We start from the raw sequence: 565,393 nt of genomic DNA on the forward strand, positions 1-565,393 counted from the left end.
ACCCCGCCCGCGTGCGGAGCGAAGTGAACTCCGCCCACACAAGGCGGTGGTCCGAGCACGGCACCAGCCGCATGGAGGCCGCCGAAACACGGGAGACGTACGCCTGCGAAATGTAGAGGCGGTCGATTCGCGACCCCCCTCCTCCAGACCTCCACGTGAAGGCGCTGGAGTCGGGATGGAGATTCCGCCAGACGTCCACCAAGTTAAGGGAGCTGATCAGTCCCCTCAACTTCTCCACCGATGCTTGGCCGCGCTGGGGACCGGAGCGATCCCCCACCTCGAGGGTGCAGTTAAAATCCCCCCCGAGGATGATGCACTCGCCGCTATCGATGGAGCTCAAGAGAGCGGACACTTCTTCAAAGAAGCGCGCTTGCAAAGCGCCGGGCCTGGGCGCGTACACGTTCACAAAGTGGAGCGGCACGCTACCCAGGCGAACGGCGAGGTGGAGCAAGCGGCCCGGCACTAGCTCCTTGACCCCCAAGATCTCCGGCTGAAAAGTCGGGGCCAACAAGATAGCCACCCCACTAGAAATAGGGGTGAGGTGACTCATGTAGACCCCACCCTGCCACTCCAGGAGCCAGGTGGCTTCGTCTCCCGGAACGGTGTGGGTTTCCTGCAGAAAGCTCACCGCGTATCTCCCTTCCCTAAGGACTGAGAGATTGTGAAATCTGCGGTGAGCCCCTCTGCTGCCGTTGATTTTGAGGCTGGCTATGGTTATCTTCATGTCAAAGGTACTTAAAACCCGTCACCAACACCTCACTGTGAGGAGGGAGTGGAAGTGCACCTGGCCCTCCACTCCCCCAGCAACCCATTGAGGAACACATTAAAACGGCGCCTCTCAACCAGTTTCACGTCCGCGCGCTTGCCCGCTATCTTAAGGGCGGCACGGACGGACTGGATGATCAGCGCCAGATTCGACCAACGGTCGAGGGCCAGCTGAACTTTATTGCGGCAACCTCTGCAAGCCGCGAGGAAATCCCGGAGTTCCGCCGTGGGGATGAGAGGAGATTCGGTGGGAGGCACGAGGGACTCCACCACCTCACTGGCGATGGAATCAAGATCATCCTCCGTGCCCCGCACCGAATCCCCATCCTCCTCCGGGTCGTCACCGCCAGCGGCCGACACATCCACCACACACTGTGGGGCGGACGTCCCGACCGCGCCAGCTGGTCCCGCCTCCGTCACGATCCCACCCCCAGGATCGATGGCGGAGGAGTCCTCTCTGGGTTCTATTGTGAAACTGGAGCCTGTAGGCACCAGCGGTTCAGGACCCCCCTCCACCTCCATCCCCAGGCCAATGAGTGGTCCAGGGGAGACAGAAGTTCCGGACTCCGGGAAACCAGCCGGAGCCGAGACTGGAGGCGGCGAGAGGAGGCCATCTCCCGCTCCGCCAGCACCCACAGGCCCAGCAGATGGGGCAGCATTCTCAGTTATAACTGGGTCGGGTGTCTCCTGGTTGGTGGTGGACTCCGGCTGGGAGGCCCGACCCTCTGGGGCCTCGCCCTCCCCTTCATTCAGGGCACCCGACCCAGTAGCAGTGGCGGAATGGGCGGTTTCCCCAGGCTCCCCCACCACAAGCAGGGCCCCACTTACTCCTTCAGGAGGGGTCTCACGTACCGGGGCCATCCCCTCCCCTCCATCCTGAGGAATAGGGAGCACCTGCCCGGACTTTGCAGCCTTGGTGGTGGCGGTAGGGGGAACCTGAGGACCAGAAACAGGAGGCAGCTCCCCTCCAACAGATGGGCCCTGCACCTCAGGGCCCTGTGTTATTTCTGTGGAGGGGTGCCTTCTCCTCTTTTTCGCACTTGGGCGCGGAGACTCAGAGACCTCCATGTCATCAGAGGCCTCCGCCTCCACACTCTCCTTTTTTTTATTCACCCTGGGCCTGAGCCCAGCCCTGGGGCAAGTTGACTTCCCGAGATCGGGCCTTGGGCTGAGCTCAGGCTCGGGTAGTGTCACGATATCCAGGGGACGCGCCTCTCGATGTTTATTTCTCCTCCGCGCCTTCCTTCCACTTGGACGGTCACCCCCCTCCCTGCCGGAGGCCGTGAAAACCACAGCCTCCGGTACCGACTGAATGGTATCTGGTGGTGGTGTAGTGGGGGTGGGAGGAGGTGCAGCGTCGCTACCCTGGGCCGCTGAGTTGGAGTTGGCAGCCGGGAGGTTGGGGCAGTTCTTACGAACATGCCCCACCCCCTTACAGACATGGCACCGCACCCCGTCCAAGGTCCAGAAGACGCGGTAGGCCGTCCCCTGGAATTCTACATTGAAGTGGCCCTCTGTCACCTCCTCCCGCGCCAGCTGCATGAATAACTGGCGGCGGAAGGAGTACACGTGTCGGAGGCTGTTCTCCCGAAGACCGAGTGGGACTGGGGTGAGCCCCGTCTTTACCTCCCCCAGATGGTGCAGGTGGGGAAGGAGGAGCTCACCAGGGATGAAGGGTGGGACATTGGATAAAATGAGCCTTTGCGCAGTGGCCTCCAGGGGGTCCACTGGCAGAAAGGTCCCGCCCACAGTAAGCCCCTTGCTCAGAGCCAGGGACACCGCCCGCTCGGTCTTCAGGAAAAACACTGCCTTCCCGTACATTTTAGAGGCTGCAACAATGGCCGAAGGGCCGACAACCTCAGCCATTGCTTTCACTCATGCCTCTATAGTCATGTTCGGGTGGACGTAGCTCTTGACCCCATGCTTCGATGTTAATAAAGCAAACGGTGACGGGGCAACAGGTGCAGCTGCAGCAGCCGCAGCAGCATATGAACGGAAAGGCCCCGCCACCGGCGAAGAGGGGCTTGCCATGGGGTCTAAGAGCTACGTCCACCCCCAAGAAACAAAACAAATTTACACAATTTAAAAAAAAAGCAAACTTTAAACAAGGTGGAGTGGGAGTAGAGGAGGATGGCGTAGGATGGTAAAGGAAAAGGGGAGGATAGATGATTGAGGCGACTGAGTGGAGGAAGGGAGAGAAAGGCTGAAAAGGATGTTTGTTCCAACTGCCAGTTGGAGCACCTTTATCACAATTAGTCCAAACTTGTTTGTTGTCTTCCAGTTGGGGGAGGCTTCTTCGCCTGGGACAGCTGGAGCCGCCCGGTACTCTCCTCTTCTGATTTTAACAAGACAGTCTTCACCCGGGCAACTCCAGCTGTCCCGAGCAGGCAGTTGGAGTGGGGAGGGAGCTCCCTGTGTGCAAACACCAATACAAACACAGGGGCCCCTACTGGATTTCGCTGCCCCACCCCTGAGTCTTCAGGCCTCTTCTCCCTCCCCCAAACAGTTTAAACTTAATAGTCTTTCAGGTGCCCTGACACCCACCTCTCCAGAAAAATTGCAGCCTTCCTTGATGGTTTCCCTCCACTCTGTATTCACCTTTCTCCAGTTGCTGCACTCTCCACTCTCCACTCTGCACTCTGCAATTGCTGCAACACAGGTGCAGCTGCTCCCCCTGATTGCTGGCAGGAAGTGCTCCAAATTGACCAGCCAATCCCAGTGCTGTACCTGTCCTGGGAGTGTTTGATGGGACAGTGTAGAGGGAGCTTTACTCTGTATCTAACCCCCGTGCTGTACCTGCCCTGGGAGTGTTTGATGGGACAGTGTAGAGGGAGCTTCACTCTGTATCTAACCCCATGCTGTACCTACCCTGGGAATATTGATGTGGCAGTGATGGGAGCAAATTCAGTTGATAAATTATGAGTATCACACAAGAAACACATTTGCACATCATTAAAGCATTTTTTCTTTGAGTTGTGATTTTTCTCGATGGTGCATTGATAGCAATGCACTATAATAAAATGCAGGCTGACGACAAAACACTGAGCCAGAAGAGTCAGGGCAAGGACAATAAGCGTCTGAAAATCAGTGCGGCAGCAGTAACTGATAATGAAAGGAATCTTTGCAGCTCTACTGAAACATATTAGACTCGTGTGACACACGCAGCCTGTAAAACGAACAGCCACAGCTGCCATGTAACCAAGAGCATGGTGGAGGAGAAAGTTGTTATCTTATTACACATTTTAAAGGGAAGGCAAGTTGGAGGCAGAGTGACACATAATTCCTTACATTCTCAAGTATCCTCAAGGCTCCTGGTGGACAAGGCTCCTTTGGTTATCCTATAGCACAAACTTTCCTCTTTTTTCAAGGTTTATCAGTGATTGTTCCTGGATTTTCCCTTAAGTTCAAATAGGCAGATTGATGTTTGAAAAATTGAACTAACAGTCCTTTCAGGCGATGCGTTGATTTTCCTTAGATTCTAACATCAGTAAGACCCTGTCACCAGATTTACATCCAATAGCTGTTCCAGTTGATGAGTTAATATCTACACTCACTAGTAGGAAGATATGTAAATACAAATTGTTCTATGGGAGTAGCAGAGTTAACTTTTCCAAGAATACAGACAGAGGAAATGCCACTACATATAGGAAGCCCACCTCTTTTCATTAAATATCATTGGAGGAGGGATTTGTTTTACCAACTAGGGTCTCGAAGACTGGCTGATGCAGAAATGTCTTTTTATTTCTTCTGTATGGGTCGATCAGAGGGGTGCTGGTGCTGATGGAATTGTTCCCTTCCCTGCAGGGATGAGAAACAATGAGTTTTGCCTTACTTCTCATTGTTGTTAAAGAGTACTGGGAGCATATTCTCACCCTACAGTACCAATTTTGTTTTATTCTAACTGAAGAACAAAGACCACTGCTCAGCATCATTATGGCTCACTGCTGCCCCAGTTATGAGGTCTGGGATAGCACTTCAGAATGCTTGATCAATCATTTGAGGCTGCTTTCCCGAATGCCCAGACAGGCCTGCTGCTTTGTACTCACGTATAAAGTTTTAAAAAATTATATGTGTTTCAATAATCAGTTACAATCAGTGAATCTAAGTTGCAGATTTCTACAACATCAAACTGTATGTGTTTCACGCCACACAGATATCTTTTTATATAGAGTGGATATTTTCTTCAGCATGTAGACTTCTGTATAATTGAGAAACCCAGTCGAAGAGCCAAGCTCCACAGTGTGGGTTTGAGTAAGAGATGGCACATTGACCTTTGATTCCAGAGATGTTTGAAGAAGGAAGAATATGTCAGATGGGATATTTGCAGCTCTGAAGGAATGAGACAGGAAAATTCAGTGGAGAACGGGCAAATAAGATTTCAATGGAGAGAGTGAGGGAGGTTGCGGTAGAAAGGGGTTTGGAGGGAGGGGAAAGGTTCAGTGGAATAAGAATGCTTCTTGTTCTTGGATGCAAATTCAAAACAGCCTTTCATTAAGTAACTCATGAACAGTAGATTGTTTGTTTGCAGATAGTTTGACAGTTCAATTGGGCTGTCACTTTCCCAAAGTCAAGGAGGCTGGACAGGCAGAAACTTCCATGTCTGAAATGACATTAGCTGCAGACCAGAGGCATTGCTCACAATCTTTCAATCTCATTGGATACAGGACTAGTTTCAGACGACTGGAGGGTGCTAATGTTACACCACTATTCAAGAAAGGACAAAATGATAACCCAGAAAACTAGACCAGTCAGCCTAACATCAGTGGTAGGGAAGTTATGGAAATCATCATCAAGGACAAAATAAATTTTCATCTGGAAATGCATGGGTTAATTAAGCAGAACATGGATTTTTTTTTTTGTTTATGGGATGTGGGCCTCGCTGGCAAGGCCAGCATGTATTGCCCATCCCTAATTGCCTTTGAGAAGGTGGTGGTGAGCTGCCTTCTTGAACTGCTGCAGCCCTTGGGGTCTATGTACACCCACAGTGCTATTAGGAAGGGAGTTGCAGTATTTTGACCCAGTGACTGTGAAGGAATGGCGATATAGTTCCAAGTCAGGATGGTGTGGCTTGGAGGGGAAGTTGCAGGTGGTGTTCCCATGCATCTGCTACCCTTATCCTTCGAGCTGGTACAGGTCATGGGTGTGGAAGGTGCTGTCAAAGGAGCCTTGGTGAGTTGTTACAGTGATTTAGATTAGATTAGAGATACAGCACTGAAACAGGCCCTTCGGCCCACCGAGTCTGTGCCGAACATCAACCACCCATTTATACTAATCCTACACTAATCCCATATTCCTACCAAACATCCCCACCTGTCCCTATATTTCCCTACCACCTACCTATACTAGTGACAATTTATAATGGCCAATTTTCCTATCAACCTGCAAGTCTTTTGGCTTGTGGGAGGAAACCGGAGCACCCGGAGAAAACCCACGCAGACACAGGGAAAACTTGCAAACTCCACACAGGCAGTACCCGGAATCAAACCTGGGTCCCTGGAGCTGTGAGGCTGCGGTGCTAACCACTGCGCCTCTTGTATATAGTACACACTGCTGCCACTGTGCGTCGCTAGTGGAGGGACTGAATGGTGAAGGTGGCGGATGGGGTGCCAATCAAGTGGGCTGCTTTGTCCTGGATGGTGTCGAGTCTCTTGAATATTGTTGGAGCTGCACCCATTCAGGCAAGTGGAGAGTATTCCATCACACTCATGACTTGTGCCTTGTAGATGGTGGACAGGCTTTGGGAAGTCAGGAGGTGAGTTATTCGCCAGACAATTCCCAGCCTCTGACCTGCTCTTGTAGGCACAGCATTTATGTGGCTGGTCCAGTCAATTTCTGGTCAATGGTGACCCCCTGGATGTTCGATAGTGCGGGATTCAGCGATGGTAATGCCATTGAAAGTCAAGGGGAGATGGTTAGATTCTCTCTTGTTGGAGATGGTCAATGCCTGGCACTTGTGTGGCGCGAATGTTACTTGCCATTTATCGGCCTAAGCTGTTGTCCAGGTCTTGCTCCGTATGGACATGGGCTGCTTCAGTATCTGTGGAGTTATGAATGCTACTGAACATTGTGCAATCATCAGCGAACATCCCCACTTCTGACCTTATGACTGAAGGAAGGTCATTGATGAAGCAGCTGAAGATGGTTGGGCCTAGGACACTACCCTGAGGAACTCCTGCAGTGATGTCCTAGGATTGCGATGATTGACCTGTTGGGCAGCACAGTGGCTAGCATCACAGCCTCACAGCTCCAGCAACCCAGTTTGGTTCTGCATACTACCTGTGCAGAGTTTGCAAGTTCTCCCTGTGACTGCGTGGGTTTCCTCCGGGTGCTCCAGTTTCCTCCCACGTGGCAAAGACTTCCGGGTTGATAGGTAAATTGGCCATTGTAAAAAAAATTGCACCTAGTGTAGGTAGGTGGTAGGAGAATTGAGGGAAGGTGGGGATGTGAGAGGGAAAAAATGGGATTAATGTAGGATTAGTATAAAAGGGTAGTTGATGGTCGGCGCGGACTCATTGGGCCGAAGGGCCTGTTTCGGTGCTGTATCACTCTATGACCTCGAACAGCCACAACTATCTTCCTTTGCGCTAGGTATGACTCCAACCAGCAGAGAGATTCCTATTGACTCCAGTTTTGCTAGGGTTCCTTGATGCCATACTCGGTCAAATGCTGCCTTTATGTCAAGGGCAGTCACTCTTACCTCACCTCTGGAGTTCAGCTCTTTTGTCCATGTTTGAACCAAGGCTGTAATGAGGTCAGGAGCTGAGTGACCCTGGCAGAACCCAAACTGAGCGTCACTGAGCAGGTTATTGTTAAGCAAGTACCACTTGATAGCACTGTCGACGACACCTTCCATTACTTTACTGATGATAGAAAGTAGACTGATGGGGTGGCGATTGGCTGGGTTGGATTTGTCCTGCTTTTTGTGTACAGGACATACCTGGGCAATTTTCCACATTGCCAGGTAGATGCCAGTGTTGTAGCTGTACTGGAACAGCTTGGCTAGAGACATGGCTAGTTCTGGAGCACAAGTCTTAAGTACTATTGCCGGAATGTTGTCAGGGCCCATAGCCTTTGCAGTATCCAGTGCCTTCAGTCGTTTCGTGATATTACGTGGAGTGAATCAGATTGACTGAATACTGGCATCTGTGATGCTGGGGACTTCTGGAGGAGGCCAAGTTGGATCAGTCTTGTCTTTTGCACTGATGTGCTGGTCTCCCCCACCATTGAGGATGGGGATATTACTGGAGTCTCCTCCTCCTGTTGGTTATTTAATTGCTCACCACCATTCACAACTGGATGTGGAAGGACTGCAGAGCTTAGATCTGATCTGTTGGTTGTGGGATCACCTAGCCCTGTCTATTGCATGCTGCTTCTGCTGTTTCGCATGCAAGTAGTCCTAGTTTGTAGCTTCATCAGGTTGACACCTCATTTTGAGGTATGCCTGGTGCTACTCCTGGCATGCTCACCTGCATTCTTCATTGAACCAGGACTGATCTCCCGGCCTGATGGTAATGGTAGAGTGGGGGATATGCTGGGCCATGAGGTTACAGATTGTGGTTGAGTACAATTCTGCTGCTAATGGCCCACAGCGCCTCATGGATGCCCAGTTTTGAGTTGCTAGATCTGCTTGAAACCTATCCCATTTAGCACGGTGGTCGTGCCACACACATGATGGTAGGTATCCTCAGTGTGAAGATGGAACTTCGTCTCCACAAGGACTGTGCGGTGGTCACTCCTACCTATACTGTCATGGACAGATCCATCTGCAGGTTTTTCCCTCTTGTTGGTTCCCTCACTACCTGCCATAGACCCAGTCTAACAGCTAGGTCCTTTAGGACTCAGCCAGCTCGGTCAGTGGTGGTGCTACCAAGCCACTCTTGGTGATGGACATTGAAGTCCCCCACCCAGAGTACATTCTGTGGCCTAGCTACCCTCAGTGCTTCTTCCACTGATTCATCAGCTGAGGGGTGGGGGTGAAGGTGGTAATCAGCAGGAGGTTTCCTTGCCCATGTTTGACCTGATGCCATGAGACTTCATGGAGTCTGGAGTCAATGTTGAGGATTCCCAGGGCAACTCCCTCCTGACTGTATACCACTGTGCCACCACCTCTGCTGGGTCTGTCTTGCTGGTGGACCAGGACATACTCAGGGATGGTGAAGATGGTGTCTGGGACATAGATGTAAGGTATGATTCCATGAGTATGACAATGTCAGGCTGTTGCTTGACTAGTCTGTGGGACAGCTCTCCCAACTTTGGCACAAGCCCCCAGATGTTAGTAAGGAGCTCTTTGCGGGGTGAACTGGGCTGGGTTTGCCATTGTTGTTTCCAGTGCCTAGGTCGATGTTGGGTGGTCTGTCTGGTTTCATTCCTTTTCTTAGGCTTTGTAGCAGTTTGATACAACTGAGTGGCTTGCTGGGCCATTTCTGAGGGTATTCAAGAGTCAACCACATTGCTGTTGGTGTGGAGTAACATGTAGGCCAGACCAGGTAAGGACAGCAGATTTCCTTCCCTAAAGGAGGTTAGTAAACCAGATGTGTTTTATAACAATCGACAATGATTTCATGGTCACCATTAGACTAGATTTAAATTCCAGATTTATTAATTGAATTCAAATTTCACCATCTGCCGTGGTGGGATTCGAACCCTGGTCCCCAAAGCATTAGCCTGCGTCTCTGGGTTATTAGTTTAGTGATTTGTGAAAGGCAAATTATGTCTGATGAACCTAATTAAATTATTTGATGAGGTAGCAGAGAAGGTTGATCAAGGTAGTGCAGTAGATGTTGGATAGATGGACTTTCAGAAGGCATTCGACACACAGGAAGCTTATGAAGAAGATGGATGCCCATGGAATTAAGGGGAAAGTGGTAGTATGGATACAAAATTGGCTCAGTGACAGTGCAAAGGCTGGTGGTGGATGGATATTTTTCAGACTGGGAAGTGGTTTGCAATGGTGTTCCCAAGGGTCAGTTTTGGTTCTATTACTCTTTTCAATTTTTATAAACCAACCTAGACTTGGGTGGAGGGAACAACAGAACACAAAATTTATTAAAGCTGTAAATAGTGAAGAAGCTAGCTACAGGCTTCAGAATGACGTAGTTAGGATAATGAAATGGGCAGAAGCAAGGCAGGTAGAGTTCAACACAGGGAAGTGTGAAGTGATGCACTTTGGGAGGCTTATTATGGAAAGATGGTATACTGTATGTTTTATATTGTTATATTAGACGTAAAGAACTAGGAACTAATTAGCTAGGAACTAATTGTTATGTGTTTCGGGAGCTGCATTCACTGTTGCACTGCAGTCATGTGATGTGTAACACTACACTGGTCTCAGACAGTTTCTACCTAGCAGCATGTAAAGCTGTATTAAAACTCAAAGAGCTCCAGCCTTTCCTAGTCTAAAGTGTGATTATTTCTAACTGATGGGAACCAGAATACACAATATGGTGGCAGCAAGTGTCTGTGAGTAAGCCTAAAACATTTTAAACAAATTTAATGCTGAATTAAATTGAAAAAAATCTATCCAAATTAGTACCAGAGAGAAAGAGAAAAAACAAGTGAATCGTGCAGAAACAAAATGACCGCCGGCACAGCAATGAATGCACAGCTACAGCCATAATGAATTGGGAAGTTGATGATGTCATAGTGACATTTGAGAAGCTTAAAAAAGTGCAGATTGGCATTCAGTTGTTTTCTAAAGGGCACCAGCAAAGAGGAGAAAGTCAGCTATATTCTTCTATGGGCAGGAGATAAAGGATTAAATTTGTTTAATAGCTTGGTGCTGAATAAAGAGGATAGCAGAAACCCAGACAAAACTTTTGAAAAATTCAGTATTCAGCTCCCGCCAAAATCAAAATCAGATCTACCAATATGAATTTCAAGGCCTCAGACAGGAATTAGGTTAGCCTATTGACAATTTAGGAACAAGATTGAAAAACGCAGCCAGAAAATATAAACTTAAAGACACAGATGAAAGGCTGATAAATCAACTAATCTGGGGTTCTGCACACCCTGAAGACTGCCAGAGGACAGGAAGCCACAAGCAGACTGATGAAGACACTCACTACCCAAACAGCTAGCCTTCAGTTAAGCCAAGAGAAAGGCAGCAGGGTTGATGCAATGAAACAGCAACAAAAGAATAAACACCAAATAGAAAGAAAGACGTGCAGGAGCTGTGGACGATCACATGAATTCACAGACATAAGGAAATTTCTTGTATATGGATCAATCTGCAGAGTTTGCGGAAAGCCCAATCACTGGGAAAAGATGCGCAGAACAAAGGAAAAAAGTGGTAGACAAGTCAACAGAGACAGAGCAACAGGGCGAATGAGTAGGAAAAGAAACCAAAACATCCATACCTTGGAAGATGACAATGAGTTTGAGAACACGATAGACATAAGAACCATACAACTGTATGAAATGTCTGGATACGACAGTTCCCAGACAAAAGAAATTCACACAGCAGGCTGAATTTTATGATCCCACCACGGGGGGCAGTGGCAGGTGCGCAAAATTGCGACGGACCCGCTTGTGACATCAGCGGCCGTGCTGCTGTGATTATGTGGTGGGGGGGGGGGGGTGCGGGTGCAATGGAGACGCTGTTCATGGCATCACCTGATATTGGAGCAGGTCCTGGCGCCACCTTTAAAATCTTGCCAACCCTGCATTCAATCTCTCCGTGCACACAAGCCCCGTAGAGAGCTCCCCCTGTTCACACACAAGCCCTTCGGACACTCAGCATAGCGGCAATGGCCGCTGTAAACCCCACTTCCCCTGTGCTACTCTGTTTAGGTTACCTTCCCTTTCACGCCACTGAGGACTCTTGCCGCAGTGGTGCCAGCTTTTCAAAGACGCGAAACTGAAGACACATGAGTGCTGCACATCAACCAGAAGATTGAGAAACCTTCGTTGGATTGCAGTGAATTGGATTCAAATTTATTTAAAGCAGCATTTACAACATTTAAATGATGATGCCGTTGTGCCATGGCATCAGTACCGCCATGATACTTCCCCGCCTCTGACAAAATCAGCACACTGCGGCCCAATGCGGGTTCCGTGGCAGACGGCTCTGCGGAGATTCTCCAACCCCAACACGCCACTGTACCCATCTCTGACGAGAACAAAATTCTGCCCAACAATTTAGATCAGGAAGGTGGTGAGAAATAAACCCCCAGTAATAAATCTGAAAATTGATAGATACCAGAGCACGGAGTATCATTATCCCATTCAGACTTTGCAAGATCATTCCTGAAAATTTGGAAGAAAATGGTTATCCAAGGAAAGAAGCTCTGAAATTGAACATCATGCTATGACATTCAGGGGAACAGAGATTCAACAGCTAGTAACAAGCAAAATCAGAGCGACACACGAAGTAAAGGCTATTAATTGTATGCTCTACGTCACTGAAACAGATGGCCCTGCTACACTAGCGTTGAATAGTTGCGAACAGCTGCGGATTATCTTAGTAAAACAAGAGGTGAAGGAGGCAACATCTGGTACAAATGTACCTAGAGTGTTGTGATGAGACAATTGGATGCTTTGAAGATATTGAGTGTCACATCACCATTGACCCAGAGAAGAAACCAGTGATTCATCCCCCACATAAATTACTAATAGAACTAAAAGGAAAGCTTGAAAGAGAATTCAAACGTAGAAACATAGAAAATAGGAGCAGGAGTAGGCCATTCGGCCCTTCGAGCCGGCTCCGACATTCATTATGATCATGGCTGATCATCCAACTCAGTAACCTGTTCCTGCTATCTCCCCATACCCTTTGATTCCTTTAGACCCAAGAGCTATATCTAACTCCTTCTTGAAAACATACAATGTTTTGGCCTCAACTGCTTTCTGTGGTAGCGAATTCCACAGGCTCACCACTCTCTGGGTGAAGAAATTTCTCCTCATCTCAGTCCTGAAAGGTTTAACCCCGTATCCTTAGACTATGACCCCTGGTTCAGGACTCCCCCACCATCGGGAGCATACTTTCTGCATCTACCCTGTCAAGTCCTGTTAGAATTTTATAGGTTTCTATGAGATCCCCCCTCACTGTTCTGAACTCCAGCGAATATAATCCTAACCGACTCAATCTCTCCTCATAAGTCAGTCCTGCCATCCCAGGAATCAGTCTGGTACACCTTCGCTGCATACCCTCTGTAGTAAGAACATCCTTCCTCAGATAAGGAGACCAAAACTGCACACAATATTCCAGGTGTGACCTCACCAAGGCAAGACATCCCTGCTCCTGTACTCGAATCCTCTCGCTATGAAGGCCAACATACCATTTGCCTTTTTTACCGCCTGTTGCACCTGCATGCTTACCTTCAGCGAGAACACCCAGGTCTCGCTGCATATTCCCCTCTCTCAGTTTATAGCCATTCAGATAATAATCTGCCTTCCTGTTTTTGCTATCAAAGTGGATAACCTCATGTTTATCCATATTATACTGCATCTGCCATGCATTTGCCCACTCACTCAACTTGTCCAAATCACCCTGAAGCCTCTCTGCATCCTCCTCACAACTCACCCTCCCATCCAGTTTTGTGTCATCTGCAAATTTGGAGATATTACGTTTAGTTCCCTCTTCTAAATCATTAATATATGTGAATAGCTGGGGGTCCTAGCACCGATCCCTGCGGTACCCCACTAGTCACTGCCTGCCATTCAGAAAAAGACCTGTTTATTCCTACTCTTTGTTTCCTGTCTGCCAACCAATTTTCTATCCATTGCAATACACTACCCCCAATCCCATGTGCTTTAATTTTACACGCTAAACTCTTATGTAGGACTTTGTCGAAAGCCTTCTGAAAGTCCAAATAAACCACATGCACTGGCTCCCCCTCATCAACTCTACTAGTTACATCATTGAAGAATTCTAGTAGATTTGTCAAGCATGATTTCCCTTTTGTAAATCCATGCTGACTCTGTCCGATCCTACCACTGTTCTCCAAGTGCTCTGCCATAAATTCTTTGACAATGGACACTAGAATTTTCCCCACTACCGACGTCAGGCTGACTGGTCTATAATTCCCTGCTTTCTCTCTACCTCCCTTTTTAAATAGTGGGGTTACATTAGCTACCCTCCAATCTTAGGAACTGTTCGAGTCTATAGAATCTTGGAAGAAGACCACCAATGCATCCACTATTTCTAGGGCCACTTCCTTAAGTACTCTGGGATGTAGATTATCAGGCCTGGGGATTTATCGGCCTTCAATCCCATCAATTTCCCCAACACCGTTTCTCTACTAATACTGATTTCCTTCAGTTCCTCTCTTTCACTAAGCCTAGTGTTCCCCAACATTTCTGGTATGATATTTGTGTCCTCCCCTGTGAAGACGGAACCAAAGTTTGCATTTAGTTGGTCAGCCATTTCTTTGTTCCCATAATAAATTCCCCTGTTTCTGACTGTAAGGGACCTACATTTGTCTTCACCAATCTTTTTCTCTTCACATACCTATAGAAACTTTTACAGTCAGTTTTTATGTTCCCCGCAAGCTTGCTCTCATACTCTATTTTCCCCTTCTTAATCAATCCCTTGGTCCTCCTTTGCTGAATTCTAGACTGCTCCACTCCTCAGGTCTGTTGTTTTTTCTGGCGAATTTATATGCCTCTTCCTTGGATCTAATGCTTTCTCTAATTTCCTTTGTAAGCCATGGTTTGGCTACCTTTCCCGTTTTACTTTTGCGCCAGACAGGGTTAAACAATTGTTGCAGTTCATCCATGCGTTCTTTAAATGTTTGCCATTGCCTTTCCACTATCATCCCTTTAAGTAACATTTCCCAATCCGTCATAGTCAACTCGCGCCTCATACCTTCATAGTTTCCTTTACTAAGATTCAGGACCCTAGTCTCAGAATCAACTACGTCACTCTGCAAATAAATGGAAGAAAAGAAAGTGATTGCCAGAGTCACAGAGCCTAAGATTAGGTAAATTCCATCGTGGTGAGAGACAAGCCAAATGGGTGGCTAAGAATTTGCCTGGATCTCAAAGACATTAACCAAGCAATAAAGAGGAATCGCTACCTTATCCAACACTGGAAGAGATCATATCAGCACTGGCAGGAGCAAAAGCTTTCAGCAAGTTTTTTGCCAGAAGTGACTACTAGAACGTGAAGCTTAGTGAGGAATCTTCGCTGTTACCAACATTTAACACACCCTTCAGACAGTACAAATTCCTCCATCTACCTTTTGGCCTAAAGTGATCCAGGATGTGTTCCAGTAGAAAATAGACGAGAAATACAGGGGATGCAAAGGAGCAGTCGGCATAGCTGACGATATCCAGATATATGGTGGAGACAGAAAAGATCATGACTACCACCTACATGAACACACAGCAAACCTGTGGAGTCACACGACAGGAATTTCAACAAACTCAAAAAGGTAGCATGTAAGGAGACAAGTCTGTCATACTATGACAGAAAGAAACCTGCCGCTCTGCAAATAGATGCTTCTACAAAAGGAATGGGAGCAGCCCTGGTAGAAGAGCAAAAGCCAATAGCATTCGCATCCTAAACTCTATCAGCTGAGATGACATATGTCAACATAGAAAGAAAGCTTTTGGCAGTCATGTATGGATGGGAGAAGTTCCAAACATATCTCAATGGGAGCAAGTTTATAGTAGAGAGTGATCATCGTCCACTGGAGCAGATCTAAAAGTAACATCAATTTAAAGCACCAGCAAGACTACAAAGGTTACTCTTGAGGCTCCAGAGTTACAATTTCACTCTGAAATACAGTCCACCAAGAGAAATGGTGCTGACAGACACCTTATTTTGGTTATTGCCACAGGAGAAACATGTGTTACGTTCATGCAAGGAGAAATTATGAACTATAAAATGAACTAATGAATTGAACTCAAAATGGACAACTTTTGCTACAAAACAAGATGGAGTATGGGTTCAGGTGACCTCTCCTGCTCTGCAAATACACATGGTAACTGTTGGAACCCTGAACAAATTGTCATGTCTGGTCAAGTGTTGAAGAAAGCATTAGAAATGTAAATGGCCCAGTCAATGTTGATGGCTACCCTTCTTCAAAAAAGTTGGGCTAACAATGATTTAGTAGACATAGAGACACAAACAGGATAATGGGTTTGAAAAAGGGGGGGGGGGGTGTGGCATTGTTAATCAAGGAGAGTATTACAGCGACAGAAAGGACGTTTGAGGACTCGTCTACTGAGGTAGTATGGGCCGAGGTTAGAAACAGGAGAGGTGAGGTCACCCTGTTGGGAGTCTTTTATAGACCGCCGAATAGTTCCAGAGATGTAGAGGAAAGGATAGCGAAGATGATTCTCGACAGGGGCGAGAGTAACAGGGTAGTTGTTATGGGGGACTTTAACTTTCCAAATATTGACTGGAAATACTATAGTTCGAGTACTTTAGATGGGTCTGTTTTTGTCCAGTGTGTGCAGGAGGGTTTTCTGACACAGTATGTAGACAGGCCAACCAGGGGCGATGCCACATTGGATTTGGTACTGGGTAATGAACCCGGCCAGGTGTTAGATTTAGATGTAGGTGAGCACTTTGGTGATAGTGATCACAATTCGGTTAGGTTTACCTTAGCGATGGGCAGCGACAGGTACATACCGCAGGGCAAGAATTATAGCTGGGGGAAAGGAAATTATGATGCGATTAGGCAAGATTTAGGATGCGTAGGATGGGGAAGGAAACTGCAGGGGATGGGAACAATCGAAATGTGGAGCTTATTCAAGGAGCAGCTACTGCGTGTCCTTGATAAGTATGTACCTGTCAGGCAGGGAGGAAGTTGTCGAGCGAGGGAGCCGTGGTTTCCTAAAGAAGTTGAAGTGCTTGTCAAGTGGAAGAAGAAGGCTTATGTTAGGATGAGACGTGAAGGCTCAGTTAGGGTGCTTGAGAGTTACAAGCTAGCCAGGAAGGATCTAAAGGGAGAGCTAAGAAGAGCAAGGAGAGGACACGAGAAGTCATTGGCGGATAGGATCAGGGAAAACCCTAAGGCTTTCTATAGGTATATCAGGAATAAAAGAATGACTAGAGTTAGATTAGGGCCAATCAAGGATAGTAGTGGGAAGTTGTGTGTGGAATCAGAGGAGATACGGGAAGCGTTAAATGAATATTTTTCGTCAGTATTTACAGTAGAGAAAGAAAATGTTGTCGAGGAGAATACTGAGATTCAGGCTACTAGGCTAGATGGGATTGAGGTTCACAAGGAGGAGGTGTTAGCAATTTTGGAAAGTGTGAAAATAGATAAGTCCCCTGGGCCAGATGGGATTTATCCTAGGATTCTCTGGGAAGCTAGGGAGAGCCTATATTGCAGAGCCTTTGTCCTTGATCTTTATGTCGTCATTGTCGACAGGAATAGTGCCGGAAGACTGGAGGATAGCAAATGTTGTCCCCTTGTTCAAGAAGGGGAGTAGAGACAGCCCCGGTGAGCCTTACTTCGGTTGTGGGTAAAATGTTGGAAAAGGTTATAAGAGACAGGATTTATAATCATCTTGAAAAGAATAAGTTCATTAGCGATAGTCAGCACGGTTTTGTGAAGGGTAGGTCGTGCCTCACAAACCTTCCTGAGTTTTTCGAGAAGGTGACCAAACAGGTGGATGAGGGTAAAGCAGTGGATGTGGTGTATATGGATTTCAGTAAGGCATTTGATAAGGTTCCCCACGGTAGGCTATTGCAGAAAATACGGAAGTATGGGGTTGAAGGTGATTTCGAGCTTTGGATCAGAAATTGGCTAGCTGAAAGAAGACAGAGGGTGGTGGTTGATGGCAAATGTTCATCCTGGAGTTTAGTTACTAGTGGTGTACCGCAAGGATCTGTTTTGGGGCCACTGCTGTTTGTCATTTTTATAAATGACCTGGAAGAGGGTGTAGAAGGGTGGGTTAGTAAATTTGCGGATGACAATAAGGTCGGTGGAGTTGTGGATAGTGCCGAAGGATGTTGTAGGGTACAGAGGGACATAGATAGGCTGCAGAGCTGGGCTGAGAGATGGCAAATGGAGTTTAATGCAGAAAAGTGTGAGGTGATTCACTTTGGAAGGAGTAACAGGAATGCAGAGTACCGGGCTAATGGGAAGATTCTTGGTAGTGTAGATGAACAGAGAGATCTTGGTGTCCAGGTACATAAATCCCTGAAGGTTGCTACCCAGGTTAATAGGGCTGTTAAGAAGGCATATGGTGTGTTAGCTTTTATTAGTAGGGGGATCGAGTTTAGGAGCCACGAGGTCATGCTGCAGCTGTACAAAACTCTGGTGCGGCCGCACCTGGAGTATTGCGTGCAGTTCTGGTCACCGCATTATAGGAAGGATGTGGAAGCTTTGGAAAGGGTGCAGAGGAGATTTACTAGGATGTTGCCTGGTATGGAGGGAAGGTCTTACGAGGAAAGGCTGAGGGACTTGAGGTTGTTTTCGTTGGAGAGAAGGAGGAGGAGAGGTGACTTAATAGAGACATATAAGATAATCAGAGGGTTAGATAGGGTGGATAGTGAGAGTCTTTTTCCTCGGAAGGTGATGGCAAACACGAGGGGACATAGCTTTAAGTTGAGGGGTGATAGATATAGGACAGATGTTAGAGGTAGTTTCTTTACTCAGAGAGTAGTAGGGGCGTGGAACGCCCTGCCTGCAGCCGTAGTAGACTCGCCAACTTTAAGGGCATTTAAGTGGTCATTGGATAGACATATGGATGTAAATGGAATAGTGTAGGTTAGATGGTTTCACAGGTCGGCGCAACATCGAGGGCCGAAGGGCCTGTACTGCGCTGTAATGTTCTAATTCTAATTCTAAAAAGAAATATCACTTTATCTTGATGGCATAGAGATGAGCAACATCTAAATCCATTGTCTAACAATGGCAACACCTTCAAACACCATTTATGAAAACACAATGGGAGAGAAACTTTGATCACCTGCCAGAAGCCAAGTTTTTAATAAGAGACATTTTCTGTGAAAAGCCAGAAAGCCAGAAGGGAGGCCTATCCCAGCAAGCAGAAGAATCCTGCTGGAATACCATCTTTTAAACACCTGGAGGCAGAGATGAAAGACCTTGAAACTCCTTGCCTGAGAAATTGTATCAGGATTTTTGCCATTGAACTGTGACTGAGATTTAACCAAAGTGGTCTGCAGCAAAGAAATCGGCCACCTGAAACTTTCCAAAGTCTCATGACAGTGAACCAGGAAAAAGGAAAAACAGGTCTACACCGCTTTTAAATCTTCCTTCCGGGGAAACATGGTTTCACAACAAACTCTTTTTTTAAACCATCAGACCTAATTGAATGCTATCTTTTAGTCTCTGTCTTTTTTTGTGTGTGTGCATGAATGTGTGTGTGTGAATGGGAGACGTTGCGAATATTTTAGGGTATTGTTTACTAAACATTTATCATTCTTTAAATCTACGAGAAAACCTCTCATTTGTCTGTTTATTGACCTTTAAAATGCTCAAAGGTTAAAACACATTTTCCAATAAAAATGATGTCTGCTGTCAATTGAGAGGTGTAAAAGGAAAGACGACCCCTTTCATTTCCCACCTGTCCGTAACACACATGATAGAAGATCTAGGTCTAAAGATTCATCACTTAGTGAATGTAACACCACTGAAACTGAATCAAATTAGAAATGAGACAAGCAAAGACGAGGAGTTACAGATGCTGTCTCAGCTAGTGATCCAGGGATGGTCTGATAAGATACAGCAAACACAGCCAGCAATGAGGCAGTACTGATCTATCAGAGATGACATCTCACTAGAAGATGGTGTTCTGCTAGTGGGATCCAGAATAATCATACCCAAAACAATGGTGGAAGAACTTCTCCAGAAGAGACATGAAGGCCACATGGGAATGGAGAAGTGTAAGCTCAGAGCCAGATCGGCTGTGTACTGGATAGGCATATACAAAGGCATCAATAATATGGGGCTACAAAGATGGCGGCGTGCACACGCGGGATTTACTCTGCGGAGCTGCTGCGATATTAAACACGGTGGCTCATTTACATGGCCAGGGTGGGCCTCCTCCCCAACCCCCACTGATGAGGTGGAGGGGGCAGGTGATCTGTCCCTGGCAACAGCGTCCAGCACCATTGTACAGGCGTCGGCCCCATTTTTAAAGAGCTTAGAGCCCTAAAAATGACTATTTACATTTTTAAAGCCACAGTGAATTTAAAAGTATTAGAAATAATTAAATAAATCTTTGCAGCCCCTCTCCCACCCTCCCCCCCAATAGCCTAACATTTCATTCCTTGCCCTCTCCCCCCACAAAAATACTTACCTTCTGTACCTGACCTACCCCCACAAAGTTCAGAAACTTTTAATTTTACCCCTTCCCATCACCCCCTTGACCAATCGGGTAAGTTTGATTCCGCTCCCCTTTCCCACACTGCAATACTTACCTCCTTCCCCCTCCTCACCAGTGTCCTGCATCGGATCTCCAGACGGTGGGACGAGGTAAGTAATTATTTGCTCATTTAAATTTATTAACATATTGAAATTTCGGCCCCGTCGCCGAGTCGTGAGGGGGGCCGCCACAAGGCCTCGCCGCCACCGGTAATATGGGGCGGGACCTTCCCAGCATCAAGGCCTATGGCGGGCCTCTCCCAGAGGCATTTTCTGGGCCCGCCTGCCTTGACCCCCGATGTTGGGGGCCGGTAAAATTCAGCCCATGGGGTCTACATGCAATGTATGCCAGAAGTACAGAAACACACAGCAGACTGAGGAGATGATAGCTACTGAAGTGCCACCCAGACCATGGCATACTGTAGGAGCCGACTTATTCACACAGAATCAAGAATGGTATCTCATAGTCACAGACTGCTACTCAAAGTTCCCTTTTATCTGGAAGGTGAAAGACTTGAGAGCCACAACAATCATCTCAGCAGTACGAGTTCTGTTCACTGAGCAAGGGATTCCTGAAAGATTAATATGTGACAATGGCGCCCAATTCACCTCTAGAGAATTTAAGCAATTTGCTGCCCAATATGGGTTCAACATCATCACCTCATCACCAGACTACCCACGGGTCAGGCAGCCATCCAATTGAGGATAGCGGCCACAGTGGCAGCCTCTTAGTTGACCGCCACCAGCTGAATACAGCCCTGGGTCCCACCGCCTGATGCAACAGGGTTGACTCCCGCTGTTGGCCCTAGCGGCGCAATTTGACCATAATTGATAAAATTCAGCCCTAGGTTTAGCCAGGTCATTTTCAGGTTGACTGGCTGTTACAAATGGATCAGTGCTTGGGCCTCACCTATTTCCAATCTATATTAATGACTTATTGAATGGACCGGTTGTAATGTATCTAAGTTTGCTAATGATACAAAGCTAGGTGGAAAGGTAATTTGTGAGGAGGACACAAAGAGTCTACAAAGGGATATAGCTAGGTCAACTTCGTGAGCAAGAAGGTGGCAAATGGAGTATAATGTGGGAAATGTGAGGTTATTCACATTGTTAGGAAGAATAGAAGAACAGTTTATTTTTTAAATGGTGAGAAACTATTAAATATTGATGTTCAGAGGGATTTGAGTGTCCCTTGTACATGAAACACAAAGTTGACATGCAGGCACAGCATGCAATTAGGAGGCAAAATGATATGTTGGCCTTTACTGCAATCAGGTTGGAGTACTAGAATAAGGAAGTCTTGCTGCAATTGTACGGGTTTTAGTGGGAGTACTGTGTATAGCATTGTTTACTGTACCTAAGGAAGGGTACACTTGCCTTAGAGGGGGTGTAACGAAGGTTCATAGATTGATTCCTGGGATGAGAGGGTTGTCCTATGAGGAGAGATTGAGTAAAATGGGCCTATACTCTCTGGAGTTTAAAAGAATGAGAGGTAATCTCATTGAAACATTCTGGGTAGGCTTGTCACAGTGAATGCTGAGAAGCTGCTTCCCCTGGCTGGAGAGTCCAGAACTAGAGGGCAACATTGCCTCTAAGCTACACGGCTGCACAGGAATCAGGAATATGCTACACAGGGCACAAGCAAGTCTGGTACAGAGAGCAAAAATTAGAGGCAACATCACAGTCGCAGGATAAGGGGTCGGCCATTTTGGAGTCAGATAAGGAGAAATTTCTTCATCCAGAGGGTTGTGAATCTGTGGAATTCCCTACCCTAGAGGGCTATGGATTCACGGTCATTGAGTATATTCAAGATTGAGATTGATAGATTTTTGAACTCGAGGGGAATCAAGGGATATAGGGATCAGGCAGGAAAGTGGAGTTGAGGTAAAGATTAGCCATTATCTTATTATATAGCAGAGCAGGCTTGAGGGACCATATGACCTACTCTTTTTCCTATTTTTTATGTTCTTATATTCCTTTCTTGGTCCCGAGTCTGCTTTTCCCATACCTATCTGTCTCTGAGTTATTGCTGTTTACTTCGAGTTTACGATCTGTTTTATCTCCCAATATCCCCATCTCTCTAGTTTAACAGATACTTGCTAGCTGTCTCAATGACATGGAACTGTATGGCACAGAAGGATGCATTCAGCCCATTGTCCTTGTGCCAGCTTTCTGAAAGAATTGGCCAACTAGTCCTAGTTCTTAACCCATAGCCCAGAAATCTTTTTCCTTTTCAAGTATATATCTAATTCCATTTTTAAAGTGTCTGCTGAATCTGTTTCCTTTTCCTTCTCAGGCATTGCATTCCAGATCATCATAACTCGCTGAGTAAAATTTTTTTCCTCATCGTTTGGCTTTTTTGCCAATTATCTGAAATCTGCGTCCTCTGTTTATATCCCTCCTGCCAGTGGAAACAGTTCCACAGCATGGTAAAATGTGCAGCACATTCGGCCTAACGTGTCTGCACTGGCTCTTTCAAAATGAAATCCAGTTAATCCTAATCCCCTGGCACTTTCCTCATATGTCTACAATTTTTTTCTCCTTCAAGTATTTATCCAGTTCCCTTTGAAAGCTATTATTAAATCGGTCTCCACCTCCCTACCAGACAGTTTATCATTTGTTTTGTAAAGATGTTATTAAGCATGTTGTTCTGCTTCTTTTGCAAATCACCTTAAATCTGTGCCCTCTGGTTATCGACCTGCAGCCAAGGGAAATGGTTTCTCTTTATTTCATCTATCTAAACCCTCCATGTTTTTAAACACCTCTATCAAACCTTCTCTGAGCCTTCTCTGCTCTAAGGAGAACAACCCCAGCTTCTCAAGTCTATCCATGTAACTGTAATCCCTCATCCCTGGAACCATTCTAGTAAATCTCTTCTGTACCCTCTCCAAAGCCTTCACATCCTTCCTAAAGCATGGTGCCAAGAATTGGAAACAATACAATTCCCCTTGAGGAATATAAAGACAGTAGAAAGGAGCTTAAGCAAGGAGTCAGGAGGGCTAAAAGGGGTCATGAAAAGTCATTGGCAAACAGGATTAAGGATAATCCCAAGGCTTTTTATACATATATAAAGAGCAAGAGGGTAACTAGGGAAAGGGTTGGCCCGCTCAAGGACAGAGAAGAGAACCTATGTGTGGAGCCAGAGGAAATGGGCGAATCTTTGCATCCTCATTGGCTACCGGTGAAGTCCCAGAGGACTGGAGAATAGCCAATGTTGTTCCTATGTTTAAGAAGGGGAGTAAGGATAATCAGGAAATTATAGGCCGGTGACCCTCACATCAGTGGTAGGGAAATTATTAGAGAGGATTCTTCGGGACAGGATTTACTCCCATTTGGAAACAAACGAACTTATTAGTGAGAGGCAGCATGGTTTTGTGAAGGGGAGGTCGTATCTCACTAATTTGATTGAGTTTTTTGAGGAAGTGACAAATATGATTGATGAAGGAAGGGCAGTGGATGTTATCGATATGGACTTTAGTAAAGCCTTTGACAAGGTCCCTCATGGCAGACTGGTACAAAAGGTGAAGTCACACGGGATCAGAGGTGAGCTGGCAAGATGGATACGGAACTGGCTCTGTCATAGAACACAGAGGGTAGCAGTGGAAGGGTGCTTTTCTGAATGGAGGGATGTGACTAGTGGTTTTCCGCAGGGATCAGTGCTGGGACCTTTGCTCTTTGTAGTATATATAAATGATTTGGAGGAAAATGTAGCTGGTCTGATTAGTAAGTTTGCAGACGACACAAAGGTTGGTGGAGTTGCAGATAGTGATGAGGATTGTCAGAGGATACAGCAGGATATAGATCGGTTGGAGACTTGGGCGGAGAAATGGCAGATGGAGCTTAATCCGGACAAATGTGAGGTAATGCATTTTGGAAGATCTAATGCAGATGGGAAATATACAGTAAATGGCAGAACCCTTAGGAGTATTGACAGGCAGAGAGATCTGGGCGTACAGGTCCACAGATCACTGAAAGTGGCAACGCAGGTGGATAAGGTAGTCAAGAAGGCATACGGCATGCTTGCCTTCATTGGTTGGGGCATAGAGTATAAAAATTGGCAAGTCCTGCTGCAGCTGTACAGAACTTTAGTTAGGCCACACTTAGAATATTGCGTGCAATTCTGGTCGCCACACTTCCAGAAGGACTTGGAGGCTTTGGAGAGGGTACAGAAGAGGTTTACCAGGATGTTGCCTGGTCTGGAGGGCATTAGCTATGAGGAGAGGTTGGATAAACTCGGATTGTTTTCACTGGAACGACGGAGGTGGAGGGGTGACATGATAGAGGTTTACAAAGTTATGAGCGGCATGGACAGAGTGGATAGTCAGAAGCTTTTTCCCAGGGTGGAAGAGTCAGTTACTAGGGGACATAGGTTTAAGGTGCGAGGGGCAAAGTTTAGAGGGGATATGCGAGGCAAGTTCTTTACACAGAGGGTGGTGAGTGCCTGGAATTTGCTGCCGGGGGAGGTGGTGGAAGCAGGTACGATAGCGACATTTAAGAGGCATCTTGACAAATACATGAATAGGATGGGAATAGAGGGATACGGTCCCCGGAAGTACAGAAGGTTTTAGTTTCGGCAGGCAACAAGATCGGTGCAGGCTTGGAGGGCCGAATGGCCTGTTCCTGTGCTGTACTGTTCTTTGTTCTCGTGCTGGGGCTGAACTAGTGTTTTGCATAAGTTTAGCATAAATTTTGGCTTTTGGACCTAATGCCTCTATTTATAAGGTCCAGGATCCCATATACTTTATTAACCTATCCTGCCATCTTCAAAGATTTGTACATAAACGCTCCAAGGTTTCTCTCTTGTTGCCAGCGGAGGTGGTAGACGCGGGCACGATAGCGTCTTTTAAGATGTATCTAGACAGATACATGAATGGGCAGGAAGTAAAGAGATACAGACCCTTAGAAAATAGGCGACAGGTTTAGATAGAGGATCTGGATTGGCGTAGGCTTGGAGGGCCGAAGGGCCTGTTCCTGTGCTGTAATTTTCTTTGTTCTTTTCTTTGTTCTTTGTACCCCCTTTAAAATTTAGCTTTTCAAGTATTTATCCAATTAGATTTGAAAGTTACTACTGAATCTGCTTCCGCTACCCTTTCAGGCAACACATTCCAGATCTTAACAACTCGCTGCATAAAAAGAATTCTCATCTCCATCCTAGCTTTTTTTTTTACCAATTATCTTAAATCTGTGTCTTTCAATTACTGACCTTCCTGCCAGTAGAAAGTTTCTGCATATTTATAGAGTCATCGAGAGATACAGCACTGAAACCTGCCCTTCGGCCCACTGAGTCTGTGCCAACCAACAACCACCCACTTATACTAACCCTACATTAGTCCCATATTCCTTACCACATCCCCACCATTCTCCTACCACCTACCTACACTAGGGACAAGTTACAATGGCCAATTTACCTATCAACCTGCAAGTCTTTGGCTGTGGGAGGAAACCGGAGCACCCAGTGGAAACCCACGCAGTCACAGGGAGAACTTGCAAACTCCACACAGGCAGTACCCAGAACCGAACCTGGGTCGCTGGAGCTGTAAGGCTGCGGTGCTAACCACTGCGCCACCCCAAAAAAAGCAAAAACAAAAAAACATACTGTCAAAACCACTTAGAATTTTGACCATCTCTATTAAATCTACCCTTAACCTTTGCTGGTCTAAGGAGAACAATTGCAGCTTCCCTAGTCTCTCCACAGAACTGAATTCCCTCATTCCTACTATCATTCTTGCAAATCTCCTCTGCACCCTCTCTAAAGTATGCTCAGAACTGGACATAACACTCCAGCTGAGGTCTAACTGGTGATTTGTAAAGGTTTACTATAATATCCTTGATTTTATACTCCATGCCTCTGTTTATAATGCCAAGGATCCCATATGCTTTTTAGCAGCCTCATCAACTTGTCGTGTCACATTCAACATATATGTACCTACAACCCAAGTACCTCTGTTCATGTGCCCCCTTTAAAATTGTCCCATTTAGCTTATATGAGCTCTCCTCATTCCTTCAACAAAAATGCATCACTTCACACTTCTGTGTGTTAAATTTCATTTGTCACGTGTCTGCCCATTTCACAAGTCTACGTTCTCTTGAAGTGTGTTACCATGCTTTGCACTGTTTGCCACCTTTCTGAATTTTGTGTCATTTTGAACTTTGAAATTAAGCCCTGAATACCTGAGTTTGGGTCATTAATATATATTAAAAACAGCAGTGACGCCACTATATACCAATTCTGTATCCACACTACGCTGCCCCTTTAATCCCATGGGCTTCAGTTTTGCTAACAATTCTATTATGTGGTATTTTATCAAGTGCCTTTTGAAAGTCCATAATACACAAACATCAACCACACTATCCTCATCAACCCCTCTCTGTGACTTCATCAAAGTCTCAATCATGTTCATAAAATAGATATGGGTCTCATATACCCAATGTTTCAGCTACCTCAGGAACAAGAGCAGAGGATGAGACTGAGGAGGGGGTCTGCTCTTGCCGCTCATTAGCTGATGTCACAACACCAGCAGCACGCGAGGGGGTGACTGCTCAGAATGATGCCATCCAGGGAAGGTATACGAGATGATGCGCGCTGGCACGTCAGCACATCCTCAGGACAAGGCCAAACTACTTTCAGATGTCGGAGAGGCAATACTAGCAGTGTCTGAGGATGTCATGTGAAATGGTCACTGAAATTGGTGGGATCAATCAGCAGGACCTACAATCACGTGGTTTTGGTGGGAACCCCATGCCAGTTGCCCTCAAGATGACTGCGGCACTCAATTCTTTCCCTAGCGATGCTTTCCAGGGCTCAATGGGCGACATGTGTGGCATCTCACAGGCTGCAACTCCAAGGTGCATCAGGGAGGTGACCAATGCCCTATTACGTTGTGCCAATGATTTCATGTTATTGAAGCCAAATTATACACCATTTTGCATTTGTCTGTTACATTATTAATTACATAACTGAATGACTGAATGTAATGATGCTGATTTTCATTTTTATTGACAGTGATGTGGCTCTCAGATCTTTTTAATTGTGCGGTTCTCTTGGACTTTGGACCATAAAGACAGCTACAAGATTTCAGGACAGCTGCAAGATTTTGAGGCATATAATTGCTCACATTGTCATGCAACAATCTTATACAGTTCAGTGACATTTTGTGGGAATGTAGGCAGGTCGGCGAAATGCAGGGTCATCCTAAATTGTCTGTGGTGGATGGGTGGGTGGGATGTGGTATGGTTCCCAGAATTAATGCACTTGTGCTAACCAGTGTGCCACATTGACCATAACAGCACTGAGATCCTCCAGCCACAATCTCTTGCCTGATGATCTTATTTCCAGCATTCGAGGGCTTCCAGAAATACACAGATTGCTGGTAAGAAGATGGACCCCCAACTAACATTGCATTAAACATCTGTGGGCCACCCCGCCAGTAGTAACACACGATGTGCAAGACAATTACGACTGAATCTCCCTGTGCTGCTGCACGGAGGGAGGAACAGACATCTCTATTTAACATCTCGAGGTTGTTGTTGACGATATTAGCGCATAAATTTCTTTTTTGCTTGCATGGTATTCCTCTATCCAGTAGTTTAGCAGAGGCTTAATCCATTTAAAATAAGTGAATAACCTGAATTAAAGTAGGAAAGAAGGTCACACAGGCACGTTTGGCTGAATTTGCCTGGCCCCCTGGTGGAGCTGGTGAGGCTTGTGGGGAATTGGGAAAATAGGGGACAGCTATGTTGGGATGGCACCCTGATGCATTCCAGCCGCCGGGGAAGTTTCCCAGGGGTGGCCTGGGAAGCGGATCACCTGCTCGCAGCCCGAACTATCAAACTGGAGGAGTTTCCCCTTTGATCCAAGGGGCCTACCACCGTCCCCCCTCTGAAATATTTAATTATTTTGAGGTGTCCTCCCAGTCTCGTACCTGCTTCAGCAGTGCCCACCTCTCCCGGAGGGGCTGCTGAGGCTCCAGAGATGCCAGCCCTCTGATGGAGTCTGCAGCATCGGGAGCCCATCCGCCATCCTTATTAGGGTGGTAAACATGAAAGAGGGCACCTCCGGGAAAATAGCTCTGTCAGTCTGGCACTGGCAAGTGCAGGGCTGGGACCCTGTTTGGTCCCTTGGGGTCGCGAAGCCAACGGGAATATCCTGTCCCGTTAAGTGTCATTAATTTCACTAACAGTAATTTCTAAGCTTTGCATAAATGTATTAGCTGTCTTGAGGAAGGCAGGTTGAGTGATGTCCTTTTTACATAACCGCCACCTTGTGGATAGTGTGAATTCTGTTTAATCTAGATCTCCAAGATGCAGTGATTGAATGCCCCAGCTGTTATTCGCCTATGACTTGGCCAACTAGTAGCATTAATTAGCCTCAGTTCACTAAGATTACAGATTCTAACTTATATGGGTTACTGGGAATTAGAAATGTGATGCCAGTTTAATAATACTTTCCAGCGTGAATCTTTAATACAACACTAAATAATTCTCAGCAGGTCTGGCAGCATCCTGCTGAGTGGTTCCAGCATTTCTTGTTTTTATTTCAGATTTCCAGCATCCGCAGTAATTTGCTTTTATACTAAATAATTCTCTCCTTTTAATGATGTTGCCCAGCAGGATTTTACGAAGTAATAATTGTTATGTTAAAAAGAGTGGCATCAGGGTTGAAGTTTCACATAGAGTCATAGAGATATACAGCACAGAAACAGGCCCTTCAGCCCATCGTCTCTGTGCCAGCCAAGCACCTATCTATTCTAATTCCATTTTCTAGCACTTGGCCCGTAGCCTTGCATGCTATGGCATTTCAAGTGCTCATCTAAATACTTCTTAAATGTTGTGAGGGTTCCTGCCTCTACCACCCCTTCAGGCAGTGTGTTCCAGATTCCAAACACCCTCTGGGTGAAAATTTTTTTTCCTCAAATCCCCTCTAAACCTCCTGCCCCTTACCTTAAATCTATGCCCCCTGGTTATTGACACCTCCGCTAATAAAAAAGTTTCTTCCTATCTACCCTATCTATGCCCCTCATAATTTTGTATACCTCAATCAGGTCCCCCCTCAGCCTTCTCTGCTCTAAGAAAAACAACCCTAGTCTATCCAGTCTCTCTTCATAGCTGAAATGCTACAGCCCAAGCAACATAGAACATAGAACAGTACAGCACAGTACAGGCCCTTCGGCCCACGATGTTGTGCTGAACCTTTAACCTACTCTAAGATCAAACTAACTACCTACCCGTCATTCTACTATCATCCATGTACCTATCCAAGAGTCGCTTAAATGCCCTAACGTATCTACTTCTACTACCACCGCTGGCAGCGCATTCCATGCACCCACCACTCTCTGTGTAAAGAACCTACCTCTGACATCTCCCCGAAACCTTCCTCCAATCACCTTAAAATTATGCCCCCTGGTGATAGCCCTTTCCACCCTGGGAAAAAGTCTCTGACTATCCACTCTATCTATGCCTCTCATCATCTTGTACCCCTCTATCAAGTCACCTCTCATCCTTCTTCGCTCCAATGAGAAAAGCCCTAGCTCCCTCAATCTTTCTTCGTAGGACATGCCCTCCAGTCCAGGCAGCATCCTGGTAAATTTCCTCTGCACCCTCGCTAAAGCTCCCACATCCTTCCTATAATGAGGCGACCAGAACTGAACACAATATTCCAAGTGTGGTCGAACCAGGGCCTTATAGAGCTGCAGCATAACCTCGCGGCTCTTAAACTCAATCCCCCTGTTAATGAAAGCCAACACACCATACACCTTCTTAACAACCCTATCAACTTGGGTGGCAACTTTGAGCGATCTATGGACATGGACCCCAAGGTCCCTCCGTTCCTCCACACTACCAAGAATCCTGTCTTTAAGCCTGTATTCCGCATTCAAATTTGACCTTCCAAAATGAATCACTTCACAATTTTCCAGGTTGAACTCCATCTGCCACTTCTCAGCCCAGCTCTGCATCCTGTCAATGTCCCGTTGCAATCTACAACAGCCTTCCACACTATCCACGACTCCAGCAACCTTTGTGTCATCGGCAAACTTGCTAACCCAGCCTTCCACTTCCTCATCCAAGTCATTTATAAAAATCACAAAGATCGCAAACATCCTGGTGAATCTCCTCTGCACCCTCTCCAGTGCAATCACATCCTGCCTACAGTGTGGCGACCAGAACTATACACAGTACTCCAGCTGTGGCTTAACTACCATGTTATACAGCTCCATCATAACCTCCCTGATTTTATATTCCATTCCTCGGCTAATAAAGGCAAGTATCCCAAATACCTTCCTAACCACCTTATCTACCTGTGCTGCTGCCTTCAGTGATCTATGGACAAGTACACCAAGATCCCTCTGACCTGCTGTACTTCCTAGGGTCCTACCCTATATACAAGGGTATATTCCCTTGCCTTGTTAGTCCTCCCAAAATGCATCACCTCACACTTCTCAGGATTAAATTCCATTTGCCACTAATCCCCCCATCTTACCAGCCCATCTATATCGTCCTGTGAACGTGCTAAAGGACTGCTGCTGGTGCTAGTAAAGTCCCTACACAAACATTATAGCCTTTTGACAAACACAAGTCAGGCAAATCCCAATAAATGTGCAGTTTACCATGGATGACATGATTGAATCAAAATTGGTATAGTTGTCGGCTGTCCCTCTATTCGAGGTCGTGAGTTTCTGCCATGGATCCTCAGGTCACTTCTTGATCTTTGGGCACACGGGCAGGACGTCCCATGAGGTAATGGGGTCTGGAGTGCGGGATTTGCTTCCTTTTCTTTCCTTCTCTGCCGCCGCTCTGCTTCATCATTAAGGCATTTGGAGTCAAAGCATAATGCAGCTTGATGGACAAGTTGTCACCATTTTGAACGATTGGTAGCAAGTTCCTCCCAGTCATCAATGTCAATGCTACTGCAATTCAAAAAGAGCTTCAGGGTGTCTTTGAAGCTTTTTCTTAGTCCTCCCCTGGAACCCTGGCCATTTGAAAGTTGAGAAAACAGGTCCTGGCAGGGGAGATGGTTTTCGGCCATGTGGTCACAGTGTCTAGTCTATCGAAGTTGGTTTTGCAGGTGTTTGCCTGAGTGCTTGTGGAGCTGGCTGCAAGGACACGAGTGTTTGTTCAGCAGTCCTCCCATTGAATCCGGATGATGCGGCAGAGGCATTGCTGATGGAATTTCTCTCGCGCTCTTTGTGTTGCTGATACACAGTCCATGTCTCACTGCAGTACAAGAGTGTGGTGACAACAACTGCTCTGTACACGAGGATTTTTGTTGACTTGTGGAGGTCTTTGTTGTCAAAGACTTGCTGCCGTAGTTTGGAGAAGGTTGAGCTGGCTCAACTGATCCGGTACTGAACCTCATCAATGGTAGCCTTTTGAGAGAAGTGGCTGCCAAGGTATGGGGAGTGCTCAACACATTCCAAAGTCTCTCCTTCAACATATATGGGAGGTGGAATATTTAGCTGACTAAGTGTTTTTTAAAAAAATTCATTCATGGGATGCGGGCGACGCTGGCCAGGCCAGCATTTATTGCCCATCCCTAATTGCCCTTGAGAAGGTGGTGGTGAGTTGCCTTCTTGAACCGCTGCAGTCCATTTGGGGTAGGTATACCCACAGTGCTGTTCCTTTTTATTGGCTTCGTAGCGGTTAGGGACAACTAAGTGGCTTGCTAGGCCATTTCAGAGGGCATGTAAGAGTTAACCACATTGCTGTGGGTCTGGAGTCACATGTAGGCCAAACCAGGTAAGGACAGCAGATTTCCTTCCCTAAAGGACATTAGTAAACGAGATGGGTTTTTTCAACAATCGACAATGGTTTCATGGCCATCATTAGACTAGCTTTTAATTCCAGATTTATTAATTAAATTCAAATTCCACCTTCTGCTGTGGTGGGATTCGAACCCATGTCCTCAGAGAAATACCCTGGGTCTCTGGGTTACTAGTCCACTGACAATACCACTATGCCACTGCCTACCCCACTAGGTGTGGGTTGATATGAGTTTTGTTCTGGTAACACTCAAGGACAGACTGAGTCTCTTGTATACAGAATTGAAGAGATTGACAGCAGCTTGCAAATCTGATGCAGAGTGGGCAATGACACTGCAGTCATCTGCAAACTGCAGATCATGTATGTCTATGGTGGTCAGTTTAGTTTTGAGATGGAGGTGACTGATGTTGAAGAGTTTTCCATCTAAATGGTATTCACACCAGAGGGCAGCTGATCTTTCATGAGGTGAATAGCCAATGTCGGGTAGATAGTAAGTAGTATGGGGGCTATTCTGCAGCCTTGTCTGACCCCGGTCTGGATCTTGAAGGTGTCTATTGCAGAACTCTCACTCAAGACAGTTGTAGTCATATCATCATGAAGTAATTTCAGGATTGTGATGGAGTTTCTTGGACATCCAAATCTCTGGACCACAATCCACAGAGCCGTGCGATTTACTGAGTCAAATGCTTTGGTCAGGTCAAAGAATACAATGAAGAGTTCCTGGTGTTGTTCTCAACATTTTTCCAGGATTTGTCGGGCAACAAAGACCATGTTGGAGGTTCCTCTGGAAGGTCTAAAGCCAAACACTGTCTCTGGGAGGATTTCCTCAGCCACAGAAAGAAGGTGATTCAGGAGAATGCGTGTCAGGATTTTCCCTGCTATGGACAAAAGGGAAATACCTCGACAGTTTCCACAGCATTACTTATCTCCATTCTTGAAGATAGTTACAATTGTCACATTCCTGAAGTTGGGGGTGGGAGGTGGGGGGGGGTTGTTCTTTCCTTCCCAAATTCGTAGGATGAGTGCATGGAGTCTTGATAGAGCAAAAGTCCATCAGCTTTGAAGACATCAGCTGGAATACCATCAGGGCTGCAGGCTTTGTTGTTTTTCATCCATTTGACTGCTAGTTGCAGCTCTCCTGATAATGGTGGTTCATCCATTCTACCACAGGATACTGGGGGATAGCCTAGAGAGTATCAGCTGCCACTGTGGATTCAGAGTTGAGGGGTTGTTGAAAATGTTCTTTCCAGCGTTGACGTATGGCATTGTCATTCTGAGAAAGAGAGACACCATCCTGTGAGCGAAGGGGATTATGTCCATTTGACCTCGGTCTATAGATGGCCCTGATGGCTTCAAAAAAAGCTTTGCATGTCATGATGGTTAGCATATTGTTGGGTCTTTTGGGCTTTCTCTTCCCACCTCTTGTCCTTTATCTTCCGGATTTGTAGAGCATTAGCCTTGAGCTGTTGGAATGCTGCCTTCTTGACTTGTGACCTTGGGTTGTTCTGCCGGACAATGAAGGCTGCTAATTTTTGTTCCAGGAGGTCACATATTTCAGCATTGTTTTTGTCGAACCAGTCCCGATGATGACGATTCTCGAACCCAATGGTCTGGACACAGGAGTCTAGTACATAGAACATAGAACATTACAGTGCAGTACAGGCCCTTCAGCCCTCGATGTTGCGCCGACCTGTGAAACCATCTGACCTACACTATTCCATTTTCATCCATATGTCTATCCAATGACCACTTAAATGCCCTTAAATTTGGCGAGTCTACTACTGTTGCAGGCAGGGCGTTCCACACCCCTACTACTCTCTGTGTAAAGAAACTACCTCTGACATCTGTCCTATATCTATCACCCCTCAACTTAAAGCTATGTCCCCTCGTGTTTGCCATCACCATCCGAGGAAAAAGGCTCTCACTATCCACCCTGCCCAACCCTCTGATTATCTTATATGTCTCTATTAAGTCACCTCTTCTCCTCCTTCTCTCTAACGAAAACAACCTCAAGTCCCTCAGCCTTTCCTCGTAAGACCTTCCCTCCATACCAGGCAACATCCTAGTAAATCTCCTCTGCACCTTTTCCAAAGCTTCCACATCCTTCCTATAATGCGGTGACCAGAACTGACCGCAATACTCCAGGTGCGGCCGCACCAGAGTTCTGTACAGCTGCAGCATGACCTCGTGGCTCCTAAACTCCTTTCATAAGGAAAGACAGGAAGCTAGGAAAAGGTGGAGGGGTAGTTCTGTTAATTAATGATGGTATTAGTGCAATAGAGAGGGATGACCTGAGTTCAGGAGATCAGGATGTAGAAGCAGTTTGGGTAGAGCAGTTTCGGGGCGGCACAGTGGTGCAGTGGTTAGCACTGCAGCCTCACAGCTGCAGGGATCCGGGTTCGATTCTGGGTACTGCCTGTGTGGAGTTTGCAAGTTCTCCCTGTGTCTGCATGGGTTTTCTCCGGGTGCTCCGGTTTCCTCCCACAAGCCAAAAGACTTGCAGGTTGGTAGGTAAATTGGCCATTATAAATTGTCACTAGTATAGGTAGGTGGTAGGGAAATATAGGGACAGGTGGGGATGTTTGGTAGGAATATGGGATTAGTGTAGGATTAGTATAAATGGGTGGTTGATGGTCGGCACAGACTCGGTAGGCCGAAGGGCCTGTTTCAGTGCTGTATCTCTAATTTAATCAGATGAGAAATCATAAAGGCAAGAAGTCACGTGTGGGAGTGGTGGACAGGCCACCTAACATTAACCACACTGTGGGATAGGGTATAAAGGAAGAAATAATGGTAGCTTGTCAGAAAGGTACAGCGATAATTATGGGGGATTTTAACCTACATATAGACTGGAAAAATCAGATGGGCAGAGATAGCCTAGATGAGGAGTACATAGAATGTTTTCGGGATAATTTCTTGGAACAGTACGTTCTGGAGCCAACCAGAGAGCAGACTTTATTCGCCCTGGTCTTGTGCAACGAGATAGGAATAATTAATGAACTTATAGTTAAGGCACCCCTAGGTCGTAGCGATCATAATATGATTGAATTTTACATTCAGTTTGAGGGAGCGAAGAATGGGTCCAAGACTAGTATTTTAAACTTAAATAAGGGCAGTTATAAGGGCATGAAAGCAGAGCTGGCTAAAGTGAACTGGCAAATCAGGTTAAGGGATAGGTCAATAGAGATGCGGTGGCAGACATTTAAGGGGATATTTCAGAATACACAGAATAGATACATTTCAACGAGAAAGAAAAATTTCAAGGGTGGGACCCGCCATCCGTGGTTAACTAAAACAGTTAAAGATAGTATCAAACTTAAAGAAAAAGCCTACAATTGCGCAAAGATGGGAGGCAGGTCAGAAGTTTGGACAGAATATGTTTCTATAGATATGTAAGTGTTTCTATAGATATTTTAAAAAGAGTTAAAGTGAGTGTTGGTCCCATAAAAAGTGAGTCTGGGGAATTAATAATGGATAATAAGGATATGGCAGATGAATTGAACGATATTTTGCATCAGTCTTCACTATTGTGACATTGCAGTATTAGCTGTAAGTCAGGAAATGGAAGGGAGGGAGGAACTCAAGAAAATTACAACCAGAGAAGTGGTACTGAACAAATTGTTGGAGCTGCGGGCTAACAAGTCCCCGGGTCCTGATGGATTTCATCATAGGCTGTTAATTTTCCAAAGTTCCCTAGATTTGGGGAAGGTTCCAATAGATTGGAAAATAGTCAATGTAACTCCTTTATTCAAAAAGGGAGACAGAAAGCAGGAAACTACAGGCCAGTTAACTTAACATCTGTCTTAGGGAAAATGTTAGAAGCTATTATTAAAGATGTTATAGCAGGGCACTTAGAGAAATTACAGGTAATCAGGCAGAGTCAACATGGTTTTGTGAAAGGGAAATCATGTTTAACCAATTTATTGGAGTTCTTAGAGGGAGTTGCATGTGCTGTGGATAAAGGGGAACCGGTGGATGCATTGTACTTTCCAGAAGGCATTTGATAATGTGCTACATCAAAGGTTATTGCAGAAAATAAAAGCTCATGGTATAGGAGGTAACATATTGGCATGGATAGAAGATTGGTTAGCTATTATGTCGTCATTGTCGACAGGAATAGTGCCGGAAGACTGGAGGATGGCAAATGTTGTCCCCTTGTTCAAGAAGGGGAGTAGAGACAGCCCTGGTAATTATAGACCTGTGAGCCTTACTTCGGTTGTGGGTAAAATGTTGGAAAAGGTTATAAGAGACAGGATTTATAATCATCTTGAAAAGAATAAGTTCATTAGCGATAGTCAGCACGGTTTTGTGAAGGGTAGGTCGTGCCTCACAAACCTTATTGAGTTTTTCGAGAAGGTGACCAAACAGGTGGATGAGGGTAAAGCAGTGGATGTGGTGTATATGGATTTCAGTAAGGCGTTTGATAAGGTTCCCCACGGTAGGCTATTGCAGAAAATACGGAAGCATGGGGTTGAAGGTGATTTAGAGCTTTGGATCAGAAATTGGCTAGCTGAAAGAAGACAGAGGGTGGTGGTTGATGGCAAATGTTCATCCTGGAGTTTAGTTACTAGTGGTGTACCGCAAGGATCTGTTTTGGGGCCACTGCTGTTTGTCATTTTTATAAATGACCTGGAAGAGGGTGTAGAAGGGTGGGTTAGTAAATTTGCGGATGACGCTAAGGTCGGTGGAGTTGTGGATAGTGCCGAAGGATGTTGCAGGGTACAGAGGGACATAGATAGGCTACAGAGCTGGGCTGAGAGATGGCAAATGGAGTTTAATGCGGAAAAGTGCGAGGTGATTCACTTTGGAAGGAGTAACAGGAATGCAGAGTACTGGGCTAATGGGAAGATTCTTGGTAGTGTAGATGAACAGAGAGATCTTGGTGTCAGCACTTCTGGCTGAAGATTGTTGCAAATGCTTCTGCCTTATCTTTCGCACTGATGTGCTGGGCTCCCCCATCATTGAGGATGGGGATGTTTGTGGAGCCACCTCCTCCAGTTAGTTGTTTAATTGTCCACCATTCACGACAGGATGCGGCAGGACTGCAGAGCTTAGATCTGATCCGTTGGTTATGGGATCGCTTAGCTCTGTCTATTGCAGGCTGCTTATGCAGTTTGGCATGCAAGTAGTCCTGGGTTGTAGCTTCACCAGGTTGACACCTTATTTTAATGTTTGCCTGCTGCTGCTCCTGGCATGCCCTCCTGCACTCTTCATTGAACCAGGGTTGGTCTCCTGGCTTGATGGTAATGGTAGAGTGGAGGATATGCCAGGCCATGAGGTTACAGATTGTGGTTGAGTACAATTCTGCTGCTGCTGATGGGCCACAGCGCCTCATGGATGCCCAATTTTGCATTGCTAGATCTGTTCGAAATCTATCCCATTTAGCACGGTGATAGCACCACACAACACGATGGACGGTATCCTCAATGTGAAGGCGGGACTTCGTCTCCACAAGGACTGTGCGGTGATCACTCCTACCAATACAGTCATGGATAGTCACTCCTACTAAATGCAGTCATGGTCCAAGCCTTCATCCTTATCCAATGACGGGCATTCAGCTCACATAATAATTTACTTCTGTGGGAAGTGACACTGCCAAGCAGTACCTTGTTTCCGCTTTGGTGGGGACGTAATCCATGTCCACATATCCACTTCATTCTTCCACTGGTCACATGTTTCAGACTCTGAGACTATTAGAGGGTAATCATACCCCAACAGTTTACATTTATGTTCTGCCATTTCTCATAATGTCCACTCGGATTTTAGTTTTCTGTCTTTTTTTTAAGCTTAGATTCCAATCCTCACCTTTGGACAACCATTCCCTGCGACCATTTTCTAATCCAGAAAGCTAGTTGGTGAAGGATAGAACTGGAGCCAATCTTTACACTATTATATTTATCGACAGATTTACGCATTACAAGTATACACATCCAAACCTGCCAGTCACAGTTTTAGTAATAAAAGCAAAATACTGCGGATGCTGGAAATCTGAAATAAAAACAAGAAATGCTGGAATCACTCAGCAGGTCTGGCAGCATCTGTGGAAAGAGAAGCAGAGTTAACGTTTCGGGTCAGTGACCCTTCCGAAGAAGTCATCCGAAGGGTCACTGACCCGAAACGTTAACTCTGCTTCTCTTTCCACAGATGCTGCCAGACCTGTTGAGTGATTCCAGCATTTCTTGTTTTTATTTTAGTCACAGTTTTAGTCTGTGTCTGTTTTTATAAGGGCTCAAATCAATCCCCAATTAATGCCCACGACCTGAATACGATTAATAAACAATTAACAGTAAGGATCTCCCACACAGTGCTGGTGTGCTGCATCCTGTACAACCTGGCACTTCAAAGTGGAGTGGAACTAGGACCAGAGGCCTAGACAGAGGTTGACGATGCAGAATTGGCTATGATGCATCCTGCCATAGACCTGCATGCTAGAGAATCCTGCAATACCCTCATTAAAGGCTGGCTCGGGTCTGCAAATGAAATCCAACCCGAGCCCGACAGAACTAAATCTGACCGCGAGCCGGCCCCAGTCCTTTCATTTTTTCCTGCGCCTGATCCAAACCGACCTGACCATCAGTTAACCTACCTTCCGTTTTTCAATTTGTTGCTTATCTACACAAGCATAAAAAAACTGTAACAAAGCCACCTTTCAAGTCCAAAAAGTACATTAACATTGGAGCCACTGGTGGTGATAGAGTGTGTCTGACCCGGCCTGACCGTCGAACCCGGAAGTGTGACCTGACCCGAACCCGACATGTCATCGGGTCCAGGTCGAGTAGCTGTGCTCTTGCCCTCATCCAGGCATGCTTCAGCACTGGACGTGTGCCATCCAGATCCCTGTGGCAGACAGTATAGGTGCACCCAGTAAACCCTTCCCACAAACAAATGTAATTGCTTCAAAGAGCTGTCATATTTTCTACTTTGCATTGCCATCCTAGAGTCTTATGTCACTCCCCTATTTGCACCTACCCATGGTTGATGTGGTATGGGAAATAAACACCACTATGTCACTTACCAGGGGATGACTACATATGCCACTTTGAAATACAAGTTTTCTATGTCATTAACATTGGAAGATGCACCCAAGTGAATCCTTTTGTACCACTAAGAGTGTTTCCATGTCCTCTTTCTCTTACTTCTACATGGTACATGCCTCTGACACATTAGATGCCCATGGCAGACGGACTCTGAGTTATGGAGCTCATGAGGCCTGCACAAAGATTGCCCGACCTGCATCTGTGCTGGAGCAGCCTCGATCATTTGCTCAGGACTCAGTGTTTGTGGCTATGTCAGCAGGGGCGGGGGAGTGGGCAATACTATGGTCCATGACGTGGGGGTGCCTTGAGGAAAGCCCCCAGTGGCATCATCTCTGTTGTCATGCTAGGCTCCCACCTTCCAAGAATGAGGCACATTAGCTTTATCATGAACATTGATTTTAAACCTTCACTGGAGTGAAGAAAGGATTTGTTAAACAGATCAGCTGTGGCGAGAAAAGACATTTGTATTTTAACAGAGTGATTGGAAGGTCAAGGGACCATTCCCTGACACATTCAACCCTGAAAGGACCTTGATCACCAGGTATTGTGTGTAAGAGGAGCATTCCAGAGACTGCTAAGGTGATACAATCCAAGACGTGGTCAGACCAGTTAGTCACATGACTAACCTGCTTAGCAACCTGGGTTTTTCTGAATTGTACAAACAGCCTGAACCAAGAAATTCTGTTTGCTCCTGGATTGAGAAGATCTCTCCTATCTGCTCCCATCTCTTTCTACAAGCCTCTGAATCCACTGAAGACACATGAACCTCAAGTGAGAAAAGTCTCCTCCTGGGGATATAGGTTTAAAAATACCACCACAGCAGCTGGTGGAATATAAATTCAATTAATTATTAAAAGGCTGCGTTTGCTGACAACGCAACGACTAGGTGGCGCAGTACTTGCACATGTTCAAATGTAGACTCTTCAACTGCAATGTCAGTGTCTGCGATGTAGAGGCAGCTGCCAGGATTAAAGACGGCACTGCTCAATTTATCACAGGAAATATTTATGGCTAGATCGTTCTACCAAACTAACCTTACATTAAGTTGGATGGTAGCCCAGTAATATGCTATGTAGTTATATGACACGAACTGTAATCCTCAGATCCATTTAATATTCCAGCAATCTTATTAAATACAAAAGGAATCTTATGATTATCTTCCACTGGAAATTCAGTGATTTGGCACCCCAATCGATGGAAAAGAAAATCGGGTAGAGTATAAAATGTGCTGCCAATTCAAAGAACAAAGAACAGTACAGCACAGGAACAGACCATTCAGCCCTCCAAGCCTGCGCCGATCTTGATGCCTGCCTAAACTAAAACCTTCCGGTTTTACCTTCCGGGGACCGTATCCCTCTATTCCCATCCTATTCATGTATTTGTCAAGATGCCTCTTAAACGTCACTATCGTACCTGCTTCACCACCTCCCCTGGCAGCAAGTTCCAGGCACTCACCACCCTCTGTGTAAAGAACTTGCCTCACACATCCCCTCTAAACTTTGCTCCTCGCACCTTAAACCTATGTCCCCTCGTAACTGACTCTTCCACCCTGGGAAAAAGCTTCTGACTATCCACTCTGTCCATGCCACTCATCACTTTGTAAACCTCTAATCATGTCGCCCTGCCACCTCCGTCGTTCCAGTGAAAACAATCAGAGTTTATCCAACCTCTCCTCATAGCTAATGCCCTCCAGACCAGGCAACATCCTGGTAAACCTCTTCTGTATCCTCTCCAAAGCCTCCATGTCCTTCTGGTAGTGAGATGACCAGAATTGCAGGCAATATTCTAAGTGTGGCCTAACTAAAGTTCTGTACAGCTGCAGCATGACTTGCCAATCTTTATACTCTATGCCCCGACCGATGAAGGCAAGCATGCCGTATGCCTTCTTGACTACCTTCTCCACCTGCGTTGCCACTTTGTGACCTGTGGACCTCTACCCCCAGATCTCTCTGCCTGTCAGTGCTCCTAAGGGTTCTGCAATTTACTGCAGACTTCCCACCTGTATTAGATCTTCCAAAATGCATTACCTCACATTTGCCCGGATTAAACTTCCATTCCATCAATGTTCAACTAGTCTGCACCCTTCAGCTGTGTGTCTGGTTCCCAAGAAGCAGCCACGACGCCTACACACTTCAGCATTCCCAGGGCTGTCTGGCCTCTCGCGTGCCTTCAGGTATTGATTTCAGGTGACAGGGGCCACCCCTTGAAGACGTGGCTACTCAGACCTGTGAGGAACACACAAAATACTTGCCACAGGTCCACCCGAGCAACCATCGAGTAGGTCTCCTCCTGAAGTCCCCAGCATCACAGATGCCAGTCTTCAGCCAATTCGATTCACTCCACATGGTATCAAGGAACAGTTTAAGGCACTGGATACTGCAAAGGCTATGGGCCCTGACAACATTCCAGCAATGGTACTGAAGACCTGTGCTTCAGAACTGGCTGCGCCCCTAGCCAAGCTGTTTCAGTACAGCTACAACATTGGCATCTACCTGACAATGTGGAAAATTGCCCAGGTATGTGATGTACACAAAAAGCAGGACAAACCCAACCCAGCCAATTACCACCCCATCAGTCTGCTCCCGATCATCAACAAAGTGACGGAAGGCATCGTTGATGGTGTTATCAAGCAGCACTTACTCAGCAATAACCTGCTCACTGACGCTCTGTTTGGGTTTTAGTTTAGTTTAGAGATACAGCACTGAAACAGGCCCTTCGGCCCACCGAGTCGGTGCCGAGCATCAACCACCCATTTATACTAATCCTACACTAATTTTATATTCCTACCACATCCCCACCTGTCCCTATATTTTTCCCTACCAACTACCTATACTAGGGGCAATTGCTAATGGCCAATTTACCTATCAACCTGCAAGTCTTTGGCATGTGGGAGGAAACCGGAGCACCCGGAGGAAACCTACACAGACACAGGGAGAACTTGCAAACTCCACACAGGCAGTACCCGGAATTGAACCCGGGTCGCTGGAGCTGTGAGGCTGCAGTGCTAACCACTGCGCCGCCCTGCCAGGGCCACTCTGCTCCTGTCAGTGTCATTACAGTGTTACAAGAATTTCCATTTTTGTATTAAAATCTAGGATTCTATATTTTTAAAAACTGAAAAGGATTTCAGTGGACATTGAGACATCTGGAGATGGCTGAACATTATGGATGCTTTAGGAAGGAAGGCAGGGTCAATGAGAGGCTGCTGGATTTGATCAGTCAACAAATATTGGAAACCAGGTAGTTTCAAGGAAACCAGCAGAGGGTTTGACCTCACAGCAAACCCTTTGTGTGATAAGAGAATTTATGACTTGGCATGTGACTTGCTTCTGGAAGGTTTTGGTTTCATTTTTGAACTGTTTAAAAGCCAGTGGTTTGGACCAAAGCAGGCAATTGGAATTTGATTTGGATCTGCCAGAAGATAAGAATTAGACAAGCATTATCTCTCTGTAAAGAATCCTTGCTCTTGAAAAGCAAAAGCTTGCATGAAATGGTATTGCTGCCTCCTGCATTTTTAAAGAAACCATGAATTTGCAGAAACCTTACATCTTTAAAAAAGGACTTTTGCATCGAATGTGGAAAATTGACACTTGCTGCTACACCCATGATGGAAGAACTATGTGAATCCTTCTACAGTTGAAGTTCTTGGAACATCTACCAATAACAGACTATTCATCAACCTCGCCTGGAAAGACTTCGAGTGAAATCCAACTATTAGACTTTGGGACACCTTGCTGAACCAAAGTACTTCCTTCCAGATCATGGCAGTCTTAAGTTTTTTTTAATTCCTATGAAACAGCTGTAAACCAAAATCCCTTTTTGGATGTATGTGCTTGAGGGCTAGGAAAAAATAAGGTGCTTTAATTTCTCAATTCGCATATAGATTTACTTCATTATTGGCTGAGACTTGGTTTTATAATAAACGGTTAAGTTTGTTGCTGATTAAAGAAACCTGATTGGTGTGTTTTATTCTGGGGACAAATGGAGTATCTAATTGGCTGCTTTGGTAAGTGGGAAAACGTATTGATATGCTGTGACCTGTGGAGAAGCTGGACTGAATTATCAGTGCACTCCACCCACCTCGGTCATAACAGCCTTGGTACAAACATGGACAAAAGAGCTGAACTCCAGAGGTGAGGTGAGAGTGACTGCCCTTGACAGCAAGGCAGCATTTGACAGAGTGTGACATCAAGGAGCCCTAGCAAAATTGGAGTCAATGGGAATCGGGGGTAACCTCGACACTGGTTGGAGTCACACCTAGGAAGATGGTTGTGGTTGTTGGAGGCCAATCATCTCTGTCCCAAGACATCACTGCAGGAGTTCCTCAAGGTAGTGTCCGAGGCCCAACCATTTTCAGCTGTTTCAATGACATTCCCTCAATCATAAGGTTAGAAGTGGGGATGCTCGCTGATGATTGAACAATGTTCAGCACCATTCACCAATCCTCAGATACTGAAGCAGTCCATGTTCATATGCAGCAAGACCTGGACAATATTCAGGCTTGGGCTGAGTGCCAGGCAACGACCATCTCCAACAATAGAGAATCCAACCATCTCCCCTTGACATTCAATGGCATTACTATGGCTGAATCCCACACTATTAACATCCTGGGGGAGTTACCATTGATCGGAAAAACTGAAGGACCAGACTTACAAGTACTGTGGCTATAAGAGCGGGTCAGAGGCTGGGAATTCTGCAGTTAGTAACTCACCTCCTGACTGCCCAAAGCGTGTCCACCATCTACAAGGTACAAGTCAGGAGTGTGATGGAATACACTTCACTTGCCTGGATGGGCGCAGCTCCAACAACACTCAAGAAGTTAGACACCATCCAGGACAAAGCAGCCTAGTTTGTCTTCTGAACAAAAGAGTAAGTTTAAAATAATTTATGTTTGCTTCCAAGTCCCATTGTCCATTTTGGAGGTTGGGCAATACTGAAAAATCATCGACCTGAAGGCTAGCTTTCTAGCCAGTCAAAACCTATTAGGTTGAGGAAAAAGATTCAGACCTCAGATAACCGTGAGCAATTTTCAAAACAACATCTGTGAATGGAAGAATATCTGAAAAGTAGTTTTCGCAGAGTCTATTACTAAGTGTGAATCATCCCATCTTAAAATAAATTGGTCACCAGAGGTGTTGAAAGAACGTAAGTTATAGATTTCCCTCTCCTTCATCTTGACAAAGCATGAAAAAATATAATTTAAATAGCCACTCCACATTTTCCACCAGGATAATATCCAAATCATGAAAGAGGGAAATGACACATGAACAATGTGTGTTATGTAATATCGTGCTCAAAGTCAAAATATCAAACCATTGCACAAGAAAAAAACATTTTTATTTTATTTTGCTTCCATTAACAGATTATTTTGTGAATTCATTTTCTTTGCACAGTACTACTTTTCACTAAAAATACTTTTTTGCACAGAATGCAGATCAGGAAACAAATTCCTATATGAAGTAGTTAAGCACTCAGCTTTCAGTGCTGATGATTGAAAAATTACGATGGTCTTTTAATTGTTTTACAAAGCATGAAAATGTACTAACATTTAACTACCAACCACCAGGAATCAAAATTGAGTAATGTATTTATAGAATGGTAAGTTTCATATGATTATGAAAAGAACAACAGGTGGAACAAGATCAGTTACTAGATTACTACAAGCCAACAAAAATTTCCATTACCTGCCATATTTTCAATGCCGATTTTATGATTAATTGAAAACTTAACCTCAGAAATTGTGTGTGATAACTGAATGAATTACAAACAGTGAGGGTTTTTTATATTATACTTTTTCACATCGAGTACAACTAACATTTTGGAAAAAAGGCATTAATGTGTTTTAGTTCTAAACTACTTGTTCCACCACAAAGACCTGTCCTATCAGCCAATTGTTTACAGACCGGTTTTAAATGCTGCCCTTTAAGAAACAATATAAAACAAATTCTGATGAAGATACTTTAAAAAATCTAAACATAGCTGCTGCTATTTTAAGTTTTCTTTCAGATAAACCAGTCAATTAACACAATTGCTCTAGAAAAATTGTTTGATGTGGAGTATTGCCAAGATTGTTTAAATTGCAGCTACTCATTATCACATATTTACTGTGAAACAGACTTCTCATGGAATCTGTAGTTGCATAAGTTACTTGGTTTCAGAATAAAAGCCTTGCAGTGGGTTTACGATGCAATAATACAATCAAGACACTATGTGCTGCTTTGGGAAAGTAATTATTTCACTGACAATCCCCTAATAATATTGTAACGTTTGAGTCATGCAAAAACTTCAAATACTGGAATGTAGCACTTATTGGAGTAGGAGCACTACTGGTAAGTTAAATGAAGCTACTCACTACAAACCCTCTCCATCAGCATCATCTTCTGTATCCATAGTTCAAAACAGAAACATGCATTAGTTGTTTTACTGGCGAAAGCGATGCATCATATCTAACAATATGCACTGATACCATGTTTGAATTACACTTCAAATGCAGGGAACTTTGCTTTTGTGGGCTGCAGCAAGTCAGCAAGGAAGTAAATAGTTCCTGCCATCCCTTAAATAAAATCAACAAAGAGATGAGTTAAGTTTAGTAAATGATAATCAGATAAAAAAAACTACTCAAACAAAATACTGCAGATGCTGGAAATCTGAAATAAAAACAGAAAACACTAGAAATACTCAGCAGGTCTGGCAGCATCTGTGGAGAGAGAAACAGTTAATGTGCTGAATTTTGCTAGCCCTCCAGGGACAGGCTTGGAGGTGATGGGGGGCATAAAATGGCAAGGGAAGGCAGGGGGTAGAGTGCCCATTGCGATGAAATTTTACCAGGGGCAGAGAAAGTCCAGGACATCCTTCCCGCCTTGAGGTCAATTTGGTATTTTACCAACAGCAGTGGAGCCCTCCAACACATGGTGGGGGGCACCCAGTAAAAGATGGTGGCCTCCCTTTGGGCTCGGGGAGTGACCTCCTATGGTCGATGGAGGATCCCCCCCAACCCAGTAGCAAAGATGGCCCCCTTTCGAAAGACAACACCTATCCTCACAACTGACTTCCCTCACCATCTCTCCATCGCCGAAGCTTGCCTGACTGGCCCCGGCGAGCTCCACAATCTTACCTCGATTCCGGGCCTCCTCCAGACTGGCTGGTCCAGGCCTGCTGCAGCTCTCTGATTGGCGGCAGCTCTTGGAGGTAGGCTTCTGTCTTTTAAAGGGATGGGAGCGCTGACACCAGGCAGTTAATTGCCCAAGTGCCTAAAAATGCGGCAGGGAGTCCCCTACACAGCCGAACTTTCCGGCCCAGCATCAGGAATGCAGCTGCAGGCATTAATTCAGTTCAACGCTTCAGGTCAAAAGGTCACAGACCGGAAACATTTACTCTGTTTCTCTCTACACAGTTGCAATGCACATATTCACTGTCTTTTACTCTTGGTCTTGGACACTCAGACTTGAGTTTACCAAAATCACTTACAAATAAAAGTGAAAGAAAACATCAATTTCTCAATTCCTGTCACTACAGTTGAACCTGGTTTTCTCTCTCTTTCTCTCATCTGAATGGCTCACATTGCAAACTCTTTTGAAGGGTTTGAAAACAGGCTTGGTGTTTGGCAAAAGACATTGTAATAGCTGTTTACATCTGTCAGTGGTACTATGATTGCTAAAATACCAGTCACAGTGTGGCGCAGTGGTTAGCAGCGCAGCCTCACAGCTCCAGGGACCCGGGTTCAATTCTGGGTACTGCCTGTGCGGAGTTTGCAAGTGCTCCCTGTGACCGCGTGGGTTATCGCCGGGTGCTCCGGTTTCCTCCCACTGCCAAAGACTTGCAGGTGATAGGTAAATTGGCCATTGTAAATTGCCCCTAGTGTAGGTAGGTGGTAGGGAATATGGGATTACTGTAGGGTTAGTATAAATGGGTGGTTCTTGGTCGGCACAGACTTGGTGTGCCGAAGAGCCTGTTTCAGTGCTGTATCTTAAAATAAATAAACTATAATATTTCAACTTAGTCCTTAGAATCACCTGTGTTAGCATGCAATTCAAAAAAGAAAACACTGGGTGGCAGTGCCGAATAAATGTTTGCATTGAAACATCTCTTCATGCCATCAGGAACTTTAAATGCAATCTTGACAAACCCCGAGGTAGCACTCAGCTACTAAGGCCGCCCCTTCAGCTCACACTCCAACCCGGCATCTAAATCTCTCTCTCTGCTCCCTCCCAAAGAAATCGCAACTCATCTCCTCCCCCAATTTTAATGGAACTCCACAGACCAAACAGTAACTTCTCCTGAATGCTAATGAGCAATGAACATGCTTCAGGTATTTACTGTTATTTCAGAATCCAAATTTTGACATCCAATACCGGCAATGTTGCTGTTCATGTGAGAATCCTCACCACCTGCATCATCCGCCTTACAAACCCTGCTGTATTTGACCACAATGTCACATGGCCCAAGCCCCCCCTACTAACCAGAACAATGTACACGTCTGTGTAGTGTCGTGTGAAGCAAAAAGATGCTTTCCTCACTACTCACTGGGACTCCCCTAGGTAGCTATCAATATAGAAAGGAAAGTAAGTGGTCAAGAAAGTAAGAGTCTAGAAAAGGATATAGATAGGTTAAGTGAGTGAGCAAAAATTTTGCAGATGGAGTATAATGTGGGAAAATGTGAACTTATCCACTTTGGCAGGAAGAATTGAAAAGCTGTATACTATTTAAATGGAGGGAGATTGCAGAACTCTGCGGTACAGAGGGATCTGGATATCCTGGTACATGAATCACAAAAGGGTGGTATGCAGGTGTAGCATGTGATTAGGAGGTCAAATGGAATGTTGGCATTTATTGCAAGGGGAATCGAGTGTAAAAGTAGGGAAGTTTTACTTTAGCTGCACAGGACCTTGGTGAGACCACATCTGGAGTACTGTAAACAGCTTTGGTCTCCTTATTTGAAAAAGGATATAACTGTATTAGAAGCAGTTCAGAGAAGATTCAACTTGATTGATTCCAGGGATGAAGGGCTTATCTTATGAAGAAAGGTTGGAGTTTAGAAGAATGAGCAGTGATCTTACTGAAACATATAAGATCCTGAGGGAGCTTGATGGAGTGGATACTGGGAGGATGTTTCCTCTTGTGGGGGAGACAAGAACTAAGGGCCACAGTTTAAGAATAAGAGGTCTCCCTTTTAAGATGGAGATGAGGAGATTTTTTTTTCCTCAAAGGGTTGTTAGTTTGTGGAATTCTCTTCCCCAGAAAGCAGTGGAGGCTGGGTCATTGAATTTATTCAAGGCTGCGTTAGATTTTTGATAGACAAGGGAGTCAAGGGCTATGGGGGCAGACAGGAAATTAGAGTTGAGACCACACCAGATCAGCCATGATCTCATCGAATGGTGGAGCAGGCTAAAAGGGCCAAATTGCCTACTCCTACTCCTAAGTCCTATGAGGGGTTTTTAGAGAGGAAATAGGGAAAATTTATTCCGTCTGGCAAGTGGAGCAATAACCAGAGGTCATAGATTGAAAACCATTGGAAAAAGACCTAGAAGAAAAATGAGAAGTTTTTTTCAATCAGAGGATTGTTGGGAACTGAAATGATGTAGTTGAACAGGTGGCGCAAGCTGATTCCATAGTTTTAAAAAGGAGCTGGACAGATACTTGAGGATGAGGAACATGTAGGATTACTCATAAAAAGCACGGACATTGGAATAAGCACAAGTTCTCTTTTAAAGAGCCTGCAAAGACATGATTGTCTGAATGGCCGCCTTCTATTCTGTAAGTTTCTAGGCTATCTGATGAACGCTAAGTGAAATAGCCAGTTGAGCCTATAAGGAAGCCAAATCTACTTGCTATGACAACAACTGCTTGTATTTATAAAGCAGCTTTCACATAACAAAATTTCCCAAGGTGCTTCACAGGGATATTATAAAGCAAAATAGAACACCGAGCCGCATAAGAGATATTAGGGCAGATGATTAAAAGCTTGGTCAAAGTGTACGCAATAAGCAATATCTTAAAGGTGGAAAGAGAGGTAGAGGGGTTTAGGGAGGGAATTCCAGAGTTTACGGCCCAGGCAGCTAAAGTCGCAGCCACCAATGGGGGAGCGATTAAAATCTGGGATGCTCAGGACACCAGAATTAGAGAGGCACAGATATACTGAAGGGTTGAGGGGCTGGAGGGGGTTATAGAGGAAGGGACGGGCGAGACCAAGGAGGGATTTGAAAACAAGAATGAGGATTTTAAAATTGAGACGTTGCTTAATTGGGAGCCAATGCAAGTCAGTGAGCACAGTGGTGATAGGTGAACAGGACTTGGTGCGAATTAAGCCATGGGTGGCAGAGGTTTGGGTGATGTCAAGTTTACAGAGGATAGAACCTGGGAGGCCAGTCAGGAATGTGTTAGAATAGTCAAGTCTTAGAGGTAACAAAGGGATGAATGAGGGTTTCAACAGCAGAGGAGCTGAGGCAAGCGCATTGGCACGAAGGTAGAAGTAGGTATCTTAGCGATGGCGTGGATATGTGGTCAGAAGCTCACCTTGGGGTCAAATGTAATACCAAGGTTGCAAACAGTCTGGTTCAGTCTCAGACAGTTGCCAGGGAGAGGGATGGAGTTGGTGGCTAGGGAGCGAGTTTATAGCTGGGACCAAAGACAATGGCTTCAATTTTCCAGTATTTAATTGGAGCAAGTTTCTGCTCATTCAGTACTGGTTGTCAGACAAGCAGTCCGTCAATTTAGAAATAGAGGAGGTTGAGAGAGGTGGTAGTGAGGTAGGGCCGGGTGTCATCCGTGTACATGTGGATGATGTTGATGAGCGGCAGCAGGGAGATGAGAAATAGGGGGCCAAGGAGAGATCCTGGGGAACACCAGAGGTAAGAGGTAACACTGCGAGAATGAGAAGCCATTGCAATTGATTCTCTGGTTATGGATAGATAAAAATGGAACCAGGCGAGGGCAGTCCCAACAAGCTAGACAATGGTGAAGAGGTGTTGGAGGAGGATGGTATAATTAACCATGTCAAAGGCTGCAGACAGGTTGAGAAGGACTAGGAGGGGTAGTTAACCTTTATCAGTCACGGGATGCCGTTTGTCACTTTGATAAGAGAAGTTTCGGTACTGTGATGAGGACAGATACCTGACTGGAGCATGAGTTCTGGGAGCAACGGGCAATGATTTGGAAGGCAACAACACGTTCAAGGACTTTGGACAGGAAAGGAGGTTAGAGATGGAGTGGTAGTTTTCAATGACAGGGGTGTCAAGATTTTTTTTTGAGAGGGGCGTGATGACAGCAGATTTGAAGGAGAGGTGACAGCACCTGGGGAGAGAGATCTATATCAGCTAACATGGGAGCCAGGAAGGGAAGTTGGGTAGCCAGTAGTTTAGTGGGATAGGACGAGGGAGCAGGAGCTGGGTCTAGTCGACAAGATGAGCTTGGAGAGGGCATGAGGGAGATTGGAGAAAAATTAGAGAATGATACAAAGTTTAGGGCTAGAGCAGGGGAGCTTTGGAGGAAATTTAGTCTGGTGTGCTAGAGGAAGGGAGTGAAGTGGCAGAGGCAGCTGATTGATAAAGAAGTCCATGAGCTTCTCCATTATGTTGTTGCAGGTGAGGGTGGAGGAGATAGGGCAGAGGGGTTTACAACAGTTTGAGCAGGTTAATAACTGGTGCTTTAGTCATTCCTATCTGCACTTAACTTTCAATAGCAACAATTATCAATTTATATATCACAGAATACAAAATGGTGAGTATTGTGCAATATTCTAATGTCATTGAGCATCAATAATTACTTTCATAACGAGCATGAAGTTGTACAGGAACATTCATTTACAAAAATGAAAAATGTGGTTGCAACCCAGTGTTTACTTCTATCTTTAAAATGATAAGTGATTTTAAACGTTGATTACCTTCAAACAACGAGAAAGGAGTGTCTGGCGTTCTACAGCCATGCTTCCCATAGTCAAGACACCATTCTGCAAACTTAAAGCCAAATATCATCAGGAATAACAAATCCTACCTTAGAGTTCCATGGGGCATATTAGTCTTAAAAAGCCCACAGGTTTAAACAAGAACTAAGAGAATCAGAGGTATACTGGTACCACTCACAATACTTATCCCCTGGAGTTAGTTACAATCATTGTCAACATATAGGACAAGTGATTTTTCTGAAACTGATCTGTTATCACTCAGATAATAGCATTCTCACACCCCCAGAACTGGTTGAGAAAAATTCAGTATTAGGTAGCAATTCACACAACATGCAGCACATGTGGAGCTGCACAAGATGTGTGGAGGACGTTGAGCTGCGCCAAATCACTTGGATGATCAGTGTTACTCAGACTTCACCACTTTTATTAAAGTGGGCAGGCAAACATTCTAGGCTCAATTAAAACTGCTTTCAGAACAGACATGTAAAAGGGATCTTGCATTGGTTAACCTTTTTATGCCCTAGGAATTAAAGGCATAGTATCAATAATAAAATAATAAAGAGGGAGAAATTAGAATATGAACGTAAACTAGCAAGAAATATATAAAGAGACAGTAAAAGCATCTACAAATATATAAAAAGAGCGTAGCTTAGGTTGGTGTTGGTCCCACACAGGATGAGGCTGGGGGATGAATAAAGGGAAACACAGAAATAGCAGAGACTTTGAACAAGTATTTTGCATCTGTCTTAACAGTAGAAGACACAAAAGTAACCCAAGAATAGCAGAAAATCAAGAGGCAAAAGGAAGGGAGGAACTTAAAACAATCACTAGATAAAAAGTATGAGGAAAACTAAACTCGGGGGTGGCGCCAGAGGACTGGAGAATTGCAAACGTTACACCCTTGTTCAAAAAAGCATGTAAAGATAAGCTCAGCAACTACAGGCCAGTCAGTTTAACTTCGGTAATAAAAGCAAAATACTGCAGATGCTGGAAATCGGAAATAAAAACAAGAAATGCTGGAAATACTCAGCAGGTCTGGCATCATCTGTGGAGAGAGAAGCAGAGTTAACATTTCAGGTAAGTGACCCTTCATCAGAACTGGCAAAGGTTAGAAATGCAATAGGTTTTAAGTAAATAAGGTGGGGGTGGGGCAAGAGATAACAAAAAGTAAAGGTGTTGATAGGACAGGGTCACAGAGAATAACTGACCAGAAGGTCATGGAGCAAAGGTAAATGGTATGCTAATGGGTGTGTTGAAAGACAAAGCGTTAGTGCAGCGAGGGTGTATTCTAGAAAGAATAATTTGGGACAAAAGTAATAGTCAAGTGGACAAATGCGGGCTAATTCAGGAAAGCCAGCCTGGATTTCTTCAGGGAAAATCATGTTTAATTAACTGGGAATTTACTGAGGAGGTAACAGGGAGGGTTGATTATGGCAAAGCTGCTGATGTGGTGTACATGGACTTTCAAAAGCGTTTGATACAGTGTCACGCAACAGCCTTGTGAGAAAGGACCTCATGGAATAAAAGGGACGGTAGCAACATGGATACGCAATTGGCTGATTGACACGAAACAAAGAGTAATTGTTAATGGATGTTTTTCGGGCTGGAGAAAGGTCGTAGTGGAGTTTGCTAGGGGTCAGTGTTGGGACCCTTACTTTTAGTGATATATATTAATGATTGAGACCTTGGTGTACAGGGCACATTTCAAAGTTTACCCATGATACAAAACTTCGAAGCATTGTGAACTGTGAGGAGGATAATGTAGAACTTCCAAAGGACATAGACAAGTTGGTGGAATGGGCAGGCAGGGCGATGGACGTTGTCTACATGGACTTTAGCAAGGTCTTTGACAAGGTCCCGCATGGTAGGCTGGTCCAGAAGGTTTGAACACATGGGATCCAGGGTGAGCTAGCAAATTGGATACAAAATTGGCTTGGTGATGGGAGGCAGAGGGTGGTAATGGAAGGTTGTTTTTCAGATTGGAGGCCGGTGAGCAGTGGTATGCTGCAGGGATCAGTGCTGGGCCCTCTGTTGTTTGTCAAATATATTAATGACTTGGATGTGAATGTAAGGGGCATGATTAATAAGTTTGCAGATGACACAAAAATTGGTGGTATAGTGGACAGTGAAGAAGGTTGTCTAAGGTTACAACAGGATATAGATCAACTGGAAAAGTGGGCAAGGGAGTGGCAAATGGAATTTAATGCAGACAAGTGTGAAGTGATGCATTTTGGGAAGTTAAACTAGGGCAGGACATATACAGCGAATGACAGGGCCCTGGGGAGTGTTGTTGAGCAGAGAGACCTTGGGGTGCAAGCACATAGTTCCCTGAAAGTGGCAACACAGGTAGACAGGGTGGTGAGGAAGGCGTATGGCATGTTTGCCTTCAACAGCCAAGGCACTGAGTACAAGAGTTGGGACGTCATATTACAGTTGTACATAACGTTGGTTAGGCCGCATTTGGAGTACTGTGTGCAGTTCTGGTCGCCGCACTACAGGAAAGAAGTGATTAAGCTAGAGAGGGTGCAGAAAAGATTCAGAAGGATGTTACCTGGTTTGGAGGGCTTGAGTTATAAAGAGAGATTGGATAGGCTGGGTCTGTTTTCCCTGGAGCGAAGGAGGCTGAGGGGGGACATGATAGAGGTATATAAAATTATGAGAAGCATAGATAGGGTAGATAGCCAGAGTCTGTTTCCCATGGTAGGGTTGACTAAAACTAGAGGGCATAGATTTAATGTGAGAGGGAGGAGGTTTAAAGTGGATCAAAGGGGTAAATTTTTCACACAAAGAATAGTGGGTATCTGGAATGAGCTGCCTGAAGAGGTGGTGGAGGCAGGAACAGTAGCGACATTTAAGAGGCATCTGGACAGGTACTTGAATGAGCAAGGCATAAAGGGATATGGAATTAATGCAGGCAGATGGGATTAGTATAGATAGGCATTATGGTCGGCATAGACACGGTGGGCCGAAGGGCCTGTTTCTATGCTGTACGACTCTATGACAGGTGGCAGATGGAGTTCAATACAGAGATATGTGAAGTGATTCATTTTAGTAGGAAGAATGTGGATAGACAATATAAAATAAAGGGTACAATTCTAAAAGGGGTGCAGGAGCAAAGGGACCTGGGCGAATATGTGCATAAGTCATTGAAGGTGGCAGGACAGGTTAACAGAGTAGTTAACAAAGCATACAGTATCCTGGGCTTTATTAATGGGGCATACAGTGCAAGCTTATGTCCAACATTGAGAACTCAATACTACAGAAAGCCGAGAAGGGTAAAGGAAGTGGAGGGGTGAAATCAAAAAGGAAATTAGGAAAGCAAAGAGAGGGCATGAAAGACTATTGGCAAGCAAAATCAAGGTGAACCCAAAGATGCTTTATCAACACATTAAGAGTAAGAGGATAACTAAGGAAAGAGTAAGGCGCATAAAGGACCAGAAAGGTAACCTATGTAGGGGCGGAAGATTGTTCTTAATGAATACCTTGTGTCTGTCTTCACAAAAGAGGGGCACAATGCAGATATAGTAGATAAGGAAGAGGGGTGCAAAGTATTGGATGTAATAAACATAGGGAGAGAGAAAGTATTAATGGGATTAGCATCCTTGCAAGTGGATAAATCACCAGGGCCGGATGAAATGTAACCCAGGCTGTTAAAAGAAGCCAGAGAGGAAATAGCGGACGCTCTGATCATCATTTTCCAGTCCTCACTGGATACAGGTGTGGTGCCAGAGGATTGGAGACCTGCTAACGTTATACCTTTGTTTAAAAAGGGAGTGAAGAATAGACCGAATAATTACAGGCCAGTCAGTCTAACCTCAGTAGTCGGAAAATTATTGGAATCAATTCTGAGAGACAGGATAAACTGTCACTTAGAAAGACACAGGTTAATCAAGGATAGTCAGTATGGATTTGTTAAGGGCAGATCTTGTTTGACCAGCTTGATCGAATTTTTTGAAGAAGTAACAAGGAAGATAGATGAGGGTAGTGCAGCTGATGTGATCTACATGGATTTTAGCAAGGCTTTTCCCAAGGTCCCACATGGCAGACTGGTTAAAAAATAAAATCCCATGGGATCTAGGGAAATGCAGCAAGGTGAATACAAAATTGGCTCAGTGGCAGGAAACAAAAGATGTTTTAGCAACTGGAGGGCTGTTTCCAGTGGCGTTCCGCAGGGTTCAGTACCGGGTCCCCTGCTTTTTGTGGTATATATTAACGATTCGATTTGGACGTAAATGTAGGGGGCATTATCAAGAAGTTTGCAGACGACGCAAATATTGGTCGTGTGGTAGATAGCGAGGAGGACAGCTGTAGGCTACAGGAAGATACTGATAGCCTGGTCAGATGAGCAGAAAAGTGGCAAATGGAATTCAATCTGGAGAAGTGTGAGGTGATGCATTTGGGGAGGTCAAGCGAGGCAAAGGAATACACGATTAATGGGAAAATATTGAGAAGCGTAGAGGAAGTGAGCGACCTTAGAGTGAATGTCCACAGATCCCTGAAGGCAGCAGGACAGGTTGATAAGGTGGTTAAGAAGGCATATGAAATCCTTTCCTTTATTAGCTGAGGTATAGAATATAAGAGCAGGGGGGTTATGCTGGAATTGTATAAATCATTGGTTAGGCCACAACTTGAGTACTGTGTGCAGTTCTGGTCACCTCATTACACAAAGGATATAACTGCACTAGAGAAGGTACAGAGGAGATTTACAAGGATGTTGCCAGGACTGGAAAAATGCAGCTATGGAGAAAGACTGGTTAGACTGGGATTGTTCTCTTTGGAACAGAAAAGGCTCAGGGGAGATCTAATTGAAATGTACAAAATTTTGAGGGGCCTGGACAGAGTGGAGGTGTAGGATCTATTCACCTTAGCAGAGAGGTCAGTGATGAGGGGTCATAGATTTAAAGTGATTGGTAGAAAAATTAGAGGGGAGTTGAGGAAAAACATTTTCAGCCAGAGGGTGGTGGGGGTCTGGAACTCACTGCGCGAATGGGTAGTTGAGGCAGAAACCCCCAACTCATTCAAAAGGAGTCTGGATATGCACCTCAAGTGCCGTAATCTGCAGGGCTACGGGCCAAATGCTGGAAGGGGGGTGATTAGAATAGGTGGATCGTTTTTCAGCCAGTGGCTTCTTTCTGTGCCTTAAACTTTCTATGATTCCAAGAGCAAGGAAGTTGTGCTGAACTTGTATGAGATACTTGTTCGGCCTCAGCTGGAGTACTGCATCCAGTTCTGGACACTGCACTTTAGGAAAGATGTGAAGGCATTGGAGAGAGTACAGAAAAGATTCACGAGAATGGTTCTAGGGATGAGGAACTTCCGTTATGAAGAAAGATTGGAGAAGTTAGGATTGTTTTCCTTGAAGAGAAGGCCGAGAGCTGATTTGAGAGAGGTATTCAAAATCATGAGGGGTTTGGACAGAGTAGATAGAGAGAAACTGTTCCCACTCGTGGATCAAGAACGAAAGGGTACAGATTTAAAGTATTTGGTAAGAGAAGCAAAGGTGACATGAGGAAAAACTTTTTTCACGCAGCGAGTGTTTAAGGTCTGGAATGCACTGCCTGAGAGTGTGGCGGAGGCAGGTTCAATTGAAGCATTCGAAAGGGAATTAGACAGTTATATGAAAAGGAAGAATGTGCAGGGTTATGGGGAGAAGGCAGGGGAATGGAACTGAGTGAACTGCTCTTTTGGAGAGCCGGTGCAGACATGATGGGCCGAATGGCCTCCTTCTGCACTGTGACGATTCTGTGAACTAAAGGCTGACAAGTCCCGTAGACCTGATGGCCTGCAGCCTAGGGTCTTAAAAGAAGTGGCTGCGAAGATAGTGGATGCATTGGCTGTAATCTAACATACCCTAGATTCTGGAAAGGTCCCAGCAAATTGGAAAACTGCAAATGTAACATCTCTATTCAAGAAAATTGGGGGGAGGGGTGGGGGTGTGGGGTGACAGAAAGGAAGAAATTATAGGCCAGTTAGTCTAACATCTGTCATTGGGAACATATGAGAAGCCATCATTAAGGAAGTATAAGCAGGACATTTAGAAAATCATAATGCAATCGGGTAGAGTCAACATGGTTTTATGAAAGGGAAATCGTGTTGGACAAATTTATGAGAGTTCTTTGAGGATATAACAAGCAGAGTAGATAAAGGGAAAGCAGTGGATGTAATATATTTGGATTTCCAAAAGTAATTCGATAAGGTGCCACATATGAGATTATTGCACAAGACAAGAGCTCATGGTGTTGGGGGTGATATATTAGCATGGATAGAGGATTGGCTAACTAACAGGAAACAGAGAGTCAGGATAAATGAGGCATTTTCAGGTTGTAACTAGTGGAGTACCAGAGGGATCAGTGCTGGGGCCTCAACTATTTGCAATCTATATTAATGACTTGGATGAAGGCACCGAGTGTACTGTAGCCAAATCTGTGCACGATACGAAGATTGATAGGAAAGCAAGTTGTGAGGAGGACACAAAGTGTCTGCAAAGAGATATAGATAGATTAAGTGAGTGGGCAAAAATTTGGCAGATGCAGTATAATGTGCGAGAATGTGAGGTTATCCACTTTGGCAGGAAGAATAGAAAAGCAGATTATTTACATGGAGACACTGCAGAATGCTGTGGTACAGAGGGATCTGGCTGTCCTTGTACATGAATCACAAAACTTTAGCATACAGGTACAGCAAGTAATTAGGAAGGCTAATGGAATGTTAGTATTTATTTCAAGGGGGATGGAATATTAAAGCAGTAAACTTTAAAGGGGGTTGGTGAGACTGCACCTAGAGTACTGCATACAGTTTTGGTCTCCTTACTTGAACATACTTGCATTGGAAGCAGTTCAGAGAAGGTTCACTAGGCTGATTCCTGGAATTAAGGGTTTGCCTACCGAGGAAAGGTTGAGCAGATTGGGCCTATACTCATCTGAGCTTAGAAGAATGAGGTGATCTCGAGATGTAAAAGATTCTGAGGGGGCTTGATACGATAGATGCTGAGAGGATTTTTCCCCTTGTAGGGGAATCTAAAACTAGGGGGCACAGTTTCAAAATAAGGGTCTCTCTTTTAAGACAGAGATGAGGCAGAATTTCTTCTCTCGGAGGGTCGTTAATCTTTGGAATTCTCTCCCCCAGAGAAGAGTGGAGGCGAGGTCATTGAATATATTCAAGGCTGAGTTAGACAGATTTTTGATCTACAAGGGAGTCAGGGTAATTGGGGGTGGGGGTGGGGTGCAGGCAGGAAAGTGGAGTTAAGGTCACAATTAGATCAGCCATGATCTTATTGAATGATGAGCAGGCTCGAGGAGCCGAATGGCCTATTCCTGCTCCTATTTCTTATGTTCTTATATTATCTTCCCAATTAATACCTCCTCACACCACATAGTACTCTATGACTGATAGAAACATCAGGTAACCTGATTTCCATCCTCTCCCACCTGAAGGCTCAAGGGCTGGAGTGGCTTGTTTGCCCTCCTTCCCTCCTGTAGAAAAACATCTAGGCCTCGACTCCAAATAGACTCATTTTCACAGCTTCCCACTGTAACCTTTTACACTGTAGAAAGCAGACCAATGTGTGTCAGCTGTATAATATAGCCACCTGACAACATATTACTACATTTGAGAATAAAAGCAACGACACAGGATTTAACCCATGTCCAATTCTAACATGGTTCACACTGGGCTGTGTATTAACAAGTTTATATTGATATTACATTTTCTTTAATAAAATGCTGTTTGCTAAGAAGGTCACATACCTTGCAAGCTCTGTACAAATACTTCTTATCTAGAGTAAGATTGTACATGGCTAGAAATCCATAAGCATTCCCAGCAGGCCCATGGCACAGTCCGTATCCTTTCTTTAACAGCCCTCTGTGCCAAATCACGTCTGCACAATCAAAAGCATCTTTCAGATATTTTTCTTCCTTGAAAACCTATGACCAACATAAAGAATAGGTTGAGGAATAGCACATGGACTCATACAAAGGTGGTAATTATGGTATAGAAAATGAGGCATTTCAGTTCCTTCATTGCCTGAGGTTTTCCTTAGGATGTTTCGGCACCTCTGTCCCTTTTACTGCTGCCATTGTTCCCTCTGAATTCTCCTGAATAACTACTGTAAGCCATACCCTCTGGTCCATCCAACCTCTGCCACACAACTGCAAGGTCTTGTGCATCACAACATATACCTTTCCAACCTCATCTGAAAGCCCTGTAATCTCCAAACATGAATTAAAATGACTAAAATCACCAAAGCCCAAGGATTTACACACTTTGTTTTTAAACAGTTTATTTTGTCATTGGCCTAGCATAACTGCCTGCCACTTTGATGCTGCATTTTTATGAATAGGTCACGCTGGACAGGTCGCAGTACTCAGAATGATGGGTGACATCACTATCTTCTGTCTTCGTCTTGCTTCTACAACCATTTTTACAGGAGATGCCAGAAGATATTCTTGACTTTGATAATTTGTTTGGTTTCTTGTAGAGCGGTAATGTTGACACCAAGCCTGTGTAGCTCACGGTCAATCAGGGCTGTCTTGCATACACTAGCTGCGAAGTGTGGGTCGTTGTCCATTCCAGGACACTTAGTCCTCACATTCCAGCGTCCAAGCCGAAAGGTTACTTTTCTTTGTTTGCTTTGTAGCCTCAGTATGGTTTTAGGAGGCGCAGACTTGCCTAGCATATTTATTTAATAGTGAACCAGGTGTGCTTCATTGAAGTTTTTTCTCTCCATTCTCTCCCCATCTTTCCTGCAGCATGCACCATTCCCCAGCCACAAGGTTAAGCACTGAACAAGATACGAGGCTCTACTTAGGCCACTTTTAAGGCTGTTGCTAGGAGGTGCATGTAAAAGTGATGAAGGACCCTCATCTGTCATTTTCCAACCTTCACTGTGGGCATTTTGCGTCTGTCCCCAACATCACATGAAAAGTCAGGAGCTCAGCACAAGGACATAAATCCATGGTTCACCATCCTATGTCAGTAATTGTGGAACTGCAACACCATCGTGATACCACAATCAATTTAATGCAAATATTCCTGAAAGTGTATGAAAACATATAGCAACAATGTTCTCTAGACTTACACATAGCATTTACAGCACAGAAACAGGCCATTCGTTACAACAGGTCAATGCCTGTATATTCACAGAATGTGGGGGTCACCTGTAAGCCCAGCATTTACTGCCCATTCCTAATTACCCTTGAGAAAGTGGTGGTGGTCAGTCACATTCTTGAATGCAACAGAGTGGATTGCTAGGCCAATTCAGAGGGCAGTTAAGAGTCAGCCACATAGCTATAGGTCTGGAGTCTATATAAAGGCGAGATTAGGTAAGAGCAGCAGATTTCCTTCCCTAAAGGAATTGGTTTTTACAACAATCTGGCAGTTTCATGGTCACTATTATTGATACTAGCATTTTATTCTAGACTTTATTTAATTAATTGAATATAATTTCTCCAGCTGCCGAGGTGGGATTTGAGTTTGTCTCTCCGGTTCATTTGACCAGGCCTCTGGATTACTAGTCCAGTAACATAACCACTATGCTACCATACCCACACAAGCCTCCTTCCATCCTAACCACATCTGCATAATCTTTTATTCCTTTTTCCTTCATGTACTTTTCTAGCTTCCCCTTAAAGGCATCTATGTTTTCTAATGGAAACAATGATTCTGTTTACAGGATAAAAGGGGTCTTAAGATTGGTTCGGATAAAGGAGGCCCTTTGGCTCATTTGATCTCGTCCTTCCAGAATACCACTCCTACTGTTGTCTCATCAAAGCATCTTCAAATGGTTACAACAGAACAAAAACAAAACAAAAATTATCAAAATTTCTGAAACTATGGGCCCGATTTTAACTCTGTAAGCAGGTGGGTTTTGAGTGGGTTAAAAAGTCAGGCCCATTATAACTTCGAAAGGAAAATGTGAAATATCAGAATGGGTCTGACAAATTATTCCCCAGAGTCTTTCCTTTTTATTTGGTGCTTGATGTTATCAGGTTATGAAACACCGATGTTTAAATGTTTAATATGGAGGCTTCCCCTAACCCCACCCCAAATCACCAAGGTATTTTTGAGAGCTGATAAGAATGCTACAAATGTACTTTACTGAAAATAAAAATGGCAAAACAAGGTATCACTGTACAGACTGTTCAGCAGAAGCCATTTTTTCCTATTAATTTTCTATGATTAGCTTCTCTAACATTTGACTCAAAAGGAGGGAATACATTAATGTAAACATTAATATTTGCCAAACAACTTTTGAAATATATAAATTCTAACTCTATAAAGTTACTGTTTAAAACTGGGGACATGATGAGAGGATGAGCGTTAGGCATATTTGCATGCTAGTTTTCACTTCATGGCCTTGATTCCTTATGATGAAACAGGACGAAGACGAAATTAATTTTAATTCTGTGTTGCAAGAATTTTGTCCACAATGCTGCTTATTAGGGACAAATTTGACAAAACAATTATTTGAAGAAACTCAATTGGAACTGTAACTTTTGAACATGAAAAAGAGTTTGAACTTTGAAAGAAAAGGAATTCCTGCATTTATATAGCATCTTTCATGACAACCGGATGTCCCAAAGTGTTTTCAGCCAATAAAGTACTTTTGAGGTTTAGTTACTGTTGTAATGCAGGAAACATGGCAGCAAATTTGCACACAGCAAGCTCCCACAAACAGCAATGTGAAAATGACCAGATAATCTGTTTTTTCCTGAGGCCCAAAACTGATTGCAGTACTCTAGATAGGGTCAGGCCAAGGCTCTGTACAACTGATCCAAAACTTCCTGCCCACTGTATTCCATTAGCATTTCTGATTGGCTTTTGTACCTCTGCACTTGCTTTTAGCAATCTGTGTAAAAGTACATCTAAATCCCTTTGTTCCTTCACAGTTCCTAGTTTCTCACCATTAAGAAAATATCCCAATTTATATTTAACTCCATCAAGGTATCATAGCATGAGAACATCAAATATCACAGTGCAGTAGCACATCAGTAAGAAGCATCTAATGTCGTTTAGCTCTGCTACGAACAGTGCACGGTACATTCAGCCTAAATGCTCTATGTGCAGGCTGTATTTAGGGGGTACTGTAACATAGTGTTTACGTTACTGAATTGGTATTTCAGAGGCCTGGACTAATGATCTGGAGTCCTGAGTTCAAATCCTATCATGGCAGCTGCAGAATTTAAATGCAATTAATTAAAATCTATAATAAGCTTGTATCAATAATGGTGACCATGATTGCCGATTGCCGTAAAAACACATCTGGTTCACTAATGTTCTTTAGGGAAGGAAATCTGCCAGCCTTACCTGGTCTGGCCTATATGTAACTCCAGACCCAATGTGGCTGACTCCTAACTGCCCTGTGAAATGGCCAAGCAAGCCACTTGGTTGTATTCAAGAAGGTGGCTCACCACCAGCTGCTCAAGGATAATTAGGAACGGGCACTAAATGTTGGCCTTACCAGTGACACCCACATTCTGTAAATTAATTTTTAAAAACGTTCAGAAGGCTTATTTAGCAAATGTTGGTGCCAATACTAGGAAAATTGTCTACAAGTTAACATGCATCAATGTGTGGCAATATGCACCTCATTTTCTCCTTTTCCCTCACCCCTCAAACTGTTTCCACCACTATAGCGATATACAGGTTAAAAAAAAGTTCTCTCCAGATACAAACTTGGGAGGTTAAAAATATCATTGTACTGAAGGTGGTTTGTCTCTGTCCAAGGAATGAAGTATGAAAATTTCACAAACCTTTATTGCACTTTACTGAAATCTGAGTGACAATAATGCAATGATGGCTCCACTTGTTAAAGGGGTGAATAATGGATTTTAGCTCATTACCATCTGTGCTAGCCAAATTACAATATGCCAGTTTAAAAACAAAAAGGAAACTTATTACTTTAAAAGGTTAATTAATTGACCACCCCCCATAGTTCCAAACCAGAAACCTCCATCTAGAAGAACAACTGCAGCAGACGCATGGGAGCATCACCACCTGCAAGTTCCCCTCCAAGTCCCTCTCCGTCCGGACTTGGAACTATATCGCCGTTCCTTCACGATCACTGGGTCTAAATCCTGGAACTCCTGCCCTAACAGCTCTGTAGGTGTACCTACACCACAAGGCCTCCAGCAGTTCAAGAAGGTGGCTCACCACCACGTCTTAAGAGTAATTAGGGGAGTGGGCAATAAATGCTGGCCTTACCAGCAATGCTTACATCCCATGAACGAACAAAAATAAAATGAATTAAGCAACATCTTTTCATCATCGACAACTCCGCTGCCCGTATCCTTACTCTCGCGTAGTCCCGTTTATCCACCACCCCTGTGCTCGCTGGCCTACATTGGCTCCCAGTGAAGCAAGGCCTTGATTTCAAGATTCTCATCCTTGTTTTCAAGTCCCTACAACTCCCTTCAAGGCCCTTCGGCCCACCGAGTCTGTGCCGACCATCAACCACCCATTTATACTAATCCTACACTAATTCCATATTCCTACCACATCCCCACCTGTCCCCTACATTTTCCCTACCACCTACCTATACTAGGGGCAATTGCTAATGGCCAATTTACCTAACAACCTGCAAGTCTTTGGCATGTGGGAGGAAACCGGAGCACCCGGAGGAAACCCACGCAGACACAGGGAGAACTTGCAAACTCCACACAGGCAGTACCCGGAATTGAACCCGGGTCGCTGGAGCTGTGAGGCTGCGGTGCTAACCACTGCGCCGCCCCTATCATTCTTTTTTAAAAATAACATGCCATTGGTCTCTATTGGTCCCATTGGCCAACAAGGTAAAGTCAGCATTTTCTGCTGTCTCAGATGACGGCACTGATCCTGGATGCTGTTGGAGTTTACCTCCGTTTGCTGCCAGATGTCAACGTCAGCGAGTGTATAGCATGGGCCTCTGACGACAAATTATTAGCATATACAAAATTTGTAACAATGAAGGAGGCCATTTGGCTCAACCAATCTGTTTATCCTGCACAGGTCAAATATTTCTAAACTCACGTGCTTGCCTGTTACCATATTCTGTTATAACTCCTTTTCCTTTAAGCGACTGTCTAACCTATTCTTCAATGTGACAAGGTCGCTGTTTCGAACGCTAACTCCAGTAATTTATTAAACAGCCTTAAATCGCCTGTGTATAAAGATTTCTCCTGCTCCCTATCTTAAATTTCTTACATTTAGTCTATATCTGTGTCCTCTCAATAACTGGAAATGGTCTGTATCCATCTACTCTTTCTATAGCTTTACAATTTTAAACACCTGTCAAATCATCCTTTAATGTTCTGTTCTAATAAAAATAGCCCTAACTTTTCACAACTTTCTGCTTCTTTATATTTCCTCAGACCAGGCAGGACCGGATTCTAGTGAACCTGTGTTATGTTCTCTCTACTGCCTCAATGTATAATAGTGCCTCTGCTGTCTTCTCTATATTCTTTTATACTTGTTCACACATGCACTAACAAGTGTACCTTGTAAGCTTGTATGAGCATGTAAATCACGCCTGGCGACCCATGACACCAGTGAACTAGGTTATCTCTGGATTCACCAACACATGGAGGATAATTTCCTGATGAAAACTTCAGCTGACAAACGAAGTCCACGCTGGGTTTCACCAGCCTGGCAAGTGCATCTTCGTCGACCCCAAACTCTGGCTAAAGAAGAAAAAAGGCAAAAAAAATAAGAATTATGCTGCTATTGCGAAAAGCAAGAATAAACATACTCCAGCCTGATTTTCAATAATGTATACACAATGCTGGACTTTGCCAAAAAAAATTGGATTGTTAGGGCCAATAAGGGACCAAAAGGGAGATTTACACATGGAGACATGAGGTACTAAATGAATACTTTGCATCTTTCTTTACAAAGGAAGATGATGCAACCTATGCCACGATGAAAGAGGAGGTAATTAATACACTAGAAGCATTTAAAATTGATAAGAGAAGGTATCAGATAGGCTGTCTATACTTAAAGTTGATAAGGCGCCAGGACCGGATGAGATGCATCCAAGGATACTGAGGGAAGTGAGTGTGAAAATTGCAGAGGCACTGGCCATAATTTTCCAGTCTTACTTAGACTCAGGGGTAGTGCCAGAGGACTGGAGATTTGCAAAGGTTATACTCTTGTTCAAAAAGGATGTAACGATAGCCCAGCAACTACAGGCCAGTCAGTTTAAATTCGGGGTGGGAAACTTCTAGAAACAATACGCCAGGACAAAATTGTCATACGGACAAATGCGGGTTCACTAATGTACTTTAGGGAAGGAAATCTGCTGTCCTTACCTGGTCTGGCTAACATGTGACTCCAGATCCATAGCAATGTGATTGACTCTTAAAATGCCCTCTGAAATGGCCACTCAGTTCTAGGGCAATTAGGGATGGGCAATAAATGCTGGCCTACCCAGCGACACTCGCGTCCCATGAACAAATTAAAAAAAAATAGGGAAAAACCGTTCCCACTCGTGAAAGGATCAAGAATGAAAGGACACAGATTTAAGGCAATTGGCAAAAGAAGCAATGGTGACATTAGAAAAATAAAAGAGCATCTTAAAGGGGAAGCAAGAGGGTGAGGGGTTTAGGGAGGAAATTCCAGAGGCCACAGTTGAAGGCATGGCCGCTAATGGAGGTGCAATGAAAATCAGGGGCGCACAAGAGGCCAGAAATGGAGTAACGCAGAGTTCTCGAAGTATTGTACGACAGCAACAAATGACAAATTTAGGACAGCCCTCAGGAAGGTCTTCTGCAAAATAAGAGTGATCAACACATGAACTGGACTTCAGAGTGGCACAGTGGAATCAAAAATCTGGAAGAACTGAAATGCTGTTGGATGGAGTGGTAACAGGGAGCATTGCAGTGTCTTAGTGGATGGTTCAGTGAAGATGGGACTGAGTGGCCTTCTTCACCTCTGCCTATATTGTGATCCATGTGTGTGTTCACCCAACCAATCATCACAAACATTTTTGTTTTTGCATTTCTTTTTACTATTAGGGTACAACTGCCAATAATAATCTTGATTTAACTGCTTCAATAAACTTATGCTCCACTTTAATTTAGTGGGTCAATGTTCCATGCTCAGTTTAGCATTTTGAAAGGCAACAGTGAAGTCTGCACATAACTTTCCTAATTAAACAGTAAAGATACATTCCGAGTTAATGAGCAGCAGCTGAATAAGGCAAGTCACAGAGGAAACAAACACTTATAATCCATAAATATAACAAGGAAAAGTTGCAAATGCTGAAACAAAAATAAAGTCAAAAAGTGCTGAAAATACACAGGAGCTGAAAAGCAACTTAAAAAAGAAACCACCAATTAATGTTTCAGGCAGGGAGTCTTTCATCAGTTCAGATCCCGCCGAAAAGTTAGCTCATCCTTTTACAGATGCTGATGGACTTGCGGTGCAACTCTAGCATTTTCTCTGATCGATTTTTAACCCATACTCGTCTTCAGTTTGAAACATGTAACATAGCAGTCCACATACACTCTCATGTGCAGCTACTCAGTATCTAACTTTCAAATCTGCATCAAATGACCAATTTGTGTTTTACGGCACTACACCCATTGCTGTTTGAAAGCAAAAATGTGTATCTTAGTAGGAAGTAAATAAAACAAGGAGTTTCTCCCGGTACATCAAACAAGTACCCAAACAAAGCAATATTTTGAAGTTCTGAGTCCAAGATGCAGTGTTATGCCCTCCTTTCTCATGGAGGCAAGAACCTTTGAGGGAAATATTATAAACAGCAAAACCCATTTGATGAACTGAATGGCTTCTTTCTGTGCCATAATGGTTCTCTTCCAATAGCCTCAGCCAGCTACACTCCAGCTCTGTTACTTCCTGACAGGTGGCTATAAAGCAACCCAGTCCCTTCCTGTATCACTGAAGTGAACAACTTGGCAGGTGTATCATAGAAATTTATGGCACAGGAGGCCAAACAGCCCATAATGTCTGTGCCAGCTGAAAAAGAGCTATCCAGTCTAATCCAACTTTCCAACTCTTGATCTTGTAGGTTGCAGCCCTGTAGATTATGCCACTTCATATTCAAGTACTTTCAAAATGAGATGAGAGTTTCTGCCTCCATCATCCTTTCAGGCTGTAAGTTTCAGAGTCCAGCCACCCTCTGGTTGAAAAATTCTCCCTCAACTCCCCTCTAAGCCTTCAATCAATTACTTGAAGTCTATGCCTCATGGCTATTGACATCTCTGCTAAGGTAAATAGGTTTTCATATCCACTCAATCAAGGCCCTTCATAATTTTATATACCTCAATTAAAACTCCCTCAGCTTTCTCTGTTCCAAAAGAAATGTTCAGCCTATCCAATCTTTCCTCTTAGCTAAAATTCTCCAGTCCGTGCAACATCCTCATAAAACTCTTATGTACCATCTCTAATGCGCTAGCATCCTTCCTGTACTGCAGTGATCAGAACTGTACATGGTACTCTATCTCTGCCTAACTAGACTTTTATACAGTTCTGGTATAACCTCCCTGCTCTTACATTCTATGCCTTCTTGACCACCTTATCTACCTGCCCTGCTACCTTCAGGGATCTGTGGACATGCACTCCAAGGTCCCTCCGTTCCTCTACACCTCTCAGTATCCTACCATTTATTGTGTTTTCCCTTGCCTTGTTTGCCCTATCTAAATCATTATCTCACACTTCTCCAGATCAAATTCCATTTACTACTTTTCCACCCACCTGATGTCCACTGATAGCTGATGAAAGATTAACCTGAAAGATTAATTCTGTTTCTCTCTCCACAGATGTTGCCTGACCTGCCGGGTATTTCCAGCATTATTTTGTTTCAGTTCATTGATATCTGCTTGCAATATATAGCTTTCTTCCTCACTATCACTCACACAGCCAACTTTTATTTCATCTGCAAACTTCTTAACCATACTTCCTACATTCAAGTCAAAATCATTCATATATATACACCAGGAAAAGGAGAACTAGTACTGAGCCCAGTACAGCTCCACTGGAAACAGCCTTCCAGTCACAAAAACACCGGTTAAATGTCATCTTTTGCTTCCTGCCACTGAGCCAATTTTGGATCCAACTTGCCACTGTCCCTCAGATCCCATGGGCTTTTAGTTTTTTGACCAGTTTACCAAGTTGGACCTTGTCAAGAGCCTTGCTAAAATTTACCTAGATAACATCAAATGCACTACCCTCATCGAGCCTACTTGTTACATCCTCAAAAAATTCAATCAAGATAGTCAGATAGGACTTTCCCTTAACAAATCCATGTTGACTTTTCTTGATCAATCCAGGCCTTTCTAAATGGCGATTTATACTATCCCTCAGAATTTTTCCCTAAAAATTTGCCCACCACTGAGGTTGGACTGACAGGCTATCCCTCTTTCCCTTTTAAAACAGAAGTACAACATTGGCAATCCTCCAAACCTGACACCAAGCCTGTAGCCAGAGAGAACTGGAAAACAATGGTTCGTATAGTGATAAGGATGCATCAGTGACAAACGTTGACTACAGAGATGTCCGCAACTGGACCAATGGAAAAAACTGATTCCCAAGCTTATTCTTGAATTTAATACACATTCAGCTTTGTGGACTAACAGCAAGAGCTGATCACAAAGCACTATTAAGAGTAACTTTAAGCAAAATAGTTATTTCAAAATTGATTGTGGGTACAATAAGCCAAACAAACCAGAAGTTCAATTCTCAGGCTGTACTGCAATAGCTGATTTCAGCAAGGAGTGGCAGTATGAACAGTACAATTGACGTCACCATCTCTGGGGTCCTTTTCCCTTTCCTTTTGGGCCTCCTTATCTCGAGAGACAATGGATACGCGCCTGGAGGTGGTCAGTGGTTTGTGAAGCAGCGCCTGGAGTGGCTATAAAGGCCAATTCTGGAGTGACAGGCTCTTCCACAGGTGCTGCAGAGAAATTTGTTTGTCGGGGCTGTTGCACAATTGGCTCTCCCCTTGCGCCTCTGTCTTTTTTCCTGCCAACTACTAAGTCTCTTCAACTCGCCACAATTTAGCCCTGTCTTTATGGCTGCCCGCCAGCTCTGGCGAATGCTGGCAACTGACTCCCACGACTTGTGATCAATGTCACACGATTTCATGTCGCGTTTGCAGACGTCTTTATAGCGGAGACATGGACGGCCGGTGGGTCTGATACCAGTGGCGAGCTCGCTGTACAATGTGTCTTTGGGGATCCTGCCATCTTCCATGCGGCTCACATGGCCAAGCCATCTCAAGCGCCGCTGACTCAGTAGTGTGTATAAGCTGGGGGTGTTGGCCGCTTCAAGGACTTCTGTGTTGGAGATATAGTCCTGCCACCTGATGCCAAGTATTCTCCGGAGGCAGCGAAGATGGAATGAATTGAGACGTCGCTCTTGGCTGGCATACGTTGTCCAGGCCTCGCTGCCATAGAGCAAGGTACTGAGGACACAGGCCTGATACACTCGGACTTTTGTGTTCCGTGTCAGTGCGCCATTTTCCCACACTCTCTTGGCCAGTCTGGACATAGCAGTGGAAGCCTTACCCATGCGCTTGTTGATTTCTGCATCTAGAGACAGGTTACTGGTGATAGTTGAGCCTAGGTAGGTGAACTCTTGAACCACTTCCAGAGCGTGGTCGCCAATATTGATAGATGGAGCATTTCTGACGTCCTGCCCCACGATGTTCGTTTTCTTGAGGCTGATGGTTAGGCCAAATTCATTGCAGGCAGCCGCAAACCTGTCGATGAGACTCTGCAGGCACTCTTCAGTGTGAGATGTTAAAGCAGCATCGTCAGCAAAGAGGAGTTCTCTGATGAAGACTTTCCATACTTTGGACTTCGCTCTTAGACGGGCAAGGTTGAACAACCTGCCCCCTGATCTTGTGTGGAGGAAAATTCCTTCTTCAGAGGATTTGAACGCATGTGAAAGCAGCAGGGAGGGAAAACTCAGCCACAGTTGCTGCTCTGGATTGTTTGCACTGACTCTGACTATAAAGCGTACATGCATGGATGTCAAGTAAGAGCAGGTTTGGGCTTATCTATCATACTAAAGGGTTACCAGCTGCTGCGGAATCATATTCAGACAACAATCAGTGAAGGGAGAAGCACTGGCAAAAAAAAAGCACACAACTTAAAGAACCCCAAGATGAGCTTTCAAACACATATCTCTGCTCTGCCTAGTGGAATGTACAGCCTTTGGCACGTGGTAAGTCATGAATGCACCATGTGTCCGAGACAAACACATCTGCAGGAAGTGTCACCGGCTGCAGAAGCTTGAGCTCTGGGTTTCAGAACTTCAGCGGCAGCTGAAGACACTGATGTGCATCCACAAGGCGGTGGACTACGTGGATAGCATGTTTAGGGAGGTGGTCACACCACAGGTTAGGAGCATGCAGGCAGATAGGGAATGGGTGACCAACAGGTAGTCGAGGAGAACCAGGCAGGTAGTGCAGGAGTTCCCTGATATGATTTCACTCACTAATCAGTTTCCATTTTGAATACTGGTGAGGGTGATGGTTCCTCAGAGGAATTCAGTCAGAGCCATGTTTGTGGCACCACAACTGTACTGGAAGGGAGGAAGAGGAGTGGAAGAGCAGTAGTGATAGGCGTTTCGTTAGTTAGGGGAATAGACAGGATAGACAGGTGTTCCTGCGGCAGTAAACGTGACTCCAGGATGGTGTGTAGCTAAAACTAAATTGGCAGGGGGATGGGAACACGGGATATTGTGAGCCTAGTCAAAAAGAAAAAGGAAGCATTTGTAAGGACTGGAAGGCTAGGAACAGATGAAGCACTTAAGGAATATAAAGACAGTAGGAAGGAACTTAAGCAAGGAGTCAGGAGGGCTAAAAGGGGTCATGAAAAGTCATTGGCAAACAGGATTAAGGAAAATCCCAAGGCTTTTTATACATATATAAAGAGCAAGAGGGTAACCAGGGAAAGGGTTGGCCCACTCAAGGACAGAGATGGGAATCTATGTGTGGAGCCAGAGGAAATGGGCAAGGTGCTAAATGAGTACTTTGCATCAGTATTCACCAAAGAGAAGGACTTGGTGGATGATGAGCTGAGGGAAGGGAGCGCATAGTCCCAGTCATCTCATTATCAAAAAGGAGGTGGTGTTGGGTGTCTTGCAAAGCATTAAGGTAGATAGGTCCCCAGGGCCTGATGGGATCTACCCCAGAATACTGAGGGAGGCAAGGGAAGAAATTGCTGGGGCCTTGACAGAAATCTTTGCATCCTCATTGGCTACAGGTGAAGTCCCAGAGGACTGGAGAATAGCCAATGTTGTGCCTTTGTTTAAGAAGGGTGGCAAGGATAATCCAGGAAATTATAGGCCGGTGAGCCTTACGTCAGTGGTAGGGAAACTATTAGAGAGGATTATTTGGGACAGGATTTACTCCCATTTGGAAACAAACGAATTTATTAGCGAGAGACAGCATGGTCTTACTAATTTGATTGAGTTTTTTGAGGAAGTGACGAAGATGATTGATGAAGGAAGAGCAATGGATGTTATCTATATGGACTTTAGTAAAGCCTTTGACAAGGTCCCTCATGGCAGACTGGTACAAAAGGTGAAGTCACATGGGATCAGAGGTGAGCTGGCAAGATGGATATAGAACTGGCTCGGTCATAGAAAACAGAGGGTAGCAGCGGATGGGTGTTTTTCTGAATGGAGGAATGTGACTAGTGGTGTTCCGCAGGGATCAGTGCTGGGACCTTTGCTGTTTGTAGTATATATAAATGAATTGGAGGAAAATGTAGCTGGTCTGATTAGTAAGTTTGCGGACGACACAAAGGTTGGCGGAGTTGCGGATAATGATGAGGATTGTCAGAGGATACAGCAGGATATAGATCGGTTGGAGACTTGGGTGGAGAAATGGCAGATGGAGTTTAATCCGGACAAATGTGAGGTAATGTATTTTGGAAGGTCTAATGCAGGTGGGAAGTATACAGTAAATGGCAGAACCCTTAGGAGTATTGACAGGCAGAGAGATCTGGGCGTACAGGTCCACAGGTCACTGAAAGTGGCAACGCAGGTGGATAAGGTAGTCAAGAAGGCATACGGCATGCTTGCCTTCATCGGTCGGGGCATAGAGCATAAAAATTGGCAAGTCATGTTGCAGCTGTACAGAACCTTAGTTAGGCCACACTTAGAATATTGCGTGCAATTCTGGTCGCCACACTATCAGAAGGACGTGGAGGCTTTGGAGAGGGTACAGAAGAGGTTTACCAGGATGTTGCCTGGTCTGGGGGGCATTAGCTATGAGGAGAGGTTGGAAAAACTTGGATTGTTTTCACTGGAACGACGGAGGTGGAGGGGCGACATGATAGAGGTTTACAAAGTTATGAGGGGCATGGACAGAGTGGATAGTCAGAAGCTTTTTCCCAGGGTGGAAGTCAGTTACTAGGGGACATAGGTTTAAGGTGTGAGGGGCAAAGTTTAGAGGGGATGTGCGAGGCAAGTTTTTTTTTTTTACACAGAGGGTGGTGAGTGCCTGGAACTTGCTGCCAGGGGAGGTGGTGGAAGCAGATACAATAGCGACGTTTAAGAGACATCTTGACAAATACATGAATAGGAAGGGAATAGAGGGATATGGGTACCGGAAGTGTAGAAGGTGTTAGTTTAGGCAGGCATCAAGATCAGCGCAGGTTTGGAGGGCCGAATGGCCTGTTCCTGTGCTGTACTGTTCTTTGTTGTTCTGAGAGGGATCTCAGATTGGAGGGAAGTAAAACTGGTAACTTGACTGGGGTGTGGAAACCAGGAGCAAGTATTAGACAGGAATATGGCAGAGAAAGTCCAGGACATCCTTCCCGCCTTGAGGTCAATTTTGGTATTTTACCAACAGCAGTGGAGCCCTCCAACACATGGAGGGGGCACCCAGTAAAAGATGGTGGCCTCCCTTTGGGCTCGGGGAGTGACCTCCTATGGTTGATGGAGGATCCCCCCCAACCCAGTAGCAAACATGGCCCCCTTTCGAAAGACAACACCTATCCTCACAACTGACTTCCCTCACCATCTCTCCATCGCCGAAGCTTGCCTGACTGTCCCCGGCGAGCTCCACAATCTTACCTCAATTCCGGGCCTCCTCCAGACTGGCTGGTCCAGGCCTGCTGCAGCTCTCTGATTGGCGGCAGCTCTTGGAGGTAGGCTTCTGTCTTTTAAAGGGATGGGAGCGCTGACACCAGGCAGTTAATTGCCCAAGTGCCTAAAAATGCGGCAGGGAGTCCCTTAAACAGCCGAACTTTCCGGCCCAGCATCAGGAATGCAGCTGCAGGCATTAATTCAGTTCAACGCTTCAGGTCAAAAGGTCACAGACCGGAAACATTTACTCTGTTTCTCTCTACACAGTTGCAATGCACATATTCACTGTCTTTTACTCTTGGTCTTGGACACTCAGACTTGAGTTTACCAAAATCACTTACAAATACAAGTGAAAGAAAACATCAATTTCTCAATTCCTGTCACTACAGTTGAACCTGGTTTTCTCTCTCTTTCTCTCATCTGAATGGCTCACATTGCAAACTCTTTTGAAGGGTTTGAAAACAGGCTTGGTATTTGGCAAAAGACATTGTAATAGCTGTTTACATCTGTCAGTGGTGCTATGATTGTTAAAATACCAGTCACAGTGCGGCACAGTGGCGCAGTGGTTAGCAACGCAGCCTCACAGCTCCAGGGACCCGGGTTCAATTCTGGGTACTGCCTGTGCGGAGTTTGCAAGTGCTCCCTGTGACCGCGTGGGTTATCGATGGGTGCTCCGGTTTCCTCCCACTGCCAAAGACTTGCAGGTGATAGGTAAATTGGGCATTGTAAATTGCCCCTAGTGTAGGTAGGTGGTAGAGAATATGGGATTACTGTAGGGTTAGTATAAATGGGTGGTTCTTGGTCGGCAAAGACTCAGTGGGCCGAAGGGCCTGTTTCAGTGCTGTATCTCTAAATAAATAAAAAAAATAAAGTAAAATAAATACTAAGGTGCACAGAATACTGGGGGAGATAGATAGCACGAGAGTAGGGAATAGTACGTTATTAGGTGGGGGTCAGAGTAAGGGAAAAAGTAATAAAGTCTGAATCAGGGTGAATGTGCATGTGTGTGAATGCACAGCGTGTGGTTAATAAGACTGGTGAGGTACAGGCGCAAATTGCAATGTGGAAATATGACGTGGCTATAACAGAACTGGGCTCAGAGAAGGGTAGGACTGGGTGTAAAAATATTCCTGGATTCAGGAAAGACAGGAAAGGGAAAAAGGGCGATGGGTGGCAGTATTGATTCAGGAGAGTATTGCAGTGCTGGAAAAAAGGATATCCCAGAGGGGGCGAGGACAGAATCAATTTGGCTAGAGCTAAGGAATAAAAAAAGGTGCAGTCACATTGCTCGGTGTCATCTATAGGTTACCAGCTAGAGGGAAGGACATGGAGAAACAAATTTACAAGGAAATTACAGAGAGGTGCAAACATTGTAGGGTAGTTATAATGGGGGACTTTAATTATCCAAACATAGACTGGGATAATAGTAGCGTAAAAGGTGGTGAGGGGCAAGAGTTCCTGGAGTGTCTTCAGGAAAATTTTCTACAACAGTATGTTGCTAGTCCAATGAGAAAGCAGGCACTGCTAGACCTGGTTCTTGGGAATGAGGTAGATTAAGTGGATCAAGTATTAGTAGGAGAGCATTTAGGGAACAGTGATTATTGTATCATGAGGTTTAGGCAGACTATGGAAAAAGACAAAGAGCAATTCAGGGCAAGAATAATTAACATGGGGAAGGCCAACTTCAATGGGGTAAGACTGGAACTAGGGCAAATAAATTGGAGTCAAAAGCTGGTAGGAAAACCGGTAGATGAACAATAGGTTACCTTCCAAGAGCGGATAATTCGGGCACAGTCAAGGTATGTTCCCTGGAAGGGGAAAAGTAATGCAAACAAATCCAGAGCACCCTGGATGACAAAAGAGGTAGAGATTAAGATAAAGAAGAAAAAGTGGGCTACGAAAGATGCTAGGTAGAAAATACAATTGAGAACTAGAATGAATATAGAAGGTCCAGAGGGGAAGCGAAAAAGCAAATAAGAGAAGCAAAGAAAGAGCATGAAAAGAGACTGGCAACTAGCATTAAAAGAAATCCCAAAATTTTCTATAGGCATATAAATAGTAAAAAAGGTGGTGAAAGGAGGAGTGAGGCCGATTAGGGACCAGCAAGGGGATTTGCACATGGAGGCAGAGGGCATAGCTGAGGAATTAAATGAATACTTTGTCAAGGAAGAAGATGCAACCCAGAAAATGTTGAAAGAGGAGGCAAGTCAGACACTAGAGGGGTTTAAAACTGATGAAGGAAGTATTAGATAGGCTGTCTGTACTTAAAGTGGATAAAGCACCAGGGTCGGATGAGATGCATCCGAAGATACTGACAGAAATGAGGGTAGAAATCGCAGAAGCACTGGCCATAATTTTTCAGTCTTCCATAGACTCAGGGATGGTGTCAGAGGACTGGAGAATTGCAAACGTTACACCCTTGTTCAAATAAGCCCAGCAACTAGAGGTCACTCAGTTTAACTTCGGTGGTGGGAGAACTTCTGGAAAAAATAATTTGGGACAAAATCAATAGTCACATGGACAAATGCAGATTAATTAAGGAAAGTCAAGCATGGATTGCTTAAGAGAAAATCATGTTTAACTACCCTGCTGTAAAGCATGGCTACCTGACCCATATCCGACGACATGTCGGGTTCGGCTCGGGTTGGGTCCAGCTCGGGTCGGGTCGCTCTTCTGGGTCCGGCATTCAGGCTCGGCTCAGGTCAGACACACACTATCATCACCTCCGGTATGTGGCTCCAATGTTAATGTACTTTTTAAACAACCTTTCAAGTCCAGTTACAGTTTTTGCTGCTTATCTGCACAAGCTTAAAAAGTGAAAAACAGAAGCTAGGTTAACTGAATACTCCGGTGGTCAGGTTGTGCCAGGCACAGGAAAACACGAAAGGACTTGGGCTCGGATCGGATGTGGTTCTGTTGGGCTCGGGTCAGGTTTCATTTGCAGACCCGAGCCGACCTTTAACCTGCTGGAGTTTTTTGAGGGAGTAACACAGAGGGATGATGAGGGCAATGCTGTTGATGTCGTGTACATGGACTTTCAAAAGTCGTTTGATACAGTGCCACACAACAGACTTGTGAGCAAACTTGTAGCTCATGGAATAAAAGGGATGGTAGGAACATGGATACGAAATTGGCTGAGTGACAGGAAACAAAGAGCAGTGGTTAATGGATGTTTTTTCAGCTGGAGGAAGGTTTGTAGTGGAGTTCCCCTGGGATCAGTGTTGGGACCCTTGTTTATCCTGATATATATTAATGACCAAGACCTTGATGTACAGGGCACAATTTCAAAGTTTGCAGATGAACCGAAACTTGGGAACATTGTGAACTGTGAGGAGGATAGTGTAGAACTTCAAAAGGACATAAACAAATTGGTGGAATGGGCAAACAGGTGGCAGATGGAAGTTCAATGCGGAGAAATGTGAAGTGATTCATTTTGGTAGGAAGAACATGGAGACACAATATAAAATAAAGGGTACAATTCTAAAGAAGGTACAGGAGCAGAGGGACCTGGGTGCATATGTGCGTAAGTCACTGAATGTGGCAGGACAGGTTGAGAGCACGGTTAATAAAGCACACAGTATCCTGGGTTTTATTAATAGGGACATAAAGTACACGAGCAAGGAAGTAATGTTAAACTTGTGTAAGACATCAGTTTGGACTCAGCTGGAGTATTGCATCCAATTCTGGGTGCCGCACTTGAGGAAAGATGTGAGAGAGAACAGAAAAGATTCACGAAAATGGTTCCAGGGAAGAGGACTTTCAGTATTGAAGATAGATTGGGGAAGTTAGGACTGTTTCCCTTGGAGAAGAGAAGGCTGAGAGGTGATTTGATAGCGGTATTCAAAATCATAGAGGGGTCTGGACAGTTAGGACTGTTTCCCTTGGAGAAGAGAAGGCTGAGAGGTGATTTGATAGCGGTATTCAAAATCATAGAGGGGTCTGGACAGAACAGAGAGAAAAAAACTGTTCCCACTCATGAAAGGATCAAGAACAAAAGGGCACAGATTTAAAGCATTTTGTAAGGGGGATGGGAACCTAAATTGTAATTCCAGTGTGCAGGATGTTGAGAGTAGTGAGGTCAGGGATAAGGTTATAAGGACACAAGAGGGCACTGGCAAGCAACAGCTTGGTTTAAAATGTGTCTACTTCAACGCCAGGAGCATCCGGAATAAGGTGGGTGAGCTTGCAGCATGGGTTGGTACCTGGGATCTCTATGTTGTGGCCATTTCAGAGACATGGGTAGAGCAGGGACAGGAATGGATGTTGCGGGTTCCGGGATTTAGATGTTTCACTAAGAACAGAGAAGATGGTAAAAGAGGGGGGGGTGTGGCATTGTTAATCAAGGAAAGTATTACAGCGGCAGAAAGGACGTTTGAGGACTCGTCTACTGAGGTAGTCTGGGCCGAGGTTAGAAACAGGAGAGGAGAGGTCACCCTGTTGGGAGTTTTCTATAGACCTCCAAATAGTTCCAGAGATGTAGAGGAAAGGATAGCAAAGATGATTCTTGACAGGAGCGAGAGTAACAGGGTAGTGGTTATGGGGGACTTCAACTTTCCAAATATTGACTGGAAATACTATAGTTCGAGTACTTTAGATGGGTCTGTTTTTGTCCAGTGTGTGCAGGAGGGTTTTCTGACACAGTATGTAGACAGGCCAACCAGGGGCGATGCCACATTGGATTTGGTACTGGGTAATGAACCCGGCCAGGTGTTAGATTTAGAAGTTGGTGAGCACTTTGGTGATAGTGATCACAATTCGGTTAGGTTTACCTTAGCGATGGGCAGGGACAGGCATATACAGCAGGGCAAGAATTATAGCTGGGGGAAAGGAAGTTATGATGCGATTAGGCAAGATTTAGGATGCGTAGGATGGGGAAGGAAACTGCAGGGGATGGGCACAATCGAAATGTGGAGCTTATTCAAGGAGCAGCTACTGCGTGTCCTTGATAAGTATGTACCTGTGAGGCAGGGAGGAAGTTGTCGAGCGAGGGAGCCGTGGTTTACTAAAGAAGTTGAAGAGCTTGTCAAGAGGAAGAAGAAGGCGTATGTTAGGATGAGACGTGAAGGCTCAGTTAGGGCGCTTGAGAGTTACAAGCTAGCCAGGAAGGATCTAAAGGGAGAGATAAGAAGAGCAAGGAGAGGACACGAGAAGTCATTGGCAGATAGGATCAAAGAAAACCCTAAGGCTTTCTATAGGTATATCAGGAATAAAAGAATGACTAGAGATAGGTTAGGGCCAATCAAGGATAGTAATGGGAAGTTGTGTGTGGAATCGGAGGAGATAGGGGAAGTGTTAAATGAATACTTTTCGTCAGTATTTACAGTGGAGAAAGAAAATGTTGTCGAGGAGAATACTGAGATACAGACTACTAGGCAAGATGGGATTGAGGTTCACAAGGAGGAGGTGTTAGCAATTTTGGAAAGTGTGAAAATAGATAAGTCCCCTGGGCCAGATGGGATTTATCCTAGGATTGTCTGGGAAGCCAGGGAGGAGATTGCAGAGCCTTTGTCCTTGATTTTTATGTCGTCATTGTCGACAGGAATAGTGCCGGAAGACTAGAGGATAGCAAATGTTGTCCCCTTGTTCAAGAAGGGGAGTAGAGACAGCCCTGGTAATTATAGACCTGTGAGCCTTACTTCGGTTGTGGGTAAAATGTTGGAAAAGGTTATAAGAGATAGGATTTATAATCATCTTGAAAAGAATAAGTTCATTAGAGATAGTCAGCACGGTTTTGTGAAGGGTAGGTCGTGCCTCACAAACCTTATTGAGTTTTTTGACAAGGTGACCAAACAGGTGGATGAGGGTAAAGCCGTGGATGTGGTCTATATGGATTTCAGTAAGGCGTTTGATAAAGTTCCCCACGGTAGGCTATTGCAGAAAATACAGAAGTATGGGATTGACGGTGAATTAGTGCTTTGGATCAGAAATTGGCTAGCTGAAAGAAGACAGAGGGTGGTGGTTGATGGTAAATGTTCATCCTGGAGTATAGTTTCTAGTGGTGTACCGCAAGGATCTGTTTTGGGGCCACTGCTGTTTGTCATTTTTATAAATGACCTGGATGAGGGTGTAGAAGGGTGGGTTAGTAAATTTGCGGATGACACTAAGATCGGTGGAGTTGTGGATAGTGCCGAAGGATGTTGTAGGGTACAGAGGGACATAGATAGGCTGCAGAGCTGGGCTGAGAGATGGCAAATGGAGTTTAATGCGGAAAAGTGTGTGGTGATTCACTTCGGAAGGAGTAACAGGATTGCAGAATACTGGGCTAATGGGAAGATTCTTGGTAGTGTAGATGAACAGAGAGATCTTGGTGTCCAGGTACATAAATCCCTGAAAGTTGCCACCCAGGTTAATAGAGCTGTTAAGAAGGCATATGGTGTGTTAGCTTTTATTAGTAGGGGGATCGAATTTAGGAGCCACGAGGTCATGCTGCAGCTGTACAGAACTCTGGTGCGGCCGCACCTGGAGTATTGCGTGCAGTTCTGGTCACCGCATTATAGAAAGGATGTGGAAGCTTTGGAAAGGGTGCAGAGGAGATTTACTAGGATGTTGCCTGGTATGGAGGGAAGGTCTTACGAGGAAAGGCTGAGGGACTTGAGGTTGTTTTCGTTAGAGAGAAGGAGGAGAAGAGGTGACTTAATAGAGACATATAAGATAATCAGAGGGTTGGACAGGGTGGATAGTGAGAGCCTTTTTCCTCGGATGGTGATGGCAAACACGAGGGGAGATAGCTTTAAGTTGAGGGGTGATAGATATAGGACAGATGTCAGAGGTAGTTTCTTTACTCGGAGAGTAGTAGGGGCGTGGAACGCCCTGCCTGCAACAGTAGTAGACTCGCCAACTTTAAGGGCATTTAAGTGGTCATTGGATAGACATATGGATGAAAATGGAATAGTGTAGGTCAGATGGTTTCACAGGTCGGCGCAACATCGAGGGCTGAAGGGCCTGTACTGCGCTGTAATGTTCTATGTTCTATGTAAGTGAAGCAATAGTGACATGAAAAACTTTTTCATGCAGCAACTGGTTAAGGTCTGGAATGCGCTGCCTCTGAACATGGTAAGGCAGACAGGTTCAACTGAAGCATTCAAAAGCACACAAAGAATAGTGGGGAGGTGGTGGAAGCAGGAACAGTAGCGACATTTAAGAGGCATCTGGACAGGTACTTGAATGAGCAAGGCATAGATAGATATGGAATTAATGCAGGCAGGTGGGATTAGTATAGATAGGCATTATGGTTGGCATGGACATGGTGGGCCGAAGGGCCTGTTTCTATGCTGTACGACTCTATGACTCTAAAAGGGTATTAGACAGTTATATGAAAAGGAAGAATATGCAAGGTTACGGGGAGAAGGCAGGGGAATGGAACTGAGGGAGTTGCTCTTTCAGAGAGCTGGTGCAGACACGATGGACCAATTGGCCTCCTTCTGCACTGTAATGATTGTGATATCTGAATCGTCACTAAGACCACCTATTTCCTCCTCCATAACAATGCCTGACTCCGCCCCGCCTCAGCTCTTCTGCTGCTGAAACCTTCACCCATGCCTTGTTACCTACAGACTTGACTATTCTAATGCACTTCTGGCCCGCCTTCCATACTCTACCCTCCATAAACCTGAGGTCATCCAAACTCTACTGCCCGTGTCCTAACTCGTACCAAATCCCTTTCACCTATCACCCCTGTGCACGCTGAACTCTGGCTCGCAGTTAAGCAATGCCTCGATTTTAAAATTCTCATCCTTATTTTCAAACTCCTCTGTGGCCTTGCCCTGTCCTATATCTGTAATCTCTTTCAGCCCGACAACCCTCCAAGATATCTGCACTCCTCTAATTATAGCCTCGATTCCCAATTTTAATCACTCCACCACTTGCAGCCATGCTTTCAGCTGCCTAGGCCCTAAGCGCAGTAATTTCCTCACTAAACATCTCTACCTCTCTTTGCTCCCTTGAAACATTCATTAAAACCTACCTTTTTGGCCAAGCTTATGGTCATCTTCCCCAATATCGTCTTCTGTGACTCGGTGTCATATTCTGTTTTGTAATACCACTGTGAAACTCCTTGGGATGTTTTATTATGTTAAAGGTACTATATAAACACAAGGTGTTGTTATACTTTAAACCTTCTTGATTTCATAGAATCATAGAAAGTTCAAGGCACAGAAAGAGGCCACTTGGCCCATCATATCTGTGCCGGCTGAAAAACGGTCCACCTATTCTAATCCAAGGTTTAAAGGTTGGACTCAATAATCACCTTGAAAGATGAATTCAAAAAAAGAGAGAAACCCAATAAAACCTTGAATCAGCGTTGCGATGCTGCAGTTCTGTTTAGACATGGACAGCACTTATTTCATTTGTTGTACAAAGCATTTAATCTGTTCTCCACATTAACAGGCAGCATCTCTGTGGAGCGCACCTTCTGTTGCCTGCATCATGATTGAACAATGAATTTGTGAATTCAAATGTAGTTAATTGAATAAATCTGGAATAAAAAGCTAATATCAGTAATGGTCACCATGAAGCTACCGGATTGTCATAAAACTGGTTCACTAATTCCCTTTAAGGAAGGACACCTGCTCTCCTTACCTGGTCTAGCCTATACATGACTCCAGACCCACAGCAATGTGGTTGATTCTAAATTGCCCTCTGAAATTTCCTAGCATGCTATTTCGTTGTATTAAATTGCTACAAAGTTGTTTAATGAGAATAAAACTGGATGGACCACCTGATACTGACCTAGGCACACCCACAGTGCTGTTAGGAAGAGAGTTCTAGGATTTTGACCCAGCGAGAGTGGAGGAACAGCGATATAGTTCCAAGTCAGGATGGTGTGAGACTTGGGGAGAAAGTTGTAGGTGGTGGTGTTCCCATGCATTTGCTGCCCCTTCCCTTCTAGGTGGTCGAGATTGCGGGTTTGGAAGGTGCTGTCTAAGGAGCCTTGGTGTGTTGCTGCAGTGCATCTTGTAGATGGGACACACTACTGCCACTGTGCGTCGGTGGTGGAGGGAGTGAATGTTAGTGAATGGGGTGCCAATCAAGTGGGCTGCTTTGTCCTGGACGATGTCGAGCTTCTTGAGTGTTGTTGGAGCTGCACCCATCCAGGCAAGTGGAGAGCATCCCATCACACTCCTGACTTGTGCCTCGTAGATGGCAGATAGGCTTTGGGGAGTCAGAAGGGGAGTTACACTCCGCAGGATTCCTAGCCTCTGACCTGCTCTTGTAGCCACTGTATTTATATGGCTATTCCAGTTCAGTTTCTGGTCAACGGTAACCCTCAGCATGTTGATAGTGGGGGATTCAGCGATCACAATGCCATTGAATGTAAAGGGGAGATGGTTAGATTCTCTCTTGTTGGAGATGGTCATTGCCTGGCACTTGTGTGGTGTGAATGTTACTTGCCACTCATCAGCCCAAACCTGGATATTGTCCAGGTATTGCTGCATTTCTACACGGACTGCTTCAGTATCTGAGGAGTCGCAAATGGTGAACATTGTGCAATCATCAGCGAACATCCCCACTTCTGACCTCATGATTGAAGGAAGGTCATTGATGAAGCAGCTGAAGATGGTCGGGCCTAGGACACTACCCTGAGGAACTCTTGCAGTGTTGTCCTGGAGCTGAGATGATTAACCTCCAACAACCATAACCATCATCCTTTGCGCTAGGTATGACTCCAACCAGCGGAGAGTTTTCCCACGGATTCCCATTGACTTCAGTTTTGCTAGGGCTCCTTGATGCCATACTCGGTCAAATGCTGCCTTGATGTCAAAAGCGGTCACGCTCACCTCTGGAGTTCAGCTCTTTTGTCCATGTTTGAACCAAGGTTGTAATGAGGTCAGGAGCTGAGTGGCCCTGGTGGAACCCAAATTGAGCATCACTGAGCAGGCTATTGCTAAGCAAGTGCCGCTTGATGGCACTGTGGATGACACCTTCCATCACTTTACCGATAATTGAGAGTAGACTGATGGGGCGGTAATTGGCCGGGTTGGACATGTGCTGCTTTTTGTGTACAGGACATACCTGGGCAATTTTCCACTTTGCTAGGTAGATGACAGTGTTGTAGCTGTACTGGAACAGCTTAGCTAGGGCACGGCAAGTTCTGGAGCACAGGTCTTCAGTACTATTGCCAGAATATTGTCAGGGGCCATAGCTTTTGCAGTATCCAGTGCCTTTAGTTGTTCCTTGCTATCACGCGGAGTGAATCGAATTGGATACTTCAAAAGGAGGCCGAGATGGATCAACTTGACAATTCAGTCTGAAAATTGTTGCAAATGCTTCAGCCTTATCTTTTGCACTGATGTGATGGTCTCCCCCATCATTGAGGATGGGGATATTTGTGGAGTCACCTCCTGCAGTTAGTTGTTTAATTGGCCACCACCATTCACGGCTGGATGTGGCAGGACTGCAGAGCTCAGATCTGATCTCTTGGTTATGTGATCGCTTAGCTTTGTCTATCGCATGCTGCTTACGCAATCTTCAACCAATTCAATTTATTCCACATGACATCAGGAACTGACTGAGTGCGCTGGATACTGTAAAGGCTAATACTGCTACAACACTGGCATCTATGTGAACAGGAATCGGCAATTTTTCCCCTTAAGACTGTTCCACTGCTATTCTGAGATGATGGCTGGTCTGTGACCCAACTCCATAAAAACTTCAACAGAACAATGGGTGATCTTTGAGGATATGTTTCGCATATAGGCTAGGTACATTCCAACAATGGGGAATGGAACAGGAACCAAAGTCAGTGCTCCTTGGATAACAAGGGAGATACAGAATATGAAGAGAAAAAAAAAGAGGGCGTATGATGCATGTCAGTTGAATTCTTCAAACGAGAACCAGACCAACTTTGAGAGGGGAAGTGAAGGGATAAACAAGACTGGCAAAGAGAGAAAATGAGAATAAATGGCAGATAACATAAAAGGTAACCCAAAACCTGGTAGTAAGAGCTCGGGTGGGGCCTATTAGGGACAAAGAGGGTGATATATGCTTAGAGGCACAGGGCAAAGCTGGAATACTTAATACTTTGCATGAGATGAAGTGGAGATGGTGGAGGTAATGGATAGGAAAGAGAGAGGCAGGGTGCACTGGAAAGGCTGGCTATACGCAGAATGGATAAGGCACCTGGTTTGGATGGCTTGCATCCCAGGTTGAAGGAAGTGGGGTGGAAGTTGCAGAAGGGCTTGCCATAATCTTCCAACCTTCCCTAGATATGAAGGAGGTGCCACAAGATTGAAGAGTGGCAAATGTAAAACTCCTATTCAAGAAAGGCTGCAAGGATATTCCCAGTATCTACAGACCGATCAGATGAATATCAGCGGTGGGTAAGGTTTTAGAAACAATAATCGGGGGAAAATAAATCAGGTACTTGGACCTAAGGTGTGGTGCACAAAATTGGAGAGTTTTGAGTTAATTACGGAGAGCGAGCACAGATTTTGTAAAAGACAGATAGTGATTGACTAATTTAATTGAATCTTTTATGAAGTAACAGAGAAGGTTGATGAAAGGAATGCGGTGGACATTGTCTATATGAATTTTAAGAAATCATTTGACAAAGTACCACATAAATGGCTGGTTTACAAAATTGAGGTTCATGGAATAGGATGATCCATGTCACCTTAGATAAAAAATTGTCTTAAAAACAGAAACGGTAAATGGTTATTTTTTTCCAACTGGAGGATGATAGACAGTGGTGTTCCCCAAGAGTCAGTGCTAAAGCCACTGCTTTTTTGATATACATATAAAAAAAAAATGTATAAATGACTTGGATATTGGAATACAGAGCAACAAAATTTGCCGATGATACCAAAGTTAGAGACGTGGTAAACAGTGAGGGAGATAACCAATTGACTGCAACAGGACATAGATAGGCTAACAGAATGGGAAGAAAAGTGGCCAATGGAATTTAGTGATGCATCTTGGCAGAAGGGATAGGAGAGGCAATATAGGCTAAATGGCACAGTTCTGAAAGTGTGTGCAGTTACAGAGGGACCTGGGGGTTTGTGTACATTGATCTTTGAAGGTGGCAGATCATATTGAGAGAGTAGTTAGTTGGGCGGCACAGTGGCGCAGTGGTTAGCACCGCAGCCTCACAGCTCCAGCGACCCGGGTTCAATCCTGGGTACTGCCTGTGTGGAGTTTGCAAGTTCTCCCTGTGTCTGCGTGGGTTTCCTCCGGGTGCTCCAGTTTCCTCCCACATGCCAAAGACTTGCATGTTGATAGGCAAATTGGCCATTAGCAATTGCCCCTAGTATAGGTAGGTGGTAGGGAAGTATAGGGACAGGTGGGGATGTGGCAGGGATATGGAATTAGTGTAGGACTAGTATAAATGGGTGGTTGATGGTCGGCACAGACTCGGTGGGCTGAAGGGCCTGTTTCAGTGTTGTATCTCTAAACTAAACTAAACTAAAGCATATGAGATCTTGAGCTTCATAAACACAGTACAAAAGCAAGGAAGTTATGATGAACCTTTATAAATGTCTGGTTAGGCCCCAACTAACTGCATCCAGTTCCAGTCACCACGCTTTGAGGAGGATGAGCTGGTCCTTGAAACAGTGTCGAGGGGCTTTACAAGAATGGTTCCAGGGATGAGGGATTTTAGCTACAAGGTTAGGTTGCGTAAACTGGGGTTGCTCTCCCAAGGGCAAAGGAAATTCAGGGGAGATTTGATAGAGGTGTACAAGATTCTGACACATTTGGAAAGGGTAGACAAAGAAAAGCTATTCCCATTAGCTGATGGTACAAGGACTAGAACACAATTTTAAGGTTTTGGGCTGGAGATGCGGGGTGATGTGAGGAACAACTTTTTGATGCAATGAGTGTTAATGATCTGGAACTCGCTGCCTCCGAGGGTGGTGGAAGTGGAGATTTCAATGATTTCAAATGGAAACTAGCTGGGCACTTGAGGGAAATAAATTTACAGGGCTATGGGGATAGAGCCAGGGAATGGTACTAATTAGATTACTTTAGAGAGAGCTGGCATGGGCTGAACGGCCTCCTTCTGTGCCGTAATAACTCTTATGACCCGCCTTTCCCCCATATCCCTTAATACCTTTGGTTAATAGAAATCTATCAATCTTGGATTTAAAATTAACTGATCTAGCATCAACTGACATTTGCAGAGGATAATTCCAAACTTCTATCAGCCTTTGTGTGTAGAGGCATTTCTTATCTTCACTCCTGAAAGGCCTGGATCTAATTTTTGGTCTGTGTCCGCTAGAAATAGACACTCCAACCATGGGAAATAGTTTCTCTCCATCTACCCTTAACATCTTGAAAACTTCAATCCAATCACCCCTTGATCTTCTAAATTTCAGGGAATACAACCCTAATTTGTGAAATCTCTCCTCGTAATTTAACCCTCGGAGTTAAGGTAGCATTCTGGTAAATCTATGCTGCACCCCTGCCAAGGTTAATGTATCCTTCCTAAGGTGTAGTGCGCTAAACTGAACACATACTTCATCTGTGTGTTACTAGGGCTTTATTTGGCTGCAACAGAACTTCGACACCCTTGTATTCTAGTCCTTTGGATATAAAGCCCAGCAATCTATTAGCCTTTTTGATTATTTTCTGTACCTGCCAATGACATTTAAACAATCTACGTCAATGGACCCCAAGTCTGTTTGGACCTCCATTGTTTCTAGCTTTACAAAATTTAGACAGTACTCCAACCTACCCTTTTTCAGTCGAAGGTGGATGACCTGTAACTGAGACCAGACAGGGCCTCATTTAACATCTCATCCAAAAGACAGCATTTCAACAAAATAAAGTCAATCATGCCAAGTACTGCTGGACTGCCCTTGACATCAAAGCAGCAGCTGACGGAGTGTGACACCACAGAGCCCTAGTATAATTGAAGTCATTAGGCTCAGGGGGAAAACTTTCCGATGGTTGGAGTCATACCTAGTACAAAGGAAGGTTGCTGGAGGCCAATCATCTCAGCCATCAGACATCACTGCAGGAGTTTCTCCTCAGCCTGACCATCTTCAGCTGCTTCATCAATGACCTTCTCTTCATCACAAGGTCAGAAGTGGGGATGTTTGCTGATGATTGCAGTGTTCAGTTAAATTTGCATTTCCCCAGATAATGAAGCAGTCCGTGCCCACAGCAAGCAAGACCTGGACAACATCCAGACTTGGGCCAGGAAGTGGTAACTAACACAATTGCCAGGCAATAACCATCTCCAAAAAGAACAGTCCAACCACCTCCCTTTGACATTAATCAGAAAGTGTTAGAAACACACAAGTCAATCAGCATGTGCAACCACAAAAGATAGGCTAACACTTCCAATATAGACCCTTCATTCTACCTGAAATTTGACATTTCTCTTTACAGATGCTGGTGGACCAACCATTTATTTAAATTAAGTTAGGCTTGTGTTTACTTCCAATCTGGGGTTCCCAGTTACCAGGTGATCCAGGTGTACAGATATCTGTATTTGTTGTCCAGCTCCTTATTTCTGTTGCTGAATACTAATAAAAGTAGTTTCTTCAATGGCGTGAGTTATTTTTTAGGTGGTTAGCATGGTCCTTTGAATACATTTGTGAACCCCTGTAAATATATAGGGGTCCCCTATAGGTTTGAAAACCACTGCTTCAGTTTACAAACATACCTTCTGACCCCGAGGCTAATTTTGAACAAATTACCAATGCAGAATTCCCTTCATTAGTGTAAAAACAGGAACAAATTTGATTTAAAAGCAAAATACTGCGGATGCTGGAAATCTGAAACAAAAACAAGAAATGCTGGAATCACTCAGCAGGTCTGGCAGCATCTGTGGAAAGAGAAGCAGAGTTAACGTTTCGGGTCAGTGACCCTTCTTCGGAACTGACAAATATTAGAAAAGTCACAGATTATAAACAAGTGAGGTGGGGGTGGGGCAAGAGATAACAAAGGAGAAGGTGCAGATTGGACCAGGCCACATAGCTGACCAAAAGGTCACGGAGCAAAGGCAAACAATATGTTAATGGTGTGTTGAAAGACAAAGCATTAGTACAGATTAGGTGTGAATACACTGAATATTGAACAGCAGAAAGTGCAAACCTGAAGAAAAACAACCTGAAAAAAACAGTGGGTAAGCAAACTGAACAAACTAAGATGAAATGAAATAAACGCAAAATAAGATTGTAAAAAATGTAAAAAGGAATGTAAAAAAAAGGAAGAAAAAATAACTAAAAATGAAAGTAAAATGGGGGGTTGTCATGCTCTGAAATTATTGAACTCAATGCTCAGTCCGGCAGGCTGTAGTGTGCCTAATCGGTAGATGAGATGCTGTTCCTCGAGCTTGCGTTGATGTTCACTGGAACACTGCAGCAATCCCAGGACAGAGATGTGAGCATGAGAGCAGGGGGGAGTGTTGAAATGGCAAGCAACCGGAAGCTCAGGGTCCTGCTTGCGGACTGAGCGGAGATGTTCCGCAAAGCGGTCACCCAGTCTGCGCTTGGTCTCCCCAATGTAGAGGAGACCACACTGTGAGCAGCGAATACAGTATACTACATTGAAAGAAGTACAAGTAAATCGCTGCTTCACCTGAAAGGAGTGTTTGGGGCCTGGGATAGTGAGGAGAGAGGAGGTAAATGGGCAGGTATTACACCTCCTGCGATTGCAGGGGAAGGTGCCCTGGGACGGGGACGAGGTGGTGGGGGTAATGGAGGAGTGGACCAGGGTGTCGCGGAGGGAACGATCCCTTCGGAATGCTGACAGGGGAAGGGAGGGGAAGATGCGACTGGTAGTGGCATCACGTTGGAGGTGGCGAAAATGGCGGAGGATGACCGCTTTGCGGAACATCTCCGCTCAGATCAGATGATCTTTGCGTTTTCACTGTCCACTGGAGTAGTACCAGATGATTGGAGGGTGGCAAATGTTGTTCCCTTGTTCAAGAAAGGGAATAGGGATAACCCTGGGAATTATAGACCAGGCAGTCTTACGTCGGTAGTGGGCAAATTATTGGAGAGGATTCTGAGAGACAGGATTTATGATTATTTGGAAAAGCATGGTTTGATTAGAGACAGTCAGTATGGCTTTGAGAGGGGCAGGTCATGCCTCACAAGCCTGATTGAATTCTTTGAAGATGTGACAAAACACGTTGATGAAGGAAGAGCAGTGGATGTGGTGTATATGGATTTGAGCAAGGCGTTTGATAAGGTTCCCCATTGTCGCCTCATTCAGAAACTAAGGAGGCATGGGATTCAGGGAAAGTTGGCTGGCTGGATACAAAATTGGCTGGCCCACAGAAGGTGGCAGTAGATGGAAAGTATTCAGCATAGAGCTCTGTGACCAGTGGTGTTCCACAAGGATCTGTTCTGGGACCTCTGCTCTTTGTGATTTTTATAAATGACTTGGATGAGGAAGTGGAAGGCTGGGTTAGCAAGTTTGCCGATGACACGAAGGTTGCTGGAGTTGTGGATAGTGTGGAAGGCTGTTGTAGGTTGCAACGGGACATTGACAGGATGCAGAGCTGGGCTGAGAAGTGGCAGATGGAGTTCAACCTGGAAAAGTATGAAGTGATTCATTTTGGAAGGTCGAATTTGAATGCGGAATACAGGCTTAAAGACAGGATTCTTGGTAGTGTGGAGGAACAGAGGGATCTTGGGGTCCATGTCCATAGATTGCTCAAAGTTGCCACCCAAGTTGATAGGGTTGTTAAGAAGGCGTATGGTGTGTTGGCTTTCATTAACAGGGGGATTGAGTTTAAGAGCCGCGAGGTTATGCTGCAGCTCTATAAGGCCCTGGTTCGACCACACTTGGAATATTGTGTTCAGTTCTGGTCGCCTCATTATAGGAAGGATGTGGAAGCTTTCGAGAGGGTGCAGAGGAGATTTACCAGGATGCTGCCTGGACTGGAGGGCATGTCCTACGAAGAAAGATTGAGGGAGCTGGGGCTTTTCTCATTGGGGCGAAGAAGGATGAGAGGTGACTTGATAGATTAGATTAGATTAGAACATTACAGCGCAGTACAGGCCCTTCGGCCCTCGATGTTGCGCCGACCTGTGAAACCATCTGACCTACACTATTCCATTTTCATCCATATGTCTATCTAATGACCACTTAAATGCCCTTAAAGTTGCCGAGTCTACTACTGTTGCAGGCAGGGCGTTCCACGCCCCTACTACTCTCTGAGTAAAGAAACTCCCTCTGACATCTGTCCTATATCTATCACCCCTCAACTTAAAGCTATGTCCCCTCATGTTTGCCATCACCATCCGAGGAAAAAGACTCTCACTATCCACCCTATCCAACCCACTGATTATCTTATATGTCTCTATTAAGTCACCTCTCCTCCTCCTTCTCTCCAACGAAAACAACCTCAAGTCCCTCAGCCTTTCCTCGTAAGACCTTCCCTCCATACCAGGCAACATCCTAGTAAATCTCCTCTGCACCCTTTCCATAGCTTCCACATCCTTCCTATAATGCGGTGACCAGAACTGCACACAATACTCCAGGTGCGGTCTCACCAGAGTTTTGTACAGCTGCAGCATAACCTCGTGGCTCCGAAACTCGATCCCCCTAATAATAAAAGCTAACACACCATATGCCTTCTTAACAGCCCTATTAACCTGGGTAGCAACCTTCAGGGATTTATGCACCTGGACACCAAGATCTCTCTGTTCATCTACACTACCAAGAATCTTCCCATTAGCCCAGTACTCTGCATTCCTGTTACTCCTTCCAAAGTGAATCATTTCGCACTTTTCCGCATTAAACTCCATTTGCCATCTCTCAGCCCAGCTCTGCAGCCTATCTATGTCCCTCTGTACCCTACAACATCCTTCGGCACTATCCACAACTCCACCGACCTTAGTGTCATCCGCAAATTTACTAACCCACCCTTCTACACCCTCTTCCAGGTCATTTATAAAAATGACAAACAGCAGTGGCCCCAAAACAGATCCTTGCGGTACACCACTAGTAACTAAACTCCAGGATGAACATTTGCCATCAACCACCATCCTCTGTCTTCTTTCAGCTAGCCAATTTCTGATCCAAAGCTCTAAATCACCTTCAACCCCATACTTCCATATTTTCTGCAATAGCCTACCGTAGGGGACCTTATCAAACGCCTTACTGAAATCCATATACACCACATCCACTGCTTTACCCTCATCCACCTGTTTGGTCACCTTCTCGAAAAACTCAATAAGGTTTGTGAGGCACGACCTACCCGTCACAAAACCGTGCTGACTATCGCTAATGAACTTATTCTTTTCAAGATGATTATAATCTTGATAGAGGGGTACAAGATGATGAGAGGCATAGACAGAGTGGATAGTCAGAGACTTTTTCCCAGGGTGGAAAGGGCTATCACCAGGGGGCATAATTTTAGGGTGATTGGAGGAAGGTTTCGGGGAGATGTCAGAGGTAGGTTCTTTTCACAGAGAGTGGTGGGTGCGTGGAATGCGCTGCCAGTGGTGGTAGTAGCAGATACTTTAGGGGCATTTAAGCAACTCTTGGATAGGTACATGGATGATAGTAGAATGAAGGGTAGGTAGTTACTTAGATCTTGAGTAGGTTAAAGGTTCGGCACAACATCGTGGGCCAAAGGGCCTGTACTGTGCTGTACTGTTCTATGTTTCTATGTAAACCAATATTGTACACGGTACTCCAGATGTGGTCTCACTATGCCCTGTATAACTGAAGCATAACCTCCCTAACTTTTGTATTCAATTCCCCTTGCAATAAATTATAACAATCTATTAGCTTTTCTAATTACTTGCTGTACCTGCATACTAACCTTTTGCGATTCATGCACTAGGACACCCAGATCCCTCTGCATCTCAGAGCTCTGTAATCTCTCACCATTTAGATAACATGCTTTTTTATTCTTCCTGCCAAAATGGACAATTTCACATTTTCCCACATTATACTCCATATGCCAGATCTTTGCTCACTCACTTAACCTTCTTATAATCGTTTGTAGTCTCCTTATGTCCTCTTCACAACTTACTTTCCTCCCTATCTTTGTGTCAACAGCAAATTTAGCAATCATTCCTTCAGTTCCTTCATCCAATTCATTTATAAAAATTGTAAAAAGTTGAGGCCCCAGCACTGATCCCTGTGGCACACCACTTGTTACATCTTGCCAAACAGAAAATGACAAATTTATGCCTACTCACTATTACCTGTTAGCTAGTCAATCCTCTATCCATGCCAAAATGTTACCCCTATACCATGATCTTTTATTTTTCGCAATAACTTTTGATGTGGCATCCTATCATATAAACATAGAAAGTTTAAGGCATAGGAAGAGGCCACTCGGCCCACTGTGTCTGTGGCGGACGTCAAACGAGCCACCCAATCTAATCCCACCGTCCAGTATTTGGTCCGTAGTCCTGCTGATTATGGCACTTGAGGTGCATATCCAGACTCCTTTTGAACGAGTTGAGGGTTTCTACCTCAAGTACCCTTTCAGACAGTGCACTCTGGTCCCCCCACCACCCTCTGGGTGAAAAAGTTTTTCCTTATCTCTTCCCTAATCTTTTTACCAAGCACTGTAAATCTAAGCCTGCTCGTCACTGACCTCTCTGCTGAGGTAAAAAGGCCCTTCACCTCCACTCTATCCAGGCCCCTCAGAATTATGTACATTTCAATCAGATCTCCCCACAGCCTTCTCTGTTCCAAGGAGAACAACCCCAGCTTATCCCATCTTTCCTCATAGCAGCATTTTCCCAGTCCCGGCAACATCCTCGTAAATCTCCTCTGTACCCACCCTAGTACAATTACATCCTTTCTGTAATAAGGTGACCAGAACTGTACACAGGACTCAAGTTGTGGCCTAACCAATGATTTATACAATTCCAGCATAACCTCCCTGCTCTTATATTCTATACCTCGGCTAATAAAGGATAGGATTCCATATGCCTTCTTACCACATTATTGGCCTGTCCTGCTACCTTCAGGGATTTGTGAACATTCACTCTAAGGTCCCTCACTTCCTCTACACTTCTCAGTATTTTCCCATTAATCGTATGGATTAATGGCATATGGATTGAGCTAAGGAACAACAAAGGAGCAATCACACTGTTGAGTGCACTATAGACCTCCAAACAGTCAGAGGGAGATAGAAGAGCAGATATGTAGGCAAATCTCTGACAAGTGCAAGAACAATAGGGCAGGGGATTTTAACTATCCCAATATTGACTGGGATAGTTTTAATGTGAAAGGAATTGAGGGAGCAGAATTCTTGAGGTGCATTCAGGAGAACTTTTTGGCCAGTATGTAGCAAATCCAACAAGAGAGGGTGCAATTTTAGACTTAGTTTTAGGAAATGAAGATGGGCAGGTGGAAGGAGTGGCAGTGGGAGAGCAGTTTGGTGGTAGTGATCATAATTCAGTCGATTATAACATAATTATTGAAAAGGACAAGGATAGAACAGGAGTTAGAGTTTTCAATTGACATTCAATGGCATTACCATCGCTGAATCCCCCACTATCAACATCCTAGGGGCTACCATTGACCAGAAACTGAACTGGAGTAGTCATATAAATACCTTGGCTACAAAAGCAGGTCAGAGGCTAGGAATCCTGCAGCGAGTAACTCACCTCCTGACTCCCCAAAGCCTGTCCACCATCTACAAGGCACAAGTCAGGTGTGTGATGGAATACTCTCCACTTGCCTGGATGGATGAAGCTCCAACAACACTCAAGAAGCTCGACACCATCCAGGCCAAAGCAGCCCACTTGATTGGCGCACCATCCACAAACATTCACTCCCTCCACCACCGACGCACAGTGGCAGCAGTGTGTCCCATCTACAAGATGCACTGCAGCAACGCACCAAGGCTCCTTAGACAGCACCTTCCAAAACCTCGACCACCTCGAAGGACAAGAGTAGCAGATGCATGGGAACATCACCACTTGCAAGTTTCCATCCAAATCACATACCATCCTGACTTGGAACTATATCGTCTTTCCTTGACTGTCACTGGGTCAAAATCCTGGAACTCCCTTCCTAACAGCACTGTCAGTGTACCTACCTCATATAGACTGCAGCGGTTCAAGAAGGCAGCTCACCACCACCTTCTCAAGGGCAATTATGGATGGGCAATAAATGTTGACATAGCCAGTGACGCCCACATCCCATTAATGAATAATAAAAAAAAAATTGGGGCAAGGCCAATTTTACTAAGCTGAGGAGTGATTTAGCGAAGGTGGACTGGAAACAGCTACTTGAAGGTAAATCAGTGTCAGAGCAGTGGGAGGCATACAAAGGGGAGATTCAAGGTGTTCGTAATAAACATGTTCCCACAAAGAAAAAGGGTGGCACATCCAAATCTAGAGTCCAATGGAGGCCAAGGAGCTTACAGGGTAAGATAAGTCAGAAAAGCAAAGCTTATGTCCGACACAGAGAACTCAATACTACAGAAAGCCGAGAGGAGTATAGAAAGTGGAAGAGTGAAATCAAAAAGGAAATTAAGAAAGCTTGGCGAGAGCATGAAAGAACATTGGCAACGTAAATCAAGGTGAACCCAAAGATGATTTACCAATATGTTAGGAGTAAGTGGATAACTAAGGAAAGAGTAGGGCCCATAAAAGACCAAAAAGGTAACCTATGTGTAGGGGCAGAAGATCTTGGTATTGTTCTTAATGAATACTTTGCGTCTGTCTGGGACAACGTAGATATTGTAGTTGAGGAAGAGGGGTGTGAAGTATTGGATGTGATAAACATAGGGAGAGAGGAGGTATTAGTGGGATTAGCATACTTGAAAGGTGATAAATCACCAGGGCCGGATGAAAGACCAAATGCCTTCTGGACATCTAGTTACAGTACATTCACCGGTTCCACTTTATCCACAGCACACGTTACTTCTTCAACGAACTCCAATGAATTGGTTAAACATGATTTCCCTTTCACAAAACCATGTTGACTCTGCCTGATTACCTTGAGTTTTTTTTTAACTGCCCTGCTATAACGTCTTTAATAATAGCTTCTAACATTTTCCCTATGATAAACGCTAGCTAACTGGCCTGTAGGTTCCTGTTTTCTGTCTCCCTCCCATTTTGAATAAAGGAGTTACATTGGCTATTTTCCAATCTAATGGAACCTTCCCCAAATCTAGACAATTATGGAAAATTAAAACCAATGCATTAACTATCTCACTAGCCACTTCTTTTCAGACCCTAGGATGAAGTCCATCAGGGCCCGGGGACTTGTCAACCTGCAGCTCCAACAATTTGCTCAGTACCACTTCCCTGGTGATTATAATTTTCTCGAGTTCCTCCCTCCCTTCCATTTCCTGATTTACAGCTACTTCTGGGATGTTACTTATATCCTCTATGGTGAAGATAGATGCAAAATACCTGTTCAATTCATCTGCTATCTCCTTACTTTCCCATAATTCCCCAGACTCACTTTCTGTACATTCACTTTGTTAACTTTTCTTTTTTGAATATCTAAAGAAACTCTGAGTTATATTTATATTTCTTTATATTTCTCACCAGCTTTCTCTCGTACTCTAATTTTTCCTTCCTTATTAATCTTTTAGTCGTTCTTTACTGCTTTTTATATTCTGTCCAATCTTCTGACCTGCCACCCACCTTTGCTCAATTATATGCTTTTTCTTTAAGTCTGATACTATCTTTAACTTTTTTTAGTTAACCATGGACGGTGGGTCCTCCCCTTGGAATTTTTTTCCCTTGTTGGAATGTATCTGTTCTGTGTATTCGGAAATATCCCCTTAAATGTCTGCTATTGCATCTCCATTGACCTATCCCTTAAAGTTCTTTGCCAGTTCACTTTTGCTAGCTCTGCTTTCATGCCCTCATAATTGCCCTTATTTAAGTTTCAAATTAGATCCACTGTTCTTTCCCTCAAATTGAACGCAATATTAATTAATTGCACAATATCAGGTCTAGTATAACCTACGCTCTTGTTGGCTCCAGAAAATGCTTTTCTAAGAAACTATCCTGAAAACATTCTATAAACTCCTCATCTATGCTACCTTTGCCCATCTGATTTTTCCCATCTATATGTAGATTAAAATCCTGCATAACTGTCGCCGTACCTTTCTGACAAGCATCCATTATTTCTTCCTTTGTACCCCATCCTACCGTGCGCTTACTGTTACAGGGCCTGTACCCCACTCCCACAAGTGACTTCTTGCTATTATCATTTCTCATCTCGACCCAAACCGCTTCTACATCCTGGTTTCCTGAACTTAGGTCATCCCTCTCTATTGTGCAATTCATTAATTAACAGAGCTACCCCTCCACCTTTTCCTAGCATCCTGTCCTTCCTAAATGTCACGTACCCTTCAATATTCAGGTCCCAATCTATGCCATCCTGCAGCCTTGTCTCTAATGGCTAGAAGATCGTACTTATTTATATCTATTTGCGCTATCAGTTCATCTGTTTTGTTTCAAATACCATGTGCATTCAGATACAGAGCCTTTAGTCATTATTTTTGTAACCTCTAGCCTTGTCTGCTGATTTACTCTTAGGTTTGTGATCACTGTCCCTTCCTGTCACGGCCTGTTTATCTTTTCCCATATTAGCATGTTTCTCTCTTGCCTCGTCTCTACTCCTTGATTTACCATACCTTCCCAAATTTGATCCCTTGCCTCCACTATTTAGTATAAAACCCTCTCTACTTCCCTAGTTATGTGACTCGCTAGAACACCGGTCCCAGCATGGTTCAGGTGTAGACCGTCTCAATGGTACAGTCCCCACTTTTCCCAGCTTTGAGGTTCTGCTTAATTTGGTGCCTAGCTCCTCAGACTGACTATGCAGAACCTCTTTCCTTGTCCTGCCTACGTCATTGGTACCTACACGGACCACGATGACTGGATCCTCCTTCTCCCACTGCAAGATCCTCTCCAGCCCTGAGCAGATGTCCCGAACCTTGGCACCAGGCAGGCAACACAGCTTTCACAGATCTTTGCTGCAGAGAACAGTGTCAATCCCCCTCACTATACTGTGCCCACTACTTTCCTTTGTTCTTCCCCCACTTGAACGGCTTCCTGTACCATGGTGCCACGATCAGTCTGCTCATCCACACTACAACCCTCGCTCTGATCCATACAAGCTGCAAGAACCTCGAACTTGTTGCTCAATTGCAAGGGCTAAGGGTCCTCTACTCCCTTACCTGCCTGACTCAGTCACACAGGTGGCCATCCAATTTCCTCTTGAAGTTATTGATCGTCTCCGCTTCAACCATCTTTGTGAACAGCGAGTTCCACGTCATTACCACCTGCTGCTTAAAAAAGCGCACCTTCATATTCCCCCTGCATTTTTTGCCCAAATTTTCAATGCGTCCCTTAGTCCTTGTACCGTTTGTTAATGGGAACAGCTTTTCCTTGCCTAATTTATCTAAGCCTGTCATAATCTTGCACACTTCTATTAAATTTCTCCTCAATCTCCTTTGTTCTAAGGAGAACAAACCCAGCATTTCCAACCTAATGTTGGAACTAAAATCCTTCATCCCTGGAACCATTCCGATAAATCTTCTCTCTCAAGGACCCTCACATCCTTCCTGAAGCGTGGTGACCAGAATTGGATGCAATACACCAGTTGGGGCTTAACCAGAGCTTTATAAAGGTTCAGCACAACTTCCCTGCTTTTGTACTCAATGCCTCTATTTATGAAGCCTAAGAGCCCATATGCTTTACTAACCACTCTCTCAATATATCCTGTCACCTTCAAAGAGGCACATGCACCCTCAAGCCCTTCTGTTCCCGCACTTTAGAACTGTGCCATTAAGTATATATTGCCTCTCCCTATTCCTTCCGCCAAAATGCATCACCTCACATTTGTCAGCATTAAATTCCATCGGCAACCTCTCTGCCCATTCTGCCAGCCTACCTATGTCCTGTTGCTGGCAGTTCATATCATCCTCACTGTTTGCTGCATCTCCAAGTTTGGTGTCGTCAAAAAATTTTGAGATTCTACTCTTATATTCCAGGATCCAAGTCATTTACATTTATCAAAAAAAACAGCAGTCACTGCACTGACCCTTGGGGAACACCACTGTGCCCTCCGGTCTGAAAAGCAACCATTTACTGTGACTCACTACTTTCTGTCCTTAAGACAATTTTTTATCCAATTGGACACTGACCCTCCTATTCCATGAGCTTCAATTTTCTTAACCAGCCTTTTATGTGGTACCTTATCAGATGCTTTCTTAAAATCCATATAAACAACATTCACCGCATCCCTTTCATCAACCTTCTCTGTTGCTTCATCAAAAATTTCAATTAGATTTTTCAAGCATGATCTGCCTTTTACAAATCTATGCTGACTATCCTTAATTAACTCAAACCTCAAGTGTCAGTTGATATTTTCCCTGATTATTGTTTCTAAAACCTTATCCACCGCTGATATTAAACTAAGTGGCCTGTAGTTGCTAGGACAGACCTTACAGCCTTTCTTGAATAAGGGTGTCACATTTACCACTCTCCAATCCTCTGGCACCTCCACCGTATCCAGGGAGATCGGAAAATTATGGCAAGTCCTTCCGCTATCTCCATCCTCACTTCCTTTAGCAATCTGGGATGCAAGCCATCTGGACCAGGTGAATTATCTGACACATTCAACCCACAATGGACTTCGATCACCAGACACTGAAGGTGAGGAAGCTCACATTCCAGGATGACAGCTAAGATGGCCGAATCCACAAACAGACGTGATCAAATGAGCACCTCATATGACTAACCTGCTGGGCAACCTGAGTTTTTTTGAATTGTATAGACAGTTTGAGAGGGAGAGACTGTTTGCTCCTTGACTGTAAAGACCTCTCCTGCCTGCCCCACCTGTCTGCTCCGACCTCTTTCTCATGGAATTCCAAATCCACTGAAGACGTGAACCTCAAAAGAGAAAAGCCTCCTACATTGAACAAGGTTCTAATGAAACGGTGCACTTAACTGTACTTATTCCAAATCCAAAATAGTAGTCTACCAATTGAGTTATAAAGATAAATCAAATGCAAGAACTGGAGGCTAATCAGTAAACTATGATGGGTGGCAAGATTGTGTGTTTACTGCTTGCAATTTGCTGTCAAATGGCAGGTTGAAACATATGCATCATAGATGGGTTTCACTACATAGTAACATCTTGAGTTGGCTGAAAATGACAAGAATAATCCACTTATTTGAGAACAGAACTGCATTTTCAGTATCACTGGAAGATCAGGATTTAACAATTTACCTGCATCAGGAAATAATAGATTCCAGCTAATCCATGAGCTGCTCCAACATAATGCTCCTGGTACCACTCGTACATCAATGGACTTTTGGAGAAACGTTTTCTGCTGCCTAGTTTTTCTCCACAAGTTATGACGGCACTGCAAATCTTGAAATGCAGAAAAAAAGGTTTTACGATACAATTTCTAATTAGATATTTTTGGAATTAATCTGTTAGCACAAGCAAATGGTTTAGTGGGAAGAATACAATCAATGAAATAAAACTTTTGCTTAGATGCTTAATGCTGAAACAGATCAGAGGCTATTGTTTATCTTCTAATGGTGACCTGGAGAAAGACAGTGGCAAAAGTTGGGCAAAAAAACTGCTTTCTGTCGATGGTGCATGATGTGTCAATCAGGACCCCTCCCCCAATATTTTCCACACTCATGACTTGTGTTACAGTTTTTAGTTTCAGTAATGGTCCACTGGATTTTATTATCCCAGCAATCCAGGTCAGTACTCCTGTTCAAATATCTCACTGCCGCCACCCACCTCAGCGCCTCCCCCACATTCCCTTGACCAACAACCCTTCTCTGTAACCTCCAACCCTAAAACCACCCTCTCCAAACTCTCCATTCCATGCTCTATGGCATCTTGTGCATCCCTCCTGTCTCTTCAGCCACCTAAACACACACTTTGAAATCCCTCTCCTCAAACTTTTGGCTTCCCCACATCCCTCTCTTACTTTAAGGCCCTCCTTAAAACCCAACTTTTTGACCAATCTTTTTATCACCTCTCCCAATATGTCGCCTGGATAAGCGTCTATTTTCCTGATTACATCGGAGATATTTTTCTACATTAAACGAGCAATATAAATGTAAATTGTGGACTCCACTAACATCTGGGGGCTTGTGCCAAAGTTGGGAGTGCTGTCCCACAGACAAGACAAGCAACAGCCTGACATAGTCATACCCATGGAATCATACCTTACAATGTCCCAGACACCGCCATCACCATCCCCAGGTATGGCCTATCCCGGTAGGACAGACCCAGCAGAGATGGTGGCACAGTGGTATACAGTCGGGAGGGAGTTGCCCTGGAAGTCAAGATCGAGTCTGGACCCCATGAAGTCTCATACCCTCAGGTCAAACATGGGCAAGGAAACCACCTACTGATATTCTCAGCTGATGAATCAGTACTCTTCCATGTTGAACAACACTTGGAGGAAGCACGGAGGATGGTAAGGAGACGGGCGGGGGGGACGAGCACGCGGAGACGGGCTGGGGGGGGGGAAACAGCGCGCGGACACGGGCGGAGGGGCGAGCGCGCGGACACGGGCGGAGGGGCGAGCGCGCGGACACGGGCGGAGGGGCGAGCGCGCGGACACGGGCGGAGGGGCGAGCGCGCGGACACGGGCGGAGGGGCGAGCGCGCGGACACGGGCGGAGGGGCGAGCGCGCGGACACGGGCGGAGGGGCGAGCGCGCGGACACGGGCGGAGGGGCGAGCGCGCGGACACGGGCGGAGGGGCGAACGCGCGGACACGGGCGGAGGGGCGAACGCGCGGACACGGGCGGAGGGGCGAACGCGCGGACACGGGCGGAGGGGCGAACGCGCGGACACGGGCGGGTGGGGCGAGCGCGCGGACACGGGCGGGCGAGCGCGCAGAGACGGGCGGGGGGGGACAGCGCGCGGAGACGGGTGGGGGGGCAACAGCTCGCAGAGACGGGTGGGGGGGGGCAACAGCTCGCAGAGACGGGTGGGGGGGGGCAACAGCTCGCAGAGACGGGTGGGGGGGGCAACAGCTCGCAGAGACGGGTGGGGGGGGCAACAGCCCGCAGAGACGGGTGGGGGGGGGCAACAGCCCGCAGAGACGGGTGGGGGGGCAACAGCCCGCAGAGACGGGTGGGGGGGGGCAACAGCCCGCAGAGACGGGTGGGGGGGCAACAGCTCGCAGAGATGGGCGTGGGGGCAACAGCGCGCAGAGATGGGCGTGGGGGCAACAGCTCGCAGAGATGGGCGTGGGGGCAACAGCTCGCGGAGATGGGCGTGGGGGCAACAGCTCGCGGAGATGGGCGTGGGGGCAACAGCTCGCGGAGATGGGCATGGGGGGGGAGCAGCTCGCGGAGATGGGTGGGGGGGGGGAACAGCTCGCGGAGATGGGCGGGAGGGGGGGGGGGAACAGAGCGCGGAGACGGGCGGGTGCAGTTTTGGTCTCCTTATCTGAGGAAGGATGTCCTTGCTATAGAGGGAGTGCAGCGAAGGTTTACCAGACTGATTCCTGGGATGGCGGTATTGACGCATGAGCAAAGATCGAGTCGGTTAGGATTATATTCACTGGAGTTCGGAAGGGTGAGAGGGGGATCTCATAGAAACCCATAAAATTCAAACAGGACTTGACAGGGTAGATGCAGGAAGGATGTTCCCGATGGTGGGGAAGTCCAGAAACAGGGGTCATAGTCTAAGGATACGGGGTAAACCTTTCAGGACTGAGATGAGGAGAAATTACTTTATCTGGAGAGTGGTGAGCCTGTGGAATTCGCTACCACAGAAAGCAGTCAAGGCCAAAACATTGCATGTTTTCAAGAAGGAGTTAGAGTGTCACAAGTGCTCTTGGGAGTGTCACAATTTGAACAGCATACAGAACATCTGACATAAGAGCTAGATATTAATTTATTAGAGGACATTATATATTAAAAATAACTTCTACAACCGACCACAATAATATGGAGTTTACAAAGATTCCAGTTTCAGAAAGCATGTGGGAGTGGGAGAAGAGATAAAACGTCAAAATATTGCAAAATAATTATTCAAATAACCAGGAAGAGAGAGAGAGAGAGACACACACACATTACCTGTTTCACATACTGCAATGGTATCCTCTCATTTCCAAACTGATCATTAACAAATAATAACGCATATAGATATCCCATCCGACCATAGAGCATCTCATCCGGCAGTCTTGAATTCGGTTTCACTACAGACTGATGTAGTTGGAGAAGCCTGTAAGAAATGCATTTCAAAAACTGAAACATTTTCAAATTAGAATTTGAAAACAGGACTGATTTTTGGACCTTAGTAAATCCAAAATCAAAAATAAAACCCCTCCTCTTGCACCTCTAAGTATGGCACATTCCTTAAATACATATTTTGCATTTCTTTTTTTTAAATTGTTGCTTCTTGGACCATCATATTATTCAAAAGAACAGCAGACCACAAGAACATACAATTTTCTGAAAGCAGGAAAGTAAAATCATGCTGTTTTATTAGAAGTTTGAAAACATGGGAATAACATGGGGAGGCAGTGGCGTACTGGTATTGTCACTGGACTAGTAACCCAGAGACCCAGGGTATTTCTCTGGGGACAGGGGTTCGAATCCCACCACAGCAGAAGGCGGAATTTGAATTCAATTAATAAATCTGGAATTTAAAAGCTAGTCTAATGATGGCCATGAAACCATTGTCGATTGTAAAAACCCATCTGGTTCACTAATGTCCTTTAGGGAAGGAAATCTGCTGTCCTTACCTGGTCTGGCCTACATGTGACGCCAGATCCACAGCAATGTGGTTGACTCTTACATGCCCTCTGAATTCAGTTGTCAAGGGCAATTAGGGATGGGCAATAATTGCTGGCCTGGCCTGCGACGTCCACATCCCATGAAAGAATTTTTTTTAAATGTCTTCCCCTCTGCTGGATGGTGATTAAGAGTGGGAACCTTGCCCAATACTCTTGGTTGCACCCCTACTGCTGTTCCAGCTGACATCTACAAACTCAGCAAACAATGGCAATCAAATCTGTGTACTCTGCGTAATAAACTTTCTATGTTCAGAGCAACTCGCTGCTCTGCATAAAAACAACCTGGTCTCCAGAGAAGAGTACACTTGAAACTAACAAGGGAGATTTTTATTTATTGGTGGACATTATATATAGATTGGTCGGGGTGTGGGAAGGAAGTACTTTAGACTGAAAAGAACCCCTTACTCTCTCCTTTAATAGTGCTAATTTTTGAATAGTTCCAAATTTCAAATGAACAAAGTGCAATGACTGAGCAGGTAGTGTGTAAAAGACCAAAGGTAATGATGTACAAATCAATGTTTCTCAGAAACTAAAACTAGCTTTGACCCTTTATTAAATTAGCATGCTTTGAACCATTCATAGGCTATGAAAGATTAACCGAAGAATATACAACTACGCAATAGTTATAACTGAAGAGTCAACATTTGTACGGATTAAAATCAAATAAGAACTAGTGTTTTTTTTTCATTCCAGCCTTTAATTCATCAAAAGCAATTCAGTGCATGAACAGCATTATATACAATCAACTTCCAATATGCCTGAGGAAATAAGAACAAATGAATGTTATGGTGATGACAGGAATATTCATTTAATGATCCACCATTGTCTCCAAAGAAAAGTAAAATTTTCATAACATTTCACTATGGTAGTTTCCTCAGCAATTTACTTCCAGTTTTTTTTAAATATGCTTACGGTGCAAGACTAAAGAGCAGTCTTTACAAAGTATATTTTGGACAAGGCAAATGTTGCATAATATGCAATATACAACATTAAAAAGCCTTCATAGGTAGGACTTCACCTATCAATTCCCCCATACCTCTCTCCCATCCCAAGGAAAGCAGCCAGACCAAGCCCATTCTTTGCCTTCAGGGTTTTTTTTTTAAGAACAAACAGCGGTGGATGCTCTTAAAAAAAACCCTGAAGGCAAAGAATGGGCTTGGTCTGGCTGCTTTCCTTGGGATGGGAGAGAGGTATGGGGGAATTGATAGGTGAAGTCCTACCTATGAAGGCTTTTTAATGTTGTAAACAAACATCGGTGGATGTTTGGGAGCAAAATACCTTATCCCTTCCGATGGAGAAACAACAACTTGCATTTATATAGCACCTATAATGTAGCGCTGGATAGCACTGTCAACGACATCTTCCAGCACTTTGCTGATGATTGAGAGTAGACTGAGGGGGCTGTAACTGGCCAGATTGCATTTGTCCTGCTTTTTGTGGACAGGACATAACTGGGTAATTTCCACATTGTCAGTGTTGCAGCTGTATTGGAACAGCTTGGCTAGGGATGCGGCTAGTTCTGGAGCACAAGTCTTCAGTACTACTGCCAGAATGTTGTCAGGACCCATAGCCTTTGCAGTATCCAGTTTGGGATGAGTTCAAGTTCACAGAGGGTGGAAGATGGGCAGGCTAGTGCCTAGGTAGCTGAAGGCCAATGGTGGAGCAAAAGTCGGGAGTGTGCAAGAGGCCAGAATTGGAGTAGCATAGACGTCTTAGAAGGCTGTCGGATGCTACATAGATAGGGAGTGACCGGGCCATGGAAGGATCTGAAAACAAGGATAAAAGTGTTTAAATCCAGGCTCCTCTATGGTGTGGACAGTCACGGTGAGGATCACAGGGGTAATTCAACAACGTTTGTATTCATATAGCACTGTTCATATACAGAAGTGCGAAAGTGGGTGCTGTGACGAAGGAGGAGTGGCCAAAAGCTTGGTCAATGAGTTGTGTTATGAGGAAGGCCTTAAAAAAAAGGGAAGTGGAGGTGTTTATGGAGGGAACATGGCGTGCCCGCCAGCAGTGGAGTGAAGGGAGGAAAGATGCATGATGTCAAAGTCCTAAGAGCACAGAGTTTGGAAGGGTGCAGTTGTAGGACTGGAGGAGGTTACAGAGATCGAGAGACGCAAGGCCATGAAGGGATTTAAATATGTGGATGAAATTTTAAAATTTGAGGCGTTGGAAGACTGGAAGTCAATGCTGGTCAATAATGTGATGATGCAGATTAGGATAGAGAAGGTGGGGCTAGAGGAAAACAAAAGACAAAAATCCAAATGCAGTTCGGCCAAGTTACTTTACTTACTGATTAATATAACTGTCTGATTCTTGAGTTTGCCGCAGCTTATGGTGCACCACTGCAGCTACAGCCAGTGGGCCTGCATCGCCACACAGGAAAGTCACTACACGCCCAGTAAGACATTTCAGGCTTTTATTTACATACTGTAGAGCTTTCTGCAGAAAGGACTGATCTCCATAAACATTGTGTAGATGCAGATACAGTAAAGCAATCCCTGAAGGAATACAAATGTAATTATAGTAATGAGACATTTCACTGTTAAAAGAGCAGGCGAAAGCTACGAGTCAGGACTCATTCTTTCATAAAGAAACAATATGCTGATAGTGTTTACCCCCGTTAAGCCACAGACAAGAGCTCTTGTTTACGTACAGACTCCCTAGCCACTGACAAGTTCACTTGCACCAAATAATATTCAGGGGGAAAAAATTAAAAGACACTTGGACAGGTTTGAGTTAATTAAGGAGAGCCAGCATGGATTTGTAAAAGGCAAATCATGCTTGACAAATCTAATTAAATTTTTTGATGAAGTAAGAGAGAGGTTGATGAAGGGAATGCGGTAAATGTCGTTTATATGGATTTTAAGAAAGCATCTGATAAGGTACCACATAAACAGCTGGTTAAGAAAATTGAAACTCATGGAATAGGAGGGTCAGTGTCCAATTGGATAAAAAATTTGCCTTAAGGACAGAAAACAGCGAGTTGCAGTAAATGGTTGCATTTCAGACTAGAGGATGGTAGACAGTGGTGCTCCCCAAGGGTCATTGCTTGAACCATTGCTTTTTTTATGTATATAAATGAGCTGGATTTTGGAATGCAGGGTGGAATTTCAAAATTTGCGAATGATACCAAACTTAGAGGCACGGCAAACAGTGAGGATGAGATGAACAGCCTGCAACAGGATAGGCTAGCAGAATAGGCAACTGGAATTTAGTACTGACAATTGTGAGGTGATACATTTTGGCAGAAGGTATAAGGAGAAGCAATAGACTTGATGGGCCGAATGGCCTCCTTCCGCACTCTAAGCCAGACTTCCTTTGTTTGATACATAAAAAGACATCAAAGGATGAACTTGCTAAAGCTTTAACAAACCAACAACCTTGACTGGCTGAAACTATCTGGAGCTGGTTTTGCTTTCTTTGGCTTTCGGCTGCGGTTGCTGACAACGTTACCACTAGGTTGCACTGCAGTGGCACATGCGCAAATGGCACATGTGCCACTAAAACGTCACAGTCTGCGACTTCAGGCAGCTGCCAGGACTAAAGATGGCGCTGCTCAAATAATCACACGAAGGCAACCTAACCTAAACACATGGCAGCACACAATGGCCGGCGGGAGAGAGCGAGTGAGCGAGCAGATGGTGGGGGGGGGGGGGGGGGGGGAGCGGAGAGCAGAGCGGTCGGAGAGAGCAGCGAGGGTGGGGGGAGCGGAGCGGCTAGAAAGAGCAGAGCGGCCGCAGGGAGCAGCGGGAAGGGGGGGGGGAGAAGCGGAGCGGCCGGAAAACGCACTCGCAGAGGCCGACCAGGCGCGTGGCGCGAAGATGCACACGTCAAGCGATAACGTCATCGGCGCATGCGCTAACCAGTCCTAGCAAGTCGGAACGCAGCGCACACGCGGAGAGCAGGAGCCCGTCTGCGCATGTGCGAACCTTGACACAGACTGATGTCAGTGGCCAGCTGCGTTGTCAGGAATCACTCAGCTACTCGCTAGATAAACTTGCTGAGCCATATTGGAACTATTATAAAGAAAAACTTGCATTTATATAGCACCTTTCATGACGACCAGACATCTCAAAATGCTTTATAGCCAATCAAGTACTTTTTGAAGTGTAGTCACTGTTATAATGTAGGAAACGCAGTCGTCAATTTGCCCACAGCAAGCTCCCGCAAACAGTAATGTGATAATGACCACAGTGGCGCAGTGGTTGGCACCGCAGCCTCACAGCTCCAGCGACCCGGGTTCAATTCTGGGCACTGCCTGTGTGGAGTTTACAAGTTCTCCCTGTGTCTGCGTGGGTTTCCTCCGGGTGCTCCGGTTTCCTCCCACATGCCAAAGACTTGCAGGTTGATAGGTAAATTGGCCATTATAAATTGCCCCTAGTATAGGTAGGTGGTAGGGAAATATAGGGCCAGGTGGGGATGTGGTAGGAATATGGAATTAGTGTAGGATTAGTATAAATGGGTAGTTGATGGTCGGCACAGACTAGGTGGGCCGAAGGGCCTGTTTCAGTGCTGTATCTCTAAAACTAAAACTGTTTTTTGAGATGTTGAAATATTGGCCAGAACACCAGGATAATTCCCCTGCTCTTCCTCATAGGATCTTTTACGTCTGCCTGAGAAAGAAGGCAGGGCCTTGTTTTAACATCTCACCTGAAAGGATGGCACCTCCGACAGTGTAGCACTCCCTCAGTACTGCACTGGAGTGTCAGCTTTGATTTTTGTGCTCAAGTACCAGAGTGGGACTTGAACCTGGAATCTTGTGACTCAGAGACGACTGTGTTATCAACTGAGCCATGACTGACACTTTTGTATTTTAAATGACTATAACCTCAGAATAAGTGGTAGGCCATTGAGGACTGTGGAGGCTCAGTCACTGAGTAGGTACAGAGATCAATAGATTTCTAGACATTAAAGATATGGGGATAGTGCAGGAAAATGGCATTGAGGTAGATCAGCCATGATCTAGTGGAATGGTGCAGCAGGATCGAGGGGCCGAATAGCCTACTCCTGCTATCTCCTATATCCCTATGTTCCTTACTGCCACACCAGAAAGGAGATTTTATATATTACTAGTCTAAGGAAGCTGGAAGTTTGCAGTCTAAAACACATTCAACTATTGTTATTTGTATTAAATGATAATGTAAATGCACAATGAGCAGTAATTTCAAAACTGCAACATCACAGAACTACTGACTAGTAGGACCTCTACATTGCAGCTGGTCATGCTAGCTCTACATACCATTGAAATGATTCCTTAATAACTAAATAGCAATTTTTATACACTTCGTTTTACTGAAGTCAATTTGAATTGGTAGCACACTCGCCACTAAGCCAGAAGATTATGGATTCAATCCTACTCAAGAGACTGAAAAACATAATCCAGACTAATATTTCTAGTGTAGACTGAGGCAGTGCTGCACAATTGATGCGATGTTAAACTGAGGCCCCTTCTGCCTTCTCACGCAGATATAAAAACAAACTGTGATACTATCTAAAGATCAGGGGATTCTCGATATCCTGGTCAATACTTATCTCACAATCAATATCACCAATAACACATTATGTGGTCATTTATCTCATTGCTGTTTGCGAGACCATTTTTGTCTTCAAATTCGCTGCCATGTCTCCGCACAACTACAAGTAACAACACTTCAAAATATTTAGTTGGGTGCAAAATGCTTTGACATATCCTGATATCATAGAAAATGCTACATCAAAGCAAGTTCCTTTTCTCTGTGGCTCAGAACTGTGACCTCCATGACATGGGTCAGGGAAATAAATCAGCCAGGGTTTCTAATCCTGATCCTGGCTAGAAAGCACACGTTTGCAAGGTGAGGATAGAACTTGCTTCCTGTCACTCTAGACTACCACATGACCAATATGCGGCACAGTGGCGCAGGGTTTAGCACCGCAGCCTCACAGCTCCAGCGACCCGGGTTCAGTTCTGGGTACTGCCTGTGTGGAGTTTGCAAGTTCTCCCTGTGACTGCATGGGTTTCCGCCGGGTGCTCTGGTTTCCTCCCACAGCCAAAGACTTGCAGGTTGATAGGTAAATTGGCCATTGTAAATTGCCCCTAGTGTAGGTAGGTGGTAGGGAATATGGGATTAATGTAGGAGGGGATGTGGTAGGGAATATGGGATTAATGTAGGATTAGTATAAATGGGTGGTTGATGGTTGGCACAGACTCGGTGGGCCGAAGGGCCTGTTTCAGTGCTGTATCTCACTATGACTATGACCACTTGAACAAATTGCTGGAGGGTGACCAACATCCATGAAAATGTACTCCAACAAGAGTCAGCACCTCCAGGAGAGAAGATAGGGACAAAACGGGCAAAGAAAATACATATTTTCCTAAAAAGATGGCATATTCTGATATTTTATAAAAAGCCACAGTAGAATCTGATGGAACTTAGTTGTTTAGCCACCATAATCAGTGAAATATCATTCAAGAATGCAAGATTAAAAGGAATAGATCAATTTAATCTAGATTTGTTCAAGAATTCCACAAACTCTAGACCTAGGGAACACAGGTTGTTAGCTGAAAGACTGGGTATACTTGTGTATAAGGGGCATCACTTCACAGTTTTGTAGATGACACGATACTCAAATATAGTGAATAAACAGTGAGGAGGATAGTAACAGATTCAGAAGGACATAGACAGATTGGTGAAATGCGAACAGACATGGCAGATGAAATGTAATGTAGGAGGTGATGCATTTGGGAAGGAAAAATGAGGAAAAGCAACAGAAACTAAATGATACCATTTCAATGCGGTTAGACGAACAGAGACCTTGGGGTCTAGCTACACAAATCTTTGAAGATGGTAGGAGAAGTCAATAGGGCTACTAAAAATGAAAATGAGATCCTTGGCTTTAATAAATAGAAGCATACAGGACAAAAGCAAGGAGGTCAATGTAAACCTCTATAAGCAAAATCTCAGCTGGAATATCTATTGTGTCCAATTCTAGGCATCACACATTAGGAAGGATGGCAAAGCCTTGGACAGGGTGCACTAGAGATTCACTAGAATGGTAGCAGGGATGAGGGACTTCAGTTATCACTGAAGTCTTTGCAATAAGTTATACTGTTGAAAATGCTGGAGCACCTGACAATTGAGTGGAGTTGTGTTGGGAGCTAAAAATCAAAAAGCTAAAATGAAGAACTGTATCCAGAAAAAGAAGAGTATTTGTTGGATTCTGCATTTCATCTGCTTTCACAGATGGTTTACACTTTACTATAAGCTATCCCCTGGGATTTATTGTGTTATCACAACCATTACATTCTGCAAAATAACAGGTAGTGAGTGGATAAAACATCAGCTAAGCAAACACATTCAGTGTTTCTGCTGTGCATTGAACCCAAACAGTTCCACTGATATCAAACAACTATTAATCTAGAAAACTGGAAATTAAACTGGTACTGTAAATAATTATAACAATCCGCATACTCAAAGTCATTCCCTTGAAGCTATAAATCTGCTGCATAACCACAGTTTAGTCAAAGCTATTGATCAATGTCATCACAAACCAATCACAAGGTCATCAGAAATGCAGATTATGCAATAATGGCAAACGACCTGCCATTTTGCCACAAGCTTTGACATTATCTAAAGCCTATCGTAAATAGAAATAACAAAAACAATTATCAACACGAGACCAGACAGCGCTACGTTCCAACGTGTTCCCTCAAGTCTAGTCAAATCTAACTGCCGTCACTACCACCACCCATACCAAGGTCACTGCTACCTACCGGTACTTTTCCATGTAAGCACAATCAATAAAATAATCTCAAAATCAGCAACTCCGTTGAAACATCTGTGCAAACAGCAACTAGGACAAAAAAAATTTCCATGTTCCTAAACGAACATATTTTACCAGAAAATCAATTCTGGAAAGTTTCAATTACCCAGTTGCATTCGGCACACAACATTGTGGTGACATGCATCCACATCCAACTGCTTCCCGTGCACTCTACCTGGGCAGTCAATCAGCAAACAGCCTACATTTCTTTCTTTCCCCACATTTTACCCCCTTTTTTGGGGTCACATTTTATCTCCTCTTTCGGTGGCATTCTACAGGCACTCTTGCACTATACACAGGGGAGCACTGACAGGGTTCACAATGTGGGGCCATCACTGCCCAGGCAAATCAAGTTGTACTTCATCTCTCAACTTGATTTAGGCATTTTTCTCAAATTCTATATAGCTTTAACCTGCCTTCAGTCAGAAATATAACAAGATGCCTATTTTGCCATGGTATACATGTAGGGCCAAAAACCATAATGCACAATACTATCAGGGTATGAGACAAGGACAATCGGGTACTCACTAGGTAAGCCAAAGATTAGGTTTTAAAAGGCAAAGTTAGAAAAAAAAATGGTTTGGTAAGATATTTTAAAGGGTTTCAGGTCTTAAGATCTAGAGTAAGTCTTCGTTTCAACTAAGTGAGGGAGTACAGAGGAGGAAGAGCATGTAAGCCAGCTGTGTAACACCTTTTGCATGAAATAGTTCGCTGAATTCCTAATTTCTTTTCATTTTTAAAATTACATGTTCCCTAGTTTTTGAATCATTTGAGTATATTTGTTTGTTAGTAATTTATTTGGACCAATTTTACTATTTAGAAAACTTCAACTAGGTCACCTTAAAGACTTCTTTTCATTCAGAACAAGCCCAACTTTTATCAATCTTAAATCATTACAAGATGTCCTAAAACAAGCAATTTTCAGAATTTAAATCTACAAACTTTAGCTTTGAGATAGTTTCTGGGTATGCACTGCAAATGTTTTTCAATTTTGCAGTGCTAACAGTACCTGCCCATCCAGTGTAGCTGGTGCAGTCTGCTTCATCAGCTTTTATCAGCCCATTTTCCATATGTTGGAGTAACTCGCTGATCTTGGTCTGCAGCAGCTGAATGAAGTCACTGGTTAACTGTAAAGGATTATAAAAGTAAGATATTCTGCTTTCACTGAAAAGATTAGAAATGAAAAAAGGCCATTCTGGCCCTTAGCTCGCCCCACTGTTCAAGTCCATGCATAAAAACCATCACTTCTTCCCATTTTTACAGCAAGTTCACAACATAAGTGAACATTTTCTATAAGTGTGCAAGTAATGGCAGCTCTCAATAGTTGAACAACCAGCTGACACACATACTGTCACAAAACAGTCTCTTGAGTAAGGTACCAGGGTACAAAATAAAATATTCATGCAAATTTGTAGCAAAGCATCAGGTGCAAGTGACACAAAAACAGCCTTGCATGTTACAAAACAGTCCATCGCAAATCACAGGACAGTGCTCCCTACTCCAGAAACCATGCATTCAGAACACAAGTCATTTTTGCTAGTTTATTGGAGATGGTATCATGGGATGTCATTAATAACGAATGATTTTAAAAGGATATGCAACTTTGAGTCCACCATCTGTTGGGAAATAATTGCAACCCATCTTCAACTTCAATTCTTATCAACCCATTTCTAACCTCCCATCAATATTGGTACTATTAACTTTGCAGGACAAGAGCAGCTTTGCTTATGACAAAGATTTTTTTGTATTAACTAAAATCTGCAGCACACAAAAGCATATAAGACTGCTGCTGGTACAACAATGTAATCAGTTCTACTTTATTATATTGAAAAAAAAACAAAGAATGGTGATTGGACAATGAGCACTGTAGACATATACAGACTTTAACATATCTACATCTTTAATATTTTGGAAGCAATGTTAGGTTGCATAGAGGTGAAGCTCAGCTGCTAGAACAGAAACAGCAAGATCTGCAAGAACAGGCTCAAACCAGTGCCATCATTTTAAAGGTGGCTGAATTATACACTTAGCTCTCTGCAGATCAGGGAGCAGTTACTCCCTGGACACCTTCCCTAGGAGTCCACAACATTGACTCCGGATCCCATGAAGTCTTATTGCTTAAGATCAAACATGGGCAAAGATACCTACTGCTGATTACCAATTACCAGCATCAAGCTTAGCAAGACAAAAAATGCACTCTGGGTGAGGGGCTTCAACATCCATCCCCAAGACTGGCTCTACAATACCACCACAGACCTAGCTGGCCAAGTCCATAGATGGCAGACTCGGCTTGCGGTAGGTGCGGAGAGAAGCAATACGAGGGAATAACCTACATCACCTTGTCATGATCAATTTACCTGTCACAGATCAGTTTGTCCACGACAGTACTGTTGGAGCAACAAATACACATTCCTCAGAGAGCAAGTACTATCCTCACACTATGGACTAGCTCCATGAGTCATGCAGCAAGACCACCATGCTAAATGGGATAGATTCAAAACAAAACTAGCAGTTCAAAACAAGGGCCATCAGCCGCAGCAGAACTGTATTCCACCACAATCTGTGACCTGACATATCCCTCACTCCTTCATCACCATCAAGCCAGGTGATCAAGCCTGACTCAATAAGTGCAAAAGAACATACCTAAAGCAGCACCAGGCATACCTGAAAATGAGATGCCAACCTGGTGAAGCTACAACACAGAACTACATGCATACTAAACAGAGGAAGCAGTATAGACAGAGCTAAATGATTCCACAACCAATGGATCAGGTGAAAGATCTGCAACCCTGCCATATCTAGTTATGAACTTTGCTGAAAATTAAGCAACTAAAGAAAAGTAGGCTCCACGAACATCCCCATCATCAACGATAGCAGAGTCCAGTACATGACAGTAAAAGACAAGGCGGAAGAATTTACAACTATCTTCAGCCAAAGTGCCAAGTGGATGATCTTTCTTGGCTTCTTCCTGAGGTTCTCACCATCATTGATGTCAGTCGACAGAAATATCAGATACACTCCAAATGATATTAGGAAACGGCTGAATGCACTGGACAAAGCAAAGGCTACAGATCCTGACAAAATTCACACACGCTCCAGAACTAGCTCCTCCCCTAGCTAATTTATTCCAGTTCACCTACAACACTGACAGCTACCCAGCAATACGGAAAACTTCCCAGGTAGGTTCTGTCCACAAATCGACAAATCCAACTTTGCCAACTACCAAACTACTCCCAATTGTCAATAAAGTAATGGATGGAGTTGTAAACAGTTACCAAGCGGTACATGCTTGGTTTGAGTTTTGCCAGCTGTGTTTGGCTTTGGAGCTCACAGTCTTGGTTCAAACATGTACACAAGTGTTGATTTGAATTGAGAGTGATTGTTGCTGACATTAAAGGCAGTCTTTGACCAAGCGTGGCACCAAAGAGCCCTAGTAAAATTGAAGACAACGGAGATCGGGGAAAATTCCAGTCGCTGGATTCATATCTGACACATAGGAAAATGGCTGTGGTTGTTCAAGGCCAATCAACTTAGGCCTAGGACATTGCTGCAAAAGTTTCTCAGGGGCATCCTAGACCTATCCTTTTTTATTCATTCATGGGTGTGGGCGTCACCAGCTACTTATTGCCATCCCTAATTACCCTCGAGAAGGTGGTGGTGAGCTGCCTTCTTGAACAGCTGCAGTCCATGTGGGGTAGGGACACCCACAGTGCTGTTAGGAAGGGAATTCCAGGAATTTGACCCAGCAACAGTGAAGGAACAGCAATATAGATCCAAGTCAGGATGGTGTGTGTCTTGCAGGGGAACTTGCAGGTGGTGGTATTCCTAACCATTTTCTGCCCTTGTCCTTCTAGGTGGTAGAGGTCGCGGGTTTGGAAGGTGCTGTCTAAGGAGACTTGGTGCGTTGCTGCAGTGCACCTTGTAGATGGTACACACTGCTGCCACTGTGCGTCGGTGGTAGAGGGAGTGAATGTTTGTGGATGGGGTGCCAATCAAGCGGGCTGCTTTGTCCTAGATGGTGTCGAGCTTCTTGAGTGTTGTTCAAGCTGTACCCATCCAGGCAAGTGGACAGTATTCCTTCACACTCCTGACTTGTACCTTGTAGATGGTGGACAGGCTTTGGCAAGCCAGGAGGTGAGTTACTCACCACAGGATTCCTAGCCTCTGACCTGCTCTCGTAGCCACGGTATTTGTATGGCTACTCCAGTTCAGTTTCTCATCAATGGTAACCCTCAGGATGTGGATAGTGGGGGATTCAGCGATGGTAATGGCATTGAATGTCAAGGGGAGATGGTTCGATTCTCTCTTGTTTGAGATGGGCGGCAGTGGCGCAGTGGTTAGCACTGCAGCCTCACAGCTCCAGCGACCCGGGTTCAGTTCTGGGTACTGACTGTGTGGAGTTTGCAAATTCTCCCTGTGACCGCGTGGGTTTTCGCTGGGTGCTCCAGTTTCCTCCCACAGCCAAAGACTTGTAGGTTGATAGGTAAATTGGCCATTGTAAATTGCCCCTAATGTAGGTGGGTGGTAGGAGAATGGTGGGGTTGTGGTAGGGAACATGGGACTAATGTAGGATTAGTATAAATGGGTGGCTGTTGGTCGGCACAGACTCGGTGGGCCGAAGGGACTGTTTTAGTGCTGTATCTGTATAAAAAAAAAATTTTTTAAATGGTCATTGCCTGGCACTTGTGTGGTGCAAATGTTACTTGCCACCTATCAGCCCAAGCCTAGATATACCTACCCCAAATGGACTGCAGCGGTTCAAGAAGGCAGCTCCCACCACCTTCTCAAGGGCAATTAGGGATGGGCAATAAATGCTGGCCTAGCCAGTGACACCCACATCCCTGACTGAATACAAAAAAAAGTTTTGTTGCATTTCTATATGGACTGCTTCAGTACCTGAGTCGTCGCGAATGGTGCTGAACATTATGCAATCATCAGCAAACATCCCCACTTCTGACCTTATGATTGAAGGAAGGTCATTGATGGAAGCAGCTGAAGATGGTTGGGCCTAGGACACTACCCTGAGGAACTCCTGCAATGATGTCCTGGAGCCGAGATGATTGACCTCCAACAACCACAACCATCTTCCTTTGGGCTAGGTATGACTCTAACCAGCGGAGAGTTTTCCCCCTGATTCCCATTGACTTCAGTTTTGCTAAGGCTCCTTGATGCCATGCTCAGTCAAATGCTTGAGTTCAGCTCTTTTGTCCATGTTTGAACCAAGGCTGTAATGAGGTCAGGAGCTGAGTGGCTACAGCAGAACCCAAACTAAACAGGTTATTGCTAAGCAAGTGCTGCTTGATAGCAGTGTCGACAACACTTTCCATCACTTTACTGATGATCGAAAGTAGACTGATAGGGCGGTAATTGGCCGGGTTGGACTTGTCTTGCTTTTTGTATACAGGACATACCTGGGCAATTTTCAACATTGCCGGGTAGATACCAGCGTTGTAGCTGTACTGGAACAGCTTAGATAAGGGTGTGGCAAGTTCTTTTTTTTTAATTATTAGAGATACAGCACTGAAACAGGCCCTTCGGCCCACCGAGTCTGTGCCGACCAACAACCACCCATTTATACTAACCCTACAGTAATCCCATATTCCCTACCTACACTAAGGGCAGTTTACAATGGCCAATTTTACCTATCACCTGCAAGTCTTTGGCTGTGGGAAGAAACCGGAGCAACCGGCGAAAACCCACGCGATCACAGGGAGAACTTGCAAACTCCGCACAGGCAGTACCCAGAATTGAACACGGGTCCCCGGAGCTGTGAGGCTGTGGTGCTAACCACGGCGCCACTGTGCCGCCCTGGAGCACAGGTCTTCAGTACTATTGCCAGAACGTGGTCAGGGCCCGTAGTCTTTGCAGTATCCAGCGCCTTCAGTTGTTTCTTGCTATCACGCAGAGTGAATCGAATTGGCTGAATACTGGCATCTGTGATACTGGGGGCTTCAGGAGGAGGCCGTGGTGGATCATCCACTCACAGTTCTAGCTGAAGATTGTTGCGACTGCTTCAGCCTTATCTTTTGCACTGATGTGCTGGGCTCCCCATCATTGAGGATGGGGATATTTGTGGAGCCATCTCCTCCAGTTAGTTGTTTAATTGTCCACCACCATTCACAGCTGGCTATGGCAGAACTGCAGAACTGAGATCTGATCCGTTGGTTATGGGATCGCTTAGCTCTGTCTATTGCATGCTTCTTATGCAGTTTGGCACGCAAGTAGTCCTGGGTTGTAGCTTCACCAGGTTGACATCTCATTTTCAGGTATGCCAGGTGCTGTTCCTGGCATGCCTTCCTGCACTCTTCATTGAACCAAAATTGGTCTCCCGGCTTCATGGTAATGGGGGATATGCCCGGCCATGAGGTTACAAATTGTGGTTGAGTACAATTCTGCTGCTGCTGATGGCCAACAGCGCCTCACGGATGCCAATTTTGCACTGCTAGATCTGTTCGAAATCTATCCCATTTAGCACAGTGATAATGCCACACAACACAATGGAGGGTATCCTCAACATGAAGGTGAGACTTCCGCGTCTCCACAAGGACTGTGCGGTGGTCACTCCTACCAATACTGTCCTGGACAGTTACATCTGTGGCACTCAGATTGTTGAGGACGAGGTCAAGTATGTTTTTCCCTCTTGTTGGTTCCCTTACCACCTGCCGCAGACTATGTCCTTTAGGACTCGGCCAGTTGTAGAGCTACTGAGCCACTCTTGGTAATGGACATTGAAGTCTCCCACACCCAGAGTACATTCTGCACCCTTGCCACCCTCTGTTTCCTCCAAATGCTGTTCAACATGGAGGAGTACTGATTCATCAGCTGAGGGAGGGCGGTAGATGGTAATCAGCAGGAGGTTTCCTTGCCCATGTTTGACCTGATGCCATGAGTCAATATTGAGGACTCCCAGGGTGACTCCCTCCCGACCGTATACCACTGTGCTGCCACCTCTGCTGGGGCTGTCCTGTGGGTGGGACAGGACATATTTGGGGATTGTGATGGCCGCATCTGGGACATTGTCTATAAGGTACAATTCCATGAGTATGAGTACGTCAGGATACAACAATCGACAATGGTTTCATGGCCTTCATTAGACTCGGCTTCAATTCCAGATTTATTAATTAATTCAAATTCCACCTTCTGCTGTGGTGCGGTGCAAACCCATGTCCCCAGAGCAATACCCTGGGTCTCTGGGTTATTAGTCCAGTGACAACTCCACTATGCCACCGCCTCTCCCCTTCAGCTGCTTCATCAATGGAAAACCCTAAATCTGCCAGTGGGTTGTCTGGACTTTACTGAAATATAAACTGGACACCAACGTGTTTTATTTTTAAAACTATCTTTTCCACACTGCATTTGAGCCTCACAAATGATTATATGGGCATTATTTTTGGTATTTGAGATCCCCAATATTTTTGCCGCATCAGTTTGCTTGGTAAATATTACTAACACTGAGTAAAAAATATTTTCCAGAATCTCTCATTTACTTGCCACTCATTTTCATTTAGGTCTCCGTATCCTAATTTCTTGGCTTAGTTTGACTAATCGAGGTATTCACAATATTAAACACGATGAGATGGCCTACATTCTCAGGTTCCAAAAGTGGCTGCAGAGATAATGAATGCATTGGTTGCGAACTTCCAAAATTCCCTACATTCTAAATGGTCCCAGTGGATTGGAAGGTGTGGGAACATGAGTTCATACTAAAATAAAAGCAAAATACTGCGGATGCTGGAAGAAGGGTCACTGACCCGAAACGTTAACTCTGCTTCTCTTTCCACAGATGCTGCCAGACCTGCTGAGTGAATCCAGCATTTCTTGTTTTTGTTTCATGAGTTCATACTACCTATGTATTTAGAGTCATAGAGTTATACAGCACAGAAACAGACCCTTCGGCCCAACGCGCCTGCGCCGACCATCAAGCACCTGTCCTAACTAATCCCATTTCCCCACACTTGGCCCATAGCCTTGTATGTTATGGCATTTCAAGTGCTCATCTAAATACTTCTTGAATGCTGTGAGTGTTCCTGCCTCTACGACCTCTTCAGGCAGTGTGTTCAAGATTGCAACCACCTTCCGGGTGAAAAAATTCTTCCTCAACTCCCCTCTAAACCTTCGGCCCCTTACTTTAAATCTATGCCCCCTAGCTATTGAACTCTCCACTAAAGGAAAACGTTTCTTCCTATCTAACCTATCAATGCCCCTTATAATTTTGTATACCTCAACCAGGTCCCCCCTCAGCCTTCTCCACTCAAAGGAAAACAACCCCAGCCTATCCAGTTTGTCTTCATAACTGAAATGCTCCAGCCCCAGCAATATCCTGGTGAATTTTTTCTGCACCCTCTCCATTGCAATCACATCCTTCCTACAGTGTGGTGACCAGAACTGTACACAGTACTCCAGCTGTGGCCTAACTAGCATTTTATACAGCTCCATCATAATCTCCGTCCTCTTATATTCTATGTCTAGGCTAATAAAGGTTTTAAATGAGCCACAGTGGACATTAAGAGTGGACATGGGCTGCAAAGATGGCCGATGGTCAGCTGCCCTGACCTGTGTCATCAAAAACTGACACTGTCTTCAAGGACAAAAGAATACCTTCCAGACTATTCAATGTAACGCTTTGTTCATAGGATCAGCACACAATTAGCTAAAACAGCTTTCAGTTCTGAACAGGGATGCTTTACGAAGGATGAGAGGCTAAAAAAAATGGGAAGGTCATTCATCCATGTTTTAAGAGTCTACAGCATGTTGTTTGGTCACTGTTTATAGTAATAAAGTGACTGAAGAGCTTAAGTGGACCATATAATTGTGGTAACAGAATCATTGGGAGAGACTGAGATGAACATGAGTGTATCGTCTTAGCTCTTGTTAAATTAAGTCTGCATTGTCCATCCTTTGATGTATTATAGTGTAGTGTTAGCGTGCACGGAATGTAGAGATCAAAGATAGAATTGGTGTAAGTCTTTTTGATTAAACTACGATTTGCTGCAATCAGGCTGGAATTGTAAAGCATGGTACCCGAGTTCTCATAGTGAATCATTAACTCAATAATAAGAATCAAATATGGAATGGTATTGTATGATCTGATTGGATACTCATGTTGGATTGTGTAATATTTGTTACGAACGAATTCATGATTTGTATTAATATTTCAGAGGTCACTTTTAGTTTTGGGAAAATTAAATGTGCAGCTGTAAAAGGTTGCAGGACCACCCAAGAGATTTTATTTCACAGATCTTTCCATGTGTGCTTACAAGGACAAAGTTAGAGGTGAGAGTCATAAACAGCAGTTGGATTTGTATAGTTGGGGAACTGTAGCCAGAAAGACTGGAAATATTTGCCCTCTCATTGTTAGCAGTATTAATTATTCATGTGAGTTTCTAAAGTCAGAGATTTTTTGGAGTTGGTGGTAATTAGCTTAAATTGCTATCTGGGACATCCCAAGTCTACCACCTTGCAATGGAGATAGATGACGTAGGAAGATGCCTGCTGGTCAGGTATTTTAATCTCTGTGCTCTCTTACAGAAAATAGTTGGCTTTGGGAGCAGCTGGACTGAGGAGCAGGAAGACCATCAGGAACCAGGGGTGTTTCTGATTCGAGGAAGGCCCAGGCTCAGACCTATAAATCCAGATTCGTAAGGTGTTGAAAAAGATCTGGAGGGTTGGTTAGCCGGATGCTACAGGGAAAATCCCCAGCAAATCTCATACCTCGGAAGATAGCTGAGAAACTAAGGAAAATCAAAATGAATTCCTAAAAGCTGTGGTACACTTTGGATTGGTCCCGGGAGAAGTGAACAAACTGCCAAGATCCTGTAAAGTATGAGGGAACTCTTGAAGTGGAAGAAAAAGTCAAACGGGGGAGTGTTCTGTTGAGATTTAAAGTTTAAAGCATATGTCTTCATGTTCTATTAAGATTTTACGTTTAAAGTATGTGATTTCAAATTGCAGTGTTAAGTTAGTATTCTTTTGCTTTGTTTAACTCTTGTATAGTAACTTTGATTAAATCTTGCGGCATAATTCTCAGTAATAAGAGTTCGAATCTCTTCTTAAAAAGTTACTTGTCTCTAACAGAATCGTAACACATGAGCTCGTTAAAGACAAAGATTTGATTCTGGGGTTGTTATAACTAACATCTGTGTTTAAAGTAACAAAAAAAAGTAGAACAGGAAAACAGTTCAACATATTGGTGACCCTGAGGTGATTGCTTTTTGCAGGCGTTGAAGTTGGTTCGAGGAATGTTTTCCAACATTTGCTGGCCGAGATATTTTCAAATTTTGCAGGCATCAGTTCGAGAGGTGAGTATTCTCTTAGGGGTAGTGACCTAAAGGGGATCTCCAGTTAACAACAGAAGGATCAGAGAATATTCCTGACCAAGTCCAGTCATTTCTCAATAACTGGATTGAATCTAAAGAGGGCTTTATGAGATAGGGCAGGAAGCAATGCCAGGAGGATAGAAAGACACACCGAGGTCCTTAACGGAGAGTGTCCAGTTAAAAAATAAGGGGCTACTGTTCACAAGTGAATAGATAAAAAAGGCATTAGTGTTACAATGTCTAACACTGGGAATTCAGAAGTTTGAAGAGAGTGAAGCCAGAAATCAAGCAACTGCAGAACTTACAGAACAGCTAGCAAAACTAACAAAGCGGCTAGTGGCAGCTGAGAAAGAGAGATAAAAAACGTCGCGGTTTCAGGCACTTGAAGTGGTCAGGACTGTTCTGATACTGGGACGGCACCCTTCATATGCACAGAATAGGAATTACAATTGAGAGAAAGGAATATCAAAATTGCAGCATGCAAAGCTGGCAGAGACCCAGGAAGGCACAGTAGTTAGAGGGGCTACTACCACCCCATGTCCTGTGAGGGAGATGGAAGTGCAGAAATAGAGGTATTAACTTGCCCAGCGGAAACAGAAATTGATGAAACTTGGTGTTCGGAGGATTTTTTAAAAATAAATATTCGTTCATGAATTGAGAGTGACACCGGCATGGCCAGCATTGCTTGCATATCCTTGAAAAACCCTTGAAAAGATGGTGGTGAGCCACCTTCTTCAACTGTTGCAGTCTGCGATGTGTCGGTATACCCACGTTGCTTATTCGACTTTTCTGCAGGTGCATATAACTGAGTAGCTTGGTAGGACATTTAGGAGGGCAGATAAGAGTCAACCACATGGCCCCGAAAGTTGAAAAGGGGACATTGGGACAGGGATTGAGGTCACTGTTTCCTTCCGCACCCACCTTATCTTCTCATACTGTTACAGTGTCAACGTCTGCACTCCCCCACCTGGCGTCAGTTAAAAGCCCGACACCTAACTGCATCCCTCCCACCCCTTCCGGCCAGTTAGTGTCCCTCCATTCCCAACTCTGGGCCAATTAATGTCACTTCTGCCACCCCCACCCCCCCCACACACAAACTCTGGACCAGTTAGTGTCCCACTTCCCCACCAACCAGAGCCAGTTAGTGTTCCCTCCCCCCAAACCCCAGGCCAGTTAATATACCTGCCACCACCCCCCACCAGCTCCCAGGCCAGTTGGTGTCCTCCCATCACCCACAGCCCCCAGGCCAGTTAGTGTCCCTCCCTCCCCAGCCCAGTTAGTGTCCTTCCCCCACCCAGCCCCCAGCCCAGTTAGTGCCCCTCCCCCTAGACCAGTTAGTGTCGCTCTTCCTAGGCCAGTTAGTGTCCCTCCCTCCCCAGCCCCCAAGCCAGTTAGTGTCCGTCCCCCCCACCCAGCCCCCAGGCCAGTTAGTGTCCCTCCCTCCCCAGCCCCCAAGCCAGTTAGTGTCCGTCCCCCCCACCCAGCCCCCAGGCCAGTTAGTGTCCCTCCCTCCCCAGCCCCCAAGCCAGTTAGTGTCCGTCCCCCCCACCCAGCCCCCAGGCCAGTTAGTGTCCCTCCCTCCCCAGCCCCCAAGCCAGTTAGTGTCCGTCCCCCCCACCCAGCCCCCAGGCCAGTTAGTGTCCCTCCCCCCAACCAGTCAGTGTCCTTCCACCCCCCCCCCCCCCCGTCAGGCCAGTTAGTGTAATGCCCCCAACTCCCCGGACCAGTTAGTGTCTCCTCCCTCCTCTGACCTCCCCCCCCAACTCGCCGGACCAGTTAGTGTCTCCCCCCCCCACACCGCCCAACTCCCAGGCCAGTTAGTGTCGTTTTCCCCCACTCCCCACGCGAGTTCGTATCCCTCCCCTCCCCACGCCACGCCCCGGGCCTGTTAGTGTCCCTCCTCCTCCATTCCCACACACCCCGAGCCGAGTGCCTGTCTGTCTCTCTCTCTCTCTCTCTCCCCCCACTTCCTCTTACACTCACATTCCCAGCTGAATCGAACAGCCTCTCGGTGGAGGCCGGGCCCTCGTAGTCCGGGTAAGGGTTTTTGAAGGCTCGAGACTCCATCCTGTCACAAGGTTGCTGCTTTCAAACTGCCTTCAGCTCAGCTGCATCCCAAAGCTCGCACACTGCAGCGGGAAGGCACCGGTCACCGGAGCGAGGCCACAGGCCGCAGTAACCACAGCAACAGATTCCACTGACCGAGCTCACCAACCGTCTGCGAACCTGTCAATCACAGATAGACTCGCCCATTACTGTCAATCACAGATAGACCCGCCCATTACTGTCAATCACAGATAGACCCGCCCATTACTGTCAATCACAAATGACTCGCCCATTACTGTCAATCACAGATAGACCCGCCCATTATTGTCCAATAACTATGTCAATCACAGATACTCCTCTCTTAAGCAGTCCCTGGGGAACAAGAATGACTTTCTTCCACTCCAGGGTTGTGGGTGATTAGTTGACTCAATAGTCTAATTCTGGATCCGCACACTCTGCCACAGGTGGGGCAAGTGGTGTTTGGTGAGGCGAGTGAATGGGATGCTCGAATTTCCGATCGCTCCTTCTGCTGTTTGCACTCAGTCACTGCCTGGGCATGTCGACGCTATTTGAACTGGCTGGCACCTTCACGGATGCTTCTTCTCCATTTTGGGCGGTCTCAGGCAAGAGATTCCCACGAATCAGTGGCGATGTCACATTTTTTCAGGGAGGCTTTAAGGACATCCTTGTAGCGTTTCCTCTGCCCTCCTGTTAGCTGCCTGCCATGATGCAACTCGGAGTAGAAAGCTTGTTTTGGGTGTCTTGCATCAGACATGCAGACGATGTGGCCTGCCCAACGAAACTGACTAACCATGACCACTGTCTCGATACTGGGGAAATTGGCCTGAGAGAGGACACTGATTTTGGAGCGCCTGTCCTGCCACTGAATTTGCAGGATCTTACGGTGGCACCACTGGTGATGTCTCTCCAGTGCGTTGAGATGTCTGCTGTACAGTGTCCATGTTTCCAATGCATACAGGAGGGCAGGTAACACTGCGGCCCTGTAGAACATGAGCTTGGTGCCTGATTTGAGGTCTTTGTCATCAAACACTCTTTTCCTCAGATGATCGAAGGCTGCGTTGGCACACTGGAGGTGATGCGGAGTTTCATGGTCGATGTCTGCCCTTGCTGATAGGATGCTCCCAAGGTATGGGAAATGAACCTCATTGTCCAGTGGTTCACCGTAGATCTTGATACTCGACAGACCCACCCATTACTGTCCAATAACTACCTGTCAATCACAGAGATACCCGCCTATTTCTGACAATAACCACTTGTCAATCACAAATAGATCCACACATGACTGTCCAATAACTACTTGTCAATCGCAGATAGACCTACCCAGTCCTGTCAAATAATTACCCGTCAATCACAGTTAGACCTGCCCCTTTATGGTGAAGTGATTTATGACTTTAATCCCTTATAGGGACTAAACCAAATCAGGAGTACATCCCTATGAATCTCCTTTATTCAAGTTCAAACCAGACAAATTCTCATAGACACTTATTTGGGTCCAAAGAATTGTACTAGCTTTCCCTCAAAGAAAGAAAACCAACAGAGAATATTACCATCTTTCGGATAGCCTATTTTAATAATTATGGCTAAGTCATAAATATCCCAGATATTATAAGGTTTCTGGGAACTCTCTTCAATACACATCTCTCCACTTAAAGAGACACAGAGAGCGGGTTCTTGTAGTTGTATACAGAATACTACATGAGACGATTTATTAACTTTTATAGATTTATTAAAGAATTTAGCATGCAATAGATTTCTAAGTGGGTAAGTATATCACAATATCAAATATTACTTAAAGATGTAACACATAATCTTATTTCCAACATAGAATCCAAAAGTTTAACCTTGCTAATGTTACAGCAAAATTATTTTAGAATATCCAGAACATCTGTCAAAATTTAAAGTAAACTTTTACCTTAAATCCCCCGAGTAAGGCTTGGGGTGAGAATTATTGCTTGAGGACCTCAACACTTCTAAGTGTTTGCTTCAGAACCTTTCATGTTTATACTACTTCTAAGGTGTCATATGACCTCTTAGCATGTAGGTGCTACCTTTCTGTGTGTGTTTTTCTTGCTTTCAAAATCCATATAACTCTCCACTTAATGTTTTACTGGAAATCCCCTGTTTCTTGACGTTGTGAGCATTTATCTGGTCAAAATGTTTATAATTGTGTTTACTTGACCTCTTGTTCCTGTAAGTCCATTTTCATTTATTGTTTTATTATCTGTAATTGCTTTTTTATGGTACCTTAAAGCAATCTCCTGAGCCGATTTGTCTGCATCAACAGCCCCATAAACTAATTAAGTTTATTGCCAACTGTTACTGATGTCACACAGAATATTTCAATGTGTGTGTTTATCTTCCAATACCCTGGCAACAGAAATTCTATTCTAACAGAGACCTTGAAATATTTAACTCTACCTTCTTAAAGGGGAATTTCAGTGAGTTCTGAAAACTTGGAGAGACTCGAAGAGTCGAAGAGACTTAGCAGTTGGCAGGAAAAAAGACAGAAGCGCAAGGGGAGAGCCAACTGTGTAACAGCCCCGACAAACAAATTTTTCTGCAGCACCTGTGGAAGAGCCTGTCACTCTAGAATTGGCCTTTATAGCCACTCCAGGCGCTGCTCCATACACCACTGACCACCTCCAGGCGCTTACCCATTGTCTCTCGAGATAAGGAGGCCAAAGAAGAAAGAAGAAAACTGACCATTTATTCAGTCTTTCATTCTAAATGGTATAATATATTAACTATATCTAAATGCTACCTAACTAAGCCTATTATACCTACATTCCATCACAATGGCAATAACTACCAATCACATTGAGACTTGTCCCCTCATATTACGTTACAACAGTGATTACATTGCAAAAGTACACAATTGGCTGTAAAGCACTTAAAGCCATCCTGAGATTGTGAAAACAATATATTATATTATGTTATATTGCATGGAGCACTGGTGCGATCTCAACTGGAGTATTGCATCCAGTTCTGGGTGCCACATTTTAGCAAAGATGTGAAAGCATTAGAGGGAGTGCAAGAAAGGTTCACGAGAATGGTTCTAGAGATGAGGAACTTCAGTTACATGGATAGTTTGGAGAAGCTGGGGCTGTTCTCTTTGGAGATAAGAAGGTTGAAAGGAGATTTGATAGAGGTGTTCAAAATCATGAGGGGTCTGGACACAGTCGATAGGGAAAAACTGTTCCTGTTGGCAAAGGAATCAAGAACAAGTGGGCATAGATTTAAGGTAATCGGCAAAAGTAACAATAGCAGCTTGAGGAAAAACTTTTTTATGCAGTGAGTGGTTAGGATCTGGAATGCACCACCTGAGAGTGTGGTGGAGGCATGTTCAATGGAGGCATTCAAAAGGGAATTGGATTCCTATCTGAAAAGGAAGAATATGCAGGGATACGGGGAGAAGGCTGGGGAGTGGCACGAGGTAGATTGCTCTTTTGGAGAGCTGCTGCAGACATGATGGACTCCTTCTGTGTTGAAAGAATTCTGTGATTCTGCAACTACAAGACTCTCTTTGCATTATCTTTAGCAATGCAACAATGTTTTCCAATACCTTTTTTAATTCTAACTTTGCAAATCAATGTTGAGGTGAACACAGAAAGGAGATTGATGCGTCAACAAAAGAAATCCAATCACTGGGGAGCCAAATAAATTGTACATTAAATTCTCAAATGACGTAAATCAAGTTAACTTTTCAGAAGTACTGATAACTCTTGCTGGAACTTCGTGCAAGTCACTTCACGTATGAGCTGTGCAATTTCCGCTGTCTTGTGGGATGAATATATTTATTCATCAGCTGTCTTGATGACAAGGGTGCAGGAAGGCCTTCATGTGGCATACAGACCACATCCCGGCCCATGGAATAACCCCTGTCAAGCCACGACTTTATTTAGTTATGTTGCCATGCAGCAAGTTTTGGTGTTTGTCTTGCATTTTAATAAATTTTCATGAACACTCATCTTTTGTCCATGAGACTGACCTCCTCTTCCTCCACCTACCTTATTCTCATCGACTGCTGACCACCCAACTTCCCTTCCTGGCCCCCGTGTTAGCTGACATTGGCAACATTTCCCTCTCCTCAGGGACTGACTACTTCCCCTTTAAATTTGCCAATATCATACCTCTTCTCCAAAAAATCTGCCCAAGACCCCTTGGCCCTTGAAAACTACCACAAAATCTCCATTTCTCATCAAAGTCCTTGAACTTGTTGCCTCCCAAATTGTGCCCATCTTTATCCACTAATATTCATTATATCCCACTGACTCCCACAGCTACCTTGACTACACTACCTCACACCCTGCCTCCTGTCAGGGCTCCATTCCATTCTCCCAGTTTGTGAATGTTTGTGGATGGCGTGCCAAACAAGTGGGCTGCTTTGTCCTGGATGGTGTCGAGCTTCTTGAGTGTTGTTGGAGCTGCACCCATCCAGGCAAGTGGACAGCCTTCCATCACACTCCTGACTTGTGCCTTGTAGATGGTGGACAGGCTTTGGGAGTCTGGAGGTGAGTTACTTACCTCAGGATTCCTAGCCTCTGACCTGCTCTTGTAGCCACAGTATTTATATGGCTACTCCAGTTCAGTTTCTGGTCAATGGTAGCCCCTAGGCTGTTGATAGTGGGGGATTCAGCGATGGTAATGCCATTGAATGTCAAGGGGAGATGGATAGATTCTCTCTTGTTGGAGATGATCAATGCCTGGCACTTTTGTGGCGCAAATGTTACTTGCCACTTATATTGTCCAGGTCTTGCTGCATTTCTACACGGACTGCTTCTGAATTTGAGGAGTCACGAATGGTGCTGAACATTGTGCAATCATCAGCGAACATCCCCACTGCTGACCTTATGATTGAAGGAAAGTCATCGATGAAGCAGCTGAAGATGGTTGGGCCTAGAACACTACCCTGAGGAACTCCTGCAGTGATGTCCTGGAGCTCAGATGATTGACCTCCAACAACCACAGTCATCTTCCTTTGCGCTAGGTATGACTCTAACCAGCAGAGAGCTTTCCCCCCGATTCCCATTGACTCCGGTTTTGCTAGGGCTGCTTGATGCCATACTCGGTAAAATGCTGCCTTGATGTCAAGGGCAGTCATTCTCACCTCACTTCTTGAGTTCAGCTCTTTTGTCCATGTTTGAACCAAGGCTGTAATGAGGTCAGGAGCTGAGTGGCCCTGTCGGAACCCAAACTGGGTATCACTGAGCAGGTTATTGCTAAGCAAGTGCTGCTTGATGGCACTGTTGATGACACCTTCCATCACTTTGCTGATGATTGAGAGTAGACTGATGGGGTGGTAATTGGCCGGGTTGGACTTGTCCTGCTTTTTGTGTACAGGGGGCGGCACAGTGGCGCAGTGGTTAGCACCGCAGCCTCACAGCTCCAGCGACCTGGGTTCAATTCTGGGTACTGCTGTGTGGAGTTTGCAAGTTCTCCCTGTGTCTGCGTGGGTTTTCTCCGGGTGCTCTGGTTTCCTCCCACAGCCAAAAGACTTGCAGGTTGGTAGGTAAATTGGCCATTATAAATTGCCCCTAGTATCGGTAGCTGGTAGGGAAATATAGGGACAGGTGGGGATGTGGTAGGAATATGGGATTAGTGTAGGATTAGTATAAATGGGTGGTTGATGGTCGGCACAGACTTGGTGGGCCGAAGGGCCTGTTTCAGTGCTGTATCTCTAAACTAAAGGACATACCTGGGCAATTTTCCACATTGCCAGGTAGATGCCGGTGTTGTAGCTGTACTGGAACAGCTTGGCTAGGGATGCAGCAAGGTCTGGAGCACAGGACCTCAGTACTATTGTTGGAATATTGTCAGGACCCATTACCTTTGCAGTATCCAGTGCTGTCAATCGTTTCTTGATATCACGCGGAGTGAATCGAATTGGCTGAAGTCTGGCATCTGTAATGCTGGGGACTTCAGGAGGATGCCGAGATGGATCATCAACTCGGTACTTCTGGCTGAAGATTGTTGCAAATGCGTCAGCCTTATCTTTCGCATTGATATGCTGGGCTCCCCCATCATTGAAGATGGGGGTATTTGTGGCGTCACCTCCTCCAGTTAGTTGTTTAATTGTCCACCACCATTCATGGCTGGAGGTGGCAGGACTACAGAGCTTAGATCTGATCTGTTGGTTCTGGGATCACTTAGCTTTGTCTATTGCATGCTGCTTATGCAGTTTGGCACACTAGTAGTCCTGGGTTGTAGCTTCACCAGGTTGACACCTCATTTTGAAATATGCCTGGTGCTGCTCCTGGCATGCCTCCTGCACTCTTCATTGAACCAGAGTTAGTCTCCTGGCTTGATGGTAATGGTAGAGTGGGGGGATATGCCAGGCCATGAGGTTACAGGTTATGTTTGAGTACAGCTCTGCTGCTGCTGATGGCCCACAGTGCCTCATGGATGCCCAGTTTTGCATTGCTAGATCTGTTCGAAATCTATCCCATTTAGCATGGTGATAGTGCCATGCAACACGATGGACGGTATGCTCAATGTGAAGACAGGACTTCGTCTCCAGAAGGACTGTGTGGTGGTCACTCCTACCAATACAGTCATGGACAGAAGCATCTGCAGCAGGCAGATTGGTGAGGACAAGGTCAATTATTTTTTTCCCTCGTGTTGGTTCCCCCACCACCTGCCGCAGACCCAGTTTAGCAGCTATGTCCTTTAGTACTCGGCCAGCCCGGACAGTAGTGGTGCTACCGAGCCACTCTTGGTGATGCACATTGAAGTCCCCCAGCCAGAGTACATTTTGTGCCCTTGCCACCCTCAGTGCTTCCTCCAAGTGGTGTTCAACATGGAGGAGTATTGACTCATCAGCTGAGGGAGGGCTGTAAGTGGCAATCAGTAGGAGGTTACCTTGCCCATGTTTGACCTGATGCCATGAGACTTCATGGGGTCTGGAGTCGATGTTGAGGACTCCCAGGGCAACTCCCTCCCGACTGTATACCACTGTCCCGCTACCTCTGCTGGGTCTGTCCTGCTGGTGGGACAGGACATACCCAGGGATAGTGATTGCAGTGTCTTGGACATTGTCTGCAAGGTATGAGTATGACTATGTCAGGCTGTTGCTTGACTAGTCTGTGGGACAGCTCTCCCAACTTTGGCATAAGCCCCCAGATGTTAGTAAGGAGGACTTTGCAGGGTCGAACGGGCTGGGTTTGCCGTTGTCGTTTCCGGTGCCGAGGTCAATGCCGGGTGGTCTGTCCGGTTTCATTCCTTTTTATTGACTTCGTAGAGGTTAGATACAACTGAGTGGCTTGCTAGGCCATTTCAGAGGGCATGTAAGAGTCAACCACATTGCTGTGGGTCTGGAGTCACATGTAGGCCACACCAGGTAAGGACAGCAGATTTCCTTCCCTAAAGGACATTAGTGAACTTCATCTGCAAACTTAATCATTTATCCACTTTCAAAGATGCTAACCCCTTAATATTTCATCTCTCACTATGATTATCTCATCCAATATTTCACACTCCTCCTCGTTAACATTATTTCCCCTCTTTTACGAAGAGAGACAAAGTATTTATTAAAAACCACGGCCACATTTTCCACCTCCAGACACAGGTTACCTTTTTGGTCTTCAATTGACTCTACTCTTTCCTTATGTTCTTTATGTATTCATAGATTTTCCTTGATTTCACTTGCCAATATTTTTACAAACCCTCTCTTTGCTTTCTTAATTCCTTTTTTAGTTTTACCCTTGCAATTTCTATATTCCTCTATGCTTTCTGCTGTATTGAGCTCTTAGTATCATCCTTTGTTTTGGCATCTGGGGTGGGGCGGGGTGGGTGCGGTGGTTGGGGATCTAGATTTGGGCAACCAACCTTTTTCTTTGTGGAATGTATTTGTTCTGAACTCTATCACCTCCTGAATACCTCCCACTGCTCGGACACCTTCAAGTAGCTGTTTCCAGTCCACCTTTGCCAAACCATATCTCAGCTTAATAAAATTGGCCTTACTTTTACCTTTGCTTTTACTCTTGGTCTATCTTTGTCCTTTTCCATAACTACTCTAAATCTAACTGCATTATGATCATTAACATCAAAATACTCTCACTGATACCCCTTCCAACTGCCCAGCTTCATTTCCTAAAATTAACTTCAGAACTGCCCCTTTTCATTTTGGGCTTGCTATGTACTGGCAAAACAGTTCTCCTGAATGCATTTTAAGAATTCTGTGCCATAGAGGGCTTTTACATTGATTTTATCCCAATTATTAAGGCACTTGAAATCCCCGAGTATTACTGCCCTATGGGCTGGATTGTCAGCCCCTGCCGAGGCCGGAATCAGAGTAGGTGGGGCTGAAAGATTAGCCAGTTCCCCGTCCCCAGGCCATTTTTGCAGAGGCAGGATCGGGAGCTGGCAGGGCTGCTTGCCCGGATGTGGCAGATAACCAATCTGTTTGACCTGATATCGTGAGATTTCATGGGGTCCAGATTCAATGTTGAGAACTCCCATGAACACGCCCTCTTGACTGTATACCTCTGTGCCGCCACCTCTGGCAAATCTGTCCTGCCGGTGGGGGAGGACATATCCAGAGATGGTGATGGAGGAGTTTGGAACCTTGTCTGAAAGGTATGATTTGGTGAATGTGAATATGTCAGGTTGTTGCTTGACTAGTCTGTGGATCAGCACTCCCACTTTTGGCACAAGATGTTAGTGAGGAGAACTTTGCAGGGTTTACTGAACTGGGTATGCCTTTGTAGTGTCCAGTTCAATGCTGTCTAGATCAATGCTGGGTGGACCCTCCAGTTTTGCTCTGAATTGACTTTTTCGTAGCAGTTTGATACAACTGGATGGCATGCCATGCCATTTCAATGGGCATTTAAGAATCCACCACATTGTTGTGGGTCTGGAATCACATATGCGCCAAACCCAGTAAGGATGCCAGGTTTCCTTCCCAAAAGGGACATTAGCGAATTAGATGGATTTTTAATGGCAATCCAATAGTTGCATGGTCACCATTATTAAAAGGTTGTATTCTAAATTTAATTAGCTGAATTTCAATTCCCCTGCTGCCATGGTGGTATTTAAACTCATGGGCCTCTTAAAAGTGGGAGCGGAGGTGGGAAGGGCCAGTAAAATGGCATGAGCCTGTGTCAGGCCAGCTCCTTGATGTCGTCCCACAGCCAAGCAATTTTATAAAATGTGGGAGGTGGGATGAATTAGTGGCTGACAGATTGGCAGTAGGAAGGTAATTAAGGTCATTAAACAGCCTATTATCAGGTATTTTTCTACCTTTTTCCATTTTTGTGAACAGTGCACGGAGGCTCAAAGTCTTGCCTCCTCAAAGGAGGCGAGATCTGAGCAGCAGTAGAATTGTGAAGGGAACGTGCAGCCATACTGTGAAGCTGTCTGCAGGCTGTGTCTTGAAGAAGTGAGACTATGAAGTTTGGAGGCACTGCAGAGGATGTGGTCAAAGTAAAGTGCTGTAACTGGAAGGGTGGCTCCCAGGACCACGACAAGGTTCTTGAGAAGCCTATCGCAGTGGAGGTTTCATTTGGCTATGGGGTCAATGCTTTCAGAGTTTGACTCCTCCAGTGAGGAGGAGAGTGGCACAGAGATGGAGATGCAGCCACATGGAGCGGCTGCAGCAGACAGGGGAGCTCCAGCGGCTTGAGGAAGCCATTGGATATAGACGAGAAGGCCACATGGGGTCAAGAGGACAGCCTCATGGTCGCAGAAGGAGCTACCCAACTCAAAGGGTGCACCGTCACAGGCTCAGCTTCATGGAGATGTCCGATCCCCAATGTCAATTGATACCGGTGCCACATGCTAGTGAGGCTAGAAACAGAGAGCGAGTGCAGCCGAACACGTGGCTACAGAGCTGGTGTAGGAGGGAGGGCTTCAGTTATGTGGATCATTAGGATACCTTCTGGGGAAGGTGGGACCTGTACAAGAAGGACGGGTTGCATTTGAACTGGAGGGACACCAATATCCTGGGCGGGAGGTTTGCTAGAGCTCTTCGGGAGGGTTTAAACTAGTTTGGCAGGGGGGTGGGAACCGGAGCTACGGAACAGTGGATGGGGTAGCTGTTGAACAGGCAGATACAGAGTGCAGAGAGTCTGTGAGGAAGGTTAGACAATTGACAGGGCAAAGTTGCAGCCAGTATGATGGGTTGAAGTGTGTTTATTTTAATGCAAGTAGTGTCAAGAATAAGGGTGATGAACTTAGAGCATGGATCAGTACTTGGAGCTACAATGTTGTGGCCATTACGGAGACTTGGATATCACAGGGGCAGGAATGGATGTTGGATGTTCCGGGGTTTAGATGTTTCAAAAGGAATAGGGAGGGAGGTAAAAGAGGTGGGGGAGTGGCATTGCTAATCAGGGATAGTATCACAGCTGCAGAAAGGGAGGTCGTCGAGGAGGGTTTGTCTACTGAGTCATTATGGGTGGAAGTCAGAAACAGGAAAGGAGCAGTCACTTTATTGGGAGTTTTCTATAGACCCCCCAATAGTAACAGAGACATGGAGGAACAGATTGGGAGGCAGATTTTGGAAAGGTGCAGAAGTAACAGGGTTGTTGTCATGGGTGACTTCAACTTCCCTAATATTGATTGGAACCTTCTTAGTGCAAATAGTTTGGATGGAGCAGATTTTGTCTGGTAAAAGGTTTCCTGACTCAATATGTAGACAGGCCAACTAGAGGGGAGGCTATGTTGGATTTGGTGCTTGGCAACGAACCAGGCCAGGTGGCAGATCTCTCAGTGGGAGAGCATTTCGGTGATAGTGATCACAACTCCCTGACCTTTACTATAGTCATGGAGAGGGACAGGAGCAGACGGGATGAGAAAATATTTAATTGGGGGAGGGGGAATTACAATGCTATTAGGCAGGAACTGGGGAGCATAAATTGGGAACAGATGTTCTCAGGGAAATACACAACAGAAATGTGGAGGTTGTTTAGAGAGCACTTGCTGCGACTGCTGGATAGGCTTGTCCCGATGAGGTAAGGAAGGGATGGTAGGGTGAAGGAACCTTGGATGACAAGAGATGTTGAACAGCTAGTCAAGAGGAAGAAGGAAGCTTACTTAAGGTTGAGGAAGCAAGGATCAGACAGGGCTCTAGAGGGTTACAAGGTAGCCAGGAAGGAACTGAAGAATGGACTTAGGAGAGCTATGAAGGGGACATGAAAAAGTCTTGGCGGGTAGGATTAAGGAAAATCCCAAGGCGTTCTACACTTTTGTGAGGAACAAGAGGATGGCCAGAGTGAGGGTAGGGCCGATCAGGGATAGTGGAGGGAACTGTGGTTAGCACCGCAGCCTCACAGCTCCAGCGACCCGGGTTCAATTCTGGGTGCTGCCTGTGTGGAGTTTGCAAGTTCTCCCTGTGTCTGCGTGGGTTTTCTCCGGGTGCTCCGGTTTCCTCCCACAAGCCAAAAGACTTGCAGATTGGTAGGTAAATTGGCCATTATAAATTGCCACTAGTATAGGTAGGTGGTAGGGAAATATAGGGACAGGTGGGGATTTGGTAGGAAAATGGGATTGGTGTAGGATTAGTATAGATGGGTGGTTGATGGTCGGCACAGACTCGGTGGGCTGAAGGGCCTGTTTCAGTGCTGTATCTCTAAACTTGTGCCTGGAGTCGGAGGAGGTAGGGGAGGTCCTAAATGAATACTTTGCTTCAGTATTCACTAGTGAGAGGGACCTGGTCATTTGAGAGGACAGCGTGAAACAGGCTGATATGCTCGAACAGGTTGATGTTAAGAGGGAGGATGTGCTGGAAATTTTGAAAGACATGAGGACAGATAAGTCCCCGGGGCCAGACAGGATATACCCAAGGATATTACGGGAAGCGAGGGAAGAGATTGCCGAGCCTTATGCGATGACCTTTGCGTCCTCACTGTCCACTGGAGTAGTACCAGACGATTGGAGGGTGGCAAATGTTATTCCCTTGTTCAAGAAAGGGAATAGGGATAACCCTGGGAATTATAGACCAGTCAGTCTTACGTCGGTAGTGGGCAAATTATTGGAGAGAATTCTGAGAGACAGGAGTTATGATTATTTGGAAAAGCATAGTTTGATTAGAGACAGTCAGCATGGCTTTGAGAGGGGCAGGTTATGCCTCACAAGCCTTATTGAATTCTTTGAAGATGTGACAAAGCACATTGATGAAGGAAGAGCAGTGGATGTGGTGTATCTGGATTTTAGCATGGCGTTTGATAAGGTTCCCCATGGTAGGCTCATTCAGAAAGTAAGGAGGCATGGGATACAGGGAAAGTTGGCTGTCTGGATACAGCATTGGCTGGCCCATACAAGACAGAGGGTGGTAGTAGATGGAAAGTATTCAGCCTGGAGCTCGGTGACCAGTGGTGTTCCGCAGGGATGTGTTCTGGGACCTCTGCTTTGTGATTTTTATAAATGACTTGGATGAGGAAGTGGAAGGCTGGGTTAGCAAGTTTGCCGATGACACGAAGTTTGCTGGAGTTGTGGATAGTGTGGAAGGCTGTTGTAGGTTGCAACGGGACATTGACAGAATGCAGAGCTGGGCTGAGAAGTGGCAGATGGAGTTCAACCTGGAAAATTGTGAAGTGATTCATTTTGGAAGGTCGAATTTGAATGCGGAATACAGGCTTAAAGACAGGATTCTTGGTAGTGTGGAGGAACAGAGGGATCTTGGGGTCCATGTCCATAGATCGCTCAAAGTTGCCACCCAAGTTGATAGGGTTGTTAAGAAGGCGTATGGTGTGTTGGCTTTCATTAACAGGGGGATTGAGTTTAAAAGCCGCGAGGTTATGCTGCAGCTCTATAAAGCCCTGGTTAGACCACAATTGGAATATTGTGCTCAGTTCTGGTCGCCTCATTATAGGAAGGATGTGGAAGCTTTAGAGAGGGTACAGAGGAGATTTACCAGGATGCTGCCTGGACTGGAGGTCATGTCTTACGACGAAAGGTTGAGGGTGCTAGGGCTTTTCTCATTGGAGCGAAGAAGGATGAGAGGTGACTTGATAGAGGGGTACAAGATGATGAGAGGCATAGATAGAGTGGATGGCCAGAGACTTTTTCCCAGGGCGGAACAGCTATCACCAGGGGGCATAATTTTAAGGTGATTGGAGGAAGGTTTTGGGGAGATGTCAGAGGTAGGTTCTTTACACAGAGTGGTGGGTGCGTGGAATGCACTGCCAGCGGTGGTAGTAGAAGCAGATACATTAGGGACATTTAAGCGACTCTTGGATAGGTACATGGATGATAGTAGTATGAAGGGTATGTCGGTAGTTTGATCTTAGAGTAGGTTAAAGGTTCGGCACAACATCAAGGGCCGAAGGGCATGTTCTATGTTCTATGTTCTATGTTCTATGAAGACTGTGTCTCTCCAGGCAGATGGTGGTTTAGCTGTGTGGTATGCTGGAACAGGAGTTGATGCCATTGGGAAGTGGCAGACACCCAATGTCTGTAGCGTTAAAGGTGACGTTGGCATTCAACTTCTTTGCCTGTGGTTCGTTCCAGGGATCATCTGGAGATCTCTGTGGCATCTGTCAGTTAGCGGCCCATCACTGCATAAAGGCGGTCACGGATGCCATGCACCGTCGGGCTGGCCAATATATCAAATTCACAACTGATCAGGCCAATCAGGCTGAGAGGCCAGTTGACTTCAGGGTCATAGCTGGACTGCACGAGGTGCAGGGGATCATTGACTGTATTCATGTGGCCATCAAGGCTCCCTCAGAGCAGTCAGGCTCCTTTGTGAACAGTAAGGGGTTCCACTCCCTGAATGTTCAAGTTGTCTGCAACCACCATAAATGGATCATATAGGTGTTTGCGAGGCTTCCAGGATGCTGTCGCAACTCCTACATCCTGAAGACAGTCCCAATTGCCTCAGCTCTTCAGGCCACCCAAATGCCTTCATTGCTGGATACTGGAGGACAAGGGGTACCCACTGAAGACATGGCTACTAACCCCTGCACACAACTTATATTTATATAGTGCCTTTAATGTAATAAAATGTCCCAAGGTGCTTCACAATAATATTATATAACAAAGAACGACACCGAGCCACAAAAGGAGATATTCGGTCAGATGTCCAAAAGCTTGGTCAAAGAGATCGGTTTTAAGGAGTGTCTTAAAGGAGGACAGAGAGATAGAAAGGCAGAGAGGTGTAGGGAGGGCATTCCAGAGCTTCGGGCCTAGGCAACTGAAGGCGCGGCCACCAATGGTGGAGTCATTAAAAATCGGGGAAGAACAAGAGGCCAGAATTAAATGAGCTCAGATATCTCACGGGGGTTGTGGAGCTGGAGGAGATTACAGAGGTAGGGAGGAGCGAGGCCATGCAGGGATTTGAAAACAAGGAGAATGGAGGAGTCAATGTAGGTCAGTGAGCACATGGGTGACAGGGAACTGGACTTGGAGTGAGTCAAGACACGGCAGCAGAGTTTTGGATGGCCTCGAGTTTAGAGAATAGAATGTGGGAGACCAGCCAGGAGTGTGTTGGAATAGTCAAGTCTAGAAGTAACAAAGGAATGAATGAGGGTTTCAGCAGCACAAGAGCTGAGACAGGGGCTATGTTGGGCGATATTATGGAGGTGGAAATAGCCGGTCTTCATGATGGCACAAATATGTGGTCGAAAGATCATCTCGGGATCAAATATGACACCAAGGTTGTGAACAGACTGGCTTAATCTCAGACTGTTGCCAGGGAGAGGGATGCAGTCAGTAGCTAGGGAATGGAGATGGAGTGGGGGCCGAAAACAATAGCTTCAGTCTTCCCAATATTTAATTGGAGGAAATTTCTGCTCATCCAGTATTGAATGTTGGATAATAAGTCTGATAATTTAACAGTGGAGGAGTTGAGAGAAGTGGTGGTGAGGTAGAGCTGAGTGTCGTCAGCAGACATGTGAAAACTAACACTGTGCTTTCAGATGATGTTACTGAGGGGCACACAGACAGAGGACACATACAACCGTTGCCACATGACTAGAAGGGCCACCATCGAGCAGGCCATTGGCCTTTTGAAGATCAGGTTTTGATGCCTCTAGAGATCTGTGAGAGCCATGCAGTAATCACTCAAGGGTATCCTGCATCATTGTTGTCTGCTGGGCTCTAGAGGGGAGTAGCGCTGGAGCCAGAGGAAGACATTGAGGGAGCAGCATCCTCAGAGGAGGCGGATGAGCATGAGGTGCCTCGACAGGTGTCAGCAATGAAGATGGCGCCACGGGGCCCAGCTCACCGGGCAGTGAAGGAGTGGCAGGGAGACTCGCAATTCTCTGATCAGCAGGTACTTCACAGTGACTCTGATAAGTAGACTCTTCACATGAGGACAAATGCAAAGGGCCACCGAGCCAAAAGGTTCTCTCCCGGAGGTGGCCTTGTGGCCTTTCATAAGAGGCCCTTACCATCTCTCTGTAACCGTCAGCACTCTCTGCCAAGGCCTTGTATCAACACAGACTCTCATGAGGCACTCACCTTTACAGGCCGTCTGTATATTTGATTGCATATCTGGTCACTGCCAAATGCTGCACAAAAATAAATACACGAGTCCTTATACATTGCACGTCAAGATCTTTAACTCTCCTAAAACATTAAAGGCTTCTGCATTTAACAAACAATTATTACCCAGTGAAACCCCAAGTGCTGATCCATGCATTTACAAACTCGTTTATGGTAACTTCAGCTGGCTGCTGTCCCTGCGCCTGGAGTTGATGTGGGGACAGCCTGCTGCCTTTCTTGCTCTGGTGCATGAGGTAACCGTGGTTTGTGTCCTCTGTACCAGGCCCCAGTAGGGCTCAGAGACCCATTCAGGGCCACTTGTACCTGTGCAGAGGACACCTCAGTCATCAGACTAACATGCAGCGCTGTGTCACTGTCAAAGGATCTGCCTTCAACGATCAAAATGCCTTGAGAGGAACCCCCATTGCTTTCAGCCTGCCTCTCCTCAGCCCTTTCAGGCCCCACATGCACATGGTTCAGTTCCTGGCAATGTGGAGATGCATGGCTGGCCCATCTCACTCACCCATCACTCCATACACCTCATAGATGAGGCTATGCTATGGAGGTCTGTGTGCATCCTCTGCATCCATTCAGTACTCTGCTCCATGTGTCACTCCATGAGGGTCGCCACTCTCAATGGAGGACACCAGGCACTCTGATACCAGAGAAATGGCACCACTCATGTTATTGATGGATTATTCCATCGTTTGCACATGGGATAGCACTGCCTCTGGAAACTGAGATGTTTACACATTTCACGCTGCTGCTGAAGCATCTGCTGCTTTGCTGATGACACCCGAGGCTTGCCATCTACTTGAAGCGGAGCATCGCTGGACCTCTCCTCACTCCTCCGAGGGGAAGTGGTCACTGCCTCTGTTACCTCCTCACTGTCTGTGCAGTGCTCACCAGTTAGTGCGGCTGTTCTACATGTGCAACAAAGTCCACTGATGAGTGTACCTGTGTTGGTGGAGGGTGCACTGGAATGAAGTAATGCAGTGTATTGAGGTGGTGATGCATCCTCTGAGCTTTGCAGTGTAGCAGGAGCCCTCATCTCTTTCTCAGCTGCTGCTAGAGAAACATAATTTAAGTGAAAAGCTGCTCCTTCAACCAACCACTGGTGCCTCCCCTTGATCATGAGCTTCCAATGGCATAAAGGCCCACACAGATGCCCAGCTGACGTGGTCTAGGGAATAATGGACGCAGCCATTGCTTTATTCAATCTCATTTGCTTCCACACCTGCCTCACCCTCATTGTCAGGTTGCTCTGCTGTGACCCACCTGATCTCCATGGCCACATCCTCCATCGGTGTCACCACGGTGATGAAAGGTACTCCACCTCCCTGATATTCTGAGCATGCTTCTCCTGCAATACAGACATATGCAGTGTTACTCCCGTCTCACGACCCAACTGTGGATTCTGAGGCAATGGTAAATGTGCAGCACCCTGTTGCTGGGATGGCATGGTGATGTGGCCATTTAGCCATCTTAATGCAGTATTCACCCATCACTGATCTTGGGAACATCGGAACATACTGGCAGGAGTCGGCCATTCAGCCCATCGAGCCTGCCCGACCATTCAATATGACCATGGCTGATCATCCATTTCAATGCCTTTTTCCCCACACTATCCTCATATCCCCTTATGCCATTTGTATTTAGAAGTCTGTCAATCTCTGCTTTAAACATACTCAATGACTGAGCTTCCACAGCCCTCTGGGGTAGAGAATTCCAAAGATTCTCTGAATAATGAAATTTCTCCTCATCTGTCCTCAGTGGCTTCCTCCTTACTTTGAAATTGTGTCCCCTGGTTCTAGACTCCCCAACCAGGGGAAGCATCTTACCTGCATCTACCCTGTCTATCCCTTTAAGTATTTTGTAGGTTTCAATGAGATCACCTCTCATTCTTCGAAACTCTTGCGAATACAGGCCCAGTTTCCCCAATCTCTGTTCATAGGACAGTCCCGCCATCCCGAGAACAAGTCTGGTGATCCTTCGACTTTGGGGTTCAGGTGTGCTTGAATTGGATGCCTCAATGTGAATGTTGGTGCCTGGTGTTACCCCATGCATGGGTCAATCACCTGGCCTCACATTTTATGGGTGCCTTTTAATTCATGCTGGGTTTCCAGTTTGAAATTCTGAACTCGACTCACTTTTCCAGACTGCACCAGTCCATTAAACCCCTTCTGGCATTGGATCCAGGTACATGCAGCCACCCCTTGGCTGCTCACCATCTCTGCCACCTCCAGCCATGCCTTCTTCGTTAGCCTCTTCCTCCCATCTGCTGGAAACAGGACATCTCTCCTTTCTCTGACTACCTGCAGGACCACCTCCAGGGAGGTGCCACTGAACCATGGAACGACCATTCCACTTGATGAAGCCATTCCTCTGCTGCCTCCCCGTTGATATAAACTCCCTCCTTTTTTAGCCTGTGTAGGCAGCCTGCCTGAATGCTGCATGTGCCTTTAAAAATGGTGCCTCACAGCGAGCAGCTGGCACTATGACCCACCCACCACCTTTAACTGGCCAGCTCCCCCACCTGCCAGCCTATAACTGGCACATCCCTGTAAAATCGCCAAGGAAGGCCCACCACCAGCCCCTGCGCACTGCCGACCAAATATCCCCCCCCATTCAGTCAAATTTAGGCCCATGTCTCTGGATCATTAGTCCAGGTCTCTGCATTACTAATATAGTGACAACTACTATACCACTATTCTGTTAATTGTGTTTTGATCAGAGAGTGCCCTTTACTCTCTTACTAACTGATCCTGGGAGTGATTAGAATTAGAATTAGAACATTACAGCGCAGTACAGGCCCTTCAACCCTCGATGTTGCGCCGACCTGTGAAACCATCTGACCTACACTATTCCATTTTCATCCATATGTCTATCCAATGACCACTTAAATGCCCTTAAAGTTGGCGAGTCTACTACTGTTGCAGGCAGGGCGTTCCACGCCCCTACTACTCTCTGAGTAAAGAAACTACCTCTAACATCTGTCCTATATCTATCACCCCTCAACTTAAAGCTATGTCCCCTCGTGTTTGCCATCACCATCCGAGGAAAAAGACTCTCACTATCCACCCTAACTAACCCTCTGATTATCTTATATGTCTCTAGTAAGTCACCTCTCCTCCTCCTTCTCTCCAACGAAAACAACCTCAAGTCCCTCAGTCTTTCCTCGTAAGACCTTCCCTCCATACCAAGCAACATCCTAGTAAATCTCCTCTGCACCCTTTCCAAAGCTTCCACATCCTTCCTATAATGCGGTGACCAGAACTGCACGCAATACTCCAGGTGCGGTCTCACCAGAGTTTTGTACAGCTGCAGCATGACCTCGTGGCTCCGAAACTCGATCCCCCTACTAATAAAAGCTAACACACCATATGCCTTCTTAACAGCCCTATTAACCTGGGTAGCAACTTTCAGGGATTTATGTACCTGGACACCAAGATCTCTCTGTTCATCTACACTACCAAGAATCTTCCCATTAGCCCAGTACTCTGCATTCCTGTTACTCCTTCCAAAGTGAATCACCTCACACTTTTCCGCATTAAACTCCATTTGCCATCTCTCAGCCCAGCTCTGCAGCCTATCTATGTCCCTCTGTATCCTACAACATCCTTCGGCACTATCCACAACTCCACCGACCTTAGTGTCATCCGCAAATTTACTAACCCACCCTTCTACACCCTCTTCCAGGTCATTTATAAAAATGACAAACAGCAGTGGCCCCAAAACAGATCATTGCGGTACACCACTAGTAACTAAACTCCAGGATGAACATTTGCCATCAACCACCACCCTCTGTCTTCTTTCAGCTAGCCAATTTCTGATCCAAAGCTCTAAATCACCTTCAACCCCATACTTCCATATTTTCTGCAATAGCCTACCGTGGGGAACCTTATCAAACGCCTTACTGAAATCCATATACACCACATCCACTGCTTTACCCTCATCCACCTGTTTGGTCACCTTCTCGAAAAACTCAATAAGGTTTGTGAGGCACGACCTACCCTTCACAAAACCGTGCTGACTATCTCTAATGAACTTATTCTTTTCAAGATGATTATAAATCCTATCTCTTATAACCTTTTCCAACATTTTACCCACAACCGAAGTAAGACTCACAGGTCTATAATTACCAGGGCTGTCTCTACTCCCCTTCTTGAACAAGGGGACAACATTTGCTATCCTCCAGTCTTCTGGCACTATTCCTGTTGACAATGACGACATAAAGATCAAGGACAAAGGCTCTGCAATCTCCTCCCTGGCTTCCCAGAGAATCCTAGGATAAATCCCATCTGGCCCAGGGGACTTAGCAATTTTGGAAAGTGTGAAAATTGCTAACACCTCCACCTTGTGAACCTCAATCCCATCTAGCCTAGTAGTCTGAATCTCAGTATTCTCCTCGACAACATTTTCTTTCTCTACTGTAAATACTGACGAAAAATATTCATTTAATGCTTCCCCTATCTCCTCTGATTCCACACACAACTTCCCACTACTATCCTTGATTGGCCCTAATCTAACTCTAGTCATTCTTTTATTCCTGATATACCTATAGAAAGCCTTAGGGTTTTCCCTGATCCTATCCGCCAATGACTTCTCGTGTCCTCTCCTCGCTCTTCTTAGCTCTCCCTTTAGATCCTTCCTGGCTAGCTTGTAACTCTCAAGCGCCCGAACTGAGCCTTCACATCTCATCCTAACATAAGCCTTCTTCTTCCTCTTGACAAGCACTTCAACTTCTTTAGTAAACCACGGCTCCCTCGCTCGACAACTTCCTCCTTGTCTGACAGGTACATACTTATCAAGGACACGCAGTAGCTGCTCCTTGAATAAGCTCCACATTTCGATTGTGCCCATCCCCTGCAGTTTCCTTCCCCATCCTACGCATCCTAAATCTTGCCTAATCGCATCATAATTTCCTTTCCCCCAGCTATAATTCTTGCCCTGCGGTATATACCTGTCCCTGCCCATCGCTAAGGTAAACCTAACCGAATTGTGATCACTATCACCAAAGTGCTCACCTACATCTAAATCTAACACCAGGCTGGGTTCATTACCCAGTACCAAATCCAATGTGGCATCGACCCTGGTTGGCCTGTCTACATACTGTGTCAGAAAACCCTCCTGCACACACTGGACAAAAACTGACCCATCTAAAGTACTCGAACTATAGTATTTCCCGTCAATATTTGGAAAGTTAAAGTCCCCCATAACAACTACCCTGTCACTCTCGCTCCTGTCGAGAATCATCTTCGCTATCCTTTCCTCTACATCTCTGGAACTATTTGGAGGTCTATAAAAGACTCCCAAGAGGGTGACCTCTCCTCTCCTGTTTCTAACCTCGGCCCATACTACCTCAGTAGACGAGTCCTCAAACGTCCTTTCTGCAGCTGTAATACTCTCCTTGATTAACAATGCCACACCTCTTTTACCATCTTCTCTGTTCTTACTGAAACATCTAAATCCCGGAACCTGCAACATCTATTCCTGCCCCTGCTCTACCCATGTCTCCGAAATGGCCACTACATCGAGATCCCAAGTACCAACCTATGCTGCAAGCTCACCCACCTTATTCCGGATGCTCTTGGCGTTGAAGTAGACACACTTTAAACCAAGTTCTTGCTTGCCAGTGCCCTCTTGCGTCCTTGTAACCTTATCCCTGACCTCACTACTCTCAACATCCTGTACACTGGAACTACAATTTAGGTTCCCATTCCCCTGCTGAATTAGTTTAAACCCCCCCGAAGAGCACTAGCAAATCTCCCCCCCCAGGATATTGGTACCCCTCTGTTTCAGGTGAAGACCATCCTGTTTGTAGAGGTCCCACCTACCCCAGAAAGAGTCCCAATTATCCAGGAAACCAAAACCCTCCCTCCTACACCATCCCTGCAGCCACATGTTCAACTCCTCTCTCTCCCTATTCCTCGCTTCGCTATCACGTGGCACAGGCAACAACCCAGAGATAACAACTCTTTGTTCTTGCTCTGAGCTTCCACCCTAGCTCCCTGAATTTCTGCCTTAAATCCCCATCTCTCTTTCTACCTACGTCGTTGGTGCGTATGTGGACCACGACTTGGGGCTGCTCCCCCTCCCCCTTAAGGAACCCAAAAACACGATCCAAGACATCACGAACCCTGGCACCTGGGAGGCAACACACCAACCGTGAGTCTCTCTCGTTCCCACAGAACCTCCTATCTGTTCCCCTAACTATGGAGTCCCCAATGACTAATGCTCTGCTCCTCTTCCCCCTTCCCTTCTGAGCAACAGGGACAGACTGTGCCAGAGACCTGTACCCCATTGCTTACCCCTGGTAAGTCATCCCCTGCAACAGTATCCAAAACAGTATACCTGTTGTTGAGGGAAACAGCCACAGGGGATCCCTGCACTGCCTGCTGGTTCCCTCTCCTTCCCCTGACGGTAACCCTAACTACTTCTTTTACCTGAGGTGTGACTACCTCCCCATAACTCCTCTCAATAACCCCCTCCGCCTCCTGAATGATCCGAAGTTCATCCAGCTCCAGCTCCCTAACGTGGTTCTCGAGGAGCTGGAGTTGGGTGCACTTCCCGCAGATGCAGTCAGCAGGGACACTCTTGGCGACCCTTACCTCCCACATTCTGCAGGAGGAACATTCAACTGCCTTAACCTCCATTCCCACTATTCTAAATTCCCAACAAATCTAACTGAAATTGACCTCCCAGCTGTAAGTTCTCTCCGTACCTCTGCCTCTGTCCAAGCTGCTGCAACCAAAACTAAAAGCTAGTCTGATAGTTGGGATAATGCCTCATTCAGATAGTCTGAGCTCACTCACTGCCACAATGAGTATGTTGGAACTGATCATTTCAGGATCATCCCATGCATGTGATTGGGAAATAACTGGATGTTAAGTGACCTTATTTAGCCTATGCAGAGATCAGTAGATGCAGTACAGACAGTAAATTGATTCACAGGCCTTCAGTTCTGTTACACACTGTCACTTAGGATGTGGAAAAGTGTTACAATGGCTCCCAACACGAACACAAAAGAAATAAAAACAAGAAATGCTGGAATCACTCAGCAGGTCTGGCAGCATCTGTGGAAAGAGAAGCAGAGTTAACGTTTCGGGTCAGTGACCCTTCTTCGGAACTCATTTTGCTTTTATGAACACAAAAGAGTCCAGCTCAGTCAGAGCTTGTCCCATGAAAGGGAACCCTTCTTTCCCATACTGCTCCTTCAGCCATGTATTCACACCTCCATAATCTTCTTATCCCTATGCCAATTTGTATATGTCTTGGGCAATAATCAAGTGATAATAACCCTTGAGGCCCTGCTTTATAAATGTAATTCCTGGTAGTTTCCAAACAAGACCTTTTGCCTACTCTTTTCTATGTTGTTGGTCCCAACATGGATCCTCCCACTCCAATATCCTGTCAAACCAGCTTGAGATGTCCCTCACCTTGGTACAATGCAGGACTCTCAATCCTGCTTACAAAGGATGCTACACACCCCCCTTGTTATTGACTCCCCAAAAGCATTGCATTTCCCACCCTCACATTTTGGGCAGCCTCTTTTTCCAAGGTGCCACAGTCAGCATTCTAGCTGCCCTTCTGATAATTTTTCACTTCCCAGATACCAAGTACTATATACCATTGGATAGGATCAGTTCCTACAGATCCTCATACTCTATCTCATCAGGGTCCCCTTAACTCTGTAAACAGAGGCATCTATTGTAAAGGACAGCCTCACTGACAAACTCTCATATGCTGCAGGCCAGACACACAACCTGCTCCTACAGAAACATTCCCCTCTCCACTAACTGCCATACTAACAATTCACTTTTATACACCATTAGAGGCTCACCCACTTTACAACTACTCAATCAACTTCCAGCTCACCATAATTACCTCTTATTCATGCAATCATTTACAGCTGATTGAAAGTTACCTACTTAACTGCTGACTGCTATCTTGACTTAACTGTTAATGTTCTTGTACTTTTTTAAAGTTAGAAGTTAAATTCTAAGGCTGCAAAATTGCACTCCATAGTGCTGCAGGTACTGGTGCTGTGGGAGCCCCAAACTCAGAAAATAGCAGCCGGAACACTTCTGGCCACTTCTGGTGCCACCACGTGGTGCACACCCACTGACAGAGGATGAGGGTGGTGCTGCCAGTGGCTGTCAAGATGACTATCGCCCTCAATTTCAGCACCAGTGACTCCTTCCACGTGGGATATTAGCAACAACTCACAGTTCACTGCATCAGGGAGGTGACAGAGGCCCTGTGTAGAAGGAGCAAGGACTTCATTAATATCTCACAGATCAGCGAGAAGCAGGAGGAAGGAGCCCATGAATTCGCCAGGCTGGCAGGATTCCCAATGGTGCAGGGGGGAATCGACTGCACATGTGACTCTGTGGACCCCTCATGTTAACAGAACCACAAGGGATACCGCTGCCTTTACATCCAGTTGCGTGACTGCCCAGAAGATCCTTTTGGTGAATGCCCACTATCCTAGCAGCAGCCTTCATCCTGTGCTTGTCAGCCATACCCACCATCTTTGGTCCACCACACAGAACCAGAGGCTGGCTGCTGGTTGACAAAAGATAACCACTCTACAGGTGGCTAATGTCATCCCTCTGCCACCCAACCTTGCATGGGCATCACGCTTATAATCAGAACCATGCAGCCATCAGGGACATTGTAAAGCAAGCCATGGATGTGTTGAAGCATCGTTTCAGCTGCCTGGAGTGTTTGGGGAGCCCTCCAGTATCCACTGGAGCCTGTCGCCAAGCTCATGGTGGTCTGCTTACTATCATGCGGGTGCAACCCTTGTTACCAGGCATATGGAGGCCACCTTGGGAGGAGGTGGAAGAGCGGCAGGAGGAGGATGCGGGAGGAGGCATCCAGATAAGCTCTCTGTGATCGGATACTCAGACTCCTGAGATACCATCCACATGTTACAGTTACTCCACAATTCCCTACCTTTCATTCGATCTGCTAAATACCATTTCAGTGTTCTCTTGGAAAAGTTCTGAAATTAAAAAAAAGATTCCATAACATCTTTATCTAACAATACTACCAATAATATGCACAAAACTGAACCATTCACTGTATCGATTCCCTTAGTGCCATCTTAGGAGTGCCTTTACCTGTCCTAGTCCTCCAATGCAGTGTTACCCCAGTGGCTGGTGGAAGGCTCCTGACTTTAAGTAGGGGAGACTGCAGATGGCCTTGCAGGATGACCTCAAGCAGCTCTGGGCCTTGAGGGCCCAGCTTCAGACTGCACCACCTCAGCATGGGCAGTAGCAGTCTGGGCTGGCTGACTGAGAGGCAACAGCAAAGGCACCAGTGGACTGGCAGTGATGGGAGTTTGAACGCTGCTGTCTTGAGAGGGGACAGCATGGTCATGCTGCAAGGAGCCAATGTCACTCCACCAGGGTGGCACCTCTGCAATCCTAGTAATCCATTGGAGGACACATTGCTGGACTGTAGCGAAAGCTTTTGAACACTGGTATCTGCAGCCATGATGGCAGCAGTCTGCACCTGCCTGGCTTTTGTACCCTCAGTCTGAGCTTCCATGCAGCACTGAGGCATTGGGTGGCTTTTGCCTGTGCTGCAATGGAGGCTGAGACATGAACCACCAGACGATGCATCATGGGTGGATTTGAAAGTGCTGTCATGGGGTTGAGCACCACTTCCAAGCTGAAAAGCATGGGCTACAAGCTTTGTGCAAAGCCCTGTGTCAAATTGGGGCCAAACTCCTCCATGGTCCTTGACAGCAATAAGAGGCTTTGTGGCGGGCCTGCCAATGCACCAAGCATCTTGTTGTACATGCCCATCAGTGCTCTCCTGACACCACTCCATCAAAGACCCCATCTGAGTCCTCTGCAGCAGAACTTGTCTGCGACCCTGCCCTCCAATGAGCTGGCGCACAAGCTGTCCTTTTCCTTGGCCTGGCTGCAGCATGCTCGAGCCCGACAATTCACCATGTGCTGACCAGGACTCTGTGCTACCCTCTAAGGTACGTACAGTGCCAGTATGTGAGCTGGTGGCTGTGAGTGTCAGAATGAGTACTGATGCTTCTTCATCAGAGGTCTGCTGTAGCTCTTGTTCTTCATGTACAGGATGCAGTGGATGGCCAGGCGGCAGTTCCTAGGTATCTGAAAGCAGACATGCAGAAAGGGACGGTTGGGGTGAGGAAAGTTGCGGGGTTGGGGGGGGAGGTCGGCCAGGTGGGGTGTATGGGATGGAAAGCAAGAGGTCCATCTTCGTACCATCGGCAACTTGCATTTCATGCCAAACAGCAGGATGAGGGTGAAGTGGGATTTGAGAAGGGGCATGGTAATACCTGATGCAATGGCCTCAGTAACAGTTGGCCCCATGATGTGCAGAACCGTCTCCTCCAGAGGGCTCAGTCGATGCAGGTCTGCCTATCCCCACCTTGTCCGGCAAGAGAGAGGGAAGAATGTTAAGTGTGTTGGAATGTGCTTGAATGATATGCTTGCCATAGCTGGATAGCTGGAGGTTTGTAGAAGCTGAGGAAGGTGGGTGTGAGGCTGACAGCATTGGTAAGTGTATTAGGCTGGGTGGAGTATGTGAATGTTAGGCATGAGTCCTGATTGCTGATGAGTGAGTGATTGGGATTGGGGGTTGTGAACTGAGCAGTATGAGTTGTTGGTGAATCGCTGGATAGGAGATGTCCTTTAAAGATGCCTTCACAGGTTTTTCCAGCACTGCAGCCAGGAGCTTGGGGCCAGATTATGGAATTGACCTCCGTGGCCACCTTCTCCCATTCCCTTCTTCAGGTGTGCCTTGTGGGCCTGCTGGCCCCTTCCTTTCCATCACCATCACCAATGCCTCCAAGGCTGCATCAGAAAACTTGGGAGCCTCTCCCTGGTCTGTTGCTCTATTTTCTGTGCTTTTCCTTCCAGTCACATCTCCCACAGACAGTCTGCAGCAACTCCTGTTGCATGTGCTGCTTCCCTTTAAGTGGGGCAGGCTGCTTTTCAGAGGCCCAGGCCAGCTGTCCAGACTGCTAGCCATGCATGCTGCTGGGCCCTGTGTTGAATGTGCAGCCAGTCAGCAGCATGTTCTGTGCTGGGCTCCATGCTGAGATCATTTAGGTGAGGAGGCCACACAAAGCGTGCCTGCCTCAACGGTACTCGGCATGGGGTGATCGTGCATCGCCATCCTGGTTCCCAAAAATGGGTCTTATCAAATTATTCCCCCTAAATGTTAAGACTAAATTTCTGTCTTACCCACTCACCCAGTACTTATGAAATATTAAACTTCCCACTCTGTTCACTCAGTTTAAGTTGCAATCTGTAGTTATACTCCGTGCCTTGGCAGCAATCTTCTACTTACCCACTATCCCAGTACACACAGCACCTCAAACCACTCATCCATCGCATCCTAGCACCTCAAACCACTCATCCATTACATCCCAGCAGCTCAAACCATTTATCCATCACATCCCAGCACCTCAAACCACTCATCCATCGCATCCCAGCATCTCAAACCACTCATCCATTACATCCCAGCATCTCAAACCACTCATACATCACATCCCAGCACCTCAAACCATTTATCCATCACATCCCAGCACCTCAAACCACTCATACATCACATCCCAGCATCTCAAACCACTCATACATCACATCCAAGCACCTCAAACCACTCATCCATTACATCCCAGCACCTCAAACCATTTATCCATCACATCCAAGCACCTCAAACCACTCATCCATCGCATCCAAGCACCTCAAACCACTCATACATCACATCCAAGCACCTCAAACCACTCATACATTACATCCAAGCACCTCAAACCACTCATCCATCGCATCCCAGCATCTCAAACCACTCATCCATTACATCCCAGCACACCTCAAACCGCTCATCTATCACATCCCAGCACCTCAAACCACTCATCCATTACATCCCAGCACACCTCAAACCGCTCATCTATCACAACCCAGCACCTCAAACCACTCATCCATTACATCCCAGCACACCTCAAACCGCTCATCTATCACATCCCAGCACCTCAAACCACTCATCCATCACATCCCAGCACCTCAAACCATTTATCCATCATGGACCAGCATCTCTAATCACTCAATGAATGTGTCTCAGAACATGTGGCCACTCAAAGATTTGAGCTTAGTAATGAATTGAGGAACAGAGGGGGAGCTGTTACATAGTTGGGAGTTTTTTTTATAGAGCTCCAAACAGTGGGAAAGAGATGGACGAGCAAATTTTTTGACAGATTTCAAAGATGTGCAACGAAAATAGAGTAGTAATATGAGGATACGTTACTTACTTTAATATAGACTTGAAGAAACATAGCTCTGAGGGTAGGGAAGGAGAGCACCTTCTGATATGTGTACAGGACAATCGATATGTCTCCAAGTTTCAGCTGTCACTCAGTTGGTAGCACTCTCACCTCTAAGTCAGGACTTGAGTATAAAAATCTAGGCTGGCAGTGCTGAGAGTGCTACACTATCAGAGTTGGATGAGGCATTAAACCAAGGCCCCCTCTGCCTCTCAGGTGGACGTAAAAGATCCCGTGATATTATTTCAAAGAAGAGCAGTTCTTTCAATATTTGTCCTTCATTCAACATCACAAAAACCAGATTATCTGGTCATTATCACCTTGTTGTTTGTGGAATCTTGCTGTGCACAAAATGGCTGCCATATTTCCTGCACTGCAACAGCAACTACACATCAAAAGTACTTCATTGGCTGTCAAACAATTTGTGACATCTTGAGGTTGTGAAAGGCGCTAGTTTAATGCAAGTCCTACTTTCATTCCAACAAGGAAGGAAGCAGTGTTAGATCTGGTTCTGGGAAATGAAGTAGGGTGGGTGGAATGTGTTCCAGTAGGAAATCACCTAGCTAACAGTGACCACAGCATAATCGATTTAAAGTAATTATGGAAAGAAACCAGAAAACAATCGAAGATAAAAAATACTCAGCTGGGGATGAGCTAATTTCAGTGATGTAAGAAGGGACCTAGCAGATTGGAAAAGGCAATTGCAGGTAAAGCAATACAGGGAAATGAAGGGAATTCAAAATACAACTAGACATATTCCTTTAAGGAGTAAAGGTAGAGCATCCAGAGCTAATGTGCCCTGGATGACAAAGGAAATAAAAGTTAAAATAAAACAGACAAAGGAGGCTTATGACTAATCTAGAGGTCATAGTTTCAAAATCATTGGCAAATTGTCAGAATCTGAAAAACTCGATATGAAAAGGTGGTGGAAGATTATTCTATAGATAATATTAAAAGGGAGTTGAGGACAGTTACTTGAGGATGAACTAGGGTTATGGACAAAAGGACGGATGTGGCACTAAGCATGACTGCTGTTTCAAAGAGGCAGTACAGGTACGATGGGCAGAATAGCCTCCTCTGTGCTGTAAATTTCTATTCTAAACAAAGTTAATGCCAATGAAATATTGGACAAAGTAATGTTTAGGTTTTATGTTTTATAATAATTTAAAATTCTTTAATTGGTTGATTTGCTAGTTAAGTGTAAATAGATGTATTCTGCTAATTTTTTTAGCTGTTAAAGATTCTAATGTTATTAATTCTAATAACTGTCATAATGGAGAGAATCATGAGTGAAGAATGGATAAATGTGTCTTCCCCAAATCTTGTCTCACATGTATGATAGCACAATATACCACAGCTTGGGAATAAAGATGAGAACAATTCCAATATTGTGGATGGCGTTTAATTTCTCCTAGACTGTGAGGTTAGTTTCAGATGGGAGATTGTTGACTTGCTGTGTGACGAAGAGATGTCTTGTGTAAGACTTTGTTCTATGAAAATCTGACAGATAATCGGAAAAACAACGATTGCAGTGCAAACAATGGAGGTTCCAATGTATCGTTATTACTGTGATAACATACTGAGCAGAACTGAATGTATTGATTTCATCTTGTGACTGTCAAAGTATATCGATTAAATTCCAGAGACTTGAGATGAATAAAGTTTAACTTGAGTGTGTTTGTAATATCTAACGGCATGTGTGCACTATAGAACAAACCAACAATACATAATCTGTTTCATGGCAAACCACCCAGTTTGTCAATATTTGTTGTGAAGCAGCTTTCAAAAATCCTCTACTATTCTTGTGCCTTTTGCAGTGCATCCATGTGGTAGGGTAATAATGACATGCAACAGTTCGTAAGTGGACTAGACCACTAGTGTTGGCACTCAGGAAGAAGGGCTAGTGTTGCCAACCTTGCCTTCGCCGTTGCCACTTAGGGGAGGCAGTCAGGGTGACTTCAGGGACATAAATGGCCAAAGGGTATTTGAAGCATGAAGATAGGAAGGGTGATTGGCAGGACACTGCGTGAAACAAGAGGGAGAATGCAAAAAGCACAAGGACATAGTGCAAAGACAAGGGGGTAGAAATTGCTCTGTGCAATGAAAGTAAATAACATGTTAACACAATCGTATCATAGTTTTGTGCCTGTTACTCTGCTGAGTTATCCAGTTTAAACAGGATAATAGCATGGTTAAAATAGCAGAAGCATGAATTTCATAAGAACATGTTAACCTGTTCATTATTAATATTGCACAATGGGATTTCAACCCAAAAGGAACAACTTATTCTGCTCAATTTTCACACAATCCCAAATATTCAAAGAATATATATTTAGCTATTTACTGCATCTCAGCAAGACTTTGTCACAATTTATCTAGATATCATAATGTTCAACCTAATGAGTGCCAATGATTTACCAGCAGACCCAGCTTTGTTTTCTCATCTCCCCCCACCACCCACCACCGCAACCCCACCCCGCACTTATTCTGACTGGATTCTGATCCTGGAACTTTGTGACAAGTGGCCATTCATCACATGGGAGTTCAGATTCACTGTAGCAACCCCCCACCCACCCTCCTACTCCTACCAGAGCCTCCAATCTGGGGTCAACTCCGACTGAGGATCTAGGATTGTCTGATCTGTAAGGCAGCTCCTCAGAAACTAAAGCAGAGAGTTCCTATAGGCGGGGGAACAAATTATTTCACACGATGTAGTCCCAATAAAATTGTAACTTAGTATTCCATCGACTAATTGTACAAGGAATAATATCGTAGCCTCTCCCATGTCACTGGCATCAAAGGGTCTGAAGACAAATGCAAATTGGGGCTCTGCACTTCGAGCCTGAATTCCTCTCCAACCACTGGTGCTCAATTCACCTCATGATGTGATTACTTTATTCAGTGACTCTCTCACCCTTACTAGCCAGGGCTCCCTCCTTAAACCCTTTCCCTTGCTGTTTATGTATCCACCTCTCAAAGCCTCCTAAAGACCCATCCTTTTCATCCTGCCTTTGATCATCTTTAGAAACTCTCAGCGTTCTTCTCTTTTGTGACCCCCTGCAAATATTCTCCTAGGGAGCCCCTGTGACAATTGACACACTCCCAGGAAAAACACCTGAGTAAGGACATTCTCCCAGGCTGCGCCTGTGAATATTGAAACATTCCTGAGGCGCACATGCAAATATTGGAACACATGAGGGAACCCTTTACAGATATTGCTACACCCCTAAGGTCCCTTTAAAAATATTGGTACATTCCTGGGGAAATCCTTTACAATATTGGTATACTCCTGGGGAATCCTTTACACTCCTAGGGAATCCTTTCCAATATTAACACATTCCTGGGGCCCCTTTACCAATATTGGTACACTCCTGGAGAATCCTTTACCAATGTTACCAATACACTCGTGGGCCTCCCATACCAATAACGGACATTTCCTGGGGTTCCTTTCTCAATATTGGTTCACTCCTGGGTATCCATACTAATATTGGACACTACCTGGTGACTCTTTACCAATATTGTATGCTCCTATGGACCCTTTCCAATATTGGTACACTCCTGTGCACCCTTTGCAAGTATTGGACACTCCTGGGTACCCCATAATAATATTGGTACACTCTGATGGACCCTTTACAATTAAGAAATAGGAGCAGGAGTAGGCTATTTTGCTTTTCAAGTGGGCTGCACCATTCAGCAAGATCATGGCAACAACTACACCAGCAGCCCAGAGTCAACGCTGATGCCGTCGCTTCACAACTCCTAATAAACTCAACAGGAAAGATAAACATATGATAAAAGCAGTCCTGATACAGTCTCTTAACACTGTTCCAGGACGGACAGACTTCTCAAGACTTTACGACAGCAGGAAATGGACAGAGCCCTGTCAGCTATCAAGCCAGGCAAGGCAGCAGGAGTCTATGGGATATATCCAGAATTCCTGAAGAACGTCGGATCACAGGGAAGGAAGTGGCTAGCAAAGCTGTTTACCAACATCCATAGCACAGGCACCATTCCAAACATCTGGGTGCCGATCCAAGATAGTGGCCATTGCCAAGCAGGGAAACCACTGGATGACCCAAGCAGCTACTGCCCCATCACCCCGCTCTTAATAACATATAAGGTCCTGGAACACCTCCTGCTAAACAGACTGAGTCCCATCCTGGAAGCAATGATACCCCCAACAGCCAAGTACTTCACAGGACAAAGGAGATATTCCCTGTTCCAATTTAATCCACAATGGACCTTTGATTAACAGACGTTGAAGCATTCCAGGTTAATTACTAAGATGGCCAAATACACAAACAGACGTGGTCGGGGCAGTTTCGTCACATGACTGACTGACTGTTGGAGTTTTTTGAATTTGAGCTTCCAACAGGGAATGTGAAATCAGAAAGCAGTTTTCTCCTGGACTGAGAACACCTCTCTCCTGTCTGTTCTCATCTCACTGTCACCAGTTTTGGAAACCATTGCAGACATATGAACACCAAGAGAGAAAAGTCTCCTACAGTGAACAAGGTTTAAGAAGAATACTGGGCCCCAACGAAAAGTAAGAGCTATCTATAATCAAGGACTCTACGGTGAGCTGGAAACACAGAAACAGTAACAAGAAACACCCTTTTAGAGACTGCCTCAAACCTCTCCATTTTATTTTTCTTCTGCTCTTTTCTGTCCCTATTTGCATGTGCGTATCACGTATGCATGCTAGCGTGGGCGCGTCGTATATCCGTAGGCGTTAACATAGAACATAGAACAGTACAGCACAGTACAGGCCCTTCGGCTCACGATGTTGTGCCGAACCTTTAACCTACTCTAAGATCAAACTACCTACATACCCTTCATTCTACTACCATCCATGTACCTATCCAAGAGTCTTTTAAATGTCCCTAATGTTAGCCATATTAGAGTTTAAGTTTAAGGTTTAATAAATTTCACTTTTCTTCTTTAAACCTAAAGAAAAGCTGGTGTGCTCATTTCTTTGCCTTATAATTGGAAAGCTGTGAACAAAGATTCACAAAGGGGGAGCTCAAAACACAGTTTGTTTAAAATTAAACCCTGTTACAATAAGACCAGGTGAAGACAGTAAGAAACCCCTAGACACCTTTCTCACCTGGTTGTAACACTTTCCTTAACTTTTATAGCTAACCACGGTGGGTCCTCCCCTTAGAACTTTTCTTGATAGTAAGACATTGAGAAAACACTGACCGAAGAGCTATGTTTTCTGGAATCCTACTTCAGAAAATGGTGGCTCCGAGCAAATGCTGCCAAGACTGTTATTTCAGCCTTCCACTGAACAACTCAAAGGCCAGGGAAGATCTTCATATCCAGTTCTGCAGCTGACCTCTCACCCACAACCCAATACCAAAATACTTTGCCATCACTCTTGACCATACATTGACCTACTGGCAACATCTTCAGAACTACATCCACTGATTTTCCCATATCCATCTTTACAGATACATCCTCAAAAAACTTTTAATAGATTTGTCAAACACGGTCACCCTTTCATAAATCCATGTTGACTCTGCTTAATAATATTATGATTTTCTAACTGCCCTGCTGTTACATCCCTAATAATAGATTCTAGCAGTTTGCCTACTACTGATGTTCGGTTCACTGGCCTATCGCTCCCTGTTTTCTTTCGTCCTCTTTCCTTAAATAACAGAGTTAAGTTTGCTACCTTCCAAGCCTTAGGAACTGTTCTACAATCTAAGGAATTCTGGAAGATCAAAACCAATGCTTCCACTATCTCTGCAGCTACCTCTTTTAAACCCCTAGGATGCAGGTTGTCAGGAGGGGAGGCGGTTGTGTCTTGGTGATCTCACGAAACTAGTAATTCTGAGCTTCAGGCTTATGCTCTGGGGAGATGGGTTCGAATCCCAACACAACAGAAGCTGGAATTTGAATTCAATTACTAAATCTGAAATTAAAAGCTTGTCTAGCTCTGATGATGAAACTATTGTCAATTGTTGTAAAAATCCATCTGGTTCACTAATGCCCTTTAGGGAAGGAAATCTGCTGTCCTTACCTGGTCTGGCTTACAAGTGACTCCAGATCCACAGCAATGTGGTTGACTCTTAAATGGCCTAGCAAGCCACTCAGTTGTATCAAACTGCTACAAAGCATAAGAAAAGGGATGAAACTGGGCGGACCACAGGGCATCAACCTCGGCACCTGAAAAAACAATGGCAAACCCAGCCCTGTCGACCCTGCAAAGGCCTCCTTTCTAACATCTGGGGGGCTTGTGCCAAAATTGGCAGAGCTGTCCCACAGACTAGTCAAGCAATAGCCTGACATAGTCATACTCATGGAATCATACCTTACAGACAATGTCCCAGACATCACCATCCCTGGGTATGTCCTGTCCCACCGGCAGGACAGACCCACCAGAGGTAGCGGTACAGTGGTATACAGTCAGGCGGGAGTTGCCCCGGGAGTCCTCGACATTGACTCTGGACCCCATGAAGTCTCACAGCATGAGGTCAAACATGGGCAAGGAAACCTCCTGCTGATTACCACCTACTGCCTCCCCCCAACCCTCGGCTGATAAATCAGTGCTTCTCTATTTTGATCACTGAGGCTGGCAAGGGCACACAATGTACACTGGGTGGGGGACTTCAATGTCCATCACCAAAAGTGGCTCGGTAGCACCACTACTGATGGACATAGCTGCTAGATTGGGTCTGCAGCAAATGGTGAGGGAACCAACCAGAGGGAAAAACCTACTTGACCTCGTCCTCACCAATTTACCTGCCACAGATGCATCTGTCCATGATAGTATTGGTAGGAGTAACCACTGCACAGTCCTTGTGGAGACAAAGTCTCATCTTCATATTGAGGGTACCCACCATCATGTTGTGTGGCATTACCACTGTGCTAAATGGGATAGATTTCGAACAGACCTAGCAGCTCAAAATTGGGCATCCATGAGGCACCGTGAGCCATCAGCAGCAGCAGTATTGTATTCAACCGCAATCTGTAACATCTTCGGAACATAGGAACATAGGAGCAGGAGTAGGCCATTTAGCCCATCAAGGCTGCCCCGCCATTCAATATGATCATGGCTGATCATCCACTTCAATGCCTTTTTCCCACACTATCCTCATAATCCCTTTTGTCATTTGTATTTAGAAATCTGTCAATCTCTTCCTTAAACATACTCAATGACTGAGCTCCCACAGCCCTCTGGGGTAGAGAATTCCAAAGATTAACAACCCTCTGAGGAAAGAAATTTCTTCTCATCTCTGTCCTAAGTGGCTCCCCCTTATTTTGAAATTGTGTCCCCTGGTTCTAGCCTGTCCAACCAGGGGAAACATCATAGCTGCATCAACCCTGTCTATGGCTCGGTATATCCCCTATTCTACCATTATCATCCAGCCTGGGGACCAAGCCTCAATGAAGAGTGCAGGAGGGCATGCCAGGAGCAGCACCAGGCATACCTAAAAATGAGGTGCCAGCTTGGTGGAGCTACAACACAGGACTACATGTATGCCAAACAGAGGAAGCAGCATGCAATAGACAAGGCTAAGCGATCCCACAACCAATGGATCAGATCTAAGCTCTGCAGTCCTGCCACATCCAGTAGTGAATGGTGGTGGACAATTAAATAACTGACTGGAGGAGGAGGCTCCACAAATATCCCCATCCTCAATGATGGGGGAGACCAGCACATCAATGCAAAAGTCAAGGCTAAAACATTTGCATCCATCTACAGCCAGAAGTGCCAAGTGGATGATACATCTCGGCCTGCTCCAGTATCACAGATGCCAGTCTTCAGCCAATCCAATTCACTCCAAGTGATATCAAGAAACGCCTGGATACTGTAAAGGCTATGGACCCTGACAACATTCCGGCAATAGTACTGAAGACCTGTGCTTCAGAACTAGCCACACCCCTAGCCAAGCTGTTCCAGTATAGCTACGACACAGGCATCTACCACGCAATGTGGAAAATTGCCCATGTATGGCCTGTACACAAAAAGTAGGACAAATCCAACCCGGCCAATTACCACCCTATCGGTCTACTCCCGATCATCAGCAAAGTGATGGAAGGAGTCATCTACAGTGCTATCAAGTGGCACTTGCTGAGCATTAACCTGCTCAGTGACGCTCATGTTGGGTTCTGCCAGGGCCACTCAACTCCAAACCTCATTACAGCCTTGGTCCAAACATGGACAAAAGAGCTGAACTCCAGGGTTTAGGTGAGAGTGACTGCCCTTGACATTAAGGCAGCATTTGGGGGGTGGCACAGTGGCGCAGTGGTTAGCACCACAGCCTCACAGCTCCAGCGACCCGGGTTCGATTCTGGGTACTGCCTGTGCGGAGTTTGCAAGTTCTCCCTGTGACCATGTGGGTTTTCGCCGGGCGCTCCGGTTTCCTCCCACAGCCAAAAGACTTGCAGGTTGATAGGTAAATTGGCCATTATAAATTGCCCCTGGTAGGTAGGTGGTAGGGGAATTGTGGGGATGTGGTAGGAATATGGGATTTAATCGAGGATTAGTATAAATGGGTGGTTGTTGGTTGGCACAGACTTGGTGGGCCAAAGGGCCTGTTTCAGTGCTGTATCTATAAATTTAAAAAAATTAAAATTTGACCGAGCATGGCATCAAGGAGCCATAGCAAAACTGGAGTCAATGGGAACCAGGGGGAAGACTCTTTGCTGATTGGAGTCATACCTAGTAGAAAGGAAATGGTTGTGGTTGTTGGAGGTCAATCATCTCAGTCCCAGGACATCACTGCAGGAGTTCCTCAGGGTAGTGTCCTAGTCCCAGCCATCTTCAGCTGCTTCATCAATGACCTTCCCTTCATCATAAGGTCAGAAGTGGGGAAGTTCACTGATGATTGCACAATGTTCAACACCGTTCCTGACTCCTCAGATATTGAAGCAGCCCATGTCCATATGCAGCAAGACCTGGACAACATTGAGGCTTGGGCTGTTAAGTGGCAAGTAACATTCGCATCACACAAGTGCCAGGCAATGACCATCTCCAACAAGAGAGAATCTAACCATCTCCCCTTGCCATTCAATGGCTTTACCATTGTTGAATCCCCCACTATCAACATCCGGGGTCTACCTTTGACCAGAAACTGAATTGGAGTAGCCACATAAATGCTGTGGCTACAAGAGCAGGTCAGCGGCTAGGAATTCTGCGGCAAGCAACTCACCTTCTGTCTTCCCAATGCCTGTCCACCATCTACAAGGCACGAGTCAGGAATGTAATGGAATACTCTCCACTTGCCTGGTTGGGTGCAGCTCCAACAACACTCAAGAAGCTCGACACCATCCTGGCCAAAGCAGCCCGTTTGATTGGCACCCCATCTACCACCTTCAGTATTCACTCCCTTCACCACAGATGCACAGTGGCAGCAGTGTGCGCCGTCTACAAGATGCACTAGAGCAACTCACCAAGGCTCCTTCGAAAGCACCTTCCAAACCCCCAACCTCCACCACCTAGAAGTACAACGGCAGCAGATGCATGGGAACATCACCACCTGCAAGTTCCCCTCCAAGCCACACACCATCCTGACTTGGAAATATATCGCCATTCCTTCACTGTCATGGGGTCAAAATCCTGAAACTCCCTTCCTAACAGTACTGTTAGCGTACCTACATCACAAGAACTGCAGCAGTTCATGAAGGCAGCTCACCACCACCTTCTCAAAGGCAATTAGGGATGGATAATAAATGCAGGCCGAGCCACCAACATCCACATCCCACAAACGAATATAAAAAAAGGTCCAGGGGATTTGTTGCCACTTTGTCCCATTAATTTCTTCAGTACTATTTCTTTATTTATACTGATTTCTTTAAGTTCCTCATTCTCGCTAGCCCCTTAGTTCCCCATTATTTTCAAAATGTTTTCAGTGTCTTCGACCGTGAAGACAGATACAAAGTATTTGTTTAATGCTTCTACCATTTCCTTTTTCCGCATTATAATTTCACCTGGCTCTGCCTCTAATGGGCCAACATTTGCTTTCACTAATCTTTTCCTTTATATACCTGAAGAAAAATTTACAATCTGTTTTTATGTCTCTTGCTAGACTACTCTCATATTTTCTTTTCCCTTTCCTTATCAATTTCTTGGTTCTTATTTGCTGAATTCTAAAATCCCTCCAATCCTCAGGCTTACTATTCTTTTTGGCAAAGTTATGAGCCTCTTCCTTTGATCTAATACTCATTGTGTTAGCCTTGGTTGCACCACTTTTTCGTTGGGCTTTTTGTGCCAAAAAGGAATGTGTATTTGTTGCAAATTATGTATAATTCTTTAAATTTCTCCCATCATATCTTTAAATGTGGTTTCTCAATCTACCATATCAAACTCTCCCCTCATACCTACGTAGTTTGCTTTGTTTGGAGTTAAGACCCACGTTTCGGACTTAACTGAATCACTTCCAAGCTCAATATAAAATTATTTCATATTATTGCAAGAGCTTATGGCACGAGATGCAAGGAGGATGTGGTAAAGGCCTGGAACTCACTGCGTACGAGGGTGGTGGAAGCAGAGATGATCAATGTTACAAAAGGAAATTGGATGAGCACTTGGGGGCGACAGGCATAGAGCAGGGCAATGGGACTGATTGGATTGCCCTACAGGGAGCGAGCATGCACTCAATGATCCGAATAGCCTCCTTCTGTCCCATTATTTATTTTTTTTATTTAGAGATACATGTGCCTTCTTGACTACCTTATCCACCTGCATTGCCACTTTCAGTGACTTGTGGACCTGTACGCCCAGATCTCTCTGCCTGTCAATACTCCTACAGGTTCTGCCATTTACTGTATACTTCCCACCTGCATTAGACCTTCCAAAATGCATTACCTCACATTTGTCCAGATTAAACTCCATCTGCCATTTCTCCGCCCAAGTCTCCAACCGATCTATATCCTGCTGTATCCTCTGACAATCCTCATCACTATCCGCAACTCCACCAACCTTTGTGTCGTCCGCAAACTTCCTAATCAGACCAGCTACATTTTCCTCCAAATCACTTATATATATGACAAAGAGCAAAGGTCCCAGCACTGATCCCTGCGGAACACCACGAGTCACATCCCTCCATTCAGAAAAGCACCCTTGCACTGCTACCCTCTGTCTTCTATGACTGAGCCAGTTCTGTATCCATCTTGCCAGCTCACCTCTGATCCCATGTGACTTCACCTTTTGTACCAGTCTGCAATGAGGGACCTTGTCAAAGGCTTTACTGAAGTCCATATAGATAACATCCACTGCCCTTCCTTCATCAATCATCTTCGTCACTTCCACAGAAAACTCAATCAAATTAGTGAGACACGACCTCCTCTTCACAAAACCATGCTGCCTCTCGCTAATAAGTTCGTTTGTTTCCAAATGGGAGTAAATCCTGTCCTGAAGAATCCTCTCTAATAATTTCCCCACCACTGACGTAAGGCCTATAATTTCCTGGATTATCCTTTCTACCCTTCTTAAACAAAGGAACAACATTGGCTATTCTCCAGTCCTCTGGGACCTCACCTGTAGCCAATGAGGATGCAAAGATTTCTGTCAAGGCTCCAGCAATTTCTTCCCTTGCCTCCCTCAGTATTCTGGGGTAGATCCCATCAGGCCCTGGGGACTTATCTACCTTAATGCTTTGCAAGACACCCAACACCTCTTCCTTTTTGATAATGAGATGACTGAGACTATCTGCACTCCCTTCCCTAGACTCATCATCCACCAAGTCCTTCTCTTTGGTGAATACTAATGCAAAGTACTCATTTAGTACCTCGCCCATTTCCTCTGGCTCCACACATAGATTCCCTTCTCTGTCCTTGAGTGGGCCATCCCTTTGCCTAGTTACCCTCTTGCTCTTTATATACGTATAAAAAGCCTTGGGATTATCCTTAATCCTCTTTGCCAATGACTTTTCATGACCCCTTTTAGCCCTCCTGACTCCTTGCTTAAGTTCCTTCCTACTGTCTTTATATTCCTCAAGGGATTCGTCTGTTCCTAGCCTTCCAGCCCTTACGAATGCTTCCTTTTTCTTTTTGACGAGGCTCACAATATCCCGTGTTATCCAAGGTTCCTGAAACTTGCCAAACTTATCCTTCTTCCTCACAGGAACATGCCGGTCCTGGATTCTAATCAACTGACATTTGAAAGACTCCCACATGTCAGATGTTGATTTACCCTCAAACAGCCGCCCCCAATCTAAATTCTTCAGTTCCTGCCTAATATTGTTATAATTAACCTTCCCCCAATTTAGCACCTTCACCAGAGGACTACTCTTATCCTTATCCACAAGTACCTTAAAACTCATGGAATTATGGTCACTGTTCCCGAAATGCTCCCCTACTGAAACTTCGACCACCTGGCCGGGCTCATTCCCCAATACCAGGTCCAGTATGGCCCCATCCCTAGTTGGACTATCTATGTATTGTTTCAAGAAGCCCTCCTGGATGCTCCTTGCAAATTCTGCCCCATCCAAGCCCCTAGCACTCAGTGAGTCCCAGTCAATATAGGGGAAGTTAAAATCGCCCACCACTACAACCCTGTTACCTTTACATCTTTCCAAAATCTGTCTACATATCTGCTCCTCTACCTCCCGCTGGCTGTTGGGAGGCCTGTAAAAAACCCCCAACATCGTGACTGCACCCTTTTTATTCCTGAGCTCCACCCATATTGCCTCGCTGCACGACCCCTCCGAGGTGTCCTCCTGCAGTACAGCTGTGATATTCTCCTTAACAAGTAATGCAACTCCCCCACCCCTTTTACATCCCCCTCTATCCCGCCTGAAGCTTCGAAATCCTGGAACATTTAGCAGCCAATCCTGTCCTTCCCTCAACCAAGTCTCTGTAATAGCAACTACATCATAGTTCCAAGTACTAATCCAAGCTCTAAGTTCATCTGCCTTACCTGTTATACATCTCGCATTGAAACAACTGCACTTCAGACCACCAGTTCCGCTGTGCTCCGTAACATCTCCCTGCCTGCTCTTCCTCTTAGTCTTACTGGCCTTATTTACCAGTTTCCCCTCATTTATTTCACTTGCTGTCCTACTGCTCTGGTTCCCACCCCCCTGCCACACTAGTTTAAACGCTCCCGAGTGACGCTAGCAAACCTCGCAGCCAGGATATTTGTGCCCCTCCAGTTTAGATGCAACCCGTCCTTCTTGTACAGGTCCCATCTGTCCCTGAAGAGAGCCCAATGATCCAGATATCTGAAACCCTCCCTTCTACACCAGCTGTTCAGCCACGTGTTTAGCTGCACTATCTTCCTATTTCCAGCCTCACTGGCACATGGCACACGGAGGAATCCCGAGATTACAACCCTAGAGGTCCTGTCTTTTAACTTTCTACCTAACTCCCTAAACTCCTCCTGCAGGACCTCGTCAGTCTTCCTGCCTATGTCGTTGGTACCGATGTGTACCACAACCTCTGGCTGTTCACCCTCCCCCTTCAGAATGCCCCCTGGAGTCTCTTTCACGTCTACAGAAGCGCTTATCTGTGCCCCTGACTATAGAGTCCCCTATAACTATTGCTCTTCTGCGCTTTGTCCCTCCCTGCTGAACAACAGTGCCAGCCGTGGTGCCACTGCTCTGGCTGCTTCTGTTGTCCCCTGATAGGTCATCCCCCCCAACAGTATCCAAAAAAGTATACTTGTTGGAGAGGAGGATAGCCACAGGGGATTCCTGCACTGACTGCCTGCCCCTTCTAGCGGTCACCCATCTATCTGCCTGCACCTTGGGTGTAACCACTTCTCTAAAACTCCTGTCTATGACACTCTCTGCCACCTGCATGCTCCTAAGTGCATCCAGTTGCCGCTCCAACCGATCCATGTGGTCTGTGAGGAGCTGCAGTTGGATACACTTCCTGCAGATGTAGTCGTCCGGAACGCTGGAAGCGTCACAGACTTCCCACATCTCACAGGTGAAGCACTTCACCCCTCTAACTGTCATTTCTAGCACTAATTAATAAATTAATTTAAGATAAATAAATACTTATTAAATCCTTACTAAATTGTTATAACTATTGTAGTGCTAGATTCCTACTATAAATATTAAACTAAATCCAGTAATCTCCTCCCTCTGGTTTAGTTACTCTACTTAATAATTAGTTAATTAGTGTTTTAATCAATTTTTATCGATGTTTTATATTCAAATTCAGTTAAAAAAAATTCCCTACCAGCCAATCAGGTCACAGCTTTCTGTGACGTCACTTTCAGTTTTTTTTACCAGAGGTAAGTTTTTTATACTCTATGGTCACTCTTCTTTAGAGGCCACTTTACTACAGGGTTATTAATTAACCCTTTCTCATTGCACAATACTCGATCTAAAATAGCTGATTTCCTAATAGGATCTGGAAAACTATCTTGAATGCATTCCATGAACTCATTCTCCACACTATAACTGCAAATTTGCTTTTCCCAGCCGTTATGAAGATTAACATCCCCCAAGATAACTGTATTACCCTCATTACATATGCCTCTGATTTCCTGATTTATACTTTGCCCCTACACTACAACTACAGTTAGGGGCCTATAAACAACTCCTACTGTTTTCTGCCCCTTGCTGTTTCTTAGTTCCATCCAAACTGATTCTACTTCTTGATTTTCTGAGCTAAGATCCTTTCTCTCCACTATCTTTATCCCATCTTTATCCTCTAATATATAAATATTTTACTCTCCTGGGGAATGCTTTGCAAATATTGGCACACTCCTGGGTAAAGGCCTGCTACCTGACCCGAACCTGATGACATGTGTTGGGCTCGGGTTGGGTCGGGTTGCTCTTCCGGGTCCGGCATTCGGGCTCAGGTCGGGCCGGGCTCTGGTCGGGCCGGGCCCGATTGGACACGCCCTATCACCACCTCAGGTAAGCGACTTTAATGTTAATTTACTCTTTGGATTTTAAAGGTGGTTTTGCTTGTGCAGGTAAGGAAAAAAGTGAAAAACAGAAGGTAAGTTGGTCGGGTCGGGCTCGGGTCGGATGGAGTTCTGTCGGGCTCGGGTCAGGTCTCATTTGCAGACCCGAGCAGGCCTTTACTCCTGGGGACCCTTTACCAATATCGGCACACTCCTGGGGACCCTTTACCAATGTTGGTACACTCCTGAGGACCCTTTAGCAATACTGATGGACTCCTGCAGATTTGGTCATGACATTAAATTCTGGCGAGAGCCCAGAAAGCAGATCCCCTATTGAAAGTGGCATATGAGGCTGTGCCCTGTCTCTACAGCTCAGAAGCTGTGAGGGGGAGCTGGTAGCATTCTCTTGCAACATCCATGTTTCTGTTTTCCAATAAGGAGTAGCAACATTTTTCAGCCTGCTGGATAGATCTAAATATGGTATTATATTTTAATCTGGTCACATTACAATTTCTGAATATTAATTACAATTTCATGCTTTATGAAACTGGAGTGTAAGGTCCCACACATTTTCCACACATAAAACAGCCAACATTCTCTTTAATGCCTGGAATGTTTCCCAATCCTCCACACTGTGTTCTGCGCACACAGTTTCACCATCAGGTCTGCCCTCAGGTTCAAACCAATAACAGCTATCAGCATCAGATAACCTCTTGTCAATTTTATCTCTACATGCGTAAATGATAAAAGACAAACAAGCCGTCAGTCCCTCAGTGGCTCAGCTGGTGAATGGGCTTCCCAGTGTGGTACTGAGCCGATACAGAGCCGACAGATTTGAAAGCTGTCCCAGGATTAGGACTAGGCCCCGGTTAGAGAGAGGAACTAACAGTCAGGCTTCCCACATTTGACAACTATCCAGGGAGTCCTGGTAGGAAATGGGTGTGTGTATGCACCGGGTGAGGACAGGCTCACTATTGTTTGTGACATACCGCATGGTCGAATAGCCTGGTGACATTCACCTTTCAGAGTGTCTCATGGAGAATGAGTTAGGTTCTGGAGGGAGTTTTGGGCATTGGAAGTAAAGCCCAGTGCAGACTGAGCTACTCCTGCTTCTGTATGATGGGATAAAGCAATTTTTAGTTTGTCTATCCATTCAATGGTCTCCTGAGATGCCAAATGGAGAAATGAGGCGCCTTCTGCAAAAGATTGTAGTGGGCATGTGATGTTTTTCATGGTCTGAGACTCATGGCCAGAATTGCAGCTTGGGTCATCCCTCATCTTCCAAATTATGGAGCAAGTGGCCGTGTTGTCCATGCTCTGTGAGGATTTGGTCGAGCACTGTCCACTGTCCTCAAGGGAGATCAAAGCCTCTGCTGTTGGATGAATCATGAGGTGTTAGTTTTTTATGCTGCAGGCATACCACAAATCCATCCATCTGGATAGTGGGTTGACACCAGCTGCAGGAATACTCGCTGCTGTTTCCCAGAATGGCTGATGTGATTTTAAGCGCTTTCTTGGTAGGCGGCACAGTGGCGCAGTGGTTAGCACCGCAGCCTCACAGCTCCAGCGACCCGGGTTCAATTCTGGGTACTGCCTGTGTGGAGTTTGCAAGTTCTCCCTGTGTCTGCGTGGGTTTTCTCCGGGTGCTCCGGTTTCCTCCCACATGCCAAAGACTTGCTGGTTGATAGGTTAACTGGCCTTTATAAATTGCCCCTAGTATAGGTAGGTGGTAGGGAAATATAGGGACAGGTGGGGATGTGGTAGTAATATGGAATTAGTGTAGGATTAGTATAAAATGGGTGGTTGCTGGTCGGCACAGACTCGGTGGGCCGAAGGGCCTGTTTCAGTGCTGTATCTCTAAACTAAAAAAAAAATCTGTGTGAATGTGTTGCTCATGATTTTTTTCCATTTCATGGAGCACAATGGCGTTGTGGCGAATGTCAGGCGGGCCAATGTGGGACGGCATCGGGAGCCATTCAGTTATAACAGACTTAAGCATACCTGACACTGTCCACATGGCAGTGTTTAGTTGCACATCCATGATTTTGTATGGGAGCTGCAGGACCATGAGACAGAACAGTATTCCACAGCAGAGCTGACCAGGGCCATTGTTGTGGTGCAGAATGCTCTGGCTATACTCCCCCCATGGCATTCCAGTGAGTTTCGAGATTGGCTCACCCTGGTTTTTGCCTTTTGGCTGCTGTTGATGAGCTGAGGCCAATAGGTGAGAGTCCTGTCCAGGGTAACACCCAGGTATTTTGGGTGGGGCTCATGGATAAATTGCCTTCCGCAGAAGGAAATGTAGAGTTCTTTCCAGGTGGCATTATTGTTCAGATGGAACGCTGACACAACTGGACTGGGGTGGAGGTGCCAGGTCCAGAAGTAGCATTCCAGTAGGTCCAGGTCACTGGAGCACGAACTACTTGTTTCCTCTAACACTGGTGCTTGCACAGGAGTGCTATGCTATCAGAATAGACAAACTTCCAGATTTTGTGCAAGGCATGTCCACTGTATAGATGTTGAAAAAGGCCAGTGCTAGCACCAGCACCAACCCCTATGACAGACCACCCTCTGTGTTCAGCTGGTCATGTCACCAAGATAAACACGGAACTTACAGTTGCTTGTTAGAGTGTTAATAATTCTAAGAATTTTGCAGCATTGAATGATTATTGAAAGCTCCTGTAGCAGGCCTTCCCACCAGACAGTGTCATATGCTGCCAACAAAGCTATGAAGGCTGTTCCAGTCTTCAGCTGCTTCTGAAACCCTGCCTCAATGTTTTGCCAGTGAGTTACAAGGATGTGGTCAGAGCATTGCTTCCTTCCCTAAAGCCCACCTGCTCGTTTGGGAGGGACGCTTTTAAAACTGATTTCATCCAGTTAAGAGCAATCTGTTTGACTAACTTGTAGACCCTAGACAGAAGGGCAAAAGATGGTGGTTTTGGGATCGTGGCCAATTTTCTTGGCTTTCGGATAACAATGACTTTGGAATGCCGCCCAACCTCTGGGATTATCACAGTATCATGGACGTTGGAGGTGACTTTGGCAAGGAATATCCATCTATTTGGACCCTGGTTCTTGAGGGATTCTGGGAAATTGATAACAACCTACATGTGGTCTTCTGTGTGTCCTAATTCATCTAGAACTTTACCTGCTAATGTCATGATGAAGAGGACCAAACGTCTGAAAGTGGCTTCCTGGTCTGAAAAGTGTGAAAGCATCAAACATGCAGATCAAGCTACAAGTTGTTACCTAATCTAAGCTGTGATTCGACATCTACATTTAGCACAATGAGCAGGAAGGACTCAACAATTACAAACATGCATTCAAATACTGTTCAACAAAACAATTCACTGCCAATAACATGCAATAGCCCAATAAGAATAATGTGAGAGATTCAGAACCAATCTCACAGTTCAGAACTGGGTATCCATGAGGCACTGTGGGCCATCAGCAGCAGCAGAATTCTATTTCACTTCAATCTGTAACCTTATGGTCCAGCATATCCCTCACTGTACCATTACCATCAAACCAGGGGACCACCACTGGTTCAATGAGAAGTGCAGGAGCACATTCCAGGAGCAGCACCAGGCATACCTAGAAATGAGGTGCCAACCAGGTGAAGCTACAACACAGGACTACATGCATACAAAATAGCGGAAGCAGCATGCAATAGACAGAGTTAAACGATCCCACAACCAACGGATCAGATCAAAGCTATGCAGACCTGACATATTAAGTCATGAATGATGGCGGACAATTACTCAAGTAATGTGAGGAGGAGACTCCATGAACATCCTCATCCTCAATGACGGCACAGCCCCAGTGCATCAGTGCAAAAGACAAGGCTGAAGCATTTGCAACCATCTTCAGCCAGAAGTGGATGATCCATCATGACATTCTCCTGAAGTCCCCAGCATCACAGATGCCAGTCTTCAGCCAATTTGATTCACTCCATGTGATATCAAGACATAGTTGGGTGCACTGGATACAGCAAAGGCTATATCCTGGCTGTACTGCTGAAGACTTGTACTCCAGAACTAGCCATGCCCCTAGCCAAGTTGTTCCAGCAGAGTGACAATACTGGCATCTACCCGACAATGTGGAAAATTGCCCAGGTATGTCCTGTCCACAAAAAGGACAAATCTAATCCAGCCAATTACTGCTTCATCAGTCTACTCTCGAACATCAGAAAAGTGATGGAAGGGATTGTTGAGAGTGCTATGAAATGGAAAGCGGGATTCCATAGGGGTGCAGCACATGTGATCAAGGTCTGGCATTCACCACCTACATCGAAAATGGCTTCCAAAAGAACCTGAAGACAGGCATAGTGCTACTGGACCTCACAGCTACCTATGATACAGTGAAGCACATTGGCCAGCTCCTAAAGCTGTCCAGAGTGCTTCCAACCTGTGTCGGGACAGTTGTTGAAACATTCCTTCGCAACAGGTGTTTTAGAGACCACCTTGGACAAGGGAGAAGTACATGGAGAATACTGGCCAATGGACTATCACAGGGCTCCGTGCTAGCCCCAACACTGTTCAACATATATACAAATAACCTGCCAACAACCACATCTCACAAGTTCACCTATGCTGATGATATCTGTTGTGCCACCCAAGCTCCATCCTTCTGCACCCTGGACCAGATCCTTAACGAAGACGTTACAAAGTTGACAGATCACTGCAGCACATGGCGTCTCACATTAAATCCCTCTAAATCTATATCCAGTGTACTCCACCTCCACAATCCTGTGCCAAAAAAGAATTGTGTATCTATTTGAATGGTCTACGTGAATGGTCGGAGACTAAAGCATGATCCCAATCCAACATACTTGTGAGTGACATTGTCCTTCCAGAAGCATCTGAAGAAAACAGCAGCAAAGGTCAAAACCAGAAACAACCTATTACCAAACTTGCTGGATCTACATGGGGCACTGAGCCACAATACTTCAGCACTTACCCTATCATACTCAGCAGCAGAGTATTGTGCACCTGCCTGGCATAGGTCATCACACAAACATCTTGTTGATACTCAATTGAATGTAACAATGCGCATCATAACTGGAACCCTCCACTCAACATCCCTCCCCGGCTTCCCGCCCTCGCAAACATCACTCCCCCACACATCTGCCAACTGACGAAAACCCACAAGCTGGTTGAAACCATCTGTGCTGCACCTAATTTACCAGTCCATAATGACATGTTCAATCCACCTACTGCCTGCCTTCCATCTCAGCGCCCCATTTGGTGCAACTTTCCTGATCAAGATCTACCAACAGATATCCTTTGGATCGAGGAATGCGAAACAAGGGAAGTCACTAACAAGTTCCTTACGACAAACCCCATCAGTCAAATGGCAGGCTTTGAACTACCACGGCGAGAATGGTCCTTGCTGAACAGATTCAGGCCAGGGCCCCTGCGCAGCCAACCTCCACCGCTGGGGCCTCAGTACAAACCCCTTATGCATTTGTGGGGAGACACAGACAATGCTCAGTGATGTTGAGTTTGGGTTCCGCCAGGACCACTCAGCTCATGACCTCATTATAGCCTTGGTCCAAATATGGACAAAAGAGCTGAACTCCAAAGGTGAGGTGTGAATGACTGCCCTTGACATCAAGGCAGCATTTGACTGAGTATAGCAAAACTGGAGTCAATGGGAATCGAGGGGAAAACTCTCCACTGGTTGGAGTTATACCTGGTGCAAAGGAAGATGATTGTGGTTGTTGGAAGCCGAACATCTCAGTCCCAGGGCATCACTGCAGCAGTTCCTCAGGGTTTTCTTAGGCAGTCCCTCGGGATTGAGGATGACTTGCGTCCACTTTGGTTCAATGGGTTCTGAGATGGTTGATAAGTCCAATGTGTGATCTGCAGACGCTGCCACATAAGGGGCAGGTGGTGCTTGAGGGGTCAGGTAGATGAGTAGTTTGGAGGTTTGTGCGCTGCCTCTGATGCCTCAACTTTTACCTCCGCATGTTCCCAACGAAGTCCCTCTAGGTGCCTTCCTGAATGAGCTTTCTCCATCTAGGACAGTCCTGAGCCAGGGACACTCATGAGTTGATGGGGATGTTTCATCTCTTCATGGATACTTTGAGGACATCTCTAAAGCATTTCTGCTGTCCTACTGGGAGTCTCCTGCTGTGACCAAGTTCTGAATAGAATAGCTGCTTCGGGAGTCTGGTGTCAGGCATGTGAATGACATGACCCGCCCAGTGGAACTAGTTTAGGGTGACTGGTGCCCAGTGCTGGGCATGTTGGCTTGGTAGAAAACTTTGCTGTTGGACCTCTTTCTTGCCACTGCATTTGGAGGATCTTACGGAGGCACCTCTGGTGGTACTTCTCCAGTGCTTTGAGTGCCTGCAACTTACAATCTCAGGGCAGTGTCCTAGGCACAACCATCTTCAACTGCTTCATCATTGACCTTCCCCCATCATAAGATCAGAAGTGGGGATGTTTACTGATGATTGCACAATGTTTAGTACCATTCGCAACTCCTCAGATATTGAAGCAGTCTGTGCCTACATGAAGCAAGACCTGGACAACATTCAGCCTTGGGCTGATAAGTGGCAAGTAACGCTCATGCCACACAAGTGCCAGGCAATCTCTAACAAGAGAGAAACTATCTCCCCTTGAAATTCAATGGTATTGCCATCGCTGAACCTCCCACCATAAATGTCCTGGAAGTTACCAAAGACCAAAATTGAAATAGACCCGTCACATAAATGCTGTGGCTACAAGATCAAGTCAGTGGCTGGGAATTCTGCAGCAAGTACCTCACCTCATGACTCCCCAATGCCTGTCCAGCATCTACAAGGTAGAAATCAGGAGTGTGATAGAATATTCTCCACTTGCCTGGATCAGTGCAGCTCAACAACATTCAAAAAGCTCAACACCATCCAGGAAAAAGCAGCCCGCTTGATTGGCACCCTATTCACGACCTTAAATATTCACTCCCTCCACCACTGACGCACAGTAGCAGGAGTGTATACCGTCTACAAGATGCACTGCAGCAACTCACCAAGGCTCCTTTGACAGCACTTTCCAAACCCGCGACCTCTGCCACCTAGAAGGACAAGGGCAGCAGTTGCATAGGAACACCACCACCTGCAAGTTCCCCTCTAAGCCACACAGCATCCTGACTTGGAACTATATCACTGTTCCTTCACCCTCGTTGGGTCAAAATCCTGGAACTCCCTTCCTAACAGCACTGTGGGTGTACCTATAGCATATAGACCACAGAGTTCAAGAAGGTGACTCGCTATCACCTTCTCAAGGTCAGTTAGGAATGATGGCCTAATCAGTAATCCCCACATCCCATCAAAAAAATAAAAAATATAGTAATGTGAAAATGATGTGTTGGTGATAAGCATCAGAACACTTGAAGCAACAAAGTGAGGAACAGAAATCACAGCTTCACTCAGCTCCTGAAACGATTGGCTATGGGGAGGTGAGTTTGGGAAACTTGAGGAGGGAGGGCATTTGTAAGAAAGGAAAGACTTGCATTTACATTCGCCCTTCACAACCACAGAATGTCCCAAAGTGCTTTACAGCTGATGAAGTACTTTGAAAGTGTAGCCACTGTTGCAATGTAGGAAATGCAGCAGCCAACCCGCACACAGCAAGATCCCACAAAAATCAATGTGATGATGACCAGACAGTCAGTGTTTGTGATGTTGATTGAGGGATAAATTTTGGCCCTCCCCTGCTCTTCTTCAAAATTCTGCCATGGGATCTTTTATCTGCACCTGAGAAGGCAGAAGGGGCCTCAGTTTAACATCTTATCTGAAAGACAGCACCTCTGACAGAGCGCACTCCCTCAGTACTGCATTGGAATGTCAGCCTTGATTTTTGTGCTCAAGTCTTGGAATGGGACTTGAACGCACAGTCTTCAACACAGAGGAGAGAGTGCTACCAACTGAGCCACAGCTGACACGCAAAGCTGGCTAAACACTCATAACCACTAGATGCTGGCTTTTGGGACACTGCTAGCCATTACAGAACAGGCTGAGTGTTCCTGCCAACCCTCCAAAATTGTCCTGGAGTCTCCAGGAGTTCTATGATTCTCTAGGACCCAGCTGGAAGCAAGCCTGGGAGAAAAATCAAAGGGGCATTAAAAAAGAATTATGTGTTATTTTCATTTTATGTCCCCCAGTTGGGTATCTAGAACAGGAGGTCACAGACTCAGAATAAGGGGTTTGCCATTTAGGACAGAGATGAGGAACAAAGAACAGTACAGCACAGAAACAGGCCATTCGGCCCTCCAACCCTGCTCCGATCTTGATGCCTGCCTAAACTAAAACCTTCTGCATTTCCGGGGTCCGTATCCCTCTATTCCCATCCTATTCATGTATTTGTCAAGATGCCTCTTAAACGTCTCTATGGTACCTGCTTCCACCACCTCCCCCGGCAACAAGTTCCAGGCACTCACCACCCTCTGTGTAAAGACCTTGCCTGGCACATGCCCTCTAAACTTTGCCCCTCTCACCTTAAACCTATGTCCCCATGTAACTGACTCTTCCACCCTGGGAAAAAGCTTCTGACTATCCACTCTGTCCATGCTACTTATAACTTTGTAAACCTCTATCATGTCGCCCCTCCACCTCCGTCGTTCCAGTGAAAACAATCCGAGTTTATCCAACCTCTCCTCATAGCTAATGCCCTCCAGACCAGGCAACATCCTGGTAAACCTCTTCTGTACCCTCTCCAAAGCCTTCACGTCCAGAGAAATTTTTTCACTCAAAGAGTTATGAATCTTTGGAATTCTCTACCCCAGAGAGCTGTGGATACTCAGTCATTGAGTATAGTGAAGACAGAGGTCGATGGACTTTTGGGTACTAAGGGAACTAAGGGATATGGACGGATAGTGCAGGAAGGTGGAATTGAGGTAGAAGGTCAGCCCTGATTTTGTTGAACAGTGGAGAAGGCTGGAAGGGCCAAATGGCCTACTGCTGCTCCTAATTTTCCTGTTCTTATGTTCATTCTCTTAGAATACTTTCATTTAATAGTTATAAAATATACTGGAGATGGAAACGAAAGGCTGTTTGACCGACATACAAGAATCATCCAACTAGATAACTAATTCACTTTCCAATTGGCTGGGAAAGGTGGGGCACTGTGAGGATGAATGTGGAGTGCAGCCAAAGACGGGAATGTGTGGGCAAGGTGAGTTGTCATGTAATTTAAACCTCCAGGAATGTGTCCAAATAGGGTTGGCTTTCCTACTTGGCAGCAGAAATAAAACGAAAGAGGAACTTGTAATTAAATGCCTTTCACTACCTCAGGATGTCCCTTAGTGCTTTACAGCTAATAAAGTGCTTTTGAAGTGTAGTCATGAGTATAATGCAGGCGAAAAGAAAGCTTGGGATCTCTGAAACTGGCAATAAAAACAAACAATGCTTGAAAAACACAATGGGTCTGCAAGCCTCGGGAGATTTAGGAGAGACATGTTGTCAGAGCTGGGGGCCAGCATGAGGAAAGAATAACGTGGCTGTGAAACCAGCAAATACAGTCACAGAGAAAAGGGAAAAGTACAATGCAGATTAAAGGGGCAAATAAAAATCACAATTAATAGCAGAAAAGAATTCCTTCAAGACTGACAGAGAAGTGGCAGGGAATCAAACAGAACTTTCGGGGCACCTCCACACCTACCCTGCACAACCCCTCCAATGCATTAAAACCCAAGCATGTAATAAATGCCTGAAGAATTGGCCTGTAGAATGATTACATATAATGCCAATCGTATCACAATACACGACCCTTAATAAAATTGCTTGACCTCTCTGTCCTTGCAAACTACAGTCCCATCTGCAACAAAAACAAGAAATGCTGGAATCACTCAGCAGGTCTGGCAGCATCTGTGGAAAGAGAAGCAGAGTTAACGTTTCGGGTCAGCAACCCTTCTTCGGAACTGCAGTCCCATCTGCAGCTTCCCTTTCCTCTCCAAAGTCATTGAATGCTTTTGTCGTCTCCCAAATCCATGCTCATCCTTTGTGTAACCCCTCCAGCCACATTTCCACCCCTGCACTGAAATGGCCCTTATCAAAGTCAGAAATGACATCCTAGATGACTGTAGTAAACTATCTTTCCTTATCCTCTGCCTGTTTGCAGTCTTTGATACTGTTGACCACACCATCCTCCGCCAATGCCTCTCCTTCACCCATCTCTTCCTCAGCTCTCTCGGCTCCCCCACTGCTTGTCCGACATCTAGGACTGCATAAGCAGAAATTTCCTCCAATTAGATATCTGGATACCTGAGGCCACTGTCTTCGGTGCCCGCTACAAACTCAGTACCCTAGTGACCAACTCCATCGCTCACCCTGGCCACTGTGAGGCTGAACCAGACTGTTCGCAACATCAGCACTCTATGTGACCCTGAGTTGAGCTTCCAAACCCATAGCCTCTCCATCACTGTGACCTGCCTACTTTAACTCTGCTTCTCTCTCCACAGATGTTGCCAGACCTGCTGAGTATTTCCAGCATTTTTTGTTTTTATTTCAGATTTCCAACATCTGCAGTATTTTGCTTCAATTATTTGAATGCTCTTTGGCTGGCTTTGCATCTTCCACCTTCCATAAACTTGAGCTGATCTGAGATGATCCTTAAAACCCACTTCTTTTGGCCACCTATCCTAATATCCCCTTATGTGGCGCAGTGTCAAATTTTGTCTGATAACACTACTTGAAGTACCTTGGGATGCTTTACTACATTAAAGGTAGTGCATAAATGCAAGTTGTTGTTACTGCCACAGTTGTATGCAGTGTTTCTGCATTATGGTAACTTTTACTGAGGGCCCATAGGCAGGGCTCCCATTGCCCAAGCATTAATTGGCCCTGATTCCCACATGCACTTTTCAGTAAGATCACTGGCTAATGATCAGGTGGGGAAATCCTGACTTAGATTTATTATCCTTAGGCTGGAATAATGTAACTAATTGTAAAGCAGTCCTGAGTGTTTTCAACTACCCCAAAACAGGCCAGTGATTCAAGCATGTAGCTCAATGGTGTGAATGAATTGGACCACAACATTTACACACAGGCCAATCAAGCAGTGATTCTTTCTAAGGCAAGTTCAATTTCCACCTATTTATAGATGGGTCCTCCTGACTCTTCCACGATGAAAACATTTGCATTCCTTCTATTAATAGTTGTAAGGTAATAAAGCTTTTTATATTTTGAGGTGTTATGACACCAGATTGAAATCCTGATGACGTTACCTCTGGGCCTCATTCCAATGCCCTTTAGGACATTTTCCAACAATTATTAGTTCAGGAACTTCCCAACCTTTCTCTACATCTTTAGCACGTACATAAGACTTGAACGCATAATCTAGGCTGACACTCCAGTGTCGTACTGAAAGAATCTTTCAGTTGAGCCATTAAACTGAGTCTGTCCTGTCAGGTGGGCATAAAAGCTCTCATGGCACTATTTCTAAGAAGAGCTGGGAGTTCTCCAAATGTCCTGGACAATATTTAGCCCTCAAGCAACATCACTAGAAACAAATTATCTGGTCATTTTACTCACGGCTATTTGTGGGATCTTGTTGTGGGTGAATTGGCAGCCATGCTTCCTACAACAGTGACTACACTTCAAAAGTACATTGCATATGAAGCACTTTGGACTGGCCTGAAATTGCGAAAGGTGCTGTATAAATGCAAGTTCTTTCTTTTCTCTCTGATGTGAGCAAACAAACCATGTTGATAGCATCTTAAACAATGACTGGCATAAACTGATTGGTCACCTTCAAATGAGGAAACTGAAGTGGGCATGTAGTTTTTCTTTCTGTATGCTCACCTTTCAGTATCAACCTGGATCAGACTGTAGCACTCACACCCCTGAGTTATAGGAACATAGGTAAAGGAGTCGGCCATTCAGGCCCTCGAACCATTTAATTAGATCATGGCTAAACTGTACCTCAAGTCTGTTTACCCATCTTTGATCCATATCCTTATAACCCTTACCTAACAAAAATATGTTAATCTCAATCGTGAAAATTTCAACTGATCCAGCATCCACAGTGTTTTGCGGGAGAGAATGCCAGATTTCTATCACCCTTAGTGTGATAAACTGCTTCCTGATTTCACTCCGGTAACAGCCTAGTTCTAATTTTAATTTGCGCCCCTTGTTGTGCCTTTCCCACTGGAGAAAATAGCTGCTCTGTATCTACCCTATCAAAGCCCTCTATCATTTTAAACATCCCAATTGGATCACCCCTCAACCTTCAAAGCTCAAGGGAATACAAACCAAGTTTATAGGAACATAAGATAAGGGGCAGGCCATTTAGCCCCTCAAGCCTGTCCCACCATTCAGTTAGATCGTAGCTGATCTGCATCGAAAGTCCATCTACCCGCCTTAGATCTTCATCGCTTAATACTCTAGCCTAACAAAAACCAATCAATCTCAATTTTGAAAGTTTCAATTGACCACCAGCTTTTTGGGGGAGAGAGTTCCAGATTTCCACTACCCTTTATGTGAAAAAGTGTTTCCTGACGTCACCCCTAGTTTGAATTTTAAAATTATTTCCCCTTGTTCTGGACTCCCCCACCAAAGGAAATAGTTTCGATGCTATCAGCTCCTCTGATCATCTTAAACAGCTCAATTAGATCAACTCTTAATCTATATTCAGGGCAATGCAAGCCTAGTTTATGCAACTTAGTCTCAAAATTTAAATCTTTAAGCCCCGGTAGCATTCCGATAAATCTGAAGTGCGCCCACTCCAAGACCAATACATCTTTCCTGAGGTGCCTTCGGACTTGGAAATGAGAGTGATATCATTGACTTACAGCTAACACCCTTATCAAGGCTTAATATGTTAAACCAAAGCCCAGTTAGTTAGTTCAGATACATTGAAAGCTTCCATTATTTTATTCAATGAGAAACATGGTGTTCTTTTAGTGAACCTCCCTGCTTCAATTATTACCATCAAAAAGGAATTCAACTGCTTTTTGTAAAATCTTTGTCATGCACAAATTAGCTGTTGTGTTTCCCATGTGTAACATTTATAATATATTTCATCTGCAGATTTAGCAATTGTCCACCCCTGGTTACCCTGAGCAATTGAGTGGCCATTTCAGAGGGCAGTAGGAATAGGACTGGAGTCAAATATCAGCCTGACTTGATTGGGATGGTAGGTCTCCTTCCCAAAAAATCATTAGTGAACCATTGGGTTTTTATGACACTCCAGCAGCCTTCATAATCATTTTTATCCCAGTACGAGCCGACAGATTTGATGAATTCAATTCAATTTCATAACTTGCTATGCCAGGCAACTTCTGGGACCATAACAGATCTGTAAACATTAGAGTACCATATTCTATCCACAATGGTGAATGTACATCAAACGTAATCCATTGAATGTACATTCATAGAATCAAACAGTACAGAAGCTTGGCTCACTGTGCCTGTGCCAGCTCTTTCCAAAAGTCCCGCTCTCCTGTTCTTTCTCCATTGTCATGGAACTATTTCCTTTTCAAGGATTTATTCACTTTCCTTTTAAAAGTTATTATTGAATCTGCTTCCACCACCCTTTCAGGCAGTGTATTCCAGATCATAAGTCACTGGGTAAAAAAATGTCCCATCTCCCCCCCCCCAGATAATTACATTAAACCTGTGCCCTCTAGTTATTAACCCTCCTGCCAGATGAAACAGTTTCTCCTTGTCTACTCCATCAAAAACATTCATGATTTTGAACATCTCAATTAAATCTCCACTTAGCCTTCTCTGCGCTAAGGAGAACAGTCACAGTTTGTCCAGTCTCTCCACATAACTGAAGTCCTACATCCCTTGGATGAGATTTTCTTTCTTTTAGGCCTCCTTATCTCGAGAGACAATGGATATGCGCCTGGAGGTGGTCAGTGGTTTGTGGAGCAGCGCCTGGAGTGGCTATAAAGGCCAATTCTGGAGTGACAGGCTCTTCCACAGGTGCTGCAGCGAAATTTGTTTGTCGGGGCTGTTGCACAGTTGGCTCTCCCCTTGCGCCTCTGTCTTTTTTCCTGCCAACTACTAAGTCTCTTCGACTCGCCACATTTTAGCCCCGTCTTTATGGCTGCCCGCCAGCTCTGGCGAATGCTGGCAACTGACTCCCACGACTTGTGATCAATGTCACACGATTTCATGTCGCGTTTGCAGACGTCTTTATAGCGGAGACATGGACGGCCGGTGGGATGAGAATATGCTGCATAAAAACAAGTTCTTTCTTTTTCAACACAGTTGTTCTGTAAAGGCTCTGTAAGGGGCCTGATACTCAGCTCGATTTCTCATTGATTTGGCAAGCACATGCGCTTAGCATGGAACTTAGCCTCAGGGCCAAGGTATTCAAAGAATTGGATCAATTCCACCTATTGGTGTCCCTTTTACTCCTGGGGTGTAATTCCCTTTGGTAAAATGCTGGTTGATTCCTTGGTGCAAAATGTTTTAACAGCAACTGTGCTAAATGTAGCATAAAGGAATTTTCCACGAACAAGCAAATCAGTGCACTCTCGGAGGTAGATAAATCACCCAGCTGTAAATATTATAAACACAACATAGGGAGTGCTCTTGCATTTTACAATTTTATTCATTTTTTTACTTTTAGAATTGTATTTTTAAGATTTTACATTGACATGTATATTTTGGGAAGCCATTATCCCCAGTGCTGGTGCATGAATGTGGAGACATTGAGCTTTCTTATCAAACATGTGCATGCTGAGCTGGCTTGGGGTCACACAGAGCTCTCGTAAAGCTCACCCAATATCGTAGGAGCTTCACATTGCTCTGCCTGAGACCCAAGGTAGTTGTAATCTGACTCACAGCAAGAAAATATAAGACTCACAAAAATGGATTTAGCTTGAGTCTCACATCAAATTTCCATTGAACTATAGCAAACTGCATGGAGATCCATAGGAAGTGGGATTGAACCCACTGGGAATAGAAATGATTTGTACCATCAGCTGATGGGAACAGCTTTTCTTTGTCTACCTTATCCAAACCTGTCATAATCTTGTACACCACTCAGTCTCCCCTCAATCTCCTTTGTTCCAAGGAGAACAATGCCAGCTTTTCCAACTTAACCTCGTAGCCTAAAATCCATCATCCCTGCAACCATTCTGGTAAATCTCCTCTGCACCTTCTCAAGGACCCTCACATTCTTCCTTAAGTGTGGTGATGAGAACTGGATGCAGTACTCTAGTGGTGGCCTAACCAGTGCTTTATCAAAGTTCAGCATTATTTCCCTGCTTTTGCACTTAATACTTCTATTTATGAAGCCCAAGATCCCATATGCTTTGCTAACTATTCTCTCAATATGTCCTACCACCTTCAAAGATCTATGCACATGAACCCCCAGGTCCCTCTGTCCCTAATCACTCTTTAGAACTGTACCATTTAGTCTATATTACCTCTCCCTATCCCTTCTGCCAAAATGCATTACCTCACACTTCTCTGTATTAAATTCCATCTTGCCTGCCGATTCTGCTAGCCTGTCTATGTCATGTTGCAGTCAATTGGTGTCATCCTCACTGTCTGCCACACCTCCAAGTTTGTTATCACTGGCAAATGTTGAAGTTTTATTCTGTATTCCAATATCAAAGTCATTTATATATCTCAAAAAAGCAGTGTTCCTAGCACTGAACCTTGGGGAATACCACTGTCGACCATTCTCTAGTCTGAAAAACAACCATTTACCACAACTCAGTGGTTTCTGTCCTTAAGCCAATTCTTTACCCAAGCTGACACTCACTCTCCTGTACCATAAGCCTCAATTTTGTTAACCAGCCTTTTACATCCACTGAATTCCCTTCATCAATCTTCTCTGTTACTTCATAAAAAAATGCAATTCGACTAGTCAAGCACTATCTGCCTTTTACAAATCCACACTGGCTCTCCTTAATTAACTGAAAGCTCTCCAAGTGCCTGTTGATTTTTTTCCCTGATTATTGTATCTAAAATATTACCCAACAATGATCGTAAACTGACCGGCATGTAGTTACTAGGAATGTCCTTACACCCATTCTTGAACAAGGGTGTCACATTTGCCACTCGAGAGCAGATCCACACAGAATAGAGAGGAGATGCACAAGGAATAGAGAGGGGGTCCACAGGGAATGGAGAGGAGATCCAAAGGGAATAGGAAGAAGATACACAGGGATTGGACAGGAGATCCACAGATAATAGAGAGGAGAACCACAGGGATTTATGAGACTTAACACGAGTTACCAGGAGCACAAAGTGATAAGGCATAAAGTCCATGAACTGTGTCAGCAATTGTTCCATACATGACTCTTCAGTAAAGATTGACCAGTGTGTGAGGGCTTGGCTTTATAGTACCATATGAAGACATTTAGCAAGTTATTTTCCTTGTGTAATTTTGAAGATTCAATTGAAAGCACAGAGTAGTATTTATTTTTATTCATTCATGGGATGTGGACGTTGCTGGCTAGGCCATCCCTAATTGCCCTTGAGAAGGTGGTGGTGAGCTGCCTTCTTGAACCACTGTAGTCCTTGGGGTGTAGGTACACCTACAGTGCTGTTAGGAAGGGAGTTCCAGGATTTTGACCCAGTGACAGTGAAGGAACGGTGATATAGTTCCAAGTGAGGATGGTATGTGGCTTAGAGTGGAACTTGCAGGTGATGGTGTTCCCATGCATCTGCTGCCCTTAGTATCATAGAATCATAGAAAGTTTAAGCACAGAAAGAGGCCACTTGGCCCATCGTGTCTGTGCTGGGCGAAAAACGATCCACCTATTCTTATCCCACCTTCCAGCATTTGGTCCGTAGCCCTGCAGATTATGGCACTTGAGGTGCATATCCAGATTCCTTTTGAATGAGGTGAGGGTTTCTGCCTCAACTATCCTTTCAGGCAGTGAGTTCCAGACCCTTACCACCCTCTGAGTGAAAAGGTTTTTCCTTATCTCCCCTCTAATCTTTCTACCAATCACTTTAAATCTATGCCCTCTCATCACTGACCTCTCTGCTAGGGTGAATAGACCCTTCACATCCACTCTATCCAGACCCCTCAAAATTTTGTACATTTCAATCAGATCTCCCCTCAGTCTTCTCTGTTCCAAGGAGAGCAACCCCAGCCTATCCAATCTTTCCTCATAGCTGCACTTTTCCAGTCCTGGCAATATTCTCATAAATCTCCTCTGTACCCTCTCTAGTGCATTTACATCCTTTCTGTAATGAAATGACCAGAACTACACACAGCACTCAAGTTGTGGCCTAACCAATGAGTTATACAGTTCCCTGCTCTTATATTCTATACCTCAGCTAGTAAAGGAAAGGATTCCATAATCCTTCTTAACCATGTTATCGACCTGTCCTGCTACCTTCAGGGATCTGTGGATATTCACTCCAAGGTCCCTCACTTCCTCTATACTTCTCAGTATTTTCCCATTAATTATGCATTCCTTTGCCTTGTTTGACCTCCCCAAATGCATCACCTCACACTTCTCCAGGTTGCATTCCATTTGACACTTTTCTGCCCATCTGACCAGACATTCAACATCTTCCTGCAGCCTACATCTATCCTCCTCCCTATCTACCACACGGACAATCTTTGTGTTGTCTGCAAACTTCTTGATCATGCCCCCTACATTTACATCCAAATCGTTAATATATACTACAAAAAGCAGGGGACCCAATACTGAGCCCTGCGGAATGCCACTGGAAACAGCCCTCCAGTCGCAAAAACACCTGTCAACAATTACCCTTTGTTTCCTGCCACTGAGCCAATTTTGTATCCACCTTGCTGCATTTCCCTGGATCCCATGGGATTTTATTTTTTTAACCAGTCTGCCATGTGGGACCTTGTCAAAAGCCTTGCTAAAATCCATGTGGACCACATCAAGTGCACCACCCTCATCTATCTTCCTTGTTACTTCTTCAAAAAATTCGATCAAGTTGGTCAAACAAGATCTTCCCTTAACCAATCCATGCTGACTATCCTTGATTAACCTGTGCCTTTGCAAGTGACAGCTTATCCTGTCTCTCAGAATAGATTCCAATAATTTTCCCACTATGAGGTTAGACTAACTGACCTGTAATTATTCGGTCTATCCTTCACTCCCTTTTTAAAGAGAGGTACAATGTTAGCAGTTCTCCAATCCTCCGGCACCACAACTGTATCCGGTGAGGACTGGAAAATGATGGTTAGACCTTCTGCTATTTCCTCGCTTGCTTTTTTTAACAGCCCCAACTATTTACAATCTATATCAATGACCTGGATGCAGGCATGGAAGGTACTATAGCCAAATTTGCAGATGACACTAAAATAGGTGGTATGGTAAGTTGCAATAAAGAAATAAGAAATTTACAAATGAATATGGATAGGTTAGGTGAATGGGCCAAAATTTGGCAGATGGAGTTTAACATGGATAAGTGTGAGGTTATCCATTTTGGTCGGAAGAATAGAAAGGCAAATTATTATCTAAATGGAGAGAAACTTCAGAGTGCTTTGGTGCAGAGGGATCTGGGTGTCCTCTGGGGTCCTGAATCTTAGTAAAGGAAACTACGAAGGTGTGAGGCGCGAATTGGCCATGACAGATTGGGAAATATTACTTAACGGGATGATAGTGGAAAGGCAATGGCAAACATTTAAAGTGCGCATGAATAAACTGCAACAATTGTTTATCTCTGTTTGGCACAAAAGTAAAATGGGAAAGGTAGCCAAAGCATGACTTACAAGGGAAATTAGAGATAGTATTAGATCCAATGAAGAGGCATATAAATTTGCCAGGAAAAACAACAGACCTGAGGATTGGGAGCAATTTAGAATTCAGCAAAGGAGGACCAAGAGATTGAATAAGAAGGGGAAAATACAGTACGAGAACAAGCTTGCAGAGAAGATAAAAACTGACTGTAAAAGTTTCTATAGGTATGTGAAGAGAAAAAGATTGGTGAAGACAAATATAGGTCCCTTACAGTCAGAAACAGGGGATTTTATTATGGGGAATAAAGAAATGGCTGACCAACTAAATGCATACTTTGGTTCTGTCTTCACAAAGGAGGACACAAATATCATACCAGAAATGTTGGGGAACACAGGGCTTAGTGAGAGCGAGGAACTGAAAGAAATCAGTATTAGTAGAGAAATGGTGTTGGGGAAATTGATGGGATTCAAGGCCGTTAAATCCCTAAGGCCTGAAGGTATGCATCCCAGAGTACTTAACGAAGTGGCCCTAGAAACAGTGGATGCACTGGTGGTCATCTTCCAAGATTCTATAGACTCTGGAACAGTTCCTACAGATTGGAAGGTAGCTAATGTAACCCCACTATTTAAAAAGGGAGGTAGAGAGAAAGCAGAGAATTATAGACCAGTCAGCCTGACGTTGGTAGTGGGGAAAATTCTAGTGTCCATTAGCAAAGATTTTATAGCAGAGCATTGAGAGAGCAGTGGTAGAATCAGGCAGAGTCAGCATGGATTTACGAAAGGGAAATCATACTTGACAAATCTACTAGAATTATTCGAGGATGTAACTAGTAGAGTTGATGAGGGGAGCCAGCGGATGTGGTTTATTTGGACTTTCAGAAGGCTTTCGACAAAGTCCCACATAAGAGATTAGCGTGTAAAATTAAAGCGCATGGGATTGGGGGTAGTGTATTGCGATGGATAGAAAATTGGTTGGCAGACAGGAAACAAGGAATAGGGATAAATGGGTCTTTCTCCGAATGGCGGGCAGTGACTAGTGGGGTACCGCAGGGATCGGTGCTATGACCCCAGCTATTCACAGCATACATTCATGATTTAGATGCGGGAACTAAATGTAATATCACCAAATTTGCAGATGACACAAAACTGGGTGGGAGGGTGAGTTGTGAGGAGAGTGCAGAGAGGCTTCAGGGTGATTTAGACAAGTTGAATGAGTGGGCTAATGCATGGAAGATGCAGTATAATGTGGATAAATGTGAGGTTATCCACTTTGGTAACAAAAACAGGAAGGCAGATTATTATCTGAACGGCTATAAACTGAGAGAGGGGAATATGCAACAAGACCTGGGTGTTCTCGTACACCAGTCGCTGAAGGTAAGCATGGAGGTGCAACATGCGGTAAAAAAGGCCAATGGTATGTTGGCCTTCATAGCGAGAGGATTTGAGTACAGAAGCAGGGATATCTTTCTGCAATTATACAGGGCCTTGGTGAGGCCACACCTGGAATATTGTGTGCAGTTTTGGTCTCCTTATCTGAGGAAGGATGTGCTTGCTATAGAGGGAATGCAGCGAAGGTTTACCAGGGTGATTCCTGGGATGGTGGGACTGACGTATGAGGAGAGATTGAGTCGGTTGGGATTATATTCGTTGGAGTTCAGAAGAATGAGGGGGGTAGATATCTGCTCTTCATAGAAACCTATAAAATTCTAACTGGACTTGACCGGGTAGATGCAGGAAGGATGTTCCCGATGGTGGGGGAGTCCAGAACCAGGGGTCATAGTCTAAGGATATGGGGTAAACCTTTCAGGACTGAGATGAGGAGAAATTTCTTCACCCAGAGAGTGGTGAGCCTGTGGAATTCACTACCACAGAAAGCAGTTGAGGACAAAACATTGTATGTTTTCAAGAAGGAGTTAGATATAGCTCTTGGGTCTAAAGGGATCAAAGGGTATGGGGCGTAAGCAGGAACAGGCTATTGAGTTGGATGATCAGCCATGATCATAATGAATGGCAGAGCAGGCTCGAAGGGCCGAATGGCCTACTCCTGCTCCTATTTTCTATGTTTCTATGTTTCCTCGTACATGAATCGCCGAAAACTAGTATACAGGTAGAACCGGTAATAAGGAAGGCAAATGGAATTTTGGCATTTATTGCTAAAGGAATAGTGCTTAAAAGTAGGGACTTTTTGCTGCAACTGTACAAGGCATTAGTGAAACCACACCTGGAGTATTGTGTACAGTTTTGGTCCCCTTACTTGAGGAGGGATATAGTTGCATTGGAGGCAGTTCAGAGGAGGTTCACTAGATTGATTCCAGAGATGAGGGGATTGTCTTATATTAGAAGAATGAGAGGAGATGTAATTGAGGTATATTAGATGATTAAGGGGATTGGCAAAGTAGACGTAGAGAGGATGTTTCCTCTTGTGGGGAAATCTAGAACGAGAGGTCATAGTTTTAGGATAAGGGGTAGCAAATTTAAAACAGAGATGAGGAGAAATTACTTCTCTTAAAGAGTCATGAGTCTGTGGAATTCACTACACCAGAGTGCGATGGATGCCGGGACATTGAGTAAATTTAAGGAGGAGATAGACAGATTTTTAATTAGTAATGGGTTGAAGGGTCATGGAGAACGGGCAGGAAAGTTGAACTGAGGCTGAGATGAGATCAGCCATGATCGTATTGAATGGCAGAGCAGGCTCGAGAGGCTGAATTGCCTACTCCTGCTCCTAGTTCTTTTGTTCTTACATTCCTTAAGTAGCTAAATCACTCCTCTGCTTAGTAAAATTGGCCTTGCCCCAATTGATAACTCTAACTCCTGTTCTATCTCTGTCCTTTTCCATAATTATGTTAAAACTAACTGAATTATGATCACTACCGCCAAAATGCTCTCCCACTGCCACTCCTTCCACCTGCCCAGCTTCATTTCCTAAACTAAGTCTAAAACTTTGCCCTTTCTTGTTGGACTTGTTACATACTGGGCAAAAAGGTTCTCCTGAATGCACCTCAAGAATTCTGCTCCCTCAATTCCTTTCACATTAAAACTATCCCAGTTAATATTGGGGTAGTTAATATCCCCTACTATTACTGCCCTATTGTTCTTGCACTTGTCAGAGATTTGCCTAGATATCTGCTCTTCTATCTCCCTCTGACTGTTTGGGGGTCTGTTGTACACTCCCAGCAGTGTGATTGCCCCTTTTTTGTTCCTTAGCTCAATCCATTTGGCCTCATTTGATGAACCTTCCAACATAGCATCTCTCCTCACAGCTGTAATAGTTTCCTTGACCAGAATTGCCACTCCCCCTCCTTTCTAATCCCCCTCCCTATTGCGTCCCTATAACCAGCAACTTTGAGCTGCCATTCCTGTCCCTCCTTAAGCTATGTTTCTGTAGTAACAATGATATCACACTGCTACGTGTCTATCTGTGCCCTCAGCTCATCTGGTCTATTTGCTATACTCCTTGCATTGAAATAGATACCCTTGAGCAGTTCCAAACTCTTTTTTTTATTTTCTAACCTTTGTTTCCTCTGTCTTCCAGACTCATCCATTAATTTTCTGCCTTCCATTTTCATTTCTGATTTTGTCCCAACTGAGTATACCCTCCAGTCCCCATCCCCCTGCCAAACTAGTTTAAACCCTCCCCAACAGCACGAGCAAAATGTCCCAGAAGAAACTCAGTCCCGGCTCTGTTCAGGTGCAACCCATCTGGACTGTACAGGTCCCATCTCCCCCAGAGCTAGTCCCAATGTCCCAGGAATCTAAAGCCCTCCCTCCTGCATCATCTTTCCAGCCATGCATTCATCTGTCTTATCCTTTTATTTCTATACTCACTTGCGCATGGCACTGGGAGTAATCCGGAGATTACCACTTTTGAGGTCCTGCTTACTAATTTCTTACCTAGCTCCCTAAATTCTGACTGCAGGACTACATCTCTCTTTCTACCTATGTCATTGGTTCTGATGTGGACCACGACTGCTGGCTGTTCACCATCGCCCTTCAGCATGCTCTGCAGCTGCTCAGAGACATTTTTGACCCGGACACTATCCTGGATTCACGTCTGCAGCCACAGAAACGCCTGTCTATTCCCTGACTATTGAATCACCTATCACTATGGCTCTTCCAGTCTTCCCTGTACCTCCCTGTGTAGCTGAGTCACCTGTGGTGCCATGGACTTGGCTCTGGTTGCACTCCCCAGGTGTAGCATCACTTTCTTCAGTATTCAGAACTGTATACCTGTTGGAGAGTGAGATGCACTCAGGGGTCTCCTGTACTGCCTGCCTGATTCTTTTTGACTGCCTGTTGGTCACCCATTCCCTCTCTCCCTGCATACACTTAAGTTGTGGGGTGACCACATTTATAAACGTGCTTTCCACGTAGCTGTCATCCTCACGAATGCACCGCAGTGTTGCCAGCTGCCACTTAAGTTTCAAAACCCGAGCTCAAGCTGCTGCAATTGACAACACTTCCTGCACAAATGGTTCTCCCACATAGCACAGGAGGTGCACACTCGAGGTTGAAGCACCCCTGCCATTCCTTTATTTATTAGTTGACCTTTAGCTACTGCTAAAAAAAAAACTTATCAATACTACAACACCTTAGAATTATTAATAAAACATTACTAGTACTGATAAATCCTACGAAAAATCAATACAGTTCACTAGTTAAAATAAGCCTTACTCAAAAAAAAATCCTCACCAGCTTGTTCCTTATTAATAACAGTTAATTTTTTACTCTTTATTAGTCTGCCAGTTGTTGAGATGCTATATCCCAGCTATTTAGACACGCAACCTAATTTGATACTAACCTGATACTCCCTAATAGCAGTTACTCACCAATCAATCACCTTGCAGCTTTCCTGTGACGTCATTGTTCACTTGTTTTTTTCAAACTAAGGTGCGCCTGGCCTCCTCTCCCCTGCTGTCCTGGAAGGTGAGTGCTCTAGGCTGCGATCCTTGGGCTCTATTTATTGATTCCCTGCTCCATGTTCTTCCCGCAGGTCGGCTCCTCTCCGCTGCTCTCCTGGAACGTAAGTCCTTCTAGGTGGTAGAGGTCACGGGTTTGGAAGGTGCTGTTGAAGGAGCCTTGGTGAGTTGCTGCAGTGCATCTTGTAGATGGTACACACTGCTGCCACTGTGCGTCGGTGACGAAGGGAGTGAATGTTGTAGGTGGTGGATGGGGTGCCAATCAAGCGGGCTGCTTTGTCCTGGATGGTGTCGAGCTTCTTGAGTGTTGTTGGAGCTGCACCCATCCAGGCTCCCTGTGCAGCGTCCATACTGTGGTCAACAGGTGGCATACTCAGCAAGAGATGCTTTTAAAGGGAGGCTGATTGTTATCTTACACACTTTTGTACTTACAGTTATCTACCATAGCAGCAGCACAACAACTTTCATTTATATAGCACCTGTAAAGTAACAAAACATCTCAAGATGCTCCATTGAAGTGTTCCCAGGCAAAATTTGATATTGAGGCACAAACGAAAATATTAGGGCAGGTGACCAAAAGCTGGGCCAAAGAGGTAGGTTTTATAAGCGTCTTAAAGGAGGAGAGAAAGGATGATGTTTTTTGATGAAGTACAGATGAGGTTAATGAGGGTAGTACGGTTGATGCTGTGTATATTGACATATATATTCAGAAGGGGTTTGATAAAGAATTATAAAATCATAGTATTATAGATGCATGGAATGGTACAGCACAGAAGGAGGCCATTTGGCCCATTGTGTCTGTCCCGGCTCTCTGCAAGAACAACTCACCTAGTCCCACGCCCCCACTTCTATGCCGTAGCCCTGCAAATCTTTTCTCTTCAGATAATTATCCAGTTCTCTTTTTGACTACCTCGATTGAATCTTCCTCCCCCACATCCTCAGGCAGTGCATTCCAGATCCTAACCACTTGCTGCGTAAAAAAGTTTTTCCTCATGTTGTCGTTGCTTCTTTTGCCAATTACCTTAAATCCGTGTCCTCTGGTTCTTGATCCATCCACCAATGGGAACAGTTTCTCCCTATCCGCTCTGTCCAGACCCCTCATGATTTTGAACATCTTTATCAAATCTCCTCTTAATCTTCTCTTCTCCAAGGAGAACCGGCCCAGTTTCTCCAATCTATCCACGTAACTGAAGTTCCTCATACCTGGAACCATTCTTGTGAATCTTTTCTGCACTCTCTCTAATGCATTAACATCCTTCCTAAAGTGTGGTGCCCAGAACTAGACACAATACTCCAGCTGAGGCCGAACCAGGTTTATCATAACCTCCTTGTTTTTGTACTCTATACCTCTATTTATAAAGCCCAGGTAAAGGCCAGCTCGGGTATGAAATCGAAGCCTGACCCTGCCCGACCCGACCACATCCAACCCGAACCTGACCTGGGCCCGAGTCCTTTCATTTTTTCCAGCACCCGACCCGATCTAACCCGACCCGATCCGACTACCATAATAAAGTTAATTATATCAAACAGGTTGTTGTGCTCTACCTTGTCCAAATGTTGTGATCTTCTGTTCCGGCAGTACGTTTTCTGCCTTGACATCCCAGCTGAATGTTCAAATTTTGAAGATTACTTCCCTCCCTGAGCAAGGCAGCACTGTGTCCACATCCAGCCCGACCCGACCCGACCCGAGCCCAAATGCCGGACTCAGAAGAGAGACCCGAACCCGACACATGCCGTCGGGTCTGGTCGGGTAGCCATGCTTTAAGCCCAGGATCCTATATGCTTTATTAACCGCTTTCTCAACCTGCCCTGCAACCTTCAATGATTTGTGAACATACACCCCCAGGTCCCTCTGTTCCTGCACCCCCTTTAGAATTGTACCTTTTGCCTCTCCTTGTGCTTACTACCAAAATGAATTACGTCACATTTCTTTGCACTAAATTTCATCTGTCTCCCCATTCCACCAGCCTGTTTCTGTCCTCTTGAAGTTTATCACTATTCTCCTCACAGTTCACAATACTTACAAGTTTTGTGTCATCTGCACATTTTGAAATTGTGCCTCTACTCCCCATTCTAGGTTATTAATATATATCAAGAAAAGCAGGGGTGCTAGCACCGACCCCTGGGGAACCCCACTATATACCTTCCTGCAGTCTGATAAACAACTGTTCACAACTGCTTTCTGCTTCCTGTCACTCAGCCAATTTTGTATCCATGCTGCTACTGTCTCTTCTTGCCATCATGGGGGAAGAGAGCCTCCCGCCTTTCCCTAGCAGCCTGGAAGAGAATCTGCAGGGAGGCATGACTGAACCATGGAGCCACCCTGTGTCTTGCCTCGGCCATTGTCTCGTGTCCTCCTTGGGGGTGGGGGTGATACAGGAACCAGTCAGACAGATTTTAACAGACAGCACAAAGCTGACAATGACACCAAGGCAGAAGTGAGTGCAGAGCTTGTAGGCCTTTATAAATATGGCGCCAGCACCTGCTCCTGAGTCATCTGAGGCCGTAATCAACAATTCACCTCCTGTTCCTTGCCACGTGATTGGTAGGGAGCCATGCCTCCCCTATGCAAAGTGGCCACCCACCGCGTAATCACGGTAGGGCTCTGTTACGTGATGAGTGGCCTTTTCTGGCTCATTAAGTTCAGCCCCATATGACCAAACAGTCCCTGTCGCATTTACCCACGCTTCTCCTCATAACCCTCCATCCCCTTTTCCTTCAGTTGCTTAAGTTTTAAAGTAACTTTGTCTAGCCTGCTGCCCATCCTTCACCACTGTTCTTATCTTCTGAGCTTATGACTTTCCTACTTGTCCTACTAATTTTTCAGCTCCAGCTATAATCTTGCTCCTTCCCAGCAATTCTCTCTCCTGGGCCATAGCCCATTTCTCTGCTGCCTCCAGATCTTATAGTGACCTCCAACTTTGTCACTGTTTCCTGCCCCACAATCGATTCTGCACACCCCCTGGCTCTTCATTCCCATGAAGCATCTGTTGTTGGGAAATCACTGACATCTATAATTAAGGATAATTAAGGACCTTGAAAAATTTCAGCTGATCAGAGAAAACCAGCATGGACTTGAAAAGGGTAGGTCATACCAAACGAATATGATTGAATTTTTTGAAGAGGTGACTAAAGTAGTGGGCAAAGGAATGTCTCTGAACATTATTTATATGGACTTCCAGAAGGCTTTTGACAAAGTCCCTCATAAGAGACTGATATATAAAATTGAAGCTCATGGAGGCAAATTATTGATGTGGTTAAGAAACTGGCTGAGTGTCAGGAAACCAAGTATGTGGTTAATGGGCAGGTACTCAAATTGGCAGGATGTGACTAATGGCTTACCATAGGAATCTGTGCTGGGTGCTCAACTATTCATTGCATTTATTACCGACTTAAATAGTGGGATGGAGAGCCACATATCCAGTTTTGCCAATGATACAACAATGGCTGGCATTGTAAGCAGTGCAGATAGGAGCATAAAATTACAAAGAGATATTAATCGAATGGGTAAAACTATGGAAAATGGATTTGACTATAGGCAAGTGCGAGGCCATCTACTTTGGACCTAAAAGGAAAGATCAGAGTACTTTCTAAGTGGTGAAAAGCTAGAAACAGCGACAGCCCAAAGACATTTAGGGATCCATGTACATGTGTTGTTAAAATGTCGAGAGCAGGAACAGAAAATAATCGAAAAGGATAATGGAATCCTGGCCTTTATATCTAGAGGACTAAAATACAAGTGGGCAGAAGTTCCGCTAGAACTATAGGAATGCCTCATTAGACCACAACTGGAATACTGTGTTCAATTCAGGGCACCAAACCTTTGGAAGGATATATTGGCCTTGGAGGGAATATGCAGTAGATTTACAACAATAACGTGTATTTTCATAGCACCTTTAACGTAGTAAAACATCCCAAAATGCTTCATAGGAGCGTTGTCAAACAAAGTTTGACACCAAGCCATATAAAGGGATACTAGGGCAGATGGCCAAAAGCTTTGTAAAAGAGGTACGTTTTAAGGAGTCTCTTAAAGGAAGAAAGAGAGATAGTGAGGCAGAGAGATTTTGGAAAGGAATTCCAGAGCTTAGGGCCTTTGAGCTGAAGGCGTGGCTGTCAATGGTGGAGCGATTAAAATAGGGGATGCACAGGAGGACAGAATTGGAGGAGTGCAGATATCTTGGAGGATTTTAGGGCTGGAGAAGTTACAGGTATAGGGAGGGGTGAGCTGATGGAAGGATTTGAAACCAAGGATGATAATTTTTAAATTGAGTTGTTTTCTTAAAAATTCATTCATGGGATGTGGGTGTCGCCGACGAGATCAAGATTTATTGCCTAATCCTAATTGCCCTTAAACTGAGTGGCTTGCTAGGCCATTTCAGAGGGCAGTTAAGAGTCAACCACATTGCTGTGTTCTGGAATCACATGTAGTGAGGACGGCAGATTTCCTTCCCTGAAAGGCATTCGTGAACCAGGTGGGTGTTTACAAAAATCGGCAACAGTTTCATTCCAGATTTATTAATTGAATTCAAATTTCATCATCTGCTGTGATGGCATTCAAAACCATGTTCCGAGAGCATTAGCCTGGGCCTCTGGATTGACATTAGTACTACGCCACCGCCTCCCCCATGTCGCTTAACCAGGGGCCAATGTAGGTTGTTGAGCACAGGGGGAACGGATGTACAGGAGTTGGCCTGAGTTAGAATACATGCAGTGAAGTTTTGCATGAGCTTAAGTTTATTTACCAGATTTCAAGGGTTAAATTACGAGAAGAGATTACATGAACTAGGGTTGCATTCCCTGGAATTTAAAAGGTTAAGGGGTGATTTGATCAAGGTTTTCAAGATAGTAAGGGGAATTGGTAGTCATCATCATTATCGGCAATCCCTGTGTCTACAATGATTCTTCCTTGCAGATGGTTCCTAGCCAAGCTGTTCCTGTACAGCTACAACACTGGCATCTACCAGTGTGGAAAATTGCTCAGGCATGTCAAAGAACAAAGAACAAAGAACAGTACAGCACAGGAACAGGCCATTCGGCCCTCCAAGCCTGCGCCGATCTTGATGCCTGCCTAAACTAAAACCTTCTGCACTTCCGGGGTCCGTATCCCTCTATTCCCATCCTATTCATGTATTTATCAAGATGCCTCTTAAACGTCTCTATGGTACCTGCTTCCACCACCTCCCCCGGCAACAAGTTCAAGGCACTCACCACCCTCTCTGTAAAGAACTTGCCTCGCACATCCCCTCTAAACTTTGCCCCTCTCACCTTAAACCTATGTCCCCTAGTAACTGACTCTTCCACCCTGGGAAAAAGCTTCTGACTATCCACTCTGTCCATGCCGCTTATAACTTTGTAAACCTCGATCATGTCGCCCCTCCACCTCCGTCGTTCCAGTGAAAACAATCCGAGTTTATCCAACCTCTCCTCATAGCTAATGCCCTCCAGACCAGGCAACATCCTGGTAAACCTCTTCTGTACCCTCTCCAAAGCCTCCAAGTCCTTCTGGTAGTGTGGCGACCAGAATTGCACGCAATATTCTTAGTGTGGCCTAACTAAAGTTCTGTACAGCTGCAGCATGACTTGCCAATTTTTATACTCTATGCCCCGACCGATGAAGGCAAGCATGCCGTATGCCTTCTTGACTACCTTATCCACCTGCGTTGTCACTTTCAGTGACCTGTAGACCTGTACGCCCAGATCCACAAAAGCAGGACAAATCTAACCTGGCCAATTACTGACCCATCAGTCTACTCTAGATCATCAGCAAAGTGATGGAAGGGGTTGTCGACAGTACTATCAAGCAACACTTGCTCAGCAATAACATAGAACATAGAACAGTACAGCACAGTACAGGCCCTTCAGCCCACGATGTTGTGCCGACCCTTTAACCTACTCTAAGATCAAACTACCTACATACCCTTCATTCTACTATCATCCATGTACCTAATAGAACAATAACATGCTCACTGATGCTCAGTTTGGGTTCCGCCAATGCCATTTAGCTTCTGTCCTCATTACAGTCTTGGTCCAAACATGAACAAAACAGCTGAACTCAAGAAGTGAGGCGAGAGTGACTGCCTTTGATATCAAGGCAGCATTTGACTGAGTATGGCATCAAGGAGCTCTAGCAAAACTGGAGTCAATGGGAATCAGGGGAAAGCTTTCTGCTGGTCGAGTCATACCTAGCACAAAGGAAGATGGTTGTGGTTGTTGGAGGTCAACCATCTCAATCCCAGGAATTCACTGCAGGGCAGTGTCCTAGTCCCAGCCATCTTCAGCTGCTTCATCAATGACCTTCCCTTCATCATAAAGTCAGAAGTGGGGATGTTCGCTGATGATTGCACAATGTTCAGCACCATTCACGAATCCTCAGATACTGAAGCAGTCCATGTCCAGTTGCAGCAAGACTTGGACAACATCCAGGCTTGGACTGATAAGTGGCAAGTAACATTTTTTAAATTCGTTCATGGGATTTGGGCGTCGCTGGCTCTTAAGAAGGTGGTGGTGAGCTGCCTTCTTGAACCGCTGCAGTCCTTGGGGTGTAGGTACACCACCGGTGCTGTTAGGAACAGAGTTTCAGGATTTAGACCCAGTGACAGTGAAGGAACGGCGATATAGTTCCAAGTCAGGATGGTGTGTGACTTGAAGGGGAACTTGCAGGTGGTGGTGTTCCCACAGGCTGGATTTTCAAGCCCTCGACGTCAGGATCTGTGGCTTCACAGCATACAAGTGCCAGGTCAATGACCATCTCAAACAAGAGAGAATCTAACCATCTCCCCTTGATGTTCAATGGCATTACCATCGCCAGAATCCCCCACTATCAACATCCTGGACATTACCATTGTCCTGAAACTGAACTGGACCAGCCACATAAATACAGTAGCTACAAGAGCAGGTCAGAGGCTGGGAATTCTGCGATAAGTAACTCACCTCCTGACTCCCCAAAGCCTGTCCACCATCTACAAGGCACAAGTCAGGAGTATGATGGACGACTCTCCACTTGCCTGGATGGGTGCAGCTCCAACAACACTCAAGAAGCTCAACACCATCCAGGACAAAGCAGCCCGCATGATTGGCACACCATCCAACACTTTAAACATTCATTCCCTCCACCATTGGTGCACTGTGGCAGCAGTGTGTACCATCTACAAGATGCACTGTAACAACTTATCACGTCTCCTTCAACAGCATCTTCCAAACCCCCGACTTCTACCGCTTAGAAGGACAAGGGCAGCAGCTGCATGTGAACACCACCACCGGCAAGTTCCCCTCCAAGACACACATTATCCTGATTTGAACTATATCGCTGTTCCTTCCCTGTTGCTGGGTCCAAAACTTGGAATTCCCTCTCTTACAGCACTGTGGGTGAACCTACACCAGATTGACTGCAGCCATTCAAGAAGGCAGCTCACCACCACCTTCTCAAGGGCAATTAAAGATGGGCAATAAATGTTGGCCTGGCCAGCGATATCCACATCGTATGAACAAATAAAAAAAAGTAATGTCAGTGTTGGCTGTGGATTCGCAGATGACTTATGAGCCATACCTTAGCCTTGCAGGCTGTCTGACAGTGAGGAGGTCAGTTGCTGGTGGATTGTTGGCTCAAGCAGTTGCCCTCTCTTTTCGTCTCTCTTGCTGTTCTCTCTCAGTGGCTGCTCTTGTTGATTGGAGGGTCTTGGCATCATTTTTTGATGATGGATTGCTATATTGATTGTGAATGGCTATCTGCTTCCCATGAGTTACTGTTAATTGAGCAGACCTTGATGGAGGCTTTGAGATTTTCTTTGAAACATTTCCTTTGTCCCCCGTATGAATGGGCTCCTTGATGTAGCTCTGAGTTGAGCATCTGTTTGGACAGTGTTGTGTCGGGCATTCTGATGCCATGTCCCATCTCTCTCTAGTGATGTAAGGTTATCGTGGCCTCTTGGCCACTCTAATTGACATGGCTGTGTCTTGGAGGACGCTCATGTTTATTCTTTCGTCCTCCCACTTTATTTGCAAGATCCTTCTAAGACAGTGTTGATTATGTTTTACTAGGGCCTTGAGATGATGCCTATGAGTTGTCCAAGTTTCAGCACTGTAGAGAAGCGTGGGGAAAACCACTGCCTGATAGACTTTTGAGTTTAGTGTCAAGTCAGATAGCACGATTCTTGAAACTCAGGTAGATAGAGAGAAACTATTTCTGCTGGTTGGGGAGTCTAGGACTAGGGGACATAGCCTAAAAGCTACAGCCAGGCTTTTCAGAAGTGAAGCTACACACAAAAGGTGATAGAAGTCTGGAACTCTCTTCTGCAAATGATAGTTGATGATAGGCCAATTGTTATTTTCAAATCTGAGATTGATAAACTTTTGTTGGCCAAAAGTATTCAGGGATATTTGGAAAAGGAATATGGAACTGGGTCGCAGATCAGCCATGATCTCATTGAATGATGGAACAGACTCAAAGGGCTTATTCCTGTTCCCACGTTCTTAAATAACTCCAGCAGTGTGTCCTCTGATACTGTACCCTTCAAATAGCTTCTGGACTCACTCACCTTCTACACCTCTGTCCGAACTTAGACACCATTTTGTTGATGATCCATGGTGATTCCATTCTATCTACATCAACTGTACCCACTACAGGACCTTAATTCTGGACTCCCTCATATTGTTTCCTCTCTATTCTCTGTTTAACACCAGGATACATTTATCGTAGTCTTACTATTTAACCATGCCTGTGCAACTTGATTTTCCCATTTCTGGGGATAGCCTGTCAGCCAATATTCACTATAAGCCCACCGACTCCGATGGTTACCTGGACTACACTTCCTCACACCTCACCTCCTGCAAGGACTTGATTCCAATTTCCCAATTTCGCCATCTCCATCGCATCTGTTTGAACAATGCGACCTTCCATACTAGTGCTTCTGATATGTCTTCCTTTTCCTCAACCGAGGACTCCCCCCACTGTGGTTGACAAGGCCCTCAACCGTGTATGATCTATTTCATGTTCTTCTGCTCTCACCCTTTCCCCTCCCTCCAAGAACCATGATAGAGGGTTCCCCTTGTCTTCACCTTCCAACCCACCAGCCTCCGTATTCAAAGGATCATCCTCCGCCATTTCCGCCATCTCCAGCATGATGCCACCACCAAACGCATCTTCCCCTCCCATCCCCTTTCAGCATTCCAAAGTGACTGCTCCTCCGTGACATCCTGGTCCATTCCTCAGTCATCCGCTAACACCTCCCCCCTTTCCTATGGCACCTTTCCATGCTAGTGCAGGAGAAGCAACACCTGCCCTTTTACCTCCTCCCTTCTCACTGCACAGGACCTCAAACAGTCTTTCCAGGTGAAGCAGCGATTTACTTGTACTTCTTTCAATTTAGTATACTGTATTCGCTTCTTACGATGTGGTCTCCTCTACTTCTCCTTTTCTCTTTACCCCTCCTATGCCCCTCCTTTCTGCCTCCCTTCATTTCCCTTTTCTCATATGTTCTGTCCTTCCAAATTCCTATCCCTATCCATCAGCGCTCCTCAACTTTGAACTCAACCCTCAGCTGATGCCATCCCAGGCTTGACTCCTTCTAGTTTAATTCTGTAGCTTTGCTCTGTGCCTCTCTTGGAATCCTCCAAAGGGCCCCTCGAGGTGCTTGTTGCTGCCTCCTTACAAGCTGCAACCCAACTGCCCCATCCTACTCTCCTGTCAACCTATCTGTCCAGCACAATCTCTGGGAGTTAATATTACCTAACGTCTTCTCCTCCCACTCACCTCTTTTAGTGCTGATTCTGTGGACTCTGCCAGCGGATTGGTTAGCATTGCATCTCCCTCCAGAATTTCCATTCACTTGTGAACAAGGTCCTTGCTATCCATCAGCTTATTGTGGATGATTGCATCATCATCATCTTGTTGAAAACTAGGCAGATGGGTGATGACACTTTGCCCCTGCATGAAGTCTCTCTTCCTAGCTATATCTTCCACCACTTATCATCCCCAAACTGCCATGGTGCTATGCATCAAAACATACCTGGGCTAGTTCCCCTACTCCTCTGAAACCTTCTCCTTCTTTGAACTCACCTTGCTCCATACCTCTCACCACTCATTTAAAATTCTCATTCGCTACCAAAATATCAGCACTGCTTTCCTCCCTCAGCCTCTGCACTGTGCAACTTCTCATCCTCTATGATTTCAATCTCATCAGACTCTCTCTCCTCTCAGCATACTTCAATCTTTTCCTCCCTTAATCCCTTCTTCCATGTAAACTCCCCAACCCATATTCATGGCCTGCAAACCTGCTATCTCACGTTGCCTCTCTACTCTCATTGTGCCAATCACAGATAGGGCCATCTCTGATCACTTCACCCACACTCCCCTTCCCCCTCCCAATCCTTCTATGTCCACCCCTGGAAAAAACTCTCTTCCAAGTCACTTGCAACTGCACTTTCAAATTCTCAACTGTCTGGCCCTGTGGCTTTCTATTCACCATGATATTTCTGCAGCTAATGATCTGCTCTACTACACCCTCACCTCCACTTTTGATGTTCTTGTGCCTATCAAAACCATTACTCTCTCTCACCCTGGCCATTCTTCTAGTTGAGGCCTCATCTCCATTTCCTTAAGTCCAAGGGATGCAGACTTAAACGTGTGGGGTGGACAACCAGTTCAGCAATTCATCAGCAGAATCTAGCTGGACCACATAAAGCACAATTGGGCCCTGCTCTTCTCTGCTAACACTGCTCACTATTACAGAATCATCCTGTAATGCAAAGGTAACCAACAGGTTCTCTTCCCTCCAAACCATCTTCTTAAACCAATCTCCCCTGCCTTCTCCAACAACTAGCATGAGGAGATCAGGACAATACTGTGCATCACCCAACTGTGGTCACATTAAGGTTTTATAAAAGTTTGTTATGACCTCTTGACTTATCACTGCTTATCACAAAATTTAGAATTCTAGTCTCTTTTTTACATGCTGCCTTTAATGTCCTTTAAAACTTATCCCCAAATTCCTCTGCTCTTCACAGCACAGAGCCTAATTCCATTTACAGTATAAACGCTGCTGTTTTTTTAATGCAAAATGTATCACCTCAAACTTACACTGAATTCCATCTGACACATTTTAGCCAAACCATTGGTATCCAAGACTGGCTGACTTCTGAATGTTTGCACAGTCTTATTAAATTAATTTTAAAACATTTTTTGTGGAATGTGGGCATCGTTGGCAAGGTCATTATTTATTGCCCATCCCTAATTGCCCTTGAGAAGGGGGTGGTGAGCTGCCTTCTTGAACCGCTGCAGTCCTTGGGCTATGGTTACACCCACAGTGCTGTTAGGAAGGGAGTTCCAAGATTTTGACTCAGCGACAGTGAAGGAACAGTGCTATAGTTCTAAGTCAGGATGGTGTGTGGCGTGGAGGGGAACTTGCAGGTGGTGGTGTTCCCATGCATCTGCTGCCCTTTAGAGGTCACAGATTTGGAAGGTGCTGTCAAAGGAGGCTTGGCAAGTTGCTGCAGTGTATCTTGTACATGGTACACACTGCTGCCACTGTGTGTCGGTGGTGGAGGGAATGAATGTTTAAGATGGCGGATGGGGTGCTGATCAAGTGGACTGCTTTGTCCTGGATGGTGTCGAGCTTCTTGAGTGTTGTTGGAGCTGCACTCATGCAAGCAAGTGAAGAGTATTCCATCACACTCCTGACTTGTGCCTTATCGATGATGTACAAGATTTGGGGAGTCAGGAGGTGAGTTACACGCCGCAGAAATCCCAGCCACTCACCTGCTCTTGTAGCCACAGTATCTATATGGCTGGTTCATTTAAATTTCTGGTCAATGGTTAACGTTCAGAATTTTGATGGTGGGGGATTCAGCGATGGGAATGACGTTGAATGTCAAGGGGAGATGGTCATTTCCTGGCTCTTGTGTGATGTGAATGTTACTTGCCACTTATCAGGCCAAGCCTGAATGTTGTTCAGGTCTTGTTGCATGCGGGCATGGAATGCTTCAGTATCTGAGGAATTACGAATGGTGCTGAACATTGTGCAATCATCAGTGAAAAACCCCACTTCTGACCTTATGATGGCGGGAAGGTCATTGATAAAGCAGCAGATGGTTGGGCCTAGGACACTACCCTGAGGAACTCCTGCAATGATGTCCTGGGGCTGAGATGATTGACCTCCAACAACCACAACCATCTTCCTTTGTGCTAGGTATGACTCCAGCCAGCGGAGAGTTTTCCGCCAATTCCTATTGACTCCAGTTTTGTGAGGGTTGCTTGATGCTATACTTGGTCAAATGCTGCCTTGATGTCAGGGGCAGTCACTCTCACCTCACCTCTGGAGTTCAACTCTTTTCTCCATATTTGGACCAAGGCTGTAATGAGGTCGGGGGCTGAGTGGCTCTGGTGGAACCCAAACTGAGCATCAATGAGCAGGTTACTGCTGAGTAAGTGCTGCTTGATAACACTGTCAATGACATCTTCCATCACTTTGCTGATAATTGAGACTAGACTGATAGGGTGGTAATTGGTTAGGTTGGATTCTTCCTACTTTTGGTGGATGGGACATACCTGGGCAATTTTCCACATTGCAGGGTAGATGCCAGTGTTGTAGCAGTACTGGAACAGCTTGACTAGGGACGTGGCTAGTTTTGGAGCACAAGACTTCAGTACTATTGCCAGGGCCCATAGTCTTTGCAGTATCCATTGCCTCCAGCCACTTCTTGATATCACGTGGAGTGAAATGAATTGGCTGGAAATTGGCATCTGTGATGCTGGGAACCTCTGGAGGAGGCCGAGATGGATCATCTACTTGGCACTTCTGCATGTAGATGGATGCAAATACTTCAGCCTTGTCTTTTGCACTGATGTGCTGGACTTCCCCATCATTGAGGATGCAGATGTTTGTGAAGCCTCCTCCACCAGTTAGTTGCTTAATTGTCCACCACCATTTATGACTGGATCTGGCAGGACTCAGATCTTTGATCTGATTGTTGGCTGTGGGATCACTTCACTCTGTCTATAGCATGCTGCTTCTGCTGTTCAGCATACTTGCAGTCCTGTGTTGTAGCTTCGTCAGGTTGGTACATCATTTTGACATATGCCTGGTGCTGCTGCTGGAAGACCTTCCTGCACTCCTCATTTAACCAGGGTTGGTCCCCTGGCTTGATGGTAATGGTACAGTGTGGGATATGCCAGGCCATGAGGTTACAGATTGTGGTTGAATACAATTCTGCTGCTGCTGTGGCCTACAGTGCCTCATGAATGCCCAGTTTTGAGCTGTTAGATTGGTTCGAAATCTATCCCATTTATTTATTTAATTAATTTATTTATAGAGACAGCACTGAAACAGGCCCTTCGGTCCGTCGAGTCTATGCCAACCAACAACCACTCATTTATTCTAATCCTACATTAATCCCATATTCCCTACCATATCCCCAACCATTCTCCTACCACCTACCTACACTAGGGGCAATTTACAATGGCCAATTTACCTATCAACCTGCAAGTCTTTGGCTGTGGGAGGAAACTGGAGTACCCGGCGGAGAACTAGCAAACTCCGCACAGGCAGTACCCAGAACTGAACCCAGGTCGCTGGAGCTGTGAGGTTGCGGTGCTAACCACTGCGCCACTGTGCCACATGGTGATAGTGCCAGGCAACTCGATGGAGGGTATCCTCAGTGTAAAGATGGGACTTTGTCTCCCCAAGGACTGTATGGTGGTCATTCCTACCACTGTTGTCGTCATGGACAGATGCATCTGCGACAGGTAGATTGGTGAGGATGAGGTCAAGTAGGTTTCTCCCACTCGTTGGTTCTCTCACCACCTGCTGAAAGCTCAGTCTGGCAGATATGTCCTCAGGATTCGGCCAGCTCTGTCAATAGTGCTGCTACCGAGCCAGTCTTGGTGATGGACATTGAAATCCTCCACCCAGAGTACATTCTGTGCCCTTGCTACCCTCAGTGCTTCTTCCAAGTAGGGCTCAACATGGGGGAGTACTGATTCATCAGCTGAGGGGGGTGGGGGGGGGTGGTAGTTGATAATCAGCAGGAGGTTTCTTGCCCATGTTTGACCTGATGTCATGAGATCTCGTGGGGTCTGTAGTCAATGTTGTGGACTCCCGACAGTCTATCATGTAATGTAAGCTCTGAGGAGGCCACAAAGAAGCTGCAAAAAGATATATACAGGTGAAACGAGTGGACAATAAGGTGACAGATGAAGTATCATGTGTGGGGTTATTAACTTTGGTAATAGGAAAAGTGGAATCTTTTTTAAACGGCATGAAACTTTTAAATGTTAATGTTCAGAGAGACTTGGGCGTGCTCGAACAATGAACACAGAAAGTTAGCATGCAGGTACAGCAAGCATTTAGGAAGGCAAATGGCATGTTGGCCTTTATTGCAAGGGGATTGATGTACAAGAATAAGGAAGTCTTGCTACAATTATACAGGGCATTGGTGAAACCACACCAGAATTATTGTGTGCAGTTTTGGTCTCCATATCTAAGGAAGGATATAATTACATTTGAGGTGATACAGTGAAGGTTCACTCGATTGGTCCCTGGGATGAGAGGCTGAGTAAATTAGGCCTATATTCTCTGGAGTTTAGAAATGATCTCATTGAAAGGGGCTTGACAGGTTAGACACTGAGAGGTTTCCCCCTGGCTGGGGAATCTAGAACACAGGGGCACTGTCTCAGGATAGGGGGTGATCATTTAGGACTGAGATGAGGAGAAATTTCTTCACTCAAAAGGTTGTGAATCTTTGGAATTCTCTACCCCAGAGAGTTGTGGATGCTCCATCATTGAGTATATTTAAGGCTGAAATAGACAGATTTTTGATCTCTCGGGGAATGGGCGGGAAAGTGGAGTTAGGTTTAGTTTAGTTTAGTTTCGAGATACAGCACTGAAACAGGCCCTTCGGCCCACCGAGTCTGTGCCGACCATCAACCACCCATTTATACTAATCCTACACTAATCCCATATTCCTACCACATCCCCACCTGTCCCTATATTTCCCTACCACCTACCTATACTAGGGGCAATTTATAATGGCCAATTTACCTACCAACCTGCAAGTCTTTTGGCTGTGGGAGGAAACCAGAGCACTCGGAGAAAACCCACGCAGACACAGGGAGAACTTGCAAACTCCACACAGGCAGTACCCAGAATTGAACCCGGGTCGCTAGAGCTGTGAGGCTGCGGTGCTAACCACTGCGCCACTGTGCCGCCCATTTGAGGCAGAAGATCAGCCAAAATCGCATTGAATGGTGGAGCAGGCTCGAGGGGCTGTATGGTCTACTCCTGCTCCTATTTCTTATGTTCTTCTGTTCTTAAATTTAACTGTTCCATCAAGGGACGAAGTGAAGACGTGCAAAGGTTCCAGGGAATTGTGGTGTGGCTTAAGTACTGGCGTCAGTCACTCTTTAAGATGCCACAGGGGTTTTGGGACTCTTGTCTGGCCTGAAGTGACCTGGAAATGCTCTGCAGCCACGTATACCTCCTTAAGTGTCAGTTTCTTGTGAATGCGGAGTTCAAAGGCTTGTAGATACTAAACATATTGGGCGAGATCTTCCTGGAAAATAATGGCGGATTCACAACACACAGCATTATTAATACACAAACCGTCTAGCAAATTCAGGGCATGAAGAGAATTCCTGCTCAGTATACATCATGTTTCCATTAACTTCACACAAATGATATCTCGCCCTTAGCCTCCCCGTTATCTTCAAGAACTTGCTGGATTTGCACATTAATTATCCATTAAACTCATCGTCGAAAGTTAAGATTGGTACATAACAGCCTAAGTACCCTTTTAAAAATGTGATAATGGTTCATGATTGCCAATCAAGCTCTCAGGCCCAGAAAGTGAACATTTTAAGCTGTGGAGTTTCATTTCTTTAGGTAGTAAATTGTTGTTGGAGATTTTAAAAGTTTATTTTTTTTAACTTTCTTACTTTTCCTTTCTGTCTCTTTTTTCTCCCTCAATCCAATCTTTCCCTCTTTTTGTTTCTCTTTCTACAGCTGATGACAGAGAGCTTTTTTGGGAATGTTGCAGGTTTCCTCCAAATGTGAAGAGGAATAATTTGGCCAAGTGGTGCCTTTGTTGTGCCATCGGTGGCTTTCTCAGAATGTTGGGTGCAGTATATTGTGGTTACTATGAACACTATGCAGATGTGCTGTTTCCTGGTTGTAGTATATTGTGGTTACTATGTATATGTGCTGTGTATTGAGTGTAGTATACTGTGGTTACTATGTATGCTCTGTATATGTGCAGTATATTGGGTGTAGTACACTGTAGTTACTATCTATACTATCCATATGTGCAAAATATTGGGTGCAGTATACAGTGGTTATTATGGATACTATGCATATGCGCAGTATACTGAGTGCAGTTTACTATTATGCTGTATATAGATGCAGTATACAAGGTGCAGCATACTATGTATATTGCAGTAAATTGGGTGCAGTACAATATTTATGCTGTTATGATCAAGTGAGGAGGGGTCGAATGACTCCCCTCTTGTCCCTCTCCTTGTTTGACTGCAACAGGGTTTACTTCTTTTTTGAAGTAGATATCCTAGCCAATTCAGTGAGTGTTTAACTATTTACGTGCTACAATCTTAAAAAGAACCAATCAGACAGGTTTTCTTGAGTGTAACAAAGAGGTTAGCTTTATTGTACTTAAACCAATCTACGTAATATAATAAACTATGCTCCAACTTTCACACACACACACACAAACAGATTACAGAGTGGGAAGGATAGATTGCTCGGATTTGTGCCTGGAGCAATAAAAAGGGGTATACAGTTTGTGAAGTTTGGTGACTCGGCTGTCTTCCACATGAACTCGGTGCTGCTCAGACTTCTAGCTTGCAGATGTGGTCAACTGGGTCATTGTTTTCCTGGAGGCAGCGATGAAGATGATTTCCTTCACGGGGTCTTTGTTGCAGCTGTGATAGGCCTAGGTGATTGCAGCCAGCAGTCAGAGTTCGAACCTTGTAAGGTGGACTGGGGAGAGAGAGAGGAGGAGGACCCCACTTGGGTCTTTTCTGGTCAGTGACCAGTTGCTTGTCTCTGTTGCTGCAGAGAAAGCACCAGCTTAAACACACAGATGGTGGGCCTGTCACATGACCATCACCCAGTCATTCAACATGATGGCTCAGTGTGTATTTTCTCTTACAACTTAATTAGTTCATGTCTAGGAATTCCCTTCTCTCAACCAGGGTCCCATTGTTCAAGTGATTAGGTTTGAGTGGTTCATCTCCACCAGTTTATGTCCCATGTCTTGTTAATGGGTGCAGGATCGGTAATTCACTCAAAATTTCCCAAGTCATAGTTCTGCAGGGGACTAGCCAGAAATTTGTCTCCACCTCGATGCATTGGAATGTAGGATATAGTGATGCAAATTGTGATGACCATTTTAGCTGCTAGCAGTCACCTTTTCTCTGTTCCTATTTTCCTTTTATAAAATTAATTCAGGTTTCCAGCCAGTGGATTAAAAAAAATCATAATTTGGCATAGCACGTGTTCGTGACAATGCAGTGTATAGATGCAGTTTACTGGGTGCCGTTTACTATGTATGCTGTGCACATATGTATATATGTGGTATACTGGGTGCAGTATGCTATGTATTTTGTGTATATTTGCAGTACACTGAGTGCAGTATGCTATGTATGCTGTGTTGATGCACAGTATACTGGGTGCAGTATGCTATGTATGCTGTGTTGATGCACAGTATACTGGGTGCAGTATGCTATGTTTGCTATATATATGTGCTGTATTGTGCTTGCAGTATGTTATGCATTTTGTGTACTTGCATAATACACTGGGTACAGTCTATATGTGCACTATACTGGATGCAGTATGTTATGTATGCTGTATGTGCAGAACACTGGTTGCAGTATGTATGTTCTGTATATGTGTTGTCTACTGGGTGCTGAACAAGAACAATATGCATTTGTACAGCTTTAATGTAGGAATATATCTTAACGTGCTTCACGAAAGAAAAATCACAAAGAAATGGAAGTTGAGGAGATATTAGGATATAGCAAATTATCAAAGTATTCGTTGAAGTTTGAAGGAGGATTGTCATGGAAGAGAGAGGAGGAGAGGTTTAGCGAGAGAATTGAAGAGCGTAGGGCTCAGGCAGCTGAAGACATGACAGCCGATGGAAGTGGTGGAAGCTAGAATTGGAGGAATGCAAAGATCTGAGTATTGTGGTACTGGAGCAGGTTACAGAGTTAGGGAGTGGAGAGAACGGGAATTGGAGCCAATGCATCTCAAGGGAGGTGGGTCATTGGGGAGGTATGGAATAGGATGGATGCAGCAGAGTTTTGGATGAGCTGAAGTCTTTGGAAGCTGATGATTATGGTTTTGAAAGTGAGGTGACAGAACCTGAGGGGAGGAAACTATTTACAATGTCAACAGTGTGGGGGCTAGGAAGGGAGGTTGGGTGGTCAGCAGTTTAGTGGGAATAGTGGCCAAGGGAGCAGGACGTGAGTCTCATGGACAAGATGAGCTCAAAGAGGGCATGAGGAGAGTAATAGGTTCAGAGCTCGGGCAGGGGGAACCTAGGGTTAGTTTCGGCTTAGGGGGCAAGGGGAAGGCAGTTGGGTGTGAGGGGAGGTCATGGCAGATACAGCTGAACAGATCAACTCAATCTTGATGACAAAAATCCAGCTGTCTACTTTTCTGTGGTCGCTGTCTGCAGAGTTAAAACACATTGTATTAACAGACAACAGATAGCTCTGACCTAGGCATAATCAGATGTGAATTAAGATAAGATTAAATGAATTTAGTTATAAACACTGTATCAAGCTATGGCTTCTGACCTTGTGCAACTTTCAACTCTTTCAAATATGTGAAAAGAAAGATGATTAGGCAAATTGTTGTAACATCACTACAAAACCAACTAGGCTCAAAGAATACATGCACGCAATCCTCCCAGCCAGCCAGTCCACAGATAAGCCACCGTAACAATGTGAGATGATAATCTTTAACCAATGGAACCAATTACCCGCAGAATAACAGGCCTAATTGGGTCTTATCATCACAAAAAAGGGCCAGAACAGAATTCTTCTGTCTTAGCCATTCATTGAGTGGGTCCATTTTAGTCATTTAAAAAAGAATCCTGAATTTCCTGTGTTTGCTCTTTGCTGTATGAATATGAGAGCCCCCTGGCAATCTTGTCCCACTCCCTGGCATCAGGGACACTACAGCTTTTCAGACACATGCCATTTTGATACAACTGAGCACCTGTGTCAGCCGGAGGCTGTGGAATTTCGGTTTTCTATCTCTGCCACAGCAGAAGTGGTCCAGAGTCCAGAGGGAGCTTAAATTAAACCCAAATGATTTTACTGGACGCCGACCAGTCTCCCAAACCCCATTGATCGATCTGTAATCCCTTAGAACCTGGCTTTAAAAATTTTAAATGACCATAGCCTAAATATTGAAGACTCACAGGTATTTCCCACTCCCAGTATTGCTATGAGGCAAAAAGTGAGAAAGACACAGTATAATATATTCCCTGCAGTTGCATGATGCCATAATAACTGTTCATATGACGCTGGGGCCTGAAGAAAATGACGGGTACTCAGCATAAGCAAATCCTATTCTAGTCTCCCGCTCGTTCAAACCACATCGTGTTGTTTTCGCAACCCCAGACTAGGGAATTTTTGGCCCATGAACAGTTCAAGCATACGAGTTAGGAGCAGGAGTAGGCCACTCAGCCCCTCGAGCCTGCTCCGCCATTCAATAAGTTCATGGCTGAACTGATTACTCCACATTTCCATCTACCCCGATAACCTTCCACCCCCTTGCTTATCAAGAATCTATCTACCTCTGCCTTAAAAATATTCAAAAACTCTGTTTCCACCGCCTTTTGAGGAAGAGAATTCCAAAGACTCATGACCCTCTGAGAGAAAAAATTTCTCCTCATTTCTGTCTTAAATGGGCGACCCCTTATTTTTAAACAGTGACCCCTAGTTCTAGATTCTCCCACAAGGAGAAACATCCTTTCTACATCCACCCTGTCAAGACCCCTCAGGATCTTATATGTTTTAATCAAGTTGCCTCTTACTCTTCTAAATTCCAATGGATACAAGCTTGCCTCTCCAATCTTCCCTCGTAAGACAGCCTGCCCGTTCCAGGTATTAGTCTAGTAAACTGTCTCTGAACTGCCTCCAATGCATTTAGATCCTTCCTTAAATAAGGAGATGAATACTGTACAAAGTACTCCAGATGTGGTCTCACCAATGCCCTGTATAGCTGAAGCATAGCCTCCCTACTTTTGTATACAATTCCCCTCACAATAAACGATAACGTTCTATTAGCTTTCCTAATTACGTGCTGTACCTGCATACTAACCTTTTGCGATTCATGCACTAGGACACCCAGATCCCTCTGCGTCTCAGAGCTCTGCAATCTCTCACCATTTAGATAATATGCTTCTTTTTTATTCTTCCTGCCAAAGTGAACAATTTCACCTTTTCCCACATTATACTCCATTTGCCAGGTCTTTGCCCACTCACTTAACCTTTGTAGCCTCCTTATGTCCTCTTCATGCTTACTTTCCTACCTATCTTTGTGTCATCAGCAAATTTAGCAACCCTACCTTTGGTCCCTTCATCTAAGTCATTTATATAAATTGTAAAAAGTTGAGGCCCCAGCACAGATCCCTGTGGCACACCACTCATTACATCTTGCCAACCAGAAAATGACCCATTTATGCCTACTCTCTGTTTCCTGTTAGCTAGCCAATCCATGCCAATATGTTACCCCCTACACCATGAGCTTTTATTTTCTGCAAAAACCTTTGATGTGATACCTTATCAAATGCCTTCTGGAAATCTAAGTACAATAGATCCACTGGTTCCCCTTCATCCACAGCACCTGTAACTCCTTCAAAGAACTCCAATAAATTGGTTAAACATGATTTCCCTTGAAAACCATGTTGACTCTGCCTGATTACCTTGAAATTTTCTAAGTGCCCTGCTATAACATCTTTAATAATCGCTTCTACCATTTTCCCTAAGACAGATGATAAGCTAACTGGCCTGTAGTTTCCTGCTTTCTGTCTCGCTCGTTTTTTGAGTTACATTGGCTATTTTCCAATTTAATGGAACTTTCCCCGAATCTAGGGAATTTTGGAAAATTAAAACTAATGCATCAACTATCTCACTAGCCACTTTTAACACCCTAGGATGATATCCATCAGGACTCGAGGAATTGTCAGCCCGCAATTTGGTCAGTACCACTTCCTTGGTGATTGTAATTTTCTTGAGTTGCATGAAATGCAATCCCTCATCATTCGCTCAGGCATAAAAGTGACGGAAATATTATAGTCAAAGCGAAACCCAAACGTCGCTGCGAATAGTGCTCAGGTTCTTTGGTCTTTCTTTAAAAAAAGTTATTCATTGTATATGTCCATAGTTACCGGGTATTGTGGAATGGGACAATTCAAAGTTGGCATGAAACACTCCCAGGGTCCCACGGATTAGACGTAGAGTCCCATCAAACAGGTACATTGAACACATCCATAAAGTAACTGTACATCTGATATACCATCTGTATAATTGATAAACGAGAATAACACTCTGTGTAATATTAGTAACTAATTCATTAAAATAAATGGACTCAGGCCTTTGGAAAGATAATGGGGAAGTGATTTTAATAGGAACCCATTTTTACCTAATTTTGCACAAGCAGATTTCAACCCACAGAAAATGTTTCAATCAATTTTGGAACTTGAATTTTCATTCTGATAATTGCTATGCAAAAATTCGCATAACTTTCTTCCCCTTCCCCCAATTTTTCTAACTATAAAACCAAAAACATTCGCACAAATTAATAAAAATAACGCTGAAAGACATCAAGTAACGAAAAATCCGGAGAAATGTTAATTCTTCTGAAAGCTTTGAAACGATCTTGTTAGTAATGTGGTCAATTTCTGTTTCACTCTGTATATTTTGCTATCGTTTGGACTTGGGCATGTTTTTTGATGTGTATTATTAGCACGTCAAGCATCTTCAGTATGGGGTTCGTCTTTTTAATTCGCAGGCAAGGCAAACTGTTGCTATTGGAAGCGCTGTTTGATTAGGAGAAATACGGTGCTGACATTTAAACGCGTCCCAAACGACGGGATGGACTGATGTGCTGTAAGCAGCTGATACGATTTCATCACTTTGCAAGAGAACCCGGAGATCGAACTGAAGTGAAATAACCCAAAGAGACACGAGGTCGCTGCCTGCAAACCATTAACGTCAGTGACACTGCCGGGTCATCAAACACAATAGTACAAAAGAACCTGGACTCGTACCTCAGTCACTGGGAGCCAGTCTGACCGTTTGCTAAATCCTGCAAGGGGAGAAACAAAAACTTGGAAAGAAAATAAAGTAAATTTTAAAAGAAGTTGAATCAAGTTTACATCCCAAATCCGAAAATGACCAAGATACTAAAAGCGTGCAACTTGCTCAAATCCCTCAAACATGGCATTACAGCTTGCAATCATATACAGCGACCAGTGTGGAGTTTGAGAAAATCAGGAGTCAGATTATTCAGCATCAAGGTAAAAGCATTTCTTTATTTTGCAGATTAGAGACTATTGTAAAGTATTTCTGATACGGAATTGTTCTTCCTTTTGGTAGTTTTGGGAGCAAATAACTCAATGGAATAAAATTTTTCGATGCAAGTATTTAACCCCAGAATCAGTCTTCTGTTTGATGTGCAAAAAAAAAAATAATTTACAAAAATCTTGCGGCCTATTTTGGGGTGGGAAATCCTGTGAATCTAAGTGTTTGACACGGGGAAACTGATTTGAAACGTTGATTTGTTTTGTTCCGTTCTGGGAGCCTCGGAGGCAATCACTTGGGTAAGATTGCATTTGGAGACTTGTTGCATTGCATTAGTCTGTTGCGGCAACAAGTAAATGCTGCATTTAAAGGGAAGGGGTGCACACAGTGTAAAGTAGAAGATGTATTTCCGCGTTGTTCGGAGGGCTAAACCCATTTCTTTTTTTTGTGTGTGTGTGGTGCCCTGCTGCTGCTTTGTGTTGAGTGAGTCTGGTGGAGTTCACACACTCGGGATATCAGGGGAACCAGGGTACAGGGTCCGGCCCGGCAGCCGTTCACAGTCTCGCGTGTGCGCGGGGGAGCTGGCTGTGCGCGCGCGCGCGCGGCCGGGGGCGGGCTGGCTCTGCGCGCGCACGCGGCCGGGAGAGCTGGCTCTGCGCGCGCACGCGGCCGGGGGGCGGGGCTGGCTCTGCGCGCGCACGCGGCCGGGAGAGCTGGCTACATTTCCCCAGCACATGGTCTGAGAGACTGTCTCATTCCTCTTCTGGTTATTTCTCCCCAACTATTAACTTCCTTCCTCACCTTAGCTCCAGATCATACCGGGGCGCTGCTTCAAGGCTGCCCTCTCCTCTTACTTTTACCCCACTCACCGTTGAGGGTTGCTAAAGGCTTTTAGGTATTTAAAGGAAAGAGTTGCATTTATATAGTGCTTTTCACAAGCACCAGCCATCTCTAAGTGCTTTTGAAAGTGTAGTCACTGTTGGAGGAAACACAGCAGCCAATTCGCACACAGAAAGCTCCCACAAACAGGAATGGGATAATGACCAGATACTCTGTTTTTGTGATGTTGATTGAGGGATAAACATTGGCTAGGACACCAGGGGCAACTCCCCTGCTCTTCTTTGAAATAGTTCTTTCCCTTCAGATGGTACGATGGGATCTTTTACATCCAACCAGGCAGGCAGATAAAGTCTCATCCAAAACACAGCATCTCTGATAGTACGGCACCTCCTCAGTACTGCACTGTAGTGTCAGTACTAGATTTTTGTGCTCAAGCCCAGGAGTGGGATTTGAACCTGCAGCCTTGTGACTCAGAGACAAGAGTGCTATTATCTGAACCACAGTATGAGCCTGGACAGTGCACTCTTCACACAAATGAAATAAATAAGAGAAGTAAATGTGCAATTAAAATTTTCGGTGGTTGCTGAGAAATGCATGGTGAGTTGGAAGACACTGCACTGTGCAGTCATGGGAAATACAGATGAACTCCAGGTGCTTATGCAGTAAAGATTTAGCCTTTCGTACAAATTAATGGCCTTGCTTAGCCCCAGGTTATGAACTAATTGGACTGAGTAGAAGGTTTGTGTGTTCCAGATCTGGCAAGTTTGGATCTGCCACGTTGCTATGTGAGTTTGTGAAAATCAAAACCAAAAAACTGCAACTGCTATAAATCGGAAACTGATAATGGAAACTGAACAAGTCAGACAGCATCTTGGAGTGAACAGATAGGTTCATGTTTTGAATGTGGAATCTTAATCAGAACAGGTGAAGGATTATACCCGAAATAGTAACTTGCCTGTTCTCTCAATGAATACTGACTCACCTGCTGAGTATTTCCAAAATTGTTTTAAATATTAGTGAAGTTATTGGATACTACCAGCACCAGCCCTCCACTCCCCCGAGTCTGCCTTTTTGTTGCACACTCATCCAAAGGTTGCTGTCAGTACTGGAACACTGAGCTCATACTTAAGCTTTGCAGTGGGGACTGATTTTGGAAACAGAAGGTTTGCTCTCTGGGGCCACTGGCCTCTTCTTTGACCTTGGATGCTGATAGGATTCCAGGAGACAGCAATGCGAGTCCATGAGCTATATTATTCAAATTGACCTATGTTGAAAAAATGTCAATGTCTTGTTAATGGATGGCAGTAGATAAGGACTTTAAATGTCTGACCTTAGGCATGTCTTAAAGTAGGAATGGGGTTAAATCAACCCTAATATTCATTCATGGGATGTGGGCATCACTGGCTAGGCCAGCATTTATTGCCCATTTCTAATTTCCCTTGAACTGAGTGGCCATTTCAGAGGGCATTTGAGTTAACCACATTGCTGTGGATCTGGAATCACATGTAGGCCAAACCAGGTAAGGATGGTACATTTCCCTAAAGCACATGAATGAACCACATAGGTTTTTACAACAATTGATATTGACTTTATGATCACCATTTGATTAGCTTTTTAATCCAGATTTAATAATTGAAATCAAATTTCGCTATCTGTTGTGGTGGGATTTGAATGCATGTCCCCAGAGCACTAGCTTAGGCTACCAGTCCAGTGACATTACCACTACACCACCACCTATCTTGGGGAAGATGTTATAAGCTATTATTAAAGATGTTATAGCAGGGCATTTAGAAAAATTCAAATTAATCAGGGAGAGTCAACATGGTTTTGTGAAAAGGAAACCACGTTTAACCAATTTATTGGAGTTCTTTGAAGGAGTTACATGTGCTGTGGATAAAGGGGAACTGGTGGATGTGTTATATTTAGATTTCCAGAAGGCATTTGATAAGGTGCCACATCAAAGGTTATTTCTGAAAATAAAAGCTCCGGGTGCAGGGGGTAACATATTGGCGTGGATAGAAGATTGGTTAGCTAACAGGAAACAGTGAGTAGGCATAAATGGGTCATTTTCTGGTTGGCAAGATGTAACGAGTGGTGTGCCACAGGGATCTGTGCTGGGACCTCAACTTTTTACAATTTATATAAATGACTTGGATGAAGGGACTGAAGGTATGGTTGCTAAATTTGATGATGACACAAAGATAGGTAGGAAAGTAAGTTGTGAAGAGGACATAAGGAGGCTACTAAGGGATATAGATAGGTTAAGTGAGTGGGCAAAGACCTGGCAAATGGAGTATAATGTGGGAAAGTGTGAAATTGTTCACTTTGGCAGCAAGAATAAAAAAGAAGCATATTATCTAAATGGTGAGAGATTGCAGAACTCTGAGATGCAGAGGGATCTGGGTGTCCTAGTGCATGAATCGCAAAAGGTTAGTATGCAGATACAACACATAATTAGGAAATCTAATAGAATGTTATTGTTTATCGCAAGGGGAATTGAATACAAAAGTAGGGAGGTTATGCTTCAGCTATACAGGGCATTGGTGAGACGACATCTGGAGTATTGTGTACAGTACTGGTCTCCTTACTTAAGGAAGGATGTAAATGTGTTGGAGGCAGTACAGAGAAGGTTTACTAGACTGGAATGGGTCTTACGAGGAAAGATTGGACAGGCTAGGCTTGCATCAGCTAGAATTTAGAAGAGTAAGAGGCAACTTGATTGAAACATATAAGATCCTGAGGGGTCTTGACAGGGTGGATATGCTGCAGCTGTACAGAACCTTAGTTAGGCCACACTTAGAATATTGCATGCAATTCTGGTCGCCACACTACCAGAAGGACGTGGAGGCTTTGGAGAGGGTACAGAGGAGGTTTACCAGGATGTTGGCTGGTCTGGAGGGCATTAGCTATGAGGAGAGGTTGGATAAACTCGGATTGTTTTCACTAGAACAACGGAGGTGGAGGAGCGACATGATAGAGGTTTACAAAGTTATAAGCGGCATGGACAGAGTGGATAGTCAGAAGCTTTTTCCCAGGGTGGAAGAGTCAGTTACTCGGGGACATAGGTTTAAGGTGCGAGGGGCAAAGTTTAGAGGGGATGTGCGAGGCATGTTTTTTACACAGAGGGTGGTGAGTGCCTGGAACTTGCTGCTAGGGGAGGTGGTGGAAGCAGGTACGATAGCGACGTTTAAGAGGCATCTTGACAAATACATGAATAGGAAGGGAATAGAGGGATATGGTCCCCGGAAGTGCAGAAGATTTTAGTTTGGCTAGGCATCAAGATTGACGCAGGCTTGGAGGGCCGAATGGCCTGTTCCTGTGCTGTACTGTTCTTTGTTCTTTGTCTCCCCTTGTGGGAGAATCTCGAACTAGGGGTCACTGTTTAAAAATAAGGGGTCGCCCATTTAAGACAGAGATGAGGAGAAATTTTCTCTCAGAGAGTTGTGAGTCTTTGGAATTCTCTTCCTCAAAAGACAGTGGAAGCAGAGTCTTTGAATATTTTTAAGGCAGAGGTACATAGATTCTTGATAAGCAAGGGGCTGGAAATGTGGAGTAATCAGTTAAGCCATGAACTTATTGAATGGCCGAGCAGGCTCGAGGGGCCGAGTGGCCTACTTCCGCTCCTAATTCATATGTTCGTATGTACCTCCTCAATATTCTCCCACAACTCCTAGGTGACACTCAGAATAGTAGTGAAATAGTCCGACATAGCTTGGGAAAGGTACATTTTATTAGATGGATTGAATGGTATGAAAAAAATGGCAAAAATGAACTTGTTGAATGTCTTCACTTTCATGTGGGTCACCGTTGCAGAATATTATAATTAGTTTCAGGGATGGGGCATTTTAATGAAAAACTTGCATTTACCTACTGCCTTTCACAACTGTGCAATGTCCCAAAGTGTTTTGCAGCCAGTGAAGTAGTTTTTTTCAAGTGTAGTCACTGTTGTAACATAGGAAACATGGCAGCCAATATGCACACAGCAAGCTCCCACAAACAGCAATGTGATTTTGGTCAGATAACCTTATATTTCAAAGATTATTGGATATACAAGTTGGAGGATTTGTTCTGTTAGGTTAGCATAGAGTCCTTTCAGCTCTACAACCTAACTTATGGGGTGAATGTCTGTTTCCTGGGAGGGAAGGCTCTGCTTTAATGTGGATAAATGCAAGATGATGAAACTGGGGAAGGGGAATAAGCAATGGGACCTTAAACTGAATGGTAGTGAGCTACAGGACACAACAAGAGATGATCTGGGATATTAGTAGGTAGTTCACTGAAGCAATCACCACAATGGGTGACAGCAGTAAAGAAAGCAAACAAAATCTAGGTGTGAAGCTAACTGGAAGGACAGAACGTGGGTCCCAAGGGCGTGATGTTGAGCTTCCAAAGGGCACTGATTCAGACCTTCTTGGGGCACTTTGTGCAATGCCAATCATTGCTGAGAGAGGACATCTAAAGAGACTGGCAATTAGGCATCTGAGTGTAATGAGAGAATAAGGAAACTGGGAGTGTTAAAACTGGAGGGAAAAGAATGTTGAGACTTTACTAAAGCTGTCAAGATATTGATTGGACTCAACATTTTGACAAAACAAACTATGTGAGTAGGGTGTTCCTCAAACTCGAGCTGAAAGGAAGGGGGTGTGATTAGAGAATTTATATTTAACAATTTCATGCAGTGGGTAGGGAATGTGTGGGATAGTTTGCTTCGGGGCAAGTGAAGTAAATTCAAGTGGGAGCCATAATGCTTTTTGATGATTGAGGGGTACCACTTTATTTGAAGTTTGGTGCTGACCAGATGGACTGAAATGTCTGGCAGTGCTAGCCTTCCTTCTGACAGATACAAATCAGGAGAAGGCTTTTGACAGGATATCGCACACCTACATGATGGACGTGCTCTCCAAAATGGGGTTAGGTGAGGTAATCTGCAATTGGATCAAACTGCTCTACACAAACATCAGTAGTGCAGTCTCAATCAATGGGTGGGCATCAGAAAGTTTCCCGATCCAATCTGGAGTCAGTCGGGGCTGTCCTCTCTCCCCTGTCTTGTTTGTTTGCTGTATCGAACGTTTTGCTGAGTCCATTAGGAAGGATGTGGGCATAAGAGGGGTGACAATCCTAGGCAGTGGAGGCACTCAGGTTAAAAACCTCCCTGTACATGGATGATGTCGTCGACCTCTGCTCAGATCCGCTGTCTGCCCGCAGACTGATGAGCATCTGTGACCAGTTCGAACTGGCCTCAGGAGCCAAAGCCAGCCACAGCAAGAGTGAGGCCATGTTCTTTGGGAACTGGGCTGACCGATCCTTTATCCCCTTCACCGTCAGGTCAGACTACCTAAAGGTGTTGGGGATATGGTTTGGAAGGGATGGGGCGTGTGCCAAAACCAGGAAGGAGCGAGTAGCCAGGGTACACCATAAACTGAGCATGTGGGGGCAGCGATCTCTCTCCATTGTGGGTAAGAACCTGGTCATCAGGTGTGAGGCGCTCACATTGTTGCTGTATGTAACGCAGGCCTGGCCCATACCCCACTCCTACGCCGTGACGGTCACCCGCGCCATTTTACATTTTATCTGGAGATCCAAAATGGACCAGGTCCGGAGGGACACGATGTTCAAACCTCTGGATAAGGGCAGGAAAAATGTACCCAACGTCGCCCTCATCCTGATGACCATCTTTGTGGTCTGCATCAAGTTGTGCGTAGAGCCCCAGTACGCAAACACCAAGTGTCACTACGTGCTGAGGTTCTATCTGTCCCCGGTGTTGCAAAGGATGGGTCTGGTCACATTGCCTTGGAACGCTCCATCCAGTTGGACCATGTCGTACCACCTATCCTTCGTGGAAAAGTTTGTGCAGATAAACGCCTTTGCCCACCAATCCATCAGGCAGTGGTCTGCACGGAATATCCTCAAGGCCCTATGGGAAAAGGCGATGGTGAATCCTTTCGGGTGGTTCCCCAAGCAAACTGCCAAAGCCATTTGGCAGAATGCCTCATCACCAGAACTTTCAAACAAGCACTAAGATGTAGCTTGGCTGGTGGTGAGAAGGGCCCTGCCTGTCAGATCCTTCCTGCATGCCCGGAATTTCGCCCCCGCCACACAATTCCCTCGAGGTGGCTGCGGTGGGGAAGAGACAGTTACCCACCTCCTTCTGGAATGTGTCTTTGCAAAGCAGGTGTGGAAAGAGATGCAGTGGTTTTTGACGAGTTTCATCCCAAGCAGCTCTGTAACACAAGAGCTCTATGGGCTGTTTTCAGGGACACACACCAAGATAAACATCAACTGCTGCTGGAGGACCATCAATTCGGTGAAAGATGCTCTCTGGTCTGCCCGAAACTTGCTGGTCTTCCAGCGCAAAGCGTTGTCCAGGACCGAGTGTTGCAGACTGGCACATTCCAAGGTCCAGGACTACGTGCTGAGGGATGCACTAAAGCTGGGGGCAGCCGCTGCAAAGGCTCAGTGGGGAAAGATCACTGTGTAAGGTCCTCCCAACAAAGTGAACTGAGGGGCTGAACCCATGGGAAACCCCTCGGGCTGTATGCACCGAATATGGGTTTGCTGTAAAATGTACATGGCAGGTAAAATGGAATGGAAGGGTTGTGAGGCAACTCACTCCTGTATTGAAGAAAACTGATTTCCTTTGCACTTCTTGGAATGTCAACTTGGTGCTGTTTTGAACTGATTTGTAATGTTTTTTTTTTCACAGATTTTTATGAATAAAGTATATTTTGGGGGAAAAAAAGTTAATCTTCCTTAGACAGCATAGCTGCTGTGGGGGAAATTATAATAGTGACACTGTTGCAGTTGGATGTGCTTTTGATGTTAGTGTGTTAGAAGGAGCTCTGCATCTGCTAAGCTGAGAATGCTGAATGTTGACACCAGGCCCTCAATATATATGTGTTCTATTTCCTAGCACTACAGCCCTAGCCTTGATAGGTGTAAATTTCATTTATAAGTATATCTTTACAGAAGGAAATTTTATTTTTGTTTTTATTCAACAATATTTCCCGTCTATGAAAGGCTTGTTGCAACTGTTTTTTGTCACGCACAATTACTAATGAAATTTTTAAAACCTCAAATGTTATGGGTATGAACAGTTATCCTTTGTTAGTCCTCCAGAACTTGAGATAGATCTGTCATCCAACTGATAGAAAATCACAACCAGAGATTCTCGGAGTGTCGCACACTCAAGTCACATGGCAGTCATGTGATCTTCCCCATGTTGTCCCAAATAAAGCCTTGTACACAGACCAGTTGGCTCTCCTTGTGTTACAGCTGTTGCTGTCCAAGCTGGGAATGCTCTCCCGGTTTTATCCTTGCATAGTTGTGCTGCGACTTAGTGAGTGGAAATTTCCAGGATATGGTGTCGCTAGTGGGGCCTTCATGCCGTGGATGACTTGCTGGAACAATGCCATTGCTTTGCTTGCAGTTTTATGACCAGGATGCAAAATCACACAAACTGCACCTGCAACTTTTGAATAAGGTTTCCAGTGGCAGGACAGGGCCTTCAATTCTGCCCAATATGTGAAGAGAAATGATGGGGGTAACACCCGCTCAGACATGAGACATGACGAATGGTAAGTGTAGTATGCTTGGAGGCGTCAGTCCCAAATTTCTCCACTATTGCAGTTTTCTTCACCTCCCGTCTGGGTCTGTTGTAGACTAACTGATGAAGATTGATTGCTATGATTAGTCGGCATCTTCATTATTGTGTGACGTGACGGCCAGACTGGTAGAAGGAGAACTAGATGGAACTTTCTTTTTTTCATCTAGCAAATCCTCTGTTCACACCTGGGCTGGGGATGGTTAATGATGATGTCACAGAAGTGATTGCTGTTGCAGCAACTGTTGGCTTCTTTATCCCTTAGTTAAGGAGGGGAAAGTAAACGAAGGTTGATGCTTCTTTTAGCTGTCCAGTGGATAATGTTTTTTTCAAATGAGACGAGGAGGACAGGATCTGTCTCAGTTATGATGCCATTATGTTGGTAGATTGGCCCACACTCACAGTCTAGGTTTGCATTTGATTATGAAGAACAAAACCAAAAGGATGTTGTGCCTCAAAATCACACTGGTCCTGAAAATATCATAATTCGGAAGGGATGACGGCCTTTTAGATTTTTAAAAAATTCTTTCATGGGATGTGGGCGTCGCAGGCCAGGCCAGCATTTATTGCCCATCCCTAATTGCCCTTGAACTGAGTGGCTTGCTAGGCCATTTCGAGGGCATGTAAGAGTCAACCACATTGCTGTGGATCTGGAGTCACATGTAGGCCAGACCAGGTAAGGACAGCAGATTTCCTTCCCTAAAGGACATTAGTGAACCAGATGGGTTTTTACAACAATCGACAATGGTTTCATGGCCATCATTAGACTAGCTTTAAATTCCAGATTTATTAATTGAATTCAAATTCCACCTTCTGCTGTGGTGGGATTCGAACCCATGTCCCCAGAGCAATACCTGGGTTACTAGTCCAGTGACAATACCAGTATGCCACCGCCTCCCCTAAAGTTACAGTTTATTGTCATTTTACACTTTTTCAAGTGGATAGTTTTAAGATGTTTAGCATTAGTTAAATATTTTTGGCTGAGTTTAGTGATGCTGCCCAGGTACAATTACTCTTAATTATTGGAAGCTGAATGCTTAATTAAAATAATTACAGGCCAGTTAGTCTAACCTCAGCAGTGGGCAAATTATTGGAATCAATTCTGAGAGGCAGGATAAACTGTCACTTAGAAGGGCACAGATTAATCAAGGATAGTCAGCATGGATTTGTTAAGGGAAGATCTTGTCTGACTAACTTGGTCAAATTTTTTGAAGAAGTAACAAGGAAGATAGATGAGGGTAGTGCAGTTGATGGATTTTAGCAAGGCTTTTGACAAGGTCCACATGGCAGACTGGTTAAAAAATAAAATCCCATGAGATCCAGGAAAATGCAGCAAGGTGGATACAAAATTGGCTCAGTGGCAGGAAACAAAGGGTAATTGTTGACCGATATATTAGCGACTGGAAGGTTGTTTCTAGTGGCGTGCCGCAGGGCTCAGTACTGGTCCCCTGCTTTTTGTGGTGTACATTAATGATTTGGGTGTAAATGTCGGGGGCATTATCAAGACGTTTGCAGATGACACAAAGATTGGCCGTGTGATAGATAGGGAGGAGGATAGCTGTAGGCTGCAGGAAGATATTTGATGGTCTGGTCAGATGGGTAGAAAAGTGGCAAATGGAATTCAACCTGGAGAGGTGTGAGGTGATGCACGTGGGGAGGTCACACAAGACAAAAGATTACATGATTAATGGGAGAATACTGAGAGGTGTAGCGGAAGTGAATAGAGTGAATATCCACAGATCCCTGAAAGTAGCAGGTCGATATGAAGGCATATGGAATCCTTTCTCTTATTAGCCGAGGAACAGAATATAAGAGCTGGGAGGTTATGCTGGAACTGTATAAATTGTTGGTTAGGCCACAACTTGAGTATTATGTGCAGTTCTGGTCACCTCATTACAGAAAGGATGTAATTGCACCAGAGAGGGTACAGAGGAGATTTATGTGGATGTTGCCAGGACTGGAAAAATGCAGCTATGAGGAAAGATTGGATAGGCTGGGGTTGTCCTCCCTGGAACAGAGAAGGCTGAGGGGAGATCTGATTGAAATATACAACATTTTGAGGGGGCTGGATAGAGTGGATGTGAAGGGCCTATTTATCTTAGCAGAGAGGTCAGTGACAAGGGGGCATATATTAAAGTGATTGGTAGAAAGATTACAGGGGGGGTGGAAGAAACAATTTTTCACCCAGAAAGTGTTCGGGGTCTGGAACTCAATGCCTGAAAGGGTAGTAGAGGCAGAAACCCTCAACTGATTTAAAAGGTATCTTGATATGCACCGCAAGTGCCGTAATCTGTAGGGCTATGGACCAAATGCTGGAAGGTGGGATTAGAATAGGTGACTCATTTTTCGGCTGGCGGAGACACGATGGGCCAAGTGGCCTCTTTCTGTGCCATATACTTTCTAGAATTAGGATTATGGAGAGGACCTGGTCAGTCACAACATTGTTTACAATGTTTTCCACCATCAATTGTGATGTAAATCCTGAGATACCCAGTTATTTTTCACGATAATATGTGAAAAAATAATTTCACTTGATGTTTTTATTTATTCATGGGATGCAGGAAGCTCTGTCTAGCCCAGAATTTATTGCCCAGTCCAAATTGCCCTTGTGTTGATGGTGAGTCACCTAGAACAGAATGGAGTGGCTTACTAGGCCATTTCAGAGGGCAGTTAAGATTCGGCCACATTTCTGTTATCCCATGTAGACCAGACAGGGTAAGGATGGCAGATTTCCTTTCCTAAAGGACAGTAGTGAACAAGATGGGTTTTTACAAGAATCTGGTTGTTTCATGATCACTATTACTGACACTAGCTTTTTTTATTTCAGATTTATTTAATTGAATTTTTATTCCACATCTGCCATGGTGGCATTTAAACTTAGGTCTCTGCATCACTAATCCATTAACATAACTACAACGCTACCAAATCCCCAACCTAGCCCTTGTTGGGGTCATTTCATGGTGTTGATACCAGAGGGCTGCCAGCACCACGCTTCTCACGTGAGCTTGGATAGTGAGTGTCGACAGGTGGTTTAACCTGGGAAGGGATCATCACATACCCTGTCCTGTTCTCCTCTTAATCAAAGCTGCGAACATTTGTAATGCCCTTACTGCCAGTATACCCAAGTATGACTTCAGTGAATGGGAAAAAACTGTAGTTATTGGAATTCCATGTGGGGAAATATGAAGTCATCCACTTTGGACCTAAGACTGATAGATCCGACTGTTTTCGAAATGGCAAGAAGCTAGGAACTGGAGGAGCCAAGTGATTTAGAGGTCCAAGTGTAGAAATCACTACAAGCTAGTAGACTGGTACAAATAATAACTGAAAAGGCTAATTTTAAATTTAACCTTGATTTTAAAATTCTCATCTTCATTTTTAAATCACTCCCTGGCCTTGCCCCTCCCTATCTCTGTGTCCTTCACAACTTTGTGAGGTATCTGCGTTGCTTTAATTCTGGCCTCTTGAGCATCCCCGACTTTAATTGCTCCAAGACTGATGGCCATACCTTCAACAGCCAAGTCTCTGTACTCTGGAGTTCCCTCCTTAAACATTTCTACCTCTCTTTCTTCCTTTAAGACGATCCTTAAAACCTACTTCTTTGATGAAGCTTTTGGCCATCTGCCCTGCTACCTCTTTATCTGGCTCAGTGTCAAATTTTGTTTTCTAAAGCTCTTGTGACACACATTGGGACAGTTTATTATTTTAAAGGCATTATAAATATAAGTTGTGTTGTTGTTTTGAACAGAACATTGACATTTAGCTTGAGGGCTGTACTATGAAAGAGTTGGAAGTTATGCTACAGTTATATAAAGCTCTGGTTAGACCCCATCTTGAGTACTGCATTCAGTTCTGGGCACCACACCTCAGGTGGGATATATTGGCCTTGGAGGGGGTCCAGTGCAGATTCACCAGAAAGAGAGAGATGAAGGAATAGGGCCTCTAAGGGATACATATTATAAACTCACAGATAATGACAGCGAAATGGCAGAAGTAGTAAATAATTATTTTGCCTCGGTATTTACCAGGGAGACTAATACAGTGGCTATGGTATGAGAAGAGATTAAAAAAGATGTGAAAGCATTGAATGTAGAAATAGTAGAAATAATTGATAAACTAAACAAACTTAGATAGTATAAAACTGCTGGTCCAGATCTGCACATATTAGAAGTTGGGGAAGAGATAACAAAGGCACTATTACATAGATATGAAAAGGGAATAGTGTCAGAGGATTGATGGATAGCTAATGTGATTCCTATTCAAGTCCAGGAACCTATCAACCAATTAGCTTAACGTCAGTGGTAGGAAAGATAATGGACTCCTTAGTCAAAGATGCAATAGGCAAACATTTGGCAATTGAAAATGTAATGGAGAGCATGGATTTCAAAAGAGGTCATGCTAGACCAACCTGATTGAACTCTTTGAAGAAGTAACAGAAAGGGTAGATAAGAGTAATGCAACAAAGGCATGGTTTCAGCAGTAAATGAGTTGAGGCAGGGGTAGTGTCACACAATGCTGTGGAGGTGGAAGTAGGTGGTCTTGGTGATGCTGCAGATATGTGGTCGGGAACTCGATTCATGGTCATAGGTTCCAAACTGTCTGGTTCAGCCTTTGACAGTTGCCAGGGACAGGATGGATTTAGTGGTTAGGGAACAGAGTTTGCGGTAGAGTCTGAAGACAATGTTCCTAAGTTGGAGGAAATATTTGTTCATCAAGTACTGGATTTGGACATGAAGTATGACAATTAGAGACAAACTCAGGAGTATGCGATAAAAACAAGAAATGCTCACAAATACTCATGCGTCACACATGCTGCCAGACCTGCTGAGTAGTTCCAGCATTTCTTGTTTTTTAGTTTCAGATTTCCAGCATCTGCAGTGTTTTGCTTTTATTCAAGAGTATGCAACCTGTCCTCACAATTTAATCCTTTTCACTCTGATATAGTTCTGTTGAATATGAGCTGCACCCCTTCCAATGCCAATATATCCTGAGGTGGGTGCCCACACTGAACGCAACTTCCAACCTTTTTGAAATCCAGTCCCCTTGAGTTAAAAGGCAAACAGTGAGCCAAAGCCATTGTACCCCGACAGATAGAGTTCACTCCTCATAAATCAGTCTGCTCCTGTTGGTGTCTTTTCCTATGGGTTGTGATATTGGCTTCTGAGGTCTGATCTCACTAGGCAAACAAAAATATGACTGCCAGAGTTTTAGTTGTTGCTTGGGGAAAACTGCAAAGAAATTATGAGAGGCATAGATAGGGTAGATAGCCAGAGTCTGTTTCCCATGGTAGGGCTGACTAAAACTAGAGGGCATAGATTTAAGGTGAGAGGGAGGAGGTTTAAAGGGGATCAAAGGGGTAAATTTTTCACACGAAGAATAGTGGGTATCTGGAATGAGCTGCCTGAGGAGGTGGTGGAGGCAGGAACAGAAGCAACATTTAAGAGGCATCTGGACAGGTACTTGAATGACCAAGGCATAGAGGGATATGGAATTATTGCAGGCAGGTGGGATTAGTATAAATAGGCATTATGGTTGGCATGGACGTGGTGGGCTGAAGGGCCTGTTTCTATGCTGTACGACTCTATGACTCTAAACTGACAGCAGCCACCAGCTGAACCGGTGAGACTCCATTCCCTTATTACTTGTGATTTGTGGAACGTTTTAAGAAACAATGTACTTTCCTCTATTCGTATAGCGGCTCTGATTCCTGCTTGGGTACAATTACACAATTATATCAGAATCCTTTAAGATGTAAAACTAAATGTTGGTTTATTTTTTTAGGTTTTCAATGATTGTACTATATCTACTTGACGCTTTGCCCTGTAAATACCAAACAGCAAATTATTTAAAGTACATTCACTGTATATATGTGAGACAGGAGTTAATGATAATGCAGTCACACTTAAAGCCTTAGGTTAACTATTATCAGAGCAACAATCTTTTGTTTAAAGTTTGCAAGCATAGAGATTTAGTTGAAGAGCAGTGATGTGACTGGGGAAAGTCTGTGGATCAGTAATTTTGGAGAAGTTTGAATGTGAAAAGGAGGATTAACTTAATAAAGACCAAGATTCAACCATTAAGAACCTCTCATAGAGTTATTATGGCTCAAAAGGAGGCCATTTGACCCATTGAGTCCATGCCTTGTTATAGGGCAATTTAGTTCCATTCCCCCGCTCTAACCCAGTTGGCCTGCAAATTTATTTCCGCAAAGTGCCTACTCAATTCCCTTTTATCTTTGTCCTCAGAGCTGCCTGCTGTCCTTATTTTCATTTTAATGGCAGTTGTCCTTTGCCACAGTACAGAAGGTGCTTGCACCAACAGTCCTGGTCTTGGGATACTGTTGCCAAGCTAACCTGCATTGATGCTGCTCCTCCCTGGCTTTTGCTTTTTTCTTGCCTGGTGCTGTTGACCAATTTAGGCCACGGAGAACATCCCTTCTATTTTTGCGCAGCAGGCTCAGGGGAGCGCAGAGGCAAAGGATGGTGAGACTGATTGAGAGGCAGATGTCCCACACGTCCATGTGCTCAAGTCATGATGGTATTTTGCATCATGAATGAAGCGGAGTGATTCCCTGGGTCAAAGGAGGTGAAAAATCCGTGGAAATGTTGGATATTTGATCTTTCACTTGCCTTTGACTATAGGAGACCCATTTTCAGCAGGGTTCTGGTAGGATTACAGTCCTATCTGAATACATTAGTAATGCAATTTACCATATGCAAGGTCCATAGACTTGAGACTCCAGAGACTAGAGCATATAATCCAGGCTGACACTCCAGTGCTGAGGCAGTGCTGCACTGTCAGAGGCGCCATCTTTTAGATAAAATGTTAAACTGAGACCCGGTCTCCCCACTTTACTGACTGTAAAAGATTCCTTAGCACCACTTGAAAGAAGCGTGGGTGTTATCCCCAGTGCCCTGTCCGATAGTTATCCCTCAAAGAACATCACGAAAACAGATTTTCTGGTCGTTATCGCATTGCACATTATCACATTGCTGTATGCAAACTGGCTGCCGCATTTCCTAAATTGCGACAGTGTCGACACTTCAAAAAGTACTTCATTGATTGTGAATCACTTTGGGATGCCTTGAGGATGTGATAATCTGTATTTTTTTTTTAAGCAATGTTCGTTGTCCAGCAAACTGGGGATAACCCCCCCTGCTCTTCTTACAAATAGAGCCATGGGATCTTTTATGCCCACTTGAGAGAGTAGAAGGGGCCTTGGTTTAACATCGCATCCAAAAGATGGCACCTCCAACATTGTAACACTCTCAGTACTGCATTGGAGTGTCAGCCTAGATTTTTGTGCCGAAGTCTCCGGAGTGGGACTTGAACCCACAACCTTCGGACTAAGGTGAGAATGCCACCCACTGAGTCACAGCTGATATTCAGGAGAGGAAGTTAAGAAACATTTCTTTATGCAATAGGTAATGTGGGTGTGGAACACTTTCCCACTAAAAGCACTAGAAGCTGGCTCAATTAACAATTTTAAATCTGAGGTTGGTAGGTTTTAGCTGGACATGGCAGTTGGATGGATGATAGAGATGATCCATGATCTGATTGAAGAAACGATTCAGGTGCCTTGATCGATCTGGTGGAGCCCTTCACTATGCCCCAGTGAGTGTCTTGCATATCATAGTGGTCTGCTGTGCTCCACACAACCTGGTGCTGCAAAGGGGGAGAGGGGATCAATGAGGATATCATAGATTGCAATGCTTCCTTCTGTTACGAAAAGGAAGAATATGCAGGGTTATGGGGAGAAGGCGGGGGACTGACACTTGGTGAAATGCTCATTAGGAGAACTGGTGCAGACACGATGGGCCGAATGGCCGCCTTCTCTGCTGTAGCAATTCTGTGACTCTGTGATTCTGTGAATGGTGGAACAGGCTGGAGGAGCTATATGGCTTACTCCTGTTCCCTACATAATGGCTTTTCAACAACCATGGACTGGTTCTACAAATAGTATTAGATTTTTGTTGCTGTGGCTGCCTGTAGTAGTGATGTTGATTTACAATTGAACATTTCTGTTTTGTATTGCCATAGCTTCCTATGAGCAGGTGGGTTGGCATATGTTCTTTTGTGTAGTGCCTGGGCTGTTTGTGTGCTGCCAATTAGCAAATACATCACAATGGGGTGGTGGCATCTTACTCTTTTATCCACCCATCTGCGTCAAGGTGCTTTGGGAGGCAGGGGAAATTCCCTGAAATCATCCTATCCTTTTTGGCGCATGTAGAACCATAGAAAAGTTATGGCACAGAAAGAGGCCATTCAGCGGATTGTGTCTGCACCGGCTAAAAAAACTAGCTACTCAATCTAATCCCACCTTCCAGCACCTGGTCCGTAGCCTTGCAGGTTACAGCACTTCAGGTGCAGTCCAGGTACCTTTTTAACTGAATTGAGAGTTTCTGCCTCCACCACTGTTCCTGGCAGTGAATTCCAGACACCCACCACCCTCTGGGTGAAAAAGTTTTTCCTCATGTCTCCTCTAATCCTTCTATCAATCACCTTAATTCTGTGCACCCTGGTAATTGACCTCTCCACTGGGGGAAACAGGTCCTTCCTGTCTACTCTATCTAGGGCCCTCATAATTTTGTCCACCTCAATTAAGTCACCCATCAGTCTCCTCTGTTCTAAGGAAAACAACCTAAACCTATCTAATCTTTCCTCATAGCTGCAACTTTCAAGCCCTGGCAACATTCTTGTAAATCTCCTCTGTACTCTCTCCGGAGCAATTATGTCCTTTCTGTAATGTGATAACCAGAACTGTATGTAATACTCCAGCTGTGGCCTAACCAGTGTTCTATACAGTTCCAGCTTTACATCCCTGCTTTTGTATTCTATACCTCGGGCAGTAAAGGAAAGCATTCCATATGCCTTCTTCACCACTCTATCTACCTGTCCTGCCACCTTCAGGGACCTGTGGACATGCACTCCATGGTCTCTCACTTCTTCTACTCCTCTCAATATCCTCCCGTTTATTGTTTATTCCCTTGCTTTGTTTGCCTTCCCCAAATGTATTACCTCGCACTTCTCCGGATTGTACTCCATTTGCCACTTTTCTACCCACTCAACCAAACCATTAATATAATTCTGGAGTCTACAGCTATCCTCTTCACTATCAACTACATGGCCAATTTTTGTGTCATCTGCAAATTTCCCAATCATGCCTCTCACATTTAAGTCCATATCATTAATATATACCACAAACAGCAAGAGACCCAACAGTGAGCCCTGTGGAACGCCACTGGAAACCACCTTCCATTCACAAAAACATTTGTCGACTACTACCCTTTGTTTCCTGCCACTGAGCCAATTTTGGATCCAACTTGCCGCATTCCTCTATCCCATGGGCTTTTACTTTTCTCACCATGGGACCTTGTCAAATGCCATACGAAAATCTATGTAGACAACATCCTCTGCACTACCCTCATCAATCCTCCTTGTTACTTCCTCAAAAAATTCAATTAAGTTAGTAAGACACGACCTTCCCTTAACAAATCCATGCTGACTATCCATAATTAATCCGTGCCTTTCTAAGTGACAGTTTATCTTGTCTCTCAGAATTGATTTGAATAATTTGCCCACCACCAAGATCAGACTGACTAGCCTATAATTATTTGGCCTATTACTCACACCCTTTTTAAACAATGGTACAATGTTCACAGACTTCCAATCCTCAGGTACCTTGCCTGTATCTAGTGAGGATTTGAAGATGATCCTCAGAGCATTCATTATCCTTTAACAGCCTGGGATAGAATTCACCTGGCCCTGGTGATTTATCCACTTTCAAGGATGTCAGACCCTCTAGTACTTCCTATCTCATTATGCTTATCGTATCTAATATATCACACTCCTCCTCTTTTTAACTACAATGTCTGCATCATACCTCTCCTTTGTGAATACAGAGACAAAGTACTCATTAAGAACACTGCCCACATCTTCTGCATCCATGCATAAGTTAACTTTTATATCTGATAGGCCATACCCTTTCCTTAGTTATCCTCTGGCTCTTAATGTACTGATAAAACATCTTTAGGTTTTCCTTGATTTTACCTGCCAATATTTTTTCATGACTTCTCTTTGCTTTCCTAATTTCCTTTTTTACTTCACCTCTGCATTTTCTACACTCCTCTAGGCTTTCTAAAGTATTACGTTTTTTGTGACTGTCATAAGCTTTCTATTTCTGCTTTTCTTACCCTGTAAGCTTCTAGATAACTGGGCTCTAGATTTGGCAGTACCACCCTTTTTCTTTTTGGGGACATGTCTATACTGTGCCCATCTCGCTTTTGAGTGCCTCCCACTGTAATAAACCTGGCAAATACAGAAGGTAAACAGACACCACGTTGTTAACTATTCCTCCAGTGGTGCCACTAGTTTTGTGATTTTATCATGTGTCTGGTATCTGTCACCCGTAAAAATGCTTGGAAATGGAATAAGTTGACCTGTCGCTATTCCATCCCCAGCCTAATGTGGCCCAAGGGTAAATACACTGTTTGGTGTGATCCTATCATATAGGGCCCAAGTTCGCAGATTTGATTGTTACTTTAAGTTGAGTTAGCTGTTCTCAACTTCAATTGTGACACATGATTGCTATCTTCTCTGGGTTAGGGGGAAGGAGGGGAAATCTTGTTACCTTTCCTGTTTCTGATTGCTCCCCTGAATTCTTCTCCTGCCTGCCTCCAGGGTTACCATGGCCCATCCCATGTTACTGGGATCAATGGTGGTGCATTGGGAAATGGAGCAGTTTGGGTCCTACCAACAGTTACAGGCAGTTGTTGGGATTGAGACAGCCTTCCTCACAGGGGCGGGGATGTGGCAGCATAACTTGCTTCCCTTTTACTCTTGTCACTATTCCTCCTGACCTAGGATGGTTTAGTGGGGGAAATTCCTGGCCAAAATGTGTGTCTGAACTAGTTTAGCCATCCAACACCAGATCCAGCTGGACCTTATTGAGCTCGACTGGATGTTCCTCTGCTTTGACAAAACGATTGACTTCTCCGGGTGTGACTGCGAGTCAGTCAGGTATGGGAATCCAAGATTAAGTGATGGAGGAGCCTCAGCCCTTGACTCTGACCAACAGGTATGAGGTACTTGCTACCTGTGTGGATGAGAACAAGGACTGCAGGATGGATGGGCAAACTGACCATAGCACCATGGTATAGGAGCCCATTCACGTGGGGGAAGTGAAAAGGAATGTGGCAGTTACAGGGGACAGTATAGTCAGGGGGATACATATTCTTGACTACGGCTGCGATTGGGAGTTCCAAAGGTTGTGTGCAAGATGACAGTGGGTGGCGCAGAGGTTAGTACCACAGCCTCACAGCTCCAGTGACCCGGGTTCGGTTCTGGGTACTGCCTGTGCAGAGTTTGCAAGTTCTCCTTGTGTCTGCGTGCGTTTCCGCCGGGTGCTCCGGTTTCCTCCCACAGCCAAAGACATGCAGGTTGATAGGTAAATTGGCCATTGTAAATTGCCCCTAGTGTAGGTAGGTGTTAGGAGAATTGAGGGAAGGTGGGGATGTGGTAGGGAATATGGGATTAATGTAGGATTAGTATAAATGGGTGGTTGATGGTCGGCACAGACTCGGTGGGCCGAAGGGCCTGTTTCAGTGCTGTATCTCTCTATGACTCTATGACCAAGGTTCAGATATAAATATTCTAGGGTACACACATTTCAAATATACAGGCAGAATGGAAAAGGAGGAGGATAGCTGTGATAAATAAAGGGTGCGTAAGAACAGTAGTAAGAAGGGATCTTGGCTCAGAGGATCAGGAAGTAGAATCTGTATGGGTGGAGATTAGGAATAACAAGGGTCAGAAAATGTTTGTGGGAGTAGTTTACAGGGCCCTAACAGTAGTTATACCATTGGAGTATTAAGCAAGAAATAATTGGAGCTTATAACAAAGGCAGTGTAATAATCATGGAGGACTTTAAACTTCATATAGACTAGACAAATCAAATTGGCAAAGGTAGTCTGGAAGATGCATTTATAGAATGCTTGTGCGACAGCTTCCTAGAACAATACCTTGTGGAACCACTAAGAACAAAGCTATTTTAGATCTAATATTGTGCAATGAGACAGGGTTAATTACCAACCTGATAATAAAATATCCTCTTTGAAAAAGTGATCATAATACAATTGAATTCCATATTGAGTTTGACAGCGACATACTTGAGTCCACAAGAATCTTAAACTTAAACAAAGTTTAAGCTTTCTGGTAAAAAATGTGGCGGTAAATAAACAGCAGGAAACATTTATTCAAAATGTTCAACAAAAATACGTTCCGTTAAAAAAACAAAAGCTCAGTGAGAAAGATCCAACTGTGTCTTACTAGGGAAGTTAAGGATAGTATTAGATTAAAAGAAGAGGGTTATAATGTTGTGAAGAATAGTAGTAAGCCTGAGGATTGGGAAAGTTTTCGAAACCAGCCAAGGATGACCACAAAGTTGATAAAAAGGCAATGTGAGTAAACTAGGCAGAATATAAAATTGGATTTTAAGAGCTTTTACAAGTATCTAAAAAGGAGAGTTGCTAAAGTAAACGTTGGTCCGTTCGAGGTAGAGACAGGAGAAATTATTATGGAGAATGAGGAAATGGCTGAGACATTGAACAAATATTTTGTGTCTGTCATAACTAGAGCTAGAGGGTAACCAAGGGGCTAATAAGAGTGAGGTAGTTAAATTAATATCAGAGGAGGAAAGGTGTTACAGAAACTGAAGAGACTAAATGCCAACAAATCTCCAGGATCTGATGGCCTACATTCTAGGGTTCTAAAATTGATGGCTGCAGAGATAGTGGATGCACTAGTTATGATTTTCCAAAATTCCTTAGATTCTAGAATGGTCCCAGCAGTTTTGAAGTTAGCAAATGTAACACCGATGTTCAAGAAAGGAGGGAGAGAGTAAACAGGGAACAACAGACCAGTTAACCTGACATCAGTCGTCAGGAAAATGCTGGAATCCATTAAGGAAGTATTAACAAATGCACTTAGAAATTACAGCATAATCAAAGTCTGAAACAAAGTTTTATGAAAGGGAAATCGTGTTTGACAAATTTATTAGAGATTTTTGGGAATGGAGCTAGTAGATGTAGTACACTTGGATTTTCAAAAGAAATTCGATAAGGTGCCACATAAAAGGTTAATTTGCAAGATAAGAGCTCATGGAGTTGGGGGTAATATATTAGCATGGATAGAGGATTGGTTAATGGACAGGAATTAGAGAGTAGGGATAAATGGGGCATTTTCAAATTGGCAGGCTGTAACTAGTGGGGTGTCACAAGGATCAGTTATGGGGCCTCAGCTGTTTACAAAATATATTAATGACTTAGACAAAGAGACAGAGAGTAATGATACAAAGCTCAGTGGGAATGTAAGCTGTGGGGAGAGCACAAAGAGGCTGAAAAGAGATATATACAGGTTAAGTTAATTGGCAACAAGGTGGCAGATGGAGTCATAATGTGGGGAAGTGTGAGGTTATTCTCTTTGGTAGCAAGAAAAGAAAAGCAGAATATATTTTAAAAAGCGTGAAACTTCTAAATGTTGATGTTCAGAGAGACTGGGATGTACTCATACAAGGAACACAAAGTTAGCATGCAGGTACAGCAAGCAATTAGGAAGGCAAATGGCATGTATGCCTTTATTGCAAGGGAATTAGGGTACAAGAATAAAGAAATCTTGCTACAATTATATAGGGCTTTGGTGAGATCACACCTAGAGCACTTTGTGATGCTTTGGTCTACATATTTAAGGAAGGATATACTTGTCTTGGTGGTGGTATGTGTGAAGGTTCACTAAATTGGTTCCTGGGATAAGAGACTTATTCTATGATGAGAGGCTGTGTAAACTGGGCATAAACTCTCTGGAGTTTAGAAGAATGAGAGGTGTTCTCATTGAAACAAACAGGATTCTGAAGGGGCTGGATAGGGTAGACACTGAGACATGGTTTCCCCTGGCTGGGGAATCTAAAACATGGAGGCACAGTCTTGGGGTAAGGAGTCGATTATTTTGGACTGAAGTGAAGAGAGATTTCTTCATTCAGAGGGTTGTGAATCTTTGGAATTCTCTACCCCATAAGGTTGTGTATGCTTTACCGATGAGTATATTCAAGGCTGGTGATTAAAGATTGGCTCCAGTTCTATCCTTCACCAATTGATTTTCTGGATTATAACAGCTGGGATAGATATAGTTTAGATCTCTCAGGGAATGAAGAGATATGGGGAGTAGGCGGGAAAGTGGAGTTGAGGCCGAGAATCAGCCATGATCATACTGAATGGAAGAGCAGGTTCGAGGGGCCATATGGTCTACTCCTGTTCCTATTTCTTATGTAGTTTTGTGCTCCTGGAGAGCAAAGAGAACTTTATCCTCTATTTTTCCATTCAGTCCCCTTAAGTGTGAAATGCTCATGGGTATTGCCATCAAGATGAGATCTGTTTGTTCAGTTACTTTTCAGTTTCTTCACTCCCCTAGGCTGTCTCTGTGCCTCCCTGGGCCAGGGAGTTTGCTGACTGGTCATTCTATTGAACCCAAAACTGAGTTTCCAAGTTCTCATCCTCTTCTTCACAAAGACTACCTAGTACCTCCTCTGCTGCTGCCTCAGCTCATCTAATGCTGAAACTCTAATTCAAGACTTAGTCACCTCTAGATCCAACTATTCCTATGCTCGCCTGGCTGGATTCCCAATGTCCACTCTTGATAAATTTTAGTTCATACAAAACTCTGCTGCCCGTATCCTAACTCGCATCAAATCCTGCTTGCCAATTATAGGAATGTAGGAACATAAGAGCAGGAGTAGGCCATTCAGCCCATCGAGCCTGCTTTGCCATTCAATACGATCATGGCTGATCATTCACTTCAATACCCTTTTCCCATACAATCCTCATATCATCTTATGTCATTTGTATTTAGAAATCTGTCAATCTCTGCTTTAAACATACTCAATGACTGAGCTTCCATAGTCCTCTGGGGTAGAGAATTCCAAAGATTCACAACCCTCTGAGTAAAGAAATTTCTCCTCATCTCTGTCCTAAGTGGCTTCCCCCTTTATTTTGAAACTGTGCGCCCGGATTTCAGACTCCCCAACCAGGGGAAACATCATAGCTGCATCAACCCTGTCAATCTCTTTAAGTATTTTGTAAGTTTCAGTGAGATCACCTCTCATTGTTCGAAACTCTAGGGAATACAGGCCGAGTTTCCCCAATCTCTCTTCATAGGACAGTCCTGCCATCCCGGGAACAAGTCTAGTGAACCTTCGTTGCACTCCCTGTCCTTGGTTTCAACTGGCTTCTGATCCCTCAGTGGCGTACATTTAAAATTCTCATCCTTGTGGCTAAATCTCTTCATGGTCTCACCCCTTCTCTTTAACCTCCTCCAGCCCTACAACCCCCTGAACTCTTAATTACTCCGGCCTCATCCACGTCCCCCACTCTCTTTGCCCTACCATTGCTCACTGTGTCTTCAGCTGCTTGGGCCCCAAGCACTAAAATTCCTTCCATAAACTTCGGCCCCTCTACCTCTCTCCTATTTTAGACACTTATTAAAACCTACCTATTTGACCAACCTTGGTTCGATCTCAAATTCTGTTTGATAACACTCCTGCAATGTGTCTTAGGATATTTTAATATATTAAAGGTGCTATAGAAATACAAGTTATTCAGTCATGTTTATGTTTAGAGATACAGCACTGAAACAGGTCCTTCGGCCTACCGAGTCTGTGCCGACCATCATCTACCCATTTATACTAATCCTACACTAATCCCATATTCCTACCACATCCTCACCTGTCCATATATTTCCCTACCACCTACCTATACTAGAATTTATAATGGCCAATTTACCTACCAACCTGCAAGTCTTTTGGCTTGTGGGAGGAAACCGGAGCACCCGGAGGAAACCCACGCAGACACAGGGAGAACTTGCAAACTCCACACAGGCAGTACCCAGAATCGAACCCGGGTCACTGGAGCTGTGAGACTGCAGTGCTAACCACTGCGCCACTGCCGCCCATCTAGGGCACACACTCTAGAATTCCCTTTATTAAACTTCTGCATCCCTCTCTCCTTTTTTAATCTTACCTTTTTGTCCAAGCTTTTGGTCTCCCTTCTGAATATAGATAGAAAATAAAGAACTTGCATTCCGATAGCACATTTCACAACTTTAGCCAATGAAGAACTTTAGAAGTACAGTCAAGTCACTATTGTAACTTAGAGTAACACGGCAACCATTGTGCGCACAGCAAGGTCCCACAAACAGCAATGAGCAACTGTACCAGATAATCCGTTTGCAATGTTGGTTTAGAAATAATTATTGAACAGAAATATGCTGTCACTCTTCGAGTACTGTCACTGGATCTTTTACAGCCACCGAAAGGGAAGATGGGGGGGATGAATTTGATGGGCACACCCGTCCGCGTGGAGCGGCAGTCCCATAATATTTCAGTAGGGGCTCATTTAAACGGAGGGGGCGCCATTTTTCAAGCCCTGACAGATGATTTCAAATTTTAAGCGCAACATCACCTTTACTTTCAATAACAACAGTTAATTAAACATCAAAGCCCCCCCAATGATCAAACAATATATTTATTTCTCCCCCCTCCCCACCCTGAGAAACGATTATTGCCGTTCCCAACCTTTCACCCCCAAACTTTGTATTCTTTGCCCTTCAGCGAGCAGTGCAGGCTGGGTCATTGAATATATTCAAGGCTGAGTTAGACAGATTTTTAATCTACAAGGGAGTTGAGGGTTATGGAGGGGCCAGCAGGAAAGTGGAGTTAAGGCCATAATCAGATCAGCCACGATCTTATTGAATGGCGCAGCAGGCTCGAAGGGCCGAATGGCCTACTCCTACTCCTATTTCTTATGATCTTGTGGAAATTTGGCTTAAAAATGGTGAGGATTGGGCACTTATTCAAGGATACAAAGTGTTCAGAAAAGATAGGGAAGGAGAAAAGAGAGGTGGGGTGGCAATACTTGTTAAGGAAGACATTCTAGTGTTGAAAGGAGAAGATGTCTGTGAGGGGACAAGAAGAGAATCTTTCTGGTTTGAGTTGAGAAGCAAGAAAGGAATGATCTGGGCTGGAGCATTTCAGCTATGAAGAGAGACTGGATAGACTAGGGTTGTTTTCCTTAGAGCAGAGAAGGCTGAGGGGGGACCTGATTGAGGTAGACAAAATTATGAGGGGCATAGATAGGGTAGATAGGAAGAAACTTTTTCCCTTAGCTGAGGTGTCAATAACCAGGGGACATAGATTTAAGGTAAGGGGCAGGAGGTTTAAAGGGGATATGAGGAAAAAATTTTTCACCCAAAGGGTGGTTGGAATCTGGAACACACTGCCTGAAGGGGTGTTAGAGGCAGGAACCCTCATAACATTTAAGAAGTATTTAGATGAGCACTTGAAATGCCATAGCATACAAGTCTAAGGGCCAAGTGCTGCAAAATTAGATTAGATTAGAGATACAGCACTGAAACAGGCCCTTCGGCCCACCGAGTCTGTGCCGAACATCAACCACCCATTTATACTAATCCTATATTCCTACCAAACATCCCCACCTGTCCCTATATTTCCCTACCACCTACTTATACCAGTGACAATTTATAATGGCCAATTTACCTATCAACCTACAAGTCTTTTGGCTTGTGGGAGGAAACCGGAGCACCCGGAGAAAACCCACGCAGACACAGGGAGAACTTGCAAACTCCACACAGGCAGTACCCGGAATCGAACCCGGGTCCCTGGAGCTGTGAGGCTGCGGTGCTAACCACTGCGCCACTGTGCCGCCCTGAAAATGGGATTAGAATAGATAGACTTGATGGCTGGCGCGGACACGAAGGGGCTGTTTGCTGTATAACTTTATGACTCTATGATCACGCTACTGTGAGTCTTCTATAGGCCTCCAAATAGAGAGGGAGGAGCAAATCTGCATGGAAGTCATTGAGATGTGCAAGAACTATAGAGTGGTGATATTGAGGGACTTCAATTACACAAGTATCGATTGGGATAATGTTAAGGTAAAGGGAAAGGAGGGGGAGGAATTTCTGAAATGTGTTCAGGAGAACTTCCTTGATCAGTATGTTCTCAGTTTCACGAGGAAGGAGGCATTGCTGGATCTGACGCTGGGGAATGAGGTGGGCCAAGTGGAGCAAGTGTGTGTGGGAGAACAATTGGTAAGAGTGATCATCATATCATAAAGTTTGGAATAGTAATGGAGAAGAGTAAGGAACAATCTAAAATAGAATTTCTAAATTGGAAAAGGCCTAACTAAAATGGGATGAGAGGTGATCTAGCCAGGGTAAAACAGAACCAAAGACTGACAGGAAAAACTGTAACAGAACAATCTTTAAGGAGGAGATGTTTCAGGTACAGACCAGGTACGTTCCAAAAAGGAGGAAAGGGAGGGGAACCAAAGCCAGGGCTTTGACGAAGGAGATAGAGAATATGGTGAAACAAATAAAGAGGGTGTATGATGCATATCAGGTGAATTTATCAAGTGAGAACCAGGCCAAATACAGTGAGTTGAGAGGGGAGGTGAAGAGAAAAATAAGACTGGCAAAGGGAGAATATAAGAAGAGAATGACAGTCAACATAAATGGGAGCCCCAAAATCTTATGCTGGCATGTAAATAGTAAGTGGGTAGTAAGAGCTGTGGTTGGTCCTATTAGGAACAATGAGGTTGATATATACTTAGAGTCACAGGGCAAGGCTAGAATACTTAATCAGTATTTTGTATCGGTGTTTACTAAGGAAGAGGATGCTGACAAAATATTGGGAGAGGGTATGAATGGGGTGAAAATTGATAGGCAGGATGTACTGGAAAGGCTGGCTATGCTTAAAGTGGATAAGTCACCTGGTCTGGATAGCTTGTATCCCAGGTTGCTAAAGGAAGTGGGGGTGGAGTTAATGGAAGGGCTTGCCATAATCTTCCAATCTCCCCTTAATATTGGGAAGGTGTCAGAGGATTGGAGAGAGGCAAACATGACACCCTTATTCAAGAAAGGGTGTCCTAGTAACTACAGGCCAATTCGTTTACATCAGGTGGGTAAGGTTTTAGAAACAATAATCAGGGAAAAATCAACAGGTACTTGGCGAGGTTTCAGTTAATTCGGGATAGTCAACACAGATTTGTAAAAGGCAGATAGTGCTTGACTGATCTAACTGAGTTAGAACAAAGAACAAAGAAAATTACAGCACAGGAACAGGCCCTTCGGCCCTCCAAGCCTGCGCTGATCCAGATCCTCTATCTAAACCTGTCGCCTATTTTCTAAGGGTCTGTATCTCTTTGCTTCCTGCCCATTCATGTATCTGTCTAGATACATCTTAAAAGACGCTATCGTGCCCGCGTCTACCACCTCCGCTGGCAACGCGTTCCAGGCACCCACCACCCTCTGCGTAAAGAACTTTCCACGCATATCCCCCTTAAACTTTTCCCCTCTCACTTTGAACTCGTGACCCCTAGTAATTGAAGCCCCCACTCTGGGGAAAAAGCTTCTTGCTATCCACACTGTCTATACCTCTCATGATTTTGTACACCTCAATTAGGTCCCCCCTCAACCTCCGCCTTTCGAATGAAAATAATCCTCATCTACTCAACCTCTCTTCATAGCTAGCGCCCTCCATACCAGGCAACATCCTGGTGAACCTCCTCTGCACTCTCTCCAAAGCATCTACATCCTTTTGGTAATGTGGCGACCAGAACTGCACGCAGTATTCCAAATGTGGCCGAACCAAAGTCTTATACAACTGTAACATGACCTGCCAACTCTTGTACTCAATACCCCGTCCGATGAAGGAAAGCATGCCGTATGCCTTCTTGACCACTCTATTGACCTGCGTTGCCACCTTCAGGGAACAATGGACCTGAACACCCAAATCTCTCTGTACATCAATTTTCCCCAGGACTTTTCCATTTTTGATGAAGTAGCAGCAAAGGTTGATGAGAGGAATGTGATGGATGTTGTCTATATTTTTTTTATTGATTCGTGGGATGTGGGCGTCACTGGCCAGGCCAGCATTTATTGCCCATCCCTAATTGCCCTTGCGAAGGTAGTGGTGAGCTGCCTTCTTGAACCACTGCAGTCCATGTGAGGTAGGTACACCCACACTGCTGTTAGGAAGGGAGTTCCAGGATTTAACCCAGCAACAGTGAAGGAACGGCGATATAGTTCCAAGTCAGGATGGTGTGTGATTTGGAGGGGAGATGCAGGTGGTGGTGTCCCCATGCACTTGCTGGCCTTGTCCTTCTGGTAGAGGTCGCGGGTTTGTAAGGTGCTGTCTAAGAGCCTTGGTGCATTGCTGCAGTGCATCTTGTGCATCTATATGGATTTTAAGAAAGTGTTTAACAAAGTATCACATAAAACTCTGTTTAACAAAATTGAGGCTCATGGACTAGGACAAGGGGGGTCAGTGTCAACTTGAATAAAAAATTGTCTTAAGGACAGAAAAGAACAAGTTGTAGGGGAATCTAAAACACGGGGGCGTAGTCTCAGGATAAAAGACCAATCATTTAGGATTGAGATGAGGAGAAATTACTTCACCAAAAGGGTTGTGAATCTTTGGAATTCCCTATCCGATAAGGTTGTGGATGCTCCATCATTGAATACATTTAAGGCTGGGTTAGACAGATTTTTGGTGTCTCAGGGAATCAAGCGGGTGGGAAAGCGGAGTTGAATCCTAAGATGAGCCATGATTGTATTGAATGGCAGAGCAGGCTCAATGGGCCGTATGGTCTTCTCCTGCTCCTATTTCTTGTGTGTTCTTGTGTAGTAAATGATTGTTTTTTTTAACAGCTGGAAGATGGTAGACAGTGGTGTTCCCCAAGTGTCAGTGCTGGAGCCACTGCTTTTTTGATATATAAGTGACTTGGATATTTGAATACAGAGTGGAGGAGTGGCAAACAATGAGGATGGGATCCAATGAACTGCAATAGGACATAGACCAGTAGAATGGGCAAACAAATGGCAGATGGAATTTAATACAGAGAAGTGTGAGGTGATGCATTTTGGCAGAAAGGATAGGGAGAGGCAATATAGACAAAATGGCAGATTCTAAAGCGTATGTATGAACAGGGGGACCTGGGGGATCATGTGCATAGATCTTTGAAGGTGGCAGGATATATTGAGAGAGTAGTTAGCAAAGCATATGAGATCTTGGGCTTCATAAATAGAGGCATTGAGTACAAAAGCTGGGAATTTATGTTGAGTCTTTATAAAGCTCTGGTTAGGCCCCAAATAGAGTATTGCATCCAGTTCTGATTACCACACTTTAGGAAGGATGAGAAGGTCCTTGAGAGGGTGCAGAGGAGATTGACCAGAATGGTTCCAGGGATGGGGGATTTTAGCTACAAGGTTATGGCTTTTATCCATGAAGCAAAGGAGATTGAGAGGATTTGATAGAGGTGTCCAAGATTATGACCAGTTTGGATAAGATAGAGAAAGAAAAGCTGTTCCCATTGTTATGACTGACTGCTCAAGACAAAGCTCCAGTCAAGATATATGATTCTGATTGTGGTGGGAGAAACACACTCAATTCAATCCCGTTCCTCCACAAAGTGCCTAACTTTAAACTTCTCAAATTAAAGAAAACCATAGTCAAATATTAACCCTCGAATAAGGCAAACAAAACAAATTAGCTGTTTAATTAGAAAAACTAAATTCTTAAACACTACTCAGATATAAACAACATTTAAAAAAAGTAAATACAATAAAGTCCGTGCAGATTTACGCTCCTGTCGAAGTGGAATCTTCCAATATGGAACCGTCCAAGGTTGCTTGAAGTCCTTGCAGCCCTCCGATGGGAATTTAAAAAAAGTCCAACATCCGAAGCTTCAACTCCTCGTCATCCAGCATTGAATTCAACAAATACAGTTCAGTAGTTAAAGTAATTGGTTATTTTCTTTTATAAAATTAGTCTCAGAATTCTGATAAGTCAAGCCAGAATATAAAAAAGAGGGTTTAAACAGACAGAGGGAGAGCTGTCTCTTATTTCCTTCAGTATATGCTGACAGACAGTCTGTTTCTGTCTCAACAAACCGGTTAGCCAGTTTTTCAAAAAGCAGTCGGCAACATTGCATCTCGTGTCCTTGGGCTCTGAATGGTTGTTGCCGGGTAACCAAAAATGCACTTTGGCTCACAATCCCTGGAGCTTGTTGCCTTAAAGCAGTACTAATCCTTTGCTGACTTAAAGATACAATGTAGATTTTAAATAAAAGGATCATAACACCATTAACTGATGATACAAGGACTAGGGGACACAGATTGAACATTTTGGGCAAAAGATGCGGGGAATGTGAGGAAGAACTTTTTTATGCCGCAAGTGGTAATGACCTAAAACTTGCTGCCGCGAGGATGGGGAAAGCAGTGATGATAGATGATTTCAAAAGGAAATTGGATGGGCACATGAGGGAAATAAACTTGCAGGGCTACGGAGATGGAGCAGGGCAATGCGCCTGATTGGATTGCTCCACAGAGAGCTGGCATGGGCCTGATGGGCTGAATGGCCTCCTTCTGTGGTGTAAATAACTCTATGATAGTCTGGAGTGGGCGAGCTGTTTCTTGCCGCTGCTGCCCCTTGTAAATTTGCAGCGGGACAGGAAAGTGCAAGAATGGCAGACCTTGCCTCCCACTCAGTTTTACACCACCCCTTCCCACCAGCCCGCTCCTGTGGGGGGACATAAAATTCCAGCCAATGTTTCAAGTCAAAGGGCTGGAACAGGAAATGTTGTGGATCATTCTATTGTTGCAGGAAGATGCAAAGAAGTGGACACTGGGAGGTGAACAAAGTGATACATTTTCTTTTTCTTTCATCTATGAGCAATTTTATCAGAGATTTGGTGCTTTGTCATTGGTAAGAGACTGCTGCTCCAATTTGAAGTACTGATGTGGTTCATTATTGGATTACTGTCTTGTAAAGCACGTTGAGCGTCTACTTTTCCCCCATTAGTCACGCAGTACAGATTATATTCAAACAATTTGTTGGCTCTGGGTTCCTTTCTGTTTCATCTTTCTAATACAGTAGTGATTTCCCAATTCTAATCTTTTTGTTGAAGGTGTGAATTCTTGTTGCAAATAAGTCCTGTGGTGCTTGAAGTGCTTAGATATTCAGGTGGCTGTGTAGCTTGTCCGAGATTTGATGGTGAGTTCAATAGACTGTTTAACTGGTGGGTGTCACAGTCAGATCTAATCTTATTCCCATTGGGGGAAAGGTCAGTGTGCCCTGTTGACAATTTCTAGCCACATCCTTTTCCCCCCTGATATCCATATACAAACACTTTTCAGCAGCATCACTGAACAGTAGCTGATGTTTGTAGTGGTCCAATTTTTTTTTTTTTTATTTCCAAAATATACTTTATTCATAAAAATCTGTAAAAATTACATTCCCAAACAGTTTCCAAACAGCACCAAAAAATACAAACATTGCAAAAGAGATCAGTTTCTTTCAATAATGTCATGAGTTTCTTCCCAACCCTTCCGTTTCACAATTGTCATGTCAATTACAGTTTTACATTTACAGCAATTGAGAATATTAACGATACAGTTCGAGGGGCTTCCCATGGTTCCAGCCCCTCAGTCCAGCTTGGTGGGGGAACCTTACACTGTGGTCTTTCCCCATTGAGCCTTTGCTGCGGCTGCCCCAAGCTTTAGTGCGTCCCTCAGCACGTAGTCCTGGACCTTGGAATGTGCCAGTCTGCAACATTCGGTGGTGGACAACTCTTTGCGCTGGAAGACCAGCAAGTTTCGGGCAGACCAAAGGGCGTCTTTCACCGAATTGATAGTCCTCCAGCAGCAGTTGATGTTTGTCTCGGTGTGCGTCCCTGGGAACAGCCCGTAGAGCACAGACTCCTGTGTTACAGAGCTGCTTGGGATGAACCTTGACAAAAACCACTGCATCTCTTTCCACACCTGCTTTGCAAAGGCACATTCCAGGAGGAGGTGTGCGACCGTCTCTTCCCCACCACAGCCAACGCGGGGGCACTGTGCGGAGGGGGCGAGACTTCAGGTGTGCATGAAGGATCTGACGGGGAGGGCCCTTCTCACCACCAGCCAAGCTACGTCTTGGTGCTTGTTTGAAAGTTCTGGTGATGAGGCATTCCGCCAAATGAGTGGTCCAATTGCAATGGGCTAACTTGCTACAGACCAGGAAACAAGCCTGTGACCATCTTGTGTGGCTTGGCACTACACCAGGCTCTACACATTATAATTGTGGTATCCTGTTGTGTACATTGTATACAAACTAACTGAAATGCTTGACTTTTAGGCACAGACAGCACATTTGATCCTTGACGATGGAACAAAAATGAAAGGAGTGTCATTTGGGTACCCTCACTCAACTGCAGGAGAAGTCGTATTCAACACAGGATTGGTTGGGTGAGTACAGTGTGACCGCACTAGGCTGACTGGATATGTGACTTCTTCTTTTGCCACACCCCATTCTAGATGATCGTTCCCTGATGGTGGAGATGGACTTGCCACTTCTCATTTTGTCTCTGAGGTAGTACAAGTGTGAAAGCATTTTGGGTTTTGGATTTAATTCTCCTTGCCTAAGGCACATGGTGCATTTCCTCAATTGCTGAGCATAGCATCTCCTCTCTATCTGTGGTTGCATTTGGTAAATGTGTTTTAATGGTTTTATAAGTTTTTTATGTGACACCTTAGCAAAAGTGTTCTAAAAATCCACCGCTCCTTCTCTTTTAAGAAGAATCAATTAAATTAGTTGAGAACAACTTGTCATTGATAAATAAAAGCAAAGTACTGCAGATGCTGGAAATCTGAAATAACAGCAAGAGATGCTGGAAATACTCAGCAGGTCTGGCAGCACCTGTGGAGAGAGAAGCAGAGTTAACGTTTCAGGTCAGTGACCCTTCATCAGAACTGGCAAACATTAGAAATGTAATAGGTTTTAAGCAAGTAAAGTGGGGGTGAGCAAGAGATAATCAAAGAGAAGGTGTTAATAGGACAAGGCCACAGACAGTAACTGACCAGAAGGTCATGTAGCAAAGGCAAATCGTATGTTAATGGTGTGGTGAAAGACAGAGCGTTAGTACAGAGACGGTGTTAATTGACAGAAAAATGAACTGCCCTGGCCTCAAGCACAAACATGAAAAAAAAAGTGGGTAGGCACAGTAGCAACAAACTAAACAAAATAAAATAAAATGAACACATAAAAAATAACTAAAAATAAAAAGAAATTATTGAACTCAATGTTCAGTCCGGCAGGCTGTAGTGTGCCTAATCGGTAAATGAGGTGCTGTTCCTTGAGCTTGCATTGATGTTCCCTGGAACACGGCAGCAATCCCAGGATAGAGATGTGAGCATGAGAGCAGGGGGTGTGTGTTGAAATGGCCAGCAACCGGAAGCTCGGGGTTGTGCTTTTGGACTGAGCGGAGGTGTTCTGTAAAGTGGTCACCCAATCTGCGTTTAGTCTCCCCAATGTAGAAGAGACCACATTGTGAGCAGCGAATACAGTATACTACATTGAAAGAAGTACAAGTAAATCGCTGCTTCAGCTGAAAGGAGAGTTTGGGGCCTTGGATACTAAGGAGAGAGGAGGTAAATGGGCAGGTATTACATTTCCTGCGATTACATGGGAAGGGGATGAGGTGGTGGGGGTAATGTAGAAGTGGACGAGTGTGTCGCGGAGGGAACAATCCCTTTGGAATGCTGACAGGGGAAGGGAGGGGAAGATGTGTTTGGTAGTGGCATCACATTGGAAGTGGCGGAGGATGATCCTTTGGATATGGAGGCTGATGGGGTGGAAAGTGAGGACAAGAGGAGCCCTGTCGCGGTTCTGGGAAGGAGGGGAAGGGGTGAGGGTAGAAGTGCGGGAAATGGACCGGACACGGTTGAGGGCCCTGTCAACCACAGTGGGGGAGGGAGTCCTTGGTTGAGGAAAAAGGAAGACACATCAGAAGCACTGTTATGGAAGGACTCTGTACTGATGCTTTGTCTTTCACCACACTGTTTGCCTTTGTTCCATGACCTTCTGGTCAGTTATTCTCTGTGACCTTGTCCTATCAACACCTCTTTTGTTATCTCTTGCCCCACCCCTGCTTTCCTTGCTTAAAACCTTTTACATTTCTAATATTTGCCAGTTCTGATGAAGGGTCACTGACCTGAAACATTAACTCTGCTTCTCTCTCCACAGATGCTGCCAGACCTGCTGAGTATTTCCAGCACTTCTTGCTTTTATTGTCATTGATAAATCCCTGCTGACTTTTCCTGATTCAGTGCTTGCCTTTGTAAGTCTACCTCAATATCATTGGTGTTCTGAGCTTTGGAATGTTGCCCGTTTTCACCATTCTTGAATATAGCTGGAATGTTAGACACTGTTTAGCTGTTTGCAATATCCATTCAACTATGGATGGCACCTCCATCATTCCTCCCCAACCTTTTATTATTTGGGTTACAAACCTTCTGAACCAGGTGGTTTATCGACCTTCAGTTCCATTTATTCTTTTCTAAGTGTGCCTTGAATGTTTCTCTCCTATACTTATACTGTCTGCAGATCTGATCCTCCTATAGTCCTGTTTTAATCTTTTCCAAAAATAAGTGAGCCGGAATACTTGATCAGCATCCTTACTTTCACCAAAGCACAAGAGTGTCCCTGTATCTCGACATGGCCCTAACCATTCTTTGACTACTCATTACTACTTGTGCTCATATTTCCCTTTTACAGTGCTTGTCTTTTTTTTAAACATATTTCTTCTCAAATCTTCCCTTCTATACCTTTTATATTCAGTTTTCTTCTACATTATCTGATCTTTTGTTATATGTATACTTTTTACTCTAAGTTCCCTATTTATCCATGGAATCTCAGCCTTTGACTTAAAATCCTTTGCTCCTACAAGAACAATGAACCATTGCAATCTGTCTAATACATGGCATTCTTTCTATGTCGGTAGTAGTCAATGACCCCAGCCACTTTGCCCCTGTCAATATTCTAGTTGGGCCAAGTGCCTCCAATTGTAGCTCTCTGGCTCTGAGCTGCTGCTGCAACTGGAATCCAGTTTACTTCCCTCTTCTTGCCAATCAGCCAGCAAGGGAAGGTTGTTGGAAAACAAAGCTGTCAGTTTTCATGTCCGGCTACTTGATGACCCCCTATGGCAGTTGAGATCAGAAACTTACAAGGTGGATGCAGATACATGTCCTGTCACTATGCTGTAGAGAAGGTTGGCACATTCCTCAGAGTGGCAAGCCAATGGTTGGTGTTATGATCCTGACAAAATCTTGGTGGGTACCGCTGCATTATGTGGTATCCCAGCGGCATTGGTCTGGTAACTTCCTGTTCACTCCAGCTGTGCTGCACCTGAGGCTCAGCTATCTAGTATACTGCAGTTTGTAGTGTCTTTATGACAATAAGTGCACCAGTTTTTGGTATCCTGATTAACATTCTTCCATCATCCGCAAACAGATAAGCAGACTTTCCAGCTCATTACTGTATTTGTTGCTGCGTGCCAAACAAGTTTGTTTGTTTGTTGGTGTCATCTTCTTCCCAGAAGGTTGACTGCTATGGATCTCCACCTCTGTCTGTCCTGTGCTGTCCTTACACATTCTGCATAGGTCAACTGCATACAGTCTGTTATATCTGTCATCCATTTTCTTCTCTGCTTCCCTCTCCTATGTTTTCCTTCGATCTTTCCTTCCAATAATTGTCTCTGTCTACCTTCTGCTCTAATGATGTGACCAAAGTATTGTATCTTTCTCTCTTTGTTATGCACTAATTTCCTCTTCTCCAGCCATTTCCAGCACTTCCTCATTAGTCATCCTGTCTGTCTAAGATATGCAGAATATCCTCTGATATGTCCACATCTCAAGTGCATTCAGATTATCAATAGTCTCTTTTTGTTTGTTGTCCATGCCTCTGAGGCATATAACATAGATGACAAAATGTAGCACCTCAGCATTCTGTTCCTAAGATTCAAAGTCAGTTTCTTTGATGTTAACAAGTCCTTCATTCTGACAAAGCTGGTCTTGGCTATCTCAATTCTCATTTGGATCTCATAGTCAGGTCTCCCGTCATCTGTGATAAACTGCCCAAGGTATATAAACCTTTTCACTTGTTCCAGAACTTGTCCATTTACTTCAATTTTCGCTTTCCGGGTTAGATCCCTGCTCATCACCATTGTCTTGGTTTTCTTCACATTCATTCTTAATCCATATTCCACAATCATTGTATTCACTTTGTTCATCATTTCCTTTAGTGCCTCTTCTGAATCTGCAATCAGTGCAGTGTCATCTGCGTATCTCAAGTTGTTAATGTTTAACCCGCCAATAGTGCAATCTGGCAGATGTTCTATGTCTCTGAAGATAACTTCATTGACGCAGGCCTCTTTTGGTAGGGGAAACTGTCTGACAAGCCACTATCAAGTCTCATCACCGCTGATTTGCTGCCAATATAGATTCTGAATTGTCCTTTTATCGAGTGTTGCTGAAAATAGAGACATGTTGTCTTGCACTCATCAGGACAATCCGCAAGAATACCAATGTAAGGGAAAACAGTGACTTTATACAGTATGAGAAGAGCGTGCTGATTGGTTTGCAAGTGAACTCTGATTGGTAGAGGCATTGCCATGGCGAATGCACCAGTTTACGGTGACTGACAGTTAACTGCCAAGCTTTGTTTGAAATTTAAACCAGGCAGCTTTACTCTGGTCAAGGCATTGCCCTGAGGAATGAAACAGTGAATGGCTGTCACTTATTTTGTTTACCTGAAACGGGCACAATGCTTGTACATATTCTTTCTGTCTGCAAAGAATGTGTATTAATGTATGTAGCTTCCAGTTACGTGCAAATGCGCCACACTGCGAGCCCGACTGATAATCTTAAATTGATTGTCAGCATAATTCTTAGCACACTGTGGATTATTTATCATTTTCATCCTTTTATCATTTCTGTCAATTTCTAGTTCATTTAAGCACTCCATTATTTTCTGATGGTAAACTTTATTAAATGCCTTCTCATAGTCTATAAAACATACCTACTCAGGTTTTTGTACTTCCAGATATCTTTCAATCACTACTCTCAAGTTACAGGTGCCCTCTCTCTTATTATGATCTTTGGTCTGAATCCTGACTATCATCTATCTCTGCTTCTATAGATTGGTCATTTCTTTCCAAAAATGATTATTAAAATTATTTTCATCACATGGCTCATGAGACTTATTGTCCTGTGCTTTGAACACTCTAGGGCTTTTGATTTCTTTGGGAGCATAATGAACACTGACTGCCTAAGATCCGCAGGTATGAATCCTGTTCTGTAGGTTTTGTTGCAGAGGACTGTCAGTTTCCCAATGCCAACATCATTCAAGGCTATCAGGCATTCTGTTGGTATCTCGTCGATTCCAGTTGCTTTCTTTGCTTTCATCTTTTTGATTGCTGCACTGACTTCTGCCTCGATCTATAGTCCTTCTCTTGCCTTTGGTGGTACCAATTCACTTCTGTCTTCATGGTCATACAGGTCACTGATGTACTCCATCCATCGGGCTGAATTTTTTTCTCCCCACGAAGAAAATGGCGGCCTGCACTTGCGGCGCTTGCCACTGTGATCTACCGTGCAGCGGCTCAAGATAATGCGCCAGCTGGGCCGCTCCACCCAATCACATGGTGGGGGCGGGCTCTGAAGCGCCGACATCGGTGTCAGCTGCCTGTGCGCAGGTGCTGGCGCCATTTTTAAAAGGCAGACAGACCTGCTGGTAAACTGAAATATTTAAAACTGTAACCCCCCCAATAGTACACCGCAATAAAAACTATCGCCTCTTCCAAACACTTACAGATAATAGATGCCCTCTTCCCCCCCCACCCCCCCCCAAAAGACTTACATGCAAGACTTAACCTTCCCGCCTCCCCGCCACAATTGTTCAAAATGCAGAGGTCACTGCATCACCTGCTCCCCTACACTATTAATGCACAATATTAATTCCCCCTCCCCCACCCCCACTACACTGAAAATCCTATGTACCCCACTTCCTCACCTCGGTGGTGTCAGCATTCCCTGGATGGGAAAGTGAAGGCGCGTGAGTGCCGGCCGCTGTTCGGAAGAACCCGGGAAGCAGGTAAGATCACTGACAATTTTATTTAAATCTATTCATTTTCTTAATATACCTATTCAAAGTTGGGTCCCGTAACCCAGTGACGGGGGGGGCCGCCACAGAGCCTCGCCACTGCCAGGATGATAGGGCTGGGCATTCCCGGCATCATGCCCTGTGGTGGGCCGCTGCCAGTACAATCATCCGGCACCCCCGCCATAGATCCCAACGTCGGGACCTCAGCAAAAGCCAGCCCATCGTTTATTTACCTTTTCTTTTTCGAAGAGAAGTTCACCTTCCTTGCTCCTTATTCAAATACTGTTTATGGCTATTCTTGTCTGTCAGTGCTTTAACTTTCTCATGCAATGCTCTCATATTGTGCCTTTTCTCCAGTTCTTCTATTTCCTTGCACCGGTCTTCACACCACTTTTCCTTGGCTACCATACATGCTTTTCTTATCTGCCTTTCTATTTTGTCATTTTTCTTTATTCTTATTCTGTCTCCTTTTCTCCATCATATCTAGTATTTCATCAGTCATCCACTCTTGATGTTTCCGCCTCTCTTTCTTAGGGACTGTCTCAGTTACTGCTTATTTCATGCTCTGTTTCAATCTTTCCCAATGCCTTTCTGTTGATTCCTACTCTCTAAGATCGTGCATTGTCCCTTCCTGAAGGCAAGCCTCGTACTTGATAGTAACTGCCACAGCATACTTCTTCATCACATCTTCCTCTCTCAGTCTGTCTAAGTTAACTTGATCTTTCATGGGATTCCTTTTCTGGGATTTTCTGCTTGATCTTCATCTTAGTTACAAGCAGGCAGTCATAGAGTCCTAGAGTTAGAGAGTTATGCAGCACAGAAACGGGCCTTTCGGCCCATCGTGTCTGTGCTGGCCATCTAACACCTAACTTTTTTTTATTCATTCATGGGATGTGGGCGTCACTGGCAATGCCAACATTTACTGCCCATCCCTCATTGCTCTTGAGAAGGTGGTGGTGAGCTGCCTTCTTGAACCGCTGCAGTCTATGTGAGGTAGGTACACCCACAGTGCTGTCAGGAAGGGAGTTCCAGGATTTTGACCCAGCGACAGTGAAGGAACGGCAATATAGTTCCAAGTCAGGATGGTGTGTGACTTGGAAGGGAACTTGCAGGTGGTGATGTTCCCAAGCAACTGCTGCTCTTGTCCTTTGAGGTGGTAGAGTTCGCAGGTTTGGAAGGTGTTGTCTAAGGAGCCTTGGTGCGTTGCTGCAGTGCATCCTGTAGATGGTACACACTGCTGCCACTGTGCGTCAGTGGTGGAGGGAGTGAATATTTGTGGATGGTGTGCCAATCAAGCGGGCTGCTTTGTCCTGGATGGTGTCGAGCTTCTTGAATGTTGTTGGAGCTGCACCCATCCAGGCAAGTGGAGAGTATTCCATCACACTCCTGACTTGTGCCTTGTAGATGATGTACAGGCTTTGGGGACTCAGGAGGTGAGTTACTCACCTCAGGATTCCTAGCCTCTGACCTGCTCTTGTAGCCCCATATATATATATGGCTACTCCAGTTCAGTTTCTGGTCAATGGTAGCCCCTAGGATGTTGATAGTGGGGGATTCAGCAATTGTAATGCCATTGAATGTCAAGGGGCGATGGTTAGATTCTCTCTTGTTGGAGATGGTCATTGCCTGGCACTTAAGTGGCAAGTAACATTTGCACCACACATCAGCCCAAGCCTGGATATTGTCCAGGTTTTGCTGCATTTCTACACGGACTGCTTCAGTATTTGAGGAGTAGCGAATGGTGCTGAACATTGTGCAATCATCAGCGAACATCCCCACTTCTGTCATTTTGATTGAAGGAAGGTCATTGATGAAGCAGCTGAAGATGGTTGGGCCTAGGACACTACCCTGAGGAACTCCTGCAGTGATGTCCTGGAGGTCAGATGATTGACCTCCAACAGCCACAACCATCTTCCTTTGCGCTAGGTATGACTCTAACCAGCAGAGAGTTTTCTCCCTGATTCCCATTGACTCCCCAGTTCTGCTAGGGCTCCTTGATGCCATACTCAGTCAAATGCTGCCTTGATGTCAAGGGCAGTCACTCTCACCTCACCTCTTGAGTTCAGCTTTTTTGTCCATGTTTGAACCAAGGCTGTAATAAGGTCAGGTGCTGAGTGGCCCTGTCGGAACCCAAACTGGGTATCACTGAGCAGGTTATTGGTAAGCAAGTGCTGTTTGATGGCACTGTTGATGACACCTTCCATCACTTTGCTGATGATTGAGAGTAGACTGATGGGGTGGTAATTGGCCGGGTTGGACTTGTCCTGCTTTTTGTGTACAGGACAGACCTGGGCAATTTTCCACTTTGCCGGGTAGATGCCAGTGTTGTAACTATACTGGAACAGCTTGGCTAGGGGCGCGGCAAGTTCTGGAGCACAGGCCTTCAGTACTATTCATTATTAATTAATTCTAATCCCATTTTCCAGCACTTGGCCCGTAGCCTTGTATGTTATGGCGTTTCAAGTGCTCATCTAAATACTTCTTAAATGTTGTGAGGGTTCCTGCCTCTACCACCTCTTCAGGCAGTGTGTTCCAGATTCCAACCACCTTCTGGGTAAAATTTTTTTTCCTCAAATCCCCTCTAAACCTCCTGCCCCTTACCCTAAATCTATGCCCCCTAGTTATTGACCCCTCCACTAAGGGATAAAATTTCTTCCTATCTAACCTATCAATGCCCCTCATAATTTTGTATACCTCAATCATATCCCCCCTTAACCTTTTCTGCTCTAAGGAAAACAACCCTAGCCTTTTCAGTCTCTCTGAAATGCTCCAGCCCAGGCAACATCCTGGTGAATCTCCTCTGCACCCTCTCTAGTGCAATCACATCCTTCCTATAGCGTGGCACCCAGAACTGTACACAGTATTCCAACTGTGGCCTAACTAGCGTTTTATACAGTTCCATCATAACCTCCCTGCTCTTATATTCTATGCCTCGGCTAATAAAGGCAAGTATCCCATATGCCTTCCTAACCACCTTATCTACCTGTGCTGCTGCCTTCAGTGATCTATGGACAAGTACACCAAGGTCCCTCTGACCCTCTGTACTTCCGAGGGTCCTACCATCCATTGTATATTGCCTTGCCTTGTTAGTTCTCCCAAAATGCATCAACTCACACTTCTCAGGATTAAATTCCATTTGCCACTGCTCTGCCCATCTTACCAGCCCATCTACATCGTCCTGCAATCTAAGGCTTTCCTCCTCATTATTTACGACACCACCAATTTTCGTGTCATCTGTGAACTTACTGATCATACCTCCTATATTCACGTCTAAATCATTAATGTACATTACAAACAGTAAGGGTCCCAGCACTGATCCCTGCAGTACACCACTGGTCATAGGCTTCCAATCACAAAAACAACCCTTGACCATCACCCTCTGCCTCCTGCCACTGAGCCAATGTTGGATCCAATTTGCCAAATTACCCTTGCTCCCATGGGCTCTTACCTTCTTAACCAATCTCCCATGTGGGACCTTATCAAAAGCCATGCTGAAGTCCATGTAGACTACATCAACTGCTTTACTCTCATCTACACATCTAGTCACCTCCTCGAAAAATTCAATCAAGTTAGTTAGACACGATCACCCCCTGACAAAGCCATGCTGACTATCCCTGATTAATCCCTGCCTTTTCAAGTGGAGATTAATCCTGTCCTTCAGAATCTTTTCCAATAGTTTCCCTACCACTGATGTTAGACTCACCGGCCTGTAATTAACTGGTTTATCCCTGTTACCCTTCTTGAATAATGGTACCACACTCGCTGTCCTCCAGTCCTCTGGTACCTCTCCTGTGGCCAGAGAGGATTTGAAAATTTGTGTCAGAGCCCCTGCTATCTCCTCTATTACCTCACATAACAGCCTGGGATACATCTCATCTGGGCCTGGGGATTTATCCACTTTTAAGCCTGCTAAAACAGCTGATACTTCCTCCCTTTCAATGCTAATATGTTCAAGTATATCAAAATCCCCCTCCCTGATCACTACATCTACATTGTCCTTCTCCATAGTGAACACAGATGAAAAGTAATCATTCAAACCCTCACCTATGTCCTCCGGCTCCACACACAGATTGCCACTTTGATCCCTAATGGACCCTACACTTTCCCTGGTTTTCCTCTTGTCCTTAATATACTTATAAAATACCTTAGGATTTTCCTTTATCTTGCCCACCAGTGTTTTTTCATGTCCCCTCTTCGCTCTCCTAATTACTTTTGTAAGTACCTTTTGTAAGTACTTTCTATACTTCTCTAGTCCCTGTGCTATTTTCAGTGCTCTGAATCTGCCATAAGCCTCCTTTTTTTTCCTGATCCAATCTTCTGTATCCCTTGGCAACCAGGGTTCCCTGGACTTGTTGGTCCTACCCTTCACCTTTACGGTACATGTTGGCTCTGAACTCTCACTATTTCCTCTTTGAATGACTCTCACTGGTCTGATGTGTACTTTTCTACAAGTAGCTGCTCCTTCAATTCTAACTAACTTCCTTCAATTCAGTACCTTTATATCCAGTCCATTTTTGTCCTTTTCCATAACTACCTTAAATCTTGGAGTTATGGTCACTTATCCCCGAAATGCTCCCCCACTGACACTTCTACCACTTGTCCGGCTTCATTCCCTAGGATTAGGTCCAGTACTGCCCCTTCTGTTGTAGGACTTTCTACGTACTGGCTCAAAAAGCTCTCCTGTATGCATTTTAGGAATTCTGCCCCCTTTAAGCCTTTTGCACTCGGACTATCCCAGTTGATATTGGGGAAGTTGAAATCCCCTACTATTATTACCCTATTGCAGTGATCTGAATTGATGTCTGCACCTGGGTAAGTGAAGGCTTTCCTGATGCTGTTCTTGTATCTTTCATTGATCATCAGAAAATCTGTTTTATTTCTGTGACCATCTCCTGGACTCTTCCAGATGTACAGTCATCTTGGATGTTGTTTGAAGAGTGTATTCAAGATGACCAAGTAGTTTTCCTCACATTACTGTTACAGGCGTTCGTTCACCTCTGCTATTCTTCGTTCCGAGTCCATAAGCTCCTACCACGTTTCCATGCCTCTCTCTGTCAACTTTTGTGTTCAAATCACCCATGACTATCAAGCTGTCTCCACTCTTCACATGCTTCAATGCATTTTGCACCTCCTCATAGAATACTTCCACTTCTTCATCACTGTGATCCTGCGTGGGCCCATACAGTAGTAAACACACAATGTTCATTGGTTTTCCTTTCAATTTTTCTGTAATCACTCTCTTTGATATTGATAAATATCCCTGCATTGTTCTTGCTACCTTCTTTGTTATCATTATTCCAATATTCTTGTGTTCTCTACCATCTGAGTAGATCATCACCTGCTTTCCTTTATCTATTTTCCCAGATTCCGTCCTTCAAACTTCTGCCTATCCTAAAATGTCGATGTTGAGTCTTAACGTCTCTTTTATGCAGTTGTCTGTTTTACCACTCTACCAGAGTGTCCTCACATTCCACGTTCCGATTTTCAAGAGTTCTTGTCTGGGGGTTTGAGACTAGCATCATCAGATTGTAGCCTTTCTTCTGAGTTTGGGCTGCCCTTGTTATTCACCTGGCTATTCCTACTTCCTAGCAAGCCCTCTTCTTCCCTGTTCCTATTTACAGTAGACCTCTCTGCAGAGGCCTGGTCCTGCCTACATCGCGACCAATGTTTATACTAGATTCCATGACTAACTATGGGTGAATATTTGGTGAGTACCCTGACTCTTCCAAGGTGACTGGCCATGTGTCCTCATGACTCTGCCCTAGATGTGTCTCACATTTTTCTGTTGCCTCTTCTGAGCCATTGACTCTGAGTGGTGAGTTCTTGTACCTCAGCTACCAGTCCAGGCTTCATGTACTTGAAAAGGGTGATGCTCCTTGTACAGTATCTTGTGAAGTTTCTGTTTCCCCTCACTTAGTCTAGCATGCCAGCCGAGGAGAGGACCCAGGGTGTGCCAGCTGGTGTGCACTACCAGCTCCTTGAAGGCATAAGTTGCATAGCAGTGGAAGATCAGTGGTCCTTGTCCTCACCCATGCTGTCATGGGATGTTTGGTTGACAAGGGTACAAAGGGGCTGCTCCTCACATACTACACCATACAATCTTACAAAATAGCAACCTTACAAAGTAGCAATGCACCAAAGCTCCTTAGACAGCACCTTCCAAACCCGCGACCTCTACCGCCTCGAAGGACAAGAGCAGCAGATGCATGAGAACATTACCACCTGCAAGTTCCTGTCCAAGTCACACACTATCCTGACTTGGAACTACATCACTGTTCCTTCAATGTCGCTGGGTCAAAATCCTGGAACTCCCTTCCTAACAGCACTGTGGGTGTAGCTACCCCACATGGACTGCAGCGGTTCAAGAAGGCAACTCATCACCACCTTCTCAAGGGCAACTGGGATGGGCAATAAATGCTGGCCTAGCCAGTGACGCCCACATCCCATGAATGAAGAAAAAAAAAACTTACCGAAATTAAAAATTGCTCTTTGAAATACTTACAATGTGAAGGTACTTGAGACGTTTCTTCTGTTGAGTTTGAGCTTTAAATTTTTATTTTTTTAGCTACCCTGAGACCTTGACAGACCCAAGCTATAGAGGACAGATTCTGGCTCTCACATCCCCCATGGCAGGAAACTATGGGGTCCCAGATACGAAGAAATTGGATGAATTGGGGTTAATGAAATACGTAGAATCTGAATTTATCCAGGTAATGTCTGTTAGCATATTTGATATTTGATTAGGGTATATGATAAGAGGGCAGGTATATTGATCCACTGAATAAATATGATTACCACTAAGGTATTGAAACATATGATCAAACTCATTTATTTGCTGTTAAAGGGAAAACCTGTCACATAAAATGGCGATTGAAGTTGTTACCATAGTTTGGGAATAGGGGAGTTAGAGGAACACTAGTTACTGTATTCAATGTGATGGAGAAATTAGTGAAACGCTTGGTGGTGCATGATAGAGGGGCTGGAGAAGGACTACTTACAGTAATCAGTCTATGGTTATGAGAATGGTGGGGTTGGAAATAGTTTTGTTTGAGCCTAGATCCTCGCAGTTCATGACACAAGGGCCAATGATCCTTGTGCTGGCATCCGTGTGTTCGAGGCACACTTCAAGCATGTTCGGATAAGCCATGAGTCAAGAAGTCAGAATAGAAGCTACCATCACCTGCAGCCAGATTTGGGAGCTACGAGCCACTCTGAGGACCAGGAAACTCTCTCGGGGACTGATGGTTGCAGCTACGTTAGCTTTTATTCGGCAGGCATTTCTAAACAATTGTATTGTGCCACATTTCCAACCTTCAGTGCATGCTTATGTAATACAGATGTGCTGCAGTACAGCCCAGTCATGGTGTACTCGATCACTGGAACTTGCTGTGTCCTGAAAAACTTAGTCTTGCAAATGGATGCAGCCATGGACCAGGCAGGAGAGGAAAAGCAGCTGCAATCAGAGGGAGAAGATAAGCCCAAATTTGCCATTGCATCGATCAGTTCCATCTGCAGAAGCCATTTTTTTTTTTAGAGATGCAGCACTGAAACAGGCCCTTCGGCCCACCGAGTCTGTGCCGACCATCAACCACCCATATATACTAATCCTACACTAATCCCATATTCCTACCACATCCCCACCTGTCCCTATATTTCCCTACCACCTACCAATACTAGGGGCAATTTATAATGGCCAATTTATCTACCAACCTGCAAGTCTTTTGGCTTGTGGGAGGAAACCGGAGCACTGGAGAAAACCCATGCAGACACAGGGAGAACTTGCAAACTCCACACAGGCAGTACCCAGAATTGAACCCGGGTCGCTGGAGCTGTGAGGCTGCAGTGCTAACCACTGCGCCACTGTGCCGCCGTTGGGCCGAATAGCTCAAATCTTTTAAGTGCCTTAACACCTTCAAGCACAAGTCATTTCCACACAGAACCTTTGCTCAGCCACACACCCATGCAATCTTCCAGCAACCTTTATCTGCCTTGTAGCAAAGAATCCTCAGGAAAGATTGTAGGATCTGTCAACCCAACATTTAAAACATATAGTGCAGGGTTTTTCAGCTTGTTTCATTTAATACTTCTGCTTGTTTTCCCCAATTAGAGAAGGACATAGGATGGATGGCTGCTGGTGTCAATGGCTCTCTTTAAGGTGCCAGACTCTTTGTTGGGTTAGTAGGTGTTTGGGTATCTGTCTGTGTTCTATGTATCGGGTGGCTGGGGGATATTGATGGAGTGTCAGGTGAAAAGATGGTGCCACTTTCTTCAGCATAGCTAGAGGTCTGTGTGAGAAAAAAACTGGTAAACAGTGATGCGGTTGTTGAAACTTGTGTAAATTGGAGTTCAAGCCCTGAAGAATCCTAGTCATACCATGCGTGTGGTGTTGGTCGGTGGGACCTCAGCTGCAGTGGCCAATTTCTCTGTGGTGGTCTTCAGCTCATTCAGAAGGCCATTACATGGATGTAGTTTGTGGAGTATCTATAGATGTCCCCAGGAGTGGTGTGCTGTCCAGTTACTTTGTGAAATGTTGAGGCTGAATTAAAGGACATTGATGGGCAGGCCCTGTGAGGTCTATATCCTGAGCTCAGCAGCTGCAGGGGCTTGTTTAGTACGTCCTGCAATTCCACTTGTCCCAGCTGATTCTCACTCGTTCTTCTCCAAGGGATCCCTTCTGAAACTCATTAACTGACTCTTCCCAAGCTGAATCCTGCAATGGCTTCAGATGTGGGTGCTGTGAGCAGCTTGCTTGGGTGCCATCGCCTCCTGCTTTTGGGTGCTGAGAGGAGCAGAAAAAGGGTAGGGTATGTAGCATACTTGCAGGAAAAACAGAGTTTCACCTGTGAAGAGAGTGCAGTATGTTAGACCAAAGTTCTGCACTATCTGAGTGAATAAGGAGATAAGGAATGGAAAGGGAACAATACGAATCATGAACTCCCCCTTTCTTCTACAATCTCCAGGCACGGAAACTCATTGTTCCTCTCTTTGTTAGGAGTCCAATGTTAAAACCTTTGGTGATTTCTTGCTCTCAAGTGTTTATGTGATGCCTTTTGTATATGTCTTCTGTAAGCAAAGGGACATCTACTGGTTGGACGAATGAGAGGATTTGTGCCATCCAAGTGCCCAAGCCCTGGGAGGTTTGATCGGACAGTGTAGAGGGAGCTTTACTTTGTATATAACCCTGTGCTGTACCTGCCATGGGAGTGTTTGATGGGAGAGTATTGAAAGAGTTTTACTCTGTATCTAATATATGCCATTAGGGTGGGTGGGGGTTGGGGGGAGTGGGGGATGGTGATTGCTTATTATGGGTCTCTGAAATGGAAAGCACTAACAGCGATGAGCACATGAATTCACTATAGAATGCAACAGACAGATGAGCACTAAGTGTTTGGAATAATCTCTTGTTCTCTTATTTATAGGTTTCTGGATTACTCGTGCAGGATTACAGCCATGAGTATAGTCATTGGAACTCGGTTAAATCACTTGGCGAGTGGTTACATGAAGAAAAGGTACATTTCTCTTCCCCTCTAATTCCCCCGCTCTAACCTCTTGTTTGCTGGACACAGATTCAAGGTGCCAGTCACTCACTGGTGCCTTGTCCACATGGCTGGAGGTTTCACTCTGTCCCTCATTCTGCCCCTGCAGTAAGGGTGTAGTCCAGCACCCAGCGATGCTGAGATTAATTGTAGTACCATAGCCACTGCCCAGCTCACTCAGTGTAAAGCACAGATTAGACCTCAGGTAGGGAGACATTTACATATTGCCTTTAGCCCTCAGCCATCTGAGGATCTCGAAGAACCTGTCACCAAAAGTCCAACTGTTCCATGGAAGTGGCATTGTATGGCTTTGACTGAGTGTAGTTACATTTGAAATAGATTTGTGAACATTTCCTCTGTGTTTCTGAAACACATCTTATTTCCACTGGTTGGGAGTCATAAATTTAAGATCCTCAGCAAAATAGTGAAGGAAGAAGAGTTTTTTTTTTAGACAGTGGGTTGTGAAGCAGAGAGTGTGCATACACCTCTTTAGAGTGTCGTGGAAGCCAGGTGTTTAAGAAAAGTATCACCTTTTTATTAACTAACTGAAACATGTTAAAACTTGCATTCACCAGTGCTGAGTTCCATGAGTCTGCACTCCAACCTAGGATCATAGAATCATGGAATGGTAACAGCACAGAAGGAGGCCATTTAGTTTGTCGTGTCGGTGCCTGCTCTCTAAGACCAATTCAGTTCGTCCCACTCTTCCACCCTGTCCCTGTAGCCCTGCAAGTTGTTTATCTTCAGGTGCTTATCCAGTTCCCTTTTGAAAGCTATAATTGAATCTGCCTCCACCACACTCTAAGGCAGTGCATTCCAGATCCTAACCACTCACTGCGATTTAAAAAAAAAAGTTTTCTTATCTCACCTTTGGTTCTTTTGCCAATCATTTTAAATCAGTGTCCCCTGGTTCTCGACCCTTCCACCAATGGGAACAGTTTCTCTCGATCTACTCTCTCCAGATCCCTCATGATTTTGAACACCTCTATCAAATCTCCTCTCAATTTTCTCCTCTTTAAGGAGAATTACCCCAGCTTTTCCAATCTATCCTCATAACTGAAGTCTCTCATCCCTGGAAACATGCTTGTACATCTTTTCTGGATCCTCTCTAAAGCCTTCACATGCTTCCTAAGTGCAGCGCCCAGAATTGGAATCCTGTTGAGACTGAATCCAGTGTTTTATAAAAGTTCATCATAACTTCTTTGCTTTTGTACTCTATGCCTCGATTTATAAAGCTCAGGATCCCTCTTAACCACTTTCTCGACCTACCCTGCCACCGTCAATGATTTGTGCACATATACCCCCTCAGGTCCCTCTGCTGCTGCACCCCCTTTAGAATTGTATCCTTTATTTTGTATCGCTTTTCCTCATTCTTCCTACCAAAATCTATCACTTCACATTTCTCTGCATTAAATTTATCTGCCACGTATCCACCCATTCCACCAGTCCTTCTATGTCCCTCTTGACGTTTCTCACTACCCTCCTCACAGTTCACATTACTTTCCAGTTTTGTATCATCTGCACATTTTGAAATTATGTCGTCTATGCCCACCTCTAGGTCATTAATATAGATCAAGAAAAGGAGTAGTGGTAATACTGACCCCTGGGGAACACCACGGTCAGAGAGTCATTACAGCACAGGAGGCCATTCGGTCCATTGAGACCATGCCACTGTGTGCCTTCCCCCAGTCTGAAAAACAACCGTTGACTGTTGCTTTCTGTTTTCTGTCATTCAGCCAACTTCGTATCCATGCCACTGCTGCACCTTTTATTCCATAGGCCTCAAGTTTGCTGTCAAGCCTATTATGTGGAATTTTATCAAAGCCTTCTGGCAGTCCATATTCACCACATCAATCACATCACCCTCATCAACCCTCTTTTGTTACTTCGTCAAAAAATTCAATCAAGTTAGTTAAACAAGATTTGCCTTTAACAAATCCATGTTGGCTTTCCTTAATTAATCCACACTTGTCCAAGTGACTGTTAAATTTTGTCCAAGATTATCGTTTCTAAAAGCTTTCCCATCTCCAAGGTTAAACTGACTGGCCTTTAGTTTCAGGGCTTATCCTTAGATCCTTTTTGTACAAGGGTGTAACTTTTGCAATTCTCCAGCCCTCTGACACCACCTCTATATCTAAGAAGGATTGGAAGATTATGGCCAGTGCCTCCTGTCCTTACTTCTCTCAGCGTCCGTGGATGCTGAGCCATCGGATCCTGGTGACTAATCAACTTTAAGTATAATCTGTACACTTACAGACATAGATGCAGAACAGAGAGTCACCTGCGAGACACCTGATCATGATGCAGATATCACACATGTACAGCAGATGATCACCCGTGTCACCGAGGGGCTGATTAGCCACCAGTGGCTGAAATGCTGGGCAGAATCAAAGATTCCACCCCGTTTCTTTGGTGTAGCCATTTTCCAGAAGTGGAGTTTTTGGAGGATCTTCTGATATGCCCCCTTTTCCCAACATCAAATGAATGTATTAGAGGAGTTCCTGGGAATTTCACTCCTGAATAAAAGCAAAATACTGCAGATGCTGGAAATCTGAAATAAAAACAAAAAGTGCTGGAAATACTCAGCATGTCTGGCAGCATCTGTGCAGAGAGAAGCAGAGTTAACATTTGAGGTCAGTGACCTTTCATCAGAACTGGCACAGGTTAGAAATGTAATAGGTTGAAAGCAAATAAAGTGGGGGTGGGGAAAAAGAGAACAAAAGGGAAAGTGTTGATAGGACAGCGGGTCACAGGGAATAACTGACAAGGAGATCATGAGGCAAAGGCAAAAAGTGTGTTAATGGTGTGGTGAAATACAAAGCGTTAGAGCAGAGAGGGTGTTAAATGACAGAACAATGAAAGCCCTAGCCAAAAGCACTAACATGAAAAAAAGGAGTGGCTGGGCACATGGTAAAAAAAAAAATTGAATGTTGAAACAAACTAAAATAGAGCCGTAGAGAGATACAGCTCTGAAACAGGCCTTTCAGCCCACCGAGTCTGTGCTGACCAACAACCACCCATTTATACTAATCCTACGTTAATCCCATATTCCCTACCACATCCCCACCATTTACAATGGCCAATTTACCTATCAACCTGCAAGTCTTTGGCTGTGGGAGGAAACCGGAGCACCTGGCAGAGACCCATGCATAGAACATAGAACAGTACAGCACAGTATAGGCCCTTCGGCCCACGATGTTGTGCCGAACCTTTAACCCACTCTAAGATCAAACTAACTACCTACGCTTCATTCTACTATCATCCATGTACCTATACAAGAGTCGCTTAAATGCCCCTAATGTATCTGCTTCTACTACCACCGCTGGCAGCGCATTCCATGCACCCACCACTCTCTGTGTAAAGAACCTACCTCTGACATCTCCCCGAAACCTTCCTCCAATCACCTTAAAATTATGCCCCCTGGTGATAGCCCTTTTCACCCTGGGAAAAAGTCTCTGGCTATCCACTCTATCTATGCCTCTCATCATCTTGTACACCTCTATCAAGTCACCTCTCATCCTTCTTCGCTCCAATGAGAAAAGCCCCAGCTCCCTCAATCTTTCTTCGTAGGACATGCCCTCCAGTCCAGGCAGCATCCTGGTAAATCTCCTCTGCACCCTCTCTAAAGCTTCCACATCCTTCCTATAATGAGGCGACCAGAACTGAACACAATATTCCAAGTGTGGTCTAACCAGGGCTTTATAGAGCTGCAGCATAACCTCGCGGCTCTTAAACTCAATCCCCCTGTTAATGAAAGCCAACACACCATACGCCTTCTTAACAACCCTATCAACTTGGGTGGCAACTTTGAGCGATCTATAGACATGGACCCCAAGATCCCTCTGTTCCTCCACACTACCAAGAATCCTGTCTTTAAGCCTGTATTCTGCATTCAAATTCGACCTTCCAAAATGAATCACTTCACACTTTTCCAGGTTGAACTCCATCTGCCACTTCTCAGCCCAACTCTGCATCCTGTCAATGTCCTGTTGCAACCTACAACAGCCTTCCACACTATCCACAACTCCAGCAACCTTCGTGTCATCGGCAAACTTGCTAACCCAGCCTTCCACTTCCTCATCCAAGTCATTTATAAAAATCACGAAGAGCAGAGGTCCCAGAACAGATCCCTGCGGAACACCACTGGTCACCGAGCTCCAGGCTGAATACTTTCCATCTACTACCACCCTCTGTCTTCTATGGGCCAGCCAATTCTGTATCCAGACAGCCAACTTTCCCTGTATCCCATGCCTCCTTACTTTCTGAATGAGCCTACCATGGGGAACCTTATCAAACGCCATGCTCAAATCCATATACACCACATCCACTGCTCTTCCTTCATCAACGTGTTTTGTCACATCTTCAAAGAATTCAATAAGGCTTGTGAGGCATGACCTGCCCCTCACAAAGCCATGCTGACTGTCTCTAATCAAACTATGCTTTTCCAAGTAATTATAAATCCTGTCTCTCAGAATCCTCTCCAATAATTTGCCCACTACCGACGTAAAACTGACTGACACGCAGTCACAGAGAGAACTTGCAAACTCCGCAAAGGCTGAACTGAACCCGGGTTGCTGGAGCTGTGAGGTTGCGGTGCTAACCACTGCGCCACTGTGCTGCCCCGAAAAATTAGATAATAATAAAAAATTTAAAACTAAAAATATAAAAGATCATGCTCTGAAATTATTGGACTCAGTGTTCCACTCCTAATGCCTTTAGTAAGCTTTGGGGAAGGTCACACTAGCTGGGAGTTTTGAGGCCTTTTGAAATGCTCCAAACATTTACTAGACTAAGGTAATTCATCCCAGAGGGAATAGATTACCTCATTTGGATGACTTCTTTTGGAAGACTGCAACAATTTATTTCTCTTCTTTGTCCGTTTTGAGTCTCTTTATTTCCCAAAGAATGTTAATAATTTTAGGAGTGTTCAGCATTTTCTATTCCCCATGTCTGGCAGGCATTGATGCTGTGCTGGGGTATGTGAGCTCTCACTGGTTGTCCTACAGGTGATTGCCCTCGATATCAAGGCAGCATTTGACCAAGTATGGCATCAAGGAGCCCTAGCAGAACTGAAGTCAATGGGCTCTGAAGTCCATTGGTTGGAGTCATACCTATCACAAAGGAAGATGGTTGTGGTTGTTGGAGGCCAATCATCTTAGCCCCAGGACTTCACTGCAGGAGTTCCTCACGGTTGCGTCCTAGGGTCAACCATCTTCAGCTGCTTCATCAATGACCTTCCCTCCAACATCAGGTCAGAAATGGGGATGTTCGCTGATGATTGTACGATGTTCAGCACCATTCGCAACTCCTCAGATACTGAAGCAGTCCATGTCCAGATGCAGCAAGACCTGAACAACATTCAAGGTTGGGCTGATAAGTGGCAAGTAACGTTCGTGTCACACAAGTGCGAAGCAATGACGATCTCCAATAAGAGAGAATCTAACCATCTCCCCTCGATATTCAACAGTATTCCCATTTCTGAATCCCCCACTATCAACATCCTGGGGATTACCATTGACCAGAAACTGAACTGGTAAGCCACATAAATACAGTGGCTACAAGAGCAGGTCAGAGGCTGGGAATTATGCAGCGAGTAACTCACCTCCTGACTCCCGAAGCTTGACCACCATCTACAAGGCACAAGTCAGGAGTGTGATGGAATACTCTCCACTTGCCTGGATGAGTGTGGCTTCAGCAACACTCAAGAAGCTCGATGCCGTCCAGGACAAAGCAATCCACCTGATTGGGACCCCATCCTCCAACTTAAACATTCACTCCCTCCACCACTGACACACAATGGCAGGAGTGTGTATCATCTACAAGATGCACTGCAGCAACTCGCCAAGGCTCCTTAAACAGCACCTTCCAAATCCGCTACCTCCACCACCTATAAGGGCAAGGGCAGCAGACACATGGGAATGCCACCACCTGTAAGTTCCCCTCCAAGCCACATAAAATCCTGACTTGGAACTATATGGTTGATCCTTCACTGTCGCTGGGTCAAAAAGCTGGAACTCCCTTCCTAACAGCACTGCAGTGTACCGGCACCAGATGGACTGCAGCAGTTCAAGAAGGCAGCTCACCACCACCTTCTCAAGGACATTTAGGGATGAGCAACAAATGCTGGCCTAGTCAGCGATGCTCACGTCCCATGAAAGAGTAAAAAAAAAAAAGTCATTGTGTGAGCCTTGATGGTGAGCATCAGTATGTTTGACTGTGGGGAGCAGTTGAGCCCAGTCCTGCCTTTGTTCAATGACCAGCCATATGTCCTTCCATTTGGATCAAGAGTGGCTGATTTCCTTTATTCTCACCTAGTTTATGTGCGCCAAAGCCACTTTTGGTACCAGAGCTGCCACCTTGTCTGAAATCAGCCAACTCCGTGCAGATGGGAGATTGAGCCTGATAATCATCCTGGTTTGAATGGCCTACTACACGGTGCCTAAACCAGGGGCCCGAAGGTCACACAACTGAGCAAAATTTAAACAGTGTTGTTGCATTTTTTGAGTTGTTGTCCAGCCCTCTACAACTGCAAGAGCTGGATAGTTCTGACCTGAGCCAGCAGCACTACGATAGTCAGCATTTCCAGGTGAGTCACTGAGGGGGAATTGGGAAGGAATTGCAGTATGGGTTAAAACTGACCATATTCTTAAAGTGCTAAGAGGAATATGGGACTTATTGTTTCATGGAACATGTTTTCTTCTAATACAGATCCCAGCCCTTCAGGGAATAGACACCAGAATGCTTACAAAGATTGTCCGGGATAAGGTAATTAGCATGATGGCCATTTTGAAATTCTCACAGCAAGTTGAGTTTTGCTTCCAGTCATTAATTAAACCTATTTCATGCATTTAAAAAATAAATCTTCACAGGGAACAATCCTCGGTAAAATTGAGTTTGAAGGTGATCCTGTAGAATTTGTAGATCCCAACCTGCGAAATCTAATGGCAGAAATATCAACCAAAGTAAGTTGTTTTTTTTCAGCATTCACTTGGTGTTGAAAGTCTCAGCCATAAATTTCTTCCTAACTATTTGTATTTTCCTCCCACCCAATTTGACAGATTTGCAAAGCTTAAACTCCTCAGTTAAGAGGTGATTCTGGAATGTGGGGGAGGGTGAGGCTGCAGTGTGCGGGTTCCTGAGGAATGGGGGCTGCAGTGTGGGTGTGTCCGGGGGAATGGGGGCTGCAGTTTGGGGCTGCCTGGGGAATGAGGGCTGCAGTGTGGGTGTGCCCGGGGGAATGGGGGCTGCAGTATGGGGCTGCCTGGGGAATGGGGGCTGCAGTGTGGGTGTGCCCAGGGAATGGGGGCTGCAGTGTGGGGATGCCCAGAGAATGGGGAATGCTGTGTGTGTGCGCCCAGGGAATGGGGGCTGCAATTTGGGGGTGCCTGGCGACTAGGGGCTGCAGTGTGAGGGTGCAGTGTGGGTGTGCCCGGGGAATGGGGGCTGCAGTGTGGGTGTACCTGGAGAATGGGGCTGCAGTGTGGGTGTGCCCGGAGAATGCGGGCTGAATTGTGGATGTACCCAGAGAATGGGAGCTGCAATGTGGCGGTGCCCGGGGAATGGGAGCTGCAGAGTGGCGGTGCCCGGGGAATGGGAGCTACAGTGTGGGGGTGTCCGGGGAATGAGGACTGCAATGTTTGGGTGTCTGAGGAATGGGGGCTGCAGTGTAGGGGTGCCCGGAGAATGGGGGTTGCAGTGTTGGTGAGCCCGGGGAATGGGGGCTGCAGAGTGGCGGTGCCCGGGGAATGGGAGCTACAGTTTGGGGGTGTCCGGGGAATGAGGACTGCAATGTTTGGGTGTCTGGGGAATGGGGGTTGCACAGTTGGTGAGCCCGGGGAATAGGGGCTGCAGTGTGGGTGTGCCCGGAGAATGGGGGCTGTGCTGTAGTGTGCCTGGGGAATGGGGGCTGCAGAATTGGGATGCCCGGAAATGGGGGCTGCAGTGTGGGGATGCCCGGGGAATGGGGGCTGCGGTGTAGGTGTGCCTGGGAAGTGGGGGCTGCATTGTGATGAGTAGTGGGGTGGGGGGGGGGGGGGGGTGGTGGCTTGGGAAATCGACTGCAGACATGGGGAGCACCCCTTCAGGATTGAGAAGGTCCCCCTGCAGCTTGCCATCTAGGCTGAGAGCTGGAATGCACTATTCAATGTCAGTGTAGTCATACTGTGCTTGTGTGAAATCCCTTGATTAGGGCAACTAACCTGTTTAGAACAGCTGACATTGTTGAAGTTGTGTCTGTTGGAGTTGAGGACTGGGTAAAGTGTTTGTACATGTGATGCGGTTCCATATTGTTAATACTGAGATTTTACTTGATTGTTTTGTTTGAATGAAGTGGTGGTGCATGTGTTTCAACTCTATGTTTCAACAGGAAGTTAAAGTCTACGGGAAAGGGAATGCAATCAAAATCGTTGCAGTCGACTGTGGTATAAAACATAACATAATCCGGCTTCTTGTGAAGGTATCTACACCTGTCCGTCACCCGTACCCTTGCCGAACGGCACTTTCCATTTACTGTTACGCTCTTGCTCTACTGTATTGGGGGCCATTTAGAATCTTCAATTTCTACTAAAGCAGGATTGAAACAATATCTTTGTATCCTTTGGTAGGAGTGAGGGCAAGGTTAATGGATGATTTATATTTTTGTCAGTAAAGTACCTGGGCCATGACATTCTCAGTGACTGTGAATGCCTGAATACTCATTCCATTTTTGTAAAATTCCATTGTCTGCTAAGAATGCATCAAAGTTTGTGCAGATATTTGCACAATTTGATTTCAATGTAATGCTGCCTCTCATGTCCCAGGTCCCGTTCCCGGTGTTGACTTGCACTGGGCTGGTTTTCAGGGATGTCCCAGTGTTGATTTATACTGGTCTGGTTTCCAGGAGGATGTCCTATGCCCTCTGGGACCTCTTGACAGTGGTCATTCTTGAGATGTGATCCCAGATGATGAATCGATGAGCTACCCAATTGCAGAGAGCTTCATCTTTAAGCCTCTGAGGTGCTGGCCTATTGAGATTACCTAGAAATGGCACCTGTGTGACACACTCCTACCTGGGGCAATGACTTTTACCTACTTTCAACTGAAGTGGAGCTAAAGGAGAACAGTTGCTATTGGAAGCCAGAGGAAATTCTTTTCTTGTCACATATGACTGTGCAGTTCTAACAATTTTCAATAGGCTACCAAGTGTTTGATTTTTGAATGAGGGCCAAGGAATGTGGTAATAAATGCTGCTCTGTTCTTTTCCAGAGAGATGTTGAATTACATTTAGTTCCATGGGATTATGATTTTAGTAACATGGAGTACGATGGACTCTTCCTATCCAATGGCCCAGGAGATCCCACTTTGGCAAAACAGCTGGTCGCTAACGTACACAAGGTGTGGGCTTCACCCGATTCTACGTAAACATGTTGAAACTTGGATGTAGCTGTTCGGTTAAATGTTGTATAGTGTGGTCAGTTCTTTGTATTGCATGGGGATGTAGTGTCGAGAGTGTTTGAGTCGTGTGCACTGCCTCATTTCTGGAGCAGCACAGGCCGTCCTTTCCCTGTAATCAGTGGCTGGTTTCTTTGTACTCTTTTAGGTAATTCAAAGCAGTCGCCCAGAGCCGATGTTTGGAATCTGTATGGGGAACCAGCTGACTGCATTGGCCGCCGGTGCCAATTGCTACAAACTGCCAATGGGAAACAGGTACCAGAAACCTTGGAGCTGTCTCCTGTATAAGTAGTTGCTGCGGTCTTTTTTCTTTTTCTGCCTCCTCTTCAGATCTTTCTGTGTATGGTTGAGTATGATCAGGTAATATGGTTCTCGTGGTACTGGATTAGCAACCCAGAGTTTAAATCCCACCATGGCAACTCCTGAAATCTGGTGATTTTTGCGCTAACATCAGGAAACTGATCCTGAAAGCTGCTGGATTTTTACCACAAACCAACTAGTTCGCAAATGTTTGCTAGGCAAGTGAACCTGCCACCCTACCCAGTCTGACCTCCTTGACCCCAATACAGCCTATCAATCACTCTCTCCCTTTCTCTGTTTTTATGGGCCATTTTTAAAAGGGAGGACCTTGCAATGGACACTTCTCCCACTAGTTCGGCTTCAGCTGTTTACCTTGTTAAGCCCAATCCAAGGCCTAAAATCTGCTTATCCCTCCTTGTTCGATGTTCTCCAGCTCTTTTTAAAGATAGCCAGAATGTTTCTGTTGGGAGATGTGTGGCTGGTGTCGGCCTACTTCTCACTGCCCTGCCTAAGTTAGTGCCTACCCTGAAAATTAGGTCAGGGCTCTGTCAAGGCCTGGGAAACCGATGGAACTCATGGTTTAATCCTTTACCAGCAGGCAGAGGAAAATCCAGGCCCTGCAATGGTTTGAAAGGGACAGGGTAAAAATAAGCTCCTGTACATGTACCATCTTGGGGGAAGTGATGATGGGACAAGAGTAAAATTACTGATTAGAATAGCCGGATTGTCAACCAGTTTGCTGAATCATGCTATTTCTTCAAGGGGCAGTAACTGTACTCGGGGTGCTGGAGTTTTGGCAGTTTAGTATAGTTGGTCCATGGCCAACTAGGAAATGGGCTGAAGCTGCCCGAACATGCTTCCCACAAGATCCGAGAGTCAACACGTTTGACTTTTCGTCCTGAGCACATTTCAAACTCTATAAATGAGCGATGGCATTTGTGTCTTGGTGTCAAGCCTCATGTTCTAACTGAGTTTGAACCTGTATCTCCATTGCCTAAGTGTACAGACTTTGACCACAGTGCAGCCAAGGAACTCCCATAGCAGCAACAGTGATCTAGTTTACAGTTCAGTGCTACACCTGTCAGTGTGCTTACCCACTGGGCCTAGGGATTTGGAGCTGCCTGTCATTTAGGAACTGTGAATAGCATGAAATGAGGCTGTAATAGACAATAATCTTGTTGGAAAGTGCTTGGATTTGCTGACAGATATTTCAAAAATTGCCTGCATACCCATTGCTGTTTGTGTTACACAGAGGACAGAATCAGCCTGTGATGAATGTAATGAATGGCCAGGCATTCATCACTGCACAGAACCATGGATATGCCATTGATAGTTCAACTCTGCCGGAAGGATGGAAGCCGATGTTTGTAAATGCTAACGATGGCACCAATGAGGTAAACAGAGACCTAGATGAATAATATTGCCATATGAGTATTGTATAGCTGTTAAATAATGTGTTATGATTCATTAAGATGCCCTGTTTTGATTAAACCCATGAGTAGCTGAACCATACAGATTAAGGTAATCCCAAATTTAATGCGGGTCTGAGTGGAAGTCGGTCGGTCGGTCAGTTGGTTGATCTGTGCTTCGAATGGAGGTCTGTCTTGGTGAGGGTGCCACAGTTGGACTCGTCACCTCTGGTTGACAATCCTGGTTCTGTTTGTTTTCCATCGATCTTTGCTTGGAGTGTACGAGTGTGGGCTTCAGAAGAGTTGTGGTGCCATCAATGACTCAGTAGTCTCTCAAAGCTGAATATCTAGACTTCAGTATTAAGAATGAGCAGTTGGGTGAAGGGTCCCAGTGCCTTGAGAATGATTGCTGCACAGGGAGTCAGCATGTTCTATATAGGGAGGGTGGAAATAGCTGACCGGGGTAGGTGAGGAAGAAAAAGCTCTTTCTGTGCTAGCTTATACCTTGAACTCAAGACTGGCGTAAAAGAGTTCAAAGCTATCCCTCGTATACATTCTTGTTGGTGATTCCAAATAACTGGAAATGCTCAGCGGCCATGATAATGGCAGGTTGTACAGGCAAGTGGTAAGAAAACTGGAGGCACAAACAAAAGAGAGCAACTAAATTGCTGGGTGTCCAAACAATAAAAATTATGGGATGGAATTTTCTGTCTCTTTGTGCAGGATAAACTGTGCAATGAGGTGCAAAACAGGGGAAGATAGCACAGAGTAATGTTGTTGGGCTAGTAATCCAGAGGCCTGGGCTAATGCTCCAGACACATAGTTCAAACCACTAAGGTAACTGGGGAATTTATATTCAATTAATAAATCTGGAATAAAAAACCTATTCTTATTAATGACCATGAAACTACTGGATTGTTGTAAAAACCCATCTGGTTCATTAATGTCTTTTAGGGAAGGAAATCTGCCATCCTTACCTGGTCTGGCCTTCATGTGACTTCAGGCTCACAGCAATGTAGTTGACTCTTAACTGCCCTCTGAAATGGTTAGAAAGCCACTCAGTTGTATCAAAAAACCGGACAGATAAGTTGAATAAAACTGGACGGACCACCCAGCATCAACCTAGGCACCGGAAACAATAATAGCACATCCTGCCTATCGACCCTGCAAAGTCCTCCTCACTAACATCTGGGGACTTGTGCCAAAATTAGGAGAGCTGTCCCACAGACTAGTCAAGCAACAGCCTGACATGGTCATACTCATCGTATTATACCTTACAGACAATATCCTGGAGTCCTCCATCCCTGGGTATGTCCTGTCCACCAGAGGTGGCGACACAGTGGTATACAGTCAGGAGGGAGTTGCCATGGAGGTTTAGTTTAGAGATACAGCACTGAAACAGGCCCTTCGGCCCACCGAGTCTGTGCCGACCATCAACCACCCACTTATACTAATTCTACACTAATCCCATATTCCTACCACATCCCCACCTGTCCCTATATATTTCCCTACCACCTACCTATACTAGGGGCAATTTATAATGGCCAATTAACCTATCAACCTGCAAGTCTTTGGCATGTGGGAGGAAACCGGAGCACCCGGAGGAAACCCACGCAGACACAGGGAGAACTTGCAAACTCCGCACAGGCAGTACCCAGAATCGAACCCGGGTCCCTGGAGCTGTGAGGCTGCAGTGCTAACCACTGCGCCACTGTGCCGCCCTTCAATATTGACTCCAAACCCCATGAAGTCTCAAGACATCAGGTCAAATATGAGCAAGGAAACTTCCTGCTGATTATCACCTACTGCCCTCCCTCAGCTAATGAATCAGCACTCCACTAAATGTGTAGATGAGGGTAAAGCAGTTGATGTAGTCTACATGGACTTCAGTAAGGCTTTTGATAAGGTCCCGCATGGGAGATTGGTTAAGAAGGTAAGAGCCCATGGGAGCAAGGGTAATTTGGCAAATTGGATCCAAAATTGGCTTAGTGGCAGGAGGCAGAGGGTGATGGTCGAGGGTTGTTTTTGCAATTGGAAGCCTGTGACCAGTGGTGTACTGCAGGGATCGGTGTTGGGAACCTTACTGCTTGTAGTGTACATTAATGATCTAGACATGAATATAGGAGGAATGATCAGTAAGTTCGTAGATAACACGAAAATTGGTGTTGTAAATAGTGAGGAAGAAAACCTTAGATTACAGGACGATATAGATAGGCGGAACAGTGGCAAATGGAATTTAATCCTGAGAAGTGTGAGTTGAGTTGATGCATTTTGGGAGTAACAAGGCAAGGGAACATACAATAGGTGGTGGGACTCCAGGATTAACAGGGGGTCAGAGGGACCTTGGTGTACTTGTCCATGGATCACAGAAGGCAGCAGCACAGGTAGATAAGGTGGTTAGGAAGGCATATGGGATACTTGCCTTTATTAGCCGAGACATAGAATATAAGAGCAGGGAGGTTATGATGGAGCTGTATAAAACGCTAATTAGGCCACAGCTGGAGTACTGTGTACAGTTCTGGTCGCCACACTAGGGGACGGATGTGATTGCACTTTAGAGGGTGTAGAGGAGATTCACCAGGATGTTGCCTGGGCTGGAGCATTTCAGCTATGAAGAGAGACTGGGTAGGCTAGGGTTGTTTTCATTAGAGCAACAAAGGCTGAGGGGGGACTGATTGAGGTAGACAAAATTATGAGGGGCATTGATAGGGTAGATAGGAAGAAACTTTTTCCCTTAGCTGAGGTGTCAATAACTAGGGGGCATAGATTTAAGGTAAGGGGCAGGAGGTTTAGAGGGAATTTGAGGAAAAGGTTTTTCACCCAGAGGGTGGTTGGAATCTGAAACACACTGTCTGAAGGGTGGTAGAGGCTGGAACCCTCACAACATTTAAGAAGTATTTAGATGAGCACTTGAAACGCCATAGCATACAAGGCTATGGGCCAAGTGCTGGAAAATGGGATTAAAATAGATATGTGCTTGATGGCCGGCACAGACACGATGGGCCAATGGGCCTGTTTCTGTGCTGTATAATTCTGACTCTATGACTCCATGTTGATCACCACTTAGAAGAAGTACTAAGCATAGCAAGGGAACAGAATGTACTCTGGGTGGGGGACCTCAATGTCCATCAGCAAGAATAGTTTGGTAGCACTACTACTGGCCAAGCTGGCCAAGTCCTGAAGGATATATCTGCCAGACTGGGCCTGCGGCAGGTGGTGAGAGAACCAACAAGAGGGAAAAACCTACTTGACCTAGCTGCCAACAATCTACCTGTCGCAGATTCATCTGTCCATGACAGTATTGCTAGGAGTGACCACCACACAGTCCTTGTGGAGATGAAGTCCAGTCTTCACACTGAGGATACCCTCCATCATCTACCATCGTGCTAAATAGGGTTGGCTCACAATACAAGAACACTATAAATAGGAGCAGAAGTAGACCGTATGGCCCATCTACTCCACCATTGAATATGATCATGGCAGATCTTAGGCTTCAACTCCACTTTCCCACCCGCTCGCCGTATCCCTGGATTCCCTGAGAGACCACAAATCTGTCTATTTCAGCCTTAAATGTATTCAAAGATGGAGCATGCACAACCCTCTGGGATAGAGAATTCCAAAAATTCACAACCCTTTGAGTGAAGTAATTTCTCCTCAGCTCAGTCCTAAATGATCGGCCCCTTACCCTGAGACTGTGCCCCCATGTTTTAGATTCCCCGACCAGCGGAAGCAATCTCTCAGTGTCTATACTATTTGGTCTCTTCAGAATCTTGTATGTTTCAATGAGATCACCTCTCATTCTTCTAAACTCCAGAGAGTATAGCTCCGAATTACCCAGCCTTTCATCATAGGACAACCCCTGCATCTCAGGGACCAATTTAATGAACATTTGCTGTACCACCTCCAATGCAAGTATATCCTTTCTTAAATGTGGAGACCAAAACTGCACACAGTATTCCAGATGTGGTCTCACCCAAAACCCTGTACGATTGGAGCAGGACTTCTTTATTCGCGTACGCTAATCCCCTTGTAATAAAGGCCAACATGCTATTAACCTTCCGAATTGCCTGCTGTACCTGCATGCTAACTTTCTGCATTCCTCGTACAAGCACACCCAATTCTCTTTTCACATCACATCAAGAATAGATCCAGCAGCTCAAAATTGGGCCCCCAATGAGGCGCTGTGGACCATGAGCAGCAGCAGAATTGTATTCAACCACAATCTATAACCTCATGGCTTGGCATATCCCCCACTCTAGCATCACCATCAATCCTGTCTGGTTCAACGAAGACAGCAAGAGTGCATTCCAGGAGCAGCAACAGGCATACCTAAAAATGAGGTGCCAAATTAGTGAAGCTGCAGCACAGTAGTATGTGCATGCTAAACAGCAGAAGCAGCATGCAATAGATAGAGATATGCGATCTCACAACCAACGGATCAGATCAAAGCTCTGCAGTCCTGCCACATCCAGTCGAGAATGGTGGTGGAGAATTAAACATCTGACAGGAGGAGGAGGAGGTTGCACAATTATTCCCATCCTCAACGATGGGGGAGTCCAGCACATGACAAGGCTGAAGCATTTACAACCAATTTCAGCCAGATGTGATGAGTGGATGATCCATCTCTGCCTCCTTCTGAGGTCCCCAGCATCACAGATGCCAGTCTTCAATCAGTTTGATTAATATATCAAGAAATGACTGAAGGCATCGGATATTGCAAAGGCTATGGGCCCTGACAACATCCTGGCCCTAGTGCCGAAGACCTGTGCTCCAGAAATAGCTCTGCCCATAGCCAAGCTGCTCCAGTATAGCTACAACACCGACATCTACCCAACAATGTGGTATCTCCTGCCCGCAAAAAGTAGGACAACTCCAATCCAGCCAATTATTGCCCGTCAGTCTACTGTCAATCATCAGCAAAGTGATGGAAGGTGTCACCGACAGTGCTATCTAGTGGCACTTACTCAGCAATAACCTGCTCACTGATGCTCAGTTTGGGTTCCGCCAGAGCCATTTGGCTCCAGATCTCATTACAGCCTTGGTCAAAACATGGACAAAAAAGCTGAACTCCAGAGGTGAAGTGAGTGTGACTGCTCTTGACATCAAAGCAGCATTTGATCATGTGTGGTATCAAGGAACCCTGGTAAAATTGAAGTCAGTGGGAATCAGGGGGGATTCACTCCCTCCATCACCAACGCACAGTGGCAGCAGTGCATACCATTTACAAGCTGCACTGCAGCAACTCACCAAAGCTCTTTCGACAGCAGCTTCCAAACCCGTGACCTCTACCACCTAGAAGGACAAGGGCAGCAGATGCATGGGAATACCACCACCTGCAAGTTCCCCTCCAAGTCACACATCATCTTCACTTGGAATTATATCGCCGTTCCTTCACTGTCGCTGGGTCAAAATCCTGGAACTCCCGACACTCCAAGGACTGCAGCGGTTCAAGAAGGCAGCTCACCACTACCTTCTCAAGGGCGATTAGGGATGGGCAATAAATTCTGACCTAGCCAGTGATGCCCACATCCCATGAATGAATAAACAAAAGATATCTGGGTGCAAGTGACTTGCACGTAACCTTAGCCCAGGCCCAAATATCCCTGATCATTTACACCCATCTAGACCCTCTGGAATGTTTACTTGGAAGGTATTTAAGTCCTTCTTTGCATGCACTCCCACAGGGGGAGCATGAAAACAGTCTGGGGGCTTGAAGACTGTTTTCGTACTGCGCATGCACACTCGGTTGGTCGTGCATATGCCTGGACTCCATAAAGCCAACTGGAGAGGGGCCTTCCGAAGCACATTACCTTGTCGAACCTAGAGTTGCATGCTTTCTGTCCTGGGTGACTGGATTGGAGTGTAGGAAACATTGACTGCACTGGAAGGGCATCTCACCCATGTGGATCCAGCCATGGCTCTTGAGGTTTGCACCAGCGGGGGCCCACTTGCTGGGCCTCAGGCCCTTGTGGACCTCCCGGTGTTTGCCCAGGATTTTGTAGGTGGCAAAGCCTTGCCCGCAGACCTGGCAGATGAAGAGCTGGGCCCCGGTTGTGTTCCCTGTTTGGTCCACCAAGCGGTTGAAACATGGGAGGCCTTTGCTGCGTATGTTGCAATGGAAGGTTTTCTCTGCTGTGTGGACATGCTGGGGCTCACACCTGACTTGATTCAAGCCCCTCCTGCAGGCTGGGCAGTGGAAGGAAGGGCATCTTGCCCTTATGAACGTGTTCACGTTTGGTCAGGCTGTAGCGGCGGCTGATGGAAGGCCTTGCCACATGTATCAGACCAGAAGGGTTGCTCGCTGCTGTGGCTGCCCCTATGCTGCACCAGGTTGTTAGGTTTTAATTAACATTTCTGCCTTTAATTTGTTGTCTTGACGTTGGTCCTTTCATTCTTAATTCAAATTTTTTAACAAAAGAAAAGATAAACCTCCAAAGAGCTAACTAACCCATGAATTAGAGTATAAAGACTGCTATTTTGACCAGCCAACTACAATTACAATTGCAGAACATGAGATTACAGGATCTTCACAAAGCTAACTATAGCTCCACTTTTTGAATTCGACCATATCACCATTCTCACGTAATTTGCACCCTCCTGAGCCACACTATAGAAACACAGCAGCACTGTTCACTCCCCAACCTGCTGGTCTGCTTACAGTGAATCAAATTACACATTCCAGACAAACCTTTGGATGTGTCTTGTCCCTCAAGGGGACCAATCAGAAATCTGGTCCACCTCACTTGAGTTGCCAATAAACACAACCATCAATCTCTGTCTCCCCTACCCCCCCCCCCCCCCCCCCCAACCCCCCACCATCCCCAATGGCTGTCAGCTCATTATAATTGCATCACTCCAAGGCTAATATCCTGCAATTATGCTGGTTCAAAACGGGTGTCATATTAAGCCCCGAGGATTGGGTATAGCAGGGAACAGTCACTTTCTGGTGTTTTATTGCAATTCTTTTTGTTGTATCCTCATGTTATGCATTTTCTTTTTCTCACGATGCATTTCTTGGTGTCTGGAGAAGTGACATGAAAACAAAAAATGATTAGATGGCTTGAAAGTTTCATTTTCATACTTGAAGGAATAGATGGTAGAAATAGACATTGACAAATTAGGTTAACAACTGGGCTTAATTTCGGCTGTAACTTCCCGGTTACACCTCCACGGGAAATTTCACTTCACTCCGACAAGCCTAGAATTCATGGATACAGTAGCATAGTGGGCCAGTAATCCCGAGGTCCAGACAAATGACACCGAGACTTGATTCAAATCCCATAATGGCAGCTGGGAAATTTAAATGTAATTTATCAATTAAATCTGCAATAATGAGCTCGTAACAGTAACAGTGACCATGAAACTACTGAATTTTATTACAAACTCATCTGGTTCATGAATGTCCCTTTTTTATTTGTTCATGGGATGTGGGCACACTGGCAAGGCCAGCATTTGTTGCCCATTCCTAGTTTCTCTTGAGAAGGTGGTAGTGAGCTTTCTTGAACCGCTGCAGTCCATCTGGTGTAGGTACACCAACAATGCTGTAAGAGAGGGAATTCCAGGTTTTTGACCCAGTGACAGTGAAGGAACGGTGATATAGTTCCAAGTCAGGATGGTGTGTGGCGTGGAAGGGAGTTTGCAGGTGGTGGTGTTCCTATGCATCTGCTGCCCTTGTCCTTCTAGGTGGTAGAGGTCGCGGGGTTGGAAGATGCTGTCAAAGGAGCCTTGGCGAGTTGCTGCAGTGCAATTTGTCATTGGTAACATTGCTGCCACTGTGTGTCAGTGGTGGAGGGAGTGAATGTTTAAGTTGGCGGATGGAGTGCCGATCAAGTGGCTGCTTTGTCCTGTATTGTGTCGGCTTCTCGAGTGTTGTTGGAGCTGCACCCATCCAGGCAAGTGAACAGTATTACATCACACTCCTTGAAGATGGTGGACAGGCTTTGGGGTGTCAGGAGATGAGTTACTCACTGCAGAATTCCAAGCCTCTTACCTGCTCTTGTATCCATAATATTTATATGTCTGGTCCAATTAAGTTTCTGGTCGATGGTGACTCCCAGGATGTTGATGGTGGGGGATTCAGTGATGGTAATGCCATTGACAGACAAAGTGAAATGGTTAGATTCTTTGTTGTTGGAGATGGTCATTGCCTGCCACTTGTGTGGTGCGAACGTTACTTGCCACTTATCAGCCCTAGCCTGGATATTGTCCAGGTGTGGCTGCATATGGTCACTGACTGCTTCAGTATTTGAGGAGCCAGGAATGGTACTGAACATTGTGCAATCTTCAATGAACATCCCCACTTCTGACCTTATGATTGAAGGAAGGTCATTGATGAAGCAGCTGAAGATGGTTGGGCCTAGGGCACTACCCTGAGGAGCTCCTGCAGTGATGTCCTAGAGCTGAGATGATTGACTTCCAACAACCACAACGATCTTCCTTTGCATTAAGTATGACTCCAACCAGTGGAGGATTTCCCTCTGATTCCCATTGACTCCAGTTTTGCTCAGACTCCTTGATGCCATACTTGATCAAATGCTGCCTTGATGTCAAGGGCAGTCACTCTCACCTCATCACTTGAGATCAACTCTTTTGTCCATATTTGCACCAAGGCAGGAATGAGGTCAGGAGCGGAGTGGCCCTGGCGGAACCCAAACTGAGCATCGGTGAGCAGATTATTGCTGAGTGAGGGCCGCTTGATAGCACCGTCGATGACACCTTCTATCACTTTTTCTGATGATTGAGAGTGGATTGAAAGGGTGGTAATTGGCCAGATTGGACTTGTCCTACATTTGTGAACAGGACATACCTGGGAAATTTTCCATATTTCCGGGTAGATGCCAGTGTTGTAGCTATACTGAAACAGCTTGGCTAGGGGTACGGCAAGTTCTCGCAACTCAGCCTCCCACCCAGTTTTGTGTCATCTACAAATTTGGAGATATTACATTTAGTTCCCTCATCTAAATCATTAATATATATTGTGAATAGCTTGGGTCCTAGCACCGATCCTTGCGGTACCCCACTAGTCACTGCCTGCCATTTGGAAAAATACCCATTTATCCTTACTCTTTGTTTCTTGTCTGCCAACCAATTTTCTATCCATTGCAATACACTACCCCCAATCCCATGTGCTTTAATTTTACTGGAGTTCAGCTAATCTCTTATGTGGGATTTTGTCGAAAGCCTTCTGAAAGTTCAAATAAACCATATCCACTGGCTCCCCCTCATCAGTTACATCCTTGAAGAATTCTAGTAGATTTGTCAAGCATGATTTCCCATTTGTAAATCCATGCTGACTCTGTCCAATTCTACTACTGTTCTCCAAGTGCTCTGCTATAAAATCTTTGATAATGGACTCTGAACTTTTCCCCACTACCGACGTCAGGCTGACTGGTCTATAATTCCCTGCTTTCTCTCTACCTCCCTTTTTAAATAGTGGGGTTACATTAGCTACCCTCCAATCTGTAGGAACTGTTCCAGAGTCTATAGAATCTTGGAAGATGACCACCAATGCATCCACTATTTCTAGGGCCACTTCCTGAAGTACTCTGGGATGTAGATTATCAGGCCGTGGGGATTTATTGGCCTTCAATCCCATCAATTTCCCCAACACCATTTCTCTACTAATACTGATTTCCGTCAGTTCCTCCCTCTCAGTAAACCCTGTGTTCCCCAACATTTCTGGTATGATATTTGTCTCCTTCTTTGTGAAGACAGAACCAAAGTATGCATTTAATTGGTCAGCCATTTCTTTGTTGCCCATAATAAATTCCCCTGTTTCTGACTGTAAGGGACCTACATTTGTCTTCACCAATCTTTTTCTCTTCACATACCTATAGAAATTTTTACAGTCAGTTTTTATGTTCCCGCAAGCTTGCTCTTGTACTCTATTTTCCCGTTCTTAATCAATCCCTTGGTCCTCCTTTGCTGAATTCTAAACTGCTCCCAATCCTCAGGTCTGTTGTTTTTTTCTGGCGAATTTATATGCCTCTTCCTTGGATCTAATGCTATCTCTAATTTCCCTTGTAATCCATGGTTTGGCTACCTTTCCTGTTTTACTTTTGCGCCAGACAGGAATAAACAATTGCTGCAGTTTATCCATGCGTTCTTTGAATGTTTGCCATTGCCTTTCCACCGTCATCCCTTTAAGTAACGTTTCCCAATCCATCATAGCCAACTCGTGCCTCATACCTTCGTAGTTTCCTTTACTAAGATTCAGGACCCTAGTCTCAGAATCAACTACATCACTCTCCATCTTGATGAAGAATTCTATCATATTATGTTCGCCCATCCCAAGGTGTCTTGCACAACTAGATTGTCAATTATTCGCCTCTCATTACACAATACCCAGTCTAGGATGGTCTGTTCTCCAGTTGGTTCCTCAACATATAGGTTCAGAAAACCATCCCGTATACACTCCAAGAATTCCTCCTCTACGGTATTGTGATTAATTTGATTTGCCCAATCTATATGCAGATTAAAGTCACCCTTAATTACAGATGTCCCTTTATCGCATGCGTCTCTAATTTCCTGTTTGATGCCAGTCCCAACATCACCACTACAGTTTGGGGGTCTATATAAAAACCCCACTAACATTTTTTGCCCCTTAGTGTTTTTCAGCTCTACCCATACAGATTCTACATCGTCAGAGCTAATATCTTTCCTCACTATTGCGCTAATTTCCTCTTTAACCAGCAATGCAGCTCCACCGCCTTTTACTTCTTTTCTGTCCTTCCTAAATACTGAATACCCCTGGATGTTCATTTCCCACCCCTGCTCTCCTTGCAGCCATTTCTCCGTAATCCCGACTATATCATACCTGTTTACATCTATTTGCGCGATTAATTCATCCACTTTATTGTGAATGCTCCGTGCGTTAAAGCACAAAGCCTTAAGGCTTGTCTTTTTAACAGTGGTTAGCACCGCAGCCTCACAGCTCCAGCGACCCGGGTTCAATTCTGGGTACTGCCTGTGTGGAGTTTGCAAGTTCTCCCTGTGTCTGCGTGGGTTTCCTCCGGGTGCTCCGGTTTCCTCCCACAGCCAAAAGACTTGCAGGTTGATACGTAAATTGGCCATTATAAATTGCCCCTAGTATAGGTAGGTGGAAGGGAAATATAGGGACAGGTGGGGATGTGGTAGGAATATGGGATTAATGTAGGATTAGTATAAATGGGTGGTTAATGGTTGGCACAGACTCGGTGGGCCGAAGGGCCTGTTTCAGTGCTGTATCTCTAAATCTAAAAATCTTCCCACAATTTTTCACTGTGGTCCTGTTTGATTCTGGCCCTTGATTTCTCTTCCAATCACTTTTCTTATTCCCCTCACTGTCTTTTGTTCTTGTCTTTGATCCCCCCTCCTCTGACTCCTTGCAAAGGTTCCCATCCCCCTGCCATTTTAGTTTAAACCCTCCCCAACCACTCTAGCATATACTCTCCCCAGGACATGAGTCCCAGTCCTCCCCAGGTGTAATCCGTCCAGTTTGTACTGGTCCCCCCTCCCCCAGAACCGGTCCCAATGTCCCAGGATTCTAAAACGCTCCCCCTCACACCATCTCTTCAGCCACGTATTCATTCGATGTATCTACTATTTCTACTCTGACTAGCACGTGGCACTGGTAGTAATCCTGAGATCACTACCTTTGAGGTCCTACTTTTCAACTTACTTCCTAACTCCCTATATTCTGCTTTTAGGACCTCATTCTTTTTTTTACCTACTAAGATTGTACCAATGTGTACCACAACCATTGGCTGTTCACCCTCCCCCTTCAAAATGTCCTGTAACCGCTCTGCGACATCCCTGACCCTTGCACCAGGGAGGCAACATACCATCCTGGAGTCTCTTATGTGGCCACAGAAACGCCTATCTATTTCCCTTACAATTGAATCCGCTATAACTATTGCATTCCCACACTTTTTACTCCTCCCCTGTGCAGCAGAGCCAACCGTGATGCAACGAATTGGGCTGTTGCTGCTTTCCCCTGAGAGGCCATTCCCCCCAACAGTATCCAAAACAGTATATCTGTTTTGCAGGGGAATAGCCACAGGAGATTCCTGCACTGCCTGCCTAGTCCTCTTGCTCTGCCTGGTGGTCACCCATTCCCTTCCTGCCTGTGGAATCCAAGCCTGCGGTGTGACCACCTCTCTATACGTGCTATCCACGATACTCTTCCACTCTTGCATCTTGCCAATCAGAAAATGACCCATTTATGCCTACTCTGTTTCCTGTTAGCTAGCCAATCTTCTATCCATGCCAATATGTTACCCCCAACACCATGAGCTTTTATTTTCCGCAGTAACTTTTGATATGGCACCTTATCAAATGCCTTCTGGAAATCTAAGTACTGTATATGCACCGGTTCCCCTTTATCCACAGCACATGTAACTCCCTCAAAAAACTCCAATAAATTGGTCAAACATGATTTCCCTTTCGCAAAACCATGTTGACTCTGCCTGATTACCTTGAATTTTTCTCTGCAATAACGTGCTCTGCAATAATTTGGGGCTGCGCAGTGGTTAGCACCGCAGCCTCACAGCTCCAGGGACCCGGGTTCAATTCTGGGTACTGTCTGTGTGGAGTTTGCAAGTTCCTCCTGTGTCTGCGTGGATTTCCTCCGGGTGCTCCGGTTTCCTCCCACCACCAAAGACTTGCAGGTGATGGGTAAATTGGCTGTTATAAATTGCCCCTAGTGTAGGTAGGTGGTCGGGCATATGGGATTACTGTGGGGTTAGTATAGATGGGTGGTTCTTGGTCGGCACAGACTCGGTGGGCCGAAGGGCCTGTTTCAGTGCTGTATCTTTAAATAAAAAATAAAAAAAAATAAAAAAAACGTCTTCAATAATAACTTCTAACATTTTCTCTAAGACAGAAACTAAGCCTGTAGTTTCCTGCTTTCTGTCTCCCTCCCTTTTTGAATAAAGGAGTTACATTGGCTATTTTCCAATCTAACGGAACCTTCCCCGAATCTAGAGAAGATTGGAAAATTAAAACCAATGCATCAACTATCTCACTAGCTACTTCTTTTAGGACCCTAGGATGAAGTCCATCAGGACCTGGGGACTTGTCAACCTGCAGCTCCAACAATTTGCTCAGTACCACTTTCCTGGTGATTGTAATTTTATTGAGTTCTTCCCTCCCTTCCATTTCCTGATTTACTGCTAATTCTGGGATGTTCATTGTATTCTTTATAGTGAAGACCAAGAGACAATATCTGTTCAATTCATCTGCCATGTCCTTATTCTCCCTTATTAATTTCCAGACTCACTTTCTATAAGACCAACACTCGCTTTGTTAACTCTTTTTAAAATCCTTATAGAAAGTCTTACGAACTGTTTTTATATTTCTAGCTAGCTTTCTCTTGTACTCTTGATTTTTCCTTCCTTATCAATCTTTTAGTCATTCTTTGCTGTTTTTTATATTCTGTTCAATCTTCTGACCTGCCACCCATCTTTGCACAATTATATGCTTTTTCTTTAAGTTTGATACTATCTTTAACTTTTTTAGTTAACCACAGCTGGTGGGTCCTCCCCTTAGAATTTTTATTTTTCATTGGAATGCATCTATTCTGTATATTCTAAAATATGCCCTTAAATGTCTGCCATTGCATCTCTTTGACCTATCCGTTTACCTAATTTGCCAGTTTATTTTAGCTAGCATTGCTTTATGCCCTCATAATTGCTCTTATTTAAGTTTAAAATGCTTGTCTTGGACCCATTCTTCTCTCCCTCAAACTGAATGTAAAATTTGATCATATTATGATTGCTGCTACTTAGGGGCGCCTTCACTAATAATCCTATCTCATTACACAGTACCGGGTCTAGTATAGCCTGCTGTCTGGTTGGTTCCAAAATGTGCTGTTCTAACAACAGCACATTCTGGAGTGTTGCACCCGGCAATCCCGTGCAATTGATTACTGAGGTAGGTTCATGGACTGCCGGGCCTCCTGTAATTTCTGCGGCCTGGAGGAGTCAGTGTTTCATATTTATGTAGAGCGTGCAAGGTTGCAGCCCTTATTTGACTATCTGATGGGGTTGCTCCTCAAGTTCTGGCTGCACTTCAGTCCCACGCTCCTGACCTTCGGCCACCCGGTGTGGAGGTCGGGGGGAGTATGCAGATTGAGAGACCTGCTTGTGGGACTGCTCCTGAGCCTGGCCAAGGTGGCCATTGATAGCTCCAAGCAGAGGGCAGTTGAGGGGGGTCACTTAGCCAGACTGTCTGCCTCTCTCCCACAACTACTTCTGCGCCCCGGTGTCCCTGGAGAGGGAGCACACTGAGACTCCCGGAACCGTTTAGTTCTTCCCCGACCGATGGGCACCGGAGGGACTGGACTGAATCCTACCCACTGGGAGTGACATTTTAGTTTCATTTTAGCTAAGTTTCCTTTATAGATTTTGGAGATTTTTTTTGTTACAGTATATAAATGGTGCTCCCTTCAGAAGAGGCACTTAGTTCCTCTTTATTAACAACCTCCCGGTTAGTCCAAAAGAGGAATAAAATTAGACACATCTCCTGTTTGGGCCATCCAAAAAGTTATTAGGTTGTTTTAAAAAAAAAAGGTATAAAATTAGGCTCAGGGTAAAACTGTGGTGCATCGGATAGGAGGTGTAGGCTTGTAATGTGTAACTCTGTAAATAAATATGAGTGTGTAAAGATTGGCTGCAGGTCTATCCTTCATCAACTGGCTTTTTGGATTAAGATGCACTGTGCTGGCAGGTTCCTCGGTGAGCACTGTGTCTGCAGGGTCTGGTGTGGTCTCATCGGTGACCACTGTGTCTGCAGGGTCTGGTGTGGTCTCATCGGTGACCACTGTGTCTGCAGGGTCTGGTGTGGTCTCCTCGGTGAACACTGTCTGTAGGTTCTGGTGTGGTCTCCTCGGTGAACACTGTGTCTGCAGGGTCTAGTGTGGTCTCCTTGGTGAACATTGTTTCTGCAGGGTCTGGTGTGGTCTCCTCGGTGAACACTGTTACTGCAGGTTCTGATGTGGCCCCCTCGGTGAACACTGTGTCTGCAGGGTCTAGTGTGGTCTCCTTGGTGAACATTGTTTCTGCAGGGTCTGGTGTGATCTCCTCGGTGAACACTGTTACTGCAGGTTCTGATGTGGCCCCCTCGTTGAACACTGTTTCTGCAGGTTCTGGTGTGGTCTCCTCAGTGAACACTGTTTCTGCAGGTTCTGATGTGGTCCCCTCGGTGAACACTGTACCGGTATGGGCGGATATGATTTTTCTGGTGGTACAATGAGTGGCAGGAAGTTTTGCAGCTTTGGTGTTGACTGTTTCTCCTTTGCACAGCTGTTAGGGTACAAGAACTGAGAATTTGCTTTTCTTTGTCTGCTTTTCTTGCTTCCATTTCTATCTCCCTGACTCCCCTGACCTCCTCCAACTGTTCCCACAATCTGTGTCTTATATATCTCTGATTTCTGTCTTGTGCCTTCTGTTATCTTGTGCTGAAATCACTCTGCTGTTTGACCATCTCCTTTTTGCCGTTTCAGAGCTCTACACATTTTGCCGTTTCAGAGCTCTACACATTTTGCCTGCCTGTGTTTCCCTCCTCTCTTTGTACAGTTTCTGCTTTAACTGCTACTGTCCATAATATACCCCTTCTTCTGACAAGTGATCCACATCTCAAACATTAATCCCTCCATTAGTCCACAGATGATGCTTAACCTGCTGAGTGTGTCCAGCATTTCCTGTTTGTGTTTCTGATTACCAGCATTTTTTGTTTTTTCTTTCTACAACCCAGCTGTTGCATCCTTCAGTCCAGTGCTGCCTTCCTGACCATGCTTCCCCTATGGGACTGAATGCTCCTTTCTTTCCCCTATTCAAGTATTATTCATGGGTCCAGGCTCGTGGCCAGGCTTGTCAGAGGTGCTTGGCTGCTCTTCTGCTATTGGGACTCATGTCGCTCTCCTCTCGAGCCAGCTTATTGCTGTGGGGCCTGCTGGTTGGATCTCTGGAGTTCATATCTCCTGATGCCAGCTCTGTGCCGCTGGAGTGTTGCCATGGGCAGAGCACCTGTATTATGAGGATGTCCTGTGAGATGACAGCCTCGGACAGGGCACCTCCAGCCACTGCCTTTCTACTGGGCTGGAGTCCCTGATGTGGCCACAGATTAAAGCTTTAGGCTACCGACAGCACGATCTCTTGAGACTGACTTGAGGCAATATATGGGTTGGATGCTGCTTGAATATCCTCCTTTTCAACTGAGTTCCCATGCGTTCTGGGTCCCACAAGTCCCAAGCCATTGCACAGGCTTCTCCTCCATTACCACCTGGGAAGGTGACTTACCATCAACTCCCCAAATCGTCTGGCTCCTTGGCGCTCTGTGACTCATCTGGTGCTAGATTCTCTGTAATGCTATTGAATTGCACGTGGCTGAAAGTGTCTGAGCTGGTGCTTGGGAGTGAAAACGTGAGTTGTGTGGCATGGAATAAGGAAGATCATAATAGAGGAATGTGATCAAGGTCCAAGGACTCGTGGGAATGAGCTTGACTTTCCCTCCCTCTTCATTGTCCTTTTCAGCATTGCTAATGTGCTTAAGTGAGTGAGCAAGAACGTGGCAGATAGGATATAATGTGTTAGGAAAAATAGAAGATCAGTCTATTTTTTAAAAGAGCCTGGGAAATGCTGGTATTCGGACGGACCTGGGTGTCCTTGTACACGAATCATAAAGTTAACATGCAAGCACAGCAAGCCTTTATTACAAAGGGATTGGGGTATAAGAGTAAAGAACCTGAGTGCAGTTATATAGTTCTGAAGAAGGGTCACTGACCTGAAACGTTAACTCTGCTTCTCTTTCCACAGATGCCGCCAGACCTGCTGTGTGTTTCCAGCATTTCTTGTTTTTATTTCAGTTATATAGAGCTTTGCTGCAATCACATCTGGAGCACTATATACAGTTTGATCTCCTTTACCTAAGCAAGATGACTGCAACAAATGTACATTAGACCGATGCCTGTGATGAGTGGATTGTCCTAGGAGGAGAGATTATGTAGAATGGGCCTATATTCTCTAGAATTTAGAAAAACTGAGAGCTGATCTCATTGAAACATATGTAAAATGCTTAAGGAGCTTGACATGGTAAATGGTGGAAGAATGTTTTTCTTGGCTGCGGAGTCTAGAACTATGATCTACAGTCTCAGAATAAGGGGTCGGCCTTTTAGGATTGAGATGAGGAGAAATTTCTTCATTCAAAGGGTTGTGAGTTTTTGGAACCTCTACCTGAGAGAGCTGTGGGTGCTCCTTCTAAGTGGTATCCTTCAATGAACAGGGAAGGGAAGTTCTGTCGAAGGGAGACTTCTACTGTCTCAGAGTTATATGCTGTGAGATGCAGGGGAATGGAAGGAGGGCTGTGAGGAAACTGAAACAAAAACAAGAAATGCTGGAATCACTCAGCAGGTCTGGCAGCATCTGTGGAAAGAGAAGCAGAGTTAACGTTTCAGGTCAGTGACCCTTCTTCGGAACAGAGGAAACTGTGTCGCTTGTGCAAGATAAAAGTGCTCCCTTCATTAACTGGGAACACGAGCGTTATAAATGAAAAGCAGTAAGTTTAATTCTTTTGTTTCAGGGAATCGTGCATGAGAGCAAACCGATTTTTACTGCACAGTTCCATCCAGAGGCAAAGGGAGGACCAACAGATACTGAAGTGAGTAAAATATTTTTTTCCAATCAAAGCCCAGGGGAGTAACTATAAATATCAAAATCAACAGGGATGTTTCTTCAAAATCATTTTCTGAGAGCACAGATGTGGAATTTGTTTGACTCAGCATGTAGAGTGGGCTGGAAATAGAGCTGAAACATCAGTGTGTGTTCTGACTACAACTAATCAGGAGTGAGACTCCACACCAGTACTAGAGCCATGCCCAGTCATTCACTTTCCACTTCAACTGAGAAACACCAAGTACTACAAATATACCTTTTAGTCCTTCCAACCCTGATGGCAATTTGAGCTATGTAGGTGAGCTTTAGATCTGTCACTGTATAACACTGGTGTGCAATACTGGTGGGAACTGGTCTGTCAATGTATAATTTACCATACAAAATTGACATAAATGGACTAAATCAGTCATGTGAGAACACAGCATAAATGTATGTGATAAGAGTTGACTGGCAGGGCAATCATTGCAGATCTACAAACAGTTTATGTGGTGCTTCACAGCTAGTTTCTAAGAAGTTGGAGCAAAACCTCATTGGATACATGAGCCTAGTGAAGTCACCTGTTGCACACCAGTCTCTGTCTGACACCCACTCTGTAGACGACACTATTAATGCTTGTCCTGTTTATTTGCCCAGGAAACCATTCCTGATCTCCCTGTGTCTTGGTTAGCACTGTTGTCAGGTGGGGAGTCACTAGGTGTGGTTGCACATTCTGCTCCTCACCAGCACAACATTAGCGCTGCCAATAGGTCAGTAATTTGTACGCATTTGTACACATTTAAGTATATTTGCTGATCAGGGTGTCATTCTTCATTAATCAAGAGTGTGCAAAGTAGTCAGAAAAGAGCCTAGTCTCGATCTGCAACACTACTGGATATAGAGAAGTAACCCGATCAGATGGGATGCATGCTAGGTTGCTGAGGGGAGTAAAGGTGTTTATAATCTTCCAGTCCTCTTTTATATGTGGGAGTAATGCCAGAAGACTACAAATGTTACAAATAAACGCAGCAACTTCAACCCACTCAGCTGAATGTCAATGGCGGGGAAACTTTTAAAGGCAAAAATTCAAGATAAAATTAATTGCCACTTGTAAAAGAAAAAATTAATAAATGAAAGACCGCATGGATTATTAAAGTCAAATCAAGCTTGACTAACTTGATTGAGTTCTTTGAAGTAAAGGGAGGGTTGATGAGAGTAGTGTAGTTGATGTGTGTATGGATTTTCACAGGGGAAATTTTCAGTGTTATGGGGAAAGAACAGGGGAGAGGGACTAATTGGTTAGCTCTTTCAAAGAACAGGCATGATGAATGGCCTCTATGTGCTGTACCATTCTGTGAACAAATGTGAAAATATGTTATTTGATTTCTGCCTGCTGAAAGCTTGCCGCTGGTTTGTGAAGGCACTTTGCACAGTGTTAAATATGGAGAGCACTTACACTTATCTCCTTTTTCAGTTCTTGTTTGATGCTTTTATTTCGCTAATAAAAAAAGGAAAAGGAACCAGCATTGCCTCGGTCATGCCAGCAGTTCCCCCTCCCCCTGAGAGGCTTGAGGTTGGTTTTCTTTCTCTTCACTGATTTATATGTTAAGTATTCTGATCAATCTGCCTGCAAGTATTCATTTGTAATGGCAAGTAATTTGTTGCAGCAAACAAATTGGCAAAAGTCATGTTTTATCTTTCTCTTTGTCTCCCCCTCTCTCTCCTTTTGTCATGTCCTCATTCATTCTTGTGTCATTCCCTTTCTCTAGTTTCCCTGTGGTTCTGGTCCTGCAGTAGTTGACTCTGCCATCTCCAAGGCCTTCTTGAACTACTGTAGCATTTTGATGCAATGAAATGATTTGCTAGGCCATTTCGGAGGGTAGTTAAGAGTCAAACACATTGATGAAATCACATATAGGCCTTTTTTTTTAGATTAGAGATACAGCACTGAAACAGGCCCTTCGGCCCACCGAGTCTGTGCCAAACATCAACCACCCATTTATACTAATCCTACACTAATCCCATATTCCTACCAAACATCCCCACCTGTCCCTATATTTCCCTACCACCTACCTACCTACACTAGTGACAATTTATAATGGCCAATTTACCTATCAACCTGCAAGTCTTTTGGCTTGTGGGAGGAAACCGGAGCACCCGGAGAAAACCCACGCAGACACAGGGAGAACTTGCAAACTCCACACAGGCAGTACCTGGAATCGAACCCGGGTCCCTGGAGCTGTGAGGCTGCGGTGCTAACCACTGCGCCACTGTGCCGCCTTACCGAGTAAGGATGGCAGTTGTGTTCTTCTGACATTTCAACAGCATTTTATTTATTTACAGATTCTCAAACTGCTATGGTGGGATTTGAATTGACATTCCCTGGATTACTAGTTCAGTAATTTAGCATTACTGTACCTGCTAGACCAAGACCCACCCAGTTTATCCAGATGGCTATTAAAAATGCGACGGCATCAATTGAAGAAGAGTAACAAACTGTCCTGCCCAGTACTCCTCCCTGAATCAACACTCCCCAAAAATAGGAGCTAAGCTGGCCATTCACCACAGCTCTAGTTTATGGGATGTTAGTGCGTGCAAAAAAAGCCACTGTGCTTGGTTGCAAAACTGTTCCTTTTATCTTTTGTTCCTGGCATCTGGGCTTCACTGGCTCGGCCAGAATTTATTGCCCATCCCTAATTACCCTCGAGAAGGTAGTGGTGAGCTGCCTTCTTGAACCACTGCAGTCCATCTGGTGTAGGTATACCCACAGTGCTCTTAGGAAGGGAGTTTCAGGATTTTGACCCAGCGACAGTGAAGAAATGGTCATATAGTTCCAAGTCAGGATGGTGTGTGGCTTGGAGGGGAACTTGCAGGTGGTGGTATTCCCATGCATCTGCTGCCCTTGTTCTTCTAGGTGGTAGAGGTCATGGGTTTGGAAGGTGCTGTCGAAGGAGCTTTGGTGCGTTGCTGCAGTGCATCTTGTGGATGGTACACACTGCTGCCACTGTGCATTGGTGATGGAGGGAGTGAATGTTTGTGAATGGGGTGCCAATCAAGTGGGCTGCTTTGTCCTGGATGGTGTCGAGCTTCTTGAGTGTTGTTGGTGCTGCACCCATCCAGGCAAGTGGAGAGTATTCCATCACACTCCTGACTTGTACCTTGTTGATGTTGAACAGGCTTTGGGGAGTAAAGAGGTGAGTTACTCGCTGCAGGATTCCCAGCCTCTGACCTGCTCTTGTAGCCACAGTATTTATGTGGCTGGTCCAATTCAATTTCTGGTCAATGGTAACCCCCAGGATGTTGATAGTGGGGGATTCAGCGATCGCAATGCCATTGAATATAAAGGGGAGATGGTTAGATTCTCTCCTGTTGGAGATGGTCATTGCCTGGCACTTGTGTGGCATGAATGTAAGTTGCCACTTATCAGCCTGAGCCTGAATGTTGTCCAGGTCTTGCTGCATATGGACACGGACTGCTTCAGTATCTGAGGAGTTGTGAATGGTGCTGAACATTGTGCGAACATCCCCACTTCTGACCTTATGATCGAAGGAAGGTCATTGATGAAGCAGCTGAAGATGGTCGGGCCTAGGACACTACCCTGAGGAACCCCTGAAGTTATGTCCTGAGGCTGGGATGATTGGTCTCCAACAACCATAACCATCTTCCTTTGTGCTAGGTATGACTCCAACCAGTAGAGAGATCTTCCCCGATTACCATTGACTTCAATTTTACTAGGGTTCCTTGATGCCATACTCGGTCAAATGCTGCCTTGATGTCACTTCACCTCTGAAGTTCAGCTCTTTTGTCCATGTTTGGACCAAGGCTGTGATGAGGTCAGGAGCTGAGTGGCCCTGGCAGAACCCAAACTGAGCATCAGTGAGCAGGTTATTGCTGAGTAAGTGTCACTTGATAGCACTGTCGACGGCACCTTCCATCACATTACTGATGATTAAGAGTAGACTGATGGGGTTGGGGGGGATAGTTGGCTTGATTTGGATTGGCTGGGCTCCCCCAATATTGAGGATGGGGATATTTGTGGTGTCTCCTCCTCCAGTTAGTTGTTTAACTGTCCACCACCATTCACGACTGGATGTGGCAGGAATGCAGAGGTTTCATCTGATCCAGGGGTGTCACAGTGGCGCAGTGGTTAGCACCGCAGCCTCACAGCTCCAGCGACCCGGGTTCAATTCCGGGTACTGCCTGTGTGGAGTTTGCAAGTTCTCCCTGTGTCTGCGTGGGTTTCCTCCGGGTGCTCCGGTTTCCTCCCACATGCCAAAGACTTGCAGGTTGATAGGTAAATTGGCCATTATAAATTGCCCCTAGTATAGGTAGGTGGTAGGGAAATATAGGGACAGGTGTGGATGTGGTAGGGATATGGAATTAGTGTAGGATTAGTATAGATGGGTGGTTGATGGTCGGCACTCCTGTGCAGTAGTCACTCCTACCAATATTATAATGGACGGATGCATCTGTGACAGGTAGATTGTTGAGGACGAGGTCAAGTAGGTTTTTCCCTCTTGTTGGTTCTCTCACTACTTGCTGCAGACCCAGTCTAGCAGATAAGTCCTTTCGGACTCTGCCTGCTCGGTCAGTAGTGGTGCTATCGAGCCGCTCTTTGTGATGGACATTGAAGTCCCCCACCCAGAGTACATTCTGTGCCCTTGCCACCCTCGGTGCTTCTTTCAATTAGTGTGCAACATGGAGGAGTACTGATTCATCAGCTGAGGGGGTGCGTTAGGTGGTAATCAGCAGGAGGTTTCCTTGCCCATGTTTGATCTGATGCCATGAGACTTCATGGGGTCCGGAGTCAATGTTGCGGACTTCCAGGACAACTCCCTCCTGATTGTATGCCTCTGATGGGTCTGTCCTGCCCGTGGTATAGGACATACCCGGGGATGGTGATAGTGGTGTCTGTAAATTATGATTCCATGAGTATGACTATGTCAGGCTGTTGTTGACTAGTCTGTGGGACGGCTCTCCCAACTTTGGCACAAGTCCCCAGATGTTATTGAGGAAGGGCTGAGGTGGGAATGGAGGCGGTCAGAGGATAAAACACTGGAGCTAACTGACATGCCGATTTTCCAACACTGTTCTCGGCGCCAGTGATGGGTGAGAGTGGCCTTGAGATCCTGCCTGATCCATTAACCATGGCAATTAACATTGTTAAAGAGCTCATTGAGAGCACCTTAAGAGGCATGTTCAGATTTTGATGGGGACTACACTTGGGGTGCGGGACAAACCAGGTGAATGGAGGCGGACACACAGAGGGGCACCAGTCATGGTCACCCCAGGGAATTAGGTGGGGCCCGTGAAAGGGTGAACGTCACAGAGGGTTCACAGCCAATGGCATACAGGTACCAACGGCACAGCACAGGCTGCTGGGAGAGTGGTCAGTAAACCCTTGGGCTTTGCAGGGGCTCGTCATAGCCCTAGCATCATGGCTCCATAAGAGGAGGGGGCAAGGATGCCAAACATAACTTGTGGGGGGGGGGCTGACTGAGCACAAGGAAGGCAACAGCTGGCAATGGGGGCACGACTCTCAGATTATGTGTCCAGTGGTGATGAGGAGCAACACCCTCCTCAGGATGGGCAGAGGTCTGAGCATCAGGAGGGCAGAGAATAAGGGATGAGGGGCAGGAAGGAAACAGAACATACCCTCAGCATAGGATATACTGGCAATGAAGGAGCTACCGAGATGACAGAACCAGTGCCGTAGGAGACTGTAACTCTCCAGGCAGATAGTCACAGAGATCTGTGCCTCCGTTGTGAAAGACCTCACACCTTGCAACACTGCCCGCTATGCCCTGCCAGTAGCCATCAAAGTCACTGTGGCCTTGAACTTCTTCACTTCTGGCTCCTTCCAAGGATCAGCTGCAGACCTTGGTGGCATCTCACTAATGGATACACACCACTGCATCTCGCCATGCCAGGGCTGGACAAACCGACAGACATGTACGGTCCTGCAGGCACAGAGGGCAGCGGGTTTCACCTCCATCACTGGAGTCCTCCAGGTGCAGGCAATAATCAATTGTACCCATGTGGCCATCAAGGCATAACCCCCCCTTACACTCCCATCCGATCCATTAACCCCCCCTTACATGCCCACCCGATCCATTAACCCCCCCCCCTTACACACCCACCCGCCAGTCAGATTCGTCAAGAGGAAGGGCTTCCACTCTCCTCAACGTTCTGCTGGTCTGTGACCACAACAACAGCTTCCTCCATGTGTGTGCTTGCTTTTCTGGCAGCTGCCATGTATTCCTCCATCCTCCAGCATTCAGGCTGTTACTGCTCTTCATGCCGCCACTCAAACCATGTGGATGGGTTCTAGGGGACTAGGGATATCCCTTGAAGAGAGGGCTACACACCCGGCTACGAGAGCCCCAGACAGAGGCACAGATGCTGTACAACTGAAACCATCTGATCACTAGGACAACCACTGAACAGGCCATTGGGCTTCTGAAGATGCTGTTCCGGTGCCCGAACCAGTGAGGTGCTGTCCTGCAAGTCACTGGCAGTCTGCTGGAAGAGGGTGAAGCCCTGGAAGGGGTGGCGCAGTGGTTAGCACCACAGCCTCACAGCTCCAGGGACCCGGGTTCGATTCTGGGTACTGCCTGTGTGGAGTTTGCAAGTTCTCCCTGTGTCTGCGTGGGTTTCCTCCGGGTGCTCCGGTTTCCTCCCACATGCCAAAGACTTGCAGGTTGATAGGTTAATTGGCCATTATAAATTGCCCCTAGTATAGGTAGGTGGTAGGGAAATATAGGGACAGGTGGGGATGTGGTAGGAATATGGGCTTAGTGTAGGATTAGTATAAATGGGTGGTTGATGGTCGGCACAGACTCGGTGGGCCGAAGGGCCTGTTTCAGTGCTGTATCTCTAAACTAAAGACTCAGCTCATCAGAGGAAGAGGAGGAGCAGAATGTGGAAGAGGAGGAAAAAGTGGAGGGAGCAGGGGAGGATGCAGAACATTGAGGCCCCTCAGCTGCACTGGGAGGTGGCTGGGCCCGGCAAGGGCTCAAGGGTCTCATCAAGATGTCATCAATGTCAGGGATCATCTGATTCAGACTCGTTTCAGCTGAGCCCCTGTGACCCAGGAGGAATGACATGGTATGGAACTCACTCTGAACTACCTGTGAGAACACTGACCCTCTCCGTGCTCTGCCCGGCACGGTGGCCTCTACTCTCAGCCATTTCTATGTGGTTGTCCCCTTGTGGCCTCGGAAGAGGTAGAGGCAGCTTGAGCACTTGTCTCAGCCTCTGGCTGAGATGCACCTGGCGGTTTACCCCCGTCGTGGGGGCACCTCCAGATGCTGCTGCACCCGAGTCACTGTGAGGATAGCCTCCATCACTGAGTCCTGCTGCACAGATGCTCCTTCATCAGAGCTGGGCTTCCCAAAGCAGCTGAGCCTTTGGCATGCTGTCTGATGTGGTGGAGTACACTGTCCAGTTTGTCTTCACCCTCTCCACCACAGATGCCCATTTTGCCAGGCCTGACTGCCTCATGGTCGCTGACCATGGTGATGTCCATGGCTCACTCCTCCATGGTGATGACATACAGGTATGGAACCCCTCCTCCCGCCTGGGCCCTCTCACGAGTGAGATAAGGCACGACTGGCTTCTATGGCCAATGCCAGCTGCTCCTATTCATTAGAAGCTGCATGTTTCAGTGCTGACAGGTCCTCAGTAGCACAATGGCTCTGAGCCATTCTCTAGAGTCAGTAAGTGCCCTGGGCACACACTCCTCCCATGTTCAGGAGCAGTCTGTGCCCTGAGACTCCCTGAGGCTGAGTACCCAGAGGCCTGTCCTGAGAGGGCGGTGTTGCACTCACCTTGCCAGAGTGAATAAGATCATTGAACCCCTTCCTTCACTGGACCTAGTTTCTGTGCACCACACTCAGTCTGCTCACAGTGTCAGCTCCTCCATCCAGGCCTGTTTGGTATGGGAGGGTGACCTCCTCCTGCTACCCTCTGGGAAGAGGACCTCCCTCCTCTCCCCCACAGCCTCGAGGAGGAGCTCCAGGTCTGCATCTGTGAATCGAGGGGCTGCCCTGCCCCAGGATCCAGGCCTCTGCCTCTCCTCAGACATCTCTCAAACAGAAGGCAAAGCAATGAAACGACAGCCATAGTAATGGCTGCCACGGTCTGCTTAAATCGGGCTCACACTTTCACAGTTCCTCCCCGCGTCTGTTAATTGGCCGCCAAACCTGCCTCCAGACCAATAAGGGGGTGCACTAGTGAAAATCAGGGCAGGTGACCGTTTCCCCTGGGGGTGCGCGTGGGTTCAGGACCCAGACATGGTCCCGATGCCTGTTGCCCATCCCCAGAAGGAAAACGCTGCTCGATGACTTTGCAGGGTCAGCCTTTGTCATTTCCAGTGCCGAGGTCAATGCTGGGTGCTCTGTCTAGTTTTATTTTTCTTCAAGTTTTCTGTAGCGGTTTGATACAACTGAGTGGCCACTTTGGCGGGGCAGTTAAGGGTCAACTGCATTAGAGTCACGTATAGGCCAGACAGAGTATGGGCGGCAGATTTCCTTCACTGAAAGACATTGGTGAACCAGCTGGGATTTTACAACGAACTGGTAGTTTCATGGTCATCATTATTGAGGCTTTGGGTTGTTCTCCTTGATGTGATAAAATACAAGAGTTTTTTGTCATGCATACATTAATGTCTGGGATTTGGATTTTATTTGTTACCAGTGATTTCTCCTCATGCTGTTGTTCTGCCTTCCATGTGCCATGACCTGCTGGCTCCTTTCAGTTCCTCACAGCGCTACAATTATTTCATCCTTTTATTCTTCCTTTCCAACATCATTCTTGTTGACAAGTACAAAAAAATATTAAATAGGCGATTGGAATGTTGGCCATTATCTCAAGGAGGCTGGAATACAAAGGAGTGGAAATTACAGCTGTACAGAGTTCTGGTTAGACGCCTTCTGGTGCACTGCACAGTTCTGGACACTGCACCTCAGGAAGCAGATATTGGCCTAAGAGGGCATGCAACACAGATTCACCAGAATGATACTGGGGCTAAAAGGGTTAAGTTATGAGGACAGATTGCATAGACTAAGCTTGTGTTCCCTTGAGTATAAAAGAATAAAGGGTGTTTCAAATGATTAAAGGATTTGATGGGGAATCACATGGGAGAGTCCAGAACATGGGGGTATAATCTTAAAATTAGAGTTATGCTATTTAGAGTTGCAGTCAGGGTCTTGGAAATCAGGAGCTCTCTCCCCGCTAAAAGCCATTGAGGTTGGATCCATTGAGAGTTTCAAAACTGAGATTGGCAGATTATTGTTAGGTAAGGGTATTAAGGGTTACAGAACCAAAGTGGGTAGATGGAGTTAAGATACAGATCAGCCATGATCTAATTGAATGGCAGTTGAGAAGCTGAATTGTCGTCTCCTTTCATTACGTTCCGTCATGATGTTTTGTTGCTATTTCAGGTTTCCAAGGTTCTAGTCTTGGGTTCCGGAGGTCTTTCGATTGGCCAGGCTGGAGAGTTTGATTACTCTGGATCGCAGGCTGTCAAAGCATTAAAGGTGAGTTCTCATCTCCTCTCCTCCCGGCAGCACTGACTCTGTGGGTTACAGGGTTCCTGAGGCATCGGAGCTCCTCCAAGAGCCTATGCTTCATATCCCAGGCCAGAAAGTTACGTGTCATTGGCTATTTGGCCATGGGATGCATCGCATCTCCATGTGACATTATACAAACATATGTACGAACATATGTATTAGGAGTGGGAGTAGGCCATTCATCCCCTCGAGCCTGCTCCGTCATTTGATAAGATCATGGCTGAGCTGAATATCTCCTTAAATGTCTGCCACTGCTTCTTTACTGTCCGACCTTTTAACGTAATTTTCCAGTTCACTTTGGCCAATTTAGTCTTCATTACTTTGGAAGTGCCTTTATTTAAGTTTAGAACACTAGTCTTAGACCCGCATGTCTCACCCTCATACTGAGTGTGAAATTCTATCATGTTATGATCACTATTGCCTCGAGGCTCCTTTACTATGAGGTCATTAATTCATCCTGTCTCACTGCACATCACCAGGTTGAAAATAGCCTACTCCCGGTTTATCACTGAAACAAACTGCTCGGAGAAATTGTCCCGAATATCTTCACTTGACATTTATAGACATTAATGTGTGTGCACTCACTCCCTCACACTTGCAGAAGAATTCCCTCTCTCAACCTCTCCACCTCTCTCTCCTTTTAAGATATTCCTTAAAACTTACCTGTTTGACCAAGCTTTAGATCAATTGTCCGATTATCTCATGTGGCTCACTGTAAATTTTTTAATGCTCCTGTGAAGTGACTTGGGATATTTTACTACAATAAAGGTGCTATCTAGATGCAAGTTGTTCAAGTCACTGGATAATGGGCAGGGTCTCTGTCTGATCCCGTCCTTCCTAACCCCAGGCTGAAACCAATTGTAATATTCCATCAGTTGGCCTAAGTGAGCTCAGGAATTCAGCATAGATTAGGAATCTTCAGTGTCACACCAGCTAGGCTTTCGCTGCGACCATTGGATGTAGTTTCTGCCTAACTCTGGGGATAGGTGGAGCTATTGTCCTGCTGCTCCAGTTATCAAAGAACAAAGAACAGTACAGCACAGGAACAGGCCATTCGGCCCTCCAAGCCTGCGCCGATCTTGATGCCTGCCTAAACTAAAACCTTCTGCATTTCCGGAATCGTATCCCTCTATTCTCATCCTATTCATGTATTTGTCAAGATGCCTCTTAAACGTCTCTATGGTACCTGCTTCCACCACCTCCCCCGGCAACAAGTTCCAGGCACTCACCACCCTCTCTGTAAAGAACTTGCCTCGCACATCCCCTCTAAACTTTGCCCCTCTCACCTTAAACCTATGTCCCCTAGTAACTGACTCTTCCACCCTGGGAAAAAGCTTCTGACTATCCACTCTGTCCATGCCGCTCATAACTTTGTAAACCTCTATCATGTCGCCCCAGTGAAAACAATCCGAGTTTATCCAACCTCTCCTCATAGCTATTGTCCTCCAGACCAGCCAACATCCTGGTAAACCTCTTCTGTACCCTCTCCAAAGCCTCCACGTCCTTCTGGTAGTGTGGCGACCAGAATTGCACGCAATATTCTAAGTGTGGCCTAACTAAAGTTCTGTACAGCTGCAGCATGACTTGCCAATTTTTATACTCTATGCCCCGACCGATGAAGGCAAGCATGCCGTATGCCTTCTTGACTACATTATCCACCTGCGTTGCCACTTTCAGTGACCTGTGGACCTGTATGCCCAGATCTCTCTGCCTGTCAATACTCCTAAGGGTTCTGCATTTACTGTATACTTCACACCTGCATTAGATCTTCCAAAATGCATTACCTCACATTTGTCCAGATTAAACTCCATCTGCCATTTCTCTGCCCAAGTCTTCAACCGATCTGTATCCTCTGACAATCCTCATCACTATCCGCAACTCCACCAACCTTTGTGTCGTCCGCAAACTTACTAATCAGACCAGCTACATTTTCCTCCAAATCATTTATATATACTACAAACAGCAAAGGTCCCAGCACTGATCCCTGCGGAACACCACTAGTCACATCCCTCCATTCAGAAAAGCACCCTTCCACTGCTACCCTCTGTCTTCTATGACCGAGCCAGTTCTGTATCCATCTTGCCAGCTCCCCTCTGATCCCATGTGACTTCACCTTTTGTATCAGTCTGCCATGAGGGACCTTGTCAAAGGCTTTACTGAAGTTCATATAGATAACATCCACTGCCCTTCCTTCATCAATCATCTTCGTCATTTCCTCAAAAAACTCAATCAAATTAGTAAGACACGACCTCCCCTTCACAAAACCATGCTGCCTCTCGCTAATAAGTCCATTTGTTTCCAAATGGGAGTAAATCCTGTCCCGAAGAATCCTCTCTAATAATTTCCCTACCACTGACGTAAGGCTCAGCGGCCTATAATTTCCTGGATTATCCTTGCTACCCTTCTTAAACAAAGGAACAACATTGGCTATTCTCCAGTCCTCTGGGACCTCACCTGTAGCCAATGAGGATTTCTGTCAAGGCCCCAGCAATTTCTTCCCTTGCCTCCCTCAGTATTCTGGGGTAGATCCGATCAGGCCCTGGGGACTTATCTACCTTAATGCTTTGCAAGACACTCAACACCTGTGGGCAGCACAGTGGCGCAGTGGTTAGCACCACAGCCTCACAGCTCCAGCGACCCGGGTTCAATTCTGGGTACTGCCTGTGTGGAGTTTGCAAGTTCTCCCTGTGTCTGCATGGGTTTCCTCCGGGTGCTCCGGTTTCCTCCCACATGCCAAAGACTTGCTGGTTGACAGGTAAATTGGCCATTATAAATTGCCCCTAGTATAGGTAGGTGGTAGGGAAATATAGGGACAGGTGGGTATGTGGTAGGAATATGGAATTAGTGTAGGATTAGTATAAATGGGTGGTTGATGGTTGGCACAGACTTGGTGGGCCGAAGGGCCTGTTTCAGTGCTGTATCTCTAAACCTCCTCCTTTTTGGTAATGAGATGACTGAGACTATCTACACTCCCTTCCCTAGGCTCATCATCCACCAAGTCCTTCTCCTTGGTGAATATTGATGCAAAGTACTCATTTAGTACCTCGCCCATTTCCTCTGGCTCCTCACATAGATTCCCTTCTCTGTCCTTGAGTGGGCCAACCCTTTCCTTGGTTACCCTCTTGCTCTTTATATATGTATAAAAAGCCTTGGGATTTTCCTTAATCCTGTTTGCCAATGACTTCTCATAACCCCTTTTAGCCCTCCTGACTCCTTGCTTAAGTTCCTTCCTACTGTCTTTATATTCCTCAAGGGATTCGTCTGTTCCTAGCCTTCCAGCCCTTACGAATGCTTCCTTTTTCTTTTTGACGAGGCTCACAATATCCCGTGTTATCCAAGGTTCCCGAAACTTGCCAAACTTATCCTTCTTCCTCACAGGAACATGCCGGTCCTGGATTCTAATCAACTGACGTTTGAAAGACTCCCACATGTCAGATGTTGATTTACCCTCAAACAGCCACCCCCAATCTAAATTCTTCAGTTCCTGCCTAATATTGTTATAATTAGCCTTCCCCCAATTTAGCACCTTCACCCGAGGACTACTCTTATCCTTATCCACAAGTACCTTAAAACTCATGGAATTATGGTCACTGTTCCTGAAATGCTCCCCTACTGAAACTTCGACCACCTGGCCGGGCTCATTCCCCAATACCAGGTCCAGTCCGGCCCCATCCCTAGTTGGACTATCTACATATTGTTTCAAGAAGCCCTCCTGGATGCTCCTCACAAATTCTGCCCCATCCAAGCCCCTAGCACTAAGTGAGTCCCAGTCAATATAAGGGAAGTTAAAATCACCCACCACTGCAACCCTGTTACCTTTCCATCTTTCCAAAATCTGTCTACATATGTGCTCCTCTACCTCCCGCTGGCTGTTGGGAGGCCTGTAGTAAACCCCCAACATCGTGACTGCACCCTTCCTAGTCCTGAGCTCCACCCATATTGCCTTGCTGCATGACCCCTCCGAGGTGTCCTCCCGCTGTACAGCTGTGATATTCTCCTTAACCAGTACTGCAACTCCCCCCACCCCTTTTACATCCCCCTCTATCCCGCCTGATGCTTCTAAATCCTGGAACATTTAGCAGCCAATCCTGTCCTTCCCTCAACCAAGTCTGTGTAATAGCAACAACATCATAGTTCCAAGTACTAATCCAAGCTCTAAGTTCATCTGCCTTACCTGTTACACTTGTCTCATTGAAACAAATGCACTTCAGACCACTGGTCCCGCTGTGCTCCGCAACATCTCCCTGCCTGCTCTTCCTCTTAGTCTTACTGGCCTTATTTCCTCGTTCCCCCTCATTTATTTCACTTGCTGTCCTACTGCTCTGGTTCCTACCCCCCTGCCACACTAGTTTAAACCCTCCCCAGTGACGCTTGCAAACCTCACAGCCAGGATATTTGTGCCCCTCGAGTTTAGATGCAACCAGTCCTTCTTGTACAGGTCCCATCTGTCCCTGAAGAGATCCCAATGGTCCAGATATCTGAAACCCTCCCTTCTACACCAGCTGTTCAGCCACTTGTTCAGCTGCACTATCTTCCTATTTCTAGCCTCACTGGAACGTGGCACAGGGAGTAATCCAGAGATTACAACCCTAGAGGTCCTGACTTTTAACTTTCTACCTAACTCCCTAAACTCCCCCTGCAGGACCTCATCACTCTTCCTGCCTATGTCGTTAGTGTACCACAATCTCTTGCTGTTCACCCTCCCCCTTCAGAATGCCCCCTGTCCGTTCAGAGACATCCTTGACTCTGGCACCAGGGAGGCAACATACCATCCTGGAGTCTCTTTCACGTCTAGAGAACCGCCTATCTGTGCCCCTGACTATAGAGTCCCCTATAACTATTGCTCTTCTGCACTTTGTCCCTCCTTGCTGAACAACAGTGCCAGCCGTGGTGCCACTGCTCTTGCTGCTGCTGCTTTCCCCTGATTGGCCATCCCTCCGAACAGTATCCAAAATGGTATCCTTGTTAGAGAGGGGGATAGCCACAGGGGATTCTTGCATTGACTGCCTGCCCCTTCTAGCAGTCACCCATCTATCTGCCTGCACCTTGGGTGTAAGCACTTCTCTAAAACTCCTGTCTATCAACCCACCCAGGAGCATCTCGAACTTTTGTGCTATTTCTGTTTAATGTTTTTTATGAATTTTGTGCTGCTCATAGAGCTGGTAATTAAATACTTTCTGTCTCAAGCATCCAATGACCCATTAAACACTCTCAGGGTTAGATACACAAAAGGTCCCTTTATACTGTCCCATCAAATACTCCCAGAACAGGTACAGCACAAGTTAGACACAGAGTAAAGCTCCCTTTACACCAGGGTTATCCAACATACGGCCCACAGGCCAGGATCCGGCCCGCCAAACGTTTCCATCCGACCCAGGGGTGTAAACTAACTGTTCCCGGAGCCGTTCCTCATCCTCATTGTGACTGGAGATGAGAAATTTCCCTTTATCGTGGTCTTCTTACAGAGCGACCTTTGAAAAAACATTGCTGTCAGTTTCACTGCCGACAGCTTCTGACATTGGGAACTGCCTTTCCCCAACAGACCCGGGGGTTTTCCAGTGGGCTCTGAGTTTGTTTTTGAAAGCTGGCCCAAAACCCCTAGTCTGTTGGGGAAAGGCTGTTCCCGATGTCAGCAGCTGTCAGCTGTGAAACTGACGGCAATGTTTTTAAAACCATCTGCTGAGCGTTCTGCTCTCTGCAACTGAGAGAGCGAGAGAGACAGTGGGGACAGAGAGACAGTGGGGACAGAGGGAGTGGGTAACACTGAGCGGGGAGTGGGGAACACTGGAGACATGGGGTGGAGAGAGAAAGGGGGGGAAGAGATGCAGAGAGAAGCTGGGGGGAGAAGGAGCCAGAGAAAGGGGGGAGAAGGAAAGGGAGACAGACAGACAGAGAGGGGGTAAGAGAGAGGGGAGACAGAGAGGGGGCGGGGTGGCGGGGAGAGTCAAAGAGTCATTTACCTACGGCACAGAAGGAGGCCATTCTGTCCATCGAGCCCATGCCAGCTCGCCACAGAGCTATGCAGTCAGTCCACTCCCTTGTGGGCAGCGAGTTCCAGGTCATTACCACCCGCTGCGTAAAAAAGTGCTTCCTCATATTCCCCATGCATCTTTTGCACAAAACTTTCAATCTGTGTCCCCTCGTCTTAGAGGGGAGGGTGGGGGGAAAATAGAACAAGAGACAGAGCATGGAGAGAGGAGGAGAGAGATCAAGGTCACTCCTGAAAGATGGACATCTATCCAGAATACTCTGCATCGCTACATCAAGTGTGCGGGCAGAGATTGACTACTTATGCAAGCAAAAATAATGCCAGGTATGTCACTAAATCAATTTTCAATATAGTGATGAGAATGTAGGTCAATAAATTAGTCTGCTCAAGTAAAGCTTCTTCACAAAAATGCACGTTTGAGTTCTGACGAAAGGTCACTGACCTGAGACGTTAACTCTGCTGCTCTCTCCACATATGCTGCCAGACCTGCTGAGTATTTCCAGCACTTTTTGTTTTAATGCACATTTGTTGTTATTTTTATTAAGATAAATTTTTGATGCCTTTATCTTTCGAAATCTGCTCACCAGCCCCCTGGGCCGAGCAAAAATCATAATGCGGCCCTCCACCCAAAAAGGTCGGGCAACCCTGCTCTACACTGTCCGCATCAAACATTCCCAGGTACATCATGGGTTAGATACAGAGTAAAGCTCCCTCTACACTGTCCTATTAAATACTCCCAGGACAGATACAGCGCAGGGCTGGCTGGTCTCTGGGAATGCTGCGTGCTGAGTGCCTCAATGAGGTGCAGCTGACAGTGCTGCTGCAGTCAGTTGCTGGAGGTGCTGCTGGAGAGGGAGAGCTGCAAAAACTTTGAACAACTTTTGCTGCAGAGGAGGAAAGACTTTGGAATAAGCCTGTATTTCGAGGTGGGTGTCGAGCGACAGATTTTTATTTCATTTGGACTGTTGTGGGAGGTGGAAGAGGCCGGAACAACAAGGGGTGGGAGCTGTGCAATTGCATTTGACTACACAAGGAAGCTCCCTCCCCACCCCAATTGCCCAGCCTGGGTCAGCTGAAGCTCCCTGGCTATAGAGACAGAAGGATCTAGCTAGTGTCTGGGCAGCTTTCGGCTGACCCAGGTGAAGACACCCCACAACCAGAAGACCAGGAGTGGCTAGAGTGCTCAGAGTACCACCCTTTAAGGAAAAAAAAGCAGTCATCGCTTGCAGCCTGTCTTTCCCCTTTCCTGTATACCCTCAGCCTCTCCCCAAACCTACTAGCTGCTTTTTCTTGGAAACGTTTGTTTGTTGTTTTTTATTTGTTTATTTGCCTGCAATTTGGGGGTGGTTTTGGCTCTTGAACCCATGGCAAGCCCATCATCACCGGTGGCAGGGCCCTCTCATACCTATGTGGCTGTAGCCTCTGTGGCCGCCCGCGTGACCCCATCATTAATTTTTAAATTAATTACATCGAGCCATGGGGTAAAGAGCTATCCCCACCCCAATATGTCTATAGAGGCCTGTGTAAAGGCAATGGCCGAGGTTGTCGGCCCCTCGGCCATTGTGGCAGCCTCAAAAATGTACGGGAAGGCTGTGTTCTTCCTGAAGACCGAGTGGGCCATGTCCCTGGCCCTGAATAAAGGCTCATTGTGGGGGGGACTTTCCTGCTGGTGGACCCTCTGGGGGCCACTGCGCAGCAGATGATGTTATCAAATGTCCTGCCCTTCATTCCCAGTGAGCTCCTCCTCCCCCACCTGCACCATCTGGGGGAAGTAAGGTCGGGGATCACCCCAATCCTGTTCGGTCTTCGGGAGCACAGCCTCCAACATGTCTACTCCTTCCGCCGCCAGCTATTTATGCAGCTGGCGCGGGAGGAGATCTTGGAGGGACATTTCGATGTAGAGTTCCAGGGGACGGCCTACAGCATATTCTGGACTTCGGACGAGCGTGATGCCATGTCTGCGTGGTGCCAACTCCACCTTGGCGGCCCAGGGTGGCACCACTGCACCTCCTCCCACTTCCCCCACACATCCTACAGATACTGCTCAGTCAGTTCCGGAGGCTGTGGTTTTTACAGCCTCCGGCAGGGAGGGGAGTGCCCGTCCGTGTGAAAGGAAGGCGCGGGGAAAAAAAAACAAGAGGCGTGTCCCCGGACACCATGACACAATCCGAGCCTGAGCTCAGCCCAAGGCCAGTTGTCAGGGAATCCACCTGTCCCAGGCCCAGAGTAACTAAACAAAAAAAGGAGGGTGTGGAGGCCTCTGATGACATGGAGGTCTCTGAGTCTCTGAGCCTCTGCGCCCTAGCGGGAAAAAGAGGAGAAGGCACCCCTCCACGAAGGTAACACAGGGCCCTGTGGTGCAGGACCCATCTGTTGGAGGGGAGTTGTCTCCTGTTTCAGGTCCCCAGGTTCCACCACCAAGACCAAGTCTGTAAAGCCTGAGCAGGAGCTCCCTACCCCTCAGGATGGAGGGGAGGGAGAGACCCCTGTACATGTGGCCCCTCGGGGGGGAGCCAGTGGAGCCCTGCTTGTGGTGGGGGAGCCTGAGGACGCTCTTGGAGAAGCCTCCCAGTCTGCCACTGGGTCGGGTGCCCTGAGTGGAGGGGAGGGTGAGGCCCCAAAGGGTCAGCCCTCCCAGCCAGAATCCACCACCAACCAGGAGACACCCGACCCGGTTGTAATTGAAAATTTTGCCCCATCTGCTGGGTCTGTGGGTGCTGGCGGAGCAGGAGATGGCCTCCTCTCTCCACCTCCGGTCTCGGGTCCGGCTGCATTTCCAGAGTCGGGAACTTCCATCTCTCCTGGACTGCTCATTAGCCTGGGAACGGAGGTGGATGGCGCCCTTAGGCTACAGTTCCATCCAAGAACCCAGAGAGGACTCCTCCGCCATCGATCCTGGGGGTGGGATCGTGACGGAGGTGGGACCAGCTGGCGCGGCTGGGACGTCCGCCCCACAGTGTGTGGTGGATGTGTCGGCCGCTGGCGGTGACGACCCAGAGGAGGATGGGGATTCGGTGTGGGGCACAGAGCACGACCTTGATTCCGTCACCAGTGAGGTGGTGGAGTCCCTCGTGCCTCCTACCGAGTCTCCTCTCATCCCCACGGCGGAACTCCGGGATTTCCTCACGGCATGCAGGGCTTGCCACAATAAAGTTCAGCTGGTCCTGGGCCATTGGTCGAGTCTGGCGCTGATCATCCAATCTGCTCGTGCCGCCCTCAAAGCAGGCAAGGGTGCAGGTATGAAACTGGTTGAGAGGCGCCGATTTAATGCATTCCTCAATGGGTTGCTGGGAGAGTGGTAGGTGAGGTGCACTTTTGCTCCCTCCTCACAGTGAGGTGTTGGTGACAGTTTTTAAGTACCTTTGCCATGAAGATAACCATAGCCAGCCTCAAAATCAACAGGGGGTCTCACCGCAGATTTCACAATCTCTCCGTTCTCAGGGAAGGGAGATATGCAGTGAGCTTTCTGCAGAAAATCCACACCGTTCCGGGAGACAAAGCCACCTGGCTCCTGGAGTGGCAGGGTGGGGTCTGCATGAGTCACCACCCCTATTTCTAGTGGGGTGGCTATCTTGTTGGCCCTGACTTTTCAGCCGGAGATCTTGGGGGTCAAGGAGCTAGTGCCGGGCCGCTTGCTCCACCTTGCCATTCGCCTGGGTAGTGTGCTACTCCACTTTGTGAACGTGTATGTGCCCTGGCCTGGCGCGTTGCAAGTGCGCTTCTTTGAAGAAGTGTCCGCTCTCTTGAGCTCCATCGATAGCGGCGAGTGCATCATCCTCGCGGGGGATTTCAACTGTACCCTCGAGGTGGGGGATCGCTAAAGTCCCCAGCGCGGCCAAGCGTCGGTGGAAAAGTTGAGGGGACTAATCAGCTCCCTCAACTTGGTGGACGTCTGGCGGAATCTCCATCCCGACTCCAGCGCCTTCACGTGGAGGTCTGGAGGAGGAGGGTCCCGAATCGACAGCCTTTACTTTTCGCAGGTGTACGTCTCCCGCGTCTCGGCAGCCTCCACGTGCTCGGACCACCACCCGTTGCGAGCGGAATTCACTCCGCTCCGCACGCGGGCGGGGTCTGCGTTCTGGCACTTTAACGACCGGCTGCTGGAGGACAAACGATTCCGGGACTCGTTCTGTCGATTCTGGGCCGACTGGAGAAGGAAGCAGGGGGGCTTCCCCTCCTTGAGGCTATGGTGGGATGTGGGCAAGACTCACGTCCGTGTCTTCTGTCAGGAGTATGCGAATGGGTCGACCAAGAGGCGGGAAGCCGAGTTCGGGTGCCTAGAGAGGGAGGTGCTTGACTTGGAATCCTGCCTCGGTTATGCCGTCGCGGACCCGGCCCTGTGGCAGATGTACAAAGAGAAAGGCGTGCTTAGGGACCTGCAGCTCATAGGGTCCCGAGGCGCATATGTGAGGTCGTGGATCCAGATCCTGGAAGATTTGGACTGCGCCTCACCCTTCTTCTACTCGCTGGAAAAATGCCGGGGGGTCCGTAAACAGCTCATCGAGCTGCTGGCCGACGACGGTTCCTCCATCATGGACCTGGAGGGAATGGGCCTCCTGGCCCGTACTTACTACAGTGCATTGTTCTCTCTGGATCCATCCAGCGAGGGCACGCGCAGAGTTTTGTGGGAGGACCTGCCGAAGGTCAGCCCGGAGGGCATCGAAGGATTGGAGGGCTCCGCTCACGTTGGCGGAGCTGACCGGCGCCCTCCACCAGCTCTCGAGGGGCAAATCCCCGGGGTTGGACGGGCTGACCGTGGAGTACCTCAGGGCATTCTGGGACGTCCTGGGGCACAATTACGTGCGGTTCCTGGGGGAAAGCCTGGCGACCGGGGAGATATCCCTCTCATGGCGCAGGGTGGTCATCGTCCTGCTGCCGAAGAGGGGCGATCTCCGCCTGTTTAAAAACTGCTGTTTAAAAACTCCCTCCTCAGCATGGATTATATGATCTTTGCCTTTGCTATGTCTACCCGCCTGGGCTCCGTGCTGGCCCACATGATCCACCCCGACCAGTCCTACATGGTCCCGGGCCGGTCCATCCAGGACAACATCCACCTGGTCCGGGACCTGTTCCATCTTTCCCAGAGGACTGGTCAGTCGGTCGCCTTTCTCTCTCTCGATCAGGAGAAGGCGTTCGACAGGGTAGATCGTGAATACCTTTTTGGGACTCTATGCGCTTTAGGACTTGGGCCACATTTTGTGGGCAGCACTGTGGCGCAGTGGTTAGCACCGCAGCCTCACAGCTCCAGCGACCCGGGTTCGATTCTGGGTACTGCCTGTGCGGAGTTTGCAAGTTCTCCCTGTGTCTGCGTGGGTTTCCTCCGGGTGCTCCGGTTTCTTCCCACAGCCAAAGACTTGCAGGTTGATAGGTAAATTGGCCATTATAAATTGCCCCTAGTATAGGTAGGTGGTAGGGGAATTAAGGAAAGGTGGGGATGTGGTAGGAATATGGTATTAATGTAGGATCAGTATAAATGGGTGGTTGTTGGTTGGTACAGACTCGGTGGGCCGAAGGGCCTGATTCAGTGCTGTATCTCTCTATGACTCTATCTGGGAGTCCACTTTAGCCCCACTGAGGAAGCCTGGTCGGCAAACTGGCAGGAGTTGGAGGCGAAAGTCACCACTCGGCTGGGGCACTGGACAGAACTGCTCTGAGTGCTTTCCTACTGGGCGGAGCGCTGGTCATAAACCAACTGGTGGCCTTGATGCTGTGGTACCGGTTGGTCACTTTAGCACCGCCCCCTGCATTTGCCAGCAAGAATCAGAAGAAACTCGTCGATTTCTTCCGGGGCAAGAGAAAACACTGGGTCTCTGTCGGGGTCCTGAGTCTCCCGATTGAGGAGGGCGGCCAGTTGCTGGTGTGCGTCCGCACCCAGGCTGCGACTCTTCGCCTTTGGACCCTGCAGAGATACCTGTACGTCGAGCGTCCTCCCAGATGGTGTGCACTGGCGACGTATTTTTTTCGCCTGCATCACTGCCTTCAAGACAACATGCAGCTCCCAGCGGAGACCGTTAGCCGCACCTCTCTGAGGGAGTTGCCTGTCTTTTACCGGGATCTATTCCGAGTCTGGAACATGGTCACCTCCAGTCAGGGCGCTCCCCTGCCGGCGGAGGAGAGCGTCTCGGTTGTCCGGGTGGCCGACTCCGGGGATGGACCGGCAGGTGGAGGAGTAGCCAAAGCCCCCGGGATGCCCCTCACTGCGGGTGGCGAGGGGGCTCGCGAGAGCGGTGCGCTCCTGGCCGAGCTGACCCCCGCTTGGCCAGAACTGCTCATCGGACCCAGGCCCCGAAACCCTCCTCGGGAGCCGGTCCCGCACAACCTGAGCTGCCTCTCGGAAATGCCTTCCGTGCCATTCCAATCGGCGTGGGGGGGTTTCCTGTAGGAGCTGCTCCTGCACACTCTCCTCTTCCTTGCCCTCGTCACTCGGCCGGACACGCCTTGGCGGTCCGTGTTGCCATCTGGCGGTGAGGGAAATCCCTGATGGAGGTCTCTCCATCTGCATGAGTATTTGTGGCTGTAGCAGGAAGAGGCCCTTAATTATGGGTTAATTACCCAGTTAAGGGCCTCAATGGGCAGCGGGACGGGAAGGCCATTCACAGACCTTCCCACCTTGCACTAAATTTTGGCGGAGGTGGGATGGAGGCCAGTTCCCACCTGCCACCATTTCCCCCGCTCCCCCACCCCGCCTGTTTTATGCTCTACCCACCTCCAAACTGACAGTTACAAGCTAGCCAGGAAGGATCTAAAGGGAGAGCTTAGAAGAGCGAGGAGAGGACACGAGAAGTCATTGGCGGATAGGATCAAAGAAAACCCTAAGGCTTTCTATAGGTATATCAGGAATAAAAGAATGACTAGAGTTAGATTAGGGCCAATCAAGGATAGTAGTGGGAAGTTGTGTGTGGAATCAGAGGAGATAGGGGAAGCGTTAAATGAATATTTTTCGTCAGTATTTACAGTAAAGAAAGAAAATGTTGTCGAGGAGAATACTGAGATTCAGGCGACCAGGCTAGATGTGATTGAGGTTCACAAGGAGGAGGTGTTAGCAATTTTGGAAAGTGTGAAAATAGATAAGTCCCCTGGGCTAGATGGGATTTATCCTAGGATTCTCTGGGAAGCCAGGGAGGAGATTGCAGAGCCTTTGTCCTTGATCTTTATGTCGTCATTGTCGACAGGAATAGTGCCGGAAGACTGGAGGATAGCAAATGTTGTCCCCCTGTTCAAGAAGGGGAGTAGAGACAGCCCTGGTAATTATAGACCTGTGAGCCTTACTTCGGTTGTGGGTAAAATGTTGGAAAAGGTTATAAGAAATAGGATTTATAATCATCTTGAAAAGAATAAGTTCATTAGCGATATTTAGCACGGTTTTGTGAGGGGTAGGTCGTGCCTCACAAACCTTATTGAGTTTTTTGAGAAGGTGACCAAACAGGTGGATGAGGGTAAAGCAGTGGATGTGGTCTATATGGATTTCAGTAAGGCGTTTGATAAGGTTCCCCACGGTAGGCTATTGCAGAAAATACGGAAGTATGGGATTGAAGGTGATTTAGTGCTTTGGATCAGAAATTGGCTAGCTGAAAGAAGACAGAGGGTGGTGGTTGATGGCAAATGTTCATCCTGGAGTTTAGTTACTAGTGGTGTACCGCAAGGATCTGTTTTGGGGCCACTGCTGTTTGTCATTTTTATAAATGACCTGGATGAGGGTGTAGAAGGGTGGGTTAGTAAATTTGTGGATGACACGAAGGTCGGTGGAGTTGTGGATAGTGCCGAAGGATGTTGTAGGTTACAGAGGGACATAGATAGGCTGCAGAGCTGGGCTGAGAGATGGCAAATGGAGTTTAATGCGGAAAAGTGTGAGGTGATTCACTTTGGAAGGAGTAACAGGAATGCAGAGTACTGGGCTAATGGGAAGATTCTTGGTAGTGTAGATGAGCAGAGAGATCTTGGTGTCCAGGTACATAAATCCCTGAAAGTTGCCACCGAGGTTAATAGGGCTGTTAAGAAGGCATATGGTGTGTTAGCTTTTATTAGTAGGGGGATCGAGTTTCGGAGCCACGAGGTCATGCTGCAGCTGTACAAAACTCTGGTGCGGCCGCACCTGGAGTATTGCGTGCAGTTCTGGTCACCGCATTATAGGAAGGATGTGGAAGCTTTGGAAAGGGTGCAGAGGAGATTTACTAGGATGTTGCCTGGTATGGAGGGAAGGTCTTACGAGGAAAGACTGAGGGACTTGAGGTTGTTTTCGTTGGAGAGAAGGAGGAGGAGAGGTGACTTAATAGAGACATATAAGATAATCAGAGGGTTAGATAGGGTGGATAGTGAGAGTCTTTATCCTCGGATGGTGATGGCAAACATGAGGGGACATAGCTTTAAGTTGAGGGGTGATAGATATAGGACAGATGTTAGAGGTAGTTTCTTTACTCAGAGAGTAGTAGGGGCGTGGAACGCCCTGCCTGCAACAGTAGTAGACTCGCCAACATTAAGGGTATTTAAGTGGTCATTGGATAGACATATGGATGAAAATGGAATAGTGTAGGTCAGATGGTTTCACAGGTCGGCGCAACATCGAGGGCCGAAGGGCCTGTACTGCGCTGTAATGTTCTATGTTCTATGTTCTAAACCTGCCGTGGGGAGGGCATAAAATTCCACCCTGTGTAATTGTATGTGTGGATTATCATCCTCTGCCCTGTTGTAGGAGTGTGCATGTAAACTCTCGGCACCTTTAACACATTCCTTTATACTGAATGCTCTAGCCTTTGTCTATTTGTTTTCGTCTAGGAAGAAAACATAAAAACTGTACTAATGAACCCAAACATTGCATCAGTGCAGACGAACGAAGTGGGAACTAAGCAAGCAGACACAGTTTACTTCTTACCTGTGACCCCAGAGTTTGTGACTGATATTATTAAAACAGAAAAGCCTGATGGAATACTGCTGTCCATGGGGGGACAGACTGCCCTGAACTGCGGTGAGTTATTTTGCAGGGAATGGCACTGCTCTTTATTGAAGTTTGTGTTTTTTTTAAAGTCATTTTTATCTCTCTCCTCCCCTATGTTGGACTCTTTGTGGTCTGTGGCCTCTGCTGTTTGGTGCAACTGGCTACTCTACATGTGTAAGGGGGAGACGGTGGTGTATTGGCAGAGCGCTTGACTGTGAAGGGCCCATGCTGTTTCACCCAATCTTCTGTTGCACACTAGCAATTCTAGCCGAGGTCACTGTGACACGATGAACAAAGAACAAAGAACAGTACAGCACAGGAACAGGCCATTCGGCCCTCCAAGCCTGATCTTGATGCCTGCCTAAACTAACACCTTCTGCACTTCAGGGGCCCATATCCCTCTATTCCCTTCCTATTCATGTATTTGTCAAGATGTCTCTTAAACGTCGCTATCGTATCTGCTTCCACCACCTCCCCTGGCGCAAGTTCCAGGCACTCACCACCCTCTGTAAAACAAACATGCCTCGCACATCCCCTCTAAACTTTGCCCCTCTCACCTTAAACCTATGTCCCCTAGTAACTGACTCTTCCACCCTGGGAAAAAGCTTCTGACTATCCACTCTGTAACTTTGTAAACCTCTATCATGTCGCCCCTCCACCTCCGTCGTTCCAGTGAAAACAATCCGAGTTTTTCCAACCTCTCCTCATAGCTAATGCCCTCCAGACCAGGCAACATCCTGGTAAACCTCCTCTGTACCCTCTCCAAAGCCTCCACGTCCTTCTGGTAGTGTGGCGACCAGCATTGCACGCTGGCAGATGGTCCCTCCTCTCACCCAGGGTGGTTAGTGTAGAACTGCTGCCCAGCCGAGGTCGGTTGTGCCAATACAGACTTGCAATTTGAATACAGTAGCCAGCTGGCAATGCAAACACTGTGCTGCCTACTTTTTGAAGTAATTTTGGTATTGCAGAGTCCAGGTCCATCTGACAGCAGATGTTTTCTCTAAGATTCAGCCTTTAAAAACCTCTGCACTGAATGTTGTTTTCAAATATACAGTGTGGCATGTTGTAATGTAGGAAATGTAGCAGCCAAGTTGCACACAGCAGGCTGAATTTTATGTGCACTCCCCCCAACCCAGCTCCGGAAACAGGCTGGGAGGCAGGGACCCCCATAGAATTGTGACAGGAGTCAAGGGGTGGCGGGCCTGTCGCCTTCTTGTCACGCCGCAATTTCGTCAGGGTAGGATAGGCTGAAGACCTCATTGGATCCTCTCCCCCTGTACTCAATGACCGCCAATCCCCAGGGCCTGCCGGACTGGCCCTAGCGACTCCACCTCACCTACCTGGGGTCCAGGTTTCCAGCATTGGGCCTCTGCAGTACCGGCAATGGCCACTGCTCCTAGTGGCGCTGCCAATACCGCTGAGCTGCCGGCCCTGTGATTGGCCAGAAGCCCTTGGAGGTGGGATCCCCATCTTTAAAGGGACAGAATCCCGGCGCCGGGTTGTTAATTGCACGGTCGCCATAGAATTGCATCGGCGGGGGTAGGGGGGGCTCCAAATGGCCGAGATGGGATTTTCCCTACCTTTTTGACCAGCATCGGGTGCTCCGCCGGTGTCACAAAATTGAGCCCAGCCAGCTCCCACAAATAACAATGTGTTAATGGACCAGATGATCTGTATTTGTGATGTTGATTGAGGACAGGACACTGGGGATAACTCCCCTGCTCCTCTTCGAAATAGTGCCATGGGCTCTTTTACATCCACTGGTTTAACGCCTAATCTGAGAAATGATATCTCTGACAGTGCAGCACACCCTCAGTACTGTACTGGAGCATCAGGCTACATTGTTGGGCTCAAGTCCTGGAATGGAATATGAACCCAGAACCCTCTAATTCAGAGGCCAGAGTGCTACTGGCTGAGACACAATTGCCTACAATGAAATCCATTTGCTGTCGTTTTTCCCATTCACTTAATTCATCAACATCTCTGTAATTTTAAGCTTCCATCTACAGTGCTTACAATGCTGCCTATCTTTGGAAAATTTGGATATGTATCTTTCTATCCCATTATCGAAGTCATTAATAAATGTGGTGAATAGTTGGGACTCTAGCACAGATTCTTGTGGGACCCCACTAGTCACTTCCTGCCGATTTAAGTGCCTGCCCATTATCCCTACTCTCTATCTTCTGCCACTCAGCCAATTTCCTAACCAGGTCAATAATTTGCTTTCAATTCCATGAGCTTCAACTTCAGCTCACTGTCTCTCATATGGGACTTTATCAAATACTTTCTGGAAGTTCCTATAAATAACATCCATAGATATCGCCACAGGGGCGGCACAGTGGCGCAGTGGTTAGCACCGCAGCCTCACAGCTCCAGCGACCTGGGTTCAATTCTGGGTACTGCCTGTGTGGAGTTTGCAAGTTCTCCCTGTGTCTGCGTGGGTTTTCTCCGGGTGCTCCGGTTTCCTCCCACATGCCAAAGACTTGCAGGTTGATAGGTAAATTGGCCATTAGCAATTGCCCCTAGTGTAGGTAGGTGGTAGGGAAATATAGGGACAGGTGGGGATGTGGTAGGAATATGGGATTAGTGTAGGATTAGTATAAATGGGTGGCTGATGGTCGGCACAGACTCGGTGGGCCGAAGGGCCTGTTTCAGTGCTGTATCTCTAAACTAAAAATATTCCCAGAAAGTTAGCAAATGGATGTGAAAAGCAGAGGAAGTGAAGGCTGGAAAATAGACAGCAAAAGATTTTGGTAGTGCTTAATGGTAAATACTTCAGTGCAAGGAGTCCTGTGAATAAGGCAGATAAGCTGAGGGCACAGATAGATGTGTGGAAGGATGATATCATTGTTGTTACTAAAACATGGCTTAATGAAGGGCAGAAATCATAGTTTAATATTCCTGATTACAGGGTTTTCAATGAGATAAAGGGGTTTATAAAAGTGGGCCGGGGGGGCGGGGGTGGTGTTGCAATATTGGTTAAAGAAATAATCCCAGCTGTGAGGAGGGATGATATGCAAGAAGGGTCATCAAATGAGGTCAAATGGGTTGAACTGAAGAACCAGGAAAGGGCAGTCACATTGCTGAGAGTGTATGAGAGACCCCCAAACGGTCAGAGGGAGATAGAAAAGCAAATATGTAGGTACATTGCTGAGAAGTGCAAACACATTAGGGCAGTAATAGTAGGGGTTTAACTGCGATAAATGCAGTGTAAAAGTATTGAGAGCGCAGAATTCTTAAAGTGCATTCAGGAGAACTTTTCTTTAGCAAATACACAACAGGCCCAACAAGAGAAGGGGTGGTTCTGGGCTTAGTCCGAGGGACTGAAGCTGGGCAGGTGGAAGGTGTATCACTGGTAGAAGGTTTGGTGGTAGTGATCATAATTTAAATAAATTTAGCATATTTATGGAAAAGGACGTGAATATAGGAGTTATGATCAGTAAGTTCGCAGATGACACGAAAATTGGTGATGTTAGAAATAGTGAGGAGGAAAGACTTAGATTACGGGGAAATATAGATGGGCTGGTAAGATGGGCGGAGCTGTGGCAAATGGAATTTAATCCTGAAAAGTGTGACGTAATGCATTTTGGGAGGACTAACAAGGCAAGGGAAAATACAACGGATGGTAGGACCCTAGGAAGTACAGAACGTCAGAAGGACCTTGGTGTACTTGTCCATAGATCACTGAAGGCAGCAGCACAGGTAGATAAGGTGGTTAGGAAGGCATATGGGATACTTGCCTTTATTAGCCAAGGCATAGAATATAAGAGCAGGGAGGTTATGATGGAGCTGTATAAAACGCTAGTTAGGCCACAGCTGGAGTACTGTGTACAGTTCTGGTCGCCACACTATAGGAAGGATGTGATTGCACTGGAGAGGGTGCAGAGGAGATTCACCAGGATGTTGCCTGGGCTGGAGCATTTCAGCTATGAAGAGAGACTGAAAGGCACTGTCTGAAGAGGTGGTGGAGGCAGGAACCCTCACAACATTTAAGAAGTATTTAGATGAGCACTTGAAACGCCATAGCATACAAGGCTACGGGCCAAGTGCAGGAATATGGGATTAGAATAGTTGGATGCTGTATGGCCGGCACAGACACGATGGGCCGAAGGGCCTGTTTCTGTGCTGCATAACTCTATGACAGAGATAGACCAGGGGTAAAAGTTCTCAGTTCGAGAAAGGCCAATTTTACTAAGCTGAGATGTAATTTAGTAAAAGTGGTCCAGAAACAGCTATTTGATGGTAAATCAGTATCAGGGCAGAGGAAGGGATTCAAGGAAGAGATAGAGACGGTTCAGAATAAATATGTTCCCACAAAGAAAAAGGGTGGCACTCCCAAATTTGCCCCCCCCCCCCGGATTTCAAGAAGCATACATAAGACAAAAAAGGGAAACTTATGTCAGATGCCAAGAATTCAATACAGAAGGCATGGAGGAGTATCGAAAGTGCAGGGGTGAAATTGAAGTTAGGAAAGCAAAGAGAGGTCATGAAAAATGTAAAATCAAGTAGAACCCAAAGATATTTTGTGAATACATCAAGAGTAAGAGGATAACTAAAGAAAGAGTAAGTTCTGTTAGAGACCAAAAAGGTGTAGGCGGAAGACTTGGGCTTCGCTCTAATGAAAACTTTGGGTTGGATTTTGCTGAGGAGGTGGGTTAGAAGGTTGGCAAGCAGGCAAATTCTTGCAGCAGCACCACATGCTGTTTTCCTGACATGTTGGCACCTCAGTGTGATTTTTCTGGAGGCGTCTTGTTGGGGAGGATGGCCACCCTCCCGGTAGTGGCGGGCAGGCAATTAGCCCAATTAATTGGGGGCAGGTTGAGGATGCCACTGGGTTTTTTCCAGCATCAGGCCAGCCCCTTCCCGCTGAGTCGGGAGGCTGGCGGCAGTTCAGAGGCAGCCTCCTTACGGCAGGCTGTAGGGCCATCGGAGCATTATCTCACTGACCCATGGAGGGGCTGCAAAAATGCAAAGGCTGTGACCTTGGCTATAACCCTTCCTGTCGAGGGGTTTCCCCTCCACACTGATGGCCCTACGAGCTGTGGGCCCTCCACATTATAACATATGAATGCTTCTGAGGGCACCTCCTCCATTTTGGGGTGCCTTTGCACTCTCCTACCTGATTCAGCAGTGTCCACCATTGCTGCAGGCTCTTCTATTGGGCCTACCACCTCGGAACCTGCATGCCGTCCTTAATTGGATGGCGAATGTGGAGGTGGCCTGTTAATTGGCTACCTCCCAGAAAACTCCAACTGTTGGTGCACCTCTGACCCAGACAGGGGTTGGGATCTGGAAATGCTCCTGATGTAGGGGTCCCGCGATGTCAGGAAAATTCAGCCCTTTGTGCCTGCCTTCACAAAAGAGGGTGATGATGCAGACATTGTAATGAAGGAGGAGGAGTGTGAAATATTGGATGGGATAAACACAGTGCAAGAGGAAATATTAAACAGTTTAGCATCTTTGAAAGTGGATAAATCACCAGGCCTGGATGAAATGTATCCTAGGCTGTTAAGAGAAGCAAGGGAGGAAATGGCAGACGCTCTGACCATCATTTTCCAATCCTCCCTGGCTACAGGCTTGGTGCCGGAGGACTGGAGGACAGCTAACGTTGTACCATAGTTTAACAAGAGAGAAAGGGAAGTCCCTGAAGATGGTGTGTTTAAAGTGGTCTACATGGATTTTAAAAGGCTTTTCACAAGGTCCCACAGGATAGACTGGTCAGAAAAGTAAACGTCCACAGGATCCAAGGGAACGTGGCAAGTTGAATGCAAAATTAACTCTGTGGCAGGAAGCAAAGGGTAATGATTGACCAGTGCTTTTGTGACTGAAAAGCTGTTTCCAGACGGGTAAGGCAGGGCTCAGTGTTAGGTCCCTTGCTTTTCGTGATATATATCAATGATTTAGACTTAAGCGTAAGGAGTTTAAGAAGTTTGCAGATGATACAAATAATGGCTTTGTAGTTGTAGAGGAAGAGAGCTGCAGATTGCAGGTCAGGTGGGCATAAAAGTGGTAAATACATTTCATTTGGGAAAAGTGTGAGGTAATGCATTTGGGAAGGGCAAACAAGACAATAAATGGTGAGAATATTGAGAAATGTAGAGGAATAGAGGGACCTTGGTGTACATGTCCAAAGATCCCTGAAAGTGGCACAATAGGTAGATAAGGTGGTTAAGAAGACATATGGGATACTTTCATTTATTAGCAGAGGCATCAAACATAAAGGCAGGGAGGTTATGCTAGAACTACATAAAACACTAGTGAGGCCGCAGCTAGAGTACTGCGTGCAGTTCTAATCCCCACATTACAGGAAGTATGTGATTGCTGTAGAGAGGGTGCAGGAGAGAGTTACAAGGATGTTGCCAGGACTGGAGAATTTTAGCTATGCAGTCGGATTGAATGGGCTGGGGTTGTTTTCTTTGGAACCAAGGAGGCTGAGGAGAGATTTGATAGAGGTGTATAAAATTCTGATGGAACTAGATAGAGTGGATGGGAAGGACCCATTTCCCTTAGCAGAGAGATAAATAACCAGGGGGCATAGATTGGGAGGATTAGAGGGGAATTGAGGAGAAATCTTTTTCATCGAGTGGGTGGTGGAGGTCAGGAATTCACTACCTGAAAGGGTGGTAGAGGCAGAAACGCATTTAAAAAATACTTGGATATGCACTTGAAGTGACATAACCAATAGGGCTGTCAACCCTACACACCATGAGCTGGAAAGTGGAATTAGGCTGTATAGCTGATTTTCAGCCAGCACAGACAAGATGGGCCAACTGGCCCCTTTCTATGCTTGTAATGTCTATAGTTCTGTGATTCCTTTGTCCACTACTTTAGCCACTTCTTCTGTCAAATTTGTCAGGCGTGACCTTCCCTTTTACAAATCCATGCTGGCTCCCTCTGATTAGCTGAAAATGTTCAAGGTGTCCCTATACTTAATTATAGACTCTACCAATTTCCTGACAACACATGTTTGGCTAACTGTCCAAAATTCCCTGGTTTATCTCTCACCCTTTTTAAACAGTACACAGCACAACAGCCAGTGCACAACACAATAGAAGCTGTTCATCCAACTATTCCAATTGGCCTGTTTAATAGAAGTCAGGTGATTGTTCTGTTTGCTCACGCACCTTCCGCAAATCTCAGCATTTCATTCCTCTGGGACTCTTCTCTCTTACCTGTTCACGCGCAGTCTCTCAGCTAACTGCATGGCTGGGAGACCTGGACCAGGGAAACCCATTAAAGATCTCCCTTTCTGGTGGGCTTCCCTTCTTGTGCTTTACATACCTCTCAAATATTTGGGCTACGGTCTCATCATAATTCCATGCACACAACTGACTGGAATGTGCGTCAGTTGTTTTACTTGCTGCACTACCAGACTGGTTGGATTAAAATCCAAAATTAGGACGAATGCAGAGTAATAAATCATAGTTTGTGAGCAGAGGGTGTATGGATGTTTTGTGCAGTATGTTACACACCTCTAACATTATTTATAGAGTAATGACTGTGAGTGACTGCAAGGTGGGGCGGGCTTCCTCTGAGCAGTCAGAGTGGATCTTGAGTAGTTCTGGGTATTGAGATTAACTGTTAAATTGACTTGTTTTATTTGCGGCAGGTGTGGAGCTATATAAGCAGGGAGTGCTGGAGAAGTATGGTGTCCATGTGCTGGGAACTCCCGTCACCTCCATCATGGCTACTGAGGATAGGCAGCTGTTTGCGGATAAACTGCTGGAAATCAATGAGAAAATAGCTCCGAGCTTTGCAGTAGAGTCGGTGAGACACAGGCAGAGATGTTGCTCCATCATTCGCTCTTGTTTCCTCATTCCTGTTTGTTTGTCATTTTCCTCTCCTTAATCTGTTGTGCTGATGGTCTCCTGGGGAAAGCTCCCTGACCTCTGTTGGTATCTTTATTTATTTTTTTATTTAGAGATACAGCACTGAAACAGGCCCTTCGGCCCACCGAGTCTGTGCCGACCAACAACCACCCATTTATACTAACCCTACAGTAATCCCATATTTCCTAACACCTAGGGGCAATTTACAACAGCCAATTTACCTATCACCTGCAAGTCTTTGGATGTGGGAGGAAACCGGAGCACCCGGAGAAAACCCACGCAGACACAGGGAGAACTTGCAAACTCCGCGCAGGCAGTACCCAGAATCGAACCAGGGTCCCTGGAGCTGTGAGGCAGCAGTGCTAACCACTGCGCCACTGTGCCGCACAAACTTGCTTGGGAAAGAGTTGGTTGATGGCTTTACCCTCTGTTTGTTTTCTCTCCCACCTTGTAGTGAGTTATCTATCCACAACTCAGTGTCTCCCCTACAGTCTCACACACTCCCTTTGAACCAAAAAGCTATTCCTCAGTCACTGAGTTAGTGACAGTGCTCCTGGCGGACAGGGGCCAGTGGCCCTGTCCCTGGCGGAAACGGACTAGTGGAGATGCTGATCAAGGTGTCATAATCCCCCAGTGGAGGGAGTGTCTCTGCATTTCAGATGGGATGTGGTATCGCTGACACATTGAAATGTGCAGCAGATTCACTATCTTGGGTGGGCTGCTGTCCTGCATGAACCAAATCATTTAGCTGCCAGCAAGTGTGCATTAGTGGCCAACGAATACCTCACTGAAGTCTGAGCAGATGTGCAAGCCCAAATCCTGCAAGGGGTGCTCTTTTCTATTTTTCTGGAACTTACCTGCAGTATAAGTGGGAAAGTTCAGCAGCAACAAGTACAATGTAAAATGATATCGCTTGCATGGTATAATGTGTACTTGTGCTGCCTATTTAGTGAAATAATAATGTGTCACTATAAAGATATAAACAGCCCACATGCAGATAATGCAACCAAAGACACTTGTTTCTCAGACCATCTGGCTGGCTGTAAATAACAGTGCAATCAGCCAAGTGGTTCTAAAAACAATCCTGTTGAGTTCCTTGGTTTTAGATTGACCTGATTCCCCAGTTACAGAATCTGAAGCAATTTCCTTCTAACAGTTAAGGAACTTGAAAAGGTGTTTTATATCTAAAGCTTATACTTTGGAACCCCCTGTCCTTTCCGAGAGAAAGGCCCATCAGTAGAACTGTAGGAATCAGTGAGTCTCCATTGATAATGGGCCAGAAGGTTCTGATTTCAAGACCGAGTATGTGAACAAGATTGACAGTTGAGTGCAGCACTGAGGGAGTGCTACATTGTCGCAGGTGCCATCCATTGGGGCTGAGATGTGTAATCCTCCACTTAAGGTAAATGTTAAGATCCCACGATACTGTTGAAGGAAGTTCTCCCATAACCAACACCACCACAAACAGATGAACTGCTTGTTATGTCTCATTGCTGTTTATGGGACTGTGATGTGTGCAAAGTGGCTTCTGTTTCTGAATGCAGTTCACAAGGTGCTGGCTGTGTGTGAAGCAGTTTGAGGCCTGATGAAGCAACAATTTCTTTCTGTGTCGGCTGCACATAGTAGCAAAAGTTGAAGTGCTTGAATGGTGGAAGGCTTGATTTTGGAGTGAGGCTGATGGTGTTTATGTTTGACAAGTTGTATTTGAGGAGTGAAGTCGTCTGTTCGAGACTCTACTAATGACTCTTTAAATCTGCAGCTGGAGGACGCCTTCCAGGCAGCAGAGAAGATTGGATATCCTGTCATGGTGCGGTCAGCTTACGCGCTCGGTGGCCTTGGCTCAGGTCTGTGCAACGACAAAGAAAAACTCAATGAAATTGCTGGTAAAGTAAGTGACATTTCCTAACCTGCGTGTTGACCAATGAGAAGCTGTGTTGCGAGGCTGCCGGTGAACGCTCGGTGTTGTGAGGCTGCCAGTGAATGCTGTCGTCTGACAGCTGTTTGCTCAGGCTGATTTTGACTGGGTGTTTCAACCCATGCTCAGCCTGACTGTTATATCCGTCATCACCTCTGTTTATTAGGAAATTTCTTTTAAAATGGTAAAACTTGTTAGCAATCCTAGGCTGTTGTTGAAACGCAGGTCAGAGGAGTTTTGATAAAACTAACTTCAGTTTGTTGTATTAACTATTACAGTACCATCAATTTCAGAGTTGTCAATTATAGAGTCTTTACCGCACCGTTTCTATCAGGCAGAGACTGCTGTGCTTACACACTCAGTATGGGTAATATTAAAAACTACATCATTTGAAGACCTATTTATTTTGCTGGCCTAAATGTATATTTTATTATTCAATTTGATAGCCTCCCAAAAAAAGCTAGAAGCAATTCTTTCACCAATTAAGCTGGGCCTTTGTTAAAGACATCATGCCCTGTAAATAGTAACTCACATTTTCTGCCTAATTAACCCAATGGGCTGTTTCTTTAATGATGTAATCTGTTGCAAAGACTTAACAGCTACTTTCGGGCTAAGTAGCAAACTCAGGCAACACCTAGTCAGAGACGTTAAACATCCTTTGGGTATTCTAATGATTCCTTACATGTGTCAATATTCTCCGCTGACGCCTAGAGCTGAGCAATGCTCCTTCCACTTGCAATACTGTCTTACTAGAAGTCTTAATAGGGTGTTCACTTGCTAAATGTTATAGCACCCATATCACACTGACACGAACGTGCCCATTGTAAGAGGTGAGGGTTGTATTTAAATTTTTCTATTGTATTACATAATTGCTTGCATTGAGGTTAATAAGATTCCACCAATTTAGTAACATAGTAGCTAAGTTACTGACTAATAGGCCAGGACTAATGATCTGGAGTCATGAGTTCAAATCTCATAACGGCATTTAAATTTAGTTCATTAAATAAATCTGGAGTAAAAAAAAAGAATCTGTAATGGTGACCATGAAACTACTGGTGTCTTGTAAAAACCCATTTGGTTCACTCATGTCCTTTAGGGAAGGAAATCTGCCGACCTTACCTGGTCTGGCCTACATGTAACTCCAGACCCACAGCAGTGTGGTTGACTCTTGGTGAATGTGGTGAAGGGCCAAATGCTGAGAATCATTGCAAGGAGTCAGCACCTTTGGTGTAGGGAGGGTGTTGGGATTTCTTTTTGATATACCTTAATAGCTAATGATTTGACATTACCTCATATTAGTGGCAGTGACTAAATTTTATTCAGCACAGGAAAGACATGATGCCTTACTGTATCTGAGCAGTAGTTTACAAGGTATAATTGAGAGTTATATTACCCTGCTTATACCTTGTGTAAAAGTCACAGTAACAAGTGCCTGCATCCCTTGACCTGAACCCTTGGCTTGTCCCCTGAATGTCTCTTGAAATCTTCTACACCTTCTTGTCTGTTTGGCCCCTCTTTTTATATCCCTTTTTATAATACAGAACCACTAAATTTCATAGACCAATCATTGACCTACAGCCATCACCTTATTGTCTAATTATAGGGATAGCATGTACACTAAGCCCTGGCTTTGTTCATCTTTCAGTCTAATTATCCCCAACATAACCCAAAAGCGAAATACAGCAAATTCTGAAAATCTGAAATAAAAACAAAATGCTGGAAATACTCAGCAGGTCAGGCAGCATCTGTGGAGAGAGAAACAGAGTTAAGGTTTTGAGTCAAATATGAGTTGTCTTCTGAGTATTTCCGGCACTTCCTGTTTTTATTTTCAGATTTCCAGCATTTTGCTTTTGTTGTGTTTCATCCCGCAATTACAGGTTTGTCTGCTCTCTTCAAAACAATGTGCTGTACATTGAATAGACATGTTTCTGTTTGTCTCTTAAGCCTACAAATACTAATAGGGTGATGTACAGTACTGCTGGGAAAATGTGTATTGCATGAATGTAACATATCACAAACATACGAGCGTGTCAGAATGGTTTCCTGCAGCCTGATCAATTGCCCAGCACCAGTTCAACTCCAGTAAATGTATTTCATCTGTCGAATGCCACCTGTCCCATTCAGGCTCAGCGTCTGTACGTACTGAGGGAAATGCAACTTTTTAGTGTTTACGATAACCATCATTTGAAAACATTGCTGAACCCAGAAATGGCCTTTGTACCATGACAATTATTTGTATGTTACTGACTGGGCTTGTTGGTGAAAATTGTCCGCTGTGGAGTGAGATCTTGGTGTTGTGAGAAGGAAAGATGACCAGAGTTTTGAACAAGGCTGTAGAATTGCTGTGCGACAGGTGTTGTGATAGATTGGGTTCACTGACTCTCAGTGCTCAGCATAGCAGGCAATCTCAAAATACATACTGAGAAACGGACAGGCGAGAAACATGAGTCCAAATATTTACAACATTCTGTTCAAACAGTGGGGGTGGGGGGGGGGAGGGCATGGGCTGTTTTTGGAGTAAGATTTACATAGCCTGTTTACAAAGGCCATTTAACTGCGGAGAACATCACAGCCAATTGGATTTCTGTTTGCAAACTTCTTTCCAACTCTTTGCCAGTGGAGCTCTTTTTGATTATATAGTAAAGACCTGCACTTTGGTATCGAGGGCGTCATTTCAAAATTTGAAGATGACACGAAACGTAGAGGACTGTAACAGACTTCAGGAGGACGTAGACAGATTGGTGAAATAGGCAGACACGTGGCAGATTGCATTCAATGCAGGGAAGTGTGAAGTGATGAAAGAGGAGAGGCAATATAAACTGTGTGGTACAATTTTAAAGGGGGCACGGTCAGAGAAACCTAGGCGTGCATGTACACAAATCCTAGGTGGCAGGCCAAGTTGATCAGGCTGTTTTTATGAAATAAAATGCATATGGAGTCTTTGTCTTTGTATATAGCGGCATAAGAGTCCAAAAGCAAGGGACTTATACTAAACCTTTATTAGTCATTGGTTAGGCCTCAACTGGAGTGTTGTGGCCAATTTCAAGCTTCAGGAAGGATGTTAAGGCCTTAGAGAGGGTGCAGAAGAGATTTACCAGACTGGTACGACAGATGAAGGACGTGAAACTGGAGTTCTCCTTTGAGCAGGAAAGGTAAAGAGGAGATTTAATGGAGGTGCTCAAAGTTATGAAGGGTTTTGTTAGAGCAAATAAGGAGGAACTGTTTCCACTGAGTTAGTAACCGAAGGATACAAATTTAACCTAAAATAAAAACAAGAAACGCTGGAAATACTCAGCAAGTCTGGCAGCATCTGTGGAGAGCGAAGCAGAGTTAACGTTTCAGGTCAGTGACCCTTCTTCAGAACTGGCAAATATTAGAAATGTGAAAGGTTTTAAGCAAGTAAAGCAGGGGTGGGGCAAGAGATAACAAAGGAGAAGGTGTAGGTAGGACAAGGTCACAGAATAGCTGACCAGAAGGTCATGGAGCAAAGGCAAACAATATGTTAATGGTGTGTTGAAAGACAAAGCATTAATACAGATAGGGTGTTAATGGACTGAAAACTGAACATATGCAAGTACGAACATGAAAAAAAAAGTGGGCAAGCAAACTGAAAAAACTAAGATAAAATAAAATAAACACACCAAAAAAAGGAAAAATAACTAAAAATAAAAGTATAATGGGGGGCCTGTCATGCTCTGAAATTAGTGAACTCAATGTTCAGTCCAGCAGGCTGTAGTGTGCCTAATCGGTAAGTGAGATACTGTTCCTCAAGCTTGCGTTGATGTTCGCTGTAACACTGCAGCAATCCCAGGATAGAGATGTGAGCATGAGAGCAGGGTGAGTGTTGAAATGGAAAGCAAATGGAAGCTCAGGGTCATGCTTTTGGACTGAGCAGAGGTGTTCTGCAAAGTGGTCACCCAGTTTGCGTTTGGTCTCCCCAATGTAGAGGAGACCACATTCTGAGCAGCGAATACAGTATACTACATTGAAAGAAGTACAAGTAAATTGCTGCTTCACCTGACAGGAGTGTTTGGGGCTTTGGATAGTGAGGAGAGAGGAGGTAAATGGTATTACACCTCCTGCATTGCAGGGGAAGGGGCCGTGGGAAGGGGATGAGGTGGTGGGGGTAATGGAGGGAACGATACCTTTGGAATGCTGACAGGGGAAGGGAGGGGAAGATGCGTTTGGTAGTGGCATCACGCTGGAGGTGGCGGAAATGGCGGAGGATGATCCTTTGGATATGGAGGCTGATGGGGTGGAAAGTGAGGACAAGGGGAACCCTGTCACGGTTCTGGGAGGGAGGGGAAGGGGTGAGGGTAGAGGTGTGGGAAATGGGCCGGACACGGTTGAAGGCCCTGTGAACCACAGTGGGGGGGAATCCTCGGTTGAGGAAAAAGGAAGACATATCAGAAGCACTGCCATGGAAGGTAGCATCATCAGAGCAGATGCGTCGGAGACGGAGAAACTGGGAGAATGGAATGGAGTCCTTACAGGAGGCAGGGTGTGAAGAAGTGTAGTCGAGGTAGCTGTGGGAGTCGGTGGGCTTATAATGGATATTAGTAGACAACCTATCCCCAGAGATGGAGACAGAGAAGTCGAGGAAGGGAAGGGAGGTGTCGGCGATGACCATGTGAAGGTGAGAGAAGGGAGCAAATTAGAAGCAAAGTTGATAAGGTTTTCCAGTTCGGGGCGGGAGCAGAAAACGGCACCGATACAGTCATCAATATACCGGAAAAAGAGTTGGGGGAGGGGGCCTAAGTAGGACTGGAACAAGGAATGTTCGACATATCCCACAAAAAGACAGGCATAACTAGGACCCATGCGGGTACCCATAGTGACACCTTTTATTTGAAGGAAGTGAGTGGAGTTGATGGAGAAGTTGTTCAATGTGAGAACCAGTTCAGCCAGGCGGAGGAGGGTGGTGGTGGATCGGGACTGGTTGGGCCTCTGTTCAAGGAAGAAGCGGAGAGCCCTCAAACCATCCTGGTGGGGGATGGAGGTGTAGAGAGATTGGACGTCCATAGTGAAGAGGAGGCGGTTGGGGCCAGGAAGCTGGAAATTGTCAAAATGACGTAGGGCGTCAGAAGAGTCACAGATGTAGGTGGGAAGAGACTGGACCAGGACAGAAAAGATAGAGTCAAGATAGGAAGAAATAAGTTCAGTGGGGCAGGAGCAGGCTGATACAAAGGGTCTGCCGGGACAGTCCCGTTTGTGGATTTTGGGAAGGAGGTAGAAGCGGGCTGTCCGGTGTTGCGGGACTATGAGGTTTGAAGCTGTAGAGGGAAGATCTCCAGAGGAGATGAGGTCAGTCACAGTCCTGTGGACAGTTGCTTAATGTTCGGTGGTGGGGTCATGGTCCGGGGGAGGTAGGAAGAAGTGTCTGAAAGTTGGCGCTGAGCCTCTACAAGGTAGAGGTCAGTACGCCATACAACAACAGCACCACCCTTGTCTGCAGGTTTGATGACCATCTCGGGGTTAGACCTGAGAGAACAGAATGCCTCAAGTTCAGAGGGGCACAGGTTCGAGTGAGTGAGGGAGGCAGAGAAATTGAGATGACCAATGTCTCGCTGACAGTTTTCAATGAAAAGATCAAGAACGAGTAAGAGGCCAGGGGGAGGGGTCCAGGTAGAGGGAGAATGCTGGAGGCGCGTGAATGGGTCTGCTGGTCAGGGGGAGGACTCCTGGTCAAAGAAGTGAGCCCGGAGGCGGAGGCGAAGGAAGAAGAGCTCAACATCATGCCGAGTGCGAAATTCATTGAGGTGGGGGCGTAAGGGGATAAAACTGAGATCTTTGCTGAGTACAGAACGCTCAGCGTCAGAGAAGGGGAGGTCAGAGGGTATAGTGAATACACGGCAAGGGGTCAGATCAGAAGGGGTCGGGTCAGAGGGAAGTGAAGGGAAGAAGGATCTGGAGGGGCATTAGACCCTATCAGCTGCTGGAGCTTTTGTTCCTTAACACCTGAAAGGAAGAAAAAAAGTTTTTTGTTAATGCGTCGGATGAGATGAAGGATGAAATGAAACTGCGGAGTAGAACAGCTTTGAGATGAGGTGAGGCGGTGCTTCTGGAGAGAAATGTAACAAATTTTACAAATTTAACCTAATTTGCAAAAGAGCCAGAGGCAAGATGGGAATATCTTTATGCAATGAGGTATGATCTTGGGGATAGGGTGTGAGCAAATTCAACAGTAACTTTCAAAAGGGAATAAATAGTTGGAGGAGAAAAATTTGCAGAGCTTTGGGAAAGAGTAGGGAAGTGGGATTAATTGGATAACTCTTCCACAGAGCTGACCCAGGCACAATGGATCAAATGGCCACCTTCTATGATTCTAGAGGAGGCCAGTGTATAACTATACAGAATAGGAGCCAACCTGGTTTACTTTTTATTTTTGTCCAGGTGTACTGATGCCAAGTGAGGTTGTCCTTGGATTAAAATAATTACCAATGTAACTTGTTCTTGGTTACTTCTATGTGGACTGAGTCTTGATCGCTATTTAAATTGCTCTTGGTCTTCACTGTCTCAAAGCTCCTCCTTGTCTGATTGGGAACCTTCCCATTCCCAATTGTTGCTCTCATCTAACCATGGTGCATATACACACGTAATATTTCCTTTTCCCCCAATTTCCCCATGTTTCACAGGCCTGTCTCTTACTGAGGTGCAGTATTGTAGTGACTGGCAGCTCTTTGGTATCTCACCCAAGCGTTCATTCTCCATGAGCAAGCGAGCAAGAGTGTACTAGCAGGCTACTCAAACATAAAGGCCATTCCTGCCAAAGTCGGACCTCTCTTGACTGTCACTACAACACAGCATCCATGTGCACTTTCCAGTAAAGTTGACTGGACAGTGCACATTGCACATGAGCCTAGCCTAGTACCCACTTGCCCCCGCCATCCCAAGTCTTGGGGGCCATGAGGCACACCCCCTGTTGTCTATACATTGTCCTGCCTGGGTGATTTTTCTTTCTTGCTGAAGATAATTGTGGAGTGCAAGCTGAGATAAGGATCGTCAGGTGGGGGGGAGCAGGGATCCCCTGCTGTGTGTGACACAGTGCTATATCATGCAATGCCTTCACCCAACCCTTTCTCATCCAAGATATTCCTTTATATTTTCTGCTTCCCCAGTATGCCTCCTAATGTCATGTATTGATGTCTGATTGGAGGATGTGGAAGGCCAACCTCTGCCAATGCAGGGAGCTGTGCGTTGCAGTGATTGATTGATTCTGTCTTTGATAGCAGCCTAATTTAGCGCTGGACCTCGTGTAGCACTTGACATCTTGTTCTGCGTCTAACACCACTTCATTCACCACTACCAGCTGTTTGACCGCTCTGTGCTTTGGTCAGTCTTTTAAAGGTGCATCCTAGCCTGGGCCTGGCCGTGTACTTATGACACTTGTTGCTCCTGTATTGGTTTCAGCGCTACAGTAGCATCTGCTTATAAAAAAAAAAGAAGTACAAACAGTCTGCCCAGAGGACGTTTGCTCTTGCTTTGCCTGGGTTTTGCAAGATGTGTGTGGGGCCTCACTACAGTTAATGCACCACAAACCCAGCAGACAGCAGCTGAAGATTAGAAACCAGGACAGTTGTCTCTCTCTCAGATGCTGACTGAGCTATTTTCCAATATTTTTGTTGGCTCCCACACCTTTTGCTTTTATATAGAATTGCATGGGAATGGCAGTACAGAAAGGGCAATTAGGCATATTCAGCCCATGTTGGTGTTTATGCTGCATATTCCAATCCCACGTGTCCCACCGTGTTTCCACATCCCTTTATTCCCCTATCCTTTAACCACCTATTTAACCTATTCATAAATGTTGGCATGGTCTCTGCTTCAATCACTAACTCATGCCACAACCTTTAACAGTGTTGGTATTTAAAGGAAACAGTATCATAGAGTACAGGAGGAGGCCATCAGCTCATTGTGCCTGTGCCTGTGCCTGTGCCAGCTCTTCAGTACAGCTATCCCCAATTAATCCCACTCTCCTACTCTTCCGCACAATTACTCCTACAAATTTTCTTTCTCCAAGTATTTATCCAATTCACTTTTGAAAATTACTACTGAACTCACTTCCAACACCCTTCCAGGGAATGCATTCCAGTTCATCATAACTCGCTGCATAAATACAGTTTTTCTCATCTCTTCATGGAATCATAGAATCATATAAATCATAGAAATTTGCAGCATGAAGGTCCATTTGGCCCATCATGTCCATGCTGGCTATGAAGGAGCCATCCAGCCTAATACTACTTTCCAGCTCTTGGTCTGTAGCCCTGTAGGTTACTGCACTTCAAGTGCATATCCAAACCCTTTATAAATGTTATGAGGGTTTCTGCCTCCACCATCCTTTCAGGCAGTGAGTTCCAGATCTGGCTGAAAAGACTTCCCCTTGAATCCCCTCTAAACCTTTGACCTCTTACCCATATCTATGCCCCCTGATTATGGACCCCTCAACCAAGGGGAATAGGGCCTTCCACCCACTCTATCTAGATCCCTCATAATTTTACACACTTCAATTAGGTCTCCCCTCAGCCTCCTCTGTTCCAAAGCAAACAACCCTGGCCTATCCAATCTTTCCTCATAACTAAAATTCTCCAGTCCGGGCAACATCTTCATAAATCTCCTCCGCACCCTCCCTAGTACAATCACTTCTTTCCTATAGTGCTGTGACCAGAACTGCACACAGTACTCCAACTGTGGCCTAACTAGTATTTTATGCAGTTCCAGCATAACCTCCCAGCTCTATATTCTATGCCTCAATTAATAAGGGCAATATCTTGTTTGCCTTTTTGACCACCTTATTCTGGGGGCATGCACTCCAAGGTTTCTCTGTCCCTCTACACTTCTCAGTATCCTGCTCTTTATTGTGTATTGCCCTGACTTGTTAACCTTATCCATAAACATTTCCTCACACTTCTCCGCATTGAACTCCGTTTGCCACTGTTCTGCCCACCTGACTTGTCCATTGATATCTTCCTGCAGTCTGCAGCTTTCATCTTCATTATCAGCCACACAGTCAATTTTTATATCGTCTGCAAACTTCTTAATCATACCCCTACATTCAAGTCCAAATCATTGATAAATACCACAAAAAGCAAGGGATCTAGTACTGAGCCCTGCAGAACCCCACTGGAAACAGCCTTCCAGTCACCCATCAACCATCACCCTTTGCTTCCTGCCTCTGAGCCAATTTTGGATCCGAATTGCCACTTCGCCTTGGATCCCTGGTCTTTCGCTTTTGTGAGGGACCTTTATCAAAAGCCTTGCTAAAATCCATATAGACTACATCAACCCTCCTTGTTATCTCCTCCTCCCTGATTGCAATATCTGTATTGTCCCTCACTTTTGTGATAACAGATGCCAAGTATTCATTAAGATTCATACCCACGTCCTCCTCCTCCACACGCAGGTTACTCTTATGGTCCCCAGTAGGCCCTACTCTTTTTTATTTTAGTTATCTTCTTGCTCTTTATGTAACCATTAAAAATCTTTGGATTTTCCTTGATTTTATTTGCCTGTATTTTTCATGCCCTGTTTTTGCTTTCCTAATTTCCTTTTTAATTTCACCTTTGTTTCTTTTGCCAATTACCTTAAATCTGCGTCCTCTAGTTACTGACCCTTCTGCCAGTGGAAATAGTTTATCTCTATTTATTCTATCAAAATCCTTCATAATATTGACCACAATTAAATCTCCTAACCTTCTCTGCTCTGAGGAAAAGCTTCAGCTTCTTCACATTACTGAAGTCCCTGAACGCTAATGCGATTCTAGTGAATCTCCTCTGCACCTTTGACATCCTTCTTAAAGTGTGATGCCCAGAATTGAACACAGTACTCCAGCTGAGGCCTAATCTGTGATTTATAACAGTTTAGTACAAATTCCTTCCTTTCGTACTCTCTGCCTCTCTTTATAAAGCAGGGATCCCATCTGCTTTTCAGTTGTCTTCTCAACTTGTCCTGCCACCTTCAAAGATTTATGTATGTGAAACCCGAGGTCTCTCTGTGCCTGATCCATTTAATATTGTCCCTCTTCATTCTTCCTCGTAAAATGCATCACTTCTCTGTGTTAAATTTTGTCTGCCATGGGTCTGCCTATTTCACTAATCAGTTTTTGTCCTCCTGAAGTCTGATACTACCCTTCTCACTTTTCCAAGGTTTGTGTCATCTGCAAACTTTGAAATTATACCCAAGTCCAGGTCAAAATTGCAGTGGTCCTAATAACAACCCCTGGCGGACAGCACTGTATACCTCCCTCAGTCTGAAAAACAACCTTTCACCACTACTCTCTGCTTTTTGCCCCTTAGCCAATTTTGCATCCACGCTGTTACTCATGGGGTTTAAATTTGCTAACAAGTCTATTATGTGGTACTTTATCAAACACATTTTGAAAGTCCATGCATACATCATCCACACTATCCTCATCAACTCTCCAATGCTCTGTAAAAGAACTCAAGCAAGTTAGTTAGACACTATTTTCCTTTTACAACTCAATGCTAGCTGCCATTTATTAAACCATATATTTCGACGTGACAATTTTGTCCCAGATTAGTGTGCCTCAAAGTTTCCCCACCACCAGCGTTTGCACTGACTGGCCTGTAGTTGCCGGGTTTCTTCCTCCCCCCTTTTTTAAACTGGGTGTAATATTTGCAACCTTCCATTTCTCTGGTACCACTGCCATACATAAGGAGGACTGAAAGATTGTGGCGCGAGTCTCTGCTATTTCTACCTGTACTTCCCTCAGGACCATCCCACCTGGACTATATGATTGTCGCCTTGGATCTATGCCCCCTCATTCTAGATCATCTACTCTTCCTATCCCTTTACAATTTTAAACACCTCTATCAAATCACTCTTTTGTTTCCTATTCTAACTAAAACAGCCCCATTTCTTTCAAGCTTTTCTGAGAGTTTATATTTCTTCAGACCAGGCAGCATCCTAGTGACTTGTGCTGTGCCTTCTCTACTGCCTTAACATTCTTCCTATGGAGTGGAGCCCAAAACTGCAAACTGTATTCCAACTGTGGTCTTTCCAAGGCTTTATTCAGATTCACCACGACTTCTGAACTCTTGTATCCTCAGACATATTCAAATCTTAGATGGTCTGTACTGGGTGCAGTTTAAAAGTTCTCCTCATTTGTGGTTTTGAAGGATGGTGCTATGTTTCTAACGGTTGTTAATTTCTCTCTAGGCCTTGGCTATGACCAATCAAATTCTTGTGGAGCAATCACTGCTGGGCTGGAAGGAGGTGGAGTATGAGGTGGTGCGCGATGCAGCTGATAACTGTGTCACTGTGTGTAACATGGAGAACTTTGACCCCTTGGGAATTCATACAGGTAAAACTCTGAGAGGATAAGTGGCTGTTCTATAATCTTGTGTTGGATTTGAGAATCTTAACTCTGTCAGGACCTCAAACTGTGGAGCTCCCATTGCATTCACCTGTAAAGCTGACTAACTACTGCTCTCCCATTTGTTTTTTCATTCACTCATTTTTTTTTGATCCTCGCTGATCTCCAGACTGCAGTCTGCAATCTGTTTTCTGTTGGTTTTCAGTACAATCTGCAAATAGTTTGATGCTTTCAGCAGCAGCAGCAGCAGGAGTCTGATGTGTGCTGTCTTTCTTTGTTATAGTTTTCCCTCTTGTTAAGGTGGTGACTGGCAGCAGATTGGCAGGTTAGGATTTGTAGAAAATTCATATTGGAGTGTGAAAGCTGGTTTCAAGTTTTTCTTTTGCCTCCTCCCTAACACAAAGGTCAATGGTGGTGGCCCCTACCTGACATCCCAGCTCTGATTAGCTAACACAGCACACAAACCTGGAACCACTTCTGTGCTGTGTGGCTCGGTACAACACATGGTGATGCCCGTTACCCGGGGTGCTACACAGCCTCGGGTGATACCCTTTACCAGCTTGGCCATCAGCAAGGTCCTGCTTTGTTTTCAGAGGTTAATTATTTCATTTAGCTGCAGAACTTTAACTGGTCACAGTTGGACTGTAATACTGACAATATGGTATGTTAAAATAAGAGAGATGGAAGCTGTCAGCAAAGAGATGGGTTCTGCTGCTCCTTTGCAGTCGGGGCAAGCTCTGTGATGTTGGACAGCTGTCCCCCCAGTCTCTATCTCAGGCAAGATCAGTGCAGTGAGGGATGCGATAGAATTTGTGCATAAGCAACTTGCCCTGACCCAGATGTGAGATGGTGGGGGTTGAGAAGTTCAAGAATCAGTTGAAAACTAAAGCTAAAGCTTAACTGTCCCTTTTGAGACCCCATTGTTAAATGCAGTGACTGGGGCAGTCCTGGCCCACACAGGCTGTAATACTCTCAGTGCCTATTGCTTCATTCTGGTGCCGTCTTTAAATGGATCGAACTGCTGCCAGACTGAAGCATTAATCCCCTTTTGGAAAGATGAGTTTTGCAGCTGGTCCCTGAAACCAAGTTCACATTGTAGACTCATACTTGCAAGTACAAAGCTTTTCTTTTAAATAGAGAGGCCAAGTTGAAGGGCTGAAATGCAGAGCTCCGAACTGCACTCAAATTGAAGAGTGGGAGAGAAGATTAAGGGAATACCAAGCTCAGGTTGGCGATTTGATGAAGAGGACTGAGGGAAGTGAGAAGTTCTCTGAGAAGGAATGAATGAGAGTGAATGTGTCTGTGCAGTTGGGTTAAATAAATATGTTTCAGACACTGTTCACATGTGCTGCTTGTCCTATGGTTCTCATTCTGTGTCTCCTGTACCTTGAATCTTGTGCTTTAGGTGACTCAGTTGTTGTAGCCCCAAGTCAGACCTTGTCCAACGAAGAGTACCATATGCTGCGTGAAACTGCTATCAAGGTAGTGCGTCATTTGAACATTATAGGAGAGTGCAATATTCAGTATGCCCTGCACCCCTTGTCCCTGGAATACTGCATCATCGAAGTCAACGCCCGGCTGTCCCGCAGCTCAGCATTGGCCTCCAAGGCCACTGGGTAAGGAGGGGTGAAGTGGAGGGGGGAGGCAGGGTTGCACTTAATGTAAACACACTTAAAAACAACAACTTATATTTATATAGCACATTTAACATAATAAAATGTCACAAGGCACAAGGACCATTATAAAACAAAATATGGCACCGAGCGACAAAAGGAGATATTAGGTCGGATGACCAAAAGCGTGGTCAAAGAGGTAGGTTTTAAGGAGCCTCTTTAAGGAGGAAAGTGAGGTGGAGAGGCAGAGAGGTGTGGGGAGGGTATTCCACTGCTTGGGCCCAGGCAACTGAAGGCGCGAGCACCAGTAGTAGAGTGATTATAATCAGGGATACACAAGAGGCCAGAATTAGAGGAACGCAGATCTATCAAAGGGTTGTGGGGCTGGAGGACATTACAGAGATAGGGAGGGGGCGAGGCCATGGAGGGATTTGAAAACAAGGTTGAGAATTTTAAAATCAAGACATTGCTTGACTGGGAGCTAGTGTAGGTCAGTGAGCACAGGGGTGATAGGGGAATGGGAATTGGTGTAAGTTGAGTCACAGGCAGCAGAGTTTTGGATGACCTCAAGTTTACGAAGAGTAGAATGTGGGAGACCAACCAGGAGTGCATTTGAATAGTCAAGTCTAGAGGTAATGAAAGCAAGAATGAGGGTTTCAGCAGCAGATGAGCTGAGACAGGGGCGAAATCGGGCAATGTTACAGAGGTGGAAATAGGCGGTCGTAGTGATGGTGCGAATATAAGGTCGAAAGCTCACCTTGGGGTCAAGATGAGCCCAACAGTGGAGGATTTGAGAGAAGTGGTGATGAGGTAGAGCTGAAAAAAATAAAAATATTGCAGATAAGAAAAACAAGAAATGCTGGAACCACTCAGCAGGTCTGGCAGCATCTGTGGAAAGAGAAGCAGAGTTAACGTTTCGGGTCAGTGACCCTTCTTCGGAACTCTTTCTGCTTCTCTTTCCACAGATGCTGCCAGACCTGCTGAGTGGTTCCAGCATTTCTTGTTTTTATTTCAGATTTCCAGCATCTGCAGTATTTTCCTTTTATAAAAATATTGCAGATGCTGGAAATATGAAATAAAAACAAAGTGCTGGAAATACTCAGTAGGTCTGGCAGCATCTGTGGAGAGAGAAACAGAGTTAACATTTCAGGACTGTGACCTTTCATCTGTTTTATTATAGGTAGAGCTGAAGGTTGTCAGCATGCATGCGAAAACTAACACAATGCTTTCAGATGATGTCGCCAAGGGGCGGCATGTAAATGAGAAATAGTTGGGGGCCAAGGATAGATCCGTGGGGGATAACAGAGGTAACAATGTGGGGGCACGAAGAGAAACCATTGCAGGTGATTTTCTGTCTACCAATAGATGGATAAGAATGGAACCCGGTGATAGCAGTCTTACCCAGCTGAATGACAGTGGAGAGGTGTTGGAGGAGGATGGTGTGGTCAACCGTGTCAAACACTGCAGACAGGTCGAGAAGGACAAGGAAGGAAAGCTTACCTTTGTCACAGTCACATAGGATGTCATTTGTAACTTTGATAAGAGCTGTTTCGGTACTGTGACAGGGGTGGAAACCTGATTGGAAAGATTCAAACAGAGTTCTGGGAAAGATAGGAATGGATTTGGGAGGCGACAACACATTCAAGGACTTTGGAGAGAAAAGGGAGGTTGGAGATGGGGAAGTAGTTTGCAAGAACAGTGTTTTTTTTTGAGGAGAGCAGAGATGATGGCAGATTTAAAGGAGAGGGGGACAACACCCGAAGAGAGAGAATGGTTTACAATATCAGCTAACATGGGGACCAGGAGGGGAAGTTGGGTGATCAGCAGTTTGATGGGAACAGGATTGAGGGGACAGGAAGTGGGTCACATGAACAAGATGAGCTCAGAGAGGGCATGAGGATAGCTAGGAGAGAAACTAGAGAAATCTGCGAGTTCAGGGCTAGACAGTGGGGAACTTTAGAGGAAGTTTGGCCCAGTGGGCTAGTGGAAGAGAGGGACGTGGCAGAGGCAGCTGATCAGATGGTCTCGATCTCAGTGACAAAGAGGTCCATGAGCTCTTCACACTTATTCTTGGAGGTGAGGGTGGACAAGACAGGGAGAGGGGTTTAAAAAGATGGTTTGCAGTAGAGAAAAGAAACCGGGGGTTATCGTTGCATTCCAAGATGAACCTGGATTAGTGAGCAGTTTTAGCAGACGGGAGCAGAACCTGATACTTTTGAAGTGATCCAGCCAGATCTGGCAGTTGTCCGCCATATCCTTTCGAGTCTGTATCCCTTGGACTTAAGGAAGTGGAGAGGAGGGCTGTACCAGTGGAACAGTCAGGATGAGAGAGACTAATTTTTTTTATTGGGGACTAGGGCATCAAAGGTGGAGGTGAGGGTACGGTTGAGCAAATCAGTAGCTGCAGAAATGTTCTGGCAACCGGAGGGCCAGAGGCTAGACAGTTGCAAATTTTGAAAGTGCAGTTGTAAGTAAATCGAGGGATTGCTTTTTCCAGGGACAGATACAGAATGAGGTAGGGTTGGGGCTTGGAACGGGGTTGTGCGTAGAGTGTGATACAAGGTAGTGATCAGAGATGGCCTAATCTGCAATTGATACAATGCAACAAGCAAAAAGACATACACTGTGTGGCTGCTGGCAATCTAAAATAAGAATAAAGGATGCCAGAAGAAAGAAGGGTCCATCTACATCATATTACGTAGTCTGTAGTATTTACAGTACAGAAACAGGCCAATCAACCCACCTGGTCTCTGCCTGTGTTCATGCTCGACATGAGCCTCTCCTAGTCATCTTCATCTTTCTCCCTCGTGTTTACATTGCTTCCTTTTAAATGCATTGCTACCATTCACCTCAACTACTCCTTGTGGTATTGAGTTCCACATTCTAACCATTCTCTCTGCATAAAGAAGTTTCTCATGAATTTCCTATTGGATTTATTAGTGACACGCTCTGGGTTCCACTGCATCTACCCTTTCATAATCTTGAAGACTTTGATCAGATCACCCCCTAGTCTTCTCTTTTCTAGCCTGTTCAGTCTTTCCTGAGAGGTGGTGACTTTTCTTTGTATTTTTGGTTTCTAAATGTTTTTCTATGACATCATTGAGCATCTTTCCTACCCCTGGCGTTGCGCTAATTGGTCTATAGTTCTCTGGACTTCTTCTATCTCCCTTTGTAAATAGAGGAATCATATTTGCTGTTTGCCAGTTCTCTGGCTCTGTTCTTTTGATTTGTTCATAATATGTAGTAGTGCCTCTGTAATCTCTTCCCTATCTTTTAACGTGCGTGCTGCAATCCATCTGGAGCAGGGGTTTTATCCTCCCTAAGTTTGATTTAGTTTATCAGTCATTCCCCGCCACTTTCCATCTTAAATGTCTTTATATCTTTTTTCATCTCTTCTCATGTCATGTCCCCCATGCTAGTCATTTTGCTGTCGCTACCTGCGAGTTTGTGTACCCCTTCAAGGCCTAATCCGTACCCTGATTTTATTTTCTCTCATTTATATGTCTAGAATACTTCACTATTTCTCTTAATATTCCTTGATAGTTTAGTAGTTTCTCTTTAGCTTCCTAATTTTTTTTTTTACTACTTTCCTAACCTTTGAGTATTCCCTTTTGTTATTCACTCCTTTACTGTCTCTCGACCTAGTGTCTGCCTTTTTCTTCACTTTCAATTTTGCCCTTATTTCTTTATTCATCCATGATGTGTCACAACAGGCTCGTTTATTTCTCCGAGATTGTTCTTGATCACAGTTTTAAATATTTCTCACAGCTGTTGTATTTCTGCGTTTGTCAGTAAGCTTTTCCAATTTATTTTCCCTCTTTCCATTCTCATCCTTTTCAAAATCAGCTTCTTTCCAATTTATTACTTTGGTCTTTATCATTCTCAGCATTTATTTTATTTTTCCTTTTTTTTCCTTCTTCTTTGGCCTCCTTATCTCGAGAGACAATGGGTAAGCGCCTGGAGGTGGTCAGTGGTGTGTGGAGCAGCGCCTGGAGTGGCTATAAAGGCCAATTCTAGAGTGACAGGCTCTTCCACAGGTGCTGCAGAAAAATGTGTTTGTCAGGGCTGTTACACAGTTGGCTCTCCCCTTGCGCTTTTGTCTTTTTTCCTGCCAACTGCTAAGTCTCTTCGACTCGCCACACTTTAGCCCCGCCTTTATGGCTGCCCGCCAGCTCTGGCGAACGCTGGCAACTGACTCCCACGACTTGTGATCAATGTCACAGGACTTCATGTCGCGTTTGCAGACGTCTTTAAAGCGGAGACGTGGACGGCCGGTGGGTCTGATACCAGTGGTGAGCTCACTGTACAATGTGTCTTTGGGGATCCTGCCATCTTCCATGCGGCTCACATGGCCAAGCCATCTCAAGCGCCGCTGACTCAGTAGTGTGTATAAGCTGGGGATGTTGGCTGCCTCGAGGACTTCTGTGTTGGAGATATGGTCCTGCCACCTGATGCCAAGTATTCTCCGGAGGCAGCGAAGATGGAATGAATTGAGACGTCGCTCATGGCTGACATACATTGTCCAGGCCTCGCTGCCGTAGAGCAAGGTACTGAGGACACAGGCTTGATACACTTGGACTTTTGTGTTCCGTTTCAGTGCGCCATTTTCCCACACTGTCTTGGCCAGTCTGGACATAGCAGTGGAAGCCTTTCCCATGCGCTTGTTGATTTCTGCATCTAGAGACAGGTTACTGGTGATAGTTGAGCCTAGGTAGGTGAACTCTTGAACCACTTCCAGAGCGTGATCGCCAATATTGATGGATGGAGCATTTCTGACGTCCTGCCCCATGATGTTCGTTTTCTTGAGGCTGATGGTTAGGCCAAATTCATTGCAGGCAGCCGCAAACCTGTCGATGAGACTCTGCAGACACTCTTCAGTGTGAGATGTTAAAGCAGCATCGTCAGCAAAGAGGAGTTCTCTGATGAGGACTTTCCGTACTTTGGACTTCGCTCTTAGACGGGCAAGGTTGAACAACCTGCCCCCTGATCTTGTGTGGAGGAAAATTCCTTACACTGTGGTTGATATTGCTTAGATGTTCCCTTGCATTTACTTCCCTTATCTGTTCTGGTTCATTACCCAATGCATGATCCAGCAGTGCTCCCTTACTTGCTGGACTTTTACATCATGGCTAAGAAAGGAGTCCTGCTCCCATTGATTAAAAACTCCATTCCCTGTACTCCTTTTGCTACCTCTGCTTGTCAGTTTATTTTGGAATAGTTAAAATCACCCACATTTATTATTCAATGTCCTTTATTCATTTCGCATATTTGCTTACATATTTTCTCCTCTACGTCCTTTCCACTATGAGGTAGTCTGTAGTATACTTCTACTAGTGTGATCGATCCTTCCTTTTCTTTTGTTATAATTCATATGGATTCTGTTTCTGACCTTCTGTTAGTTATGTCCATTTTACTTACTGTCATTATGTTATCTCTAATTAATACAGCTTCCCGAGAAAAGCCACATCAATGTTTTGGGGCAACACTTTGTCTAAAGATACCCTTTGGGTGAAAATCCTTGATAATGATGTTCACTTTGTGGTGTTTGAAGGATCTCCATTGGCTTCTATTTACGACAGTTTTGATTAAAGTATCAGTTGAGGAATCAGGACACAATTCTCAGGGACATTGGGTACATTTTAAATAAATCAGTGGGTAGTCCTGGATTTATACTGGCTAGAAACTGTATTCAGAGTGGTTGAACAGCCAGGTAGACACTGTTCATCCACTGTGAGGGGATGTAGTGAAAGGAGTCATTTGCCTGAGTGAGACATTGCCAGAGTGAAGCTGGAAATTTGGTGCACATGGAAATTCGGTGCAGAGGGAGAAAGAGGAGCTCCTTTTCCTATCTTTTTTGGCCTCTGGCAGCTGGTGAGCCGTCTTCCTTTGACTCCTAGGTCGGTGATTGGTTGGTGAGTGTTTTATCGTTTATCTTTCAAACCTCAGGTAATTTTACGAATTGTAAGGTTTTATTTACTAATACTAGTTAAGCTTAGTAGATTGGGAAACAGCAAGAGAGTTAATTAAGAGTGTTTAAGAAAATAATTAAAGTAAATTAACTAATAGCATAAGTAACAATGGCAGGACAGATGTTATGTTGCAGCTGTGGTATGTGGGAGTTTTTGGATACAAAGGCAATCTAGCACAAACACATCTGCAGAAAGTGTAAGCAGCTAGAAGAATTCTGGATCAGGATTATTGATCTGGAAGCTGAACTGCAAACACTGTGCAACGTAAGGAAGGGGGAGAAATACTTGGACATTTTGTTCCAGAAGACGGTCACACCTCTTAATACAGGGTCATCTGTTTTGGTCTGCAGTGAGGGACAGGAGGATGTGACCATGAGTGAGGCAAATAAAGGGACTGAGCAGACAGTAGTGGAGGAGCCTCAGACTTTGCAATTGTCAAACAGGTTGAGAGCACCTCAAACCTATGTGGATGAAAGTGAGGGCTGCAGGGTGGATGAGCAGACTGTCCATGACACTGTGGTGCAGGAAGCCATTCAAGTGGGGGGAGCAAAAGGGAATGCAGTGGTAGTAGGGGATAGTATAATGAGGGGGATTGACGCTGTTCTGTACAGCCGACAGCATGAGTCCAGAAGGCTGTGTTGCCTACCTGGTGCCAGGGTTCTGGACATCTGCACAGGGCTGGATAGGAACTTGGAGTGGGAGGATCCAGTTGTCATGGTCCATGTAGATACTAACAACATGGGTAGGACTAGGAAAGAGGTTCTGCTTAGACAGTATGAAGAGCTAGGCACCAAATTGAAGAGCAGAACCTCAAGGGTAATAATCTCTGGATTATTACCTGAGCCAAGTACCAATTGGCAGAGGGCACATAAGATTAGTGAAATTAATATGTGGCTTGAAGACTGGTATGGGAGAAGTGGGTTTTGGTTCATGGGGCACTGGCACCAGTACTGGGGAAAGTGGGGGCTGTAGCACCTGAATCGTGCTGGGACCAGTGTTATAGCAAACTGTATAACTAGGGAAGTAGAGAGGGCTGTAAATTAAACAAAGGGGGTTGAGGGATCAAGCTTGAATAGATGTAGCAAATCAAGGGGTAGAGCCAAGGCAAGAGAGCAAAATAGTAATATGGGAAATGAAGGTCAGAAAATGGCAGGAAGGGACAGAGAGAAAAACCCTAATAACACACTAACAGTCAAGATTAGATGTTACAAAGATAATAAAAAGACAATACTGAAGGCTCTGTATTTGAATGCATGTAGCATTCATAACAAAGTAAACAACCTGATAGCGCACACTGAAGTAAATAAATATGATCTGATAGCCATTACGGAGATGTGGCTGCAGGATGACCAGGATTGGGTCCTGAATATTGAGGGGTATGTGATATTCAAGAAGCATAGGAAGCTAGGTAAAGGTGGAGGGTTAGAACTGTTAATCAAGGATTCCATTGGTGCAATAGTTAGAGATGACCTTGGTTCAGGAGATCAGGATATAGAATCGGTTTGGGTGGAGATGAGAAATAGTAGGGGAAAGACGTCACTAGTGGGAGTGGTCTACAGGCCCCCTAACAGTAACCATAATGTAGGAAGACGTATACAAGAAGAAATATTGGGTGCTTTTAATTTACATATAAACTGGAAAAATCAGATTGGCAATAGTACCCTGGATGAAGCGTTCATAGAATGCTTTAACAAAGAACAGTACAGCACAGGAACAGGCCATTCGGCCCTTTAGAGATAGTTTCTTAGAGCAGCGCGTTCTGGAACCAACCAGAGACCAGGTTATATTAGACTTGGTATTGTGTAATGTGACAGGATTAATTAATGACTTCAGAGTAAAGGCACTGACCACAGTATGATTCAATTTTACATCCAGTTTGAAAGAGAGAAGTGAGTCTAAGACTAGTATTTTAAATTTAAATAAGGGCAATTATGTGGGCATGAAAGCTGAGCTAGCTGAAGTGAACTGTTACCAGGCTAGGAGATAAATCAATAAAGAAGCAGTGGCAGATATTCAAGGGGATATTTCAGAATACTCAGGTTAAGTAAATTCTTACTATAAAGAAAAATTCTAAGGGAAAGACACACCATCCATGGCTTACTAAAGAAGTTAAGGAAAGCAAAAAACATACGGAAAATGCATATAATTGCGCAAAGATGAGTGGCAGGTCAGATGATTGGTCAGAATATAAAGAATAGCAGAGAATGACTAAAAGGTTAATCAGGAGAAAGAAATTAGAGTATGAGAGGAAGCTAGCTAGAAATGTAAAAACGGATAGCAGGAGTTTCTACAGGTATTGGAAAAGAGTAAGTAAAGTGAGTGTTGGTCTAAAGGCCGGCTACCTGACCCAAACCTGACTGGATCCGACGACGTGTCAGGTTCGGGTTGGGTCGCACTTCCGGGTCCGGCATTCGGGCTTGGGTCGGGTCGGGCCGGGTTGGACACGCACTATCACAACCTCAGGTAAGTGGCTCAATGTTAATGTAATTTTTTGACTGGAAAGGTGGTTTTGTTACAGTTATTTTAAGCTTGTGCAGATCAGCAAGAAAGTTAAAAACGGAAGGTAGGTTAACTGGTCAGGCGTGGGAAAGAATGGAAGGACTCGGGCCAGGTTGGGCTCAAGGTCGGACGTGGTTCTTTCGGGTTCAGGTCGGGTTTCATTTGCAGTCCCAAGTCGACCTTTATGTTGGTCCACTAAAGAGTGAGAATGGGAGTTAATAGTAGATAATAAGAAAATGGCAGATGAAACGAACAAATATTTTGCTTCTGTCTTCACTATAAGAGGATACATAAAATATTCTAATAATAGCTGTAAATCATGAGGTGGAAGGAAGAGAGGAACTTGGTGAAATTACAATCACAAGAGCAAACTGATGCAGCTGCAGACTGACAAGTCCCTGGGTCCTGATGGGCTTCATCCTAGGATCTTAAAAGAGGTGGCTAGTGAGATAGTTGATGCATTGGAGTTAATTTTTCAAAATTCACTAGATTCTGGAAAGGTTCCATCAGACTGGAAAGTAGCAAATATAACTCCTCTATTCAAGAAAACAGGCAGAAAACAGCTAACTATAGGCCAATTAGCTTGATGTCTGTCGTGAGGAAGTGTTAGAATCAATCATTAAGGAGGCTATAGCACTTAAAAAAAGTCAATATAATCGGCAATAGTCAGCATGGCTTTGTGAAAGGGAAGTCATGTTTAATCAATTTATTGGAGTTCTTTGAATGAGTAACATGCACTGTGGATAAAGGAGAGCCTGTTGACGTACTGTGCTTGGATTTCCAGAAGGCATTTGACAAGGTGCCGCATAAAAGGTTATTGCGCAAAGTAGGAACTCATGGTGTGGGGGGAGGGGGGTAACATATTAGCATGGATAGAAGATTGACTGGCTGGCAAAAAACAGAGTATGCATAAATGTGTCCTTTTCTGATTAGTAGGATGTGACGAGTGGAGTCCTGCAGTGGTCTGTGCTGGGACCTCAACTTTTTACAGTTTATATCAATGACTTAGCTGAGGGGAACGATGGCATGGTAACTAAATTTGCAGATGGCACAAAGATAGGCAGGAAAGTGTGATGTGAAGAGGACATAAGGAGGTTGCAGACCTATATAGATGGGTTGAATGAGTGGGCAAAAATCTGGCAGATGGAGTATAATGTGGGAAAAGGTGAAGTTGTTCACTTTGGCAGGAAGAATAAAAAAGCAGAGTATTACTTAAGTGGAAAGCGACTGCAGAATTCCGATTTGCAGAGGGATCTAGGTGTTCTCGAGCATGAGTCACAAAGTTAGTTATGCAGGTACAGCAAGTAATAAAGAAGGCTAATGGAATGCTATCCTTTATTACGAGAGTCATTGAAAATAAAAGTAAGGATGTTATGCTTCAGTTATACAGGGCATTGGTGAGACCACATCTCGAATACTGTGTGCAGTTTTGGTCTCCTTATTTAAGGAAGGATGTAAATGCATTGGAGGCAGTTCAGAGGAAGTTTACTAGATTGATCCCTGGAATGAGCGGGTTATCTTATGAGGAAAGGTTGGGCAAACTGGACTTGTTTTCACTGGAGTTTAGAAGAGTGAGGGGAGACTTGATTGAAGTATATAAGATCCTGAATGGTCTTGACAAGGTGGATGTGGAAAGGATGTTTCCTCTTGTGGGTGAGTCCAGAACTATCTTATTGAATGGCGGAACAGGCTAGAGGGGCCGAATGGCCTACTTCTGCTCCTAATTCGGGAAAAAATCCCATCAGCGCAGCCTGCATTACATCCTGGGACCTGGAGCTAAAATAATTCCATGAAAATCCCATGTCCACAAATGTATTCCATTATATAAATGAGGTCCCATGAAAGCAGTCGAAGTTTGGAATACTTAGGGGGAGGGGTCGAGTGGGAATAAGCAGTCCAAGGGGGACATTCAGAAATCACGCTGCGCGCTTGCACTTCAGGACATCTGATCTGCTATTTGAGAGTCAGGCCTGTAACTTTACCAGCAGCACCTGTGCCACAGCCTGCATTACATTCCTGCTTGGCTTGGCCCATCCGCTGCACACACAGCTTCCCACGCAAAAATATTTAACACACATTAACTCAACATCCCCTCACTCTGTTGGCCCTCTCACTCTGTTGGCCTCTTTTCGGCCACCTCTGCTCCTACATTGCTCTTGTCACTCCGTCCTGCTCTTGCACAGTTGGCCCCCTTCCTGTTTCCCCCCCCCCCACCCCCCCCCCCCCACTGCCATCAGGCACTCGCTTGCTCTGGTTATGATCTTGCTGTATCATCCCTGATGCCTAATTTTCTAACTGGACTGAGGGCCCTGGGAGATTTTTTTCTCGTCCCAGACAATGTGGGTGATGTAGCACATAGATTGCTGTCACCATTCGGGTCATTTAACTGGACAGGGACAAGGAATCTGTATCGGAATTATGCTGTTAAATGCAACGTCATCTGGAGCTTGTACTGATTCTGGATGAGGCAATGATATTCGCCTATTAAGTCCAACGTCGCTAATGCAGAGCTTCTAATTTTTATAAAGTCTGTCTCTTTCTAAATGTAATGATTACTCCAGAATGGGACCCATCAGAGATGTACAGTCAGAGATATGACTGATGCTGTATCCCTCCGCAGACACTGCGGGCCGACACTTTCACCTGCTCCCCCCTTGAAAGCATGTAATGTTGCTGGGGAAGAAACAGAAAATGCTGGAAACATTCAGGAGGTCTGGCAGCATCTATGAGGAGAGAAACAGAGTTAACATTTCAGGTTTGTGACCTGTCGTTGGATGTTTATGTTGCTGGGGTACATGCATTCCAGCAGCCTTTGATCACCATTGTCTTGATGGTGAGGGTTGGCAAACTATTCAACTGTGAAGAGCAGCAGAGACAGATTGGTTGTTCAATTCCCCTGTGCCTGGGCCCTGCCTGCTTACCTTCCCAGGACTTCTGATTTCTTGGGACCATTAGGGCTGCTGTAGTATTTTCCTAATCTATCTTTGCCAAAACAAATGTTTAAACTGCTCAACTCTCTGCTGTGACTGCTGGAAGCAAGAGCTGCGGTGCTAGAATCTACATTTTGATACTTAGTCATAGTGCATCTGTCTCTCTGTATCTGGAATGGCCTCACATCTAGGAAAGAAAGATCCCTTTACCCTTCTTATGGATACAGAGCATTCATTCTTTGTCTCTTTGTGAGTTTGTTTCTCTCACTCTCCCTCCAGCTACCCATTGGCCTTTGTGGCTGCCAAACTGGCCCTAGGAATCCCTCTACCTGATATCAAGAATGCAGTTTCAGGGAAGACCACTGCGTGCTTTGAGCCGAGTTTGGATTATATTGTGACCAAGGTTCCGCGGTGGGATCTTGACCGTTTCCATGGAGCTTCCCGAGAGATCGGCAGTTCAATGAAGAGTGTTGGGGAGGTGAGTGGGCTGTGCCCTAAGTGTAACTCCTTGGCTGCTTCCTACACACATGCATTTGATGCCTCCCGTTTTCCTTTGGCCTCCTCCCAGGACAGAGGAGTTAACATTTACGTTGTAGTTAAGACACAGTCACACTGACAAACCACAAGTTTATTGGGTGTCTATATGTTTTGCTCAAAGTTTAATATAAATCCTGCAGAACATTGATGATTAGTTTATATTTAAGAAAGAAATTCTGCAGAGTTTGTGATTTGCCAGATTTGAGGCCTGTGGACTGGATATTGGTGAAAAGGTAACCAAGACCCTCTTTGTGGGTCAGATAATGGTGGTAGGTGCAAATAGCCTTTGGATCTGACTGACTTACTGCTCACCATTCCCCAGTAACCACTGAAGAGGTTGCCCTGGTTTCAAAGAGCAAGTTCATCTTTGGGCTCAGGATCTCGATCTAGCATTGAGTAGAAAGACCCTTTGCTTCACTCTATCGCTGTGTTTGGAAAGAGTTGATCTGAAGCTGGATCCGATTGGTGTGGGTGCATTCCTCTAAGCTGCATGTTTGTGTTACCCAGGTAATGGCTATCGGCCGCACGTTTGAAGAGAGTTTCCAGAAAGCCCTGAGAATGTGTCATCCATCCGTGGAAGGTTTTGTGCCCCGGCTCCCAATGAAGAAATTGTGGTCTGATGATTTTGACCTGCAGAAAGATCTGGCTGTTCCATCTATCAACCGGACCTACTCCTTGGCAAAGGTAATGACTGCTCAGTGAATACAGCCACTGGTTGGTCCCGGGAGTTCTGACCCACCGTTTCCCAGAGAGATGTTTGAGGTTTCTTTTTTTTGGCTTCCATTACCTTTTTTTAAAAATTCATTCTTGGCATTTATTGCCCATTCCTAATTGCTCTTGAGTTGTGATGCCTCAAAGACAGGGACACTATGGGGTAATTTGCCAAGTTGGTGCTCCCAAGGGAGCTAGCCATTACATTATCTTAAAATTCAAGCTAGGTTGTTCAGGGGTGAGGTCAGGAAGCATTTCATCACCAAAATGTAGTGGAAATCTAGAATATTTGCCCGCAAAAGCTGTTGAGGCTGGAGGTCAATTGAAAATTTTAATCTGAGATTGATAAATTTTTGTTAGCAAGGATATTAAAGGTTACGCGAGCAAGGCAGGTGGATGGAGTTAAGATGTGGATCAGTCATGATCTAATTGAATGGTAGAACAGGCTGGTAGGGCAGAATGGCCTCCTCCTGTTCCTATTAATGGCTGATCCTGGGGAATCTGTGGTCTAGATTTGCTTCATTGTCATTCAGGCTGCTGATTCTGTTCAGTGTAAAGTGGATGTGAAAGGACCCGGGGAGTTGGGTGATGAAGTTCAGGGTACCCAGCTTGGTGTATTAGAGGAAACATTGAATGTGCACAAAATGGATCTGGAGGCACAAAATTCAGCCTTCAATGTCAAATATTCCAGTATGTGTGAATGAAAAATGGTCTACATGCATGTTAAACTAAAGCAGAAAACACTTTTCCACTCATTTTTCTGTTTTCTACCCTCTCCTGGCACCACTGCATCCTGTACCTAAATAACTCAAGTTTTGCTGCTGCAGTCTGTCTCTGGGCAGAATGAGAAGCTATTCAGATCTGACTGCCAGATGGAAGGACTTGTGTTTGAGGTGACTTTGTAAATACTACATCCAAACCTTAAAGAGGAAATGACATCCTTCCTCCCTGCCCCTCTTAAAGAGTAATGATGTTGGTGGTTTATGTGCACATGTTTCTAGTGGCACATGTTTCAGCATTAAACACTTTTCCACCACCAGACATATATTTGTACTTCTCCTCCGTGTCCTGCACTTGGTGTTGCTTGCGGCTCCTGTTGCTCTGCAGTGGTACCACATGACTCCTCACCATATTCTCCATATTGGGGACAGCAGAGGCTAGTTACTGTCTGTAGAGATTGAATAGAAGCTTTGATATTGCACTGTAGCAGGTGTGATATCGGTGGTTATATTCAGCTTCTTCATGCTGCTATATCCTGTCAATCTATTGTGGTTGGGCGACAAAATTCTGAGCTTCCCCATCCCCAACTTTTGTCTTTCCTTGAGTGCTTTTTCACTGTGCCTGCTGGGCAGGCTAACATAACTGGTGTGCTCTCTATAATCCCTATAATCTTTCACGCTGCAAAATAGATTGTCGATGAGCTTGTGATTTGCCTGGATGAAGGAGGTTTCTGCATGAATGATCTCTGTGAAGGTTGGATTCATTGTGTTGGGGCTGTTTACGTAAGCCAGCTATATTCCAAACAAAGCCAGCAGTGTCTCTCTGCATTTTTACAGCAGTGTAGTTTTTGACTTTTACAGTCGGCAAGCATTGCAGATCTGAAGTTTACACCCCCTTGTCTTCCTTTCTTTAAAGTGTTGATTACTAATAAATCCATCAATGTTAAAAATCTTATCCCAGATTTCACTAGCCTCCCCTTACAACTGACGGGAGTCGGACAGAAGTTTCCGGAAAAAGACCATGTCATGGCTGCCATCTGCAGGATTCCTGGCCAGGCATTTCCAGGGTTGGAGCCAGGGATAGGAAGACCCAGTGTACTACTAAAGACTGATAGGCCATCACGACTGAGGATTACTCCCACTCCACGATAATATACATTTTTAACAAAAAGTTCAAACTTGCCTTTCTTTTGTCAGCCTCCAGCGGCCCCTTTTTAAGGATTAACTCATTCAAAAGGAGTCTGGATATGCACCTCAAGTGCTGTAATCTGCAGGGCTACGGGCCAAATGTTTAGTTTAGTTTAGAGATACAGCACTGAAACAGGCCCTTCGGCCCACCGAGTCTGTGCCGACCATCAACCACCCATTTATACTAATCCTACACTAATCCCATATTCCTATCACATCCCCACCTGTCCCTATATTTCCCTACCACCTACCTATACTAGGGGCAATTTATAATGGCCAATTTACCTACCAACCTGCAAGTCTTTTGGCTTGTGGGAGGAAACCGGAGCACCCGGGGAAAACCCACGCAGACACAGGGAGAACTTGCAAACTCCACACAGGCAGTACCCAGAATTGAACCCGGGTCGCTGGAGCTGTGAGGCTGCAGTGCTAACCACTGCGCCACTGTGCTGGAAGGTGGGATTAGAATAGGTGGATCGTGTTTCAGCCGGCACAGACACGATGGGCCAAGTGGCCTCTTTCTGTGCCTTAAACTTTCTATGATTCATTAGAATGGCCTGTCAAGTGCCTGAGGAAACTGACCACAGCCCGCATGGCTCCTGCAGAGGTTGTGCAGAATCCAATTTTGCAAAGGGGGCCAGAAAAGAATGTTAGGCACCCTCTTTACAAGTATGAAGAACCTAATGTTTTCTTCAGCTGCACAACTGGGTGCCTACAGATCAGCCTTTACCAATATGGTCGGCACGAATGAGCAGACACACGTCGCCTATCGTATTGGATGTTTAGCCGCCATTTTGACATCTGTGAAAACGGCGCATTGCGTTCCAATTATTGGTCAATACATTTAGGAGGGATAGGAAAGATATGAAAGGAGGTAGAGTGGCAACATTGGTTAGAGAGAATATAGGCAGTACAGATGGTTGATGGAAAAGGAGACTGATAGAGTCAGTGTAGTTGGAATTTAGAAGACAACTGGGCTTGTTACTTTAGAAAAGATGTCTTACTGATCTCAAGTGTGAGAAGGAAATGGTAAAGGGAGCCTGCAGACAGAGATGTGAGCAGGAATAACAAAGTAATTATTTTGCAAGCTTTTAATTATCCACCTCTTGAATGGGGCAGCAAGGGAGAGCTGGAGAGAAGATGGTTGAATTCCTAACATGTTTATAGAACTCTTTTCTCAAGCAATTTTTTGGTTGGCTGCAAAGCGAGGAGAAATCGATTAAGTAGATGAGCAAAGTGTCTGTGAGGACCTTGGAAATAGTGACCACAATAAGATTGAATTTAAGATTCAACAAGAAAGGGAAAAATCAGTGCAAAAATGAAAGTTAAACTAAACATGTTCTCAAAAAGATGAGCGAAACTAGCTATGCAAAGTGGGAGGAGAAATTGGCCCACAGGACAGTAGAGCAGTGGAATGGATTTTTTTCTGTTGAATATTGGAGATTACAAATGTATACATTAAGTATATTCCATTGAAAAATCAGGATGCTAGTAGTGGTTTCTGGATGCCAGAAATTAGAAACTAATTAGAATTGAAGAAGGCCTATGAGGAATAGGATGAATATTGAAAAAAGTAAAGGAGAGTGTGAGAAAATTAGAGGTAGGTTAAGAGGTTGGAAAGCTGCATGAAGAGAGATATCAAAAGGAAGTGTTAAGCATTTTACAGGTACCTCAGTGAAGAGAATTAAGTGACGTGGGACCCCACAAGGAGAGGCTTGTTCATTTGTACATGGTGGAGATATTGTGGGTGTGAGCTGGAGGACTGGAAATAGTCAATAGTGGGAGCCATTTTTATAAAGGAGGCAAAGCTGACCTGGGGCATCACCTGAGCCAGTTAGTTTAATATTGGTGGTAGGCAAATGCTAGTTTTTAAGGATGAAATTCGTACATATCTAGTTAAGAGGAGGTTAGAAGTAGCCAGCACAGCTTCTGGATTTATAACCAGTTTAGAATATCTAGTTGAAGAAATGATAAATTGAAGGTGTTCTTCAGTTACTGGCTACAGAATGTACGATGACGAATTAAATTCAAGTGTTGGAGGACAGCGTTTTCAGAAATGGGAAAGGAAGTGGCTGTAATAGGAAGCTCGTGTGTACAGGTTAGACGGCGCTTGCCGTGTTTGAAGGGTGGTCTCAGTGTGGAGCCTCGTCTGCTCACACCACTCTCCTGCACTTGGACTCTTGCTTCACGGTTATGATATTTGAAACATTTGTTCCTCCCAGCTATCTTGAAGGTCCCAAAGCATCATTCCTTGGGCAAGAGTACAAGTAGGCCAATGTGTGCCAGTCAGAGAGTATGACTCCTTATTTGGTGTTGTAGGCACTATTTCTGATTTGTGCTTTCAATGTATAATGGGGCCCTTTTGATTAATGTAGTAGTTTCACTTTCTAAATACTCCTCAATGAAACTCCTTTTTCATAGAAACATAGAAAATGTAAGGCACAGAAAGAGGCCATTCGTCCCATTGTGTCTGTGCTGGCCGAAAAAGAGCTGTCCACTTAATCCCACTTTCCAGCTCTTGGTGTGTGGACAGCATTTCGAGTGCATATCCAAGTATTTTGTAAATGCAACGAGGGTTCTGCCTCTACCACCCTTTCAGGCAGTGAGTTCCAGACCCCCGACACCCTCTGGGTGAAATAAATACTCCTCAACTCCCCTCTAATCCCATCTGCTAATTACTTTAAATCTGGTTATTGATCTCTCTGTTAAAGGGATATATGTTCTTCCAATCCACTCTATCTAGGCCCCTAATAATTTACTTCGTCTCAATTAAATCTCTCCTCAGCCTCCGTTGTTCAAAAGAAAACAACCCTAGACTATCCAATCCTTCCTCATAGCTAAAATTCTCCAGTCCTGGCAGCATCCTCGTAAATCTCCTATGTACCCTCTCAGGTTGAATCACATCCTTCCTGTATTGTGGTGACCAGACCTGTTCGCAGTAATCCAGCTGTGGCCTAACTGGTATTTTATACCATAACCTCCTGCTCTTATATTCTATGCCTTGGCTAATAAAGGCAAGTATCCCATATGCCTTCTTAAACACCTTATCTACCTGTCCAGCTACCTTCAGGGATCTGTGGACATGTACTCCAAGGTCTCTCTGTTCTGCTACACCTCTCAGTATTCTACCATTTATTGTGTGTTTCCCTTGCCTTGTTTGCCCTCCCCAAATGCATTCCTTCACACAATCAAAGAATTGTTACAGCAGAGAATGAGGCCATTCAGCCTATCGTGCCCATGCTAACTCTCTGCAACAGCAACTCAGCTAGTCCCACTTCCCTGGCCCTTTCTTCATAGCCCTGCAATTTTTTTCTCTTCAGATAATTAACCAATTCCCTCTTGAAAACCATGATTGAATTTGCCTCCATCACACTCTCAGGCGGTGCATTCCCGATCCTAACCACTCGCTGCATTAAAAGGTTTTTCCTCGTGTTCAGGGATCGGCACCAACATGTTGCATCATGGACGTTTGACAAAATTATTGACTCAGCCACGGACATGAGTGCAGTTAATCTGTTTATAAAGTATATATCCAATCTAATATCAAAACACAGTCCAATTTAAAACACACTTCTCCCTATAAATAAAATAGCTAAGCATACAAATATCAATGGAGAGGAGCACAACTGTATTAGCTAGCAAGCAAACAGCAAGGAAAATAGTATGTAATGCCAATGTGAATTACTTTTGCTGTTAGGTTATTTTAAAACATAAGAACAAAGAACAAAGAAAATTACAGCACAGGAACAGGCCCTTCGGCCCTCCAAGCCTGCGCCGATCCAGATCCTCTATCTAAACATGTCGCCTATTTTCTAAGGGTCTGTATCTCTTTGCTTCCTGCCCATTCGTGTATCTGTCTAGATACATCTTAAAAGGCGCAATCGTGCCCGCGTCTACCACCTCCGCTGGCAACGCGTTCCAGGCACCTACCACCCTCTGCGTAAAGAACTTTCCACGCATATCCCCCCTAAACTTTTCCCCCCTCACTTTGAACTCGTGACCCCTAGTAATTGAATCCCCCACTCTGGGGGAAAATGTTTCTTGCTATCCACCCTGTCTATACCTCTCATGATTTTGTACACCTCAATCAGGTCCCCCCTCAACCTCCGTCTTTCTAATGAAAATAATCCTAATCTACTCAACCTCTCTTCGTAGCTAGTGCCCTTCATACCAGGCAACATCCTGGTGAACCTCCTCTGCACCCTCTCCAAAGCATCTGCATCCTTTTGGTAATGTGGCGACCAGAACTGCACGCAGTATTCCAAATGTGGCCGAACCAAAGTCTTATACAACTGTAACATGACCTGCCAACTCTTGTACTCAATACCCCGTCCGATGAAGGAAAGCATGCCGTATGCCTTCTTGACCACTCTATTGACCTACGTTGCCACCTTCAGGGAACAATGGACCTGAACACCCAAATCTCTCTGTACATCAATTTTCCCCAGGACTTTTCCATTTACTGTATAAGGTTTAAAGCCTGAAGCAGGAGTGTCCAATATTTTTGCATGGGAGGCCACATTACAATTTTTGTATTACATAGGGGGCGAATGAGACAATTTTGGAAAGATAAAGGCATTAAAAATGTATCTTACCGTTAATCAAAACAACAACAAAGGTGCTTTTTTGTGAAGAAGCTTTAAATGAGAAGACTAATTTATTGACTGACTTTTTGGTCACTATGTTGGACGCTGATTTAGTGAGACACCTGGCATTTTTTTTGCTTGCACAAGTAGTCAGTGTTTGCTTGCACACATGTAATGATGCGGAGTATTCCAGATAGATAACCATTGTCAGGAGTGATCTTGATCGCTCACTTTTCCGTCTCTCTGTCTCTCTGTGGCACTCACTCCCCCTCCTCTGTGTTGTCCCCCCTCTCTCCCCCTCTCTCTCCCCCTCTCTCCCCCTCTCTCCATCATTTGTTTCCCAATAATTTGTCCACCACTGAGGTTAGGTAGTCTGGGCTGAAATTACTTGTACATCCCTACCTCCCTTTTTTAAAAAAATGTCTCAACATTAGCAGTCCTGTGGCTCCCCAACTGTAGCCAGAGAGGACTGAAAATTGATGGTCAGAGCCTCCACTATTTCTTTTGCTTTTCTGAGCAGCTTAGGATACATTTCATCTGGGCCTGGCAATTTATCCACTTTCAATGATGCAAAACCCCAATGATGCGGGATGGGTGGGAGCTGAGACCCATATTCTGTCCTTGCCTGATTCCTGCAGGTTTGCATCAGGATCAGGGTACCAGACTGATGAGGATCTTCTCCCCATCCCCACACCCTCCTTCTCCCCCTCCTTTCTGCGGTCAGTTGGATTATGTGTGAGTTAAAAGTAAAAGAGGAAGTAATTGCAAATGTTCTAGCTCAAAAGCCGCAACTCTCCAAGTTGCATTTTGGGAGGCTAGTGATTTTTGTTTCCTTTTGTTACGAGATCCTTTGTGACATTTTCTTGATGTACCTGCCGGTAGGATATCTGGTTTTTGACCCTCCAGGTTATTCACTGTTGCTGCCTGATTTTCCTTCTCCTGCAGGCATTACACAGTGGGATCTCAGTGGATGAAATTTATGACTTGACTGCTATAGACAAGTGGTTCCTCTACAGACTCAAGCAAATAGTGATGTTGGAGAAAGAGTTAAGCAAACACAACAGGTAACTACAGTCAGTGATATAAATATATAATTGCATCCATTGTTAGGGTGCTATACTCTGTGATAGTGCGCGATAAGATGGTGATGTACTCTGTGATAGTGCGCGATAATACGGTGATATACCGTTTAAGTGAAATCGGATGTGAAAAATTAAAGGACAGTGTCACGACGAGCAGACAAAAACTCTGAAAGCTTTTAGTAAGCTCAAAAGGCATTGCATTGCTTTTACTGACAAAGTAACATGTGACATGACAGCCAAAATGTGGGTTTTTGAGGCCACAGTTGTGGGGTTCCATCGCTGGCTTTGTCAGTCCTCTTGAGCAAATTAACAGCTTTGCATTTGCATCCCAGCTGACCCAAATTGTTGGCAGGTAATGATGGCAATGCCTGCAAGTATTGTTAAGTGGAGGGGGGAGTAAAACAAGTGTTGGAAGAACTGTACCAGGAAAATACTGAAAACTGTTTGATTACGGCTGTGTCTATTAGACTTACCTGCCCTATCTTCTTAGAGCCCTGAAACACTGATCAGACATTTCTGTGCTTGTCCTGTAGAAGTCACTTGGACCCATTATGCCAGCTGCAAGAAACATGAGGCATCATAACAGCACTCCCGCGTCACTTACATTTCCTGATGAAACTGCCACCTGTTTCAAGCAGGAGCTTCCTCCACACACCCATGTTGTCAGCCTTGGAAAAACATGCCATGTGCAGTAGGAGCAGAAACTTTGTATTGTACATCTCTACCTCATTCCCTCACTTCCCTACCATTTCCCTCCCGACAACAGCTCCATCAATCTGGAGCATTGAAGCTGAGGCAGATTCTAGATCTACCAGCTGTGCCTCCCAACGACCACATTTAGTCGTCTTTCTCTGTTAGTATGCAGTTGTATGACTCAAAAGAAAAGCTAGGATGTGTTGTGATATCACTTTAACAATGTAAGTACTGCACTCAGCATCACAGGAAGTGATAATTGTCAGCATATGATCAGCTGGTTGAAGTAGACCTAGTTGCACCTGTCAGACAGATCCCTCCTGTAAATGTGTTATCATAAAAATAGAGAATCCACAGTATGTGACCACTCAACTTAAGATTGTTTGGTTACTTATTGCTACATAAAAGCAAAATCGCCAGTTTCTCAAAAAGGGCCAGTGAAAAGGGCTCACAGTCAATTGCTGTATTTGCTAATTGTTGGAATCCTGTTTTTCAGAGGGTTGTGGGGATTCAGCAAGTATTGCAAGCGCAGGCAGTGAAAAGTTATCATAGAATAGTACAGCACAGAGGGAGGCCATTCAGCCCATTGGGTTGTGTCGGCTCTTTGGAAGAGCAATCCAGTTATTCCCAGCCCACTTCTCTTTCCCCATAATCCTGAAATTATTTCTGTGCACTCTGATTATCGACCCTTCAGCCAATGGAAACACTTTCACTTAATTTACTCTGTCTAAACCCTTCATGATTTGAAAACCTCTATCAAACCTCCTTTTGAGCCTTCTCTGCTCGAAGAAGAACAATCCCAGCTTCTCCAGTCTATCAATGTAACTATTTCCTCATGCCTGCAACCATTCTAGTAAATCTTTTCTGTACCCTCACTCACTACTGTAAGTGTGATGCCTAGAATAGGACACAATACACCAGCCGCAGTGAACTAATGTTTTAGGTTCTGGCTTTAAGGGATGTAAGACTACATCTCAATAATCCTAGACATCCATTAGGCCGTTTCTGTAAAACATCTGCAATTTCTTGTTGGATACAGAGAGGTGTAGACGAAGTGAGGGACCTTGGAGTGAATGTTCACAGATCCGTGAAGGTAGCAGGACAGAGCGATAAGGTGGTTAAGAAGGCATATGGAATCCTTTTCCTTTATTAGCCAAGGTATAGACTATAAGAGCAGGGAGGTTATGCTGGAACTGTATAGCTCATTAGTTAGGCCACAACTTGAGTACTGTGTGCAGTTCTGGTCACCTCATTACAGAAAGGGTGTAATTGCACTAGCGAGAGTACAGAGGAGATTTATGAGGATGTTGCCAGGACTGGAAAAACGCCGCTAAGGAAAGATTGGATAGACTGGGGTTGTTCTCCTTGGAACAGAGAAGGCTGAAGGGAGATTTGGTTGAAATGTACAAAATTTTGAGGGGTCTGGATAGAGTGGATGTGAAGGGTCTATTTACCTTAGCAGAGGGGTCATAGATTTAAAGTGATTGGTAGAAAGATTAGATGGGAGATGAGGAAACATTTTTTCACCCAGATGGTGGTGGGTGTCTGGACCTCACTGCCTGAAAGGGTAGTTGAGGCAGAGACCCTCAACTCATTTAAAAAGGAGTCTGGATATGCATCTCAAATGCTGTAATCTGCAGGGCTACGGACCAAATGCTGGAAGGTGGGATTAGAATGGGTGGATTGTTTTTCAGCTGGCAGAGACACGATGGACCAAGTGGCCTCTTTCTGTGCCTTAAACATTCTATGATTCTGTTTTATGATTGAGAATATGTTATTTTTGATGTTATAAATAGAAATCATTTAATGAATTAATTTCTGAAGCTGGTTATTTCTGTTGATTCGATCCTGTTGACAGTGTTCTGTTATATCCAGATTAGATCAGCAAGTGCTGATGATTTCCCCTTAATGCTCCTTTTCCCTGGTCTGATGGTCATACCATGGTTCACGTTTGGAGCAGCAACAAACCTGCAAAGCTCGAGCCCTCAGCTGTAACACGGCCAATCACTAGGCTGCATTGCACTTTGACCTCTATAGCCAGACATATATGCAAACATGCAATTCTGCCAGCAATGTGATTTGACCAGCTTTTCGTCAGCCCTTCTGATACCTTGTTTGTCTCAGTGTCTGTGAAGCACCTTGGAATGTTTTTCTACGTTTAAGACCACCATGTTGTTGTGCGAGGTGCAGACCATCCAATTTATTCAATGTGCTCACTTCCAGTGCACCAGGTTGTGGTCCCACACTTGTGGGAAAGGAGCCCCATTACTTTATTCCACCCTTCAGTCTGGCTTCAGTCTGCACTTCTAAGGTTCCTGTGGCTTCTTAATACTTTTTGCTTATTTTTTTTTTTAAATGTAAGCAATTCAATAACAGTCACTCATTTAAATAATTAATGATGAATTTCCGCATTACAGTAAAAATGATAAATGAAGTGCTCTCTGTGTTAGCTTCAGGGTGCAGTGGCACAGAGTGAAAGTAGTAGCTGATGGGGTGGGGGTGTAATATGTAAAGTGTTCAGTACACTGTTAATCTTGGTGTGGCAGACACTTGTCTTCCGCAGTGTAATGGAATCCCTGGATAATCTTCACAGCTAGAATTCTCATTGAATGGAGTTTATTCCATTCCCTTTTATCATTCATCATTGAATGGATGTGCATGACGTTTCATAGTTGACAAGCTTTTGCTACCCCAGTCAGTTGTCCTCAATCCCCTCTCCTGAAGCTAGCACTGTTGGAAGGTGGGAGAGTGAAGTTGTACAGTGCTCGTTCAGACCAGGTCATGATTCTAAACACCAGCTTCATCATGTTCAGTAATTGGAAAACAGAGCAACTCATACTGTGATGTGGTTGGGCACTTTCCAGATCAGTTCTTGGGCTGATTTCATAGAATTATAGAACTTTACAGCAAAAGGGGAGGCGGAGCAGACTCAAAGTGTTGAATGGCTTACTACTGCTGCCATTTCTTATTTCCTCCATCATACCTGTACCAGGTTCTCTGAAATAGCTCTTCACTTTTCCCCTGCCGTTTCTCTGTGTACTTCAAATCTATCTTTTTCAAATATGCATTCACTTCCCTTTTAAAAACTAGTCAGTCAGGAATGCCATGTCCTCAACCATCTCCTAGCTGTTTGCTTTTGACAATCTTAAAGTTTTACGGACTGAAAGTAGTGGCATGGATTTTAAGAGCCCTCCGTCGCTCCCATCGGGCCACACGCCAAAGAGCCGCTGCGATCTCCTGCACAGCGGCTCATTTAAATAGCTGGGGTGGCCCACCCCTCTCAATCATGTGGAGGGGGAGGGCTGTCTGTCCCCAGCAAAGGTGTCAACTGCCTGTGCACAGGCGCTGGTGTCATTTTTAAAGGCAGCCAGCCCTTAGTTTAGTTTAGAGATACAGCACTGAAACAGGCCCTTCGGCCCACCGAGTCTGTGCCGACCATCAACCACCCATTTATACTAATCCTACACTAATCCCATATTCTTACCACATCCCCACCTGTCCCTATATTTCCCTACCACCTACCTATACTAGGGGCAATTTATAATGGCCAATTTACCTACCAACCTGCAAGTCTTTGGCATGTGGGAGGAAACTGGAGCACCCGGAGAAAACCCACGCAGACACAGGGAGAACTTGCAAACTCCACACAGTCAGTACCCAGAATTGAACCCGGGTCGCTGGAGCTGTGAGGCTGCGGTGCTAACAACTGCGCCACTGTGCCGCCCTGCCAACAAATTTAACTTTTTAAAGTGAACCCCAGTGATTTGTACAGATTTAGAATTACTGCTTTGTAATGAGAGTTTGAAGCAGTGATTCCCATTGTTTCCAGTGGAATTGCTCTAGAATGCAGGAAGCAACTCCCCATATTTGATTCAAGGAGCAGCTTAGCAGCGAGTGAGACCTGAATTGAGGTTCAGAGTATTGGGGATGGATTTTTGTTTCGGAGGCAGGAAACAGGGGTCGGGTCTGGTTTTGGGTCAGAGCCTCTGGTGGGAAACTGATTTAAAGTTCAGATTTTCACAGGGATTCTCAAGGTGAGAGGGGAAAAGTTTAGGGGGGGATATGCATGGAAAGTTCTTTACGCAGAGGGTGGTGGGTGCCTGGAACGCGTTGCCAGCGGAGGTGGTAGATGCGAACACGATAGCGTCTTTTAAGATGTATCTGGACAGATACATGAATGGGCAGGAAGCAAAGAGATACAGACCCTTAGAAAATAGGCGACATGTTTAGGTAGAGGATCTGGATCGGCGCAGGCTTGGAGGGCCGAAGGGCCTGTTCCTGTGCTGTAATTTTCTTTGTTCTTTGGGATGAGCCCTTAATTGATATGGAGACGTGTTTCCTGTCCAGTTAGAGCCTGTGAGACAGGAATGGAGGTGGGTCAGATGAAGTGTGGGACTGATTTAGAATCCCCATGGCAGCCGTTACTAAGGTTGCTTGTTGTCCTGAGGGAGCAATTTCACTTTTTGTGCCAAAGCCTTCCACAACAGCAGAGGGAAGTGAGATGATACAGGGAGCTAGAGGCTTGGCACCTGGGGCAGGGCAGTCTTTCACTTCATTGACACCCACCTGGATCTAATGCTGGAGGTTTGAGGGAGAGGAGGGTGGCAGGAGGCCACCTGGTCGTGCAGCAGGGGCACCTCTCTGTCAAGGTTATCCTGCTCCTTTCGATCGGCTGAGGGTATTTAGGGGATAGTGATCATTGTATCATAAGGTTTAGGCTGACTATGGGAAAGGACAGAGAACAATCCAGGGTAAGAATAATTAAGTGGGGGAAGACCAACTTCAATGGGGTAAGAATGGAGCTGGGGTGAATAAATTGGAGTCAAAAGCTGGCAGGAAAACCGGTAGATGAACAATGGGCGACCTTCAAAGAAGAGATAGTTCAGGCACAGTCAAGGTATGTTCCCCCGACGGGGAAAAGTAGAGCAAACAAATCCAGAGCTCCCTGGATGAAAAAAGAGGTAGAGATTAAGATAAAGAAGAAAAAGTGTGCTTATGATAGATGCTAGGTAGAAAATACTATTGAGAACCAGGCTGAATATAGAAGGTCCGGCGGGGAAGTGAAAAAGCAAATAAGAGAAGCAAAGAGAGCATGAAAAGAGACCGGCAACCAGCATTAAAGGAAATCCCGAAGTTTTCTATAGGCATATAAATGGTAAAAGGAGGAGTGGTGCCGATTTAGGGATTGAAAGGGGATTTACACATGGAGGCAGAGGTCATAGCTGAGTTATTAAATGAATACTTTGTATCCGTCTTTACCAAGGAAGAAGATGCAACCCAGGCAATGTTGAAAGAGGAGGTAAGTCCGACATTAGAGGGGTTTAAAATTGATAGAGGAAGTATTTGATAGGCTGCTTGTACTTAAAGTGGATAAAGCACCAGGGCCAGATGAGATGAGGAAAGTGTGGGTGGAAATTGCAAAGACACTGGCCATAATTTTTCAGTCTTCCTTAGACTCAGGGGTGGTGCCAGAGGACTGGAGAATTGCAAACGTTACATCCTTGTTTAAAAAAGGGTGCAAAGATAAGCCCAGCAACTACAGGCCAATCAGTTTAACGTCGGTGGTGGGAAAACGTCTAGAAAAAATAATGGCTGTGTTTGCTGACAACGCCACCACTAGGTGGCGCTGCAGTGGCATATGCGCAAATGCAGCATGCGACTTTAGGCAGCTGCCAGGACTAAAGATGGCTTTGCTCAAATAATCACACAAAGGCAACCTGACCTAAACACATGGCAGCACACAATGGCGGGAGGGAGAAAGCGAGCGAGTGGGCCAGGGATGGAGCGGAGCGGGCCGGGGACAGGGGGAGGGGGGGAGCGGAGTGACCGGTGAGAGCAGCAAGGGGGGGAGCGGAGATTGATGCATGGGTGAATACGCTAGCATCGCATTGCTGTACGCGTAAAGTGCATGCACAGAGGCTGACCAGGCGCGTTGTCCGAAGATGCACACGTCACGCGATGATGTCATCGGCGCATGCCAGTCCTGGCAAGTCGGAAAGCAGCGCACGCGCGGTGAGCAGGAGCCCATCTGCGCAAGTGCACACCTTGGCGCAGCCTGATGACGTCAGTGGCCGGCTGCGTTGTCAGGAATCACTTTGAAAAATAATTTGGGACAAAATCGATAGTCACATGGACAAATGCGAGTTAATTAAGGAAAGCCAGCATGGATTTCTTAAGGGAAAATCATGTTTAACTAACTTGCTAGTGTTTTTTTGAGGAGGTAACTGAGAGGGTTAATGAGGGCAGTGCTGTTGTGGCGTACATGGACTTTCAAAAGGCGTTTGATGTTGCGCTCAACAAACTTGTGTGCAAACTTGTAGCTCATAGAATAAAAGGGGCAGTGGCAGCATGAATACGGAATTGACTGAGTGACAGGAAACAAAGAGTAGTGGTTAATGGATGTTTTCTGGGCTGGAGGAAGGTTTGTAGTGGAGTTCCCCAGGGATCAGTGTTGGGACCCTTGCTGTTCCTGATATAAATTAATGACCTAGACCTTGGATGTACAGGGCACAATTTCAAAGTTTGCAGATGATACAAAACTTGAAAGCATTGTGAACTGTGAGGAAGGTAGTGTAGAACTTCAAAAGGACAGAGACAAGTTGGTGGAATGGGCAGACAGGTGGTAGATGAAGTTCAATGCAGAGAAATGTGAAGTGATTCATTTTGGTAGGAAGAACATGGAGAGACAATATAAAATAAAGGGTACAATTCTAAAGGGGGTGCAGGAGCAGAGGGACGGGTGTATATGTGCATAAGTCATTGAAGGTGGTAGGACACGTTGAGAGAGCGGTTAATAAAGCATACAGTATCCTGGGCTTTATTAATAGGGGCATAGAGTACAAGAGCAAGGAGGTTATGTTGAACTTGTATAAGACATTTGTTCGGCCACAGCTGGCGCATTGCATCCAATTCCGGGCGCCACACTTGAGGAAAGACGTGAGGGTATTGGAGAGAGTACAGAAAAGATTCCCGAGAATGGTTCCAGGGATGAGGAATTTCAGTTATGAAGATAGATTGGAGAAGTTAGGACTGTTTTCCTTGGAGAAGAGAAGGTGATTTGATAGCGGTATTCAAAATCCTGATGGGTCTGGACAGAGTAGATAGAGAGAAACTGTTCCCACTTGTGAAAGGATTGAGAATGAGAGGGCACAGATTTAAAGTATTTGGTAAGAGAAGCAAAAGTCACACGAGGAAAAACCTCTTCACGCAGTGAGTGGTTAAGGTCTGGAATGCGCTGCCTGTGAACATGGTGGAGGCATGTTCAATTCAACCATTCAAAAGGGAATTAGACAGTTATACAAAAAGGAAGAATGTGCAGGGTTATGTGGAGAAGGCAGGGGAATGGAATTGAGGAAGTTGCTCTTTCAGAGAGCCGGTGCGGACATGATGGACCGAATGGCCTCCTTCTGCTTTTTTAAAATTTCTGTGTATCCGTGATTCCTGCACAAGTGACAGTTAATGACTTTGGCAAACAAGACTAGCCTTCTATTACCCTGAGTATAGAGGTGATTTAATTGAAGTGTTCAAGATAATTACAGGATTTGATACGGTAGATCGAGAGAGCTTACGTCCTCTGGTGACAGAGTCCAGAACAAGGAGGCAAAACCTTAAAATTAGACCGAGATCATTTGGGGGTGATGTCAGGAAGCACCTCTTCACACAAAGGGTAGTGGAAATCTGGAGCGCTGCCTCCTTAAAAAAACTGTTGAGGCTGGGGGTCAATTGAAAATTTCAAACTCAGATTGATAGATATTTGTTTGGCAAGGGCATTAAGGTTTATAAAACCAGGGTGGGTAAATGGAGATAAAATACAGATCCGGCATGATCTCATTGAACAGGCTCAAGGGTTTAAATGGCCTCCTCCTGTACTATTGCCGTGCTGTTGGACAAATGAAATTGACTGTTGATAAATGAAGCACATATATTGGTCAGAAGGTTTTGCTTGATGAATATAGACCGAATGGGATTGATTTGTTGGGTCAATTCTTTCTGAGTCTCTCTCTAATAAAACTTTGCATTATTATCAGCCCAACATTACAACATGAACTGTGGAATGGGGCTTGAGGCTACCACCACCATCCCCAGAGCTAACCAAACCAAGCTATCATGGTCAATTTAAAAAGTTGGCTATAGAGACCTGAAACCTCTCTAATTTTCATTGTGCTGTTTCATATGGGGAGAGGAGGTAAATCCTGGGCACAATTAAATACTCAATTAATATACAATTAACGCATTTCCCTTCTCTAATTAAAAATTAGAGTTTAGATGTACAACCAAAAAATGTTTAAAAAATCAAACCAGGACTTCCACATCCTGTACAAAGTGTTCCATTGTGAGATGATCCTCCTCTTCATACATGCATTTCTTTTTGTAAAACAATCAGGCAGTTAATGACTTTCATTCAACCATTTAATTTTAGGGATTTCCTTTCTCTCCAGCATCTGTCTCAAGCCAGAAAGTTCAATCCGTAACCTTTTCTTGCTCACACTTTTTATAGAGTATATATTATCCCGCAATGAATGATTATCTACATAACATTCAATGGGGATACTATCTTCAGAATCTCACTTAAAATATTTGACAGATAGAATCTCATATCCATTGTCGCCACAAAAGCCTGTGTTTCAGCAGCCAGAGTACTTTTAACAACCCTTTGTATTTTCTTCGCTTCCCAAGCTAAAGGACAACATTTCCCATTTTCACCCATAAGAAATATTATGAAACCAGCTGCATTTGAATACTCAATCGGAAGATTAGCATGTGAAGCATCACTAAAAATGTCTAAGTTCATGTTCTTTTGGTTATCTAAGGATGGAAATTAAAATATGCATTTATCCAGATTTAATTTTTTAAAATGTTTTATTTGCTGTTCAAATATTCTCTACTTTAAGGTGTTTCATCAGAGTACTTAAATCCAATACATCACAATTATCATCTGGTCTAGTCTGAGTGCACAACACTTCAAATGAACAATCAAGCTTCTTAATTGCTCAGTCTTCTTTAGATATAGCACTATCTTTCTGTGGTGACTTTGTGTGATTCACTGGGATGGGAGTAACACTTTCTAAATAGGATTGTTGATTTAAAGTTATTCTGGACCCACTTTGCTTAATATCTAAACCAATATATTTAAAAGCCTCACAAGCCTGGCTCCCAATTTTAAATTCTACTGTAATCTTACTAATGAGGTATCTCTCAAATTCCACAGTACCATCCCATAAGGAATCATCAACATGCATCATGAGGATTTCTGAAAATTTCCCTTTATGATACCAATAAAACATTGGGGGATCTGAATTTTGTTGAATGCAACTATCTACACAAAACAGGTTTCACTGAAACATACCATGACCTGGAAGCATTATTCAGGCCATAGACGCATTTGTTTAGTTTCCATAGTTTTCCTTCTGCATCTGTAGTCTCTTCAGGTGGTTTCAGAAACTTTGAAAAATATCACCCTGATGAAATGCGGCTTTTATGCTCATGAATAAGTGGCCAAAAGAACTAAAAAGATGTTGAGGATTAGAATCCAGGACCAGCATGTTCCTGTGAGGAAGAAGGATAAGTTTGGCAAGTTTTGGGAACCTTGGATAACGAGGGATATTGTGAGCCTAGTCAAAAAGAAAAAGGAAGCATTCGTAAGGGCTAGAAGGCTGGGAACAGACGAAGCCCTTGAGGAATATAAAGACAGTAGGAAGGAACTTAAGCAAGGAGTCAGGAGGGCGAAAAGGGGTCATGAAAAGCCATTGGCAAACAAGATAAAGGAGAATCCCAAGGCTTTTTATACATATATGAAGAGCAAGAGGGAAACCGGGGAAAGGGTTGGCCTACTCAAGGACAGAGGAGGGAATCTATGTGTGGAGCCAGAGGAAATGGACGAGGTACTAAATGAGTACTTTGCATCAGTTTTTCACCAAAGAGAAGGACTTGGTGGATGATGAGTCGAGGGAAGGGAGTGTAGATAGTCTGGGTCATGTCGTTATCAAAAAGGAGGAGATGTTGGGCGTCTTGCAAAGCATTAAGGAGATAAATCCCCAGGGCCTGATGGGATCTACCCCAGAATACTGAGGGAGGCAAGGGAAGAAATTGCTGGGGCCTTGACAGAAATCTTTGTATCCTCATTGGCTACAGGTGAGGTCCCAGAGGACTGGAGAATAGCCAATGTTGTTGCATTGTTTAAGAAGGGTAGCAAGGATAATATAGACCTTTGAGCCTTACGTCAGTGGTAGGGAAATTATTGGAGAGGATTCTTCGGGACAGGATTTACTCCCATTTGGAAACAAATGAACTTATTAGCGAGCGGCAGCATGGTTTTGTGAAGGGGAGGTTGTTTCTCACTAATTTGATTGAGTTTTTTGAGGAAGTGACGAAGATGATTTGATGAAGGAAGGGCAGTGGATGTTGTCTATTTGGACTTTAGTAAAGCCTTTGACAAGGTCCCTCATGGCAGACTGGTACAAAAGGTGAAGTCACACGGGATCAGAGGTGAGCTGGCAAGATGGATACAGAACTGGCTCTGTCATAGAAGACAGAGGGGAGCAGTGGAAGGGTGCTTTTCTGAATGGGGGGCTGTGACTAATGGTGTTCCGCAGGGATCAGTGCTGGGACCTTTGCTGTTTGTAATATATATATATATATATATATATATATATATATATAAATGATTTGGAGGAAAATTAGCTGGTCTGATTAGTAAGTTTGTGGACGACACAAAGGTAGGTGGAGTTGCGGATAGTGATGAGGATTGTCAGAGGATATAGCAGGATAAAGATCGGTTGGAGACTTGGGCGGAGAAATGGCAGATGGAGTTTAATCCGGGCAAATGTGAGGTAATGCATTTTGGAAGATCTAATACAGGTGGGAAGTTCACAGTAAATGGCAGAACCCTTAGGAGTATTGACAGGCCGAGAGATCTGGGGATACAGGTCCACAGATCTCTGAAAGTGGCAACACAGGTGGATAAGGTAGTCAAGAAGGCATAGGGCATGCTTGCCTTCATCGATCGGGGCATAGAGTATAAAAATTGGCAAGTCATGCTGCAGCTGTACAGAACTTCAGTTAAGCCACACTTAGAAACTTGCTTGCAATTCTGGTCGCCACACTACCAGAATGATGTGGAGGCTTTGGAGAGGGTACAGAAGAGGTTTACCAGGGTGTTGCCTGGTCTGGAGAGCATTAGCTATGAGGAGAGTTTGGATAAACTCTGATTGTTTTCACTGGAACGACGGAGGTGGAGGGGCGACATGATAGAGGTTTACGAAGTTATGAGTGGCATGGACAGATTGGATAGTCAGAAGCTTTTTCCCAGGGTGGAAGAGTCAGTTACTGGGGGGCATAGGTTTAAGGTGCGAGGGGCAAAGTTTAGAGGGGACGTGCGAGGCAAGTTCTTTACACAGAGGGTGGTGAGTGCCTGGAACTTGCTGCCAGGGGAGGTGGTGGAAGCAGGTACGATAGCGACGTTTAAGAGGCAGCTTGACAAACGCATGAATAGGATGGGAATAGAGGGATACGGACTCTGGAAGTGCAGAAGGTTTTAGTTTAGACGGGCATCAAGATCGGCGCAGGCTTGGAGGGCCGAATGGCCTGTTCCTGTGCTGTACTGTTCTTTGTTCTTTATTACTTTTCCACCTGTAGGAAAAGCCACACTAACATTTGTATCACCCAGTTGCTCCTCAAAACTCTTAGCTACCAGCTTTATAAGTTTCATCTGCAAGGTCTTTTCAGTGTAAACCCGCATTTGTGATAAAGCTGGTTGATCCTTTATCTGGTAACTCAGAATAAACCCCAAACTTTCTCCAATTATCTAACTCCCGTTGTTTTGTGTCTCTTCACAATCATGAGGACTTCTGCTTCTAGTTCTGTTACATGACTGTTATGTGGCATTTGTTTCATTGTCTAATCTATTCAAGCTTCAGCCTGTACTTCCACTTTCATTTCTGTCAAGACTACTACTGAGATCGCTCTCTTTCTCCAGTGTGTTCTAGTTTTCTGAAGTAGGAATCACTTCTGGACCCACCATTACTACTTGCGCTCTGCTTTCTTACTCCCCGCCCTTTCACCCCATTCTGCCAATCCATGGACCTTGCTTCTTTGCCATCATCCTGAACATTCAGCCAATATTTAAGCTTGACAGTAACTTTTCCTGTACATTCCACAGTTGTTTCATCCCTTTGTTCATTGGCATCTTCTGGAATATGTGTCAGCTGAGTGCCCACTTTGGATGCAGTAGCTCTGTCCTGTGTGTCATGATCACTAATGTTACCACTATCCAGTCCTTGGACTACTGTATTCCATTCCTCAGGACCTTCATCACAAAACACATGAGCATTTGAGGTACAAGGCGCCTCGTTTACTTCTATCAGTTGCTCAGAGTCTGAGTTTTTGTAATTAATTGTGATTAATTTTGAGGAATGAATCTTAATAGTTTGATTGCTGTGTTTGATAACTACTGTCTTACCATCACAAGCTTACCAGGGTCCTTCCATTCCCTATGACCCTCTCTTTCTTCTATAATACACCAAATCTCCTGAACTAAATTCTGTCTCAGATGGCCTTGTATGATGCCTCAGAGCTCTCCGAATATTCTCAGAGACTCTCAGCCCTGATGAAAGCCCATCTCCCTGCATGCAAGGCATGCAAATGTGCAGAAAAAATTTAACTAATTGTAGTACTTTCTAGAACAGGAGGACTATTGCACAGAACAGAAGGAAATTTAGGATTTTACCCATAGACCAAGCCCTCCGACTGTCTGGAGAGAATGCTTTGTATGAACCATCCATGCCACACCGGGTATCAATTCACAGTCTGGTTGATCAGCTAAAATGTTATGCAGCATTTCACCGATCACCACATGATTCCTTTCATAAAAGCCATTGCTAAAAGGACTCTCAGCTGCTGTATTCATGACCTTGGTACGTGTGAAAATGTCATTACCATATTCACCTCCATTATCAATCAGAAACTTTGCTGGTGTCCCAAGTCCAGTCCTTTATCCATTTCTCCACAATTTTGCCTTTTAGAAACCTTCCTTATTAGATATTAGTGTTGAAAAACTAAATCTAGTCACCGAGGGCAACATGCAGATGAGGAATAGGAGGAGGCCAAGACTAGTTCCTTGGGGACTCCAGAGGTAAGAGCAGGAAAATAATCCATGGCAGGTGATTTTCTGGCTATGAATGGATAGTCATGGAACCAGGAAAGGGAAATGCCACTCAGCTGCATAACTGAGGAGAGGCATTGGAGAAGGATGATGTGGTCAACCATGTCGCAAACTGCAGACAGATTGAGAAGGACAGTATACAACGGTCACAGTCAGGTAGGATGTCATTTGTGAATTTAATAAAAGGTGTTTCGGTAGTGTGGCACTGTGAAAACTTGATTGGACAGGTTTAAGCATGGAGTTCTGGAAAAGTTGGGTACGGATTCAGGAGATGACAACACGTGCAAGGGCGTTGGAGAGGAAAGAGCAGTTAGAGCTGGGATGGTAGTTTGCAAGGACAGAGGGGTCGGGCGTGTTTTTTTGAGGAGAGGGTGATGATGGCTGATTTGAAGGGGAAGGAAATAGTACCTGAGGGGAGAGAATCATTAAGAATATCAGCTAACACGTGGGCCAGGATGAGAAGTTGGAAGGTCAGCAGTTTAGTGGAATAGGATTGAGGGAGCAGGAAGTGGGTCTCATGGCCAAGATTAACATGGAGAGAAATGAACTTGCATTTATATAGCACCTTAAATGTAATCAAACATCCCAGGGTGCTTCACAGGAATGTTATCAAAATAAATTTGACACTCAACCACATGGAGATATTAGAGCAGGTGACCAAAAACTTGCTGAAAGAAATGTGTGGAGGAGTGTCATAAAGGAGGAGTGTCGTAAAGGAGGAGAGTGAGGTGGAGAAGCAGGAACGTTTAGGGAGGGAATTCCAGAAATTGGGGCATAAGCAGCTGAATACATGGTCGCTAATGGTGAAGCTGATGAAAATCAGGAATATGGAAGAGGCCAGAATTGGAGGAATGCAGTTTAGTTTAGTTTAGAGATACAGCACTGAAACAGGCCCTTCGGCCCACTGAGTCTGTGCCGACCATCAACCACCCATTTATACTAATCCTACACTAATCCCATATTCCTACCACATCCCCACCTGTCCCTCTATTTCCCTACCACCTACCTATACCAGTGGCAATTTATAATGGCCAAGTTACCTACCAACCTGCAAGTCTTTTGGCTTGTGGGAGGAAACCGGAGCACCCGGAGAAAACCCACGCAGACACAGGGAGAACTTGCAAACTCCACCCAGGCAGTACCCAGAATTGAACCCGGTTCGCTGGAGCTGTGAGGCTGCGGTGCTAACCACTGCCCCACTGTGCCGCCCAGTGATCTGAAGGTTGTAGCACTGATTGTGATTATAGAGACGGAGGGGAGAGGCCATGGAGGGATTTGAAACCAAGAATGAGAATTTTAAACTCGTGTGTTGACGGACTGGGAACCAATGTAGGCCGATGAGCAGAGGGTTACAGTGCTATAGCAGTACCGTTGATCAATACTGCTACACTGCCCACCTGCTTTTTCTTCCATCCTTATTCCTCCTAAACACACTGTAGCCAGGATTGTTAAATTGCCATTCTTGCCCTTGTTTGAGCCAGGTTTCCATTATTACTGCTATATTATAATGCCATATGGCAACTTGCGCCTGCAGCTCACCAACCTTCTTTGTCATGCTCTGTGCATTTATGCTCATGTACTCTAAATCAGCCTTAGACTGCTGAGCATTTCCCCCTTTCTGATCTGTCCTCTTTCTGGTCTCTTTATTATGATACCGTTTATCTCTCCCAGTCTGCTTGTATCTCCTCTCCGATGCTTTATCTTGATTCCCCCTCTCCCTACCCAGTTAGTTTACACCATCTCCCACAGCCCTAGTTATAAACTAGAAAAAGTTAACTTTTCTCTCTTTCTCTCATTGTTCACTCTTTGTGTCTTGCTGCAATCTGACCCAGTCCTATTGCACTTTCAACTTGCCATACTACACATGGGAGGCTATTGTGTGCTAAATATGTTTTAGGGAATTTTCTGCTGTTCTCTGATGAAGATTCTTGCTCTTGCTGGTGTACAGTTCCATGGAATAAAAACAGAAAAGTACTGAAAACACTCAACCGGTGAGGCAGCATCAGGAGAGAAAACCAAATTAGTGTTTCAGATCGATGACTTTTTGTCAGTTCTAGAAGATGTTGACAGCATGTACCTCTTCCAAGTAGCCATTGATTGGAGGGGTAATAAACACAGTCGAGTCTGAGCCTGGCACGCGTGCATGCACACTCCACACAAACCTGGTCAACTTCACACAATGTGACTTGAAGTGGTAATGAGTTAGACATGTCTGTATCAGTGTCAGTTATATATGGGCCACTGGTACATCTGAATGGCTGGCATTGGAACAGCAGGCTGGAGGCAGTGGCCAAGTCAAACACTTGCCCTGCTTTGTGGTTAAAAGTGACTTACAGAGGAGAAAGTAAAATTAAGTGGAAAGAAAATGCGAAACTGTTTCCAGCAACCCATAACATGAATGTGATATTCAGCTACTACCCTATGAAGAATCTGTTACTGAGTGACTGGGACCAAGTCCAAGATTCGCAAAAGTGGAATTGACTGAGTAGACAAATGGGTTCAGATTATCTGGGCCAAGAAACTGGGAAGGTGTCTGTGGAGTGAGGAAGGGAGGGTTAATGTTTCAGGTCAATGAAGTTCTCAGATTTTGAAGAATGCTCCCTGACTTGCTGAATGTCTCCAGCATTTTCTGTTTCTATTATCTGGACCACGTTACTAAACCATAGGCAGTCCTCCCTTGCTCACCAACAGGCTCCACATAATACTTTACTACAGTGACACATGACCATATAAAGGAAGAAAACTCTGCTTTCCAGTGGAGTCCAAGAGCCAAACCTTCATGAAAGCTGAGAGGCATTGTTGGAGATGGTGGGAAACCAGGGGCTTCTGTCCCTATAGGACCTCCACAGATCCACAGGCCTCACCAGGACAAGGGTACTCCGTGGGTCGTAAGTCTCTGCTTGAATACTACATTCTCAGCCCTGACTTTCAATACAAGCATGTAGGTTTGAAAGAGCTCAGTGTACAGCCATCATGTTGTATTGCTGCTTTAACTACTGTGGTCTCTCCCATCAGTGAAACCATCACTGACGAACTGCTGTTAAAAGCAAAGAAAGACGGATTTTCAGACCGACAGATTGGGGACTGCATCGGCCTCTCTGAACTCGATGCAAGGAAGCTGAGGATACAAAGGAACATTAAACCACAGGTTAAGCAGGTCAGTTACTTGATGTACTTACTGTGCCTCAGTAGGCATGCATATACCTGACCTTCATTGAAGACCATCTTTCTCAACAGTACTAAGTCTTAACAAGCTAGAAGGTCCTAGTTTTAATCTCTGATGTATGCTTGAGTTATCTGATCTCAATCATGACAGCAGTTAGAATCATGAAAGTGCAAAAGGAGGCCATTCAGCCCATTGTTTGAGGACCAGCTCTTTGATGGAGCAATCCAATCACTAATCTCCCTTTCAAATATTTATTCAATTTTCCCTTAAAAGAACTACGGTCTATGCATCGATCGCTTCCTGGACCGAAACATCCCAAGCTCCAACTAATTCGCGCATAAAGAAATTTATTCTTCTAACCTCTCTCTCCTTATTCTCAGTGATGATTTTAAACTGATGAGCCCTTGAACAAACTCCCCGACCAGAGGAAATAGACTTTCCTCATTCCCCCAGACCCCCACCAGTTCTCTTTGAAATTTTAATCTCTCTATTAATTCTCCTGTGAAGTGCCTTGGGACATTTTACTATGTTAAAGTTGGTATATCAATATAAACTCTTCTTTTTGTTCTTCCTACTCTTTAAAATTAATGCAACATGATCAGACACCGAGTCAGTGCTTAGTTGCCTCCAAGGATGGTGCTGAGACACATTGGCTGCTGTATTTGCCTTCATAGCAGTGGCAGTCACTCCACTTCGAATTTATCATGATGTGTGTTTTTAATGTGATAAGCTGTATAAATCAGGTTAATTAGTGTTGTTAAATGGGAGAAGGTTGACAGCTGTTTTCAGAGAGCTGGCACAGGAACAAGGGGCTGAATGGCCGTCTGTACTGTAAAGCCCTATGGGGTTAGAATTTGGCTTTGGCAGGTACACAAAATGGGTAGCAGTGGATTGGCTATTGTATACTGTTACTGTATAACACTGGGTTAATTAATTTGCACAGAAACAAGCTCAGTTCAACCTTGGCTAGACAGGTGCAGGGTCAGGTATATTTTGCGTGTAATATCCTGAGGCCAAGGGAAACATCTAAGCGTCAAGACTCAGAAGATCGAATTATCGCTTTGAAAGGAACTGATGGCGATGGGACTTTATATAGGTACATAAGATAGTAAATAGCATTATTTCAAGGCATGCCAAGATAATAAAACAAAGTTAAAGCTGGTGAAAGGAAGATTTAGGGAAAATATCAGGAAAAGTCTCACACAGAGTGATCGGAACTTGAAAGATTCTCCTGGATGAGTAATGGAGACAAAAACCTCAGAGTGAAACCTAAGAAAGCTAAGCTGGGCCAAATGGCCATCCCATCTGTTTCATTCACTCCCATCTATTGTTTTCTTTTGTTAGATTGACACGCTTGCTGCGGAGTACCCAGCTATCACCAATTATCTGTACTCCACCTATCATGGACAGGTGAGTCTTGCTAGGTCAAGTCTTTTATTTAATGCTTTTTGTTGTACTTTTGCCCAAAAATAGATGAACTCTGTTTCTGTTTCTGTTTCAGGAGCATGACTTGGATTTTAATGATCATGGAATAATGGTGCTGGGATGTGGACCATACCATATAGGTAAATTAAGAAAATAGATGTTTTGCCACCTAAATCTATGTCCATTTTTCCCACAACTCCATTTTTGAACCTTTGCAATCATGTTCCTGCCCAGGCCACAGCCCTGAAACAGGTCTTACCAAAGTCACAAATGACATCCAACACGACGGTTATGGCCACATGGTGAGGTTTGGGTGTTTTCCATTGTTCAACTCCCACCTGACCGCAGCAAGTGTTTTTTGTTATGAGGGTTTAACCTCTTGGTGTTTTATTTGTCAAATAAACAGAGAGCAACAGGTTTTCTTGCAGCTTTAGAAACAGAAAATCAATTGTTTTATTGATCAATACACCTTATCCCGAAATTGCCGCAACCGCATCCACTCACTCATTCGGTCACACAAACCAGAGAGAGAGAGGAAAAATGGGGTAAATGATTATTAGTGGGGGTAGGTTTGGGGGAGGTCACGTAAAGCTGTTGAATTCTCTTGGAAATTGATTTCTTGTTGGTTACAGGCCTGAGGTGATTGTAGATTTCTCTCGGTTGAAAGTTCAGTTGACGTCAGTGGATCACTTCTAATTCACTGCTGTATATGTACATGCAGAATTCTACAACAGGGTACCTGCCTTTTGGTTTGCTGGAAACAAACTCTGGGTGCTGCTTTTTTTCTGGCCTTCTCTCTCTCTCAGGCTTTCTTAAGGTAAAACTGTGTTATATCTCACCTCCTGGTAGTAGATGCTTTGGCCTCTCCCCCAAGGTGATCGCACAATAGTCCAGGATGTGGCTACCTCACACCTTCTTTGTTTCAGAAGAAGACATTCAATTCTGGAATGTTTTAGGATGGGTGTAGGATGGGGTGCAATTGACACCTCTTAGCTTTGAAGATTTTCCTGTTGTCTCTGTCAGACAGTTTGAATATACCAAGGCCAAGCACTTTTTACTTTGGCGGCCATTTTGGAGCATTGTTCACTTTTTTAAAAAAAGGTCAATTTTTAAAAAAGATAAAATCAGTTTTTATAACTCTTCAGATTTTGTTCATAATTTTTGTATCATTGCATTTCTTGCGTGCGTGACAATGACTGTGACTGTGGTGAACTACCCCTCCCTCTCCTCATCCTCTTTAATCTCAAAGCAGCTGTTGACATGTTCAAGCACACTGCCCTCTTCCAGCACCTCTCCTGTATTGTCCAGCTGGGTGGCACTATCATCGAGAATCACCTGCAATGGCTTCTCTTCGCACCATTATCTTTGGAGTTCCCGAAGCACCTATCCTTGACCCCCTCCTCCTCTTCATCCACATGCTGTCCCGAAGGCATGGGATCAGTTTCCATATGTGAGTTCGCAATACTTAGCTTTACCTCACCACACCCTCTCTCGACCCCTCCACTGCTTTTCTGCTATCAAGCTGCTTGCTCAATGCCCAATTTTGGATTAATTGCAATTGCCTCCAGTTGGAAGACTGAAGATGTCCTCTTCAACTAATGTCATAATATTTATGCACTCACCAACTATTCCATCCCTCTCTCAGGCCACTGTCTTTGGTTGAACCAGACTGTTGGCAATCTTGGCATTCTGTCTCACCCCGAGCTGAGGTTTGTATCCCATGTCCTTTCCATCACAGACACTGCCTACTTAGGACACAGAAAGAGGCCACTTGCCCATCGTGTCTGTGTCGGCCGAAAAACGAGCTACCTAGCCTAATCCCACCTTCCAGCATTTAGTCCATAGCCCTGCAGGTTACAGCACTTGAGGTGCATATCCAGACTCCTTTTAAATGATTTGAGGGTTTCTGCCTCTACTACCCTTTCAGGCAGTGAGCTCCAGACCCCCACCACCCTCTGGATGAATCTCTCCTTAATCCTTCTACCAATCACTTTAAATCTATGCTCCCCTAGTCACTGACCTCTCTGCTAAGATAAATAGGCCCTTCGCGTCCACTCTCTCCAGGCCCCTCACAGTTTTGTACATCTCAATCAAATCTCCCCTCAGCCTTCTCCAAGGGGAACAACCCCAGCTTGTACAATCTTTCCTCAAAGCTGTATTTTTTCAGTCAACATCCACATAAATCTCCTCTGTACTCTCTCTAGTGCAATTACATCCTTTTTGTGATGAGGTGACCAGAACTGCACACAGTACTCAAGTTGTGGCCTAACCAATGACATATACAGTTCCAGCATAACCTCCCTGCTCTTATATTCTATATCTCAGCTAATAATGGAAAAGATTCCATATGCCTTCTTAACCACCTTATCGACTTGTCCTGCTACCTTCAGGGATCTGTGTACATTCACTCCAAGATCCCTCACTTTCTCTACACCTCTCCGTATTTTCCCATGAATCGTGTATTCCTTTGCCTTGTTGGACCTCCCCGAATGCATCACCTCACACTTCTCCAGGTTAAATTCCATTTACTACTTTTCTATCCACCTGACCAGACCATCAATATCTTCCTGCAGCCTACAGCTATCCTCCTCGCTATCAACTACACAGCCAATTTTTGTGTCGTCTGCAAACCTCTTGATCATGCCCCTACATTTATGTCCAAATCTTTAATATATACCACAAAAGCAGGGGACCCAGCACTGAGTCCTGTGGAATACCATTGGAAACAGCTTTCCAGTTGCAAAAACACCCGTCAACAATTACCCTTTGTTTCCTGCCACTGAGCCAATTTTGTATCCAGCTTGCTACATTTCCCTGGATCCCATGGGTTTTTATTTTTTTTAACCAGTCTGCCATGTGGAACCTTGTTAAAAGCTACTGTCTACAAAAATGCAACCAAGTCCTCATCCATGTATTATTATTGCTTTGTGGGCAAGTGAGCAAGCGCATATGATTTTTTCCATTGTCATTGGTGGCAACATGAACCTGACTTCTGACTATCCTCTACCCCTCAATTCCTTTGCATCCACCCTCTATTGTCCCTTATCTGGTATCTGTGAGACAACTCATCATTTGGGACCCTTGGTTGCAACAGCAGAAGACACTGTTTGCTTCCCTGACTCTGACATTCCCCAGCCTTTTCACTTCTCTCCCTTCTCTTTGCCAGATATTTTTTACATGGTGCCAGTATTCAGCACCCATTGTTTAATTCAATAACCTTGTCAGATTCCTGGAGTGCCTTCCTTTTTCTACCTCAGTGGATTGACATCATCTTTCCTTCCTTACCAACTCAGCTGGGGGACCACATTCAACCTCCCAGAAGTGTCCATGTTGCCAACTGCTTCTTTAGATCAGAAACCTTGAGCTTGAATTGCTTTCTGGTCATCCCAGACAAATGAAGCATCCACAGCTACCCACACAGTGAGGGAACTGGACAGCCTGCGCCTTAGTTTCCCACCATACTAAAACACAACGAAGTGGTTTAAACCTTCAAGTATAATTTTAGGCCCATTGCATGTCAAAATTGTGCTCCCTCAATGGGTGAACTCCAATGAGGAACTGGGCATTGTACATTCCACTGGCCTCTTACAGTTCAAGATTAATTCCTTGCTAACCATCTTAAGTTTATACTGTCTTAACTTTCACAACAGCTCAACTGCAACAGTACTGAGGGAATGTTACATATTTGGAAGTAAAGTGAGACAGAACATCGAGATTCCATCTGCTTGTTGAGATGAGCATTGTAATTGAAGAGCAGGAAGTTTTCTCTCTGTCTCAATCAACATCACGAAAAACAGATGAACTGGTCATTTATCTCTGCTGTTTGTGGGAGCTTAGATGTAAAATGACTGAAGTCTACCAATATAACAAGGCTGCACTTCAAATTAATTAATTGCATGTGAAGTTCTTTCAGGCGTGATGCATGCAGAATAACTGCAACTTGTATAAGTTAGCTCGCTGTGCTTTTGCTGTGTTTAATGGAAAAGTTGGTACCTGTACTATGTGTGTTCCATCAGGTAGGGCATCTCCACACTGTATGTTTTCAGCAGTGATGTACTTAATGTACAGCAGCAGATGCTGAGGGTTCAGATAACTGCAGCGACTGGTATTTCAGATCAGGATCTTGTGTCTGCAGGTAGCAGTGTGGAGTTTGATTGGTGTGCTGTCTCCAGCATCCGAACACTGAGGCAGCTCGGGAAGAAGACAGTGGTTGTAAACCACAACCCAGAGACCGTGAGCACAGATTTTGATGAGTGTGACAGGCTCTACTTTGAGGAGCTCTCACTAGAAAGGATCCTGGACATCTATGAGCAGGAGGTGAGACAGCAATTCTGGTTTTCCTTTGTCTTCCACATCAGTGCAGTGCCTATCCTGTCTTGGCCTTGTGTTGCTGTCTGTCCACTGGTGTTGTTGAGCGGCCCATTCAGACAGTCATAAATTCTTAGAAGATGATTTCTTCTTGAAGACATGAGAAATAATTAGCATTCTTCATTGATTAGTGGGTTGACTGCATTCTCAGTGAGATGTATTGATTAGTGGGTTGACTGCATTCTCAGTGAGATGTATTGATTAGTGGGTTGACTGCATTCTCAGTGAGATGTATTGATTAGTGGGTTGACTGGGTTCTCAGTCAGATGTATTGATTAGTGGGTTGACTGCATTCTCAGTGAGATGTATTGATTAGTGGGTTGACTGGGTTCTCAGTGAGATGTATTGATTAGTGGGTTGACTGGGTTCTCCGTGAGATATATTGATTAGTGGGTTGACTGGGTTCCCAGTGAGATGTATTGATTAGTGGGTTGACTGGGTTCTCAGTGAGATGTATTGATTAGTGGGTTGACTGGGTTCTCCGTGAGATATATTGATTAGTGGGTTGACTGGGTTCTCAGTGAGATGTATTGATTAGTGGGTTGACTGGGTTCTCAGTGAGATGTATTGATTAGTGGGTTGACTGCGTTCTCAGTGAGATGTATTAATTAGTGGGTTGACTGGGTTCTCCGTGAGATATATTGATTAGTGGGTTGACTGGGTTCTCAGTGAGATGTATTGATTAGTGGGTTGACTGGGTTCTCAGTGAGATGTATTGATTAGTGGGTTGACTGGGTTCTCAGTGAGATGTATTGATTAGTGGGTTGACTGGGTTCTCAGTGAGATGTATTAATTAGTGGGTTGACTGGGTTCTCAGTGAGATATATTGATTAGTGGGTTGACTGCGTTCTCAGTGAGATGTATTGATTAGTGGGTTGACTGGGTTCTCAGTGAGATGTATTGATTAGTGGGTTGACTGCATTCTCAGTGAGATGTATTGATTAGTGGGTTGACTGGGTTCTCAGTGAGATGTATTGATTAGTGGGTTGACTGGGTTCTCCGTGAGATATATTGATTAGTGGGTTGACTGGGTTCTCAGTGAGATGTATTGATTAGTGGGTTGACTGGGTTCTCAGTGAGATGTATTGATTAGTGGGTTGACTGGGTTCTCCGTGAGATATATTGATTAGTGGGTTGACTGGGTTCTCAGTGAGATGTATTGATTAGTGGGTTGACTGGGTTCTCAGTGAGATGTATTGATTAGTGGGTTGACTGCGTTCTCAGTGAGATGTATTAATTAGTGAGTTGACTGGGTTCTCCGTGAGATATATTGATTAGTGGGTTGACTGGGTTCTCAGTGAGATGTATTGATTAGTGGGTTGACTGGGTTCTCAGTGAGATGTATTGATTAGTGGGTTGACTGGGTTCTCAGTGAGATGTATTGATTAGTGGGTTGACTGGGTTCTCAGTGAGATGTATTAATTAGTGGGTTGACTGGGTTCTCAGTGAGATATATTGATTAGTGGGTTGACTGCGTTCTCAGTGAGATGTATTGATTAGTGGGTTGACTGGGTTCTCAGTGAGATGTATTGATTAGTGGGTTGACTGCATTCTCAGTGAGATGTATTGATTAGTGGGTTGACTGGGTTCTCAGTGAGATGTATTGATTAGTGGGTTGACTGGGTTCTCAGTGAGATGTATTGATTAGTGGGTTGACTGGGTTCTCAGTGAGATGTATTGATTAGTGGGTTGACTGCATTCTCAGTGAGATGTATTGATTAGTGGGTTGACTGGGTTCTCAGTGAGATGTATTGATTAGTGGGTTGACTGGGTTCTCAGTGAGATGTATTGATTAGTGGGTTGACTGGGTTCTCAGTGAGATGTATTGATTAGTGGGTTGACTGGGTTCTCAGTGAGATGTTTTAATTAGTGGGTTGTCTGGGTTCTCAGTGAGATGTATTGATTAGTGGGTTGACTGGGTTCTCAGTGAGATGTTTTAATTAGTGGGTTGTCTGGGTTCTCAGTGAGATGTATTGATTAGTGGGTTGTCTGGGTTCTCAGTGAGATGTATTGATTAGTGGGTTGACTGGGTTCTCAGTGAGATGTATTGATTAGTGGGTTGACTGGGTTCTCAGTGAGATGTATTGATTAGTGGGTTGTCTGGGTTCTCAGTGAGATGTATTGATTAGTGGGTTGACTGGGTTCTCAGTGAGATGTATTGATTAGTGGGTTGACTGGGTTCTCAGTGAGATGTATTGATTAGTGGGTTGACTGGGTTCTCAGTGAGATGTATTGATTAGTGGGTTGACTGGGTTCTCAGTGAGATGTATTGATTAGTGGGTTGACTGGGTTCTCAGTGAGATGTATTGATTAGTGGGTTGTCTGGGTTCTCAGTGAGATGTATTGATTAGTGGGTTGTCTGGGTTCTCAGTGAGATGTATTGATTAGTGGGTTGACTGGGTTCTCAGTGAGATGTATTGATTAGTGGGTTGACTGGGTTCTCAGTGAGATGTTTTGATTAGTGGGTTGACTGGGTTCTCAGTGAGATGTATTAATTAGTGGGTTGACTGGGTTCTCAGTGAGATGTATTGATTAGTGGGTTGACTGGGTTCTCAGTGAGATGTATTGATTAGTGGGTTGACTGGGTTCTCAGTGAGATGTTTTAATTAGTGGGTTGTCCGGGTTCTCAGTGAGATGTATTAATTAGTGGGTTGACTGGGTTCTCAGTGAGATGTATTGATTAGTGGGTTGACTGGGTTCTCAGTGAGATGTATTAATTAGTGGGTTGACTGGGTTCTCAGTGAGATGTATTGATTAGTGGGTTGACTGGGTTCTCAGTGAGATGTATTGATTAGTGGGTTGACTGGGTTCTCAGTGAGATGTATTGATTAGTGGGTTGACTGGGTTCTCAGTGAGATGTATTAATTAGTGGGTTGACTGGGTTCTCAGTGAGATGTATTGATTAGTGGGTTGACTGGGTTCTCAGTGAGATGTATTGATTAGTGGGTTGACTGGGCTCTCAGTGAGATGTATTAATTAGTGGGTTGACTGGGTTCTCAGTGAGATGTATTGATTAGTGGGTTGACTGGGTTCTCAGTGAGATGTATTGATTAGTGGGTTGACTGCATTCTCAATGAGATGTATTAATTAGTGGGTTGACTGGGTTCTCAGTGAGATGTATTGATTAGTGGGTTGACTGGGTTCTCAGTGAGATGTATTGATTAGTGGGTTGACTGGGCTCTCAGTGAGATGTATTAATTAGTGGGTTGACTGGGTTCTCAGTGAGATGTATTGATTAGTGGGTTGACTGGGTTCTCAGTGAGATGTTTTGATTAGTGGGTTGACTGGGTTCTCAGTGAGATGTATTGATTAGTGGGTTGACTGGGTTCTCAGTGAGATGTATTGATTAGTGGGTTGACTGCATTCTCAATGAGATGTATTAATTAGTGGGTTGACTGGCTTCTCAGTGAGATGTATTGATTAGTGGGTTGACTGCGTTCTCAGTGAGATGTTTTGATTAGTGGGTTGACTGCGTTTTCAGTGAGATGTATTGATTAGTGGGTTGACTGGGTTCTCAGTGAGATGTATTGATTAGTGGGTTGACTGGGTTCTCAGTGAGATGTATTGATTAGTGGGTTGACTGGGTTCTCAGTGAGATGTATTGATTAATGGGTTGACTGGGTTCTCAGTGAGATGTATTGATTAGTGGGTTGACTGGGTTCTCAGTGAGATGTATTGATTAGTGGGTTGACTGGGTTCTCAGTGAGATGTTTTGATTAGTGGGTTCACTGCGTTTTCAGTGAGATGTATTGATTAGTGGGTTGAATGCATTCTCAGTGAGATGTATTGATTAATGGGTTGACTGGGTTCTCAGTGAGATGTATTGATTAGTGGGTTGACTGGGTTCTCAGTGAGATGTATTGATTAGTGGGTTGACTGGGTTCTCAGTGAGATGTATTGATTAGTGGGTTGACTGGGTTCTCAGTGAGATGTATTGATTAGTGGGTTGACTGGGTTCTCAGTGAGATGTATTGATTAGTGGGTTGACTGGGTTCTCAGTGAGATGTATTGATTAGTGGGTTGACTGGGTTCTCAGTGAGATGTATTGATTAGTGGGTTGACTGGGTTCTCAGTGAGATGTATTAATTAGTGGGTTGACTGGGTTCTCAGTGAGATATATTGATTAGTGGGTTGACTGGGTTCTCAGTGAGATGTATTGATTAGTGGGTTGACTGGGTTCTCAGTGAGATGTATTGATGTATTGATTAGTGGGTTGACTGGGTTCTCAGTGAGATGTATTGATTAGTGGGTTGACTGGGTTCTCAGTGAGATGTATTGATTAGTGGGTTGACTGGGTTCTCAGTGAGATGTTTTGATTAGTGGGTTGACTGGGTTCTCAGTGAGATGTATTGATGTATTGATTAGTGGGTTGACTGGGTTCTCAGTGAGATGTATTGATGTATTGATTAGTGGGTTGACTGGGTTCTCAGTGAGATGTATTGATGTATTGATTAGTGGGTTGACTGGGTTCTCAGTGAGATGTATTGATTAGTGGGTTGACTGGGTTCTCAGTGAGATGTTTTGATTAGTGGGTTGACTGGGTTCTCAGTGAGATGTATTGATTAGTGGGTTGACTGCGTTCTCAGTGAGATGTATTGATGTATTGATTAGTGGGTTGACTGGGTTCTCAGTGAGATGTATTGATTAGTGGGTTGACTGGGTTCTCAGTGAGATGTTTTGATTAGTGGGTTGACTGCGTTTTCAGTGAGATGTATTGATTAGTGGGTTGACTGGGTTCTCAGTGAGATGTTTTGATTAGTGGGTTGACTGGGATCTCAGTGAGATGTATTGATTAGTGGGTTGACTGGGATCTCAGTGAGATGTATTGATTAGTGGGTTGACTGGGTTCTCAGTGAGATGTATTGATTAGTGGGTTGACTGGGATCTCAGTGAGATGTATTGATTAGTGGGTTGACTGGGTTCTCAGTGAGATGTATTGATTAGTGGGTTGACTGGGTTCTCAGTGAGATGTTTTGATTAGTAGGTTGACTGGGTTCTCAGTGAGATGTATTGATTAGTGGGTTGACTGCATTCTCAGTGAGATGTATTGATTAGTGGGTTGACTGGGTTCTCAGTGAGATGTATTGATTAGTGGGTTGACTGGGTTCTCAGTGAGATGTATTGATTAGTGGGTTGACTGGGTTCTCAGTGAGATGTATTGATTAGTGGGTTGACTGGGTTCTCAGTGAGATGTATTGATTAGTGGGTTGACTGGGTTCTCAGTGAGATGTATTGATTAGTGGGTTGACTGGGTTTTCAGTGAGATGTATTGATTAGTGGGTTGACTGGGTTCTCAGTGAGATGTTTTGATTAGTGGGTTGACTGGGTTCTCAGTGAGATGTATTGATTAGTGGGTTGACTGGGTTCTCAGTGAGATGTATTGATTAGTGGGTTGACTGGGTTCTCAGTGAGATGTATTGATTGGTGGGTTGACTGGGTTCTCAGTGAGATGTATTAATTAGTGGGTTGACTGGGTTCTCAGTGAGATGTATTGATTGGTGGGTTGACTGGGTTCTCAGTGAGATGTATTAATTAGTGGGTTGACTGGGTTCTCAGTGAGATATATTGATTAGTGGGTTGACTGCGTTCTCAGTGAGATGTATTGATGTATTGATTAGTGGGTTGACTGGGTTCTCAGTGAGATGTTTTGATTAGTGGGTTGACTGGGTTCTCAGTGAGATGTATTGATTAGTGGGTTGACTGGGTTCTCTGTGATGTATTGATTAGTGGGTTGTCTGGGTTCTCAGTGAGATGTATTTATTAGTGGGTTCACTGCATTCTCAGTGAGATGTATTGATTAGTGGGTTGACTGGGTTCTCTGAGATGTATTGATTAGTGGGTTGACTGGGTTCTCAGTAAGATGTATTGATTAGTGGGTTGACTGGGTTCTCAGTGAGATGTATTGATTAGTGGGTTGTCTGGGTTCTCAGTGAGATGTATTGATTAGTGGGTTGACTGGGTTCTCAGTGAGATGTATTGATTAGTGGGTTGACTGGGTTCTCAGTGAGATGTATTGATTAGTGGGTTGACTGGGTTCTCAGTGAGATGTATTGATTAGTGGGTTGTCTGGGTTCTCAGTGAGATGTATTGATTAGTGGGTTGACTGGGTTCTCTGAGATGTATTGATTAGTGGGTTGACTGCATTCTCAGTGAGATGTATTGATTAGTGGGTTGACTGGGTTCTCAGTGAGATGTATTGATTAGTGGGTTGACTGGGTTCTCAGTGAGATATATTAATTAGTGGGTTGACTGGGTTCTCAGTGAGATGTATTGATTAGTGGGTTGACTGCGTTCTCAGTGAGATGTATTGATTAGTGGGTTGACTGGGTTCTCAGTGAGATATATTAATTAGTGGGTTGACTGGGTTCTCTGAGATGTTTTGATTAGTGGGTTGACTGGGTTCTCAGTGAGATGTATTAATTAGTGGGTTGACTGGGTTCTCAGTGAGATGTATTGATTAGTGGGTTGACTGCGTTCTCAGTGAGATGTATTGATTAGTGGGTTGACTGCGTTCTCAGTGAGATGTATTGATTAGTGGGTTGACTGGGTTCTCTGAGATGTATTGATTAGTGGGTTGACTGCATTCTCAGTGAGATGTATTGATTAGTGGGTTGACTGGGTTCTCAGTGAGATGTATTGATTAGTGGGTTGACTGGGTTCTCAGTGAGATGTATTGATTAGTGGGTTGACTGGGTTCTCAGTGAGATGTATTGATTAGTGGGTTGACTGCGTTCTCAGTGAGATGTATTGATTAGTGGGTTGACTGCGTTCTCAGTGAGATGTATTGATTAGTGGGTTGACTGGGTTCTCAGTGAGATGTATTGATTAGTGGGTTGACTGGGTTCTCAGTGAGATGTATTGATTAGTGGGTTGACTGCATTCTCAGTGAGATGTATTGATTAGTGGGTTGACTGGGTTCTCAGTGAGATGTATTGATTAGTGGGTTGACTGCATTCTCAGTGAGATGTATTGATTAGTGCGTTGACTGGGTTCTCAGTGAGATGTTTTGATTAGTGGGTTGACTGGGTTCTCAGTGAGATATATTGATTAGTGGGTTGATTGGGTTCTCAATGCGACATTTTGAGTAATCAGACTGTGACGTTCCTTCCTCAGAGTTGCAAGGGGTCCATCATTTCTGTCGGTGGACAGATTCCAAACAACTTGGCTCTTCCGTTGTACAAATATGGTGTGAACATTCTGGGCACTAATCCAATGCAGATTGACCGAGCTGAAGACCGTGCAGTCTTCTCCGGAGTGCTTGATGAGCTCCAAATTTCCCAGGCTCCGTGGACGGCTGTCAATTCTTTGGTAAATAACATTATCATAGTGCACCTTTGAAATCAATTGAAGGATGTGGGATAGGTAAGGATCAGTATGTACATTAGAAGAAAAATTGGGAATGTTGGAAATCTGAAATGAAGATACAAACTGCTGGAAATATATAGCAGATACGTTTGTATCTGAAGAGGCCAATTAACATATTGTAGCTCCTCCCAAAGCTTTCATCTGTCTTTTCTGTAATAATTTGGTTGTTGCATTGCATAAATAGAAATGGAATATTATAAGCTGCTCTATAATGGGTGATCTGCATTTCCTGCACTGGAAGAAGGTGGGCAGCAAAGTGGCACTGGCGGAGGGTAGGAAGCAGGGCACCAGCCTTCAATCCCAGGTTATGTGTGTGCGACCCAGAAATGGAAAGCAACAATTGAAAAAACAAAGCCAAAATTCAGCCAGGGCTCTCATTCCTGATGACTGCTGAAAAAGTGAGCATATGAAAGAAGAAGGAATTGTTCTTGCCTGTGATGATCACTGTAGTGGAATAGCATACTGAAACTTGCTGGTTCAGGTCACACTTGAAGCACAGTTACTTGGGCAAGGTACCAGAGGGTGGAGTGCTGCCTGCGGAACTGTGCGCACCAAAAGTCAACACGTTGAGGAGGAGGGTGTGGGATGAGGAGGGGGTGGGAGGGGTGCAGGAAGAGGGCCTGCTCAATGTGCTATTTTATTGTCATTGTCTCTCTATCTTGTCAAGGATTTTCTTTTGCTCATTTTCCACCATCAACTGACTCTCATGCTGCTGGACTTGGCTTGTCAAAGTGGATCCCCTCCTATATCCTTTGCTGCTGCCTTTTATAATGGGATAGTGCTGACATGCCCATCACTTAAACTGGGCAGAGGGGAAGGCTCAGGCAGAAATAAAAATAGAGAAAGCCTTAAGTTCAGTAAAAGGGATGAGAGTGAAGTCCAGATCATCAGTAATGTTAAAAGTAATATAAATATTTCATGTTCAGAGCAAAATATAAGAAATAATAACAAAATAACTGATCAAAATACAACAGAAATGATAAAAAGGAGAGTTTAGAAGCAGGATCAGGCCATAAGGGCAGGAGATGGTCTATTGTCCAGTTGACAGCTCTATACAGTAATGTACATAGCACAAGCAATAAAACAAGTGAATCAACAAGTGGCCATCACTGAGACTTGGCTACAAGAGCAAAATACTGTGGATGCTGGAAATCTGAAATAAAAGGAGAAACTGCTGGAAAGCAGGTCTGGCAGCATCTGTGCAGAGAGAAACAGAGTTAATGGCCAGGATTTTACCCTAGGTGGACGGGAGCCGGCCACCGACTGAAAAGTCGGTGGCGAACCCGCTTCCGCCTCGCCTGGGGATCTGACCCATATTTTGCGGGTCACCAGGCTTCAGTTGGTGTGAGGCGGGACTTCCACCTACTTGAAGTAGGAAGTCCCGCCTAATGGAGCTGCTGGCCAATCAGCGGGCAGGCAGCATTTAGTCCCAGCAGCGCCACCGGAAACAGTGGCCACTGCTGGGACTACAGCCCAGTGTGAAGAGAAGATGTCATGGAGCCTGGTGCACAGGTAAGTTTAGGTTGCCTCGCCGGGGCCCGACCAATTACCCAAGGGTGGTCGGTTGGGGGGAAGGGGGGCGGGTTGGGTGTTGGGGGTGGTTGGGGTAGTGGGGGCGGCCCTCCATTGGGCACAGGGTGCCTGATCATGAGGGCCTCCCGGGATGTTCGAGACCAGCCAGCTGTTGTCAGGCGGCTTCTCAGGTTTAGGCCGCCTGCTTGCCACGCGTAAAATCTGCGTGGAGGCGGGCGAAGGCCCTTAAGTGGGTGGGCCGTTTTTTGCTTCTGTCGTCCTGCATAAAGTGCTGGCAGAGGTGGGATCGGGTTGGGAAGGCCTCCCGGAGCCTCCCTCTCCATTTTCCGCCACCACCCCCGCCAGCATCTCACTCTTTGGGCTGGTGTAAAATTCAGCCCAATGTTTCAGTTCTGATGAGAGGTTACTGCCCTACTGAGTATTTTATGTTTTATTCCTGAGACCTGGCTACCAGCTGGGCATGACTGGGAGATACATATTCCAGGTCATAAGGTTTTTAGAAAGGAGAGGAATATTGGAAAAGGAGGTGGAGTGGCAATATTGACGAGAGATACTATTACAGCATTAGAAAGAGGAGATACCAGTAGGGCTTGCCAGGCAATAGAAACACTACTATGGGTAGAATTGTGCAATAGAAAAGAATGCAAGATTTTGGTGGGAGTTGTCTATAGACCTCCAGATAGCAGCAGGATACACAAGTGTGCAGATCAGGGAAGCTTGTTGCAAAAACAGAGTAGTTACAGTGGGAGACTTTAATTTTCTGGAACAATGTGCTCTTCAGCCAACAGGAGGACAAACTACACTCAATTTAGTTGTGAGTACTGAATCTGAATTAGTCAATAATCTAACAGTAAGGGAACACCTAGTTAACAGTAACCATAACATGATGGAATTCAATATTGGTTTTGAGAGGGAGAAGGGTGAATCACAAACCACTGTTATAAATTTAGGTCGGTTTAACTTTGGAGGGACGAGGCAGAAATTGACTGCAAAAGACTGGGTAGAACTATTAATGGATAAAACTATGAATAAACTTTGGGAAGTGTTCAAAGACGTATTTGGCAGAATGAAAAACGTGTACATACACCTAAAGGACAAGAGCTCTACTTGTGCAATTAAAGAAGTCTGGTCAACTGGAAATCGGATGGGCTCTTGAGGGAAATAAATTTGCAGGGCTGCGGGGATGGATCAGGGGAATGGGACTTACTGGATTGGTCTATGGTGAGCCGACATGGACACAATGGGCCAAATGGCTTCCTTCTGTACCTCTATGGCTCTGTGGGCAAATTTTCGCCCCAATATGGGAGCAGGAACAGAGGCGGGTGGGCACATAATTTTGTGCGACCAGCCGCCCCTGAGCCATGATGTGGAAGGTCGGGTGAGTGGCAGAGTGGGCTACCTGCCTGCAAGTGGCAGGTAGCTAGTTAAGGTTAGGCCAATTAAAGCCATGGATCAGAGGCTGCGATGCTAGCCACTGCGCCGCCCTAATCTCTGCCTTTCTCTCCCTCGATCAGGAGAAGGCGTCCGACAGGGTAGATCGCGAATACCTTTTTGGGACTCTACACGCTTTAGGACTTGGGCCGCATTTTATGGGTGGCACCGTGGCGCAGTGGTTAGCACCGCAGCCTCACAGCTTCAGCGACCCAGGTTCGCTTCTGGGTACTGCCTGTGTGGAGTTTGCAGGTTCTCCCTGTGACCACGTGGGTTTCCGCCCGGTGCTCCGGTTTCCTCCCACAGCCAAAGACTTGCAGGCTGATAGGTAAATTGGCCATTGTAAATTCAATTGGCTGCCAATGGCTGTCTCCTGTTCCTGTGTTTCTATATTCTTGTCCAGCATCGCTACATTGTATTGTCAGTAAGACTGTCCATGTCCAGTAAACAGAAAATGGACTGTGGGGAAGACTTCAGTCCAACACATTACGACAGCAACTTGCATTCTTATATAGTTTACTACGTTAAAGGTGCTCCCAAGGTGCTTCATGTAATCAGACAACAATTGGGACCAAACCTGAGAAGGACATTTTGGAAATAAAACCAGAAAATGCTGGAAAACACTGAGCAGGTCAGGCAGCATCTTTGCAAAGTGAAATAGATAATATTTCAAGTTGATGGCCTGTCATCAGAAGAGATTAATTAGGATGTGACCAAAAGCTTGGCCAAAGTGACAAATCTTAAGCATTCTCTGAGGTTTGAAGGGCTGAAGGCGATGACAGAGATATGGAGGGACAAGGCCATGGAGAGCTTAGAAAACAATAATGAGAATTTTAAAATCAAGACATTGCTGGACAAGGAACCAATGTCGGTCAGTGAAGACAGGGGTGATGGGTGAACATGACTTGGTGCATGTAGGGATATGGGTGCAGAGTCTGGGATGAGCCCATTTCAGCAAGGGTCAGGGTTCTGAGGAATGGTACCCCAGCAAGAGTCAGGGTTCTGAGGATCAGTACTCAGCAAGAGTCGGGGTTCTGAGGATCAGTACCCCAGCAAGGGTCAGGGTTCTGAGGATCAGTACCCCAGCAAGAGTCAGGGTTCTGAGGATCGGTACCCCAGCAAGAGTCAGGGTTCTGAGGATCGGTACCCCAGCAAGAGTCAGGGTTCTGAGGATCAGTACCCCAGCAAGGGTCAGGGTTCTGAGGATCAGTACTCAGCAAGAGTCAGGGTTCTGAGGATCGGTACCCCAGCAAGAGTCAGGGTTCTGAGGATCAGTACTCAGCAAGAGTCGGGGTTCTGAGGATCAGTACCCCAGCAAGAGTCAGGGTTCTGAGGATCGGTACCCCAGCAAGAGTCAGGGTTCTGAGGATCGGTACCCCAGCAAGGGTCAGGGTTCTGAGGATCGGTACCCCAGCAAGGGTCAGGGTTCTGAGGAATCGTACCCCAGCAAGAGTCAGGGTTCTGAGGATCGGTACCCCAGCAAGAGTCGGGGTTCTGAGGAATGGTACCCCAGCAAGGGTCAGGGTTCTGAGGATCGGTACCCCAGCAAGAGTCAGGGTTCTGAGGATCGGTACCCCAGCAAGAGTCAGGGTTCTGAGGATCGGTACCCCAGCAAGAGTCAGGGTTCTGAGGATCGGTACCCCAGCAAGGGTCAGGGTTCTGAGGAATCGTACCCCAGCAAGAGTCGGGGTTCTGAGGAATCGTACCCCAGCAAGGGTCAGGGTTCTGAGGAATCGTACCCCAGCAAGGGTCAGGGTTCTGAGGAATCGTACCCCAGCAAGGGTCAGGGTTCTGAGGAATCGTACCCCAGCAAGGGTCAGGGTTCTGAGGAATCGTACCCCAGCAAGGGTCAGGGTTCTGAGGAATCGTACCCCAGCAAGGGTCAACCATGCTAACACCGAAGAGATTTCATTGTGGGATAACTGAACCAGGGTTTGCAGATGTTCTTCAGTACCCACTTTTAAAGTCATATATTCTGTCCTTATTTCTATATTTCCATTCAAAATGCCTGTGTTCACATTTATAATAAAGACTGTCGATGTAACTTTATTACTCGTAATTCAAACTCCTGCCAGCAGAGGAGACTGTCATCAGATTTTATAATGGAACAATTGACAGTGTGCAGAGGGAAGATTTTTAATATAGATAACTTGATGAAGGATCTGGATTGCTCAACTCTCACTTTTGTAGTTAAACTTGATATGCCCTGTGAAGCTACTGTTCTTTGAGATCTAGAACAAAATTGTTTAAAATTAATTTTAATTTAACATATCAAAGTAAACTATTCTCTATTCTCGCTGGTGCCTCTTCACAGAATCGTTACAGTGCAGAAGGAGGCCATTCGGCCCATCATATCTGCACCGGCTCTCTGAAAGAGCAATTCCCTCGGTTCCATTCCCCTGCCTTCTCCCCATAACCCTGCACATTCTTCCTTTTCATATAACTGTCTTTTGAATGCTTCAATTGAACCTGCCTCCACCACGTTCTCAGGCAGCACTTTCCAGAACTTAACCACTCACTGCGTGAAAAGATTTTCCTCGTGTCACTTTTTCTTCTCTTACCAAATACTTTAAATCTGTGCCCTCTCATTCTCGATCCTTTCATGAGTCTACTCTGTCCAGACCCCTCATGATTTTGAATACCTCTATCAAATCACCTCTCAGCCTTCTCCTCCAAGGAAAACAGTCCCAACTTCTCCAATCTATCTTCATAACTGAAATTCCTCATCCCTAGAAGCATTCTCGTGAACTGAATGCAATACTCCAGCTGAGGCCGAACTAATGTCTGATACAAGGTCAGCATAACTTCCTTGCTCTTGTACTCTATGCCCTTATTAATAAAGCCCAGGATACTGTATACTTTATTAACTGCGCTCTCAACCTGTCCTGCCACCTTCAATGACTTATGCACATATACACCTCGGTCCCTCTGCTCCTGCACCCCCTTTAGAATTATATTCTTTATTCTATATTGTCTCTCCATGTTCGTCCTACCACAAATGAATCACTTCTATTTTTTTTTCTATTTTAGAGATACAGCACTGAAACAGGCCCTTCGGCCCATCGAGTCTGTGCAGACCATCAACCACCCACTTATACTAATCCTACATTAATCCCATATTCCTACCACATCCCCACAATTCCCCTATCTATACTCGGGGCAATTTATAATGGCCAATTTACCTATCAACCTACAAGTCTTCGGCTGTGGGAGGAAACCGGAGCACCCAGCGAAAACCCACGCAGTCACAGGGAGAACTTGCAAACTCCGCACAGGCAGTACCCAGAATTGAACCCGGGTCAAAGAACAAAGAACAGTACAGCACAGGAACAGGCCATTCGGCCCTGCAAGCCTGCGCCGATCTTGATGCCTGCCTAAACTAAAACCTTCTGCACTTTAGATTAGATTAGATTAGAGATACAGCACTGAAACAGGCCCTTCGGCCCACCGAGTCTGTGCCAACCATCAACCACCCATTTATACTAATCCTACACTAATCCCATATTCCTACCAAACATCCCCATCTGTCCCTATATTTACCTACCACCTACCTATACTAGTGACAATTTATAATGGCCAATTTACCTACCAACCTGCAAGTCTTTTGGCTTGTGGGAGGAAACCGGAGCACCCGGAGAAAACCCACGCAGACACAGGGAGAACTTGCAAACTCCACACAGGCAGTACCCAGAATCGAGCCTGGGTCCCTCGAGCTGTGAGGCTGCAGTGCTAACCACTGCGCCACTGTGCCGCCCTTCCGGGGTCCGTATCCCTCGATTCTCAACCTATTCATGTATTTGGCAAGATGCCTCTTAAACGTCTCAATGGTACCTGCTTCCACCACCTCCCCCGGCAACAAGTTCCAAGCACTCACCACCCTCTCTGTAAAGAACTTGCCTCGCACATCCCCTCTAAACTTTTCTCCTCTCACCTTAAACCTATGTCCCCTAGTAACTGACTCTTCTACCCTGGGAAAAAGCTTCTGACTATCCACTCTGTCCATGCCGCTTATAACTTTGTAAACCTCTATCATATCGCCCCTCCACCTCCGTCGTTCCAGTGAAAACAATCCAAGTTTTTCCAACCTCTCCTCATAGCTAATGCCCTCCAGACCAGGCATCATCCTGGTAAACCTCTTCTGTACCCACTCCAAAGCCTCCACGTCCTTCTGGTAGTGTGGCGACCAGAATTGCACGCAATATTCTAAGTGTGGCCTAACTAAAGTTCTGTACAGCTGCAGCAGGACTTGCCTATTTTTATACTCTATGCCCCGACCGATGAAGGCAAGCACGCCGTATGCCTTCTTGACTACCTTATCCACCTGCGTTGCCACTTTCAGTGACCTGTGGACCTGTACGCCCATATCTCTCTGCCTGTCAATACTCCTAAGGGTTCTGCCATTTACTGTATTCCTCCCACCTGCATTAGACCTTCCAAAATGCATTACCTCACATTTGTCCGGATTAAACTCCATCTGCCATTTCTCCGCCCAAGTCTCCAACCGATCTATATCCTGCTATATCCTCTGGCAATTCTCATCACTGTCCGCAACTCCACCAACCTTTGTGTCGTCCGCAAACTTCCTAATCAGACCAGCTACATTTTCCTCCAAATCATTTATATATACTACAAACAGCAAAGGTCCCAGCACTGATCCCTGCGGAACACCACTAGTCACATCAGTCCATTCAGAAAAGCACCCTTCCACTGCTACCCTCTGTCTTCTATGACCAAGCCAGTTCTGTATCCATCTTGCCAGCTCACCTCTGATCCCATGTGACTTCACCTTTTGTATCAGTCTGCCATGAGGGACCTTGTCAAAGGCTTTACTGAAGTCCATATAGATAACATCCACTGCCCTTCCTTCATCAATCATCTTCGTCACTTCTTCAAAAAACTCAATCAAATTAGTGAGACACGACCTCCCCTTCACAAAACCATGCTGCCTCTCGCGAATAAATCTATTTGTTTCCAAATGGGAGTAAATCCTGTCCTGAAGAATCCTCTCTAATAATTTCCCTACCACTGACGTAAGGCTCACCGGCCTATAATTTCCTGGATTATCCTTGCTACCCTTCTTAAACAAAGGAACAACATTGGTTATTCTCCAGTCCTCTGGGACCTCACCTGTAGCCAATGAGGATGCAAAGATTTCTGTTAAGGCCCCAGCAATTTCTTCCCTTGCCTCCCTCAGTATTCTAGGGTAGATCCCATCAGGCCCCGGGGACCTATCTACCTTAATGCTTTGCAAGACACCCAACACCTCCTCCTTTTTGATGAGATGACTGAGACTATCTGCACTCCCTTCCCTATGCTCATCATCCACCAGGTCCTTCTCCTTGGTGAATACTGATGCAAAGCTGGAGCTGTGAGGCTGCGGCGCTAACCACTGCGCTGCCCAATCACTTACCGGATCTCCTATGACATCACACCGATTTTTATTGGTCAAGCAGGTCCACTGTTCCTGCTGTCGCCACTGCTTCTGTTTTCTCTCTCTCTGGTCTTGGATGCTGTTCCTATTGGTGCGCTTTTTGTTTTAAAGCTCTGCTCCCGCTCTTTCTCGCCAGAATGATTATTTATTTATAGATACAGCACTGAAACAGGCCCTTCGGCCCACTGAGTCTGTGCCAACCATCAACCACCCATTTATACTAATCCTACATTAATCCCATATTCATACCACATCCCCACCTTCCCTCAATTCCCCTACCTACACTAGCAATTTATAATGGCCAATTTACCTATCACCCTGCAAGTCTTTGGCTGTGGGAGGAAACCGGAGTACCCGGCGAAAACTCACGTAGTCATGGAGAACTTGCAAACTCCGCACAGGCAGTACCCAGAATTGAACCTGGGTCACTGGAGCTGTGAGGCTGCAGTGCTAACCACTGCGCCACTGTGCTGCCTTCTCTGCATTGAACTTCATCTGCCACCTGTCTGCCCATTCCACCAACTTGTCTGTGTCCTGTTGAAGTTCTACACTATCTTCCTCGTAGTTCACAATGCTTCCAAGTTTCGTATCATCTGCAAACTTTGTAATTGTGCCTGTACGCCAAGGTCTAGGTCATTAATATATATCAGGAAAAGCAAGGGTCCCAACACTGATCCCTGGGGAACTCCACTACAAACCTTCCTCCAGCCCAGAAAACATCCATTACCACTACTCTTTGTTTCCTGTCACTCAGCCAATTCGGTATCCATGTTGACCCTTCTGAAGAAGGGTCACTGACCTGAAACGTTTACTCGGCTTCTCTCTTCGCAGATGCTGCCAGACCTGCTGAGTATTTCCAGCATTTCTTGTTTTTATTTCAGATTTCCAGCATCCACATTATTTTGCTTTTATAACAGCATTGCCCTCATCAATTCTCTCTGTTACCTCTTCAAAAATCTCCAGCATGTTAGATAAACATGATTTTCCCTTAAGGAATCCATGCTTGGCTTTCCTAAATTAACTCGCATTTGTCCATGTGACTATTGATTTTGTTCCGAATTATTTTTTCTAGAAGTTTTCCCACCACCGAAGTTAAACTGAATGGCCTCTAGTAGCTGGGCTTATTACACCCTTTTTTGAACAAGCGTGTAACGTTTGCAATTCTCCAGTCCTCTGGCATCACCCTCGAGTCCAAGGAAGACTGAAATATTATGGCCAGTGCCTCTGTGATTTCCACCCTCACTTCCCTCAGTATCCTTGGATGGATCTCATCTGGCCCTGGTGTTTTATCCACTTTAAGTACAGACAGTCTAGTCTCTTTTCATGCTCTCTCTTTGCTTCTCTTATTTGCTTTTTCACTTCCCCTCTGGACCTTCTATACTCAACCTGGTTCTCAATAGTATTTTCTACCTGGCATCTGTCATAAGCACAATCTTTCTTCTTTATCTTAATCTCTCCCTCTTTTGTCGTCCAGGGAGCTCTGGATTTGTTTGCCCTACTTTTCCCCCTCGAGGGAACATCCCTTGACTGTGCCTGAACTATCTCTTCTTTGAAGGTCGCCCATTATTCATCTACTGGTTTTCCTGCCAGCTTTTGACTCCAATTTATTCGCCCCCAGATTCATTCTTATCCCGTTGAAGTTGGCCTTCCCCCAGTTAATGATTCTTATCCTGGATTGTTCTTTGTCCTTTTCCATAGTCAGCCTAAACCTTATGATACAATAATCGCTATCCACTAATTGCTGTCCTACTGATACTTGATCCATTTGGTCTACCTCATTCCCAAGAACCAGATCTAGCAGTCCATCTTTTCTCATTGGACTACAACATACTGTTGTAGAAAATTTTCCTGAACACACTCTACGAACTCTTGCCCCTCACTGCTCTTTACACTACTATTATCCCAGTCGATGATTGGATAATTAAAGTCCCCCATTATAACTACCCTATAATTTTTGCATCTCTGTGTAATTTTCTTGCAAATTTGTTCCTGTACGTCCTTCCCACTAGCTGGTGGCCGATAGACAACACCGAGCAATGTAACTGCACTTTTTTTGTTCCTTAACTGTGGCCAAATTTATTCTGTCCTCGACCCCTCTGGGACATCCTTTTTCTTCAGCACTGCAAAGCTCTCCTTAATCAATACTGCCACCCCTCCACCTTTTTTCCCTTTCCCATCTTTCCTGAACACCTTGTATCCAGGAATATTTAACTCTCAGTCCTGCCCTTCTTTGATCTAGGTCTCTGTTATAGCCACAACATCATATTTCCACATTGCAATCTGCGCCTGTACCTCAACCAGTCTTATTAACCACACTCCATACATTCACATACATGCACATCAACCCTGATTCAGACTTTACTACTTTCTCCCTTAGTCTGACCCCACCTAATAACGTACTATTCCCTACTCTTGTGCTATCTATCTCCCCCAGTATTCTGTGCTGCTTGCTCTCTAATACTTGCTCCTGGTTCTCACACCCCAGACAAGTTACCAGTTTTGCTTCCCTCCAATGTAAGCTCCCTCTTAGGTTCCCATTGCCCTGACAATTTAGTTTAAACCCTCCCCAACAGCACTAGCAAATCTCCCTGCAAGGATATTCGTCCCAGTCCTGCTAAGATGTACCCCATCCATCTTGTACAGGTCCCACCTGCCCCAGAACTGGTCCCAATGACTCACAAATGATACCATTGTAATCTAAATGATACCATTGTAAAGTGGGTGCAGGAGTAGAGAGACCTGGGGTGTACACACACAGATCTTTAAAAAAGGGCGGCACAGTGGCGCAGTGGTTAGCACCGCAGCCTCACAGCTCCAGGGACCTGGGTTTGATTCCTGGTACTGCCTGTGTGGAGTTTGCAAGTTCTCCCTGTGTCTGCGTGGGTTTTCTCCGGGTGCTCCGGTTTCCTCCCATAAGCCAAAAGACTTGAAGGTTGATAGGTAAATTGGCCATTATAAATTGTCACTAATATAGGTAGGTGGCAGGGAAATATAGGGACAGGTGGGGATGTTTGGTAGGAATATGGGATTAGTGTAGGATTAGTATAAATGGGTGGCTGATGTTCGGCACAGACTCGGTGGGCCGAAGGGCCTGTTTCAGTGCTGTATCTCTAATCTAATCTAATCTAATCTAAATATGATGCCCTCCCTCCTACATCAGTTCTCCAGCCATGTGTTCCATTGCTGAATTCTCCTATTCCTATGCTCACTTGCACATGGGACTGGGAGTAATCCTGAGATTACTACTTTTGAGGTCCTGCATTTTAATCTCCTTCCTAACTCCCTAAAATCTGTTTTCAGGACCACATCCCCCTTCTTACCTACGTCATTGGTACCAATGTGGGCCATGACCTCTGGCTGTTCACCCACCCCCAGAAGAATGTCCTGCAGCCTCTCCGTGACATCCTGAACTCTGGCACCAGGGAGACAACACACCATCCTGGAGTCACGTTTACTGCCACAGAAACACCTGTCTGTTCCTCTAACTAACGAATCCCCTATCACTACTGCTATTCCAGTCCTCTTCCTCCCCTCCTGTGCAGCTGAGCTACCTGTGGTGCCACAAACTTGGCTCTGACTGCACTCCTCTGAGGAACCATCACCCTCACCAGTATCCAAAATGGAAAACTGATTAGCAAGTGAGATCATAGGGGACTCCTGCACTACCTGCCTGGTTCTCTTCAACTGCCTGGTGGTCACCCATTCTCTATCTGCCTGCATGCTCCTATCCTGTGGTGTGACCACCTCCCTAAACGTGCTATCCACATAGTCCTCCGCCTCGCGGATGCACAACAGTGGCTCCAGCCACCGCTCGAGTTCCGAAAACCGGAGCTTGAGCTTCTGCAGCCGGTGACACTTCCGCAGATATGTTTGTCTGGGGCACATGGTGCTTCCATGACTTCCCACATGCCACAGGCTGTGCATTCCACTCGGCAGAGCTGCCCTGCCATACCTTAACTTTACAGACTATTTATGATAAATAGAACAGCTTACCAGGTACTCACCAAACAGCTGCGCCAAAGCAGGAACCAAATACTAGATCGTTTTTTTAAAAAAAAAGTAGTAAAATGGAGCGCCTCCTCCCCCTTCACCAAACTCGAATCTTTACACTCAGCTTGCTATCTGCAGTCCTGATTTCCCATTCTCACTGGTCTTACTCCTGGTCAAGAGTGCAGATTGTGCTGGGGATTCACACCCATTGCAATGGAGCTACAGGTGGAGCATGGAATATGAATCTTTTTTAAATGACTCAGTAGAGAGGATGTAGAGCAATAGCTACCAGGAGGCATTTGTCTGTTGTATTACCAAATATGATTGAACAGGGGAGTGTCAATGTAAACACCACTCCTAACTGTGTCATTTTACATTTGACCAGATATGCAATCTCCCTTATGGAGTCATTGCGGCACCGAAGGAGGCCATTCAGTCCATTGAGTCATGACAGCTCTCTGTAGAGCAATCCAGTCAGTCCCATTCCTCTGCTCTATTCCCATAGCCCTACAAGTTCATTTCCCTCAAGTGCCTTTCCAATTTCCTTTTGAAATCATTGATCGTCTCTGTGCCCACCGTCTTTGTAGACAGCCAGCTCCAGGTCATTACCACTCACTGTGTAAAAAAAGGTTCTTCCTCACATCCCCATGTATGTCTTGTGCAAAACCTTAAATCTGTGTCCCCTAGGCTTTGTACCATCAGCTAATGGGAACGGTTTTCTTTGTCCACATTTATCTAAGTCTGTCAAAATCTTGTACACCTCTATCAGATTTCCCCTCAATCTCCTTTGCTCCAAGTTGAATAACCCCAGCTTCTGCAGTGTAACCTTGGAACTAAAATCCCCTATCCCTGCAATCATTCTGGTAAATCTCCTCTGCTCCCTCTCAAGCACCCTCAAATCCTTCCTGAAGTGTGGTGACCAGAACTGGATTCAAAACTGTAGCTATGGCCTAACTAGAGCTTTATGAATGTGATACTTTGTCAAATGATTTCTTAAAATCCATATAGACAACATCCAGCACATTCCCCTCATCAACCTTCTCTGTTACTTCGTCAAAAAATTCAATTTGATTAGTCAAGCATGATCTGCCTTGTACAAATCCGTGCTGGCTCTCCTTAATTAACTCAAACCTCTCCGAGTGTCAATTTTTTCCCTGATTATTGTTTGTAAATTCTTACCCACACTGATGTTAAACTGACTGGCCTGTAATTACTAGGAGTGTCCTTACACCCTTTCTTGAACAAGAATGTCACATTTGCCACTTTCCCCTTAATTTAGGGAAGATTATAGCAAGCCCTTCCTCTATCTTCGCCCCCCCCTTCCCTCAGCAACTTGGGATGCAAGCCATCCGGACCAAGCAACTTATCCACTTTAAGCATAGCCAGCCTTTCCAGTACATTCTGCCTATCAATTTTCACTCCATCCATTGCCTCTTCCGTCTCCACTTCTGCCAATACTTTGACAACATTTCATTCCTTAGTAAACACCAATACAAAGTACTCATTAAGTATTCTAGCCATGCCCTGTGCCTCTAAACATATATCACCCTCTTTGTCCCTAATGGGCCCCACCTGGCCTCCTGCTACCTGCCTTCTATTTACATGCTGGTCGAGGATTTTTGGGTTCCCTTTTATGTTAACTGCCATTCTGTTCTCATATCCTCTCTTTGCCAGTCTTATTTTTGCTTCACTTCCCCTCTCAACTGGTATTTGGCCTGGTTCTCAGTTGAAATATTCACCTGATATGCATCATACACCCTCTTTTTTTAAGTTTCATTATATTCTCTATTGCCCTCATCATCCAAGGAGCCCTGGCTTTGGGTTCCCTGCCTTTCCTCCTTCTTGGAATGTGCCTACCATGTACCAGAAACATCATCTTAAAGATCGCCCATCGTTGGTTACAGTTTTTCCTGTCAGTCTTTGGTTCCATTTTACTCTGGCCAGATCCCCCCTCATCCCATTAAAGTTAGCCCTGTTCCAATTTAGAAATTCTACTTTCGATTGTTCCTTGCTCTTCTCCATTACTAAACTAAACCTTATGATACAATGATCACTTTTGCCCAAGTGTTAGCCCACAGAGACTTGTTTCATTCTCCAGCACCAGCACCAGATCCAGCAATGCCTCCTTCCTATTTGGACTGAGAACATACTAGTCAAGGAAGTTCTCCTGAACACATTTGAGAAATTCCTCCCCCTAACATTTTATTCTTAACATTATCTCAATTGATATTTGGGTAATTAAAATCCCCCATTATCACCACTTTATAGTTCTTGTATATTTCTGTGATTTCCCTGCAGATTTTCTCCTCTATCTCTCTGTCTCTGTCTCTCTCACTATTTGGAGGCCTATAGAATACCCCCAGTCATGTGATCATACCTTTTTTGCTTCTCAACTCTAACCAAATGAATTCTGTCCTTGGCCCCTCAAGGACATTCTCCCTTTGCAACACTTCCCTGATCAGTACTGCCACCTCACCTCCCTTTTGTCTTCCTTATCTTTTCTGAACTTTCCTCATATGTGAGTATTAAGCACCCAATCCTCACCATTTTTAAGCCATGTTTATACTATTGCCACTACATCATATTCCCACATAGCTGTTTGTGCTTGTAGCTCACTTCACTTTGTGCGTTTACAAAAAGCATTCTAAACCTGTCTTTGTATTCCTCATAGTCTTTCTTAGTCTGCTCCTCTCTAATATGGTACTTCTTTCCTTTCTATTTCTATATTTACGCCGTGCTGCCTAATTACAAGTCTGTAAACTCAGCTGTCATTTTTACACCTGTGTTGTAACATGGGAATCTGCTATTGGTTAGTTATTTGGACATTGTTTCCATTCAACATTAAGTATGAGAAGTGCAAAGGGAAAAGGAACAGGAAATACTGGGAACATACAACAGGTCAGCCAGCCCTTGGGAAAGGACTGGTTAATGTTCCAGGTATCGACCCTGGATCAGAATTGCAATTCTGATGAAACTTTAATCCAGCTTCTCTGTCTTGGGATGTGGAAGGCTGTGTTGTGGATTCCCAGATCTCTGTGTGAGAAGAATGTTTGGTGTACAATAAGTAGCCGTTTCACTGACTGACTCATTTTTTTATGCTAGGATGATGCACTCTCATTTGCTGAGACTGTGGGCTACCCCTGCTTGCTGCGGCCATCTTATGTCCTAAGGTAAAGTTATTAATTTCGGGCATTTGGCTCCACTTAAAATCTGTGAGAAGTGTCAGCTTTATTTTATGTAAGATGCCAAAATCTAATCTGTGCACGCTTTTGGGTACAAAACTGAGTTTTATGGCAGCTTGTTATCCAGTAGTTTTTCCTTTTTCTCTGTCCTGATGCCCTATTTTGAAGGTGCTGACTTGCTCACTCAAATGGCCATTCTTCATGTCTGAACCTAGATGGTGAGTGTTGACAGACCATTTAACTGTAGGGGGATGTCATAATTTAGCTCAACCCTGCCTTTCAACGCACATGGAGTCTCCGGCAGGAGTCACAGTGTAATCTCCAGGAGTTGGCAGCTCTGCCTGAAGCCAATTGTTGCCCTCCGATAATGTTCCAGCTGTTCCTTGTAGGATTTAGGCAGCTCATTTAAGATAAATCTGAGGGTTGATTGGAGCAAGTGTAAAGTATGAGCTTGAGTGAGCTTTACATTTCCTAAAGCAATTTCAGAAATGTATTTCTAAGTACTCTGTCTTGGATTTATTAATGTGAGCTTCCTATATACCTGTTCCTTATTGCCATAACCATGTGAATGGCTCATGGTTGGCCCAAGGTGGCGTTTGCAGTCATGGTTATGGTTAACTACGTTGCACTGTATTCAAGTCAACTGACCACCCCCTTAACTAGATTCCAGCAAAAGTAACATTGCCCTTATTTAGCACTTTTTGTCATGGTAATATTCCAAGGAGCCTTAAGATGTGAGGGAGAAGAGTTTAAAGATGTGGTTGGTCGTAGTGAACAGTGATCATCACAATTGTATTTTGAGGTTACAATGTTATTGAATGACGGAAGCTCTGTCAGTATTGTGTATCTGGATTTTCAAAAGCCTTTCATAAAATTGGTTGTACAAGACTGCATCTTGTAGGATTTGTGGGCAGACTTTAGGTTGGTTAGGAAATTGGTTATATTGGCTCAGATGAAAAGTAATGGGGCTGGTCACTAATAGAGTCATGCAGCGATCCCTGCTCTTTTCCATCTTTTATTAATGATCTGGATGAATGTATTGGGAATAGATTAATGATTTGCTGTTGACACACACATTTAGGGGGATGTTAGGACCTTGGATGAAAAATATGAACAAATTACATGAAGAGGTCTGACAGATGGGTTTCAATATAGACATATTCAAGATGATGCCTTTGGGCAGGAGCAATTTTAGGCATGTGTAGTGCTTTTGTCAAGGCTGTTGTGCACGAGAAGTCTGGGGGTTATTGTTCAGAAGTCTTTAAAGATCTCATCCCTGAACGGACAATAAACACAGAAAATAGCAATATTATCCTTACATTGTATAAGACTTTGATCTGATCACATCTAGAATACTGTCCAGCTTGTATGGTTGGAGAAACTGAGATTCTGGAAATGGTTCAGTCAAGGCCCACTTTTGATTGCTAACTTGTTTAAAGACCCTCAGGTATCATTAGATAGCTAGAGCTTTTAACCCTGAAAAAGTGAAAATGATTGCACAATGGGATTTGATTGTCGTCTTTGAAATGATGAGATTAGGTTCAGTCTGCGTGGGGATGGGTGCGTCTGTAAAATTTGCAAAAGAATTGAATTAGGTGGTTTTTTTCACAAAGTATCACCAAAATTTGGAATTAGGTGAGTATGTTTTGGCTGTAAGCATTCAAAAGGGAATAGTCAGGTTCCTGAGAGCAAGCTCTCTCGATATAGAGTCTAGGTGGGCTGACTGGGAAAGTGGTATCAGCCACTGGTCTCCTGAAGCTCAGGAGCCAGAGAGGAACTTTGCAAAGTTATTTTCTTATATTGGCCTATAATTATTTCATTTCCCTAGAACATTTTGTGACCCGTGAGGGAGGAGGGTTGGTGCTGCATGTAGGTTGCACCATATTGGGATGGAACATTGATTGTCTTTTCTGGCCCTTTTTTCAAATATTCTTCTCTTTGCCTCCAGGATGATAAGCTTTATATGGACTTTTTAAACTGCTTTATATATTTTATGCCTACCGAAGTGAGGGATGTTTATGTTCGAGTGCACAAACACTCCCAAGGCAGATGCAGCACAGATTAGATTCTGAGCTAAGCTCTGTCTACACTGTCCCATCAAACATTCCCATGAATAACACTAATTAGACACAGTGTATGGTCCCTCTGCAAGTATGATTTCAAAATTTGCATATGGCATCAAATTGTGGGTATAGTTAATACTGGTGAATATTATGGCAAAAGACAAGACTTATTAAACTTGCAGAATGAGAGGACACGTGGCACATGAATTTCAATATAGGTAAGTGTAAGGTTGTATATTCTGCCAGGGAGAATACGAAGGTCACAGACTCTCTCTGGAAAATTAGAGTCCAAATAGGGTTGATGGACCTAGGAATTTACATGCACAAATCGCTGAAAGTAGCAACACAGGTGCATACAGCCATAAAGAAAGTAAACCAAGTTCATTCCCAGAGGACTATAATTAAAAAGTGGAGGAGTTATGTTAAACTTGTGTAGCATTTTGGTTAAGCCACAATTAGAATACTGTGCATAGCTCTGGTCTCCATATTATTAAAAAGGACAAAAAAGGTGTAAAAAAAGATTTACAAGAACTATACCAGAACTGAGAGGTTATACTGATCAGAAAAGATTGAACAGGCTAGGCCTCTAGAAAAGAGAAGGCTGAGGGTTGATCTGATAGAGGTCCTTAAGATTCTGCAAGGATTTGACAGGATAAACATAGAGAAGATGTTTCCACTGATAGGAGAGGCCAAATCTAGGGGCCATAAATATAAGATAATCACTAATAAATCCAATAAAGAATTCAGGAGAAACTTCTTTATGCAGAGAATGGAAATTGCTACCACAGACGTAGTTCGGGCAAATAGCATAAATGCATTTAAGGAGAAATTAGATACCCTATTAAGCCCCTTCAATGAGATCACCTCTCATTCTTCTAAACTCCAGAGAGTATAGACCTACATTTTCTCAGCCACTCATCTTAGGACAACCTTTTCATCCAAGGGACCAATCAAGTGAACCTTTGCTGTACCACTGCCAATGTAAGTGTATCCTTCCTTAGAAATGGAGATCAAAACTGCAGACACTATTCTAGGTGTGGTCTCACCAAAGCCCTATACAATTGTAGCAAGACTTCCTTATCCTTGTACTCCAATTCCCATGCCATAAAGGCCAACATGCTATTTGCCTTCCTAATTAATTGATGTGTACCTGCTAACTTTCTGTGTTCCTAGTGCTAGTATGCCCAAGTCTCTCTGAACATCAATATTTAAAAGTTACATGCCTCTTATAAATATTCTGCTTGTTATTCTTACTACCAAAGCGAATAAACTCACACTTCCCCACATTATACTCCATCTGCCACCTTGTTGCCCACTCATTTAACCTGTCTATATCTCTATGCAGCCTCTATGTGTCCTCCTCACAACTTACATTCCCATCTAGCTTTGTATCATCAGCAAACTTGGATACATTACTCTGTCATTAATATAGATTGTAAATAGCTGAGGCCCCAGCACTGATCCTTGCGGCACTCCACTAGTCACAGCCTGCCAACTTGAAAATGCCCCACTTCTACCTACTGTCTACTTTCTGTCCATTAACCAATCCTCCATCCATGATAATATATGACCCCCATCTCCACAAGCCCTTACCTAACCTTTTGTGTGACACCTTATTGAATGCTTTTTGGAAATCCAAGTATTATACATCTACTGGCTCCCCTTTATCTACCTGACTAGTTCCATCCTCAAAACTTTGAAATAAATTTGGCAAACATGATTTCCCTTTCATAAAACCACATTGACTCTGTCTGATCATACTATGATCTTCTAAGTGCATTGTTCAGACTTCCTTTTGGAAAATCATAGCCAGTGCATCCACTATCTCTGCAGCTACCTCTTTTAGAAGCCAAGGATGTGAGCCATCAGGCCCTGGGGATGTGTCGGCTTTTAGTCCCTTAAGTTACTGTAATACTTTAGCTTTGCTGATATTAATTTAATTTCCTCACTCCTATTAGCCCCATGTTTATGCTCGATTTCTGGTATGTAATTTGTGCCTTTGACTGTGAAGGCAACTGCAAAATATTTGTTCAAGGTCTCTGCAATTTCCTCATTCCCCATGATAATTTTTCCTGTCTCTGCCTCTAAGGGACCAGCATTTACTTTAGCTATTCTCCTCCTTTTTATATATTTGTAAAAGGTTTTTCTATTCCTGGCTAGTTTGCTGTCATTGTATTTTTTCATTTTTTTAATCAACTTTTTGGTTTCTTTTTGCCAGTTTCTAAAAATATCCTAATCCTCAGGCTTACCACGATGCTTTGCAACATTATAAGCCTCTTATTTTAATCTAATACTGCCTTTAACTTTCCTAATAAGCCATGGATGGATTTTCTTGCTAAGTTTTTGTTTATTAATGGAATTTTTTTTGTTGAAAATTTTAAATAATTACCTCCATACCTTTTTGTCTATTTACCCATTTAACTTTGTTGAAGTTTAAGATTCTTGTTTTGGACTTGAGTATGTCCCTCTCAAACTTAATATGGAACTCAATTGTATTATGATCACTTTTTCCCAGAGGATAAATTACTATGAAATTATTAATTAACTCTGCCTCATTACACAGTACTAGATCTAAAATAGCTTTATCACTAGTTGGTTCTACAGTGCATTGTTATAGGAACTTGTTGTAAAAGCATTCTACAAACTCATCTTTGCCAATTTGATTTGTCCAGTCCAGATGAAGATTAAAGTCTTCCATGTTTATTACATTCTTTGTTACAAGTTTCAATTATTTCTTGCATAATATTCTATCTATAACGACTGTTAGAACATCTCCCATCCACGTTTTCTGATGTTTGTTACTAATAATCTCCACCCGTACTGATTTCACCTGCTGATCTTCTGAAGCAAGATCCTTTCTTACTACTGTTCTTATGTTATCCCATATTATCTTGGCTACTCCTCCTTTTTCATTCTGCTGTCTTTTTGAAATGTTAAGTTCGCTGAAATGTTTATTTCCCATCCTTGCATTCATGGGTAGGGTTTTGCCCTTTGGGTGGAGACCCTGACGCCAGGGTCAAATGGAGGTCACAACTTCGCACTGTGTGGTAACAGTCACCCAGCAGTACTTTTCCCTGAATTTGCCAATTAGTGGCTAAAGGTTGGGCTTGCTGTCCAATCAAGGACGGTGGCAGGCTCTTGAAGCTGGAGGGCCAATAGGAGGCTCTCCAGCACTGCAGGAGACAACATTGACTGGGATTCACTTAGTGTTAGAGGTCTAGATGGAGCAGAATTTGTCAGGAGCATCCAGGAGGGTTTTCTAGAGCAGTATGTAAATAGTCCAACTCGGGAAGGGGCCATACTGGACCTGGTGTTGGGGAATGAGCCCGGCCAGGTGGTTGAAGTTTCAGTAGGGGACTACTTTGGGAATAGTGATCACAATTCCGTAAGCTTTAAAATACTCATGGACAAAGACGAGAGTGGTCCTAAAGGAAGAGTGCTAAACTGGGGGAAGGCCAACTATACCAAAATTCGGCAGGAGCTGGGGAATGTAGATTGGGAGCAGCTGTTTGAAGGTAAATCCACAATTGATATGTGGGAGGCTTTTAAAGAGAGGTTGATTAGCGTGCAGGAGAGACATGTTCCTGTGAAAATGAGGGATAGAAATGGCAAGATTAGGGAACCATGGATGACAGGTGAAATTGTGAGACTAGCTAAGAGGAAAAAGGAAGCATACATAAGGTCTAGGTGGCTGAAGAAAGACGAAGCTTTGAAGGAATATCGGGAATGTAGGACCAATCTGAAACGAGGAATTAAGAGGGCTAAAAGGGGTCATGAAATATCTTTAGCAAACAGGGTTAAGGAAAATCCCAAAGCCTTTTATTCATATATAAGGAGCAAGAGGGTAACTAGAGAAAGGATTGGCCCACTCAAGGACAAAGGAGGAAAGTTATGCGTGGAGTCAGAGAAAATGGGTGAGATTCTAAACGAGTACTTTGCATCCACCGAGGAGAGGGACATGAAGGATGTTGAGGTTAGGAACAGATGTTTGATTACTCTAGGTCAAGTCGGCATAAGGAGGGAGGAAGTGTTGGGTATTCTAAAAGGCATTAAGGTGGACAAGTCCCCAGGTCCGGATGGGATCTATCCCAGGTTACTGTGGGAAGCGAGAGAGGAAATAGCTGGGGCCTTGACAGATATCTTTGCAGCATCCTTAAACACGGGTGAGGTCCCGGAGGACTGGAGAATTGCTAATGTTGTCCCCTTGTTTAAGAAGGGTAGCAGGGATAATCCAGGTAATTATAGACCGGTGAGCCTGACGTCAGTGGTAGGGAAGCTGCTGGAGAAGTTACTGAGGGATAGGATCTATTCCCATTTGGAAGAAAATGGGCTTATCAGTGATAGGCAACGTGGTTTTGTGCAGGGAAGGTCATGTCTTACCAACTTAATAGAATTCTTTGAGGAAGTGACAAAGTTGATTGATGAAGGAAGGGCTGTAGATGTCATATACATGGACTTCAGTAAGGCGTTTGATAAGGTTTCCCATGGTAGACTGATGGAGAAAGTGAAGGCGCATGGGGTCCAGGGTGTACTAGCTAGATGGATAAAGAACTGGCTGGGTAACAGGAGACAGAGAGTAGCAGTGGAAGGGAGTTTCTCAAAATGGAGACGTGTGACCAGTGGTGTTCCACAGGGATCCGTGCTGGGACCACTGTTGTTTGTGATATACATAAATGATTTAGAGGAAAGTATAGGTGGTCTGATTAGCAAGTTTGCAGACGACACTAAGATTGGTGGAGTAGCAGATAGTGAAGGGGACTGTCAGAGAATACAGCAGAATATAAATAAATTGGAGAGTTGGGCAGAGAAATGGCAGATGGAGTTCAATCAGGGCAAATGCGAGGTGATGCATTTTGGAAGATCCAATTCAAGAGTGAACTATACAGTAAATGGTAAAGTCCTGGGGAAAATTGATGTACAGAGAGATTTGGGTGTTCAGGTCCATTGTTCCCTGAAGGTGGCAACGCAGGTCAATAGAGTGGTCAAGAAGGCATACGGCATGCTTTCCTTCATCGGACAGGGTATTGAGTACAAGAGTTGGCAGGTCATTTTACAGTTGTATAGGACTTTGGTTCGGCCACATTTGGAATACTGCGTGCAGTTCTGGTTGCCACATTACCAAAAGGATGTGGATGCTTTGGAGAGGGTGCAGAGGAGGTTCACCAGGATGTTGCTTGGTATGGAGGGCGCCAGCTATGAAGAGAGGTTGAGTAGATTAGGATTATTTTCATTAGAAAGACGGAGGTTGAGGGGGGACCTGATTGAGGGGAAAAGTTTAGGGGGGATATGCGTGGAAAGTTCTTTACGCAGAGGGTGGTGGGTGCCTGGAACGCGTTACCAACGGAGGTGGTAGACGCGGGCACGATAGCGTCTTTTAAGATGTATCTAGACAGATACATGAATGGGCAGGAAGTAAAGAGATACAGACCCTTAGAAAATAGGCGACAGGTTTAGATAGAGGATCTGGATCGGCGGTGACTGCAACAACTACCGTGGAATCTCCCTGCTCAGCATAGTGGGGAAAGTCTTTGCTCGAGTCACTCTGAACAGGCTCCAGAAGCTGGCCGAGCGCGTCTACCCTGAGGCACAGTGTGGCTTTCGTGCAGAGAGATCGACCATTGACATGCTGTTCTCCCTTCGTCAGATACAGGAGAAATGCCGTGAACAACAGATACCCCTCTACATTGCTTTCATTGATCTCACCAAAGCCTTTGACCTCGTCAGCAGACGTGGTCTCTTCAGACTACTAGAAAAGATTGGATGCCCACCAAAGCTACTAAGTATCATCACCTCATTCCATGACAATATGAAAGGCACAATTCAACATGGTGGCTCCTCATCAGACCCCTTTCCTATCCTGAGTGGTGTGAAACAGGGCTGTGTTCTCGCACTCACACTTTTTGGGATTTTCTTCTCCCTGCTGCTTTCACATGTGTTCAAGTCCTCTGAAGAAGGAATTTTCCTCCACACAAGATCAGGGGGCAGGTTGTTCAACCTTGCCCGTCTAAGAACGAAGTCCAAAGTACGGAAAGTCCTCATCAGAGAACTCCTCTTTGCTGACGATGCTGCTTTAACATCTCACACTGAAGAGTGCCTGCAGAGTCTCATCGACAGGTTTGCGGCTGCCTGCAATGAATTTGGCCTAACCATCAGCCTCAAGAAAACGAACATCATGGGGCAGGACGTCAGAAATGCTCCATCCATCAATATTGGCGACCACGCTCTGGAAGTGGTTCAAGAGTTCACCCACCTAGGCTCAACTATCACCAGTAACCTGTCTCTAGATGCAGAAATCAACAAGCGCATGGGTAAGGCTTCCACTGCTATGTCCAGACTGGCCAAGAGAGTGTGGGAAAATGGCACACTGACACGGAACACAAAAGTCCGAGTGTATCAGGCCTGTGTCCTCAGTACCTTGCTCTACGGCAGCGAGGCCTGGACAACGTATGCCAGCCAAGAGCGACGTCTCAATTCATTCCATCTTCGCTGCCTTCGGAGAATACTTGGCATCGGGCAGGACTATATCTCCAACACAGAAGTCCTTGAAGCGGCCAACACCCCCAGCTTATACACACTACTGAGTCAGCGGCGCTTGAGATGGCTTGGCCATGTGAGCCGCATGGAAGATGGCAGGATCCCCAAAGACACATTGTACAGCGAGCTCGCCACTGGTATCAGACCCACCGGCCGTCCATGTCTCCGCTATAAAGACGTCTGCAAACGCGACATTAAATCGTGTGACATTGACCACAAGTCGTGGGAGTCAGTTGCCAGCATTCGCCAGAGCTTGCGGGCAGCCATAAAGACAGGGCTAAATTGTGGCGAGTCAAAGAGACTTAGTAGTTGGCAGGAAAAAAGACAGAGGCGCAAGGGGAGAGCCAACTGTGCAACAGCCCCGACAAACAAATTTCTCTGCAGCACCTGTGGAAGAGTCTGTCACTCCAGAATTGGCCTTTATAGCCACTCCAGGCGCTGCTTCACAAACCACTGACCACCTCCAGGCGCGTATCCATTGTCTCTCGAGATAAGGAGGCCCAAAAGAAAGAAGGAGGATGACACAAAACTTGGTGGGAATGTGTGTTGTGAGGAAGATGCAAAGCAGCTTCAAGTGGATTTGAACAGACTTAGTGAGTGGGCAAGAACATTGCAGATGGAATATAATGTGGAAAAATGTGATGTTATCCACTTTGGTAGGAGGAATAGATATGCAGAGTATTTCTTAAATGGTAAGAAATTAGAAAGTGTAAATGTACAAAGGGTCGGTCCTGGGTGTCCTTGTCAATAAGTCACTGAAAGCTAACATGCAGGTGCAGCAAGCAATTAGGATTTGTTTTATCCAGGGTCGCTCCTCTCTCTCTCTCCTGCAGTCCTGCTTTCGAGCTTCGTTTTATCATGGGTCGCTTCTCTCTCTCTCCCATAGGTCTTGCTGTCAGGCCTTTCTTTATCCTGGGTCGCTCCTCTCTCTCTCCTGCAGGCCCCATCCCGGACCTTGTTTTATCTTTGATCAGTCCTGTCTTTCTCTTGGAACATGAAGAACTCTCTTCCACAAAAGACAATTGGTGCTCCATCAATTGTAATTTTAAAACTGAAACTAATAAACTTTTATTAAATAAAGGAATTGAGGGTTATGGGAAAAAGCGGGGAAATGGAGTTGGCTTGCAGATCAGCCATTAAGCCATTGAAATGGTGGAACAGGCTCAAGGAGCTAAATGGCCAACTCCTGTTCTTATTTTCTTGTGCTCCCAAAGCAGGTACAGCACGGATTCGAGTCAAGCTCCCTCTACACTGTCCCATCATACACCCCAGTGCCGTTACAGCACAGGTTAAATACAGTGTAAAGCTCCCAATATACCATTATATAGAAGAGTTCTCTTAAATTCCTGAGTGTGACTTTTTTCCAATTCTCACACCAGCTGCTGAGCGTGCACGGTTGGGGGTAGGATGCGGGCAAGTGGGATGGGGGTGAGTGGGGTGCTGAATCAACTGCATTGCAGGGGAGTTGAGATGGGTGTGCAGTGGTGGGAGTGGACAAGCTGAGAGCCAGTGCTGTGCAGAGCCAGAGGGAATTGCTGAGCCAGCTTTCTTCATGGGCAGTGTGGGGCTGTGCTACAGTGAGTCAGCTGTGTCGGGGTGGGCTGAGTCAGCTCTGTGAGGTGGGTGGATGAGTAGGTAAGTAAAATTTAGCAGCCAGTTCTTGCTGATGTGTAGAGGTTTGACACCATCGTTTCATTTTGACTTCCACAGTGGTTCAGCGATGAACGTGGCTCATGATGCAGCGGAGATGAAGAAATTCCTTGCAGAGGCAGCACGTGTCTCTCAGGTACCTGCTCCCATTCTACCTTGTGTTGATGTCTGACTATGTTCACTCTGCTGCTAAGAGCAGCCTGCAGTTTTAAATGGTGACAACAATGTTGATGTTCAGACGGGTATGGCAGTCCCTGTACAAGATATACAGAAAGTTAACATGCAGTTACAGCAAGCAATTAGGAAGGCAAATGGTATGTTGACCTTTATTTCAAAGGGGTTACAAGTACAAGTGTAAGGAGGACTTAGTGTAATTGTACAGCACTTTGGTGAGACTACGTCTGGAGTACTGTGTACAGTTTAGGCCTCTACCTAAGGAGAGTGTTATGATCCCCATGGAGATCACAAACCAATCCACCCACTGACCCCAATTTAGAAATAAAACGCAAACAGACAAGATATCACTTTTGTAAGTTTTACTTCAACACTCAAACAAAAACCAACAAAACTTAGACATGAACTAACAGTTAAATCATGGTCAAGCTTAAAGATTACACATTAATTATCAGATGCAACAAAGATAGATCTCTCAGTTCTTCTGGATGGTCCTCTCAGCAAAGGTAACACCAATTAGTGCCACAATATCTTTAAGGTTTTTGAACTTTTCAAGTAGATCTCCAAATCCCGACTTCTAAGATGCAAATGCTGATTTCCATTCAATAGTAGTTACCCTGAAATCTGAACTCCATCGATAGCGTCTGCACCGAAACTGCACACCCTTTCGGAACCTCCATGGTTTCTCGCAACAGTCTGATGGCATAGTTCCACGGATGTTGCCTTAAGTACTTCTTTAAGTCACGGAAAACAGCTGTAGCAACTTGCACCCTGAGGGCCAGGCTCCAGAAAACAGGTTTCAATTACAGCAACTTTGTTTCTTTAAAATACCAGCTTGCTGTTTCACCTCCGCAACTGCAGAGTGATCTTCTAAACTGAAACCTGAGCTCCAGTCACATGTCTCTGGTCACACCCCTGATCGTAGGACTGATTGTTTTAACTGGTTTCATCCAGTTGATTTCCCCAACCAATGAGATTAAAGAATTGAATAATAAACGGGAAGGACAGTGAATGAGTCAAATCAAGTACAGAAAGAGAAAGTAAGAGAGGGAAGGAAAGACTGGATTAAGAGGAGAAAAGAGACAAAGGAAAAGGAAGACGGAGATGTCAAATGAAAAAATTGGTGTTTTTAAAATCTCCAGCAACAATTTACAACCTGAAGGATTGAAACTCAACAGTTTGAATTGTTTACTTTCTGGGCTGAAGAGGTTGATTGACGATCATTAGCAATTATCACGTTTAAAAGGGCACTTATGCTGATAATTACTACTCGACTTTCTGTGGCAAGTTCAATGGACAGTTAATGTACAAATACATCAATTTCAGGAACATCGTGTATGGATTTGGTAGCATAATGGCCATGTTACTAGACTAGCAATCCAGAGGCCTGGACTAATGATCCGGAAATACGAGTTCAGATCACACCACAGCTACTATGGACTTTACATTCAATTAATTAAACGAATATGGAATAGAAAAGCTAGTGTCAGTGGTAATGCTAAAGCTACCAGATTTTTATAAAAACCCATCAGGTTCACTAATGTCCTTTAGGGACAGAAACTGGACATCCTTACCTGGTTTGGCCTACATGTGACTCCAGACCCCATGTGATTGACTCTTAACTCTGAAATGCCAAAGCTAACCATGGGAGAGGGGCAAATTGTCCAGCAACTTGTGATTTGTAGTTCCTGGTGTATCTCTTTTTCATCACAAGTCGCTTGGTTGTTTATACATTAATAATGGTGAGCGTCCTTCACACACTGGTATTTTTTTTTTAGCAAACTCTAACCCATTAATCTTTGAAAATCTCTATGCAGTTTAGAGATAAATGAATTTATAATGTGAACCTCAGTGTTGTTTCTTTGCAAAGCAAACCATTCTGGTTGGTTGTTGGATTGCTGACACATTGTTTGTTGCTGATCAATGAATAATGTTACCTTTGTTCATATCTGGGATGTGCGCATCGCTGGCTAGGCCAACATTTGTTGCCCATCCCTAATTTCCCTTGAGAAGGTGGTGGTGAGCTGCCTTCTTGACCCGCTGCAGTCCATGTGGTGTAGGGAGACCCACAGTGCTGTTAGGAAGGGAGTTCCAGGATTTTGACCCGGTGACAGTGAAGGAACGGCAGTATAGTTCCAAGTCAGGATGGTATGTGGCTTGGAGGGAAACTTGCAGGTGGTGGTGTTCCTATGCGCCTGCTGCCCTTGTCCTTCTAGGTAGTAGAGGTCGCAGGTTGGGAGGTTTTGTTGAAGGAGGCGTGGTGAGTTGCTGCAGTGCATCTTGTAGGTGGTACACACTGCTGCCACTGTGCGCCGGTGGTGGAGGGAGTGAATGTTGAAGGTGGTGGAAGGGGTGCCGATCAAGTACGCTTCTTTGTCCTGGATGGTATGGAGGAGTTTGGGACATTGGATGTAAAGCACGATTCGGTGAGTATGACTACGTCAGGCTGTTGCTTGACTACTGTGTGGGACAGCTGTTCCAATTTGGCACAAAGTCCCTCGATGTTGGTGAGAAGGACCTAGCAGGGTTGACTGGGCAATATAAAGCACAGTTCCCCAGCTGATCTAGTTGATAAAGCTGCGACTCACTTCATTACTGAGCCATTTAAGAGACATCTTGACAAATGCATGAATAGGAAGGGAATAGAGGGATACGGGCCCCGGAAGTGCAGAAGGTGTTAGTTTCGGCAGGCATCAAGATCGGCGCAGGCTTGGAGGGCCGAATGGCCTGTTCCTGTGCTGTACTGTTCTTTGTTCTTTGTTTGTTCATACAAACCAGAAAGTCCCAGCTTCCATTCCTGGCCAGTACTGAGTTCGCTGGTGTTAAATGGAATGTGGCAGTGAGGTGTGCTGTAAATAACTCAATCCCTGTGACTTAGCAAGGAAGAAATTAGCCAGGCTTCCTCTCCTGGTTGTTATACAGTGATTACAATTTGCTTTCTATGGGAAATTTAAAAGAAATTCTCAATATAGGCATCGCTGGCAAAGCTGATATTTATTAGCTGCCCTGTTTCCCTGAGAATTTGGTACAATTGAGTGGCTTGCTAGGTTACCTTAGACAACAGTTCAGAGTTAGCCACTTGGCATCACATATCGACCAGACTGACTAAAGGCCGTGGTCACTTTTACTGATCCCAGCTAAATTCTCAAACTGCCATGGTGGGATTTGAACTCTCATTCTCTGGATTAATAGTCCAGTAACAAGCATTGTACTACTGTAACAAAAACAAGAAATGCTGGAATCACTCAGCAGGTCTGGCAGCATCTGTGGAAAGAGAAGCAGAGTTAACGTTTCGGGTCAGTGACCCTTCTTCGGAACTGACAAATATTAGAAAAGTCACAGATTATAAACAAGTGAGGTGGGGGTTGGGCAAGAGATAACAAAGGAGAAGGTGCAGATTGGACCAGGCCACATAGCTGACCAAAAGGTCACGGAGCAAAGGCAAACAATATGTTAATGGTGTGTTGAAAGACAAAGCATTAGTACAGATTAGGTGTGAATATATTGAATATTGAACATCAGCAAGTGCAAACCTGAAGAAAAACAACCTGAAAAAAACAGTGGGTAAGCAAACTGAACAAACTTGCAGAAGCTCAACGCCAACTCACAGACACCTCTTCCTACCTCCCTCTGGACCATGACCCCACCACCGAACATCAAGCCACCGTCCAAAGGACTGTCACTGACCTCATCTCCTCTGGAGATCTTCCCTCTACAGCTTCCAACCTCATAGTCCCGCAACCCCGGACAGCCCGCTTCTACCTCCTTCCCAAAATCCACAAACGGGACTGTCCTGGCAGACCCATTGTGTCAGCCTGCTCCTGCCCAACTGAACTCATTTCTTCCTATCTGGACTCTATCTTTTCTCCGCTGGTCCAGTCTCTTCCCACCTACATCTGTGACTCTTCTGACTCCCTCGTGGGTTCTTAATTGTGCTGAGTTGATCACTGTTCCTGCGTTGTGGCGTAGAACTGCGGGCACTCACCGTCTAGGTTCAGATTTGTCTGAGGTACTAAAGGACAGATGTGTTTGTGGAACTATAACACTTACACTTTGAACACAAGATGGGGAATTTATTTTATTAATTCTTGGAATGTGAGCATCACTGACAAGAACGACATTTATTGCCCATCCCTAATTTCCCTTCAGAAAATGGTGAGCTGCCTTCTTGAACCGCTGCAATCCATGTGGGGTAGGTACACCCACAGTGCAGTTCCAAGATTTTGACCCAGCGACAGTGAAGGAACGGCGATATAGTTCCAAGTCAGGATGGTGTGTGGCTTGGAGGGGAACTTGCAGTTGGTGGTGTTCCCATGCGTCAGCTGCCCTTGTCTTTTTTGGTCTTGGCTTTGGAAGGTGCTGTCAAAGGAAGCTTGGTGAGGTGCTGCAGTCGTAGATGGTACACACTGCTGCCACTGTGCATTGGTGGTGAAGGGAGTGAATGTTGAAGGTGGTGGATGGGGTACCAATCAATCAGGCTGCTTTGTCCTGGATCATGTCGAGTTTCTTGAGCTGCACCCATCCAGGCAGGTGGAGAGTATTCCATCACACTCCTGACTTGTACCTTGTAGATGGTGGACAGGCATTGGGGAGTTACTGACTGCAGAATTCCCAGCCTCTGAGCTGCTCTTGTAGCCATGGTATTTAAGTAGCTGGTTCAGTTCAGTTTTTGGTCAATGGTAGCCCCCAGGATGTTGTTAGTGGGGGATTCAGAGATAGTAATGCCATTGAATGTCAAGGGGAGATGGTTAGATTCTCTCTTGTTGGAGATGGTCATTGCCTGGCACTTGTGTGGCACAAATGTTACTTGACACTTTTCAGCCCAAGCCTGAATGTTGTCCAGGTTTTGCTGCATGCGGGCATGGACTGCTTCAGTACTTGAGGAGTTGTGAATGGTGCTGAACAATCATCAGCGAACATTCTCAGTTGTGCACAAAAAGCCATTCCTGTTAAAAGCCACTCGTTGGGAATTTCCAAAGAAGAATTGATTCTGATAACACTAATCCATCTCTCTGTTCACTGCAGGAACATCCAGTTGTCCTGACCAAATTCGTTGAAGGAGCTCGAGAGGTTGAAGTTGATGCAGTTTCAAAGGATGGGAAGGTAAGGATAAAATTTTATGGGTTTGATTTTCAATTCAGGGTCAGAAACTTGACGCCTGGATAATTTTTGGGTCCCAGCCCTGTGCCACAATTGCCCTAACTGGGCTGGAGGCAAGCTCAGCACCCAATTCGTGATGCCGAGTCTCACCAGGAGGCAGGAGCTGCCTGCAAAGGTGGAGGGCAGCCATGATGCGGCTTGTCGACCAAATGAGAGGTAATGCGCACAATCTGACACAAGATCCCAGATCCTGAGATGTTTCACCTTATTTTGAAAAAAGCTTTAACTTCTGCCCATATTGAACCTGTGTACTACTCTGCACCAGACTGTTCGGGAGTGCTGATTTGCTGATTGGAAACTGCACCCTTGCACTCCCTGACCCATGAACAGGCTCGAGGAGGAGTTTAACAAGTCGTTAATTGGAGGCGAGCAGGTACCTGACTCCAGATCCAAAGGCGCCTTTTGGGAATGGGATCTTCAATCTGTGCCCACGCCCTTGCTCGCCCACCCCAAAGAGCTTTGAAAATCCAGCCCAATGAGTCAGTGTTTAATTTGTGTCAAGAACACAATGCATCAGTTACCTGTAGCATCTGAGCTTCCGCTGCCAGGCCCTGACTGATACAGAAGATCCAACCAGCCCATTAATGTCTGTTCTTTCCACAAGTCAAATACTAATGTGTCCAAACACCAAATTACTGGAATGTGTCCTATCATTTTAAAATATGACCCATCGTAGATCCATAGACCATATGTGTCGTATCCCATAAGACGCAAACATCTTATTACAGTGTGTCCTGACATAAACCCATACACATGAGCTGGATTTTTCCATGGGCTTCGGGGATCACGAGCCAGCACTTGCTGCTAGTGAGAACAACTGCGCAATCTTCTGGGAGGCAACCTCCCAATTGGCGGCATCTGAATCGCCATCCTATTAAGGACGGCAGGTGGGTTCCCGAAGCTGCAGGCCCAATCAGAAGGCCAGCAATTCTGGATCCTTGACAGCGTCACTGGGAGAAGTGGGTGCTGCTGAGGCAGGTCGGGGACCACAAACACACCTCAACATGGAGGTTCGCTCACTGGCCAAACACAGAAGGGCAGCACTGAATACTGCTGAAGCCGGTAAGGACATGGGGATGGAAGGGAATCCCCTCTGCAGGCCTATTCATTGGGGTGGTGGAGTGGGGTGGTGGGGTGGTGGCCTTTCATTCCAGGGCTCCGCCATAGGGCATGGAGCCTCTGGCTCTGATGGCCCACAGGCTTACTGCCCATAGGCTGCCTCGAATGAGGCAGCAGCCTCAGCACATGGTGGGGGGGCCACTCCACCATTGATTAAATCCTGCCACAGGCTCAAAATGACCACTAAATGTGGCCTTAATTGGATTAATTTGTTGCCAGCCTCTGTGGAGCAGGCAGCCAACCTGATTCCCAACCTGTCCCTGGAAATGTCCCTCAGAGGTGGAAATAGAAACAGAAAATAGGAGCAGGAGTAGGCCATTCAGCCCTTTGAGCCTGCTCCACCATTCATTATGATCATGGCTGATCATCCAACTCAGTAACCTGTTCCCACTTTCTCCCCATACCCTTTGACCCCTTTAGACCCAAGAGCTATATCTAACTCCTTCTTGAAAACATACAATGTTTTGGCCTCAACTGCTTTCTGTGGTAGCGAATTCCACAGGCTCACCACTGTCTGGGTGAAGAAATTTCTCCTCATCTCAGTCCTGAAAGGTTTACCCCATATCCTTAGACTATGACCCCTGGTTCTGGACTCCCCCACCATCGGGAACATCCTTCCTGCATCTACCCTGTCAAGTCCTGTTAGAATTTTATAAGTTTCTATGAGATCCCCCTCACTCTTCGGAATTCCAGCGAATATAATCCTAACTGACTCAATCTCTCCACATACATCAGTCTCGCCATCCCAGGAATCAGTCTTTTAAACCTTCACTGCACTCCTTCTGTAGCAAGAACATCCTTCCTCAGATAAGGAGACCAAAACTGCATACAATATTCCAGATGTAGCCTCACCAAGGCCCTGTATAATTGCAGCAAGACATCCCTGCTCCTGTATTCGAATCTTCTCACTATGAAGGCCAACATACCATTTGCCTTTTTTTACCGCCTGTTGCACCTGCATGCTTACCTTCAGCGACTGGTGTACGAGAACACCCAGGTCTCATTGCATATTCCCCTCTCTCAGTTTATATCCGTTCAGATAATAATCTGCCTTCCTGTTTTTGCTACCAAAGTGGATAACCTCACATTTATCCACATTGTACTGCATCTGCCATGCATTAGCCCACTCACTCAACTTGTCCAAATCACCCTGCATCCTCCTCACAACTCACCCTCCCACCCAGTTTTGTGTCCTCTGCAAATGTGGAGATATTGCATTTAGTTCCCTCACTGCACAGTGGCGCAGTGGTTAGCACCGCAGCCTCACAGCTCCAGCGACCCGCGTTCAATTCCGGTTACTGCCTGTGTGGAGTTTGCAAGTTCTCCCTGTGTCTGCGTGGGTTTCCTCCGGGTGCTCCGGTTTCCTCCCACATGCCAAAAGACTTGCAGGTTGATAGGTTAATTGGCCACTATAAATTGCCCCTAGTATAGGTAGGTGGTAGGGAAATCTAGGGACAGGTGGGGATGTGGTAGGAATATGGAATTAGTGTAGGATTAGTATGAATGGGTGGTTGATGGTTGGCACAGACTCGGTGGGCCGAAGGGCCTGTTTCAGTGCTGTATCTCTAAACTAAACCCTCCGGTCTGTTCCAGAGTCTGTAGAAGCTTGGAAGATGACCACAACCATCCACTATTTCTAGGGCCACTTCCTTAAGTACTGTGGGATGCATACCATCAGGCCCTGGGGATTTATTGGCCTTCAATCCCATCAATTTCCCCAACACCATTTCTCTACTAATACTGATTTCCTTAAGTCATTCTCACTAAGCCCTGTGTTCCCCAACATTTCTGGTATGATATTTGTGTCCTCCTTTGTGAAGACAGAACCAAAGTATGCACTTAGTTGTTCAGCCATTTCTTTGTTCTCCATAATAAATTCCCCTGTTTCTGACTGTAAGGGACCTTCATTAATCTTCATTTGTCTTCATTAATCTTTTTCTCTTCACATACCTATAGAAACTTTTACAGTCAGTTTTTATGTTCCTTGCAAGCTTGCTCTCATACTCTATTTTCCCCTTCTGAATTAATCCGTTGGTCCTCCTTTTCTGAATTCTAAACTGCTCCCAATCTTCAGGTCTGTTGTTTTTTCTATCAGATTTATATGCCTTTTCCTTGGATCTAATGCAATCTCTAATTTCCCTTGTAAGCCATGGTTTGGCTACCTTCCCCATTTTACTTTTGCACCAGACAGGGATAAACATTTGTTGCAGTTCATCCATGCGCTCTTTAAATGTTTGCCGTTGCCTATCCACTGTCATCCCTTTAAGTAATGTTTCCCAATCCGTCATAGCCAACTCATGCCTCATACCTTCATAGTTTCCTTTACTAAGATTCAGGACCCTAGTCTCAGAATCAACTTCGTCACTGTCCATCTTGATGAAGAATTCTGTCATATTATGTTCGCTCATCCCCACGGGGTCTCGCACCACTAGATTGTCAATTATTCCTCTCTCATTACACAATACCCAGTCTAGGATGGCCTGTTCTCTCGTTGGTTCCTCAACGCATTGGTCGAGAAAACCATCCCGTATACACTTCAAAAATTTCTCTACGGTATTGTGACTAATTTGATTTGCCCAATCTATATGCAGATTAAAATCACCCATAATTACAGATGTTCCTTTATTGCATGTATCTCTAATTTCCTGTTTAATGCCATTCCCAACATCACCACTACAGTTTGGGGGGTCTATATACAACCCTCACTAACGTTTTTTGCCCCTCAGTGTTTCTCAGCTCTACCCATACAAATTCCACATTGTCAGAGCTAATCTTTTTCCTCACTATTGCGCTAATTTCCTCTTTAACCAGAAATGCAACTCCACCGCCTTTTGCTTTTTTTCTGTCCTTCCTAATTACTGAATACCCCTGGATGTTCATTTCCCATCCCTGGTCACCTTGCAGCCATGTCTCCGTTTACATGAATTTGCGTGATTAATTCATCCACTTTATTGCGAATGCTCTGCGCGTTAAGGCACTTAGCCTTTCAGGCTTGTCTTTTTAACATTACTTGTCCCCTTCCCACTATTTTTCACTGTGGCCCTGTTTAATTCTGGCCCTTGATTTCTCTGCCTATCACTTTTCTTATTCCCCTTACTGTCTTTTGTTCTTGTCTTTGATCCCCCCTCCTCTGACTCCTTGCAAAGGTTCCCATCCCCCTGCCATTTTAGTTTAAACCCTCCCCAACCACTTTAGCAAATACTACCCCTAGGACATTAGTCCCAGTCCTGCCCACGTGTAACCCATCCAGTTTGTACTGGTCCCACCTCCCCCAGAACCGGTCTCAATGTCCCAGGAATCTAAAACCCTCCTCCTCATACCATCTCTTCAGCCACATATTCATCTGATATATCCTGCTATTTCTACTCTGACTAGCACATGGCACTGGTAGCAATCCTGAGATTACTACCTTCGAGGTCCTGCTTTTCAACTTACTTCCTAACTCCCATTTGTACCAATGTGTCAGAGAGTTGTCCCACGCAACTTCCCGCTATTACCCCAGCCCTCACACCTCCAACTCTGTCTCCACCGGGCTGGTAAAATACAACTCTATATGTATTCAATCATAGAAATGCAGGCTGTATTACAAGGTGTATTTTCATAAACCCAGAGTATCTGGGCTTACTTTACCGATCTCAATGTAACACTGTGCGGGGACAGTGCATCTGGGTTTATTTACTCAATCCCAGTGTAACACTGTGCGGGGACAGTGTGTCTGGGTTTACTTTTTGTTTTTTTATTTGTTCATGGGAAGTGGGCATTGCTGGCAAGGCTAGCATTTATTGTCCATCCCTAATTGCCCTAGAGAAGGTGGTGGTGAGCTGTTTTCTAGAACTGTTGCAGTCCATGTGGGTGTAGGTACACCCACAGTGCTGTTAGGAAGGGATTTCCAGGATTTTCACCCAGCGACAGTGAAGGAACGGTGATATAGTTCCAAGTCAGGATGGTGTGTGGCTTGGAGGGGAACTTGCAGGTGGTGGTGTTCCCATGCATCTTCTGCCCTTCTAGGTGGTGGAGGTCATGGGTTTGGAAGGTGCTGTCTAAGGAGCCTTGGTGCGTTGCTGCATTGCATCTTGTAGATGGTACACACTGCTGCCACAGTGCGTCGGTGGTGGATGGAGTGAGTGTTCCTCATTGGGGTGCTTATCAAGCAGGCTGCCTTGTCCTGGATGATATTGAGCTTCTTGAGTGTTGTTGGAGCTGCACCCATCCAGGCAAATGGAGAGTATTTCATCACACTCCTGACTCGTGCCTTGTAGATGGTGGAGAGCCATTGGAGAGTCAGGAGTTACACACCGCGAAAGCCCTAGTCTCTGACCTGCTGTTGTAACCACGGTATATATATGGCTACTCTAGTTCAGTTTCTGATCAATAGTAACCTCCAGGATTTGCAAGTGGGGGATTCAGTGAGCTAATGACATTGAATGTCAAGGGGAGATGGTTAGATTCTCACTTGTTGGAGATGGTCATTTCCTGGCACTTGTGTGCCACAAATGTTAGTTGCCACTTTTCAGCCCAAGTCGAGGTATTTTCCAAGTCTTGCTACATATGGACACGGACTGCTTCAGTATCTGAGGAGTCAGGAATGGTCCTGAACATTGTGCAAACATCAGCGAACATCCACACTTCAGAATTAAACCCAGATACACTGTCCTCAAACAGTGTTACACTGCAATTGAGTAAATAAACCCCGAAACACTGTCCTCAAACAGTGTTACACTGGGATTGAATAAATAAACCCTGATACACTGTTCCCAAACAGTGTTACACTGGGATTGAGTAAGTCAACCCAGATACACTGTCCGAGCACAGTGTTGTTTTCTCAATCCCAGTGTAACACAGTGCGGGGACAGTGCTGGTTATTGCTGAGTAAGTGTCGCTTGATAGCACTTTCAGCTTGATAGCTTGATTGACACCTTCCATCACTTCGCTGATGATCAAGAGTGGACAGATGGGGCAGTAATTGGCCGGGTTGGACCTGTCCTGCTTTTTGTGTACAGGACATACCTAGGCAATTCTCCACATTGTTGGGTAGATGCCAGTATTGTAGCTGTGCTGGAACAGCTTGGCTAGGGATGCGGCCAGTTCTGGAGCGCAAGTCTTTAGTACTGTTGCCAGAATGTTGTCCGGGCCCATTGCCTTTGCAGTAACCAGTGCCTTCAGCTGTTTCTTGATATCACATGGAGTTGAATTAGCTGAAGACTGGCATCTGTGATGCCCAGGGCCTCAGGAGGAGGCTGAGATGGATCATTCACTTGGCACTTCTGGCTGAAGATGGATGCAAATGCTTCAATCTTGTCTTTTGCGCTGATATGCTGAGCTCCCCCATCATTGAGAATGGTGATATTTGTGGAGCCGCCTCCTTCTGTTAGTTGTTAATTGTCCACCACCATTCACGACTGGATGTGGCAGGACTACAGAGCTTTATCTGATCTATTGGTTGTGGAATTGCTTATGTCTGTCTATTGCATGCTGCTTCCGCTGTTCAGCATGCAAGTAATCCTGTGTTGCAGCTTCACCAGGTTGGCACCTCATTTTTAGGTTTGCCTGGTGCTGCTCCTGGCATCCTCTCCTGTACTCCTCTTTGAACCAAGGTTGTTACCCTGCTCAATGGTAATGGTATTATGGGGGATATTCTGGGCCATGAGGTTACAGATTGTGGTCGAATACAATTCTGCTGCTGCTGATGGCCCACAGCACTTCACGAATGCCCAGTTTTGCATTGCTAGGTCTGTTCTGAGCCTGTTTTAGATCTAGTATTATGTAATGCGAAAGGTCTAATTACTAACCTTGTTGTAAAAGAACCTTTCGGGATGAGTGACCATAATATGATAGAATTTTACATTATGTTTGAAAGTGATGTCGTAGGCCTATCAGGGGAAAACAACAGCAGCAGCCAGAGCAGTGGCACCACGGTTGGCACTGTTCAGCAGGGAGGGACAAAGCATAGAAGAGCAATAGTTATAGGGGACTCGATAGTCAGGGACACAGATAGGCGCTTCTGTGGACGTGAAAGAAACTCCAGGATGGTATGTTGCCTCCCTGGTGCCAGGGTCAAGGATGTCTCTGAATGGACAGAGGGCATTATGAAGGGGGAGGGTGAACAGCCAGAGGTTGTGGTACACATCGGTACCAACGACATAGGCAGGAAGAGTGACGAGGTCCTGCAGGGGGAGTTTAGGGAATTAGGTAGAAAGTTAAAAGACAGGACCTCTAGGGTTGTAATCTCGGGATTACTCCCTGTGCCACGTTCCAGTGAGGCTAGAAATAGGAAGATAGTGCAGCTAAACACGTGGCTGAACAGCTGGTGTAGAAGGGAGGGTTTCAGATATCTGGACCAGTGGGATCTCTTCAGGGACAGATGGGACCTGTACAAAAAGGACAGGTTGCATCTAAACTGGAGGGGCACAAATATCCTGGCTATTCTCAAGGTTTGCTAGTGTCACTCAGGAGGGTTTAAACTAGTGTGGCAGGGGGGTGGGAACCAGGGCAGTAGGACAGCAGATGAAATGACTGAGGGGGAACTAGTAAATAAGGCCAGTAAGACTAAGAGGAAGAGCAGGCAGGGAGATGTTGCGGAGCACAGCGGGACTGGTGGTGTGAAGTGCATTTGTTTCAATGCGAGAACTATAACAGCTAAGGCAGATGAACTTAGAGCTTTTTTTTTTAAGAGATACAGCACTGAAACAGGCTCTTCGGCCCACCAAGTCTGTGCCGACCATCAACGACCCATTTATACTAATCCTACACTAATCCCATATTCCTACCACATCCTCAGCTGTCCCTATATTTCCCTACCACCTACCTATTCTAGGGGCAATTTTATAATGGCCAAGCTTGGATTAGTACTTGGAACTATGATGTTGCTATTACAGAGACTTGGTTGAGGGAAGGACAGGATTGGCAGCTAAATGTTCCGGGATTTAGAAGCTTCAGGCGGGATAGAGGGGGATGTAAAAGGGGTGGGGGAGTTGCATTACTGGTTAAGGAGAATATCACAGCTGTACTGTGGGAGGACACCTCGGAGGGGTCATGCAACGAGGCAATATGGGTGGAGCTCAGGAATAAGAAGGATGCAGTCACTATGTTGGGGGTTTACTACAGGCCTCCCAACAGCCAGCGGGAGGTAGAGGAGCAGATATGTAGACAGATTTTGGAAAGATGTAAAGGTAACAGGGTTGTAGTGGTGGGCGATTTTAACTTCCCTTATATTGACTGGGACTCACTTAGTGCTAGGGGCTTAGATGGGGCAGAATTTGTAAGGAGCATCCAGGAGGGCTTCTTGAAACAATATGTAGATAGTCCAACTAGGGATGGGGCTGTACTGGACCTGGTATTGGGGAATGAGCCCGGCCAGGTGGTCGAAGTTTCAGTAGGGGAGCATTTCGGGAACAGTGACCATAATTCCATAAGTTTTAAGGTACTTGTGGAGAAGGATATGGGTAGTCCTCGGGTGAAGGTGCTAAATTGGGGGAAGGCTAATTGGGCGTCTTGCAAAGTATTAAGGTAGATAAGTCCCCAGGGCCTGATGGGATCCACCTCAGAATACTGAGGGAGGCAAGGGAAGAAATTGCTGGAGCCTTGACAGAAATCTTTGTATCCTCATTGGCTACAGGTGAGGTCCCAGAGGACTGGAGAATAGCCAATGTTGTTGCATTGTTTAAGAAGGGTAGCAAGGATAATCCAGGAAATTATAGGCCGGTGAGCCTTACGTCAGTGGTAGGGAAATTATGAGAGAGGATTCTTCGGGACAGGATTTACTCCCATTTGGAAACAAATGAACTTCTTAGCGAGAGGCAGCATGGTTTTGTAAAGTGGAGGTCGTGTCTCACTAACTTGATTGAGTTTTTTGAGGAAGTAACGAAGATGATTGATGAAGGAAGGGCAGTGGATGTTGTCTATATGGACTTCAGTAAAGCCTTTGACAAGGTCCCTCATGGCAGACTGGTACAAAAGGTGAAGTCACACGGGATCAGAGGTTAGCTGGTAAGATGGATACAGAACTGGCTCGGTCATAGAAGACAGAGGGTTGCAGTGGAAGTGTGCTTTTCTGAATGGAGGGCTGTGACTCGTGGTGTTCCGCAGGGATCAGTGCTGGGACCTTTGCTGTTTGTAGTATATATAAATAATTTGGAGGAAAATGCAGCTGGTCTGATTAGTAAGTTTGTGGACGGCACAAAGGTTGGTGGAGTTGCGGATAGTGATGAGGATTGTCAGAGGATACAGCAGGATATAGATCGGTTGGAGACTTGGGCGGAGAAATGGCAGATGGAGTTTAATCTGGATAAATGTGAGGTAATGCATTTTGGAAGAGCTAATGCAGGTGGGACGTATACAGTAAATGGCAGAACCCTGAGGAGTATTGACAGGCAGAGAGATCTGGGCGTACAGGTCCACAGGTCACTGAAAGTGGCAACGCAGGTGGATAAGGTAGTCAAGAAGGCATACGGAATGCTTGCCTTCATCGTTCGGGGCATAGAGTATAAAAATTGGCAAGTCATGTTGCAGCTGTACAGAACCTTAGTTAGGCCACACTTAGAATATTGCGTGCAATTTTGGTCGCCACACTACCGGAAGGACGTGGAGGCTTTGGAGAGGGTACAGAAGAGGTTTACCAGGATGTTGTCTGGTCTGGAGGGCATTAGCTATGAGGAGAGGCTGGATAAACTCTGATTGTATTCACTGGAATGACGGAGGTGGAGGGGTGACATGATAGAGGTTTACAAAGTTATGAGTGGCATGGACAGAGTGGATAGTCAGAAGCTTTTTCCCAGGGTGGAAGAGTCAGTTACTGGGAGACATAGGTTTAAGGTGCGAGGGGCAAAGTTTAGAGGGGATGTGCGAGACAAGTTCTTTACACAGAGGGTGGTGAGTGCGTGGAACTTGCTGCCGTGGTAGGTGGTGGAAGCAGGTACGATAGCGACGTTTAAGAGGCATCTTGACAAATACATGAATAGGATGGGAATAGAGGGATATGGTCCCCGGAAGTGAAGAAGGTTTTAGTTTAGAGAGGCATCAAGATTGGCACAGGCTTGGAGGGCCGAATGGCCTGTTCCTGTGCTGTACAGTTCTTTGTTCCTGTTCCATCTGAAGCCAGGATGTTAAATTTGACCAAAGGAAAATATGCAGCTGTGAGGGACAAATTGGCTGAGGGGGATTCGGAAAATACATCAAAAAGTATGACAGTACATTGGCAATGGATAGTCTTCAAAGAAATATTACACAGTTTACAGCAACTATACATTCTTCAAGGCACAAAAACCCCAAAAGTAAAGGCAGTCAACCTGGATAACAAAGGAAGTTAAGGATTGTATAAGATTAAAAGAAAAGGCTTATAAAGTTGCCAGAAATAGTAATAAATCTGTGGATTGGGAGGATTTTAGAATGCAGCAAAGGAGGACAAAGAAACTGATAAAGAAAGGGAGAATAGAAGATGAATGTAAGCTAGCAAAAAATATATAATGGAATGTAAAAGCTTCTATAGGTACATAAAAAGTAAATGTTTGGCTAAGACAAATGTGTGTCCATTACAGGCAGAGTCAGGAGAATTTATAATGGGGAATAGAGAAATGGCAGAGAAGTTAAATGATTACTTTGTGTCTGTCTTCACTGAAGCAGATGGAAGAAATCTCCCAGAATTAGAGATCCAAGGGATTAGGGGGAATGAGGAATTGAAGGAAATTAGTATTATTAGAAAGAAGATTGTATTGGAGAAATTAATGGGGCTGAAGGTTGATAAGTCCCCAGGACCTGATATTCTACATCCCAGAGTGTTGAAGGAGGTAGCTATGGAGATAATGGATGCATTGGTGATCATCTTCCAAAATTCTGTAGATTCTGGAGCGGTTCCTGCAGATTGGAAGGTGGCAAATGTCACCCCAGTATTTAAGAAGGGTGGGAGAGAGAAAACGAGGGATTACAGACCTGTTAGCCTAACATCAGAAACTGTGCCTGTATTCTCTAGAGTTTCGAAAAATTAGATAAAATGTGACACTTGGATAATAATGATCTGATAGGGCATAGTCAACATGGAATTATGAATGGGAAATCATGTTTGACGAACCTGTTGGAGTTTTTTGAGGATGTTACTAACAGAATTGATAAAGGGAACCTTAGTTAGGCCACACTTAGAATATTGCGTGCAATTCTGGTCGCCACACTACCAGAAGGACGTGGAGGCTTTGGAGAGGGTACAGAGGAGATTTACCAGGATGTTGCCGACCATCAACCACCCATTTATACTAATCCTACACTAATTCCATATTCCTACCACATCCCCACCTGTCCCTATATTCCCCTACCACCTACCTATACTAGGGGCAATTTATAATGGCCAATTAACCTATCAACCTGCAAGTCTTTGGCATGTGGGAGGAAACAGAAGCACCCGGAGGAACCCACACAGACACAGGAAGAACTTGCAAACTCCACACAGACAGTACCCAGAATTGAACCCGGGTCGCTGGAGCTGTGAGGCTGCGGTGCTAACCACTGCGCCACTGTGCTGCCCATCATGACGATTTGAGTACAGGAATAATGAAGTCTTGCTTCAATTGTACAGAACCTTGGTTAGACCGCACCTGGAGTACTATGTGCAGTTTTGGTCCCCTTATCTTAGGAAGGATATTATTGCCATAGAGGGAGTGGAAGAAAGATTTACCAGACTTGTTCCCGGGATGGCGGGACTGTCCTATGAAGAGAGCTTAGGGAAACTGGGCCTGTATTCTCTCGAGTTTCGAAGAATGTGAGGTGATCTCATTGTAACCTACAAAATACTTAAAAGGGATAGACAGGGTCGGACAGATGCTGATAAGACGTTTCCCCTGGTTGGAGAGTCTAGAACCAGGGGACATAATTTCAAAATAAGGGGGAAGCCACTTAGGACAGAGATGAGGAGAAATTTCTTTACTCAGAGGGTTGTGAATCTTTGGAATTCTTTACCCCAGAGGGCTGTGGCAGCTCAGTCATTGAGTATGTTTAAAGCAGAGATTGACAGATTTCAAAATACAAATGACATAAGGGGATATGAGGATGGTGTGGGAAAAAGGCATTGAAGTGGATGATCAGCCATGATCATATTGAATGGCAGGGCAGGCTCAATGGGCTGAATGGCCCGTTCCTATGTTCCAATGTTCCTATCCCCTTTAGCACAATGGTTGTGCCACACAACACAATGGAGGGTTTCCTCAATGGGAAGACGGGACTTCATCTCCACAACGACTATGCAGTGGTCACTCCTACCAATGCTGACATGGACAGACGCATCTTTGATGGGTATATTGGTGAGGACAAGGTCCAGTAGGTGTTTCTCTCTTGTTGGTTCCCTCACCACCTGCCGCAATCTAACAGCTATGTCCTTTAGGACTCGGCCAGCTCGTTCAGCAGTGGTGCTACTGTGCCACTCTTGGTGATGGACTTTGAGGTACCCCACACAGAAAACATTCTGTGCCCTTGCAACCCTCAGTGCTTCTTCCAACATGGGGAAGTACTGATTCTTCAGCTGAGGGAGCGTACTAGGTGGTTATCAGCAGGAGGTTTCGTTGCCCATGTTTGACCTGATGCCATGGGAATCAATGCTGAGGATTGCCAGGGCCACTCCCTCCCGACTGTATACCATTCTGTCCCTGCAGGTGGGTTCGACCTGCCAGTGGGAGAGGACGTATCCAGAGATGGTGATGGAGGAGTGTGGGACATCGGCTGTAAGATGTGATAATCTATGTCAGACTGTTGCTTTACCAGTTGGTGGGACAGCACTGCCTAGTGAGAAAGACTTATCAGGGTCGCCTGGGCTGGGTGTGCCTTTGTCATTTCGGTGCCTCGGTTGATGCCAGGTGGTCCATCTGCTTTTATTCCTTTGCAACTTTCCTGTAGCTCTTTGATAGAATGGAATGACTTGCTAGGCTGTTTCAGAGAGCAGTTAAGATTCAGCCACATTGCTGTGGGTCTGGAGTCACATGTAGGCCAGATCAGGTAAGGACAGCAGATTTCCTTCCCTAAAGGACGTGAGTGAACCAGATGGGTTTTTATGACAATCTGGTAGTTTCAGTTACCATTACCGGGACTAGATTTGTTTTAAATTCTGGATTTATTAGTTAAATTTAAATTCCACCAGCTGTGGGATTTGAACTCGTGTCTCCAGAGGGTTACTACTCCAGTAACAGTACCGTCCCCCACTAGGTGCGTTCGCCTTCTCTAACAGTTTTCAGTTGAAAGAAAAGTTTGTGAAGGTCATTGCCACTGGAACAGCTACAGTTTGTGTGCCATGTTATTGGGTGAGCATTGATTGCTAATTGCAGTGTTTGTTTCTGCCCCTGGCAGGTGCTGGCTCATGCGATCACTGAGCATGTGGAAGATGCAGGTGTTCATTCTGGAGATGCGACATTGATCCTCCCAACACAGACCATCAGCCAAGGAGCCTTGGAGAAGGTTGGGAGCAGCCCAAGTGTCATAGAATCATACAGCAGAGAAAGAGACCATTCAGCCCATCCTGCCTGTACCAGCTCTTTAAAAGGGCTATACAATCAGTCCCACTCCCCAGCTCTTTTCTCATCGCCCTGGAAATTTCTCTTTTAAGTATTTATCCACTTCCATTTTGATAGTTACTATTGAATTTGTTTCCCTTACCCTTTCAGAGAGTGCATTTCAGATCACAACAGCTCACTGAGTAAACCGATTTCTCATCTGCCTTTTTGCTAATTATTTAAAATTTGGGTCCTTTGATTTCTGACCCTCCTGACAGTTTCTTTTTATTTACTTCATCAAAACCCTCCATGCTTTTGAAGACCTTTATTAAAAGTCCTCTTCACCTTTTCTGTTCAAAGGAGAACAACCTAAGCTTCTTTAGTCTCCTTGTAAAACTGAACCCACTCATTGATGCCATCAGCTATATTCATTAAACACTGCATTCCTGCTGTTGTTACTGAAAGGTTACATAGAAACACAAGTTTTCCTTTCAGCCCCTCAAACCTGTTCCATTCAATTAGATCATGGCTGACCTGTTTCTGAACTGCATTTATCCATCTTAGCTCCATATCCCTTGATACCCTAACTTAACAAAATCTCTGATCTCCATTTTGAAAGCTTGAATTGCTCAAGCATACACAGCCTTTTGGGGGAGAGAGTTTGAGATTTTTCACTACCCTTGCTTCATGATTTCGCTTCAGAATGGCCTAGCTGTAATTTTAAGATTGTGCCCTCTTGTTTTGGACTCCCCCAGGGGAAATAGTTCCTCTGTATCTACCCTATTGAACGTTCCTTTCAGGTGAAGCAGCGATTTACTTGTAATTCTTTCAAAGTAGTATACTGTTTTCGCTGCTCACAATGTGATCTCCTCTACATTGGGGAGACCCAACACAGACTGGGTGACCCCCAAGCTTCCGGTTGTTTGCCATTTCAGCACTCCCCCCTTCTCTCATGCTCACATCTCTGTCCTGGGATTGCTGCAGTGTTCCAGTGAACATCAACGCAACCTCGAGGAACAGCATATCATTTACCGATTAGGCACACTACAGCCTGCCGGACTGAACATAGAGTTCAATAATTTCAGAGCATGATGGGCCCCCCATTTTACTTTAGTTATTTTTTTCTTTTTCCTTTTTTAAAATATTTTTTTTGTGTTTATTTTATTTTATTTCATCTTGGTTTGTACAGTTTACTTACCCACTGTTTTTTTTTCATGTTTGTACTTGCGGCTATTCAATTTTCAGTCCATTAACACCTTATCTGTACTCATGCTTTGTCTTTCAACACACCATTAACATATTGTTTGCCTTTGCTCCACGACCTTCTGGTCAGCTATTCTGTGACCTTGTCCTGTCTACACCTTCTCCTTTGTTATCTCTTGCCCCACCCCACTTTACTTGCTTATAAACTTTTACATTTCTAATATTTGCTAGTTCTGAAGAAGGGTCTCAGACCTGAAACGTTAACTCTGCTTCTCTCTCCACAGATGCTGCCAGACCTGCTGAGTATTTCCAGCGTTTCTTGTTTTTATTACTATTGAATTCTTGTATCATTTTAAGCATATCAATAAGAGCACCACTCAATCTGGCACATTTAAGCTTCTCCCATGATCATCAGCATCTCTAACTATAAATGACCTGACCTGCAGCTTGAACTCACAAGCCTGAGCTACTGATGCTGCTGTCCACTCGGGTGTCTCTTGTCATGGGGAGCCAGACCGTCATCGTTGCATCTCTCTGTGTTACACAGAAGACCAGGCACAAAAATAGACAGTGCTCCCTTGCTGCCAGTTTACTGGTCAATTCTGGCTCATTACTAAATCTCGTCTGTTAAAACCTAATGCGTCAGATCTTGCTGGAAAAATAACAGCGAGTTCACAACATTAATGCACAAATCAGCCAGCAAGTTCAGAGGATTAAGTGACACGAGTGAGTTGCAAATCTCCAGAACCTGGTGATCGATTTACACCACCCTGCCATTTGCCTCGCACAAACACCGTCTCATCCTTAGCCTCCCCATTATTTTGCACATTAATTAAACTCGCTGCAGAAAGTTAGGACTGGATCTTAACAATGTAAGTACCTTTTTAATGACATGGTAATTATTAGCGCAATGCCAATCAATCTCTCTGGCTGAGAAAGAGAACTGTTCAATCTCATTCCTGCATGTCCTAAATTGCTCTTAGAGATTTTAAAAATGCCATATAAAATGTTTACATTTTTTTTCTTTCTTTTCCTTTTCTTCCTTCCTCCCTCAATCCAATTTTTTGAACTAACACTTGACTAATGCTGCACGCTGCGAAATGCCCAGCCTCTGCAAGATCTGACCCAAGATTTCCGAAAATTGACCTGGATACTGTCTCGGAATTAACTGCCTTTATGACTTGAGCAGTTTTGCAACTCCCAGTCTCTAAGACAAATAAAATCTCCCATTCTAACACGTGTGGATAAATGCTCACTGAGCATGCACATGTTGAATGGCCATATGGCTGAGAAGCTAGTGCTCAGCTACATAGTCCAGCAAAGGTCATTTTCTTCAGGAGCGAAGAAAGGTCATAGAGTCCTGGAGTTATACGGCACAGAAACAGGTCCTTCGGCCCATTGTGTCTGTGCCGGCCATCAAGCACCTAACTATTCTAATCACATTTTCCAGCACTTGGCCCCTAGCCTTGTATGCTATTGCATTTCAAGTGCTCATCTAAATACTTTTTAAATGTTGTGAAGGTTCCTGCCTCTACCACCCCTTCAGGCAGATTATTCCAGATTCCACCACACTCTGGGTGAAAATTTTTTTCTTCAAATCTGCTCTAAACCTCCTGCCCCTGGTTAAATCTATGCTCCCTGGTTATTGACCCCTCCGGTAAGGAAAAAAGGTCTCTTCCTATCTAACCTATCAATGCCCTTCATAATTTTGTATACCTCAATCAGGTCCCCCCCTCAGCCTTCTCTGTTTTAAGGAGAACAACCCTAGCCTCTTCAGTCTCTCTTCATAGCTGAAATGCTCCATCCCAGGCAACATCCTGGTGAATCTCCTCTGCACCCTCTCCAGTGCAATCGCATCCTTCCTATAGTATCGGGACCAGAACTATACACAGTACTCCAGCTGTGGCCTAACTAGCAGTTTATACAGCTCCAGCATAACCTCCCTGCTTTATATTCTATGCCTCGGCTAATAAAGGCAAGTATCCCATATGCCTTCCTAACCACCTTATCTACCTGTGCTACTGCCTTCAGTGATCTATGGACAAGTACACCAAGGTCCCTCTGACCTTCTGTACTTCCTAGGGTCCTACCATCCATTGTATGTTCCCTTGCTTTGTTAGTCCTCCCAAAATGCATCACCTCACATTTCTCAGGATTAAATTCCATTTGCCACTGCTCTACCCATCTTACCAGCCCATCTATATTGTCCTGTAATCTAAGGCTTTCCTCCTCACTATTTACAACACCACCAATTTTCATGTCATCTGCGAACTTACTTATCACACTTCCTATATTCACATCTAAATCATTAATGTACACTACAAACAGCAAGGGTCCCACCACTGATCCCTGTGGTACACCACTAGTCACAGACTTCCACTCGCAAAAGCAACCCTCGACCATTACCCTCTGTTTCCTGCCACTAAGCCAATTTTGGATCCAATTTGCCAAATTGCCCTGGATCCCAAGGGCTGTTACCTTCTTAACCAATCACCCATGTGGGACCTCATCAAAACCCTTACTGAAGTCCATGTAGACTACATCAACTGCTTTACCCTCATCTACACATCTAGTCACCTCCTTGAAAAATTCAATCAAATTAGTTAGACACTATCTCCCCCTGACAAAGCCATGCTGACTATCCCTGATTATTCCCTGCCTCTCCAAGTGGAGATGATCCTGTCCCTCAGAATTTTTTCCAATAGTTTCCCAACCACTGATGTTAGACTCACTGGCCTGTAATTACCTGATCTATCCCTGCTACCCTTCTTGAATAATGGTACCACATTCGCTGTCCTCCAATCCTCTGGTAGCTCTCCTGTGGCCAGAGAGGATATGAAAATTTGTGTCAGAGCCCCTGCCTCACATAACAGCCTGGGATACATCTCATCTTGGCCTGGGGACTTATCCACTTTTAAGCCCGCTAAAACATCTAATACTTCCTCCCTTTCAATGTTCATATGTTCAAGTATATCGCAATCCCCCTCCCTGATCTCTACACATACATCGTCATTCTCCACAGTGAAAATAGATGAAAAGTAATCATTTAAAACCTCACCTATGTCCTCCGGCTCCACACACACGCATTTCCACTTTGGCCCCTAATGGGCCCTACTTTTTCCCTGGTTATCCTCTTGCCCTTAATATACTTATAAACACCTTAGGATTTTCCTTTATATTGACCGCCAATGTTTTTTCATGTCCCCTCTTCGCTCTCCTAATTACTTTTTTAAGTACCCCCTCCCACACTTTCTGTACTCCTCTAATGCCTCCGCTGATTTCAGCACTCTGAATCTGCCATAAGCCCCCCCTTTTTTTTCCTGATCCAATACTCTATATCCTTTCACATCCAGGGTTCCCTGGACTTGATGGTCCTACCCTTCACCTTAACATGTATGTGTTGGCTCTGGGCCCTCACTATTTCCTCTTTGACTCCCACTGGTCTGATGTAGACTTTCCTACAAGTAGCTGTTCCCAGTCCACTTTGTCCAGATCCTGTTTTATCAAATTGAAATCGGCCTTTCCCCAATTCAGTACCTTTATTTCTGGCCCGTCTTTGTCCTTTTCCATAACTACCTTAAATCTCAGAGTTATGGTCACTATCCCCGAAATTCTCCCCCACTGATACTTCTACCACTTGTCCAGCTTCATTCCCTAGGATTAGGTCCAGTTCTGCCCCTTCTCTTGTAGGACTTTCTACGTACTGGCTCAAAAAGCTCTCCTGTATGCATTTTAAGAATTCCTCCCCCTTTAAGCCTTTTGCACTAAGACTATCCCAGTTGATATTAGGTAAATTGAAATCCCCTACTATTATTACCCTATTATTTTTACACCTCTGAGATTTGCCTACATATCTGTTCCTCTATCTCTCTCTGACTGTTTGGGGGCCTGTAGTACACACCTAGCCAAGTGATTGCCCCCCTTTTGTTTTTAGGTTCTACCCATATGGCCTCATTTGAGAAACTTTCTAAGATATCATCCCTCCTTACTGCAGTAATTGACTCCTTGATCAACAGTACAATGCCACCTCTTTTACACCCTCCCCTATCACGCCTGAAGATTCTATACCCTGGAGTATTGAGTTGCCAGTCCTGCCCCTCCTACAGCCATGTCTCTGTGATAGCAATAATATCATAATCTCATGTGCTAATGAATGCCCTCAATTCATCTGCCTTATTCATAAGCTTCCTTGCATTAAAATAAATGCAATCCAGCCTTGCATTATTCACTTGTGCCTTAACAGGTCTATATTGGCTGTGCCTTCCAGACTGACTCAGTTTCTCTTCTATATTTGGCTGTGCCTCATCTCATACTGTATCTCCACTCTGTGCCCCATCCCCCTGCCAAATTAGTTTAAACCCCTCCCAACAGCACTAGCAAACCTCCCAGCAAGGATGTTGGTCCCATTCCGGTTCAGGTGCAACCCGTCCAACTTGTACAGGTCCCACTTTTGCCAGAAACAAAATCAGTGCTCCAGGAACCTAAAGCTCTCCCTCCTGCACCACCTCCTCAGCCACGCATTCATCTGCTCTATCCTCCTATTCCTATACTCGCTAGCATGTGGCACAGGGAGTAATCCAGAGATTACAACCTTTGAGGTCCTGCTTTTTAATCTGCTACCTAGCTCCCTAAATTCTTGTTGCAGGACGTCACCCCTCTTTCTACCTATGCCGTTGGTACCAATGTGTATCACGACCTCTGACGGCTCACCCTCCACCTTCTGAATGTCCTGGGAACTGGGAAAATAATAAAAAGTGCAGCTGGGCGAATCTGTAACGGTAACATCAGAATGCATTGCACCTTGGCATCATTTTGAAAAGGTATGGGTCATTACACAATCTACTGCATCCTAGGAAATCTTCAAAATGACTTGGCAAATATCTCCAGGAATTCACTGCCTTTATGACTTGAGCTGTTTTGCAACTCCCAGTCTCTATGGCAAGTAAAATCTCCCATTCTAACACGTGTTCCTGGGAAATCTCAGTACCCCAGTAACTAACTGGGTAATCTCAGGCCCCCAGTAATTACCCGGGAAATCTCAGTGCCACTGCCCCCAGTAATTACCCAGGAAATCTCAATGCCACTGCCCCCCAGTAATTACCCGGGAAATCTCAGCGCCACTGCCCCCCAGTAATTACCCGGGAAATCTCAGCGCCACTGCCCCCCCCCAGTAATTACCCGGGAAATCTCAGCGCCACTGCCCCCCAGTAATTACCCGGGAAATCTCAGCGCCACTGCCCCCCCCCAGTAATTACCCGGGAAATCTCAGCGCCACTGCCCCCCAGTAATTACCCGGGAAATCTCAATGGCACTGCCCCCCAGTAATTACCCGGGAAATCTCAGCGCCACTGCCCCCCAGTAATTACCCGGGAAATCTCAGCGCCACTGCCCCCCCCCCAGTAATTACCCGGGAAATCTCAGCGCCACTGCCCCCCAGTAATTACCCGGGAAATCTCAGCGCCACTGCCCCCCCCCAGTAATTACCCGGGAAATCTCAGCGCCACTGCCCCCCCCCCCCCAGTAATTACCCGGGAAATCTCAGTGCCACTGCCCCCCAGTAATTGCCTTTCATATTCTTTCTGTTTTAGGTTAAAATTGCAACCAGGAAGATATCCAGAGCATTTGAAATTTCTGGCCCATTCAATGTACAGTTTCTTGTGAAAGGAAATGATGTGATGGTAAGCAATCTACTGCATTATGCTTAAGATGCGTTATCCTGGTATTTATAGAGATGGTTACCAAAGAATATCTGTTGCGTTACATTCCTCATTTTCCTGTGTGTTTAGTTGATATGACTGTTTATTTTAACGGGATCACCAGTCAGTTATGTTGTGCTTGTTTAGGTCTTTTGGATTGCTGTGACATTGTCACTTGTCATGAGTGATGAGCAAATTCTATCATCGCTGTTGCGTAATACTTCACACACGATTTACTCCATGTTAGCTCTGCGTTACTGGGAAAACACAATTTTTCAACACTCTTAATCGTCAGTCAGAGCTGATGCAGTGTCCGATTGAGCGTGTCCAGGCAAAATGGAGCCAAAGATACCTGGGATTCCCTTTCGAAAATTGAGTGCTGGACATACAGAGACCATTGAGTTGCATTACTTATGCCATTTATCACTGTTATCGCCACTGAACATCTAGCTATGAACATACGCAGAAGACCAGCTGGCACATGAGGTCTCCCTCATTCAGCCATTTTGCAGCTAAGCAACATGATGCCCAATGCACCTTGTCCACCAGCTAGACAACCATATAATCTTCTAGGACAGCAAACACACAGATTCAAACAATTCCAGGCCAATTCAAGGGGAAAGTAATTCTGGGAAACATGAGTTCCAGGAGCTTATATTGATCACAAGGTACATTACCCAACAACAACAATAACTTGTATTTACATAACACTTGTAACATATTAAAACATCCCAAGATGCTTCACAAGAGCGTAATCAAACAAAAATGGGCACTAAACCATATAAGGAGATATTAGGGTAAAGCTTTTTGAAACAGGTAGCTTTTAAGGTGTGTCTTAAAGGAGGAAAGAGAGGCGGAGAGAGAATTCCAGAGCCTGGGGCCTTGGCAGCTGAAAGCATAGTCTCCAATGGTGGAGTGATTAAAATTGAAGATGCTCAATGTGCCGGGATTGGAGAAGCGCTGATACTTTAGTGGCTTGTAAGGCTGGAGGAGATTACAGAAATAGTGAGGGTAAGGTCATGGAGGGAGAGTACAGAGATGGTGAGGGTAAGGGCATGGAGGGAGAGTACAGAGATGGTGAGGGTAAGGGCATGGAGGGAGAGTACAGAGATGGTGAGGGTAAGGGCATGGAGGGAGAGTACAGAGATGGTGAGGGTAAGGTCATGGAGGGAGAGTACAGAGATGGTGAGGGTAAGGTCATGGAGGGAGAGTACAGAGATGGTGAGGGTAAGGTCATGGAGAGAGAGTACAGAGATGGTGAGGGTAAGGTCATGGAGGGAGAGTACAGAGATGGTGAGGGTAACGCCATGCAGGGGATTTGAAAACAAGCATGAGAATTTTCAAATTGAGGCGATGCTGAGGGAGTGAATGTAGGTCGGTAAGAATAGGGATGATGGGTGAACCTACTTGGTGCGATTTCAAACACAGGCAGCAGAGTTTTCAACGACTTCAAATTTACAGAGGGTAGTCGATGGGAGGCTGGCCAGGAGAACGTTGGAATAGTCACATCTAGAGGTAATGAATGCATGGGGATTTCAGCAGCAGATGAGCTGAGGTGGGCTCGACCCAGCTGGTCTTTACTGATGTTTGTGCTCCACGCGAACCTCTTCCCACCCCTATCTAACCCTATCAGCATAAACTTCGATTTTCATCTGTTTTGTTTCAATATTTATAGTTCCTTGACACTAAGTTTCATGTCCTGATTGTGCTTGGCTTTTCCATATCTAGCTTCGAGAATATTTTTTCTTTTTGTTGTCATCATGCACCTAGTAAAGGAACGGTTGCTGCAAAGGCTGCAGTAAATTATTGCTGACAGTCTCTGAAATGCTACATATGATTGTAACCACAGCCTTATTGTTCAGTGAGAAATGTGTAAATGATTTGACGAGCGATGGGGGATGATAGATTGGTTAACAGAGCAATGCAGTGTGGTTGGTACACGCACATCTTAGGCCGTGATTTTAATGGTTATAGCTCCAGAGCACCACCAGTGCGAGTGCCACGAAGCCCCAAAGCCATAAAAATAGCACTGCCGTGCTGTTGACCACTTCCTGTGCCCCTCGTGTGGTGGTCATGTCTGTGCTAATTGCAGGAAAACCCCAATTAGTGCTATTTAAAGGGACATGCATCCAATCAGCAAGTGAAGTGCTGTTGACTTCTGCTGTTGCAAAGTTGGTAGAAATACTGTGGCTAGTTTTTAGAGGTTTTTTAATATATTCGTTCATGAGATATGGGCATTACTGGAAAGGCCAACATTTATTGCCCATCCCTAATTGCCCTTGAGAAGGTGGTGGTGAGCTGCCTTCTTGAACCGTTGCAGTCCATGCGGGGTAGGTACACCCACAGTGCTGTTAGGAAGGGAGTTCCAGGATTTTGACCCAGCGACAGTGAAGGAGCGATGGTATAATTCCGAGTCAGGATGATGTGTGGCTTAGAGGGGATTTGCAGTTGGTGGTGTTCCCACGCATCTGCTGCCCTTGTCCTTCCAGGTGGTTGCGGGTTTGGAAGGTGCCGTCAAAGTTGCTGCAGTGCATCTTGTAGATGGTACACACTGCTGCCACTGTGCGTCGGTGGTGGAGGGAGTGAATGTTGAGGGTGATGGATGGGGTGCCAGTCAAGTGGGCTGCTTTGTCCTGGGTGGTGTCGAGCTTCATGAGTGTTGTTGGAACTGCACCCATCCAGGCAAGTGGAGAATATTCCATCACACTCCTGACTTGTGCCTTATAGATGGTGGACAGATTGGGGAGCAGCCATGATGCCTTCATTCTGAGGCTGTCTACCATCCTGCTGTCTGCACGCCTCCAAGACCAACCAGAGGGACATTGATGCTTTTGGACAAAGGCTACTCCCTGTACATGTGACTCATGAACTCCTCCACTACCCAACAATGCGAGGACAGTGGGTGCTGTATCATGGCTGGGTCGCAACTATTGCCATGGAGTTGTCCACCCTCTCACAGTGGAAAGGATGGGCACCAAGCTCTGCAAGATGCCCTGTGCTATGTTGGAGCTAAACTCATCCATCCTTCTTGACAGTGACAGGAGGCTGTCTGGCAGGGCAGCCAATGCAGCAAGCATCTTGGTGTGCATGTTTATCAGTGTTCTGCTGTAGACTGCCCCATCAAAGTCCTTGGCGAGAATGTTACGCCACCCCAACGAGAGGGATGGTGGCAGGGGTAGTGTAAAATGGAGCGGCAGGCTCCGGGAGGCTTTTCGGTCCACTCCCACCTTCGCCGCCCTTTTCGTAGGGTGAGGGAGGGGTGAAAAGCAGCCCACCCGCCCCAGGCCAATCAAGGCCCTTAAGTGGCCACTTAACAGCCGCTTAAGGGCCTTCGCCCACCTCCACGCGGATTTTATGTGTGGCAAGCGGGCGGCACAGTGGCGCAGTGGTTAGCACTGCAGCCTCACAGCTCCAGGGACCTGGGTTCGATTCTGGGTACTGCCTGTGTGGAGTTTGCAAGTTCTCCCTGTGTCTGCGTGGGTTTTCTCCGGGTGCTCCGGTTTCCTCCCACAAGCCAAAAAGACTTGCAGGTTGATAGGTAAATTGGCCATTATAAATTGTCACTAGTATAGGTAGGTGGTAGGGAAATATAGGGACAGGTGGGGATGTTTGGTAGGAATGTGGGATTAGTGTAGGATTAGTATAAATGGGTGGTTGATGTTTGGCACAGACTCGGTGGGCCGAAGGGCCTGTTTCAGTGCTGTATCTCTAATCTAATCCTGGAGCCGGGAAAAGCCTCCTGGGAAAACCAGGCGGCTACCGATCATCCCAGGGGTGTCTGGAGTTCACTGCCAGGAATGGTGGTGGAGGCAGAAACCCTCAGTTCTTTTAAAAGGTACCTGGACATGCACCTGAAGTGCTGTAACCTGCGAGGCTATGGATCAGGTGCTGGAAGGTGGGATTAGATTGGGCGGTTAGTTTTTCTGGCCGGTTCAACCGTTTCCCTTTCATAAAACCATGTTGACTCTGCCTGATTGCATTATGATATTCTAAATGTCCTGCTACTAGGGTGTACTAGCTAGATGGATAAAGAACTGGCTGGGCAACAGGAGACAGAGAGTAGCAGTGGAAGGGAGTTTCTCAAAATGGAGACGTGTGACCAGTGGTGTTCCACAGGGATCCGTGCTGGGACCACTGTTGTTTGTGATATACATAAATGATTTGGAGGAAAGTATAGGTGGTCTGATTAGCAAGTTTGCAGACGACACTAAGATTGGTGGAGTAGCAGATAGTGAAGGGGACTGTCAGAGAATATAGCAGAATATAGATAGATTGGAGAGTTGGGCAGAGAAATGGCAGATGGAGTTCAATCCGGGCAAATGTGAGGTGATGCATTTTGGAAGATCCAATTCAAGAGTGAACTATACAATAAATGGAAAAGTCCTGGGGAAAATTGATGTACAGAGAGATTTGGGTGTTCAGGTCCATTGTTCCCTGAAGGTGGCGACGCTGGTCAATAGAGTGGTCAAGAAGGCATACGGCATGCTTTCCTTCATCGGACAGGGTATTGAGTACAAGAGTTGGCAGGTCATGTTACAGTTGTATAAGACTTTGGTTCGGCCACATTTGGAATACTGCGTGCAGTTCTGGTCGCCACATTACCAAAAGGATGTAGATGCTTTGGAGAGGGTGCAGAGGAGGTTCACCAGGATGTTGCCTGGTATGGAGGGCACTAGCTATGAAGAGAGGTTGAGTAGATTAGGATTATTTTCATTCGAAAGACGGAGGTTGAGGGGGGACCTGATTGAGGTGTACAAAATCATGAGAGGTATAGACAGGGTGGATAGCAAGAGGCTTTTTCCCAGAGTGGGGGATTCAATTACTAGGGGTCACGAGTTCCCCTCTCACTTTGAAAAGTTTAGGGGGGATATGCGTGGAAAGTTCTTTACGCAGAGGGTGGTGGGTGCCTGGAACGCGTTGCCAGCGGAGGTGGTAGACGCGGGCACGATAGCGTCTTTTAAGATGTATCTCGACAGATACATGAATGGGCAGGAAGCAAAGGAGATACAGACCCTTAGAAAATAGGCGACATGTTTAGATAGAGGATCTGGATCGGCGCAGGCTTGGAGGGCCGAAGGGCCTGTTCCTGTGCTGTAATTTTCTTTGTTCTTTTGTTCTTTACTACTTCCTTCATAATGGATTCTAGCATTTTCTCAATACAGATGTTAGGTTAACTGGCTTACAGTTTTCTGCTTTCTGTTTCCCTCCTTTTTTGAATAGAGGTGTTACATTTGCGGTTTTCCAAAGCATCCACTGGATGTTACCTGGATACTTTGTTCCAGGAGGCAGTCATACCCCTTAGGCTAAGTAATACTTTAGAGTTTGTCAATGGTTGGATAGGAGGTATAGCAGGTATAAGTCGGGCAGATATGGGGATCCAGGATGTAGTTGATGGAGGAGCCTTGGCACTTGACTTTGACCAGTGGGTAAGAGGATGAGAATGAAGACTGTAGGGTGGATGGAAAAGTTGATCATGGCACCATGGTGCAGGCAGCCATTCAAGTGGGAGGAGTGAAAAGGAATGGGGTAGTGATAGAGGACAGTATAGTCTGGGGGATAGATATTGTTCTCTGCAGCCACGACAGGACGCTCCAAAGGCTGTGTTGCCTGCCCAGTGCCAGGGTTCGCGACATGTCCACATGGCTGGAGAAGAACTTGGAATGGGAGGGGGAGGATTCAGTTGTTGTGATCCACATAGGAAAATGGCATAGTTGGCCTTTATAGCAAGGGGATCGGAGCACAAGAATAAGGAAATCTCACTACAATTGTATAAGGCTTTGTTGAGACCACACCTGGAGTATTGTGCACAGTTTTGGTCTCCATACCTAAGGAAGGATATATCTGTTTTCGAGTTGGTACAGCGAAGGTTCACCAGGTTAGTTCCTGGGATCAGACAGTTGTCCTATGATGAGAGGCTGAGTAAATTGGGCCTAACCCCTCTCTTTTTAGAAGAATAAGAGGTGATCTTATTGAAACAATACAAGATTTTGAAGGGGCTTGACAGAGTAGACACTGACGGGGTGTTACCCCTGGTTAGAAAACCTAGAACACAGGATCACAGTCTCAGAATAAGGGGTTGATCATTTAGGTCTGAGATGAGGAAAAATATCTTCGCTCAAAATCTTTGGAATTCTCTATCCCAGAGAGTTGTGGATACTCCATCATTGAATATATTCAAGGCTGGGATAAACAGACATTTGATCTCTCAGGGAGTCAAGAGATATGGGGAGCAGGTGGGAAAGAGGAATTGAGGCAGTAGATCAGCCATGATCAAATTGAATGAGAGCAAGCTCGACGAGCCATATGGTCTACTCCTGTTCCTATTTCTTAAGTTCTTTTGTTCTTATAAACCATTTGGGGTATAGACCAGCCTGGTTAGTGGGCCAGCTGTTACATGTGTATCTCTGATTTGACAGTAGTTTGAAATTGAAACGGTTTTAAATTCGCTCGGTTGCATGGTGCTGTTGTAGCACCGTGTGTCCTGGTGCATCCTGTTGTTAAGCAAGAACAAGCACAAAGCAGTTACTGTACTGACTGCTGTCCTCTAAGTATTTGCTACAACAGCAACTTTCATTTTTCTAGCACCTATAATGTGGTAAAATGTCCCAAAGCACTTCACAAGAGTGTCATCAGACACAATGTGACTCTAAGTCATGTAAAGAGATATTAGGACAGCTGGGTTTTAAGGAGTGTCTTTAAGGGGGAAAGAGAGGTGGAAATGTTTAGGGAAGGAATTTCGGAGCTCATCCGTAGGCTGCTGAAGTGGTGGCTGCCAATGGTGACGGGATTAAAGCTGGGATGCGCAAGAGGCCAGAATTGGAGGAGCACCGAGATCTTGGAGGGTTGTGAGACTGGAGGAGACTAGAGATTGAGTGAGGCAAGCCCATGGATGTATTTGAAAACAAGGATGAGAATTTAAAAATAGAGTTGTTGCCAGGCAATGAGCAGTGGAAGTCAGAAAGCACAGTGATGATGGACGAATGGGACTCTGTACGAGTTAGGATATGGACAGCAGAGATTTGGATGAGTTTAAGTTTGTGGAGGATACAGGATGGGACTAGAATATGTCCTCGTCAAGCTGAATTCAAGAGTTTTCACATAAAAGAGAACAAAGTCATGGTCAAGCTCTATGGATTCGAAACAGATGGATGATATTAATCCCTGAATCCTGAGAGAGACTAGAGATGAGATTTATGCGATGTTCATGAGGAACACAAAGGTTTGCTATTAAAATGAAATTTAATATTTGCATGTCTCCTCATTCACCGATCATTAATCAGAAGTTAATTGAAGCTAGGGAAAAGCATTCAGCCGACTTTAGTTCATCAAAGAAAACATGCAGCTGCTTGTATCGCAGCATCAATTGATCTCCTTAAATGATTCCACACTTCTTTTGTCTGCACTTTTCTACCTGGATGTCTATTTGAAAAGTTATGCCATTTGTGACAGAAATCACACCTGCCAGATGGAAACATATTAATTTCGTCATATGGAACATTACTTGAACCTTTTTTGCTGGACATTGCACATAACTTGTTTAAAAGAGCAACAGAGTTGAACAGCTGAAAACATAGTTGCACATTTGCATTCTGAAAAGACCAGAACTAGCCGAGAAACAGTTGAACAGAGAGACAATGGGCGTGCTCACTGATTCAATTAACAAGATTGGTCTGGGCAATAGTGATGATCCACATCTTGTCTGTGTAAGAGCCAGAACTCCACCGCCCCACCGAGGGTGTCTGGAAAGGCAATCCCACCCCCACCACAAGAAGCTCCTGTTTCAAATAGAGATGTCACATGACTTACCTGCTGGTCAGACTGGGGACTTTTTGAATTGTGCCACACAGAAGGAGGTCAGACTGCTATTTGAACAGAAAGGAGAAGGAATGTCTCCCTCCCTCTCTCTCTCTCCAGCAAAGTCCCGGGAAAGCCATGGTAGCAGTGTAAGCCTCAAAACTACTGAACTTTACAGGCAACTACTGAGAAGATAATTGAAACCTCTCCGGCTTTCTGGTACCAGAGAAGCAAACTTGAAATGGTGCACTGGACCCCAGCGAAAACTCCAAGACCTCAACTTTAACCAAGGACTTTACATCAAAGACAAAGGACAGTAATTGAATTCCATTTATTGCCAACTCTACTTCAACACCCCCCCCTCCCCCAATTCTTTCTTCCTCTCTGTATCTACTTGTGTGTGTGTGTGTGTTTCCCTCGTATGCATGCTAGCGTGCTTGCGTTGCATATTTTAGTAATTTTAACAAAGTTAGAATGATAAAGCTAATAATCTTTTAAACCTCAGAAAACCTGTCTGGTTCATTTGCAATTACAATTAGAGAGCAGTCAGCAAGGACTCACTGAGGTGGTAAGCTAAAATCACTGATTTAAGAGATAAACCTTGTTACAGCCAAACCAGGAAAGGGGCAAGAGGGGCGTCTGAGACCCCTTCCTCCCCTGGTCGTAACACATTACTCTGTATCTATCGCAGCAGGATTGTCAGCCATGTGGTAATTATGCTATGCAATCACTCAGTTATGACCAACCATGAATGCTTTCTTCCTAACTCTTTAATGGTTGCTAGGTGATCGAATGTAACCTCAGAGCATCCAGGTCCTGCCCCTTCGTCTCAAAGACCATTGGAGTTGATCTCATCAATGTGGCCACACGAGTGATGATTGGAGAGAGCATGGATGAGTCATCCCTGCCTTCGCTGGAAAATCCCATCATACCTACCGAATATGTGGGCATCAAGGTACTGTTAACAATCCTTGGAATGGGCTGGGTAGAAGGGAAGTAGCAACATTAGTACAGACCAATAGCTTTAATGGAGCATCCCTCACTGCATTCTATATATAGTTTTGTTAATCTGGCTGGTGTTCGGATTACTGTGAAAGCAGTGCCGTTAAGTGTCGTGTTGTTATGAGGTATGTCTGTGTAACAGGACCGTAATTGGTGCAAGGGTATTCCTGAGTTTTAGTCAGATGCTGTGTTGTTTGCTATATGCTAAGCAGGATAAATCTTTCAGTTTCCACCTCCCATTCAGCCAAACATCACAAATGTACCCCAAACCCTCGCATATCACCACAGGAGATCCTGACTTCAAGTCCCTATTAATCCCAGCTGGTCAATGTGAGATTTAGAATTTATTCAGCATTGATTCCTTCCCAAAACCCCTTGACCTCTCCACATCTCTCTCCTCCCTTAAGATTCTGCTCTTTGACAAAGAACAAAGAACAGTACAGCACAGGAACAGGCTATTCGGCCCTCCAAGCCTGCGCCGATCATGATGCCTGTCTAAACTAAAACCTTCTGCACTTCCGGGGTCCGTATCCCTCTATTCCCATCCTATCCATGTATTTGTCAAGAGGCCTCTTAAACGTCGCTATCGTACCTGCTTCCATCACCTCCCCTGGCAGCAAGTTCCAGGCACTCACCACCCTCTGTGTAAAAAAAACTTGCCTCGCACATCCCCTCTAAACTTTGCCACTCATAACTTTGTAAACCTCTATCAGGTCTCCCCTCCAACTTTGTCGTTCCAGTGAAAACAATCCGAGTTTATCCAACCTCTCCTCATAGCTAATGCCCTCCAGACCAGGCAACATCCTGGTAAACCTCTTCTGTACCCTCTCCAAAGCCTCCACATCATTCTGGTAGTGTGGCGACCAGAATTGCACACAATATTCTAAGTGTGGCCTAACTAAAGTTCTGTGCAGCTGCAGCATGACTTGCCAATTTTTATACTCTGTGCCCCGACCGATGAAGGCAAGCATGCCGTATGCCTTCTTGACTACCTTATCCACCTGCGTTGCCACTTTCAGTGACCTGTGGACCTGTACGCCCATATCTCTCTGCCTGTCAATACTCCTAAGGGTTCTGCCATTTACTGTATACTTCCCACCTGTATTAGACCTTCCAAAATGCATTACCTCACATTTGTCCGAATTAAACTACATCTGCCATTTCTCCGCCCAAGTCTCCAACCGATCTATATCCTGCTGTATCCTCACAAATCATCTTCCAGAATCTCATTACACCTATTTTTGTCTGATTACACTCCTCTGAAACGTTTTGGGATATTTTCTTCCATTAAAACTGCTGTATAAAGGAAAGTTTTTATATGTACACCGAGGGCAACTGGCAAGTTTCTTTGTTTCTAATCCCAGTGGCCTGACCAAATGAACACTGGCAACAAAGTTGGATCCATTCCATTCAGTTACAGGCCAAGTTGCGATGCCAAATGCCCTGTTTGTGTGCTATGCATCCACTTTACTTTGAGGTTTTCCCTCAACAAATATCTGATTGTGCTTGCACTGCAAATATTAACGTGATATATTTTGCACATTGGCATGAGATTGCCTGCTGTTTTAATGTGTTTAACCAAACAATTTTAACTTGCTATGACCCACGTTATAAGGAGGTTATATAGTGCCTTTGACATGGAAAGTTTTCTGCAACACTGTATGGGGTCAATAAATAAAAGGAGTAATGGGGTGTGGACAATAAACCATGATCCAAGAGTTGGGAAAGGTGATCAAAAGAAAAATGGTGGACAGGCAGAGGTGTCAAGGGAGGAGAGAGAGGGGATTTGTACACTAACATCTCTCGAAGGATTTCAACCCAAACGTTATTTGAAACAAAATAAAACTGGGTTTCATTATTACACCAAACTGAGACTTGACATATCTGAGGTCATTGCTCTAAGTATGTGACTGGCTGTGGAGCAATGAATGTGGTGAGTTCTGGTTGTCACCTCCACGGGGTACTATTGTTCAATAAAATAGAGGCATCCTTGGTGTACATGTGCTGCATTAAGTTCCAACTAATTAAATGCTTTAGAAATCCATGCAAATAATACATTTTAAGTTTATTTTGGGCATTCGCAGGCTCCCATGTTTTCCTGGCCGCGACTGAGGGATGCAGATCCCATTCTACGCTGTGAAATGGCATCGACTGGAGAGGTACCAGTACTTTGACACTCCATTCATCTCCAGAGACACAACTTCCTTTGACTTATTAGTCTCGGAGTAATTACAAAAATGAACATCATGTTCCAAAGGTTTACTGTCTGCTGCCGTACAGACAGAAAAGAGAGTGTGAGAGGATTTCGTGACATTCCATGGTGTTTTCAAGACAATGCGATATTTTTGAAGTGCAGTCATTGTTGTAGGAAAAATGGCAGCCAATTTGTGCACAGCAAGATCCCACAAATAGCAACGTGATCTGTTTTCAGTGATATTGATTGAAGGATAAATGTTAGTCAGGATACTGGGAGAACTCCCCTGCCCTTCTTTGAAATTGTGCCATGGGATCTTTTATATTCACCTGTGTGGGCAGACAGTGCCTCGGTTTAACATCTTATCCAAAAGATGGCCCCTCAGACAGTGACGCACTCCCTCAGTGCTGTATTGGAGCATCAACATGGATTTTGTGCACAGATCTCTGGAGTGGTGTTTGAACCCACAATTTTCGGATTCTGAGGCGAGAGTGCTACCACAGAGCCAAGTAGAATAGCATCAACATCTAGACGTGTTTAGGTTTTTAATGTTTGATATTGTTGCAAATGTTGGAATTGATTCGCTTCTGTTTCACAGGTTGCTTGCTTTGGGCCAAATATTTATTCTGCATTCCTGAAGGCGATACTGTCCACGGGCTTCAAATTACCTCAGAAAGGGATTCTTATCGGAATTCAGGTACAGTTTGGAAGCTAGCATCAACCTCACCCACAGGAAGCCCAGTTCACACTGGCTCAGGCCTTCGGGTGTGTTTATAACATTGCTTGAATGATACCCTTGGGTTTGATTTTGGCCTCGGCTCTTGGGAGCACGCGGAGTCTCCCAGCCTTCTGGGTTCAAATGGAGTTAGCGTCTGGTTAGGCCATCTCCAAGAAAGAAAGCCACTGTTGTGCACAGCACAATTGTTGATACACTGGCAGGTGCACACACTGGCTGCTTTGTGAGCACTCTGCTCGAAAGTAGCACAAAACTTTTACGAGTGAGCTCCTAGAACTAGTAGAAATTTGGACACAAGAAATAGGAACAAGAACCCTTGAGCCAGTTCCACCATTCAGTAAGATCATGGCTCTGTGACTGAACTCCACTTTCCTGCCCTATCCCTTGATTCTCTTAGTGTCCAATAACCTTATTGATCTCAGCCTTGAATATACTCCTCAACTGAGCATCCACAGCTCTCTGGGATAGAGAATTCCAAAGATTCACCACCCTTTGGATGAAGAAATTTCTCCTCATTTCAGTCCTAAATGTCTGACGCCTTATCCTGAAACTGTGACCCCAAGTTCGAGACTCTCCAGCCAGAGGAAGCATGCAAGCAAAATCTTGTGGTAGGTTCACTTTTGGGAACACTGCTAACTTGATCATTGGTGCTATCACAATACAGGTGTAATTCTGCCTTGGTTCTTAGTTTAAAAAATAAGATTTCTTTAAATTGCATTTAAAGCTAACATCCGAACACAATGATCAATATTGGAATCCATTTAGACTCTGAATCTGGATAGTTACAGAGCAACTTTGGGGCGGCACAGTGGCGCAGTGGTTAGCACCGCAGCCTCACAGCTCCAGCGACCCGGGTTCAGTTCTGGGTACTGCCTGTGCGGAGTTTGCAAGTTCTCCCTGTGTCTGTGTGGGTTTCCGCCGGGTGCTCCGGTTTCCTCCTACAGCCAAAGACTTGCAGGTTGATAGGTAAATTGGCCATTGTAAATTGCCCCTAGTGTAGGTAGGTGGTTGGAGAATGGTGGGGATGTGGTAGAGAATATGGGGTTAATGTAGGATTAGTATAATTGGATGGTTGTTGGCCGGCACAGACTCAGTGGGCCGAAGGGCCTGTTTCAGTGCTGTATTTCTAAAAAATAAATAAAACTTCAGGATGCACAGAGCTGGTGAGACTCAGGCCTTCTACCAACAATGAAATCCAGCAAATGGGCACTGACAGAGGAGCAATAATCCATGATACCTGTTCTGCTGAGATCCTTTATACCAAGGACTGATATTCAGCATTGGTTTTAACAGCTACACGTGGACCTTCCTTCAGACTGAACTGAGATTCTCACATTATGCCTATTTCTTTCACAGAGCTCATTTCGATCAAAGTTCCTTGACACTGCACAGCAACTTCATGAGCAGGGATACAAGGTAGGTGTCGAAGCCTTGGGTTAATGTAGATGGTTAGATTATTATAGTACAGTATATCGTATTATATCACTGTACCTCTGCTAACCATTATTAATTCAGATGTAATTCAGATGACCAGTTTGTGAATTTGAGAAATGCTTGTGCTGGGGAAGGGACGGCTATGAATTCAAGCAGCTATCAGGCACTCCCAGATCAGGTACCATGGTGGCTTGGTTCTCTCTTTACGAAGTCCCAGCAACGTGACTCAGGCTGTACTGTGTAGGACCTTACAGCAGAAAGCCTGGGGTAGACGTGAAGCAGGCTCGCAAATGTCAATGAATTGCTTCAAGCTCATTGCCTCACTTTGCTGGTTAGGTGAGATATATGCAGCCTTAGTTTGTGCTTATAAAAGGAATTGATTTCTGCCTTGGACTTTCAAGGCACAGGTGGCCTGAGCTTTGTGCCTGTCACACCATTTACTTTAAAATAAAAGCAAAATACTGCAGATGCTGGAAATCTGAAATAAAAACCAGAAATGCTGGAAATACTCAGCAGGTCTGGCAGCATCTGTGGAGAGAGAAGCAGAGTTAACGTTTCAGGTCAGTGACACTTCAGAACTAGCAGATATTAGAAATGTGAATGGTTTTAAGCAAGTAAAATGGGGGTTGGGGCAAGAGATAACAAAGGAGAAGGTGTAGATAGAACAGAGAATAACCGACCAGAAGGTCATTGGAGCAAAGGCAAACAATATGTTAATGGTGCGTTGAATGACAAAGCATTAGTACAGATAGGGTGTTAATGGACTGAAAATTGAACAGCCACAAGCATAAACATGAAAAAACAGTGGGTAGGCAAACTGAACAAACTAAGATAAAATAAAATAAACAAAAAAAATAAAAAAAGAAGAAAGAAAAAATATCTAAAAATAAAAGTAAAATGGGGGGCCTGTTATGCTCTGAAATTATTGAACTCCGTGTTCAGTCCAGCAGGCTGTAATGTGCCTGATCGATAAATGAGATGCTGTTCCTCGAGCTTGCGTTGATGTTCACTGGAACACTGCAGCAATCCCAGGACAGAGATGTGATCATGAGAGAAGGGGGGAGTGTTGAAATGTCAAGCAACTGGAAGTTTGGGGTCATGCTTTCGGACTGAGCGGAGGTGTTCTGCAAAGCAGTCACCCAGTCTGCGTTTGGTCTCCCCAATGTAGAGGAGACCACACTGTGAGCAGCGAATACAGTATACTACATTGAAAGAAGTACAAGTAAATCGCTGCTTCACCTGAAAGGTGTGTTTGGGGCCTGGGATAGTGAGGAGAGAGGAGGTAAATGGGTAGGTATTACACTTCCTGGGATTGCAGGGGAAGGTGCCCAAATGAAGGGGACGAGGTGGTGGGGGTAATGGAGGAGAGGACCAGGGTGTCGTGGAGGGAATGATCCCTTCGGAATGCTGACGGGAAGGGAGGGGAAGATGCATTTGGTAGTGACACTTCCCTTCCTTGATTTTTCTGTCTCCATCTCTGGGGATAGGCTGTCTACTAATATCCATTAAAAGCCCACTGACTCCCACAGCTATCTCGACTACACTTCTTCATACCCTGCCTCCTGTAAGGACGCCATTCCATTCTCCCAGTTTCTCCGTCTCCAATGCATCTGCTCTGATGATACTTTCCATGACAGCGCTTCTGATACGGCTTCCTTTTTCCTCAACTGAGGATTCCCCCCCACTGCGGTTGACAGGGCCCTCAAACGTGTCCATCCCATTTCTTGCACCTCTACCCTCACCCCTTCCCCTCCCTCCCAGAACTGCGACAGGGTTCCCCTTGTCCTCACTTTCCATCCCATCAGCCTCTATATCCAAAGGATCATCCTCTGCCATTTCCGCAACCTCCAGCGTGATGCTGCTAGTTCTGAAGAAGGGTCACTGACCTGAAACATTAACTCTGCTTCTCTCTCCACAGATGCTGCCAGACCTGCTGAGCATTTCTTGTTTTTATTACACCATTTGCTTTTTTCAATTTTCCATGGTCCACCGCCAAACTGCATAGTATTCCTTCTCTGGCTCCCAACAGCTTCAGCATGCCTGGAATGCAGCTGCCCAGAGGAGACAGCAACTCATACATTTCAGCTCCTGGCCACCTGAATGAAAATCTAGGTTGTGTCTTTCTTCCTGTTATAGGGTGTGGGGGCATAGGGCAAGCCAAATATTAGGAGAGGAGATGAAGACAGGAAGCCATGAATGTCTTGTGCCACTGCAGTTAACACATTGTAGGAAAGCCCCGGGAAATGCCGGGACATCGCTGTTTCCTGTTTTGTACATGGCAAATGCCAGGAGATCATCGCTTCCCTGTTCTGTACCTGGGAAATGGTGGGATGTCACCATTTCCCTGCCCTATACCTGGGAAATGCCGGGACGTCATCTTTTCCCTATCCTATACATGGGAAATGCCGGGACATCATCAGTTCCCTGTTCTGTACCTGGGGAATGCCGGGACATCACCATTTCCCTGCCCTGTATCTGGGAAATGCCGGGACATCACAGTTTCCCTGTCCTGTATCTGGGAAATGCCGGGACAACACCTTTTCCCTGTCCTGTATCTGGGAAATGCCAGGACATCACAGTTTCCCTGCTCTGTACCTGGGAAATGGCGGGACATTACTGTTTCCCTGTCCTGTATCTGGGAACCTAGAGGAGAGATAGAAATGTTTTAGTTACAGATTTGACTGTTTTTATCTCAGTTCTATCCCGGAGAGTGACTTGTGTTGAGGTCCTGTTCAAGATCCCGTGCACCCTCCAGTACCTCACCCAAATGGCCACTCTTCATGTGTAAGTCCTCTCACTGTGCCAGCAAACAATAGGGAACCCCATGCTTACTCATTAACCTCTACTGGGTAACTGGTAAAGAAAATATCCTTTCATTTGGAGCCCATCACAACATTTATAATCAATGACTTATGTGTTACAAAGGATATTATGGCTCACATTTGACATGAAATCCACTGTTTTTCTCATTGAAGCTTTATGCTACAGAAGGCACGTCTGCCTGGTTAAATGCCAATGATGTGCCCACAGCACCAGTGTCATGGCCCACTGCAGAAGATCACAGCTCCTCAGCTCCTTCCGTTACCAAGTGAGTGCTTGCAGTGATTGTTGAAGATACTCTGTATTGAGCAGAGTAATAGTTATTAGATTTTTAGTAAATTAATTCATTTTTTTAATATGTAAAAGCTTTTTTGACATGCCTCCCATTCCTCCATGCCACACTATAGGCTACTTTACAATCCCTGTTGGATTGAAGAGAAGATCCTGTGATGGATAAGGAATTGGTTGCATTGTTGTAGTCATAGGGTTATTACTTGTAATGGGTACGAGCAAAATCTCCAAGGAATTGGCCTTCTGATATTTGCTGTGCACTGTATATATCACTGATCTCAATGAAGGTATTGGGGGACTGTCAGGAAATTTTTGGTTAGTACAAAGATTTGTGAGAGTGTTAGGACCAAGGATGAGAGAGGATCAGTATTCGGACTACCTTTTTGTTACATACAAATGACTTGAAAATTGGAATACAGAGTAAAATTTCAAAATTTGCCAGTGATACCAAACTTGGAGGTGTGATAGACAGTGAGGATGATAGCAACTAACTGCAACAGGACATAGATAGACTAGCAGAATGAGCAGACAAGTGGCAGATGGAATTTAATGCAGAGAAGTGTGAGGTGATGCATTTTGGCGGAAGGGATAGGGAGAGGCAATATAGACTGAATGACACAGTTCTAAAGAGTGATTCATAGGAACATAGGAGCAGGAGTAGGCCATTCAGCCCGTCGAGCCTGCCCTGCCATTCAAAATGATCTTGACTGATCATCCACTTAAATGCCTTTTTCCCACACCATCCTCATATCCCCTTATTGTCATTTGTATTTAGAAATCTAACAATCTCTGCTTTAAACATACTCAATGACTGAGCTTCCACCGCCCTCTGGGCAGAGAATTCCAATGATTCACAGCCTTTAGGGCGGCGCAGTGGTTAGCACCGCAGCCTCATAGCTCCAGCGACCTGGGTTCAGTTCTGGGTACTGCCTGTGCAGAGTTTGCAAGTTCTCCCTGTGACCGAGTGGGTTTCTGCCGGATGTTCTGGTTTCCTCCCACAGCCAAAGACTTGCAGGTTGATAGATAAATTGGCCATTGTAAATTTCCCCTAGTGCAGGTAGGTGGTAGGAGAATTAAGGGAAGGTGGGGATGTGGTAAGGAATATAGGATTAATGTAGGGTTAGTATAAATGGGTGGTTGATGGTCAGCACAGACTCGGTGGGCTGAAGGGCCTGTTTCAGTGCTGTATCTATAAATAAATAAAACCTTCTGAGTAAAGAAATTTCTTCTCATTTCTGTCCTAAGTGGCTTTCCCCTTATTTTGAAATTGTGTCCCCTGGTTCTGGACTCCCCAACCAGGGAAAACATCTTAGCTGCATCTACCCTGTCTATCCCTTTAAGTATTTTGTAGGTTTCAATGAGATCACCTCTCATTCTTCGAAACTCTAGAGAATACAGGCCTAGTTTCCCCAATCTCTCTTCATAGGACAGTCCCGTCATGCCGGGAACAAGTCTGGTGAACCTTTGTTGCACTCCATCTATGGCAACTAATATCCTTCCTAAGGTAAGAGGACCAAAACTGCGCACAGTACGCCAAGTGCAGTCTAACCAAGGTTCTATACAATTGAAGCAAGACTTCACTACTCCTGTACTCAAATCCTCCTGCGATATAGGCTAACATACCATTAGCCTTCTTAATTGCTTGCTGCACCTGCATGTTAGCTTTCAATGATTTATTGACAAGGACATCCAGGTCCCTTTGTACATCTACAATTTCTAATCTCTTACCATTTAAGAGATACTCTGCACATTTGTTCCACCTCCAAAGTGGATAACCTCACATTTTTCCACATTATTTTCCATCTGCCACGTTCTTGCCCACTCACTAAGTCTGTGCAAATCCACTTGAAGCCACATTGAATCTTCCTGACAACACACATTCCCACCTAGGTTTGTGTCATCCATGAATTTGGAAATACTACACTTGGTCCCCATGTTCAAATCATTGATATATATTGAGAACAGCTGGGACCCAAGCACTGATCCCTGAAGTACCCCACTAGTCACAGCCTGCCAATGTGAGAATGACCCATTTATTCCTACCCTCTGCTTTCTGCATGTCCTTAATCCTACTCTCTGCTTTCTGCCAATCCTTAATCCATGCCAGTATATTACCTCCTATCCCATGTGCTTTAATTTTGCTAACCAATCTCCTGTGAGGGACTTTATCAAAAGCGTTCTGAAAATCAAAGTATACCACGTCCACCGACTTTCCTTTATCAATTCTCTTAGTAACATCCTCAAAAAACAACAGGTTCGTCAAACATAATTTCCCATTCATAAATCCATATTGACTATGCCCCATCAGATCATTATTATCCAAGTGTCCATTTATCACATCCTTTAGAATAGATTCTAGCATTTTTCCAATGACTGATGTGGGGCTAACAGGTCTGTAATTCCCTGTTTTCTCTCTCCCTCCCTTCTTAAATAGATTTGGGATAGAGGGACCTTGGGATTCATGTGCACAGATCTTTGAAGGTGGCAGGACACATTGAGAGAGTAGGTGGAAAAACATAAGGAATCTTGGGCTTCATAAACAGAGGTATTGAGTGCAAAAGGAGGGAAGTTACATTGAATCTTTATAAAGCTCTGGTTAGGCCCCAACTAGAGTACTGCATCCAGTTCTGGTCACCATGCTTTAGGAAGGATGTGAGGGTCCTTGAGAGGGTACAGAGGAGATTTACCAGAATGGTTCCAGGGATGAATAATTTCAGTTACAAGGTTAGGTTGGAAAAACTGGGATTGTTCTCCTTAGAACAAAGGAGATTCAGGGGAGATTTGATAGAGGTATACAAGATTACGACAGGCTTAGATACGTTAGACAAGGAAAAACTGTTCTCATTAACAAATGTTACAGGGACTAGGTGACACAGATTGAAAGTTTTGGGCAAAAGATGTAGGGGGAATATAATGGCCACCTGAGAGAAATAGACTTGGCTACAGGTGAGGTCCCAGAGGACTGGAGAATAGCCAATGTTGTTCCTTTGTTTAAGAGGGGTAGCAAGGATAATCCAGGAAATTATAGGCCGGTGAGCCTTAAGTCAGTGGTAGGGAAATTATTAGAGAGGATTCTTCGGGACAGTATTTACTCCCATTTGGAAACAAACAAACTTATTAGCGAGAGGCAGCATGGTTTTGTGAAGGGGAGGTCGTGTCTCACGATCTTGATTGAGTTTTTTGAGGAAGTGATGAAGATGATTGATGAAGGAAGGGCAGTGGATGTTATCTATATGGACTTCAGTAAAGCCTTTGACAAGGTCCCTCATGGCAGACTGGTACAAAAGGTGAAGTCAACGGGATCAGAGGTGAGCTGGCAAGATGGATACAAAACTGGCTCGGTCACAGAAGACAGAGGGTAGCAGTGGAAGGGTGCTTTTCTGAATGGAGGGATGTGACTAGTGGTGTTCCGCAGGGATCAGTGCTGGGACCTTTGCTCTTTGTCATATATATAAATGATTTGGAGGAAAATGTAGCTGGTCTGATTAGTAAGCTTGCGGACGACACAAAGGTTGGTGGAGTTGCGGATAGTGATGAGGATTGTCAGAGGATACAACAGGATATAGATCGGTTGGAGACTTGGGCGGAGAAATGGCAGATGGAGCTTAATCCGGACAAATGTGAGGTAATGCATTTTGGAAGATCCAATACAGGTGGGAAGTATACAGTAAATGGCAGAACCCTTGGGAGTATTGACAGGCAGAGAGATCTGGGCGTACAGGTCCACAGGTCACTGAAAGTGGCAACGCAGGTGGATAAGGTAGTCAAGAAGGCATACGGCATGCTTGCCTTCATTGGTCAGGGCATAGAGTATAAAAATTGGCAAGTCATGCTGCAGCTGTACAGAACTTTAGTTTGGCCACACTTGGAATATTGCGTGCAATTTTGGTCGCCACACTACCAGAAGGACTTGGAGGCTTTGGAGAGGGTACAGAAGAGGTTTGCCAGGATGTTGCCTGGTCTGGAGGGCATTAGCTATGAGGAGAGGTTGGATAAACTCTGATTGTATTCACTGGAATGACGGAGATGGAGGGGCGACATGATAGAGGTTTACAAAGTTATGAGTGGCATGGACAGAGTGGATAGTCAGAAGCTTTTTCCCAGGGTGGAAGAGCCAGTTACTAGGGGACATAGGTTTAAGGTGCGAGGGGCAAAGTTTAGAAGGGATGTGCGAGGCAAGTTCTTTACGCAGAGGGTGGTGAGTGCCTGGAACTTGCTGCCGGGGGAAGGGGTGGAAGCAGGTACGATAGCAACGTTTCAGAGGCATCTTGACAAATACATGAATAGGATGGGAATAGCGGGATACGGTCCCTGGAAGTGCAGAAGGTTTTAGTTTAGACAGGCATCAAGATCGCCGCAGGCTTGGAGGGTCGAATGGCCTGTTCCTGTGCTGTACTGTTCTTTGTTCTTTGACTTGCAGGGCTATGGGGATCGAGCAGGGGAGTGGGACTGACAGGATAGCTCGGTTAAGAGTCGGCAGGGACTCGATGGGCCGAATGACCTCCTTCTGTCTCCTAAATGACACTATAACTCTAGGTAGAGAAGTCATTTCCACTTGTGAGCGAAACCCGAACCATGGGCCATAAATATAAGATAGTCACTAATAAATCCAATAGCGAATTCAAGAGAATATGGAACATTGGAGTAATTGAGGCGAATAACAGAAATGCATTTGAAGGGAAGCTGGGTAAGCACATGATGGAGAAACAAATAGAAGGGTTATGTTGATGGGGTTAGCTGAAGAGGAGTAGGTTGAGGCTTACATGGAATATAAAGACCAGTGTGGACCTGTTGGGCCAAGTGGCCTGTTCCTGTGCTGTAAATACTTTGTAGTGCTATGTAATGCATCACGAACTGCTGGCTTTCTCACTAAAACAGCCCTTCAATAACATGAGAGGATATATCCAATACCCTAAGGAGTCGTGTGCTTGTCCGTCCATCTGCCTTCCCATCTCCAGTGTTTTCTGGTCCTATGGGGCTGGATCTCAACTAAGAAAGCAGGAGAGTTCTCCTTTCCCATTGGGACATCTGCACCATCCACCCTGTACTCAAATGGTCTGCTACATCCCTTCACAAATGTAAAGATAGAATCTCACCTTTCCAGTCCCATGTCCCATCATAAGACTCATATCTTTTACATATAGAGTCAGAGTCATTAATGCACAGAAGGAGGCCATTCGGTGCATCAAATCCATGCCTGCTCTCTGTAGAGCAATCCGGTCAGTACCATTCCCCCGCTCTATCCCTGTAGCCCTGCAGGTTTATTTCCCTCAAGTACCCATCCAATTTCCTTTTGAAATCATTCATCATCTCCGCTTCCACCACTTTCATAGGCGGTGAGTTCCAGGTCTTTACCACCCATTCTGTAAAAAAAAAGCTCTTCCTCATATTCCCCTGCAAAACCTTCAGTCTGTGTCCCCCAGTCCTTTTATCATCAGCTAATCACAGAATCGTTACAGTGCAGAAGGAGGCCATTTGGCCCATCGTGTCTGCACTGACTCTCTGAAAGACAAAAATGGGAAGAGCTTATCTTTCTCTACCTTATCTAAACCTGTCATAATCATGTAGACCTCTATCAAATCTCCCCTCAATCTCCTTTGCTCCAAGGGGAACAACCACAGCTTCTCCAACCTAACCTTGTAGCTGAAATCCCTCATCCCTGGAACCATGCTGGTAAATCTCCACTACACCATTTCAAGGATTGTCACATCTTTCTTAAGATGTAGTGACTAGAACTGGATGCAGTACCCTGGTTGTAGTGCAACCAGAGCTTTATAAAGATTCAGCATAACTTCCCTGCTTTTGTATTCAATACCTTATTTGTGAAGCCCAAGATACAATACGCTTTGCAAACTACTCTCTAAATATGTCCTGGCACTTTCAAAAATCTATTTACTGCCTAATTAATTAAGTCTATATTGCCTCTCCCTATCCCTTCTACAAAATGCATCACCTCACACTTTCATCTGCCACTTGCCTGCCCATTCTGCTAGCCTGTCTATGTCCCATTGCAGTCGATTGGAATTATCCTCACTCTTTTCCACACCTCAAAATTTGTAGTCATCGGCAAATTTTGAAATTTTACTCTATTTTCCAATATCCAAGTCATTTGTATCTGTCAAAAAGGCAATGGACCTAGCACTGACCATTGGGGAACATCACTGTCTATTACCCTCGTGTCTGAAAAACAACCATTTATCCTGAATCGCTGTTTTCTATCCTTAAGCCAATCCAAGCTGACACTTCTATCGCATGAGCCTCGATTTTGTTATTTATTTATTTATTGATACAGCACCGAAACAGGCCCTTCAGCCCACCGAGTCTGTGCTGACCATCAACCACCGATTTATACTAATCCGACACTAATCCCATATTCCTACAACATCCCCACCTGTTCCTATATTCCCCTACCACCTACCTCTACTAGGGGCAATTTATAATGGCCAATTTACCTATCAACTGCAAGTCTTTGGTGGTGGGAGGAAACCGGAGCACCCGGCGAAAACCCACACAGTCACGGGGAGAACTTGCAAACTCGGCACAGGCAGTACCCAGAATCGAATCTGGGTCCCTGGAGCTGTGAGGCTGCGGTGGTAACCACTGCGCCACTGTGCCATGTTAGGTGGTAAAAGATCATTTTGTGGGGAAAACCGCTTCCTTTAAAAAGTGGACAGGGTGTTTATTCCCCTTAAATGGGTGTGACTCTGGCCTCTCAGCAAAAAGGAAAATCATAATTCTAAATATAATGTTTAAATAATTCCATCAGTTATTGCACAAGTTTCATGATCACCTTTACAAGTGTGAACGCTTTATCACTAATATTAGCACTGCTTCTTTTCAACCTGTACTACTTCCAGACAATAGACTAGTACTACCAAGTAGCTTCCTTTGCAAAAGACTCCAGAAGATGAATGGAATTTACAATGTGCACTTGTTAGAAATGAGATTATTGTGAAAGATGGGCAGATTTCAGGTTGCTGCTGTCTGTATTTACTGAGAGGGTCACAAACTCTCCTCCATTCTCTTTCCAGACTAATTCATGATGGAGTCATTGACTTGGTGATAAATCTGCCAAACAACAACACACGCTTTATGAGAGAAAACTACCTGATCCGAAGAATGGCCATTGATCATGCAGTGCCCCTCATTACCAATTTCCAGGTAACAATAATGATTATACTACCTACTTCTGGAAATCAAAGTAGAAATGATGGGAGAGCTACTGCTTGGTACAGTGAGTTTAAATGAAATTCCAGTGGTTTGGTAGGGCATAAACCTGGTGCATCTAACAGTGGTGGGGGGAGGGGGTTGCTGACGGAGCAGGTTCAGCATTTAAGAGAGAATCCACTGGTTTTATGCACCATTTCATTTCTGCACTACATTCTGCCAGAAGCGGAAGGTGTAAGATGCAGCCTGAAGATGTTATTTGAATATCTCCCCAAAGTTTGTGTAAAGAGGCTGAAGCTCAACCCCAAAACCTTGAAAGAGTTTTCCTTCATCTTACAGGGAGATCTGCAAACTGCCTTAGAAACCAAGACAGCACTTATTGTGACTCAAAGTCATATCGAGCTTTTAATTCCTTAGTCTCTCCAACCTCATCTGAACTATTTGTATTCATTGAGTCTGTCTGGGCTAGTGAGCAAGGAGATAAGTGATGGTATCATAGATTCATACAGCACAGAAAGTGGCCATTTGGCCTATCTTGCCTGTTCTGGCACTTTGAAATAGCTATCCAATTTCTTTTCCCCACAGCTCTGCAATTTATTCCTTTTCAAGTATTCATTCAATTCCCTTTTGAAAATTTCTATTGAATAATCTTCCACTACCTTTCTCAGGATGTGTATTCCAGATCATAATAACTCGCTGTGTGTACAGAAAAAACATTCTCCTTATCTCTCCTCTAGCTCAATGATCTTAAATCTGTCTCCTCTGGTTACTGATCCTCCTGATAGTCGAAACAGTTTCTCCCTGTGTACTCTATCAAAACCCCTCTTATTTTAACCACCTCTATTAAATCTAGGCTGTGAAGAGAATAATTCCATCTTCACTTGCCTCGCCACAAAACTGAAGTCATTCATCCCTGGCACCATTCTCTTAAATCTCCTCCACATCCTTTCCAAGGCCTTGACATCCTTCCTAAAGTGTGGTACCCAGAATTGGGCACAATACTCCAGCTGAGGCCTAATCAGTGAGTTGTAAAAGTTTAGCACTACCTCCTTGCTTTTGTCCTCTACACCTTTATTTATAAAGCCAAGGAGCCCATATGCTTTTTGTTAGCAGCCTTCTCAACTTGTCCTACAACCTTCAACGATATGTGTACCTAAACCCCCAGGTCTCTCTGTTCCTGAAGCCCCTTTAAAAATATAGCATTTAGTTTATATTACCTCTCCTCATTCTTCCTTTTAAAATGCATCTCTTCACAGTGTTCTATTTTAAAATTTCATCTGCTATCTGTCCGTTTGACTGGTCTGTGTCCTCCTAAGCCTGTTACCATACTTTTCACTGTTTACTTCATCTCCAAGCTTTGTGTTATCAACAAACTTTAAAATTATTCCCTGTATACCCAAGTTCCAGGTTGATGATCTATATTAAAAAGAGCAGTAGTCCTAATACAGACCCCCTGGGGATAACACTGTCGTCTGAAAAATAACCATTCACCATTACTGTAATAAGTTCTGATGAAGGGTCACTGACCTGAAACGTTAACTCTGCTTCTCTCTCCACGGATGCTGCCAGACCTGCTGAGTATTTCCAGCACTTTTTGTTTTTGCATTCACCATTACTCTCTGCTTCCTGTCCCTTAGCCAATTTTATGCCCATGTTGCCATGGTACCTCTAATTATATGGGTTGAAATCTTGCTGTCTGTTTCAGTTGTTTAGGATCTTGTCAATGTGCCACTTTCTCTGTTTCTTACCTGCTTCCACTGCTTGTTGAAAGGAAAAGCGAGGAAGATGCACTGAATTTCCTGCCGGCTCCTATCAGCAAACTGAGTGCCAGAAAACTGAAGTCAGTTTCGGATCTTTGGACATTTGCACTTACTCTGCACAAACCGACTGTGCACACAGGAGTTTCCACCTTTCTCCTCTTCCCTAAATCCCGATTCTCACCTTTTGCTGGGTTAATGGATGAATATCAGCTCCTCCTGCAGCTCGTTCTCACAAATGATGTACCTTTTTTTTTCTCTGGGTGAGAACAGAACGGCCACTATTTTCAACCACAGATTGCTTTATTTGGTAACTATAAAAGTGTTTCATCACTTCTATCATGGAATACCCATCGAGACAGTAATTCTTTTCAGGGTGTGCGTGCATTGTAGGATTCTCCTCTAACATAATGAAAATGTTGCATGTGAAGGAATTATTACAGCTCATTTAGTTCACTGGGTTATACCACAAGTGTTACTGCACTTTTAGGATGAATATCAGTTTGCATTCTGTAAAGTTTAAAATGTAGATCCATGACAGTTTTTTGCCACCTTATGAGGCCATTAAGCTTGTTCCTGCACTGGATGGATCCCAGCGGTTAGGGAATTGCCAGCTGCTGCCTGTGCCATCTCTTCCACACGGTCCTAGTTGTTGTGTTGACAGGTCTTTTGCCATCCACACCCTCTATAGCATCCTTCCTGTGCCAAAAGTCTGAAAGTATTTATCTTGCTCTCTGTTTTCTGCTTTATTTTATTCTTTCATGGGATGTGGGCGTCGCTGGCAGGGCCACTGTTTGTTGCCCATTCCCAATTGCCCCTGAAAAGGTGGTTGTGAGCTGCCTTCTTGAACCGCTGCAGTCCTTTGGGTGTAGGTACACGCACAGTGCTGTTCGGAAGGGAATTCCAGGATTTTGACCCAGCGACAGTGAAGGAACGGTGATATAGTTCCAAGCCAGGATGGTGTGTGACTTGAAGAGGAACTTGCAGGTGATGGTGTTCGCATGCGTCTGCTGTCCTTGTCCTTCTAGGTAGTAGAGGTTGGGGGTTTGGAAGGTACTGTCGAAGGAGCCTTGACAAGTTGCTGCAGTGCATCTTGTACACACTGCTGCCACTGTGCGTCGGTGGTGGAGGGAGTGAATGTTTGTGGATTGGGTGCCAATTAAGCGGGCTGCTTTCTGCTGGATGGTGTCGAGCTTCTTGAGTGTTGTTGGTGCAGCACCCATCCAGGCAAGTGGAGAGTATTTCATCACACTCCTGACTTGTGCCTTGTAGATAGTGGACAGGCTTTGGGGAGACAGGAGGTGAGTTACTCACCGCAGGATTCTGAGCTTCTGATCTGCTCTTATAGCCACTTTCTGGTCAATGGTAACCTCCAGGATATTGATAGTGGGAGATTCAGTGATGGTAATGCCATTGAATGTCATGGGGAGATGGTTAGATTTTCTCTTGTTGGAGATGGTCATTGCCTGGCACTTATGTGGCGCGAATGTTACTAGCCACTTATCAGCCCAAGCCTGGATGTTGTCCCGGTCTTGTTGCATTTCTACACGGACTACTTCAGTATCTGAGGAGTTGCGAATGGTACTGCACATTGTGCAATCGTCAGTGAACATCCTCACTTCTGACCTTGATGAAGCAGCTGAAGATGGTTAGGATTTGACAGTACCCTGAGAAACTCCTACAGTGATGTCCTGGGCCTTAGATGTTTGGCCTCCAGAACCACAACCATCTTCCTTTGTGCAAGATATGACTCCAACCAGCGGAGAGTTTTCCCCCGATTCCCATTGACCCCAGTTTTGCTAGGGCCCCTGATGCCACACTCGGTCAAATGCCCTCTGTTGTTTGTTATATATATTAATGACTTGGATGTGAATGTAAGGGGCATGATTAGTAAGTTTGCAGATGACACCAAAATTGGTGGTATAGTGGACAGTGAAGAAGGTTGTCTAAGGTTACAACAGGATATAGATAAACTGGGAAAGTGGGCAAGGGATTGGCAAATGGAACTTAACACAGACAAGTGTGAAGTGATGCATTTTGGGAAGTTAAACCAGGGCAGGACATATACAGTGAATGGCAGGGCTCTGGGGAGTGTTGTTGAGCAGAGAGACCTTGGGGTGCAAGTACATAGTTCCTTGAAAGTGGCAACACAGGTAGACAGGGTGGTGAAGAAGGGGTATGGCATGCTTACCTTCATCGGCTGAGGCATTGAGTACAAGAGTTGGGATGTCATGTTACAGTTGTACATAACATTGGTGAGGCCGCATTTGGAGTACTGTGTGCAGTTCTGGTCGCCGCACGACAGGAAAGATGTGATTAAGCTAGAGAGGGTGCAGAAAAGATTCACAAAGATGTTGCCTGGTTTGGAGGGCTTGAAGAGAGATTGGATAGGCTGGGTCTGTTTTCCCTGGAGTGAAGGAGGCTGAGAGGGGACATGATAGAGGTGTATAAAATTATGAGAGGCATAGATAGGGTAGATAGCCAGAGTCTGTTTCCCATGGTAGGGATGACTAAAACTAGAGGGCATAGATTTAAGGTGAGAGGGAGGAGGTTTAAAGGGGATCATAGGGGTAAATTTTTCACACAAAGAATAGTGGGTATCTGGAATGAGCTGCCTGAGGAGGTGGTGGAGGCAGGAATAGTAGCGACATTTAAGAGGCATCTGGACAGGTACTTGAATGAGCAAGGCATAGAGGGATATGGAATTAATGCAGGCAGGTGGGATTAGTATAGGTAGGCATTATGGTCGGCATGGACTCGGTGGGCCGAAGGGCCTGTTTCTATGCTGTTTGACTATGACTCTATGCTGCCTTGATAGCTCAGCTTTCTTGCCCATGTTTGAACTAATGCTGTAGTGAGGTCAGGACCTGAGTAGCCCTGGCGGAACCCAAACTGATCATCAGTGAGCAGGTTTTTGCTTTGTAAGTGCCACTTGATAGTACTGACAATGACACTGTCCATCATTTTGCTGCTGATCAAGAGTTGAGTGATGGGGCAGTAATTGGCCAAATTGGATTTGTCCTGCTTTTTGTGGACAGGACATACCTGGGGAATTTTCCACATTGTAGGGTAAATGCCAGTGTTGTAGCAGTACTGGAACAGCTTAGCTTAGGGACGTGTCCAGTTCTGGAGCACAAGTCTTCAGTACTATTGCCAGGATGTTGTCAGGACCCATAGCCTTTGCTGTATCCAGTGCCTTCAGCCGTTTCTTGATATCACATGGAGTGAATTGAATTGAATTGACTGAAGACTGGCATCTGTGATGCTGGGGACCTCAGGAGGAGGCTGAGATGGATCATCCACTTGGCACTTCTAGCTGAAGATGGTCGCAAATAGATAAGAGTGGAGCCAAGGGAGCACAGTCCCACTGAGCTGGGCAACTGAGAGGTCAGACAGTAGGAAGGAAGGACAGCAATTCAAAAGGCAAGGACAGATTATGGAGGCCACTTGCCTATTTGACTGATTCTTCCAGAGTAATTGGTGATTTCCCTGTCACAGCATCAAACTGCCCCTTGGCTGACTCATTGGAACATATACGATTCTGAGATGCTGTGAGGCTGTTTTGCCTGGCTGATGAGTCAAGAACCAGTGGACATTGTCTCAGTCAGCCATTTAAGACTGAGACTGGGAGAAATTTCTTCATTCAGAAGGGTACCCCAGAGGGCTGTGGATGCTTCATCATTGAGTATATTCAAGAATCAATTTGGAATCAAGGGATATGAGGATCAGGCATGAAAATAGAGTTGAAGTCAAAGATCAGCTATGATACTGAATGGAAGAGCAGGCTCGAGGGGCCATGTGGCTAATTCTTATTCTGCAGGTTCTCTGATTAATCCTCTGAGTCTCGGGTCAGCCGCTCTGCTCCACTTCCAGCGCTTAAATGTTTCCCTGTGCCTCAGTGGCCAGAACTTATGCAGTATTCAAGGTGAGAGCTGACCAGAGAGCTAGGTTGCTTCAGCATTAGAGCCTCAGACTTATTCGAGCAGTGCTTATTTGTTGTCCAGCCATTGTTTAATTGGTTCCCGAATACCTGCTGTCTTAGCTGACACCCAGATGCGTTACCAGAAAGTGCCTGTGGCACAGTATCCCAGTGCATCAGCAGCTTCAGGAGTTAAGAAAAGCTGGGGAGGAAAGGTATCTCCAAGCCAGAAATACGCAGTTTGCTGGCTCTTTCTTCAAAGGCTGCGTTTGCTGACAACGCAACCACTGGGTGGCGCAGTGCTATCACATGCACAAATGCAGCCTCTTCCACTGAAACGTCAGTGTCTGCGACGTTCAGGCAGCTGCCAGGTGTAAAGATGGCACTGCTCAATTTATCACAGAAAAACAAATTCAACCCAAAAATCGCCTCAATGGCTGCCATCGCCACCTCCATCCCACCCCCAACAGTCTCCTGCTGCCTCCTGCCATTGTGCTTCTCTCCACCAGTCCCTCCTGCGCCCAAATTCTCACCCCTGGCTCCCTACTGCCGTCCCTTAAACACTCGCTCCAGCCTCGCTGTTCCCCGCACCCCCGCAGCCGCTCGTTCCAGACCTCACCACTGCTTTTTCCCCCCCCCCCCCTTTCCCCTCAGCCGATTGTTCCCACACCCACTACCCCGCACTCTGGCCGCTCGCTCCCTGCTTTCCCCCCCAACCCCCTTCAGATGCTAGCTCCAGGCTGCGCTGCTTCCTTCCTCTCGGCCACTGGCTCCCACGTTCGATTGTTCTCCGCTGCGCCGGACATGGGAGTGAGTGGCCGTCGGACAGAAGTGGCACAGCCTAGTGCTAGTGGCTGGAGTGGGGGGAAATGGGGAGCAAGTGGCTGGAGAGCAGGGTGGGGGGGAGAGGGGGTTGGGGCAGGAGAGGGGAGCGGGGAACAATCGTCCGAGGGGAGTGTGGGGAAACAGTGGCAAGCTCTGGATCAAGTCGCTGAGGGGGTGGGAATGGCTGGTGGGAGGGGGGTGGAAGAAAGCGTCGAGGGTGGGAACGAGTGGCTGAGAGAGGGGAAGCGAGCAGCCAGTCAGGGAGAGCGGCCGGTGGGACGGGAGCGAGAGGCTGAGGCGGGTTGGGGGAGCGAGTGGCTGATGGAAGGCAGCGGCGTGGCGGGGATCAAGCAGGGTGAAGCGGCGATTGAAGCAAGGATGGTGGGAGGGATAGGGGTTCTGTTCGTGTGAGTGGAGACATTATTGAGGGTGGCCGTGGGAGGAGCCAATACGCGATGACGTTTTCCCACGCATACGGCAGTTAGTCCTGGCAAGATGTGGGCTGTGCATGTGCAGCATCTCACTGAGTGCAGGAGACTGTTTGAACATGTGCACAGCTCTGATGACGTTGGCGGTCATCAGATGTGTAGGATGTTGCATGTCATTGAGCACCTCCAGCAGTAGGGTAGAGGGACAGTAACTGCAAAGACAAGGACAGATTAGGGAGGCGCAGGGGCGGCACAGTGGCGCAGTGGTTAGCACCGCAGCCTCACAGGTCCAGCGACCCGGGTTCAATTCTGGGTACTGCCTGTGTGGAGTTTGCAAGTTCTCCCTGTGTCTGCGTGGGTTTCGTCCCACATGCCAAAGACTTGCAGGTTGATAGGTAAATTGGCCATTATAAATTGCCACTAGTATAGGTAGGTGGTAAGGAAATATAGGGACAGGTGGGGATGTGGTAGGAATATGGAATTAGTGTCGGATTAGTATAAATGGGTGGTTAATGGTTGGCACAGACTCGGTGGGCCGAAGGGCCTGTTTCAGTGCTGTATCTCTAAATCTAAAAAAATCTAAATCATTTACCTATCTGGCTCAACCTTCCATCTTTCATTCATCTTGAAGTTGGTACTTTAAACTGCTCTCTTGGGTGAACGTAAAAGCTCCCACGGCACTATTTCAAAGCAGAGTAGGGGACCTGGTGACCCAGCCAATATTTCTCCCTCAATGTCTCAAGGTGAGACCGGACCCCAAAATTAGGTATCTTCAGCATGAGACAGCTTCTGGCTTCTTGGAGCTAATTTGCCTGTGCTTATTCCCGCACACAAAGTACAGAAAAATGAACTGGATGAACATGTGCTGGGCCTCTACCTGGGAATTCCTGGGGGTTTTTAGGAATGGGGATGGGTGTGGTGCAGGAAAGAATGCTGGCACAGATCCAGCCTAATTTTGTTCTGACAATGGTGGCCATAGAAATACCACAGAAATCTAAGTCTTAGGACTTTGCCAAGTCCAGTCCAGAGAGAGGATTTTTGAAGGGGCAGGCAGCACAAAGGTGAAGTGAGGAAAAAAACAGCTATTTTTGGACAACAGTTAGAAAAACCTGCAGCAAGTGGCCATGAGCACTGCTCCAGCCATGGTTGGCATTCCTCTCTGCCTTCTAGGCACTGGAGTCTACCCAGAATTGGGTCTGCAGTGCGGGAACACCTGGATTATTTAACTGACCTGAATCTGGAAATACAGCTGGTTCAGGTCACATTGGGTGGCGGGCAGGAGGGTGAGGAAGATCAGCCCCAATTCGTTTGTTATTCCCCTGCAATGACTGGTTCCTCTCAGTGCACACTCTGAGGGTAAACTTCCAAGTGTTGGCCGTGAATGAGTTCCATCACCTGGAAAGCTTCACATCATTCCCATAATTCTAACAGTCTCTCCTTGAGCTAGGACAATGCCATTTATTAAATAATCATTTTTGCTTTATTAATGCTGCTCTGCTCTGGGTTTCCAGTCCCAAATCACTTTCAGCCTCTCTCCGAATTAGTTTCACACCAGTATGTCCCCAATTTTAATGTATATCTAATATGTAGGATCGCATTACATTTAGTTGTATTGAATTTTATCCATCATTTTTCTGCCCACTTGTAAACATTGTAAATAAGGTCATCTGTAATCCCTTTGCTGTTCATCAGTCTCTCCAGGCCCCATGGTCAATCTGACTTTTTCGGATCCATTTCTAGTTGTAGATCAGGAACAGTCGAGACCTCAGCACCAATCCAAAGGTCACTCCACTACTTCTTCCCTCTCACCAATTTCAAATGTCCATCTTCAGTTGTGCCAAGTGTACAGGATGCCCAAGTTTCAGTTCTTTATTTGATGATGCTATTGATTCCTTCCTGTACTCTTTCAGGTGGCGAAACTTTTTGCTGAGGCGATCAAACACTGCGGTAAACTGGATTCTACCAGCTTGTACCACTACCGAGAGAACAGTGTGATCAGAGGATTGCAGTGAGTGGCTCTCGTCAGCCTGGCTGTTGCAGGTCCTCACTCCATGTGTTTACAAAGTTGGTTCTCTGAAACAGACAAAACCTGTTCTTGTTTGTGACAGTTTTAATAAAGAGAGAGATTTCATTGTGACCATAACTTTCACCTAATTCAGCTCTTGTTTTGGAGGTTTAAGCACTATGTAAATAACTCCTTGTTCTTACTTTCTCTATTTTCCCCCCATGATATACGTAAGTGATGGGAGCACTGACATACAGCTGTGAGGAATGGGGACCGGCAGGAGCTTTAAGACCACCTCCCCCCTGTCTATCAGCTGGGCTGAATGGATGCAGCCTGTCAGAGTTGCTTCAACTGATCTGCTCCTGAATTCTTTCGAGTCTGTCTGCTCCACAGAGCACTGTCTGAACTCCTCCCACCCTGTGACATTCAGAAGATTTCACTTCAGCACTTTGTACTGAACAGTTTGTTTTGAACAGGAGTTTGAGCCAGTGGTTATGTCCCTCTTTCTGAAGAATACTCCATTACAAGTGCTGATGTCCCTTTGTCTGCACTCAGAGTAGCCTGGAAATAATGTTGCCAGTGTCTCATAATCACTTGTATTGCTTCCATCACGTCATTGATTACGAGGCAGTGGTACTGTTCGACATTCTACCTCAGCCAGGCAGTTGGAGTAATTTGATTTCTTACAACTAAAGTGAAGTGTTGGAGATGGTCCTGTTTATGTTGACAGAGATTGGTCAGCCCAGCACTGGAACCCAGATTATGTGCCATGAATTACCATCTGACCCCTCCCCCCTGCAACCCCCGTCCCTCTCAGGATTTTACACTGGTTCTGACTTGACTGTATGGGAGCATAATTTTCAGATTTGCAACATATTTTCTCATTTTCCCCCACCACCTCGACCCTTTGTAGCCTTACCAGAACACTCTTCCCCTCCACACGAGCCACTGTGTATGTACCTATGTAGACTAATGGCCCCGAAGTGGGAATAGCTTCACTGTACTTAGCCCACCCCATGACACCAATGAGAACACTTGTTCTCAGCATCAGTAGGGTTTGTGGCTTGTGGATAAGCACCCTCTCTGGCTCAGTCAGTGCCTGTCAACCCCCACCCCGGTCGCATCACTGTATCGCAGGAGCAATGCCAAGAATGCTCATTTGCAGAACGATGCTGCCGGTGAGATGTGCTCATGTAACCGATTGCCACGGCATGCAGGGCTGCAGTCTGACCAGTTCTTTTCATAGTGCTTTCTGTTCATTTCATTCCTCTGTTGTAAACGTGTATAATTCCTTGTAACTGTAACTGAACAACAATAAATCATTGTTTAATTAAACTCAAAGCTGTGCAGTTGGTGAGTGAATTAGAACGTGACTGTGTCCATCTCATACACTAAGAACAGCTGCTCTGAACACAGGACAGTCCTGACTATTTTAGGTTTATGCATTTCATTCATTTATGTATCTTTTCTGTCCCTTGCCTACATAGGATGTGGTTCCTTGGGTGCCAGACATTATCCACTGTCTCACCTGTATGTGCACTGGACAGTGGGAGTCAACAGGCTCTTCAACTGTGGGGGCATCATAGCCATATCCTGCCCTCCTCCGACATCCACACTTGTGCATTTTCTGGTGGGATATGCGTCCCAACACAAAGATCAAGAGCATGTGCTTCAGCTGATCACCCTCCTGCACCATTCTAGGGATACTGAGGCAAATTCTAGTGCCCTTTATTGCTCAGCACTCATTTCTTTAACTATTTCATGCCTGTGCTTTCTAATTCCTACCTGCAACCTCTTCCCATCGGAAGAATATGAATTAAGTGCCAGGCGATAGATACGAAGCAATTTGAAACAAGGCAGCTGTAAAGCAAGGAGTTTGGACAGTACCATTAAAGTAGAGAGTAGAGGCTGAATGGCTACAGATGTCAGATAAACCTTAAGGTGTGCTATTCTTTCGATCTCTCTACTGTGGCAGAGCCATGTTTGGCAAACTTGGTATGGGGGTGTGGGGGGGGCGGGGGCGAACTCTAAATTAGCCTGACTTACCATGCTGGGGAATGCTGGTATACCTAGTGCGAAGGCCGAGCATACCGCACTGATCTGCAGAACAAAGTGGGCAACGGGTTCCTGGGAGCAAAATGGAGACAGTCCTCTGAAGCTGCATTGACCAACATCTATGGATGAGGGTCATGACCTCACTGAGCCCCCTGGCTCAAACTGGCTCTGCCACTGCCATATCCCGTGCACTTGTATCTGGTGACACTGGGTTTGTAGCTTGCACAAAACTAATCACTCAACGGTTGAAGTGCACATGTGAGTGGCACTGCACATGATACAGTTTGTTATCTATCACTGCTCTGATGCCCAGACTAAGATTGCCTCCTGTACTATGCATTAGTTGACATAACCTTTGCCTTCATCTCTCATTTAAAATTTAAATGTCTACACCGTCATGTTGGGTATTTGTTGTGGAGGTGTGACTTGAGGCAGATCTTGGCTCAGGTCACACAGCTCCACTCCCAGGGGTGCATTAGCCAGATTTTGGCAAATGCACTCCACACTTTTCCAATGGAAATATTCCAGTGCTCCTGGATTGGAATAGATGCTGCTGATCGGTAAAGGAAAAGGTTAATTCCAGAATTTCTTAGTTTTTTTTAGATAAATTGAGAAATCACTTAATTTAATTTGCTAATGATTACAGGCTTATGACCAACCACTGGAATCTGGAAGTGGAGAGAAGTAATTTGAATGAATGTACTTGGTTATATGAAAATGCATGCAGATCACCGATTGAAGACAGGTCCCCAGTCTTCAAGCTAATAAGTTTGCAGTAATTGTGTGTGTGATAGGTATCTTCTTTGGCCTTCCTGTCTCGAGAGACAATGGGTAAGCGCCTGGAGGAGGTCAGTGGTTTGTGGAGCAGTGCCTGGAGTGGCTATAAAGGTCAATTCTAGAGTGACAGGTGCTGCAGATAAAATTGGTTGTCGGGGCTGTTACACAGTTGGCTCTCTCCTTGCGCTTCTGTCTTTTTTCCTGCCAACTGCTAAGTCTCTTCGAATCGCCACGCTTTAGCCCCGCCTTTATGGTTGCCCGCCAGCTCTGACGATCGCTGGCAACTGACTCCCACGACTTGTGATCAATGTCACAGGACTTCATGTCGCGTTTGCAGACGTATTTAAAGCGGAGCCATGGACGGCCGGTGGGTCTGGTACCAGTGACGAGCTCGCTGTACAATGTGTCCTTGGGGATCCTGCCATCTTCCATGCGGCTCACATGGCCAAGCCATCTCAGGCGCCGCTGGCTTAGTAGGGTGTATATGCTGGGGATGTTGGCCGCCTTGAGGACTTCAGTGTTGGAGATACGGTCCTGCCACCTGATGTCAAGGATTCTCCGGAGGCAGCGAAGATGGTATGAATTAGAATTAGAACATTACAGCGCAGTACAGGCCCTTCGGCCCTCGATGTTGCGCCGACCTGTGAAACCATCTGACCTACGCTATTCCATTTTCATCCATATGTCTATCCAATGACCACTTAAATGCCCTTAAAGTTGGCGAGTCTACTACTGATGCAGGCAGGGCGTTCCACGCCCCTACTACTCTCTAAGTAAAGAAACTACCTCTGACATCTGTCCTATATCTATCACCCCTCAACTTAAAGCTATGTCCCCTCGTGTTTGCCATCACCATCCGAGGAAAAAGACTCTCACTATCCACCCTATCTAACCCTCTGATTATCTGAAATGTCTCTATTAAGTCACCTCTCCTCCTCCTTCTCTCCAACGAAAACAACCTCAAGTCCCTCAGCCTTTCCTCGTAAGACCTTCCCTCCATACCAGGCAACATCCTAGTAAATCTCCTCTGCATCCTTTCCATAGCTTCCACATCCTTCCTATAATGCGGTGACCAGAACTGCACGCAATGCTCCAGGTGCAGTCTCACCAAAGTTTTGTACAGCTGCAGCATGATCTCGTGGCTCCGAAACTCGATCCCCCTACTAATAAAAGCTAACACACCATATGCCTTCTTAACAGCCCTATTAACCTGGGTAGCAACTTTCAGGGATTTATGTACCTGGACACCAAGATCTCTCTGCTCATCTACACTACCAAGAATCTTCCCATTAGCCCAGTACTCTGCATTCCTGTTATTCCTTCCAAAGTGAATCACCTCGCACTTTTCCGCATTAAACTCCATTTGCCATCTCTCAGCCCAGCTCTGCAGCCTATCTATGTCCCTCTGTACCCTACAACATCCTTCGGCACTATCCACAACTCCACCGACCTTAGTGTCATCCGCAAATTTACTAACCCACCCTTCTACACCCTCTTCCAGGTCATTTATAAAAATGACAAACAGCAGTGGCCCCAAAACAGATCCTTGCGGTACACCACTAGTAACTAAAGTCCAGGATGAACATTTGCCATCAACCACCACCCTCTGTCTTCTTTCAGCTAGCCAATTTCTGATCCAATGCACTAAATCACCTTCAACCCCATACTTCCGTATTTTCTGCAATTGAGACGTCGCTCTTGGCTGGCATACGTTGTCTAGGCCTCACTGCCATAGAGCAAGGTACTGAGGACACAGGCTTGATACACTCGGACTTTTGTGTTCTGTGTCAGTGCGCCATTTTCCCACACTCTCTTGGCCAGTCTGGACATAACAAAGGAAGCCTTTCCCATGCGCTTGTTTAATTCTGCATCGAGAGACAGGTTACTGGTGATAGTTGAGCCTAGGTAGGTGAACTCTTGAACCACTTCCAGAGTGTGATCACCGATATTGATAGATGGGGCATTTCTGATGTCCTGTCCTATGATGTTCATTTTCTTGAGGCTGATGGTTAGTCCAAATTCATTGCAGGCAGACGCAAACCTGTCGATGGGTCTCTGCAGACACTCTTCAGTGTGAGATGTTAATGCAGCATCGTCAGCAAAGAGGAGTTCCCTGATGAGGACTTTTCGTACTTTGGTCTTCGCTTTTAGACGGGCAAGGTTGAACAACCTGCCCCCTGATCTTGAGTGGAGGAAAATTCCTTCTTCTGAGGACTTGAACGCATGTGAGAGCAGCAGGGAGAAGAAGATCCCAAACAGTGTAGGTGCAAGAACACAGCCCTGTTTCACGCCACTCAGGATTGGAAAGGGGTCTGATGAGGCTGAATTGTGCCTTTCATATTGTCATGGAATGAGGTGATGATACTTAGTAGCTTTGGTGGGCATCCAATCTTTTCTAGTAGTCTGAAGAGATCACTTCTGCTGACGAGGTCAAAGACTTTGGTGAGATCAATGAAAGCAATGTAGAGGGGCATCTGTTGTTCACGGCATTTCTCCTGTAGCTGGCGAAGGGAGAACAGCATGTCAATGGTGGATCTCTCTGCTCGAAAGCCACACTGTGCCTCAAGATAGACACGCTCAGCCAGCTTCTGGTGCCTGTTTAAAGCAACACGAGCGAAGACCTTCCCCACTATGCTGAGGTATACTAATTGTTTAAACAAAGCTGCTTACTACAGTGTACTTAAATGAGTTGCACCACGTCTTTTTCCAGACTTCTTGGCATCAGTTCCTTCATAGAGAGATACAGCACTGAAACAGGCCCTTCGGCCCAATGACTCTATGCCCATCACCAACCACCCATTTATACTAATCCTACATTAATCCCATTTTTTCCCCTCTCACATCCGTACCTTCCCTCAATTCTCCTACCACCAACCTACACTAGGAGCAATTTTTTTTTTTACAAAAGCCAATTTACCTACCGCCCACAAGTCTTTGGCATGTGGGAGGAAACTGGAGCGCCCAGAGGAAATCCACATGGTCACAGGGAGAACTTGCAAACTCCACACAGGCAGTACTCAGAACTGAACCTGGGTCATTGGAGCTGTGAGGCTGTGGTGCTAGCCACTGCGCCACTCAAAAACTTAATTCAGAAATTTAATATTCTTTGTAGGAGCAAGAGTAGGCCATTCAGCCCTTCCAACCTGTTCCACCATTTAATGGCTTTGCTGTATCTGCATTTGCTCCCTTACCCCTTGCCAAGTGAAAATTTGTCAACCTCAGTCTTGAAAATTTCAATTAATCCAGCATTTGCTGCACTCAATTACTAAAATGAAAGATAAAGCAGGCATTCACTGAAAAAGAAATTGCTTGAAGGAAATGAAAACGTGACCAGCAGTAAAACTCTGTAAACTGAAACAAAAATCAAATGAAAGAAAAATCGTTCTTAACAAAATAAAACACTTACCTGGAAAGAAATGAAAAAGTATCAAGCAGTAAAAATCAGTACAGTAGATAAAGTGATAAGAAACATAAATGAGTAGATTTGAAGAAGCAAAATGAATGCTTGAAAGCAAAGCATTGGTCTGGATTTTGTGGGCAGCACTTAAACTTGCCTACAGAATTTCTGTGGTCTTTTACACTGTAGTTAGAGCTGAAACAATACAACCCCCTCTACAGTGGATCCAGGAGCTCTGTGAACAGGGCAAGCAACAGCATGTCTCTTCAACCAGCCATCCTCACTGAGGCACACAGAGTCTAAACCAAGAAGTGTAAGTGTGCATACTTAACTCAATGTAAAAGTCCTTGAACATGTTGTAGCCTCCCAAATCCGTTCCCATCTTTCCTGGAACTCCATGTTTGAATCCCTCCAATCAGGTTTCTGCCCTTATCACAATAGTAAAACTGTTTTTTTTTAGAGATACAGCACTGAAACAGGTCCTTCGGCCCACCGAGTCTGTGCCGAGCATCAACCACCCATTTATACTAATCCTACACTAATCCCATTCTTTTCTTTCTTTTGGGCCTCCTTATCTCGAGAGACAATGGATACGCGCCTGGAGGTGGTCAGTGGTTTGTGAAGCAGCGCCTGGAGTGGCTATAAAGGCCAATTCTGGAGTGACAGGCTCTTCCACAGGTGCTGCAGAGAAATTTGTTTGTCGGGGCTGTTGCACAGTTGGCTCTCCCCTTGCGCCTCTGTCTTTTTTCCTGCCAACTACTAAGTCTCTTCGACTCGCCACAATTTAGCCCTGTCTTTATGGCTGCCCGCCAGCTCTGGCGAATGCTGGCAACTGACTCCCACGACTTGTGATCAATGTCACACGATTTCATGTCGCGTTTTCAGACGTCTTTATAGCGGAGATATGGACGGCCGGTGGGTCTGATACCAGTGGCGAGCTCGCTGTACAATGTGTCTTTGGGGATCCTGCCATCTTCCATGCGGCTCACATGGCCAAGCCATCTCAAGCGCCGCTGACTCAGTAGTGTGTATAAGCTGGGGGTGTTGGCCGCTTCAAGGACTTCTGTGTTGGAGATATAGTCCTGCCACCTGATGCCAAGTATTCTCCGAAGGCAGCGAAGATGGAATGAATTGAGACGTCGCTCTTGGCTGGCATACGTTGTCCAGGCCTCGCTGCCGTAGAGCAAGGTACTGAGGACACAGGCCTCATACACTCGGACTTTTGTGTTCCGTGTCAGTGCGCCATTTTCCCACACTCTCTTGGCCAGTCTGGACATAGCAGTGGAAGCCTTACCCATGCGCTTGTTGATTTCTGCATCTAGAGACAGGTTACTGGTGATAGTTGAGCCTAGGCAGGTGAACTCTTGAACCACTTCCAGAGCGTGGTCGCCAATATTGATGGATGGAGCATTTCTGACGTGTGCCCCATGATGTTCGTTTTCTTGAGGCTGATGGTTAGGCCAAATTCATTGCAGGCAGCCGCAAACCTGTCGATGAGACTCTGCAGGCACTCTTCAGTGTGAGATGTTAAAGCAGCATCGTCAGCAAAGAGGAGTTCTCTGATGAGGACTTTCCGTACTTTGGACTTCGCTCTTAGACGGGCAAGGTTGAACAACCTGCCCCCTGATCTTGTGTGGAGGAAAATTCCTTCTTCAGAGGATTTGAACGCATGTGAAAGCAGCAGGGAGAAGAAAATCCCAAAAAGTGTGGGTGCGAGAACACAGCCCTGTTTCACACCACTCAGGATAGGAAAGGGCTCTGATGAGGAGCCACCATGTTGAATTGTGCCTTTCATATTGTCATGGAATGAGGTGATGATACTTAGTAGCTTTGGTGGACATCCGATCTTTTCTAGTAGTCTGAAGAGACCACGTCTGCTGACGAGGTCAAAGGCTTTGGTGAGATCAATGAAAGCAATGTAGAGGGGCATCTGTTGTTCACGGCATTTCTCCTGTATCTGACGAAGGGAGAACAGCATGTCAATGGTCGATCCCATATTCCTACCACATCCCCACCTGTCCCTATATTTCCCTACCACCTACCTATACAAGGGGCAATTTATAATGGCCAATTTACTTACCAACCTGCAAGTCTTTTGACTTGTGGGAGGAAACCGGAGCACCCGGAGAAAACCCACGCAGACACAGAGAGAACTTGCAAACTCCACACAGGCAGTACCCAGAATTGAACCTGGGTCGCTGGAGCTGTGAGGCTGCAATGCTAACCACTGCGCCACTTTCTTATCAAAGTCACAAATGACATCCTATGTGACTGTGACAAAGGTAAACTTTCCCTCCTCCTTCCTCAGGACCTGTCTGCAGGCTTTGACGTGATTGAGCACACAATCCACTTCCAATGCCTCTCCACTATCGTTTAACTGGGTGAGACTGCTCTCACCTGGTTCTATTCGTATTCTGGCTACGATTAGATAGATATTATGTGCCATGGCCTCTCTTCTTGCTCCCTCACCACTACCTCTGGTGTCCCCCAGGATCTATCCTTAGTCCCCTCCTATTTCTCATCTACATGCTGCCCCTTGGCAACATCATCTGAAAGCACAGCATTAGTTTTCACATGTAAACTGATGACACCCAGCTCTAGCTCACCCCCAACTCTCTCGACTCCACCATTGTTGTGAAATTAACAGACTACTTATCTGACATCCAGTACTGGATGAGCTGATATTTCCTCCAATTAAATATTGGAAGGCCAAAGTCATTGCTTTTGGTCCCCGTTCCAATCTCCATTCCCTAGCAACTTTTGGTCAACTGACTAAGTATCTCCTTTTATGGCTCAGTATCATATTTTGGTTTGGAATGCGCCTGTGAATTGCCTTGGGATGTTTAATTATGTTAAAGGCACTATATAAATTTAAGTTGTTGTTGTAAAATTGTGGGGGGGAGGGGTGGGTGGAGTGAAATAAGGTGTGGAAAAGGAAGATGGCATTAAGAGGCAAAAATAAAAATAAAATACTTTTATTTATGTTTTTTTTTTAAAATCGCCACAATAAAGTCTGAAGGAATGAAACTCCACACCTGTAAAAGTTATTTTGCATGGTCAGAGAGGTTGTTTGGCAGTAATTAAGACTTAACACTCCATTAAAAACTCACTTACACTTGAATGCATAACCCCTAACTTTTTCTGGTGTATTTACCCAGTATAAGCACTGCAGCTCCATATTAGTCAAGTATTTTAATGCTGAATCTCTTGCTTAGGTACAGGTATAGGGTAACATGTGGGGGAGCAGGGCAACTCAGACAGCAATTTCCTGATTTCTGCATTTAATTGTGCATGTGCAGACACCAAAAGTTTCCATCTGATTTACTCCTTAATAGCATTGGGTGCCGATAGCCTCACTGTTATTCTTACCTCAAAATCCAGACCAATAACTCAGTCAAATAAATGACCACAAGAACACAAGAAATAGCAGCAAGAGTTGGCCATTCGGCCCCTGATGCCTGTTCCACCATTGGATAATTTTTATTTTTTGTTTTTTGTTTTATTTTAGAGATACAGCACTGAAACAGGCCCTCCGGCCCACCGAGTCTGTGCCGACCATCAACCGCCCATTTATACTAATCCTACACTAATTCCATATTCCTACCACATCCCCACCTGTCCCTATATTTCCCTACCACCTACCTATCCTCGGGGCAATTTATAATGGCCAATTTACCTATTAACCTGCAAGTCTTTGGCATGTGGGAGGAAACCGGAGCACCCGGTTGAGTTGGATAAGTTTGGGGCTGATCTGATTATGGCTTCAGCTCCACTTTCCTGCCTGTTCCCCACAACCTTTTTCTGCCTTGTACATCAAAAATCTGTCTAACACAGCCTTGAATATATTCAATGATCCTGGGATCATTGGGAAGGTAAGTTTCAGTATAAAGTACTTTCCTCTTGTTTCGGCAGCTTCTTTTTGATCAGTGATAGTACGAGCGAGGGGGCAGCTGGGAAGGTAAGTTTCAGTATAAAGTACTTACCTCTTGTTTCAGCGGACACGGGGACTGCTGGGTAAGTAAACTTATATATTCGGGCAGTGGCTAAACCTGAAACACTACACGTGTAGTGTCTCCCACCCATCCTCCTCCTCTAACCATAAAAAAAGGACTCTTGTGTGGAGGGTTTGGTAAGGTAAGGTTTTCCTTTTTTTTTTAAATCTCTGTCAATTTAGTGCGGAGGGGATGGAAGCTAGGGTAGTTGCATGCTCCTCTTGCAGGATGTGAGAGGTAAGGGTCACCACTTGTGTCCCTGTTGACTTCACCTGTGAGAAGTGCACCCAACTCCAGCTCCTCACAGACTGCGTTAGGGAACTGGAGCTGGAGCTGGATGAACTTCGGATCATTCAGGATGCTGAGGGGGTGATAGAGAGCAGTTATAGGGAAATAGTGACACCTAAGTTACAGGATAAAGGTAGCTGGGTGACCGTCAGGGGAGGGAAAGGGAATCGCACAGTGCAGGGATCCCCTGTGGCCGTTCCCCTCAATAATAAGTATACCGTTTTGGATACGGTTGAGGGGGGGGACCTACCAGGGGAAAGCCACAGCGGCCAGGTCTCTGTGGCTCAGAAGGGAAGGGGGGAGAATAGGAGAGCGATAGTGATAGGAGATTCAATGGTTAGAGGAACAGACAGGAGATTCTGTGGTCGCGAACAAGACCCCCGGATGGTATGTTGCCTCCTGGGTGCCAGGGTCAGGGATGTCTCGGATCGGGTCTACAGGATTCTTAAGGGGGAGGGGAGCAGCCAGAGGTCGTGGTACACATCGGTACCAATGACATAGCTAGGAAAAGGGATGAGGACCTGAAAAGTGAATATAGGGAGTTAGGTTGGAAGCTAAATGGCAGGACGAGCAGAGTAGTAATCTCAGGATTGATACCGGTGCCAAGTGCTAGTGAGGCTAGAAACAGGGAGCTAGTGCAGCTGAACACGTGGCTACAGAGCTGGTGTAGGAGGGAGAGCTTCAGATATGTGGATCATTGGGATACCTTCTGGGGAAGGTGGGACCTGTACAAGAAGGACGGGTTGCATCTGAACTGGAGGGGCACCAATATCCTGGGCGGGAGGTTTGCTAGAGCTCTTCGGGAGGGTTTAAACTAGTTTGGTAGGGGGATGGGAACCGGAGCTACGGATCAGTGGATGGGGTAGCTGTTGAACAGGTAGATACAGAGTGCAGAGAGTCTGTGAGGAAGGTTAAACAGTTGACAGGGCAAAGTTGCAGCCAGTATGATGTGTTGAAGTGTGTCTATTTTAACGCAAGAAGTGTCAGGAATAAGGGTGATGAACCTAGAGCATGGATCAGTACTTGGAGCTACGATGTTGTGGCCATTACGGAGACTTGGATATCACAGGGGCAGGAATGGATGTTGGATGTTCCGGGGTTTAGATGTTTCAAAAGGAATAGGAGGGAGGTAAAAGAGGTGGGGGAGTGGCATTGCTAATCAGGGATAGTATCACAGCTGCAGAAAGGGAGGTCGTCGAGGAGGGTTTGTCTACTGAGTCATTATGGGTGGAAGTCAGAAACAGGAAAGGAGCAGTCACTTTGTTGGGAGTTTTCTATAGACCCCCCAATAGCAACAGAGACACGAAGGAACAGATTGGGAGGCAGATTTTGAAAAGGTGCAGAAGTAACAGGGTTGTTGTCATGGGTGACTTCAACTTCCCTAATATTAATTGGAACCTCCTTAGTGCAAATAGTTTGGATGGAGCAGTTTTTGTCAGGTGTGTCCAGGAAGGTTTCCTGACTCAATATGTAGATAGGCCGACTAGAGGGGAGACTATTTTGGACTTGGTGCTTGGCAACGAGCCAGGCCAGGTGGCAGATCTCTCGGTGGGAGAGCATTTCGGTGATAGTGATCACAACTCCCTGACCTTTACTATAGTCATGGAGAGGGACAGGAGCAGACGGGATGGGAAAATATTTAATTGGGGGAGGGGGAATTACAATGCTATTAGGCAGGAACTGGGGAGCTTAAATTGGGAACAGATGTTCTCAGGGAAATGCACAACAGAAATGTGGAGGTTGTTTAGGGAGCACTTGCTGCGACTGCTGGATAGGTTTGTCCCGATGAAGCAGGGAAGGGATGGTAGGGTGAAGGAACCTTGGATGACAAGAGATGTGGAACATCTAGTGAAGAGGAAGAAGGAAGCTTACTTAAGGTTGAGGAAGCAAGGATCAGACAGGGCTCTGGAGGGTTACAAGGTAGCCAGGAAGGAACTGAAGAATGGACTTAGGAGAGCTAGAAGGGGACATGAAAAAGACTTGGCGGGTAGGATTAAGGAAAATCCCAAGGCGTTCTACACTTATGTGAGGAACAAGAGGTTGGCCAGAGTGCGGGTAGGGCCGATCAGGGATAGTGGAGGGAACTTGTGCCTGGAGTCGGAGGAGGTAGGGGAGGTCCTAAATGAATACTTTGCTTCAGTATTCACTAGTGAGCGGGACCTGGTCGTTTGTGAGGACAGCGTGAAACAGGCTGATATGCTCGAACAGGTTGATGTTAAGAGGGAGGATGTGCTGGAACTTTTGGATGATATGAGGACAGATAAGTCCCCGGGGCCAGACGGGATATACCCAAGGATATTATGGGAACATTAGAACATTAGAACATTACAGCGCAGTACAGGCCCTTCGGCCCTCGATGTTGCACCGACCATCTGACCTACACTATTCCATTTTCATCCATATGTCTATCCAATGACCACTTAAATGCCCTTAAAGTTGGCGAGTCTACTACTGTTGCAGGCAGGGCGTTCCACGCCCCTACTACTCTCTGAGTAAAGAAACTACCTCTGACATCTGTCCTATATCTATCACCCCTCAACTTAAAGCTATGTCCCCTCGTGTTTGCCATCATCATCCGAGGAAAAAGACTCTCACTATCCACCCTATCTAACCCTCTGATTATCTTGTATGTCTCTATTAAGTCACCTCTCCTCCTCCTTCTCTCTAACGAAAACAACCCCAAGTCCCTCAGCCTTTGCGAGGGAAGAGATTGCCGCGCCTTTGGCGATGATCTTTGCGTCCTCACTGTCCACTGGAGTCGTACCAGATGATTGGAGGGTGGCAAATGTTATTCCCTTGTTCAAGAAAGGGAATAGGGATAACCCTGGGAATTATAGACCAGTCCGTGTTACGTCGGTAGTGGGCAAATTATTGGAGAGGATTCTGAGAGACAGGATTTATGATTATTTGGAAAAGCATGGTTTGATTAGAGACAGTCAGCATGGCTTTGTGAGGGGCAGGTCATGCCTCACAAGTCTTACTGAATTCTTTGAAGATGTGACAAAACACATTGATGAAGGAAGAGCAGTGGATGTGGTGTATATGGATTTTAGCAAGGCGTTTGATAAGGTTCCCCATGGTAGGCTCATTCAGAAAGTAAGGAGGCATGGGATACAGGGGAAGTTGGCTGTCTGGATACAAAATTGGCTGGCCCATAGAAGACAGAGGGTGGTAGTAGATGGAAAGTATTCAGCATGGAGCTCGGTGACCAGTGGTGTTCCACAAGGATCTGTTCTGGGACCTCTGCTCTTTGTAATTTTTATAAATGACTTGGATGAGGAAGTGGAAGGCTGGGTTAGCAAGTTTGCCGATGACACGAAGATTGCTGGAGTTGTGGATAGTGTGGAAGGCTGTTGTAGGTTGCAACGGGACATTGACAGGATGCAGAGCTGGGCTGAGAAGTGGCAGATGGAGTTCAACCTGGAAAAGTGTGAAGTGATTCATTTTGGAAGGTCGAATTTGAATGCAGAATACAGGCTTAAAGACAGGATTCTTGGCAGTGTGGAGGAACAGAGGGATCTTGGGGTCCATGTCCATAGATCCCTCAAAGTTGCCACCCAAGTTGATAGGGTTGTTAAGAAGGCGTATGGTGTGTTGGCTTTCATTAACAGGGGGATTGAGTTGAAGAGCCACGAGGTTATGCTGCAGCTCTATAAAGCCCTGGTTAGGCCACACTTGGAATATTGTGTTCAGTTCTGGTCGCCTCATTATAGGAAGGATGTGGAAGCTTTAGAGAGGGTGCAGAGGAGATTTACCAGGATGCTGCCTGGACTGGAGGGCATGTCTTACGAAGAAAGATTGAGGGAGCTAGGGCTTTTCTCATTGGAGCGAAGAAGGATGAGAGGTGACTTGATAGAGGGGTTCAAGATGATGAGAGGCATAGATAGAGTGGATAGCCAGAGACTTTTTCCCAGGGTGGAAAGGGCTATCACCAGGGGGCATAATTTTAAGGTGATTGGAGGAAGGATTCGGGGAGATGTCAGAGGTAGGTTCTTTACACAGAGAGTGGTGGGTGCGTGGAATGCGCTGCCAGCGGTGGTAGTAGAAGCAGATACATTAGAGACATTTAAGCGACTCTTGGATAGGTACATGGATGATAGTAGAATGAAGGGTATGTAGGTAGTTTGATCCTGGAGTAGGTTAAAGGTTCGGCACAACATCGTGGGCCGAAGGGCCTGTACTGTGCTGTACTGTTCTATGTTCTATGATCCAGCCTCCACTGCTCTCTCGGGAACAGAATTCCAAAGATTAACAACCCTCTGAGAGAAAAAAATTCTCCTCATCTCAGTCTTAAATGGGAGACCCCTAATTTTTAAACTGTATTCCCTAGTTCCAGTTTCTCTCATAAGGGGAAACATCTTCCCAGCATCCACACTGTCAAGTCTCCTCAGGATCTGATATGTTTCAATAACATCAGCTGTCATACATCTAAACTCTAATGGGTATAGGCCCAACCTGCTCAATCTTTCCTCATAAGATAAACCCCTTCTTCCGAGGAATCAGTCGAGTGAATCTTCTCAGAACTGCTTTTCATTGCAGCAACTTTTTCGGGAGCAGAGAGTGCGAGCGAGTGAGCAGCTGGGAAGGTCAGTTTAAAGTAAACTTAATTTCTTTTTGTTTTCGGCGGAGACCAGGGGGCTGCTGGGTAAGTAAAACCCTATATATTTGGGCCGTTTAAAATAACTTGCCTTTCATTGCAGCAGCTTTTTCGGGAGCAGAGAGTGCGAGCGAGTGAGCAGCTGGGAAGGTCAGTTGAAAGTAAACTTAATTTCTTTTTGTTTTTGGCGGAGAGCAGGGGGCTGCTGGGTAAGTAAAACCCTATATATTTGGGCCGTTTAAAATAACTTGCCTTTCATTGCAGCAGCTTTTTCGGGAGCAGAGAGTGCGAGCGAGTGAGCAGCTGGGAAGGTCAGTTTAAAGTAAACTTAATTTCTTTTTGTTTTCGGCGGAGACCAGGGAGCTGCTGGGTAAGTAAAACCCATCTGCCATTTCTCCGCCCAAGTCTCCAACCGATCGATATCCTGCTGTACTCTCTGACAATCCTCATCACTATCCGCAACTCAACTAACCTTTGTGTCGTCCGCAAACTTACTAATCAGACCAACTACATTTTCCTCCAAATCATTTATATATACTACAAACAGCAAAGGTCCCAGCACTGATCCCTGTGGAACACCGCGAGTCACAGCCCTCCATTCAGAAAAGCACCCTTCCACTGCTACCCTCTGTCTTCTATGACCAAGCCAGTTCTATATCCATCTTGCCAGCTCACCTCTGATCCCGTGTGACTTCACCTTTAGTACCAATCTGCCATGAGGGACCTCGTCAAAGGCTTTACTGAAGTCATATAGACAACATCCACTGCCCTTCTTTTATCAATCATCTTCGTCACTTCCTCAAAAAACTCAATCAAATTAATGAGACACGACCTCCCCTTCACAAAACCATGCTGACTCTCGCTAATAAGTTCGTTTGTTTCCAAATGGGGGTCAATCCTGTCCCGAAGAATCCTCTCTAATAATTTCCCTACCGCTGACATAAGGCTCACCGGCCTATAATTGCCTGGATTATCCTTGCTACCCTTCTTAAACAAAGGAACAACATTGGCAATTCTCCAGTCCTCTGGGACCTCACCTGTAGCCAATGAGGATACAAAGATTTCTGTCATGGCATTTAGGAGATACAGGAAGCTAGGAAAAGGTGGAGGGGTAGCTCTGTTAATTAATGATGGTATTAGTGCAAAAGAGAGGGATGAATTAAGTTCAGGGGACAGGATGTAGAAGCAGTTTGGGTACAGTTGAGAAATCAGAAAGGCAAGAAGGAACTTGTGGGAGTGGTGTACAGGCCACCTAACATTAACCACACTGTGGGACAGGGTATAAAGGAAGAAATAATGGCAGCTTGTCAGAAAGGTACAGTGATAATTATGGGGGATTTTAACCTACATATAGACTGGAAAAATCAGATGGGCAGAGGTAGCCTAGATGAGGAGTACATAGAATGTTTTCGGGATACTTTCTTGGAACAATACGTTCTGGAGCCAACCAGAGAGCAGCCTGTACTAGACCTGGTATTGTGCAATGAGATAGGATTAATTAATGACCTCGGTAACAGTGATCATAATATTATTGAATTTTACATTCAGTTTGAGGGAGAGAAGAGTGGTTCCAAGACTAGTATTTTAAACTTAAATAAGGACAATTATGAGGGCATGAAAGCAGAGCTAGTTAAAGTGAACTGGCAAATTAGGTTAAGGGATAGGTCAACAGAGATGCAGTGGCAGACATTTAGTTTTTTAGTTTTTTTAGTTTAAGAGATACAGCACTGAAACAGGCCCTTCGGCCCAACGAGTCTGTGCCGACCATCAACCACCCATTTATACTAATCCTACACTAATTCCATATTCCTACCACATCCCCACCTGTCCCTATATTTCTCTACCACCTACCTTAAGGGGATATTTCAGAATACACATAATAAATACATTTCAACGAGAAAGAAAAATTCCCAGGGTAGGACCTTTCAGCCGTGGTTAACTAAAACAGTTAAAGATAACATCAAACTTAAAGAAAAAGCCTATAATTGCGCAAAGATGGGAGGCAGGTCAGAAGATTGGACAGAATATAAAAAAAAGGCAAAGAATGACTAAAAGATTGAGAAGTAAGGTAAAATTAGAGTACGAGAGAAAGTTAGCTAGAAATATAAAGACAGACAGTAAGAGTTTCTGCAGATATTTAAAAAGAAAAGAGTTAAATTGGGCGTTGATCCTATAGAAAGTGCGTCTGGGGAATTAATAATCGATAATGAGATGGCAGATGAATTGAACAGATATTCTGCATCAGTCTTCACTATTGAGGATACAAGTAACATCCCAGTATTAGCTGTAAGTCAGGAAATGGAAGGGAGGGAGGAGCTCAAGAAAATTACAATCACCAGGGAAGTGGTACTGAACAAATCGTTGGAGCTGCAGGCTGGCAAGTCCTCGGGTCCTGATGGACTTCATCCTAGGGTATTAAAAGAAGTGGCCAGTGAGATCGTTGATGCGTTATTTTTAATTTTCCAAAAGTCCCTAGATTTGGGGAAGGTTCCTTTAGATTGGAAAAAGGGAAGGAGACAAAAAGCGGGAAACTACAAGCCAGTTAGCTTAACATCTGTCTTAGGGAAAATGTTAGAAGGTATTATTAAAGATGTTCAGAAAAATTCAAGGTAATCAGGCAGAGTCAACATGATTTTATCAAAGGGAAATCATGTTTAACCAATTTATTGGAGTTCTTTGAGGGAGTTACATGTGCTGTGGATAAAGGAGAACCGGTGGATGTATTGTACTTAGATTCCCAGATGGCATTTGATAAGGTGACACATCAAGGGTTATTGCAGAAAATAAAAACTCATGGTGTAGGGGTTAACATATTGACATGGATAGAAGAATGGTTAGCTAACAGGAAATAGACAGTAGGCATAAATGGGTCATTTTCTGCTTGGCAAGTTGTAACGAGCAGTGTGCCAAAGGGATCTGTGCTGCGGCCTCAACCTTTTACAGTTTATATAAATTACTTAGACAAAGGGACCGAAGGTATGGTTGTGAAATTTGCTGATAACACAAAGATAGGTAAGAAAGTAATTTGTGAAGAGGACATAAGGGGGCTACAAAGGGATATAGATAGGTTAAGTGAGTGGGCAAATGGAGTGTAATGTGAGAAAGTGTGAAATTGTCCACTTTGTCAGGAAGAATAAAAAAGAAGCATATTATCTAAATGGTGAGAGATTGCAGAGCTCTGAGATGCAGAGGGGTCTGGGTTTCCTTGTGCATGAAGCGCAAAAGGTTAGTATTCAAGTACAGCGCATAATTAGGAAATCTAATAGAATGTTATCGTTTATCACGAGGGGAATTGAATACAAAAGTAGGGAGGTTATACTTCAGCTATGCAGGACATTGGTGAGACCACATCTGGAGTACTGTGCACAATACTGGTCTCCTTATTTAAGGAAGCATGTAAATGCATTGGAGGGAGTACAGAGAAAGTTTACTAGACTGAGACCTGGAATGGGTGGGCTGTCTTATGAGGAAAGATTGGACAGGCTAGGCATGTATCCGCTGGAATTTAGAAGAGTAAGAGATGATTTGATTGAAACATATAAGATTCTGAGGGGTCTTGACAGGGTGGATGTGGAAAGGATGTTTCCCCTTGTGGGAGAATCTAGAACTAGGGGTCACTGTTTAAAAATAAGGGGTCACCCATTTAAGACAGAGATGAGGAGAATTTTTTCTCTGAGGGTCGTGAGTCTTTGGAATTCTCTTCCTCAAAAGGCAGTGGAAGCAGAGTCTTTGAATAGGCAGAGGTAGATAGATTCTTGATAAGCAAAGGGGTGGAAGGTTTCTTTTTATTCATTCATGACATGTGAGCGTTGCTGGCTAGGCCAGCATTTATTGCCCATCCCGAATTGCCCTTGAGAAGGTGGTGGTGAGCTGCCTTCTTGAACCGCTGCAGTCCATGTGAGGTAGGTACACCCACAGTGCTTTTAGGAAGGGAGTTCCAGGATTTTGACCCAGCAACAGTGAAGGAACAGCAATATAGTTCCAAGTCAGGATGATGTGTGACTTGGAGGGAAATTTGCAGGTGGTGGTGTTACCATGCATTTTCTGCCTTTGTCCTTCTAGTTGGTAGAGGTCGTGGGTTTGGAAGGTGCTGTCTAAGGAGCCTTGGTGAGTTGCTGCAGTGCATCGTGTAGATGGTACACACTGCTGCCACTGTGTGTCAGTGGTGGAGGGAATGAATGCCGTAGATGGGGTGCCAATCAAGCAGGCTGCTTTGTCCTGGATGGTGTTGAGCTTCTTGAGTGTTGTTGGAGCTGCACCCATCCAGGCAAGTGGAGAGTATTCCAGCACACTCCTGACTTGTGCCTTTGTAGATGGTGGACAGGCTTTGGGGAGTCAGGAGGTGAGTTACTCGCCGCATGATCCCTAGCCTCTGACCTGCTCTTGTAGCCATGGTATTTATATGGCTACTCCAGTTCAGTTTCTGGTCAATGGTAGCCCCTAGGATGTTGATAGTGGGGGATTCAGCAATGGTAATGCCATTGAATGTCAAGGGGCGATGGTTAGATTCTTTCTTATTGGAGATGGTCATTGCCTGGCACTTGTGTGGTGCAAATATTACTTGCCACTTATCAGCCCAAGCCTGGATATTGTCCAGGTCTTGCTGTATTTCTACACGGACTGCTTCAGTATCTGAGGAGTTGTGAATGGTGCTGAACATTGTGCAATCATCAGCGAACATCCCCACTTCTGACCTTATGATTGAAGGAAGGTCATTGATGAAGCAGCTGAAGATAGTTGGGCCTAGGACACTACCCTGAGGAACTCCTGCAGTGATGTCCTGGAGCTCAGATGATTGACCTCCAACAACCACTTTCCTTTGCGCTAGGTATGACTCCAACCAGTGGAGCGTTTCCCCCCTGATTCCCATTGACCTCAGTTTTGCTAGGGCTCCTTGATGTCATACTCGGTCAAATGTTGCCTTGCTGCCAAGGGCAGTCACTCTCACCTCACCTCTTGGGTTCAGCTCTTTTGTCCATGGTTGAACCTTCCGGGAGTGGCTCTTACCTTCCGGGAGCGGAGTGGACCTGTGGGGAGAACACCGGGAGCGGAGCTTATAAAACGACCCCAAGGATCGAGGCCCAGTCTCTTACCTTCTGGGAGCAGAGTGAAGAGCAGTTGAACCTCTTCCAGCGCGCTGGAATTTTGAAAAAAAAGACAAACAGTGATGTCAGAGGAGAGCTGCATGCTGATTGGCTGGTGAGTAGCAGCTGTTTGGATATCTTAAAAAAAAGGGGAAACTTTTTTTTGTTGGAAAATAAACTTCTGGTGTTAAGGTTTTTTTAAGGAAATAAGATTGAAGTGGGTGGAACAAGGCCCTTAGTATAATTAGTATTTTTTAATTAAGGGAGTAACTAATTAACCTCAGGGTAAGTCATGACAGGAGAGCAACGCCCCGTGATATGCTCCTCCTGCGCTATGTGGCAAATCAGGGATGCTTCCAGTGTCCCTGACGACCATGTGTGCAGGACGTGTATCCATCTGCAGCTACTGGCTACCCACATTACAGAGCTGGAGCTGCGGGTGGATTCACTGTGGAGCATCCGCTATGCTCAGGAAGTCGTGGATAGCACATTTAGTGGTCACACTGCAGGAATTGGCTGCACAGGCAGAAAAGAGATGGGTGACCACCAGACAGAGTAGTAGGCGCAGGCAGGTAGTACAGGAGTCCCCTGTGGCCATCCCCCTCTCAAACAGATATACCACTTTGGATACTGTTGGGGGGGATGACCTCCCAGGGGAAAGCAGCAACAGCCGAGTTCGTGGCACCACGGAGGGCTCTGCTGCACAGCAGGGGAGGAAAAGGGTTGGAAGAGCTATAGTGATACGGGATTGTATTGTAAGGGGTGCAGATAGGCGTTTCTGTGGCCACAAACGAGACTCCAGGATGGTATGTTGCCTCACTGGTGCTAGGGTCAAGGATGTCTCAGAGCAGCTGCAGGACATTCTGAAAGGGGAGGGTGAGCAGCCAGAGGTCGTGATCCATATTGGTACGAACGACAAAGGCAGGAAGAGAGATGGGGTCCTGCAAACTGAATATAGGGAGTTAGGCAGAAGGTTAAAAAGCAGGACCTTTAGGGTTGTAATCTCAGTATTACTTCTTGTGCCACGTGATAGTGAGGGTAGGAATAGGAACAAAGAACAAAGAAAATTACAGTGCAGTAACAGGCCCTTCGGCCCTCCAAGCCTGCGCCGATCCAGATCCTCTATCTAAACATGACGCCTATTTTCTAAGGGTCTGTATCTCTTTACTTCCTGCCCTTTCATGTATCTGTCTAGATACATCTTAAAAGACACTATCGTGCCCGCGTCTACCACCTCCGCTGGCAACGCGTTCCAGGCACCCACCACCCTCTGCGTAAAGAGCTTTCCACGCATATCCCCCCTAACCTTAGGCAAATGAATGCGTGGCTGAAGAGCTGGTGTAGGCGGGAAGGCTTCAGCTACTTGGATCATTGGGATCTCTTCTGGTGCAGAGGTGACTTGTACAAGAAGGACGGGTTGCATCGAAACTGGAGGGGGATCAATATCCTTGCGGGGAGGTTTGCTAGTACTATTCGGGACGGTTTACTCGAGATAGTTGAGGCAAATGTAGAGGTTAAAGCAAGCAAGTCTGGTAGACAGGCTGGGCAGGGGCAGGACAGGGAGCGTGGAAGGTCTGGTAGGCTAAACTGCATTTGCTTTAATGCAAGAAGCCTTACAGGTAAGGCAGATGAACTCAGAGCAAGGATCGGTACATGGGATTTTGACATTCCAGCTATGATGGAAATGTGGTTGAGAATTGGGCAGGACTGGCAGCTCAATGTTCCGGGGTACCGATCCTTCCGGCATGACATAGGTGGAGGTAAGAGAAGAGGGGGAGTTGCACTATTGATTAGGGAGGACATCACGGCAGTACTTAGAGAGGATATCCCGAGGGGAATGTCCAGCGAGGCCATATGGGTAGAACTTAGAAATAAGAAAGGGGTGATCACTTTGATGGGATTATACTATAGGCCCCCCCAATAGTCAGAGGGAAGTGGAGGAGCATATATGTAGGGAAATCACAGATAGGTGTAGGAATTATAGGGTTGTGATTTTAACTTCCCTAATATTGACTGGGACTGCCTTAGTGCTACAGGATCAGATGGGGAAGAATTTGTTCAGTGTGTCCAGGATAGTTTTCTGAAGCAGTATGTGGATAGCCCTACGAGAGAAGGGGCTACACGCGACCTCCTCTTAGGAAATGAGGATGGGCAGGTGGTTGATGTGTCAGTGGGGGAGTACATTGGGACCAGTGACCTTAACTCTATTAGCTTCAAGATAGTTATGGAAAAGGACACAACTGGTCCTCAGGTTGAAGTCCTAAATTGGGGGAAGGCTAATTTCAACGGCAATAGACAGGAACTCTCAGAAGTTGAATGGGAGAGGCTGTTTACAGGTAAAGGGACATCTGGCAAGTGGATATTGAGGGTCTGGTCAGGACAAAGAAGGAGGCATATGTCAGGTATAGGCAGCTGGGATCAAGCGAGTCCCTCGAGGACTATAGGGGATTTAGGACTACACTTAAGAAGGAAATTAGGAGGGCGAAAAGGGGCCATGAGATTTCCCTGGCAGATGAGATGAAGGAGAATCCTAAAGGATTCTGTAAGTATAAGAGTAAAAGGGTAGTTAGGGAGAGAGTAGGTCCCCTTAAGGATCAGTGTGGCAATCTATGTGTGGAGCCGCGGGAAATGGGCGAGGTCTTAAATGAATATTTCTTGTCCATATTTACCATGGAGAAGGTCATGGAAGCTAATGTGTTCAAGGGAGGGAACACCGATATCCTGGAGCGTATCAATATTACAAAGGAGGAGGTGTTGGAGGTTTTGAAGTGCATTAAGGTGGATAAATCCCCAGGGCCTGACCAGGTGTATCCTAGGATGCTCTGGGAAGCAAGGGAGGAGATTGCTGGGGCCCTGACAGAGATTTTTGTATCATCGTTAGCCACGGGTGAGGTACCGGAAGACTGGAGGATAGTTAATGTTGTGCCTTTATTTAAGAAGGACAGCAGGGATAAGCCAGGGAACTACAGGCCGGTGAACCTTACATCAGTGGTGGGAAAGTTATTGGAAGGGATTCTGAGAGACAGGATTTATATGCATTTGGAAAGGCATGGTCTGATTAGGGATAGTCAGCATGGCTTTGTGCGTGGGAACTCATGTCTCACGAATTTGTTTGAGTTTTTCGAGCAGGTGACCAAGAGGATTGACGAGGACAGGGCGATGGACGTTGTCTACATGGACTTTAGCAAGGCCTTTGACATGGTCCTGCATGGTAGGCTGGTCCAGGAGGTTCGAACACATGGGATCCAGGGTGAGCTAGCAAATTGGATACAAAATTGGCTTGGTGATAGGAGGCAGAGGGTGGTAGTGGAGGGTTGTTTTTCAGATTGGAGGCCAGTGACCAGTGATGTGCCGCAGGGATCGGTGCTGGGCCCTCTGTTGTTTGTCATATATATTAATGAATTGGATGTGAATGTAAGGGGCATGATTAGTAAGTTTGCAGATGACACCAAAATTGGTGGTATAGTGGACAGTGAAGAAAGTTGTCTAAGGTTACAACAGGATATAGATCAACTGGGAAAGTGGGCAAAGGATTGGCAAATGGAACTTAATGCAGACAATTGTGAAGTGATGCATTTTGGGAAGTTAAACCAGGGCAGGGCATACAGCAAATGGCAGGGCCCTGGGGCTTGTTGTTGAGCAGAGAGACCTTGGGGTGCAAGTACATAGCTCCCCGAAAGTGGCAACACAGGTAGACAGGGTGGTGAAGAAGGCATATGGCATGCTTGGCTTCATCGGCCGAGGCATTGAGTACAAGAGTTGGGACATCATGTTGCAGTTGTACATGACGTTGGTTAGGCCGCATTTGGAGTACTGTGTGCAATTCTGGTTGCCGCACTACAGGAAAGATATGATTAAGCTGGAGAGGGTGCAGCAAAGATTCACAAGGATGTTGCCTGGTTTGGAGGGCTTGAGTTATAAAGAGAGATTGGATAGGCTGGGTCTGTTTTCCCTGGAGCGAAGGAGGCTGAGAGGGGACATGATAGAGGTATATAAAATTCTGAGAGGTATAGATAGGGTAGGTAGCCAGAGTCTGTTTCCCATGGTAGGGGTGACTAAAACTAGAGGGCATAGATTTAAGGTGAGAGAGAGGAGTTTTAAAGGGGATCGAAGGGGTAAATTTTTCACACAAAGAATAGTGGGTATCTGGAATGAGCTGCCTGAGGAGGTGGTGGAGGGAGAAACAGTAGCGACATTTAAGAGGCATCTGGACAGGTACTTGAATGAGCAAGGCATTGAGGGATATGGAATTAATGCAGGCAGGTGGGATTAGTATAGATAGACATTATGATCGGAATGGACACGGTGAGCCGAAGGGCCTGTTTCTATGCTGTACGACTCTATGACTCTAAGGCTGTGATGAAGTCAGAAGCTGAGTGGTCCTGGTGGAACCCAAACTGAACTTCACTGAGCCAATTATTGCTAAGCAAGTGTCGCTGGATGGCACTGTTGATAACACCTTCCAGCACTTTACTGATGATTGAGAGTAGGCTGATGGGGCGGTAATTGGCTGGGTTGGACTTGTCCTGCTTTTTGTGTACAGGACATACCTGGGCAATTTTCCACATTGCAGGGTAGATGCCAGTGTTGTAGCTTTACTGGAACAGCTTGGCTAGGGGAATGGCAAGTTCTGGACCACAGTTCTTCCATACTATTGCCGGATTAATGTCAGGACCCATAACCTTTGCAGTATCCAGTGTCTTCAATCATTTCTTGATATCATGTGGAGTGAATTGCCTTGGCTGAAGTCTGGCTTCTGTGATGCTGGGGACCTCAGGAGGATGCCGAGATGGCTGATTGTTGCAAATGCTTCAGCCTTATCTTTTGCACTGATGTGTTGGGCTCCCCCATCATTGAGGATGGGGATATTTGTGGAGCCACCTCCTCCAGTTAGTTGTTTAATTGTCCACCACCATTCACGACTGGATGTGGCAGGACTGCAGAGCTTAGAACTGATTCGTTGGTTATGGGATCGCTTAGCTCTGTCTATCGCATGCTGCTTATGCAGTTTGGCATGCAGATGTTGTAGCTTCACCAGGTTGACACCTCATTTTGAGGTATGCCTAGGGCTGCTCCTGGCATGCCCTTCTGCACTCTTCATTGAACCAGGGTTGGTCTCCTGGCTTGATGGTAATGGTAGAGTGGCGGATATGTCGGGCCATGAGGTTACAGCCTATGGTTGAGTACAATTCTGCTGCTGCTGATGGCCCACAGCGCTTCATGGATGCCCAGTTTTGCATTGCTAGATCTGTTTGAAATCTATCCCATTTAGCATGGTGATAGTGCCACACAACATGATGGAGGGTATCCTCAATGTGAAGGCGGGACTTTGTCTCCACAAGGACTATGCGGTGGTCACTCCTACCAATACTGTCGTGGACAGATGCGTCTGTGGCAGGCAGATTGGTGAGGATGAGGTCAAGTATGTTTTTCCCTCGTGTTGGTTTCCTCACCACCTGCTGCATACCCAGTCTCGCAGCTATGTCCTTTAGGACTCGGCCAGCTCAGTCTGTAGTGGTGCTACAGAGCCACTCTTGGTGATGGACATTGAAGTCCCCACCCTCCGTGCCCTTGCCACCCTCAGTGCTTCCTCAAAGTGCTGTTCAACATGGAGGAGTACTGAGTCATCAGCTGAGGGAGGTCAGTAGGTGATAATCAGCAGGAGGTTTCCTTGTCTATGTTTGACCTGATGCCATGAGACTTCATGGGGTCTGGAGTCGATGTTGAGGACTCCCAGGGCAACTCCCTCCCGACTGGACACCACTGTGCCGCCACCTCTGCTGGGTCTGTCCTGCCGGTGGGACAGGACATACCCGGGGATGGTGATGGCAGTGTCTGGGACATTGCCTGCCAGGTATGATTCCGTGAGTATGACTATGCCAGGCTGTTGCTTGACAGATGTCCCAACCTTGGCACAAGCCCCAAGGACTTTGCAGGGTCGACGGGGCTGGGTTTGCCGTTGTCGTTTCCGGTGTCTAGGTCGATGCCGGGTGGTCAGTCCGGTTTCATTCATTTCTATTGACTTCGTAGCGGTTAGATACAACTGAGTGGCTTGCTAGGCCATTTCAGAGGGCATGTAAGAGTTGGTCTGGAGTAACATGTAGGCCAGACCAAGTAAAGACAGCAGATTTCCTTCCCTAAAGGACATTAGTGAACCAGATGGGTTTGGGCAACAACTTGGGGGTAGGTGGAAATGTTGAGTAATCAGTTCAGCCATGAACTTACTGAATGGCGGAGCAGGCTCGAGGGGTCAAGTGGCCTACTCCTGCTCCTATTTCGTATGTTTATATGTTTGTATGATCCCTGTGGCACTCGACTAGTTACAGCTTGCCAACCTGAAAATGACCCATTTACCCTTACGTTTTGCTTCCTGTTAGCTAACCAATCCTCTATCCATGCTAGTATGTTACCCCTAGAACATGAGCTCTTATTTTGTGCACCTTTTTTTATGTGGCACCTTAACAAATACCTTTTAGAAATTCAAGTACACAACATCTACAGCCTCCCTTTTATACAATAAGTTGTTACTTCCTCAAAGAACTCTAATAAATTAGTTAATAAATTAGTTCAGCAATAACCTGCTCAGTGACGCTCAGTTTGGGTTCCGCCAGGGCCACTCAGCTCCAGACCTCATTACAGCCTTGGTTCAAACATGAACAAAAGAGTTGAACTCCAGAGGTGAAGTGAGACTGACTGCCCTTGACAGCAAGGCAACATTTGACCAAGTATGGCATTGTGGGGACATCAAAAGTAAGCTAATCAGCTAACAAACTAACTGTGGAGTTGTGGAGCCAATTTGTAAAAAAATAACAAGCAGAAGCTAACAGGACAGCTGCAGATAGCTTAATAGTAGCCTATTGTTTAATAATTAGCCTAACAGTTCAAGGAGGGGGGATGTGAAACTACAGAAATAAAATGCAAGAATAAAATGCTGGGATGAATGAAACAATCATGCACTGATAACAGAAGTCTGCAAACCAATCAGAAACAAGGGGGTGGGGGGAGGCATTACTAGTTTTGTTTCAATAACTATAAGAAAGGCTTGCTGTAGTGAGCACATGTTCTTTTGTTTTGTTCTTTTGTTTTGTTCTTTTGTTTTGCTTTTTGTTCCTTTTGTATCCTTGCAATGTAACAACCATATACTGCAAAAAAGTTTCTAAAAGTTACGGTCGGACTTCGTCTCTCTTTGTAACTGATGGGATCCAACAACTTGGTGTAGTCGGCAGGATCGCTGGAGGATAAAGACTGAAGCCCTGGACATCGGACCTATATCGGACCCCGGAGGTAAGGACTCCTCTTTACTTTAAAAAGTCCTCGGCCGTTGTCTAGTTTCGGTACTCCACCACGTGATCCCGAACTCTTCCGAGGCTCGAGACCCACTTTATAGACGTCTAAATCGGCGGTGTTCGATGGTAATACACCAGCCCGGCTGAAAAGCTCCACGGCACCTGTATAAGAAGCCCGACGGCTCGAGACCCCCTCCCCCACACAAAATTGGTACAATGACTGACGAAGGAAACCAACAGTTGCCAACCACTGTAAAAGGTGGGCGGGCCCCGCCAGAGGTTTCCGAAGATGAAATTCTTCGTCAGTTAAAAGGATATATAGAGCAACAGTTTAATTTGACTAAAACCTGTACTGAAATTGAACAGAAATACGGTGCCTCCAAGGGACAGTAGTCCCTGGAAGATATAAAGAGAGTTTGGGGAAAAACGACCTGTTTAAAGGATAAAGAACAGACCTTAGCCGTAATGGGCCAACATAATCCACAGCGTAACGAAATTATCCAACAAGCTCAACTGTCTCAACGTGACCACGACCTGACTAATGCGAAGGACCAACTGAAGGCGGTCTGCGAACAACTGAGAAAGGAAAAGTTTTAAATTAGAAAAACTAGAAACTGAAAAAGCAAGGTTGGAAACTGAAAATAAAGAACTTAAAAAACAATTACAAGACGGACAGGCGACCCAACCGAAGGGACCGGGACCACCCTGCGGACCCCGCCGACTGCAACCACCTCGCCTGTACCTGAATCTGGAGTCGTTACTAAAAGAACTACGAAAAACGCAACAGCGTGAAGCCGGTATAGAGGAAGCCGAGTCCTCCAGCGAAGAAAGTGATACTGATGGTGAGTTTCCTTTTGCACGGCTCGCCCCCCCTTAAACAGAAACATGTCAAGGTCAAACAGGAAAAGAAGACTACAGACGGTAACGAGGTGATCATGTCTGAGCACAACACTTATTGGATGCATGTCCTGGCGGATCCTGAGAAAATTGATAAATGGTCCAAAGAATTGCCTGACCCGAAAAAGGGGGGTCAGAAGACGTGGGAACAGTTGCAACATCTGAAGGGAATTTACCACCTCCACCCATGGGACGGGGTACAGATTTTGACTGTGATGGTGCCCAGGCGAGCGGGGTGAAGACTGACCAGAGAGGACCAAACTGCTTTGGGCAAGGACGAGCAACAACTAGATGCCGGATGGGCTGCGATTAGTCAGTGGCTGCGAGCGTTCTGTCCCGCAAAGACGGAGTGGAATAAAATTACAGCCTGTCAGCAAAAAGGGACCGAAGAGGTGCGGGAGTATGAAGAGAGGTTTAGATCTGTTTGGCTGGAACACTCGGGGACTCAGGAACAGCAACAAGAAAAACACAGGAACAGCAACAAGAAAAACATAGAAACAGCAACAAGAAAGGAACAGCAACAAGAAAAACACAGAAACAGCAACAATAAATACACAGAAACAGCAGCAAGAAAAACACAGGAATGGCAACAAGAAAAACATAGGAACAGTAACATGAAAAACAGCAGAACAGCAACAAGACCAACACAGGCCCAAGGCAACATGAATAACGCAGGAACAGCAGCAAGAATAAGACAGAAACAGCAACAACAAAAACACAGGAACAGCAACAAGAAAAACACAGAAACAGCAACACGAAAAACAGAGGAACAGCAACAAAAATCAAATATAGGAATTGAAATAAGAAAAGCACAGGAACAGCAACAAGGAAAACACAGGAACAGCAACAAGAAAAACACAGAAACAGCAACAAGAAAAACACAAACAGCAAGAAGCAAAACACAGGTACAGCAACACGAAAAACAGAGGAACAGCAACAAAAATCAAATATAGGAATTGAAATAAGAAAAGCACAGGAACAGCAACAAAAAAAGGAAATGAAACAAGAAAAGCACAGGCTCACAGCAACAAGAAAAACACAGGAAGAGCAACAAGAAAAACACAGGAAGAGCAACAAGAAAAACAGAGGAAGTGGAACAAACTTTAAATATAGGAACTGAAATAAGACAAACACAGGAACAGCAACAAAAGAAAAAAATAGGAACTGAAACAAGAAAAGCACAGGAACACAGTAACAAAGAAAACAAAGAAACAGCAACAAGAAAAACAAAGAAACAGCAACAAGAAAAACACAGGAACAGCAACAAGAAAAACACAGGAACAGCAACAAGAAAAACACAGGAACTGCAAGAAGCAGAAAACAGAAACAGCAACAAGAAAAACACAGAAACAGCAAGAAGCAAAACACAGGAACAGCAAGAAGCAAAACACAGAAACAGCAACAAGAAAAACACAGGAACAGCAACAAGAAAAAAACAAAGAAACAGCAACAAGAAAAACACAGCAACAGCAACATGAAAAACACAGGAACAACAACACAAAATACACAGAAACAGCAACAAGAAAAACACAGGAAGAGCAACAAGAAAAACACAGGAAGAGCAACAAGAAAAACACAGGAAGAGCAACAAGAAAAACACAGGAAGAGCAACAAGAAAAAAACAGAAACAGCAACAAGAAAAACACAGAAACAGCAAAAAGAATAAAACAGAAACAGCAACAACAAAAACACAGGAACAGCAACAAGAAGAAAACAGAAACAGCAACCAAAAAAACATAGGAATAGCAACAAGAAAAACACAGGAACAGCAACAAGAAAAAAGCAGAAACAGCAACCAAAAAACATAGGAACAGCAACAAGAAAAACACAGGAACAACAACACAAAATACACAGAAACAGCAACAAGAAAAACACAGGAAGAGCAACAAGAAAAACACAGGAAGAGCAACAAGAAAAACACAGGAAGAGCAACAAGAAAAAAACAGAAACAGCAACAAGAAAAACACAGAAACAGCAAAAAGAATAAAACAGAAACAGCAACAACAAAAACACAGGAACAGCAACAAGAAGAAAACAGAAACAGCAACCAAAAAAACATAGGAATAGCAACAAGAAAAACACAGGAACAGCAACAAGAAAAAAGCAGAAACAGCAACCAAAAAACATAGGAACAGCAACAAGAAAAACACAGGAACAACAACACAAAATACACAGAAACAGCAACAAGAAAAACACAGGAAGAGCAACAAGAAAAACACAGAAACAGCAACAAGAAAAACACAGGAAGAGCAACAAGAAAAAAGCAGAAACAGCAACCAGAAAAGCATAGGAATAGCAACAAGAAAAACACAGAAACAGCAACAAGAAAAACACAGGAACAGCAAGAAGCAAAACACAGAAACAGCAACAAGAAAAACACAGGAACAGCAACAAGAATAAAACAGAAACAGCAACAACAAAAACACTGGAACAGCAAGAAGCAAAACACAGAAACAGCAACAAGAAAAACACAGGAACAGCAACAAGAAAAAAACAAAGAAACAGCAACAAGAAAAACACAGCAACAGCAACAAGAAAAACACAGGAACAACAACACAAAATACACAGAAACAGCAACAATAAAAACACAGGAAGAGCAACAAGAAAAACACAGGGAGAGCAACAAGAAAAACACAGGGAGAGCAACAAGAAAAACACAGGGAGAGCAACAAGAAAAACACAAACAGCAAAGAGAATAAAACAGAAACAGCAACAACAAAAACACAGGAACAGCAACAAGAAGAAAACAGAAACAGCAACAAGAAAAAAGCAGAAACAGCAACCAAAAAAACATAGGAACAGCAAGAAGAAAAACACAGGAACAACAACACAAAATACATAGAAACAGCAACAAGAAAAACACAGGAAGAGCAACAAGAAAAACACAGGAAGAGCAACAAGAAAAACACAGTAAGAGCAACACGAAAAACACAGGAAGAGCAACAAGAACAAAGCAGAAACAGCAACCAGAAAAACATAGGAATAGCAACAAGAAAAACACAGAAACAGCAACAAGAAAAACACAGAAACAGTAACAGGAAAAACACAGGAACAGCAGCAAGAAAAACACAGGAACAGCAACAAGAAAAAAGCTGAAACAGCAACCAGAAAAACATAGGAATAGCAACAAGAAAAACACAGAAACAGCAACAAGAAAAACACAGAAACAGCAACAAGAAAAACACAGAAACAGCAACAGGAAAAACACAGGAACAGCAACAAGAAAAACACAGAAACAGCAACAAGAAAAACACAGAAACAGCAACAAGAAAAACACAGAAACAGCAACAAGAAAAAAGCAGAAACAGCAACAGGAAAAACACAGGAACAGCAGCAAGAAAAACACAGGAACAGCCACAAGAAAAAAGCAGAAACAGCAACAAGAAAAACACAGAAACAGCAACAGGAAAAACACAGGAACAGCAACAAGAAAAACACAGGAACAGCAACAAGAAAAACACAGGAACAGCAACAAGAAAAACACAGAAACAGCAACAGGAAAAACACAGGAACAGCAGCAAGAAAAACACAGGAACAGCAACAAGAAAAACACAGGAAGAGCAACAAGAAAAAAACAGAAACAGCAACAAGAAAAACACAGAAACAGCAAAAAGAATAAAACAGAAACAGCAACAACAAAAACACAGGAACAGCAACAAGAAGAAAACAGAAACAGCAACCAAAAAAACATAGGAATAGCAACAAGAAAAACACAGGAAGAGCAACAAGAAAAACACAGGAATAGCAACAAGAAAAACACAGGAAGAGCAACAAGAAAAAAACAGAAACAGCAAAAAGAATAAAACAGAAACAGCAACAACAAAAACACAGGAACAGCAACAAGAAAAACACAGGAACAGCAACAAGAAAAACACAGGAACAGCAAGAAGCAAAACACAGAAACAGCAAGAAGAAAAACACAGAAACAGCAAGAAGCAAAACACAGGAACAGCAAGAAGCAAAACACAGAAACAGCAACAAGAAAAACACAGGAACAGCAACAAGAAGAAAACAGAAACAGCAACCAAAAAAACATAGGAATAGCAACAAGAAAAACACAGGAAGAGCAACAAGAAAAACACAGGAATAGCAACAAGAAAAACACAGGAAGAGCAACAAGAAAAAAACAGAAACAGCAAAAAGAATAAAACAGAAACAGCAACAACAAAAACACAGGAACAGCAACAAGAAAAACACAGGAACAGCAACAAGAAAAACACAGGAACAGCAAGAAGCAAAACACAGAAACAGCAAGAAGCAAAACACAGAAACAGCAAGAAGAAAAACACAGAAACAGCAAGAAGCAAAACACAGGAACAGCAAGAAGCAAAACACAGAAACAGCAACAAGAAAAACACAGGAACAGCAACAAGAATAAAACAGAAACAGCAACAACAAAAACACTGGAACAGCAAGAAGCAAAACACAGAAACAGCAACAAGAAAAACACAGGAACAGCAACAAGAAAAAAACAAAGAAACAGCAACAAGAAAAACACAGCAACAGCAACAAGAAAAACACAGGAACAACAACACAAAATACACAGAAACAGCAACAATAAAAACACAGGAAGAGCAACAAGAAAAACACAGGGAGAGCAACAAGAAAAACACAGGGAGAGCAACAAGAAAAACACAAACAGCAAAAAGAATAAAACAGAAACAGCAACAACAAAAACACAGGAACAGCAACAAGAAGAAAACAGAAACAGCAACAAGAAAAAAGCAGAAACAGCAACCAAAAAAACATAGGAACAGCAACAAGAAAAACACAGGAACAACAACACAAAATACACAGAAACAGCAACAAGAAAAACACAGGAAGGGCAACAAGAAAAACACAGGAAGAGCAACAAGAAAAACACAGTAAGAGCAACAAGAAAAACACAGGAAGAGCAACAAGAAAAAAGCAGAAACAGCAACCAGAAAAACATTGGAATAGCAACAAGAAAAACACAGAAACAGCAACAAGAAAAACACAGAAACAGTAACAGGAAAAACACAGGAACAGCAGCAAGAAAAACACAGGAATAGCAACAAGAAAAACACAGCAACAGCAACAAGAAAAACACAGGAACAACAACACAAAATACACAGAAACAGCAACAAGAAAAACACAGGAACAGCAACAAGAAAAACACAGGAAGAGCAACAAGAAAAACACAGGAATAGCAACAAGAAAAACACAGGAAGAGCAACAAGAAAAAAACAGAAACAGCAACAAGAAAAACACAGAACCAGCAAAAAGAATAAAACAGAAACAGCAACAACAAAAACACAGGAACAGCAACAAGAAGAAAACAGAAACAGCAACCAAAAAAACATAGGAATAGCAACAAGAAAAACACAGGAAGAGCAACAAGAAAAACACAGGAATAGCAACAAGAAAAACACAGGAAGAGCAACAAGAAAAAAACAGAAACAGCAAAAAGAATAAAACAGAAACAGCAACAACAAAAACACAGGAACAGCAAAAAGAAAAAAGCAGAAACAGCAACAAGAAAAACACAGGAACAGCAAGAAGCAAAACACAGAAACAGCAACAAGAAAAACACAGAAACAGCAAGAAGCAAAACACAGGAACAGCAAGAAGCAAAACACAGAAACAGCAACAAGAAAAACACAGGAACAGCAACAAGAATAAAACAGAAACAGCAACAACAAAAACACTGGAACAGCAAGAAGCAAAACACAGAAACAGCAACAAGAAAAACACAGGAACAGCAACAAGAAAAAAACAAAGAAACAGCAACAAGAAAAACACAGCAACAGCAACAAGAAAAACACAGGAACAACAACACAAAATACACAGAAACAGCAACAATAAAAACACAGGAAGAGCAACAAGAAAAACACAGGGAGAGCAACAAGAAAAACACAGGGAGAGCAACAAGAAAAACACAAACAGCAAAAAGAATAAAACAGAAACAGCAACAACAAAAACACAGGAACAGCAACAAGAAGAAAACAGAAACAGCAACAAGAAAAAAGCAGAAACAGCAACCAAAAAAACATAGGAACAGCAACAAGAAAAACACAGGAACAACAACACAAAATACACAGAAACAGCAACAAGAAAAACACAGGAAGGGCAACAAGAAAAACACAGGAAGAGCAACAAGAAAAACACAGTAAGAGCAACAAGAAAAACACAGGAAGAGCAACAAGAAAAAAGCAGAAACAGCAACCAGAAAAACATTGGAATAGCAACAAGAAAAACACAGAAACAGCAACAAGAAAAACACAGAAACAGTAACAGGAAAAACACAGGAACAGCAGCAAGAAAAACACAGGAATAGCAACAAGAAAAACACAGCAACAGCAACAAGAAAAACACAGGAACAACAACACAAAATACACAGAAACAGCAACAAGAAAAACACAGGAAGAGCAACAAGAAAAACACAGGAAGAGCAACAAGAAAAACACAGGAATAGCAACAAGAAAAACACAGGAAGAGCAACAAGAAAAAAACAGAAACAGCAACAAGAAAAACACAGAAACAGCAAAAAGAATAAAACAGAAACAGCAACAACAAAAACACAGGAACAGCAACAAGAAGAAAACAGAAACAGCAACCAAAAAAACATAGGAATAGCAACAAGAAAAACACAGGAAGAGCAACAAGAAAAACACAGGAATAGCAACAAGAAAAACACAGGAAGAGCAACAAGAAAAAAACAGAAACAGCAAAAAGAATAAAACAGAAACAGCAACAACAAAAACACAGGAACAGCAAAAAGAAAAAAGCAGAAACAGCAACAAGAAAAACACAGGAACAGCAAGAAGCAAAACACAGAAACAGCAACAAGAAAAACACAGAAACAGCAAGAAGCAAAACACAGGAACAGCAAGAAGCAAAACACAGAAACAGCAACAAGAAAAACACAGGAACAGCAACAAGAATAAAACAGAAACAGCAACAACAAAAACACTGGAACAGCAAGAAGCAAAACACAGAAACAGCAACAAGAAAAACACAGGAACAGCAACAAGAAAAAAACAAAGAAACAGCAACAAGAAAAACACAGCAACAGCAACAAGAAAAACACAGGAACAACAACACAAAATACACAGAAACAGCAACAATAAAAACACAGGAAGAGCAACAAGAAAAACACAGGGAGAGCAACAAGAAAAACACAGGGAGAGCAACAAGAAAAACACAGGGAGAGCAACAAGAAAAACACAAACAGCAAAGAGAATAAAACAGAAACAGCAACAACAAAAACACAGGAACAGCAACAAGAAGAAAACAGAAACAGCAACAAGAAAAAAGCAGAAACAGCAACCAAAAAAACATAGGAACAGCAAGAAGAAAAACACAGGAACAACAACACAAAATACACAGAAACAGCAACAAGAAAAACACAGGAAGAGCAACAAGAAAAACACAGGAAGAGCAACAAGAAAAACACAGTAAGAGCAACACGAAAAACACAGGAAGAGCAACAAGAACAAAGCAGAAACAGCAACCAGAAAAACATAGGAATAGCAACAAGAAAAACACAGAAACAGCAACAAGAAAAACACAGAAACAGTAACAGGAAAAACACAGGAACAGCAGCAAGAAAAACACAGGAACAGCAACAAGAAAAAAGCTGAAACAGCAACCAGAAAAACATAGGAATAGCAACAAGAAAAACACAGAAACAGCAACAAGAAAAACACAGAAACAGCAACAAGAAAAACACAGAAACAGCAACAGGAAAAACACAGGAACAGCAACAAGAAAAACACAGAAACAGCAACAAGAAAAACACAGAAACAGCAACAAGAAAAAAGCAGAAACAGCAACAGGAAAAACACAGGAACAGCAGCAAGAAAAACACAGGAACAGCCACAAGAAAAACGCAGAAACAGCAACAAGAAAAACACAGAAACAGCAACAGGAAAAACACAGGAACAGCAACAAGAAAAACACAGGAACAGCAACAAGAAAAACACAGGAACAGCAACAAGAAAAACACAGAAACAGCAACAGGAAAAACACAGGAACAGCAGCAAGAAAAACACAGGAACAGCAACAAGAAAAACACAGGAAGAGCAACAAGAAAAAAACAGAAACAGCAACAAGAAAAACACAGAAACAGCAAAAAGAATAAAACAGAAACAGCAACAACAAAAACACAGGAACAGCAACAAGAAGAAAACAGAAACAGCAACCAAAAAAACATAGGAATAGCAACAAGAAAAACACAGGAAGAGCAACAAGAAAAACACAGGAACAGCAACAAGAAAAACATAGGAACAGCAAGAAGCAAAACACAGAAACAGCAACAAGAAAAACACAGGAAGAGCAACAAGAAAAACACAGGAATAGCAACAAGAAAAACACAGGAAGAGCAACAAGAAAAAAACAGAAACAGCAAAAAGAATAAAACAGAAACAGCAACAACAAAAACACAGGAACAGCAACAAGAAAAACACAGGAACAGCAACAAGAAAAACACAGGAACAGCAAGAAGCAAAACACAGAAACAGCAAGAAGAAAAACACAGAAACAGCAAGAAGCAAAACACAGGAACAGCAAGAAGCAAAACACAGAAACAGCAACAAGAAAAACACAGGAACAGCAACAAGAAAAAAACAAAGAAACAGCAACAAGAAAAACACAGCAACAGCAACAAGAAAAACACAGGAACAACAACACAAAATACACAGAAACAGCAACAATAAAAACACAGGAAGAGCAACAAGAAAAACACAGGGAGAGCAACAAGAAAAACACAGGGAGAGCAACAAGAAAAACACAAACAGCAAAAAGAATAAAACAGAAACAGCAACAACAAAAACACAGGAACAGCAAGAAGAAGAAAACAGAAACAGCAACAAGAAAAAAGCAGAAACAGCAACCAAAAAAACATAGGAACAGCAACAAGAAAAACACAGGAACAACAACACAAAATACACAGAAACAGCAACAAGAAAAACACAGGAAGAGCAACAAGAAAAACACAGGAAGAGCAACAAGAAAAACACAGTAAGAGCAACAAGAAAAACACAGGAAGAGCAACAAGAAAAAAGCAGAAACAGCAACCAGAAAAACATCGGAATAGCAACAAGAAAAACACAGAAACAGCAACAAGAAAAACACAGAAACAGTAACAGGAAAAACACAGGAACAGCAGCAAGAAAAACACAGGAACAGCAACAAGAAAAAAGCTGAAACAGCAACCAGAAAAACATAGGAATAGCAACAAGAAAAACACAGAAACAGCAACAAGAAAAACACAGAAACAGCAACAAGAAAAACACAGAAACAGCAACAGGAAAAACACAGGAACAGCAACAAGAAAAACACAGAAACAGCAACAGGAAAAACACAGAAACAGCAACAAGAAAAAAGCAGAAACAGCAACAGGAAAAACACAGGAACAGCAGCAAGAAAAACACAGGAACAGCAACAAGAAAAAAGCAGAAACAGCAACAAGAAAAACACAGAAACAGCAACAGGAAAAACACAGGAACAGCAACAAGAAAAACACAGGAAGAGCAACAAGAAAAACACAGAAACAGCAAAAAGAATAAAACAGAAACAGCAACAACAAAAACACAGGAACAGCAACAAGAAAAACACAGAAACAGCAAAAAGAATAAAACAGAAATAGCAACAACAAAAACACAGGAACAGCAACAAGAAAAACACAGAAACAGCAACAGGAAAAACACAGGAACAGCAGCAAGAAAAACACAGGAACAGCAACAAGAAAAACACAGGAAGAGCAACCAGAAAAACATAGGAATAGCAACAAGAAAAACACAGAAACAGCAACAAGAAAAACACAGAAACAGCAACAGGAAAAACACAGGAACAGCAAGAAGCAAAACACAGAAACAGCAACAAGAAAAACACAGAAACAGCAAGAAGCAAAACATAGGAACAGCAAGAAGCAAAACACAGAAAACAGCAACAAGAAAAACACAGGAACAGCAACAAGAATAAAACAGAAACAGCAACAACAAAAACACTGGAACAGCAAGAAGCAAAACACAGAAACAGCAACAGGAAAAACACAGGAACAGCAGCAAGAAAAACACAGGAACAGCAACAAGAAAAACACAGGAAGAGCAACCAGAAAAACATAGGAATAGCAACAAGAAAAACACAGAAACAGCAACAAGAAAAACACAGAAACAGCAACAGGAAAAACACAGGAACAGCAAGAAGCAAAACACAGAAACAGCAACAAGAAAAACACAGAAACAGCAAGAAGCAAAACACAGGAACAGCAAGAAGCAAAACACAGAAAACAGCAACAAGAAAAACACAGGAACAGCAACAAGAATAAAACAGAAACAGCAACAACAAAAACACTGGAACAGCAAGAAGCAAAACACAGAAACAGCAACAAGAAAAACACAGGAACAGCAACAAGAAAAAAACAAAGAAACAGCAACAAGAAAAACACAGCAACAGCAACAAGAAAAACACAGGAACAACAACACAAAATACACAGAAACAGCAACAATAAAAACACAGGAAGAGCAACAAGAAAAACACAGGGAGAGCAACAAGAAAAACACAAACAGCAAAAAGAATAAAACAGAAACAGCAACAACAAAAACACAGGAACAGCAACAAGAAGAAAACAGAAACAGCAACAAGAAAAAAGCAGAAACAGCAACCAAAAAAACATAGGAACAGCAACAAGAAAAACACAGGAACAACAACACAAAATACACAGAAACAGCAACAAGAAAAACACAGGAAGAGCAACAAGAAAAACACAGGAAGAGCAACAAGAAAAACACAGTAAGAGCAACAAGAAAAACACAGGAAGAGCAACAAGAAAAAAGCAGAAACAGCAACCAGAAAAACATCGGAATAGCAACAAGAAAAACACAGAAACAGCAACAAGAAAAACACAGAAACAGTAACAGGAAAAACACAGGAACAGCAGCAAGAAAAACACAGGAATAGCAACAAGAAAAACACAGGAAGAGCAACAAGAAAAACACAGGAATAGCAACAAGAAAAACACAGGAAGAGCAACAAGAAAAAAACAGAAACAGCAAAAAGAATAAAACAGAAACAGCAACAACAAAAACACAGGAACAGCAACAAGAAAAACACAGGAACAGCAACAAGAAAAACACAGGAACAGCAAGAAGCAAAACACAGAAACAGCAAGAAGAAAAACACAGAAACAGCAAGAAGCAAAACACAGGAACAGCAAGAAGCAAAACACAGAAACAGCAACAAGAAAAACACAGGAACAGCAACAAGAAGAAAACAGAAACAGCAACCAAAAAAACATAGGAATAGCAACAAGAAAAACACAGGAAGAGCAACAAGAAAAACACAGGAATAGCAACAAGAAAAACACAGGAAGAGCAACAAGAAAAAAACAGAAACAGCAAAAAGAATAAAACAGAAACAGCAACAACAAAAACACAGGAACAGCAACAAGAAAAACACAGGAACAGCAACAAGAAAAACACAGGAACAGCAAGAAGCAAAACACAGAAACAGCAAGAAGAAAAACACAGAAACAGCAAGAAGCAAAACACAGGAACAGCAAGAAGCAAAACACAGAAACAGCAACAAGAAAAACACAGGAACAGCAACAAGAATAAAACAGAAACAGCAACAACAAAAACACTGGAACAGCAAGAAGCAAAACACAGAAACAGCAACAAGAAAAACACAGGAACAGCAACAAGAAAAAAACAAAGAAACAGCAACAAGAAAAACACAGCAACAGCAACAAGAAAAACACAGGAAAAACAACACAAAATACACAGAAACAGCAACAATAAAAACACAGGAAGAGCAACAAGAAAAACACAGGGAGAGCAACAAGAAAAACACAAACAGCAAAAAGAATAAAACAGAAACAGCAACAACAAAAACACAGGAACAGCAACAAGAAGAAAACAGAAACAGCAACAAGAAAAAAGCAGAAACAGCAACCAAAAAAACATAGGAACAGCAACAAGAAAAACACAGGAACAACAACACAAAATACACAGAAACAGCAACAAGAAAAACACAGGAAGAGCAACAAGAAAAACACAGGAAGAGCAACAAGAAAAACACAGTAAGAGCAACAAGAAAAACACAGGAAGAGCAACAAGAAAAAAGCAGAAACAGCAACCAGAAAAACATCGGAATAGCAACAAGAAAAACACAGAAACAGCAACAAGAAAAACACAGAAACAGTAACAGGAAAAACACAGGAACAGCAGCAAGAAAAACACAGGAATAGCAACAAGAAAAACACAGCAACAGCAACAAGAAAAACACAGGAACAACAACACAAAATACACAGAAACAGCAACAAGAAAAACACAGGAAGAGCAACAAGAAAAACACAGGAAGAGCAACAAGAAAAACACAGGAATAGCAACAAGAAAAACACAGGAAGAGCAACAAGAAAAAAACAGAAACAGCAACAAGAAAAACACAGAAACAGCAAAAAGAATAAAACAGAAACAGCAACAACAAAAACACAGGAACAGCAACAAGAAGAAAACAGAAACAGCAACCAAAAAAACATAGGAATAGCAACAAGAAAAACACAGGAAGAGCAACAAGAAAAACACAGGAATAGCAACAAGAAAAACACAGGAAGAGCAACAAGAAAAAAACAGAAACAGCAAAAAGAATAAAACAGAAACAGCAACAACAAAAACACAGGAACAGCAACAAGAAAAAAGCAGAAACAGCAACAAGAAAAACACAGGAACAGCAAGAAGCAAAACACAGAAACAGCAACAAGAAAAACACAGAAACAGCAAGAAGCAAAACACAGGAACAGCAAGAAGCAAAACACAGAAACAGCAACAAGAAAAACACAGGAACAGCAACAAGAATAAAACAGAAACAGCAACAACAAAAACACTGGAACAGCAAGAAGCAAAACACAGAAACAGCAACAAGAAAAACACAGGAACAGCAACAAGAAAAAAACAAAGAAACAGCAACAAGAAAAACACAGCAACAGCAACAAGAAAAACACAGGAACAACAACACAAAATACACAGAAACAGCAACAATAAAAACACAGGAAGAGCAACAAGAAAAACACAGGGAGAGCAACAAGAAAAACACAGGGAGAGCAACAAGAAAAACACAGGGAGAGCAACAAGAAAAACACAAACAGCAAAGAGAATAAAACAGAAACAGCAACAACAAAAACACAGGAACAGCAACAAGAAGAAAACAGAAACAGCAACAAGAAAAAAGCAGAAACAGCAACCAAAAAAACATAGGAACAGCAAGAAGAAAAACACAGGAACAACAACACAAAATACACAGAAACAGCAACAAGAAAAACACAGGAAGAGCAACAAGAAAAACACAGGAAGAGCAACAAGAAAAACACAGTAAGAGCAACACGAAAAACACAGGAAGAGCAACAAGAACAAAGCAGAAACAGCAACCAGAAAAACATAGGAATAGCAACAAGAAAAACACAGAAACAGCAACAAGAAAAACACAGAAACAGTAACAGGAAAAACACAGGAACAGCAGCAAGAAAAACACAGGAACAGCAACAAGAAAAAAGCTGAAACAGCAACCAGAAAAACATAGGAATAGCAACAAGAAAAACACAGAAACAGCAACAAGAAAAACACAGAAACAGCAACAAGAAAAACACAGAAACAGCAACAGGAAAAACACAGGAACAGCAACAAGAAAAACACAGAAACAGCAACAAGAAAAACACAGAAACAGCAACAAGAAAAAAGCAGAAACAGCAACAGGAAAAACACAGGAACAGCAGCAAGAAAAACACAGGAACAGCCACAAGAAAAACACAGGAAGAGCAACAAGAAAAAAACAGAAACAGCAAAAAGAATAAAACAGAAACAGCAACAACAAAAACACAGGAACAGCAACAAGAAAAACACAGGAACAGCAAGAAGCAAAACACAGAAACAGCAAGAAGAAAAACACAGAAACAGCAAGAAGCAAAACACAGGAACAGCAAGAAGCAAAACACAGAAACAGCAACAAGAAAAACACAGGAACAGCAACAAGAAAAAAACAAAGAAACAGCAACAAGAAAAACACAGCAACAGCAACAAGAAAAACACAGGAACAACAACACAAAATACACAGAAACAGCAACAATAAAAACACAGGAAGAGCAACAAGAAAAACACAGGGAGAGCAACAAGAAAAACACAGGGAGAGCAACAAGAAAAACACAAACAGCAAAAAGAATAAAACAGAAACAGCAACAACAAAAACACAGGAACAGCAAGAAGAAGAAAACAGAAACAGCAACAAGAAAAAAGCAGAAACAGCAACCAAAAAAACATAGGAACAGCAACAAGAAAAACACAGGAACAACAACACAAAATACACAGAAACAGCAACAAGAAAAACACAGGAAGAGCAACAAGAAAAACACAGGAAGAGCAACAAGAAAAACACAGTAAGAGCAACAAGAAAAACACAGGAAGAGCAACAAGAAAAAAGCAGAAACAGCAACCAGAAAAACATCGGAATAGCAACAAGAAAAACACAGAAACAGCAACAAGAAAAACACAGAAACAGTAACAGGAAAAACACAGGAACAGCAGCAAGAAAAACACAGGAACAGCAACAAGAAAAAAGCTGAAACAGCAACCAGAAAAACATAGGAATAGCAACAAGAAAAACACAGAAACAGCAACAAGAAAAACACAGAAACAGCAACAAGAAAAACACAGAAACAGCAACAGGAAAAACACAGGAACAGCAACAAGAAAAACACAGAAACAGCAACAGGAAAAACACAGAAACAGCAACAAGAAAAAAGCAGAAACAGCAACAGGAAAAACACAGGAACAGCAGCAAGAAAAACACAGGAACAGCAACAAGAAAAAAGCAGAAACAGCAACAAGAAAAACACAGAAACAGCAACAGGAAAAACACAGGAACAGCAACAAGAAAAACACAGGAAGAGCAACAAGAAAAACACAGAAACAGCAAAAAGAATAAAACAGAAACAGCAACAACAAAAACACAGGAACAGCAACAAGAAAAACACAGAAACAGCAAAAAGAATAAAACAGAAATAGCAACAACAAAAACACAGGAACAGCAACAAGAAAAACACAGAAACAGCAACAGGAAAAACACAGGAACAGCAGCAGGAAAAACACAGGAACAGCAACAAGAAAAACACAGGAAGAGCAACCAGAAAAACATAGGAATAGCAACAAGAAAAACACAGAAACAGCAACAAGAAAAACACAGAAACAGCAACAGGAAAAACACAGGAACAGCAAGAAGCAAAACACAGAAACAGCAACAAGAAAAACACAGAAACAGCAAGAAGCAAAACACAGGAACAGCAAGAAGCAAAACACAGAAAACAGCAACAAGAAAAACACAGGAACAGCAACAAGAATAAAACAGAAACAGCAACAACAAAAACACTGGAACAGCAAGAAGCAAAACACAGAAACAGCAACAGGAAAAACACAGGAACAGCAGCAAGAAAAACACAGGAACAGCAACAAGAAAAACACAGGAAGAGCAACCAGAAAAACATAGGAATAGCAACAAGAAAAACACAGAAACAGCAACAAGAAAAACACAGAAACAGCAACAGGAAAAACACAGGAACAGCAAGAAGCAAAACACAGAAACAGCAACAAGAAAAACACAGAAACAGCAAGAAGCAAAACACAGGAACAGCAAGAAGCAAAACACAGAAAACAGCAACAAGAAAAACACAGGAACAGCAACAAGAATAAAACAGAAACAGCAACAACAAAAACACTGGAACAGCAAGAAGCAAAACACAGAAACAGCAACAAGAAAAACACAGGAACAGCAACAAGAAAAAAACAAAGAAACAGCAACAAGAAAAACACAGCAACAGCAACAAGAAAAACACAGGAACAACAACACAAAATACACAGAAACAGCAACAATAAAAACACAGGAAGAGCAACAAGAAAAACACAGGGAGAGCAACAAGAAAAACACAAACAGCAAAAAGAATAAAACAGAAACAGCAACAACAAAAACACAGGAACAGCAACAAGAAGAAAACAGAAACAGCAACAAGAAAAAAGCAGAAACAGCAACCAAAAAAACATAGGAACAGCAACAAGAAAAACACAGGAACAACAACACAAAATACACAGAAACAGCAACAAGAAAAACACAGGAAGAGCAACAAGAAAAACACAGGAAGAGCAACAAGAAAAACACAGTAAGAGCAACAAGAAAAACACAGGAAGAGCAACAAGAAAAAAGCAGAAACAGCAACCAGAAAAACATCGGAATAGCAACAAGAAAAACACAGAAACAGCAACAAGAAAAACACAGAAACAGTAACAGGAAAAACACAGGAACAGCAGCAAGAAAAACACAGGAATAGCAACAAGAAAAACACAGCAACAGCAACAAGAAAAACACAGGAACAACAACACAAAATACACAGAAACAGCAACAAGAAAAACACAGGAAGAGCAACAAGAAAAACACAGGAAGAGCAACAAGAAAAACACAGGAATAGCAACAAGAAAAACACAGGAAGAGCAACAAGAAAAAAACAGAAACAGCAACAAGAAAAACACAGAAACAGCAAAAAGAATAAAACAGAAACAGCAACAACAAAAACACAGGAACAGCAACAAGAAGAAAACAGAAACAGCAACCAAAAAAACATAGGAATAGCAACAAGAAAAACACAGGAAGAGCAACAAGAAAAACACAGGAATAGCAACAAGAAAAACACAGGAAGAGCAACAAGAAAAAAACAGAAACAGCAAAAAGAATAAAACAGAAACAGCAACAACAAAAACACAGGAACAGCAACAAGAAAAAAGCAGAAACAGCAACAAGAAAAACACAGGAACAGCAAGAAGCAAAACACAGAAACAGCAACAAGAAAAACACAGAAACAGCAAGAAGCAAAACACAGGAACAGCAAGAAGCAAAACACAGAAACAGCAACAAGAAAAACACAGGAACAGCAACAAGAATAAAACAGAAACAGCAACAACAAAAACACTGGAACAGCAAGAAGCAAAACACAGAAACAGCAACAAGAAAAACACAGGAACAGCAACAAGAAAAAAACAAAGAAACAGCAACAAGAAAAACACAGCAACAGCAACAAGAAAAACACAGGAACAACAACACAAAATACACAGAAACAGCAACAATAAAAACACAGGAAGAGCAACAAGAAAAACACAGGGAGAGCAACAAGAAAAACACAGGGAGAGCAACAAGAAAAACACAGGGAGAGCAACAAGAAAAACACAAACAGCAAAGAGAATAAAACAGAAACAGCAACAACAAAAACACAGGAACAGCAACAAGAAGAAAACAGAAACAGCAACAAGAAAAAAGCAGAAACAGCAACCAAAAAAACATAGGAACAGCAAGAAGAAAAACACAGGAACAACAACACAAAATACACAGAAACAGCAACAAGAAAAACACAGGAAGAGCAACAAGAAAAACACAGGAAGAGCAACAAGAAAAACACAGTAAGAGCAACACGAAAAACACAGGAAGAGCAACAAGAACAAAGCAGAAACAGCAACCAGAAAAACATAGGAATAGCAACAAGAAAAACACAGAAACAGCAACAAGAAAAACACAGAAACAGTAACAGGAAAAACACAGGAACAGCAGCAAGAAAAACACAGGAACAGCAACAAGAAAAAAGCTGAAACAGCAACCAGAAAAACATAGGAATAGCAACAAGAAAAACACAGAAACAGCAACAAGAAAAACACAGAAACAGCAACAAGAAAAACACAGAAACAGCAACAGGAAAAACACAGGAACAGCAACAAGAAAAACACAGAAACAGCAACAAGAAAAACACAGAAACAGCAACAAGAAAAAAGCAGAAACAGCAACAGGAAAAACACAGGAACAGCAGCAAGAAAAACACAGGAACAGCCACAAGAAAAACGCAGAAACAGCAACAAGAAAAACACAGAAACAGCAACAGGAAAAACACAGGAACAGCAACAAGAAAAACACAGAAACAGCAAAAAGAATAAAACAGAAACAGCAACAACAAAAACACAGGAACAGCAACAAGAAGAAAACAGAAACAGCAACCAAAAAAACATAGGAATAGCAACAAGAAAAACACAGGAAGAGCAACAAGAAAAACACAGGAACAGCAACAAGAAAAACACAGGAACAGCAAGAAGCAAAACACAGAAACAGCAACAAGAAAAACACAGGAAGAGCAACAAGAAAAACACAGGAATAGCAACAAGAAAAACACAGGAAGAGCAACAAGAAAAAAACAGAAACAGCAAAAAGAATAAAACAGAAACAGCAACAACAAAAACACAGGAACAGCAACAAGAAAAACACAGGAACAGCAACAAGAAAAACACAGGAACAGCAAGAAGCAAAACACAGAAACAGCAAGAAGAAAAACACAGAAACAGCAAGAAGCAAAACACAGGAACAGCAAGAAGCAAAACACAGAAACAGCAACAAGAAAAACACAGGAACAGCAACAAGAAAAAAACAAAGAAACAGCAACAAGAAAAACACAGCAACAGCAACAAGAAAAACACAGGAACAACAACACAAAATACACAGAAACAGCAACAATAAAAACACAGGAAGAGCAACAAGAAAAACACAGGGAGAGCAACAAGAAAAACACAAACAGCAAAAAGAATAAAACAGAAACAGCAACAACAAAAACACAGGAACAGCAAGAAGAAGAAAACAGAAACAGCAACAAGAAAAAAGCAGAAACAGCAACCAAAAAAACATAGGAACAGCAACAAGAAAAACACAGGAACAACAACACAAAATACACAGAAACAGCAACAAGAAAAACACAGGAAGAGCAACAAGAAAAACACAGGAAGAGCAACAAGAAAAACACAGTAAGAGCAACAAGAAAAACACAGGAAGAGCAACAAGAAAAAAGCAGAAACAGCAACCAGAAAAACATCGGAATAGCAACAAGAAAAACACAGAAACAGCAACAAGAAAAACACAGAAACAGTAACAGGAAAAACACAGGAACAGCAGCAAGAAAAACACAGGAACAGCAACAAGAAAAAAGCTGAAACAGCAACCAGAAAAACATAGGAATAGCAACAAGAAAAACACAGAAACAGCAACAAGAAAAACACAGAAACAGCAACAAGAAAAACACAGAAACAGCAACAGGAAAAACACAGGAACAGCAACAAGAAAAACACAGAAACAGCAACAGGAAAAACACAGAAACAGCAACAAGAAAAAAGCAGAAACAGCAACAGGAAAAACACAGGAACAGCAGCAAGAAAAACACAGGAACAGCAACAAGAAAAAAGCAGAAACAGCAACAAGAAAAACACAGAAACAGCAACAGATAAAACACAGGAACAGCAACAAGAAAAACACAGGAACAGCAACAAGAAAAACACAGGAAGAGCAACCAGAAAAACATAGGAATAGCAACAAGAAAAACACAGAAACAGCAACAAGAAAAACACAGAAACAGCAACAGGAAAAACACAGGAACAGCAAGAAGCAAAACACAGAAACAGCAACAAGAAAAACACAGAAACAGCAAGAAGCAAAACACAGGAACAGCAAGAAGCAAAACACAGAAAACAGCAACAAGAAAAACACAGGAACAGCAACAAGAATAAAACAGAAACAGCAACAACAAAAACACTGGAACAGCAAGAAGCAAAACACAGAAACAGCAACAAGAAAAACACAGGAACAGCAACAAGAAAAAAACAAAGAAACAGCAACAAGAAAAACACAGCAACAGCAACAAGAAAAACACAGGAACAACAACACAAAATACACAGAAACAGCAACAATAAAAACACAGGAAGAGCAACAAGAAAAACACAGGGAGAGCAACAAGAAAAACACAAACAGCAAAAAGAATAAAACAGAAACAGCAACAACAAAAACACAGGAACAGCAACAAGAAGAAAACAGAAACAGCAACAAGAAAAAAGCAGAAACAGCAACCAAAAAAACATAGGAACAGCAACAAGAAAAACACAGGAACAACAACACAAAATACACAGAAACAGCAACAAGAAAAACACAGGAAGAGCAACAAGAAAAACACAGGAAGAGCAACAAGAAAAGCACAGTAAGAGCAACAAGAAAAACACAGGAAGAGCAACAAGAAAAAAGCAGAAACAGCAACCAGAAAAACATCGGAATAGCAACAAGAAAAACACAGAAACAGCAACAAGAAAAACACAGAAACAGTAACAGGAAAAACACAGGAACAGCAGCAAGAAAAACACAGGAGCAGCAACAAGAAAAAAGCTGAAACAGCAACCTGAAAAACATAGGAATAGCAACAAGAAAAACACAGGAACAGCAACAAGAAAAACACAGAAACAGCAACAACAAAAACACAGGAACAGCAACAAGAAGAAAACAGAAACAGCAACCAAAAAAACATAGGAATAGCAACAAGAAAAACACAGGAAGAGCAACAAGAAAAACACAGGAATAGCAACAAGAAAAACACAGGAAGAGCAACAAGAAAAAAACAGAAACAGCAAAAAGAATAAAACAGAAACAGCAACAACAAAAACACAGGAACAGCAACAAGAAAAACACAGGAACAGCAAGAAGCAAAACACAGAAACAGCAACAAGAAAAACACAGAAACAGCAAGAAGCAAAACACAGGAACAGCAAGAAGCAAAACACAGAAACAGCAACAAGAAAAACACAGGAACAGCAACAAGAATAAAACAGAAACAGCAACAACAAAAACACTGGAACAGCAAGAAGCAAAACACAGAAACAGCAACAAGAAAAACACAGGAACAGCAACAAGAAAAAAACAAAGAAACAGCAACAAGAAAAACACAGCAACAGCAACAAGAAAAACACAGAAACAGCAACAGGAAAAACACAGGAACAGCAAGAAGCAAAACACAGAAACAGCAACAAGAAAAACACAGAAACAGCAAGAAGCAAAACACAGGAACAGCAAGAAGCAAAACACAGAAAACAGCAACAAGAAAAACACAGGAACAGCAGCAAGAAAAACACAGGAGCAGCAACAAGAAAAAAGCTGAAACAGCAACCAGAAAAACATAGGAATAGCAACAAGAAAAACACAGAAACAGCAACAAGAAAAACACAGAAACAGCAACAAGAAAAACACAGAAACAGCAAAAAGAATAAAACAGAAACAGCAACAACAAAAACACAGGAACAGCAACAAGAAGAAAACAGAAACAGCAACCAAAAAAACATAGGAATAGCAACAAGAAAAACACAGGAAGAGCAACAAGAAAAACACAGGAATAGCAACAAGAAAAACACAGGAAGAGCAACAAGAAAAAAACAGAAACAGCAAAAAGAATAAAACAGAAACAGCAACAACAAAAACACAGGAACAGCAACAAGAAAAACACAGGAACAGCAAGAAGCAAAACACAGAAACAGCAACAAGAAAAACACAGAAACAGCAAGAAGCAAAACACAGGAACAGCAAGAAGCAAAACACAGAAACAGCAACAAGAAAAACACAGGAACAGCAACAAGAATAAAACAGAAACAGCAACAACAAAAACACTGGAACAGCAAGAAGCAAAACACAGAAACAGCAACAAGAAAAACACAGGAACAGCAACAAGAAAAAAACAAAGAAACAGCAACAAGAAAAACACAGCAACAGCAACAAGAAAAACACAGAAACAGCAACAGGAAAAACACAGGAACAGCAAGAAGCAAAACACAGAAACAGCAACAAGAAAAACACAGAAACAGCAAGAAGCAAAACACAGGAACAGCAAGAAGCAAAACACAGAAAACAGCAACAAGAAAAACACAGGAACAGCAGCAAGAAAAACACAGGAGCAGCAACAAGAAAAAAGCTGAAACAGCAACCAGAAAAACATAGGAATAGCAACAAGAAAAACACAGAAACAGCAACAAGAAAAACACAGAAACAGCAACAAGAAAAACACAGAAACAGCAAAAAGAATAAAACAGAAACAGCAACAACAAAAACACAGGAACAGCAACAAGAAGAAAACAGAAACAGCAACCAAAAAAACATAGGAATAGCAACAAGAAAAACACAGGAAGAGCAACAAGAAAAACACAGGAATAGCAACAAGAAAAACACAGGAAGAGCAACAAGAAAAAAACAGAAACAGCAAAAAGAATAAAACAGAAACAGCAACAACAAAAACACAGGAACAGCAACAAGAAAAACACAGGAACAGCAAGAAGCAAAACACAGAAACAGCAACAAGAAAAACACAGAAACAGCAAGAAGCAAAACACAGGAACAGCAAGAAGCAAAACACAGAAACAGCAACAAGAAAAACACAGGAACAGCAACAAGAATAAAACAGAAACAGCAACAACAAAAACACTGGAACAGCAAGAAGCAAAACACAGAAACAGCAACAAGAAAAACACAGGAACAGCAACAAGAAAAAAACAAAGAAACAGCAACAAGAAAAACACAGCAACAGCAACAAGAAAAAAACAAAGAAACAGCAACAAGAAAAACACAGAAACAGCAACAAGAAAAACACAGGAACAGCAAGAAGCAAAACACAGAAACAGCAACAAGAAAAACACAGAAACAGCAAGAAGCAAAACACAGGAACAGCAAGAAGCAAAACACAGAAAACAGCAACAAGAAAAACACAGAAACAGCAACAAGAAAAAAGCAGAAACAGCAACCAAAAAAACATAGGAACAGCAACAAGAAAAACACAGGAACAACAACACAAAATACACAGAAACAGCAACAAGAAAAACACAGGAAGAGCAACAAGAAAAACACAGGAAGAGCAACAAGAAAAACACAGTAAGAGCAACAAGAAAAACACAGGAAGAGCAACAAGAAAAAAGCAGAAACAGCAACCAGAAAAACATAGGAATAGCAACAAGAAAAACACAGAAACAGCAATAAGAAAAACACAGAAACAGTAACAGGAAAAACACAGGAACAGCAGCAAGAAAAACACAGGAGCAGCAACAAGAAAAAAGCTGAAACAGCAACCAGAAAAACATAGGAATAGCAACAAGAAAAACACAGAAACAGCAACAAGAAAAACACAGAAACAGCAACAAGAAAAACACAGAAACAGCAACAGGAAAAACACAGGAACAGCAACAAGAAAAACACAGAAACAGCAACAAGAAAAACACAGAAACAGCAACAAGAAAAAAGCAGAAACAGCAACAGGAAAAACACAGGAACAGCAGCAAGAAAAACACAGGAACAGCAACAAGAAAAAAGCAGAAACAGCAACAAGAAAAACACAGAAACAGCAACAGGAAAAACACAGGAACAGCAACAAGAAAAACACAGGAACAGCAACAAGAAAAACACAGAAACAGCAAAAAGAATAAAACAGAAACAGCAACAACAAAAACACAGGAACAGCAACAAGAAAAACACAGAAACAGCAACAGGAAAAACACAGGAACAGCAGCAAGAAAAACACAGGAACAGCAACAACAAAAACACAGGAAGAGCAACCAGAAAAACATAGGAATAGCAACAAGAAAAACACAGAAACAGCAACAAGAAAAACACAGAAACAGCAACAAGAAAAACACAGAAACAGCAACAAGAAAAACACAGAAACAGCAACAGGAAAAACACAGGAACAGCAGCAAGAAAAACACAGGAACAGCAACAAGAAAAACACAGGAAGAGCAACCAGAAAAACATAGGAATAGCAACAAGAAAAACACAGAAACAGCAACAAGAAAAACACAGAAACAGCAACAGGAAAAACACAGGAACAGCAACAAAAAAAACACAGAAACAGCAACAAGAAAAACACAGAAACAGCAACAAGAAAAAAGCAGAAACAGCAACCAGAAAAACATAGGAATAGCAACAAGAAAAACACAGGAACAGCAACAAGAAAAACACAGAAACAGCAACAAGAAAAACACAGAAACAGTAACACGAAAAACACAGCAACAGTAACACAAAAAACACAGCAACAGCAACAAGAAAAACACAGCAACAGCAACAAGAAAAACACAGAAACAGCAACAAGAAAAACACAGAAACAGCAACAAAAAATACACAGAAACAGCAACAAGAAAAACACAGGAACAGCAACAAGAAAAATATAGGAACAGTAACATGAAAAACACAGCAACAGCAACAAGAAAAACACAGAAACAGCAACAGAAAATACACAGAAACAGCAACAAGAAAAACACTGGAACAGCAACAAGAAAAATATAGGAACAGTAACATGAAAAACACAGAAACAGCAACAAAAAATACACAGAAACAGCAACAAGAAAAACACTGGAACAGCAACAAGAAAAATATAGGAACAGTAACATGAAAAACACAGAAACAGCAACAAAAAATACACAGAAACAGCAACAAGAAAAACACAGAACAGCAACAAGAAAAATATAGGAACAGTAACATGAAAAACAGCAGAACAGCAACAAGACCAACACAGGTCCAAGGCAATATGAATAACACAGGAACAGCAGCAAGAATAAAACAGGAACAGCAACAAAAAATACACAGGAACAGTAACAAGAAAAACAAAGGAACATAGAGTCATTGCGTCGTACAGCATAGAAACAGGCCCTTCGGCCCACCACGTCAATGCCGACCATAATGCCTATTTATACTAATCCCACCTGCCTGCATTAATTTCATATCCCTCTATGCCTTGCTCATTCAAGTACCTGTCCAGATGCCTCTATAATGTCGCTACTGTTTCTGTCTACACCACCTCCTCAGGCAGCTCATTCCAGATACCCACTATTCTTTGTGTGAAACATTTACCCCTTTGATCCCCTTTAAACCTCCTCTCTCTCACCTTAAATCTATGTCCTCCAGTTTTAGTCACCCCTACCATGAGAAACAGACTCTAGCTATCTACCCTATCTGCCTCTGATAATTGTATATACCTCTATCATGTCCCCTCTCAGTCTCCTTCGCTCCAGGGAAAACAGACCCAGCCTATCCAATCTCTCTTTATAACTCAAGCTGTCCAAACCAGGCAACATCCTTGTGAATCTTTTCTGCACCCTGTCAAGCTTAATCACATCTTTCCTGTCGTGCGGCGACCAGAACTGCACACTGTATTCCAAATGTGGCCTAACCAACGTTGTGTACAACTGTAACATGATGTCCCAACTCTTGTACTCAATGCCTCGACTGATGAAGGCAAGCATGCCATACGCCTTCTTCACCACCCTGTCTACCTGTGTTGCCACTTTCAGGGAACTATGTACTTGCACCCTGCCATTGACTGTATATGTCCTGCCCTGGTTTAACTTCCAAAAATGCATCACTTCACACTTGTCTGCGTTAAATTCCATTTGCCACTCCCTTGCCCAATTTCCCAGTTGATCTATATCCTGTTGTAACCTTAGACAACCTTCTTCACTGTCCACTATACCACCAATTTTGGTGTCATCTGAAAACATACTAATCATGCCCCTTACATTCACATCCAAGTCATTAATATATATGACAAACAACAGAGGGCCCAGCATCGGAGATCCCTGTGGCACACCACTGGTCACCGGCCTCCAATCTGAAAAACAACCCTCCACTACCACCCTCTGCCTCCTATCACCAAGCCAATTTTGTATCCAATTTGCTAGCTCACCCTGGATCCCATTCGAACCTTCTGAACCAGCCTACCATGCGGGACCTTGTCAAAAGCCTTGCTAAAGTCCATGTAGACAACGACCATCGCCCTTCCCTCATCAATCCTCCTGGTCACCTCCTAGAAAAACTCAATCAAATTCGTGAGACATGATTTCCCACGCACAAAGCCATGCTGACTATCCCTAATCAGACCAGGCTTTTCCAGATGTATAAATCCTGTCTCTCAGAATCCCTTCCAATAACTTTCCCACCACTGATGTAAGGCTCACCGGCCTGTAGATCCCTGGCTTATCCCTGCTGCCCTTCTTAAATAAAGGCACAACATTAACTATCCTCCAGTCTTCCGGTATCTCACTCATGGCTAACAATGATACAAAAATCTCTGCCAGGGCCCCAGCAATCTCCTCCCTTGCCTCCCATAGCATCTTAGGATACACCTGGTCAGGCCCTGGGGATTTATCCAACTTAATGCACTTCAAAACCTCCAACACCACCTCCTTTGTAATGTTGATATACTCCAGGATACTGGTGTTCCCTCCCTTGAACTCATTAGCTTCCATGAACTTCTCCACGGTAAATATGGACAGTAAATATTCATTTAAGACCTCGCCCATTTCCCATGGCTACACACATAGTTGCCACACTGATCCTTAAGGGGACCTACTCTCTCCCGAGCTACCCTTTTACTCTTAATATACTTATAGAATCTTTTAGGATTCTCCTTCATCTTATCTGCCAGGGAAATCTCATGCCCCCTTTTCGCCCTCCTAATTTCCTTCTTAAGTGTAGTCCTACATCCCCTATAGTCCTCGAGGGACTCGCTCGATCCCAGCTGCCTATACCTGACATATGCCTCCTTCTTTGTCCTAACCAGACCCTCAATATCCCTCCTCAACCAAGGTTCCCTAAACTTGCCAGCCTTGCCCTTCAATCTAACAGGAACATGCCGGCCCTGAACTCTTCCTATCTCACTTTTAAAAGCCTCCCACTTGCCAGACTTCCCTTTACCTGTAAACAGCCTCTCCCATTCAACTTTTAAGAGTTCCTGTCTAATGCCATCGAAATTAGCCTTCCCCCAATTTAGGACTTCAACTTGAGGACCAGTCCTATCCTTTTCCATAACTATCTTGAAGCTAATAGAGTTATGGTCACTGGTCCCAATGTGCTCCCCCACTGACACATCAACCGCCTGCACATCCTCATTTCCTAAGAGGAGGTCGAGTGTAGCCCCATTTCTCGAAGGGCCATCCACATACTGCTTCAGAAAACTATCCTGGACACACTTAACAAATTCTTCTCCATCTGATCCCATAGCAGTAAGGGAGTCCCAGTCAATATTAGGGAAGTTAAAATCACCTACTAGTACAACCCTATAATTGCTACACCTATCTGTGATTTCCCTACATATATGCTCCTCTACTTCCCTCTGACTATTGGGGGGCCTATAGTATAATCCCATCAAAGTGATCACCCCTTTCTTATTTCTAAGTTCTACCCATATGGCCTCGCTGGACATTCCCCCGGGATATCCTCTCTAAGTACTGCTGTGATGTCCTCTCTAATCAATAGTGCAACTCCCCCATCTCTCTTACCTCCACCTCTGTCACGCCGGAAGGATCATCCCTCAACCACATTTCCGTAATAGCTATAATATCACAATCCCACGTACCGATCCATGCTCTGAGTTCATCTTCCTTACCTGTAAGGCTTCTTGCATTAAAGTAAATGCAGTTTAGCCTATCAGACCTTCCACACTCCCTGTCCTGCCCCTGCCCGGCTTGCCTACTGGACTTGCTTGCTTTAACTTCTACATTTGACTAAACTATCTCATCTGAGATACTACTGCATTGGGTCCCACCCCCCTGCAAGACTAGTTTAAACCCTCCCGAGTCGTGCCAGCAAACCTCCCCGCAAGGATATTGGTCCCCCTCCAGGTTAGATGCAACCCGTCCTTCTTGTACAGGTCACCTCTGCACCGGAAGAGATCCCAATGATCCAAGTACCTGAAGCCCTCCCGCCTATACCAGCTCTTTAGCCACGCATTCATTTGCCTGATCCTCCTATTCCGACCTTCAATAGCACGTGAACAGCAACAAAAAAAAAGGAACATGAACAAGAAAAACACAGGAACAGCAACGAGAAAAACACAGGAACAGCAACAAGGAAAACACAGGAACAGCAACAAGGAAAACACAGGAACAGCAACAAGGAAAACACAGGAACAGCAACAAGAAAACACAGGAACAGCAACAAGAATAAAACAGAAACAGCAACAAGAAAAACATAGGAATAGCGACAAAAGACAAATATAGGAACTGACATAAGAAAAACACAGGAACAGCAACAAGAAAAATATAGGAACAGAAACATGGAAAACACAGGCACGCAGCGACAAGAAAAACACAGGAACAAGAAGAAAAACGCAGGAACAAGAAGAAAAACACAGGAACAGCAGGAAGAAAAACACAGAAACAGTAACAAGAAGAACACATGTACAGTAACAAGAAAAACAGCGGAACAGCAACAAGAACAACACAGGAACAAAGCACGTTCCCTGTCCTGTCCCTGCCCAGCCTGCCTACTGGACCTACTTGTTTTAACCTCAACATTTGCCTCAACTATCTCATCGGAGAGACTTCTACTTTGGGTCCCACCCCACTGCAAGACATGTTTGAACCCTCCCGAGTAGTACTAGCAAACCTCCCCGCAAGGATAATGGTCCCCTTCCAGATGCAACCCATCCTTCTTGTACAGGTCACCTCTGCACCGGAAGAGATCCCAATGATCCAAGTAGCTGAAGCCCTCCCGCCTACACCAGCTCTTCAGCCACGCATTCATTTGCCTAATCCTCCTATTCCTACCCTCACTAGCACGTGGCACAGGGAGTAATCCTGAGATTACAACCCTAGAGGTCCTGCTTTTTAACCTTCTGCCGAACTCCCTATATTTACTTTGCAGGACCTCATCTCTCTTCCTGCCTATGTCGTTAGTACCGATATAGAACATAGAACATAGAACAGTACAGCACAGTACAGGCCCTTCGGCCCACAATGTTGTGCCGACCCTTTAACCTACTCTAAGATCAAACTAACTACCTACCCTTCATTCTACTATCGTCCATGTACCTATCCAAGAGTCGCTTAAATGTCCCTAATGTATCTGCTTCTACTACCACCGCTGGCAGCGCATTCCACGCACCCACCACTCTCTGTGTAAAGAACCTACCTCTGACATCTCCCCGAAACCTTCCTCCAATCACCTTAAAATTATGCCCCCTGGTGATAGCCCTTTCCACCCTGGGAAAAAGTCACTGGCTATCCACTCTATGCCTCTCATCATCTTGTACCACTCTATCAAGTCACCTCTCATCCTTCTTCGCTCCAATGTGAAAAGCCCTAGCTCCCTCAATCTTTCTTCGTAAGACATGCCCTCCAGTCCAGGCAGCATCCTGGTAAATCTCCTCTGCACCCTCTCTAAAGCTTCCACATCCTTCCTATAATGAGGCGAGCAGAACTGAACACAATATTCCAAGTGTGGTCGAACCAGGGCCTTATAGAGCTGCAGCATAACCTCGCGGCTCTTAAACGCAATCCCCCTGTTAATGAAAGCCAACACACCATACGCCTTCTTAACAACTCTATCAACTTGGCTGGCAACTTGAGCGATCTATGGACATGGACCCCAAGATCCCTCTGTTCCTCCACACTACCAAGAATCCTGTCTTTAAGCCTGTATTCTGCATTCAAATTCGACCTTCCAAAATGAATCACTTCACACTTTTCCAGGTTGAACTCCATCTGCCACTTCTCAATCCAGCTCTGCATCCTGTCAATGTCCCGTTGCAACCTACAACAGCCTTCCACACTATCCAAAACTCCAGCAACCTTCGTGTCATCGGCAAACTTGCTAACCCAGCCTTCCACTTCCTCATCCAAGTCTTTTATAAAAATCACAAAGAGCAGAGGTCCCAGAACAGATCCCTGCGGAACACCACTGGTCACCGAGCTCCATGCTGAATACTTTCCATCGACTACCACCTTCTGTCTTCTATGGGCCGGCCAATTTTGTATCCAGACAGCCAACTTTCCCTGTATCCCATGCCTCCTCACTTTCTGAATGAGCCTACCATGGGGAACCTTATCAAACGCCTTGCTAAAATCCATATACACCACATCCACTGCTCTTCCTTCATCAATGTGTTTTGTCACATCTTCAAAGAATTCAATATGGACCACGACCTCTGGATGCTCACCCTCCCTTTCAGATTGTCCTGCAGCCGCTCTGAGACACCCTTGACCCTAGCACCAGGGAGGCAACACATACCATCCTGGAGTCTCATTTGCAGCCATAGCAACGCCTATCTGCACCCCTTACGATAGAATGCCCTATCACTAAAGCTCTTCCACACCTTTTCCTCCCCTGCTGTGCAGCAGAGCCCTCCTTGGTGCCACGAACCTGGCTGTTGCTGCTTTACCCTGGGAGGTCATCCCCCCCAACAGTATCTAAAGTTTGAGAGGGGGATGGCCACAGCGGACCCCTGCACTACATGCCTGCACCTACTACTCCGTCTGGTGGTCAATCATCACTTTTCTGCCTGTGCAGCCATTACCTCTGGTGTGACCACATCACTAGGCTAGGGGCCTTGTTCTACCCAGTCTAATCTAAAGCCCTTAAAAAAAATTAGTAGTACTCACTTTATCACCAGAGGATATTTTTCGACAAAAAAAACTTTCCCCTTATATTTTTTTAAAGATATTTAAATGCACTAACAGCTGCGACTCACCAACCAATCACGTTGGAGCTTTGACGTCACTGTTGACTTTTTTTGAAAACTCGTGGATTCGGGAAGAGGTTTGACTGCTCTTGGCATTCTCCCTACAGGTCTGCTCTGCACCTCTCCTGGAAGGGAAGAGACAAGACCTCGATCCTCAGGATGGACTTATAAGCTCCGCTCTCGGTGTTCTCCCTGAGGTCCTCTCCACTCCAGGAACACAGCAACAAGAAAAACATGGGCACAGAGCAACATGAAATACACAGAAACAGTCACAAGAATAAAACAGTAACACGGCAACAAGAAATACACACAAACAGTAACAAGATAAAGACAGGAACACAGCAACAAGAAAAACACAGGAACACAGCAACAAGAAAAACATAGGAACACAACAACAAGAAATACACAGGAAAAGCAACAAGAAAATCACAGGAACAACAACAAGAGAATGAAAGGAACACAACAACAAGGAAAACACAGGAACACAGCAACAAGAAAAACACAGGAACAGCAAGAAGGAAAACACAGGAACAACAAGAAAAACACAGGAACACAGCAATAAGGAAAACACAGTAACACAGCAACAAGAAATGCACAGGAACAGCAAAAAGAAAAATATAGGAACACAGCACTATGAAATACACCGGAACAGCAACAAGAAAAACACAGGAATACAGCAAGAATACGTACACAGGAACAACAGCAAGAAACACACAGTAACACAGCAACAAGAAATAGACAGGAACAGCAACAAGATAAACACAGGAACACAGCAACAAGGAAAAAATAGGAATACAGCAACAAGAAATACACAGGAACAGCAAAAATAAAAACACAGGAACAGCAACAAGAAGATCACAGGAACAGAGCAACAAGGAAAACACAGGGACACAGCAACAAGGAAAACACAGGAACACAGCAACAAGAAAAACACAGGAAAACGGCAACATGAAATACACAGGAAGAGTAACAAGGAAAAAAACAAGAACACAGCAACAAGAAATACACAGGAACAGCAACAAGAAATACACAGGAACAGCAACAAGGAATACACAGGAACAGCAACCAGAAAGGTACAGGAACAGTAACAGGAAAAGCAGAGGAACAGTAACAACAAGAACACAGGAACAAACCAACAAGGAAAACACAGGAACAGCAACAAGAAGATCACAGTAACAGAGCAACAAGGAAAACACAGAAACACAGCAACAAGAAAAACACAGGAAAACGGCAACATGAAATACACAGGAACAGTAACAAGGAAAAAAGCAAGGACACAGCAACAAGAAATACACAGGAACAGCAACAAGAAATACACAGAAACAGCAACAAGGAATACACAGGAACAGCAACCAGAAAGGTACAGGAACAGTAACAGGAAAAGCAGAGGAACAGTAACAACAAGAACACAGGAACAAACCAACAAGGAAAACACAGGAACAGCAACAAGAAGATCACAGGAACAGAGCAACAAGGAAAACACAGGGACACAGCAACAAGGAAAACACAGGAACACAGCAACAAGAAAAACACAGGTAACCGGTAACATGAAATACACAGGAACAGTAACAAGGAAAAAAACAAGAACACAGCAACAAGAAATACACAGGAACAGCAACAAGAAATACACAGGAACAGCAACAAGGAATACACAGGAACAGCAACAAGGAATACACAGGAACAGCAACAAGGAATACACAGGAACAGCAACCAGAAAGGTACAGGAACAGCAACAGGAAAAGCAGAGGAACAGTAACAACAAGAACACAGGAACAAACCAACAAGGAAAACTCAGGAACAGCAACAAGAAAAACTCAGGAGCACGGGAACAAGAAATACGCAAGAAAAGCAACAAGATAAACACAGGAAAACAGAACACGAAAAACATAGGAACACAGCAACAAGAAGTACACAGGAAAAGCAACAAGAAAATCACAGGAACAACAACAAGAAAAAGAAAGGAACACAGCAACATGAAATACACAGGAACAGTAACAAAAAATACACAAGAACAGCAACAAGAAAAACAAAGGAACAGCAACAAGAAGAACACAGGAATACAGCAACAAGGAAAACACAGGAACACAGCAACAAGAAAAACACAGGAACACAGCAACAAGAAAAACACGAGAATGGAGCAACATGAAATGCACAGGAACAGCAACAAGATAAACACAGGAACAGCAACAGGATGAAAAGGGGAACACGGGAACAAGAAATCAACAGGAACAGCAACAAGAAAACACAGGAACAACAAAAAGAAAAAGAAAGGAAAACACAGGAACAGCAACAAGGAAAAACAACAGGAAAAACACTGGAACACAGCAACAAGAAATGCACAGCAACAGCAACAAGAAAAATATAGGAAGAGCAACAAGAAAAAAAAGAGGAACACATCAACAAGAAATACACAAGAACAGCAACAAGAAAAACAGCGGAACACAGCAACAAGAAATACACAGGAACATACAAGGGAAACACAGGAACAACAACAAGAAAAACACAGGAACAGCAACAATACAAACACAGGGACAGCGACAAAAAGATCACAGGAACAGACCAACAAGGAAAATACAGGAACACAGCAATAAGAAAAACACAGGAACAGAGCAACATGAAATACACAAGAACAACAACAAGAAAAACACAGGAACAGCAACAGGGGAAACACAGGAACACCAACAAGAAAAACACAGGGACAGCAACAACAAGATCACAGGAACAGAGCAGCAAGGAAAACACAGGAGCACAACAATAAGAAAAACACAGGAACAGAGCAACATGAAATACACGGGAACAAGAAAAAAAACAAAGGAACACAGAAACAAGATAAACACAGGAAAACAGCAACAAGAAATACACAGGAACAGCAACAAGAAAAGCACGGGAACAGCAACCAGAAAAACACAAGAACACAGCAACAAGAAATAAACGGGAATACAGCAACATGAAAAACACAGGAACAGCAAGAAGATAAACACAGGAACAGAAACAGTAAAAAAAACACAGGGACAGCAACAGCAAGGTCACAGGAACAGAGCAACAAGGAAAACATAGGAACACAGCAATAAGAAAAAAACAAGAACACAGCAACAAGAAATACACAGGAACAGCAACAGGAAATACACAAGAACAACAAGGAAAACACAGGAACACAGCAACAAGGAAAACAAAGGAACACAGCAACAAGATAAACACAGGAAAACGGCAACAAGAAATACACAGGAATACAGCAACAAGAAAAGCACAGGAACAGCAACCAGAAAAACACAAGAACACAGCAACCAGAAAAAAACGGGAATACAGCAACCAGAAAAACACAAGAACACAGCAACAAGAAAAAAACGGGAATACAGCAACATGAAAAACACAGGAACAGCAAGAAGGAAAACACAGGAACAACAAGAAAAACACAGGAACACAGCAACAAGGGAAACACAGTAACACAGCAACAAGAAATGCACAGGAACAGCAAAAAGATAAATATAGGAACACAGCAATAAGAAATACACAGGGACAGCAACAAGAAAAACACAGGAATACAGCAAGAAGAAGTACACAGGAACAACAACAAGAAACACGGAGGAACACAGCTACATGAAATAGACAGGAACAGCAACAAGGTAAACACAGGAACACAGCAACAAGAAATACACAGGAACAGGAACAAGAGGAACACAGGAAAGCATTAAGGTAGATAAGTCCCCAGGGCCTGATGGGATCTACCCCAGAATACTAAGGGAGGCAAGGGAAGAAATTGCTGGGGCCTTGACAGAAATCTTTGCATCCTCATTGGTTACAGGTGAGGTCCCAGAGGACTGGAGAATAGCCAATGTTGTTCCTTTGTTTAAGAAGGGTGGCAAGGATAATCCAGGAAATTATAGGCCGGTGAGCCTTACGTCAGTGGGAGGGAAATTATTAGAGAGGCTTCTTCGGGACAGGATTTACTTCCATTTGGAAACAAACAAACGTATTAGCGAGAGTCAGCATGGTTTTGTGAAGGGGAGATCGCGTCTCACTAATTTGGTTGTGTTTTTTGAGGAAGTGACAAAGATGATTGATGAAGGAAGGGCAGTGGATGTAATCTATATGGACCTCAGTAAAGCCTTTGACAAGGTCCCTCATGGCAGACTGGTACAAAAGGTGAAGTCACACGGGATCAGAGGTGAGCTGGCAAGATGGATACAGAACTGGCTCTGTCATAGAAGACAGAGGGTCGCAGTGGAAGGGTGCTTTTCTGAATGGAGGGATGTGACTAGTGGTGTTCCGCAGGGATCAGTGCTGGGACCTTTGCTGTTTGTAGTATATATAAATGATTTAGAGGAAAATGTAGCTGGTCTGATTAGTAAGCTTGCGGACGACACAAAGGTTGGTGGAGTTGCGGATAGTGATGAGGATTGTCAGACGATACCAGCAGGGTATAGATCGGTTGGAGACTTGGGCAGAGAAATGGCAGATGGAGTTTAATCTGGACAAATGTGAGGTAATGCATTTTGGAAGATCTAATGCAGGTGAGAAGTATACAGTAAATGGCAGAACCCTTAGGAGCATTGGCAGGCACAGAGATCTGGGCGTACAGGTCCACAGGTCACTAAAAGTGGCAATGCAGGTGGATAAGGTAGTCAAGAAGGCATACGGCATGCTTGCTTTCATCGGTCGGGGCATAGAGTATAAAAATTGGCAAGTCATGCTGCAGCTGTACAGAACTTTAGTTAGGCCACACTTAGAATATTGCCTGCAATTCTGGTCGCCACACTACCAGAAGGACATGGAGGCTTTGGAGAGGGTACAGAAGAGGTTTACCAGGATGTTGCCTGGTCTAGAGGACATTAGCTATGAGAAGAGGTTGGATAAACTCGGATTGTTTTCACTGAATCGACGGAGGTGGAGGGGTGACATGATAGAGGTTGACAAAGTTATGAGCAGCATGGACAGAGTGGATAGTCAGAAGCTTTTTCCCAGGGTGGAAGAGTCAGTTACTGGGAGACATAGGTTTATGGTGAGAGGGGCAAAGTTTAGAGGGGATGTGCGAGGCAAGTTCTTTGCACAGAGGGTGGTGAGTGCCTGGAACTTGCTGCCAGGGGAGGTGGTGGAAGCAGGTACGATAGTGACGTTTAAGAGGCACCTTGACAAATTCATGAATAGGATGGGAATAAGGGGATACGGTCCCCGGAAGTGCAGAAGGTTTTAGTTTAGGCAGGCATCAAGATCGGCGCAGGCTTGGAGGGCCGAATGGCCTGTTCCTGTGCTGTACTGTTCTTTGTTCTTTGGAACAACAACAAGAAACACACAGGAACACAGCTACATGAAATAGACAGAAACAACAACAAGATAAACACAGGAACACAGCAACAAGAAATGCACAGGAACAGCAACAAGAAAAACACAAGAATACAGCAAGAAGAAGTACACAGGAACAACAACAAGAAACACACAGGAACACAGCTACATGAAATAGACAGGAACAGCAACAAGGTAAACACAGGAACACAGCAACATGAAATACACAGGAATAGGTACAAGAGGAACACAGGAACAACAACAAGAAACACACAGGAATATAGCAACAAGAAATACACAAGAACAACAACAAGAAATACACAGGAACACAGCAACAAGGAAAACAAAGGAACACAGCGACAAGAAACACACAGGGACAGCAAGAAGAAAAATATTGGAACACAGCAACAATAAATACACAAGAACAGCAACAAGGAAAACACAGGAACAGCAACAAGCAAAATACAGGAACATAGCAACTAGAAAAACACAGGATCAGTAACAAGAAAAACACAGGAACAGCAACAAGAAAGACACAGGAACAGCAGCAAGAAAGACACAGGAACAGCAACAGGAAAAACACAGGAACAGTAACAAGAAAAATACAGGAACAGTAACAGGAAAAACACAGAAACAGCAGCAAGAAAAACACAGGAACAACAAGAAAAACCCCCGAACACAGCAACAGCAACAAGAAAAACACAGGAACACAGCAACAAGATAAACAGAGAAATACAGCAACAAGAAAAACAGAGGAACATAGCAACAAGAAAAACAGACGAACAGCAAAGAGAAAGACACAGGAACAACAACAAAGAAAACACTGGAACATAGCAACAGGAAAGACACAGGAGCAGAAACAATAAAATCATCGAAACATAAAGAAGTAAAACACAGGAACAAAAAAAAGAGAAACACAAGAACAGAAACAAGAAAAACACAGGAGCAGTAAGAATAAAAACACAGGAACAGCAACAAGAAAAGCACAGGAACAGTAACAAGAAATACATAGGAACAGTAACAAGAAAAGCACAGGAACACATCAACAGGAAATACACTGGAACAGCAATAAGAAATACATAGGAACTGAAAAGAGAAAAACATCGAACTGCAACAAGAAAAACACGGGAACATCATCAAGAAAAACAAAGGAACAGCAACAAAAAAGACGAAGGAACAGCAACAAGAAAAACATAGGAACAGCAACAAGAATAACACAGGAACACAGCAACACCAAAATCGGAGAAACTGTAACAGGAAAACTATAGGAAGGGAAAGACGATGAACATAGCTACAGAAACAAGAAAAACATTGGAACAGCAAGACGAAAAACATAGGAACAGCAACACAAGAAACATTGGAACCTTATGTACCATACTCCATGCATTCACATACATGCATTGCAAACCTAATTTAGACTTTATTGCATTCCCTGTTTCTCTGACCCTCCTTAATATCCTATTATATCTGATTGTGTGCTTTGTGTCCTATAGTCAGTGATTGCTTTCTTTCTACTGTACGATTATTTATATATTTTTAATGCTTTGATTTTCTAAACCCTTCTAGTCTTTATTTTTCCTCACTAATGTTTCACTCATGATTTTTCAGAGCCTTGCCTCCTCAGTTCATGCTAGCACCATTCTTTCACCCTGTTTTGGTAGTCACCAACTTGGGTCGTCACCCATGGTGTCCAGCCCGCACACCTCACCAGTCAGCCAGATGGTCACTCCTCCTGTATCCCAGCCTGCACTGCGCCCAGTCATTTACCAAGCTCCGTGACATCAGGTGCCCTGCATAACATAGTGGCGCAAGGATAGGGGATATGTTTGTGATGTCATCGCACCTTCCTAAAACACCATGGCAACAAGTAACAAACAAACAAACGATGAAATTAAGGGCCATAAATATAAAAGAGAGTCACCGCTAAATCCAATAGTGAGTTCAGGAGACACTTCTTTACCCGGAGAGTGGGGAGAATGCCGGCCACGAAGAGCAGCGGAGGTAAAAAGCACAGATACATTTGAGGGGAAGCTAGATATGCACAATAGGGAGAATGGAGGAGAAGGATATAGTGAGCAGACGGCTGGGGATTGGAGAGGATGGTGGTGGGATGGAGAGAGAAAGCGGCCTGACTGTCTATCAATGGGTCTCAGTCTCAAACACCACCAACCGACCACCTTCTCCCGACACTGCGATCATTGCCTCCTCACAGCACCATGCACCTCTCTCTCACCTTCTTCCTGGTGACTTCCAGCTGGGTCTGTTTGTCAGCATCAGCAATGGCATCTGGCCCAAGTTCCTCAGATCTTCTAACTGCTACATTTTCTTTGCTGCTGTCTCCAACACCTACATTGTTCCCTTGTGTCTCAGCGACCAAGACTCGGGTCCAGTATTATTGTGACCCCTTCAGATCCATTTCTGATGATTTGGCTCTGTAGTCTAGTATTATTCTGGCTTCCAGAATAATAGTCTTCATGATATCAAGGCACTAGAACTGTATGACATCATAACAGCCCATTGTTTCTAAATGTTAAATGTCATTAGCAACAAGAAAAACATAGAAACATAGCAACATGAGTAGGCCATTCAGTTCCTCAAGCCTGCTCCACCATTCAATGAGATCATGGCAGATCTGTATCGTAACTCCATTTACCCACCTTGGCTCTACATCCCTTAATTCCCTGCTCTAGCAGATCACAATCAGTCTGAGATTTCAACTTATTAATTGAGCTAGCATTTGTTTTTTTCTTGCAGGAGCGAGTTCTAAACTTCTAAACCCTTTGTGTGAAGAAGTGCTTCCGAACTTCTCTTCTGAATCACAGACATTTATAGCACGGCTGACAAGTTGCCGTCCAGCCTAATCGCACTTTTCAGCTCTTGGTCCATATCCTGTTAGATGCTGCACTTCAAGTGCATATCCAACTACTTTTTAAATGTTATGAAGGTTTCTGCCTCCACCACCCTTTCAGGCAGTGAGTTCCAGATCCCCACTACCCTCTGGGTGAAAACATTTCTCCTCAAATCTCTTCTAAACCTCCTACTTCTTCTTCTAAATTTAAGCCCCCAGAGACTTCCTAACTTCTTAATCATACCCCTACATTCAAGTGCAAATCATTGATAAATACCACAAAAAGCAAGGGATCTAGTACTGAGCCCTGCAGAACCCCACTGGAAACAGCCGTCCAGTCACAAAAACACCCATTGGCCATTACCCTTTGCTCTCTGCCTCTGAGCCAATTTTAGATCCAACTTGTCATTTTACCATCAATGCCATGAGCTTTTACTTTTGTGAGCAGTCTGCCATGTGGGACCTTATCAACAGCCTCACTAAAATCCATACAGACAACATCAATTTCACTTCATTTATCAACCCTCCCTGTTACTTCCTCAAAAAATTCAATCATGTTAATCAGACATGATCTTCCCTTCACAAATCTGTGCAGACTATTTTGGATTAATCCAGGTTTCTCTTCCTTTTTGGCCTTCTTGTCTCGAAAGACAATGAGTAAGTGCCTCGAGGTTTGTGGAGCAGCACCTGGAGTGGCTATAAAGGCCAATTCATGAGTGACAGACTCTTCCACAGGCCTTCCACACTCTTCCATCTTTCTCTAAATGAATATTTATTCTATCCCTCAAAATGTTTCCCAATAATTAAGCTGACTGGCCTGTAATTACTCAGTCTATCGCTTACTCCCCTTTTAAACAATAGTACAACGTTAGCTGTTCTCCAGTCCTCTGGCAACACACCTGCAGCCAGCGAGGATTGGAAAATGATGGTCAGAGCCTTCGCTATTTTTTCTCTTGATTCCTTAAGGCCTCGGGTACATTTTGTCTGGGCGTGGGGGTTTATCCACTTTCAAAGATGTTAATCCCCTTAATACTTCAATCAGAATTTTACACACTCCAACCCCAGGAGTGGGCTGGAGGTGGGGGAGGTGGAGAGAGAGGGCATAAAATCGAGTATGAAGAAGAGGGTGGCGTTCCCGTCGCCCACCTGCCCCTGCTGCTATTTTATCTGTGGCGGGGCAAGTGGCAAACGGCTCACCTGCCCCTACCCCAGGCCAATTGAGGCCCTTAAGTGGCTAATTAATTGTCACTAAAGGGCCTCCTCCCACCACCATTGGTTTATTACCAGTGGCAGTTGGACACCTCCTCAACTGAGGAGGCCACCCAGGAATAACTGGGTGGGGGGCCCCTACTGATTGGGCACCCTGTGCCCCATGGAAGTCAGCCCCCGGGGCAGAAGCCACTGGAACACCTGCTCCTACCCTCACAATCGAATCCCCATGCCTCACCGAGGCCCAGACAATTGTCCCTGGTGAGGGCCCACATACTTACCTCCAATCCAGGCCCTTCTACGTCACGCTGCTCAGGGCTAGGTGCAATCCCAGCAGTGGCCATCGCCCTAGAGGTAATGCTAGGACTGAACAGCTGCTGGCCCTCTGATTGACCAGAAGCTACTGAAGGCGGGAATTCCTGCCTCAGAAGGGTGGACATTCTGATCGAGGCCCAGTAAAGGCTTGAGCCACTCAAAATTGCTGAATGGCTTCCAGGCCCGGCAGAGGGAGGCTCTCCCCTGCCTTTTTAGCCAGTGGGCGGAACCACCACCACAACATATAATTCCGGTAGTCCTCTCTCATTGAGCTAATTTCATCTAATATTTCACATACCTCCTCCCTTATTGCAAAAAATGCATTCGAAGTATTCATTAAGAAAGGTTGATAGGTAAATTGGCCATTATAAATTGCCCCTAGTGTAGGTAGGCGGTAGGGAAATATAGGGACAGGTAGAGATGTGGTAGGAATATGGGATTAGTGTAGGATTAGTATAAATGGGTGATTGATGGTCGGCACAGACTCGGTGGGCCGAAGGGCCTGTTTCAGTGCTGTATCTCTAAACTAAACTAAACATACCAACGTCCTCAGCCTCCACATGCAGGCTATGGTCCCCAGTAGGCCCTACACTTTTTTTAACTTATCGTCTTGCTGTTTATGTATTTATAAAAAATCTTTAGGTTTTCCTTTATTTCACTTGCCAATATTTTTCATGCCCTCTCTTTGCTTTCCTAATTTCCTTCTGAATTTCACCCCCATACGTTTTACACTCCTCTAGAATTTCTGCAGTGTTGAGCACTCGGTATCTGTCGTCAGGGTCCCTCTTTTTCTTTATCCTGCCCTTTAAGTCCATTGGCATCCAGGGGACTCTGGATTTGTTAGTCTGACCCTTTTTCTTTAAGGGACCATACTTGCTCTGCACCCTCACTATCTCTTCCTTGAATGCTTCCCACTGATCCAACACTGATTTACATTCAAGTGGGCTCTTTCTAGAGAAAGTTAGCTAAATCACATCTCCGCTTAGTAAAATTAGCTCTTCCCCGATTGAGAACTTTTATTACTGGTCTATCTTTGCCCTTTTCCAAAACTACCCTCAATCTAAATTATAATCACTTCCACCAAAGTGCTCCCCAACTGATACACATTCTGCCCGACTAACTTCTTTACCTAAAACTGAGTCCAGAAACACCCACTTTCCTGTTGTGCTTGCTTTGTACTGGCTGAAAAAAGTTTGCCTGAATACATTTTAAGAATTCTGATGCCTCTTGCAATTCATAATAATTGTAGCCCAGTAAATATTAGGTTGAAATTCCCGACCATTACTGCCCTATTGTTTTTGTACTTCTCAGACGTTTGGCTACATATTTGCTCTTCTCTCTCCATCTCACAATTTAGGGGTCTGTAGTACAGTCCCAGTTGTGTGATTGCCCCTTTCTTCAGTCCAACACAAATGGCCTCATTTGATGGGCTTTCTACCATATCATCCTTCCTCACAGCTATCATTTTTCATTAAACAATATTGTGACCCCTCCCCTCCTTTTATATACCCCTCTCTATGTTGTCTGAAAACCCTGTAATAGTTATAATACCATTCTCCCCTCTGTCAATCTGTACTCTCAGCTCATCTGCCTTATTCCCTAGACTTCTTGCATTGAAATATCTACCATTTAGCACTACCAAACTCCCTTGTTGTCTATTTTCTAGCCTTTGTTTCCTCAGCCTGCCAAACACACTTAGTAATTTTCAGCCTTCCATTTCCAACTTTTATTTTCTCCATTTTGAATCTACTCTCAGGTTCCAAATCCCTGGCAAATTAGTTTAAACCCTCCCCAATAGCACTGGGAAACTCTAATCCCACCTTCCAGCATTTAGTCCGTAGCCCTGCAGATTTATACTAATCCTACACTAATCCCACATTCCTACCACATCCCCACCTGTCCCTATATTTCCCTACCACCTACCTATACTAGGGGCAATTTATAATGGCCAATTTACCTACCAACCTGCAAGTCTTTTAGCTTGTGGGAGGAAACCGGAGCACCCGGAGAAAACCCACGCAGACACAGGGAGAACTTGCAAACTCCACACAGGCAGTACCCAGAATTGAACCCGGGTCACTGGAGCTGTGAGGCTGCGGTGCTAACCACTGCGCCACTGTGCCGCTACTTCTTCAAAACATTCAATCAAGTTGGTCAAACAAGATCTTACCGTCACAAAACCATGCTGACTATCCTTGATTAACCTGTGCCTTTCTAAGTGACAGTTTATCCTGTCTCTCAGAATAGATTCCATTGATTTGCCCACTGCTGAGGTTGGACTGTCTGGCCTGTAATTATTCGGTCTCTCCTCCGCTCCCTTTTTAAACAGAGGTACAACATTAACAGTTCTCCAATCCTTCGGCATCACACCTGTATCCAGTGAGGACTGGAAAATGATGGTCAGACCCTCTGCTATTTCCTCTCTTGCTTCTTTTAACAGCCTAGGATACATTTTATCTGGCCCTGGTGATTTATCAACATTCAAGGATGCTAATCCCATGAGTAGTTCATCTCTCCCTATGTTTATCACATCCAATACTTCACACTCTCCCTCCATAACTACAATATCTGCATCGCAACCCCCCACCCCTTTTGTGAAGACAGACACAGAGTATTCATTTCGAACTATATCAATATCTTCCGCTCCTACACATAGGTTAGATTTTTGGTCTTTTATGGGCCCTACTCTCTCCTTAGTTATCCTCTTACTCTTAATGTATTGATAAACCATCTTTGGGTTCACCTTGATTTTGCTTGTCAATATTCTTTCATGCCCTATCTTTGCTTTCCTAATTTCCTTTTTGATTTCACCCCTCCACTTTCTATACTCCTCTCAGCTTTCTGGAGTATTGAGTAGTCGGTGTGGGACGTAAGCTTTCCCTTTCTGCCTTACCTTACCCTGTAGGCTCCTTGACATCCATGGGGCTCTAGATTTGGCCGCTTCACCTTTTTTCTTTGTGGGAACATGTTTACCCTGAACCCATTGAATCTCCCCTTTGAATGCCTCCCACTGTTCTGATTTACCTTCAAGTAGCTGTTTCCAGTCCACTTTCGCTAAATCACACCTCAATTCAGTAAAACTGGCCCAGCCCCAATTGAGAACTCTAACTCCTGTCCTGTCTCTGTCCTTTTCCATAATTATGTTAAAACTGACTGTATTATGATCACTACCTCCAAAATACTCTCCCACTGCCACTCCTTCCACCTGCCCATCTTCATTTCCTAAAACTAAGTCTAAAACTGCGTCCTCCCTTGTTGGACTTGTTACATACTGGGCCAAAAAGTTCTCCTGAATGCACCTCAAGAATTCTACTCCCTCAATTCCTTTCACATTAAAACTATCCCAGTTAATATTGGGGTAGTTAATATCCCCCAACTATTACAGCACTATCGTTCTTGCACTTCTCAGAGATTTGCCAACATATCTGCTCTTCTATGTCCCTCTGACTGTTTCGGGGTCCACAGTACACACCCAGCAGTGTGATTGCCCCTTTTTTTTGTTCCTTCGCTCAATCCATATGGCCTCATTTGATGAACCTTCCAACATATCATCCCTCCTCACAGCTATAATAGTTTCCTTGACCAAAATTGTCACTCCCCCTCCTTTCTTATCCCCCTCCCTATCGCATCTGAAAACCCTATAACCAGGAACGTTGAGCTGCCATTCCTGTCCCTCCCTAAGCCATGTTTTTGTAATAGCTATGATATCATACTGTCATCAAGCTGTCCCAATGCCTCAGGAATCTAAAGCCCTCCCTCCTGCACCAACTCTCCAGCCATGTATTCATCAGTTCTATCTCCCTATTTCTGTACTCGCTAGCATGTGGCACCAGGAGTAATCCGGAGAGGTCCTACTTTTCAATCTCTCTACTAGCTCCCTCAACTCTGTCTTCAGGACCTCATCCCTCTTTCTGCCTGATCCCGATATGAACCATGACCTCTGGCTGTTCAGCTTCCCCCCTCAGAATGTCTTGACGCTATGACTCTAAGGTTGATGAACGGAATGCAGTCAATGTTGTTTATATGGACTTGAAGAAAGTGTTTGACAAAGTACTACTGAAAAGGCTGGTTCACAAACTTGAGTCTCATGGATTAGGAGGGTCGACATCAACTCGGATAAACAATTTGTTTAACGACAGAAAACAGCGCGTCATGGTAATAGTTGTTTCGAAGACTTTAGGACGGTAGACAGTGGCGCAGTGGCGTTCCCCAAGGGTCAGTGCTGTGACCACTGCTTTTTTGACATACTTAATATATACATATATATGTATATATATATATGGCTTGGATATTGGAATACAGAGTAAAATTTCAAAATTTACCAATAATACCAAACTTGGAGATGTGGCAGAAAGTGGGGAGGATGCCATTCATAGAGTCATAGAGTTATACAGTACAGAAACAGACTCTTCGGCCGATCGTGTCTGTGCCGCCCATCAAGCACCTAACTATTTTAGTCCCATTTTCCAGCACTTGGCCCGTAGCCTTGTATACTATGGTGTTTCAAGTGCTCATCTAAATATTTTTTAAATGTTGTGAGGGTTCCTGCCTCTGCCACCACTTCAGGCAGTACGTTCCAGATTCCAACCACCCTCTGGGTGAAAAATATTTCCCTCAAATCCCCTCTAAACCTCCTGTCCCTTACCTTTAATCTATGTCCCTGGTTATTGAACCCTCCACTAAGGGAAAAAGTTTCTTCCTATCTAACCTATCAATGGCCCTCATAGTCTTGCATACCTCAATCATGTCCGCCCTCATCCTTCTCTGTTCTAAGGAAAACAACCCTAGCCTTTTCAGTCTCTCTTCATAGCTGAAATGCTCCAGCCAAGGTAACATCCTGGTGAATCTCCTCTGTACCCTCTCCAGTGCAATCACATCCTTCCTATAGTGTGGTGACCAGAACTGTACACAGTACTCCAGCTGTGGCCTAACTAGAGTCTTATACAGCTCCATCATAACTGCCCTGCTCTTATTTTCTATGCCTCGGCTAATAAAGGCAAGTATCCCATATGCCTTCCTAACCACCTTATCTACCTGTGCCTTCACTGATCTATGGACAAGTACACCAAGGTCCCTCTGACCTTCTGTACTTTCTAGGGTCCTACCATCCATTGTTTGTTCCCTTGCCCTGTTAGTTCTCCCAAAATGCATCACCTCACACTTCTCAGGATTAAATTCCATTTGCCACAGCTCCGCCCATCTTACCAGCCCATCTATATCGTGCTGTAATCTAAGGCTTTCCTCCTTACTATTTATGACACCACCAATTTTCCTGTCATCTGCGAACTTACTGATCATACCTCCTATATTCATGTCTAAATCAACAGTAACAGGACATAGATAGATAAGCAAAATGGCAGATATGTGGCAGATGTAATTTAATACAGAGTAGTGTTGGTTTAATAAACATGGGACATGTTTGCAGGTGAGTAATATAATTAAGACCAATGTGCACCCTTGTGGTTTAATGCACATGGGACATATTACCAGGTGCACAGTATAAGTGAGGCAAGTATGCTGCCATGATGGATTATTACACATGGAGCATGTTACCAGGTGAGCAGTATAAGTGAGACGAATGTCTGGTACAGATCACATGAAAGGTCACAGACCTGAAACATCAACTGTGGCTGGAATTTTACTGGAAGGTCCCGCCCACCATCTGAAAAGTTGGTGACGAGCTCTCCTCTACTGGGTTTGGGGAGCCAGGCCGGGATTTTTCACTCCCTAGGACTTAATTGGTCTTGGGTGGGATTTCCACCTCCTTGAGGCAGGAAGTCCCACCTAATGGAGCTGCCAGCCAATCAGCAGACCGGGAGCAGTGGTCACTGCTGGAACTACACCCAGCCATCAGAGGCAACAGGACGGACAGCCCCAGAACTCAGGTAAATTTTTAGGTCCTCGCCGGGGACAATCAGCTTGGCCCTGGCGAAGCAAGGGGGATAGGTAGGGGGGATAGGGGGGTGGAAAAGAGTGTTATCCATGAGGGGCAGTTGGAGCTTTGAGGGAGGCTCTCCGTGGGGTACAGGGTGCCTGATCAGGAGAGCCCCCCTCCCCCAAGCCCGCAATAAGGAAAACCAGATGGGGTTCTTGGGGCCTTTACCATTCAGCTGCCGAGGGTAAAATACCCACAGCGGTGGGAGGAGGCCCTGAAGCGGTGATTAATTGGCCACTTAAGGGTTTTGATTGGCCGAGGCTGGCGGGGTGTTTCTCGCCGCCGCTGCCTGCGTAAAATTGCAGCGGGGGTGGGAGGGATCAGGCACAGTTCCCCCCACCCCATCAATTTTACGCCCGCACTGCTGCCACCAGCCCGCTCATTGGGAGACTGTAAAATTCCGGCCTGTGTTTCTCTCGACAGACCCTGTCAGACCTGCTGAGTATTTCCAGCACTCTCTGTTTTTATTTCAGATTTCCAGCATCTGCAATATTTTGCTTTTATTACAGAGGATTTTTGCATTCCCTTTTATGTCGACCACCATTCTATTCTCATATTCTCTCGTTGCCAGGCTTATTTTCTTCTTCACCTCCCCTCACACCTTGTTGTATTTGGCCTGGCTCTCACTTGAAGAATTCACCGGGCATGCACCAAACACCCTCTTTTTTGTTTCATTATAATCTCTATCTCTCACGTCATGCAAGGCACCCTGTTTTTTGTTTTCCCTACCTTCCGCCCTTGTTGGAATGTACCTAGCCTGTACCTGTAATATTTCCTCTTTAAAGATGTATTTTTATGAAAGGCCTGAGAATTAGAATTAGAATTAGAATTAGAACATTACAGCGCAGTACAGGCCCTTCGGCACTCGATGTTGCGCCGACCTGTGAAACCATCTGACCTACACTATTCCATTTTCATCCATATGTCTATCCAATGTCCACTTAAATGCCCTTAAAGTTGGCGAGTCTACTACTGCTGCAGGCAGGGCGTTCCACGCCCCTACTACTCTCTGAGTAAAGAAACTACCTCTCACATCTGTCCTATATCTATCACCCCTCAACTTAAAACTATGTCCCCTCGTGTTTGCCATCACCATCCGAGGAAAAAGACTCTACTATCCACCCTATCCAACCCTCTGATTATCTTATATGTCTCTATTAAGTCACCTCTCCTCCTCCTTCTCTCTAACGAAGACAACCTCAAGTCCCTCAGCCTTTCCTCGTAAGACCTTCCCTCCATACCAGGCAACATCCTCGTAAATCTCCTCTGCACCCTTTCCATAGCTTCCACATCCTTCCTATAATGCGGTGACCAGAACTGCACGCAATACTCCAGGTGCGGTCTCACCAGAGTTTTATACAGCTGCAGCATGACCTCGTGGCTCCGAAACTCGATCCCCCTACTAATAAAAGCTAACACACCATATGCCTTCTTAACAGCCCTATTAACCTGGGTAGCAACCTTCAGGGATTTATGCACCTGGACACCAAGATCTCTCTGTTCATCTACACTACCAAGAATCTTCCCATTAGCCCAGTACTCTGCATTCCTGTTACTCCTTCCAAAGTGAATCACCTCGCACTTTTCCGCATTAAACTCCATTTGCCATCTCTCAGCCCAGCTCTGCAGCCTATCTATGTCCCTCTGTACCCGACAACATCCTTCGGCACTATCCACAACTCCACCTACCTTAGTGTCATCCGCAAATTTACTAACCCACCCTTCTACACCCTCTTCCAGGTCATTTATAAAAATGACAAACAGCAGTGGCCCCAAAACAGATCCTTGCGGTACACCACTAGTAACTAAACTCCAGGATGAACATTTACCATCAACCACCACCCTCTGTCTTCTTTCAGCTAGCCAATTTCTGATCCAAAGCTCTAAATCACCTTCAACCCCATACTTCCGTATTTTCTGCAATAGCCTACCATGGGGAACCTTATCAAACGCCTTACTGAAATCCATATACACCACATCCACTGCTTTACCCTCATCCACCTGTTTGGTCACCTTCTCGAAAAACTCAATAAGGTTTGTGAGGCACGACCTACCCTTCACAAAACCGTGCTGACTATCGCTAATGAACTTATTCTTTTCAAGATGATTATAAATCCTGTCTCTTATAACCTTTTCCAACATTTTACCCACAACCGAAGTAAGGCTCACAGGTCTATAATTACCAGGGCTGTCTCTACTCCCCTTCTTGAACAAGGGGACAACATTTGCTCTCCTCCAGTCCTCCGGCACTATTCCTGTCGACAATGACGACATAAAGATCAAGGACAAAGGCTCTGCAATCTCCTCCCTAGCTTCCCAGAGAATCCTAGGATAAATCCTATCTGGCCCAGGGGACTTATCTATTTTCACACTTTCCAAAATTGATAACACCTCCTCCTTGTGAACCTCAATCCCATCTAGCCTAGTAGCCTGAATCTCAGTATTCTCCTCGACAACATTTTCTTTCTCTACTGTAAATACTGACGAAAAATATTCATTTAACGCTTCCCCTATCTCCTCTGATTCCACACACAACTTCCCACTACTATCCTTGATTGGCCCTAATCTAACTCTAGTCATTCTTTTATTCCTGATATACCTATAGAAAGCCTTAGGGTTTTCCCTGATCCTATCCGCCAATGACTTCTCGTGTCCTCTCCTTGCTCTTCTTAGCTTAGAAGTTGGAATCCTTCTCGAGAAGTTTTTTTTTGCATCAAAGTGCTTGGCTAACCGCGTTATAAATGTTTTCTGTCATGTACTACTATTTTTATGACTGTTCAGAAATGTTGTCCTCCTTCTTGAGAAGTTTAGATTATTTATATCAAAGTGTTTATCTCATCAACTTAAAATCTTTTCAGTCAAGTTCTGCTATTTTTATGAAAGTTGAAAAAACCTGCCCTTAGGAATATAAGATTATAGGAACATAGGAGCAGGAGTAGGCCATTCAGCCCATCCAGCCTTCTCAGCCAATTAGATCATGGAATCATCTACCTCAATGCCACTTTCCCACACTATCCCCAAATCCATTGATGTCATTAGTATCCAGATATCCATCAATTTCTGTCTTGAACATGCTCAATGATTGAGCTTCCACAGCCCTCTGGAGTAGAGAATTCCACAGATTCGCCAACGTGAATGAAAAAATTCCTCCTCATCTCAGTCTTAAATGGCCTACCCTTTATTCTGAGACTATGGCCCCTGGTTCTAGATTCACCAGCCAGGGGAAACATCCTATCTACATCCACCCTGTCACACCCTGTAAGAATTTTTCAAGTTTCAACGAGATCACCTCTCAATCTTCAAAACTTCAGAGAATACAGGCCCAGTTTCCTCAATCTCTCCTCATAAGACAATCGGCCATTCCAGGGATTAGTCTGGTGAACCTCCGCTGCACTCCCTCTATGGCAAGTATATCTCTCCTTAGATAAGGAGACCAAAACTGCACACAATACTCCAGGCGCGGTCTCACCAAGGTGCTATACAACTGGAGCAAGACATCTTTACATCTGTACTCAAATCCCCTTGCAACGAAGGCCAACATACCATTTGCCTTCCTTATTGATTGTTGCACCTGCATGCTAGCTTTTAGTGACTATTAGCCCTTCTTGAGAAGTTTGAATTTTTTGCAGTAAAGTGCTTATTTCACTAAGCAAAATCTTTTTGTCATGTACTACGATTGTTATGGAAGTCCCAAAAGATTGGAGTCTTTCTTGAGAAGTTTTGATTTTTTTGCATGAATTGCCTATCTCACCGCGATAATGCTTTTTCTGTCATGCGCTTCTATTTTTATGAAAGTCCAAGAACATTGTAGTATTTCTTGAGAAGTTTGAATTTTTTGCATCAAAATACTTATCTCAATGAGTTTAAGGTATTTTCTATTATGTACTGCTATTTTAATGAAATTGAGTAATTACTAAATTTCAAAATATTCTGAGCCAGAGATTAATCAGATGAGATAAAAGCAAAGTACTGCAGATTCTGGAAATCTGAAATAAAAACAGGAAGTGCTGGAAATACTCAGCAGGTTAGGCAGCATCTGTGGAGAGAGAAGCAGAGTTAACGTTTCAGGTCTGTGACCTTTCATCAGAACTGACAAAGATGAGAAATGCAATAGGTTTTAAGCAAGTGAAGGGGGAGGGTGGTGGGGGAAGAGAACATAGGAAGGCTGTGTGATAGGGCAGAGGGCAGGAGAGATTACAATATAGAGATGGCATGAGATAAAGGCAAGGAGTGTGTTAATGGTTGTGGTGAAAGGTAAAGCGTTAGTACAGAGAGAGTGTTAATGCCAGAATAATTAATAGCTCTGTCCAAAAGCACAACATGAAAAACAGGCAAATGGTTAAAAGATATAAAATAATTTTTTTTTTAAATAAAAAAAACAAATGTCTAACTGGAGGATGAGGTCCTGCTCCTCGAGCTTGCGCTGATATTCACTGGAACACTGCAACAGGCCAAGGACAGAAATGTTGGCATGAGAGCAGAGCAGTGTGTTGAAATGGCAAGCAACCTCATTGTGAGCAGCGAATGCAGTATACTAAATTGAAGGAAATACAAGTAAATCGCTGCTGCACCTGGAAGGAATGTTTGGAGCCTTGGATGGTGAGGAGAAAGGAGGTAAAAGGGCAGGTATTACACCTTGTACAATTGCATGGGAAGGTGCTGTGGGAAGGGGATGAGGTGTCAGGGGTGGTGGAGGAGTGGACCAGGGTGTCGTGGAGGGAATGATCCCTTCGGAATGCTGACAGGGGAGGGAAGGGAAGATCTGTTTGGTGGTGGCATCATGCTGGAGGTGGCGGAAATGGCATCTTTGGATGTGGAGGCTGGTGTGTGTTCTGGAAGGGAAGGGAAGGGGTGAGGGTAGAAGTGCGGGAAATGGGCCGGACACGGTTCAAGGGCCCTGTCAGCCACAGTGGGGGAACTCCTCAGTTGAAGGAAAAGTTGTTCAATGTAAGAGTTGGCGCTCAGCTTCTGCAAGGTAGAGGTCAGTATGCCAGACGCAACAGCACCCCCCTTGTCGTCTTCGCCTCCGGGCTCACTTCTTTGTCCAGAAGTCCTCCCCCCGACCAATGGACCCTTTCACCTACCTCCCTCTGGCCTGTAACCCACTGTTGATCTTTTCATTGAGAACTGTTAGTGAGACATCGGCCGTCTCAATTTCTCTGCTCCCCTCACACACTTCAACCTGTCTTCCTCTGAACTTGCTGCACGCCATTCTCACAGATCTAACCGTAACATTGTGATCAAACCTGCTGACAAGGGTGGTTGTTGTCTGGTGTACCGACCTTTACCTTGCAGAGGCTGAGCGCCGACTCAGAAACTTCTTCCTATCTCCCTCTGGACCATTACCCCACCACCGAAAATCAAGCTACTGTCACCAAGACTGTCCCTGACCTCATCTCCTCTGGAGATCTTATCTCTGCAGCTTCCAACCTCAGTCTCACAACCCCAGATAGCCCGCTTCCACCTCCTTCCCAAAATGCATAAACAGGACTGTCCTGGTAAAGCCATCATTTCAGCCTGTTCCTGCCACACTGAACTTATTTCTTCCTATCTTGACTCTATCTTTTCTCCCCTGGGCCAGTCTCTTCCCACCTACATCCGTGACTCTTCCGACGTCCTACCTTATTTCGACAAGTTCCAGATTCCTGGCCCCAACTGCCTCTATGGACGTTCAATCTCTCTACACCTCCATCCCCCACCAGGGCAGTCTGAGGGTTCTCTGCTATTGAGGATACAAGTAACATCCCAGTATTAGCTGTAAGTTAGGAAATAGAAGGGGCGGCACAGTGGCGCAGCGGTTAGCACCGCAGCCTCACAGCTCCAGCGACCTGGGTTCAATTCTGGGCACTGCCTGTGTGGAGTTTGCAAGTTCTCCCTGTGTCTGCGTGGGTTTCCTCCGGGTGCTCCGGTTTCCTCCCACATGCCAAGGACTTGCAGGTTGATAGGTTAATTGGCCATTATAAATTTCCCCTAAGATAGGTAGGTGGTAGGGAAATATAGGGACAGGTGGGGATGTGGTAGGAATATGGGATTAGTGTAGGATTAGTATAAATGGGTGGTTGATGGTCGGCACAGACTCGGTGGGCCGAAGGGCCTGTTTCAGTGTTGTATCTCTAAACTAAACTAAGAGAGGGAGGAACTCAAGAAAATTACAATCAGTAGGGAAGTGGTACTGAACAAATTGTTGGAGCTGCGGGTTGACAAGTCCCCGGGTCCTGATGGACTTCATCCTAGGGTGTTAAAAGAAATGGCTAGTGAGATCGTTGATGCATTAATTTTAATTTTCAAAAATTCCCTAGATTCAGGGAAGGTTCCATTAGATTGGAAAATAGCGAATGTAACTCCTTTATTCAAAAAGGGAGGGAGACAGAAAGCAGGAAACTCCAGGCCAGTTAGCTTAACATCTGTCTTAGGGAAAATGTTAGAAGCTATTCTTAAAGACGTTATAGCAGGGCACTTAGAAAAATTCAAGGTAATCAGGCAGAGTCAACATGGTTTTGTGAAAGGGAAATCATATTTAACTAATTTATTGGAGTTCTTTTAGGGAGTTACATGTGCTGTGGATAAAGGGGAACCGGTGGATGTACTGTACTTAGATTTCCAGAAGGCATTTGATAAGGTGCCACATCAAAGGGTATTGCAGAAAATAAAAGCTCACGGTGTAGGGCGTAACATATTGGCATGGATAGAAGATTGGCTCGCTAACAGGAAACAGAGAGTAGGCATAAATGGGTCATTTTCTGGTTGGAAAAATGTAACAAGGGGTGTGCCACAAGGATCTGTGCTGGGGTCTCAACTTTTTACAATTTATATAAATGATTTAGATGAAGGGACCAAAGGTATGGTTGCTAAGTTTGCTGACGACACAAAGATAGGGAGGAAAGTAACTTGTGAAGAGTACATAAGGGGCTACAAAGGGATATAGATAGGTTAAGTGAGTGGGCAAAGATCTGGCAAATGGTAAAGTGTGGCAGGAAGAATAAGTTTTCCCTGTGTCTGCATGGGTTTTCGCCGGGTGCTCCGGTTTCCTCCCACATCCAAAAGACTTGCAGGTGATAGGTAAATTGGCCGTTGTAAATTGCCCCTAGTGTAGGGAGGTGATAGGGAATATGGGATTACTGTAGGGTTAGTATAAATGGGTGGTTGTTGGTCGGCACAGACTCGGTGGGCCGAAGGGTCTGTTTCAGTGCTGTATCTCTAAATAAAAAATGTTTTTAAAAAAATGGTGAGAGATTGCAGAGCTCTGAGATGCAAAGGGATCTGGGTGTCCTCGTGGATGAATCGCAAAAGGTTAGTATGCAGGTACAACACGTAATTAGGAAAGCTAATAGAATGTTATTGTTTATCGCGAGGGGAATTGAATACAAAAGTAGGGCGGTTATGCTTCAGCTATACAGGGCATTGGTGAGTACTGTGTTCAGTACTGGTCTCCTTATTTAAGGAAGGATGTAAATGCGTTGGAGGCAGTATGGAGAAGTTCAGGCTAGGGTCGTATCCACTAGAATTTAGAAGAGTAAGAGGCAACTTAATTGAAACATATAAGATTCTGAGGGGTCATGACAGGGTGGATGTGGAAAGGATGTTTCCCCTTGTAGGAGAATCTAGAACTAGGGGTCACTATTTAAAAATAAGGGGTCGCCCATTTAAGACAGAGATGAGGAGAAAGTTTTTCTCTCAGAGGGTCGTGAGTCTTTGGAATTCTCTTCCTCAAAAGGCGGTGGAAGCAGAGTCTTTAAATATTTTTAAAACAGAGGTAGATAGATTCTTGATAAGCAAGGAGATGGAAGGTTATCGAGGATAAGCGGGAATGTGGAGTAATCAGTTCAGCCATGAACTCATTGAATGGCGGAGAAGGCTTGAAGGGCCAAGTGGCCTACTCCTGCTCCTAATTGGTATGTTTGGATGTTTGCTTCTTCCTTGAACAGAGGTCCAACCAGTCCCCATCCACCACCACACTCCTCCTCCACCTGGCTGAACTTGTTCTCACGTTGAACAACTTCTCCTTGAACTCCACTCACTTCCTTCGTAAAGCACCTTAATAGAAGATGTTGCTATGGGTACCTGCATGGGTCCTAGTTATGCCTGTCTTTTTGTGGGATATGTCGGACATTCCTTGTTCCAGTTCTACTCAGGCCCCCTTCCCCCAATTCTTTTTCCGGTACATTGATGACTGTATTAGTGCCGTTTCCTGCTCTCGCCCTATTTGGAAAACTTCATCAACTTTGTTTCCAATTTCCACCCTTCTCTCACCTTTACATGGTCCATCTCCGACACTTCCCTTCCTTGACTTCTCTGTCTCCATCTCTGGGGATAGGCTGTCCACTGATATTATAAGCCCACCGACTCCCTCAGCTGTGTTGACTATACTTCCCTACACCCTGTTTCCTGTAAGGTCTCCATCCCATCATCCCATTCTCCCAGTTTCCCCGTCTCCGACGCATCTGTTCTGATGATGCTACCTTCCATGAGGGTTCTTCTGACATGTTTTCCTTTTTCCTCAACCAAGGATCCCCACCTCCCCTCCCACCCCACCCCCCCCCCCCCCCCCCCCGCCATTGTGGTTGACAGGTCCTCCAACCGTGTCTGACCCATTTCCCACATTTCTGCCCTCACCCCTTCCCCTCCCTCCCAGAACCGCAACAGGGTTCTCTTCCCCACCACCCTCCCCCTTCATTTGCTTAAAACCTATTACTTTTCTAACCTTTGTCAGTTCTGATGAAGGGTCACTGACCTGAAACATTAACTCTGCTACTCTCTCCACAGATGCTGCCTGACCTGCTGTGTATTTCCAACACTTTCTGTTTTTATTACTAATCAGCTGAGCTACAAGCTGACACTTAAGCATGTTGGGCATTATCATGGACCAGAATCTTAACTCGACTAGTTATATCAATACCATGGCAACAAGAGCAGGACAGAAACTGCTACTTTGTGATGAATAGCTTACTTTCTGACCCTCAATACCTCTCCATTATTTACAAAGATGAAATCTGTTCCTGTATGGAAAACCCACAACAACGCTCAAAGAATTCAGCGCCATTGAATACAGAGATATTGCTTAATTGGTACCACCGCCATTGAAATAGACATCGCCTCTTTCATCACTAGTGCACTGGGAGCAGGAAGTTACAAAGGAACAGATTAGATGATTGGCAAATGGAGTTCAATGTGTCTGAATGTGAGCTCAGCCGCTTTGGATTTGAGTAAGCCAAATCCGAACATTCTCTTAATGGTGAGAGACTCGGAGCAGTGGAGGAGCAAAGTGATTTTAGTGTTCCTTCACATAAATCACTAAAGACTAGTGTATAGGTTCAAAATGCTATCAAACCAGCAAATGGAATGCTGACCACATAGGAGTGAAAACAGGAAGCACTTTTTCACACAAAGGGTAGAGGAAATCTAGAACTGGCTGTCCCAAAAGGCTGTGAATGCTGGGTCAATTGGAGCTTTCCAGACTGAGATTAATTGATTTTAGTTAGTTAAGGGTATCAAGATATTTGAAGCTAAGGTTGGTAAATTGATTTGAGATACAGGTCAGCCATAATCTAATTGAATGGCAGCAAAGGCTCGATAGGACAACCTATCAAGCCTTTGCTGCTGTGTACGTTCTCAGTTGGAGGTATGATGTCTGTGGGCATTGGTAAGAAAGGTTCTAATCCATTTCACACTGCAGAAATTATCCTCATTCCTGGCTTTTCTTAAACCAATAGGTCAAATCATAAACATAGAGCAGACTGAGAGCTGGACTTGGTGACATCTCACTGCTGATTTATTTTTTTATTCATTCTTGGGATGTGAGCGTCACTGGCAAGACCAACATTTGTTGCCCATCCCTTCTTGCCCTTGAACTGAATGACTTGCTAGGCCATTTCAGAGGGCAGTTAAGAGTCAACCACATTGTTGTGGGGTCTGGAGTCACCAGACCAGGAAAGGACAGCAGATTTCCTTCCCTAACAGACATTAGTGAACCAGATGGGTTTTTACAACAATGATAGTTTTGTGACTATTATTAATGAAATTAGCATTGTATTCCAGATTTATTAATTAATTGAGTTTAAATTCCCCCAGCTGCCATGGTGCGATTTGAATTTATGTCTCTGGAGCATTAGTCCAGGCCTCTGGATTACTCGTCCAGTAACATTACCACTATGCTACTGCCCCATGATTTAATTCATTCATGATTTAAATGAGGACGATACAGAATGGTAACCATTACATTTAATTCATTTTATTAATCTGAAATACACCAATCAAATTAAACTCACTGACCCTGTGTGGGATATGGCAGTGGTGGATGGTGAACACCCCAGATGTGACTTACTTCTCATATTGTTTATCAGAACTGAAAGAACACCAATTATACAGTAATTAGACAACAATGTTCTGTTTATTATCTAGGTTCACATTGACGTCTGGTATGAAATGTATCACATGATTTAGTTTGTTGGCATATTACTGAGCAGTGACAACATCATGAATATGAGTTACTAACAATTAAATAGTAAACTACGATCTTGTATTTTAATGTTAAACGTAATAGAAAGAAAGACTTGCATATATGTATTGCCTTTGGTTACCAGTGAACATCTCAAAGCGCTTTACCTCCAATGAAGTAATTTCAAAGTGTCGTAAGCATAGCAAACGAGGCAGCCAATTTGCATACAGCAAGATCCCACAAACAAAAATGTGCCAATGACTGGATAATCTGTTTTTTGTGATGTTGGTTGATGGATAAATATTGACCAGGACATTATTGGATGCTTTAAAAACTGAAAATGGTGCAAGTTGTATGAAATTTTCTTCATGTTTACCATCTGACTTTTCTTTCATATCTTCATCCACTCTGATTTTTTTTTAATAAAATCTGTAATTCAATCAACAGAAATAATTTAATAGGCATTCCCTCAATTTCAACTGAATATTCGTTAAACATTCTACTAAGGTTTTTGATAAACATTGCACATTTAGTGAACAGCTCAAGTGAAGGAGCTAGAAAGTCTCTTCTAAATAAAATGGAAACAAATATATAGCTAAAACAATAGAGTATAAATTGGAAGAAGCTATGCTCAGTTGAAACATGGCCAGTTTTAGTCTCCAAGGCGAGACTTACGTGAACTACAGATGGTTCAGACAATAGCCATAAGGACAAAAAAAAACAGTGGATGTTGGAAATCTGAAATAAAAACAGAATATTCTGGAAATTTTCAGCAGGATTTCTAACGAAAGGTCATCAACCTGAAATGTTAATTCGGTTTCTCGATCTCCATAGATGATACCAGATTTGCTGAGTATTTCTTCTTAACAACCATAAGGAGATGACCAGCGTCTAGTAAGGAATATTGCAGGTACGTTTGGTGCAAAATTCATTTGCGTCACACCACTTCTGGCAGTGTTGTACAACCCTACCCGCAGAGTTGAAGCACAGGAGGTGCCGCTGGCTGCTTCCTGTGTGGTCAACGCAGCACCCCCCCCCCCATCTCCACACCACCCCGCCCCCCCCAGCATGATGCAATTTGAGTGGATACAGGTGCAACCGGAGAGTGCACCTAAAGATGTTCAAAGAGCACGATCATGAAGTCACTGACACCAACAGGCCCACGCAACACACAAACACTAACATTTGCCAATGCATTTGCTGGGAATGCCTTGCTTCTTCATTCCTGAAACATGCACCAGGATACAAGATGGACTTTGTTCTGGGGCTATCTAAAGTTGCAACTGAGGTGCTTTTGACTAAATTAAAAACAGAAAATGCTGCAAATACTCAAAGGTCAGGTAACATCTGTGGAAAGAGAAAGTTAATGTTTCAGGCCGATAACACTTTGTCAGAACTGGGAAAAGTTAGAAATGTAATAGTTTTTAAGCAAGTGAAAGGGGGGAGGGTGGAAAAAGAACAAAAGGAAAAGTCTGCGGTAGGGTGGAAGATAGGAGAGATTAAATGACAAAAAAGTTGGTAATGGAACAAGTAAAGAAACAAAAGATATGTCTGGAGGAGGTGTGAATGGCAGAAGGATGAACAACTGCCATCTGAAAGCATAATCGTATCAGGTCAGATGGCCAAAAACTTGGTCAAGGAGATAGGTTTTAAAGGAGTGTCTTAAAGGAGGAAAGAGACACAGACCACGAGGCACAGGGAGGGAATTCCAGAGCTTAGTACCTAGACAGCTGAGGGTGCAGCTTATTGCAGGAATCGATCGAGTGAACCTTTGTTTCATCCTCTCTAACGGGTACTCCAGGTGTGGTCTGACCAAAACCCTGTCCAACAATTGCAGCAAGATTTCCTTACTCTTGTACTCCAATCCCACTGCAATAAAAGCCAGCACACCTTTTGCCTTTCTAATTGCTTGCTGTTCCTGTATGTTAACTTTCTGTGTTTCATGTACAAGGGCACCCAAACCCTCCGAAAACCAACATTTAATAGTTGTTCACCATTTAAAAAATATTCTTTATTTCTATTCATCCTACCAAAGTGACAAACTTCACATTTCCTCACATTATACACAATTTGTCACTTCTTGACCACTCACTTCCTATCGAATTCACTTTGCATACTCTTTGCGGTCACCACTTTAACGCAGACAATTTAACGCAGAATTTAATGCAGGCAAGTGCGAAGTGATGCATTTTGGGAAGTTAAACCAGGACAGGACGTATATAGTGTCCTGCAGGACCCTGGGGAGTGTTGTTGAGCAGAGAGACCTTGGGGTGCAAGTACATAGTTCCCTGAAAGCGGCAACACAGGTAGACAGGGTGGTGAAGAAGGCATATGGCATGCTTGCCTTCATTGGCCAAGGCATTGAGTACAAGAGTTGGGATGTCATGTTACAGTTGTACATAACGTTGGTTAGGCCGCATTTGGAGTACTGTGTGCAGTACTGGTCGCCGCACGACAGGGAAGATGTGATTAAGCTAGAGAGGGTGCAGAAAAAATTCACAAGGATGTTGCCTAGTTTGGAGGGCTTGAGTTATAAAGGGAGATTGGATCGGCTGGGTCTGTTTTTCCTGGAGCGAAGGAGGCTGAGAGGGGACATGATAGAGGTATATAAAATTATGAGAGGCATAGTTAGGATAGATAGCCAGAGTCTGTTTCCCATGGTAGGGGTGACTAAAACTAGAGGGCATAGATTTAAGGTGAGAGGGAGGAGGTTTAAAGGGGATCAAAGGGGTAAATTTTTCACACAAAGAATAGTGGGTATCTGGAATGAACTGCCAGAGGCAGGAACAGTAGCAACATTTAAGAGGCATCTGGACAGGTACTTGAATGAGCAAGGCATAGAGGGATATGGAATTAATGTTGGCAGGTGGGATTAGTATAGATAGGCATTACGGTCGGCATGGACGTGGTGGGCCGAAAGGCCTGTTTCTATGCTGTATGACTCTATGACCTCAGCTTTGTATCATCAACAAACTTGGATACATTACACTTGGTCCCTTCAAATAAGTCATCAAAATAGATTACAAAAAGCTAAGGCCCCAGCATTGAACCTCATTGAATTTTGGAACATAGAAACAGGAGTAGGTAATTTAGCTCTTCGAGCCTATCCCTCAATTCAGTGAGATCCTGGCTGACCTGTAACTTGCTTTTGTCCCATAATCCTTAATACCTTTGGCTAACAAAGATCCATCAATCTCAGATCTATCCAGGCCCTTCATATTTTGTACATTGCAATCAGATCTCCCCTCAGCCTTCCCAATCTTTCCTCATAGCTGCATTTTTCCAGTCCTGGCAATATCCTCGTAAATCTCCTCTGTACCCTGTCTAGTGCAATTACATCCTTTCTGTAATGAGGTGACCAGAACTGCGCACAGTACTCAAGTTGTGGCCTAACCAATGAGTTATACAGTTCCAGCATAACCTCCCTGCTCTTATATTCTACACCTCAGTTAATAAAGGAAAGGATTCCATATGCCTTCTTAACCTCCTTATTAACCTGTCCTGCTACCTTCAGGGATCCGTGGACATTCACTCCAAGGTCCCTCACTTCCTCTAAACTTCTCAGTATTTTCCAATTAATCATGCATTCCTTTGCCTTGGTTGACTACACCAAATGCATCACCTCACACCTCTCCAGGTTGAATTCCATTTGCCACTTTTCTGCCCATCTGACCAGACCATCAATATCTTCCTGCAGCCTACAGCTATCCTTCTCACTATCCACCACAAGGCCAATCTTTGTGTTGTCTGCAAACTTCTTGATCGTGCCCCCTACATTTACATCCAAATAGTTAAAAAGTACCACAAAAAGCAGGGGACTCAGTACTGAGCCCTGCAAAACTCCACTGGAAACAGCCCTCCAGTCGCTAAAACACCCATCAACAATTACCCTTTGTTTCCTGCCACTGAATCAATTTTGTAACCACCTTGCTGCATTTCCCCGGATCCCATGGATTTTAATTTCCTAACCAGTCTGCCATGTGGGACCTTGTCAAAAGTCTTGCTAAAATCTATGTAGACCACATTAACTCGACCCTCAGCTATCTTCCTCGTGACTTCTTCAAAAAATTCAATCAAGTTTATCAAACAAGATCTTCCCTTAACAAATCCATACCGACTATCCTTGATTAACCTGTGCCTTTCTAAGTGACAGTTCATCAGGTCTTGCAGAATACATTCCAATAATTTGCCCACTGCTGAGGTTATACTGACTGGCCTGTAAGTATTTTGTCTATCCTTCGCTCCCTTTTTTAACAGAGGTAAAATGTTAGCAGTTCTCCAATCCTCCGGCACCACACTTGTATCCTGCGAGGACTGGAAAATGATGGTCAGACCACAGCCCTGAATTTCTTCACCTTCAGTTCCTTCGAGGGATCCACTGGTGATATCTGTTAGAATTCATAATCTCATGCCCACAAGTGTATCTCCCTGGTCACTGATGCCATGTTTGCCGAGGCTGCCAATTATGTCCACTTTGACACTACCGAGGCCATAGCGAGTTGTCCATTATGCCACAGTGGCTGGATTCATAGAACATAGAACAGTACAGGCCCTTCGGCCCATGATGTTGTGCCGAACCTTTAACCTACTCTAGGATCAAACTACCTACATACCCATCATTCTACTATCATCCATGTACCTATCCAAGAGTCGCTTAAATGTCCCGAATGTATCTGCTTCTACTACCACCGCTGGCAGTGCATTCCACGCACCCACCACTCTCTGTGTAAAGAACCTACCTCTGACATCTCCCCGAAACCTTCCTCCAATCACCTTAAAATTATGCCCCCTGGTGATAGCCCTTTACACCCTGGGAAAAAGTCTCTGGCTATCCACTCTATCTATGCCTCTCATCATCTTGTACCTCTCTATCAAGTCACCTCTCATCTTTCTTCACTCCAATGAGAAAAGCCCTAGCTCCCTCAACCTTTCTTCGTAAGAAACGCCCTCCAGTCCAGGCAGCATCCTGGTAAATCTCCTCTGCACCCTCTCTAAAGCTTCCACATCCTTCCTATAATGAGGCGACCAGAACTGAACACAATATTCCAAGTGTGGTCTAACCAGGGCTTTATAGAGCTGCAGCATAACCTCGCGGCTCTTAAACACAGTGACACAGTGGTTAGCACCGCAGCCTCACAGCTCCAGCGACCCTGGTACTGCCTGTGTGGAGTTTGCAAGTTCTCCCTGTGTCTGCGTGGGTTTCCTCCGGGTGCTCCGGTTTCCTCCCACATGCCAAAGACTTGCAGGGTGATAGATAAATTGGCCATTAGAAATTGCCCCTAGTATAGGTAGGTGGTAGGGAAAATATAGGGACAGGTGGGGATGTGGTAGGAATATGGAATTAGTGTAGGATTAGTATAAATGGATGGTTGATGGTCGGCACAGACTCGGTGGGCCGAAGGGCCTGTTTCAGTGCTGTATCTCTAAAACTAAAACTAAAACTAAACTCAATCCCCCTGTTAATGAAAGCCAACACACCATACGCTTTCTTAACAACCCTATCAACTTGGGTGGCAACTTTGAGCAATCTATGGACATGGACCCCAAGATCCCTCTGTTCCTTCACACTACCAAGAATCCTGTCTTTAAGCCTGTCTTCTGCATTCAAATTCGACCTTCCAAAATGAATCACTTCACACTTTTCCAGGTTGAACTCCATCTGCTACTTCTCAGCCCAGCTCTGCATCCTATCAATGTCCCGTTGCAACCTACAACAGCCTTCCACACTATCCACAACTCCAGCAACCTTCGTGTCATCGGCAAACTTGCTAACCCAGCCTTCCACTTCCTCATCCAAGTCATTTATAAAAATCACAAAGAGCAGAGGTCCCAGAACAGATCCCTGCGGAACACCACTGGTCACCGAGCTCCAGGCTGAATACTTTCCATCTACTACCACCCTCTGTCTTCTATGGGCCAGCCAATTCTGTATCCAGACAGCCAACTTTCCCTGTTTCCCATGCCTCCTTACTTTCTGAATGAACCTACCATGGGGAACCTTATCAAACGCCTTGCTAAAATCCATAGACACCACATCCACTGCTCTTCCTTCATCAACGTGTTTTATCACATCTTCAAAGAATTCAATAAGGATTCCTACAAGCACAGTGAGTCATTGACTGCACATGTGTGGCAACCAAGGCACCCTCAGATCACCCAGGTGTATTTATCAATTGGTGGGAATTCCACTTCATCAATGTTCCACTGGTATAAAAACATAGAAAATAGGAGCAGGAGTAGGCCATTTGGCCCTTCGAGCCTGTCTCCGCCATTCATTATGATCATGGCTGATCATCCAACTCAGTAACCTGTTCCCGCTTTCGCCCCATACCCTTTGATCCCTTTAGACCCAAGAGCTATATCTAACTCCTTCTTGAAAACATACAATGTTTTGGCCTCAACTGCTTTCTGTGGTAGCGAATTCCACAGGTTCACCACTCACGGGGTGAAGAAATTTCTCCTCATCTCAGTCCTGAAAGGTTTGCCCCGTATCCTTAGACTATGACCCCTGGTTCTGGACTCCCCCACCATCAGGAACATCCTTCCTGCATCTACCCTGTCAACTCCTGTTTGAATTTTATAGGTTTCTATGAGATCCCCCCTCACTCTTCTGAACTCTAGCAAATATAATCCTAACCGACTCAATCTCTCCTCATACATCAGTCCCACCATCCCAGGAATCAGTCTGGTAAACCTTCGCTGCCCTCCCTCTATACCAAGAGCATCCTTCCTCAGATAAGGAGACCAAAATTGCACACAACATTCCAGGTGTGGCCTCACCAAGGCCCTGTATAATTGCAGCAAGACATCCCTGCTCCTGTACTCGAATCCTCTCACTATGAAGGCCAACATACCATTTGCCTTTTTTACCGCCTGTTGCGCCTGCATGCTTACCTTTTGCGACTGGTGTACGAGAAAACCTAGGTCTTGCTGCATATTCCCCTCTCAGTTTATAGCCGTTCAGATAATAATCTGCCTTCCTGTTTTTGCTACCAAAGTGGATAACCTCACATTTATCCACATTATCCTGCATCTGCCATGCATTAGCCCACTCACTCAACTTGTACAAATCACCCTGAAGCCTCTCTGCATCTTCCTCACAACTCACCCTCCCACCCAGTTTTGTGTCATCTGCAAATTTGGAGATTTTACCTTCAGTTCCCTCATCTAAAACATTAATGTATATTGTGAATAGTTGGGGTCTTCGCACCGATCCCTGCTGTACCCCACTAGTCACTGCCTGCCATTTGGAAAAAGACCCATTTATCCCTACTCTTTGTTTCCTGTCCACTGACCAATTTTTTATCCATCGCAATACACCACCCAGAATCCCATGCGCTTTAATTTTACATGCTAATCTCTTATGTGGGACTTTGTCGAAAGCCTTCTGAAAGTCCAAATAAACCACATTCACTGGCTCCCCCTCATCAACCCTACTAGTTACATCCTTGAAGAATTCTAGTAGATTTGTCAAGCATGATTTCCCTTTCATAAATCCATGCTGACTCTGTCCGATTCTACCACTGTTCTCCAAGTGCTCTGCTATAAAATCTTTGATAATGGACTCTAGAATTTTCCCCACTACTGACATCAGGCTGACTGGCCTATAATTTCCTGCTTTCTCTCTACCTCCCTTTTTAAATAGTGGGGTTACATTAGCTACCCTCCAATCTGTAGGAACTGTTCCAGACTCGAGAATCTTGGAAGATGACCACCAATGCATCCACTATTTCTAGGGCCACTTCCTTAAGTACTCTGTGACCACAGGAATGGTTTCATGCCTGTCTATGCAAGATATCCTGGAAGCTGCCATGATATCTTCATCCTGCAATCGTCACATCTCCTACACATCTTCAAACCTCCAAGCTCAGTCAGTGGTGGCCCCTTGGCGACGTCACGCCCGCACTCTGTGATTGGTCAATCAGGAAGCAGGATGCTAATACCATGGCTGAGTTAAACAGCTACAGCAAAGCCCGCTTCACTGAGAAAGGGGTTCCCGACCCATTGTTGGGCTCCTGTTGTCAGTGGGTTGGCTCCATTTCAATTCTGTCCAATTATTTGTTTAAAGTCTCTGCCATTTCCTTATGCCCCAATATAATTTCTCCTCTCTCGATCTACTTTTGTTCGTCTCTTCCTTTTTACATACTTGTGAAACTCCAACAATTTGTTTTTATACTTCCTGCTAATTTACTCTCATTCTATTTTCTCCCTTTTGAATCAATTTTTTTTTGCCATCCTTTCCTGGTATCTAAAACTCTCCCAATTTTCATGCTCACTATTCTTCTTGGCAATATTAGAAGTCTCTTCTTTTAACCTAATCTTAACCTGTCCCACAGTTTTACAGATTTCTGTATCTGACACCCCCAGCCTCTACCCCCAGTCTGTCTCTACTACTTTTAAAGGTTCACATTTTAGTGCACATGCTCTCTCCTTATTCTTCCTCCCAAAATACATCACCTTCCCTTTTCCAGCATTAAGTTTCATCTACCATCTATATGCTCAGTCTCTATTTTGACTTTGTCTCCCTGCAGTCACTTACAGTACTTTTCACAGTGAACCTCAATTCTTGGAGAACTGGATCAGAACGTCAGTGTGAGATTTATCCCAGTCATACAGTCAGAGTCATACAACACAGAAACAGGCCCTTCAGCCCATCGTGTCTGTGCAGGCCATCAAGCACCTAACTATTCTAATCCAATTTTCCAGCACTTGGCCCGTATGACGTTTCAAGTGCTCATCTAAATACTTCTTAAATGTTGTGAGGGTTCCTGCCTCTACCATCTCTTCAGGCAGTGTGTTCCAGATTCCAATCACCCTCTGGGTGAAGAAAAATTTTTCCTCAAATCCCCTCTAAACCTCCTGTCCCTTACCTTAAATTTATGCCCCCTGGTTATTGACACCTCCGCTAAGGGAAACAGTTTCTTCCCATCTATCCTATCATAATTTTGTATACCTCAATCATGTCCCCCCATAGCCTTCTCTGCTCTAAGGAAAACAACCCCTGCCTTTTCAGTCCCTCTTCATAGCTGAAATGCTCCAGCCCAGGCAACATCCTGGTGAATCTTCTCTGCACCCTCTCCAGTACAATCACATCCTTCCAATAGTGTAGTGCCCAGAACTGTACACAGTATTCCAACTGTGATCTAACTAGCATTTTAAAAAGCTCCATCATAACCTCCCTGCTCTTATATTCTATGCCTCGGCTGATAAAGGCAAGTATCCCATATGCCTTCCTAACCACCTTATCTACCTGTGCTGCTGCCTTCAGTGATCTATGGACAAGTACCCCTCTGACACTCTGCGCTTCCTAGGGTCCTACCATCCATTGTATATTCCCTTGCCTTGTTGGTCCTCCCAAAATGCATCACCTCACACTTCTCAGGATTAAATTCCATTTGCCACTGCTCCGCCCATCTTACCAGCCCATCTATATCGTCCTGTAATCTAAGGCTTTCCTCCTCACTATTTTCATGTCATCTGCGAACTTACTGAGCATACCTCCTATATTCACGTCTAAATCATTAATGTACACTACAAACAGCAAGGGTCCCAGCACCGATCCCTGTGGTACACCACTGGTCACAGGCTTCCACTCGCAAAAACAACCCTCGACCAATGCCCTCTGTTTCCTGCCACTAAGCCAATTTTGGATCCAATTTACCAAATTGCCCTGGATCCCATGGGCTTTTACCTTCTTAACCAATCTGCCATGCGGTCAGGTCCCAGGTCACCGGACTGAGTAGCTGGTTAAGGTGGATACAGTAGAGGTTTTGGATTCATGTGCCAGGCTACTCACACAACTGTTATCTATGGTTTAAAACAGAAAGTGCTGGAAATACTCAGCAGGTCTGGCAGCATCAGTGGAAAGAAACGTTTGGAGTCGGATCTGATGAGTTCAAAAGAGGAGTCGTATTTGACTCGAAACAGTAATTCTGTTTCTCTCTCCATAGATGCGGCCAGACCTGCTGAGGATTTTCAGCACTCTATTTCAGTATTTTACTTTTACAATATCTATGGTTTACCTGGGAAAACCATAGAATTGTGAGAAAACAAAGGAGAATGCATCACAAAATGGCAAAGTACCCCAATTAATACTCACAGAATCTGTTCTTTCCTTTTGTGCAGTTGGGCCTTCTGCCATTCCTGTTGTATCCTCTTCCTTTTCTGCCCCTATTCTTTCCTCGGCTACTGCAAGGATCCTAAATTAAAATGTATTGTTCATCTTTTTAAAATTGTGTAGGTATGTAAGAAATTTTCAAGGACATCAACATTAAATATTAAATCTGAAGAACCATCCCCCCCTACCAATGTCAATGTCTCTCTCTTCCATCGCACTTCAGTTTCTCTACATAGATGGGTTGAATTAAGTCTGCATCAGTTAGTGTTGCTACTGATAAATAGGCCTCGTTATTCAACACCCACCCCAACCCCAACAGACAGGTGAGAGGGGATTGGTGGTGGGGGCGAGGCGAAGAGGAGAAATGTGTGGAACACGCCCCACCCGAGTACACTTGTTTCAGGTTATCTGACTGACCCGTCATGGAGAAATAGGACTCTTATTAACATATTTAAATCAGAGATTGCAATTGGGAGCCTGATTTAAAGTTAACTGCTCGTTCACCCCAGTGTCAGCAAACGCGGCAATGAAAGAGAGCTGGGAGCTGCCAGCTCCCAAAGGCTGCTTCAGCACTCATGGTGGGCCAGGAGGAACAAGGATGCTTTCAGCTTCTGACAGCCCTAATTGCCAGCCTCCCCTACCCCTAACCCTGAAATCCAGCCTCCCACCACCCCCACCTGACGGACAACCTTCCCCGCTCCCAATTGCCAGTAAAATAAAAGCAAAATAATGCAGATGCTGGGAGTCTGAAATTAAAACAAGAAATGCTGGAACTCCTCAGCAGGTCTGGCAGCATCTTTGGAGAGAGAAGCAGAGGTAACGTTTCAGGTCTGTGACCTTTCATCAGAACTGGCAAAGGTTAGGAATGTTTTAAGCAAATAAAGCGGGGCTGGAGCAAGTGTTAATGAAAGGGGAATAAAA

The 565,393-nt window shown here is 44.8% G+C and overlaps 3 protein-coding genes across 3 annotated transcripts; 2 read left to right on the forward strand and 1 right to left on the reverse strand.

Moving 5' to 3' along the window:
• Positions 1 to 45,234: 45,234 nt before the first annotated feature.
• Positions 45,235 to 122,821, reverse strand: lancl1 (LanC antibiotic synthetase component C-like 1 (bacterial)). The gene is made up of 9 exons (XM_068034672.1): positions 122,566 to 122,821; positions 111,276 to 111,393; positions 104,757 to 104,964; positions 101,739 to 101,886; positions 98,910 to 99,053; positions 64,217 to 64,399; positions 58,490 to 58,666; positions 50,724 to 50,796; positions 45,235 to 45,398 (listed from the first exon to the last, which is right to left on the reverse strand). The coding sequence occupies exons 1-9, from the start codon at positions 122,647 to 122,649 to the stop codon at positions 45,322 to 45,324; spliced, it is 1,212 nt and encodes a 403-aa protein (XP_067890773.1). The 5' UTR covers positions 122,650 to 122,821; the 3' UTR covers positions 45,235 to 45,321.
• An 88,042-nt stretch (positions 122,822 to 210,863) lies between these two features.
• On the forward strand, positions 210,864 to 470,973 carry cps1 (carbamoyl-phosphate synthase 1, mitochondrial). The gene is made up of 38 exons (XM_068036228.1): positions 210,864 to 211,269; positions 243,955 to 244,064; positions 256,322 to 256,466; positions 259,176 to 259,265; positions 266,001 to 266,057; positions 266,162 to 266,254; positions 267,658 to 267,747; positions 268,536 to 268,664; positions 268,870 to 268,976; positions 270,274 to 270,415; positions 287,987 to 288,064; positions 289,529 to 289,627; positions 297,498 to 297,593; positions 312,388 to 312,577; positions 320,157 to 320,314; positions 322,136 to 322,264; positions 333,467 to 333,611; positions 335,029 to 335,239; positions 346,914 to 347,112; positions 347,679 to 347,855; positions 355,321 to 355,439; positions 372,325 to 372,466; positions 373,820 to 373,885; positions 373,977 to 374,040; positions 378,036 to 378,217; positions 385,382 to 385,576; positions 401,121 to 401,188; positions 411,508 to 411,583; positions 416,647 to 416,724; positions 430,219 to 430,326; positions 437,153 to 437,242; positions 445,839 to 446,009; positions 448,141 to 448,215; positions 448,849 to 448,947; positions 450,343 to 450,402; positions 453,396 to 453,508; positions 460,563 to 460,692; positions 469,538 to 470,973. Exons 1-38 carry the CDS (start codon positions 211,144 to 211,146, stop codon positions 469,637 to 469,639), a joined length of 4,509 nt encoding a protein of 1,502 aa, XP_067892329.1. The 5' UTR covers positions 210,864 to 211,143; the 3' UTR covers positions 469,640 to 470,973.
• A 27,646-nt stretch (positions 470,974 to 498,619) lies between these two features.
• Positions 498,620 to 522,046, forward strand: LOC137372425 (axoneme-associated protein mst101(2)-like). The gene is made up of 9 exons (XM_068036312.1): positions 498,620 to 498,910; positions 500,802 to 501,036; positions 505,356 to 505,544; positions 511,269 to 511,457; positions 515,388 to 515,576; positions 515,848 to 516,128; positions 516,814 to 516,956; positions 517,988 to 518,176; positions 521,656 to 522,046. Exons 1-9 carry the CDS (start codon positions 498,620 to 498,622, stop codon positions 522,044 to 522,046), a joined length of 2,097 nt encoding a protein of 698 aa, XP_067892413.1.
• Positions 522,047 to 565,393: the final 43,347 nt, after the last annotated feature.

The sequence above is a fragment of the Heterodontus francisci genome, chromosome 7 (genome assembly GCF_036365525.1).
Source record: "Heterodontus francisci isolate sHetFra1 chromosome 7, sHetFra1.hap1, whole genome shotgun sequence".
NCBI classification, from domain to species: Eukaryota; Metazoa; Chordata; class Chondrichthyes; order Heterodontiformes; family Heterodontidae; genus Heterodontus; species Heterodontus francisci.

Coding starts and splice junctions, on each gene's coding strand:
- lancl1 (XM_068034672.1), bottom strand. CDS start 122,649: ATGGAGTCTCGAGCCTTCAAAAACCCTTACCCGGACTACGAGGGCCCG. Junction 111,394..122,565: donor TGTTCGATTCAGCTGGGAAT/GTGAGTGTAAGA, acceptor AATCCTTTACAG/TTAACCAGTGACTTCATTCA. Junction 64,400..98,909: donor TCTATTATTTCCTGATGCAG/GTAAATTGTTAA, acceptor TTTCTTCTTTAG/CCAGAGTTTGGGGTCGACGA.
- cps1 (XM_068036228.1), top strand. CDS start 211,144: ATGACCAAGATACTAAAAGCGTGCAACTTGCTCAAATCCCTCAAACAT. Junction 256,467..259,175: donor TAGAATCTGAATTTATCCAG/GTAATGTCTGTT, acceptor TCTTATTTATAG/GTTTCTGGATTACTCGTGCA. Junction 430,327..437,152: donor GCCAAGGAGCCTTGGAGAAG/GTTGGGAGCAGC, acceptor TTTCTGTTTTAG/GTTAAAATTGCAACCAGGAA.
- LOC137372425 (XM_068036312.1), top strand. CDS start 498,620: ATGAAAAACAGCAGAACAGCAACAAGACCAACACAGGCCCAAGGCAAC. Junction 511,458..515,387: donor ACAAGAAAAACACAGAAACA/GTAACAGGAAAA, acceptor CAAAATACACAG/AAACAGCAACAAGAAAAACA. Junction 516,129..516,813: donor ACAAGAAAAACACAGGAACA/GCAAGAAGCAAA, acceptor AGAAAAACACAG/GAAGAGCAACAAGAAAAACA.